Source organism: Struthio camelus, chromosome 6, assembly GCF_040807025.1.
Source record: "Struthio camelus isolate bStrCam1 chromosome 6, bStrCam1.hap1, whole genome shotgun sequence".
NCBI classification, from domain to species: Eukaryota; Metazoa; Chordata; class Aves; order Struthioniformes; family Struthionidae; genus Struthio; species Struthio camelus.
The window spans coordinates 44,017,646-44,481,047 of record NC_090947.1 but is presented as its reverse complement, the minus strand read 5'-3'; the positions used below and the strand labels follow the sequence as shown (position 1 = coordinate 44,481,047).

Below are 463,402 nucleotides of genomic sequence, written 5' to 3'. Positions count from 1 at the left end.
TGGCAAGTTACGAGGAAACTGGACCATGTTGTTCACGGCCAACTGCATTTTGATTACTCAGGTGGGGCAATTCTGTGTGTGCCTGAGGTGGAATAACAAGAAGAAATTATATTTCTTCCCTCAGCATGAGTAAAAGCATAAGCAACCATAGAGAGTGGAAGAAAAAAGGATGTACCAATTCCAAGAAGTAGTAGGCACCAAAGAGGAGGAGTGATGTAGTGTAGTCCTCATCCCACTGTTTTCACGCTCAGTGCTTTAAAGGGGATAGTAATTATTTCCTGACAATACACCTGTATTACTCCAGAGTTTCTTCACCCTTGCAGTCAGCGTATGCTTGTTGTCTGCAACTGCAATGCTTTATCTCTGCAACTGTTTACTGGGTGTCTGTGGCTCTAAAATATAGATTAATATGCTTATAAGATAACATCTACAGTTCTTCCAGCAGTTGCTGTAAGCTAAGAATTTGCAACAATGGTAATAATGGAAAGGTTTGTTGAAGGCTAAAAGATCTGTTATCTTTACTGCATAATTAGGAATACTAAGGCAGAGGCTTGCCCAAAGTCACATCTGCGGGAGTCAGGATAAGACCTCCAAAATTCTGGGCGCCAGTCAAACACTTGCCATACAGCTTTTCACTGGCATTTACAGGTGACACTTGTGCCACTGTTCTAAAGATATACACGTTTACCCTATAAAGCTCATGTTGGGAAATCTAATCAATACAATCAGAGCCGGGTTTGTATTCTTGAGGAAATCTTTCCTCAGTGCATCTTTTCTGCTCCATGCCTGTTGCTGTCTCCTGAACATTAGCAGGAGGGATAAATTAGGCTGTTTGACATCATCTGACATTAATATTTTCTTCCAAGACTCTCAAAGAACCTAAGTAAAGAACAGTGGAGACTGACAGATGCTGTCAAGTGAGGAAAACCACCCTTAATGAAAACGACAAGATTCAGTTTGAAAAAAAACAAACCAAAACAAAACAAGGCTGTCACTGACTGTTAATTATGAGTAAATGGCTCATAGCAGTCTCTGTTGCATTGTAATGTCATCTCTCCAGTGTTTTTTTAAATCTTCTTTTATCCTAATTTTTGAAGTTTCTACAACCTATTGAGCAAGGCTGAGATGCATTTATTCACCTAATTTCTCTTTCTTTCCTGACTTCTCCTCTGGAAAAAATGTTAACAAATATTTGGCAACCAGGTCATATTCTTCTCAGTTGTGGTTGTGTTTTTTTTTTTTTCTTTGAATCATTTTTTGATTCCATGCTTGAAATATCCCTATTAGAGCTGACCAGAGGTGGTCATGTGAGATTAACATGAATGTGCAAAGAAAACAAATATTCTGTGCAAGTGAGAATAATACTTGTTTCTTTGAGGAATCTGCAGCAAGCAAACAGCATGTTGTATAGATGTGTTTCCCTGTGACTTCAGCTAGATAAACGCATTTTAGCTGAAGTAGTGCTGATTTTAAATGCTGCTCAACTGTGTGTTACCTAGATGTAAGATGAAGGAAGTGATCCACCTTGGTGATTTTTTTCCGTAATACTGTTTTACTAAAACCTTAAGTCCTATATCCAAAGACCATCAAGCACTGGGATAACTCTTATTTGGATTTTAATTTGCACCTCGGACCTGGGAGGGAAAGAAAAAATGATTGCAATCTCACTAATACGTTGTTTTGGGAGCTAAACAGAAGCTTGAAAGGTAGACAGATTTCCTAAGCAAGCAATTTCATCAGTAAGATCACAATTCCTTCTCTGTTCAGAAACATAGGACGCATATAATGAATTTTGGTTTCATACCAACATTCCCTTCCTCCCCCGTCTTCTGGCAAAATCTTTCTGAGTCATGGCAGTAGGCTAAGTGGTTAGTTTAAGTATCATAAAGCTAGTAGCGTGTGGTGCTACTCATCATGTATTACGTCTCAGTATCAAAAATAAACAAGAAAATAAGACACTATAGATGACTTGATCATTGCATTGTGATTGCATTGCCTCTAAGTATGTTATGGTATGATCTAACACTTCCTATTATTACCGTAAGAAAAATGATCAGCAGCACAAGAGTAGAAGCGCAGTTCATCCTGTTAGAACACATCTCTCTTCCTAAAAACAAACAAACAAACAAAAAAACACTTGTACAGGGCTTCTATTTAAAAAATAGTGTTTGCAAATATTTGTCATGTTTGGCTAGATAAATTAATGTGAATAAGAAAATGTAATGGTTGTTTTAAAATGAACATATTACTTTTACAAATTTACAGGCAATGAACATTTCTGATTGCAGTGAACAGGAGCAAGAAAAGTTTTTCTTTTTTTCCTCGCCTCTCTTCCCCTCCTCCCCTTCCTTTTTTTGAGCTTTCCAGGGAGTTAACCAGTCAGCAGTAAATGAGTTATGAAAGCGTTCATCATTCATCATTAGATATTAGCTGGCCTCCTCCTGTGTTCAGGAATCATCACAAAAGTGATTCCATTACATTTTCATGTGCAGGTTCTCAAATGCCTCAAAGTGTGGGACACCAACATCGACACTGTAGTTCAGGCCTGTCTGGTCATTGTGGCTGTAAATGGATTTACAGCCTGTGGGCAGTGACTCAGTGCTAACAGTTCATTCGCTAGTGGCTAGATGTCTATCACGCAAAGATTGTGGGTTTTCTATCTCAGTGCTTTGCATCTTCATTACATGCATTTACATCTTTCATTCCTTAGCCAAGACACTATCACTGACAACGCATGTGCTTCAAGCCCATGCAGAAGTTTAAAAAAGTTGACTTAATCTACTGTCTGCTGTCAGACTGCAAAGGGAGGTCCTAGAGAAACACACAGAAATATGGGGCATTCTAAGATAATCACTTCTATTTGTCTAACCAAACCCTTCATCTTGTACTTTTTTTAGTAAATTTTTTTCCCCCATTTGCCACGTATTTTCTGCACATCAGACTAAAATTTTACTACCTCTGATTTCACCAAAGGGAAATCATGCTTGACCAATCTGATAGCCTTCTATGACGGAATGACTGGCTGGGTAGATGAGGGCAGAGCAGTGGATGTTGTCTTTCTGGACTTCAGCAAGGCTTTGGACACTGTCTCCCATCACATCCTCCTAGGTAAGCTCAGGAAGTGTGGGCTAGACGAGTGGACAGTGAGGTGGATTGAGAACTGGCTGGATGGCCGAGCTCAGAGGGTTGTGGTGAATGGCGCAGAGTCAAGTTGGAGGCCTGTGGCTAGTGGTGTCCCCCAGGGGTCAGTCCTGGGTCCAGTCTTGTTCAATATATTCCTCAATGACCTGGAGGAAGGGACAGAGTGCACCCTCAGCAAGTTTGCTGATGATACTAAACTGGGAGGAGAGGCTAACACACCAGAAGACTGTGCTGCCATTCAGAGGGACGTGGACAGGCTGGAGAGCTGGGCGGAGAGGAACCCCATGAAGTTCAACAAAGGCAAGTGCAAGGTCCTGCACCTAGGCAGGAATAATCCCATGCAGCAGTACAGGCTGGGGACTGACCTGTTGGAAAGTAGCTCTGCCGAGAAGGACCTGGGAGTGCTGGTGGACAACAAGTTAAACATGAGCCAGCAGTGTGCCCTTGTGGCCAAGAAGGCCAATGGGATCCTAGGGTGCATTAGGCAGAGTGTTGCCAGCAGGTCAAGGGAGGTGATCCTGCCCCTCTATTCAGCCCTGGTGAGGCCTCACCTGGAGTACTGTGTCCAGTTCTGGGCTCCCCAGTACAAGAGAGACATGGCACTCCTGGAGAGAGTCCAGCGGAGGGCTACCAAGATGATTAGAGGGCTGGAGCATCTCTCCTATGAAGAAAGACTGCAAGAGCTGGGCCTGTTCAGCCTGGAGAAGAGAAGACTGAGAGGCGATCTCATCAACGTGTACAAGTATCTGAAGGGGGAGTGTCAAGAGGATGAGGCCAGCCTCTTCTCCGTGGTGCCCAGCAACAGGACAAGAGGCAATGGGCAGAAACTGAACCACAGGAAGTTCCATCTGAACCTGAGAAAAAACTTCTTCACTGTGAGGGTGACAGAGCATTGGAACAGGTTGCCCAGAGAGGTGGTGGAGTCTCCTTCGCTGGAGATATTCAAAAGCCGTCTGGACGTGATCCTGGGCAATATGCTCTAGGTGACCCTGCTTGAGCAGGGAGGTTGGACTAGATGATCTCCAGAGGTCCCTTCCAACCTAAACGATTCTGTGATTCTGTGATTCTGAGTTTCTGGACAGTGGATCCTTGCAGTTAAACAATCCCATGGATAAACCGTACTAATAGGTCAACCTCACTGATTGCTATTGTGGATGCTGACTCTGTACCAGATAAAGTCCTTCTAGGACAGTCTTTCTTCTCATAACCACTTTTGTCAAAAACATATAAAAATCCTAGCACCTCTATTGATTTTAGAGGTGTTTATCATGTGGTAAAAGTTAAGACTTCCACTCATGCTTCACACGCCTCACTGCTTCATATGCTAATAAGTGTTCTTAGAAGTTTCAGAACAATTACAAGACAGAGATGTTTGTCTGCAGCATAGAGTGCATCTGATTTTTTTTTTTAAAAAGGGAAATACATTGTTATATCTTCCATGTTTCACATCATATCAATTTTGCATTTGCACCTGCAGTTTATGAAGAGAGAGCTTTGATGAACCATGAAAGAGTCACGAGTTCAATTTACTTTTGTAAGGTTTTAATTCCTTGAGTATAGCTGAAGTTCTTGTGATATGGCTTTTGCACCCTGCTAAAATGATACTGGTCACTTCTGGCACTTGATATACAGTAGAATAAAAAAATAAGGCAAATATTGAGAAAGTAATGATATTTAGTCCTAGGAGACCATGCCTTTTATCTGCATTTATACTTAAATCCAAGTCTTAGTTATCAGGCCAGGAGGGAATGTTAAGAGTTACTGGAACTGCAGAGATATATGGCATATATTTGAAGTGTAGCTATTTCTTTGCTCAATCAACGCTATGCTGCCAACTTAAGTGACATTTAGATTCGATACTGAGACCCTGGAAGCCCTTGCTCAGATGCTTCTAATACTGGAGACAACCCAAATCCATTGAGGTTCCCTAAATATGGAGAATGCCCCCTTAGCATTTCGGTCCTAGTATTGATCAACACCTGACTCGATCATGAAGTCCACTTGGGATCTAGAAACTATAAATAGTACAGTCTGTATAGGGTCCCAACCTCTTAAATGTTCTCTGCAAAAAAATACAAGATAATGGTCTACTACAACGCTGATGCAGGCATTAGCCTCTTTTTAAATTGTGCTAGCACTGGTCGCACATGTACAGTACTGCCATGATTAGTGCACTTGCTGAGGTTGTCATAGCTCAAGGTTCATTCCCCACCTACCTAGGAGGACTCTCTCCCACCTCCTATGAAGCTGCAGTAAATACTGGATAACGATGAGCCCTTGTAAGAGAACTCATTGGGAAATCAAAATTTTAGATTTCAGTCCCTTCCAGCACTACTTTCTCTTTGGGCTTTTCTCTTTTACCCAGTGAATCACACATTCTTCATGAAAAAGGCACAGAATGGCAAGGGAAGAGAGGAGTAGAAAAAGTGCTATGTTGTTTTCAACAAAGAATGCGAGATTCATAGTGTCAAAGGAGAAAATGAAAAAGGGATGACGTCCTCTTGCTTATCTGGGAGTAGAGAGTAGATTCTCTTTTCTTGCCTGGCCTCTGTTCTGAGATTCCCAACTCTGTCCCCAGTCAAAGCACTGAGAGCCTCAGCACCTATTACATTATATTGTACGCTTAGAGTTACCGGATAGAGACAATTGATAGTAATTCTTATCATCTTCCCCTTTCCATCCGTCTCCCTTTGTAAATATCAACATTTTATTAACAGCTCTACAGTGTAGACAGATTTACCTCATTGTCTAGTGTTTGATTTCAGTATAAAAGTCTGTGCTGCATTTTCTGCTTAGCAATTACATTAGTTCCATAGAGAGTTTGCAAAATGAAACAGGACACATTGTCTTTGTAGTAACAGAAATTTGTACTCTTTGTGGATGTGCCCTTTATTTGGCATTTAGATTTGCTACATATTCCTATATTTGCTAGCAGTTAGTTACATCTATGACTTTCTAGTGAGGTTTCCTCGGATTCGAGTCAATTTTAAGGCCCTGTTTAAGGAGACGACAGGTTTATGATTAAATACAGGCATTTAGACTATGAAATATAAATTAAGTTTTTCTGTTCTTATAATCTTATCACAATTAATAATAATTTTACACACATACCATAGATTTATTTGCTCCTTTGTGAGTTTTGTACTGTAAAGTACAGAGATTAATTGTCATACCGAAGCCAATAGACTAAATCCTATGGACTCACTCTCATAAAGAGTGATGCAAACTGAATTCAGTTACTGAGCATATAATATGTGTTCTTGTGGTAGCAAAACTTGGAAGTAATTTTAAATAAAAATCTGCATAGAGAGCTCCAACAATTCTGGGCACCTTTAGACTCAGGACACTATAAAAATCTATCAAAACCACTGGAGTAAACTTGCCCAGAGTTTTTTTAGTGGGAGTAATATCCTTTCAACATCTCAATCAAGACAGCTGAATTTTAAGACTGTCAACTCAGTCTTAGTGCGAAGTGGGTTAGAGATCATAACCAAGTCAGGAAAATTGCCAGTGGCTGATCTCAGGGAAAAAATCTTAGGGAAAAAAATGTTTTACATCACAGCGCTGCACTCAGATCTAAATTGGACTCTGGTTAAGTGAATAGAGGCTAGATTTTTGGTGAACTTGTGCAGAAACAGATGTGGCTCTCCAGACCTTTTGATGCATTACGGGAGGGTCCACAGGATGCAATGCACATACATTTTAATGAAAGCCACTTTCTCTTCCAAGAAAATAAGTCTGCCAGCTATTGTAGAAATAGGTCACAGCGTTAGATACCATGATCCAGGGCCAATAATCTTCTGCTGGTTTTCTCAAAGGGAATAACACAGCTCTGAGAACAGTTTGCAAACATGTGTTAATATTTTTTTGGATATTCATGATTTCCAAAGATAGCTGCTTCCCCAGCAGATAAGTATAGAAGTCTTATACGAAATTCACGTGCTAAGGCTCTGTTCTTTGAAGGTGTGGCATTTGGGGAACTCTACACACACACAAAACCCTAATGAAGCTCAGGAACTCACTGCTGTAGAAACAGATGCAAGATGAGGACATACACAGCCAATACGATGAAGGAAGATGCACAATTTAGGGGAGGGTGATGCTATTAGAAATAGAACAGATACACATAGATCAAGAATAAATAACAGCAAACAGTTAGTAAATTGCACAGGATTTTCAGTCAGCTTTCATTTTCACAGCTGAGCAGCTCTGGTCATTTAAATGCAGTATCAGTCCGGAATGACTTATCTCTGATTCTACTCACTTCCTCTGATGTCTTGATTAAGTGATTCAGACCAGCACTTTCAAACTTTGTAGCCAAAAGGTTTTCACAGATACATGTGTTGGGGTTCTCTTATAAACTACGTTTCGGGAAAGGACTTCCACTGATCATTTCTTAGATAAAAGAACTCATTGACAGCAGATAACAGTGATGGAGGAGGAGGAGGAGGTTTTCCTCTCTAGTGGTTGGTTCAGAAGTAAAGGTTCTGAGTTAAATACTTTAAGTTATGAATTATATACAGAAATAGCCTCTTATTTTCCTGACCTAAGTTTGAAGGTGGCCTTGCTTTGAGCAGAGAGTTGGACTAGATGCCCTCCACAGGTCTATTTGAACCTAAATTATTCTGTGATCCCGTGATTCATTTTAACAGCTCTTCTAGTTTCTTATGGATTTTGTGCTTCCTAAGATTGGTGGCATCTACAGACAGCTTAGATGTGCCTGAACCAGTATCAAAGAACTGAAGGAGAAAAACTTGATCCTGCTGACCCAGGACTGCTATACCAATCATCTCCAGGATCTTTTTGGAGTTTGACTCATGGGCTTTGCTCGTTTGTTTACCCATGTGCTTTATTGGAAAATATAGGATATTTTCTGATAGAAAATATAAATCAATCAAGGAAGGCAAGAAGAATTCTTCCAAGACATTTTTTTAATTGCAAATTGCATTTTTTTTCCTGTTGCTTTACTCCAGGATTTTTGGCTTATAAACAACAGCCTCTGAGTCATAATGGCTTACTCTGCAATGCATTTTGTTGTGGTTTATATCTAAGCAATAAAACATGAGTGTAGTGCATTTCAAGACAATTATAGCACCAGCTATAAATGTAAGTCATTAGCTAAAAGTTAAGTGCCTGTAACCAGTGGAGAAGTACAAAGATCACTGAAATCTGGAGAATTGTATTTCTGTTTAGGGATATGATTTGTAAATAAAATTAGAGTCTTGACTTATTAGTCTGCTTGTGAGGGATTACTGATGTTGTTACAGCTTCAACGAACATTTCTGTGAGTAGTCAGTGACAGCTGAAGACGATGCTTCGAATTTTTTAGTCTTTGTTCTTTAGGATAAGAAGATTCTGTGTCACATTAAGGTTTACCTGGAGCCTTACCATGACCCTCAGCTGCCTGCTCTTTTTGTCGTATTCTATTTAATGCCCAGGTAATGTGGATGCCTCTTCTTTCATTGGGACGGGGTGATATCCTCCACTGACTTATAATGGATTGGCAGGAAGTACCCTCTGGTTCCTAGGCCCTTGTCCACATGGGATGCCTTCATGTAGTGCTTTCCTCTGAACATTGAGAGTATTCCATATTTGTTAGCTTCACCCAGACAAACCAGATGAGCTTAACAGCAAAACCAAGCAGAAGTTTATTCAAAAGGTTTAAGGTCAGGCTTCTAGAAATGCGGAGGTTGGAAAAAAAAAACAGAAAATAAAATATGCATATACTTAGAAAGATACCTTCCTAGCTACTTCAGTATTCCTCACCTATAGTTTTTCTAGGTGATCTTCCAAAGTTGAAAAAGCAGAGGACCTACTGAATATAGTACCGTCTCTCTCTCAGATGACTCCTTAGCTTGAAATTTAGTTTAGGTGCTGGCAAACTAGACCCTATTTCCTTCTTTGCTCTTTCGAGGATATATTACTCTGGACACCCCTTTCAGGTTCTCTATGTAGTTTGTGTTTTAAGTTTTATTTTCTCCTCCTTCCTTAATTTTTTCCCTAAACTTGGCCACTCCCTTTGTCATTACTATTGGAGTTTCTATGACTCATAATTTCTACACTGGTTTCCTCTATTGTTTGCCTCCTGGGAATGCAAATGCAAATATAGCTTGTGGGCCTCCCTCCAGAGACTGGTAACAGCTTATCTAGTAAGAATTACTTCATTTCTAGGGCTCTGTGCTTATGTTGTGTTCTCCAATGAAAGCTTTCCTTCCAGATTAAATAGCTTTCACATCTAAGATTTTCTGTCTGTTACAACATTTTTAAGGTTGAATGTCAGAGTCTTGCAGATTGTATAGCATAAGCAACATATATTTTATCAGTCTTGTAGTTTTCAGTGCATTCTTACTTTTTTTTTTCCCAGATACTGAATTTTAAAGGCAATTTTAGACATATAATAATTGGTTTAAGTGACAGATCCCTGACTGGTACAACAGAAGCTCCCACCTCACTGTCAAAGTACAGGGTTTTTTGTTTTTTTTTTTCCAACTTTCCTGTGCAAAATCGAGTAGGCAGAAAAGAATGAAAAGTAACAGTAATGATAACTAAAAAATAGAGTAAATGAATAAAAAATTTATTAAACTATGTCCTTTTTCAATGATACAATACTTGTTAAGTCTAGGTTGTCCCCTGATTTCCTCAGGAGTTTAAAAATGAAAAACAGCACCCATGACGTGAGAAAGTCTATCCAGACAAAAGGCAAGAGTCAGAGAACCCAGTGTAATCTCTGGCACTACAGATTTCCTGTGTAATTTTCCATCAAACAGATGCAAGCATAGAGGGAAGATCCCTCGAATCTTAACTGTTTCTTCAAGAAGAAATTGCAGGCTTGCAGTTCAATGATATGTATTGCCTGGGTTTCATGATGTGGGATCTGGTCTTAGCTACTTTAAATTCTGCCAAACTCTATCTTGGAATCCAAAGAATTATGTGCTATAAAAGAAATATGAAGGAAAAAAATCAAGACTTTACACAAAGGTCACTAACTGATGTGTGTGTTTGTGTGTAGAAAACTAGAATTTCTGTCGCAGTTCCATCTTGAGGGATAAGGGGAGGAGGGTGCAGCTTACAGGTCAGTTACCCTTTTGTCCTTCTATATTAATGCTCCATATTTTGTCCTCTATATTGGCCAGGGTCCAGGATTAGATTACAGATTTTTCATAGGTACCTCCCCAAAAGGAACTTGCAAAGGCTCTAAATGAGGTTCTGAAAAAAAATAGTGAGTTTCTGTACGTGAATGCTTTGTGGGTAAGGGGAGTGAGTGTATTTAGTGCATTATTACGTTTCACGGTTCCTGATTTATGCACCTACTAAATAAATCAGGAGAAGGAATCTCATGATAAAGCTCTCACTTTTCCTTGTTTTAATTTGACATCAGAGCAAAAATATTGCATTCAGAAAACATTTTATGATCTCGTCTCACCAGATAAACGATTACATGAGCCTATGGAAGATCTAGCTGGTGTCTGGTACCGTGTTTCTTCCTTTCTTTGCCCTGTTACAATGGTTACTGTTTGATCGGTGGGACTGACTGAACTTAATATTTTAAAAAATGTTGAGTACAAGAAAATATTTTCTGCTTTAAAATTTTGGGTCATTTAAACGCAGAACAGCCTTCTCCGACATAGTCATCTTGTACCATTCTGTCTTTTTGCTTAAAAACTGCAGAGCACGTGCATATTTATGTACTGTAGATACAACACTCTGATGTGGTGTGTTAACCTGTATCAGACCTGCCAGGCAGGTCTATCAGCAGAATTTCCCTAGGGCCTTTGAAAGATTTTTTTGTCTCCTGGAAAATCACATTGGTATTCTCAGCTAAGAATGATTTGAACAACTTACTATTCTTAGTCACAGATACAAATTTTCAAAATGTCTGGAAGCAACAAGAAAACCCAGAATATTAACTGTTACCATTACCCATTTACCTCATGCATGTTCTGCTTTAGCATGCACTGCTTGCTGATATTCTGATATGAATATGTATCATTGGCATTTGAATGGTCCTGAGAAGTGAATGACATGACATGAACTATCATAGTAGTTCATTTTCACTGTGGAAATGAATGTAGAGAGGTGTGTAGACATGTTTCCCTCTGTGTATGTATTATATATACATATATAAATAATTTATCTATATGTAGGCATATGTGTGTGTGTGTGTAAATATCCACTTATTTGTCTACTGTATGTAGATAAAACCACTAAAGCAAAGGAATGCTAAATGTTGAGCAAAAAAGAACTGTTGTGGACTTGGGTGGCAATCACAGAAAATGCAGTGATTTTTTTCAGTTGTAAACAGAAACTAAGCTAACAGTGATAGCTTTGTCAGAGTTGTTCCTTGAGATTTGGAACTGAATGAGTAAAGGGACAAAATGTAAGAATCAAAAGAAAGGATTTGCTGACAGCTCCAGGTGACTTGAGTGCGCTCTTTTGCCCCCTTCACGTTCTGACGCCTGTTAGAACATAGATGTTATGTTCTGTCTACTTTTCAGTTTTAGTAATAACTTTTGCTTCTTAAATTCTTTCTGTAATTTTGATTGGCTATTTTGTGCTTCCTTTCCTGTCCTGAACTTTCTGCTCCTGAAGACCTGCCAATGTTTCACACCAAGATAGCTGCGTTTCAGTGGCAGAAAAGATGATACTTGCAACTTGCATGTAATTTTGGCCTTGTTTATTATCTGCCTAAATAGGATATGTAAAACAGCACAGTAATGGAATCTGAAGGTGATGTATTAGTAACCTAGGAGTTGCAGACTATATCACTAAGAGAGAGATTATTTGCAGGAACTTGAGAGAGAACTGTACAGAAAATGACATCCTATTTGAAAATGCCTGCTAATATTGTCAAAATAACAAGCAGGATAGAGGGATACAAGCTTCTGATGATTCAGTAAACTTGATTTAGATCAGGTGATTGGAATGAGGCAAAAATATCTGATCTTGTAGCAGTGACTATAGGGCAATGACATTTACAGTAAAAGCAAAGTAAAGTACAACTGTTAAGTCTGAAAAAGAGGCCATGAACCCAGACTTGCTGAAAAGAATCAAGAAGAGGAATGGTGAGTCACTGGCCATAGCACTAATTCTGGCATCAACAGAGATTTGAGCTGGAAACAAATATAATGAATTACATATTTAATAAAAAATTGGCCCTTCATTACAAAAAGATTTGTCATCGTTTACCTAGATATCACATTATGCATCCAATCCACTGAAAAGCAGTACTTCAGAGAAAAATGACTCCGTGAGTTATTTTTGGGATGCACACACAGAGGAATTGGATTGGAGAGCAGAAGATTAAGCTGACATTACTCTCCATCAACATGCTACATTCATTTCTGGACATCTTCAAAAAATGTTAAGAAACAGAGGGAGTTCAAATAAACAGAAATAAGATTAAAAGCAGGAAGAATTGCCTAGTAAAGCAAAAAGTTAAATAACTGAATGCATATAGCTTGGCTAAAGGGGAAAGGGAAGGAACTACAGCTCTGTGAAGGGTATAAAATCCTTGGCAGTAGTGAATGACATATGATATTTCAACTGGATATAAATATTAACTTCTGAAAAAAGTAAAGGAACAAGAAGGTGTCTCTCCAGGGCTCCTGACAATCATCTATTGAATTACGAGATCATTGTTGGTATTGGCTGTTAAATGTGTGTCCTTCAAGAACTAAAGCAATCTCATATCAAGAGTGGACAGATGACCTAAGAGGTCTCGTCTGTTATCATCACTATCATTCTACTGCATACGTTATATAATTTATTTCTTGACTTTCCAAAATACTGCGTGTATTAGAATTGCTCCACTGCTACTTAATCCGTTTATCTCGTATGCCTAGTCTTTCTCCACAGGACTTGTTGGCTGTTATTTGCATTTTTATTTATGCTTTCATCTGTACGTTTCTAGTTTTTCCTTGCAAATAGTCAGTTTTTACACATTCAAGTGTCAATACGTTCAGCTATGTAACATTTTGGAATGTGAGGTGAATAGAGAAATGATAAATCTATTGACACATGATTTTCATCCAGTTAAACTGATGAAGCATTTTAAGTGTACTTAAGGAATGAAATTCAAGATAGATTCAGACCAAAAGTTCAAAGTACAGACACTCTCCTTTCTCTGAAATTTAGAAATTCTTGAATTCCTATTTAGGAATGAAATAGGCTCTATCTATTCAAATTCATTTTAATTATCAGCTTAGATAATTTTTAAATTAATTAGAAAAAAATGTGCACATTTTTTCCATTTGAACTCTCCCTTGTATTTGCTTAGGGATCCATTTCAGTAGAGATCTGATGAAGTTTAGTCAAGCTGTGGTATGTTTTGGATTTCCTCAGGAGTACAGAAGTGCCCTGCTCCCTTTTCCTTCATGGTGCTGCGAACAGGTGGCCTCCCCCAGGGTCACCAAGTATATTTAGGGCTGAAACTTGAGCGGGCTGGAGCCAGATTGGCTGTGCTGTGGCCACATGCATAATTAGGAGCCGATGCATCAGGCTTGCTCTCACCCAGCATTACTCAGGAGGGCAGACTGGAGAGGCTTTGCTCCTAAGGATACTTACTAGATGTTGCTGGTAAGATCATTTAATTATACTTGGCTTTTTTTCTTCAGAATAGGATCGGGAGCTATTTTCTAATTCTGTATTTTTTTGAGAGTATGAGTCGCTCCTCGTCCATGGAGGTCAGATATTGCATCTGACTGGATAGTTGACTAGTTACTATTAAAAGGAAAGGATCTGGTACTGCATTTTGGAAGTGCAACTGAAGGTTATAATAATGACAGCTTCCATAGAGAGGTTCCCTGTGTGCCAGGGTCTACTTCTGGGATTTGTACATAAACATTGGCAAAACTTTTTCACATGACTTGCTGCTTCTTAATTGAGTTACTCTTTATTCATTTTAATATTCAAATTCTGGTTTAACAAAGTCAATTTCTTGTAATTTTTCTCAACATGTTGAGACTAAAAAGGGACAGTATTTTATGTTCCTATATTTAACCTGCATTACTAGACTTCACTTGCCTCAGAAGGAATGGCAGTTTAGCCAGCTAAACAAAACCACCCAGTCATTTGGTAGTATTAACTTACATGGCAAATATCTTTGGACTCAGGAACAGCTGTTCCAAAACCTCATCTCCTACCAACATTAGAAACAGGCTGTATTCGCTGGTGGAAAATTGCAAGTTTGCCTCATAGCAAAATCATTGTGTTAATTAATTTGTTTAAAGATTTTGATAGCAATCTGTACTTTGTAGTTCAGCCAAACTATATGGATTTTCATATATTCCAGGTCTGAGGAAATATACATAAAAAAGCCACAAGAGCTTAAAAAAAAAAAAAAAAAAAAGCCCCAAAGCACCTGTATAGGCTAATGCTGGGAAGAGAATAATTGCCTCATTAACCTAAGGTCACTTTAAAAAAAAAAAAAAATTGCATTTTTCTCCCTACATTATGTTTTTACATGCGAGTGGATATAGTAGAATGTACAGATAAAGTTCTTATTCTAATAGGAGTTTTAAAATGTAATGAAACAGTATAGAATAGTCCCAGAGAAAAGGAAAATTCTTCAAATAACCTTGTTGCAATGAAAAAAAATATCAACTCATACTTTAACAAATCTCTTCCTCTGATTTTTTTTCAATTTTAATTGAATTCCAGTATTGGTGTTACTATTATCAGAATAACATATTTGTCCAAAATTGTAATTTATCTCAATATGCTTTAAACTTAATCCAATAGTTTCCAGTAATAGTGAGAAACAAAATAATGGTAGATGGCAAATTTATTTCTTTCAGTTGTTTACAAGTTCTGCTACTGAATAGCCAATAAAACAACGTAGCAATCTTACTGATTACTAACTGTGACTCAAGCATACTGAAACCTTTATTAGTAGCTTTTCATTGTACTTTCAGTCTTGGGCTAATACTATACATTCACACTTTCCTCTGTTACATCACCAGTGAGTGGGTGAAAGGCAGAATACTCTGAAAATGGAGGAGGAAGAATATGAGGAAGTTGTGGAGGTAAGAAGAAAACCTAAGAGTAGAAATATTATTTGCTGCCTTGTGAATATATTAATTACTTTAAAGAGACGTTGTGCTTGAACGGAGATAGTTTCTTGCCATTTGGTCTCTGAAGTTCAGGGTATTTTCAGATATTCATTATTTGGTTGGATCAGTTAAAAAAAAAAATATATATATATATATATATAGTTGCTATCAATCAGAGGAGCAAAACCTCTCTGCTTCCTGTCATTGTCTCTCTGCTTAAATAAGGATTGTGACCGTTCCACAACCCTTCACAATGTTTGGTGGTTACTCCTCTGCTTAATTATAGATGCAGTGGGCCATCTCTTTTCCCTCCTGGTCTCCCTTCTGTCATCCAATCCATGCTAGAGAGGAGGACTTTGAAAGCCACTTTTTAGGCTAGCCTCTGTGTCTGTGTCCACTGCAATGTAGAAATACTGTAGTTTTGTGCCACCAAGGTACAGTCAAGCAATACTGTATTTAGCCTCATAAACTGAAGAGATGGAGCTGGATTTAAACCTGTAGATGTCAATGGAGTTTCATCAGGGATTAATTTGACCACAGGTCATTTAAGCTCACAGTTATATGCCTAATTATGTAGTCCCTGCAACTTCATTAGAGGAATCTCCAAGAACTAGGGACATTAGAGCTTATTAATATGAGCTAGTGCCATTGGAATAATGACTTTGCTATTAAAGGAGTATACCAGGTTAGTAGACAGCACAGTCTTACTTGTTACATTATAATTCTTTTGAAATGAAATAATGTATTATGAAATACATAAGCGATTATAATAAATTGCTCAGTGCTTGTTTGAGGGGAAAAAGGAGAGAGCACAAATGTTGACGTTGTCTTATAACTCTTATCGCCATACTAAATTCAACGGATCATGGATTTCAGGCAGTATTACAGTATTGAGCCCTGAATACTGAGTCTATGAATTTCAAATAACCAAGGAAGTAAAGCCAAATGGTTAAAGTTAAACGTGTTTTGGGAAATAAATGTTACTGTTCATAAAGTCCACTTTAGCAGGCATTATGCAACCTAGCTATAACGACACTAGTTTTCATTAAGTTTCCTGTTAACATATTACTTGGGATTGTCTTTACACTTCCTGAGCATTATTTGCTTTAACAGTGTAACAGAATATATTACATTCAGACCAACTTCCACAATTATGTTTTCTTCTATTAGCCGCTCATAATTTTTTACTTGCTGTCAATGTTTATTTATTGACGTTGGAATTACGTTGGGTTTTCTGTCTTCACAGTTCTGTTTATTTTTTTTTCTTTAATTTCGAATGAATACTTTCCTGTAACCACATCCCTAGGATTGACTGAGATAGTTCTGCTACAGTGGTTCCTCCTTATATATTAACAGTGAAAATTTAAAAGAGGAACGACAGCTTTCAGTGTAATTTTAAAGCAGCTTAGCCTTTTCCAGAGTAGTTTAAATTAGAATTCCAGAGTTATATGCATTGCATGTTTTGAATAACTAAATATGTATTCAATATATATATTGAATAACTAAATATATATTGAATAACTAAATATATATTATATATAAAAATAGATATATTTGAATAACTAAATATAAATTTTTATATATATATATATAATATCTATATATATATTGAATACTACTATATATATATTAACTAAATATATGTAAATATATATTTATATATAAAAATATATATATATTATTATACATATTGTATATTATATATTTATATATATTAGTTATATATTTATATATTTCAGTTGTCTGAAATTCATTTTCAGAAAGAATAGAAAATTATTACTGAATAATGAATGGCTGAGAAAACACAGAGTATTTTGTTTAAGATACTATTTTTTCTTTCTCTGGGGTATTGAGCTGCCCTGGATATCGTAACCATTTGTGATGCGCAAGAAATACAGTGAATCAAACAAACGTTTTACTGCTGACTAACCCGAGACTCTGTGAAAGGTGGGTCAGACAGGTTATTGGGCCAGCGAGCAGAAATTGCCCCAGAGCATAATCCAACATTAGACCGATTGGAAAGTATAGTCTAGTCATGTGAATCTAACCCTGAGGAACAACGCTGGAAAAAAAGGTTTGAGTTTTAATTGTAATTCTACTAGGGCTTGATTTGAAGGGCTTCTGCTTTCTGCAGTTTTGGCTCATGACCCTGAGCAAATCATTGCAGAGGAGATGTGTCAAAGATGACATTTCACATTTTCGGCTTGCTGGAAGGCAATGGAAGCTTCGGGACCTTTTGAAAATCTCCTGCTTTACCTTTTTTTTTTTTCCTGCTTTGGCTCCCAGACGATGCAGCACCCTGGCGCAGTGGGCAAGCTCTGGAGAGGCCAGTGGGGCAAAGGACGTTTTTCCATCCTTTTTCTCTCACGGGGCATGGAGGGAGAGGTGCTGACCCCGGCGCGGAGAAGGCAGCGACCCTGCATTTCCGAGTTAACTTTCAAGGGTCTCTCAGGAGCAGCCCTCAGCCCTGCGCAGGACCGCAGCCTGGCGGCCTCGAAGCTGCGCCCGCTCCAGCGACGCCGCAGGGAGCCGTTACCTCAGCACGGGCGGGAAACGCCTCCGTGAGGGGGCGCCGCACGGCGTGCAGGGCTCCGCCCGAGACCTGGGGACCCGGGCAGCCGCTCCCCGGGGCCCCCGAGGGGTCCCCGCGCTGCGGCTTGCGACAGCGAGTGGCTCAACACCTTTAACGGCGCGTCTTCATCGAGCAGGGCGCGGGGGGGGGGGGGGGGGGGGCGAGCCTCGCCTAGGCGCCGGCGGCTGCCATTTGCTGTGGGCGGCAGCGGCGCGGCGCGGCGGGCGGCGGTTCTCACGAGACGCGGCGCCACCGCGCGGCCGCCATTTGAGGCGCGGCCGCCATTTGCGGCGTGGTGTGGCGTGGGCTCTGCTGTGGGCGATGCGCTCTGGACGAGGCATAGAGTTGCCGGGCGAAGGTGCCGAAGGAGGGGGGGTGAGCCCGTGCTTGCGCCATCAGGGAAGACGACGAGGAGATGGCCTGATTTCTTTGTGAAGAAGGGGAGCCTGAGCTACGCACAGCAAAGAAGGGAGTGATGGAGAAGGGGCTCCAAGGATGGAGAAGGCTGGAGGCTCGTGGCCTCTGGCGGCAGGAGGGAGGTTCCTGCCCCACCTGCAGATCTGCAGCTTCAGAGTAGTTGCAGAGCCTGCGGCACTTGTTTAGGTGGCTGGGTAAAGCCTCACAGGCCCTTGTGCTCATGGGGGAGCAATGTGGCAGGGCACAAACAATGCTGGAGATTTCTGGAATTTGTTGAAGATAATTTCATGCAGTGTTTGATGAACTACCTAGGGGAGATGCTTTGTGGGGCCTGCTGCTCACAAATAAGGAAGAGCTGGTGGAAGGTGTAAAGGTCAAGGGCAGTGACCATAAGACTGTGGAGCTGAAGATCCTGAGAAGAGTGAGCAAGATAAACATCCGAATCACAACCTTGGGCTTCAGAAGAGCAGATTTTGGCCTGTTCAATGACCTGCTTGGCAAGATCCCCTGGGAAACAGCCCTGGAGGGCAGAGGGGCCCCAGAGAGCTGGGTGGTCTTCAAGGACAATGTTCTCAGAGCCCAAGAGCAGTCCATTCTGATGTGTGGGCAATGCACAAGCATGCAAGCAAGCCCAAGCAAGCACAGCGGAAGGCCAGTACGGATGGAGCTCCTGACTGCGCTCAAACCCAAAAAAGGCAATTTATGGAAAGGGACAGGACATAACGAGGAGAAGATGAGAAAGCTAGCTTTGCTCACCCTTGAGAAAGAAAGGCTAAGGGGAGACTTTATTGGTGTCTGCAACTACTTGATCAGAGGATACAGAGAAGATGGAGGCAATGAGATATTACGGTTCTGATTAGCTATGCCAATTAGATGTTAGGAAAACACTTTTTTTTTTTTTTTTTTTTTTTTACCATGGGGGTGGTCAAATGTGGGAACTATATAATGGACTAAAATGAAACATGAGTAAATGCTTTGAGATATAGGAGTGCTATAGGTAAGGCACAGGAAGAATATACTCAGCTTGGCACTGGTGAGGCCTCATCAGGTGAACTAAGTCCAGTTTTGGGCACTGAAGATTAATGACTTGAAGAGTTCAGAAGAAAGCATCAGAAATGCTAGAATTAGAAAATGAAACCTAAGAGGAAAGATTGAAAGATCTAGGTTTATTTAATTTGAAGAAAGAAAAAAAGAAATTTTTGAGTCAGGTCGTAATGTTTGTTTATTGAAATAAACAAATCTCATCATGGAGATCCATTGTTGTGATCTATTATTTCTGAAAGTTTTGTTGGGGGAGGGCAGGGGAAGGTAACTTAATAAACAACTGGCTTAATTTTTGGTGAGAAAAATGTCACTTTGGCATTACGAAAAAATTCCTATCTATAGATGGTTCAGCGGTCCAGCTGGTTCCTGCAGAGTAACAAAGTGCAAATGGTTGGAAGCTTTTAAGAACAAGTTGGACAATCTCATCTCAGGATGGATAGACTAGATAAATTTGATCATGTGTCAGCAGAAATTCGCATTAGATCTCATGAAAACAATTTTAGTGTTGCATTTTTGCCATTTCTAACTAAGCATAAACCTGGATTTTCAGATATGAGGCAGAACTTGCATGCAGAAAAAAATCTGTTAAACTTTGAACCTCACAATTACTATTTTCTCCTTGAGTATACTAAGATATGCAGTAATGTCAAATAACATATCCTCAAAAAATCAGAAAGACTGAAGTCTTTCCACCAAAAGGAAACAAACAAACACCAAATCATCGTTTCTATTTACTTAATAAAAATATAATTGAAAACCAATCACCATCGCCTCCTGGGTATGACTGGCCTAATTTAGGTGTTTAGATTGTTAGGTGAGAATAACTCTAAAGCAGGGCAGCCTTAGAGGGAGAAACCTGCTGCAGTGCTCTTGGCATATTACCAGAAACTTGGAAATCCTGTTCTTTTGAATGCTGATTCTTTCTTTTAATGTAGTCATCGTTTAGCCTTCCCTCTTGTGGGAAAAATTAGATAATGATCCTTTATTAATTACTTGGGAGGAAGTTAAGTTAAAGAACGTATGGAAAAAATTATTAGTCAAAAAAAAAACTGATTATCAAAGATGCAAATGAGACTACATATTTGCCTATAAACTACAGTCCTATTTCTTCAGAAATGTGTTTTTAAAAGTCTTACGGTTTTCTAAGAGGAGGAATTACATTTTGCTATCCTTGTATGACATGGCCTAACTGATTTGTTTTTCCTTTTTTTTTTTTTTTTTTTATTATAGTACTACATTGAGGAGACAGTTATTGAGGAGGGTGAACCACATGAGGTAAAGGCCCCTGTGAAGTTGCTGGTGGTGTATATGTGTGTGCAGTTAATGCGTAATGCTAAATGATCAAATTTTTTCATTCCGAGGACTGATTTTTCATGTTAAACACACAAATATCACAAATATCAGTGGACAGTTCCTTCTTAAAGACTCTATTTCCTACGCCAGGCCCTGTTGTGGGTTGATCTAGAGGACTTGTAGCTTGTTCTAGATATCTCTCCTGTCTGTTTCCTGGATTAGACCAAATTCCTAAATTTTTTATGTACTAAAATATAACTTGATTAATACCCTTTGAGCAAGTAATCTAGGACTACACTTCCAAAGAAAGATTGTCCTATGATTTTTTTTTTTTAAAGATGAAGTCAGCTGCTGAGTTCCTCAAGCATTTTGTTTTAAATTCTATAGCCCAACTGGATTTAAAAGGAGCAATAGCATGATGGATTATTTCTGTGTCTGATTTCCATCAGTTTTGGAAGGTAATACTGTAGAATGAAGAATGTCTGTCTAGCTAATGTGATTAGACTTTCTCCCATCAGCTGTAAATACAGGCCGATGTATTAGCATCATGTGAGCCTGTTATCATATGAGTTATCATATGAAAAGAAAAGGATATTTTTTGCATGAAATGCCATATTTTCAGAACCAAGCCTCTCTTTTTTGTTCATTTTCTTTGAATAAGCCAAGTTTTATAGGAATTTATTACAACTTTTCATTGGAGCATGTAAATTCACTGTTCTGTGAACATAAAGCAAATGACGGTAGTACTTTTCACAGTGTTCATCTAGCCAAGTTTCAAACTCCCCAGTGCTATTCAGTGACAAACCTTAAATGAAACCTTGTATATCTGAAGTGAAGTGAAGATACTAACTTGCAGTAGTGCTGAAGTGACTAATAACATACTGGGACAGCATTACTGAAAGGCAAGTAATAGCCCCATAGTAAACAAACCTTTTGGAATTTAAGTGTTGTATGCTCCTTCTCAAGTTAATGTTTGATGTATATTCTGGTCTCTATCATACTAATGCAAATAGCTATCTAAAAATCTGAGCTTCATGCATTCCCTTTTAAAGGCCTTTGTTTTTTTTAAGCTCACTGATAGGAAATAAACCTTGATACTTCCTTATTCAGGTAATTCTGGTGTTCTTCAGTTTTAATAATTATTTTAAAATTCTCCTAATTATACTCTTAGTAGTTTTAAAATTATTGCTTATGACATAAATATATTGATAAATAGACATCTAAAAGATTTAATTTAAGGGCTTCTTTCCGATGGATGCACTTCATCCTTTGATTATATATGTATCTCCAATATGTCTCTACCATGATTATGATCTGACTATCCATATGAGAAAATGTAGATTAATAGGAAAGGTGAATTCTAGGCATTTGTTCAGTCTGCTAATCAATGATGTGCTTATTAAAAGAGCCCAAAGACTTAGTCTTATCTGTCTTCCTGGATCCTGTTCTCTCCTTTTGCAAGATTTCTTTTTGAAGGACTGTATGCACCTTTAGTCTATTTGCACAGCTTTCAGTGACATCGTTAGGAGCCCTGTCTGTGTCACACGTGTCTTCAACACAGCTTCAGCACTGAGAACATTTCTACACGTTAGCTGCCAGTAGCCCCCACTCAGAATCCCCCGATGCTGGTGGAAGTTATGCATACAGAATGGAGGCAGCAGGAGCTACTGTCTCCCAGGGCCTCTGGAGAATAATTGCATGAGCTTGCTACAGAAATCAGCCGATCAGTTAATTTCTTGTGCTTTTAGTTTGGGTGATGTATAGTGGGCACCCTGGGCAATCCCAGCAGGAAAAGTGTCACCATTTTTCATCATTGTAGGTGGTTACTGGATCAGAGGTGAGCATCCTTTTGCTAGACAGAGGAGTTCAGAAATGCTTACAGTAAAATGATGATTTATAATGATAAAGCAAATAATTATTTTTCCTTATTCCTAGGTGATCACTGAGATCACTAGCACAGAATTCACAGGTCCCCAAACCACCATATATACAGTTGAGCATGAAAGACCTTCTGTTGAGCATGCAGCGCCTCCAGTCAGAAAGAAGATAATACGGACAAAAGTGGACCCATCTAAGTTTTTGACACCTTATCTGCAACACAGTAATAAAATGAAGGACCTATTCAGTGAGGTAAGTTGTCCCATATGTGTCTTTTATTTCTTTAGGAACACCAATTTCAAAAATATTTAATAGGTAGCAGTGCAAACCTACCTACTACTGTTCTGTTTTCTTTGGTACTTCATTTCATAATGTGTTTTAGTGTTATTTACCTCAAATAGGAACTTTCAAGCTCTCTTTTGCCCATTTCCTGCTGGAGTGTGTTACATAATCATTGAGACACAAAAAGTGCCTTGAGGGAGGTGGGAGAAGGTTGTCAGAGGTGTCAGTTAATAAGACTGCTGTATCTGACGACTTAGATACACGAGTCAAGGAAGATACAGAGACTGAAGTCTATTGAGCAACAGACCTCAACATTTTTATAATAGTGTATTTTTTCTAGCTGTCTATCTATCCAGGAAAAGTTCCTGTGTGCAGTTTATGGGAACAAGCACCAAACTAAATTTCCGATATGGAGTACCAAAGTCCAAAGTAGACCAATATTGTACTATGTTCTGAAAAGTGTTCTGAAAAAAATTACTCTGAATAGTGGCAGATGGTGTCAGCTCCTTTCTCATGAATTTTAATGTCTATTATCTACCAATATTCACTGTTAAAAGGCTTATGTGTGAACTAGGACTGCTACTCTCGCCTACATATTCTCCTTATCTTTGACCTCTGAAACAACTGGAAATACACCAATTCGAAACTCCAAGGAGAACAAAATCAATTGGATTTTAAAAAGCCTGTTAGCCTGTCTAAAAGCATGCTTTAGATCACAGGCTAAAGGTAGACATGGATGTTCTCAGTTATATCAGATGGAAGAAAGTCAGTTGGTTTACTCTGCAAATTTTGGTTGAGTAATGCCAATTTTTACTATTCAATAATCTACCAAAAATTTCTATATCCATCAGGTAAATAAATCAATAATTGCTATATAAATCCCTACCAGAACTTTAGGATATGTCTCAGTTCTATTTGTCCTTATTTTCTTTCAGAACAATACAAGAATGGTTTAGAAAGAAAAAGGAAAGCCATATGCCAGTTATATTTGTTCTTATTTCCTTTCAGAATAAATACAAAGAAAAATTTAAAAAAGAAAAAGGAAAGCCCTATGCTTCCACAGTTGATACCCCAGAACTTCGCCGAATCAAGAAAGTACAAGACCAGCTCAGTGAGGTAGGTATCAGCTGTCATAAGAAAAATTATTGAGTGGTAAAGAAGCAAACTGTGTCATAAATAAAAATTTTAAATAAGAATTGATTTTTTTAATAATGTTATGATCAGGCAATCTGAATGTCTAGTAGAAACTTTATCAAGATTATAAGAGCAACTCTACGATGAATTTTAGTTCTAGGATTTAGGTTGGAATTTAGGCCTCTCAGGAAGGTTCTTGACCCCCTGAATAATAGTTCAATTTCACTGCGGCCAAAGAGGTTTGAAAAATTGTGATCAGCAGTTACAGAGAAAAACATGAGAGATGATGGTGATGTCTGTATCATTGAAATTTGAATATAGCACACACAGCATCCTGCAGTTGTCACATATGACGTGTCTGATGAATTTTTGCTGAAGTTAAGTTACACTGTGGACTAATAAGCATAGAATTTTGCTTTTAATATGTGTTTAAACATTTTTGTTTTCATAGGGCAACTAAAAGTAAATTGTCTAAAAAGATATTGCAGCAATGATGCTTACACTCCCAAGCATTGCAAAATGAGCGTCTATGCATCTTGTCATTTATTATGGGATTTTCCAAGATATTTTTCCCCCTCTGCCCCCTCTCTATGTGAATCCCACGGTGTGATCTGCCTTCCCAAGTTAGCTTAGGTACATTTGCCACACAGATGCAGTGCCTGCAGTTCTGGAAGCTAGCTCTTCCTCTCTCCTCTTTCTTTTAAGCAACTATACTTTCCCTTTCAACAGTAAGCCTCACAGTTTGGGAAACTGAAATCCACCTAGAAAGTCATCTTTCTTCTCTGTATGGTAAATAGAGAGAGTTAAGTCCCTAAGAATGGGAACCTCTGAAGCTGGGGGGGGGGTCACCTAACCTAAGCAGTGTTGAGGAGATGAGTGTGTATTAAGTTCTACCCTTCTTCTGACTTAGGAGGTATTGAGGAGTGTGATGCAGCAATCCATGAGCTAATGCTGACTGAGCCTGCTCTCAAGCTGGGAGTGGTGTAACTGCATTAGGATGGTTTTGTGACCAAGCTACTTGCTTGCCACAGTAATGTGGCTATATTGCTTTGGGGACTACAACTAGTGTTTACACAATAATGGACTGTGTAATGCAGGTATGCTGCTTAGCACAGGGATCGTTCTCTCTCTCTTTGCTTCTGCAGGGTAGGCGTACTCTTAGAAACAACTCCATGACTACAGACGGGCACTACCTCTAACTAGGATTCGTTGCTCTTGACACTATCTCGAAGCTGCATGTCTCGATTCACAAAATCCATTTGTTTCCCTAGGTTTCATTTCTAAGGAACAGCTAGTCCATGCTAAAGGTTGATCTTATGCCTAAATGTTTTATTGAATTCAGGTTTCGAATGTTTACAGTGTTAAGCATCAAAATAACAATATTCTGCTTTAAAAAAACTGTCAATTTTTGCCGTAAAAATAATTGTTTCTTGATATGCATTGATCTAGGTTAAATACCGCATGGCTGGTGAAGTTGCTAGGACTATTTGCCATGTTGATGAAAAGGCCAAGGATATAGAACATGCAAAGAAGGTCTCACAGCAAGTGAGCAAGGTGAGCGAGGTGTGACTTTCAGGAAGGGTTCTGAATATTAACGGATCATTACGTTAACAAGTAAGAGTAAGATTTTGAGCTTGGGCTGCTTAAGCAATGTTTATAGAACAATTGCGAAGGTCAGGGAGAGACAGCAGAGTTGATCAAAGCAAGTAAAAAATCCCATAATTTTTTATGTTTCCTGTTGATGATATCTTTAAGTGGCACTGGTTTGAGACTCGCATTTCAAAAAAAATCTTTAGAGCAGGCTGTTTGTTAGCAAATGTAAGTATTTTCCCAATAATAGAATAACCAACATGCTAATCTTTTCATCCAGGTGTTATATAAACAGAATTGGGAGGAGAATAAAGACAAGTACCTACTTCCCCCTGATGCTCCAGAACTTGTGAATGCAATAAAAAATACAGCAATGTTCAGTAAGGTAATGAAAATCACAGGTTGAAGGAGCTAAAGTGCAAGAAGCATTCCAAGGCAAAGATAATTTCATAATGAGTATTCTGGCATTTTTCTGTTTTTCAGAAACTCTATACAGAGGATTGGGAAGGAGACAAAACATTATTCTATCCATACAATGACAGTCCAGAGCTCAGGAGGGTGGCACAGGCCCAAAAGGCTCTGAGTGATGTAAGTATCAAAGCCTGGTTGTCCATTGGATCACATGAGTGTTACAGTGTAACTTGGTAGACTTCTAGGTGTGCTAAGACTAGGTATAAAATCTTTGTAAAGGAAAAGGAAATAGAAGTGCATAAAGTATGCACTGAAAGCACTGACAGTAGTACTCTTTGTATAGAAAGGTGTGTACTCTCTGTTAGCTGGCAGACATTGGCAATTGGAAGTTGGGTTATGAATGAATGAATGAAACGATTTATTAAAGATCTTCTGAGATAACCAATAAGAAGACCTTGAGCGTCTCTCAGAAAATGTGAAGAAACTCCCATGTTTGGCTATAAGCCCAGTTCTCTGATGTAGTTCTATAAGCCTATATCTCTAAGGTAGTGATAAGAAAACTCAGGAATTTGTGAGGCTATGTGATTCACTGATGGAAAAAAAAAAAAAAAAAAGCCCTCTTCAACCGATGATTTCAGGTCTCACTTAAACATTTCAGTGAATTTTCAAGATGCCCAGAGCTTCTCTAGTTCATGTCTATCGGGGCGATAATGTTAATATACTTAAAAACTTCCACAGGGAGCTGATTCTTTTTCACTCTCTCTTACTGAGACGCTTCTCAGAATACATTGGTTGAAAGAGTTTACACTGCAGCAGCTATGAGCACAACTACTTTTGTTAATGGTAGCATTAGTAGGTTTTGGAGTAAATGTTCTATCGCTTATTAGCAGATAGTGTAAAAGCTGACTTCTTTCATTTTTCAGATTGTCTACAAAAAAGGGCATGATGAACGAAAATCTAAATTCACTTCTCTGCCAGATCCACCTGACGTGGAACTAGCCAAGAAAGTGACAAAGCAACTCAGTAATGTAAGTAGAATGCAGTGCGCTTCCTTCTGTTGAAATTTCCTTTTGGAGTTTCAAAACTCAAGAAGACATTTTGTTATTAAACAGAAAGAAGCTGGTTGAAACAGTTGGTACTTGATTTCTATGAGCTTAAATATAGTGATAGATATCACGTCTACCAGACAATCCCTGTATTATCAGGGCTGTCCACGTGCACTTTGTGACAAGTTTCAGCAGTAGCAATGGTAAATTCCAGTTTAACGAATATGAACTAATATGTGATCAGTGAGAAAACATAACTCAGCCAAAGGAACGTGTTAATGATATCCCATGGAGAAAATTTCTTATTAGTCACTACTATCTTTTAGAATAGATGAGTTATTTCAGTTGTTCGTCCGATTGGCCAGAGAAGGTACCGAGAGGGATAACGGAATACTGGAGTAATTAGGGAAAAATCATATTTAAGGTGTTTTTGATAAAAGCTGGTAAAATGGCTATGAGGCAGACATAAAATGTGGCACAGTGTTAAAAGGAAGGTCTTTTAAAACAGATCTGTCACATGAAAATTGAGCTGTATCTGAAGATGATGATATTTTGTTTTAGTTGATATTTTGAGGATAAATTTTTATTATTTCATTTCATTATTAGGTTAACTACCATGAAGATTATGAAAACAAGATCAAAGGCAAGTGGAGTCAAACTCCGTGCTATGATGTTGCAATTGCAAAAATGAATTCAGAAAATATAAGTATGGTAAGTGAATTCTTCAGAAAATCTTGAAACATGCAACTTTATCTTCTCTTTGTATTAACTTGGAAAAGACTGATTCATTTTGCCTGCTCCATTTGTGGTATTTGTCTTTTACTCTTTAAGTTACTTCATGGATAGCTGATTTATAGTGTAAGTGCATTTGATACATTATTATCTATTTTGCTCTTTTCCTAACAGAGAAAATATCAGGAAGACTTTGAAAACATGAAAGACCAAATCTACTTTATGCAAACTGAAACTCCAGAATATGAAGCTAATAAGCGACTTGGAGATAATGTCAGTAAGGTATGTTAAGCCTGCTCCCACTAATTTAGTTTGAGTTATAGTTCTGAAGTCAGGCTAGTTTGTGCTGAGGCTGTTCTGTCGAAGGTAAAAATTATTTTCCTACCTGCAAAAGATGTATTCTTCTATGCACTCCGTTGCAAAGCCTCCAATAACTCCTAGCCATCCTTATGACCTTCAGCAACAGTACCCAGGAAGTAGAATTTACTTCTGTGAGGCAGAATTTTCTTCATTGTTCACTTTGATCGTATTATATGCCTGATTTTTAGCTAGACTAAGTCTATACTATTAACTAAGACCATATTAAAGTAGCTGACTCTGGCTCAGTATTTTCACATTTGTTCATCTTTACTCAGTATATCTCAGTGACGTCATGCTGGTATATCTTTTGTTGAAAGTCCAGATCTTGTTCGACTTCTGCGTTTTCTGTGATAGTATATGTATCAGTGAAGACAAGGATGATCTTAGATCGTTAATTTGAAGAATATGACTATTTTGAGATGTTGACCAATACTTGAAAAGTCAGAGTGTATTTGAAGAGGAGCTTGGGAGGGAGAAACCTACTTCATAGCTATTAAACAATTCTATTGTGCCTCCTACCTTGTCATTCCTGCACTCTATTGGTCTGAGTGCCTTTTATGGTCCTCTGTCATGATGAATCACCAGTTAAAAAACACAGGAAGAGTATTTTCCTGAAATTTTCAAGAAAATAGAGGTCAGTGGGTGTCTGGCTTTCAGTATTGTCTGTTAAATGGAGGAAAGCTTCTTTGGCCTGCTTCCTAGGAACATTTATTGGAAAGCAGCAACTTAACTGAATGTTGTCCTTTCCTGGTGCTAATGAGCATGATCCTCTAACTTTCTCTAACTGACATCATAAACATTCAGAAGTGATAAGTGATTTTAAAAACCTCACCCTTTTTATTTTTATTTTTTTAAAGATAAAATACAGAGCAGACTATGAAAAGAAAAAAGCTATTGCAGATTATAATGTACTTCCTGCTACAGAGAACCCTTTATTGAAGCAATTAAAAGCTGCAGGAAATATACTGAGTGATGTAAGTATTATCAAAATTCAGTTGGATTATCTTCAGTCATGTACAATAACCCTAAACTCATCATTTCTTTACAAGGCTTCTCCATTGGATCTCTCAGCATTTTTTGTATTATAGACTTACTATTTGTCATGAGATACAACCAGCCAGAACAGTAATTCCTTACTAGTTAAGGAGTCAGTTCTCCACAGCAGAGTGTGAAAATAGTTGTGGTGTATAAGGAGATTAGCTAATTATTATACAGGGCATTTGGATCCCTGTGAAAAACAGATCAGGAGATGACAGTTCTCTTTCTGCTTCAAGGAACTTCAGATGATCCCAACAGTGTTAAAAGATGTAATAATTTCACATATTCCTACATATTGCATTCTTTTGCTCACTTCAAGGGTGTAATGGCTTTCTTGATTTATCTCTTCTTGCTATTTTCATCTGTATGGAAAGAGATTTCATATTTCTTAGTGTCAGAAGTTCAAAAATTGAGCCAGACCTTCCTGTCTTCCCTTACAATCCTAAGAGTCACTAAAAAAAGTTAAAAAAAAAAAAAATCATTGGGGAAAAAAAATGCCATTTCTTTTTCAATGTCATGGGAAAGCTTTCCTTTGGAATCTATGCATGCTGCTCACAATGACAATGGAATAACTGGCTGAGCAGTCTGCCCTCTTCTGATCTTAAGAATACTAGGTAGAGCCTTTGTACATGTGATCTGGCTTTCAAATCTCTAATAAAACTTACTCTCCTCAAAAATGCAAGTTCCACCTCAAGCACTTTGATGTTTAACATTCGAGTTAACAAATATTTTATTCGTATAACAAGTATGAAAAATAATTTGGGAAATCATTTAACTGAATAGGTTTTCCTGTACTATTTTATTGTGTATTACCAAAATTTTCACAGAAGATTGAAATATATTGAGCTGCACAGAATACTGTGATTTTTTGGAAAGAAATTGACTTTGAAATTAGTTTTGATTATTTTCCTTAATTTTATAATGCAGTGAGATTTATGACCTTGATCTGAACATATGGAAATGTCGGGGTGTACATCCCTGCTTTGGAACTCAGTTTTGTTATTTGGATATCCTGGCATTGTTATTATAGATGGCCTGGTCATAGTTCTTCATGTCATTTCACAGTGTTACTGTTGTCATTTTTAATGCATTGTGAATGAGTATCAATAAAAGCTTCTATATTATCTGTCATTATTTTGTTTTGCAGAAATTATACAAGGAAGCCTATGAACGATCAAAAGGAACAAGCATCAATTATTGTGACACTCCAAAGTTTCAGACTGACAGTGTTCTAAAGAATTTTAGTGATGTATGTATTTTTGCATTTGTTCATATTGACACTCTTGATTACTTTTGGTTATCAATTTGTGATTTTTTTCCCCCAGGTAAAATACAAAGATGCATATCAGAAGAACATTTTAGGACACTATTTAGGGAGCTATGAGGACCCACATCATACACACTGTATGAAAGTTGAAGCTATGAAGAGTGATGTAAGTACGGCACTAGTTCTGTTCTCACAGTCATACTTTCATTTCAAAGAAAGATCAGTTTTGCTTTTTTAACTGAATGTTGTTTTTATCCCTAGAAAAATTACAAAGCAGATTATGAGGAAGAGAAGACAAAATGCTACTTCCCTCAGACCATAACTCAAGAATACGAAGCTATTAAGAAGCTAGACCAGTGTAAAGATGTAAGTAGTTGCTACCAAGTAGTCGATTTTGTACAGAATGACCGCTTTAAGGCCTGTGGAAATCTTGAGTGATTCCTGTTAACTTCTGTGATTTTGAATTTCCCCTTTTTAGCATATGTGACTTTTAGAAGCGAAAATCATATATATTTTAGAAGCCTTTTGTGACATCTAGTGATCAAGACAGATACAGCACAATCTGTTTTTAACAAGTAAAAACGTAAAGTCAGAGGAACGGTACTGAAATGTAGAATGAACTTCAAACCTCTGCCTGCTTAAGGCTATATATTTTTTACAGTAAATGCTTTAAAAATTTATTTGCTCTCTGATTTTGTTAAGTAACGTGTAGAACAGTGCTTATCTTCACCTATGCTGTAACTGCTAGCTATCACAAGTAATGCTACAATACTGTGTCTTAGTTAGTAAAAAGTTTTGCTTATGCATGTGTGCTGTAAACATATTCATTATTTTCCTTTAGCACACCTACAAAAAACATCCTGATCAAATAAAATTTACTCAAGTGACAGACTCGCCAGTGCAGAAGCAAGCAGAGATCAATAGCAAACAGCTGAGTGATGTAAGTAAACTTACTAAACAACCAAGATAGTTAGATATCTTAAATTTTGGTATATACGATAGAAAGAATTACAGTGTCTCTTCTGTGACTTCCTCTGTGACCTCTGAACTAAGAAAGATCTAGTGCAGGATTCGGAGTTTATAGTAGTTGAAAGTGGAGGTAAATTGGAGTCACACATTCTGATCTTGTTGCAAATTTCAGGCCTCCCTAAAAATTATTTGATCTGGAATTCTGGATTCAGTCTGTATATATTTATCAAGTGTTTTTTTTTTTTTTTAATCTGCGTATATGGTATAAAACTGATGAATCTTCAGAGTGTGATGTTCAGATGTACAAAGTCCAACGGCAGAGTGGTTACCAGTGGTATCCCTGCTTAATGTCTTAATTAATGACCTGGGTGACAGGACAGGGTGCACTCACAGCAAGTTTGCAGATGTTACTGAAAGTGGTGGCGGGGGACAGGGGCAGTTCATACACTGTAGAGCAGGCTGCTGTTCCCAGGGACCTTGGCAGGCTGGAGAAACTGAGCTGTGAGGAACCTGCAGAAGTTGTAACTAGGATCCATTAATTTAATGGTGAAAGACTGAATCCAAAAATAATTTGCCTGTCTAGGAGAAAATCAGCTCCTTAAGTGATGCTAATTGATACTGCTCCAAATGAAGCTGATACTAGTAGGCCTAGGTTTCATCATCCAGGGATTTCACCAATAAAATTGGATTATATCTTTATTCAGATAAGGTAATCGTAATATTATGAAGTATAGTGATATTTTTAACAAAAACTAGATTTTATCCCATTGTTCACTTCTGTTCTGACCGTTCAACTAAGACTGACTCTCCTAAAGGATTATCTTACCGTGTTTTCCAGTTGAAATACAAAGCTAAACATGAAAGTGAGAAGTTCAAATGTTCCATACCGCCAGATGCTCCGTTTTTCCTCCAGTCCCGTGTCAATGCATATAACATTAGTGATGTGAGTATTAATTTTATATTCTACTGTAGATAGCAAGATTTGTTCAAAGCAAAACACTTTGTGTGAAAATGTGGAGTACAAGTAAACAGTTATGTTGACAGTAAGAATAAACGTTAGGATTGCTGCAAAAATTCCAAGCAGACAAAATAGTTCACACACACTCATAAAATCAACAGATACACATAACGGGCATATAATGCAATAATTGTTAATATAGTCTTAATATTATATTTATTAATGTAATAAGCATTGGTGTTTTGTGTAAAGACGCAGAGAGAATGGTCTTGCTAAAATTATTTGTATGGAAGTATTAAGGGGCTGTGAAATAGGGTTAAAAAGTTTATACTTAAAATATCTACTGCAAATGCCCTTCACATTGCTAGGAAAGTTGTAGTAGTCTTTGTGCATTATTTTTTGTGTCATACTCAAAATAATCATAATTTGTAATATAAAATACTGGCAGTAGTTTTTATGCTGATTACTGGCTTTCTATTTAATATCTAGTTGCATCTGAATTAGTTAGATTCTTATGACTTATACATTTTTGTTTATTTTCTCCAGAATTGTTACAAGTATGAATGGGAAAAGTCTAAAGACAAGGAATTTGAAATCAAAGTTGATGCAATTCCACTTCTTGCAGCTAAAGCTCACAATAAAATTGCAAGTGATGTAAGTATGGCTTTTGATTACAATAGCTTTTCAGGTTGCTTTTTAAATGGAGCTTGGCTTCACTCTTTTGTTCTTGCTGTGCAGGTGGAATATAAGAAAGTGTATGAACAGAGTAAAGGGAAAATGGTTGGAGCCCTAAGTGTTCATGATGATCCCAAGATACTACATTCCATGAAGGTGGCCAAACAGCAGAGTGATGTAAGACCCTAATCCTTATACTAATTTATTTTATTCCTGCTGTTTTTCATTTCTGTTTTGTAGGCTAGGTCTTTTACAGAAATGAAGGAACAATCCTTCATTATAAGGAAAATCTAGATTGAAAAAATAGCATAATTCAGGTTGGAAATGGCCTCATTATGTTGTCTAGTGCAACGTCCAGCTCAAAGCAGGGTCAGCTATGAGATCAGACCAGGTTATGCAGAGCTTTAATGTATGAATAGATCCATCTTTTCCTATTATTTACATTATGTAATGCCTTTGTTCTGAAGTTAAAGTTGTAATGTGCCCTGGGAACCTCACACAGCTGATTATTTCTGCTCCCTGCTTGCTAACACTTGCTGGGTTCCTTTAGCGTTCAGTTCCAACTTCCTATGTATCAATTTCTGTTTATGAGGTACGATACACTAGTAAAATAATATATGTTATTTTCTCTCTAGTGGATAGCACACAAAAACTGTGAAAATCTGCCAGCTCTGTCACCTACTGAAGTTACTCCTTAAGCTTATATGGCATGAATTAATACATATACAAGTCTAAAACAGAATCAAGTGTTGGACTTATATATCAGCTTATAGTCTACCAGGTATTAATGTAGGACATGCTATGTTTGCAGATAACACATAAAAACAGCTTTAAAATTTGGTTTAATGAAAATAAACAATCCATAATTTATATCTGAGAGACGTAATTATAGCCTGCGCTTAATAATTGTCTATTTGCAATCTTAATATCTCTAGTTAATCTGAACTTCTGAGCATTTAGATAGAATAGCAAGCACGTATTGTTATACCAGAAGGCAGCATTCTCTGAGAGAAGTACAGAACTGTCCTTGAATTAATCTAGTAGCAAAATGTATTTCTTGAATTCCTTTTCAGCGCGAGTACAAATTGGCTTATGAAACATCAAAGACCAATTATACGGCACCATTGGACATGATCCCAGTTGTTCAAGCTAAAAAATCTCAAGCAATTGCCAGCAACGTGGACTACAAGAACATCCCTCACAGTTACTTTTATCCTCCTGACAGCGTTAATGTGGAGCTTGCAAAGAAAGCCTATACTCTTCAGAGTGATGTAAGGAATTGGTATTTTTGTGCTTGTGGTAACACTGATGGTAACTAAAGTAGAACCATTTCTGGCTGCCAATAATGTGTGCCAACAGAATCACCTTTAGTCTGCTCTGAAAAATGATGAGCTGTTTGTTTTGCAAAGCAAGAAGTAGAAACTGGTAGAAATCTTTGAAGAGGAATTTATAGCTGCTAACTTTATTTTCTGGTGTTCAGAATATTTCCAGTGAACTGGATTTGAGTAGATTAGGGAGTTACAATAGTGACTGTTTTTCAGCAGCACGGTGATAAACCTATTTTAAATTGATCCCCATATTCAGACTTCTTTTCTAAAGTATTATTTGGTATCGTTCAGGGCAGCATATTTTCTTTGGTCTCTGAATGCTCCATGACAAGGCTGTGGGCAATAAATCTTTGCTTCTCTGCAAGGACATTCCTTAATATAGTCTTGAGTATTTTAGAGGACTGCGTACCGTACCTATTAATCTGAATTACTTACTGATTCTGGTGAAGTTCCATATGTAACAACCCTCTTTTGAGGGGCTCAGACAAGTAATAAATACTGTGAGCAAAACAACCATTTTAAAAACAAGCATTGTAAATCTTAGCAGTAAAGAATAGTTTACAACAGGAAAAAAAGGATCGAATGAATGAATAATTTACGCGTATAACTTTCTTACTCATGGTTACAAAGTTTACATGTGGCTGTTGACCTAGTTTCCCTAAATACCTGACCTCCACCCCTCAACCTGACAATATTTTATAGGGGCTGCAATATTTCTAGAGAAACTCATTTAGCAGATAGAGAATGAGGATCTAACCAGGGCTTCTCAACAAATAATCGTAGCTTTGTTCTTCAAGAGTTTGTGAAGGGAAGCATACCAAGAGTGTCATCTATTCTTTGGGTGTATTTCTTTAAAATGTCAGTGTGGAATTCACTCAATAGATGTGTATAATAAATTGAGTTATCCTCTTTGTTAATTAATATCAGCAGTTCCAAAGTGATGACGGTGTTTGCTAGCCCCAGGATAACTTTTGGGGAAAGTTTTAGGTAATTAAACTTAGCGTTTCTATACAGAGTACTTTGAAAAAAACTCTATTTCTTATTGTGACTCTAGTTTTTTGGTGTTTCTTTTGAAGTTACAAATGATTTAGTTCAGAAGCAGCAAATGTGTTTTATTTTTTGCATTAAGAACTTCAGTCTGTTTTAACACCATAAGTGGATAGTTTCAGAATATTTATTGCAAAAAATTACAAATCTTGAGAATGTAATGAGATCTCAGTGGGTTTCACAGTATTTTTATTGGTTTTGTAGAACACTGAAGATTTACAAAGCTAATTGCCATGTTTCAAGAAACTGAGAAATTCAGTAGATACTTTTTTCAAGTAACATTGCACCTTTCCAGAAACAGCAGGTGGAATTTGAAACCTTTTTAAGTCAAGGAGGTCTCAGTCCAAGGAAATACAGGAGACATCTAGTTATACCAACTATATCTTATGTCCTGGTCAGCTAAATGTTTTGAATCAGGTGTTTAAAAGACTCACTGTCATACTGGTTTAGCTAACAGAGAAGCTTCACAAACAATTTTAGAAAAATTGTAGGGGTATCGCTACATGTTACAGTGCAGCGCATGCAGAAAGATTACAGTGAAATCTGTATCAGCTAGCTTGGTACAGTGTAAAGCTGTAGCATTTTAGCAGAGTACTATATGTAGAGTGAAAGCAGGCTGAACAGATGATGGCAGAGCATCATGCTAGTGCAACAGTACCAAACTAGTTCATTTAGATTAAGTCAAGTATATTTGCACACAGCTGCATTGAGAACTGTTGAAGGTCTCATGCCTGTGCGATGTAGCTGGAGTATTGTATCCTAACAGTGTTGGCGGAAAGAATTTTCAACTTTTGATGAGTTCAGTGATGAACTGATCACTTCAAGTTTATCAGTCAAGTGATGATTGACCCTTCAATTTGAAAAATTGAAAAAGTTAAATTTTTGAACTTTTGATGCTGTGTTCTGATGTGAGCACAGCACATTCTTTGCTCTATATTGAGTAAGAACACAATACCTAGGCAAACTGGGTTCAAAATTAACCCCTGTAATTTGTTAATCTTGACAAGCAAATAGCTTTTATGAATCACAGTAATTTCATATGTAATTTGACATCCAGATAACTTACCATGGAGAAATGACCAGACTGGAAAGGCAAAACACAACACTGAGGTCCTTATTTTTAAAGGCATGCAGACTAAATATTCTGACATCTTTTCAGTGTGTGTACCTATGTCCATTGATTTTAAGAAGAGCCTCATCTGAGGAAGAACAGAGTTTTTATTTTCTAGGAGGCTTTGGACATCTTTCTCTTAAACTAGATGTTTCCTTGGTTTTCCTTTGACTTTTACATAAAGTCAGTTTTAATGATGTGGTATTAAGGAGTTTAAGCTTTCTTACTGGTGTCACTGAAATAATTTTGTATAGGTAATTCAGACATCTGGAATCTTCTTTTCACTGGCCTCCATGTTTTTCTCTTTCTCTTCCAGAATGAGTATAAATCTGATTACAATAGTGACATGAAAGGCTGTGGCTGGGTACCCTTAGGATCGCTGGAAGTGGAGAAGGTTAAGAGAGCTTCAGACATTTTGAATGAGGTAATGAAACCTAGTGTAACCAAATTCTTACTCAGCCGAGAGCACTTTGTGGAGGGAAGAAGCAATGAGAGACCCTTTGTGCTGTATCTATCATACTATCTTTTATATGAAATACTCTGTGCTGTTCATTGACTAGACAGGAATTCTTTATGGGTTCAGTCCTGGTTTATGAAAAGTAATATATTAATCTGGAGATTAACCAAAAAGCTTTCACCTAAACTAGCTAATTTACTCAGCTTCTCAGTGATTCATTCTGCTCTCAGCTGATTTTTTGGAAGAAAGATAATAACAAGATAAGCATGTCTTTGTTGCCTTATAATTAAATTGTGGCAGTGGAAGCAGATGTTCCAGGTACTACTTTTATGCATTTTACATAAGGAGTCTTTGGAGTTAAAACACCAAAAATCCACTGACACCTCTGCTGAGATCTTCTATTGGTCCTTTGGCTGTTTAGGTCAAAATAAAGGTCTAATCATCTGTACCTAAACATAAGACTTAGGCACATAAATAAAGCAGTGGATTTAAGCTGTGAATCTAATTTCACAAGGATGCCTAATTACAGACCTCGTATCTAAATCCTAGCAATGCTCAGAATTTCATGAACTATTTATCAACAATTATGTTGTCTGGACTAGATGTCCTGGGGCTTATTGTGCTGAATGTTATGAATGCTGTAATTAGAAGATCTAACTTTTTTCTGTTCAGCATATAGAGAAATTAGTCACCTACATCAACCTTGTAAATACCACCTTTCACCCAGGTGCCTAATTTTTGGATGGTATAGAGCTTCATACTTCAATTGCTAAGTCTGTTTAATGACATATGATTAACATCTAGGAGGAAGAAAGAGAGTAATAAATGAATGTATTAGCTTATGTTTGTGTACATTTTAATAAATAGATGTATTGGTTATAATAAAATCTCTTTTTACCCATCTGGAAATGTAATATGACTTTTTTATTTTCCTGAACAGAAAAAGTATCGCCAGCATCCAGACACTATTAAGTTTACACAGATTGAAGACGAGCCTGTTATGGTTCAGGCTAAAATCAACCAGGCTCAGAGAAGTGATGTAAGTTTTGACATTTCTGATTCATGTATGGATATAATAGGTATATTAATTACCTGAAGCCTCAAACTGAAACCTCTGTAGAACTAATCATGCCCCAATATTCCATGGCTGTTGTCATGTCTTGCAATCCAAATGGTTCTGTTTTTCAAAGGCTTATTGCAGGCAGTTAGCAAACCTTGTCCAGTTCTTATGACTCGCGTGTTGCTGCACTCGAATGAGTCTATTCATTTCTGCACTGTTGTCACCCTCGCTTAGTCATCTGGTTTTAAGAGAACTCCTGAAATGAATGTATGCATGCATGCATGCATGCATGCGCACACGTTTCCAGCGGAAGATCACTGGAATCTGATTTTCTTTTCTTTCTTTCTTTCTTTTTTTAGTTTTTCAAGTGACTGTTCATATTGGGTTTTAGTATGTAGGTCTGTAATTGTGTTTATGTTCATCATTCTAATGTACTCTTTGCACCAGTTAAGTCAATGTGGTTTATGCCATTGACTTGACAAGGACTAGGATTTCATCTCTATCTTTTTTAAAAAGTGAGATAAAGTGACGTATTTAAGCTGTATCACTCAGCATGATTAAGTATTTGTAGCCTATAAACATTGGGCTGGCAAATTTATTTCTTTAATTTTCTCTGCAGGTACTGTATAAATCCAAAGGTGAAGAAGTTATTCACAAGTACCACCTTCCTCCAGATGTGCCCCAGTTTATCCAGGCTAAAGTTAATGCTTATAATATTAGTGATGTAAGCATATTTTGGAATCCAGAGTTCTTGATTCAGCTTACAGTTTTAAGATTCAGTTAGCTAGAAATTGTTCATTCAAAATTCACCTTTTCTTTTAGAACTACTACAAAACTGGATTGGAAGAATTAAAGTCAAGGGGTTATGATCTAAGAAGTGATGCTATTCCTATCAGGGCTGCCAAGGCTGCTAGACAGGCTATCAGTGATGTAAGTACATCCATCTTCAAGGAAGTGTTTAATTCAGAAGAGTTTATTTAAGCAATGTTTGCAATTATATTTATTTATGATATCTGAAGGTTAACTCCTTTATTACCTTTGTGGAGCTTGTTATCGGACTATTTGTCTAAACATAGATTAACCTTAATTTACATAGTTATATTTTATTAGTTTTTTTTTCCTTCACTAAAGTATTTGTATAATATAGTTACACTTAGAAAAGGCTGTCTCATTATGTAATTCTCTGGGAATAAATAAAATATCCCACACTCCAGTATGACTGAGGAAGATCATAAGGAGTAGGTCACTAGTGAGTAGGTCAGCTTCATGAGCAATGAACCCCTGAATTCCCTCTGTCCCTAATTATAGGCTTGATCCTAAATGAGATGAAGGACCTTCTAAGACGTCATTCGGTTTTGGAGTAAATTCTTGGGGATGTCCTCGGGGAAGTTTTAAGGCGCCTTTCCCTCTTTGGATCACCTACAATTGAAATAATAATGCTATGCAAATTAACTGATGTTTGTATAACAGCGAATTGTGAAGAGATACATATCCGGTTTTATTATGATTGTTTTATGTAGGTCACTGCTTTATATGTGAGGGATACTCTTTTGTAAAAAAAACCAAAAGCATAGTTTTGCTTTTAATTTCCTTTTTGATAAGTTACTACGCTTAAGATGATATTCTCTGTGTTCTGTTGTGGTCTAACAGGTTAACTATAAAAAAGGCTATCAACTTGCCAAGGGTAAACTTATTGGCTTCCAGAGCCTCCAAGATGATCCGAAACTGGTTCATTATATGAAAGTAGCTAAGATACAATCTGATCGAGAGTACAAGAAAGATTATGAGAAAACAAAAACTAAATACAACACCCCACTGGATATGGTCAATGTTGCGGCTGCCAAGAAGGCTCAAGAGATTGCGAGCAATGCTAATTACAAGAACCTCCTGCACCACTATACTTATTTACCAGATGCAATGAACTTGGAGCTGACCAAAAACATGATGGAGATTCAGAGTGATGTAAGTAAAACCTCGTTTGAACAGAATTTGTTGAGGCACCTCAAGCAAAAACTACGGAGACTCATTAGAGGTCCCTGAATTGTTTTAATTCCTAGCTTTTTAAATATTATTTTCACTTTTTGATTAGAATGCCTACAAAGCAGATTATAATATCTGGATGAAAGGCGTTGGTTGCATCCCCATTGGCTCACTAGAAGTAGAAAAGTGTCTGCCCTGTAGACCTCCATATAAAGCCAAGTCTGTTAGAGTCTGTTGCAACACAGAAAAAATTCAGCCATGCTATATGGTCACCATATGGTGAAAAATTTCACATGGGTGAGTGAGAAAGAGCTTAGTAAATATGTAAGGGATGTCACTGTTTATAAGAAATGAATCATGAAGGAAAAGCTACAGTAACTCATTTTCATCCTTGCAAGATCACAGAGAAGTTTTTAAAAAGTCTGTTCCCTTAAAGAATTCGTGAGTATTTCCTGCTAATGTAGAACACATTGGCTAGACTATGTGATTATGGTTTTTAAATAGAAAGATTGTAATTCTGTGGGAAAATCTCGGTCCATGTTGGCTTTCTCCCTTTCAGAATGCATACAAACAAGACTATAACAGCTGGTTCAAGGGTATTGGATGGAGTCCCCTGGGTTCTCTGGATGTTGAAAAAGCTAAAAAGGCTGGAGAAGCACTAAATGAAAAGAAATACCGTCAGCACCCAGACACCATCAAATTTACAAGTATACCAGATTCAATGCCAATGGTTTTAGCTCAGCACAATACCAAGCAACTGAGTGACGTAAGATGTTTTTCATTATTTGTGCAGTATAGTCATTTTATTTTTTTACTGTACATATGATTTATATATATATATAAGCTGATATTCCATCTTACAAATATTTAAATTCTAAAAGCTGTACAAGTAGTAAAATTGTCGTTTGTTGGTAAGAATTAAGCATTATTACTTTGCTTATTTGTTAGCAGTAATGTTACCTACTTTGTATTCTCAACAAATATGTTATTTATTTATTTTTCCCTTCAGGTGACATATAAGCAAGAGGGTGAAAAAGTAAAACACAAATACACTCTGGATCCTGATGTTCCGCAGTTTATTCAAGCCAGGGTCAATGCCTTCAATTTGAGTGATGTGAGCATATAACTGATCGTTTCTTCAATAATATATTTATTTATCACTCACTTAACGGCCTTTTATTTATTTGTGCTGTTATATTTGAATATAGAAATGCACAAGGTGTGAGTTCAACTAAACTCTTGCTTCTAGAAATCAATGTTTTTTTTCCTGGTTAAGCAATCTGTTAAGCGCTTCTCCGAGTACTAATGAACATAAACACGTTTCAGTGCTTTTTGCCAAAGTGTTTGGATAGATTGAATAAGCGTATCCCTGTAAGTTTGGAGACTTACGCCATCTCTTTCTATACAGAACACATTGCCTACTTGTGTAGGCAAGCTGTACAAGTTCTCTGTACGATGCTTCCTGCTGCTGGGCTTTCAAAGGAAATTAGCTCACCTAGTATAGAGATGTGCTATGAAATGCTTTTTCTCCGCCCTTCAGTTACTAGCGTGCCTGCTTTCCACGACTTCTTGCATTCATACAATACTGTAGAGATCTCCACTGATAGTATCACACTTGTTGCCTTTGTAATAGTAAATTTTTGGTGGCATTATCAGACCTCTAGAAACTGGGTAAAAGCTCACAGCTCCTTTTATCCCATGCTGTCGAAAGCCGTCAAGTACTGTTAGCCTGTCCAGATGCTATCCACTAGCAAAGAACCAGCCAGACCACTTTAAGTTGCTGAAGACCAGATGTCCTGATTTTGAAGTTACAGAAAAGAATTCCTAAAGGTTCAGTAAAATGAAAAGGAATTTTCTTTAAGCAAGGGCAAAAGCACTGCTGACAGAGCTTTCTGCATAAAAATTGCAAAAAAAATACCTAAGGAGTTAATGTAGTTAACTACATGAATTAAAATGATTATCTTAAATTGCATTGCTATCTTTGTAGTAGATTTATTTATCATAATATGAATGTAGTTGTGTAGAGGTCAACTTTTTTCCTTGCAATTGCACAGACTAAACAGAATACCTATAATGAAAATAAACAAATCTGTTACAATTACTACTTGTAACATTGCTAACTTGTACCTTTTTTCCCCTCTAAGGCTAACTACAAAGCAGACTGGAAAAAAACTATTGCCAAAGGTTATGATCTGAAACCAGATGCCATTCCTATTATTGCTGCTAAAGCTTCTCGAAACATTGCCAGTGATGTAAGTATAATTTACTTAGAGAGAAATACGAAGATCTGCTTCATTAAAGGTTCTGCAGCATATTATGCTGTAGAGCACATGCTATATCCATATAATGAAATAGAGAAGCTTAGCTCTGAGAATTGAAATTTTTACGGTATTATGAAATAACAAGGTTTGTGAACCTCAAAAAAAAGCTATTTCTTCAGAAACGAGTCATAATATAACTAAGTGCTGGTGAGCTGGGACTCTTCGTTATATGGAAGCTTAATGTACTTCAGGTATGCACCAGCTTATTTGAAAGTTCCTCTTTTAGAACTTATTTATTCTTTATTCATAACTGCTGGAGAATTGTAGGTCTACTTGTATGGCGTTCACCAGCTGTACTGAAATGTGGTTATTATCGGTCAATTTCGGTCAGCTGGCAGCAGGAAAGGCCAGTGTGCCATCTGACGCAGGCTATAACAGGAGGTTGGGAACCCAGAAATAAATTCATTAGTGTTAGCAAAAGGCTATAAATCACTTGAATCCCACTTACCCCAGCCTCCCCTCAGTGTCTGAATGTTGGGTTGTCTAGCTATCTGGATGTTTTAGGCTTTTCAATAACATAGCATTGTGCTAGTGTTTTAATTAAAAACTGAATGTTCCTGGGAATTAGAGGGCTATGGCAGTAAAATACAATATGGCAGAGACAATGGCAGAAGAGGACTTTTACTGAATAGTGAGATCTATATCTTTGCTAGAGGTCAAGACAGGCTGAGCAATCTAGCAATCCTCTTCTTTTTTGACCTAAATAATCTGTGGCTGTCTGGAAAACAATTTATGAGTTTATAGAATGAATTGCAGCTGTTAAAATTTCCAAGTATTGAGGTTTGTCTTTCCCTACCAGAGTAGATAAGGCTTTCTTTTACTTTGTCTCTAGTACAAGTACAAGGAATCATATGAGAAAGAGAAGGGCAAACAGGTTGGATACCGTAGCCTGCAGGATGATCCTAAACTTGTTCATTACATGAATGTGGCCAAAATGCAATCAGATCGTGAATACAAGAAGGATTATGAAATTACTAAGACCAAATATCACACTCCCTTGGATATGTTCAGTGTGACAGCTGCCAAGAAAGCGCAGGAAGCAGTCACAAATACTGGCTATAAACAGCTAATCCACAATTATACGCTCTTGCCTGATGCTGTGAACCTGGAACTATCAAGAAATATGATGCAGATTCAGAGTGACGTAAGTAATGATTAATCATCCTAATTTTATCTTATGAGAACCACTGTATTACTGTATTTTAACCTATTAAAGCTAAAAAATGAACAGTAGTGGATTGACAATGGATTGGGAAGTGTCTACTCTAGAACCCTCTGTTTTGCAAAGATTATCATAATTATGTGTAGTTAATATGTTCCAGGGAACTTACCTAACAAGTAACAACTTTCTTTGCTTCTCTAAATACTTGGCTACTTCCAAACAAATGAACATGTTTTTCTAATTCCTGTATTTTTGTGGTTGGATTTGCAATTAGAGTCCATTATTATTGTGAATATTATTTGTATTGTCAGAGGTCCTAGGTTATGTACAGAGTCAAAATTGTGACTATAATTTAATCATAAATAAAATAAATATATTACCTATAACATAACATAAAATATATTCAACTTTACAGACAATATATATAGTATGTATTATGTACATAGATTATATAGATTATATAGCTAGGTTTTGAGATTTATTAATTTTGTTCCCTTTTCCTTCCTGTCTTTGTCCTCCAACAGGTGCATAGGCCATGCACTCTAAGGATTCGTGATTAGGTTATACAAAAGCTTTGCAAAAGTTTCCATTAAGTTCTGTGACTCACTTCCATTTTTTTCCTCTGATGGAACATTTTGTTTATCTAGACAGTATTTAGTTTAATCTGCATTTTTAACAGTCCTCTGACAAATCTGAAATTCCAAAAAAGCTTAAACAGCCTGGTTGAAAGTGTTTTTCACATTCTAAGCTTTGGCTAAGGACAGTGTGTTTATTCACGTTGTCCAGCAGGTATGGGATCTGAACTTTAGACATCGTATTCTTTTCAAATACAGAAATGTTCATCTCAGGGTTTTTTTTTTGCTTCCTCATTGTATTTTACCTGTTCTTGCTGAGTTGGCTGAGCTTGCTTGGCTGTCAAACGTAGAATGTTTGCGAGGAGAGAAAAGTGATACTTTGGGATGAATTTTGCCCTGCCTGCATATGCTGTAAAAGTATATGGTCTTTTTCTCAGTTGTAACTCTGATCATCTCATTATTTTTAACACTGCACTATAGGAACATGCTTTTATTTTTTTCATAATGTCTTTGTATCTTTATCTGTTTGAAAAGCCATGTTTTGAAGTATGATTAAATTGGAATGATGTCTATTAAAGAATGTGCAGAATCAGGGCATTAAGCAGAAGGTGTTGAAGAAATCTTGCAATGAATTAATTCCACTGAGAACTGAATCTTCTGACAAGCAAGACTGTCATTTAAAAACTTACTATATTTTTGTCAGTTTTTCATTTTTACCGCTCAAACTTTGTTCTAAGGTCTGTGCATTTGTTTTCTAGTGGGAGTTCTACACATTGGTTTAGTGAACAGAATTTGTTTGTCCCTAACACATCAGTAGTTTTCAATTTTATGCTAAGGATTTGGAAAACTTTAACTACTCTAGCATAATTGTCTACGTTTTCCTTCAAAAGTGAATGACCAGGAGAAATTTTGAGGCCTCATCTGTTTTTATGTATCTGGGCATTCTCATTTTCTTTATCTCACTGTTTTTTTCCTTGTTTATTTTTTAAAAGAATGCCTACAAAGCAGATTTTAATAACTGGCTAAGAGGAGTTGGTTGGATGCCAATTCAATCATTGGATGTTGAAAAGGCTAAAAAAGCTACAGAGATTCTTAGTGAAAAGAAGTATCGTCAGCACCCAGACAAGCTGAAATATTCCATTACAATGGATGCAATGGAACAAGTTCTTGCTAAACAAAATGCCAAGACCATGAATAAGGTGAGAATTTTTTCAGATGGTCATGACTGTGCTAGCATTAGGGCCTTCATTGTGCAAAACAGTGTTGTGGGTGCATTCCCACTGAAGTCATTAGAATTCCAAATGGATTTAGTGATTCACTTGGATAGGACTGTGCACTCTACACAGATGGAAGTCCCAGACTGGACCCATAATTACAAGTGTTTCACTTTCTGTTTGTAATGATTTAAGTTTTCTCTTCTCTGTATACTACTAGAGATAGCCTCTCCAGATTTATAGCACTTATGTAACCTTTGCTCTTTTTCTGTAGGAAATAGTATCAGTAATCAGTGAGCTGAAAAAAAATTATTTGTGAAGACTATTTGTAGTGTTTATGAAACTTTGTGCTGCAAAATATTATTTATTACACCTGAACAAAATGAAAGCAAGCTTTTATTTTGAGTGTGATGCCTTTCCATTACTAAATATCACTTTGTAATTGCAGAAGCTCTACACTGATAAATGGAACAAAGAGAAGACCAGCATTCATGTTATGCCAGATACTCCAGAAATTCTGCAGTCTAGAGTGAACCAGATCACCATGAGCGACGTGAGCTATCTTACTCAGAGTGGACGTTCAATATCTGTTAAAAATGCACAAATCAAAAATTGGTGTAATTTTTGTCTCTTGTGAAAATACTTGAATTCAAATGTAGGGTACTTAAATACTTTCACCTTCATATTAGATAACTGTTCTCTTTTATGTTTTAAATTAGAAACTATACAAAGCTGGATGGGAGGAAGAGAAGAAGAAAGGTTATGACATGCAGCCGGATGCTATTCCAATAAAAGCAGCCAAAGCCTCCAGAGACATTGCAAGTGATGTAAGTTTTCTTGCATGGTAGCACTCAGAGAAGCTGATTGTTCAACTTATAAAGCCAATCACATCTTTTTCAGAGTGCTATGTTATGCATAAGTGTGATTTTTCAAGCATTTTGAATCATCTAGGTTTCAATAATATGCTTGACGTGATAAACCTTTACAGCAATTACTCTCAGGGGTATTTTGTCTCCAGTGGAATAACTCTGAACAGTGCATTTTGCTGAGCTTCGTATGCGTTTGTTCAATGGACTATTTTGTAAGACTGAACTTTAAGTGACTGAACCTGAGGGCTAGTGAAAAAGAACTTATGATGAAAAAGAATGAATATTTGTAAGTTTTTAGAGAGAAAATTGAGCTTAATGATGTGTTTTTTGATTTACGTTTTTCTGCTCTTTGTCTTTCCTCCTGTCAGTATAAATACAAACTAGCCTATGAAAAGGCGAAAGGAAAGCATATTGGGTTCCGCAGCCTTGAAGATGACCCCAAGCTAGTGCACTTCATGCAGGTGGCTAAGATGCAATCTGATCGTGAATACAAAAAAGATTATGAGAAGGCAAAGACTAATTTCCATACCCCAGTCGACATGCTCAGTGTTGTGGCAGCCAAGAAGGCACAGGAAGTGGCTACGAATGCAAACTACAGAAATTTGATCCATACTTACAATGTTTTGCCTGATGCTATGAGTCTTGAATTAGCCAAAAACATGATGCAGATACAAAGCGATGTAAGTGAGAGACTTTTCAACCTTTGCATTGCCAATGCAATGATGTTTAGTTTATGAGTGAATAAGATAAATAACAGAATTTTCTTCATTCGGTTATATATTAATATGTAGTACATAAAATGAGACCTCCAGCAAAGACAGCAATTGTATATTTCTCAAACTGCTCTCAAATATTAATTTACATCTATTGCTAAAGAATTTGGGCTGGGAATTACATCATTTTATTTATAAATTAAAGTGTATGTTTATTGGTCTTGTGTCCAGTCAGGCTCTTAAAGAGCAATACTTGTGTGCAGGCCGAGGCAGGAAAAGCAAACTTTTCACTTTTCACTACAGTTTTTATCTTGTGCTTTCCACAAAGATATCTTTTCAGAAAAAGAGGAAACCAGCTGAGTAGCTGTGCTCCCAGCATTCCTGGGATGTTTAAATTCTAAAGAAGCTAGATTTTTTTTTTTTTTTTAATTCGGGTGTATACATAACGGTTCAAGTGAATCCTCTTCTTCAGGAGGGCCTAATCATGTAATCTCATGCAAGCAATCTGTCCTCAGGAGGATCTGAACACTGTATGAAGGACAGGATAATAAAAAGGAGACACTACTGTAATAACTATATTTCTAAATAAACCCTGGATACATTTTACTACTGATTGGTTCCTTTTAGACTAAGTGCATTCAAAATCTAACAGTCATTAAACACATGGAAGAAGTGTCATGATTTCTAGACTTTTTCACGTATCTGATTATTTTCTTTTCTTTCTGCTTCCAGAATCGATACAAAGCAGAGTATGATGAAAGCATGAAGGGTGTTGGATGGATGCCACTGGGCTCCCTGGAAGCTGAGAAGAACAAAAAAGCAATGGAGATTGTCAGTGAAAAGAAATACCGTCAGCATCCAGACAAGTTGAAGTATTCCGTTCCTATGGATTCTATGAACATGGTCTTAGCAATAAATAATGCAAAAATCATGGATGAGGTAAGAAACTGTTTATCATGTTTCAGTTAAATTGCAAGAATAAAAACAAATTATACTTGATCTAATACACAGTCTTACTGTATGAGCAACTTCTGAAATTGTTAGTTTTGACAGCTAATGAATATGCTTGACTGCCATTGTATTTAACCTTAATAGAACTTTGCTATACTTGAAAGCAGAGCTTGACCAAAATATTTCTGAGAAATACATACAAAGACAGACCTGGGGGGTCACATACTGTTTAGTAAAGTTTGCCCAACATAGCAGACTGTAGACTTTTAAGACTCTAGGGGCTGAAAGTATTGGGGTGATCCCTTTTGAAAATTTAAACTTTTAAATGTATGGTCTGTTTCATCTGATGCCTGTTACATTGATACGAAATTACTGTATAGTATGGATGCTTTTATAATGAGATACCTAATTTCTGATTCTTCTGCGGAACTGCCATCGTCCACTGGTGTTCATGAGAAGTGTCTAGTGTTCATGTGCATTGTACTTAGAGGACCACCAGAATTTTAGGTGCACATCTCTTAGCTCAGCTTGCTCCTTCTATCTCTCAAGTGAAATTTATTTTCCAAGAGAAAAGTAATAACCTTTTACCTTAAACCAAATGGCCACCAGCCTACTCTTCTAACAACTTTTTATTGTGCACCCTCTGACTTGGGTTTGAAATGTATTGTTTTATGCTAATGGTTGTGGCTTACACTGTTGAGCAAGAGAAAACAAGAAAATACTGTGGCAAAATTGGTATTTCTTCCACTTTTATTTCAGCCTCACATTACTAACTTTGTAAGAGCTATTCCTGATTCACACTGCTTTTAAGTGATAAAATTAAAATACAGATGTTCCTGCCATACTAGCAGTTGCATCATTCTAATATTCATATCACTAAAGAAAGATTACATTTATCATAGGAAATTACTTTAATAAAAAATAATTTTATTTAGTTTTTTGACTGAGATTGTAATGTTGACATCTTTCTTTTATCCTTCCAGCACCAATATAAACAAGCATGGGAAGAAGACAAAAAGAAAGTTCATATCACACCAGATATTCCTCAGATTGCTTTAGCAAAAGCCAATGCATTTAATCTAAGTGATGTAAGTACCGTCTGTAATGCTAACAATTTGCTGCTTTTTAAAATTAGGAATAAATGAGGTAACAGCACAGGAAGGTGTCCCTAATTCTCACTTTGCTAATGTGTACTCTTTTGCACAAAAAGGTATTTGTTTTCCTTTTCCCCTCTTCCTTCTTTGGAATTAAATACCAAATGTTGTAAAGAAAAAAATGTAGTATTTATAAACACATTAAGAAGTATAAATGTAGGTAACTAAAATATAATAGTTATTAACAAAATAATAGTTTGAATGTTATCCATGTTTGTTACTGTGTTCAGTATTTTATTTACTAATGCACACAATTTTGTAGCAGATTCAAAACTCTTTTTTGCAGATTGAATCTTTTTTTATGTAACAAATGATACTATAGCCAGTTTTTCAGTAGCTAGTTGTTAAATCTGTGTATGCTAAATAAAGAATTGTTTGTAATCATGCAAATCTTAGTTGTGCACATAAGTAGACATATTTATTATATATTTTTTAAAGATGATATCCTTATAGGTGCAACTAAACCAATATTTGTGCATGTGGGAAACAAATGCAATTATTTGCTCTATTGTTATAGATATGTTATTGTTTGGTTCTACTGCATCGATGTATAAATGGTAGGGTTGGAGTTAATTTTGAAGGAATATTCAGTTCTTTGAGTGCCTGAGTGCTTTAAACAGCTGTTGAAGGAGTGTTAAACAAATGAATAGTCTAGTATTTCAAGTTATTGTATACAGTGAATAGTTTTTATATATGTTGGGTGGTTTGCTTTTTTTAAAGAATATTTCTTTTCTTTCTTTCTTTTCACAGAAAATGTACAGACTTTCCTTTGAAGAATCTAGGAAGAAAGGGTATGATCTCAGAGCTGATGCTATCCCTATTAAAGCTGCCAAAGCTTCTAGGGACATTGCTAGTGATGTAAGTTCTTAGAAGAGAAAATAGTCCGTTTCAGACATTATAAAGCATTCATGTCAAGAAACGAAACAATTTTGTATGGCAATTACAAGAATTCTCTTTATTCTCTTGCTTGTAAATAATTCCAGCGTATTTGATGTAAATATTCTGGTACTCTTGCTAGCAGGATTAAAAGCCAATTTCTTCATTAGTGAGGTGAGATATATGTGGGACTCTTCTCAGAAAAAAATAATCTATGCAGTTTATTGCGCAGTGCTTGGATACTTTATAAATGTACATTGTATATTTGTAGTTTACACTGAATGTTCAGAGGTCAGCCTTATAAATATTAGAAAAGAACAAATATGGCTCTAAAAGAAATTATTTTTGATGCTGTGGTACAGTTATGTTTGCTCCTTTGATGGCAGACCTGTTGAATTTACTGATGCAGAGGATGAAGGTTTCTGGAATCTGGGACCATTCTGAATTCCTTTGCATATCAGTGATGGGGATTTGGCTGTGGCAGGCACGAAGCCAGCCTGAGATAGGGGTGAAGAGAGGGCCTAAGGACATGTTATTTAGACCTCCATTTTTTTCAAAAAACATAGCCACTGCAAAGACAATTTGCTTGCCACTGCTCTAAGGCTGAGAGGAAGGCTCTTCTATTCTCAGTTATCTTCAAGTGGTAAGCAGTGAAAGAAAAAAAAATTAATACTTGGTCTGTGTACTCCATCATCCAGGGTTGATTAGGGACTAAGGAAGAGGTTAAGAATTTGAACAATTGCTTTTGTTAAGCAATCAAATGCAAAAAATCTTATCTTTGAATTTTTGGATCATTTGAACAGCTGAGCTTAATGGAAATCATTATTAGATCTTTGAATTTATGGCTAGTCTTTAGATCTTAATTCAAGTATTCTGAGTATACTGCAGACTACCATAAAAGATAGTTACCTAAGCTGAAGTTTTGGAAGCAGAGTAGCAGTGGTAATGGAGAACTGTGTGGGTTAACTTACCCTGGTTCTAGCACTTGTGATGGTTCATTTTAGAGCTAGTATGGGTATCTCTAAACAATAGCATGAAAAGAGTAAAAAGTGAACATTTTAGAAAGAACTCTCTTCAGCAAACTAGATCTTACGTGTTCCTTTGATCTCATGTAGAGGCAGAATAAACTTGCAAGGAAATTTCATTGTTCAAAAAAAGTTTTAAATATACTGCTTTTAAAAGGGACCTTGAAATTTGAGACATCTACTCTTAGGGTGTACTTTAAAGCAAAATAAACGGACACATTCCCATATTCTTTTTAGTGTTTGCGTAATAACTTTAAAATGTTACTTTATTTAAAGTGTTTTGTTTTCTTCCTTCAAGAGAGGTATTGCTTATCTTCCAAGTGATGTAGAATTAAAGTCTCTATCTCTGTTCTTTTCATAGTATAAGTACAAATTAGGTTATGAACAAGACAAGGGAAAACTTGTAGGGTTCCGCAGCCTTCAGGATGATCCCAAGCTTGTCCATTATATGCAAGTGGCTAAGATGCAGTCTGATCGTGAATACAAGAAAGCCTATGAGACAAGCAAGATGCATTACCAAACACCTTCTGATGCACTTAGTATCATGGCAGCAAAAGAGGCACAAGATCGTGTAACCAATACTAACTACAAGCAACTGATACACCACTATATGCTTCTACCAGATGCAATGAGTTTAGAACTGTCCAGAAACATGAATCGGTTACAAAGTGATGTAAGTTTCTGTTTTCTTTCTGACTCTCATTCACAGATGTAACCTTTTTTTTTTTTTTTTTTTTTCCTATTTGTTCATTATGACTGTGTTTTGGAAACAACAGAATTATTTAGTATCTGCTATTTGTAAAGTGTAAACTTGCCTTTTGTGTTCTTTTTGGCAGAATGAGTACAAGCAGGATTACAATGACTGGTACAAGGGTATTGGTTGGAGTCCTGCTGGTTCTCTGGATGTGGAGAAATCTAAGAAAGCTACAGAAATTGCAAGTGACCAGAAATACCGCCAGCATCCCAGCATGTTCCCCTTTACAAAACAGAATGATGCCATGGACATGGTGCTTGCAAAGCAGAATGCAGCAATAATGAATAAAGTGAGTATTTATGGGGAAAATTCGTCAGGCATCAAATATAATCCGTTTTATTAAACATTGTATGAGCCCATATCACCACCTCTATGTAGCATTGTTTCCCTGGGAAAGCCAAATATGTCACTCACAGATTCCTCGTTTCAACTTTTTCTTAACTGAATCACGCAGTTACTGATGAATGGTACAAATAAATAAATAAGTCTTCTCTCAGTGCCACCTCTCTATCCTCTATTCTTCTCATTCTTATATAAAAATGATTTTTAATTCTGGGGAAAGGGTTTATTATATATAATTCTTCCTACAAACCAATGATTTCCTATCGTAATATTTACTTCAAACAGTTTGTGCTTGATCCTGTTCTCTTTATTAGTTGACAAACAAAACTCCAAGTTTTGAGTACTTTTAGCATTTAAAAGCATTGTAATTCTAATTTAAAAAATGATGCTGGAAGGAATGTTTAGAAAAGCAATTGTTATGCGAAAATCAAATAATTTCATTTGATTTTTCAGTGATAAAGCAGAACTGTTAACCTGGCTCGTAGGGATGCTGTGGGATGGCACGAAAGTTGAAAGAGGTTTTAGGACTCTTGGAATACAGAGGGAGAACCGTAGCTCCTGAAACCTGGAGGGGGAGCCCTGAAACCATGGCTCCTAAGAGACCATTAGAGCATCTCCTCTCATGGTTTAATGTCAGGAAATCTGTAAGCCCTTGTCCCTGTGCTGGGCTGGTGGTCATGTCAGAGTTGTTACAGAACTTTTAGTGTTGAGAGTCTAGACTTCTCTGTAGCCCAGTTCACTGTCAAGGAACCACTCTTTCTTTTTAGAAAAGATATATTGACTCTGATGTATTTTGGTGTTTAACATTTAAAGTTGTATAGATCAGTATTTCCTGATGAAACTTTCCTTTGTAAGTGTATTTCTTACTAGCTTGACTCATGGGAAATTGTCAGAGTGTTAAACGAAGAACTGTTAAGTAAGCTGAAAATTACTCTTCCATAGATACTGAAAATCTTGGTACATAGACCTTATTAGAAGCAAGACTGGATCCTAATTCAGCTGATTCTGGATTAGGTCATTATGTAGTGAAGTAAATCTGAGTCAACATCTTCCTCTTTACTCCTCAGTAACCAAAGTGCACAAACAGAAAGATGAAAACTTCCAAAGAGCTTTCTTTTGTCATTTATATTAACACATTTGATGTTACTTTTTTTCAATAGCATGCTTATACTCAAGCTTGGGAGAAGGATAAAATTCAAGTTCATGTGATGCCAGATACACCAGATATTCTACAGGCTAAACAGAACAGGACGAACTACAGTCAGGTAGAGTTTTTTAGTACTTTCTACTATATTTTAAATTAATGTCTGCTTTCTTCAGATGTAAAGGTACCCTCCCATTTCCAAGTAAAAATTAATTAATTTGTCTAAGTTAGAAGAAAGGGAAGGGATGTTTTAAAGTAGAGGCAAGACTTTTAGTGCTGCTGTGAGTAGCAGTGGGTACCATTTTCAGGGTAGCAAATAGCCTAAATTATGGTAAAAAATATGGGAATTGAGACCTGTTTCGAACTCTGAAAGTGCTTAGTCCGTGCTCTATGCTTACCATAGAAATCAGTCATGTTATGTATTCCTTATTATAAAAATACAAGTCCGTTGTGCATATTTTTAATTTAATACACAGAATAAGTATGTGCAGTGATTTTAACTTTTCTTTCATCTTTCAAGTGCAAGTGACAATTGTGCAGCATAAAATACTTAGTTTTTGCTTTGCATTATTTTCGGAGGCGAATCTTTGACTTGCAAGTGCTTGTACTTAAATCAACTGTGCGTGAATTGAATTGACTATTTAGCAGCCACATGACAGCCTCATTAGTTAAAAATTTGTTAAGCCAATCAAAAATTTTTCAGTTATCCCACATGTACAGAATTCAGATTCCCCAGATATGTTTCAAATCCCCAAGATAAGCTATAATAGGAAACTGCTGCCGTAAGGAAAACTGTTTAATCACTGGCCCAAGACTTTGATAAGCAAGAAAGTAAAGCCTTTCGCGTTTCCCTTTTTTCAGTGCCCTTTCTAGTAGAAATCTGTGAGGTGACCGACACTTGCTAATATGGATCACTGGTATATCTAAATAGAAGATAACAGATATATTACTAAGGCTTTTCAATGAAAATTGCTTTCAATTTCAGAAACTATACAAGCTTGGCTGGGAAGAAATGATAAAGAAAGGCTATGACCTCACACCTGAAGCCATTTCAGTGAAAGCTGCCAAAGCTTCAAGAGACATTGCAAGTGATGTAAGCAACATTTTTAATTCAATGTGCTGTGCAATTTATGTAATTGCTATATAACCTACTGAGCCTCCTTAGATCCAGATCCATCCATCTACCAAGGTGTACCTTGGAATAAAACGCAAAATTGCTAAAAGGACTTTTTCCTCCTGCTGTGTTCTAGTCAGCGAAGAAAACATTTTGAGGAGAATTGTTCTTGCATCTTGAGACTTCCAAAGATTGTGGTCCATCCATGAAACAGCTAGTCATATGAAGTTAGGAGCGATATAAACTGGAATATGTACTCTTTTGCATGTTACATTTTTAAAGCAACAGCAAATTTGCCCAGTGCCAGTCCTGAGAAACCTTCTTGACAGCTCTGGAATAGATCTGTGACACATGTATTGCTAGTATTTGTCCATAACTTATACAACTGCATTTATGGAAGAGACTAGGAAATGTTTCTGATGTTTCTGAGTGTTTTCTTAAGCATCTGTGTTTTCCATTGCTGGTTATTTTATTCATCAAAGCATTGCAATGTGTTAGCCTTTTGGAGTTCAGAAGACTATGTAAAACAGATGGCACAAGAGACCATTCTCAGAGCCATGCACTCTTCCTCTCCAAGGACTTTGTTAATTCCTCACTTCTTACTCACTTCCTCACGAGTCAAGGGGCTACTAAACACAACAAGTTGCTCATTATATTGATAATGTGCAACATTAAATTAAGTGAATATATTGATATTTTACTTGTATATTTTACTACTGCCTGCTTCTTAATGTAATTCCAGTAATGCAATCTTTGTAATTTTAGTACAAGTACAAAGAAGGCTACCGCAAGCAACAGGGACATCACATTGGATTCCGCAGCTTACAGGATGATCCTAAGATGATGTGGTCTATGCAAGTAGCTAAGATGCAGAGTGAAAGGGAATACAAGAAAGATTTTGAAAAGTGGAAGACAAAGTTTAACATGCCTGTGGATATGTTAGGCTTCCTTCTGGCTAAGAAATGTCAGGAACTTGTTAGTGACATAGACTACAAACATATGCTACACCGCTGGACTTGTCTGCCAGACCAGAATGATGTCATCCAAGCAAAGAGAGTCTATGAACTACAGAGTGATGTAAGCTTCCTCTGGAATTAATTTATTTTATTTTTGAGAAAGTATTTGCTGCTTATTGAAAAGTATCTTTAATAATCCCTTTGAATGTCAATACAGAACAGACTGAAGCTAACCAAGCTCTTCTAAAATACCAGTTAGTCCTTTCATATGGTTTAGTAGAACAACAGGGAAATAGCCTATTACGCTTTTGTTTTTTTTTCCTTAACAGAATCTGTATAAGTCAGATCTACAGTGGCTCAAAGGTCTTGGATGGAGTCCTTTGGGATCTTTGGAATCTGAAAAGAACAAGAAAGCTTCTGAAATCCTGAGTGAGAAGAATTACCGGCAGCACCCAGATACTATTAAGTTCACAAGTATCCCAGATGCCATGGATATTGTTTTAGCAAAATCTAATGCCAAAAATAGAAGTGACGTAAGTTGGCTTTAGAGACAGAACATGTAATTTGATAAATGAATGAAAGCATCAGTATACATTAGTTTAAAAGATCTCCATTTCAGAACCTTCAATTAAAAGATACAAAATATCAGATGTTTGCAACCTATGCTTTATTGCTCATTTATCAAGAAGCACTATGCCTTAGTCAAGAGATAGAGGTGTTTAGTGTTCTATAACTTATTCGATAATAACTGCAACTAAGACCCTTGCTATATAGTATGTAAGTGTGTAATCATAATGCTTGACCTTTCATGGAAGTAATGAAGGAAAAAAGGTGATATTTTGGTAAGAAGCTGGTATATTATTTGATTTAAATGTCTTGCGTTGTTTACATGACCTCATGCTTGCAAGTTACATCTTTGTGTTGCTATTAAAGAGAAAAGGTAAGCTGAATTCACTGATATGTATGTAAGCATTTTATCAGACAGGGTATTTTTGTTTGTTTCTTTTTTCAGATACTGTATAGAGAAGCTTGGGACAAGGACAAGACTCAGGTTCACATCATGCCTGATACTCCTGAAATCTTGCTGGCTAAATCAAACTTAATCAACACAAGTGATGTAAGTGTGTCTCTACAATGTTTCATTTATGAAATCTGAAAACCCTTTGTGGCTTTGGTTTAAAATGTAGTAGAGTAATTCTGGAATTTTAGCCATTATAAGTGCACCTGTGATCTTTTTCTGTGAAAGCTGTTATGCGCTGGGAAGCATGAGTGGAATTGCTAGAATATAAAGTAGAAGTGGAATTGCTAAGGTATAAAAAAAACCCAAGAAAATATTCAACACAAGTTAGCTGTTTTCAGATACATCTCTTTCATCCCTACTGATCTTATTAATATTCTAGATATGTATTAAGTAGTATGCAGTAAGCCTATCAACTCTTGTTTTGTTAAAATGTCTGATTATATTGAATTGCATGTTTAGAATTACAGGATTCCTTTACATCAAATTATTTGTTATAATGGAACAAATATAGAATACATTCAAAAGGTAAAGAAATGTTAGCAGTTCTATCATTAAGTAGTCAAGAAAAGAGATAATTGTGATTGAAATTGGATGTAGAGAATCAGCGGGTTGTATTATCTACCTCCCTAGAAAATCCTATTATTCAGTCAGGTTAGTATGTCAATTAAAAGGCAGCACTGATCACAGCTGAGTTAATCAGAAAACTTATTACTAGTTATTTTTATATATAGTTATTATATATTTTCTGTCATTAGTTGCAAAATATACATTTATTAAAATTTTTATTAAAATGTTGAACTTCATTTGATGAACAAAACTGTATTTGAAATCTCATACTTTATTTTCAGTAAACACGGGAGTAAACTTCTATTATGTTAAAGGCAGAATACTTTCATCTTTTTATCAATATTATTTTGAATCCTTGTCCAACAGAAACTTTACAAGTTAGGATACGAAGAACTGAAGAAAAAAGGCTATGATCTTCCTCCTGACGCTATACCACTCAAGGCAGCAAAGGCATCCAGAGAAATAGCTAGTGAAGTAAGAGTTTTACTTATTGGAAATAACGGAAATAATAGTTTGACATTAAGCTGATGACATCTTACTTCAGAAGTGTGCTTTTTTTTTTTTTTTTTTTTAAAAGGAAGAGCAGTGTAAAATTCAGACGTTCTTATGTTGCTCTCTTCCCCAGTGGTTACATTATTCTTAATGATGTTAAAATAGTGGAAATGAAATAAAAGAATCTATAATTTGAAGGAATATGAACAAAAAAAATCCGTTAATATATAGTGGACATGAGACAAAGGCCTTAAAAATATTGAAGAAGGCTATAATAAATTTAAAACAAATATTGCTTCCCATGGTGGCAAGTCCAGAAAATAAATTACATGCAAATTTATGAACACTTATAAAGCCTAGAGATATTAACCAGTATATTTATAATGCAGAAATATAGATTTCAATTCGAAAATAAGTGAAAATAATCTTTTCTTATTTCATTCCACTAGTATCAATATAAAACAGCTTATCGGAAGCAGCTTGGCCACCATATTGGAGCGCGGAACATAGAGGATGACCCCAAGATGATGTGGTCTATGCACGTAGCCAAGATCCAGAGTGACAGGGAGTACAAGAAAGCCTTTGAGAAGACAAAGACTCACTTCAGCAGCCCGGTGGACATGCTGGGCATTGTGTTGGCGAAGAAATGTCAGGAGCTGGTCAGCGACATTGATTACAAGCACCCTCTGCATCGGTGGACCTGTCTGCCAGACCAGAACGATGTTGTACAAGCCAGGAAAGTGTACGACCTTCAGAGTGATGTAAGTTGTTCTTTACTGGACTTGTGCAAGCCAGATGTCTCGCTTGTGCTTTGCTCCATTGGTGGAGAAGGTACAGAGGAGGAACCTAAGTCTGGGCTTATTTCGTGAGCCGGTTTTGTGCCCGTACTGACCTGCCGGGCGTTTCTGACTGAGCCCGGTGAGGGTGAAGTTTGTGTTGGTCATACTTCACAGTCACAGTTTGCATCATCGGGCACCTTTCTTTTGGTGCGCTGAGCTTAATGGGAGTCCCTTCCTGCTGGCTGGCAGGTTGAACGCGGGGGCTGTGCTTTGCTAGGCATAGCTTCCCTTGGTAGGAAGGAGTTTTTGTGTGGGTCAGGGAGGTTGCTGAGCTGCTTTGTGTCCTTGCCTCTGCTTTCAGAATGTGTACAAGTCCGATCTCCAGTGGCTGAGGGGCATTGGCTGGTTGCCAAGTGGTTCGCTGGATGATGAGAAGAATAAGAGAGCGTGCCTCATCCTGAGTGACAAGAAGTATCGGCAGCACCCGGACACCATCAAATTCACGAGCCCTCCTGACTCTATGCCAATGGTTCTGGCAAAGCACAACTCTGAAATTATGAACCAAGTGAGATTTGCTTGTGTTTGCAGACTGAAGGAAACGGGTGCCTTTACCAGGACACTAATGCGTTCCCCGTCCAGGGCCTGGGTTTTGCTAGTGGGGTGTTGTGTCCCACCGCCTCAGGGGTTTGTGTTCGCTGTTTTGGAGCATGCTCTGTTTTGAGTAATTTGGAGCAGGGATTGGGTGCCACGCTGAAAAGAAACATGTTAAGCATTGGAAAGTCTCTGGAAAGGAAGAGGTGTGCCAGGGGACTCGCACCTAGCTTTAGTTGGTTGGAGGCTGGTTCTGCAAGGAAAGGAGGTATATGTTCCTGACAGAGATGCCATCACATAGGTGGCTGTTGTGGTTACAAGGGCTGGAGGGCAGTTATCCTTGAGTTTGACTCTTCAAGCGCCCCCTGCGTGATTGCTTGGGAGTCTTACGTAAGCATCCCGGTTGAGCTTTGTTGCAGAAGGCAAAGGCCAAGTTGCCTTTGCTCGGTGTAGCCGTTCTGCTGTTTCCTATGGCTTGCTCCACACTCCGTCCCTTTTGAGCTGGCTGAGGCAGCAGGGCGTTGCAGAAATCGGTAGGAGAGCGCCCAGCATTGTCAGTTGGGCCATCGGCAGGCACCCATGCTGTTTGGTCCTCTAACGCCCAGGGTGCGCTGGAGCTGATGTGTGGGCTGGTGTGGGAGGAGCAGTTCAGCCGAGGGGAGCACCTTTCTTCCTGCCTCCGGCTGCCTGCTCCTGTAGTGCGTGAGTGCTGCCGGGGTGCATGAATCAGTGCAAAGCAGAGGCCCCTGCTGCAAGTCCTTCGGCTAGTTGAGTGTTTGAGTATATTTGCCTGTGCTAGTGAGATCTTACTTCACGTGGTGCTCACTTTTCAGCGCTCGTACACGTCAGCTTGGGAGAAAGATAAAACCAGCGTTCACATTATGCCGGACACGCCTGGCATTTTGCTAGCACAGCAGAACAGCCTGAACTACAGTGAGGTAGGTGTTTCAGCTGGAGCTAAACGGTCACCCCTGGACAGTGGTGGCCCAGGAGAAAGTGTTGTTTGAGGCAGGTGGGCAATGCTTGTTTTTCTTTCAGAAACTGTACAAGCTTGCAATGGAAGAAGATAAGAAAAAGGGGTATGACCTGCGGGCAGATGCCATTCCTATCAAGTCTGCAAAAGCTTCCAGAGATATTGCAAGTGACGTAAGTACACAGGAGCGCTTGGTAGCACACCTTCTGGGACTGTGTGAGTGCTCGCGGTTGAAGTCCCTGGTCTGCAATGTTAGAAGAATTGAGGCCACACAGCACGTTAGCAGTCCTTAGCAATCAGTTGTTCTGAGAGCATATTATTTCTGGAGGGTCTGCCTTTGATTGTGTGTGCATGGTATGGGCATGTTGTGAAGGAATTTGTGGGTGGTGAGGAGAGTGTGACAGCTGAAATGGGTTGATGGATGTAATCCAAAGCATCGTTCCTCCTGGGGTTGTGACTGCTTCTTCCAGTGCAACAGAAATGACTTTTGAGGTGGTGTGCTGCCTTCAGTGCTGGCAGTCTGCACTCCTGTGATGTTACACCTGCATAGCTGAGTTGGACACTTGAAAAAGCGCGTGCTTTGTGTTATCGTGGGGCACTGATTATTTTTGTCTGGCCTGGGGGCAGATACAGTCACTGTAAGGCCATCGTTACTGTGTCCGCAGTGGTGTTGCCAAGTATCTTTTCAGGAGGCAGCTGTGCAGGAGCTGAATTTTCTGTCTCATGCAATACCCCGTAGTTCAGGGTTGTTCCATTGGTGTAAGTAGGTGAGCTCAGTGTCTGATGAAACTTACTGGGCACTTCAGAAACAGGAGGGCGGAGGGGAGGAAATGTAGTCACTTGTCACTTCTTGAGCTCACTAGCTGGAGGCCTGCAGCTGAGGACACACCTCAAGCTGGGGAGCATAAGGCCCCTCAGCCCTATGGAAGAGAGCCTGGTGCAGTGTAGTGTGTGAGCTACTGAGGGCCGTGTGGGTGAGTGCAAGCAGGGCAGTACAGGGCGAAGTCCAGTTTGCCTATTGAAATAGTCTGATGTTTTCCCCCACGTTTTGCATGCCAGTTGCCTCCTCTGGCCTCCTGGCAGGGATGCTTAGGTTGGGTGGCGACCCTCTTTGCTGGACTCTGTGTCCTGCTCCTGGTCCCAAAGATAGCTTGGTTGGAGTTGCCGGTGGGCCTCCCGTGGCCCTGTATAGACATGGAGTGGGGTGGGAGTGCCACACCTTATAGGCCTATGCTGTCCTTAGATGGTTGTTCACCTGGTGGTCTCACAAGGTGCAGACAGCAAAGTAGTTGTCTGCAGAGGTTTGCACAGAGTAGTGTCTTAGGAGAAGAGAGCAGCTAACCTGGAACTTGTGATCTTCTTTAACCCTACAGTACAAGTATAAAGAAGGCTATCGGAAGCAGCTTGGCCACCATATTGGAGCGCGGAACATAGAGGATGACCCCAAGATGATGTGGTCTATGCACGTAGCCAAGATCCAGAGTGACAGGGAGTACAAGAAAGCCTTTGAGAAGACAAAGACTCACTTCAGCAGCCCGGTGGACATGCTGGGCATTGTGTTGGCGAAGAAATGTCAGGAGCTGGTCAGCGACATTGATTACAAGCACCCTCTGCATCGGTGGACCTGTCTGCCAGACCAGAACGATGTTGTACAAGCCAGGAAAGTGTACGACCTTCAGAGTGATGTAAGTTGTTCTTTACTGGACTTGTGCAAGCCAGATGTCTCGCTTGTGCTTTGCTCCATTGGTGGAGAAGGTACAGAGGAGGAACCTAAGTCTGGGCTTATTTCGTGAGCCGGTTTTGTGCCCGTACTGACCTGCCGGGCGTTTCTGACTGAGCCCGGTGAGGGTGAAGTTTGTGTTGGTCATACTTCACAGTCACAGTTTGCATCATCGGGCACCTTTCTTTTGGTGCGCTGAGCTTAATGGGAGTCCCTTCCTGCTGGCTGGCAGGTTGAACGCGGGGGCTGTGCTTTGCTAGGCATAGCTTCCCTTGGTAGGAAGGAGTTTTTGTGTGGGTCAGGGAGGTTGCTGAGCTGCTTTGTGTCCTTGCCTCTGCTTTCAGAATGTGTACAAGTCCGATCTCCAGTGGCTGAGGGGCATTGGCTGGTTGCCAAGTGGTTCGCTGGATGATGAGAAGAATAAGAGAGCGTGCCTCATCCTGAGTGACAAGAAGTATCGGCAGCACCCGGACACCATCAAATTCACGAGCCCTCCTGACTCTATGCCAATGGTTCTGGCAAAGCACAACTCTGAAATTATGAACCAAGTGAGATTTGCTTGTGTTTGCAGACTGAAGGAAACGGGTGCCTTTACCAGGACACTAATGCGTTCCCCGTCCAGGGCCTGGGTTTTGCTAGTGGGGTGTTGTGTCCCACCGCCTCAGGGGTTTGTGTTCGCTGTTTTGGAGCATGCTCTGTTTTGAGTAATTTGGAGCAGGGATTGGGTGCCACGCTGAAAAGAAACATGTTAAGCATTGGAAAGTCTCTGGAAAGGAAGAGGTGTGCCAGGGGACTCGCACCTAGCTTTAGTTGGTTGGAGGCTGGTTCTGCAAGGAAAGGAGGTATATGTTCCTGACAGAGATGCCATCACATAGGTGGCTGTTGTGGTTACAAGGGCTGGAGGGCAGTTATCCTTGAGTTTGACTCTTCAAGCGCCCCCTGCGTGATTGCTTGGGAGTCTTACGTAAGCATCCCGGTTGAGCTTTGTTGCAGAAGGCAAAGGCCAAGTTGCCTTTGCTCGGTGTAGCCGTTCTGCTGTTTCCTATGGCTTGCTCCACACTCCGTCCCTTTTGAGCTGGCTGAGGCAGCAGGGCGTTGCAGAAATCGGTAGGAGAGCGCCCAGCATTGTCAGTTGGGCCATCGGCAGGCACCCATGCTGTTTGGTCCTCTAACGCCCAGGGTGCGCTGGAGCTGATGTGTGGGCTGGTGTGGGAGGAGCAGTTCAGCCGAGGGGAGCACCTTTCTTCCTGCCTCCGGCTGCCTGCTCCTGTAGTGCGTGAGTGCCGCCGGGGTGCATGAATCAGTGCAAAGCAGAGGCCCCTGCTGCAAGTCCTTCGGCTAGTTGAGTGTTTGAGTATATTTGCCTGTGCTAGTGAGATCTTACTTCACGTGGTGCTCACTTTTCAGCGCTCGTACACGTCAGCTTGGGAGAAAGATAAAACCAGCGTTCACATTATGCCGGACACGCCTGGCATTTTGCTAGCACAGCAGAACAGCCTGAACTACAGTGAGGTAGGTGTTTCAGCTGGAGCTAAACGGTCACCCCTGGACAGTGGTGGCCCAGGAGAAAGTGTTGTTTGAGGCAGGTGGGCAATGCTTGTTTTTCTTTCAGAAACTGTACAAGCTTGCAATGGAAGAAGATAAGAAAAAGGGGTATGACCTGCGGGCAGATGCCATTCCTATCAAGTCTGCAAAAGCTTCCAGAGATATTGCAAGTGACGTAAGTACACAGGAGCGCTTGGTAGCACACCTTCTGGGACTGTGTGAGTGCTCGCGGTTGAAGTCCCTGGTCTGCAATGTTAGAAGAATTGAGGCCACACAGCACGTTAGCAGTCCTTAGCAATCAGTTGTTCTGAGAGCATATTATTTCTGGAGGGTCTGCCTTTGATTGTGTGTGCATGGTATGGGCATGTTGTGAAGGAATTTGTGGGTGGTGAGGAGAGTGTGACAGCTGAAATGGGTTGATGGATGTAATCCAAAGCATCGTTCCTCCTGGGGTTGTGACTGCTTCTTCCAGTGCAAACAGAAATGACTTTTGAGGTGGTGTGCTGCCTTCAGTGCTGGCAGTCTGCACTCCTGTGATGTTACACCTGCATAGCTGAGTTGGACACTTGAAAAAGCGCGTGCTTTGTGTTATCGTGGGGCACTGATTATTTTTGTCTGGCCTGGGGGCAGATACAGTCACTGTAAGGCCATCGTTACTGTGTCCGCAGTGGTGTTGCCAAGTATCTTTTCAGGAGGCAGCTGTGCAGGAGCTGAATTTTCTGTCTCATGCAATACCCCGTAGTTCAGGGTTGTTCCATTGGTGTAAGTAGGTGAGCTCAGTGTCTGATGAAACTTACTGGGCACTTCAGAAACAGGAGGGCGGAGGGGAGGAAATGTAGTCACTTGTCACTTCTTGAGCTCACTAGCTGGAGGCCTGCAGCTGAGGACACACCTCAAGCTGGGGAGCATAAGGCCCCTCAGCCCTATGGAAGAGAGCCTGGTGCAGTGTAGTGTGTGAGCTACTGAGGGCCGTGTGGGTGAGTGCAAGCAGGGCAGTACAGGGCGAAGTCCAGTTTGCCTATTGAAATAGTCTGATGTTTTCCCCCACGTTTTGCATGCCAGTTGCCTCCTCTGGCCTCCTGGCAGGGATGCTTAGGTTGGGTGGCGACCCTCTTTGCTGGACTCTGTGTCCTGCTCCTGGTCCCAAAGATAGCTTGGTTGGAGTTGCCGGTGGGCCTCCCGTGGCCCTGTATAGACATGGAGTGGGGTGGGAGTGCCACACCTTATAGGCCTATGCTGTCCTTAGATGGTTGTTCACCTGGTGGTCTCACAAGGTGCAGACAGCAAAGTAGTTGTCTGCAGAGGTTTGCACAGAGTAGTGTCTTAGGAGAAGAGAGCAGCTAACCTGGAACTTGTGATCTTCTTTAACCCTACAGTACAAGTATAAAGAAGGCTATCGGAAGCAGCTTGGCCACCATATTGGAGCGCGGAACATAGAGGATGACCCCAAGATGATGTGGTCTATGCACGTAGCCAAGATCCAGAGTGACAGGGAGTACAAGAAAGCCTTTGAGAAGACAAAGACTCACTTCAGCAGCCCGGTGGACATGCTGGGCATTGTGTTGGCGAAGAAATGTCAGGAGCTGGTCAGCGACATTGATTACAAGCACCCTCTGCATCGGTGGACCTGTCTGCCAGACCAGAACGATGTTGTACAAGCCAGGAAAGTGTACGACCTTCAGAGTGATGTAAGTTGTTCTTTACTGGACTTGTGCAAGCCAGATGTCTCGCTTGTGCTTTGCTCCATTGGTGGAGAAGGTACAGAGGAGGAACCTAAGTCTGGGCTTATTTCGTGAGCCGGTTTTGTGCCCGTACTGACCTGCCGGGCGTTTCTGACTGAGCCCGGTGAGGGTGAAGTTTGTGTTGGTCATACTTCACAGTCACAGTTTGCATCATCGGGCACCTTTCTTTTGGTGCGCTGAGCTTAATGGGAGTCCCTTCCTGCTGGCTGGCAGGTTGAACGCGGGGGCTGTGCTTTGCTAGGCATAGCTTCCCTTGGTAGGAAGGAGTTTTTGTGTGGGTCAGGGAGGTTGCTGAGCTGCTTTGTGTCCTTGCCTCTGCTTTCAGAATGTGTACAAGTCCGATCTCCAGTGGCTGAGGGGCATTGGCTGGTTGCCAAGTGGTTCGCTGGATGATGAGAAGAATAAGAGAGCGTGCCTCATCCTGAGTGACAAGAAGTATCGGCAGCACCCGGACACCATCAAATTCACGAGCCCTCCTGACTCTATGCCAATGGTTCTGGCAAAGCACAACTCTGAAATTATGAACCAAGTGAGATTTGCTTGTGTTTGCAGACTGAAGGAAACGGGTGCCTTTACCAGGACACTAATGCGTTCCCCGTCCAGGGCCTGGGTTTTGCTAGTGGGGTGTTGTGTCCCACCGCCTCAGGGGTTTGTGTTCGCTGTTTTGGAGCATGCTCTGTTTTGAGTAATTTGGAGCAGGGATTGGGTGCCACGCTGAAAAGAAACATGTTAAGCATTGGAAAGTCTCTGGAAAGGAAGAGGTGTGCCAGGGGACTCGCACCTAGCTTTAGTTGGTTGGAGGCTGGTTCTGCAAGGAAAGGAGGTATATGTTCCTGACAGAGATGCCATCACATAGGTGGCTGTTGTGGTTACAAGGGCTGGAGGGCAGTTATCCTTGAGTTTGACTCTTCAAGCGCCCCCTGCGTGATTGCTTGGGAGTCTTACGTAAGCATCCCGGTTGAGCTTTGTTGCAGAAGGCAAAGGCCAAGTTGCCTTTGCTCGGTGTAGCCGTTCTGCTGTTTCCTATGGCTTGCTCCACACTCCGTCCCTTTTGAGCTGGCTGAGGCAGCAGGGCGTTGCAGAAATCGGTAGGAGAGCGCCCAGCATTGTCAGTTGGGCCATCGGCAGGCACCCATGCTGTTTGGTCCTCTAACGCCCAGGGTGCGCTGGAGCTGATGTGTGGGCTGGTGTGGGAGGAGCAGTTCAGCCGAGGGGAGCACCTTTCTTCCTGCCTCCGGCTGCCTGCTCCTGTAGTGCGTGAGTGCCGCCGGGGTGCATGAATCAGTGCAAAGCAGAGGCCCCTGCTGCAAGTCCTTCAGCTAGTTGAGTGTTTGAGTATATTTGCCTGTGCTAGTGAGATCTTACTTCACGTGGTGCTCACTTTTCAGCGCTCGTACACGTCAGCTTGGGAGAAAGATAAAACCAACGTTCACATTATGCCGGACACGCCTGGCATTTTGCTAGCACAGCAGAACAGCCTGAACTACAGTGAGGTAGGTGTTTCAGCTGGAGCTAAACGGTCACCCCTGGACAGTGGTGGCCCAGGAGAAAGTGTTGTTTGAGGCAGGTGGGCAATGCTTGTTTTTCTTTCAGAAACTGTACAAGCTTGCAATGGAAGAAGATAAGAAAAAGGGGTATGACCTGCGGGCAGATGCCATTCCTATCAAGTCTGCAAAAGCTTCCAGAGATATTGCAAGTGACGTAAGTACACAGGAGCGCTTGGTAGCACACCTTCTGGGACTGTGTGAGTGCTCGCGGTTGAAGTCTACTGCTGTTTCTTTGTATATTTTTCTTGTATTTTCTTCAATATATGATTATTTTTTTGACCTGTAGTTTCACCTTTTTTGTCATGAATATCTACAAATATATCTCATCATCAGTCTCTGGTATTTTAGTATTTATCTTTTGTTATTTATATGTAGTTCTTGTGAGAAATATATCTATTGTAGTTTGTTTTCTGCCAGATCAGTTTCTTTGATAATTAAGTGTTGATATTAGATCTTCTTCCATTTATTTTATATACGTATTTGGTCTTCTAGTAGTGCCACTAAGAAGGCACTTAACTAGAGTTAAGAAGGACCTTTTTTGGCTGTAGTATTTGAAAGGTACTCACTGATTCTATGTGGAGTAGAATAGGGTAAGATAATAGAACTATTTTGTGCTGATGTCAGAATGTGGAGACTTTGTGTACTCATACATGCTTATGTAAATTAAGAGCAGCTCTTAATCCATAGGTCAGGGATTGCCTTGGGAAATGCGAAGGCAATATCACGGAGAGGATGTTAGAGGAATACTTTTTTAGCTGCCAACTGCAGTTCATCAACTGAATACTTTCTCACGCTAAATTCTCTGTGGTTTTAGACACTAAGTGCTTTGCAGGTTGTGCCACAGGGTCTGTTCTTAAAAGATGAAGAAAACTCATCTGAAACTCACTGAACATCTTTTTACCTGCAGTATAAGTATAAAGAAGGCTATCGGAAGCAGCTTGGCCACCATATTGGAGCGCGGAACATAGAGGATGACCCCAAGATGATGTGGTCTATGCACGTAGCCAAGATCCAGAGTGACAGGGAGTACAAGAAAGCCTTTGAGAAGACAAAGACTCACTTCAGCAGCCCGGTGGACATGCTGGGCATTGTGTTGGCGAAGAAATGTCAGGAGCTGGTCAGCGACATTGATTACAAGCACCCTCTGCATCGGTGGACCTGTCTGCCAGACCAGAACGATGTTATCCACGCTAAGAAGGCCTATGACCTACAGAGTGATGTGAGTACTCACTGATAAATGTTGAAATTCCGAGAATACCTTATTACCTTGGAATATAAACTATAGAGTCTCCTTGGACTTTCTCTCTCATATAATGTTTCTCCACATTATTGGGTTTTTTTGCCTGTTTAAACGCAAGGTTAAAAGATTTTTAGAAATGAATGGATCTGTGAAGTATAATAGTTGTTTGTTATGAACGTTTATGTACAGAGTAACTGCATATAAAGCAGAAATGACATAGTATGACAGGTTTTTTTGTTTTTGCATGATTGTGGTGGAGACAATTCCTTTATTCCATGTCAAGGAAAATGGTTTAAGTGAGGATATGCTTAGTGGAGCCTTGTATCTGCTGGAATAAACCTTCCAGTGTAAGGTTCTGCTGACTTTCAGGATTTCCTCTTAATTACACTATTACTTTTCAACCATTCCCCAATGTGTTGTTGGGTAAATGATACCTGTTGAAGATAAGGACTGGGATCTGAATCTGGGTTGCTAACAATTAGCGTTTGTCAGTTTGAACTAGGAGGGAGGGGATTTGCAGAGATTGTATGAGATGAGACGTATGAAATGTTCATGAGACAACTGCCTCTGTATTTTTTTGTGTAATAGATTTACTACAAGTCAGACCTTGAATGGTTGCGGGGCACTGGCTGGGTCCCAATTGGTTCCTTGGATGTTGAAAAAGCCAAGAAAGCAGGAGAGATCTTGAGTGATAAAGTATACCGTCAGCCTCCAGACACAATCAAGTTTACTAGTGTCACTGATTCTCTGGAGATGGTCTTAGCCAAGCAGAATGCAGAGACGATGAACAAGGTGAGTCTTGGTTTGTTAACTGACTTATCAGCACTCTCTGGCTAAACCTTAGAGACACAGGACTAGCAGTAGCAGTCTCAGTTTTCTGCATGAGGTTTCAGCACTGCAAAGCTTTAGAAGTGTAAGTTACATTCTTGATAATCAGCAGGTAACTTATTCTTAGCATGTGCTAATTTAATAATCTGTTGCAAGTTACCAAGTTAAATTGTAATGATCAATTAAATGTGAAACTTTCCACATACTCCAGTGTTTATTTAGTAATCATTTTCATCTAAGAATTTATATAATAATGTATCTGTTCTTCTAATAAATCTTATTTTGTATCAAATTTATCCAGTAACCTAGCAGTTAATAAACTAGCTGCTTTAGAACTGTCTTTGAAATTTCTGGTTTTTAAAATAATTCAGCATAGTACTTAGATTTTAAGAGCTTTTTGGAAGCTGTGGCCTGATCTCAATCCTATTTATGTCAATAAAACCATTTTCTCTTTGGATCAGGCCTTCTCCTTATAATTTAGATTTCTGTCTATCTGATTAGCATTTCATGGAAAACCTTATTCTAAGCCTTTTTTTTTTTTTTTTTTTTACAGAAGCTCTTCTAGATTGAAAAAATTTTATCTGGAGATAATTTATCTAGAGGAGTGAATACAAAATCTTGTTGCTATAGAAAGAATAAATTTTTTTCAGAGTTCACATGGAGTAAAGCTCAGTAATTCTCCTTATGTTTTATGAGATCTCTGGATAGTCATCTTTTTTTTTTTTTTTTTGACATGTTATTTCTCTCGCAGCGTTTATATACTGAGGCCTGGGATAAAGACAAGACACAAATCCACATAATGCCTGACACACCTGAAATCACACTGGCAAAACAGAACATGCAAAACTACAGTGCGGTGAGTGTACTAGCTCTCCAAATGTATCCAATCTGTATCATGGCTGGATCATCAATGTTTTGATAAACCTGATATAGATGGTGCCATCAATTTCATTAAGTAGCCCCCAATAGTCATCCTCAAAATTCTGACTTTAAAAACATTGTTTGCATTTCTATACAGCAGTCAATGCATAAATTGGTGAACAGTGTTTAGAGCATAGTCTTTGAGATGTTATGTGTCTCCAGTAAATTGTCGAGAGTCCTTTCTGCCACTCGCATTTTGTTGGGAAGATGCAGAATTTATTCCAGCATTGGAAATATCAAAAAAGTGATTTCTGTAACAAGTCAGAAGAGCAGTGGTCCCAGTGTTCAATGTTAGTTTAGGCAAATAAATTCACATTAGTAAGAGGTGGCTTTTAAAAGTAAGTTTTAATCTACTTGTATCAGAGGAACAGTTTATCTGTAAAATTATATTCTATGTTATGCTAGTTAAAGAATTGAATGAAAAAGAATAAATCGTTAGTTAATGTATTTGGCGAGGATCTTCATTTGATAAAAATTCATCTTAGCTAATGATCTGGACCTTTGCATTAAGAAAGTTAGGTAAAGCAAGGTTAGAATAAATCTTAACATTGCTGGTCAGTAGAGTAGATAAAACAATCAGTTTTGCAGAGAATGTAATATATGGAGTTTAGTTACAAGAATCATATTGTATAATTCCTCACACAGAAACTTTATAAACATGCCATGGAAGAATCAAAAAAGAAAGGCCATGACTTGCGAAGTGATGCTATCCCCATTCAAGCTGCCAAAGCATCCAGAGAAATTGCGAGTGATGTAAGTGACTCTACTTTTTCTTTGCATGCTGACGTCTGAGCTTTGAAACCTGAAAATTGTCAGTTGGATTCTGTAAAAGGCATTTCAGTTAAACAATGGTATTGAAAAATATTTTTTTGGAAGTAAATTACTATAAATATATGAAGACATGAATGTAAAAATCTAATGAATTAAAGAAGTTATATGGACATTATAATGCCTCTATCTCATTAGCTTGCAAAACTGTTTCTTCAAAAAAACATAGAAAATATAGTCTATAAATGGGAATTATTTCTCACTAAAATTAGAGAAAAGTGATTTTTCAAAATTTATTCGTAGTCTATTTAGGGTTCTAATTCAAATCTCAGATATTTCATCCAAGAATCCGTGTTATTAGTTCAAAAATTGCTTTAAAAGCTTTTTGGTGAATGGATTACAGAGAATTTTGGAGAGTTTAAAATGAATAACTGAGATGTATATAGTTAAAGGAATATAATACCCTGATTTATATTTCAGTACAAATACAAAGAAGGCTATCGGAAGCAGCTTGGCCACCATATTGGAGCGCGGAACATAGAGGATGACCCCAAGATGATGTGGTCTATGCACGTAGCCAAGATCCAGAGTGACAGGGAGTACAAGAAAGCCTTTGAGAAGACAAAGACTCACTTCAGCAGCCCGGTGGACATGCTGGGCATTGTGTTGGCGAAGAAATGTCAGGAGCTGGTCAGTGATATTGATTACCGCCACTATCTACATCAGTGGACCTGTCTGCCAGACCAGAACGATGTTATCCACGCTAAGAAGGCCTATGACCTACAGAGTGATGTAAGCACCTTTTGATGTTATTTTTGGGGAGGAGAGTTTTTGATAATTTACGTTGGTGGAATACACCATCACGTACCAATGTAGTAGAACCAAATTTTCAGAGCTTATTTTTAATTTCTGTGGCTACTTGAAAGTTAGATTTCCTGTAGGATATGTTAACTGCTTGATATTTAAATGAAATTACCTAATTCCTAAATTTGGGCTGTTTATCATTTGCCATTGCCTGATAGCGGCTTCAATTTGAATCTAGATGAAATGCAGTGATTTTTTTTGAGATTTTTTCCTGAGATTTGGGATTCATTTGAATTAAAAGTTGATAGTGGATTACTTATATAGTTACAAAAAGAGGCACCAAGTAAATTGCATTATTATTAGAATAACTTTTTTTTTTTTAATGTAATAGAATTACTACAAGTCAGACCTTGAATGGTTGCGGGGCACTGGCTGGGTCCCAATTGGTTCCTTGGATGTTGAAAAAGCCAAGAAAGCAGGAGAGATCTTGAGTGATAAAGTATACCGTCAGCCTCCAGACACAATCAAGTTTACTAGTGTCACTGATTCTCTGGAGATGGTCTTAGCCAAGCAGAATGCAGAGACGATGAACAAGGTGAGTCTTGGTTTGTTAACTGACTTATCAGCACTCTCTGGCTAAACCTTAGAGACACAGGACTAGAAACACGATGACTGCAAGTAATGCTAAAGTTTAGAAATGATACATTTTCGAAGTAGTGTTCAGCTTTTTTAATCAAAACTGGTAAGAACATGTAATGTAAGGCTCAAATTAGTAATGGTATTGTGCATACTACTACTTAATCTTCTTTGGTATGTCTATGTAGTTACCACTAATAATGCATTAGTTTATTCCTTCCTCTAAAGTAAAGTGGCAGTTTTCTAAATGTTGGTAATTTTTCTCAGATAAATTTTCTTTTATTATGATGGTATATCTACCTGAGCAAATATATAAGCATTTATTTTTGCTGTATTTCCTGTGATTTTACCTAGTCTCCTCTGCATTTTACCTAAATTACAAGTATTCAACTTGTATTAGAAAACAGCATTAATGTCTTCCTGTATTCTTTCTTAGCATTTATACACTGAAGCATGGAATAAAGATAAGACTATGGTTCATGTTATGCCTGACACACCAGAAATCCTACTAGCTAAACAAAACCAAATAAACTACAGTCAGGTGAGTAAACTAAAGAGCTGAAGGGATTAAATGATTTCTCAGAAGTACAATTTTGTCATCTCTGGCTTTTCAGTTAGTGTTATAATGTTGTCAAACTGTGTAGCTTCACAAGTGGCCAGCTAAACTGCTAAAATCAGGGTTGTTCTTTTCCTGTAAGTTACCTCCTGGGTATCTAATTTTGGGTTTTTATAGACTAGAAATTTTTCACACAGCAAGGCATGGAAATAAATAAATTAAACATTAGAATATGCCTGTCTTTCCCTTCCCGAAATTATTTCCTGTTTCTAAGCATCTACCATCTTTGGAATCTGTATTTTTTAACGTTCTAGAGAAGGTAGAGCTATGTTCAGACTTTTAAGCTATCTAAGTGTTTAGGGACTTTTTTTTTTTTACATAAATGTGCTTAACTGAAGTGGGTATATTGTCTGATTTTTTTTTGAAACAAAAATATTAATATATTTCTCACAGAAAATATACAAACTAGCTTTGGAGGATTCAAAGAAGAAGGGTCATGACTTGCGTTTTGATGCCATTCCTATCCAAGCTGCCAAGGCATCCCGAGAGATTGCCAGTGATGTAAGCAGTCTTTTTATCATGTCTGTATGGCTTAGGTAATGCAAAGCAGTCAGAATTTTTGTTCCGTTGTTTCTAATGTAACGCCTCACATTTATAGAATGCATAATATTGCAATCTGCTGACTCTACTGCATGCCTTAAGTGCATAAAAGGAATGGAAAGCCTGTATTTTTATATATGAACTGTATATCACAGTAATAAGAAAAATAATCTGAAGATCAATTCTGTGCCCACTGGTTTCGACTGATGCCCGTGGGATGTTCAAGTAGGATGCTCAGTAAGGCACATGATCCTATGATGGAGTGAATTAACTTCATTTCTGGTTCAAAATGGAAATAAATGCTTTAAAAAACTCTCTCTAAAATAAACACATTAGTAAATCAGTGTTAAGAATTCTAAACTGTTGTCTTTTTTAGAGGAAAAAAAGTTTTGATGGAATGCCGTACTGAAATTCCAGATGACTGAACACAGAAACAGAAAATAAAAATATGCAATGACTATGACAGTTTTCAATTCTAGGCTGAGAAAACATCCCTACGAGTTAGATAGCATTTTTTTTTTTTTGAGACTGTTCGGTGTTCTCTCAGCATCGGTACATAAACTGTTAGTATATAAGGCCAATAAAGATTAGCTTCATGAATGTGTTTTGTGATAAACACCTTAAATAAGTTAACCTTTACATTTTAATCTTAAAAGGATGTGGAATATCAAACCTTTTAGAAGTGTGTGACATTTAGTTAATTGAATATATAATACAGTTACACAAAAGTCAGAGATAGTATTATCTATAACAAAATATTGATGATTATGGTAAACTATATGCACCATTTATGATTTGAAAATTGTACCAGGTGGATATAAATGTACTTTATTTCAGTACAAATACAAAGAAGGCTATCGGAAGCAGCTTGGCCACCATATTGGAGCGCGGAACATAGAGGATGACCCCAAGATGATGTGGTCTATGCACGTAGCCAAGATCCAGAGTGACAGGGAGTACAAGAAAGCCTTTGAGAAGACAAAGACTCACTTCAGCAGCCCGGTGGACATGCTGGGCATTGTGTTGGCGAAGAAATGTCAGGAGCTGGTCAGCGATATTGATTACCGCCACTATCTGCATCAGTGGATCTGTCTGCCAGACCAGAACGATGTTATCCACGCTAAGAAGGCCTATGACCTACAGAGTGATGTGAGCGCATTGTTAATTCAATGTATTGTCTTGTACAATGTAATTTTTAAAAGATACACAAAAACGAGATATCTCGTGTCAGACATATTCATAGAGGTGAAATGTTTTATATCCTATCATCAAATATATGTTGCCAAATCCTATGTCCTGAGAACTTAAACCCTGAGTGTAATTTCTGTGTAACACTGATATTTGTGGAGTTCTTCCCTTACTCCCTTCTTTGTGTTATTTAATGATTATTTTACACATACTGCAAAAATAAAAATCGGTGTCAAAACTGTATCTTGCTACTGTAATATAAATACATAATTTTGCTACTGTAATATAAATATATGAAAACTGTCTATAAATATATAGAATTACTGGTATAGACTAGGTTATGTTTATTCATAATTATTTTAATATTTAATCACACCTGCACATATCTGATGAACTTTCAAAATTTTTCAGGCTGTTTACAAATCAGATCTGGAATGGCTAAGGGGAACGGGATGGGTTCCTATTGGTTCTGTGGACATTGAGAAAGTTAAGAAAGCTGGAGAAATCCTGAGTGAAAAGAAGTATCGTCAGCCCGTAGACCAGGTTAAATTTACTAGTGTGACAGATTCTTTGGCCATGGTCTTAGCCAAGCAAAACGCTGAGATAATGAACAAGGTGAGTTTTGTTTGGTTTTGTTTTTTTTCTCTTAACATCACTAGTATTGCTATCTAGTAGAACTTGCTCAGGAGGTGGGAAATGCATAAATCAAAGTAATAGTACACACCGTGTTGTTGTGGATTCAGAGATGATGAATGTCCGAATTTAGCCTTTGTACGGGAGCAGCGTATCACATCTCAGGGCCCTATATGAACTGAATACTTAGTAAAAATGGCCAGAAAAATTTCACCTAAATCAGATATTAGGCAAGACAAATAATAAAAAGTTTGGTTAATTTCCCTTTTCTCCTCCTCCAATCTGAGTCCCTATTTTTTTCTAAATGCCTTTTCAACATAGTTATTCTATTTCATCAGTGTTATTTCAGCTCACGATGCAAAACTCATTTCTGGTAAAACAGGCTGAATGTCTTTGCATTTCTTAAACAATACTGTGAAATCTGCAGAAATGCTGTTCCAGAGAAGGGGTAAGGGTACATCCAGAGGAGATGGTGACATGATAATATTACAAGAAAAGATGTAGCAGAATATTGAGGCATTTACTGCAGCTGCTATAGTGCTCTGTGGTTGACTGAACATCAGATACTGCATAATGAGCAAATTATGAGGAAATAGCTGGTGTTCTTTAGAAATGAGGCTTCTGCCATTAATCTCAGACCTGGAGGAATAAATTCCAATGTACCTACCTCTTCTCTTTAATGAGAAACATCAGTCAAACAACCCTTACAAATAGAGCTTTCAGTAGAGAAATGAATATAGTTTTCCTCCTAGAGGAGATTCCCAGCAACACTAAACCAATAAATTGCTGTGTCAACTTGGCCTGAGTAAGAAGAAGGAAGTACGAAGTTTTCTCCTTGAGCTTTGCTTTGAGAAGCTTTATTTTATAAGGATATTTAAAGCTTGCTAACTGTCCCTGGCAGTTGGAAAAATGTAGTAGTTTGTATATATATATATCCTATTTTGCTTCAAGATTTCCTTTTTTTTTTAAATTGTGTATAGACGTATTTTTGATAATTGCTGCTTTCAAATTTTTTTTGTCATGTTACACATAAAGCAGCGTCTTAAAGAAATCTGTTTTCTTTTCTAGCGATTATACACGGAAGCCTGGGATGCTGACAAAACTTCAATTCATGTCATGCCTGATACACCGACACTTCTATTAGCAAAGGCCAATGCAGCTAATGTTAGCCATGTAAGAACGTTTAAATATATAGCAAAATAATTCCAAAAGAAGTAAGCATCTCTTTAACCATAAAGATCTTCTTTTAAAATATGATTTAATCACATTTATAAGAAAAAAATTAATGAAATGTAGAAATTCCATGTTTCTGAATGTTCAACAGACGTTTTCCATCTTCTTTTGTATAGAAACTTTATACACAAGCCTGGGACGAGGCCAAAATGAAGGGTTATGACATGAGAGCTGATGCAATTCCAATACGAAGTGCAAAGGCATCAAGAGATATTGCAAGTGATGTATGTTCTTCCTCTCCATTTATTTTTAATTAGTTTGTGAAATGGAAATCAAATAACAAGCTACATGCCATGTGAAAAATTAAGATAAATCAGAGTCCTCTAGAAGGCCACTTCCTTAGAATTAAGTGCAGGATAATGGGCAACAATTTCCAAAATAGAAATTGCATTACAATTGCTAACATTACGCAGGTCTTAGAAAATAATAACGTACTATGCAATATAACAGTAATTACAGAGCAAGGATATATTAAGTATTTCTATAATTTAAATAAAAATATCTAATCACATGAAAAAAATCCATTAGTGATCAGTAGCAATATGAAATGATGTGAAATAGTCATTGAAGGTTCATTATTTCTTGTAATACCTTTTTTTGCATTTATCAGTACAAGTACAAAGAAACGCACGAGAAACAGAAGGGGCACTACATTGGGTGCCGAAATGCAAAGGAGGATCCCAAACTGTCGTGGGCTGCACATGTGATGCAGCTGCAGAACGACCGACTCTACCGGAAGGCATACCACGATTCAAAGGCCCGGATCCACATACCGGTCGATGCGATGTCCGTCCAGGCAGCCAAGGAGTGCCAGACGCTAGTCAGTGATGTGGACTACCGTCAGCACCTCCACGAGTGGACCTGTCTGCCTGACCAGAATGACGTGATCCATGCGAGGAAGGCCTATGACCTGCAGAGTGATGTGAGTGAGAGTAACCGTACGGAAGGTTTAAGGCACGGGTGTGAGCCCCTGCTTGTTTGTGAGTGTGCAAATATCCTTTCAAACGTTTGTTCATATGCCCGCAATCAGTTCTGGTATGTTTTTTTAATTCACAGGGATGAGGGATGGTGCCTTCCAAATCTGTAGAGTTTACGGTGTGGGGGGCCAGAAGTGTTTTGGGCAGTTCTCTTAAAAGTGAAATGTATGTTTCAGATGTGGTTTTGGTCTTCTGAAAAACGTGTAACTTGCCGAATTTATTTGCGTGTAGCGCGTATTTTCATGAGACCATTAATTTCATTGTTGTGCAAATGTGGGGTGTAGGGGAGCATGCAAAGGGCCTGATAGGCCGGTGTAAGTATTTATTTATTGACTGCTTGCTGCGTAACTATGGGAGAAGGAGCTTGGGCAAAGCCTTGTACAGGAGCTCTCTGTGCCTGTCGTTGCCACTGCAATTGGAGTAACCCCTGGTTTGTTTGTAGAACGTGTACAAGTCCGACCTGGAATGGTTGCGTGGCATTGGTTGGTTGACGGAAGGTTCTGTGGACGTGGTTAAAGCAAAGAGAGCCCAGGAGCTCCTGAATGAGAGGTTGTATCGCACACGGCCAGAGGAGATGAAATTCACCAGCATTACTGACACGCCAGATGTTGTCCAGGCTAAGATCAACGCTTTGCAGATCAGTGACGTGAGCTTACCTTTCATACACCTTTCACTTTATGTGGTGATGTTCTTTTTGTTTGTTTGTTTGTTTGTTTGTTTGTTTGTTTGTTTGTTTTCCTGTGGTCGATCCTACAACGGTGTTCAAAGCGTAGTCTGGAAGAATAATAAACAAGATAGCCTTTACTGTGAGAATGCTTAATTTGGAACTGATGCCAATCGGCATTACTACAAAGTTCCTGCACGTGGTGGTGGTGGTGGTGCTGTTTTGTTTGTGTTTGTTTTTGTTTTTTTGGAGTGTTCAGACTATGATGAAATGTCATTATGCTTCCTTTCTCCTTAGCATCTGTATCACGAGGCCTGGGACAGAGATAAGACGCAGGTTTCCATACCTTCTGACACGCCTGTAATGCTGCAGTCCAAAGTCAACGCTCAGAACGTCAGCAATGTAAGAGAATAACGTTATCCACGTGAAGCGTTATTAAATTAAGAGTGTCACAATTATTCTCACAGCTCCTGGCCTGTCCTCTTTTAGATTCTGCTGTAGATGGTGGTTTTACTGATCCTGCTTTCTGGCATGGTTGTATTGTAAAGTATAGATTGCACTTAAGGCTTCTTTAAGCACAGAGTGTTGTTAATGAACCAGATGTTCGCTAAGCAAGGCAGCCAGAGGTGCTGATCTGTAGGGTCCGTGGCATTGTATCGCTCTGCCCGCAGTGCGGGTCTGTAGTGAATGGGATTGCTCCCATTCAGGGAGCACCCATGCCAGGAGTGGTGCTGGGCCCTTGGCTGGACAATATTTGCACCTCCCCTGTGCCTTTTGTTCTCGATGGGGCAGATTGCTGAGGGAGTGAATCACAGCGTAGCCTGTCTCTGCCGAATAGATTGTGCGCTCATAAGCAAAGTGGGGGAGTTCAGCGTGTAATTCTGCCTGACTTCTCCTCCTTTTGACAAAAGCTGGTGAATGTTTTCCATGTAATTGTTGGTGAAGTCTGTACGCTCATCAGCCCAGACACGTTTTGCAGGCTTGTGTAGTTTCCCCAAACAGTTTTATGGAAATAACACGCTGGAGGGTCTGTGGAAGTGGAAGTGTTGCCCAATTTACATTTTTCTGAAGGAAATGACTAGGTTTTTGCCTGGAAACCGTATTTACTCACAGCCTTCCTTGATGATGAAAGCATGCAAGCTATTATTCCAAAGTGCTTGGCGAGATCAAATTGGAAGTAAGTGAAAGGTTTCAAGTGTTGCTGCAACAAACATTTGATTTCCCCTGTTTTTACCTTTTCCGCCCGTTGTTTTTTTCTCTCTTAAGTTCCCTATGGTCCAACGGGTGGTAGCCTTGTGTTTCTGGTCTTTCAAGTCACAGATGAGCTGAAATATTTGTTATTTGCCCAGTTGTACTAAGGACAACTTCCAGCTGGGCTGTCCAAGCTTCTGTGGGCAAGATGCCACTAAAGAGTTAGCCCTCATGTTCTTGGGCATGAAGTCCGAGAGGCACTGGGTGGTTTTGGCCAAGTAAAGGCACTTTGGTTTTCTTTCAGTCTCGTAGATTGGCTGAGCCTCTCTGCCTCCCTTCAGTTTCTTGGCAGGACTAGAAAAGGACCAGTAAAGAAAGAGGGGCTCTCTAGGAGCTGTCAGGAGGCTCTGTGGCTCAGTGGGTTTTGGATGCTTTTTGTCAGGTAGAAGAGGTGTTTTGTCTCCGGTAGCTCTGATCGTGCAGCCAGGTGCGTGTGAAGACAACCTCTGACGGACGGTTGCAAGGTCTTGCTGCGTTCACAGGTGTGGCGGCACGTAGGCGCAGAGCTCTCTGGGTCAGATTGTCCGTTTGAGGCGTAAACGGTGAATTAGTGCACTGGTCAGCAAAAGTCGCTTAGTGGGGTGCTGTGGGGTCTTTTCAGGGATGCTTCAGCCACCGTTTTATGTTTTGGGGTTTGAGCCTACGTTAATTTGTAAGTCACGAATTTTCTGTAGAGAGACTTGTGAGACTCATTGCTGTAACCCTCACAGTTACGGGGGGCAAAGAAGGCATCCAAGCTGTAAAGCCGCAAGACAGTGGGCTTCAAGAAAAAAAATCACTGTTCCAGCGTCTTGACTAGATGTAATCAAAATTAATCACCCATTTTACAGAAACTTTATCAGAAGGCCTGGGAGGAGGCCAAGGCGAAAAGCTATGACATAAGAGCAGACGCCATTCCCATCAAGCATGCCAAGGCTTCCAGAGACATTGCTAGTGAGGTACGGTCCTCCTTTAAAGTTTTTGCTCTGCCTGTCTCTTTGTGTGTCAAGCGCAGCAGAACCGAGAGAAACGCGTTTCAGCTAGCAGGAGTACAGTGAGTGTTTTGTAACGCTGTGTTATTTTGAAACCTGTACTGAGCACGTCTGTCTTTCTGCAGCTTGAAATTGCCTCTTGGTAAGTGCTCTGTGCCTGGGAGGGTGCGTGTGATGTGTTTGTGAACTTGCTAGGAGCGCTAGGTAACAAACTGTTACCTTTCAGACACCAGTGATAATTTAAAGCTGATTTTAGCAGGGGCACAACTGTGGCTTGCTGCTGAACACACAGTAGTTCTTGAAATCCTCACTATTAAGCCTATTCCCTGTAAAGGTGTGAAGTGTGGCTGGTGCTCAGAGTGATCTTACGATGCGCACAGGTGTCCGCTTCAATGCCGTTATTCATTGTTTGCAAGTCTTAAGAAAAGCCAGCCATACTTTTCAAGAGTCAGTGATGATTTGGGGAGTCTCTCTTCTGGGTCCCTGAGTGACTGCATTTGGAGTGGACCTGAGTTTTGCCTGTGAGAGTTGCCTGTTTGCTTTCTTTTTGCATTTATCAGTACAAGTACAAAGAAACGCACGAGAAACAGAAGGGGCACTACATTGGGTGCCGAACTGCAAAGGAGGATCCCAAACTGTCGTGGGCTGCACGTGTGATGCAGCTGCAGAACGACCGACTCTACCGGAAGGCATACCACGATTCAAAGGCCCGGATCCACATACCGGTCGATGCGATGTCCGTCCAGGCAGCCAAGGAGTGCCAGACGCTAGTCAGTGATGTGGACTACCGTCAGCACCTCCACGAGTGGACCTGTCTGCCTGACCAGAATGACGTGATCCATGCGAGGAAGGCCTATGACCTGCAGAGTGATGTGAGTGAGAGTAACCGTACGGAAGGTTTAAGGCACGGGTGTGAGCCCCTGCTTGTTTGTGAGTGTGCAAATATCCTTTCAAACGTTTGTTCATATGCCCGCAATCAGTTCTGGTATGTTTTTTTAATTCACAGGGATGAGGGATGGTGCCTTCCAAATCTGTAGAGTTTACGGTGTGGGGGGCCAGAAGTGTTTTGGGCAGTTCTCTTAAAAGTGAAATGTATGTTTCAGATGTGGTTTTGGTCTTCTGAAAAACGTGTAACTTGCCGAATTTATTTGCGTGTAGCGCGTATTTTCATGAGACCATTAATTTCATTGTTGTGCAAATGTGGGGTGTAGGGGAGCATGCAAAGGGCCTGATAGGCCGGTGTAAGTATTTATTTATTGACTGCTTGCTGCGTAACTATGGGAGAAGGAGCTTGGGCAAAGCCTTGTACAGGAGCTCTCTGTGCCTGTCGTTGCCACTGCAATTGGAGTAACCCCTGGTTTGTTTGTAGAACGTGTACAAGTCCGACCTGGAATGGTTGCGTGGCATTGGTTGGTTGACGGAAGGTTCTGTGGACGTGGTTAAAGCAAAGAGAGCCCAGGAGCTCCTGAATGAGAGGTTGTATCGCACACGGCCAGAGGAGATGAAATTCACCAGCATTACTGACACGCCAGATGTTGTCCAGGCTAAGATCAACGCTTTGCAGATCAGTGACGTGAGCTTACCTTTCATACACCTTTCACTTTATGTGGTGATGTTCTTTTTGTTTGTTTGTTTGTTTGTTTGTTTGTTTGTTTTCCTGTGGTCGATCCTACAACGGTGTTCAAAGCGTAGTCTGGAAGAATAATAAACAAGATAGCCTTTACTGTGAGAATGCTTAATTTGGAACTGATGCCAATCGGCATTACTACAAAGTTCCTGCACGTGGTGGTGGTGGTGGTGCTGTTTTGTTTGTGTTTGTTTTTGTTTTTTTGGAGTGTTCAGACTATGATGAAATGTCATTATGCTTCCTTTCTCCTTAGCGTCTGTATCACGAGGCCTGGGACAGAGATAAGACGCAGGTTTCCATACCTTCTGACACGCCTGTAATGCTGCAGTCCAAAGTCAACGCTCAGAACGTCAGCAATGTAAGAGAATAACGTTATCCACGTGAAGCGTTATTAAATTAAGAGTGTCACAATTATTCTCACAGCTCCTGGCCTGTCCTCTTTTAGATTCTGCTGTAGATGGTGGTTTTACTGATCCTGCTTTCTGGCATGGTTGTATTGTAAAGTATAGATTGCACTTAAGGCTTCTTTAAGCACAGAGTGTTGTTAATGAACCAGATGTTCGCTAAGCAAGGCAGCCAGAGGTGCTGATCTGTAGGGTCCGTGGCATTGTATCGCTCTGCCCGCAGTGCGGGTCTGTAGTGAATGGGATTGCTCCCATTCAGGGAGCACCCATGCCAGGAGTGGTGCTGGGCCCTTGGCTGGACAATATTTGCACCTCCCCTGTGCCTTTTGTTCTCGATGGGGCAGATTGCTGAGGGAGTGAATCACAGCGTAGCCTGTCTCTGCCGAATAGATTGTGCGCTCATAAGCAAAGTGGGGGAGTTCAGCGTGTAATTCTGCCTGACTTCTCCTCCTTTTGACAAAAGCTGGTGAATGTTTTCCATGTAATTGTTGGTGAAGTCTGTACGCTCATCAGCCCAGACACGTTTTGCAGGCTTGTGTAGTTTCCCCAAACAGTTTTATGGAAATAACACGCTGGAGGGTCTGTGGAAGTGGAAGTGTTGCCCAATTTACATTTTTCTGAAGGAAATGACTAGGTTTTTGCCTGGAAACCGTATTTACTCACAGCCTTCCTTGATGATGAAAGCATGCAAGCTATTATTCCAAAGTGCTTGGCGAGATCAAATTGGAAGTGAAAGGTTTCAAGTGTTGCTGCAACAAACATTTGATTTCCCCTGTTTTTACCTTTTCCGCCCGTTGTTTTTTTCTCTCTTAAGTTCCCTATGGTCCAACGGGTGGTAGCCTTGTGTTTCTGGTCTTTCAAGTCACAGATGAGCTGAAATATTTGTTATTTGCCCAGTTGTACTAAGGACAACTTCCAGCTGGGCTGTCCAAGCTTCTGTGGGCAAGATGCCACTAAAGAGTTAGCCCTCATGTTCTTGGGCATGAAGTCCGAGAGGCACTGGGTGGTTTTGGCCAAGTAAAGGCACTTTGGTTTTCTTTCAGTCTCGTAGATTGGCTGAGCCTCTCTGCCTCCCTTCAGTTTCTTGGCAGGACTAGAAAAGGACCAGTAAAGAAAGAGGGGCTCTCTAGGAGCTGTCAGGAGGCTCTGTGGCTCAGTGGGTTTTGGATGCTTTTTGTCAGGTAGAAGAGGTGTTTTGTCTCCGGTAGCTCTGATCGTGCAGCCAGGTGCGTGTGAAGACAACCTCTGACGGACGGTTGCAAGGTCTTGCTGCGTTCACAGGTGTGGCGGCACGTAGGCGCAGAGCTCTCTGGGTCAGATTGTCCGTTTGAGGCGTAAACGGTGAATTAGTGCACTGGTCAGCAAAAGTCGCTTAGTGGGGTGCTGTGGGGTCTTTTCAGGGATGCTTCAGCCACCGTTTTATGTTTTGGGGTTTGAGCCTACGTTAATTTGTAAGTCACGAATTTTCTGTAGAGAGACTTGTGAGACTCATTGCTGTAACCCTCACAGTTACGGGGGGCAAAGAAGGCATCCAAGCTGTAAAGCCGCAAGACAGTGGGCTTCAAGAAAAAAAATCACTGTTCCAGCGTCTTGACTAGATGTAATCAAAATTAATCACCCATTTTACAGAAACTTTATCAGAAGGCCTGGGAGGAGGCCAAGGCGAAAAGCTATGACATAAGAGCAGACGCCATTCCCATCAAGCATGCCAAGGCTTCCAGAGACATTGCTAGTGAGGTACGGTCCTCCTTTAAAGTTTTTGCTCTGCCTGTCTCTTTGTGTGTCAAGCGCAGCAGAACCGAGAGAAACGCGTTTCAGCTAGCAGGAGTACAGTGAGTGTTTTGTAACGCTGTGTTATTTTGAAACCTGTACTGAGCACGTCTGTCTTTCTGCAGCTTGAAATTGCCTCTTGGTAAGTGCTCTGTGCCTGGGAGGGTGCGTGTGATGTGTTTGTGAACTTGCTAGGAGCGCTAGGTAACAAACTGTTACCTTTCAGACACCAGTGATAATTTAAAGCTGATTTTAGCAGGGGCACAACTGTGGCTTGCTGCTGAACACACAGTAGTTCTTGAAATCCTCACTATTAAGCCTATTCCCTGTAAAGGTGTGAAGTGTGGCTGGTGCTCAGAGTGATCTTACGATGCGCACAGGTGTCCGCTTCAATGCCGTTATTCATTGTTTGCAAGTCTTAAGAAAAGCCAGCCATACTTTTCAAGAGTCAGTGATGATTTGGGGAGTCTCTCTTCTGGGTCCCTGAGTGACTGCATTTGGAGTGGACCTGAGTTTTGCCTGTGAGAGTTGCCTGTTTGCTTTCTTTTTGCATTTATCAGTACAAGTACAAAGAAACGCACGAGAAACAGAAGGGGCACTACATTGGGTGCCGAACTGCAAAGGAGGATCCCAAACTGTCGTGGGCTGCACGTGTGATGCAGCTGCAGAACGACCGACTCTACCGGAAGGCATACCACGATTCAAAGGCCCGGATCCACATACCGGTCGATGCGATGTCCGTCCAGGCAGCCAAGGAGTGCCAGACGCTAGTCAGTGATGTGGACTACCGTCAGCACCTCCACGAGTGGACCTGTCTGCCTGACCAGAATGACGTGATCCATGCGAGGAAGGCCTATGACCTGCAGAGTGATGTGAGTGAGAGTAACCGTACGGAAGGTTTAAGGCACGGGTGTGAGCCCCTGCTTGTTTGTGAGTGTGCAAATATCCTTTCAAACGTTTGTTCATATGCCCGCAATCAGTTCTGGTATGTTTTTTTAATTCACAGGGATGAGGGATGGTGCCTTCCAAATCTGTAGAGTTTACGGTGTGGGGGGCCAGAAGTGTTTTGGGCAGTTCTCTTAAAAGTGAAATGTATGTTTCAGATGTGGTTTTGGTCTTCTGAAAAACGTGTAACTTGCCGAATTTATTTGCGTGTAGCGCGTATTTTCATGAGACCATTAATTTCATTGTTGTGCAAATGTGGGGTGTAGGGGAGCATGCAAAGGGCCTGATAGGCCGGTGTAAGTATTTATTTATTGACTGCTTGCTGCGTAACTATGGGAGAAGGAGCTTGGGCAAAGCCTTGTACAGGAGCTCTCTGTGCCTGTCGTTGCCACTGCAATTGGAGTAACCCCTGGTTTGTTTGTAGAACGTGTACAAGTCCGACCTGGAATGGTTGCGTGGCATTGGTTGGTTGACGGAAGGTTCTGTGGACGTGGTTAAAGCAAAGAGAGCCCAGGAGCTCCTGAATGAGAGGTTGTATCGCACACGGCCAGAGGAGATGAAATTCACCAGCATTACTGACACGCCAGATGTTGTCCAGGCTAAGATCAACGCTTTGCAGATCAGTGACGTGAGCTTACCTTTCATACACCTTTCACTTTATGTGGTGATGTTCTTTTTGTTTGTTTGTTTGTTTGTTTGTTTGTTTGTTTTCCTGTGGTCGATCCTACAACGGTGTTCAAAGCGTAGTCTGGAAGAATAATAAACAAGATAGCCTTTACTGTGAGAATGCTTAATTTGGAACTGATGCCAATCGGCATTACTACAAAGTTCCTGCACGTGGTGGTGGTGGTGGTGCTGTTTTGTTTGTGTTTGTTTTTGTTTTTTTGGAGTGTTCAGACTATGATGAAATGTCATTATGCTTCCTTTCTCCTTAGCGTCTGTATCACGAGGCCTGGGACAGAGATAAGACACAGGTTTCCATACCTTCTGACACGCCTGTAATGCTGCAGTCCAAAGTCAACGCTCAGAACGTCAGCAATGTAAGAGAATAACGTTATCCACGTGAAGCGTTATTAAATTAAGAGTGTCACAATTATTCTCACAGCTCCTGGCCTGTCCTCTTTTAGATTCTGCTGTAGATGGTGGTTTTACTGATCCTGCTTTCTGGCATGGTTGTATTGTAAAGTATAGATTGCACTTAAGGCTTCTTTAAGCACAGAGTGTTGTTAATGAACCAGATGTTCGCTAAGCAAGGCAGCCAGAGGTGCTGATCTGTAGGGTCCGTGGCATTGTATCGCTCTGCCCGCAGTGCGGGTCTGTAGTGAATGGGATTGCTCCCATTCAGGGAGCACCCATGCCAGGAGTGGTGCTGGGCCCTTGGCTGGACAATATTTGCACCTCCCCTGTGCCTTTTGTTCTCGATGGGGCAGATTGCTGAGGGAGTGAATCACAGCGTAGCCTGTCTCTGCCGAATAGATTGTGCGCTCATAAGCAAAGTGGGGGAGTTCAGCGTGTAATTCTGCCTGACTTCTCCTCCTTTTGACAAAAGCTGGTGAATGTTTTCCATGTAATTGTTGGTGAAGTCTGTACGCTCATCAGCCCAGACACGTTTTGCAGGCTTGTGTAGTTTCCCCAAACAGTTTTATGGAAATAACACGCTGGAGGGTCTGTGGAAGTGGAAGTGTTGCCCAATTTACATTTTTCTGAAGGAAATGACTAGGTTTTTGCCTGGAAACCGTATTTACTCACAGCCTTCCTTGATGATGAAAGCATGCAAGCTATTATTCCAAAGTGCTTGGCGAGATCAAATTGGAAGTGAAAGGTTTCAAGTGTTGCTGCAACAAACATTTGATTTCCCCTGTTTTTACCTTTTCCGCCCGTTGTTTTTTTCTCTCTTAAGTTCCCTATGGTCCAACGGGTGGTAGCCTTGTGTTTCTGGTCTTTCAAGTCACAGATGAGCTGAAATATTTGTTATTTGCCCAGTTGTACTAAGGACAACTTCCAGCTGGGCTGTCCAAGCTTCTGTGGGCAAGATGCCACTAAAGAGTTAGCCCTCATGTTCTTGGGCATGAAGTCCGAGAGGCACTGGGTGGTTTTGGCCAAGTAAAGGCACTTTGGTTTTCTTTCAGTCTCGTAGATTGGCTGAGCCTCTCTGCCTCCCTTCAGTTTCTTGGCAGGACTAGAAAAGGACCAGTAAAGAAAGAGGGGCTCTCTAGGAGCTGTCAGGAGGCTCTGTGGCTCAGTGGGTTTTGGATGCTTTTTGTCAGGTAGAAGAGGTGTTTTGTCTCCGGTAGCTCTGATCGTGCAGCCAGGTGCGTGTGAAGACAACCTCTGACGGACGGTTGCAAGGTCTTGCTGCGTTCACAGGTGTGGCGGCACGTAGGCGCAGAGCTCTCTGGGTCAGATTGTCCGTTTGAGGCGTAAACGGTGAATTAGTGCACTGGTCAGCAAAAGTCGCTTAGTGGGGTGCTGTGGGGTCTTTTCAGGGATGCTTCAGCCACCGTTTTATGTTTTGGGGTTTGAGCCTACGTTAATTTGTAAGTCACGAATTTTCTGTAGAGAGACTTGTGAGACTCATTGCTGTAACCCTCACAGTTACGGGGGGCAAAGAAGGCATCCAAGCTGTAAAGCCGCAAGACAGTGGGCTTCAAGAAAAAAAATCACTGTTCCAGCGTCTTGACTAGATGTAATCAAAATTAATCACCCATTTTACAGAAACTTTATCAGAAGGCCTGGGAGGAGGCCAAGGCGAAAAGCTATGACATAAGAGCAGACGCCATTCCCATCAAGCATGCCAAGGCTTCCAGAGACATTGCTAGTGAGGTACGGTCCTCCTTTAAAGTTTTTGCTCTGCCTGTCTCTTTGTGTGTCAAGCGCAGCAGAACCGAGAGAAACGCGTTTCAGCTAGCAGGAGTACAGTGAGTGTTTTGTAACGCTGTGTTATTTTGAAACCTGTACTGAGCACGTCTGTCTTTCTGCAGCTTGAAATTGCCTCTTGGTAAGTGCTCTGTGCCTGGGAGGGTGCGTGTGATGTGTTTGTGAACTTGCTAGGAGCGCTAGGTAACAAACTGTTACCTTTCAGACACCAGTGATAATTTAAAGCTGATTTTAGCAGGGGCACAACTGTGGCTTGCTGCTGAACACACAGTAGTTCTTGAAATCCTCACTATTAAGCCTATTCCCTGTAAAGGTGTGAAGTGTGGCTGGTGCTCAGAGTGATCTTACGATGCGCACAGGTGTCCGCTTCAATGCCGTTATTCATTGTTTGCAAGTCTTAAGAAAAGCCAGCCATACTTTTCAAGAGTCAGTGATGATTTGGGGAGTCTCTCTTCTGGGTCCCTGAGTGACTGCATTTGGAGTGGACCTGAGTTTTGCCTGTGAGAGTTGCCTGTTTGCTTTCTTTTTGCATTTATCAGTACAAGTACAAAGAAACGCACGAGAAACAGAAGGGGCACTACATTGGGTGCCGAACTGCAAAGGAGGATCCCAAACTGTCGTGGGCTGCACGTGTGATGCAGCTGCAGAACGACCGACTCTACCGGAAGGCATACCACGATTCAAAGGCCCGGATCCACATACCGGTCGATGCGATGTCCGTCCAGGCAGCCAAGGAGTGCCAGACGCTAGTCAGTGATGTGGACTACCGTCAGCACCTCCACGAGTGGACCTGTCTGCCTGACCAGAATGACGTGATCCATGCGAGGAAGGCCTATGACCTGCAGAGTGATGTGAGTGAGAGTAACCGTACGGAAGGTTTAAGGCACGGGTGTGAGCCCCTGCTTGTTTGTGAGTGTGCAAATATCCTTTCAAACGTTTGTTCATATGCCCGCAATCAGTTCTGGTATGTTTTTTTAATTCACAGGGATGAGGGATGGTGCCTTCCAAATCTGTAGAGTTTACGGTGTGGGGGGCCAGAAGTGTTTTGGGCAGTTCTCTTAAAAGTGAAATGTATGTTTCAGATGTGGTTTTGGTCTTCTGAAAAACGTGTAACTTGCCGAATTTATTTGCGTGTAGCGCGTATTTTCATGAGACCATTAATTTCATTGTTGTGCAAATGTGGGGTGTAGGGGAGCATGCAAAGGGCCTGATAGGCCGGTGTAAGTATTTATTTATTGACTGCTTGCTGCGTAACTATGGGAGAAGGAGCTTGGGCAAAGCCTTGTACAGGAGCTCTCTGTGCCTGTCGTTGCCACTGCAATTGGAGTAACCCCTGGTTTGTTTGTAGAACGTGTACAAGTCCGACCTGGAATGGTTGCGTGGCATTGGTTGGTTGACGGAAGGTTCTGTGGACGTGGTTAAAGCAAAGAGAGCCCAGGAGCTCCTGAATGAGAGGTTGTATCGCACACGGCCAGAGGAGATGAAATTCACCAGCATTACTGACACGCCAGATGTTGTCCAGGCTAAGATCAACGCTTTGCAGATCAGTGACGTGAGCTTACCTTTCATACACCTTTCACTTTATGTGGTGATGTTCTTTTTGTTTGTTTGTTTGTTTGTTTGTTTGTTTGTTTTCCTGTGGTCGATCCTACAACGGTGTTCAAAGCGTAGTCTGGAAGAATAATAAACAAGATAGCCTTTACTGTGAGAATGCTTAATTTGGAACTGATGCCAATCGGCATTACTACAAAGTTCCTGCACGTGGTGGTGGTGGTGGTGCTGTTTTGTTTGTGTTTGTTTTTGTTTTTTTGGAGTGTTCAGACTATGATGAAATGTCATTATGCTTCCTTTCTCCTTAGCGTCTGTATCACGAGGCCTGGGACAGAGATAAGACGCAGGTTTCCATACCTTCTGACACGCCTGTAATGCTGCAGTCCAAAGTCAACGCTCAGAACGTCAGCAATGTAAGAGAATAACGTTATCCACGTGAAGCGTTATTAAATTAAGAGTGTCACAATTATTCTCACAGCTCCTGGCCTGTCCTCTTTTAGATTCTGCTGTAGATGGTGGTTTTACTGATCCTGCTTTCTGGCATGGTTGTATTGTAAAGTATAGATTGCACTTAAGGCTTCTTTAAGCACAGAGTGTTGTTAATGAACCAGATGTTCGCTAAGCAAGGCAGCCAGAGGTGCTGATCTGTAGGGTCCGTGGCATTGTATCGCTCTGCCCGCAGTGCGGGTCTGTAGTGAATGGGATTGCTCCCATTCAGGGAGCACCCATGCCAGGAGTGGTGCTGGGCCCTTGGCTGGACAATATTTGCACCTCCCCTGTGCCTTTTGTTCTCGATGGGGCAGATTGCTGAGGGAGTGAATCACAGCGTAGCCTGTCTCTGCCGAATAGATTGTGCGCTCATAAGCAAAGTGGGGGAGTTCAGCGTGTAATTCTGCCTGACTTCTCCTCCTTTTGACAAAAGCTGGTGAATGTTTTCCATGTAATTGTTGGTGAAGTCTGTACGCTCATCAGCCCAGACACGTTTTGCAGGCTTGTGTAGTTTCCCCAAACAGTTTTATGGAAATAACACGCTGGAGGGTCTGTGGAAGTGGAAGTGTTGCCCAATTTACATTTTTCTGAAGGAAATGACTAGGTTTTTGCCTGGAAACCGTATTTACTCACAGCCTTCCTTGATGATGAAAGCATGCAAGCTATTATTCCAAAGTGCTTGGCGAGATCAAATTGGAAGTGAAAGGTTTCAAGTGTTGCTGCAACAAACATTTGATTTCCCCTGTTTTTACCTTTTCCGCCCGTTGTTTTTTTCTCTCTTAAGTTCCCTATGGTCCAACGGGTGGTAGCCTTGTGTTTCTGGTCTTTCAAGTCACAGATGAGCTGAAATATTTGTTATTTGCCCAGTTGTACTAAGGACAACTTCCAGCTGGGCTGTCCAAGCTTCTGTGGGCAAGATGCCACTAAAGAGTTAGCCCTCATGTTCTTGGGCATGAAGTCCGAGAGGCACTGGGTGGTTTTGGCCAAGTAAAGGCACTTTGGTTTTCTTTCAGTCTCGTAGATTGGCTGAGCCTCTCTGCCTCCCTTCAGTTTCTTGGCAGGACTAGAAAAGGACCAGTAAAGAAAGAGGGGCTCTCTAGGAGCTGTCAGGAGGCTCTGTGGCTCAGTGGGTTTTGGATGCTTTTTGTCAGGTAGAAGAGGTGTTTTGTCTCCGGTAGCTCTGATCGTGCAGCCAGGTGCGTGTGAAGACAACCTCTGACGGACGGTTGCAAGGTCTTGCTGCGTTCACAGGTGTGGCGGCACGTAGGCGCAGAGCTCTCTGGGTCAGATTGTCCGTTTGAGGCGTAAACGGTGAATTAGTGCACTGGTCAGCAAAAGTCGCTTAGTGGGGTGCTGTGGGGTCTTTTCAGGGATGCTTCAGCCACCGTTTTATGTTTTGGGGTTTGAGCCTACGTTAATTTGTAAGTCACGAATTTTCTGTAGAGAGACTTGTGAGACTCATTGCTGTAACCCTCACAGTTACGGGGGGCAAAGAAGGCATCCAAGCTGTAAAGCCGCAAGACAGTGGGCTTCAAGAAAAAAAATCACTGTTCCAGCGTCTTGACTAGATGTAATCAAAATTAATCACCCATTTTACAGAAACTTTATCAGAAGGCCTGGGAGGAGGCCAAGGCGAAAAGCTATGACATAAGAGCAGACGCCATTCCCATCAAGCATGCCAAGGCTTCCAGAGACATTGCTAGTGAGGTACGGTCCTCCTTTAAAGTTTTTGCTCTGCCTGTCTCTTTGTGTGTCAAGCGCAGCAGAACCGAGAGAAACGCGTTTCAGCTAGCAGGAGTACAGTGAGTGTTTTGTAACGCTGTGTTATTTTGAAACCTGTACTGAGCACGTCTGTCTTTCTGCAGCTTGAAATTGCCTCTTGGTAAGTGCTCTGTGCCTGGGAGGGTGCGTGTGATGTGTTTGTGAACTTGCTAGGAGCGCTAGGTAACAAACTGTTACCTTTCAGACACCAGTGATAATTTAAAGCTGATTTTAGCAGGGGCACAACTGTGGCTTGCTGCTGAACACACAGTAGTTCTTGAAATCCTCACTATTAAGCCTATTCCCTGTAAAGGTGTGAAGTGTGGCTGGTGCTCAGAGTGATCTTACGATGCGCACAGGTGTCCGCTTCAATGCCGTTATTCATTGTTTGCAAGTCTTAAGAAAAGCCAGCCATACTTTTCAAGAGTCAGTGATGATTTGGGGAGTCTCTCTTCTGGGTCCCTGAGTGACTGCATTTGGAGTGGACCTGAGTTTTGCCTGTGAGAGTTGCCTGTTTGCTTTCTTTTTGCATTTATCAGTACAAGTACAAAGAAACGCACGAGAAACAGAAGGGGCACTACATTGGGTGCCGAACTGCAAAGGAGGATCCCAAACTGTCGTGGGCTGCACGTGTGATGCAGCTGCAGAACGACCGACTCTACCGGAAGGCATACCACGATTCAAAGGCCCGGATCCACATACCGGTCGATGCGATGTCCGTCCAGGCAGCCAAGGAGTGCCAGACGCTAGTCAGTGATGTGGACTACCGTCAGCACCTCCACGAGTGGACCTGTCTGCCTGACCAGAATGACGTGATCCATGCGAGGAAGGCCTATGACCTGCAGAGTGATGTGAGTGAGAGTAACCGTACGGAAGGTTTAAGGCACGGGTGTGAGCCCCTGCTTGTTTGTGAGTGTGCAAATATCCTTTCAAACGTTTGTTCATATGCCCGCAATCAGTTCTGGTATGTTTTTTTAATTCACAGGGATGAGGGATGGTGCCTTCCAAATCTGTAGAGTTTACGGTGTGGGGGGCCAGAAGTGTTTTGGGCAGTTCTCTTAAAAGTGAAATGTATGTTTCAGATGTGGTTTTGGTCTTCTGAAAAACGTGTAACTTGCCGAATTTATTTGCGTGTAGCGCGTATTTTCATGAGACCATTAATTTCATTGTTGTGCAAATGTGGGGTGTAGGGGAGCATGCAAAGGGCCTGATAGGCCGGTGTAAGTATTTATTTATTGACTGCTTGCTGCGTAACTATGGGAGAAGGAGCTTGGGCAAAGCCTTGTACAGGAGCTCTCTGTGCCTGTCGTTGCCACTGCAATTGGAGTAACCCCTGGTTTGTTTGTAGAACGTGTACAAGTCCGACCTGGAATGGTTGCGTGGCATTGGTTGGTTGACGGAAGGTTCTGTGGACGTGGTTAAAGCAAAGAGAGCCCAGGAGCTCCTGAATGAGAGGTTGTATCGCACACGGCCAGAGGAGATGAAATTCACCAGCATTACTGACACGCCAGATGTTGTCCAGGCTAAGATCAACGCTTTGCAGATCAGTGACGTGAGCTTACCTTTCATACACCTTTCACTTTATGTGGTGATGTTCTTTTTGTTTGTTTGTTTGTTTGTTTGTTTGTTTGTTTTCCTGTGGTCGATCCTACAACGGTGTTCAAAGCGTAGTCTGGAAGAATAATAAACAAGATAGCCTTTACTGTGAGAATGCTTAATTTGGAACTGATGCCAATCGGCATTACTACAAAGTTCCTGCACGTGGTGGTGGTGGTGGTGCTGTTTTGTTTGTGTTTGTTTTTGTTTTTTTGGAGTGTTCAGACTATGATGAAATGTCATTATGCTTCCTTTCTCCTTAGCGTCTGTATCACGAGGCCTGGGACAGAGATAAGACGCAGGTTTCCATACCTTCTGACACGCCTGTAATGCTGCAGTCCAAAGTCAACGCTCAGAACGTCAGCAATGTAAGAGAATAACGTTATCCACGTGAAGCGTTATTAAATTAAGAGTGTCACAATTATTCTCACAGCTCCTGGCCTGTCCTCTTTTAGATTCTGCTGTAGATGGTGGTTTTACTGATCCTGCTTTCTGGCATGGTTGTATTGTAAAGTATAGATTGCACTTAAGGCTTCTTTAAGCACAGAGTGTTGTTAATGAACCAGATGTTCGCTAAGCAAGGCAGCCAGAGGTGCTGATCTGTAGGGTCCGTGGCATTGTATCGCTCTGCCCGCAGTGCGGGTCTGTAGTGAATGGGATTGCTCCCATTCAGGGAGCACCCATGCCAGGAGTGGTGCTGGGCCCTTGGCTGGACAATATTTGCACCTCCCCTGTGCCTTTTGTTCTCGATGGGGCAGATTGCTGAGGGAGTGAATCACAGCGTAGCCTGTCTCTGCCGAATAGATTGTGCGCTCATAAGCAAAGTGGGGGAGTTCAGCGTGTAATTCTGCCTGACTTCTCCTCCTTTTGACAAAAGCTGGTGAATGTTTTCCATGTAATTGTTGGTGAAGTCTGTACGCTCATCAGCCCAGACACGTTTTGCAGGCTTGTGTAGTTTCCCCAAACAGTTTTATGGAAATAACACGCTGGAGGGTCTGTGGAAGTGGAAGTGTTGCCCAATTTACATTTTTCTGAAGGAAATGACTAGGTTTTTGCCTGGAAACCGTATTTACTCACAGCCTTCCTTGATGATGAAAGCATGCAAGCTATTATTCCAAAGTGCTTGGCGAGATCAAATTGGAAGTGAAAGGTTTCAAGTGTTGCTGCAACAAACATTTGATTTCCCCTGTTTTTACCTTTTCCGCCCGTTGTTTTTTTCTCTCTTAAGTTCCCTATGGTCCAACGGGTGGTAGCCTTGTGTTTCTGGTCTTTCAAGTCACAGATGAGCTGAAATATTTGTTATTTGCCCAGTTGTACTAAGGACAACTTCCAGCTGGGCTGTCCAAGCTTCTGTGGGCAAGATGCCACTAAAGAGTTAGCCCTCATGTTCTTGGGCATGAAGTCCGAGAGGCACTGGGTGGTTTTGGCCAAGTAAAGGCACTTTGGTTTTCTTTCAGTCTCGTAGATTGGCTGAGCCTCTCTGCCTCCCTTCAGTTTCTTGGCAGGACTAGAAAAGGACCAGTAAAGAAAGAGGGGCTCTCTAGGAGCTGTCAGGAGGCTCTGTGGCTCAGTGGGTTTTGGATACTTTTTGTCAGGTAGAAGAGGTGTTTTGTCTCCGGTAGCTCTGATCGTGCAGCCAGGTGCGTGTGAAGACAACCTCTGACGGACGGTTGCAAGGTCTTGCTGCGTTCACAGGTGTGGCGGCACGTAGGCGCAGAGCTCTCTGGGTCAGATTGTCCGTTTGAGGCGTAAACGGTGAATTAGTGCACTGGTCAGCAAAAGTCGCTTAGTGGGGTGCTGTGGGGTCTTTTCAGGGATGCTTCAGCCACCGTTTTATGTTTTGGGGTTTGAGCCTACGTTAATTTGTAAGTCACGAATTTTCTGTAGAGAGACTTGTGAGACTCATTGCTGTAACCCTCACAGTTACGGGGGGCAAAGAAGGCATCCAAGCTGTAAAGCCGCAAGACAGTGGGCTTCAAGAAAAAAAATCACTGTTCCAGCGTCTTGACTAGATGTAATCAAAATTAATCACCCATTTTACAGAAACTTTATCAGAAGGCCTGGGAGGAGGCCAAGGCGAAAAGCTATGACATAAGAGCAGACGCCATTCCCATCAAGCATGCCAAGGCTTCCAGAGACATTGCTAGTGAGGTACGGTCCTCCTTTAAAGTTTTTGCTCTGCCTGTCTCTTTGTGTGTCAAGCGCAGCAGAACCGAGAGAAACGCGTTTCAGCTAGCAGGAGTACAGTGAGTGTTTTGTAACGCTGTGTTATTTTGAAACCTGTACTGAGCACGTCTGTCTTTCTGCAGCTTGAAATTGCCTCTTGGTAAGTGCTCTGTGCCTGGGAGGGTGCGTGTGATGTGTTTGTGAACTTGCTAGGAGCGCTAGGTAACAAACTGTTACCTTTCAGACACCAGTGATAATTTAAAGCTGATTTTAGCAGGGGCACAACTGTGGCTTGCTGCTGAACACACAGTAGTTCTTGAAATCCTCACTATTAAGCCTATTCCCTGTAAAGGTGTGAAGTGTGGCTGGTGCTCAGAGTGATCTTACGATGCGCACAGGTGTCCGCTTCAATGCCGTTATTCATTGTTTGCAAGTCTTAAGAAAAGCCAGCCATACTTTTCAAGAGTCAGTGATGATTTGGGGAGTCTCTCTTCTGGGTCCCTGAGTGACTGCATTTGGAGTGGACCTGAGTTTTGCCTGTGAGAGTTGCCTGTTTGCTTTCTTTTTGCATTTATCAGTACAAGTACAAAGAAACGCACGAGAAACAGAAGGGGCACTACATTGGGTGCCGAACTGCAAAGGAGGATCCCAAACTGTCGTGGGCTGCACGTGTGATGCAGCTGCAGAACGACCGACTCTACCGGAAGGCATACCACGATTCAAAGGCCCGGATCCACATACCGGTCGATGCGATGTCCGTCCAGGCAGCCAAGGAGTGCCAGACGCTAGTCAGTGATGTGGACTACCGTCAGCACCTCCACGAGTGGACCTGTCTGCCTGACCAGAATGACGTGATCCATGCGAGGAAGGTCTATGACCTGCAGAGTGATGTACGTATATGTAGAGATATTGGAGATACTGCTTACTATTTTTGCTAAGGTGTTATATTCTTTTGTAGTGGGTTTGGTATTATAGAGTCACAAAGGATTTATCTTAAGATGACCTTTTTTTATTTTTTTTGTTCTTTTCCAAGTTTGGGTATATTTTCAAATTCTGAAAAGCTTTAATATTAATCTGCTGTGTTACTATTTGCTTTTGGAGAGCTGTGGTTTAGAGAGGATGAAGGATTTGTCTTTCTTGATGGGACTTATTATACAGCAACACTTTTTTCTCTTTGGAATCAGATGGCTTTCATTATTCCTATTTATGAAAGTCCACTTTGAAATTATTTAATGATCAAGAAAACTATGTAAGAGAAAAGGTAAGCAGTTGTATTGGCTGATATCATGGAAATAGGATTCAATACTGCTGATTTTCTTTATTGGCTTTGCGGTTTACCAGTCAGTGATCGTTCTTCCTCTCTTTCCTGTTTGGGCTTAGAGGGTGAGATTAATATTCATTGTTGAAGGTTTTGCTCGATTTGAACTTAAATAGTGTGACACGATGCTAGTTTAGGAGTTAGGCTGTGTACCTTTAGTCCCCATTACTTCCATACTAGTTTTCTGTTGCTTTTTGTCAAACTGTTTGATGGGCAGCTTGTTTTGATGTTTGGAAACATAAATCATTTAAGTGAGTAGGGAAATGAATATTTTGGAGGGGACAGGAAGACTCTTTTAAAATTTAACCGTCCTCTTATCATTTTTAACAGCCATTCTATTCTGTTGTTTCCCCTCTATTTAACTTCATATGGTTTAAAATATATTGTTTAAGAAATGAACTACTCTAAAATCTGTTTCCCAGGTTGCATTTTACTTATGACACTGACACAAGTCCCATGTGTATAAAAAGCATTCTAGCTCTAGTTGATGTGGCGTTTTCTAGAACACTTAGTTCTTAGTATAGTTTAAAATAATTAAGACAGTCCTTTTAACAAAATGTTCTTTCTTTTTAACCATCTTTGCAGGTTGTCTATAAGTCAGATCTAGAATGGCTTCGTGGAACTGGCTGGTTGCCAAATGACTCTCCTGATGTAAAGAGAGTGAAGCATGCCCAGGATCTCCTGAGTGACAATGTGTACCGTACACCTATAGAAAGCCTGAAATTCACCAGTGTTGTTGATTCTCCAGATGTTATTCAAGCTAAAGTTAATGCTGAACAAATCAGCATTGTACGTAGCAACATTTTAAAAGTTTTTCATTGTTTCAAGGCTAAAAATAATTGAAGTGAAATCTCACTATGGAAATATAAAATCAATCAGTTGTATTTTAAGAAAAGTTTAGTGTTTTTCTAGGTATTTATTTTTTAGAGATAATAATTCAGGAGGGATTTATGGAATTTTATGTTATTGACAAGTGGAATTAGTTCTCTATTTACAATACAATAAAATAAATTATTTTAACAGCCAAAATATAAAGAAGCCTGGGAAAAGGACAAGACTATGATACATATTATGGCAGACACACCTGAAATCAACCTAGCCAAGACTAATGCTCTTAATTATAGCCAGGTATGTTTATCATTCTGATTTCTTGCTTTTTTATAAACAGAAATGATATCCTGTGAATTTTAACATCCTAAGAAATTACTTACAAAGTTGATGATTAAGTCATGTGGATCTCATTGAAGTCAGTCCTCATACAGGGCTTGCAGCATCCCCATCCCTGTGTATTTTTACAGTATTTAGACATTTTTAAATGAATGTTTGCATTCAGCTATTTAAAAATGATTAATATAATGCATCATTGAGATAGTATTTTGTTGAAATGTAAGAGAGCCTAAGGCATATAAATATTTAATAAACTTTTGCAAACACTGTGTGTGCAGTATAGGTTGCAACATCTGTGTTACAGGTACTGGACATGTTTGAAAGGCAGTAAGATTTACAGCAGTATTTATGGCTAGGAGCAGGAGTAACACAGAAAAAATTTACATGGTGTTTCAGCAAACAAATGGCAGTAAACTATGTGTTCCTTTAATGGCAAATGTCAGAGTATTATTAAGCATATGCCTGACATTTTTCTGTTTTTTCAGAAACTGTACAAAGAAGCTTGGGATGAGTTGAAGATGAGTTGTGACTTGAGAGCGGATGCAATCCCAATCAAGGCAGCCAAAGCTTCTAGAGAAATTGCTAGTGACGTAAGTGCAAAAAGAGGCATTTAGCTCTTCACATGCTTCCCTAGAGCCATTTCATGATAACTATTAGTAATGGTGACCTTTGTTTTTTATGCAGTATAAATACAAACTGGATCACGAGAAACAGAAAGGACATTATGTTGGAGTTCCGAATGCAAAAGCAGATACGAGAATGCGGTTTGCCCTTGGCATAGGCAAGGTTCAGAGTGAACTGGAATACAAGAAACACTTTGCCAAATGGAAGACACAGTGCCACCTGCCAGCTGATATGCTATCCATCCTGTCAGCCAAGCATGGTCAGTCTTTAGTCAGTGATATTGATTACCGTCATTACTTGCATCAGTGGATCTGTCTTCCAGATCAGAATGATGTCATACAGGCTAGGAAAGCCTACGATCTTCAAAGTGATGTAAGTTAACACAAATTCTTACTTTATCTTACTACTTTATTGTCTCTTATTGATCTGTTTCAGCTCTAACTAAAGTCAGTGGGAATCTTCTGTTAAATTCAGTAAGAGTTGGCTTTGCATTTTATTAAGAATGCACAGTATATACCACTATTATATACTGGCAACTTTGAAGTGTGATAAATTTAGATATAGTGCTGCTATTAGAAGTCTTGCTTTCCTTTTAATCAATGGATATAAGTGTCATTATTTATGAAACTTGCTGGATTGTACGGGGGAGTGTGGCTAACAACAGGGACTCTATTTTGTCTTCCCAGGCCATTTACAAATCTGATTTAGAATGGCTACGTGGAATTGGATGGTTGCCAAATGATTCAGTTGGCATCAACCATGTCAAATACGCTGGAGACCTCTTGAATGAGGTAACAAAATGTTTTTCAGTAGTAAAATTTTCTCAAGGGTATTCTTAATTTTAAGTATTTTTAGTGGTTAAATACATCAATATTTCATTTATTTTTATGGTAAAAAATACAACTGCAATATTTCCACAGTGTTCATTGTTTGTAGAGAGATTTTATTTCCATATAATTTTTGTTTACTTCTCTCTATATTCAGAAATACTGTGTTAGCTATAAAGTACTCCAGTATAATCTGATTGTAATTTCATCTTTTTTCTCTTGTACAGAAAAAATATCGTACAAAAGCTGAAACTCTTCCATTTACTCCAGTGGCAGACAGAGTTGATTATATCACAGCAAAGAATAGTGGTGAAATTCTTAGTGATGTAAGTCTGCTGGCATATTTTCAGGCTGTTAACTTGATCTGCATGTTTACATGGTAGGATTTTATCTATATTAAGAAAAAAAAAGATTAATACAAAGGAATTCTGGAACAGTCTCTGGGAATTCTGTGACTGTGTAGGGTTAAGATGAACAGGACACTGTTAGATCAGCTCCATGGCTTACAAGGGAAGAAACTCTTCAAGCAGAATAACATCTAGTGCATTGTTAGACATATGAAAAGCCATTGCTAGTTCTGTGACCAATCCCTTCTTTCAATCTTGGCTGATACCGTTGATGATTGTTGAGAACATGGTGAATTTTAATGACATCAGTGTGATAATCTTTCAACTTTGCTGGTGAATCTGTCTATTAGTGGTGGTGTCAAGGGAAGACTGTGGCTAAATTTCTGCTTCTGCTCTGGCAACCCTAACATTTATCCGTTTTCACTTACACCAGTATGAATTTACCCACTTTTTAGCTTACTACTGTGTTACAGTAAACATGAGAAAAGCTGATCTGCAATCATCTTGCCCTTCTTAATATCTTTTTGAAGGCTAGCCTGTGAGAAGCTGGCCTGTGAACATGAAATTACATGATCCACTCTCAATTCATGAGTTTGTGCCTCTTATCTTCAGTGTGCTTCCCGCTGGAGAACAGGGCAAGCTGAACACTTACTTTGACTCAAACACTGGTAAAAGGATGGCGCTGACAATGATATGGTTGAATTGAATGGCAGGCTGCCATGCAACTACATGCAAACATGTGGGCACGTCCTGTGCTTGGGAACATGACTCAGTGTGTGGGGCTGCGTTTGTGGCTGGAAGGTGCCAAAACACTTCACTCACTTAGAGATCATGCTGAGTAGAGAAACAGGAGATTTGGTCTTCAAATGCGCAAAATCTGCTGTCCTGCTTCAAACACTTCTTGCTGTAGCTGGGCTGTTGGCTGTAGATCCTGGTAGACCAAGCATCCAGCATAATTTTGGCTTCTGAAGATTCTCCCTGTCCATCCAGCCACACTGGAACAAACTTTCAAAATTTTTTCTGGCAAATATTGTAATTTATTTTCTTGTATAACTTCCTTTTTAAAAAAATGTCAATTCCGATATATATTTGATATGTCATATCTAGTAGCCTTGAAAATTCACTTTTCTACATTATTTTATGCATAAAATGTGGGTATTGATACTATGTTTTGCAAATGTTGTGCTGACGTTGCAAGTCAATCATTTATTTCTGTGCTCTAGATTAAATATCACAAAGCATGGAATGAGGTCAAGTCCAATTACACTCTAACAGATACTCCACAAATGGATATGGCCCGAGAGGCAGCCAGAATTCTTAATCAGGTACATTTTCTTTCTTTGATCATCTGACAATTTCTAATCACATTAGTACCTTTTTAAGGGAATTTACAAAACTTGCCTTGCTAAGAACATCCTAAGGGAAGGATTCATTTTCCTTACACTTTAATATAGGTTACATATACACAGTAATATCAATGATTATAGTAGTTTTAAATTCCTTCTCACTCTTAATTTCTACAGAATTTGTACAAGGAGAGTTGGGAGAAAGAAAAAGCCACTGGTTACCTCTTACCTCCTGACACTGTGCAGATCTGTCATGCCAGGCGCTCAAATGATGTCCAAAGTGAGGTAATAATTTTTTCTCATCGCATTAGGAAGGGGAGTGCTTGGAAGCCTTGAAATTTTAAAGGCCTTGCAAATTCAGCAACTGAGAGATTTTAATGTTTTGCGTTAGGGGCAACACTCAGTAGAGTTTTCATAACCCATGAGGTCCAGTGTCTTCCAAACAATTCTTCTATTTATGATATTATGGATTTTGTGAGTATGAGTGCTTAAACGTCAGATTCCCTCTTCCATCTTCACCTTGTGCAGAAACAGTCCCTTTGAAATCAACTGAGTATAGACCTTCATATTTTATATATTTTAAATATATTTATAAATATGTATGTATTTTAAATAAGTGAAATATGTTTATAATATAGAGTTCTGATTACACTTTTTGGTATATTATGAAGGCTTCGTCCTTGAAGAAGTTTAAGATAACATGCATATTGCATTCTAAATTTTTGCATAACGGATGTTGAAATTATTACATGACACAGCTACTGTACATATATTTTAACAAAACAGTGTGCTGTAGATACTTTCAATAAACTGCAATTCTTCAAACAGTCTCCAATAATTCCAGTTAGCCTCCAGTTAGAAAAATTTGTTACAGAACTGAAGTTAAGTGCATTTTTTAGCAAACATTTTCTAGCAAGAATTTCTTCTTGTGTTGAAAATGCTGTTTACTAAAAATGATAGCATATTAATCTAGAAAATTATATATTTTGCCATTGAAGGAGTATGCAGATTAACATTACTGATTGTATCATAACATTTTTATCTGGTTATGTACTGAAAATTTAAGACTGCAATTGACAAGTCCCTGTTTCAGTAACAAGGTCTCAATCTGTTCTTTGTGTTGACAAAAACATTTTTTTTCACAGGTTAAAAAAAAAAGTAGATATAACCAGTGTTCATTTTTACATATTTCTTCCCTCTTCCATCAGCTTAAATACAAATCTGACTATGTGAAACAAAGAGGACACTATGTTGGAGTTCCCACTATGAGAGATGACCCCAAACTGGTGTGGTTTGAGCATGCAGGCGAGATCCAGAATGACAGATTGTACAAATCAGATTATCACAAAACAAAGTCCAGAATTCACATTCCTGCAGATATGATGTCAGTTATGGCAGCCAAGGAATGTCAGACCTTGGTCAGTGATATTGATTACCGCCAATATCTCCATGAATGGACCTGTCACCCTGACCAGAATGACTGTATTCAGGCAAGGAAGGCCTATGATCTACAAAGTGATGTAAGTGATATTGTATACATACTGTGTAATTTCCACTTTGTTTAGGCTAAGTATATTGTCCCTAATACATAAGACTGAAAAATGTTACCCTAGATTAAATAATTTCTTTTCTTTTTAATTTCTTTTTATCATTTAGAATATTTACAAATCTGATTTGGAATGGCTCCGCGGCTGTGGCTGGATTCCTCTGGATTCAGTGGAACACAAGAAAGTTAAGAATGCGCAAGAACTGATAAATAAGGTGAGAGAAAATATTGTAGCAGTTAGTGATTTGCTCTTATTTCTCCTGCACAATGTTTAAGAAAATATTTCATCTCTTTGCAGAGAGCATATACGAAAGAAGCCCTTGATAACTTTTCCAATTATACAAGTGTGGTTGACACTCCGGACATTGTTTTGGCAAAGATTAACTCTGTCAATCAGAGTGATGTATGCACATTTATTTTTTTTTAATAGAAACTGTTATATTAGTAGAATTGGTAAATGATTTAATTGCTTTTACTAGATTATATATTTAACACCGTTATGTATGTTGTGTGCATGTGCATGCTTCATTAATAATAAGACTTACTGGGGTAAATAAGTTGCACAGTAAAAAGTTATCAAAGTGAATAACCCAATATTACTATCCAAAATAATTTTGAATTTTTCTGTAGAAGAATATAGGATGTTCATTATTTACAGTTTACATAAATTTAAACGACTGTAAGTACAATCTGAGTCCTATTCATGATGAATTGCCTTATATTTTACAATGCTAGCTGAGTTCATGGCAGTGCTACTAACCTATGTTTGCTGATCAGGATGTTTAATTTCACTAGAATATGGTGTATATTTTAAGCTGTGATATACTGTTGGTAGTATGCTGGTAGGATGTTTGCCTACATGCCATCCTACATACTGTAGTGGTCGGAGCATAATACCAGCATCACTGAAGATACGATAATGTAACTGAAAATAAACAACTGCTTCTGCTAGAAAGATAATTTATTTCTCTTCTTCTTGGAATTAACATAGTATCTGTTTTCTTTTCTAGCTAAAATACAAAGAAACATTTAACCTTGAGAAAGGCCAGTACATTGGGTCTGATGATACTCCTGCACTGAACCATGCCAGAGACATGTCCTTACTATATAGTGATGTAAGATTTGATAAATAGCTGATTAAGTTTTAGTTTGTTTGTTTTTTTTTTAAAAGAACAGAACACTGGACCAGACTTCAGAAAGCTGTGTTCTATTTCTAGTTCTGTCTCTGCTCTACTGGGTAGCACTGAGAAAGGCATTTAATGTTTTTGTTCTCAAGTTTTTCCCAATATGAATAATGGGAGTAATGATAATTTATTTCCTCATTGACCTGATCTTAAAGCAGTGCTGCATGGCGTTGGGTTGCTGTAGAAGTAGCAGTGTGTGTGTGCGTGACAAAAATGCTTTATAATTCCATTTAATAATGTCTCCCTAGACTACTGGTGAAATTTACATTTATTTTTTGGTAAGAGAAGACTGTATATCATTTACAGTATTAAGCAGTTACTCATGAGTAGTCTCATTAATTTTAATACACAATCTCTATTTTTGAAAGTGTCGTGATTACTCATTCATGTGAATAGGGGCTTTATAGTTTAGTCTGAATGTAAATATATTTAATAATTAATGTATATATGATTTATTAGGAAAATAGCACTGATAGTTAATTCTCTTATAATAAGCAATAGTATTAATAATACTTGGGAATTTTTCACGATTTTGGACATATATCTGTAGAATTATCAATGTCAGTTTTATAACACACTTGTAACGAAGACTTTGTATCTATATTTTGAATATTTTTGTTACTCTTCTGGATGAGAAATGTCAGATTTCCATTCAAGAAAGCAAATTTAGTGAAGAAAGCAGAGTTTGGTTCAAATTCATGCTAAATTACTTCCCTGAATTGGCACGCTAGTTCTGATTCCCTTATTCATATGAAACAATGTGTTTGAAATGAATGTTCTCCATTTACTTTATTGGGACCATTCATGGAAAAAGGAACTACTCTATAAAAGTAGTCGTATCCCATGTGACTAAAACTGGCAGATTCAGACTTTAAATATTTTGCTAATATGGATAAGATTCTAAATATTTCACTAATATTAACATGTTTCTTGGAAAGTATAATGTTTTTTTTCCTCAAAGCCTGTATGTGTTTTGTTTGTCTAGAAACTTTATAAAAATGCCTGGGAAATCAGTAAGCCCATTGGGTATACTTTGGATGAGAAATACATTCCACTTGTTGGAGCTAAGCGTGCAAATTATATTAATAGTGAGGTTAGTATGAATTTTCCATTCTTTCTCTCTTTTTGCTACGTTTTGTTTGAATGAATTTCACAATTTCCTCATCAATATTTTGCAGCTCAAATATAAGGAAATATATGAGAAGCTGAAAGGCCATTACCTGGCTGGGAAGGATATTGGAGATTTCCCGAGTGTCATCCACTCACTAGCATTCCAGAAAATAAGGAGTGCGGTAAGGAGAGAATTATTCTTGCTGTAATATTTTTCCTTTTCTGTATTTTAGTGCGACTCTCTCATTAAACATGAGTAATGCCATTCTTAATAGTAGTAGTAGTAGTAGTAGTAGTAGTAGTATTTTCAGTACACTTATGTTTCCTGAATGGTTATTTTGTACATGGGGTGAATAATTGAACTTGAAATGATTTAGGAGGTGAAGAAGGAAATTATTCAGTGATTAGATATATTAGACTAGGAAAAACTTACTTTCTTCTATTTCTGTTAAAGAATCTGAGCAGTAAGAAATACTATATGACTTGGGATACTTCTGTTTTATAAAACCTGCTAATTTTGTTTCAATTTTGTATTGAAATAGAATTTTAAGAACTAGAAATGTAAATGCACATTGGACGTTCTGTTATCACTGCTGCACATTTAGCATGTCATGCAGGGCACAAAGTTAATATGATCCCAGATATTCTGTGTTAATTTGCATAGGAAGAGTTAACTAAACAAAACCCACATTTGTAGCATATGTCGTCTTTTATCTTGGAGTCTTATACATTTTCACAGCAGCTATTTAGTCTGCAAATGAAGAAGATCATTCTTGTCCTTGTAGCACCCCATTAGAATAAATGGTGGTTAATTACTAAGTCCTCTAAGTTAACATTTCCTTCTACTGAAGCCTGTGAGAGTTCAGCCATTAGTTCCAGAAAGTATGCCTCAGACTATGCTATAACTTGTAGCCTGTTAGAATTTTCTTAGAGAAAAACGCTATTTATTCTTCTTACTTTCTCCCCAATCTTTCCTTTTTAGTTGGCATACAGAAAGAATTACGAAGATACCAAAGCCAATGTCCATATTCCAAGCGACATGATGAATCATGTGCTAGCTAAAAAATGCCAGTATATTCTCAGTGATCTAGAATACCGAACTTACTTTCATCAGTGGAATTGTTCACCTGAAGAAAATGATGTTATTCATGCCAGAAAGGCCCAGGAGATTTTGAGTGATGTATGCATGACATTTCATTTATTTGTTTGACATTTTAGTAACCTTTTATGTTATTTTCTCAAATACTTTGAAATATTTTCAAAGTATTTAAATATGAAATTAACTATGGTCCTAGACTGTGCAGTAGATAGTAGCAAAAACTACATTTTTACAGTTTTCTTTGGGACATTTTAAGGGTCTGGTTATTTGGTTTAGTTTCTCTTGTAACTTCTGTAGGAAAAACAGTCATTCAGATTAACTGTGAGATGGCCTAGTCGTCTTTGTGCTTGCATATAAACTTGCAAATAGTTTGTCATTACTGAATGAGCCTGCATCGGATTCAGTAGTAATTTCTGCTTTACCTTTGCACCAGTAGAGCATACTGCAAGTAGAGAAGAAACAAATTCTGCTCTCTTCAAGAAGAGGGCAAATATCTTCCTACCTGATTAGTCTGTTTTCTTCTATACAGGTGGTATATAAAGATGACTTAAATTGGCTGAAGGGACTTGGATGCTATGTCTGGGATACTCCACAAATCCTGCATGCTAAAAAATCATATGACCTCCAGAGCCAAGTAAGCATACTTTTGTCTACCTGTAAGATTTTTTTCCGTTTATTATTCACTGGGACTGACACCTGTCCCAGTCCAGAGCAGAGTGATGTAATTCCTGTTACATCAGAAATATTTTTTTCAAAAACTATTAGACAGTTTTTCAGTTTGATCTGTAGAGATATAATCACTTTTGTTAGTGAGGGAGCAGAAAAACTAGAGAAAAGGAGGACATCACAGTTGTGATTTTTAGCAGTAAAAAGATACACTTTTGTCTTTCTGTATCTGTGCACAAGATAGCTCGGTGAGACATATAAGTAAGGATAATAGTGCCTCTTGCCTTGTTGGGAGTACTCCTAACCTACATACTATATACAGTGGTATCATGTAATTTTCAGTATGCCTCAGTTCATACTTGGTACATATTAAATATTTCTGTATCACCTTTAAAGATGGTCTTAACTGGACTGTAATCCTGGTGCTTCAGTTGTCCAGAATTGATTTTAAAGGAAGCTGGCAGGGGATTTCTTGGTCTTTTCCAGCATTAATGTTTTGGGATTTTTTTCTATTTCCTTAGATAAAATACACAGCTGCAGGAAAAGAGAATTTGCAGAACTTTGGTGTTGTTACTGATACACCTCTCTATGTGACTGCAGTACAGAGTCGTGTAAATGCTAGTGATGTGAGTCTCTCCACTTTTTCTCCTCATGCTTTTCCCCTTGCTCCTTCTGAAAATTAAAACAAGTTCACTAAATCTATCTTTTATCTTACAGGTGAGATATAAAGCAGATTACCACAAAACCAAGGACAAGTATACAACTGTGACTGAAACAGTGGATTCTGAAAGAGTTCAAAATTTGAAACATCTTTTTAGCAATGTAAGTGTTCTTACATTTTTTGTTTCTCTTCAGGGTTTGGGACTTTTTTTTTTGTTTGTTCATTCTGTCTGAAGATAAACTCCCAAATACAGAGCTTATTAAAGTCAGTGATAGCCTTCTGAATTGCTTGAATATGGTGAAGATGCTAGTACTGCAGTTCAGATAGAGAGCGTATTTGCTATCTATAGTTCAATTCTTGTCAAAGTATATGCATTAATAAATGCATTCCCTGAAGAAAATTGTTCCAGAACCAAGGCCACTTCTTGTATGAGATTGGACAAAAATAGATAAATGGCCTTTTGTCACCCTTCATGTATGCTTTTAAGTCTGATAGGAGATTATTTTAAGCTAGTAAACTGACCTCTTGAGGTTAAGTAATAGGTAAGGTGTCTAAATAAAAACAGGAGGGCTTTTGATTTCTATTGCATATTATTTTATATCCAAGAGAAGAATTTTTCAAACTCAGAGAGACTTTTCATTTCCCTATAGAATCTCTACAAGAAAGCCTGGGATAAAGTGAAAGCTACTGGCTATATATTGCCCTCTGATGCAGTCTCCTTAGCACGTGCAAAAGAACTGAAGCATAATGCTAGTACAGTAAGTGAATATAATATGATTTTTCAATCAGATCATCAATTCTGGCAATGAAATCCTTCATGCCTTGCATATACCATGGATGTTAAAAAGTTTTTTTGGATTATCTTATATATTTAATTTTAAATATATTATATATGGTATATATCTATATAGGTAAAGACTTTTCTGGGATAATCATTTGGATAACTGTTGGATAGCCCTTTGCTTCCTCTTTACATGGAAGAAAAAAATCCTCATTTTATGATAACAGAAACTGTTTTTTGAAAATTACTAGTCAGGTTTTTTTGTAGTCTAGATTGCACAAATGTCTATGTCAGAAAAACACTAAATTGTATGTATTTCCTTAAGTGATGCTTTACTGAGTAGAGATTAATATAAACATATGCTTTAATGAACTGACGCTTATAAGAGATCACTCTCTTCATGGATATCTTTAAATGAAGGAGCTGGAACAAAAAATAAATTGTTTATTCTAGCTTTTTATTTAAAAGTCACCCAGGCATCTATCATTATTTTTTATAACATCATAGTTACAGTGTGCTTTCTATGCCGCTTAAATAAAATAGAAAACTAAGATCTTGCTCTGAACAGCTTTCTCTGCCTGTTGAACTTAACTGAATTCTTTGCTCACTGGTGAATTTGGTTCCAAAAATACAGTTATCTCATTGGGAGTCAGTTATTTTGTTGCCTTTCTTTGCATCTGCTTAGGTAAAATATCGGGAAGAATATGACAAGTTTAAAGCACTGTACACACTACCCAGAGGTGTTGAAGATGATCCCAACACAGCAAGGTGCCTGAGAGTTGGGAAGCTTAATATTGATGTAAGTATTTTCTAATGTATGTTTTCCTCATAAAACTGTACTTGTCTTAGAAGAGGATACGCAAAGAACCTACATTCATTCATTCACCCATCCAGATAACATGTTTCGATATGCATTTGGCAGTGTTGAATATTTGTTAAATTCTGTATTACACGTATGAATATGTCTTTTCAAGTTTCTGACTCAACTATTAAATCACCTGCATGACTAAACCTTTAGTATAGAATGTTTATCTGTAAAACAGAGTAGTACTTAGTCTATCTCCTTTTAAAACATGAGTACCATGAAAAATTGACAAATCGTATTTTAGCAGTTATTAATTAGTATGATAGACTGGGAGATTCCCTATCTGCAAATTATTTTAAGAACCACCAGTCCCTGAAAATATCAATAATTTTGCTTCAAATTTATCAGCAGTGAATACTTTGACTATATTCCAGCATCATTAATACATTGTTTTTACTCTGCAGCGCCTGTACAAGGAAGTCTATGAAAAGAATAAAGCCAAAATCCACATTATTCCCGACATGGTAGACATAATTTCTGCTAAGGATGCACAGAAGAAAGTCAGTGAAGTTGATTACCGCACACATCTTCACGAGTGGATATGTCTACCAGATCTTCAAATCAATGCCCATGTTCGAAAAGTCACTGATCAACTTAGTGATGTAAGTATACAAATCATGTGTTCATGGCTCACTTTTAAAAAAGATTTTTACATTTATGATCTATTAGGAAATGAATTTGCAAAAACTTAAGAGTGTTCTGAGGTTGCCACATGTAGGCATTAGATTAGGCACCACTAAAGACCATCTTTATCATGAATTGTAACACTTGGCAATAAACGTTTGGCTGAGATGTGGCTAAGCCTGCATAATTTCAGTATCGTCTGTATTGGTGTTGGATTGTAACATTACAGTTCTACCAGTTCACCATCTCTGTGTGTAAATTGTCCTTTATCATTTGGTGAAAGCTCTGGAAATTAGAGAGAAAATCCAGCTGATGCAAAGCTTCCACACACCCTGCATAGGTCAGCCCGAGAACAGGTCATTGATCTATCAATAAATCATTGCCTGTAGGATATGTAAATGAATTTTTAAAAATCATTGAGGTTTTTTATTCGTTGATCAAACTGAAGCATTGAAGAAAGGTGATGTAAGTCACTCCAAAGGAATTGTTTTGATTTTTCATAAAACAAAGTCAAAATACTAGAAACCTAGCCTGCTGTCATTCAACAGTTGTGTTTCAGACTGATGTTAGCAGTAAGGGATTAGATCATAGTGGAAGTCTTACAGATTGCTTCTTTATTCTTATACCTTAGGTGGTATATAAGGATGATCTCAACTGGCTGAAAGGCATTGGCTGCTTTGTCTGGGACACTCCTGAAATTCTTCATGCCAAACACGCATATGACCTTCGCAGTGATGTGAGTCTGAACTGGTTACACTAGTCCTGCTTCCTTTTTTTTTTTTTTTTTCCACACTATTTTATTAAAATGATGGATAAAGTGAAAATAGTGCATTTTTTTCCTACTCCAGATATAATCTGGAAAAATGTTATATATCTTTCTGTACTGAAGTACTCAGATTGGGTTATTTAAACTTCATTGATCTGGAAGAAGTAGATATCGTCTGGCTAAGTCCCACTCAGGAAAGCATTAAATACATGTTTAAATACATGTCTGCTCAGAAGAGGGCTTGAAAACAGTAATTCTTCATTCAAAGCCATTAGAGCACAGCAGAAATGATTAAGAATTCATACAGACAGAAAGTCTTTCGATGTTGATTTTATGATGTTTTTCCCCTCTCAAAATCTTATGGCCCATCCTTTGTTGAGGATTAAGCCATTAAAATGGGAGAATGGTAAGTTTAGTTTTCCAGAATATATGTCACCCCATAAGTTCGATATCAGAATTATGTTGGCTATTCATCATATGGTTGCACATGCATATTCTGTGAATGAGTACTGATGTTTCCTAATATACCTTGATGGCCATGCTGTAATTGTTCTTATCTAGTTAGGTGCCATGTTCATTCGTTACGTCATAATTTCAGTACGCTTTCTGCTTAATACTGTTTCACTAATATAATATGTAAATAATATAATAAATAGTTAATATAATAATATAATAAGTTAACAATGGTTAGCCTTACTAATAAGAGCTCTGAAAATTCTCTCTGCAGATTAAGTACAAATCTAAGGCAGAGAAAATGAAGAATGACTACACTGTGGTCATGGATACTCCTGTCTATGTCCAGAATGTCCTGAGTGGCATGAATTTGAGTGAAGTAAGTGTTTGTATCACATTTCGTTTACGCTGTTACATATGCCGATACCTCAGAAGTTCCAGAAAAGTAATGTTTAATATTTTTTAATTATTTCTTTGCTGATACCTACAAGTCATTGCCTATGCCATTAATAAGATATTAGAACACAATCAATACAATCATTAAATTGCCTAAATAGGAAAAACTGTCATCTGGTTTTTTTTGAAAGAGAGTCCCATAGGTGTTCAAATAATACATGCTATGAGAAAACATGGCTACTATGACTCTCCTCTAATTTTTTTTTTCCTTTGCTCAGGCTATTTATCGCAGTGAATATATGCACAATATCAAAGGCAAAATGATTCCTACTGATAAAACAGTAGATTTGGAGCGGGCAAGTCATGCTCACAAAATACAGAGTGAAGTAAGTATAGAAATTCTGTTTCTAATAGGTCACCGAAAGCAATGGACACATTTTTCTCCTGTGTTTTTGCTGCATGTTCATGTTTCCTCCGGATCTTTCGATCTTTCTTTTTCTGCAAGTCCACAGGCTTCTCTCATATTCAAGAAGCAAATTATTTAAAAGTTCATGTCTTCTTCTAGCTCTTCAGATAAAGAAGCTAGATTTCATTGCTTTAAAATTAAAGTGAGAAGATGTCCTCATTTAATCTACAAGTATACCTAATAATATAGACATGTGGGAAATCTTTTGCCAATTGCAGATAAGGTATTTGCTACACAGCTATTGAGTAATCCCAAGTATTTCACATGATTGTCACAAACTCTCCCTCTCCCTGCAGAATTTGTATCGCTGGGCTGGTTTGAATGCTCTACCTACTGGATACAGGCTTCCTACAGAAACCCCAAGCTTTCAGCATGCTAAACATGTCCAGTACCTTGGCAGTGATGTAAGTAATGTACCGAGTCCTTCTACAGGATGATTTGCATGCTCATCAGAAATCTGGTATGAGTACACAACAGTTTGAGACAGTTCTTTCTCAGATTTGAGACTGACTGTCGGAGAGCAATGAGAGTAGAGCAGTTCCACATTGGCGGATGAGCAGGGAGCTGAGGGTGTCCATGGCACAGGCAGTGCCCTCACCAGCTGGGGTGCAGTGCTACAGTATCTGAGCAGGGTGGGCAGAGCACGGTGCCGATAACAGGTTGCACAACAGTCCCAAACAAGGTAGGTGAGAACCAGGTCCAGGGCCCATCCAGCTGCAGGAGACAGGGCCAGAGATGAGACGGGAGATAAGGCTACAACGTAGATCCAAAGTATATCCAGGAGACAGGGCTAGAAAGAGGGCTAGAGACAAGCTACCTAAAACGTAGGTCCAGTGTCCATCCAGGAAATGAGGCCAGAGACAGGGCTGCAGACAGGTACACCTACAACATAGCTCAGGCAAGGACTGAGGTCTCAGGTGAGGCTGGTCAGGTCAGTTAAGTCCTGTTAGTATGTTAGTACACTCCAGGCCCTGAATTTGATCATGTTTTTCTTAACAGAATTGAAATGTTACTAAACTCCACAATTATCTGAATAAGTTACTATCAAGATGTAATTTTCCTCAGCTACTAATATGACTAGATGCAGGAGAAATTTAAAATATTAATCTTGGGCCACGTTATAAAGGTAAAAATAATGGTGATGCCCAGGTACTTTAAAGGCTCTGGTACAGCTAAATCTCACTTGAGTGTCTCTAAACATTTGATTCTTTCTGCTGCATAAATTACTTTCAGAACTACAGTGCATGTCGGATCACAACCCAATTTAAGTTTTGTATGTTTTTCTTCTATCTAAAAATTCCTTTTACCACTTTATAGCTGAAATATAAAGAAGCCTATGAACACATGAAAGCTAAAGGCTATACTCTGGGACCCAAAGATGTTGGATTTGAAAATATAAAGAAAGTGAATCAAGTCATTAATGAGGTAAAAGATATGTATTTGTTTTCAATAATATTTCTGATGCTCAAAGTAGGAGGGGTGAGAACACATTAACTAGGGAGGTTGTGGGATCCCTATTTTTTGAGGCTTTTAAGAACAGGTTAGACAAACTTCTATCAAGAATAGCAAGGGATCCTTAATCCAAACTTGGAGTTGGTCTGTATGGCTTTTTGAGGTTCTTAACAACCCAAACTTTCTCTAATTGTGTAAAACTGTTACTGTACTATAAAATTAATAGTGACATAATTCACCAATCTGCTACTATTTGATTAAAGTTGCATAGAAATTATTGAATCTTTATGCCAATGGTTCTGTATACTTTTAGGTCTACAAGCTATAAGTATGTGCTCATTTGCTTAATCATTGACTTCAACAGGATGAAAATTAAATGTGCATATTTAAATGTTTGTAGGATTAGAGTCTCAGATTCCCTGTATGTTTGAGGTGCGACTATCAAAAATAATTGTGTAAAATTTTTGTCTAATTAGAAGCCAGTAGGTTTACTCCCTTCTCTCCCTTAGTTCTGCAATGCTTAGAAAAAGAGCTGACCTAAAGACAAAAGTACTTACAATCTGCCAACCCACTTGTCGTTTTAAGTTTTTATCTTTTAACATGTAGAATGCTGTCTCCTTTGGTACAGAGGTTGTATCGGGCAACATACCACAAGTACAAGGACAAGATTCATACCACTCCCGACACACCAGAAATCCGTCAAGTCAGAGCTACACAGGAAGCTGTCAGTGATGTACGTGTCTTTCTAACATCTAAAAATTGGAGAGATTTAGAATACTTGGCATGATCAATCATGTGAAATGCTGTTTTCTCTTTTTCTTTCAGCTGATCTACAAGTCGGATTTCTTTAAGATGCAGGGACACTTGATTTCCCTGCCATACACACCTCAGGTTTTACACTGCCGCTATGCTGGGGACATCACAAGTGATGTAAGCAGCTTCTGTTAAGATACATGGTACCTGAATACAGCAGGCCTAATTCTTTTCTATTGATTCACGTTCATGTGCCAGTGGGAGTAGAATTTGACTCCTCATTTGCATTTTATTCTTTAATAGGTAAAGATTTTGTAATTGTGTTTGGGGACTGATTATTGATCAGTCCCCAACAGTTGGGATTATTGATCCCAACAGTTAACTTTTAATTTCTCTTCTTTTACTTGCCTTATAGAACAAATACAAACAGGATCTGAAGTGGCTGAAGGGCTTGGGTTGCTTCCTATATGATACTCCTGATATGGTCCGTGCTCGCCAGCTGCGTAAACTTTGGGTAAGATTTTTCTTCTGAAAAGCATTTATAACAATGATTGATTTACTGATGTGCATGCTAAGTACTCCCAAGAAATTAAGTACATGAAAATGAATAAAAATCTGTGACAACATTTATTGCCATGCTAGTTAGTTAGCTGTTCCAAAGTACTAGGAAGAAAGTATGATTCTTTTCTATTAGGTTGCACTGTAAAATTCTTTACTACCAGGAATAGTAACTGTTTTCTAAGTGATACTGCTTTTCTTTTTCAGTCTAATTATATATACACTGGTGATGCAAAGAAGATGAGGGATAAATACAGTGTGGTACTGGATACTCCTGAATACAGGACAGTTCAAGAATTAAAAACACATTTGAGTGAGGTAAGTTCTGTGTTAGTCTTATCCATCTTTGTTAGTTTTAATTAAAAAAAGCTCAGATCCTTTCACTGGCTTTCCTGAAATGTATGGGATGTTATAGTTGCAAAGCTATAATTGTCTAGCTGCTAAATGAACATCTGTAAAAGAAAAAATAATTCACGAACTTGTGTTTTCCTAGCTGGTTTACAGAGCTGCAGGCAAGAAGCTGAAGACAAAATATACTTCCATCCTTGATACACCTGATTTCTTAAGAGCCAAGCAAGGACAAAAAATACAGAGTCAGGTAACAAATTTTTACTGATGGAAAACATCTAGCAGTTCCCTCTTAACATTCTGTTAAAGTACAGCAAAAACTTTCCAGACCATTTCAAAACAATATAGATTTCCTGGAGAGTACTTTTAAAAATGGCCATTCCTCATTTTCAAGTGGCTACAAAATCTCATGTTGACCATATCTCTATAGGGGACATGCCCAGCTTCGTCCATCTGAAACAGAGCGTTGAGCCCTGTTTCAGTTTTGTTCGAATTCTCTGAAACTTTAACTTTGTTGGAGAAATAAAGGCTTTTATTCATTTACTCATCATCACTTCTTAATTCGTTTAAGAGTTCTTTATCTGAGTTATTATCTACAATTTTTGTGGAATTTTTAAATTCACAGAACAAAATGATGTTACCTGCCAGAGAGAAACAGGCACTTTGGACAGTTTTATGTAATGTTAGATCTGGATGCAGAGCAGAGAGGTCACTAATGCCACATGCATATGACATTTTGATTTGTGAATGTGTTGCTGGCATTTACAAAACATCAAGAGTACTGATAACAAAAGATAAACTGAGAGAATGTAGAAGATGAAAGAGCACATTGCTTTCTCCTGGGGTAAATTGTGTGGTTATATATGCATTGTGAATTTACAGTCATTTTTCAGGAGATAAAGTACAACTTGAAATTTGTATTTTTGGATTCTTCTCTTCTTACTGCAGTATTTGTATGTGGAGCTTGCCACAAAAGAGAGACCCCATCACCATGCTGGTGGTCAGACTCCAGCTTTTACACATGCTAAGCATGTAAAGGACATGGTTAGTGAGGTAAGATATTTACTCTTTTGTTTGGTACCGCTATGCTGAACTGTTTAGAAGTTTTATTTCTGATTTAATGGTGGGTTCAAGGCTCAAATCTGTTCGCTCTTTGGTTTTTATGCCTTTTAGGCTTAAACTCCACATTACCTATGTTAGCTTGGTAAACCAATACTCATTTTTATACACCTCAAGATTTTATAAGACACCTATTTCTAAGAAATTGTCTGCAGAGTCCAAGGCAGATGGGCTACGAGATCTAGAAGAACTAGGAAGCGCTGAAAAGCTGAGCTTGTTTCCCAGTGTTTTGATTGAAGCACTTTGCAGGAGTGACTTCTTTGTGCAGTCAGTGTAGCACCTTAACGTAATGTCAGATTAACAAATGCTTTTGACGCTAAAGATATAACTTTTCTGTCTTATTGTCTCTTTTTAGAAAAAGTATAAAATCCAGTATGAGAAGATGAAGGACAAATACACACCTGTCCCTGACACACCCATCTTGATCAGAGCTAAGAGAGCATACCTGAATGCTAGTGATGTATGTAGCCCATGAACACTTTCACTGTTCCTTTTTTTCTGTTTCTGTATAAAACGAAGAAAAGGATCAATGGGGAGAATGCATGCAAACAGCAGAATATCTCTCTGTGCGTCATGAACTTGGTCACTCTGTTTGTATGCGTAATTCAATTTGATATTTCTGAGATTAGTGAATTTTAGATTGAGGGCACTGTAGTGCTTTCTTTTACTCTTTATAATTTATTTTCATTTTCTTTTGCATGGAAGTGTGGACTTAGAGCAAAGGAAAAATAGGTTCAGAACAAATTGTTAACATGTGAAATCTCCAAATAGTGTAGACTAGAGTGAAATGACTGATCCTGGAGCCAGAATAGAATACATCAGAATATAGCAGACATCTTCATCTCGGTTAAGTATGAGGAATAAACTTGTATATCAGTGGGAACTCACTCATTTTTCACTTAGAAGTAGATTAGAGAAAAAATTTATCTGAGCTGCTGCAGGTAAGGATTTGATGACGAAATTAATTTTTCCTTTGAGTGTGGAATAGCAATTTATGCTTTATGGCAATGGCCAAGAGTAGTCTACTTGTTAGTGAGATTTTTGCTAAGTATTTTAAATTGCACATTGCCCAGGGGCCCTGGAAAGGCCTGAAAGGGCATGTACTGGGCTGGCATTTTAGCATAGTGATTTGTCCAATTGCAGTCTTAAGAGTGGTTTTAAATACTGTAAAGCCTATGATCTTCCTGCTTTCTTCTAACCAGGAAATGGAGGAAGGGATGAGTGGTTTTTTTATGCCAAATGCAGCACTTCTGCTATTTTGGAGAGTGGCCCTGTGATGCATGGATGTTTTTTCTTCAATCTGAAAGTGAATAGGATAAAATTTTGCTTTTGATGGGCCAACTTCTTTTCTCTCTGTGAGTCTCAGTCAAATTGTAATTGATTTTAGGCAACTGAATCCTCTTGAAATTCCGTAGGGCTTACATTAACAAGTTGAAAAGCAACATATCCCTTGATGTCATTCTTAAGAGGTAAGATATTTAAATGAAACAATTCCTGACAGATAAATATAATCTATTCTTTTATATATTATTTTTCTTACCAGTTGCGCTACAAAGAAACCTTTGAGCACACAAAGGGAAAATATCACACAGTGAAAGATGCTTTGGATATTGTCTATCACCGAAAGGTCACTGATGATATTAGCAGTGTACGTATGCAACATTTCCATTCCTAATTAATGTTTGTCATTTAATACTCTAGTATATGCCATTTATACTATTACTCTATTTGATTTTGTCAAACAATCCAAAAATATAATTAATATTAAATTCTATCCTTTTTCAGAAGATAAAAATGCAGGTAAATCTCAGTCCCATGTTTTTAGTTCTGACCTTTCAGAAAAAGGAATGTCTTAAAAATGGATGGCTGATGTGTTCTGTTCCCAAATTGTTTTACTTCATTTTTTTTATCTTTCTTTGTAGGTGAAATATAAGGAAAATTACATGAGTCAATTGGGAATCTGGAGATCTATCCCAGACCGGCCAGAGCATTCCCATCATCGTGCAGTCACAGATGCTGTTAGTGATGTGAGTTCAAATAGTTCCTGATTCTGAGATGTTGAAACCTAAATGGAGGTTTCCAAAATTAAAAAAAAAAAGTCCATATATCTTAAGAAAATGAAGGCAATATCAGTGGAAATAAAAAAGTGATGTACACTTTTGCCTGGCAGATCTGTGAAATGACAGAACAGATTAAATGGCTAAAATTGTAGTCCCTCTCCTGAAATCAGTTAAGACTGTTCCATTGATTTCAATAGTAGTATTTACTTGGATTTTTTTGTTACCACTATAATAAAAACTTTGGTTATATGCAAAATCTGGAGCAGCCTTTAAATAAAGCTGTTTTTTCCTGAAAGTTCTGGTTTGTATAGAGAATCCTGACTGTGCACAGAAAGATATGTAAAATCATGGGAGTGTTGATTGCCGTGGATTAAGAGCTGTATACTGTGACTTCTGGGTGACCTTGCTTGGTTGTGTTTAAATCAGTGTAATCCCATTGATTTTCCCGAGAACTACAAAGTGACACACTAACTGTACAGAAATATATGTTTTTTAATCCATGCAGGAACTCAAATGCTGGATTAGATATGTGAAAAAAACACAGTCCATCAGAAAAATATAAATATTCACCATTTCTTTTGTAATGGAATAATAATGAATGTAGCTCTGTTTGCCTCACCTTATGTTGACGTGTTATTTCAGTACTGCTCAGATACCATTTGATGTCACTTAAAACTGAAACCTTTTACTTGTTTTCTAAAGGTTAAATACAAGGAAGACTTATCATGGCTCAGAGGCATTGGCTGTTATGCATGGGATACTCCAGATTTTGCTCTGGCAGAAAAGAATAAGGTGCTCTACAGTGGGGTAAGTAAAACAGTCTGCGTTCTTGTTAAACATTTCTTGCAAGCTTGCTTATGTCATAGTTGCATCTTTCTCTGAAGACAATCAAATTCTGACTAAGACATGGATATGCATATCTCATAGTAGAACATAGAACATAACATTTAAAATTAGAAGGTTTGCTGTAAAAGAAATTGGAGACAAAATGGCCATCTGCTTATCTCCTCTGTTCCTTGGAAAGGTATCTGCTCTGTAGTAACTTTTCTAGTGATTCTAAGTCTAACTTTAAAACGATAAAGCTTTGAAGCTTCCATTGTTTTCTTAATATGATAGTTACATCCCAACAAACTACTACATCTACAACTATTTTGCCCTGAAATATTTTTTATTTGTAAATATGTTAAAAAAAACATATGCACTAATTCTACCACATTTTTGCTGCAGATAGTTTTTACAATTCTCTATTTCCATTGCCTTAGATTTCTTTGGTAACCTCTCTTTCTTTCCTTTTTTTTTTTTTCCTCCAGTGTAAGTACAAGGAGATATTTGAGAAGACTAAGTCCCATTTTAAGTATGTAGCCGACTCTCCAATTAACAGGCATTTTAAACATGCCACTCAGTTGATGGATGAGGTAAGTATTAAAAGATTTCAGTAGTCTCTCATACCAAAGTACTAGGTTTGTATATGTTAACACTGAGTTAAAGGTTGGTCTTCCTTACAAAATGGTAAATAAATTGAAGTAGGTCCAAGGAGAGTTAAAAGAAGGATGTCTTAAGGTCAGATCAAAATGAGGAAAGACAAGGATATTCCTGTTACCTGCCTGAGTAGTTGTACAGAGCAGGTTTACAGTAACTAAAAAGTGAAATTGCAAAGAAACTTCTTTGCTAACCAGTAAACGAATGTTAACTGAAAAGATGCTGCTTTCTTAGTAAAACTATTGAGAAAAAACTGTTGATTATCCTGTGCAAAAGGTATAGAATCACAGTTGCTTTCTTGAAATATCAAGCAAAATTTCATCAGTTTTAGGAAGATAATATTTTCTCCAAAGTTATCATAACTCTATTCCATTTTGGATATTTTGCCTCAAATTCTCTCACTCTTACCTTACTCGGTCTCTCCTGTAGACTTAAAGAAAAAAATAAACAAAACGTATTAGCAAAATAGCCTCTTGGTATAAATCACCAACAGACTTGCTCCAAGTAATGCTGTACATCTGCAGGACAAAGCCCTTTGAAAAACAGTGTGTTCTGGATGAGTTCTCATTAGCTTAGAGTTCACATACCAAACCGGACTCTGATGCCTTTCATTAAAGGAGTGTGCATTCCAGACTATCACATCTTGGTATTTTATTCTTACACACCAGACATCATGTTACCTTGCATACCAGTCAGTAAATATATTTATAGAATAATGTATTCTAGTTATAAGAAAAACTATTTCACCACAGATACCATTCCAGTACTGTTGCTATAGTTTCACACTTCATTTGGTAAACAATGAACCAGAATTTATTGTGGAAGATGGTTAATATTCAGTTTTGTTGTTGTTTGGTAGAACAATAAGGAAAATGTAATGTGATAAGCATAGACAAGAAGGATTTCTAACAAGTAGGGCCTCATACATTGAAACTTGCCTAAATGCTTTTTTTTTGCATACGTGATGTTTTTATGATGTCTTATAGTTTTTTGTTTACAAAAAATTTGATAATATAGCTTTAGTATTTTATTCTTTCATCTCATTATACTCTCATTGTATTTGAATCAAGAATCTAATTGCACACAGTGTTGCTTCAGCAGTTGTTTTTCAGGAAGAAATGGAGTCATGAAATGCCTTATTGGAGAGTAGCAGGAATAGGATGTAAGCGTCCTTAAATTGTAAATTAGGCCTTTCAGGAGTAATTTACAAATGTATATATTAATTGGACACATTTTATTTCTGTTTTTTTTTCCTGTTTTTTCCTACATTTTTCTCTTCTGGATATGGATTTTAATCCCAGCCTTTAAATATTGCAGTTAATGAGGTTTCAGTGGTTAGGAACTATAATCTCAGATCTCTCTGTGTCTTCACTTTCTTCTTTTACTTTGTTACAATGTATTATGCTATTCTGAGCAGAAATTATATAAAGCTGCCTATGAGAAGCTCAAAGATAGGTACAGCGTTATTGTGGATGATCCTAGGAATCTCCTGGCCAAGTGGGGGACCACACTGAGCAGTCAGGTACTGTAGGAACGCTGGCCAGTGCTGCCAGAAAGTGCCTAGTTCACTCACAGCTATTATCTTTGTCCGCCTGAAATGTCTATAGCAGCAGTATCATAGGTCTCACCTGTGATATTGTGATGTTTTAGTTCAGTTGATCAGATATAGTCTCTGTTTTGCCACCCAAAAAGCATTACTTTTTGAGTGAGCTAATCTATACCGTATGTACTTTCATATATTGTGCATCAATTGACATCATCTTCAAGTAGGTTGTCATCTAATGCGTATTGAAATCATTGGAGAGGTTTTAAAAAATGGATGCTGTGTCATGCATTTATTTTTTTTATTGCCTCTCTTTTAGTGACTTTTACAAAGATTATTTTCTTACTCATTTTTAGATAAAAGCAACAGTGGCATATTTGGATTTTGAGTGCCCTTACCTTAATCTATAGTTTACTCTAGTATCCCCCCAAATATTTTCATTATTTCCTTAATGGGACTGACTGTATGCAAGCCTTTTAGTCTATACTCTTGCCGTTCTTAATTATATAGATGTAAGTTGTATGCACATCTGAATGAATACATACAGTATCATGCCTAAATCTCTCCACTCTACAAGTGACTGGGATCTAGAGCTGTGCTGTTGTTTATGGTCTTCACAAGTCTCTTTTGTGCTTCGTTGCCATTTGCATGCACAGAAAAAATATAAGTCCTTTGCCAAGATGTTCCTGAAACAAGGATGTAATGAAATTCTGAGGCCAGATATGCTGAGAGCACTCTACAACACATACTTATGGAGCCAGGTAAAATGAAGAACTGCTGCTTTAGGAGGCCTTATGTATACAGTTTAGCTGCTTGGATTTTTAACACGTAATGCTTGTGAGTTCTCTGAATTTCCACAGGTATCAGACTCCAGAGTTTTGTACATGTGCTTAATGCTGGATGTGACCAAATAGTCTTGATAACAGAGTATCTGAAACAATGTTTACCATGACTTGGACTTGACCCATCCCAGGTTGATCTGGCCCTCCATTTTCTCCTTTCATTACAAATAATTGTTATGTATATATTTCTTTACATTAATTTGCATACTTACATAGAGTAATTTTCTGTGCCTTTAAGAAAGGATTAGCTGTTCCTTATATTTTCCCAACCAAATATTTGTTCTGACACGGTTTCTCATATTGACACCCTATAAGTTCCTAAATTCAGTATGAACATAATGAAGTAATTTGGGGAGAAGATTACAATATTTATCTAGCGCTCTACCTGTTGATGGTGTCCGATTGTGTCTAGATAAAGAACAAAGTCGTATCTCATGGCAGTCAGAAGAGGTACAGGAAGAGTATTTTACGCAGGTCTGAAGATGAAGTCAGATTTTCATTAATTTCTTTCTCTACCTATTGCTTTTAAGCAAAGCAGCCACATAATAGTAAGAGATTATAAACAGAAATTAACTGCCAGAAAGGGAGATTTATTAGGAGTTGGAAGGTAGAAAGTGAGTATGATTCATCTATTTGTTCTTAGAGATCAAAGAGCCTAACATATTAATATTTTTGATTACATAAAGGATCCATTCAGCAGCCTCTAAGTGACTCCAGCGTTACTGCAAAGAGATAATTTTCCATATTCTACCTTTATTTAATCTGGATTCCTGCGTATATATATTGGTTGTATGATTTGGAAGAAATATAGTAACTGATACATATTTATATATGCACTGGAATCAGATCTGCTAGCAGAGACCTTACTCCCTACACACAAGTTACCTATTTCAATGGCAGAGATGATTCCTGACCAGATTAGATGAAACGCGTATAGCGTATAAGTTATATGCTGGAAACGCAACAGTAGAAAGCAATTATATGAGAATGAAGGGGATGTTCTTCTTTATCGTTGTAAGCACAATTAATAAAATCCTTCTACAATAAGGTAGTGAAGGTCATCAGTAGACATTATTTGTTCAGTTTGTCAGTGGATTTCAATTTATTTTCTGGTTAAAAATCTTTGCAGGTAAGTTTGAGTGTGTTTGAAGAAAAAAATAGCACTCTGACTTGTATGTTCAACTGCGTTGACTTCATGTTTTGATTTATGTTGTTTGTATATAGTTTTGTATATTTTGTCTGTCTTAGCTGTGTTTCAGAAGCGTGCCTTTTTTTTTCTGATGCACTATATTGCATGAAAATTCTTTTTTAGAGATCTGTTGTGACCTCCTCCACCTGCCCTGAGGCTATCTGCAATAAATTATTATTCTTTGTATACGTTCTGTTCTCACTGAATTCTGTGAAAACAGATTCAGCTCCTGAGTAAGACAAGATAATCTTTAGAAAAGAAATGGCCAAGGTACAATTTGTTATCAGTGTCTTAAAACAGCTTGGTGTTATCATATATTCCGTGAATTTCTTTTCTATTCTGTTGTGTAAGATGTTTTACACTTCTCTTCCTTATAATGAGTATTTTAAAATGAGGTCTTGTCCAGTTACAAATTTTCAAAGCCTTTAATCTGCCAAGATTACTTTTTCAGCTTTTTCAATCTTGGAGACATAGGATAGAAGTGAAGTTTTTACTCTCAGTGAAATAAATGTAAAACTAGTCACACAAATAGATAGGCAGCCTCTCAGGCAAATAAAGGGTTTACAAAGTCTGGCTCCTTGTGCATGTTCAGCTTTCTTTGGCTTTGGTGGAAGGATTTCACAACTTGATGTCTTAATATAAACATATCTCCTGAAGATATTTTGTCTTGGTTTGTGTGGTTAACATGTTCTACTTCCTTACTACCAGGTCGAATATAAAAAGGAATATGAAAAGAAGAAAGACAAATATACTACAATTGTAGATACTCCGGAACACTTACGGATAACAAAAGTGAACAAACAGATTAGTGATGTAAGTGTGTTCAATTCCTTGCGCGCATACCTTCTCTGGATTCTGACCTTTGAAGTATGATGCTCAACAATATGGCATTTCAGTAGTCAATTATATAATATTTCTCATCTTGATTTTTTTCAATTTACACAAAGACTATCAAGAAATAATGATGTGATTTAAAATTTTGTATCTTCAGATTATTTACAAGCTGGAATATAACAAAGCAAAGCCTAAAGGCTATACCACAATCCATGATACACCTATGTTATTGCATGTGCGCAAGGTCAAGGACAGAATAAGTGATGTAAGTAAACCATCCTTGTCTGTGATGTCAAAAAGGCACATAATTAACATTTTACTTTGATATGTGATATTTCTAAGCCACATGTAATGCTGTAATTAAAATTAACTTCTTATTAGAATGTGTTTTTATTTTCATGAGGAACTTCTGTATTTAATACTTTTTCAATAATGCAATGGAATCTGGAAGTATTTAGGAAGTTTTATCATGTAAAGTTCTGCTGTAGCTCTTGGAACGTTTTTGCTAGGATAGAGCAGCCCTGGCTAATATTAAAAGCCATGAACTGGAACTGGTATCTAATTAAAGCAAGGATTTTGGGAGTCTGTTTCTGGATTTTCTTCCTATTTTGGTTAATAACTTTTGTGGAGCCATGACAGCTCTTCTGTGGGCATTGTGTAAGGTAAGTATTCTGTTTTAAAATAGTTATGTATAGATTTTTGAATAAGGGGCAATGGAAGGCTAATAAGAGAAGGAAAGGAAGATGAAGTGGATAGAGTAATGCCGTGGGACTTGAGAGTCCTGGTCTTAATTCTTTCTTCAACCTTAGGCTTTCTGTGTGACATTTGTGGCATTGTTCATTAGATCTCCATAAACAAAATGAGGATACTAGCACTTTCATAACTGAGGGTAGTTATGAACAAGCATATGAGAAGCACATGGAAGCATCTCACAAGCATGTGAGAAATAAGCACCTTTAGTCTGAGTCCTTCAGATGCTGCACTGATTATCTGTGTTATGAGTAAGACTAGCAGGGAAAAATAACAATATTGTTCAGAGAGATTTTCAAAAGTGACCTGTGAATCGAAGTACATTTTCTTATTCCAAATCTGAGTGCTGAATCTGAGATTCTGTAAAGGGATTTTCAGAAAGCATCAAATGTGGCTGTCAGAAAATAAGTTTCTTTAAATTATTTGTACTGGGTGCCAAAAAAATAGATAGAATTACTGTTCATGCGGAGATTTTGGTAAATTTTACTCTACACTTCATGGTGAATTATACCTGCGTATTTTCTATATGGAAGGAACTGCTGCTGAACAGGGCCCTTCTTTCAGGCAGATGATTGATACCAAGTTGTATGGATATAATTTCTTTTTTTTTCTGTTAAGATTTTATCTTGACAATTAGGAACAAATCTATTAATACTAGGTTTTTCATATTTTGCTACTTTTCTGGTTCACAGTGATGTATTAATGTATCTTTGTTAACATTTTTAATACTCTTCTTTCTTTAGCTGAAATACAAAGAGCTGTATGAGAGGAATAAATCTCACTGCAATGTCGTAGCTGATTCAGTTCATATTAAGACTCCAAGGCATGCTTACAAGCTAAACAGCAATGTGAGTTCTGTTTTATTAATACTTTAATTTTATTATGGGTAGTGGGTGGGACTAGCAAAGGAGACCAAGAGAAATTAATTTTCATTTCTGTTGAAATTCAGTGAGCTTAGATATTCCTTCTAATTCTTAATGCTGCTTGAATAACATATATGTTAATTTATTTAATACTAAAATGCTCATTTATAAAGGTTGTCCTTGAGGTCACATGAGGTTCCCTGTATGTCACACAGACATCTACTATTCTAGCTCCTCTCTGTTTCTCTGACAAAGATGCATAACTGCCTCTGAAATTCTCTGTGATGATGTTCTCAAGGACAGAGCAAGTGCTTTTTAGGAAGCTCTCATTTGTTTTCTATTATTTGTGGTCCTACATCCACTGTGATAGGCAAGGAACTGAAAACACTCACCTTCCTCAAAGTCGTAACATCTTCTTAGTCCCTCATATTCCTTTCTCTGCCCAGCAGTGAAAAACCTAGAGCAAATGGACTCCCACTGGATTGGTCATGATTCAGAGGAAAGCACTAATCTGATGTAGATGCACTTTTTTTTACCTCTTCTCTCTTTATTTCATCCTGACCAAAAGAGAATTTGCATCTGTATAAATTTAATGTCTAAATTACACAATCTCTAATGATTTTTTCTTGTTGCTTACCTACAAACAGCTGGATTATAAGAAAAAATATGAAGCAGCCAAGGCTCATTGGCACTGGATTGCCGATAGGCCTGACTTTGTGCAAGCAGCCAAGTCATCTCTGCAACAGAGTGATGTAAGAAAATTAGAACAAACTAACTTTCCCCACCTCTCCCCTTTTTCATAATAAAAAAAAAAGTTATAGAAGTTCTGGTGTCATTTTTGTTATAACTTATTTTATCTTCCTGCAGTATGAATACAAGCTGGACCGCGAATTCCTAAAAGGATGCAAACTCTCTGTCACAGACGATAAAAACACAGTATTGGCTTTAAATAATGCCATCTTGGCAAGTGATGTAAGTACCTGAACGCTCACTTTTTCTGTACTACTGGAAACATAACCTACATTATTGGCATATTGCTCCTATAAGTACAGTATGTTCAAAGCAGGATCTCATTTGTGAATGTTATTCAGTAGAATGATTTTGCAGAAAAAATGAAATGATAAGGAGAATTTATTAAAAAGAGGATGCACAGATTAAACCTTCTCTAACAAATTGAATCCTAAATAGAATTTGCAGTTTTCTCAGAATGTTGAATATCCACTGATTGCATTAAGAATCAAGGCTTGAAAATTTCTTCTCAGTCTGAGTTCATGATTTGATTTGGCTTGTTTGCTTCATTAACAAATTGGCAAAACCAGAATAAATTTGGTCTTGTAGATGTCACTGACCTGGTTTATGGATTTGCAAACTACATACGGATTCAGATTTAACATTGTCTGAACACTCTACATTTTTAATATGTTTGTAGATTCCTCTTATTAAAATGCAAATATTATCTGGAAAAAATTAAAAAATTAAGCTGCATGTATTATTTATGCATAAGACAAAGTATGTTTAGTAGTCACTTAGTAATCTATTGAATGTATTAATAAAACGTTACATGATGGCTGTAGGAATATATGGTCTGGAAAAAATCTTGGCAATCATCAAACTATGGGATCACCTGCAACCTTTGGCACTAACAAGCAGTCACAGCTGTAGTCATTTCTTTTTAGATTATCACAAGACAAGATTCATGTTACTTAACATATCTTTTCTCTCTGCTAGGTAAAATACAAAGAGAAGCATAACAAAGCTCGAGGAACATACCTTATTGTTCCAGATACGCCTCAGATCCTCCTGGCTAAGAATGTCAGCTCTCTGGTATCTGAGGTAAAACATCTGACATTCATTGCTTTTTTTTTTTAAATAGATTATTTTAATATTCTCTGTGGGTTTTTGCTTGCTTGTTTTGGTTTTTTTAACTTATTTTCCTTCTGTACCTTCAGAACAAATACAAAGAACACAGCAAGAAGCAGCTTCCACATGGGTCTTACACAACCCTGCCTGAGACCCGAGACACTGCTCATGTGAAAGAGGTGACCAAGAATGTCAGTGAGGTAAGTAACTAGTTTGAAAACAATTTATGGTGACGTTGTTACCAGATACCTGTGGTTGCTTAGACTGTTGCATGATTTAGAGTAGGTGGTAGAGTCTCATCATGAAAGTGCCCAAGGAGTCAGCAAAGATGGATTCCCTGCCAGAAGGAGACTTTAACAAAGAGCTAAACCCATTTTATTGGGAACCTATTGAAATATTCTGAAGAAAAGCAAGCAGGCTAAGTGCTTAGGGAGGGGCCTTAATTCAGATTCATTTTTCATAGAACACAGTATAAACCCAAATCATCAATTCCAAATAGCAAATTTTAATGAGCTAAAATGTAAATCATGACCAGCAAACTGGGGGCCATAAATTTTGAAACTTAGAAGACTACATTTTATCTGTTTTTACAGTTTCTCTGAGCTTAGTTCCAAGTATCAGTAGCATTTATGTTCATATGAGATTACCAAATCACACATGGCCCTTTTTGCTCTCAACAGACAAATTATAAACAAAAGTTTGTGAAGGAGAAAGGAAAGTCTAACTATTCTGTGATGTTGGAGCCTCCTGAAGTGAAACATGCCATGGAAGTGGCAAAGAAACAGAGTACTGTAAGTTTACCTTGTGTTTTCTTGAACTAAGCAGTGTATGTAAGCAAATTGAAACCAAAGTCAGCTGAAAAAAACACAAGTTTACCTACTTCAGGATTTCCTCCCAGCTTCTATGTTCAGGTGTGATTCTGGAGGACAAAAATGTGAATATTTACAGATGTAAAATTGCACAGAAATAAAGGATATATTTGAAAATCATATCTATTTTAATGATGTGATGGGATTTAAAGTAATGTATTGCAAATCAAATTTAATAATTTCTTTCATTCCTTCAAATACAAACAGAATTGCATGTACGTTCTTGTTCATTTGTAGATAACTTGCAAAAACTGGTTCCCAAATCCGTTCTTCGTGAAACAATTAAAAAAAAAAATCCCAGGCACTTTTCCACCAGCATTGTTGGGTCCCTATTTAGGTATGTTCCTCATGAACAAATGTCAGTAATCTGCTTTCCTCTGTCTGTCAATCATCATGGATTAGGTTGAATACAAGAAAGATGCCAAGTCAAAGCTCCACTACACACCTATAGCAGATCGACCAGATATTAAAAAAGCAACGCAAGCTGCCAAGTTAATTAGCAATGTGAGTGTTTTTTTTAAATCTTCTGTATAACTACTTAGCAGTAATTTTAGTATAAAAAAATAGTAGAAGTAATTACAAGGGCATGTGGTCATCACTAAGCTATACATTTTTTTTTATGTTTTCTCTATGTTAGATTGAATATAAGAAGCGTGGAGAAGCTGGCATCGGTGTAACTATGCTGGGACGTCCGGATATTGAGCTTGCAAAGGAGGTGTCAAAGCTAACTAGCCAGGTAATAATTAAAAAAAATGTTATAGTAAAAAGTTTGTGAAGCTTTGAAGCAGTGAAAGTAAAGCTTTCAGATTTGCTGAGACATGGTATTAATTTACAGAATAATATTAACATTGTAACTGGAATTATTTTTAGATTAAGGGTTAAGGAAATATATTAAAGGGCACACATTAAAAAATTAAATCCTAATGTGAGGCTATTTATTCATTAAATAAACCACAGCTGATTGGATTGATTCCGCTTACAGTGATATCAGTGAAACTTGATTCGCTACTTTCTTGTCTTGTAGTGTTTATAGCTGCATAATGGATACAGGACTGATCAAGTCACTTTCCCAAAAACTAGGCTAGTGGAGAATTGTGCTCAGATGCTAAAACTCTCCTGGCTTTAATGGGAGCGGAAGCTGGAGAGAGAGAGGAGTCATAGAAGGGGAAGATAAGAGAATTTATATCCTCTGTGTTTCATTTGTGTTCTTCCTTCACTTTCTTAATTTTTCTGTCATCTCTAAAATCTTATGCTTCCACCTTCTTAAAAATGTCATTTGTAATTCTTCTACAATGTCCAGTATCAATATTCTTATGGAGTAGCGAAAGCTAAAATGTAGAAATGTTTAGGTACCTGAATAGCTTTGCAACTTATAAATTTATAAATTCTGTGAATGCTGAAAACAGTTGGTATGCAGCAGAATTAAACTGGCCTTCCTACAAGATGCTGTTGGTCCAGTGGGTAAGTCTGTATATTCTAAAGATTAAAACAGAGGACAACTGGTACAGCTAAAAGCCAGCTGATGGTTTTCAAAAAAGTGTTGCCTAAAAATGAAATAATCCAGAATTAGAAACCGTTTCTGAAAAAGCCTGGAAACTCTTAGTACCTCTGTTGTCGCCGGTAGTGAAATGGACACAAATTTGTTGCTTATTCACTTGTGTGATGTGTTTTAAAAAATAAAATAAAAATCAGCACTTATATGTATAAGCATAAAATATTCTTACATTAGAGATTTTTAATAACTTTTCTATTGGCTTATTATAGGTCAGTGATGGAGGTATAGAATTTCCTTAAAATGATTCCATGACAAGATCTTTCAAATACTAAGGCTGAGATGTTAGTCTTATTCTCTCGTTTCCTTTTCTGGGCATTGGCTTTCAAACAAGCAGCGTTTTGCCTAACTTATTATGCACCTTTATGAGGTGGTCATTCAGTTTCTTTTTGCCACTTACTTTCTACTCTTGACCTTTAAAAGAATCCTCTATTTTGGTGTTAATATGCTGTATTAATATAAGCTTGTTAACTTTTATACAGTAGCCTTGATCTCCGGTTAGTGTGAAGCACATGCTTGCTGTTTCCTGTGATAATTTTTTCCACCAGGACCTCAGTTCCACTTGGATCTTTCTCACCGCTTCATGCTTTAATCTTATAATTGTTTGCATTTCTGATCTTACTTTCTTGCTACGCATTATAGGCGGAATACCTCAAACGACACATGAGAGGGCATGGAGCTGCATCTTACGATACACCATGGATGAGAACCTTTAAGAAAGCTAATATGCTAAGTAGTCATGTAAGATGAATTTAAGTCACACAACTGGGAATGCCTTTTTTATGCATCTTTCTCTTTCTTGCATATTATCTTTATAACTACAAGTCGTTAAAGATTTTATGATGCAGCAGTTGCACTGGATCTTTTTGGGTCAAAGGTATTGAATGTAGCAAAACTTGTGAGGCTGCTCATTTTGATATGACCTGCTTTTTTCCTATGGAAAGACAGTGCATGGGAATTCTGTGAGTGAGGAATTTGTCTGTTCCAAAAACAGCACACACAGCCTGAAACTTTATTGTGGTCTTCACACTGGCCTTGGAGCTTCCAGTGTTTTTAATGGAAGTTCCCAATGCACTCATGCAATGTGAAAACTCACCTCTTTCACACAAAAACGCCAAATAAGCTTGCCTTGGTTTTCCTGAGATTGTATGGAAAAATGGAAATATGTGCTTTGGTATGACAAGTCTAAACAACGGTGCAGGTCACTTTAAAGGGAACATTCATACCTTATGCAGAAGATTCACAGTAAATTTTCAAGCTACTCTGTTCACATTGTGCTGGAGTGGCATAAGGGAAGCATGGTGTATGAGTAAATCAGTCCCAGAGCCTCAGAGAAGTCTGCCCTATAGTGATTTAAGGGCACATATTTTGTTTTCTTACCATCCCCAAACCTTTGCAAAACAGAAAAACTATGGCGAAGTAGCAGTTTTTGAAGTAGCAGTAGACAGATTTGTGCCATTTCTGTCTTGCACATGTATTTCCAAATGAAAAAAGGGGTTTATTGTTTCTCTATGTCTAGCCATGACTACTGCATGCAATTGCTGCATGTTTGAATGCCAGCTACTTATTTGTCAAGAAAAACAATAATTTTTTCAGTGAAACCAGGGACTCTTAAACTGGCACCTTGTCCAGAGAAATAAAGTGCAAGAAAAAGAGGAAGTGATATTCATTCTCATTCAGTGATAATGAGCTCCTCCCTTTCCATGCTTTTGTTCTGAGGCTAACCAGTTCTCCACTTAGTATTGTAAACATGCTTTGATGAGCTTGTGTAGGTCCTGAGAGGAAATTATTTCAGAGACAGTAATGGGGCAAAAAATAATTGGTGTTATCTTTAACTTTGTTTTTCTTCTGGGCACGTCTTCTCAGACTAGCAACATCTTCTTTTATCTTTATACAACATTATGTCCAGTTCGTTTATCCACTTGCCTGTTTTTGGCTGTCTCATCTGTCTGTCTACAGTGCTTGCTTTTAATTTTGCACAGCTCTTTCAATAAGATTTCTTCTGACTTTAAAAAAATGAATTCTTTGGCATGATGGTCTGATCGTGATCATAGATTAATATTACACTCACATAACTTCACAAGTGTTAGTAAACTTATTTTTGATTTTCATTTTTGTGAGATCAGAATCAATACTGATTCCCTTTGTGTAAAAAAAAATAAAAATAAAAATAAAAAAAAAAGTTGATATTTATTGTTTTGTTAAGCAGTTACATACCTTCTGGACTTGCCTGTTTCACTCCGTGTTTTATTTTATCTGAGTGTTGGCTTATTTTGCAAAACAAAAGAGGGACAGTGCTGTACAACATGAGGGATAAGGTGTTGTCTGGACAAGAATGTGCCAATGAAATTCAAAAGTGGAAAATCTGTGGAATGTGATTTAACTCTGCATTCAAGCATCTTTCTTTTTTTTTTTAATAACACAAAGCTGTCTGTTTACATTTCTGTAAATGTCATTATAATTTAAAAACCTGTAGCATGGTTCACTTGTTCCTCAATTTAATTATCAATTCTTCAGTAGTTTGTTTTGATTCAATTTTTGTATAAATATGGCTTGGGATATCAATTTTTACTGGAGAACTATTCGAACTTTTTCCTCATCAGCCGCAGTCTTTGAATGCTTTTCAAAAAACATTATTCTTGTCCTAAACAAGATCAGATTCTTTTAGAAAGATTGATGACAGTTGTTGTATTCTTGTTCTTTAGGCCAGGGGTGAGGGCTGCTAGTTTGTTAGTGTAGAGCATCTCCAAGGAAACGTATATTACATTTCCATAAGTGGAAAGAAATATCATTGCCTGACCTCTTTCCATACCAGTTAGAACACTGCTACAGGGAAGACATGAAAAATAAAAAAACCTCAGAATTTTTATCCTGATGGCTAGTCTAATCGAGTGAGCTCACATACTAACTGTGGGCTCAATTTAGGCAAGCCAGAACTTACGGCTACAGTTTTGAGGACTAAATCCTTAATTCTTTGTGTTTTTCTTGAATCTCTGATATCAAAAAAACACTAAAAAATGTTCCTGATTGAATAGTCTCTTCTGCAGGTTCACAAGTAACAGTGAAAAATTAACCTTTAGCTGTACCTGAAGCAGTGTGATGGGACAAGACATGCTGGATGAGGGACTTCATTAAAGTCATTAGCAAAACTCCTATTCATATAAACATTTCTGTGCCTCCAACCCATGTCTGCTGAAATTTCCTGACTTAAAATTGTGTTTATGAATGTAGTTTACCTCGCTGATGTCAATCTGATGTGGTTTGGAGGTATTATTGAGCCTCTTGTGTAACCTAATTCCTAACAATTAATTGCATCATTATTCTGTATGTGATCAGTACCACCTTTCCTTATTTCTGCTTTATATAGAACACAATATGTATGCAACAGTATATATAAAAGCATATATGTTTGCCATCTTTAATGCTTGTATGCCTTGAGGTAGTTTTATAGTTCGTATTTCTCTGAGAGATGTGTAAAATTTTCTTTTAAACGTTCTTTATGCTTGTGTCAATTTGTCTCTTTGTGAAATACAATAATCTCTTATATATGCACAGTTCCCATAAAAGGAAAAATCTTCATGTTTCAGAAGATCACAATTGAGCTGTAACTATTTTTGCAATGAGGAGATGCAACCTGTGCACTGAATGAAAAATTGCAACTGATATTTTATAAATACAGATGTAGATTTTTTTTTTTTTCCCACATCGGGTGATCTTTAAAATAGCTTTTATTCCAATGGGTGCCTTCAAGTTACTGCTTCTTTATTCTTCTGGTTACTATCAGCATGAGATACAGTTTCTTTGCCTTCTGCAACCAAGCAAGTTAACACTCAAGAGTAGTTTTAATACTTGATTGTTTTTGAATTCAGGTTAAATACAAGGAGAATTTTTCCAGAGAGAAAGGTAAAAAGCCAAAGTATGATTTAAAGGAGGCTAAAATCTACAAGACCATGAAAGATGCTCACAACATGGCTAGTGAGGTATGTCTACTTATGCATTTCCCATAGGGAAGTTAAAAATTTCAGACTTCATTAACGGAGACCTTCTTTATGTTATTAATATGTTAGATATCACAGGTTTTATTAACAGTCTTTGCTGTATTGTTTGCCCTTTCCTACCTGCAGGTGAAATATAAGGCAGATTTAAAGAAACTTCATAAGCCTGTCACAGACATGTCTGAGTCGCTGATTATGAACCATGTCCTGAGTACAAGCCAACTCGCCAGTGCTGTAAGCTCATCAGCTAACCCTAGATCCATTTGATTTTTCCATTCTTACTGATTCCATTCTGCATTGATCTCTGCTAACTATTTCTGTAACAACTACTCCCTCTCTTATTGTTCATGGGACATCATCACCTGGTAGTGATCTCTTCCTCTACTTTCTAATGAGTATTTCCTAGTCAACTAGCAACTTTGTCACATTTATCCTCTGGGCAGTGAAAACTTGATTAGCTGTAGAACTGCTAATATTTTAAATCCTCTAATCATTTTTAATAGAATCTTTATTCTTTATTATATTTTAACTGATTGCATCTCACTAACAAAGAGTGTCTTTCTCATTTTTTTTCCTTTTTTCTTCTTGCTATGATTTAAAACTTTTTTCTTTTTTTTATTTCATTTTTATGTTTAACATCCCACTGTTGTAGAAGTACAGAATTATACCTAACAAAATATTTGGTAATTTTATTGAGAAAAGACAAACGTCATTATTGTCTGACAAAACCTTTTCATGTTTCTACTGTGTTTTCTTTTTCCTTTTTTTTTTTTAATCCTGGTTTTGAAAAATCTTCACTGCATTTGAAATGATCAGAAAAGATAAGCGTTCACCCACATATTTAGAAATGATATCTGATTTTGGCAGTTAAACTTCTTGTTTTTTTTTTCTTTTTGTATTTCTAATTTCTCTTTGATGATCCATTGAAGTGTTGCATTGATTGGACCTAAGAAGTAGATTTGCTGAGGGTTTTTTTTTTTTATTGAGATGATTTTTGACACCTTCCCTTCAGTACCAGTACAAGAAGCAATATGAGAAGAGTAAGGGTCACTACCATGTGGTGCCAGATAATCTTGAACAGGTTCATCTAAGGGAGGCATCAGAACTACAGAGCCAAGTAAGTGGGTCATGTTTCTCATTAACCTCACTTGTTCAGTACCAAAGTTTCCATCACAGAAGTCATCCTAGCAAATTCTCCAATATATAATTCTATCTCTCTGCCTACCTGCTTTATATACACTGCCGAACTGAGAGAACAGAAGTCAAGGGGAAATATTTGCTCATACAAAATGACTGTATGATTTCCACATTCTGGAGTAGATCATCAAGTTATTTATTTCTATTGTATCTAGATCTTGTTGCACTGTATAATACGTTTATCAGAATGATTTCATCTGTAGAAAAAAGGGACAGATAATCACAGAAAGTGGAGACTGAAAGAAATAGGATTGTTGCTAACAGTGTATTTTCTATTGCTTTACTCATCCTAGTCTCAAGGGATACAAAGGAGAGTTCTGACACTTTTCTTCTGCTACCATGATTGCTCTAACAGTCCCAAACAGTGCCTAATGCTGCTGTTAAATGTGTCTATTGATATTTTTCCTCTCTGGAATACAGCAAATTTATTCCAGAGAAACCCATCCTCTGATTTGGTCTCTACTCCTCTTTATTCCAGATATTTATTGGCCCTACTGCAAGATAAAAATTATTTTTAGATTACAAAGGGCCATACTTATTGTTTTGCTGTATGACACAGAAGAGCAAAAAGGTTACATAGCAAGAGAGTATAAGAAAAAGGTCGTCAGTTTGTATTTAGTGTAAGTCACCACGTGTTGCTCCAGTTCGAGATTTGCATCTTCCTCAGCTGAAGACTAGACTTATCATTGCCTCATGTAGTAATCTGAAAATCGATTCCCTAAAGGTAGGATGCTATAGTTTGAATTAAGAATATCTTAATCCTGGTGAATATTTTATGTTCTGGGCACCGATGTGCAGAATTAGGTAGCAAGTCACTGAACTGCATCTTTTCAAACCCTGCAGCTAACAATCCAGCGATCCACTGGTGTGTGCCTGGCTGAGCTCAGGCAGGCTCAGGAGCAGCCTGAGGGCCTTCGAGTTAGATTGTTACAGCTACTTTTCTTCCTTCTTGTGATCACTTATATCTTGAAATCTGAACTGACACTGCTCATCCTTTGCAACAGGATTAAATTGGTAGAATTCGAGGTCACACATGTTTTACTAAGCCTGACCTTTGATTGAACATTTGACAATAATTAATGTGGATCTCGGGAGGAAAATCAGTGTTAGAGTTCGTTTTTTACCTGAGGTCTGTTGACTTCAAGTAGGCTCAGACTAATTACGAGTTGGTTCTTTGATTATTCAGGAGAGTAACTTTTTTCCTTTTCTTCTCAGGTGAAGTACAGAGAAAAGTATGAGAAGGAAAAAGGAAAACCTATGTTGGACTTTGAAACGCCAACATACCTTACTGCAAAAGAATCTCAGCTCATGCAGAGTGAGGTAAGATTAAAATAACTACTGTTAGACTGAAGAAACTCTTTATAAAGGTATTTTTCACAGTTAAACTTTCACAGTGATTTAGACAGGCAGTTATACTCTTGTGTATGCTGATAAACTTTGAAAAACTATCATTACCTTATATCATATGTTTCCTTACATCAGTTACAACATACTACTACAATTCATGAAATTTCCCTGTGCAACCCTAAAGTATACATTTTCTGTAATTTTTCACGTACAAGCGGTCAGTAAATGAAGCTAAAGCAAAGTTTGGAGTCTGCCGAAGAAATGTGATATGAAACACATTTCACTTAAGCTCTTGCAACAGAATACACTATGTATGTCAGTTGCCAAAGTCCACAGAAAGATTTTTCTAGATGTCAGTGTAGGTACCTTGGTTACTGTTTTCACCTGAGAACTCTGGTTTTGAGAAAGTCATTTATTGCCTGTTTGTCTCTGCTGTCACAGTGTTCCTCACTGAGCTATCATTCTGTTTTCTCAAGCAATTATTTTCTGTTTATTTGAAGTTTTATCTTGCTCTGTCACAGATGAAGGCTTATACATGTTGACTTAAACACTTGTATAAGGGCCTTAGTCATTATGTTTGAGTGACTCCATTGAATGTTATCTCTACATATACAAATAAGTAGAAACAATAGAAATGCAGGGTCAGGTCATATTTCCACTGGAACTAATGAGCTGTTTCATGGACTTTAACAGAAAAAAGATTTATTCTTTTAGCTGCCTGCAGCACTGACTGTAGCAGATTGTCACTCTGACATTAATACCGAACTACTGCTCCTTGTCCATCCTCCCAGTAGTTTTTCACATAATCAAAAGTAAAAATGTAATATATATTTGCTATTTTGCTTTTTTTCTTCTTACTCTCATTAGAAAGAATATAAGAAGGACTTTGAAGAGTCCATTAAGGGCAGAAACCTTACTGGCTTGGAGATTACACCATCCTTATTACATGTCAAATATGCAACTAAAATAGCAAGCGAGGTAGCAGTTACTCTGTGTTTAATTCCTCTGCCAATTTAAACAATTCCACTAATTATCCTCAGCGGCATTTCTTCTTCACCGCTTTCCTTTCCCTAACCATTCACATTACGCATGTTGATACATATTTTTGTGTTATGTACATAACACAAAATTTGCTGTGTACATTCATTTCATTCTTCATTAACTGTATTCATTTCATTCTTCATTAACTGTATTCATTTCATTCTTCATTAACTGTATTCATATTTACTGTATCCCTTTCTGATATTCATCAGTGTAACTTCCATTGTGGGGTGCATGTGTGTGCCTTCTCAATTTTTGTGAAACAATTTTTACTATCCTATATTCTGTTTCTGTTGTGTGGATATAACCCTCTACAATGTTCTTCTTTTTTTTTTTCTTTAAATCCTTTTGGATTTTTTTTTCATTTTTTGCAACAAAATTGTGATGTATAGAATTCTATATCTAGTCTGGCTTTGCAGTTTTGTTTTCTTTCTTCTGCAGAAAGAGTACAGGAGGGACCTGGAGGAAGGTGTCAAAGGCAAAGGTCTAACAGCCTTAGAAGAGACTCCAGACATGTTAAGAGCAAAGAATGCAACTCAAATCCTAAATGAGGTAAATCAAAAGCTGCCTGGAAAATCCCTGAATGGATGTAACAGCCTCCACTTGCTAAGCGTGCATGACAGTGTAACACTAATATGAACTAGTCAGTCACTAGAAAATCTTGCGTAGAAAGAAAAAAGACTGCTTTTTAGTGGCTACACATAAAAATGGGAGCCTGAACTTGTGGTGAACTGTTCCTGGCTGTGCAATAACATTTTATGTTGCTATCAGGGATATGGATGGGAATCAGGTGCTGTGATCAATAGCCAGGTCAGTCAAGGGGTAAACTAAATCAAGATGGTGATGCAGCAAGGCTAAAGGTAAGAACTGAAGGTGTCAATTCTGCAAGCTGGGTGTCTAAGGTCACGAGCAATTACCAAGCATTAGGAACCAGGGCTGAGGAGAGGGAAAATGAGTGGGAAAATGAGAGGTCAGAAACGGACTAGAATGAGGGAACCAGACTAGCATACTTATGCAACTGGGAGATACCCTGTGCAGCAATGAGCTCTTTTAAAGTGCTTTATACTTAAATAGGTGCGTCAGAAACACTGGCCGTGCTCATGGGCAGTTCCCCTTCCCCAAGACTGACAAATGCTAAGCTGCTATAGCAGCCGATTGTCAGCTGCTGCAGGACTGATGTCCAAAGCATGGTCTGCCCTGCCCTGAGAGCTGGCCAGCAGACAGTCAGGATGCAAGCCCTAGCAGTGGCTTTATTTATGTAGTGGACTAGTATAATAAATGTTTCGTAGTGGCTGTTTTCATAGGTTAAGCTTAGCTCATTATTTTAAGGGCTGAAAACTGAAAAAGCAACTTTCAAAATGTTACTAATGGTATAACTTGTTAGAAAATACTCTTTAAGATAAGTGTGCTGATTGACAACAGTATTTTGTACTTACTAATGCAGCGTGTTTTTGAGTGATTCAAAGAGCCTATATTTTATTACCACAGAATATTACGAACAGATATAGTCAGCTCAATTCAGCAGAGCTGGCATAGAGAGATGTAAATTATACCAATTTATACAAAATAAATCTTTTAGACCTTAGTGGAAATCTTTTCCACCTTTGGGGAGAGCAGCTGCTGTTGCAATGAGTTTTTACAGAGGGTATTCATTCTAAAAGGCTCAGAATATCTAAGAGAATCCTAACTCCTTGCGTTTTTAGACATCGCAGGCGTGACGCTTCTGTGACCACTTTTCACTACCGCATGCATTTCATATACTGCTCCCTCCCTATTGCTACTCTTCTGTACAAGTCATTTTTTTTTGCTGCCTCAGCCTGATGACCTGAAGGACCTAAACGCTGAGGTTACTGATGTGAGAAGGAAGAGCTTGATATAGCTGATCTGTAGTGTGCCTCCATTTACTGCTGCGGTAGTGCAATTTGCTCTCGAGATTTAAGGGATATACTTTTTAGTATATAGCATATACACTTTAGTATATAGTAGATGCAATTTCATACTAATATATACACTTTAATGATATTATATATATTTTTAATTGTGAGTTTATATTAGTATGACACTATCTGAAATTACCAAAGGGATTGCGTTCTCATTGATGTTTTAAAAGTATCTACTTACTATCCTCATTTGCAGAAAGAGTACAAAAAAGCACTGGAATTGGAAATCAAAGGAAGAGGTCTGACAGAACTGGCTTTGGAGACACCTGATTTTGTGAGAGCAAAGAATGCCACTGACATTGCCAGCCAGGTCTGTGCAAATAACTATATATCATATCTGCTGTCTTTTTTTAAAGGAAAATTCATTAACATTTTTATTCTGTGTAAACCAAATGAAAACTGTTGTCATACATGTGATTAAGGCAGCTAAGTGTGAGCTTTCCCCAACAGATCAAATACAAACAGTTGGCAGAAATGGAGAAAGCCAACTACACCAGTGTTGTTGATACTCCAGAGATTATTCATGCCCAGCAGGTCAAGAACCTTTCAAGCCAGGTAACCTGAGTGAAGAGATTTAATCATTGTTCATGTGGGAACACATGCGCAGATACTAGTTTGGCACATTTTTTCTTAAATAAATCTAAATACCTGTCACAATGTTCAGGAGATACACTGTCAAACCAAATTTCCTAGAGCTGTGATGGGTCATCTCCTACATTGAAATTCCATTTCAGTATGTTGTCAGTTCAATCTAATATGCATAAAATGGAACAATAATTTCCATTGTTTTTGCAGTACCAAAGCTAATTTTGCTCCAAGTAGATGTAGCTGAATTTTCTTACCCCTTGATAACTTTAAGCGTTTAAAATAAACCTTACGTAGAGATGTAATCTGAGTCTATATCAGACACAGAAGTCTCACATTTCTATAAAGATGGGCGTTATGCAGCAGTAAGCAATGTCAGGTTGCTTTATTACCACTTTTATATTAATGGAATGAATTTTGTGTTTTATATCAGAAAAAGTATAAGGAAGATGCAGAAAGGACCATGCCATACTATGTGCCTGTTGCAGACACACCAGAAATGCAGAGAGTCCGTGAGAATCAAAAGAACTTTAGCACAGTATGTATATGCATAATAAACACTATTACTGTCAAATAACAAAAATGTTCAGCTTTTTGTCATGTAATAAGGTCCCAATATCACACTCAAATCTCAAATAGGCTTTATACTCTCAGGGATTCTCAGTCAATGGGTCTTCTAAGTATGCAGCAGCCTACTTATGTGTTACACAGGCAGCCAAAACGATGTTGTGATTTTCTTGAAAAAAAACTTCTTTTCTGCTGCATTGCTTTGACAATTCCTTTGCTAATAATAGAACATGATACTTACAGAAGTTGTCTGGTGATGTCAGTGGGATTACCTTCAAGATTATATGTTCAGAAACATGAACAATTACTCCACAATCTATCTTGAAATGTTTAACTTTCAGTGTTGAGACTTAATTCTTTTAGGCAACATCTGGCACGTTTCAAGATTTTTTTTTTTTCAGTGAATGTAGTAAAGGATCTCCTATTGCTAATTTAAATGAGAATGCTTGTAACTGTGCTGTGTCTTTATATCACTAATAATGATGTTTAAAATAACCTCTTTAAAATGTGTAAATTCTTTATTTTTCCTATCTTAAAAAAAAGAAAAAAGCCTGAGAGTAAGTTTTTATGGCCTAGAATCAACATTTGGTATTTTACTTTAACTTTTTAAACAGCTTCAGTATCAGTGGGACCTACAGAACAGTAAAGGAAAAGTTACAGTGGTAGAAGACACACCAGAAATACTGCGCGTGAAAGAAAACCAAAAGAATTTCAGCTCGGTATTGTTGTTTTCTGTTTTCAATGCTTATTTCAAAAAATACATGTTAACTTTTTCGGTAAAATAATTGTTTTAGGCTCTTTAGGCACTCTTGCAAGTGCTTACATTCTTCACCTACTTAAACAAATATAAGCGCTTTTTCAAGCAAAGCTAATTTTATTCTAAGTAGATTTAGCTGATTTTTGCTACCCCTTTTTATCTATTACTTCTTGTGGAGAGCCGACATTGTCCTGCTTCACATGTACATACATAGCTGTGAGGGAGATGATAAACAATCACAGTCCTGTGTTTAAAGTGGCATTACCAGTATCCACCTTTCTTCTGTCACGTGGCTATGTAGGTAGTGCAGTCTTGCTGTGTTGCAAATGTCTTCTTTCAGTGAGAAATGAACTGTCTGTCCTGATTTGTTTCACATTTCGTGTTTGACTGTGAAGTGTTGAATGTCTGCTGTACCATTTTGCAACTAGCATCATTAGCATAGTAAGTAGAAAAAAATTGTGTAAATTACCAAATGAATTAGAAAAACAGCAAATTAAAAATACAGCACATGCTAGCTTTCAGTCCTAAAATTAGTCTACAAATGCATTGTTATTCTACTTATAATGCATTGCTACAAATATAAATGATCATCCCTTTTTTGCACAAACGACACTTAATGTAGCATGACACTCTTCTGGTAGGCAAAATAAGCTTTACTGGCCTTATTTGGCAGTGGGTGGAGGTGGTCTTCCATTGCCGGCTTTCAGCCTGCACTGTTGTCACTGTCATGAGCCTGTATTCACTCTCTAGAAGAGATAATGCTGTTTTGTATGCTTAACCTTGTTGTCTTGATTCTAAATATTAAGATTTTATATAAAGAAGATATTGGAACTGGAACTACTATTGAAAAGACACCAGAGATGCAGAGAGTTAAGCGAACCCAGGATGCAATTAGCTCGGTACAAAACAATTGATTTTTAATACTCTACCAGCTCTAATTCAACTTAAAATAATACAATCTTTCCCCTCTTTTTTTCTTAAATGTTGCTAACTGTGGTTTGGCAATAATCTGTCCAGCTAAGGGTTACTTTCTAAGAGTTTTTCATATTCTTAATAGTTTTTCTAATGATTAACAATCAATTTGTTGCTTAATCCATTCTAAAACGTTAAAGTTCTTGTCATAATTTTAATCTCAAACGTAGTTTATTTAGCACATTTCTTGTAAATCTTTTATGTTATATAAAAATTTTAATACTGTAAAATTGGAATAAGGAGATATGTATGTATTATTTTTCCTTTGAAAATTGTAAATGTTTGTTATGCTTTTTCTGAATGCTGACATCGTTTTAGTATAAAAGATACTAACATTTCAGTTACCTGTTTCATGCACAGTGTGTTTAAATATGTTCTTGGAAAATGCGATTTTTTATTTCATGATAAAGTAGAAATGAAAATAGTGCTGATATTGAACACTTTAATTGTTATAATTTGGATACACGCCTATGTTGGATATGATAGATTTTTGCAAATACGAAATTAAATACCTTTCATTGGTAGAATGCAAGACCAAATGGTATCAGACCTGTTAAAGGGTATTTATGTGTATTTTAAAAAATCTTTTAGTACAATGCCATTAGTAATGAAATCTCATCAACAGTTCCAGTTATCTACTACCAGATTGCTTATAAAGATGATGAGAATACTTTAATATCAACTCTCTGCTCATGTTGAAGTCAATGAGATCTTTTAATTTTCAACCTCCTTTAAATCAGGACAATGCTCTTTATGTATCTACATACGAATCTAGGTGCCTTTTTTATGCCATTAGGCTAAGATTTTAGAAATGACTTTTAATTTTGAATATCACAGTTTGCTTTGAACCCAATGATGTGAGACATCTCAAAAGGGCTCAACTGTTAAGAGATCAGAAGTTGTGTTCTTACTGAAATGAAGGCCCTGGGAGATGTTAGATAGCCAAATTTGGAGCTTCAGTTGAAAATTTCTGGCTCAGCCAAGACTCCCTGCTTTTTTTACTGTGAGCTCAGTTATTGTTAAATTGCTTTGTAGAAATGAGGCAATGTTCCTTCTTTTTTTTTTTTTTTTTTTTTTAAATCATGAAAGCAAAGAAACTCTTCATCTCTGCTCTAGAGGAACATTGCTGGCTGAACATCCAGCCGGTATCTAGGGAGTCCAGGGCTAGAAGGAGATAATTTCCAAAGGCAGGAGGTTGAAATTCAGTAGGAAAAATCAAATATCTATCAAGTACACACTAAGATGGCCGGTGCAAATAACTCTCATAGGTTCCTTGTTGGTTTGCTTCCATCAGAGTAAATTTAGTACCTGAGATTTCAGTGAGTTTGTAACACATAAATGACCTATAGTTTCTTTATTCATGTGACTTGTTACCCATACGTTTGTCAACTGTGCTTTAATGTAAGTAATTTTATTTTTCCTGATGTCTCTGCATTTGTAGATTAAGTACAAGGAGAGTATTGGAAGAGGAACTCCAATTCCTGATCTCCCAGAAGTGAAGCGTGTCAAGGAGACCCAGAAGCACATCAGCTCGGTAGTGGCCTGTGTTTTCTACTTACCCGTGTAAACTGCTCAACTGTATCATCTTGCTTTACCATCTTGCTTCCACTCCTAAAAAGTCCTATTTTTTTTTAATGGTGCTGATGTTTTTATCCTGGACTTGGAGAGATAATATTCTTGCAGAGCTCAAGCTTTAGCCTCTGCTGGTGTTTGTGTGTATTACTCACTTAAAAGAGAACAGAGCTCTTATATTCCTGTATACAGCAGGAGGTAGTTCAAATACCTGAATTTGCAGTAATTGTTACATTCAGGCGCTTCCCAGTGTTATTTCTGTAACCTATTCTAAACACAGAGCTAGGAACAAAAAACCTCTAGATGATGTCTTATAATGATCCTGACAAAATTGGAGCAGCTAGAGAGAACTTTTGTGAAAAACATAATTGGAGCCTTTTTTGTAGTCATAAAACCTAGTGACAATTTTAAGTGGAAGCAGTATCTGGCTCTTTCCATAACTAGTTAAGTTTTAATAACCACAGCTTGTTCTCCTGATTTTGAGTCCTCATTTCCTGCTGCTTTACTCTGATCTCTGCACACAGAATTGAGGCAGGATATGGTCTTTTTATTATTGGTGTCTCAGTTGTTTGCTATACAATGCTGAGGAGCTGACACACATATAATGAGTATTTTACAATTTTCTGTTCCTAATTTGATGACTACCATTTCCCTTTTGAGCTGTTTCTAGTACTAATGTTTCTTACACTTCATTTTTACATAGCTGAGTTGTATTTTCAAATGATCCTGCATTTGTTAACCTTCATGTTACGTCATTTGTTTTCTCTTATTTTGAATGCTTTATTTTATATTCTTTTTCTTTGTTTCAATGACATTAAGCAGTGGCCTGCAGCTTGTAGGTATTTTACTAGTTTGCAAGAAGAATGAGCAGTGTATTCATAATGTATTTCTACATGATTGATTATATTTTAAACCAACGCAGGCATCTTCTGTGCAACTTTAATAAAAAATGCACGTTTTCTATCAAATAATTACAAGTCAAATTAAGTCTAATAGTATGAGAGCTAAAACTCAGTGAGTTTTCTTATTGGCGACCTAAAACAAGATTAAATTGTGCTGTTCCAAACAAATAGACATATAGAGCAAAATGAAATGGAGCCTACAGCTAGGTATCTATATATTTAGACATGTCTGTACAAGGTTTGGTTGTTAACACTGTAACAGAAGTCCTGGAAATGTTAACTACCAGAAAAGTAATACAATTAAATTTTCTAAACTAAAGTGAAGAGCAGAGGATACCAACCTTTCACTCCAAATAGCAGAGTGTTTAAGCTTGTGTCCTGTTATAATGAAATAATCCACTGACTTAAGCGTCTTCAAATGCCTAGGCGCACACTTCAAATACTTTGAGCTGGTGACTGCACTTAAAAAAAAAAAAAGTGCTGAGTAAAATAAATTGTGCCCATATTACATAAAATCCCAGATTATATTTACCTGTCAACCAAATGTATTGTAATTGAGTTTTTGTGGAAGGAATATTATCTTCTCACCTTTCTGGGTGCTTGTATTCTGCAGGTATTGTACAAAGAGGACCTAGGGACAGGTATCCCAACACCTGTCACTCCAGAAATAGAGAGAGTCAAACGCAATCAAGAACACATTAGCTCGGTATTTAAAAAAAAAGATTATAATAACTTATTCTTGCATGATAACATCCTAACATATATTCTGGTTTTCCTCAGTGCTTTAGAATCTCACCCTGCACCTTTTTTCTCCTTGGCAGTATTTTTAACTTGTTTATTCTGACTTCTTACGCTTTAACTTTTTTGGATGATTTACAACTTTACATGCATTTTTTTTGAGAACCAAAACTAGAGGGAAGCTGTGAAATTAACATGGTGCTTCTTTCCATGTTTGTTTTATCTTAACCCTTTATCTCCTGTGCATTTTTATTCATACGTTTACAGAATAATCAACCACAAGCTATGTCCTTAATATTCAGCTCTAGAACAAGTGTGAAATTAATTAAAAAAAAAAAAAAAGTGATCCTAACACTAAAAATAACTTACAAAATAGTTAGATTTAATGATTTTTGCTTCTGTTGAGCAATTTTTTCTGGAAACTTTCTTGTACCTCACAGGTGTTATACAAAGAGGGCTTAGGGACTGGCACCCCAACACCGGTCACTCCAGAGATGGAGAGAGTCAAACGCAATCAAGAGAACATTAGCTCGGTATTGCTAAATAAAACAAAAACTACCACCTCAAACTCAAATCAGATCCCCTTAACTCCTCCATGTTAAATTTTTCTTTTAATTCTTTGTTGAACTTTAAACAGCCCTTTTTAAATCAAATCACTAAAAACTTGTTAGTATCCTTATATTTTAATTTTTCACCTCAGTCTAACTTAATTGTCATTAAATTGTTCCAGCTATGAATTTTTAACCTGATGTACTTAAAGCAGTTAAGCAGTTCCTATTTTTCCCCACTGAAACAGTAATACTCTGAGTGAACGTCACTCCCTTCCTCAGTAACACAGTTGTTTCTTCTAACAGTTGTCAGACTCACCACACTGGTACAGTGCAAACATAAACATGAACTCTTAACACTTCTTGAAGCAAAGCAATTTAATGCAACTAGTGTGTTGTCTCTTTTCTTGATTTTGTTGTGTTGGATGCTTTCTTCTATCCTACAGGTCTTTGTAAAGAAAACCTAGGCAGAGTTCCCAGATCTCTGTAGTATGAAAGATGAAGAAAAACGCATAATTGAGGAAAATGCTGTAGTAATGTGTTTCTATCCAGACTTGTTGCTGCTCCTGACACATTCCGTTTGAATCACCATGCACAAGTCCAAGTGCTTTGTGCCATAGTTCAGTTGCATATTTCTGTTTTAACTGGAGCAGCTTAGGACTAATTTTGATTCCTGTGACCCAATTCACACATAACTGATGTGAAATCCAGCCTTGATTTAAGGTTTTCTACCGTTCAGAAAAGACACTGTTGTTACACTGTTTGCTATATTTAATTGTCCCTGAAAGCATCACAGCTCTGTTTTATACTGACAACGCCACTCAGAACTCTTAGAGGCAAAGTTGCTAATACAAGATCATTTGTTGAACTGATAAAACTCCTTGGGGATAAGGACAAATGCAAAAGAGTTTTCAGGTAACTTGGCTCAAGATATACTTTCACAAAAAACACCTACAATTCCTGCTCATGTTACTTATGTGCACCCAGGTGAGATGACAACAAAACTCATGGTAACATTAGCTGAGTCTTTTATTTTTATTTTGGCAAGCCTTGGAACAGGGCTGACAAAATTATATTCTTCATACTTAAAAGTTTCACAGTATTAAATTACTTTCCCTTTCTCTCTCTCCTGTCCTCCTTTTTTTTTTTTTTTCCTCCCCAAACTTCCTTGTTGCCACCCAGGTGTTGTACAAAGAGGGGCTGGGGATTGGAACCCCAGTACCTGTAACTCCTGAGATGGAGAGAGTCAAACGCAATCAAGAAAACTTTAGCTCGGTACTTTTGTGTAATTTAAGAAAAAAGTTCCCTGTAACTTCATTTCATATGAACTTTTTAACATTTGTAGATGTTCTATGCTTTGTAATTAACATATAAACGTACAAGCATTCCCTTCCACTTAAAATTTTCAGTGATTTTTAGTTATATTTTATGTACTTATTTTTTAAAGAATTTTTATAATCATAACACTTAACACTTCATATCCTTTCATTTTTCTAAAGTTACTCTTGTTTTTGTGAAGCTTAAACTATTTAAAAATAACACCATTTTTTAAAATTTGCTTTATTTCACTTCTCTAATGCTTTATTATTCTGAAGCATATCTAAGAACTTGGATATGGTATTTCTAGATCTCAGAAGACTCTCTGAATTTATCACAGCTGTTAACTGTTTTGTACTTCTTAGTTTTTTGTGCTTTCTAGTGGATTTAGTAGGCGTAATAGTTATATATGGGTTGCCTCCATAAAATGCAATATTTTTGTTCTTAATTTTTTTTACACTCCCATGTTACTACGTAGGTGTTATACAAAGAGGATCTGGGGACAGGGACCCCAATACCTGTCACTCCTGAGATTGAAAGAGTCAAACGCAATCAAGAGAACTTTAGCTCGGTATTTTTTTATTTGAAAAGTGGAAATTTCCTTTCTGATGTATTTTAAATAATTTTAACACCAAAAAATTACTCTTGTGTTTCCCTGTAATCAACTCACACACACAAAAAAGATTATCCTGTTCCCTTTGTTTTGACATTTTTCTTCCATAATTGTTACTTACATCATTCTTGCTCCACTGTTTTGATTACATCACCCTAAAAATAATAACTTCTAGATTCAGCCTTTCTTTTGACTCTGAATATCTTTTTAATTTTTTGTTCTTAAATAATATTTAGTTTTTTCTTTTGTTGATCACATCAGTCCTTAGTTTTGTTTTGTGTTTGTTTGGTTTTTTTTTCCTGATTTAATGCGTATGAAAACTAAACTATAAATGACCTGACACCAATCTGTGGAAATGACGTCAGTATAACAGCACTCTAATATATGCCGATGTAACCTTATGGAACAGATGAATGAAACGCAGCCTGTTTCTTTATTCCTTTTGTTTTGTATTTGATAGCTCCTTCCTTTAACAGTTCTTTAACTATACGCTGGTGCACAAAGATGGTGGCCCAGATCCCTAGCTGGGGTGAACTGTTCTAGATTCAGTGGAAGCACAGGTTTGCGGGGTAAAAAATGAGCAACAGTAGTGTTTTCCTCAGTGAGAGGAAACTTTCATATAAGGTATAAGAGAGGTAATAATTATAATTTCTCATGTGCTATTTTCATACATGTGCCTTTAGTATGGGCTCATTTGTATGTCTTTCCTGTAATGAGCAAACAGGATTCTTTAATCATAAACTCTGAACAATAAGTAACGTTTCTCTCGGGGAATGGATGACTCTCTTGATGTGTGTATATACAGAAAATCTTTTAGGAAGAAGCATTAGGACCTGTTCCTCCAGGGACTGAAGAACAGTCAAGAAAATGGTTGCCCCACTTTTCACTATTGGTGAAAAGACAGTAATGTTTCATTATATTTTATGTAACACTTTAATCTTAGAAGTAAGCAATTTCTAATGTATATCTTGAGCACTAAACTAAATAGGGAAAGTATTCTAGCCTTCTATTAGAAGTCATTGCAGTGTTATAGTGTTTAACACCATCTTCATAGTTTTATTTTATTTTTTTCCCTGTGTTTGGTTCATGGCAGCTCTGAAAAACATCTGTCTTACGTTCAGTATGTTTTCTCAGCGAACTGAGTGTTACTATTGTTTCCTTGTTTCTTTTTTTAATATAGCCGTATTACCCCACAGGTGTTGTACAAAGAGGATCTGGGGACAGGGACCCCAATACCTGTCACTCCTGAGATTGAAAGAGTCAAACGCAATCAAGAGAACTTTAGCTCGGTATTTTTTTTATTTGAAAAGTGGAAATTTCCTTTCTGATGTATTTTAAATAATTTTAACACCAAAAAATTACTCTTGTGTTTCCCTGTAATCAACTCACACACACAAAAAAGATTATCCTGTTCCCTTTGTTTTGACATTTTCTTCCATAATTGTTACTTACATCATTCTTGCTCCACTGTTTTGATTACATCACCCTAAAAATAATAACTTCTAGATTCAGCCTTTCTTTTGACTCTGAATATCTTTTTAATTTTTTTGTTCTTAAATAATATTTAGTTTTTTCTTTTGTTGATCACATCAGTCCTTAGTTTTGTTTTGTGTTTGTTTGGTTATTTTTTTTCCTGATTTAATGCGTATGAAAACTAAACTGTGAATGGCCTGGTACCAATCTGTGGAGACTGCTTTGGTATAACAGCACTCTAATATATGCCGGTGTCACTTGCCGTGAAGTTTATGGAATGGTGAAACAGGGCCTGTTTCTTTATTCCTTTTGTTTTGTATTTGATACCTCTTTCCTTTAGGAAGTTCTTAACTATGCATTGGTGCACAAAGATAGTGTTTTACATATGTCTTGTAGAAGCACTTAATGAAGTAGAGAAGGTATTCTAGATTTCTGCCAGACGTTATTGCAACGTACCAGTGTTCAGCTTTATTCGACTCTTTGTTTGGTTGGTTCAGAGCACCAAGGGCGTTCTGTGCTTTCTCAGCAAGCTGTGTCGCTTCTGTTTGCTTCTTCCTTTTTCTAATATAGCCATATTGCCCCACAGGTGTTGTACAAAGAGGATCTGGGGACAGGAACCCCAATACCTATGACTCCTGAGGTTGAGAGAGTCAAACGCAATCAAGAACACATTAGCTCGGTATTTTGTGGAGGAAAACAAAATCCCCTTTAACTCCACTTCAATTGAACTTTTTAACCTTTATTAAAAGTGACCTATTCCACTCCTTCCTTGTAATCAACTTATTAAAAAATCCTTTTTCCTTCACTGTACTATATTTTCCAAGGTTACTTACCTACCACTTCTTCATACACATAATTATTTATGTAATCCTAATTATCTTTAACCATTTTGCTCCCTGTTCCAACTCCCTTTTTCTGTGATTTTTTTTAAATCCTGCCATTTTCTGCTAGAACGCTCTTATAGAAGAGGGTGGGTCTGACTTTCCAGCAGGCTTCCATGGTGGTCTCCCCTCCAGCATGAAAACATACCCATTTACCTCGTATTTGCACCTTCTAAACAAAACCGCAGACCTGTTCGCCTTCAGAACCGCATCGGTATGATCCCAGTCTGCATTGCTTTCAGGGGTAGCTTGTAGTGCGCAGTAGAGCAGGCTGAGATGCAGGAGACGCAATATTTTAAGACCCAGGAGACTTCATGTTGGATGTAATTATTACTGAATTCTGATTTTTTTTTTTTGATGCTTCCTTATTACTGTGCAGGTGTTGTACAAAGAGAGCGTGGGGACTGGGACCCCTACTCCAATCACTCCAGAGATGGAGAGGGTCAAACGCAATCAAGAAATCTGTAGCTCGGTACTTTGCCAAGGAAAAAAGTTCCCTTTAACTCTTTAAATGAATATTTAACAGTTTTAATAAATGAACGTTTTAACACTTGTTCCAAAATAATGCCCACCCTAGGTCTAAAGCAGCTTAAATAAGTGTTTTCTTCTTACCCATGTCTTACAGCGTTTTACAGTGATTACTTTAACTTTTTGCAGTTTTTATTGTTCTTCTTAGAAATATATTTTAATGCCCTGTTCTAATTCTAAGAACTTTTAACAAACTCCCTTCATTTTCTTTGCAGTGCTGGCATTTTTTTTTAATTATTACAGTTTATGTATGTATAACATCCTCAAATCCTACATACTTTTTTTTTTTTTTGTGGTCTTGTGTATGTGGTACGTACTTACACTATTAAAAGAGTGAACCTGTAGTTAAAAAAGAAAGCTAAACCTTAGATCACTAGTAAAATGTTGCTAAGTACCTTCTTTTAAAAATATGTATAATACCCAGGCCCTGTGAAATTAAATACAAGAAAAAAATGCCTGAGGCTTCAAATTTGTCTACAGATGGCTTTTTATTTATTGCTGCTTTCTTTGGCTCCTTTCTTGTCTCACAGGTGTTGTACAAAGAAAACATCGGGAAAGCAACCCCAACACCTGTCACTCCTGAGATGGAAAGAGTCAAACGCAATCAAGAAATCATTAGCTCGGTATATTTAACAGAAAATCAAGTCTTAAAATCTGAAGTGTTTAACATAACTGTAGCCCTTTTAATAATCTATGCTTTCTAACTTGTATAAAATGAAATCACCACTTAGCATAACCCCTCTACCTTTTTGTGCGTACAAATACATTGTAATATCTTGTGTTCTAACACTATTTTATTAGAAGTTTGATCTTTTTTTTTGTAGACACCTTTTCTTTGCAATTTTTGTTAACCCTTTCTCACTACTATTTTGCTTTCATGTAGTATTGGGTTCATTCTGCATCGGTCCATTTCTGCATCTTAGTGTAACAGTGGCAACGCTCCCATTGCTGCTTTTGGGAACTGCAGTGGGCCCCAAATCTAACCCCTTCTAAATGTCAGAATTGAAAACCTTTCTTGTGTGTGTTTCCAGGTGTTTTTTTTTTTTGTGGTGATGCCTTTTTAATGATATTTGGATACTCCCTTGTATCCTTTAGGTTTTGTACAAAGAAAATGTGGGGAAAGTGACCCCAACTCCAATCACTCCAGAGATGGAGAGAGTCAAACGCAATCAAGAAATCATTAGCTCGGTACTGTAAAAATAATTGCTTTCCCCCCCGCCTTTAATCCTATGTTTTAATAGAGTAACATTCTAACAAACTACTGAAAATTGATTTTAAAAATAGATGCATTTGTTTTTGCAAATTAATCTCTCCTCTTCTAAAATAAATGTTGTTTTGGTGTTAACGCTCTGCTCGGGAGCGTTAAGCCCATTCTGCAGCTCAGTTCTTGCGCCTGCAGGGCTCTATCCAGCCGGGAACAGCCAAGCTTCCCTTGCTTTGCAGGTGAAGAAATTGAGGTTTATACCTATATGTGCTTAGTATTTAAGTTTTCATTGGCTTTTCAGGGAACTGGCTATTTGACTATAACTAAAAAAAACCTCCCTCAAACAACAAAACAAACCATCCAGCACTGAGGCCCACAGCATTGCTGTGGCAGGAGGCTGAGGTTGCCTTAACCAGAGACTGCTTCTGGTTTGGCTGCTATGACAGTGGTATTTTTGGGTGGCCGCGTGGCCCGGGGACAGATGTGTGTTGGTGTAATGGTGCAGGGAGATGTACCGACCTCCACCCCTCAGCATGTTTCTTTACTGGGGGGGCTCCTCTTCCACCCCCTCTCCCTCTCCTCCTCTCCCTCTGCTCTTCCTCTCCTCGCAGCGTGTGAGTGTGGGGTTGGTCGTAACTGTTGCTGCTGCTTCCAAGATGCAAACACTGATGAGCAGTTTCCTGCCCTCCTTGTATCCTATTTTACATTATACCTGGGGCCAGAGAAGAGAAGGGGAGAGTTTTTCAGCAAGGCAAAACAAGCATTTCTTAAGTAGCTCTCCAGGGCCACGGGTGGCTTCCCAGGGCCTGTGGAGCCAGAGTATCTGGAGCTGGATGGAGCCCTTCTTGGTTAACTGGAAAAAATAAAGAAATTCCTTTTAACAAGCTTTTCTTTTACAGTTTATTTTTCTTACCCTTCCTTATACCATTAGCTGTTTGCCTTTTGTGCAGTGCTGCATACCATAATCCGTCATGACTTTTTTGAAATTTGATGACTAAGAAATAATTTGTGTTCAAGTCCTTTTGATATATATATTTTTAAGAAACTGGATACATCTTTTGTATCCCACAGGTGTTGTACAAAGAAAACTTGGGGCGAGCAACCCCCACCCCTATCACTCCAGAGATGGAGAGAGTCAAACGCAATCAAGAACACATTAGCTCGGTATTGTCTGGAAGAAGTAAAATGAGATATGATAGAGCTTTTTTTATTTTTTTATTTTGGAATAACTTATCTGCCTGGTTTTACTTAACCCTTTAAATCTATTTTCCTCAAATTTAGAAATTCATCATTTAAAATCATAGTATTTAAAATAATCTTATTTTTTGTTGGTAAATAACTTTTTTTAATACCATTTTTCCTCTGACCTCTCTCTCTCTTTTTTTTTTTTTCCTTTCCTAATGAATGATGTTTACTCTAAAAACCAATATCAGTAAAAGCATTTAATTTATGCATTTGTGACCCTGGGTTACTTTGTGATCTGTAGGTTGTATACAAAGAAGGCTTAGGGAAGGCAACTCCCACCCCTATCACTCCAGAGATGGAGAGAGTCAAACGCAATCAAGAACACATTAGCTCGGTATTGTCTGGAAGAAGTAAAATGGGATATGCTAGAGCTTTTTTTCTTTTTGAATCACTTATCTGCCTGATTTTACTTCACCCTTTAATTTTTTTTCCCTCAAATTTAGAAATTCATCATTTAAAATCATAGTACTTAAAAGAATCTTTTTTTTTTTTTGGTAATTAACTTTTTTAATACCATTTTTAATTAACTTTCTTAATATCATTTTTCCTCTGACCTCTCTCTCTCTTTTTTTTTTCCTTTCCTAATGAATGATGTTTACACTAAAAGCAGTAACAGTAAAGTTTTTAATTTATACATTTGTGACTTTGGGTTACTTTGATCTGTAGGTTGTATACAAAGAAGGCTTAGGGAAGGCAACTCCCACGCCGGTCACTCCAGAGATGGAGAGAGTCAAACGCAACCAAGAACACATTAGCTCGGTACTGAAAGAGGAAAGACAACCACTTTATAGTAAAAAAAAAAAAAAATAATCACATGGAAAGAAATCCTCTAATTTAGCCTTATTTTATCAATTTACCTTAGTTTTGCCTATTTTTCCTTTTGTTCTAGCAAGTAACTTGTTAACTGCTTTAGTTCCCTAGAGCTTTTCTATCCCTTGCAGTGATGAGTATGCTAAAACAATAACACCATTTACAGAGCGAGCTCTGAGTAATTCCGGTTGTTGATTTGTGGACTTTTTTTGCGCGCTCCAGGTTTTGTACAAAGAACATCTGGCAAAAGGGACTCCAACACCCATCACTCCAGAGATGGAGAGAGCTAAACGCAATCAAGAAAACATTAGCTCGGTATTTTCTATTGAACCAATAAATAAGAATGCATTACAAAATAACATGTTTAATCCCTAAAATGTAGATTCTTCTCCTTACTCAATTTGAAATAACAGCGCAGATACTGACATTACTCCCTAGCTACCTAGTTTTGAAGTATTAAGTAATGATATGGAAATAAACCCCTTTAATACTTGCTTTTTTACTTCCTGTTGCAGCTGACTGTTTCTGTGTGATTTAATTGCTCTATTTTTTTTTTGAATAGCAACAACTGAATTTCCAATAACATATGTAGCCTTATAATCTTTCAAAAGATTATCTTCTGTGTTTAGTGGACTGTATGAGTTATAAAATGTACATTCTTCAGTAACAGTATATTTTGTTTTAGATGCTGACAGTTTCCTGCAATTTATATAAAATATTCCAAACCAGGAAACGGCCTTCTTTGGCACCAAGTCTTTGCTCACCTGCTACTCCAGATGTAAAAGTTCTGCCATACCCCTTCCTGTCAATGTTCATGTGCACAACAAATTTCATGGCTCCCTTGATATATGCAGAATACGTTTGCAAACAAATGTTTATAGGAGCATGCTGCAGCTGTTACTGGAAAAAAAAAAGAAACCCTCGAAAACCAGTAAAAGTTGTAATAATTCAATGATAAATACAGCTCTAATTATGTCATCTAGTTCACTCTGATAATTTCACTAATGTCAAATGTATGAAAATTATCCCCAAACTATATTACTGCATCACCTCTCTCTGTTATTACAAAGTTGATGAAGGTAAAGATCTCTTAGTTAAGAAAAAGGAAGGTTTGGAATCAGGCCCTCTGCAGTCCATGTCTCAGCATCATGAAAAAAAATTTGCTTTACATTCTAACTTTGTTCACTAATACAGGTGCTGGGTTCCCCTCACCGCCCGGTTTTGCCATGTTGTGTTGCTACAGCGCAGCTCAGTGCTCATGAGACAGAAGTACCTTTCTGCTCTCTGCTCACTGCCTTTTTTTTTTATTTGGCAGGTTCTTTATTCAGATAGTTTCCGAAAACAAGTACAAGGCAAAGCTGCCTATGTACTGGACACACCTGAAATGCGGCGTGTACGAGAGACGCAGAAACATATCTCTACAGTAAGAACACATATATATGTATTTCTAACTTGGAAAGTGATTGAATAAAAATGTAACCTTAGTCCTGAGACTTGCCAGGGATTCCCGCTCAGAGACTGTGTACATTCAGCAAGTTTGGATACCCCATTTTTTTAAGTGATAAAAGCCAAAGAAACTTTGCAGGAAAGGCATGTTTGGGATTAGGCTCTCTCTCATTGCTCCTTGGATTGGAGGAAGCAGAAGTTCAGAACTGCAGTTCACATCTCTACTAGAAATTCACTTGTGGTAAGCAGGAATAAAAACAACTATTTATGTAAGCTATGGGTGGAACAGCCATTTCATTTTAATTTGCAGGTGAAATACCATGAAGATTTTGAGAAAAGCAAAGGTAGTTTCACGCCTGTAGTTACTGACCCCATTACAGAACGTGTGAAAAAGAACATGCAGGACTTCAGTGACATTAGCTATAGGGGCATTCAAAGACGAGTAGTAGAAATGGAGCGAAAGCGTGTGGACCAGGATCAAGAGAATCTCACAGGTAAGCAGAAGCCAGGTTTGATAAGGATTGGAGTCTTCTCTTTATGCAAAACACAAGCTGACCTTGATACATTGTCTTAAAAACTTTCAAGCTCAGCCATATCACTTCAAGCTGATCATTACTTTGAGATGAAGTTTTTATCAAATTAAATGTTGCATATATTTCCGATAGCAGCTCTAAACCACCTGTGGTCTGCCTCTCCCCTCCTGCCGAGAGCGCTCTCAGGAAGCCTGCTTGTGCTCCATGCTTCTCCTCAGAAAAGCATTATTTCTCTTACAGATCTTCGTGTGTGGCGCACTAATCCTGGGTCGGTCTTTGACTATGACCCAGCAGAAGACAACATTCAGTCCAGAAGCTTACATATGATCTCTGGTTTGTGTCACAGTCTGTACCATTTTTGGAAAAGAGGTGTTATACTTACATAAGCCCAATCTGTAAAACTGACAGTTTGGGGGCTACTGAAGTACAGTTTGGTGCTCCACCTAGCCAGGAGCACAAGTGTAGTCTTCTGTGGTGACCTCAGATACTGTATTGCACACAGACAAGATTTCAGAAGTTACACAGGGACCCAGTTCTTGTGGAAAATTAATGGAAATTTGAGGAGAAAATGTCTATAGCTCCGCTGCAGCAGCACAATTATATATATGCTATCTTTTCATAAATATAGTTGGATGTTTAATAAATAGAGCTATATCTCAAAAACATAAAATTAATTCAACTTAAGTATCATATACAAATTATCTCTTAACACAGGGATATACTGGGTTGTTTCCACAGTCCATGGATTATATCATGATATGGTTGCTTGCCTGTAATGTGCTGCTTTGTTAACGAAGTCCAAAAATGCTGGTTCTTTGTGTCCTTTTTTTTTAATGCTTTTCCTGCTAATTGTTTGAGAAAAGATGCAGCCTGAATGATAGAAAACACTGTATCAGGCTTGTCTCACATCTGTGTCATGTGAAGAAGGGAAGCAAGGAATAATTTTAATAACAAGTCTGGAAACTGGGCACAAAAGACAAAAAGGTTGGAAAAGGAAAAAAAATCTGAGTATTAAAAATAATAAGGGCATCACAACTTTATCTTTTTGACTAGAACTTTGGCATGGCACCTCTAGACTGCTTTTAATAGCTGTGGAAAATACTGTTGAATAACCGCAAAAAATAGACTTCTATGAATTTAGTAACAGTACACTGATGGTAGTGTGCTTTGGGGCCTTTTTTTGTGTAATGTGCGTGCGTGTGTGTTTGTGTGTCTATACGCGCACGTGTGCATGTATATGTATGCGTGCATCTTCTTGCAAAGTAACTACACACCCTCTCCTTGCAGTCCAAGCCCAGCGCCGCAGCAGGGAGCATTCCCGCTCTGCCAGTGCCTTAAGCCTCAGTGGTGGGGATGAGAAATCTGAGCCCTCAATTGGTGTGGATCAACATTTGTCCTACTACAGCAGTGGGGGCTTCTTTGCCACAACTGCAACAGGTATGAGAAAGACAAAAAAACTGCAATTTACTCAAATATGATCCAGAAGACAAAAATCCAAAATAAAACAGACAACCAACCCCCTCCCCACCACCACCCTCCTATCCATCTTGCAGGGCAGCGTTTGTCATTATATCCTGTAATGGCTCATGGTCCTGGCTTTAGCCAGGAAAAAAAAAAATGCAAAGGTACAACTATAAAAGCTTGAGCTAGGGACATAACCAACTGATGTAAATTGGAATAAAGCAGATTTGATGCAACTAACTCTCTCTCCCATATCTTTATGCAGACCATCTTCAACTCTAACCCCCATTGACAATTCCACAATAGATAGATAAAAGCATTAAGTACACTGAATAAATTACAAAATATAGTGTTTTTTTTTCTTTTGCAGTGGGCTACAAACATGCTAAAACTATAGAGCTGCCACAGCAACGATCATCTTCAGTTGCCACCCAGCAGACAACTGTATCCTCGGTTCCTTCTCACCCATCTACTGCTGGTGTAAGTAACATGCTCATGTAAGGCTCGCTTTAGTACCAGCCTGAAGGTGTCTAGGGTTGGCTTTCTCAGCATGTGTTAGTTTGGTTACCAATTTAAGTTATGCAGCCTTGGTGGCCCCTACATAGCCTTTAGTGCATGCCTCATGCTTCAACTCACATTAGGATTGAATAGCTAACAAACAAGCACGCTTATGTTCTGGGCTGAAGTTTAGTACAAGCCAGGGGAAAAATGTAGCACCATGGACATGGGATGGACTTCAGCCTGCACTCAAGAACTTTAACACTCACTCTTCTTCCCTATCCTGAGACCAAGCTGTAGAGTAGATATATGGCAACGGTATAGCATCACCCTCCATGAAAGATGTGCTGAAAGGCAGCACCTTTACGTTATGGTTGAAGCTGATGTTGCTTAATACGCTCTGAAATCATTTTGTTCAGCTTCAATGTCACTAAACACACAGAGGCTCTAAGCTGAGGTACTGTGCTGGCTGACCACCTTAGAAGCAAGGAGACTGCTTCTGCCTGAAACTGAACCTAACAGCAGTTTCAGAGAGGGAAAAAAAAAAAAAAATCCTACAACCATTTCAGGAGTTGAAGTTCAAGTCCTCATTGAAATTTTGTGATCAGAAATCAGGCTCTTTCTTTCTTGAAATGACCTGCCAAAGATACTGCAACCAGCAAGTACTTTTAGAGTACTAAAATAAGGCAAAACACAACTTACCCCTGCTGTCCACTTGCATGTTGATTCTGACCAGCAACTAGTCAGTGCCTGCTAACAGCATTGGTATAAATGTGCCTCTTCTTTTTTTTCCCCTCCTCCCCGGCCTTTTAAAACTAACAGAAGACATACCGGGCCATGTATGACTATATGGCAGCTGATGCTGATGAAGTCTCCTTCAAAGATGGTGACACAATTGTAAACGTACAAGCAATTGATGAAGGCTGGATGTATGGGACTGTCCAGAGAACTGGCAAGACGGGCATGCTGCCGGCCAACTACGTAGAAGCGGTCTAAAGCAAACCACATCTTTCCATAAAGCATATCTGTGTGGCAAAAGAAAAAAAACAAACAAACAAAAAAAAACCCCCCCTACCCCAACCATGTAGGCACTTTTCAGAATGTAAGCGGTTTGGAAAAAAAAAATACTACAAGCGTGCCTTATTGTTTTCCATGTTGATAATGCTTTATGAACCATCCTCTTGGTGGGGGAGGATAGGAGGGAAAAACAAACAAAAAACAAAAAACCAACCACAAACCTATCAACATACTACAGTAACTGCAGAGCAAGATACTTCTTTTAAAAATATATTTCCAAAACAGTTTTGAAAACTGCCTGTAACAACACTACCAGTCATTGCTCATAGGAGATTTATATTTTTTTCTATTGCCTGGACTTACTTGCATATAAAACAAACATCTCTGTGCCAACCACCACTATTTTGTTCAGCTGTGCTAGAATTGCAATCCAGTTGATTATCACAGAACTTCTGTTCAGGTATTTAAGATTAAGACTACCTAATGTTACTTTATTGATTTTTCCCATGAAGAGAGAGTATTTTTCTGGTCTATTCCAAAATGTTTGAATGTATTTCTTCTCCACATAAGCAGTACCTAAGCTTAGTATCTCAAACCAGACAATATTTATCTGGAGAAAAAAAAAACCCTACAGCAAAAGCCTCTCCTCTGCTTGCTGAGCACTCATGCATGTGTTTTTCATCCAAGTGTTCTGGGGTCAAAAGCTGTTACTTCTTGTAAATTAGTGAGTAAATAAAGCTAATGTTTCTGCAATATGTTGAATGTATTCACTCATATTCAGGAGCAGGAATCAATCTCATATTGGCTTTGTCCAGAAAATTTTGATTTGAAAAAGGAAAAAAAAAAAAACATGAAAGTTTAAGAGGATGCAACAACCACACCAGCAAAAGTCAAACTCTGAGGGGCTACGACTAAACTCATCAAATTATTTCTATGTAAAGACACTGGTTATTTATTTGAATCATCTACTGCAGCATTTTGGTACTGGCCAGTATCAAGAATAAGATGATAGAAATAAGAAAGCACCGTCTATGCTGTGTCCAGAGGAGACTAAAGATTAAAAATAAGTTAGTAGAAGTTACAACATTACCTTTGAAGGAATAGTAGTCACAGTGAGTCAGACCTGTACATATCTAAACCAGCCTGAAAGGGGAAATGCCCTTTTTTGAAGTGGGTTCACACTGGCAAAGTCAATCAGCAGAATTGCTAGCACTGGAGGATGTTGGTTAAACAAAGACGTTGTAGCCTCTTCCCACGTTAGGCACATCCTTAGTTGCGGAGGTCACTGGCTACAACAGATGAATAAACATGTAAGGAGGCAGGGGTTAGAACCAAAAAACACTTTCAGGAAAGCAAGGAAATCTACAAAATACTCCTCAATGGGGCAGTTTACGTTCTTGCTACGAGACGCCTCTGTCCTGGTCTTTACTTTCTTTGTGAGCAGAGCAGAGCCGTTTTACAATTTTGCTGACAGGACACTATACTACCTGGTTCCTTGAGGACCTACTCCTGCTTTAAGGATGCACTGGTCATGCTCCGAGGTCCCTTCCAACCTTGTGATTCAAGCACAAGGTTGAGAGGGTTTAACAGGCCCTCAAGGCATCATTTACTAAGAGGCATCTGAAGTCTTAAGTTTAAATGAAAAAAAGAAATACTGACATTAACAAGTTAGAGAACTATTTACTCTTTTATTTGCACATGTGTAAGTTTTAAAAACACCTGCAGCAATTCCTTTCAATAAATGTCCATTTTGATAGCTACAGTACAATATATACAAATAAGTTTTCCCAAGTAAAACCCAAGAATTCTCTCTGAAGGTCTCTGAGAAGCAGCAATGCATTCCATGCAATTAAAATTCAATATCATAAATTATTAACCAACATTTGCAATCATAAGTCTGTACATAATATACAAAGAGCTCATGTCAAATCCATTCATTTCCCCATAGGAAAAAGTCTTCTCCACAGAAGAACACTGCTGCAAACAAACCTGTTAGAACATGGGAAAGAACATGAGAGGTTTTGCAAAGTCTTGTGCCTGTAAGGGTCCATTTTATCATCACCTTCTTAGTGTGACACTTGCAAAAAATGCATGCAAAAATAGATGCCATCCAGCTGTCAAATACTGGGTCATTGGACAGTTGCCACTGTAAGGAATTAAGCACAGCTCATCTCAATGTAAAATGGTGCCTAACAGAGATGCACTGTCTGTCAAAGTTCCAGCAACTTAAAAGGGAAACAACATGGACAACAGATCAGCAGAGCTGAGAGACTGATCTCTAACCATATAGTAAGAGTTTGCAGCAGTAAGAACACTTAGGATTTGGAAAAAAAAATAATTTAACTACTCTGTCGGTTTGGTTTCACAGTCTTTGCTATTGCACACCTTATCAAGTTTTCTTTCACGACCTGAAAGAAATATGCATAGCAATATGATACAAATTCCTCTAATATGGAATAAGCAATCCCACAAAATAGAACAACAAAAAACACATGATACATTTTGCTCATACAGTTGTTAAAAAAATCTTCTATAGTACAAATGCACAGAATAATTCACAAATATGAGGAGCAAGTTTTCAGAAAAATCATTGTAACAAAATCCTCCTTGCTTAGAAATTATAAACAACTAATCAGAACTTTCATGGGGTGGTGATTTCCAGCGGGACTGCAGGTTTTTCATGATACAGTTTGTCATGACAACAAGTTTTTCCTGCATCTCAAAAAGTTGGCTTCCTGAATAGCTGTGAAGATCTTCAGAGGTTAGCTGAGCAGCAAGCGCATCAATTTGGCTCAGAAGATCTGTTGCTGGTTGGCCATTTGTATTCAACAAAACTGGTTCAATCAAATCTAAAACGGAAGATAAGTAGGAGAGTGTATTAAGTCTATTTTCTTTTATATCTGAGCAGAATTAAGCTGGAACAGAATGTTACAAGTTTCTTCTACACAAAATAACATATTCAAGCAGTCCACACACAGTATGAGGGAGCATCTGACAAAGGCACCCCTCAGAACTAAAGGCCCTTCTTTATACAAGGGACCTTCATCACGCTTAGCTATATTGTATAATCACAGTCAAGGACAAAATAGTGGATCCTATTCCAATACTGCCAGTAACACACATTATGCCAGGGAAGTCACACTTTTAAACTGGACAGCTGAAGAAAAGTTAATCCTGTGTTCTTGGTTCTCCAGTTAACCAAATGCTTCAAAGTATCTTGTAGGAAGAACAAATACAGATTTCTGTTTAAACTATCCGGCCAAACTCCAAAAACGCACACTAGAATTCAGATAAAAATCTAGGCACCCAAATCCAAAGTGGGTATCCTGGGAAACACTTGAAGTGCCCCCTCTCCCTAAAGGGGACACAACTCTAAGTACCTCAGTTTCATCTTAACCTACTCAAGACATCTTGTTTGGTTTCTGTGCATGCCCAGAAGCACAGCAGTTACAGTATTAAGCAACTCAGGACACAAGCTGGTTGACATTCAGAAAATTGAGTATTTACGGAACCCTGCCTCATGTGTTCTTAACATGCTTATAGAACCTTATTTACCAAAAAACAGAGCACCTCTCCCTCAAAATTAAGTTTTTAAAAGCCATTACTATATGGCTTCTTTAAGTGATTAACACAATTAACCACCTACTGTGTTAATACTAGGTGTTAACTCTGTTAAAAAAAAAAGAAAAATAACAACTGTTGCCATTAGAACAAAACAAAAGCAACAAAGTAATAGAAGCATCCAAATCTAAAGCAAAAAGAGTGTAATAGTTACCTGTTGCAAGTTTTTCTTCATCTACAGAAACAGATTTATCCTCTATATTGTTTACTGGCTTTTCTGTGTCTTCAAGGGCTGCTATTTCCTCAAACCCTCTAGACTTTACCTGATTTGGAAGAGAGCAAGAGAGACATTTTCATGGGGAAGAAAAAAATCCCCCTCCAAAAACACACGGAAATTACATGGTGGGACATGTTTCATTAGGTTGTCACACTGGCTTTTTGAGTACTAACACCGAACTTTACCTGTTGCTCATGATATCCTTTTAGAGCTTTTTTAACATTGGAAACTTTAGGAGAACGGATAGGAAGAGTTTTGATTTCGGATGCCGTCAAAGTACTCAGATCACCCACTGTCTTAATATTCTTTGCTCGAATGAGTTGCCCCAAACCTCTTGCACTGCAGCAGGGAGGGAAAAAAAAAAGTCATCGTTTTTATTGTGCCAGAATTCATGTCCCTTTTCCCTGGGATGAGGGAGCCGGAAGAATTTTACATCAATGCCAGTGCACATGCACATGAATGAAGGAAAAAACACAATGGAAATGACATTCTTCTATTTGTAAAGAGGTACACCTTTTTGCAATTCACCCTACATCCAAAGAATGACATTCTAAAACTCAAGTATGGTTGACAAGAAAAAGCTGAGTACACTAAAAAGGCCACCCCAAACAGTTCCTATAAAGTTGGTCTCATCACACATCATCAGAATTTGAAATTCACTATCAAAACCAGCTGAGCTTGTTGGGAGTAATGCAAAGAAAGTGAGCTGCTCAGAAAATAGAGCTGTGTTTCAAGTTTACAAAAGGTTAGATAAGCACTCACGCTTAGTGGTGCGCGAACAAAGCACAAATGCTCGTCTAACCTTTTGGAAATTTGAAACAGCTGTTTTCTCAGCAGCTCACTTTCTCCAAGTACTCTCAGCTGGGAAGATGGTATCTTTAGCAATCAGCAGAAATGCCCAGAAAGCTCCAATTGCTATCGCCACGGATCATTAAGATCAGTCTGCTCCCTCATATCCACTGGGGAAAGCTCCCTGTGTTCCTAGGAGCAAGCTTGTCACAGCTTTACAAAAAGTAGTATCGAGTAATTTCACAAGAGTTAAGTCGCTTCCTGCCCCCGCCCCCCACTTTCACAAAATTTTTGGCCAAAGATGTCTCCATAAGTCATCACATCTTGTATCAGAGAAAATATTTTTGTAAGTTGAATAAAAGAATTTAATTTCTATTAAAACGTAATCTTCACAGGCAGTAACCCACTTACCATATGTTCGATGTAATCTGAGGTAAAATTATATCAACTGGTGCTTTACAGCCAACTAAGGCAGGATACACACATTCTGTAGGGCACGGCAGCGATTCTTTGGCCATTTCAGTGATCTTGAATAATACAGAAAAATTATTAAATTAACTATCACACAGCTGAATACAGGAAAAATAGAAGAGAGACATGAACCAAAGCACTTCTTACTAAACACTTCTTTGAGCTCTTAAATTTAGGGTTACGAGATCCTGGGGACAGAAATCCTTTGGTTGGAGTAGTAATGTGCTGGATAGAAAAAGAGGAAAAAAATCTCTCAGGATCGTAGGAATTCAGTTAACCATAAGATTCTAGCTACCCTTATCTCAAAATATTTTTGTTGTCAGAGAGCTAGCAGCTCACTGAACAGAACGAACCAGATCACAACAGTATTTCTTAAACTTATTCTCTAGTCTTTGCTCTCGTTAATTGCTTGCAAGTTACTACCAAACATACGCTGCAGTGAGTACAGCATCACTCCTATCATAAATGAGAAACCAAGCAGTTAAGACATACAGAATACACTTAAGATATAGCTTACCTTAGCCTGAATATTAGATAAAATTTTAAGACTTCGTGAAGATGGCGAACTAATTGAAGAATGGGATCTAATGACAGGACTTCTCCTATCTATGTCATCTGCCAGTCCTTCTTGATAAATTGGATTTGCAAAAGAGACTCGACGAATCTGTTTTTAAAGAGAAGTAATTTTTACAGTTAAGCTATAGTATGAACTCAAACCATCACCCTGTGGTGAAATGAGTCTGAAGAGAGAAAAACTCAGCGTGAAATGGATACAGTCAAAGTTCTTGAATGACACTGATCATGTTTCACCCAAGGACAGACTATGGCTTTCTTACTGCTAAAGGAAACATTAAATCATTTTGTAAAAAGCCTTTCCAAATGCGGTGGTAAGATCCTAACTGTACACTGGTCTTGCAGTAGTGTTTGTTCCTATGCAGTCCAAGCAGGCAGATCAGACTGGTGCTCTATTGCAAAAATAAGTCCCCTCCCTACCCACCACCAGTAATACAAGTCTGTCATTAGGAGAAGAAAAAAAAAAAAAAAAAAAAACACTACAGGTCTTCATCTTCAGCACGAGATCATTTACAATGAACAAAAACAGTCAGTAATTCAACACACACATTACATTCCAGACAGTGGATTAGGTATGCCAGTTACTGCATAGAGAGTTACATTACAATACCTTATTAGCAGGTGACAAGGAATCATCATCTTGATTTCTTTTTATACCTCTCTTTAAAATACTAGTGGATGGAGAAGCCGAAGGAGACCACATACAGCGTGCCTGCATACTATTAGGGCTTTCATTAACTAAAGAATCAAGATCTTTTGGCTTTTGAGGCGAGTCCACACTGTTGTTTTCTTCTGCACCTTCTTTGTCTAAGGCTACATTTTCAGGCATTAGAATTTCTGTTTCCATCAATTCCTCTTTCATCTCCCTATCTTGAAAATCGCAAATTTCTCCTCGATTAGTTTCATCTTTTTCTTTATCGTCCTGATTGACTTCCAGCTCATTCATCTCTCTTTTCTCAGGTTGCCTAACAGTCAGCACCTCAGGTATCTCCTCCAGCCGTCCATTTTCACTCATTTCTTCCTTTTCTGTAGCTGCTGGTGGTTCACTGTGATTCCCTGCAGCCAGGCAGCTGTCACCAGGCTCATCTGAAACACACTCAGAACGACGGAACTGAACAGTGTCTTTCTGATCAACAGGCTCTTCTGCTTCCACCACCACGGAGTCATTAATTTCACCTGCTGTACATGCTGTAGTCTCTAGCTCTTCCTCCACTACAACAGCATTTCCTTGCAAACTATCTTTGGATTCTCTCTCTCTTTCCGAGTTAAGCGCACCAGATTCCTTAGAAGGAAGCAACGGGGTGCTCATAGCACACGGTGCCACGGACAAGTTCTCTTCAAAATTAGAATCGCTGGACATCTCTGATGTATTTCCAACTGCCTGAACAGGAGTTGTTTGAGGCTCATTCAGTTCATGATTATTCTCATTTTTTATTTCAATGAACGACTTCAACTGCTTTGTCTTTCCAGCACAGCAATCACAGCTCCTTAGTCTTCTCATCCTTTTGCTTCTCTTGTGCTGACACTCAAGTATTTGTGAAGAGGAAAGAACGTTACCTGAAGCATTTGCTACAGCTACAAATTCAGACAGAACACTTGAGCTACAGTCTTCTATGTTTTTTCGCTTTTCAACAGATTTATTTTCCTCTTCTGCTTTCAAACTTTGCTCAGATACACATGGGTTGATGAAAGATTCAGTCATCAGATCGGTTTTGTTTTGTTCCACATCTGGGTTCTCTGGATCAGCTGAAATCTTTGAGTTGGCAGGTCCCATGGCTTCATTAATGTCTGTATGCATTACTTGGCTTTTCAGTTCACAAGGTTCAGATGTCACTGCAGTATCTGTGCTGACTTCACAGCTTAGTTCACCTTTATTTATTTCCAATACATTCTTAGTTTCAGTTTCTTGAGATGACACCTCATGGCTATGGCTTTCTGGCAGTTGTTCTTTCAACTTAACTTCAAGAGAATCATTTCTATTTTTCACTTTTCCAGATTTTTTCTTCCTTGTGTTTTCTTCCTTGGTCTCAGAGCTATCAGACTCTGAGTTTTCTATGCTGGAGAGCAATCCTTGTGAAGCTCTTCTTGTGTGATACCGTGGGCGTTCCTTTACCTTCTTCGGACCTACTGTATCTGAACTACAGTCTTGACCTTCTGTATCAGCCTTCAAGCTCTCTTCTGGCCTCCTAGCACTTTTGCTTGCTTCCTCATCAAGACCCCTTGAAGCATGAGACTCCTTTGAGCCAGAGTCTTCTGCGGCAGTTCTCTCAGGTAGGTTGTTTTCTTTTTTATTTCCATTTTCTGCAGTTTTCCCAGAAACTGCTTTCTGCTTTTGGGAAACATCATCTTTAATCTGTGGCACCTTCTTTTGTGCAGATTTTTCATCTTCTTTGCGCTTGTCTTTCTTTTGGTGGCTGTTTTCCTTATCCTGACTACCTGTCATAATTTCTGCAGGTTCTGACCGTCGTCTTAAGGAACGTCTGAGTGTCTTCTGATTAGGAGACACATGTGGAACCTGATTATCATCACTTGTTAACTGGTCAGCTGATACAGTGGTGTCTGGGGGTGTATTTTCTTTAGAGTCTGTATCTAATGCCCTGTTCTTTTCCATTTCTGCTAAGGTATCTTCAACTTTTTTAATTTCTGCCTCCGTAGAACGGAGAGCTTGAGACTGAGCAAACAGAACACGTTCTGTCTCTTCCACTGGTTCAGGATTATTTTCCACGCTGTTGGAAACAAGAGACTCTTGTGCACTTTTCTCTTGGTCTGGCCTAATTAACAACTTTGGCTGCTTATTTAATTGTTGCTCAATTTTACTCTGCCTGCGAGTCAGCCTTCGTATTGCTATAACTATTTCTTCAGATTTTGAAGAATTTTTATTCTCTTCACCAGATTTTCCTACTTTAGCATCAGTCTTGGGTATATCTGTATTTTCTTGTTTATCTAGCACAGAAGCATTTCCAGACGCTTCCGATAAACTGTTTAACGCTGAAATGCTAAAGGGTCTGTTCTCTGAACTATCAAATTTTTCCAAAGTAATGAAAGACTGCCGTCGGCTTGCAGGCTGTGGTGTTCCAGAAATGATGTCACTCGAAGTTGAACTGCTACTGACGTTCAAAGTATTTTCGTTTCCTACTACTAAGGGCTCCTTTGAAGCTGTTTCTATAGTACTATTTTCTAATTCTTCTCCAACTGATGGCTCCTTCAGAATTGCGTCAGCTCTATCCTTTTGAGACTCTCTCGCACTTTTTGAGGTTGTGCTCTCCTCTGTATGAGAAAGGGACTTATTTTTCACACAGACAGCATTCTCAAGAGGGTTATCCAATTTGCAGTCCTCCGTGATTTCATCTGGTTCATTAATGCAGCCGTCACTCTTTGCATTTTCTTCCTGTCCCAAAAATATGAACAGCAGAGTACTGTAATTTTGCTATAAATACAATATAAAAAACATCTCACAAAAAAAAAAACCCCAAGGATTTTCAAGCCACCCGTCCTGCAAATTATCCTAGGATCTATCCTTTGGTACTTACAAAATGCAGAACAGATTTAAAAAAAGAAAAAGAAAAAAAAGTAAAAGCAGTTCTTCATATTTGGGTTTAAAGCAAAAAACATTTTAAGGTACTGCAAAATCCATTTAACAAACGTACAACTAAACTATATTTAATGAAAAAAGTCCTATATTTTATCTACTGTTTTTTTGGCACTACAGTCAAAGCAGCCAGCTACCAGCGCATTGTCTACACTGTCACCCATATCAACATTATTCCGACATTGAGGGGAAAAAAAAGAGTGAAGTGCAAGAGAAAAAAAATATTCTCAAAACTTCAGGGCAACACTGTTTATTGCTGAACCCATACAAAAGTGTCTTACAGGTTACTCCATAAGAAGGGGGAAAAAAAAAAAAAAAAAAAGATTCCTGTGAGCTAGCACATTTGGGGGTTTTGCTTGAAGAGTTATCGATCCAATTAAAAAAGCACATATCTATCCTAGCCAGTAACCAAAGAGTTTTGCCCCCCAATATCAGAGCTGCCAATAGGGAGAAGATATCACTAGTAGGGTTATAATTCAGATATCTTAATCACCATTAGATAGTAAGAAATTACCTCAGGTTTCTTGTCAATATCTTCTTTTGTATTTTCTACTAAAGATGACTTTTCCCTAAAATAAAAGTTGCTTGAATTAGAAGGGTTGCAAAAAAAGGGGACACCTTCAAAGTATACACTGGCCACCTTTACTTACAAAGGCTCTTCCTGGCTCTGAGTATATTGAGAAAATAAGGTAGTGTCTTGTGAAGTATCCAAATTGTTGTACATTGCAGGAATATCAGTTCTGGGAAGAAAGAAAGAAAGAAAAGTGAGACTTTTTTGTTTTTAATAAAAGAAATTTTGATGAGATTGGGTGACGTAACACATTCATCACAATACCATTGATTCTCATCTGAAGTAGACCAAACTTCCAAACTCACAAGACTACTCAAACTGCAATGTGCAACCAAGTGGGGACTGCTGTACAAGTAGTACAGCACCATTTATTCATATAAAGACACTACGTGATCACACACTTCACTCCCCATCCTGGGCAGAAAACGCAGAAAAGACATAATATTGCCATCAACTACTAGAAGCCCAAAGTCCCAGTGACAAAGCAAACTGGAAAGTGGAAAAGAAATTGCTATTTTCACTTCCATTAGAGCTTTTTAACTGGATTTCAGCCATGCTTACAGGTGCAAAAAAAACCCAAAACAAAACAAAACAAAAAAAAACCTCACACGCATCACTACCAACCGCCTCCAAACCTCCAAGACCCTCCCAAAGCACCACCGAAAGAACCACCTTCCCCCTCCCCACACACACACCACCCACCCTTGTGGTTGGGATCTCACTGTGCAAAGATTCATTAACACACGCAGACCATATAACCCAAATGAGTTCCTGTCAAGCAACACTGCACACACATTTTGCTTACAAACCACGTCTCTGTATAGCTCTGGTAGCTGACTGAGTACAAAAGATACTGCAGTATTATTTTCTCACATAAAACTCATTTAATTGCAAGGGAGCCTGCAGAAATATCCTAATTTCTGATGTGCTGCTGTCAAATTTAAGACTTCTCTTCAAATTTAGATTCTTTCCTCCAGATCAGGTAGAGAAAAATCCTTTTATTTCAATGATTTCATAAAAATGACAGCTTTTATTTTAGGTTGCAAACAAATCACGAAATGAAAAAGCAAAGCCTGAATTATCAAACTCAGGTCAGATAACTCTTACTGTATGTAAACAAAAGACAAAATGTAGATCAGAGATTACTTTGGTTGCTTTTAGTATAGTGAGGCAGGGAACTTTGTTGGCTTTAAGCCTTAACTTTTATGAAAGAGACATAATTACTCGTGTAGTCTGAGATACAGGAATTAAATTATGTCAATTTGATATACTCTACTCCTAATATAAGAGCATGTCACAGTAAGTTTAAACAGAATGAATTACAGACCTCTTTGACCTAAGCACTTCTTTCTGATGTTCTGTCAATATTCTTGCTTTTGTTTCTGGAGGAATAAACACAAAATCAGCAGATTTCTCCTCTTCCAAAACTATCTCACTTTTAGTCTTCAAAGATGAAAATTCTAGTTTCAGCTGTGGAAAATAAAAAGCTGGATTAGAAGTGAGACAGATTCAGGTGCAGATAAAGGGGCGAGACAAATTAAGGTGCTTCCACAGTTCAGGTACATCTGTCCTATATGGTACGGTTTGCAAATAACTGTGCTTTTTTTCAGCTTATTAGTCAGCAGAAATCCCTCTGTAGGGGCTGATTTCCTTCATGAGTGTTTTTCCCCCCCAACACCACCACCACCACCTCCTCCTCCTCTGAGAGATGTTCTGCAATCCCTCCTCTGTGCCCTTATATAAACATATATAAGCTTCTGCACTTCCTTTATTTTTGTGAAATTTCAAGCTCTTAACAGGTGAGGTCACCTTGATGCTCATGATGACTAATATTTAGTGTTGTTTAATAAATCGGCAATTCCTTAAGTACGTGGTAAGAGAGATCTCATTAAAAGGGCTGTTTGCAATCGCAAAAAGGATGACAAGTACCACTGCATCACCCCAGCTGGACAGCTCAAGTATCGCCATCCTTTATTTCCCATCTCCAACGCACGTGAAGGACAGAAAAATGCTAACATCCCTCAAGAGATCTCAAGTTTCCTGTTCTTGGCCAGATTTATCTGTTTCAACTGCTATCAACTCCAGATGTAGGAGGGAATGCAGGAGCTCTCACTGTTCAAGGACCACAATCACTGCTGCTTCAAGAATCTACCAGAAGGTGTTTTGCTGCTGAACACACAGGCAAGCAGAAGGATCAGTTACACCACAGTGACATGGCTAAAGGGTTGCCTGAAGAACTAGTCTCCTCTATATCAGCATCACGTAAAGGTGAATACCAGTGAGCGCTGATACCGAGATCACATCGAGAAAGTAAACAGAGTAACATGCCTGTTTAACCTCCAGGAGGGAAATACTCAGTATTCGCTGAGGGTGATGTACTGACTTCCAAAAAATTCCAACACAGAGGAGAAGTATTGTCAAGACAGTCGAGTGCACTGTAAGGTAAACTAATGTTGACGGTCACAAGGCCAATCACAACCGACTTATCTCTTTAGAGCGTCGTATGTCTTCAGGGGACTGTGGAGAGGATGATCCCTCTCGTATCTGCTCCGTACTTGAAGACTTTCTGATTGATTGCTTAAGCAGAAGTAAATGGCTATCAATAGCGAGGAACCAAGCACACGCTTGCTAGGGGATGTGCACCTCCCCCAAAAGTAACGGCAGCAGCTATGGCCCTTCTAAGACCATGTCAGAACTCCAGCCACAGTTAACCGCCTCTTTTTTCAGCATAGGGTTTAAGGAACATCCAAATGAAAAGGTGTAACAAACAGAACTGACAAAGAATTATTTCACCAAACTGTCTAAAAACTTACATTCCAGGCACAAGGAAAGGAACAGTACCGTGCTTGGCAGATTCCATCTTACAACAATGGATAAGAAAAGAGAGGAAATACTCTGCCCTTCATTCTCTAGTAGCAGGGTCACACAGATTGACACTGCTATTCAAAGATTAAACTCTTGGAGCATATGGCACAGGTCTACCAAAACTGAAGGTCCACCCCAACACAGGAGCCTGTCATAACCTGCAACCAGAAGTATGAATTGTGCGTCTGATTGCCATTCCTCCTGTTCATCAAGCAGCCTTCCATAATCCCTCCGTAGAGCTCAGCTCTAAACTTAAGAGAATTTGAACAGAATTTACGTGAACATACTGCACAACTTAAATTTGAAGGAAAAAGATTAAAATACTTCAGTATTACATGATTCAGTAACTTTAACTAAGAATTCACAGCAGCATTAAATATCCTACTGCAGAAAAAACAGATCTGATTCTATTACACTTATTCATAACCACCTTACCTTTGCAGGTGTTACGTGAACATTATTGGTCTTGTCCTTTATTTCACTTTTTAGTTCACTCGTCTGTGCCAACAGAGAATCTCGTTTTCGACCAAGTCTGACTTCCATTCCACTTATCTTTGCATCCCACTGTGAATTTTCCATCTATTTAAATAAAAATAGACTGAATGCATTGCTATGAAGAAACTCAATTCAAGTTTCCTAAATTCATCCTGAGATGATTTCATTTCTAGAACTAGATCTTCCCACTGTCCCGTTTTCTCTAAATTATGTAGAGGACAACTTAAAAAAATTTTCAACAACCCAGTAGTAAACAAAATTTAAAAATGCAAAAACTATTAAGAGTCAGCTCAGTCTCTTAAAGGTGCTTATTCAGCTTAGTTTCGCATTTCAAACATGAAACAACTGCAAGTTGATCACGGGGGGTGGAGGGGGAATCAAAATTCATCTTGCCCTAGGAAACCTTCTGAACAGCTCCCCAAGTTATACACAGTGAAGCACCCATTGGAGTCAACAAGGTATTTACCGCATCAGAAAACGGGCCACTGTATTCTTCTGCTATCTCAACGCTTTCAAAACCAGGCAGCAGGAGTGGAATTTTCTGTTTGGCTTGACTTAAGACAGCTCTGCTTAACACAAAATTTTAGACTCATGAGGAGGGGGGGGAAAAAAGCGTGCAACAGGACCAGCAGACACACTAGCCCTCATAATAAGCAAAACGTATATGGTAAACAGAACAATGCTAATTCATTCATATGTAACTTAAGCTCTCGCTTCCTTGTGCTACAGTCCACGGCTTTTTACAGTCAAGTGACCTCACACCCTACTTTAATGCTTCTCAAACATTCTTCTAAACATTCAAGGATACAACTGCAGGTTTAAGACACTGCACACAGCTAGCTTCAAGGACGAAGATACTTTTGCAATTTAAACAGCATACTGCCAATGTTTTTCTTCCACATATACAAACTTCATTAAGTCTAGTTCTGATGCTCAAAATCTGCTTAAAATTGCATTGACTATGTTTTGTTGCACAGTTCAAGCCACACACACAATATACAAAAATATATCTTACTTTAATTCTTCAGGATATGTTAATGATGTAGCCTTAGCAAATGTTGTGTTCCAGAAGTGGGCACACTGGTTGCGCATCTGTTTGCTCTTATGCTGAAAAATTACACAGAGCAACGGAGAAAGCTGCTCTAATAGTTCACTGTCGTAAGAACCAGTGCAGTGAGACTGTAAACACAGGATGATCTCGGCCAGTAATTTTTCAAGCTGAGGGAGGGAAAAACAGTATTTTTAGTCTTCCATTCAAATATTGCACATATTTACTATCTAAAAAAGGTTTTTCTAAGAAGAGAAAGATTTGTTATTCTAAAGGACATTATGGCTTGAATAAACAAACCTGAACACCGTGCCACAGAAAGTCTCACTCTAAATAAATCAGATATTAAACACAGTTATATCTAAGCTTACCGCTCCTCACATTACTATCTTTTCAGTAAAATACAAACAGTTTAAAAATTAAATCTCTACCTTTGCTACAATTTTGTTTAGAATACAGGATGAATGGCAACCTCCCCCCTGCCCCAAACGTCACATTCCCCCCCCCAGCTATTTCTCTAGCAAATTTACCTTGTTGTTAAGGTTACTGTACGCTCTAGGCACATCAGCAAGCCTGTCAAAACAAAAAGGAGTTATGAAATATTTTGCCATCTCATCTTTCCCAAGCATTAAACACACACACACTCTCAAGCATTGCACACTAGTCTTAATACATAACTTGACAAATATAGAGTGCGGGTATGTTGGGAAACAACCTTCCTCACTGGGCTGCTGTAAACTTCCTGACTTAGACAGGTTCAAGTGAGCCTACCCTTTAACACCACAGACACCCGCATGCATTACACATTTCTTTAACAACTTAATGGCAAAAATGGACACTAACTAGTACAACTTTAAACATTTTCTGATGAAGTAACTTTTAGCTGCCTTGTGTTGATCTTATCTGTCTCTCCAAACAGTTTTCCCAGGCCCCATAAATATCTGCATATAAAGCTGAAACAGTACCTAAACTAAGTCATTTCACATAAATATATCCCTGCAGACGCAATCCTGAGAAACGTGAGAAACGAGTGTTTTGTAATTTCTTTTAAACCCATGACCCCCAAACTGAAGGCAGAGTTTCCCAAACTTATGTTTGATCCCTTCAAAAGATACATATCCAACATAAACATCTCTCTTTTAATGGATAATTCTGAGACAGACAATGCTCAGAGGCAGGGTGGGAGGTGGAGAGAGGTGGTGTAGTTCAACTCAACCTTGACAGAGGAATTTATTCAAACTGTAAGATTTTTACAGCTGCACTAAATGATTTTCAGACCATACTTATCCAAAACAAGACGTACATAGATAAGTATTATTTACAGTGGCCATTTCTAAAGATAAGAAACGTCATGACTGAAATTTTCAGTTTGCACATACTGAAGTGGAGATAAACACTATTCACTCCAAAAAGACAGTCAAGCTTTCAGAAGTTATATAGGTATCCTTTTATAACGCAAGTAAGTTGGTTTTATTTCTAAAGAAAAGCCTTACAATGGAAACTACCACCCGCACGGGCGTTTGGGGGCTCTCACCGGAACTCGGCTGCACTGCCGACTAGCAGGTAACACACCGGTGAGCACTGAGGACCGCCGTGCGCGTCAGCCAGAGCACCAGACCCCTTTAAACACGGCAGTACAGGCTGAATGCTGTGATGCGCTGGCCAGGCCGCTTCTGAAACCACGTCAGCTTAGGCGCTACCGTGTGCTCAGTCCTGTCAGTCCTGTCAGCTCAGGCACTACTGTGCACTCAGTCCCAGCACCCCAGTTTATATGCAGCCGTCACAGAAACCAGCAGGTTCTCAGCGACTGCCCCAGACAGATCCATTCCTCTGGCGAGGCCTGGGTGCATGACAAGAACGGTACCTACTAACTAGGTTGGAGTCTAGCAAAATACTCTGTGCTCTAAAAAAAATTTAGCAAGAGCTGAAAATTCTTAGTATCCCAGGACTGATGCTCTGAAAAAACCCTGAGCTATATTTAAATACAACGCTTGCTACAGACTACACAAAATTACACCAATATGTACCAATACAATGAATCCCATTTTCCAATCATTCCTAAAATACTCACTTTGTTTTTTCATAAAACACTGCCAGAGGTTTTGAAAAAATTGCAAACATTGTTCCAATCACTGAAGGCAATGAAACGCGGCTGATGATACTGTGGAGAACAGCAATAACTGAAGGACCAACGGAGATGAGTGTTTCTGAACAGGTTTCTTTGGAACTGAACACATGGAAAGAGTTCATTAACATCACCAGGAGTTTGAATAGAGAGGTAAGCTTTCCAAGGGGCTCCTTTTTCTTCTTAGACCAATCCGTAGGTGTCTGTGGAGCTAATATTGAAAGAAAAGATTTTAGAAGTTTATTTTTCCCTCCATGCGTTAAGATTCCTATCGAACCTATGCGTTTTACAACGAAATACATTAAAAACTTTTTTCTACATGGGAAACAACTTTGATTCTTAAACTTGTAGAAAAATAGTTTAAAAACAGACCTAATAGGAGACTTATATTTTTAATGCATTACTTCATCATATCACTAAAGATACAATACCAACTCCTTTCATTTATATTTATGATTGGTCATACAAATGACTATGCTTTCAAGTATCTTTAATATCTACTTGCAAAAAGATGGCAACCACAGTATAGATACCAAGTGATATGTATAAATAGGGATGGGGAGGGAAAGGGGAAGTTTTAATCAAAATGAAAGGGTTCCATCATGTTTTTCCTCATTAAGAAAGACTTCCAGTTAACACATTTCATTCTTTCAGCAGTCCAACACATTGACTTGCTACCCTAACGTTCAAAAGGGCAGAGAAATTTTAAGAAAACCCTTCAGTTTTATATCGATTTATAAAGTTACTTTGCAAATCCTTTCTTCAACTTTAATAGCTGTAAATAAGAATAGGAAACACCACAAAGAATATTTTATATAAATAAAAAAGGGCATTGTATGCATTACCATGATTTCAATGCAAAGCAGGAAACCATTCTGCCAACCTATTAAACCTGTTCCTGATTAACGTTATGCGAAACAGCTTCACGAGCAGCAGCCTTTCAACTGCAACGTTAACAGCTTAACCTTAGTTTTAGGCAGGTATTTATCATGTAGTTAGATTACAGTTTATGATCACGCATTACTACTTCACAGTATGTTTAAACAGAGCAAGAGGCAGATTTCATGTTCAAAAATGAAATTATTGCTGAAACATCAAATACACCTTCAGACTGCAAGAGAGCTATGTTCTAGAGCAAACTGAACAGAAACACAGCCTCAACATTCACATGAATTTCACACGTGCTGTATTTTGTCAAGCTAAGTTTAGTAACTAAGTTTAGTAAGTTTTATCAAGCTAGCTAAGTTTAGTAACTATTCAATGGCTCAACAATTAAGAAGAGATTGGTACCTAAGTGTGCAACACTGGATGATATTTTGAGTTCATTTTTGAGACTTTTTAGAAATCTCTTCAGTGCTTAGATAAGATGTATACTGTATGGACTGCTGATATTTTACAGTCATTACTTTTGAATCTACAATAATTCCAGCTTTCAACCAATCCAGGAAGAAAAAAAAAAAAGACAAAATCCCATTATTCAAATGTTTTCTTACATCTGTTTTTTGGCTGATATTTAGTACCATACGGTGCAAAGTTGATGCAGTCCACCATAACTGATATAATATGGATGAGACCATCCACCACTGAAAAGATCTGAGAAAGAAACAGAAATCATTAGCAAAAACAACAAACAAACAAATCTATGTTATATGACAAAACCAAGATGTGTTGGCCATTCAAGACAGCAATGCAAACAACTGAAAATTTGGAAGTAGGGATCATCCACCACATCTTGCTCTAAATAAAATACTGTACTTCCTTTTAAGAGGAACATCTATGGTATGTGGGCAAAAAAAAAAAAAAAAAAAGTGTAGCTTCAACGTAACTTACATACCAAAGCTTTTAAATGCTTAAGTTTGGCTTAATCAATAATTGCTACATTCTGAAAATTGAAGTTTATCATTGAGATTAATATACTGTATACAGCAGCATCTAAGAGAAGTTATGATGTAATCTTCCAAATTACATGTTTTCAGATTCCACTTTTCTTAGTATTTCCCCTCATAAGATATTCAACTTTGAAGCTGCTAAGATTTTATGTTCCAAAGGTAATATTTTATACAGCCAGTCTTATTCTCGCCATCTGATGAGGTCTTGCAAACAGACAAGAGAGGTAATGTAATAACTTTCAAAAGCCTTTCTCTTTTATAAAGCTTTACAGTTAAAGGTCTTAATTTTAGTGCGTAGGGTCAACATTACCAGAAACAGAGCAAACTATGTTCTCTGAATGCTACAATGCTACTCTGTTCTCCTTCCTAATCAAAATGTCCATTTTTTTGGTACCTGTTAATTGGACCTTAAGTTACCTCATATATATCATTTCAACTGGTCAAATCATTGTTATCATGATAATGACATTCACTAAGCCAGCATTACTTAAATATTTAGAAGCCAAATCCAAAGACTCAACTTATTTTAATAACAAAGCATTATAATTACTTTACTCTTCTTTCAATCCAACTGGATCAACTCACCAACTCCCACTAGTAAAAAAGCATTTGTTTTACTGCTTTAAATCCTCCCTCCCACCAACTTTTAAGTTCCAGAAAATACTACATTAGAACTTCCAATATGCTCTTGCATGCGTACCTAGTGTAAAATATATCTGCTACAATATTTATATTGTTCAATATCACTGGTTTATACTCACTACTGGAGTTTCACCTTCTAGCCCAGACATTATTTTCGCACAAAGTTCTTCACAGCACAGGTTTTCTTCTGCTGTTGCAACTAAAGCAGCACAGCGAGCAAATGCTCTATACAGGTCTGACCAAGTGCGCAGCAAGGATTTCATAGTTGGCTTTAACAACAGAAAGAAAAAGTTTATAAATATCAGTGTCTGTGCATAGAGATAAAAGCTTGTTTTAAGTTTTCTTCTGTAAAACCTATACAACTTGAGAATTCACCTTTGAACAGCAGCCTTATATGTGTGTGTATATATATATATATATATATATACACACATATACACACACACACACATATTGGTAAACAAAACTCAGATTATTAGGTAGTATTTCATAATTTGCATAAAACACACATTTGTTTCTAATCAGTGTCAGGCATTCAGTGTTACCTGTGGAAATTCCTGAACTGGGAAGATATGGAATACAGGTAGCAACAATGCACTATAAACAGCATTAAAGTTGTGTTCCAGCGCATCACCCTGATTTACTTCATTAGTCTGCAATGAGAAAGTTTTTGTGGATAAGCAACCTGCAAAATTTAGACAATGAATAAGACTCTAAATGCATTTATTTTGTCCATAAAATTTGCACAAGTTAAGTAACCTATAGAGTTATTAAATTAACCATTTCTCAGTTCTTTCAGAGCTTAAGCAGAGCCTGTTATTAAGGTGGGGGGGAGGGGAGGAGTACTATTTTTTAATTCCAAAATATCTCCTTACTTCCAAGAAGAAAAACAGAGTTAGAAATTTTAATTATTTTTACTTATGTCAGTTGCAGTAAACGATGCTAGCAACCTAAAAATAACTTCCTCCAAAAATTCAAAGATTTTTTTAGGTCCAATGACTACCTGATGACTAGCTCGACATTACAGTCGGTGTATTTCTAGTGAGGAGCCTGCAGAACCAGGTGAATACTAGTTTACATGTCTTAATTGAAAGCGCTAATAAAAGAAGTCTAACATAACTGGAAAACACTGTTCTAATTACAACCTAAAGCTCACAATTCAGTATTCACATAGAGCAAACAAGCTTAAAGGTTAAGAGGTCCTGAAAGGCAAGTTTCCATCCTCAGCAACAACCAGCTTACACCAAAGGCTCAAAGCACATCTATAAACATGTATAAAATCTTTAAAAACGAAAAAAAAATCCCACTGTACAGTACACTGTACAGAAAAACGATTACCCTTCTGACTGAAATCAGTTTAAACCTCACTTGATCAGCACTCCTGCTTTCCTCCTCCTTTTTAGCACCTCATTGCAAATGTGCATCCTTCAATCATGAACTTTTAAAAACTACTGTACACATCCCACTTTCACAAATACTACCAAGGCTTATGTAATTTTGCCATCAATTTAAGACATTTAATTTCTAATATATTAAAATAAAGAACAGCACAAATTTTTTCTCAGTGTTTTTTCTTTTTGGGGGGCTGGGAGTAAGGGAGGAGTGAAGGGGGAAGGGTTAAAAAACACTATACCCGGTTAATCCATTCAGTTAGCGGATTAACAACAATACTCCACATTCTCCAAAGATGCTCCTTGTTCTCCACCTGCTTTGCACTCTGATTAATAACGCAGAACACGGATTCACTGAAAGCCAGCGGAGATGTAGGACCCGATAAAACATAACCCACAAGAGTTTCTAGAATTACGAAGAATCTAGGGGAGGAAAGAGTTACATAGGTAAGTTTTCTTTCTTTCTTTTTTTTTTTTTTTTTAACTGAAGTTAGAAAGAAGCTTCAATAATATCTTAGACCACGAGAAGCTTGTTTAAAATAAACAAAAACATAGTAATCTTTACTCTAGAACACATACCTCTCATCTGTTACACAGTGCTCCAAGAGGTTGTTATGGAAAGGCAGCTGAATTAAGAACAAAGCTGGTGTTCCCTTGTAAAAGAAATGTAAGAGGTCAAAACACTCTATACTTTGATCAAAAGAAATAACTGCTTCACTTAAAGATGCATCTGTATTCTATATGCAACTATAAGCCAGACATTTGTAAGCCAACTGTAGGAAATTGTCAATTGTAACACTTCAAAATAAAAACTAGAAGCGAGAGCTGGAAACATGAACTTCTGCTAGATCCTGGTACTTCAGCAGAATACCAGTTACACTATAGTTGAAGCTAAAAACTTTTCTATTTGAAACGTTGTGAGCTACAGTACCTCATCATTCTTATCACCCTGAAATTACAGGCAACACAACAGGTAAGCGTATATAATGCCAGCACTCCATATTACAGTTCCTTGAACTAGATGGAGCAATGCGAGATTTGCTTTATTCAAAGTTTAAACAAGATTTCTTCCAGACAACTTTGAATCTTTTAAAATCTGTCAGAGAACTATCTCAGATTTGCTAATGCTAAGGCATTTAACAAAACATTTAATAACTGCCAGTTAAAACTTCAGCCTTAACGAAGCTCTGACTATTGTAACTAAGATTCAAGAAAGTCTCCCAAAAAACAACAACAAAAAAGGACATCTTGAGAATTGAGCTATAAAATGCCTTACTTTGAGGCATTCACTCGCTCTGCTACACATAGATCTTCTCTTGCAGATACTGGTCTGCTTCTACCCGCCCCCCGAGAACTCTGTGCACTCCCCGTCTAGAAGCACGTAAACAATTAGCAACTTTCACAGCCCAGGAAGCTCCATCTCCCTCCACTGCTGCAGAATAAACAGGAAACCTCTCCATGTCGAGGAGCTGATTACCAGCCAATTTTAAACAGCTCTAGGGCACCTTTAAAAAAATCTGACTGCTAGCACGCTCCCCACCAGTCTGCTTCACTCCAGCCAAAAAACTCATTTCAGCCCTCTCTCACAAGCTGGTTTCTACAGTCACTTTCTAGATCGCCCTCATCTAGCTCTCCCTTCTAACGCAGTACACCAAATTCAGTACCAAACTCCAGCTAAGGCTCGTTAGGACCCAAGTAGAACAGAGTATTTTTCTCTAATGCTGGATACCAGCTTTTTTTTTTTTAAAAGATAATTATACTTGGAGCAGAGCTGTTAGTCCACTGTGACTTCTGATCTTAATAACACAAGATTTTTGAAAGATCTGGATGTCATGACTTAAAGCACTCTGTACATTTGTCTTTATTTATGCTTAAAGGCATTAGGAAGTCATATGTGCACAAAGACATGGAATAAAGTCAGACTTACGTTTAAAAGATCCATATCAGCAATCTGATAAGCTGGCGATCCCAGTACTTTTGGAGGCAATTCCTTAACAGTAATGTCAATGAGGGACTACGGATGGGGAAAAAAGAACGTATTTAAATACTGTGAAACTTAGGAAAGATATTTTTGTAACAGTACAAAATACTAGCAAAATTGTAACACTTGCTTCCCTTTAGTAAAAAGTCAACAAAGAAAATCCATCCTAAAAGTAGCTGTTCTTGGAAGCAAAAGGTCGTGGGAGGGGAATCACATACCCAATACTGAAAGCACTGTTGATAAATCCGAAAAACACTTTTAAAAAAACCCTTAAGGTTACAATTGCCTAACTTTATTTAAAGTTGTCACCAAAAAAGTTGGCTCTTAAGAGACAGTTCGGATACCTAACATGCAAAAGACTGCTGCTAAGCAGAATTTAGAAAAATCAAAGAGATATGAGACCAAAAAACAAAAACAAAACAAACCAACCCACCAACCACAAAACAACCACATCCAACTTACCAGTATTTTCTGCACAGAAAGAGAATTTGATCTAACAGTGTTTTTTAAGGCCTGGAGCAACACAGTCAGTATTTCGGACCCTTGCTTTTCTTTCTTAGATCCTAGAATAATGTATATTTACAGTTACAGCAGAACAAAGTAATGATCACTTTGACCATTGTTAAATAAGACACACTGTAAGCTGAAACAAATCCTGTATATCTTTACAAACATATGCCAGATACTTTACAGAATCAGATACCAAGCCTCTGCTCTAAAGAGCAGTGTAAATTAAAAGTTTAAAAAAAAAAAATCTAAGTTTTATTGTTTCAGCTGAAAAACCTTCCCATCTTTAACATGGACTTCGGTACACCCTTAACTTTGACGTGTTCAAAAACACTGTGAAGTTTTACTTCATCTAAGTAACACATTAATACTAGATTTATGCTATGCTTTTCAGTTAGACCTTTCAGCACAAGAAAACGTCAGTATTAAGAACGTTCTGGACTTTTAAGGCCTTTACAGACTAATGGACTTTTTAAATATGAAAGATATATACCTTTAAACATTTGTGAAGAGATTACGTTTACTATGAGACAAAATCTAATTAAGAAAACGTAGCTGCAGTCACACAACGAAGAACTTATACTAATTTGATTAACACACTGAAAAATCTTTCCTCCAATACAAAGACTTAGTGCAGGATTAGTTTATTGATATGGTAAAGATTTTTTTCAGTAAGAAAAGCTTAACTTCTCAAGCAATTGCAGCACTTCTACATCTTGCTGCTTAAAACACAAAACAGCTGTAGCCATATGGTCCTGTGCCTTTGCTAATAAGCCTCACTAGATCAGAATTTTTTTGTAACACAAAGATTTAGGCATCATGTAAAGATGAGCTTGTTTCTTTAAAAACAACTATAGATGATGCCTAAAATTAGGCAGTTACTAGCAATGAAGCAAACACTTCTTAGAGTCTAATCTTAAAAAAAAAAAAAAAAAAGAGAACTGGTCAGCAATAAGCAATGGAAAATACACTTTTTTTTACCTGATTCAATAGCTGTTTTTACGTATCCATTAATGTCCTTCCATATAACATTCAGCATGCAATCTGCAACATAATGTATTTGTTTCTATTCAGTTTGTAATAAAAACATTAAATGGACAGTGAAGTTAAAACACAAATTGCGTTACACTACATCCTTTGATTTAAGCGACAACTCAGTCTTTCAATCCTAGCCAGATCAGGTCTATTTAATAATGTCAGCACCGGAACGTTATAGAACAGTGGTTACTTTATTTTTACCTCATCTTTCCCTCCCCCAGCTTGTTTTTAAGAAAAGAAAAATCTAATTTCACTGTTACATTCTTACCAGGAACCTCTTTTCCAATTGCAATAAAGCCATCCTGAACTGCATTTATAAGCGTGCTGGCATGCTTACAGAAAAAAGAAGGGCTACTGATCAACGGGTACTGAAGAGGCTCTAGGAGAAGAACAAAACACATTTTGTAAATCTGTTATTGTGTGGTTCATTTTTAAGAGTTTTTTTTTTTTAAGTATAAATATGCACTCTAAGCGTTTTATACAATTAAAAACATCATCTAATATTAAAGGTGACAACTAACACTTGCAATATTTCAATCATTTCATGCTAATGGGCATCTTTAAGTCTAACAAAAGTAGTAATTTCAGATTACACAGCAGTACTTTGAAAAAATTTAACTCATATACCTAAACTGAGTACCAGCTTATTTTGCTTAGCAAAATTCAAAACTTCTGGGCCCCTCAAGAAGTGAAGCAGCATTTCAATTCCCAGAAGCTGAATGGAAGGAATCACCACCGTTCCTGCTGCACTAGAATTCAAGTTTATCCTTGGTGTGACTGGACTTCCAAACGGATAGGGACCTGGAGGAAGAGTTGAAAATTATTTCATCTAGAGTCAAGTGAAAGGAAAGATTCAACAGACCAAAACATTAAAGTTAACACTAACGGAACACATCACAGAATAATATAGGCCAGAACGGACCTCTAAGAGTCAGACATCTAGTACAAACTCCTACTCAAAGTTGGGTTAACGTCAGTTATAAATATGTATTTTTAAAGCATACATATCTTCCAAAGTTCTCTACCAGAAGTCTGACTCCAAGATTTATTTAAACAAAAAAAGTCTCTCCCAGAAAGTTGCTGTATAACAGCAACTACTAGTAACTCTATTGCTATGAAAACATTTCCATTAGAAACTTTTATACTCAACACAGGCGTGAGAGCTCCTGGACACAAAGCACATTGACAGATTTCAAACAGGATTTTACAAAACTAAAATTAACTAATTTTCCTGTTAACAGGACCAACAGGAAGGTTTACGTATCTGGGATACTCACACAACATACCTGAGGCTTCTAATTGCAGCAGCCTAAAATTACATTAAGCCTACGTGTTCTATACAGAGAAGAAAGGCAGTTCCTTAACCACACGTTCAGATACACAGGGGAAGTTGATAGTATTTAACATGTATTTAAAGAAGCAAAATTAGTGATGCATTATGACCAGAGGGATTACTCATTCAGGCAGAAAATGCAAATACTACAGAACTGAAAGTAGCATATATAAATAGTACATATACCAACAAATACTAAGAAACAGAGTTTCAGACTGAGGATCAAAGTTCCCGCAGAAAAAGGAACACTACTCAGGACATTAAAAACTGGATTTCACCAAAATTTGATCACCGTGATTTTATAAACTTATGACGATAACAGTCTCTATTAACCAGCAAAAGTCACCACCTCTAACCTCTCAGATGAGCATGCAATATTCTAAATACTGTTTTCATTCATAATATATTGCTGGTGAAAAAGCATAAGACTGTTTAATATAACAGATTAGTTCCTCCATTGGAAATACAGTTGGAAACGGGCTTGTGTTTTAATACCTGATTTCTGCGTAGGGTTTGCTGAGGGTACACTCTGGTTGGCTGGCCCACGTGAAGGCGTTACTTGCAACACAGCAGAAGAATCTAGACTTAGAGTACTTTGGATTAACGGTACACAAACCTGCAAAGATACCAAACCCCAGTGAAAACAGAAATGACATAGACAAGCAGTTAAAGAACTCAAAAGTTTCAACATAGCCTACTGCCATTTACAGTATTTCCACAGTTTCTGGGTACTTCACAAAATCACAGAACAGCTGAGGTTGGAAGGGACCTCTGGAGACCATCTAGTCCAACCCTCCTGCTCAAGCAGGGTCACCTAGAGCACACTGCCCAGCACTGTGTCCAGACGGCTTCTGAATATCTCCAGGGAAGGAGACTCCACAACCTCTCTGGGCAGCCTGCTCCAGTGCTCTGTCACCCTCACAGGAAAGAAGTTTTTCCTCATGTTCAGGTGGAGCTGCCTGTGGTTCAGTTTCTGCCCGTTGCCTCTTGTCCTATTGCTGGGCACCACGGAGAAGAGTCTGGCCTCATCCTCTTGACACCCTCCCTTCAGATACTTGCACACATTGCTAAGACTCCCCCCTCAGTCTTCTCGCCTCCAGGCTGAAGACTCCCAGCTCTCTCAGCCTTTCCTCACAGGAGAGATGCTCCAGTCCCTTCATTATCTTAGTAGCCCTTTGCTGGACTCAAAGGCTAGATTAAACAGAAACTAACTGTAGAAGTGATCCGATTTTGCCATAATTAAAAAGGTAAACGAACTTTCTCCTTTTTTCCCCCTCCCTATTGTGAAGTTTAATTGAGCGAAATTCAGAAAGCTAGCAGTAACGCTTTGTTCATTCCAACTATAACGTGAGTACTAACAACATTATCAATTTTTCTATCAAATCACATTTCCAGAAGAAGTGCAACTATCGCTACTATTAAAGTCAACTCAGCTACCTAAGCACTGTTTAAAACTCTAAGCCTTCAAGTCCATAGTGAAGAAAATACACAAACCTTCACTCAAACCTATCCCTGAAGTATTATCTGGATGTTATCTCAAGTCAGCATAACCCCAAATAATTAACGTTTCGGGAAGACAAAATATAAGCTGATCTCCCTCCCTCAAGTCACACACATCTTAAAACAACCTTTACAAGAAACATTTCCATTACTGTTAAATGATATATTAAAAAGTTGGTCTCTGCTCTGTACATAAAGCACTTGTGAGCACTTTATTTCCCTTATGATTAACTTCTGCTTGCATCTTTAGAAAATAGATAAAGTGATAGAAAACTATACACACTTAGCAACTGACTAGAGCACACATGAGGTTCCTTAAGTTATTGTAAAACATCTGCTCAAGCAGAAGTAGCCATTCTTTTCAGTAGCCCACACATCTGCTGACAGTTTATAAACATGAAAGCTGAAGGCTTTCACAATATTTTTGTGAACAGGCTATCATAACAGTTTGTTTTTCTCCTTGTTCACTGGATGTTCCTTTAGAAGAAAGGGCAAAGCACTGTCTGACTGATTGCGAATTGTACAGAAAAGCACACCTGGATCATTTTTCTGCATAGTTTTCTATATATTTTGCGTTCTTTCCAGTATGTTTTCCCATGGCAGACTTTCCAAAGCATATACTTCCACAGTGAAATGACAAAGCAGTCCCTACATAATCCCCTCAGGGTGACTACGGTCATGCACTGAGCAGAGATTTTCACTGAAACGCTCACATGACATGTAAATATGCTCTCAACTCTCCCAGAACATTAAAAAGATTGCGAGTTTAGCCCCGAATACTCCTTCTATGTATAATATATACATGTATAACATACATAGGCAGAAGTCCAATTTAGTCCCTTAGGACAGTCATTTTAGTAATAAACTAGGGAAGGACAAAACAGATATTAAAAAAAAAAAGATGGTATCAGAGAGAAGACTTAGCTTCACACACTCAACACACACTAAATGATTATGCCACGACTGTTTTCAGGTTTTTGTTTGTTTGTTTTTTACCTGTTCAAAGTTTGCAGGCAGCTGTGGTCCCAGCCTCATCAGTAAATACCACCAGACCTCCAGTTTTGTCAGTGCCAAAGCCTCTGTTCTCACATGGATAGAGCTCAGTGGCTGCATTAGCAACTTCAGCCTTTTAGCACTGCACAATATATCTTGAGGACAAAAAAAAAAAAAAAAAATCCATATTTTTAAGCAATGCAATTATAAATCAATTTGCAGAACAAAAAAGGATAATTTTTAAACCATAGGTCTCTTTTCATTGCATTTTAAGCTAAAATGCAATGAATAGCAATTTGTGAAATAAAATACATTGTGTACACACCACAATCTTTCTGATCTTTTTTATCGTTCTGGAAGTTTTATGGAATGACCCTGGAAATAGCAAGTATTTCTTTTGAATATCAGGACTGGAACAAAGTCTACCAAATACTAATGCAAACATGAGATCCACTCACGCTTGACAATTTAAAGAGAATAGAAAATCAGTAATATTATGTGCATGTACATTAACTACTGAATAAGAATGAACGATTTTGAAGTATCCTGATGTCAGAAATGATAATTTACCACTGAAGCATTTGTATGACTTACAGATTACTTAAATTAATCGTCCTATCATGCAGGAATAGCAAAGCAAGTCCGGACAGAAGTTTGCTCAACTTTATCCAAGTGCTCAAAGAGGAGAAACTTTGAGCCAACTCAGCAGCAGCAGAACACATCCCTCTGCAATTAACATGAAACTGCTCAGACTGCTTTTGCAGTATGCAATCCTTATTACTCATATTAGGACACGCTACACAAATGCCAATAGCACCACGTCCGTTTTTTTAGAACTACTGTAGTCTTGAACCATTGCTCTTATCCAATCAGCCAACACAACACAGGAAAAGATTATTCTGTAGGTTTAATTTTATTTCGTTGCTGTTTGGCTCAAACTGTTATAAAACAAAGTTCTGTTAATTTTAATCATTTCTCCTAGCAGTAAAATGAAGATAGAACTGATCAAATAAAATAAGTTCTGATTAAAAAAAAAAAACCACACACACATATATAAGCATGTTTCAGTTTTACTTATACATATACAGATGATCACTATCAGAATGAGCAAAAAATATATTCTCTTCCATTTAGGTAATGTGATGATAGACAAAACAGTTCAGGTGTTAGCTTTTTGTTTTTAAATCTACCTGGATTTAGAGCAAAGTTATCTATTAGACTCTTCCATGCAATGAAGGCTATTTTCTTTACCACTGGTGAGCCACTACGAAATCCAAGTTCCTCCAGCTGCAGCAATGAGTTAATAAAACTTCCACTACGATGCAGAGTCTGAAGATAAAGATGTTCACAGAGTTAAGATATTTATGTTGTCAAAATCTACAATCATGAACCTTCAGGGAAGTAAACTTACTGCTTTTCTACTCACCTTTCCAAGTAGTTTCACAAATAGCGGCCATAATTTCAACACATAAGTCTCATTTTTTGTAGAGAACAATTTTTGAAGTTCTGAAATTAATTTCTGCAAATGAAAAGAAAAGTATTTTTGGCAAGGAATATACTCAGAATACTCTAAAAACCACGTAACCAAAAATCATAAATACAAGTATTTATGACTCTTGGAAAGACACAACAACCTGGAATTCACTACGTTATTTCCAGATCAGAAAGATATAGTTCCGTACCATGCAGCATTTGACAGCCAGTCAAATTGGGCTAATGTTTGATTATTTTCTTAGGGGGAAGCTAGTAGTGCTGGATGTTAAAAGGGAACACAAACGGCTTCTACAGGTACACTGGCAACAGGAGGACCACCAAGGAAAACACAGGGCTGTCGTTGACTAGGATGGGGAACCTTTTGATGGACATGGAAAATGCCGAGGTACTACTCAACGCCTTCCTCGCCTCCACCTTAACTGGTTAGGTCTGCTCTCAGGCCTTCCACATCTCTCTCCCATAACCTTTGCTACTGGGCACAAAGGTAAGACCTGTGGTGAAGAACTGAGCTGAAGACCACTTAAGTAAACTGCATATAAAAGTCCATCAAACTGTACAGGATGCATCCAAAGGTGCTCAGGGAGAAGGCTGATGACACCATAAAGCCACACTAACACTTCTGAGAGGTCACAGCAATTAGGAGAAGTCCCCAATAACAGCAGGAAAAAAAAAAAAGAGACAAATGTTATGCCAACCTCCAAAAAAAACCCAACCCCTCCCCCCCTCCAAAAAAACCCTCCCACAATAGGGAATTACATACTAACCAACCCAGCTTCAGTGCCTGGAAAAATTACGGAGCAAGTTCCCATGGAAGCCATTTTCAGGCACATGAACTAACAAGAAGGACCCTACAAACAGCCAGCACAGTTTTACCATGGGCAAATGCTGCTTTTGCAATCTGACTGACTGCTATGAGGAAGTGAGACTGGCTCTGCAGACCCAGGGAGCACAGCAGATGTTCTTCGCTCAACTCTGGCAAATTTTTGACAGTGTCCTCTAGTGTCCCTGTAGCCGAATGGGGAGATACAAACTAGTCAGGCAGATTACAAGGCGTGTGTCTGGACTGCCAAGCTCAAACACCAGTGGTCAGCAGTTCAGAGCCCAGTTGTGTGTGACATTCATCAGAGGTCAGCGCTGAGGCTGATACGATTTAACACCATCAATGACCTGGACGATGGGATGGAAGGCACCCCCAGCAATTTTGTCATTGACACCAAGCTGGGCAGGGGAAATACTGGTTGATGCACTGGAGGGCAGGGCTGCCATTCAGAGGGACCTCAACAAGCCTGAGAAATGGGCTGACAGGAACCTCACAAAATTCAAAGGCCTAGAGGGAGCTAAAGGAGGGGAATATAACTGCAGTCTTCCACTACCTACAGCAGAGTTTTAAGGAAGAAGTCAGACGCTTCCCAGAAAGCATCCAAGGAAAGGACTAGAAGAAACGGTCACAAGTTTCAACAAGGCAAACTCCACTTGGACAAAAGGAAAATGAAAAATTTTTGTAAATAATGAAAGTGGTTAAGCACTGGAACAGGCTGCCCAGAGAGGCTGTAAGATTTCCATCCTTTAAGATGTTCCAACCCCAACTGGACAAGGCCCTGCGCAACCTGATCGAACTAGCCCTTCTTTGAGTAGGAAGCTGGAATAGATAAAATGGATCACTTCCTCCCTAATTTTTGCTATAATTCTAGCTTGGTAAGCTAAATTAATTTTAAGAGGCAATAAATAAAGTTTAACGATGCTACGTCCGAGTTAAGGCTATTAGGACAGGTGGTTGAAGGTAATTTTAAAAAGGTAGGTTATTATCCTGATCAATGATTCACATCAGAAACTTAATTTTTTACAGCGGTCCTTTAACTACATTGCCGTTACGTTCACTTTTTCTGTCAAAACTGCTGTCATCATGTAGTTGCTGTTCTTGCACAGTGACAGCAAAAAGCTACCTAGGTCTCTTTACTAGACTATTAAAAAAACAAAAAAAACCTAATAACCAGCGTTGATGCCTTCAGAACAGAGAGAAGGTGTGACATTTCCACTTACTGTGGTCATTAGGTGCTCAGTGACAGCCGCTACCTCCTGCTGTTTCTGAAGCAGCAGCGGCATGCCCATCTCCAATGCAGTGGCACCTCGTAACTGCACCTTATGAGCTGAATGGACGACCAGAGGAATGATCAGTTTTGCCCACCTCACAGCCTCTTCTCCCATTTGGGCTGGAGTCTGCTCCATCAAGCTGAAATCAAAAAAACACAGTAAATCAGATATCCCTCTCCAAGAGCAGAGCAACAAATTGACATTTATAGTTGTCCTTCCTATTCTATCACAGCTTTTTAAACAAATTTAGCACAATAACTGAGAGCCTGAAAGAAATATACAGTCACTTCTTCGTCATTAATGAACAACTACACTTTGCAAATTAGCCATTCCTTACGTATTTCACACGGACCAAATCAGGTCCAAGAGGCTATGTGTGCTGAAAACAATATATGCTTGCTTTGGAAAGACAACTCAAATCCAGAAGCAGGTTTGCACACACCCAAACCAGATTAGTCAAGTATCCTTATTTCATCCTTCCTCTAGTGCTTAGTTGCGTGAGCACAGTATGACAAATTCAGTACGTTTATACAATCCCACACTGCAGCTGATGAGTCTTTCAGAACCGGGAGCACCTGGCATCTCCTCAAATTTGTCTCTAGAAAGAGTTTTCCAGGCGTTCTCTGTCGCACAGACATATCAAATCCCTATTGTTACAGCTAATAAAGGGCTTACCATATTAAGGAAAATTGCTGCCCCTCAACAATTTCTTTTCAAGTAAAAGTTTTGCATCTTTGGGGTACCGGTTGAAGGACAAACACTGCTTAAGACAATATTTTTCTGTTGAACTTGTCATCAGCCTAAGGGACTTCTGAACCACAGCATCCTCTTATCAACGGTGTCACTCAACCTGAGACCCAGCATCTGTTTAAAGTACACTATTTTCAAGTACAACTCTTGCTCTGGAGAGTACTGAATCTTTTTTGTGATCCTATAGAAGTATATGAAACTGTTAATAAAACGGGTAACTTTTAGAAGTAGTTCTGTACTACGCATCAGATTTGCAAAAAGAGATACTAAAGAGTATAATTATCCAGATGCCAAAAGTGGCTAAATACTAAGCAAATGGAAAAGAGTAATACTCAATTTCTCTGCTACAGAAATCTGATGCATTAAAACAGAGGTAACTATTTTATTTATCTTAAAAACGTATTTGCTGTTCAAGCCAGATGCATGCAGTTCAGGAAGTTTTTCCCCCTGAGAAGACTTAAGTAACAAAGATTTAAGCTTAAACACATTTACCATAAAAATCAAATTAATTCCAAATAAAGATAAAATCTATTATTTCAACTATTCTGGCAGTGCTGACCAGAAGGGCATGCTTTTCAGTATTAGTCTAAAACGGCTTTGGAATTAAACAGTGCTCTCAATGTTATGAAGAACACTGTAGTGATAAACTTGCAAAGCACCAATGAGAAGACATTTTTAATTGTCAATCCTTCCATATCACAGCTGAGAATTTCTCAGCCAGCTTCACGTTGAAAAAGAAAGCTAGAACATGAAAAGAACATGACTTGCGAAGAGTAAGTGAGGCTTTGGAAATAATTTAGTGTTCCTAATAAACCATTAAAATTAAAGCAATTCAAGTTTATCTGAATGCTGACTACCTTCTCCGTCAGAATCAATTATGTCATATGATCACTAATGGAATACTTTGCAGATTGAAGTGGTTCAGGAGTCTGGGAAAAGGACAGAAATAGGAATAGCAGTTCACACAATTTCACTTTATTGCACTGACTGTAATAAAAAACATTACAGAAAATAATCTAATGTATTTAACAATTCAAAGATCATTCAAAATATTTACCATCAGAACATTTAATGCCACTAAGATTTTGTTTCAAGTTTCCCCCCCCAAAAACTAAGCATTTATTTTAAACATTTAGCACTGCAGCACACGTACCGTATAACAACATTCAGTGCTTCGTATTCAACAACCATAGAATGTACATCTCCTTTAGTAAGTATCGTTTCCAGGGTAGAAATGATGCTGGACACCTGAGGAAACAACATCACAGCAAGCACTGAACTGAATACAAGTATTTCCACAAGCAGCAGCAATTCTGAAATCTGGTTTCCCATGACTATGCCCAATGATTGGATTAGCCTGGGCCCAGTTAAGATTACGAATCTGAGAAAACTAGATCATCCATAATGCTTCTCTCCTATGCAGCCTCACTGGGGTCCAATACAACTGCTAAGCTCACACTGCAGCTCCTCCCTCAAGCAGAACAATAATTTGTGGACTCTTCTCTCTGCATCTATCCATGCTTAGCAATTTTCCAAGAACTTAACATAACTGAGCCCTCTAACTTGCCTGCCAAATTTGACGGAAAATGGCCTTCAGACTCAAAAGCGATTGGGTGGAGAGTGACCAAGAAACTGCATTAAGCCTCACTTCCTCAGGAAACCAGGAAGGGGTGGGGTGGGGGGGGTAGGGGGAGAGAAGCTAAGACTTACCTCCTTTCCAACAATTTCAGAAGGAAACGTCTGCTTAGAGATCACCCAAAGTGCTCGAGTGCGAGTGTTTTTGTCTGAAGTCTTTACAGCAATGCTGTTCACTGTTGAAAGCAACTCTTGTATTTCTGTTGCTGAAAGCAGAACGCATAGCACTCAAATTCTGTTTGTGCAATTCTAATCAACTTCCAGGTAATTTTGCTCAGCTAACAAATACAAAAGCAAGGAGTTCCATGCAACTAAAAATTCCAAAGGTTACAATTTAATGCCTTAAACGTTATTCTTCAGCAATTTCTGTAAATTCCTCTCAAAATAATTAGCAAAAATGCGCAAAAGTATTGATATACTACATTAATATTATGTACATATCTATAGTATCATCATAAGAAGCCAGAAAACCATAAAACTGAAAGATAATCTTAACTAAAAATAAAAAATAAATATTTCTTTAATTATTTGCAACTTCTTTTGTAACTATTTGCAACTTCTTTCTGGATCTCAAGTGAATTCAGCAGCACTTTGTCCAGTCCATTTTACTGCTATACTGACACAGATAATTCATTTTAAGGACTACAAGAGGTTTTATTATAAAACAAGGCAGTAAAGTTGGAACCGAGGTAACAACAAGCTTTGTACACAAAAAGAGCAGGATAAACAAAGGGCTTACATGCAACCTGAAAGGGGGACAGGGAAATCATCTATTTTTTTGAAATTCAGAATTAATAAAGCCTGATTTTGTAAGAATCTGGGTTTCCTGGGTAAGTGATGTCAGCATCTCAGAAGCGTAAGCTCACCTATAACCCCTTCCTCAGTTTCGTACAGTTTTTGCCCCATGCCCTGTCCACCTACTTTCAGGATTTACTTATCTCTGAAACCTCACCTTCTCTAGCCAAATTGACTGCAACTGACCAACTGGTTAAAAACAGTTATGGGAGAGAAGAAAAGAGACTACACAGACATTATAGATGCCTCATTTCCACAGGAAATCAGGAAGTTTGCCTAAGAGAAAGCAGGACACAATTCTTTGGGAAACGGGAGTAGAGAAATCAAGGCAAAGAAATCAGTTTCAATAAAAAGAATGGCAGTGTCCCTTTAAACGGTGAACAAAATCCTGCCTGCACATCCATGCACAGGATGATATTCAGTCTTGCCTGAGGTCAAGTTTTCCTCTACTAAAGATCATTCCAGTGCACGTGTCAAAGACCATTTAGCACTTGCCAGAAAGATGGGGCGGAGGGAGAAACGGACGACAGTATGTCATCTGTTGCTGTTATTCTTATCAGTCACTATAGGCTTGGGTACCATCACGGTACCAGGCAGCAGCTGAATTACACTACCTTTCTTTGTGTGCCCACCAAAGGCAATCTTAGCTTAACCATCTTTCACCACTCCACAGCCTGCTGATCTGCCACACACTAAAGCTAAGGGTGCACACACAAAGATCGCAGGTCATGGGACACAGAGTAGCTTTTGATCATGTTATGTCAAATGGATATGCCTGACCACTGGAACATGTAACAGGCACCTTCCGAGGATCAGACAACATTAGCTCTCCTCTAGTAACAGAATCCAAGTTTTTACCTTTGATGCATACCCTCGAGTTCTCAGCAGCAAAACTTGTTAGAAGGGTTTAGCGTTTTCTAGTTATTTAGGCCATAAATTTTTAAGACTACTTAATGTTAGTTTAATTTAAAGGCCTTTACCAGCATAATATTTAAGAGATTGCACCAATGTGATAACCTGGAATCATAAAGGGATAAAAATCCCTCAGAAACACTACTGCAGCTCCCTGCATTCCACAGATCAAAAGTATCTTTCATTCTTTTTCTATTTTGGCATCGTTTTTCATTAATAATTCTACAAAAACAAATTGCAGGTCATAACTGCTACCAAAGTGTTTACTGAAACTGGAAATTAGTACAACAGTATTAGTACAGCAGCATGGAAATACATCACAATTTCTTGCACAAAATGAAATTAGGGAACCAATCACACTGCTTATACTACAGACAAAACTACTGTACCACTTGGGAACTGTAAACTTGGGTCAAAATAAAAGCATACGGTAACAAAGAAATAAAGAGCGAGCTCTGCTATACTTTTTCAATCACCAAACACGTAAAAGTTCTCATTTACTTACCAGATAATTCAGATGTAATCTTTGAATTAAAAACACAAAATCCTAAGGCCTGTAATGCTGCATTACTTAGCTCCGAGTTTTCACTAGAAATATGTGCCTGAAAAAATAAATTATTAAAGTCTCAAGTCACAGAAGTAGCTATAAAGCTTTAACTGTCTTAATTCCAAGACTTTTGCTCGATGAAGAGAACTGTCAAAACGGAATGCCTGATGGAAAATACACCAATATAGTAAAGCCCTCCTATCTACACAGGCACTCCAAATTACTGAAAGAATTTGGGGTTCAAGACATCTCTTCAGACATCTTTAGTAAAGCACGTGCTAAACATCAGAAATTCTTTACTACTTTTCTTGTGCATGTACTACTATCTGACTCTCCAATTGTTATTAAATATCTACAACAGGAGAGAGGGGAAAAAAAAAAGGTGGCTAGAACAACAGTCTTTACCCTTGAGATTTACTGCATACTCCAGTTCTCCAAAGTGTTTCTAAGGACAGGTAGAACAGGCTGCATCTTTTCTGGAAAATTAGACTTGACTGCACAACATAGCATGAACACATCCAAGACTCTCAAATTTATTTCTCTATAATAATTTCTATTATGTGAAGGAAAGAATTTGCCAACAAGCCCTTACCATCATGTCACTAGCTCAAATTAGTATTACAGGAATTCAAATTCAAGTCTTAGACTGGCCAGGTATCTCAACCACCCAAACATACCTTTGGTTTGTTCATTAAAATAAACCGCAGAAAATTTAACGGAAGAGATGTACCTTCAACACTTTGCAAAGTCGAGAAAAGTGTCTTCTGACTTCTGCCGTGAATTCTTTGCCCTCCTCACCAGTCAAGCGACTTCAAGGAGCAGAGAGGAAAATAAACAATACTCACAATTATTAAATGGGGTATTATAGTTCACATAAATTTCTTCTTATACATAATCCATTAACTGGTCTAAAAATGGTGGGTATAGTTTTTTCCTTTAAAAAATTTTAAAAAAAAGTTATAAGGAAAAGAGCAAAGCCACCAACCACCACATAATTAATCTGACATTATGGTAAAACAGTATTTTTAAAGCACATTTATCCCAATATATTAGAAAAAGTGAAATGACTAATGACCTGTTTTGTGTATGGAACATAAAAGACATTAAGGGTTTGTATCTTTGATAAAAATATTACAAGTTAATGGGCAGACTTCCTGTGACTACTTAAAGTTAGATAAACTTTGCACAGTAATGTAACAAGCTAAAAGCACGTTACTCAGAAAAACTGAATGCAGGTCCCTGATAGTAGAAAGATTCTACTTCACAACTTAACAGCGATAACTTCCCCCATAACTGAAGAATATCCACATAGGAGTGCTACCGTTTCCCTATAAAATGTTAACAATCAGTTTCACGTTGCAAGAAACAAGTTTATGATAAGTTAGGATGTTAGTTCCGGTCAGGTCTTACCAGAAACCGGTAAGCTCTCGGCCTGGGAGCAGTATCGCTGATACCTCAGCATTAAGAAGTTACTAGAAAGGTGGAAGGGACTCTTGCAAGGAAGATACTCGCGGCAAGTGACAATAATGCCTGTGCACATGCGAACAGATGTGAGGGACCCTGGTATAAACGGGAGCTGAGGGCTAACAGGTACCTTTGGGGTTGGGGGGGGGGGAAGCAATTAGGAAAAGATACGATCATTCCAAAACCGGGGGGAAAAAATCCCAATAATTAAGAGAAAATATGATCAGTCCAAAAAAGGTGGACCCCCCCCCTCCAACAATTAAGAGAAACTTGGATCATTCAAAAACTGGGAGAGGGGGAAAAAAAAAAAAGCCTCTCACTTCTGATCACAAAACTGAACAGTTTTTTTCTGGTCGGAAAAAGTTTCTGCTCCCCGCCGGGCGCTCACCCGCCTCCCCGGTGTCCACAAGGAGCGGGCGGCCGGGCCGGCCGAGCCCCCGTCCCGCCCCGTCCCGCCCCACGCGGCCTGCCTGCCTGCCTGCCTGCCGGCCGCCGCCGCCGCCCGTCCGTCCGTCCCCTCAGGCAGCGCGGTGTGGTGCGGCCTCCCCCCCCCCCCTCGGCGGGCCGCACTCACTTGGCGACGGTGAGGTGCGCGTCGGTCAGGTCCCCCGGCGGGGCGGCCGGGTCCTCCAGGGTCTCCAGCAGGGGCAGCAGGCTGGGGCCGGCGGCGGGCGCGCTCATGGCGGCGGGGAGGGGCGGGAGGAGGAGGAGGAAGGGGAAGGGGGGGCAACCCGCTGCCGCAGCCGCCGCGCGCCCCGCGCCGTCTCCCGGGCCAAGATGGCGCCGCGCGGAACGCGGCGCCGCGCGGACCCGGGCTGCGCCGGCCGCAGCCAATGGGAGCGCGGGGAGGCGGGGCTCGCGGCCGAGCCGGAGGACATCGAACGCCGCCCGCTCGCCCGCTCGCTAGCCCGCCGCACCACGTGTTTCTCCCCCTTCCGCGTAGCGGAGCGCGGAGCGATGGATCGCTTCCCGCGCCTTCCTGGCCCCGCCCCTTCCGCCAGGCCCCGCCTCCGCCGCCGATTGGTCGCGGCGGGGGTGGGAGGCGGGGCCAGAGGGAAGGGCAGGGGAAGGGGGAGGGGGGCCTGGCCCCAACGGTCGTTGCTGCTGCTGCCGCTGCCGCGGCTGCTTTGCTGCGCGGTTCTCCTCTGATAACCCCATTCCTGCCTCTCTCAGCCCGAGGTGCTCCTCAGGGTGCTCAAGCGCAGTCCGAGCCTTGCCCGACTCCGCGCTTTTCTCCACCAGGCCGACCTCGCCCCGCAGCTGCAGCACGCTCCGGCGGCCCAGAAAGCGGGAAAAAGCTAATTCGGCACAAAGCGCTCGGGCACGTTTTCACCGGCGTTGTAAAGTCCCCCCCCCCCCCCGGGGGGGGAAGGTGGTGTTTTTCCGCCCGCGGTCAGCGCGGTCCCCGTGGCTGAGGCTCCGGGTGCTTGATCAGTCTCCGGGGTGTCTCCCCCCCCGTGAGGCACCGGGCTCAGAAATCTTCGGGTTTGAGGCTGCTGGCGTTGCCCTGAGCAAGGGCAGCGTTAAAAGCAGCCCCAAAAAGGGGCCCCCAGGGAAGCGGGAGGCTTGCACGGCGGAGGAGGGTTTGGCAAACGCGCGGACCCTCGCTTCGGGGTGAGGGCGTGTGGCGGCATTTACGTCAAGAGCGTTTGCGGGTGTAATAGGAAATAGCTCAAGTTCAGCGGCAGCAAATTTGAAAGGCAGAGAAACCCTGTTTCTCAGGGATAAAACCAGTTAGAGTAACTGCTGAGTCTTCCTCGACCACCTGCAGGGCTTTGTACTGGCTTCGCATGCACTTACAGGGAGTAGATGCTCCCTAAATTAACTCGTACAATGCTGTCGCGCCCCTGACTGTCCCAGGAGGGTTTGCTAGACACGTGGATGTTTCCTGTACGGTTTTTGCTTCTGCTCCGTAACAATTTAAGACCTGTTGCTTCTTGGTCCAGAAGAACCCCAGGCCGTAAATGCGACGGTAACAGACCTCTGCGGACCTTTTGCTTCTTGTTGCTAAATACTTCTGCGGATCTTAGAGAAATGCATTCACAGGAACATGTGAATAGCTTTTTTTCAGTCCACCAGGTGGCAGGATTAAAAGATACCGGTTGATTTTAGGCGCAGCTTGATGCCATTGAACATAGTAATATGCACTTTGTGTCCTGGCATTAAGATGAAGCAAGAATAGAGCATTTGAAATGAAAGAGAGAGTAGCTGCAGTTCTAGCTGTGACATTGTTCTCTAACACAACTGGGAATCTTTAAAGATATTTATCATTTTGCCCATAGTATTTGGCCCCCTTTAAGGAGATTCCAGATGTCAGATTTTCCGTGTTTTCCCCATTTTTATGTCACTACCATTGGTCCTTTTATGTGTCAAAATTGTGAAAAATGTCAAGAACTTCTGCTAGCAGGATCCTTAATTCATCCTTTCCCCACTGTTATGCAATTTTGAAATTGTATTTTGGTGTGTATTTGAGAAGAAGAAAAGAATGATACAGGAATGTCGGTATAGTCAAGGGTAAGTGTAGATAACCAGAGTGGAGCGTATACAACAGTCACTTTTCATATATACCAAAGACCTGAATTTCCCCAGAAGACACATTTCATTTATTTAAAAATACATATTATTTACTTGTCTGCAAAAAAAAAAAATACAGTGACACTTACTGGCAACAATGTAATCATATTCATATTGCACCTGGGTCAGCTAGTCCTGGGAACAGCATGAAAGCGAGGCCTTCCTGAAACCCAGCGCTTATAGCCGTATTTGCCTTTGAGCAGGCAAACCTTGTGTGAGCCCTGTCTGCCTGCCTGAATATCCCCTGGCAGGCTGCCTTGTAGGAAAGACCCAACCGTAATCAAATGACTTTCCCACAAACAGAGATGGAAGATCAAAGCCAGATACAGAGCAGGTAAGTGTGGCCTCAGTCACGGTCTAAAACTCAGCAAATAGCTAAGGCGTTCCCTTGTGAGCACCAGCTGAGTCAGGCTACCCAGCGAAAGCGGGCCTTGAGCCAAGCCTCAGGGCTACTCCCATAGAGAAGCACAAAGTTGGCTACTGCAAAAGCAGAAAATAAAATACGTTTCCTTGAACTAACAAGGAAATTAAATAGGAGGTCAGGGAAGGCCTGGACCGAGTGGTCATTCTTCAGCTACAAGAGTGCAAATTTTGAAGAGATGTCAGATACACTGTTTCTAGGCAAGTATCAAGAATATGGAAACAAGACTGCAAAACAAGCAGGCATCTTCATAGATAAGTATAACGTGAGGGAATTCTCAAACCAGCAGATATTAAACACCATTAGGTTATTGGCAGAATATCAAACTAAACCAAACTAAAATTGCAGTTTCTTTACAACAGAATATGGTGTCTTATTAAAAGAATGAGTGGCAGGGTGTCGTGACTGACTACGTACACCATTTACTCAGCAGCTAGGAAAGAGCTGGGTCTGCCCTATCACACTACCTATGCTAGTGAATTTGTGTTTGTGTGTGCGCTGATCCAGCCATGTGCTGTCTACACTGTTGTTTAAACTAGAAACCAAAATCATATTCCAAGTGAAATTAAAACAAAAGCTCAAAGCTGAAATCAATTTAAAGTACTGAGAATCAGAACGTTGTAAAGCAAAGACAGGACTGATTAGCTTAAGATTATTCTCCTCTTGTACAAAACTCTTTCTGGGGAATTAAAAAAGTGCCAGACCAAAAGAATTCACAGGAAGATGCTCAGTGGGCATTAGATTTCAGCTGGTGTGGGATCAGGAAAATTTTCAGTATGTATGAAAAAAAACCAAAAGCTCTCGAAACTTACTTTTTTAAATGAAGAAAAATGATAAAAAACCTGAAAAGTTCTCACAAAAATAAAAAAGCATTCACTGGAAACTCTAGACAAGATTAAAACAGAGGTAGCTTTAATGACACTTCAGACTGAGGAATTTAAACTGAAGTTAAAAACATATGGAGAATGATTTATGTTTATCAGTTCAAAATAGTACAGTCTTAAAACCTGTGTAAACAACATATAGCATCTTGACAGTAACTTATAAACAGATGTGCTGGCAGTCAGTAAACAATTTCTCTTGATGCTTCATCTCACCAGTTTTCTTATCATTACATAGTCTTTCATTTGATTCTTTAGTAAGTGAAATCAGAGATGTTAAATGCTTGAGCATCTCTTCTCTGGATGAGGAAACCCTGACGAAATTCATTGAGCAGTTTTTAGTTTATCTTACAACAAAATCATGATGATAATATAATTGATTCTGTGCTTTTCATGCGGTTTTATAATCTTCTGACTTCGGACAATTACCTGTTATGTTAGGCCACCCACAAGACGAATTTATGTTTCTTAAAAAGGAGTTTACTCAAACGGCCTTTTGAGTTGAGGGTTAAATTTTAAAAGTTAATTTTAAAAAAAACTAGTGTAGAGAACAGGAAGAAACAAAGCAAGAATCAAAAATAAATATGTAGAAATCAAGAAAAATAAGGAGAGAATAGCAAATTAAATTTTTTTTAAAATTGAAACATTTGTCATACAAAATATTTGTTCAAGTGCTGCAAGAAATGAGGGAAAGGAACAGTTCATATAGAAAAATAATTTAAAAATCTTTGGTAATGATGAATTCTTTGGTTTTATACAGTCCTTGTAACGTAAAAATAATCTTCCATTATTCATGTAAGTACCTTTTATAATTTATTTCCTAATCTACTTTATTTAAAAAACTCATATAAGGCAAAAAAAAAAAAAAAGTCAAAAAGATACGAAGAAAATGACTGTATGTCTCTGTCTTATCTGAAGAAACAGATATTTGAACTGGGTTCTAAAACATGTTTCTTAAGGATTATACCTTGCTAATCTGCTCACATAATACCAAATTTTCCAGATAAGAAGTTTGTTTTTCCTTGGGAAGTTGTATTCTTTCCGTCACCTGATTTTGAAGGCATGTCCATAGTAACATATCTAATCTGAAAACCACCAGCTGTCACTGAGGCATCTGTCAAAAACTTCAAGGTCATAACATTTCCTAGGACCAGAAAAAGAAAAACAAAGATTACATTTTTGGGTGGCAAAAAAATGTGGTATTTCAGTTCTTTTTATACTGCTCTCCTGCTTCCCTCAGGCACCTGGGTTTCCGGGAGGGAGTCTACGCTGCGGCATGGATGAGGCATCCTGGGGAATCTGAAACACAGGTCTTCAGCGCAGTCCACCTGGTCTGCCTACCTCTGAGCTGAGTATTAGCCCTTTCAGCCCTGTGGAAAACTAGGCTCATGCTGGACTTGCTCGACTTAGGCAGTCACCTCAATTTAAGAAGAGAAAACATTTGGACGTGTGAAGTAGGGCATGGAGCCTCAAGCAGCATTAAGTGACACAGGGGTGAGGTTGCTATATCACTCTCTCATGACTATCATCTTTCATCTCTGCCCGGCCAGTGTAAACTGGGAGAGCAGGTACGGGACAATTCAGCTTTTCTCTTCTCTTTCCGCTGCTTAGACCTGTGGTCTATGAGCACTGGTATAGAAAGCAAAGCAGAAGTCAAAGCTTAGATTAGCTTTAGCTCAGGATTTGTCCGAAGTCAAACAGGAAATGTTTGGAGTATTTTGTATTGGCACTGGAGCCGGGTAGAATCCCATTTTCCATGTCTTAACCATGAGAGTGCAGCAAGTATTTTTCAGCTCTTTATTTGCATGGACTAATCTAACAAACTGTGTACGGAATGATACATTGTTCATTATGAAAAAGGGTGGCATAATCTGGCCTGAGAAGCACGTTTTCCTTTATACTGTTCTGTTTACATTCTATTTCTTTCACCATGCACATTCTCATTCCTGTTAATTTTGCTTTATTTTCTTCTTTTTGCTCATGGTAATGATCTCTCTCAATTGTAATTTATTTTTCCCTGGCTCTTTTAAACATTTAAGGAGGGGAAAACTGCTTTATTTTCAGTTCCACATCTTTAGAATTATTTTAGGATGATTTTATTACTAGAGACTAAAGAGACTGAAAATAGAATTATTTGGAAACAAATGGCAGCGCTCATAGTTTTCAGATGATTAAAATGCTGCCTAATCCAAAAAGTTATTCCTCTGATGCCAGTGATTATGCACCTCTGCTTGAGATTGTGCTGTATTTGCATTCAGGGCAGTGACTCTGGCACTGTGGCACATTTAGGAACCTCTCAACAACAGTCTATGTTGGATTAACGAGTAACAGTCTATCCTTGATTAATCAGGGGTCCTCCAGGTGAGGAAGAAAACACTAACAATATAACACATACACAATTAGGCTCCGAGATCATAGCCTGGTGTAACGTAGGAACGAAGGTACACTGTGTGAGCTAGTGCAGCACAGTATGATATGCGCTTCCACTTATACGAGGCCCATTTGCATCCGCAGCACTATCAATTCATCCCTGAGATAATCCATCCGTAGATGGTAAAACTGATGGCATTGTTAATTCTGCAAGTTTAGGTACTGGAGACACTGAAGTGTGGTAACATGAGCACCTGCACAGACTATACATGTTTCTCTGGGGAGTACGGCTACTTCCCTGTGTGATTATCCCGCACCGACTTCTGTGGTACTGCAACTTTGCAATACTTGAGCAAAGAGAGGTAAAAATGGCTTTCATTTACATGGAATCAGACCTTGGTCTGCTATTTATACATACATACAAAATGTTTCTATAACCAGCTTTGGCGATGTCCTTGCAATCCTTGCTCTGAAAACAGGAAAACTTGGTGAGTAGATCCTTTCCTGATTATTTTTCTAACTAGACTTTTTTTTCTTTTACACGTATTAAAAAGTAACTGTGTTGATGAAAGAGTACACTGGCAGTTTTGAATAGCAGCTTATGACATGTGGGCCATGAATTAGAAAGTAGGGAGAAGAGATGATTTGGGCTGATTTTTTACCATAAAAAGCGCAAATAATATTACCTGTGCTAATGATATCATCTGGCAACTCATCTCCACAGAACCTGAAAAAAAATTATAAATGGTTATGACTGAATGACACAGCAAATATGCTATATCCCTGTTACGCAGGGACCTATACTGACAATGGTGACTCTCCGGCTGTCCTCTCCTTTGAGAGAGCTGTGGCTCATGGGGTTAAATTGGTTGTAGGTGTTCAGTCTATGTAATTCTCTATATGTTAAAGCAATTCACTCAAGGATTTTTCTCATTTCTCAAGATTTAGGGGAGGGAAAGCTGCAGAAAACAGAATTTTCAATATAAGAAGGAAGTAAATGTTGTAAAACAAGAAAAGGAGCTATTTTACACAGCATTAAGGCAAGGAGTAATAGTCCAAGACTGAGAAAGCAGGAACTCCATCAAGAAAAATATTAAAAATGATCACTAAGGGAGAAACAAATGGAATATATCCTTCCTTTGCTACACATGATTTGAAGAGAGGAGACGAAAAGTGGCAGGAATAGGGAAGTGTTTTTATCACCTTTTCTAGTTTATTTGTTGTAGCAGAAAACTGAGATACTTCATACTAAAAAATTGAGTGCTAAAGAATAAGCAAAAAGATGATATTAAAGAAAAGAAAGTGAGAATTAAGCAAAGAAGAGGGAGACTAAATGTTAAAAGAAGATATATAACACCTGTTCTGATTTTGTTAGAAAATATTTGACTTCTGTGGCTAATAGTAAGTTGAATTAAATGCATTTTTGCTAACAGTTTAACACCTCTTCTCCATCCCTCCAATTAAAGCAAATACAAAATATTATTTGAGATTGCTCGTTCTTCCTGCAAAATAATAGAGGATTCATTTAAAAATAAGCAGCTGACTAAAAAATCTTGCAGGTCTTTTTCATGCACTTTAGCAAAGCAGAAAAGGGCAAAGCATAATTTTCAGAAGTGCTTTGCAGGTCTGAGTTAATAATAGTTAAGAAAATTGCCTGGAGAGATATGTTAGGTACCGTTGCCATGAGTATTTGGGGCATATGAGAAGTGCTAATTGGCTAAAGTAATACAGCGTTTTCCCTAAGTATTATGCTTGAGCATTTTTTAAACCATTTTAATATTTGCTTATTGAAGCTGGAATTACTTTACCTGCCCACGAAGCCATTGATATCATCATAGCTATCGTAGACTTCCAAGAAATCAGCCATACAAGCAGTGTCATCTTCAACATCAAACTCTAGAAACTGTAGATGAATCTGTTGTCCATACTTTACTCTAATATGCCAGTAGCAAATTTGCTCATTTTCATACTCATTTGGGTAGCCTGGTGACTTAAAAACATGTTTTGAATCTGTGAAGACTCCACCACACTCTTTTCCTATGAGAAAAATAAAAACATCAGAGTTCAAGTATTCATTTTGGATATGCCTATGATATAATTCTTTGTGCAGTTTGACCCAGTAGATCTTTTGTAGAAAATCACATAGGAACACCCAGTGAAATAGCACTGTTCATATATTTAAGCACTCAGCATTCAAAGAAATGCTAGCTTTTGGGAGCAGATACTTTGGAAATTAGGCATGATCCAAAACTCACTGAATTCAGAAGAAAAGGTTTCATTGGCTTCAGTGGACTTTCGCCCAGAGCTAAGTGCCCTATATAAAGGCTTTTGGGGTTTGTGACTATGTAAAACTGTAAGCTTTACAGCTGTTCTTGTAAGTCACCCTCACATTCACTTTCATCCTTTTTTCTCCAAATACTTCTCTGAAGTGAGTCTTCTCCAAAAAGTCTCTAAAGGTTAGTGACCACATTTATTTTGCCGCACTGCTTTTCTTGCTGCAGCTGTTCCCCTCCCTCTGGAAGGTCTCCAGAACCAAAAGCCCACGTTCCCGTTAGATTCTGTGCCCATTTGAGCCTTACCTTGTCTGTGGGACTAATTGATACGGGGGCCTCGCTTTGCCTGATTTTAACCTTGTCTTTGTTCCCTAAGTTCAGACCTAAAGGAGAGGTAGATACTGGGGTGATTCAGGGCACATATGTTAGAAGCCTTAAGTTGGATAATGGGAATAACCTTATTGTCTACAAGTCCTGTATTTTTCAGCACCACAGAACAGTTAGGATGGATGTGATTTCAAACGTGCAAGTAGTTCCTCAATTTGCTCTTGACATCTTTAGCATCTCTGAGATGCTAAAGGCTCAGGCTCAGTTCAATCGATTCGACTTTGCTTCTCCTGGCCACTGGTTTCCCACCTGCAAACAGACAACTCTGCCAGGCTTTGAAGCAGACTGCCATCAAGCATGAATACATATCCTTATAATGGGAGAGGCTCAAGGCACCTTCCGAGTGTTGGCAGTTCTGGTTTCCTTTTGTCCTCTAACCAATGCATTTGCAAATTGCACCTTTCATCCCAGAAGAGAGGGCTGACAAAGGAGAAAGTTGGGCTGACCATTTAAATGTGGCAATACATGCAGTAGTCTCTCTCTCTCTCTCTCTCTCTCTCTCTCTCTCCCTCTCCCTCTCCCTCTCCCTCTCCCTCTCTCTCTTTCAATTTTCTTTGTATGCTGAACATCTGTGAGAGTCCTCCACCCCGCAGAGCTATTTGATTAACAACTGCCCAGCTAACATAAACAAGCTCAAACCCTGTGAGCACAAACAAAATGTGCACAGCTGTACAGACGTCATGGACAACTCCACTTTTTGGCTCTCCCATGCAGGGTAGTACACTTGAAGTAGCAGGAAAGTCAGGCAGAGCACCAAGTTAAGCTTCTCTTTTCTTGTTGGTGCCCACTTTTTGTATCTTCCCTGCTAAATGGAGGATACCAAGGTAACAGTGGCCAAGTGAATGTTTCAGTCACCTGCAGTGTCGTGAGGGGCTACTCCAGCTAGACTCAGCCAACTAGCTCACGCAGCAGCAGCAGCCCACGTGCGGTTGCACAGGGCATAGACAGCCTGTTTCACCCTCCCTAGGAGAAGAGACATGTCCCGTGTCCATGAGGTCTTGTCACTGGTGTTTGAATGACTTCTCTGGATCTGCTTCAGAGATCTGCTGTTCTCTATCTAGTTACACACGCGTGTGCGCACGTGCACACACACACACACACTCACACACACACACGCACGCATGCACGCACGCACAGTCTGCTAGGAGCTAGGTCTTTGCATCTTTCAGTCCCAGACATAGCATTCATTTTCAAGAGTTTTCTATCATAGGCAAGAGAAAGAAGGTCCTGTGAGTAGGAAGAAGGGTAAACGTTAAATGTTTTTATAGGCAAAATACCTGGAGAATAGTTCTTGTGTCATAACACTTATTTTTGTTTGTATCTCCATATATGCATTAGAGAATTGTTAAACAGTAATAGAGCAGCTGCACGCATAGCCCTATTTTCTTCCAGTACTGTGTTGATAATAAAGGAATAAAATGATTAAAAACTTCCCAGTATAGATTTAACACCATACCCTGCAGACTCTCTCTTTTAATAAGAATTCATATGGATGATCTGAACAGTTCCACCTACCCTTAGAAGCCAGATCCTCAGATGATGCTTTGATTTCAGTAGAGCCCCCATAGTGGCAGTTCACCAGCAAGGTGATACTATAGTTCCTGAAACATCTGCCAGCCCTTTAAGGTCTTCCACATAAGTAAAAACACACCTACCTACCTTTGCAGTATTTTAATTATAGCTAAACTGCCTCCACAAATGTCAGGCTAGTAAAAGGAACACAAGGAAATTTACCAAGTTGGATTTGAGCAAATTCTAATTTTTTAGCATTTTTTAGAACTTTACCTAACCCAAAACAAGCTGGAGAACTTCTCTAGATTTTATTTTCTGAACTCCCATGGCTATTTTCAAATTGTTATCAGCAGTGTTTGCAACTAGAAGACTGAGAACTACAAAAAAGAATTCTACAGATTTTTTGTTTCCAAACTGAGAAAAACGTAAAAGGCCAGCAAAAGAATGATTATCACTGAGAGTCTGGGTGCTTTTGCACAGCCAGACAGCATAGCACGTAGTCACATTCTCAGAACTAAGGAGAATGGTTTTTAAACACACCGTTAGGATTGTAGCAGTAGGCATCCCATCTCTCGCTTCTGTTGAGGCGAAACCCGTAATCAACAATACCAGTCTTCCCAAAGCCACAGTTGGGTCCAGCTTTTACTATGGGATAACCAACTCTGCCCTTTGCCATCCAGCCAGCCGCACACACGTGGAAACCTGAGATGGGGAGAAAATGAGGCATGAGTGTGATAAATTAATCCTAGGCAAGAAACTTTGCTTCTTATTCGGATAAATAATGACTCACTCCAGCTGATCAATGACTTAGATGTAATCAGTCTAGTAGAAATTATACTTCTGGGAGGAAACAGTCTTGTGAGTAGATGATTTGAAACACAGGAGGTATTGTATTCTCCACAATATGATTATTAGTTTGTCATTTGAGAACACAAAACAAATGCAGATGGACTAACAGTCTCCAGGGTGGTGAGTTTTAAATACTGTACCAGCATTTGTAATCAAATTATATATTGGATTAGTTATGTAAGTGAATAAATTGTGTTCTTTGTTTCCCTTTTAAAGTCATATTATTATATTTAAATCATATCTCATGTAAAAGTTTGCAGTATTACGTTCTGAAAGGTGAACAAAATACTGTATACAGAAGACAGCTAAGGAAATGAGGTATGCCCTTAAAATACTTACAGTTTAAATTTAAATACCTAAACTATGTATTTCCTTACAAAACAAAAAGATCCTGTTAATGCATTGTGTGGCTGAGAACCTAGAAACAATAGCCAAAGAATGTGTTTGTTGTTATTCACTGTCTGGTAGAGACCAATTCCATGGTTTCACCGAGACAAACTAGAACATATTTGCGGCGTGCCAGGACTGCGAGCTAGTCAGAAGAGACAAAAGTACCCTTTTTACATGTGTGCTGGTGCTGAGTGCCAGCTTGTGACTCAACAGTGTAGCCTGCATATTTCTAGAGTGGAGGATATTTTCCATTGTTTTCCTAATGCTCTGAATGAATTAATCATTCCTCAACAGGAATCAAACAAATACAATGGTGTCCTCACTGAGATCGGCTTTTCTCTCCGAGCGCACCAACCACTCTTTCTCAGAGCAAATAGGGCTCAAATAAACGTTATGAAAACACCGTGGCTGCTTAGGTGAAAAATAACAACTCTCATTTTCTAAGAAAGGTCACTGGGGACAAATGCACTGCCCTGCAGGCCCCCGCTGCGTCCCTGCTGCAGCATGGCTGGGCAGGTACCGTTGCTTCCCAGCTGAGGAAGACAGCTCTCTGCTCTGTGTTACTGAGTGTGTTGCACACAGAGCTCAGGGGTGCTGAGCACTGCGTGCCGACGTTATCCCCGACAGCTCTGTAGGTAGCACAGCCATGCTCTATTACTGGAGGGAGACACTGCGTGCAACTTAGGCAAAAATCCAGGGAGTTTATAAGTCTCAGGATTCATAACCATTCATGAAAACACAAGATTGGCAGCACAATGAGCAACATGAAATATAAATGGCTATGATTTTTTTCAAACCTATTTTTCTTGCTGCCTCCAGCTGCTGATAGGTGGCTAGATGTCCTCCTTCGTACTCACAGACGGCTTTTGCTTCTGCATAGGTAAGCTGGTACTTTCCAGTGCGAGACTCCCTGTGATACACTCCAGCTGCTCGTTCTGGGGGACCAAAGCAATAAACAAGTTCAGTATTGTTTTATTTCTGGAATGCAGACTACGGGATCCCAGCTGACCTACCTTCCTGGAGGATGTCAAGTCTAACAGCTTCAGCAGCTTCCCCAGACGTTCACCTTGGGCTACCATCCAGGTGAGAATACAAACAAGATGTTCTGCTAGTAGCTGCGTTACTTGGGAAGCATCAGGAAAATATGCAATGCAAAGGTGTGTTTCTGTTTGGGAAAAGTTTTTGAGCAAGAGCTGGTCAGAGTTTGGGGTAAGCTCTTGAAAAACGGAAAATCAACAAACACAGGGAAGGAGACCCATAGGACTACTCAGAAAGCAGTAGTTATGGGAAGAATCAGCTGGTTCAGTATCGCTAGATCTGTGGGACCATATCTGACTCCAGGGAAACTCTTGCTGGAGTGCTATTACAGCATACTTTTGGATATAGCTTAAAGTATTTTTGTAAGATGAATCAGAGCTTTGTTTTGAATCTCCAGAGAGGTTAAATGAGAGCTACTTGGATAGAAGAGAGGCAAAAATTAAAGGGAATAAACATGTGAAATAAAAATATCTGCGCTTGTCTCACAAAGCACAGAACAATTGTTGGCTGATATTTTTGCTACACAGAAATTTAATACATTTTCTTCATATATCTTCTTTTGCTGTTGAGAATCCAATATACAGCAGCTTTGCAGGGAAAACTAGAAACTGTCAGTACTACTACAGGTTTTATAATCTTTTCTTGTTTCACTTGCCTGATGCCATATGTACAGAAATCTGTCTCTGTACCAATGTGCAAATCTAATCTGAATGGTGGGATTTTTTTAGGTTTGTCTTATATTCGACATAATCTGAGAAAAATGGCTGTCTGCAGCTATCATAAAGCAACATAATTGAGAAAAGAAGCAAAATAGGAAGCCTATTTTTACAGTAGTTATTTGCATCATGGGAAAAAAGGAATGTCTCTGCTAGTGACTCTCTATTCTACTAATTCTACTTAGAATCAATGGGTTTGGCTATGTTAGGATACTTTAAAAAATGCTAACCACAGAATTGTGGTTAGCTATGGTGAGATCCTTTATTAGATACAGAATGATGTCTGCCAATGTAGTTTTTGGACCCACAGTCACTGGACTCATTCCCAATGAAGTAAATGATATTGCTGACAGTAGTCTCAGGAAACTGAGAGTTGCTTATTGTAACAGCCAGAAATGTCACTGGCATGGGCAAAGAATAACATACATTCTGTGGAAAGATCTTTCTAAGAAGCTAGGGTAGTTCCAGTGCAAAGCAGAGTCATAATAACAAACAGCTATGGAATAATAGTATGCTATGTTCAAAAAAATCTTTTTAAATCAAAATTTCATTTGTAGGAAGTATTAGTGCCCATTCACATAATGATCTATCATTTTTAGCGTGATAAATCCAGTCACTGTTTCCTTACAGCATAATTATATTCAATTCAGGATGCATGAATTGAAAATCTGATTGTGAAAATAATGCGCAATCTAGCCTCACTGCACAATCAGGGGAGAACCTGGAAAGGAGATTATTGATCACTCTTGGGATTAGCTGAGCTGTCCCACCTACACTGAGTCAAAGAGTAAAAGGCAGTCCATTCCAAGCTTTCTTGGGTGACAAAGGTGATCAGTCACTGCTGAAGTAAAAACAGTCTTAAAGCTTATTTTAAGGGACAGTTGCTGATAAAAGCCTTGATAGTTCTGGCAGCTATTTTTGCAAGACCCACTCTGCTCCTTTCCTGGAAGAGCACTGGAGGTAACACCTCGCATTCAGAGGGAATCACCAATGGTTTAGACTTGCAACTGACAGTAAAAACTTATTTTCAGTTGTCTCTAATTTCTCTGACTTTTTCTCCTGGTAATAGTGTTTTCAAATCTTATCCCTTCAGATGTTTCTATCCCCATTTATTGATGCTAAAACGTTAGGACATTATTGGCCTGTTTTCCAGAGTACTGCTGGAAAGATTTGCTCTTCATAGTTTTTTGCAAGGGCTGCTATACTGATAGTGGCACCACTGAGTCTTCGTGCATTGTCTTAGTGGTTGGTGTTATCCTGCTGAGAGCAATCGCCAACCTGTATCTCTGTTACTCCTTTGTAATTTGATAAAAGTAGACCTTGGAAGGACAGATGATGTACATACGCTCGGCCAAGCTTTTACATTTGATGCTGGATCAGCGTGTCACAGTTTAATGACTCAGTATTCCCTAAGAGTAGTATATCCTAATTAATTGATCAGATCTTTCGCAGGTGTTTTTTCCCTGTCTTAATTACGTTAAGGACTGTGCAGAATGATAAGCTACAAAAACACACCTAGGTCAAAGCATCGTACATATATCTAGAAATATGCATTTACATACATAAACGTATACACACACATTCACAGCCACACATGAACACAGAAATGCACAAATTACTATTAGTCATTATGGAGGCAAGATCATGTACGTGTAGACAAACCTGAATCAAATTTTGCTTTTACTTGCAAGCGCAAGCACGTGCCTACTACTGTAAATATGTGCTGTTTATTTACCAAGGGTCTGGCACTGGAGAGTATGGCGTGTCCCAGCCGCAGCTGGGCATCTTCTCTGATGGAGGATGCTGCTTGAAAGCTGCTCCCAGAGTATCTGACCTGGACAATGATAAAGGCTTTGAAATACCTGAGAAATGTACTTAGTGTCCAACTGCTTGTGCTCAAAATGTGGAGGAGCAGCCTTAACTGACTCACTGGCTAGCTTTAGGCCTCCTTGCAAGAACTTCCAACGAGGCTCTTCCTTATTTGCTTGAAAACCTGCATGTTAGGGCTGGCCTCTCTGGGATTTCTTCACCTACTTTTTCCTCTGGTTCTTGCACACAAGAACATGGCTTGCAAGGCTGACAGGACATGTTCCCTCCAATTCCCATTTCTTACAATTTCTCCCTGAAGTCCAGAGACAGCAGGAATCTGCAAGAAGAGTGACCCTCCAGTCACCCACAGCAGTAGGTGAGATTAAAACGTAGCCAATCTCTTCTGCACAAAGACAAACAAATATGAGATTTGGCCTAATAAAATTCCATCAATACGTATGACACATGGCTATATAATAAAGGATGAATGGAAGTATTTAACTTCAAAGTGGGGAGCTGCCAAGTAAAGTTACTGGCATGGGTCTCTAGTAACTTGTGGTCATCCTCAGAGTACTCCACTGAATGGTGCAAGTACAGCCCCAACGGTGTAGGCAAGGCCTGTACACGTCACTGTACATTCACATGGCGTGTGAATGGGAATGAAATTCTGAACACAAGAGTGGGGACTTCCTTACTACACTCCTGTACAGCGGTGCAGCGCTCTCTAGTTCAGGTGTGAATTTAGTCACATTAAAATACGCCATATTTTGTTTGTATCACAGGCTTAGGCCATACAGCTATGGAAAAGTACATCTACCTGCAGACAGTTTGGACCATGAAATATGCATACTGGGGCCCTACTGCTGACTGATATTTTGACATCACCCTAGAAAAGTCAAGAGGCCTGGCATAACCCCATTTCCCTATCTCTCTCTGGTGCTACCTGAGTCATGGCTTGCTGGGGCTTCTCTTGGAGGAACGTCTCCTATCTGTTCCCAGTTGTTCAGCTGTGCGTTGTGGTGTGCTGCATTTGTCACGGACACCACAGTGACCCCGGGGACTGATCTAAGCATATGCCTTGAGGTGCAAAGGTGATGACTATAAGGCTTGGAAGCAAGGCTTGGTTGTGTCTTCAGTCCTTTGAAAGTCTAACACCATCGTTGACTTCTCCCTGGTAGTCGGTGCTGTTGAGTATTTTTGCAAAACCACTTTATTTCTTAACTCTCTGTCCTTTCTTCTAGTCCTAGAAATAGTTTTAATTGTTCACTGCAAATTGTTTGTGAATAATTCTGTTCAGCGGGATGAAACACCATTAATAAAAATCATCTTTTCTATTTACACGTTTGCTTGTAAACATAACCCAAACTGTCAAGTGAAAGCACAATGTTCTTGCACTTGCTGTTCTCAATGTGTACGTGGATTCTTTTAAGTCACGGAGAACCGAATAATTTTCTTGAGGAAGAATCCACCTGACACAATTATAAGAAAATGTCCTTATGTTATTTTCTGCTGCCATCAGAGGTTAGAACATTCTCTCTTCTCATTCCTAGCAAAAATATCACCCCATGTAACTCCACTGTCCTCAGTGGATGGATTGTTCACATTGTATCTACTCAAGATTATCAGAAGTGCAGCCCTGACTCAGTATTTCTCAGCAATAAAGTCAAGATGAAACTCATTTGCCCCAAGGATTAGGCATGAGGGCTACCTACTCACCACTGGAAGGGGAAGGCCCCTGAGGAGGGGCAGAGCTGGGACTTGGGACACCCAGGAAATCTGGTGCTTATTTCTGCTGGTAGGGGCTGGTGACTGCTGATTGCCAGGGACACCACGCTCCCCATCCTGACCCTTCCTTCAGCAGGGCAGCCGTATCCTACCTGCCTGCCTTCCAGGGGGCTGGCACAAGCAAAGCAGGCAGTGGAGCCACGGCCATTTTCTGATCCTGAGCTCCTGCTGCCCTGGGAAACTCCTGTTTTGGGGCACTACAAACCAGTACTAGAATTAGCAGATTACAAGCGTGTTTCGTCACGATTGCTCTGATCCTCTCATCAGTTTACAATAAACTTTTGGTTATAACGTGCTTGTTTCAAAAATGAGCCCCGATAAAATTCCATTCAAATAAGACAGACATGAACAGGAATAGTATATATTCAGCTGCATCAGTATTTCATATTTTGTGAGAAAACAAAAGATGTTTTGTATCACAGAAATAAGGTAAAAGACAGGAACATTTCTAGCCTGACCTTAATTGTAGACCTGATATTTGTGTTAACGGTTTGTTGAGGAAAAAAGGTAAAATGGAAAACTCCTTTCATTTTCACTCTGATCTTGATAGCGCTTTATCAAAAGAAGAGAAGAGAAGTAAAGTTCAAATGTCACTGCGCATTCTTAGGTTTTATCCTGGGGAGGGGGTCTTGCTTTAACGCTTGTACACAGTTAGTATGAAATTGGGGTTACTCCTTTTATTGTTCAAATTACGCTAATTTTTTAATGCAAAGACGTATAAAATGGATGGCTGTGATTTTGCCAAATTTTTCGTCATTTATACATAATTGCACTGAATTCCACTGCTAATTCAATTAACCGGATTTTGGGTTTTGTTACAGTAATTTTATTGCAGTACTTAGAATAGATAGTGCATTTCTAAGGGCGTTCCAATGGAGTCCTGGAGATGTGAAAGCAGAGTGATTACCTGAAAGTTATACACTGTGCTTCTAGATTTTGCACATATTTTGCACGGTCAAATTTTTACCCTTGTCCTTCATTTTTATTTACTCTCATGGTAAATGCTAAAGGTGTAGCAAATGATTATTTTATTATTCATTTCAGTTAACACTCTATTCCTTCCTTTCAAGGAATTTGAATGTTTTTTTATATGCAAAAGGACCTCATGTCATACAAAGTACAACCACTGAAATGATTGGTATCATCATCAGTTCACGTTTATGTTGCAGAAGCCCTTAGAGGCCCCAGCCAGGGCGGCACTGACATGGATATGCCAGTATTTGCCAATAAAATGCCCAGGACCCGTTCTCTGGCCACGAGCGTGAGTGGTGTGGCGTGTGGCTGAACTCCCTTTCCCTAGAGTCACGGGGCCTCATCCACGTTGCCTCCTGCATAGTCCCTGGCCCTGCTCTCGCTGCTCGGGCGCTCTTCAGAAAACCACTGGCTGGCAGAGATCAAAACCGTGCCAAGGAGCGTGCAAGCAGCTGAAGCGCAGACCTGACCTGTGCCATGGCCAAGTACTGTTTATTTGTGCAGAGACAGCCTGTACAAACCAGTGATAAACAGGAGGCCTGGCTCAGCATGTCTCTTTACCCACTGCTCTGACCGCATCTTTCTGTATGAGAACTCCCATCACAAACTATACCAAATTTGACTTTTCTGTCCTTACTGTCAGGGCTTAACGCAGCTTCAGTCCTATTTATCTTCTATGTCTCCTTACTGCCACTCCAGCAAAGAATACAGGCTTTTTTGTTTCTCACACAAGCCTCTTCTCTGTCATCCTTTTTTGAATACTTCCTCTTTGCGGTGGTGCAAGAAGGTGCCAAGCTATCCTCCCCCAGAGCCCTCCTCTATCTGAACACCTTCCGTAACTATACACGACACAGCAGGCACGCTCCAAGTTTAGAGGGAAAGGGAAATAATTAAAAATGTGCAATTAACTGGAAAATAATATAGATCAATCTCCTTCTCATTCACGTTCCTTTTAGCTTACAAGGTCCTCTGAGGAGGGCCTAGATTCACGTGGCTGTCATACCAGCTAATAGAGCACGGCCCCCATTCTTTATGAAACATCTGAGCGCTACAGAAATGAGGACTGGCTACAACAATTCCTTAAAATGAATAAGGAAATATACTCTGTTCCAGAGACAATTAAGGAGTCTATAAATATTTCTCTATAAAACAGAGCACTCACTGCATATATTTGTTTTGACATATTTTAGGTGAATGTTTTGATCTTCTGTTGTTGTATTGGAGAATAATAAAGAACTCTGAAAGAACTCTAAGAGCTATTTAAACCCACTTGGGATATCAAAAACGATTGCCACAGCATCTTATATAGCCCCTTTGGAATTTTTTCTCCACTACTTAATGATGTGAACACATGAATAGCTAAACCATATACATTCCTGTACTCTCCTAGAAACCTAGGAAATATTATTGCTATTATTTCCAGATCATTTAGTTTCATATGTAGGACCCCAGGCATTTGAAGTATGTTCATGCAGAAACTAATTCATTCCTTTGGCAAATGTTTCTTTTCATACTCTTCTTTCCTTCATTAGAAGGAACTAATAATATTCAACACTGCTTTCACTTAACCTCATGCTTAGGAAAATACATTCATACAATATATTCCATAACTTTGTTTTCCTGCACATCAGATAAATAGTAAAACCAGTAAGATTGTAAGGACAAAACTTAACAGTTTTTAATCAGATAAATGATGACCAATTTCAATGCAGTATTTTGCTTCTTTTAATGCATGGTTTTATACTGCTGGAGGTTCATCTTTACATTGTTAGAGAAACACAGTGTTTTTTGCAGAAAAACATTCATGATGAAATTCTTTCTTACCTAACCAAATGGAGTTATGCAGCACTCCGTCCTTGAATCCCCATGCTTCAGCGTTGTCCCACAGCATGGCAAAAAAGAAGATTAGTGCAATCATCTCTTCCGAACTATTAGGCTGTAAATATTCTCTGTTAAAACACTCAGGGTAACCTCTGCTAGCAGCTGGCTAGATTCTGTTGGAACATCTGGTAGCCAGATCTTAAATAGTGCTTTCAGCTGTGAGGTCAGCAAGGCTGCTCCAATTGTGCTTGCTGTAGTATTATTATATAATTAAATGTGAGGTCTGTATTCGTCCACGTGACTCATTTTTGGCTCCTTTGATTCCCAGTGTGTCCAAGGAATCATTCTATCCCTAACTACCGGAGCACACAGGAACACTTTTCAAGCCAAAGTCTGTTCATTCTTCAGCACTCACTGTCTTCAAACTCCACAGAACACTAAAACTAATAACCAGTCTAGCTGCATGTAATGTTTCCACAGGATTGAAGAGAATCATATGTGCTACTTCTCATTCTCATTTAAACATTCTATTCTTTCATACATAGCTTGAATTTAATTTCATAGTGACCCGATCAATAAAAAATGTCCGGACAATGTTTTGCCTTGCATATTTGAATTCAATTTCCTCACATGAAATCTGTAATTGCAAGTCAAACTCCTAAGTTTTTCAAGAACAGCATAAAACTGCAAGTGCCAAAAACAGATGCTGTTTGTTCTGCGAGTGGGAAATAAAGCTAAAATCTTTCCCTCCAAACCACACTTTAGGATCTGATTCATAGCATGACAGCTGTCTGCCTGTCTTCCCTTCTGGCTGGAATTGAATTCTGCAGCTATTCCTTGTGAGGATGGGATGAGCGGGACAGTAGAAAGGGGGAAGGATGAGAGCATGGAAAATTGTCTGCTGCTCCACACTCCTGAGCAGCCATTGGAGGACTCCACTCTCCAGTTCTGATAACATCTGTAATTTCCGAGTCAGGAGTTGTGGAGAAAGATGTGCTTATGACCATGAGCATGATCGAGAGCACGATCAAGTTAAAATAAATGAAAAGCAAAAAATGAAAAGGAAAGGATGGAGGACTCTGTGACTCTTGTGCATACGCAAAAATAATTTATATAAAGGTCTGTTGTATCACAGAAAAGAGATTCTTTATCACTCCAGGTTTAGTATAATGTAATGAACACATAGCTGCATCGTATGTGCACACACACACATTTATTCCTCTCACCTACAACAGACACAGATACCAAGGGAGAGAGGAAAGCTGGGGGGAAGAGGAGTCGAGAGCTTTTCCACCGCGTCAGACAGAGGAGTGAGGCCACTTGCACCAAAATACCGGTGTTGACCTGTCTTGTTCAGCACTCATTGGTGAGAGCAAACCAGTTCTTGCAATAAAGTTCACCTAAATGTACATTCCTGTGCTGCATATGAATGCACGTTCAGGTTTGAACCTTTAGTGTGCAGCAGGAGCTGTACAACATATGAATGTCATCTCGCTCCTGATGAAGCTCAGGTGGACTGTGAGTTCAAGGCTTGGCAATGGGACTTCCCACTTGGGTATCACAGAAAGCTGACGGCAACCCACTGGCTTCCCTCCAATCAGCCTAAGGCATCCTTGGCATAGTGGACATGTTTGCTGTCCTCTTTGCTGCTGTGCTAGTGAGCTCCCATAACGTGGAACGCTGAGGGAATTAATACTGCCTGCCAGCGTGTTCAGCCTGTTGAGGCCTCACCTGGAGTACTGTGTCCAATTCTGGGCTCCCCAGTAAAAGAGAGACATGGTGCTACTGGAGAGAGTCCAGCGGAGGGCTACAAAGACGATGAGGGGACTGGAGCATCTCTCCTATGAAGAAAGACTGCAAGAGCTGGGCCTGTTCAGCCTGGAGAAGAGAAGACTGAGAGGTGATCTGATCAATGTGTACAAGTATCTGAAGGGGGAGTGTCAAGAGGATGGGGCCAGTCTCTTCTCCGTGGTGCCCAGCAACAGGACAAGAGGCGACGGGCACAAACTGAACCACAGGCAGTTCCGTCTGAACATGAGGAAAAACTTCTTTCCTGTGACGGTGACTGAGCACTGGAACAGGTTGCCCAGAGAGGTTGTGGAGTCTCCTTCCCTGGAGATATTCAAAACCCGTCTGGATGTGATCCTGGGAAATATGCTCTAGGTGACCCTGCTGGAGCAGGGGGGTTGGACTAGATGATCTCCAGAGGTCCCTTCCAACCTAAACAATTCTGTGATTCTGTGAGCAGTCCCTGCCACACTGATTGTCCCACCATACTTTACAGTTTTATCTTGTTAGCAAAATAAGAAAACATCTCTCAGACTTAGCTCATTTCTTGGAGATGGGAGCCCTACTCTATTTTTATTTCATCTCTAGATTTCAGGATTGCGTATTTTAGCTATTCTTGTTTTCTTGTTACTTTAATGGCGTTTAGATAAGAGTCCAATTTTTCTGAATGAGACCTAGCTCAACATTCTTCTGCCAAAACAAGTTGGCAGAAGTCTACTGCTTTCCAAACGCTGACATCCAAGACATGCATATGAGCTTAGCTGGGAAATGAATTGTGAAGGTGGCAGTACAACCTTTTAGGGTGGTGGTGAATGAAGGAGACAGTGCTGAGAGCATTACTCTGGAGTATCCACTTCTCATTAACCCGAGGAGACTGACACTTAAATCATTGCTTGTTTTGAGTTGTGATATATTCAGGGTATCTTCTTGGGACCTAGAAACAATAAAGAGGCATGAGAGAAGGAACAGAAAGAAAACTCAGAAGTGAAAATTCAACAGTAATATCATACTCATGATACCATGTAATATCAGTAAGCTATAAGGAACTTCTTCAGGTGAAGAGGCTCCTCTTAGATTGACACCAAGATTTCTTTTTTCAGAAAAGAGAGAATTATGCTGTGGATGTCCTTCTTTGCACAGGTCACTTTTTCTCTCTACCATTTCATTCAAACTCCTCTGAATAACACTGTAATGTGAGTTGATAGCTCAGTGATTTTATATCAGAACCAGATGTCTACACCACAGGGAGTTGGTCCGTTCCAGTAGGCGGGTACCAATCCCACAAGATCACAAATATGTGCTAATAGTGACTAACTCATGAAAGCAAGGAGTGCATACCAACTCGGAGGTGATTTGTAACAGACTACTATGGTGAAACTCTTGAGACAGACACTCATGCAACAATGACTATTATGGTCAAAGGCCTCAGAAAAAGTAACATGGTAAATAAAGGGCACAATGTGACAAACAGTTATGATAATAACAATATTTGATGGCACCTCTTTTGATATATACAAGTCCTAATATTATATATAATAAAATATGTATCACTCTGGAGATATAATTAATATAATTCTCTAGTATTAATATATTTATTTCTGGAGAAACTAGGCTATCTGTTACTATTTCAAAAGAAATACAATGGCTTAGGAATCATAGAATCATAGAATAACTGAAGTTGGAAGGGACTTCTGGAGGTTATCCAGTCCTGTGGTCAGGATTCAGATGTCTATCATAATATCCTCTGAACAATCCCTCAGACAAATGAACTCCAGCTTTTGTTAGAAGGTAGTGAAAGTTTTACAGGGTCCAGTACATGTTTTATAGTGAAGAGTAATTGGGTATGGTGAATATTTTGACTTCCGAGGAAACAACCTAATATTTGCTATTGTTTTGCATTAAAGATATTGCCTAGATTCAGCCTAGGCATAAATCTCTGCAGCTCTCAGTGTCAATAAAGTAATACATTCAGTCCTATACATCTGGCTCCCAAGTGAGTTGAAAAGGAAAATTTTCATCTGCACATCGTAGCAGACCTTCTCACCAACAAGAAGATACTCCACAGCTGGATGTGAGCACTTTGAGACACTGATCTGACAGTATTTTCTTAAGTTTTCCTCCAAGTTTTCTACATTTAAATATATCCCAGACATCTTAAATAAAACACACAGATTTTTGGTGGCCTTTTCTTAACTCTTGCCATGCGTACATATCTTAAGAAACGCTGTTTGAAAGATATTCTGTGGTTCTGACTAGTGTTTGAAGTGAACACCTAAATCTGAAGTTCTTAAGTGGTGGTCTTGCAATCCATGATGCCATACTACTAACGGAGATGCACAGCATTGTATTACACAATAAAAATAACAGCTTTTCCACTTCCGTTTAATGATGGGGTTGCGCCTTGGCCAGAAAGATTCAATAGAAGTTGACCGTGATTATATGAAAAATATGGGGACTGCCAGTCTGGTACCAACCAGACTACAATGTCCCTGATTTCTGTTAGCTGTCAGTCTTTCAGCCAGAAAACCATAATGGCTTTGAGAGGGGGGAAAAAAAAAAGGCAGGAGGAGAACAGGGAAGTACTGGGGGAAAATAGTGCAAAAAATAAAGTACTGTGATATAAGAAAACTGATCACAACAACAGCAAGAAAGAAACAATCCAGCGGCTTAATGGGTGAACCACTGGGGAGGAAGGATTTCTAAAAAACAACAGTAGTGCATGCCAGGAGACAAATCTCTTTTACATTAGTTTAAATATTAAGCAACTAAACTTGTCCATTTCTCTTCTATTTTATTAACAAATGAAAATGAAAGTATTCATAGCTTTTGCATTCTAGATATATTTTATTATAGGTAGTGTAGAATACATTACAATTATATTGTTGATAGATTCAAGAATGGTGCATTTAAATGGAAAGGCATGCTGTGAAAGGCCTTTCATTAAGAGGTCTTCCAGCAAGAAACCATAACCCCATTGCAAAAAAAACCCTACTTGGTGAAAAATATAGAAAAGAGAAGTGCAGAGAAAAGGCAAAAAAATTAAAGCTAAGTTTTTCTTCTGCGAAAAACCTAGAGGAGCTTCTCTAAAAAGGGGGATATGACTACACTGACTGAATTTGCATGGTACAAAACCCAAGAATGGAAGAAGAGTTATTTAACCTAAAGAAAGGAAAAAGCTGGCCCAACAATAATACCATGCCATGCCATGCCCTGCCATGCCATACCATATATACTATATAGCGATAACTTTAGGCTGAAAAGTGGAAGATAATTTCAAATCATAAGAGCAGAAGCTTTGGAACACCCCTCGTACATATGCCAAACAAATAAAACAGCTAACTATTTTGAGATGATATTTGAGCAGAAGTTTGGATTTGATATCCTTTGAAAGAAGGCCATTTGCATCTTATTTTTATCTTATTTTATTTTATAGTTATTTTTTCTTATTTTTTATGAACTGAGCTGCCATGGTAAAAGACAAAGGATTATCCCAGACTCAAGGAGCTACATGGAGACCTTAAGAGTCATCAGACTCCAGCCTTCTGCTACATGGCAGGAATAATTACATCTACATTATTCCTGAGATACTTGTCTAGGCTGCTCTTCAGAATCTCCAGTGATGGACATTCCACAACTTCTTGGTGCTTAACTCTTCCTGATATTTTAAACATCTTCCATAAACAAAATATCTTCCATTAACCAAAATCTTTCCTGTTGCAATTTTAGCCCGTTGTTTCTCTTTGCCACAGAAGACTAAGGTAATAGATTCTTTACTGCCTCTTTGTAGCAGGGAAGTTATGTGTTTGAAGACTATTATTGTATCTCACTTCAGGTCTTTTCTTAAAAATAAACAGGCCCTTCTTTTCATCTTTCCTGTAGGTCATATTTTCTAGCCCCTTGATCGTTTTCGTTCCTTTCTCCTGTATTCTCTCCAGTCGGTTTCCATCCTTTAAATTGTCATGCCAAAACCAAACACAGTACTCTGACAAAAGCCTTAGCAGTGTCAAATAGTGCAGAATTGTAGCATGTATTTTCCAGATGTTTACACAAAATCCCAGTTCGATGTTAGCTGCTAGTGAGAGTTCCTTCAAAAATAACCAGAGAAATTTTAAAATATCTATTTCATCTAAAATATCTTTTCAAAGAACATACCTAAAGTATGTAAATGAAAAGGAATTCAAAATGAAAGAAACCAATGAGATTTGGCAGGCCTACATGGATATATTAACTTGCTTTTCCAGTCTCTGTTTTCTTGTATGCTTTCTGTTTTACTGGAGGCTGACAAGCATTATAGAAACGTTGTGTTGTGGAAAAGAGTTGATGGAACTCTTGTATTTGTGTTTTGGACTAGTAAGAACTTACCTCCCGATGAATTTATGAAACAGGTTTTCTAAGTTGTCACACGTTTATTGCACTTAAGGGATGGAAGGAAGGAATTTCTAACCAAAATTTGTAACTTTTTCTGCCCTCTATATGCTTCAGATGATGCAAGTCCAGAAGAATTTTATAATGTGAGAACTTACTTGGCCAATGATTTTATTATTTACTGTAACAGTGTTAAGTTTATTTTTAACAGAGTATTTTGTCTCATAACTGTATTTTCTAAAACTTATTCTCCTTTGTCTTCTAGTCTAATTTTTATTGAAATCAATGCCCATTTTATAAATGTCTTCAATGAGATAAGAATCAACCAGTCTGCATAATGGTACTTTACTGAAAAAAAAAGCAAATGAAAAACTTCATGTGAAAGTACCAAAAGCATTTGGGATAATTCAGAGCAGATGTTAGGAGAGTATAATGGATTCACTTACTAAGAAAATCTGAACATTTGCCAAGTTAAAATATTTGTTAGTTGAAGTCCTGTAATAACAGTAATTCTAACCAAAATAATTGGGCCTATCATAGTTAAAAAAATAGACATAAAATGTACAAGTGTCTCATGGATGCTCGTCTATCTTTACATTTTTAAACTACATAAATATATAAAAAAAAATTCCCGAAACGTTAGAAACACAGTTTTTACAGTATAACACTGAAGAATGAGTAACACGGTAGGGGTACTCCAAGATAAACATACTCTAAAGACTGCCAAAGAACTCCTCAAAGCAAAAATAACTCACAACTCCAACCATTGCAAATGAAGCTGCAACAACACATTGAATGTGTGAGTATGTGAATATATTAATATTTAATTGCAAAGTTAATGTACAGAGAGAGTCAAGGAGTCAGATATATAGAATTAGCACCCTTAGCTAGTCCCTTAGCACCCTTGTTAAGGCAGTTCCAGTTTTTTCTACTGAATACTATATATCAGTAGCCATTGTAGTAAAAAACATGAGCTTGGCCCTGGTCCTTCTAGTGCTCTTAGAACGATACGTTTCTTCTCTTCTTGGATACAAGAAGTCCTTAGTTTCCCAGGCAAGGCAGAGCAGCTCTAATGGGAAACACTGAGAAAGGTACCCCGAATATCTACAGGCTGATGATGGGCACATGCCCTTTGTGGCTGAGCTATGTAGGGTGAAATACTCTCAAGGAGATAAAAGCAGCGAACCTGTGTTTTGCAAGCTGTTATCCAGTGGTTCCACCGAGAAAAGTTTTCCTGTCTTCTGGGAAACTGAACGTGCTTCAGTTCTAAGAGAAAGATCCTAGAGAGGGTTCGCAGCATGAATCACGGGTACAGATACAGAGCTCCACGCTCTTGCAGCTGATAACACTGAAGTCACATCTGACTTCAAAGACAAAGTTTGGTTCCCAGAAGAAAACGGGCCTACCAAAATGTTACAAGCTTTATCAAATCAGCTTAAACACGGTACGTTGAGCACCAGGATGTCTGCAAAAGTATAGTGATAACCAGAAATCACTGCTGAATACCAAGAACCAATGTTAAGAGTCAGCTTTGGCTCAATGGGTGTACGAGAGCTTGCCTCCCTCGTGAGGCTCTCTGAGGCTGTGGAATATCACACAGCTTGCGCCTGCAGTGTGCTGTTAGGCTGAGAAAGTATTTACCAGATTGCAGTTGATTTTCCTAAGGCATTAACAAGTACAGAGTCAGGGAGGTCACCTCAACTTAATACACCACAAGTCTCTCAAAAGCCTGCAAATTATCATTTCTCTCACATTTACATTACAAGAGATTTCTAAAGATATATACATGCCTGCAATATATACATACAAGGCATATTAACTAGAGGTTTACTTATATGAAACACCTGGTATTTACATTACAGTAGTTTATATTGTTATAAAAACATTGCAGAGTATCTATTTTTACACTGGTGAACAAAAGACTAGAGCCAAATCACTGTTGCCCATTCAACCACACGGAGAAAATTTTTGCAAGAAAGACTGCATGTTCCAACCTGTGTTTTGGAAACAAGCATTATAGTAAGACTGACTACAACTTATATTCTTAACAAATGTGCAATTTTTATAAATCCTTTCACGCGTGGCACAACAGAGATTACTACTCGTGCCTAAAACTGGCAGTTAATAAGCTGCAATGAATAATCACTTCTGCAGAAATGAAGAAACGTTTTTTGCTTCTCACAATTTATGTATATACACTAATTATCCGACTACTCAGTTTTATGGCACTGTAAGAATGATGCTGTCCTGCCAAGGGTTAAAACACAGCAGATTAACAGAATGTCACTAATAACTAAATTAAAGAGCACATTAAAAATTCATTACATTTTCAGTGAAACATTGCATAACTTGTTGCAAAATTGTCAGAGTATTGCCTACCAAATAAATAGTTACCTTTACTATTTTTAATGATTTTTTCTTTATAGTTAAAATAATTAAGCATTCATAATGGCTTGTTCTAATCTTCTAGGTTTATAGTTATTTCATTGGCATGTAACATAACGTGGGTATTCACACTGCCTAACTCTAAGCATCTAATATAAATGTGTGAATTAGGAGCCTTTCCAATCAATGAGCCTCCAACGCGCAATTCAGAGCGTATACATGTTGAATATCTGACCACTGTTTTTCACCTGTGTTACTTTAAGTCCCATCAGTTCATCCATCTCGTAACATCTTCAGCTTCACATCTTCAGCTTCAACAACTGGCCAGATTTTAAAAGCTATTTACATGCCCAAGGATGCAAATAGGCAGGTAGTGAATTTGCAGAAGCAAAATACTCCCATGAGTTTGTGCATAGATGCTTTTGAAAATCTTACCAGGCACCTGAATACTTTGAAAAAAATGGCTTTATAGGTTGTCACCAGAATGTTTTCTGCTCTGTGTCCTTAATGCATTGTTTCTGTTCAATATTCCTAACAGACAGATTCAAACAGCAATTTACCAGTGGAACTGAAGCAGATAGCCCAGCATTGCCTTACCTCCTCCTTAAGCTCAGCACCTACAAAAACCTGAAGGTCTGAACCTCAGGCACTAGGCTAACATATAAAAACTGTACACCACCAGCAGCCTGGTTTACAACAGAATGAGGTCTGCTTTCCTCTGAGAAAGCATACACGTAGATCCCCACACGCTGGCAAGGCATCTACCCACACTGTGAATCCCAAGTGGACAGAGGTCACTGGCTTAGAGTTGCAGACAAATACTGTAGAACTGGAAAAGGACGTTTAGGATTTAGGACAAACCTCTCTCTATGGTGTGTCCTACGTTGTTTCCCAGGAAACCCGTCCCTGGACTCACCACGCATTAGTACTCCTTTCAGATACGCTCTGGAGTCAAATCCCTTCTCTCACCTAGACAGTGGCAGAATTCTGCTCTTTTCTGTTTTCAAAAGCCATTAGCCATTACTTGCCTTTTTTCCTGATTTCTCCATTACTTTTCCTTTCTTTTTATCATATTCTCCTCACTTTGTGTTACACGTCAGATTTTGTAACTCAGTCCAAGGATCTTTCAAAGCAGTGTCCTTTGGTAAGCCAAAGAGAATCACAGAATCACAGAATCACAGAATCACAGAATGGCTCAGGTTGGCAGGAACCCCTGGAGATCATCTAGTCCAACCCCTCTGCTCAAGCAGGGTCACCTAGAGCATATTGCCCAGGATCGCATCCAGGCGGGTTTTGAATATCTTCAGGGAAGGAGACTCCACAACCTCTCTGGGCAACCTGTTCCAGTGCTCAGTCACCCTCACAGGAAAGAAGTTTTCCCTCATGTTCAGACGGAACTGCCTGTGGTTCAGTTTGTGCCCGTTGCCTCTTGCCCTATTGCTGGGCACCACTAACCAAACGTTAGTTTCCTATCATAGACACTGTCATGGTAGTGGCAGAATCTGTCCTTGCTCTTTTGGTCACCTTGTTAGTTCAAGGGCAGTACCTCTAGTCCCATAAATACTAATCATATGCAATAATCTGCTTTGCAGTATTATGCTAAATTCCTTCCTGAAATCCAAAGAGATGAATATAGTGATAACATACGCAGTGGATTAGTCTCAGCAGTCATTGCTTAAGATGCTCCTTTATGTCTGCACACTCATTTCCTACCCTGTTGCATATTCATTTTCTCCTCCTCCCTCCTGCTGACTGCTTTAGCTTCTGAGGAAATCAAATTTCTGTCTTTTCCTAATGCCATAGTGACTCAGTATTTTTACTAGCTTTTTCTGTGTTTGATTTTATTCCATTTAGTGTCATGTACTTAGTCAATCTCTGTTGCCCATTTTATACTCTTCTGTACAGAGTTAGCTATGGATTTGTTCATATGCATGGGTACAGTTCACATCCTGTTAGCTCAAGAGAAGCAAGCTGGCTTCTGATGATTGCATACAATATCGTGGTAACAGCAGTCATATTCCTGTCATTGTGTTATAAACCTGGGAATGCCCAGTTGCACACCTTGACAACTTGGCTTGAAATGGTGTTACAACAGTACAGGTTACTCCCACTGCATCTGAAATTACAATGCTTGGAGTCTTTCCGCTTGTCACTGGAAATCAGATAAGCATCTTCATCAAACAAATGGCATATTAGCACTCCAGACCCATCAAAGTGGCAATCTCCAGATTTTGCAAGCTGATGCACAATAGTACTGAGTACGTTATTTGCTGTGGACAGTGTCATACTCTACTCTTCTAATTGCTCTCTGCCTTATCTATTTAATCATTTCCTGTGGCTGCGGGCCACTGTTATCCCTCCAAGGTTATTTTGATGAATGTGTGTTTTTATGGAGTTGGTATTCTCCTGGCTTTACATCTTTTTTTAAGGTACATTTTCTCTCCAGCCTTTCTCCTTACGAAAGAAAAAGAAAATGGACCGCCCTACATCATAGTAACATCTCTCCATTAAGTCTTTTTAACAGGATTGTAGTCGCAGTCTCCTCCTGTTTATATGTTTGTGAAAGTACCCTTTGGCTTTGTTCACGTATTCGGCAGAATGTGTCTTATCAATTTTATTTTTACACTATTTATTTTTCCTTGTTTTTCATGCTCTGACTGTGCTTCCCTCCCTTTGCCAGCTCTCAGTTTTGGGCCATCTTTCATGCCATCAGAATACTTCCCTCCTAAATAACAATTCAAATAAAGAGGCAAAGCTATCCCTTTCAGGAGGCTTCCAAAGGCTTACTTAATCCAATTGCACGTATACATCTGTGAGCTAGCTTTTCACACCAGTATCTTACACAACATGTAAAGAATGGATAAAGATAACCCACCTAATTGCTGTTACATATTCTTAGTCTTTCGGAGGCTTTAGCAGCTTTATAGCTGCTGCTGTGTCTCCCTGTTATTGACAGTATAATTGACTGATTCATTTCTTTTTCATCTGACTAAAAAATGGCTGACAATAAATATTGCTAAATACCACTGTCAGCCACTACAGCAAATATCAAAATGGGAATACAAATGGAAAATGAGAATTTCTTGGCACTTGAAGACAAAGAGGTGAAAAGAGAATTATTTTACATCTAACAAAGAAGCCATAAACATTTCTTTTCTCAGTGTAAAGGGTCTTTGAACAGTGCTAAAGAAAGTGTCTTACTGCCACATGAATTTCTGTACTTCAAGATAGATATACATTACTATACACTTTTAAAAAAAGCACTGAACTATCACAAACCATGTACTGCTGATTCAAGTGACCAAGCTGATCTGCCTCTAAGCCAGGAGAAGCAAGAGGAATTTTCAGTCTATGATGCAATATCTTTAAGAATATAGATTCAGCCTGTGAAAAAAATGCAAAGGCTGCCCTAGGCAGATTGCCACAATGTATTTCCCTAAGAAAAACTAATTTGTAGCTGCTTGTTTGTTACTTACTTTTTCCCCCCTTTTTTCCATACACATGCTTGCATGTAGATGCAATATGTTTGGGTTTTGATATTCAGTTGTTTGCAGAACAGTTTCAGGTACCTTATAGGAATCCCAGACTGACTCTGGCAGACTATTTCAAAAGCTAACAAACAGGCAGTTTAAGTGCAAGGACAACAGCTGGCTGTCATGCCAGAAACTGTCTGCTCTGTCCTCCCTCAATATCAATAGCTGCATCTAACCAAAAATCAATACACCAAATTCAGAGCACTCTAACAAAGCCATACTGCTGAATGACTCATCGTTCCCAAAAAGCCGGGATGATATAAGTCTTACTCAAACTTTACTGTATGTCGAATATCCTACACTGACGCAAGACAGCTATTGCCTGTACATTGGTGCTGGGAAAGCTAATTACTGAGAAACATTTGTTCAATGATCCAACTAAAGCAATAAAACAGATGAATTTTAAATTTGCTGGCCAAACATAAAGAAGAAAAAATTAAAAAAAAAAATCTGTTATTTCAAAATAAAAAGTGGTTTTTTTTTAGTGAAACAACCAAAACAACTTTGGGTCAAGTTTCTTATTTTGTTCGATTTAAAGAACTTCATTTTCATTTCAGGTTTTAAATATTTTTATTATGAAATATGGCTATTTTCCAAAATGTCTGAAATTAATACAATCAAAGGGTTTCATTTTGACAGAGCTGAAACAAAATATGTCAGTTCCTTCAATATATTTTCTTACTTGTCACGACAGTTTTTTACCCAAAGGTATTGACAATTTTCTCCTCCATAGAACTGCATTTTCCTGTGAGTAAATAATAATGAAAATATACCTGCACACTGTATTCTAATGCTGTCTTCAGCTGTGAATTACACTGAACTATACATTTTTAATGTTGATTTAAGATGTAATCATGATCGTTTGTCAGATATGAAACAGAGTATCACAGAGTATGAGCCATTTATTTAAAAACTGGAGTCAGCAAAACATCTTCAGCCAGAATCAGCGACATACAAAAATAACAGTTCAAAAAACCCTCCAAAAAACTAGACTGAGAGGCCTTAGTTAGTAACACTTCTTTGGAAATGAGCTGGGTTAGCAGCTGTAGTGTCTGTCTGTATCTTCAAAAGAGCTCCATACAAGCATAATAACACAGGGAGTAATTGAAATCTAAGTTCATCCAAAATAATTAAATCCTGGGTAATTTGAAAAAACAGCACACGAAATCTTCCATCTATTCCCTGGAGAGGGCCTGCCTGTGGAAATATCTTTACGGAGAAGGTAAGTGCGATTTCCACAGGAGAATTAATCTGAAACAGCCATAACCTGATCCATTACTTGGCTTCACACCGGGGGTTTCAATAAAAGGGTAAAAGAAAACAAATTACATGCAAATATCTGCTGGCAGTCTATTCAGCAACTTGGGCTCTGCCAAAAGGGTTAAGGATAGAGGTAGAAGATGGAAAGAGAAGTTGCATTCTCTAAAAATGTGCGCTTTTCATTTTTACATTCTTAATAATTGTGCTGATTAAGTTAGGTTGGTTAAAGCTTATAGAAGATAACACTTGGAATACTGGTTTGCCAAGCACCCTTGTGCTTGTCTGCATTGGGGATTGAGATGAACTGCCCAAAACAGTGCTGTTAAGAAACATAACTTAATCTATTAAATTCCTGTGCATAGTTTTCCAGGCAAAGTGACCTTCCTTCAGCATTTAAAAATTCCAAGTTTTTCCAGGAATCTTTCAAGGCCAAAAGTGCATAATACTGAGATTACTTTACTTCTCAGAGATATCCTCCACATCAGCAGTTGCCATACTTTAACTTACACACATTGACTTTTTAATTTATCTCAGCTGTACCACAGGTTTCTATTTAAGACAGGATTTTCTTTACACTCTCTGTTTCTTAATGAAGCATGGCATGCATTAAATACTTTTTGGAAATTAAAAAAGGGAAAAAACTCACAATCTTTTCCAAAAAGCATTTCCAGAGACGAAAGCACTTATTAAAACATCCCCCAAAAGATTACTGATGTAAAATATTCAGTGGAGGCATGAATAAATCCTGCTGACTATAACGTTTGGCAAGAAACAGAAAAGATGTGTTTTTCATATGGACAGTTTCAGAATCTGTCATTCAGGCCAGAGACACATCCATGATACACTGTACCCTGCAGTTAATTCTACGCCGTGTCCAGTGGTCAATCCATCCCTAGCCACACCTGGGATTTTCAGAGGCGTTTTTTTTTATGCCCAAGGAATATAAACAAGCAATTTCAATTCATTCCTCAAAGAAAAAAGCGCAGGTTAATACTACTGACAAGGCCATCCCCTCTAGCCCCTCTCCTACTCTTCCCTTCTCATTTGTGATCAGTCAGCGTAAAATAGCTTGCATGCTAGAATTTATTCTGCCTTTAAAAACTGATGATCCTCACTAAAGCGCTAACAACTTTATTTGAAAAAAAGTATTCCATTAACATGCAGTTGATTTCTAGCCAAAGAACTGGAATACGATTCAAGCCTAACACCACGTATGCTAGATGATTTCTTCTTCATTGTTTGCTTTCTAGTGGTTGTACTAGGATTATTTATGAAACCACTATGTTGCCTCATAGTACTGTTCTGGGACACACATCTTAGGAAAGCTGAAATACTCCCAAATCATTTCAAACACATTTCAGAATCTTTCCTGTAAATAATGTAGATTACTATAGACTATTTATTTCATAACTCTCTGTTGGAAATGGACTTGTACTTTTATAACAGGCAGATATTTGACATCCAAAAGTGCTGATATGTTCATTCTCAGGAACGTTTCTGTCTGTTGCCTTGCTAGAACAGAAAAAAAGGACTTACATGTTGGAATGCCTAAAATTTAGGTCCCGTGAAACAAAATCTGGAGCCTTCTCTCTGGCACTGAGGCTCCATATGCTGTATCTACAGAGCACGAGGCTGTTATCAGTGCTTTAAGTCATGTTATGCTGGTAGCACCACTGAAATAAGCTGTCATTCACCTCCCACTGAGCCCACTGACCTTGCTCCATGTCATCCTCCTCCTGGGACAGCATACTGTTTTTTCACCACAGGATGAACTGGTTTGGAGAAATAATCCAGCTAAAAAATAACTTTTTTTTCAAGGTTGTTTTTTTAGCTGGCTCATTTCCCAATCTAGGCAGTCACATGGCTGCACAAATACTTACTCAGGGCAGAGGAGGGGAGAAACGAATGGTCGGAGTAGATGGGATAGTTTCTTTAGAGACACCACCATCTGCGTGTCCTTGAATTCTCTTTGAAACCAAAGTTCTAGGAAGTACAGACTTTGGTATCTCAGCAATGACATTCAGAACAATCAGCATGATGATTTTTGATGCTGCTTAGCAGACAGCACACTGCATACGGTATCACCTGCAGCTACCAAAAACACAATAAAAATAAGTTTCAGATCAGTTCCCCTCCAGGGCCTGGTGTTGTACCAAGGATGGAAAAAAGACCTCTCTGTTTGCTCAGGGTCTGTAGGGTTCTTTTTTTTTTTCAATAACTGAGTACAGATCACTATACAGGACGTTGAACAGGAACCATCGTTCCTGTTAGACAGCCTAGCTGTTGGAAGAAGTGGAAAGGATTGAGACATCTATGTTCACTGGAGAGGGGCTGTGAAAACTCTCAAAGAGTATGAAAAAAAAAAGGTTTGAAACATAGGAATCACGACTGTGTACCCTGCTTCTTAAGGAATGTATTTGTGTACTAGCGTGCGCACAGAATGCATGAGAAGGTCCTTAGGAAGGACTGAAATTTCTTCTTTCCAGGCACTAATAATCTACAAAAGCATGCACACTTTTCCAAGATTTGTAAATCTCAAGTATAAGCAGGGAAGGCATCACTGTGCCTCTGTTGGCCAGGTTTTAAAAGAAAGAATAAGACACGTCAGATAGCTGTAAAATATGTCTCATCAAAGTATCAAAGTACCATACCTGCCATCGGAACACTTTAATGACTGAATCTGGCTTCTGAGCATTACCAAGTTAAGGTACTCAAAGCTGCCAACATTAAGATGCTACAAGATCTGTCTGGAGAACTAGGCTCCTTTGTAGCCAGAATCGTGCAAGGATTAGACAGGCACTGAAAAGGGTTTTCAGGATCGTAGTTATGATTTAAGCACTTAAATTCCACTTACCTCTCTCTTTGGCTCTAATCTAACTTTAAAAGGAACCAAAATCCTCTACCTCTGAAGATAATGCCACAAGATTCTTAAGGACTATTGTCCATATGCTGAGGTACGGTCAAATTGTTTTTGATATAAATAAAAGGTAAGCTTATGGCTGTTAACCTTCTTTCAGCTTAATTTGAGTACTTCCTTCTGTAGATGAGTCCAAATCCTGCGCTGCCAGAAGGGTAGACTTTTTTTTTGTTTGTTTTAAAGTTTCCAGTTCTGATTCCTAGGTTTATTAAGAGTATTTCAGACTTCTAAAGAACAAGTTTGGTATCAATGCAGACTGCTCAGAGAAACCCTGAGAGTTTCAGAGCTTCTTGTACTCTATGTTGTGTTTTACTCCTTGATTCTCCCCTTTAGCTAGACTTTTCAGAGTTGTGAAACCATTACTTTTCTCTGATTCACATGTGGTTGACACTATAAATTCACAACGCATAGAAATTAATTAACAAATCAACTCCAGGCCAACTCAATTTCAGTTAAGGGACACGGTCCAGTTTAGTGTCTCCAACATCCTTCCCAAAACAAGCACAAACACATTGTTCTGCTCAAATCCCTGAGCAGAATGCCATGTAAACAGATTGACTTTACTGCATTCCCTGGAGTTTAGTGAAATAAAGCTCTTTCAGATCAGCAGTGACTTCCCAACATGACCACTGTTCATGGAGAACAGCCTGCCAATACCACTCTGACATTTAAATCTGAAATCTGATGTACTTAGATCATAACATAATCACCTCCAGCTAAGCCTCTCCCTTTTACTCATCTCATTAGTAACCAACTTTGTGTTTACAAAGCAATAGTAAACATTGTTATCCATTGTCAAGGCAGAAAAATATCTGAAAAATAATTTTTAAAAAAGTCTCATGAATGTAGGGTCATATTTTCATGCATTTATCTTAAAAAAATAGAGAAGGAAATTTGAAACTACCTTAATAATAATTACCTCATGGGTAAAACTCCCAATGAATTCAATGGCACAGGGTGACTGGTATCCAAGCAGGGTATAATTCAAGATTTCCTTGGTGCAGCCAATGAAAGCAGAAGTTCTGAAGACCCTGACCTGGCTGTTCTTGTGCAGCTTTCCTCAAGTGCATATGCAGAGCCCAACCAATTCCATGCTACAAGGCTTCACTGCTACACAGCTCTTTCTGCTTTTCCCTGAAAATAGAAATCCATTTTCAGTAACTGACAAAATCAGCTTCTATTTTTTGTCCAACTCATTTAGCATATTTTGAATTTCTGGGGATTAATTTTTTCTAACAGTCAGTGCTGATTGCTTGCTAAGCATACAAACGGTACGGCCAATAAGTACAAGTCTGGTTGCAATTTTGAGGGTAACATTTAAAAGATGAAGCAATTTATTCTTAAAGGGCACCTGCTCGTATATTTCTGCAAGCAGTATGCATTCATTTTTTTCTTGGATATAGACATTACCCAAATTTGGTTCATGACTGCAACACCTCTACAATGCGTCTCTAAACGGCTGTTTACAGTCTTGAATTCAGTCAGCTGTGCCAGACTGGCTGGGTACAATCTTGGATGCGTTGTGCGCTCCTGAATCCAACAGCTATTAATGAATGACACTTGCGGTGCTACTCTTACACTTACCCATCCTTAAGCGCACACACTGTGTATCTGCCACCTGACAACTCTCACAGCAAGGCCAGTCTGTCCAGCCGTTGACATGATCTGCGCAACGAAGTGAGTCATGTCACCCCTCTCCGGATTCACAGGCGACTCTCTGGTTACCTACATGAAGAAGAATCATTCACTACCCAAAGCCCTTACCCTCCCCCTCAAAGGGGAGCCAGTGCTTTCTCTTCCTCAAACTGGGTCATCATGGAAATCTAAGCCTTCTTCCCTTTAAGAAGCTGTTCCCTGCTCTGTTTTCTCTTTAGAAAATGAATGCGCATTTGTGGTGGCACTAGCAGCTGTGCACTCACAGATCTGGGAACTGATCTGGCCAAAGACTGATTTTTTTTGAGGGAGAAAGGGAGGCAGTTTTCCAGCAGACTGATGCTCTAGTCCAACTCACCAAATGAACGTGACGGCCTGCCAAAGGATGCAGCGGGTTCATGTGGTGGAGCACAGCAGATACAGGCAAACTTGAGGCAGCTACGAGACTGCAGCCTTAAACAGTCACCGCAGAACAAAGCTGGCGCTGCCCGTAGACTGTCAGTGACTTGTTACCCAGTTCTAGGTGCCTCTGCCATTGATCCTTTTTATGCGAAGGGAAGATTCAAACACCAAAGGCTTCATAAAACCACCGTGTTCCTTTAGGAAGGGGGCCGAGGCCCTCTGCTTGGCGACAGATCACAGCCACCGCTCTGCCCCGGGGACCCAACTCACCCCTGAGGTCCCAGACAGCGGCTACCCCCAAGATGGTGGATACCCCAAGATGGCGGCTACCCCCAAGATGGTGGATACCCCAAGATGGTGGATACCCCTAAGATGGCAGGTACTTCCCCCCCCCCCCCCGACCAAGGGAATGCATGTTGGGCTCCTGCCAGCCCAGGGCCACCACCTGCTTCTCAGTCTTCACAGGTCTGAGCTTTGTGGAAGTGGCAGTTTGAGCACGGCCCCTGCCTCAGCACCGGGTATTTCTGTCACTGAATGCTGGCCTTGTGCCACAGCCCGGTGACCTGGTCCTTGAGAACAGGAGCAGGTGACCCCGGAGAACAACAACGCACCAAACGAATCCAACAAAACTTAGCCTGAGGGCGCCTAGCTTTAGTCGTTTGGCTGCTTATAAAATACTTGAGGCCGGACCTAAAGTTTCCAGCCAAATTACAAGTGGGAAGGGGGGAGGGGAAAAAAGAAAAGAGAGAGTAAATATGGAAGGACGACGAGGGCAGATCCGCATCCTTGACGGAGAACAACGCGAAAGCCTTCTCAAACCCGCCCCCTCCCCCGCCGATTTTCACCCTTCCCGCAGAGCGCTGTTTCCCGGAAGCGGGGTTGTTTCTCGGGGACACCGGGAGGCGGCGGCTCCGCCGGGGGGGCGAAGGTGCCGGCCAAGCGCCGTCCCTCGGCGGGGAGGTCTGGCCGCGCCACCCTGCGCTGAGGCGGAGGAAAGCCGCACCTTCCTCCGCGTGATTTCGAGGAAGGGGAGCGGTGCCGCCCGCGGGCAGCCGCCGCCGGACGCCCCGGGACCCGCGCGTCGTAAGTGCGACACGGCCGGAGGCGGGGGGGGGGGTCGCCGCCAGCCCCTCCTTCGCCAGCGGGGAAAGCGAAAGCGAAAGGTGGCGGAGCCGGGCCGAGCCGAGAGGGCCCGGGGGGAGGCGAGCTGGGTGCCCGGGGCAGGTGGGGGCCGGGCCGGGCCGGGAGGGCCCGGGGGGAGGCGAGCTGGGTGCCCGGGGCAGGTGGGGGCCGGGCCGGGCCGGGAGGGCCCGGGGGGAGGCGAGCTGGGTGCCCGGGGCAGGTGGGGGCCGGGCCGGGCCGGGAGGGCCCGGGGGGAGGCGAGCTGGGTGCCCGAGGCGGGCGGGAGCCGGGCCGGGCCGCTCCTGAGGCGCCGCGTTAGACCACGTTAGCGCACATGCCTGATTTTCAGGTCTGAAAAACATGAAGTTGTGCCAAGCACAGCTTCTGGTATTCCGTTCTGGAGTGTTCTGCTACAAAAAGAGCCAATGCTCTCAATGTTCTAATTTCTTGTTTTCTGTTCCCTCAGATTTCAATGGATTCAACAAGTCCACCAGGTTCGTTAAAAGATAGTGGTTTTGTAAGTATTTCCTGAAGTATTTCCTGCCTGAAAGCACCTGTATTTGACAGCAGGATCTTGCAGTGAAGATACATGTTTGGGCTGCAAGGATGGTGGTTCTGAGGCTTTCAAAGTTGCATCATCTTCTTCCACCCTTGAATCCTTTGGACATTTCTCGTTCCTGTCCTCTGCCTTCCCCTCTCCCCCAACAAGTTCCACGTGTCATTTGTCCAATATAAAAGTCTTTCCCCAAACCTTTTGCCTCAGGTTCTAGCAGGGTCTCCCCACATCCTTTCCCTTGCAGCTGGCTCCCGTTTCTCTAGGGAGAGCCCCATTCCAGATTTTGTGAGCTCTTTCCTTTTCTACCTCACTTGCTGATCTGTCTCTCTAGAGATTTTATAAAGGAATTTCCTCTTTCCCAATGCCTCCCTTCATCCAGTTCTTGCAGCATGGCAAGTAGTCTGGATGGGACTTTTCCAGGGATTTCTTGTGTTTTCTTTTTTTTTCTTCTTTTGTTTTCTTGTGGGTTGAAAACTGTTGTCTTAGAACATTTTGCAGTAAGAAGGACTTTCCAGTTGTAGCATGTACATCCGTCTGTTTTCCTACACTTAATCCCTTGGGTGAAGGAATTTTTTTCCGGTTTTAAGTTCTATGTAGATGTGGATTTCCGTGTTGCTTAATAGGCATTTGAAACTGGACAAAGTAGTGGAAACGTTTACTTTTATTTATTTATTTATGAGTAAAAACCCAGCATTACCAAGCAAATTGCTTAGATTATCTAATAGGTCTTTTCCATGCCTAAATTTCATGATTCACATTCAAGTTTTACGTAATCTTATGTAAAAGGGAGGGATTGTTTCAGCAGGTCTCTTTGGATTTTTTTTTTTTATTCTGCAGAATATTGCAGCCATAGAAACAAAACAGAACAAAGAAGACTTTTTCTTTTTTGGGGCTTTATCCAGTTTTCCTGTGCTTGTGAACTTCTACCCTGATGTACTTTAATTCTGAAATACTACTTTTATCACCTTTCTCCCACTTGATGTTACCTTTTATCGTGCAATCTCTACGAGCTTGTAAAAAAAAAAAAAAAAGTGAGCAAATTTTTCTCCTTAGATTTGTGTATACTTTGTACGTTGACTTACAGGAACTGCTGAGAGAGCATACAGATAAACCCTTGTCGGGCTGGGGATCTTAGTTCCTTTCGTTCCTTTTGGAAAAACATGCATAATTTGCTTCTATGATTTATCAAAATATCAGCCTATGAATACTTTCAGTTGGCTAGTTAATAAATAATTACTGACTAGTGTTGGGTTTCTTAGATTTTTGCCCCATCCAGCCATAAAAAATAGTGAAATGAATTGCTCAAACTGTCAGAATGTATTAAGAGAGATTGTGTGGTATATGCTGTCCTCTGGCATGCAGATGCTAGCAAGGTCTAATTATGAAGTTAAATGAGTCCCTCAAAATGTTTAAGTTGCCACATATCTTGCCTGCACAATTGGAGAGAAACAGTAAATGGGCACACAGGCAAAATATATTGGACTGTCATTAATGCTGATACATTGAAAATTACCATGGTAAAACGCTTCATCCAACTGCAAGGTGTTTGTTCTTTTAATCTGAACACTGTTTGGCGTGTCTCAGTTATTTATTCCCTATTTAAAAACAAGCGAACAAAGACTGTATTTGCCTCTTTTCTCTCCAGAGTGTGAAAACCACTGACCCTTCTGGCCCATCAACAGATGAAATGGAAAGTCTTAAAGAAGAACTGGAAAAATGGAAGGCAAGTTCTGTAAAGTGCATAGAATAATGGAAACAAGCTTACATACGCCTTGGAAGACCATTAGTCCATCCTTCTGAAGAAAATCACCTCTGCCTCCATTATAGCAGATGCTCGTCTAACTTGTTTTTCCATCTTCAGTGGTACATGTTTGTATTGACCTCAGTGGTAAACTACGCTTGTATGTCTAAGTGAAATATCTATTATCCCTTAGGGGAATTAAAATAAATAAATAGGGTTTACCTCAGGTTTTGTTGGTTCTCATGCAAAAATCTAAAACTCTTTTTCTTTTCCAGGAAAGAGTTGAAAAAGCTGAGAAAGCAAAAGCTGATCTTCTCCTTTGTAAATTGAGTGCTGATGAAGAACACGTTAAAGCACAGGATGAGCTGACAAAGCTAAAAGACTTGCAAGAGAAACAGCATAAGGAAAGCGTTATGTCTAGGGAAAGCTATGAGGTATGGAGAAAGCTTACTCATAGCTGTCAATGTTTGTGGAAGGGTGAAGGAGGTGTTGATTAGAGAAAATGAGCGTAGTATTTCCCTTTCAGTTTAAACAGCTTTACCAATTTGCAGTCTGTATGACTAGAATATTTTACACATAATTTTTCAATGGCAAATTAAGAACCAGTGCAATAAAAAAGAATCTTACAGTAATGTTGGTAGAGTGAAGGCAAAACCTAGACTCATCTTGTGTAGAAAATGATGATTGACAAAATTGGTTTTCCAAGATTCTCCGCTTACAGATAATTTTCAGGGTTGTGTGACGCAAATAACATTTAATTGGTTGCTTCTTTTGCTCTACAGCTTGCCTAAATCCCAGTAAGCCTTACAAAATGTTACAGTATGCAAGAGAAGTAGCGTTTCTTCAGTCACTGTGAACTAGGAAAGCTTGAAGCTAGTTTGTCAAGAGCCAGAGCCAGATGGCTCTTCTTTCTAGAACTGTATGGTAATTACTACCTCAGCGTGTCATCATGCAGTTGTTGGTTCCGTAATAAGAGAAGTTTTCTTGAACCGTCAAGAAGGTTTTTCAGTGAAGTTTAGTTTGGCCTGTAAGTCACTAATGAGAAATTACGGCTTTGATATTGCAAGCTCTTATAATATAGGCTAAGTACAAAGAAATAATATGGACAGGGATTGTTTATTTCATGAGAAGCTATTTATTTGCAGAGAGAAACTCAAGCAGAAGAAAACAGCTGTGAAATTCAAACTCTTTGTCCTCATCTACAGAATTCTATATAACTTTGAATCTGCTGCTGTTGGTTCATCTGTTCTCACTGCCTCCTTCACTCCTTGTTCCTTGTGTTCATTCTGATCCTCTGACTTTAATGTGACTTTTGCCTTTTTGAACTCCTGGAAAAAAGTCGTTCCTCCCGCTCTCCCCCGATAACTGCTTATTTTTCCCTCCTCTCTCTGAAATCCCTCTAAAACTATTGTTTCAAGTCATATTTTGTCTCATCACTGGTTATCAGTTTACTGTGACATTATTATTTTCACATGTTTAGTTTTATTTGTGCGGAGGAACTTCATATGCGCAGGTAACTTTACCAATGCATAGATAATGTTCTACCCATTCAGGTCTGCATGAGATTTTCTGAGAGCTCTTTTTGGCTCTTCAGTCATACTTGTTTTGATTTTTATAGCCAGAAGAGGTCATTGTCAGCATCTGGCCTTTGTTTTACATTATCTTCAGCTAATGGGAACTGGTCTAAATGTTTTAAGTGGTTAATGGCTTTAAAGGAAACATATTCTAATTGTGTATGGCTAGAGCTGATTACTTCTGCTCTGTTTTCTTCTCCTCTGTTGTGTTCTCCATCCGGAAGATACTAGATTTAGTTACATAGGCTTTATGCCCATTTAGGATTTTTTTTATATGTAGAGGAAGTATGTTGCAGACAGGAGGAAGGGAATAACCGTTATTTAAGATCACGTGTGGTACAAAAATAACAAAATGCGCGCGCGCGTGTGTGTGTGTGTGTTAACGTAGGTTCTGACCTTGCATTTAGGAGAAATTAACGCAACTATGCACAGTAGACAATAATTTATGGTACGCTGTATATGCTTGAAAACACTAATGCCTCATTTCTGGAAACCTTCTTACTGTAACTTGCTTCAACAGAAACTATTCCTTGCTGAGTAAATTTACCTTGTGTACAGTTAAAGCTGTGCAAAAAATGTCTCATGTGGCCATAATCTAGGAAAATAATTAAAAGTAGAAACATAGTTTATAATGTCTATAGATTTTGCTGAAATAAAGTTTTTATCTTCTACATGTTTAATTTTACATTTAATACTTTTTGTACTGTAGGCAGAACTCTATCTGCTAAATCAAGAAAATGCTGAGCTGAAGAGAGAGATTGAAGAGCTCAAAGAAGACCTTGCAGCAAATAACTCATTGCTTTCACAGGCGTGTCAGGTAATGTCTGAAATACTTTGCAATTAATCTTTTGAGAAGGTACATTTTTATTTTGTCACTTCTAGATTCCTTGGGCCAGTTGTTCAGCATTTCAGCCTCTATTGATTTCAATAGAAAATGTAGCTCGAAGTTTTCTTTTCTTCTTTCATCTGGCAAGATAATGTGAGGAAGACCAGGAATATGGAAACAAATACAAAAGTGTGAGATACTGGGAACAGGAGAAGTGTGAAGAAAATCAGAAAATGATTAAATGGAGAACATTGGAATAAAAAATGTGTGTAACATTAGTAATTTTCAAGTACTTTTATTTAATATTTCTTGGGATAAGAGCATGCAAGAAAGGGAATGTGTCCATTGTAAGACAAATGTAGCATTTACTACAGCCTGCCTTGAGCTTGACTTGATCAGTCTCTCTCATATTCCTCCAAATCAGAAATAACTCAATTTGCAGCCAACTAAATATCACTGATATTAAAAGGTTTTATGTTCAGAATCAAGAGTGGTTTTTTAGCCATACTGCTGTAGGTTCTGAGCTGTTCAGACGTTGGAACTTCCCTTTTGGAAATTTCAGCTTTAAAAAATCTGGTTTCATTCTGAATTGGAACACAACTAAATGTTTTGGAAATTTACAGTAACTTAAAAACTGTGATCGTTTGTTTTTTATACAGACTTTTGCTTCAGAGCTTGAAGTGCTATTCAAGTGTTATTTAATGTTAATAGTATAACAGTATTAACTGTAGCTTCCTAAAATACATTTCTAAGTTTAAGAGTTGTCAATTTTCAGTACAGTCATTGGGCAGGACAAGGCTTTTCTAGAGGGAAATTCGGTATGAACAGGGCGCTACCTTCAGTATCTGAATTATCTTTAGGAAGAATAGAGGGAACAGAGGGAAAACAGGCTTCTAGGTAACATGCTGAATTCAGAGTTGTGAAGATAGTTGGCAGGAATGCTTTCAGTGCTCGGGCTATTTTATCTTGACACAAACTTTTTTTTTTTCCTTGTCTTTTTTTCCACACAGGGTTTTTCTTTTGAAATAACTACGTAAAGGTAGAGAAAGAGATACTTGAAACTCCCTCAAGGATATTAAAATAGCCTTTCCTAACCAAAAATTTCCATGAACACTTTTAACCTGTCCTAGTTATAAAATACATGGATATTGCTACCTGTTTTACTAAGATGATAACATGCAAGGCTATCTATTAGCGGACTTGCTTTTGCTGCAGAGCAGTGATGAGATTAGGCACATCTAAATGGTAACGTGAATGGCTCCGATACTTGCATTTTGCAAATTTTTCATACCAAAAATATTCTAATTGTGCAGATAAAAGCTTCAGTTGAAGTCCATGGGGTTTTCTATGTATAAGGTCAAGTCCAAGCTCAAAGTTAATAAAAACAGAAAAACAAAAAACTTCATAGACAAAAATCCCCAAAATAGACACACACAATTGTATTAGTTAAGGGGTGTACCTGTTTTATGAGCAATAACTTCAATCTGCTTGATTGTTAAACTTGCATGTATCGCACTTCAAAGTGAGACTGTACTGTTCATTTTTCTGTTACATAATAAATGACTTTTTTTTCTATCTTGATTCTAAAAGATTAAAAAAAAGGTGGCAGAAATGAAAATGAAGTTCATTCAGATGGAAGACATAAAGGATGATTATCCAGATATGAATACTCACTGTACTTTTTATGTAACTACAAAAATCCCATTCAAACTGAATAAAAACCAAGCAGTGCTTACTTTTGAAGATGAGGAAGGTATGGTGCATATTTTAATTATAAAATGAACGTCACTGATGGGTAGATCTGAGATGATGGAGGGACAGAGCAGTCTAGAACTTGCCTGTTTCCCTGAGGAGCTTGCTGTTTGAACAGCCAGAGTGCCTGGCTGCAAAAAGCCCGCAGGCACTCTGGCGGGGCCTGCTTGGCGGGTAGCTCAGCCTTATGTTTTGCAAGTATATTGCAGACAGAGGGTTAGTGTCCGAATCATTTGTTTTGACTGGAAACTAACATATCTAATAGGCGTTCTCTACAGCCAGTAATGATGTGGTTTTCATCCAAGAATTTTAAGTGAGATGTGTAAAGTCTAGTATTAATATTTTATATAGAGAGAGCATCTTTTGACAGCAACTTTCATTCTGAAAATAGTAAAACATTTTACCTGTTGCCTATAACCAGCCAGATTTTACAGAGGTACACGTGTAGGGATTTTACAGAGAGACAGTGGGATTTGGATACCTAACTGTTATTATTTCTCCTTTATTGATTCCACAAGAGATTTTGCTTACGAGATTGGGGGACAGTCTAATTTTCATAATGGTTACGCAAGGCTTTTCATATCTGAAAACTAGTGATTTTTTTCCTTACAGTTGCTCAGAGGCTGATAAAAATGGGTAAGCATACTGTGAACCTGGACAGCAAAATGGCAGATGTGAGAGTGAAGCCTTTTACACTTGAAATGGGAATCAAATTTGAGGTAATTGACTGAAGTATTGAACTACAAAAATACAAACTTGCAGTACTTAAAAAGCTTTAGGCTCACTTTTGTGGGTGGCTTTCAGTCACAAAACGCAAACAAGTTATTTTTGTTAGCTCCATGTCACTATTTCTGGAAAGAAGATCAACGTTTCTGAAATACCAGAGCTGTCAATTCCTGATGATTGGATGAGAGACAAATTAGAGCTGAATTTCTACAAATCTGAACATGGAGGAGGAGAAGTAGAGAATGTAAAATATGACAAGAGGTCTAGAACAGCTGTAATTACGTTCCTCAGACCTGAAGGTACCGTATGCAATATTTTGTTAGCCATTTTGTTACAGGCCGTATTGTCCGTTTCCTCACACCCTTTCTATGTTAACTTCACCGCTGAATGCAGCAAATTATTCTTTTTCTACTTTACTCTCCCTAGGAAGGGTTGTGGGTTCACTCACACATCTGTAAATATAGTAGTATTCCATCACATTCCTTTTTGATCAAACATGACCTTATGTAGCTTGTGAGCTTTGTTTCTTTTTTAACTTTGTCAAAAATCTATTTTTCCTCTGCATTCCTGGGTGCTTATATTGGAAAGAGAAAATTAGGAAAATATGTTTGATTTTTAGCTCTCATTCACAACAGTGAAGTTAAGAAAGGCATTCAGATTGCCTAACTTTAGGCATTCTGGTTTAAGTGTATGAAATTCTACCAAGATCAGTGGAGCCACATCCATTTAATGCAGCTGCTTTATATTTATTTCAGAAGCTTTTGTGGATATTTAATTAGTTTGCTTTGCTGGAAATGACAGTTCCAGTTTTCAGATAAACTTTTTCATATTGTGTGTAAGGAATCTACAAATGTGCTATCACATATTTAGTTTCTAAATCTGTATAAAAAAAGATTAGTTTCTCTTTGATGTGATTACAAAAATATATTTTAGATTATATTAATGTCATTCCCCATTTTCTCGTTCTCCATTACAGCAGCTCGCAGCTCTGTGAGACATACTAAATATCCTTTCTTTGTAAATGGAAGGTGCCATATGGTTTCTGTGTCCGCAAGCACAGAAGAGCGCTTGGAAAAGCTTCAGGTAAAAGAATCTAACTCGGGCTGCCACGTAAATAGAACAAATATATGGGAAATGCAAGGTATGGACAGAATTTTCTGTTCTGAGGACTGCAGAAGCTTTCTTGTCGTTCAAACCGTGAAACTTCATAGCAAGTGGGAGCCTGCAATATGCTGTTGATAATCTTAACGCTTTTCAGTGTGAAAGCTGTAATTCATTCTAAAAGGGTGTGCCTATTTTTCCTTGATCAGATTGCATCATTATTTACCATAATGTCTACGCTAGGCGGGAGGCAGATACTGAATTGTTTATGAAGTGAAGTAGGTTAATAGTAGACACAACAACAATGTATTTCCGAATCACAAGATACTGTCATATTCAGCCCTAATCTGATGCCTCGTTGTGTCAGCAGAGGTTATTCTAGTGTTATTCTAGGAAACATTTGTTCAATCACTTTTGTATTCAATCACTCAACCAAAATAATGTCCCCTTTTCTGGGAACTGCTCTACTTGATCATCATATTCTCACTGAAATTCTTTGTCTTTTACTTTTTATGAACAGATTGTAATCAAGTCAGTATTGTATACTGTATGTAATCAGGCCTTTAACTAAAGCATGTGCATTTGTGAGATTTGACAGCGTTCTTTGCAGGTGTGTTGACATTGATTTAGATTGAGTGATACCGACTGGAATCATCAGAAATCCAGCGTGTGCATTAAGTGGTGTAGGAGACGCAAGTTAGAGGCTAGATGCATTACCTGCCAGACTCCGCAGCCTGTGGAGTTCAGAACTTCTGTTAGTTTCAGTGATTAAAAATATACCACAGTGTCCAAAATCTTAAAAAGTAATCAAAGATCACAGCTATAGCTTCTCAGAGATATGTTTATTTTCAGTATCTGTCAGTTCCTTACGATGTACAAGCAGCAGCTGATACATAATACAAGTTCTTTTGGTTTTCTTTCCTCAATAGATCTACTCTGGGATTTCTAAGAAGACCATTCTGCTGAAAGGAATTCAGGAGACTGAAGATGATGAAGAAAGTGTGCAGGACATGATTGAAATTCATTTTCAAAAGCCTAGTAATGGTGGTGGGGAAATAGAGAACATCAAATATGTATCAAAGGGGGTTACATGGGCTTATTTTGAGGAGGATACTTAATGCTAGCTGTAGATGTAGATAGAGCTCATGAAATTTTTGCTTCTTCAGAGGCACGGGAAATTATGCCGACAGTTATTGTATAATTGTGCTTTAGTGTTCTGAAATTCATACTTGAAGAACTACCTGCCTTTTTGATTTGACTAAGCAGAGAAATTCAGTGAAAATCACTGCTTGTGCTTCCAGAGATTCCTGATGAAGATCATGGAAAAGGCCTTTACCAGCACTTGAAACTTAATATAAGATTTCTTTCTGCAAATTTGAAGATTTTGTATCTTTCAAATTTTAGGTAGGTGATACACTCTAAAGTGGGGATAGATCTATCCCTTCTTAAATTTTGGTTAGGAGAGCCAGCCATAACCCCACTCAAAAGTATCCTCACAGATCTGCTTTTTAAGTGCCTTAGCTTCAAAAAGTCTCTCTCCGATACAACTCCAGTCCCACTTAGGTTAGCGGGTACCACCACACCTCAAATACTTCAAAGCAATTACTCTATAGTTTCATTAAAATTTACATCAACAAATTAGTGATGAAATGGCAATAGGAAAAGGAGACTTGCTCACTCACTCTGTATATGATGGTTGTAATGGACAAGGGGAAGAGTGCACAAATGCCACGAATGCACCTTACTAGAAATGCAGTAATGCTGCTTTTAGCTGTTGAAATGCTGATACTTCCTCCAGGATCTGATCCAACTTGTGCTGAGTTTCTTACAAGTTAATAGGCTGGTTTGCTGGGTTTTCTTGTATTTGTTTCTACAGTTATATTTTTTTCTTTGTTTTGTATTCAGTGTTTTTGCTTAACTTAAAATACTACAGGTGCTAGCTACAAATTTAGATGATTCTTTATCTAAAACAGGTGGCTTTGTAACAGTACTGGGGAAACAATCTAATGATGAACGCTGTGTCTGAGGTATTTTGTTGCATGTGACTGGCCAGGTTTCCAACTCCAGAAGGATAGGTATAGAGGAGTCAGCTGGAAAAAGGCATAATGAAGAACTTGGGGTAAATTATTTTTTCAGCATTTAAACTCCTTTTGTTTCCCATTTATCCTCTCAGTTCTCATTCTAAAAGATCTTTGCAATAAAATGGGAGTGCAAAGGCAAGAGAAGGAATTATTTTCCCCAAAGGTGGATATTTTTGCTTTTCTGCTGTGACCTGTTTTGCTGCCTTGGGGTCTGAAACAGTTTGGCAGCAGTAATCTTCAAAGTAGCATGGGTCCAACATCAATGACAATAATATTTCAAAACATTTGAGATCTCGGTATGCAAGAAAGGAATAGGCACTTAAACTCTAGTGTAAGAAGAGCACTGCAAGTATACCTCAGATGATATTATTCTAGATAAACTCCATTTTGCAATTAATCAACCATATTTATTGTTTAATATAGGAAACTAAAAGGCCAGTACCACCACAGTTCATTTTGAAGATACTGGAAAAAGATACATGGGCGTATAGCTCCTCTTACTGTTCAGTGCATGCAAAGGCATGGATGGATCCCTGGCAGCTGTGGAGGGGGTCAGGGAGGAGGGCTGCAGCGCTCCTGGGGACTGGCGCTCCTGCCTGTAACTTTTGGGTTTTAAGACTAAGTAGCTGATACGATCAAATGCCTTAAAAAGAAAGAGGGGAAAGATTTGATGAAGGTTTAAAAATAAAGAAAAGGCTGGAATTGTATCCATACCTCCCTGATAAACGTTGAGAAGTAAATCCTCAAAATAAGGAGAGGGCTTCACGTTTTCATAAGGTCTCGTATATCATGTGCGACTAGTGAGAAGAGAGAGGTTTCAAGTAACTTAAAATCAAGATGAGATTAATGATGAATGTTAAGACAATCTATATTTGTGAATTTCTCAACTTTCCTGTAATAATATACTATCCTTTTTGTACCTGCTTAAGTGAATTTATTTTTTGACTGGGAGTTTGAAGAAGAGCTTTTTTTAATTTTCTTTTTAATACTGGCGTAGATGCTGCTTTCAGGCAGAGCGGCCAAACCGTAAGGCTGCAACAGCCGAAGCTGGACGCCACCGTAGCCTGAAAAGAGAAGAGAAGAGTCAGGGGCGCGGGCGCGGGCGCGGGCCGCGGTCGCCCTTCGGGCAGGACACGGAGCAGGCGGCGCAGCGCGGCTCTGTGAGGAACAAGCGCGCCCGAGGCGGGGCGGGGCGGGTCGGCGGCGGCGGCAGGGCCCGCCCGGGACTACAGCTCCCGGCGGGGCCCGCGGCGCGGCGGGAGGGGCCCGCGGCGAAGCGAAACGCGGGCGGGCGGCGCGGCCATGGCGAGTGTCTGCGGGGCGACGGGGGCTGCGGGTAGGGGCGGCGGGGGGCGCGGGGCGTTAGCCGGGGCTGCCTCAGGGGCGGGGCGGCGAGGGGAAGCGTCTAGAAGGCGCGGTGCTCCTGGGAGGCGGGCGTCGGCGCGTCGGAAAGCCTGGTTTTGCCAGAAAAAAAAAACAAAAAAAGGGAAAGCGGGCGGGGTGTGTGGGGGCGCGCGGCGCCCCCGTCTCTTTTGCGCAGTTTGTTAAAAACTTTATATTCGCGTGGCGAGCGGCGGCGCGGCTGCGTTGTTGCCGCCCTTCCCCCATGCGATTCCTCAGGTGAAGTGACGCGGCGGGCTGGAGCCGCCCTGGGTCGTACGGCAGCTGTTGTCTCAGCCTTTCGGTTCTTTAGTGCTAACGCCAGGTCTGCTTTTCCTCCCGCTTACCTTGATGTTTTAGGTTTTTATTTATAGCAGCGCGTGAACCGGCGCGATCTCTTGGCGTCTTCCTGTCTGTTTTGAATCGCCTTTTCGGTGTTTACGGAGCGTTTCACTGTCCTGGCGACAACAACAACGTCATTCACCCTCTAGCTTATGTTCCTTTTTAATCTTTAGACGGCTTAACAAAGTGCCGAGCTCTTCAGTTATCTCTGGGCCTCCTTCAGAGCCGTGTGGGATACGCTCGCTCCCCAGAGGGCCCTCGGGGGAGTTAGCAGCTGCGGGACAGGCAGCCTGCTCGGCTCCCCTGCTGAGCCGAAAGCCCACATCCAGAGTCTCTTTTCCATGGAAACGGTGTGCCAGGAAGATGGCGAACGCCCGCGGGCCCATGTCCCTAGCCAGCGCTAGACCGAGGGAGCTCCTCTCTCCACTTTGGCGCTTGCTGCGGGGCTGCGTTTCGACCCAGCAGCACCAGCCGCTGAACGCACGCCCTAGAAACGATTCAGCATAAATGAACTGTACGTTCCTGCGTTTCCTTTTTTTTTTCCCTTCTTTTTTTCCTAACCCTAGCGTTGCTCCGAAACACCAGCTGGCAAGGTTGTGAGGTCCCGTCTGGCAGCTGAGGGCTCCCGCTCTTGCAGGGGACACGTTGGTTGCGTGAAGCGCGACTGAAAACTCAGCATAAAACTCTTCGTCTTGGAATCACCCTGTTTGTTTTCTCTTGGTGCTGTCTGACTAGCACAGAAAGTTGCTATTCCGGTGAACGTTACCATCAGAAAAAAAAAGCACCTAATATAGTTTGAGCTCTCAGCTCTTCAAATTTGATGGCTGATAAAAGAAGGCCTCGTGTCTCTGTGAATTAAAAGCAGTGCATGGTTACGCTATCTCATTGACTCTTTCTCCTCAGTCCCTTCAGAAATACTATAGCAGTGGTCCACAAAGGTTTGGATGCGTGTCAATGAAAAATTAGTCTCCTATGGCACATTTTGCAGGCTTTCTAGCTGCTGCGCTGGCCCTAATATTTTGTGCAGCACAGGTCCAGAAGAAACTTTGTAAGAGAAGTCTAAAGAGTTTAGAAAAAAAAATTAACCTTGAGTACAGTCACTCAGAAGTTACTGACAGTTTGTTCCCACAAATGCTTCTATGCAGACATACTAAACTATTTGCTTTCTTCCAAAAAGTCAATGAAGTGTTACAAAATTTACTCAGTGTTCAGTAATTTTGTTATGATATTCCCAGTGCAGTATTACTGTTTATTTCTGTGTAAACAGAATGGAAGGAAAATTCGCTTTTCTTTACAAGCCATAGATGCAAATCCTGCTGAGGATGGGTTTCATGTTTGCAACATTGGGAGGTTTGGTTCTGATGAAAATCATGTGTGTATTTAGTTATTTTACGCACAGCAAATCTCAGATGACTGGGATTACGTTCTTCCAGTTTAACAACGTTATCCATTTAGTAAGTGGAGAGAGATGAGTCAGAGCATAATGCTAGATCCCAGCTCTCACAAATTTAACAAGGAAGGACTATCTGAATCTGACCTACCATTCTGAAATGACAATCCTTATTGAACTGAACATGCAATTAACAATTTTCATTCTCTTAAAATTCTAAGTATTAGAATCAAAGTGGAGCAAAGAATCTTGACAGTGTGACACTGAACACTTCATTTGAGAAGCTATTAAATGTAGTTGTAATTTTTACTGCTCTCACTTAAGAAGATGCTGAAATGGTGTAAATTGCTTACAGAATCAGGCCATTTTTACTCTACAGTAATGTAAGTGTGCCTGAGGGAAGTCTGGCGTTCTCTGAAATTAAAATCTGACTCAGCAGTCATCTTAATTTATCTGCTGATCGGGGATGTAGTTTGTGCTAAAGGAATGGAAGTCACAGTAGCTGTCAGGGCGGATCTGGTTGACCTGTATGGGAGAGAATGAGCTAATGGTAAAACACGTCACTGGTACTACCTGTGTTTACAGTGTGTCATGTCTCTACACAGGCGACAGGACAAGCTGCTAAGTCAGCAAGGACGGTTGTCATCTCCGGTGTTCCGGATGGCCTTCTGAACAATGATGTCATGGCTGATATACTGGTGATTCATTTCCAAATGGCAAAGAACAACGGTGGAGATGTGGAAGAAGTAACATATCCGACAATGAAAAAAGGAGTTGCATATATAACTTTTGAAGATCCAGAAGGTATTTAAATTAATAAACCATAGAAATCATAGTTGTCACCCAAAGAATTAGCCATAGAATGTTAACCTTAAAACAAACCATTTCAAATTGCTTACTGGTACAAGAACTTTATGTATCTGGAAGACTAACACCTCTTTTTTGGTCAGTCAAGTTTTAGGATTTTATTTCTGTTCAGAAACAGTCATAACTCTGAACAGCCTTCATGCGAAGTGTTGTTTGTTTGGTTTGGTTTGGTTTGAGGAATAAATTTATATCCTGCATAACAGATATGAGTTTTATAGTCAGGCCTTTGGGACTAAATCTCTGCCAATTAGTATTCTAAGACGACAGGCTTCCATCTCTCTCCTCTGAAAAATTTTACTGATGCATGAAATATTAAATATTCAAGAGTATTAAATTGCCTGTTTATTTGTATGGAAAATGGTTAGGGAAAACATCAAGAAAAAAACACCTATGAAGTGTTCCAGCCATCAGACTGGCAACAGCACATTATCTTACTGTAGAACAAGTGAATCTGACTTTCTCTGTAGTTGTAGAGAATGTTCTAAAGAAGGATGAACATCGACTAGAAGACAAGAGGCTGTCCAGATACTATCCTCTGAAAGTAACCCGTTACTGTGAAAATGTAAGCTCATTCATTATTTATCTAATTGTACAACCATTGCAATGTTAACTATTACTTAACTTCTGTAATTTAAAATTTTAGGTCTTCGGCTCTGTCACATCTGTCCTCAATATGTCTATTTTCAAAGATCAATTTGTTCTAGAAGATCTGATACAAGAACTTAAAAAGAACATCACAGCTCTGAGCTTTGGTCATTTGCAGTCCAATGGGCATATTTTTGTTCAAGGGCCATTTCCAGCAATCAAATTGCTAAAGGACTTTCTCTTATTAAAAGCAAAATCCCTTTCAGAGAAGGACAAAAGTCAAGAAAATAAGCCCCATCAGAGACCAAAGAGGAGGCTCCAGCAACAAAGACTTTCCATGGAGACAAGTAATTTCACTCCTGATCCAGCTGGAGAAAAACAGGTGGTTGTTCTTGACACAGATGTATACCACTACATGAAATACTTTTTTTTAAAGAAATTCCTAGTAAATTATGATGTTGTAATTTCTGACATCACTGATGGTGAGATAACTACAGTATATCTTGAGAATGCCAGAAGTAGGTCTGGCGCTAGACAGGTTTTAAGAGTCAAAGAGGAAATTGAAAATCAGTCTATAAAACTTCATAACAGTTTACGTAAGGAAAGGATCTATCTTGAGGGGCACACCGGAGATGAAAAGCAGAAATATAAACAGGCGTGTGAAACTGTAAAATCCCATTATCCATGTGTTTTGGTTATTCCTTATGATACTCACATTGATATTATAGGAAATTCTTCTGAGATTTTTGAATTCACAAAGGAAGTAAGCAGAAAGATTCAAAGCCAAAACATTCAGCTAGAAAGATCATGTTCACGTGGCTGCTGCAAGTAAAACAGGTCATCTCTGATTCCCAGTGAAGGACAGCAGGGCGATCGGGAAGCCCTGTTACTCGGACCTCTAGATAAGGATGTTTTCAGTTCTGTAACATTTCTCATAGGATTTCAGAGCGCTTGACTGAACAAGAACCAAGCTTGTTCACTCCAGATATTTGCCATGGGCAGTTTCTTATTCCAAATAAAAACAGCATTGTACCTTTAGCCTTTCTTTACACATTGTGCTTCTAATACAGACTGTACTGGTATAAGCTGTGCGCCCTGTATCACCGCAGATCTCATTTCTCCCAGTGGAAGTCTGCACGTTAGGGTAAAAAATTCACATCTCCCCCAAATATCAAATTAAATTCAGAACAGGAAGCAAATCATCTTTGTGTCTCTAGGGACATGATGAGAAAAGAGGACTATTTAAAGAGTTATCATTAGCATAGGAAGTCAGACCGACAAAGCTGGATAAGCCAACCCAATACGAAATACTACATCAGTGTCCTTGTGCAAGGAGATGACCACTGGAAATAGAAACAGCGGCCTTTTTTTTGTTGCCTTTATCTGCAGAAGAAAGTCCTTGTCACTGAGACACACGAAGAAGGTAGAGCTTTGACGCTTGAGGAGAGGAAACACATACTGATTTTACAGGCGTCTCACATCCTGAGGAAGACCTTAAAAGTTGGCCCTAGAAGTTCTTGACACAAGAAAATGATAAGTGAGTGTGTTTTCGCAGGAGCGGTACAGTTTTTTTCACTGACAGCAGTAATAGTACCTGCAGTGACCCTTGGCAGTATGTTATTTAAACATGGGAGTATATCCAAAGTTTTGATGTGAAAATCTTGGGGCACTTAGACTTTGAATCAGGTTTTGCTTTTACAGTTCTTATGCCCAATACAGTGATGCAGAGTCCAAGTCATCTTCAGTTATAGATACTCTGAACAGGAGCGTTTTTTTTTTTTTTTTCCCTCTGTATGAAACTAATAATAATTGAGGACAGAAATGCCCTTCTGCCTTACTAATACTTTCCAGTTACGTTTTCGAGACCAGTATTAGAGGTTTCAAATATGGAGTGTCTGCCACCTTTGTAAGAACTTCACAATCTAATGAAGAGTTAGTTAATAGTAGTTACTTTCTAGGCTGAATGCCTTGGAGCACTGAATTTCCCTTTTGCAAGGTACTATACAACGCACAGAGATAATTAGATTTTGGCAGGTCTCACTGTGTGTGTGTGTGTGTGTGTGTGTGTAGTTAAAAAACCCATCCTTATACATGTTATTTTGGCTTGACAAAGCTTTCAGAATGGTATCCATCTGTCCGTCTTGCCCTTCTCTTTCATTTCTGGGGTTAAACAACTATTGTTAAACGTGAATGCTCTTTACAGAATTTCACCTCTCTCATTAAAATTAGGGACCAAGCCAGTCCACAGTAGCACAGCCTAGTATTTTTTTAAAAAAAAAAGTTTAACTTTTTCTGCTTTCTTTGTAGGGCTCCAAATGTCCCCCTAATTTAGGCTTGTAAGAACTCTTTTTCTAAATTAGTTCTTGGTTTTGTGACATGAGAACGATCAGAATACTTTGTCAAAACATACAGAACACTTGCTCTTTTGTCTTATGTGCAGGCAAAGCTTTTATATTTTTAAGGCATTAAAGAAAAGAGTTGTTCACAATATCGTGTGCATTTTCCTTCTTTTCCTTAAACCAACCCGCAGTTTTTTGTTTGGAAGCCAACCATGCTTTAGGCATTTTCTTGCCACGTGAGAATATCCGTTGCAGTTACACCAATGGAAGATCAGGTTGTTGAAGTAGTGCCAATGCTGTGTATTAAAATGTACTGTCAAAGCAGGGAGATGATGAGCTTAAGTACTTTGCTGAACTGGAAGGTGGGCGGGAGAAGTATTTAAAGGCTTAGTCTCTTCCAAGTTCCTCTGTAGTCAATAGATGCACCAAGGAGGAGTCAGAGGTGAAGCTGAAACAGGTGCCCAAAATCAGGCCCTGGAAGAGCCCCTCCTCTTGCCCCTGCTGACCATGTAGACAGTTCTCCAAGAGTTTGCTTTTCTGAATACTCCCCATGGAGCTTAAACAAAGATAGGAAGTTTTTCAACCTTGTAAAAGAGAAAATCCTCTATGAGGGATAATCCTTTAAGGAAATTAGTGCTCCTTTCTCATGTCTGGATTGATCTTTTTCCAGGGTCTCCTTTTTTTCCCCCGATTCACAGCATTAGTATTTCCTATTCACTTCAGTCAGTTTTTAAGGCTAGAGCAGTAAGCCGGTGGCACTGACATCACTTTGAATGACAGGCAGGTTAGTACTAACAGTGAGCTGCATCACTTTTTGAATCAAGTTTGACAACAACACCATTCACAGCACTGGTACGGGTATCGTTCAGTTCTTGCTTCCTGGGTATTAGGTCAAAACCTGAAAATCTTGAAAAGATGCCATTTAAATAAAATCATTAATTTAAATAATTACAGGTAAGTTCCAAGCCAAAGTGAAGTGCTGCTTCACTTACAAATCAGATCTCATTTACATAGTTCAGCAAACAGTAGCACTGACTACACTGCTATCTCCACAGGCTCTGTTACTGCTTTGTCACGCACAACCCAGGCCATGACAGACTGATTTGGTTCAGTTTCTCTGCACTTTTCGTTCGCTCCAGAACAGTACCCCACATCAGCTCGAGAGGATGAAGTGGTGACATCAGAGCAGCTGAGGAGCTGGTTCCTGACCATCCTTTGGTTGTAACAGTTCAGGTTCACTTTTAGTACTTGGCTGCAGAATTCTCCAGTCAAATGCTTATCCTACTGGCCAGCATTATCTCATTGTTTCCTGGTGCTCTCCCATCTGCTGTCTCTGGTCTTACACCGAGGATGTAATTTCTGTGGACAAAAAGAGCGTTGTTTGTTGCTTTGTGTTTATGGAGGTTCTGGTAAACTGGGATCTTAATCCATGATGCATTAGTAAATAGTATCAATTGTTGTGTTCCAGGCTTTCTGCGCCTACTTTTTCATGTCAGATTTGCAGCAACCTCATATGGAGAAGCGTCCCACTTATCATCTTTGATCGTCTGTTGTAGCTGTGCAAGGGCAGGGTAATGAGTAATGATGTCCTGCATCAGCACAGGGCCTTGACTAGTGGTAGTAAAGAGACTGTGGGATGTACACTGTGGGATGTATGACCCTGACTGAGCTGCTGTTAGGCTTAACCCCACAGAGAAACCTGCTTTCTGTAGCAGGAAAAAAACTTCAGCTGTGATCCACTAGGATATTGTTTGCTGTAAGATACATAACAGCGTTTTGGCAGAAAAACAACATCGTAAGTGCAACTAGTATTTGTTACCTGCATTCATGAGGCAGATACCTTGGAAAACAACAGATATTTAGCAAAAAAGACAGCCCCATTTCATCCTCATTGTGAATACTTAAACAAAGGCAACAAAAAGAAGCAGTATTAGATCTGCTAACACTTACCAGCTCTCATTCTCACAGCTATTTTCTATGGCAAGCAAAGTACTATTATGTCTGTTAAGTTCCACTTGACATAGGCATTTAATATTTGCATGTATTGGAAAATATCTGGAAAGGTATTTTAGATGTTATTCCTTGATCTAAACCATTGGTGCTGACTCAGTATTCTCAGCATCAGGTCTGCACTTTTAATTTGAATATAAAATTTGCCCACAGGACCTCAACAAAATATTTCTCCTTATTGCTGTGCTGACACTTGCTGCCCTTCACCAGGAGGGGGTACATAACAGTTCATGTTGTAAAAATACAAGGCCTAATTTTTACTTAAGGCAGAATTCCCATTGACAAAACCTCTAAAAAAAAAAAAAAAAGTCACAAATACCAGCACAATCTGTTCCTGGCACCCCACTAAAGTCAGTAGGGTAAACATTTTCTATGATCTGAAAAACGTGATTGAGAATTTGTTCACTAACAAAACAGACATGACTCTGGAATGGCAAAGGGAGGACAAAGCCTCCTTTATTCTCCATTGTACCTGCACATCTAACTATGCAGCGTAAAAGATTTTTTTGGTTCCTATGGGAAGGAAGTTGTTACATGAGAAAAAGGCCCTTCCTGTGGGTTTATTGTCATCAGAAGTTCCTCTGCAACATTTGAGTTGCATTTGTTAAAAAACATGTACTACACTCACGTCTCCTGAAAGCTGGCAATGACAGGATGCCATTTACTTCAGGAAAAGGGGGAATCTTGCTGCTTTTGAGAACCATCTGTTTTATTTAAAAAAAAACAAACAAACAGGTTTAGGAAATATAAATAGTGCTACTATCAAATAACTCGTTCTTTAGGACAATTATTAGGCTTCTCTCTCCATCTGGCCACGCTGGAGACTTAGAAACATAAAACCCAAGATGAAAACACACAGTACTCATCAGCTGGGAGCTGGCTAGGGATGGTGAGTGATTCAGTACCTGCAGCCTGCTGGGGTTAGGTGGTGACGTACCTCTCCCACCAGGAGAGAGGGAGATGAACTTAGCAGTTTGTGTATCCGGAGGAGCTGACGCTTTCGCTTGGCTCCGATTCAGCCCTCAGGAAGCTTCCATAAACACACACACACACACGTTCCTGTTTTGTTGTACATCTTGTGCAAGAGAGAAATGCAGCTGTGCGGCAGGGCCAAGCTAACACTGGGAAAATTCCTTCTCAATTGCAGAGGATTTCTGTGGTGACTTTTCCCTTCAGCTTTAGTGAGGCTGCTAGGTGTTTACGGGGTATGTGGCTTCTCTCCAATTTATCACTGATGCCTGTTCAGCTGCATGCAAGAAAACATTTATGAGGATGGCACAGTTCAGCTGAAAATAACTAATTTCTCCTTGTCCTTTGAGGCTTCTACCCTTCATTGGTTACTGATGAGAGGAAGAGACCTTTTCTATTTACCTCTTCTAAAGTAAGAGCATGAATAGTGAAGTCAAGTGTACATCTTTTTTCACCATTTTCACTTAGCATTAAGGGGTGGAGTCTTCCCTGACTTCTGGGAAAAACTGCATGAAGATAACCAGACAACTTGGCAGAGGTCAGGGTTGTTTTTTTTTTTTTGAATTAGTTTGATTTAAGAAAACCCAGAAAAATTAAGTCAAAACTGCACAACAATATACAATTGATAGAGTCCAGTATGCTTATACTTATTTTTTCCCTTAGTAACAAGGAACTGCAGAATGTCTGCCAGAAAACAAGTCCCTTTTTCTGCTTAGCCTAACACAGCTTTTCTTTGTCTCTTGATACCCAGTAATGAGCTTTAAAAAAAAAAAAAAAAAGAATCTGAAAGTAACTCAGTTAAGATGAAATATTACCTCTAATGGCAGCAACCATTGCTGCCGGGACATTCCATTTAAATCATTTTTTCAGGTGAATTTCCCCCCTCCTTACTGCTACTACTTTTGTAATAGTAGCAGTATAGATCAGGATCAGCTGTAAGTATGTTACAAAAAAAATGCTGTATAAAATACTGGAAAAACAAAGTTTGATTTTCTTTGTTCAGGTCAAATATCAAGAAATCATCTCAGGCTTCTTGTTCTAGAAATACAAGATGAGGATTTGATTCAAAACCAAAAAGGAGTGAGGTCCAGAAAATAGTTTTTCATATTTTGTGCTGCAGAAGCAGAGACCAAGGGTTGAGGAGGGAACTGAGGGAGGCAGGAATGGACAGATGAGACACTGAAGCAGGAAAAACAGCGGGAAGGCCACAGGGAAGGGGGTCCCCCAAGGCAACCAACTCAGTGTATTCAGCTTTACATTTTCACAGAAAGTTCAAAAGTATCCAAGGTCACATCCTCTCCTAGACCTGTCCAGCTACAAGGATAAGAAGAAACGGGCATTAACTCATGAAAGCAGCAAATTGCATTTCATACTCCTTTAATTCATTACACCACTGAGTAGAAAACGCACCCCATCTTGACAGCAGTAAGTACAGATGGCAAAGCTATTGCTTGGACTGAAATACTTCAAAAAAAATCCCCAGGCATTTTCTCCAAGGTAAGAGCTACAGCTGACAGTCACAACTCATCCCTGATCAAGCTATAAGCAGCAGGCTGCATATAGTCCATATGGAACTACATACCCTATGCCTTAGATGTGCTCCTGAAACAGCTCGATATTTCCTGGCAGGTTCAAGTGTGGTAAATGGAGATGGGCTATATCAGGTGAGGTCTTGACTAACAGCTACTAGTGCTACCTGCTTCACGGGCATTCGTCCGCAGGCCGGACTTGAGCAGGTGCCATCTCCCCCAGCAGGTTGTTTAGGCTGGACTTCGTCCAAAATGACTTTTTCCTCACGACTGCTGGGAGGGGAAGTAGCAAAGCAGTGACAGGAATGCTAAACCGCAGTGCCATAAATCTGGGGAGCACAAGAGGGAGCCAGATGCTGTGCAGCTGCATTCGCAGCCTCCCCGCTTGGGATTCTGCCTGGTGGCTCCCCAGGCAGCACCAAGCAGCTGCCTTCAGCACAGGAAGGGCTATCTGCAAGAAATAAAGTCGTCCTCTGTTACATAGCTGGTGTAAATGGAGTTCGGATTATATTTGTTTGGAACAGATGGTCAGAGGGAGTTTTTCATCAAACTCACATGAAGTACTGTTGCATCAAATATCCACCTGAAGAAGATTCTTTCAAGATTATATAGAAATGGAGAAGCAAATCAAGCACTCATTGATTTTACACTTAAGTTATGAATGGATAAGATGACCAGAAGCCCGATCACCGCTGAAGTTAATTCCTTGTTAAAAGTCATTTCTTCAGCCTGCAGCATATGGAATCACATGAACACAACACAGCGTGGAGGTAGAACAGGGAACACAGAGGAAATAACCTTTGTGGTCACATGAGTTGTTGGGGGTGACCACCCCGTTACTACTACCTTGAACCGTGAGGGTGCTATAGGAAGGAAGAGAATGAAAAAACCAGTAGTTCCAGGCCTTGTAGCATGATCCTTCCTGGTGGTTTGGCCTGTCAGAGCTGAGGAGCAGCAGTGGGAAGCTGTGAATAGTTTAGTGCCATCTTCTGTTGGCATGTCTAACACTGAAGTCAGTGAGCAATGCCGGCATATCCAGCATGGATTTACCTTTCAGTTAAGGCACACCTTAGGGGAAAAAAAAAAAAAAAAAAAAAAAAGTCTTCACTTCCATTTTAACATGGATTCTGGCAAATCTTTTCTAGTATTATAGCAAAAGCAACTTATCGCTATGGTATTGCGAACAGAAGTGCCCTGCCTGGCTGGCACTGGGGGATTTACCGGACACCTCAGAAACTAGCCATTTTTATCACCGTGCGGTTGCTTCTGTTTATTAGGAGATAGCTCTTGTGCAGATCCATCCAGCTCCTAACAACAGGAAAATTTGAATGAACATAGCAAACACCGCTGAGAGCTTTTTCCCCCCTAAGTTATATGAACACTTTCCCCATGAGTTAAGGGATTTGGCATTTCTCTCAGGCATACTTTACATTTTCCAAACTTTCTGGATAGCATATTGAGAGACTCAAGCATCTGCACTGCCAAACCAAATGAGAGAAAAAACAATTTTGCAGTCTCATTAACGCATAGCATTGACAGGCCTGGAGGGGCTGTGATTTTATTTACACAGAGTAGAGAGACAGGCCTTTAGGGAAGTGCAATATTATTTACATAGAGAAGAGATGTCCCTTCAGGGGTGCAGTCTCATTTAGATGCAAAAGGAACAGGAATTGGGAGCACTATCTTACATAAACACAGTTTAACCTATGCTTCCAAAAACACACATAAATACCTGGTCTTGGCAGCAGCTGGAGCATTTCCCCATGCACACAGTGGAACTGTGAGAGTTCAGGTATGCAACCCACTCCACTGCTAGCAGATCTTCAGGTAGCAAGAGAGGATGAAGTAACCACAGAGGAAAGAAAGAAAGGAGAGAGCTTGAAGATAAAAAGATTTATCTTCAGTATTTATTACAGCCTGGATTACATTTGCTTTGCTTAGCTTCAACTTTCCCCTCCACTACAGCCTCCTAAAGTCAAACCCCAAATAATTGGTTTTATTTAAATAATGTTAAATAACAGCTGATATTGCTGGTTAAATACTATTTGTAGAGCTCTCCTCCTGACTGCTGTTCCCCCAACACACCTGAGCAACATGCTTTAAGGTTACCTGCACCACATTGCAGCTTCCCTAAGCTACCTACCCTCCCTCCTTCTCCCCACTAGCAAATAGGCTCTGGTTTATACATGCCCCAGAGTCATCCCAGCAGCCTCCAGAAGAACTGATGATTAATTGAAGCCAGCTGCTTGGCTCCCTCCCCTCCTTCCCACAGACCACTTTGCATTTATATTGTAGTACACGCACTGCTACAGAGCTGTGCTTAGTTTTTTTGAGCATATGGTAGTGATATTGCATAAATAAGGTTAGCTTTCACGCTGCAATGCCTGTTTGTGGGCTGTAGTTGCTTGGGTACAAGGTATCCACAGTGGTAAACTTGATGTGTGAGGTCATCGTCCTCAGGAGCCCCAAAAGGTATTTCAGCAGTGAACTCTCGTGAGTTTGGGCCTATGTTATGTTTTCTTTTTTTATGCTATGTTCTCAGTTTTTTAATGTGGGTAACCTTGAAAAGCCAGCAGACTTTTAGTACCACTGTAGGAATTGCATACTGAATATCTAATGTAACGTGTAAGAGCCCTACAGTGATGTTTGTCTTACTGAAATGTAAATGTCTAGCTTAAATCAGTTATCTAAACTCCTTTTATAGTTGATAGGCATAGGCAGACTCCTTTGAAGGATAATTCATCCTATCTTTGACTTGGTGATGTGGATTGCTCTCTACAGATGCCATCTACAGTCTTCCTTACTATAGAGGGTGTCACTACAGAGGGTGTCAGCACAGCTGACAAATTTGAGATAGTTCTGAATTCTTGCTACTTATTTTTAGCGAAGTGCTTTGCCTCCATTTCTTATCCACCTTCTTCATTTCTGCTATTGGAAATGTGTTTTCCTAGTTCATAAAGCGATGAAAAAAAATCCTCTAACTTCTGCTCAGCGTTCTTGCAGATTTCCTTCAGCTCTCGGACAAGCAACCCAGTTGTACAACTCACAGCTGAAGTGTGGCTTAGTTTCCTCAGCACTGTGGGGGCTTGGAGCCTGTAACTGCCCCCCTGTCTGAGATGGACCTTTCCGGTCAGGTGTGTCTGCTCCTGACCCCCTGCTGTGTGCGGGGAGGACTACTGCATGCTGAGAGCATCCCTATGCTAAAACATGAAACGTGAATGTGCCCCGGGCTTTGCAGTGAGCTGCGTTGGGCTTGCTTGGCACTTTCATCTGAGCTGATCAAATTTTGAGTTTTACATTCGTGTCAACTGACACTTACACTTCTTCTGTATCAGCCAGTCCTAAGGCATATCCACTATCGGGCTTTGCACAAAGACAAGGATAAGTAAATAAATACCTGGGTCACAGCACTAAAGAGTTAAGAAACCTGTGTGTTCTCCCCCAGGGGTGAGCCTAGTGCAACTTGTAAACACTTGTTATCTGTTTCCATGTGGTAATTAAAACAGTCACCCCCACCAGGTGAGTACTACATCAAGAGGCTGACAATTTCCTGGAGAAAACAGCTGTGTTTCCACTAATGAGCCTCAAGATCAGCAAGATGCGCTGACCATGTGCAGTTGTAGGTACAGCTCTGGCACATGAGACGCGAAGGCCCTTTGACAACTCTTACTAGTGTTTCGTCAAGGTTCTTGTTCCTCCTACTGTCATTATGCCAGCTTGCAAAAATCTACTCGTTGTGCTGTGAAATTTTTCCTTTTAAAATATTTACTGTAGGCAGCCACTGTAACCCAATGAGGTTAACAGTGACACATGCGATTGGTTCTGTTGGGAGAGGGCAAATCAGGGCAAATTAACCAAAGTGGAAGGGGGAAAGCACAGTCCGGTAGGTTTCTGAGTTTCTGAAAGAAAAAATGTTTTGTATCATCTAGTTTACTGAAACATATTTTCACAGGTCTGGAGCAGGCATGTGAGCTTGTAAGAAATGGTTGCGTTCACTTCTTGTGGCACGTTCACGTTTTCACAGAGAAATTACATTGCAAGTAATTGGTGTTTTCTAACTGGAAAGCTGGCCAAAATAGAGCAGAATTGTCACATATTGATGCTAAATGGTCTTTGCAGATTTTTCACAGCTGTACAAGGCTGGCAACAGCTAAAAGTGAATAGATAACGTTATTACGTTTGTTCATCTTACGTGTTAGGTTGGTGAGTACGTGTTAAGAGTCCTGCTATGGAACTATGTATAGCTGGTGTGCCTGCCCATACATAACATTGCTGAAGGCAGCCCGTGAGGGGGTTAAGCGCGTGGCCGAGCGTGGACACGGACAGAGTGGTGGGCAAAGTCCTTGCTCTGCTAAAGTCAGCCAGAGTTGCTCCCCAACTCAAAAGGACAGGACCTGGATTTCCTGCCCCGTCCTTGGGTGCCTTGGATTTGGTCGGCGCTTGAGGACAAGCCGCTGCTTTGGGTTTTCCCTCTGGTGGCACCCAGGGCTGCGTCCAGCGCAAGAGGAAAACTGGCAGATCCGTCTGGAAAGGATTCCCCTCTTGCTGGCTAGCAGCTTGCCCCTGCTCCCACTTTGCTGCCCCACCTTGGGTGAGTCCGGCTGGATTTTCTGGAGACCAGACCTGTGCAATGACGTGTTTAAAAACCCCCAGCATGGGGTATGTGTATCAAGAAGACACAGGTCATCAAAAACTGGCTGGCTTCCCAAAAGCTGTGTGTTCTCTTGCAAATCCTTGGGGTCCAACTACTTTGAGGCAAGCAAGGAAACAACTTGTGGTTTTTCCCCCCTTTATCAGGACTGATTTGACACTTCCACCAGTACCTCACCTACTACAGGAGCCATTTCAGGCACTTCCTATTCCGTGCAAGGCCCTCTGGGTTGCCCTGCCTTCCTTCCCTGCAAAACCTTTTTTTTTTTTTTTTTTTTTAAATCGTCCCTGTCACCTCTGTCTCTTTGTGCAGTTACTGGTAGTTTCCCCCTGCTCTGCTTTCCCACTTTTCTCAGGGTAGAGCGCTCTGTAGGTTAACGTATTCCCATAGACTACCTGACGGAGGACTGTCTCTCCTGGACAAGGTTCAACCACAGCTTGATAGTTCGGTCTTACTTTTGGCTGCTTTGGAAGAGCGCGGCAGGGAAAGCTTGCGCTCGTGTTAAAAATGAGTATTTTCACTACCTAGACAGAAGCCTTCAATCTCCAGGGCCATCAGTCTGTACCACCGACAAAGACTGAATGAAAGGCAAAACGTAATTACTTACATATTACTCCATCTGACATTTTAAATATTAAGACATCTATCTAGTCTAAAATCATTCATATAAATGTATTTGTGGTACGCTAGGCTTAGGAAATTTTGAATAGATGAAGCAATAACATTCTTCAGTTCATTAGGACTCCTGTTATAATCTGCCTTGGTTCTGCTGAGATGCAGGGATTATGTTAAAGCCTCATGCTGGGAAGTTTTGGTCCCACCTGTCATGAACTTTATTCTATTTCTCTTTGCCTCTGGAGATGTTTTCCATGATAGTTCAGCACATTAACATGAAATTTGAGGTAATGCATCCATTTTTTGAAAACTAAGCATTATGTAAAATGAGTGTAAATGTCATGTGTTTTCATGACTCTCAAAGTATTGGAATTTTTTTGGTTATTTTATAGATTGAAAAAATGAAGCAAAGAGGGCAAATACTTGCCTGAGGCTACGCACTGGTTCAATAGCAGAATAAAAATTGATGATAATACACTCAGGCCACTGAAATATTAACACTTTGTCAGCTTCAAGCGTTCAGAAAGCATGGGATGTGAGGCCCCATGTCATTATTATATTGCTAAGATCATGGTATTAAAAACCCTCATGTAGAATGCTTTGCTTTTGAATTTTGCAGGTGCATATTTTCAGCCTTTTAGCTGAAAAGCAGGTAAAAAGCCTAAAAATGAAAATACCATTGAAAATAACGACAGTTGAAAATCTCTCTTGTTTGCAGGAATCTAAGCTGGTGCCTTAAGAATAAAACAGGATATAAAAGATATATTGTGACTAGTGATAACATTGTGAGAGCTGCAAAACTTGTATTTGACACCAATGTTTAAGCTTGTTAAGTTACATTTTAATTAAATTAAGTTTGCAATGTTCTAGCTCCCCAGCTGTTTCTGCACATAGGGCACCGTGCATGCCTCCCGTGCTTGAATCAGGCTGCACATGCTGAAGATGAATGAATCAATACCTCCATTTCATAGAACAACGAGGGCTCATTTAGGAATGACAGGCGAGAAATGTTAAAATAGGGACAGTACTTCTTCGTGCAGGGTTAGAGCTGAGGTTCAAGCTGGCGTAGTGGCAATTTCGCCCTCAGGCTGGCCGCGTCGGATGGTGAGAAAAGTCCGGGGCTGCCAGCTTGCTGCCGCCTCCTCGTCTCGGGCGAGGGCGCTGCCCAGTCCTGAGCGGCTGCAGCTGCAGATTAAGCCAGTGGCGGCAGACCTGCAGAGATGATTGAAGTCACTTATTCCTGTTGGAATCTAGAGACATTGCATCTGCAGATGGTACTGAGAAACCTTGGCCAGCCTTCCCTAAGAAGTCATTCCTGTGGTGTGTCTGTTTCAAAAGCTTTGTTAATTTAAAAAAGGATATTTGCTGTCAAACTCACCAAGCGCTAAAATTGCATGCCTAAGTTCAGACTTTCCGCGATTCGATTTTAGCATTCCTCGGCGTTCTTCCTTCAGTCAGCGCTGTCTGCGTGCAGCCTGTGCTTTGGGCAATTCGTGGAACTGGAAAATACTTTGCAAAAATTATATAAACTAAAAAGAAGTGAAGAATTTAGAAAAATTCTGCTTGGCCAAAGAAGAAAACCTCACATAGCAAACAAAGCTTGTTTTTGTTTAGAGAAAGAAATTGCTAAGTCTGACATGTTCCCATGTGAAAATATGTTTTTATGCTGTACGCTGTGTGTGTCATTCCCGTAACTTGCATTTTTTGTAGCCAAATTATGGAGCATGATAGTTTATTTTGTGTAACAAACCATATTTGCGCTCTTGCTCGCCTGAGAAAATAATTAACTTCATAAAAGGAAATAGGGAATTTCAATATGAAAAATTGAGGTGTGAAAACTTAGGGACATGGGAATAATTAGAAGTATTTTACTACCCACTGGTACTTAATATGAACTACACTTCAAACATACACCATTTAAATTACCTCTGTAGCCACAGGCACTTTCACAGCACCCAGCACCTGTGGTGGCTATGGAGAGCTTGTTATATCAGGCTTTTATACTCGTGAATCAGAGGGATTTGTTAACCTTGCAGACAGCACCCAAAAAGCACTAGCTAACTCAGAGCTTGCTAATGAGAGCTTGGCTCTTCGTTTCCAGGTGCAATGGCTTGAGGCTGGGGCGACCGCGACCTGCTGCAGTCGGACACGGATCTGACTGGAAACCCGGCATCCGCAGGGACGTCACGGTGCTGCCGTCGGGGATCGGTAAGTCCAGCACTTCCCACTCGAGAGCGGAAGCAAAAAGAAAATCGAACCCTTTTGGGTTTCTTGGTATTTTGTCTGGACTCGCAGAGGTACGGTGGGTGTTGGAGAAGCAGGGAACACGTATCCCCCCAGCACGGCCTGGATTTATGCACCGTTTCCCACCAGCACCCAGCAGGACCCTCCTTGTTGTCCCTCTTCGCCCCCATCTAGTCTATCCTGATGGGAAAAGGGGGTGGGTGCAGAGGCATGTCCTGTGCATGCTTAAGCAAGATGATCCATCGCTTTGCCTTGCAAATAGGAATATCCTAGGCTGTGGAGATTCTATGTTTAATGAATGGGACCTCTGCTGTGACACAAGTGTGGCTGGCACTCAGGACTCCTGCTTGAGTGCTGAGGGGGGAGGTTTGTACCTCTGCCTAAATATTTGTGTTTGAACTGCATCGTAGGGTCGGCAGCAATAGTGGAGAAAGCAGGGCTGAGCCATTCCTGCTTCATAAGGTCATTTTTATAACTTTTCTCTTGGTTCGTTAGATTGCAGCTCATGTTGCAACCAGGAGGCTCTTGCCTGTCGTCCCTTCCACTTTGGGTGCTGGGCGGCTTGGCGGCTGCCGTGCTATGTGAGTCTGCAGAGCGGGTGGGCAGGCAGTTACCTACCCCTGGAGCGGCACGTCGTCGGGGTATGTTTCCTGGTGCCCTTGGCTTTTGAACTGACGATATCCCAGGACTTAGGGACTCCCCTATATACAGCTTTACAGAGTCTAGTGTTGGTGAGCTCTTGTGCATCGACAAGAAACATGTTTTTTCTGTCAAGAAGTGCTGGAAAACAACATTAATCGCACTTCCCGGGTTCGTTAACTTCCACGTTCCTTTCTTTCATCTCTGGCAATAAGCAGCTCATTAAAGAAATCAAAGCAGGCTTTACGAGGCTGCCAATGAGGCCTGCTCACGCTCGGCCCAGCTGCACAAGCAGTGTGTCCCGGCAGCTCCCTGCAAATTTCCTGCAGGGAGGGTGGGCTTGTGGCAGGCGGAGGCAGAACTGGGTTACCGCGTCCCTACCACTGGACATGCATCTCAGCAGGGCAGTTTAAGAAATGCAACGAGGTCAAAGTCTATTTTGAGTTCAGGTAGCATCTCAGGCTAGGGAGGTGCATCAGTAGCTGCAGCTAGTGTCGTCAAGGTCTATTTTGAGTTCAGGTAGCATCTCAGGCTAGGGGGGTGCATCAGTAGCTGCAGCTAGTGTCAGGGAAAGAAATGTTTGGCCAGCACCCCAGCCTGGTGCCAGCGTGCCCTACCCAGCCACATGTAGCAGGAACGATGCTCGTCTTCCCACCACGCTCCAGGAGTGACACAAAACCAGCAAAGAAACACGTGTGTGCACGAATCACTCGCAGATGTCCACATAAAACCAAGACTTTGGTTGTAACTACAGCCAGCGGACACCCAAAGCCCATAGCTCTGACAAGCCTGTCATCATCTCATGCAAGGCTGGCCCCCTTGCCCCAGCCCTTGTGCCGGCAGAGCTGGAAATGAGCCGCCTGCGCTGCTGATTGCATAAATGGGAGAGCGTGATTCCCGGCAGGGAGCGAGCGCCCTGCTCAGGTGCTGCCAGCTGGCCTGCTTTTCCCATGTTAGTCAGGGTACGGCTGCTCTGATTGCCTGCCCGCTAACGAGAGCGGTTAGCAGGAGTGGGTCACAAGAGCCCGTCTCATCAGGGCAAGATCTGTAAAGCTCAGGGCCACATAAAACTCAAAAGTGTTCCCCGGGACTTGCAGTAAAAGAAAGCAAGTCTTGCTATAATCTGTCTCAAATTACCTTTCGCCTATATGGGTAGCATTGTTCTGTGGGTGATCTTATATACCATATGTTCTACAATGTGTGTACAATATAGAGGCACAAAAGGGTGTGTTTATGTTGTAGCTGTTTTGTTTTTATTGTTCTTTAAGGTTATTTTGACTTTTTTTTTTAAACAATGCATTTATATTTTCCTCTGTGGTGCTTACCTTTAGAGTGAAACTGTTAACTGCAGCCAGATAATTGGCAACGATATGTCATTTTATACTCGCATAAGGACCATTAATGTGTACCCAGAGATTATTACCACTTCAATGAATCAAGGGGTGCATATGCTTAGGCAAGCAAGGTCTCAGTTCAGTAATAAGGTTAAAGCCAAGATTTTCCAGTGAGCTCTACATAACCTTGGCTTTGCCAGTGCCAAAGTAGTACTGATCTCAGCATACTTGACAAGTCAAATAGTCTGAGTGGTTTTAGCTTCTTATACCTAGAGCTGTAAGGCAATATGATCACCCATCAGATTACTGGAATGACAGAAGAGGAGTGGATGCCACATGAGTTTGAGCTTGTAATCTAACGCTGTCTACACAGAAATAAGCCCCAGGTTTGTTTGGTCCGTGTTTGGATGAGCCACACGGCAAGGAGTCTATTCTGCGTCGTGCACGTGTTATGTTGCCTTGATCACTGTTTCTATTGCCATAAGGGATTTCGAGGCATTGCCAGGCCTGGGGGAAGGACTGCAATCCTGTTGTGTCACTTGTCCGCAAACACATAAAACGTTACAAGCCTTACCTTAGGGAACTCAAAAGTCTGACTAGATAATAAACCGTCCAGTTAATATGGCCAGGTCTGGCTGATTGTCTCCTAAAAAGGCAGATATAGGGGCTGTGCATGGAGTGACGCTATGCAGCAAAGCAAGGGATACATAGACAAGCCTGGTTTATGTGCTCTGCGTACTGATCTCTCCTGCTTTTTGTCTTTGGTCTTAGCTGCACCCCAACGGGGCTCCTGGTGCGTGTGCGCCATGCTGCAGACTTGGCCCTTTTTTCACCCAGATCAGTCACCTGGCTGTAAAACCCAGGAAAACCCTGCTGAGCCGCAGCAGTCGGCTGGCCTAAACGTGCCATGGTGCAGATATTAATCATCGTTATTATCTCAGGAGCCAAATGGCACCCTTTCATTTTCCTATGGCCTGCTTTCCTATTTTTTTGAATCACAGAGTACTTAGATTGTATAGCATCTTGCTGGTGTATGATACCATGGCAACACTGTGTTTTAAGTATTTGTAGGCCATTTAATTTGGCCTAGACATTTTACAGGCATTGTTCATGCAGCTATTTTTGTATTCTTATTTTTATATGGATTTTAATGGATAAAAGTAAGATTTTGTCCCTCTCTGCAACTGTCCCCCAAACAAAGCCTTATGATGTACAACTGGACAGCATTTTCTTACTAAAAACCTTGGGTAGAAAATAGCTCTTGATTTGCCGGAGCTTCAGAATACTTGTGTGGCATTTTGTTTAATCTTTGAAATCAGGCTAAAACCACTCAGAGTAAGACAGGGGCCCAGGTTAGTGCCAGTAGTAAAAAGGACCCGATGCTTCCTTTCAGTGGGAGCCTGCAGGTTCCCACCCTTCATCGTAATGCAAATTGCTCATTGCTTTGCAAAGCTGGTGCGATAGTTAACTAATTGTCACTATTAAAGGAGGAAGAAGAAAGCTCAGACAGCTAAGCTGGGAGCTGTTTTCTGACTTCTGCAGAGGCATTGCTGTTTTTTTTTTTTTTTTGAACATTTCCTTCAAGAACCAAGAGAGTCCATTTAATTTCAAGTTTAATGACTTTCCACCATATCTAATTCTACCATTTTCTAGTACATTAGCTGCATGATCTCCAGATTGCTAGAAGGATGTCGTCAGGTACCAGACTGAATGTCAGATATAAAAGCTTAATAAGTGACATGCTTTACATTTTTGGTGCAATCGAATATAAAAGCTTCTACTCAGTTAAAATTACCAGAGGTAATTTCAACACAGCTGTCAAGTCTTTCCCTAGAAATGGAAGTTTTTCCTAATGTGCTTTTACTGAGATTGAGGGGAAGTCGTTTCTGATGTAATTTCTTTGTATGCAGGTATTACTGGAGAGAGGTGAAGCGTGACATTTTGCTGAGAAGGTATTTCTCAGGCCGCCCTTAGCAGCAGATTGCTAAAGGTGGTCACCCCTGTTCACGCCGAGGCGCGCTAAGGCTGACCTCCAAGTTGTTGAGCACCTGGTGCCCCGAAGAGCCATATGCCTTGGCCTGCACTCCTCTGTCCTGCGGCCTTTCCCGCACCCTTCCCTCTCGCACCCAGCGCCGCAGTGGTCGGGAGCCCGCCGGGCTCGGCTGGGCTCTCGCCGCCCGCCCGCAGCAGTTGCCTTTGCCTCCCCTCGTCTTCGCCCTCCCGCAACTGAAGCTTCAAGCTGCGAGTGGTTGGGTGCCCTGGTGCGTCTGGTTAAACGCGTGCGGCTCGGAGCTGAGACCATCTGGGCCCACAGAGAGCAACGTGCTCTCTTGCAGCGGTGCACAAAGAAATCGATAAATTCTGTTAGAGGCCAGAAAATCTTTTCCCCCATGAAGGTGTGATGGCAAGCGGCTGAAATCCCTGGCTGAAAGGACGCCAGGGCTCTGGCATGATGAGGTGTGTTTCAGAGCACTGGCAATAGATGGCTTTTAGCACAAAGGAGTTATCGGCCGGGACCGCAGGCGCTATAATCCCTCAGACCCGTTTAAGTTTACAATGGAGCACTGTGGAGGATGGGCTGAGCCCCTTTGCCTCTCAGATGCAAAGAAAAAATAAATGTTCAGTACTTTCAGCCCTCCGTTATTATTGCTTACAGAGTCAGACGTAGGAAAAAAGTTATTACTGCTTAGTTTGAAATAACAGAAAAATGAGTCACTCATTTCCATGTTAATGAAGCTGCAGTTGAACCTGGGATGTTCACTTAGCGTTAACAAAACAGATGCTTAACACTAAGTGCATGCTTAAGTACTTGCTGGATTGGGGCCTTATCAGTATTGACTTTTAAACTAGATAGTAAGACCAATCTGAGAGCCATTCAGCTGCCATTGTGGCCTTCCAAAAGAAAAGCTTTTCTTTTGAAAGAACACGACTTTCTGAGAAGCTGCAGATTTTTTTTTTTAAATCCATTAATGAATTTTGCAGACTATGCAAGAGTCCTTTGGTTCCCCAAATTGAAACTTCTTTATTTAGAAAACGGTAATAGATGTTTCAACAATTTCATATATTTTTTCATTGTTTTAAAGAAAGAATTAGATTAAACAACCTTTTTTTTTTTCTCTCCTGTGAATAGTTTTGAATCCAGTGAATCTGCTTTTCTGTTTGCTGCAGGGTAAAGTTTTCCTCAAGGAAAGCCGGAATGGGGATCCTGTTCCAAAGGATCCTGAAGGAGCAGTGAGTCGAGAGCGGGGCAGGCAGGTGCCTGGGAAGAGCTGGTGCACCTCCGGAGCAGAGGAGAGCAAGGGACAACGGTTCCTCTAAAGGCTTGAACCCCAAGCTTCGTAGGCAGTCTGGAGCCGGGCTCCTGCCTCTCCTGGCCAAGCAGCTCACCAGCAGAGGCCAAACTGGAAACGGAGGAGGAGGGAAAGGGGGAAAGGAAGAGGGTGGCCTCAAGGTCTGTGCACTGGTGCTTTGAGGGAATAGCAGATGCTAGTTTCGGAAGACCAACAGGACAGGGACTGCCCAAGGCCTCCTTCCCAGGAGAGAAATATTTGCTGTGGGGAGCCAGCCTGTGCTGTGACATGAGGTATCTTAAGGGCCTGCCAAACAGGAAAGGCGAGAGGGACTCAGGGTGGTCAACGCCCTCCTTCCTGGGAGCACCAGCACAGAAATGGAGCTTAGCCAAGAAACTGCTACTCAGACCCCACCAGCAGCTCACTACTGCTGCCCTCTGGATCCCAGTGCTGCAGCGCACCCCCGGGGCCTCTAAGAGCTTTTTTCCTGCTACGGCTATTTTGGCTATTTCGATGCTGTGGAGCATGCCACTACCAACGCTCCAGCAGGGCTCCAGGCCCCGCGGGGAAAGATGGGGGAGAAGAGGCTGGAAAGCTGCTACCTGTGCTGCAGCCCTTCCCCCTTCAAAGGGTAAATGAAGCAGGTATTATCTGTATGTGCACAGAGATAGAGGAAAGACAGAGTACTTCTGGGGAAGAGGGAGCTTTAAGGAGAAGAGACAGCCACTCCTTGAAGGGCTCAGCCCTCCTTAGGCATGATTAGGGGCTGTGTGGAGCGGGGGAGCCCCGGAGCCACCCAGATGAGAGGTCTGGACGCAGCGTCTTTGCAGACCACTTTGTCCTCTGCAGCTTTACAGACACCACTGATCCCTCTGCTTTGCACCTCCTTTCTGTGGGGAGGAGAGGGCGAGCCGTAGTGCTGTATGCGTGCTGCCGGGGTCCCCACTTCTGCACAGCAGTGTTTCGTGTTCCCGTGGTGGCCTGTCCCAAAGAATGTTGTGACATAGATGTATTGCTCTAATCAACACAGCATTCGTTTAAGATTTAATAATATACTCATCCACAAATCTCTGTATTCCTTCCAAAGCATTGAGGCTTGCATTCATCTTTTTTTCTTTTCTTTTTCTTTTTTTTTAACGGTAATCAGGCCATGTGGTTTTCTCAATTTGTCAGGGAACTCAGCAATCTATGTAATCATGTCTTTCATCAGATTATATCTTATTTTCCCTCCCCCTGCTCCTTCCCCTTTCAGTAGGACTGGCAGTGATGAGAACTGTCTTTTCTCAGCTGTGTGTACAAGTGAACTCAGGCACTTCTCCTCCAGGCAGGCCTGGATTTCATCCTCAGGCCTGCACACACCAGATTTTAAATCCTTGACCTGAGCCCAGATCTTAGGAGGGGTTCTCATCCGCCCACCCCCAAAAGCTTCCACATCTATTCCTTATATAAAGGATTCATTTCTCTTTGAGGGCTACCTTAACTGTTGTCTATACTACTACAGCAGACACATTATGTGCTTGCAGCTGAGCAAAACCCACGTGCACTGCAGGGACCTTTTTACTGGCTGTCTGAGCCCATCACCAATAGCCAGGATGAAATCATTCTGCTTTTTATTTCGTCATTACAAGCCCATAAAGAGCTCTTATGATAAACTGAGTATTTCTCTCTAAATAGTTGTAAATATTAACAGAATGCACATTAAAAGCAAGACAGAACACCAAAAATGCACAAACCCATGCCTTTCTCTACGCTCTAAGAGAGGTCATACCCCAAGGCTGCACGTTGTTTTCTTTATGAGACCCCGAACAAAAAGGTAAAGCAAAAAATCTATTCAAAATGTAATGTTTATGCACCATTGGGAGCAAGAAAGTAAAAGGCTGTATATGCTCTGACCTACAATTTAGAGGGAGAGAGGAAAAAAGGAAAAAAAATTAATCATAATAAACAGTATAGTCCATTATGGCTTAATCCAAGGCATGCATAACTGTATCCAGGTGTGTTAGCCAGGCTTTTCTGACTGACCCCAGTTATCCTTGTTTTCTGCCATCTGAGGGCTCTAGTGTGCTTCCAGTTCTAAGCCCACAAGGTACCCACATGGCTTCACACGGAGATTTTCCTTGGATTTCTAACAGAATGGGTCTTCACCAGAAAAGCCTAGTCTCAGCTTTGTGTTCAGCTTTGGTGATAGGTTCTCCCCTCCGTTTGTAAGCCAACAGTAGCACAACCTTGCAAAGCCTGGTGGGCTGGGAGGGGGCTGGGAGGCTGCCGAGGGAAGGGGAATGGTTGTTCTTTGTTCTTCTGTGATTCTGACTTTGGCCAAGAACAGTATTTCCTTCTGTTTGCATAAGTCTCAGTAAGATGTGAGGTTGTTAAATGCATTACAAGACACTAAGGCTGACATAAGCAACATATGCAAGGCATAAACAGTAAAGCTGACTATATTTTGAAAGACCTTCTACTTAAGAACAACTAGTCCTGTTACTGGAGACCTTCTCTTATACAGCTGACCATGGTGAGAGTCACAGTTCATTTCCTGCAGAAAGACTTGCATGGGAACAAAGTGAAATCGTGCCCCGTGATGCTTTTTTCTTGTGCTTCCCTCCCACCATTAGAGCCAAATGGTGCAGTGCCTAGGCCTGTTACAGCATTGGGCGAGTTTTGCAGTGGCAGTGAAGAGCTGGTGTAGCTGCTTGGAGTGAAGAATATTGCAATCTGGCCAGATTTGTCATGTCTCTGGCCTCTACCTGTCTGTAGGTGTCACCAAGTGACCCCAGAGAACCAAATCACTTGCCTGCAGTATGGATTTGAATACAGTGCTGCTCATAATAAACTCTTCCAGTACCACATGAGAAGGAATGATGAAGCCCACTTTATGGCGTTGTTCTAGACCTGCTATATGCTTGTGCTGGGACACGGCTCCCCAGCAAGGATTGGTATGTTGTAATTCAACATCATAAGGTGACAGCAAAGGCTAAGAATTTTGGAGCGCTCTAAATAGAGACACAGAGCACAGCAGGGTGGCTTAGGAGATCACAGTGAAACAAAGAACTGCAAGACCTATTCAATGCTGTAAAGGCTGTAACGTGCCCTGTGCGAAGTGAGTTAATGGTCTCAGTCCAAAACAGGACACAGCACCCTTGCTCATGAAAGCAACCATCAAATGCTCTCTCCAGTTGGCAATATTAATAGAAAATAAGTGGCTGCAGAAAATGTTGTTTTCTTTTCAGATCAGGATTGAAATACCTCAACTAGGCTATGAAGAGAAAGCTTTATTCCCAAACAGTCAAAGTACAGTGGGAAGTTAAAGGCCAAAACAATCAGTTTTGATGGTGTGAGACATTTCGGAGCAACTAGAAGCATGCCCAGAGGAAATGTTCAAAAGGAGAACTCAGCTGTAGAGAATTTACCTACTTCTTGGAGCACAGTCTACCCCGAACTTCCTGAACATCACTTTCTTATCTCCAGAAGGATCACAGGATGATTCGCTAATTCAGGGGGGAAAGGACCTCTGGGGGTCCAACCTTCTACCCCAGGCAAGGTCAGCTATGGAATTAGACCAGGCTGCTCAGGGGTCTGGGTCTTGAAAACCTCCAAGGATGGAGACTCATTATTTTAACAGAACTAGGCCCATCCACCTTTATCTCATCAGCAACTTTCAGGTGCTATTTGGGCACACTGTATTAAAACTACTGTAAGTACCTGCAGTGCATTGCTTGCCTAAGCCACTCAGTACTACAGCAGACTGCATCTAGCAATGCTATATGAAATTCCTAATTGAGGCCAAATTACCACCACTTTAACAGAAAAATAATCATGCCCTTGTGGGGAGGATGCTTGGCATGGTTTGATGACTTCTCCAGGGGTGATCTTCCTACTGACAGCTCTTCCTTTCATTGTCTGTGGCTCTCCCAGGCCTCTTTCCCTAGCAATTGCCCATGGGCCACTTGTGTCACCTAAGAGGGATGTGCTACCACTGCAAGGTATATTGTCTCTTCCTGGCTGAGCTGTGTGTAATGTGCGATGGACTCTGTGGAGGGCAAAAACTCCTTTGATGCTTGCTTTGTTGCCATCTTCTCCTAAAAGGACCCTGGGTATACCGGGAAAGAAAAGCAGTGTCTGTTTTCTTTTCAAGCTGGAAAATAAATGATCCATATCTAGCCCTAGCCCATTCTAGACTTGAATATCCAGGGAGTTAGGTTAGTTGTGTTAACTTGATGGAGCGCAGAGGTACATTTGATAAGGTTTTGTTAAATCTGGTTTATAAATCACCCTTGCAAAAAATAACATTTGCTGGAGACAGAAAAATTGTATGGAAGTCTCTCTGCCAAGGGCAAGCTCTTCTCTTGGACTTTCATAAGGAGGACTCCCTCAGACATGTATGTTACTGAGGGCAGCCGTTCCCTGCTCGGCATACTGCATAGCCTAAGGTCAGCATTTCCTTGCCGTTCCGGATGATTTTATTACCCAGCTAGCTCACTTATATAATGAAGGTAATTCTTCCACAACATTTATCTTCTGTTCTTTATTGCTTTCGACTTCTAGCTCCTGCGCACAGCAAGAAAACAGAAATTGCAGAAGATGAAGACCGTAACCTAGCTGTAACTAGCTGCACTTCAGCTAGCGTTTGATCTATTCAGATGGAATAGCCAGCTCTCAGCATAGCACAAGTCTCATTTTGATAACAATACCTAGTAACTGCTCATCAGCCTTTGCAATATCCCTCGTGGGTTTACTTTAGAAAAGTCAATACATGGAACGTAAGTCATGAGAGCCACTGGGAATAAAATGTGCCAATGGCTACAACTGTAGTAAAGAACACAAATCAGAAGAGAACCGTGCAAGTGGTGCTTGTTTAACAACCTCCTTAAGCAATCTGTAGATATGACTTGCAGTACCAAAAAAAAAAAGACAGATTATGCCTTGAAATATCTTCAGGGATTAGAGAATATCTGCTGAAACTACAGCAATTTATACAACACAGGAGAGACCTCATTAGGTTTATTGTGTGCAATACAGTAGGAGGATAAGCTAGGAGTGATATGGCAGAGATAGGAAAGAATGAACAGGAGGCAAAATAATCAGACCTGTCTGGACTGGGGTTCAAGTCGTACCAGAGTTCTGTGAACTTGCTAAAATGGAGATGAAATACTTTGAAATATCTGTATGTACGTCTTCAAAAATCTGACAAAAATCGCTGAATTATTAAGATCACAAAATCAATTTTTGCCATTCTATTAATTTAATAAATACATTACAATCTCACCGTAAAGATAAGAAAAGTTGCAGGAGGATAGGCTGTGGATCTGATGCAAAATAGAGAAACCTTTGTTGACTTCAGTTGTATCTGGAGAGAAGCCCACAAGATGACTCAATGGTAGAGGCTGGAACTCTGAGCCTTGCTTGACCTTGCTAAACGATTGCATGTGCCTAAAGGGGAAAATACAAGATTTTTGAGACAAACTGTACGAGCAAAGAAAAACTAACTAAAGATTAGGAGGAAGAGCACACCGTTCAGTCACACCGTTCGCCCCTTCCATGTGTTGCGGAATAGTAACAGAGCACGTGAAGAGAAAGCGCAGGTGTGGAAGAGCTTTTTGGAACAGAGTTGAGAGAATCATGGGATAGCCTGCTAAAAACCTGCCAAAAATCCCCATAAAAATGAAGGTCCTCATACAAATCCTCATGATGTTTCCTCATAATGGAAACGTCTACAGTCTTTCTGGATTTCCAAAGAATTTCTTTTTCATTTAGATGGACTAAATGACACACCTCATGTCAGTGAAACCCACTGTCCTCCAACATCAAAAATTGATGTTTGGAGGTCAGCTAGCCCGTGACTAGTATTTCATGTGTCTTTTTGATGAACTAGGTGTTTTATTTTATTCAACTGTCTTACATTTTCTTGAGAAACCACAGATTATGTGAACGGTTTAGTTAAAGAAGTGGAACTTGCTGTTGACTTCTTCCTTCCACATTTATTTGTCTGTCATGAAGAGATAAAGCTAGCTTTTCTCGAAATGGCTGTGAACCAAAAATAACAACTTAAAAGAATCAAAACTGAAAAGATGAATTTTTTTTCAGTGAGAAAGACGTATAAACAGTCTGACCTGAACAGCGTACTAAAATAATAGAACTACAGCAGGAAAAGCGGGTGTCTACTGGTATATAGCTGATTGCCCAAGAACTGTCCTGTAATCACTTTTCATCTTGTAAATAACACGACAGTTATAACCTTTTCTATCTGTCATCCAGAATGTATGATGCTTAGCACATTTGTTTTTAGCAGTTAGCATTTGGGTATATAGAGATCCAAACCTCAAAGCTGAATGGCCTTTACTGCATTTTCCTGAAATTTGATATTCTAATTTAGTTTTTATTCCACTTTCTGGTTAATGAAATGGAATTCATATTGCAAGTTAGTACATACTACTGAAAATCTGCTTGACTTCAACATAAAAAGCATTACTGGCAAAATCCTGTTCCTTCCTAGTTCTGAGGGACCCAAAGGGTATTAATGACGTGCTCTTTGTTCTTCCTAATGAGAGCAACCAGCCAGCTGGCACATTTGTGTAATGTAGAATGGTATATCTTGAGAACAGAACGCTATTGTGATAACATGGATGTTAGCAGCTTTTCTGCTTCTCTGTCTCTTCTTAACAAGGACTGTGAAAGAGGAAAGAGAGGACAGAAGAAGGATGAAGATCAGAGATTTCTCCTGTCCTGGCACGCTTTGCCCTTAGCAGCATAAACCCTAATGACTTGGATGTAGGCAAAGCTGATATATGCAGCAGCCTTAGCATCTCACCAGGGCTTTTGTCTGGTTGTATTTGGTTTTCTGCCTGCCAAAAGCAGAAGGCAAGGTTTTGGCTTGCTCCACTCGTCAGGTTTCCATTCACACGCTTTCTCCCCTCTGAGACTGATCCTATGTCCCACTGCCAAGGAGTGCCCAGGCCCCTTGACTCTCAGGGCACTTGAGAGTACTGCAGTCCTGCAGCTCCTGCTCAGTTCTCTGCAAGATGAGGGCTTTAAGTAGCAAAAAACCACTTCTCATCTTCCCAACCCACTGGTCATCTAACCATTCCCTAAGCCTAGCCTACTCAATGTCATACGTAATTATTGCACCATGTAGAAAAAGGATGGGTGGAAAATGAAATGATGCAGCAAGTGTACATTTTATCTTTGCTTAGAAGTCAGATAAGTGCATTTCAGGGGTGTTCAATTTAGGCTTCATTGCTTACTATCTCTGTTTTTTTATTTCATTTTTTTCCAGGAAAATGGCTATGTAAGAAGGCTAGAAAGGTACAAATCCCATATTAAAGTGAAAGAATTTGAGAAAAATAAGTATTCAAGGAAGAAAAAAAATGGGAAAGGAAAGAAATTTCTCTAGGATTATGCTTTATTACTTCATATATCTAATCAAGTATCCTTTCTGAATAATGGAACAGGTAATGGAAGAGCAGCTCTGAAACACCTGACATCTTTCTCACCTCATGGGGAGAAAGTCACACACAGAGACCAAGGCTTCTACTGCTGCTAGGATGAAAAGCAGGGGGAGGGCGAAAAAATATTACAGGATTTCAATTTTGATCTCACCAGCAATCCTTCTGAATTGATGTAATAATAAAGGAACAGGGTACCAGTGTCTTTGTGATAGAAAGATATTGCTAGCTGTTAATATTTTATATGTAGTTTCAGGGTAACTAAGACCTCCCTCCTACAGAATAACCCTAAAGCTGCCATCAGGAAAACCCTAATATCTCTAATTCAAACATTTTTAAGAAAGGCATACTAAGAAATGAGTTAAGATCTGAGGTATGTTTTTTTTATTTTTTAAAATAAAAGAAATAATGCAACAGAAGTTTACTGTGTAGAAGCAGAGCGTTGTCCCATGTGTATGCCTGCCACATGGCCTATTGATGGCAAAGGCAAGCCAGTTATTACACTTACCTCCTCACTGCTAAATATAGAAACGTATGTGTATATACTGTCAGATGGATAATTCCTGAGACTTGTAGAATTTGACACAAAAATGACATATTTGAGGATTCCTGACTTCCAGTTCTGTTCTACAAAATGCTTTAAAGATTTCTTTTTTACCTTTTAAGCATCTCTTTCTCCTGCAATTGAGAAAATCCCACTAGAGAACTGACTCAAAACTATTGAAACATTAAGATCACACTTAGCATAATTATGCTCTCTTTCTTTAGGCAGACAGTTTGTTATTTTTGATAAGGAGAAGATCATAAACACCTATGCCAACATAGAATCATGTAAAGCAGAGCATGAATGTAGTCTCTCTGTCAATATATTTCAAATCAAAATTATCTACAAAACAAAAGATACACAAGTCTTGAGAATTCTTATGGAAAAATAAAGAACTGAAAGGTCCTGAGAGGGCTGAAGAGCTTCTGTATCTAGGCTCAGTCACAGTCAAGATAAAGAACAGGTTATTCAAAGGACACAGGAAAATTAGCTCTTGACACAGGAAAAATAGGTCTTGATAATTTAGCAAAGATTTAGGAAATACGGAAAAGTCAGCTTGAAAACAAATAGTGTTTTCAAGACAATCTTGCTGGACTTCAAATAAGACATTCAGAGTCTGGAAACACTTGAAAATGCAATTTTGGAATAAAAAATGTTGAGAATTCCAAATATAGCAAAGGAAAAAAAATAACAGTGAGTGATTATACGGAAATACTGAGATGACAAGATATGTCAACACAATTCAGAGAAAGACATTGCGATGTTCTGGACATGCCAAAATAAGGGGAGTACTTAGAGAAGTCCTAGGAAAGGGAAGAACAATGGAAGGAATGAGGAAAGTGTTAATAAGAGATCTAGGAGAGCAGATGGAACGGAGGATTGCTCAAACAAGATTAACAGCGATTAAACAACTGGGTAGAAATCTCATTTATTGTGCACTGACCTTTGAACTGAGGTCACTGGATGGCAAAACAAATGATAAAGAGATAATCGCCTTGGAAAGCTCTACTTCCGAGTGGTAGCTGGGTGGATTTGTAAGATGTGCATGCACCCATCCCCCTTGAATGCCTGCACCCATTTGCACCATCAAGGGAAGGGGCAGCACGGGTGGATGCCAGGTGTCCCATAGCTGACTTGAGCCAGGCCCCGAGACGGTCTCTGCACGCTGGAGCAAGGGGACGGGGTGTCCCCAGGGAAAGGAGACAAGCCGTGGGGAAGGGGGCTGTCATCTCTGTGCCATGGAACATGCTTGGCCTAGAAGCCATCAGTGTTGCGTGCCCTCTGGCACTGCTCACTGAGGGGATGGAGAGCAAGGGGACAGGTCTGGCACCAAAGTAAAGCCTACGCCGCTGAGGTCAGGCTAGGACTGATAAGCCCAGGTATGGGCTGCTAACTCTGACTGTGCATCCCACGGGGCACAGCAAATTTCAAGATAATCTAATTCAGCACATGGACTTGAGAATACTCACATGTTTAAATTTTAAACAAAAGACCTTAACTCTTAGCATGGCAGTGTATTATAGTAAAGTCAGGGTGAAGTGAGTAGAATAGATACTAGAGTGTTTGGACTCTAGAAAGCCCTGCTATTTGTTCACTTAGAAACCGGTGATGTATTAAATTAAAATATCTAGATGGATGGACAGCTCATACATGGGTGCACCACTGATTTTGGAGCATTTTCTGAGATGATTTTCCATCCTGATAGTATGCAGAAGGTTTCTAGTTCCATGGTTTTTTCTTCTTCTTTGTCCTCAAGTTTCTTGCCACCCAGGCGTAATGTATAAGAGCGCACTCACCACCAGGTACTCAGCTGGGTGAGGGTGCTATGCACCATGCTGGTGGTGAGAAGACAATAAGCTCAGATGAATATACAGTGCTGAGAAGAGAATAAACTCAGTTTAATATACTCCCTGAACACATTAACAGTGAAATAGTGATCTCATAACGCATCTCGTCTTTATGGCATCTAGATTTGCAAGTGCTGTTCTGATTTACAAGTGGCATTTGGACTTGCAGCTAGGTTTCAAAATATCTCAGCAAAGAGAAGACAGGCCAACTTGTTTAACTCTAAGAAGTATATGAACTGAAGGCTTCCATGATCTTTCAGACTTCCTTGCATTAAGCTTTTTACTACTGGTGAATGGACTGCTATCACAATACAAGAGGTCCAGCACTGAATTATGCCAGAGAAATTAAGCTGCCCATTTGTGTAAAACGTAGCAGCTCAAAAAAGTAACACTCAGCCATAACACTGGAAAGTGAGTGTTAAACATGTAGTGGAGAAAAATATACCCTGTATGGAGCAATCCTGCACAAACAGGAGGAGGATGTAGATGTATTAATAGATTTTACTGTCTCTGGATTTTATTATTCCATGAAACATACTTATGTTGAATTATGTTGACTCATATTGAATAAGCTATTAATAGAATATCCAAAAGGTTTTGATGAACTGATCAAATTTTCAAGCAGATACTTATCATTTCCTGCCACAGATTTGGAACAGGTAGAAGTGGGAGAAAAAGGTGATAGCAGGACTGAAGTTTGGGCATGGAATCACACAAAAAACCACAGGCCAATCTATTTGCCTCAGCTGTGGGAAAAAAAGTCTCTTCCTTCGTATGAAGATGGTAGAGATGCATTAGTCACAAGCGTCCAAGCCATAAGTACAGACAAAGTCTAATCAGCTCTTACAATGTTATTCTTCGATTTTCCATCCTTATAGACAATAGATATGCAGTGATTACAATAGAAATTAATTCACGTTCAAGAATATGTACATAATAACACCAGAAACATTCTTGTTATCCTGAAGTCTGAAACCTTTTGGAAAGTAACAGGTTGTTTTCAGAAGATCTAATGCTCCTGAGGAGTGGAGAGCTTGCAATTTTGTGAATAGTAGAAAAAGCATAAATTGTGCTATGGGTGTAGAACTGAATCTCAGAGCATATGATAGATAATTAGAAACTTCCTGCCCTTGTGGAAATCTGATTTTACAAGGAGTTACTAGTTAATTCTTACAAAATAGGAGTTTAAAAATCAGAGTTACTGGGGAAGTTTAACAGCCTGTTTTATATAACATAGGATAAGAAATACGTGCAAGGCTGGAGGAGAGAGATTAATGTATGTATATGAGATATTGTGGGAGAATACCAATTACTGGAAAATTACATTTTCCAGGAGACTGAAGTAATCTTTTTACCCATATTGCAAACATATTATAAATGTACTTTGAAATATTATGACTTCAAAAAGTACATTTTAAGAGGAAAGAAAACACAGTATCAAGAGTGCTTCCTTCATGTTTGAGTAAATCCGTCACTGCTTAACCAATGGGAGCAGTTACTGAACATAGCTTCTCCTTAAATGCAAGAAATGCAAACAGTAGAATGAGGAGGGCTGGGTTGGAAAGTTAATAGCAGAGTGGAAAAACCAAGAATGTAAGTTTGAGCTGGTGGGTGCTTTTGTAAGTGTGAAGAGTGCTGCCTTTGACATGCTGCACATGTGCAAGGGTTCAGGACCCGACAGGAATTGCTTTGCCTGCAGAGGTAGCAAGAGATAAGATTTGTATCAGGCAGCCATAGAGGATGCACAGAGGTCAGCAGCAGGTTAAAAGGCCACCGGGAGTCAGGGGCTGTCAATAAAGTGGTATTTAATAATCAAGCAGAGCATTCTGTAAAATGTAAAGCGATTGCAGAATCAACCTAATTGCCCCTGGCACAGTGGTACCCTGGAGGTGCAAAAAGGAAACACGAATTTCAGGGTCATCAACCAAGCATGCTAGGGGAAAGCAAAACAGCAACGGTTCTGGGCAGGGATCTCCCTGCATGCAAAGCTCTCTCTATTTATTTCAAATGCAAAATAATGTTGAATTCCTGAATCTGCAAAAGAGAAATTTCTCTCTTGAACATGCCGCTCTTACTTCTAGGACAGAGCAGATCTGCTCACTGTGCACCAGCTCTCAGGGGGAAGCATATCACATGCCAAATTTTTTGCTTCCCTGATTGGCACAGACCAAGTACTCACGCAACAGCCGCTCAGCACAACTGTAGCTATCCAGGTATGTCACATGCTATTCTCCTCTGTTTCACAGCTAATCATAGCAATGAAGAACAGGAAAAACAAAATGACTGACATCTTTCCACCAGAAGCATTGCTGGTGGCAAAGTTTAGCAAATTTTACTCCTAGTGTGACAGCGCTGCTGATTTTTTATTAACTGAAAACTGGGGTTTACCTAGTCTCCATTAAGTATTGGTTGTTCTTTCATCTAAATATCTTTCTCCAAATTTTAAACTTGCTCCCTTCCTAGCAAGAGCCTACAGACAGTAGTTCAAAGCCCCAAGCTTTATTCAGTACCAATGTGGTTGCTGAGCAACCAGTCAACTTCCCTACAGCACAATTTTGGCATATAATCTGTGATTTGTGTGAAATGGAGACAGCTTTGGAAAGGCAGAGAGATATCAGCTCTGCTGCGCAGCACGCACAGCACCTACCTACAGAGCAGCTAGGGAGCACGGTGGCCACGGGGAGGTCCCACACGTGGTTCTTCCTGGGGGTGGCTTTCTAGAAAGGGAAAACAGCATGTCAATGCCACGATCTTCCTGTCACACTCCTTCTGGGATGATACTCCTTTAATGGGGATCCGATCCTGATTTCCTGTTCCCAGCAAGGAGCAGTGAGGGTTTCCAAGGGCATGACAGCCTGTGATGCAGCTGGTGGCACCATCTGATGCGTGGAGGTGCTGCAAAGGCCAGGAGCCGACGCCATGTCCCTGCCCTCATTCGGTGGAACAGTGAGCTCAGCTCAGGCAGGCTGAATGCCGTTGCTCCTGCCTAACTGTAAATTACACTTTATGGGAAGGAATGTGCAAGCTATTAAATGGCTTTTGGGGATATAAACCAGGGCGAAACTGAAGCTTTTGAACGCTGAGAGAACGGCTTGCCGCAAGCGCGTTTCTCGCTGTGAACATGATACGATGAGAAGGACAGCTCCCCTTCTGTGACAAGTTACATGATATGACAAGAAGAAAGCTTAAACAAACCGCTGCATAAAAACATTATTAATGCTTTCATGCTAGAGGAATGTGAACGGTCTGTCTGACTGGAAGTGCAGTCTGCACAGACACTGGTTTTCCTGGGTTTTGGGGTGCAGACGCGGGGGTGTGTAAACGAGGAGCGCAGCGCCCCGCTTCCAGATGCGACTGGGAGCCTGAAGAGCTCCCCGGGCAGCCTGGTTGGGAAAGAGCCTGCTTCCAAGCCCCGGGATCTCTGGGTTCGAGAAGCGCTTGGGGAGCGCAGCCCATATGGAGGAAGGAATGGAGCCTTTTAAGTTGCAGTCACTCGTAATATGCTTGCATGCGGAACGGTTTCCTTTGCCAGCAGATGAGGCGTATTTCAGCAGGGATTTTGCCACCTAAAGGTGGAAGGCTTGAAAGGAAATGAAATCCATGTTTTCAGTGCAATTTGCATGTGGCCAAAGCCTGCCATTTCTAGGACATTCATGGTTCCAGTTTTGAAATCCCTCTTGCACTATGCAGAGCTTCCAGATGAACCCCTTGCTCACCCTGCGCAAGCCATGCTTGCGAGCCCTAAGGGAACCGCTTGCCCTTCAGGACTGTTTCTCCTGCCAGTTTTAGCGGGTGTAAACATATCATTAAAAACAGTAATAAAAGAATGCTTCCAGAGCCAGTACGTGAATTGCTGCGATGTACGGCTGCCCCTCAAAGATGACTTCTGGCATTTCCCTTCATGCTGCGGGCGGTAGGTGCCAGTCACAGCGGTACGCGGGTGGGAGGACGACCATGGCAGATGGTGGTTCCCAGCCCCTCTTGGGTCGCGTTGCCCTCTGAGCTGCTTCTGCCACCTCCGTGCTAGTGGAAATGATGTGCCTTTCTCAGCTCAGGCTGGGGCTGCTAATTTATCCTTCTCCTTTTAATTTACCATAGTGCAGTTAGTATGCAGATAGTTGGAAGAGCAGGAAATCATTGCTGTGCTGAAGGAGAGAGGCAGAGCTGGCCGCCAGACTCTTCTGTGCATGGTAAAACATGGTTCGGGAGCCTGGCAGCTACGAGCTGAAACGCTGCTGGGTCTTTCCAAAGCGTTCTGCTAGGAGGGTATTAAGTATAAAATAGTTAAATACTAATTGGATATGGCCTGGGGTGCAGGTATCTTCCCTCTCTTGCTTCTCCATGCCTCTCTCATGGGGCTACTTGGCTGCTCCTGTGCTTATTCCTCTGACTTAGTGAATATTTTCTACAGAAAGGTTTGGCTTTATGTAGTCAGCTGGGAAGTCTAAGTGCCTAAGAATAACTGAAACCCTGAAGTTCAGGAAATGGAAGACCTTGCTCCAAAGTCCTGTTTGGTTCCTGACTGCTCTGCATGAGCGTGAACACTTACAGCTGTGCTCTAGAGACAATTTTAGCAACAGTAATCTAGAAAAAAGGAGGAGAAGCATCTTGAGTCTAATAAGGATGTTCCTCTGTATGAAGGAGTCATGTTTTCGCTAGTCAGGGAGAGAGGCTGCATAGCAATAGTTTTGTAGTTCTGCTTGTTCTGGCCACAGTGGACTTATCCAGGGATAAAACATGTATTTTAGGAGGTGGGAACAGTGCCACAGGAGTGACAATGCACTGGCTGCCTGACAGCATAATCTGAAAGGCGATGGTGAAGGTTTGCTCCTAGCAGGCAGGAACATTGTTCAAATCCCTTTCATTGCAGCAGCGGATCCTCGTCACCCCCTTGGATGGGTCCCCTCGCAGTGCGTTGCACAATGTAATCATACAAGCTCTGGTCTGGGTGAGACTCAGCAAGCATGTGGTAGGGGGTCAAGCTCTACTCTCTGTAATGCTAAATGAAAGTCATGAATTCATCCGGTACTCATATACTTGTGTCCCAGCACTCCATATTTTCTCCATCCAAGATCATCACCAGCCCAAAATCTGCGGGTAGGGGAGGAACCCAGCATCTCTGTGAGGTTCGAGACCTGGACGGGGACACAGGCCGTGCCCTGGCCCCTTGCCCACCCCAGACCTGGCAGTCCCGCTGCCGACGTGCCTCTCTGTGCTTCTTCAGAAAAGAGGGAAACTCAACTGTGCGTCGTACCAGGGACCCAGGTGGGCTTGGACCAGCTCCCTGATCCCAGCAGTTGGGAGGCAAAGTTACCAGATATCCTGAGAAGTGAGTTTCCTGCTCAGTTTATACGTGGCCCAGGGGAGCAGTTTTAAGTGTGGGTTAATTCATAGTACTGCTGGGGAATATTATTTTGGTTCAAACATTTTCATCGAAACACACAGACAAAAAACATTTCACATCTGACTTTGAGGATGAAGGAGAAAAAAAATCTCATAAATCTTGGAAACAAAATGCATTCCTTAGGTTAAAAGACATATCATGAAATATTTTTAAAATCTATCTGTTCCCCGTCAATTTTGACAGTGTTAATTTTTTTGCAGTTTTTCTGAAGTGTAGGAAATTGAAATTTCAATTATCTGCAAGACCTTTTCTGCAGGAGTTGTGTCAGTTTTGAAAAAGCTCATAACCTCTCCTCGAGGCTGATATTTGAGCATGCTGGAGTCCCACAGGGAGAGAGACCATACCAGGGAGAGATGAATTCCAGATGTGTGCAGATGTCACATGGTAACAGTTGACTTTATGTGTAATAGAGTTCCTTGAGTATTTGATTTTGGCAACGATCTCCACTTTTGTCTAAAGAGAAAATGTACCGGAAGTTAGAAAGTACAATATGAAGGAGTATTTTTAGCTAGCTTAGTATTTTTTAGCTGGCTTAGCTAGGAAGTTGTATAGGAAGGTAAGAACAGAGGAATGGTGCTGGGACACGGTGAAGGCAGTCGTTCAGGTTCCCATCGATTGAAGTGACCAAATGTACAGGGGAAAAATAAAAGCGGCGGTACGAAGCGGTGCTTTCCTTTGCAGTCTCTCCTAGCTTCTAGCAGCAGGCGGTTTCACCAGTATTTGGCATGCACAACATGCTCTCCATGAATGCGCCCAGCCCTTTGTGGGTGCCCAAGACCATCAGAAGTGCCCTGCTGCCATTTTCTGTCTGATTCTTGGCTCCTTCCCAAGCGGTTCCTCACAACCCATTTGTAATTTTTACTGTCACTGAGCTGACATTTTCTGAGAGCTGCGTGTGTTGACTGCGGGTCTCCTTCCCGAGACAAAAAATAGCTCCTCTGCAGTGCCTCGCCGTGGATGTGTAGTTAGCTTTATGCAGTTCAGTGCTCAGCACTTGTGAAGACACAGCAGTGAGTTTGTATCGTAGATAGCTTTCAACATTTAGTCTTATCATACTTGATTCTGGATTCAGACCTAGAACTGGGGTAAGGCACTTTCCACAGATAATTTTTTCTTTTTCTTTTTTTAATTATTTCTTTTTCCATGTTTCGCCAACTCTGACTGTGTACGGCCACTTACGAGTCAGTTACTGGAATGATAGCACAGATTTGTCTTTGGAGCGGGCAGTAATAGCTCGAGGCAGCGAGATACGTGTACAGAGAAAGGGCATTTTAACCATGACTTAGCAAAGTTTCTGTACAGGCCTGCAAACTTGGCTTGGGTTAAAAATAGCTGGTTCTCAACATATACTATTACTTCCAAGAAGGAATAGCTACTCTGTAAGTACCTTGTGCTTAACCTGTAAGTCTCTGTCTATCCAATGTAGAGCATTTGCTTTGCATCTGAACTCCCAAGTTGTCCCATTAATTCATAGCAGCGTTTATCCTTGGATAGCACTTAAATATTGTCCAGGAAAATGTGTGCAGTGCGCCCTGCCTACACATGTGCTATGCTGAGGCTATTAATGTGCCATGAGAGGTGAGGGAAGGACTTTTCTCATGTAAGCGTAGGAGAGGGGAAGGGGAAAATTTGCAGGAGTCATGATGGAAATACCGTCTGCCCAAATTGCAGATCACCCTGTTGGTAGCCCTCAAGAGGCTGCTGTAAATTAAAGCTGTGGAAAGCTCTTGCATTCTTAGTTACTGGAGCTCATCCAGTTTATCCCAGGGGCTATTTCTGGGTCTAAAGTCTCCCCGGCTGCCAAGTTAGGAACAGGCCTTTCCTTTGGCGAGCCCACCTTTACGTTGGAATAGCGGCGTAGGACGAGAATAATGAAAAGCCTCCATTACAGATAATACTGCTCCGTTAAACAGAGTATGGTTGCATGAATTTATGGTGAACCCTCTGAACAGAACAATGAAGAAATGCAGGGGCAGTGGAAACCTGCTCTCTAGAAATGTGGCTTATAATAATGGTCAGGCTTTCATGAAAAATACATGTTAGCTGAACAAGACGCTGCTGCAATTTCTATAATGTTATCTATAGCATAGGAGAGGGTTTTTTTTAAAAAAAAATCAATTATTTGACAATAAATAAACCTAGGAAAATAATATTTGTTCAATACATTATTTGCTTGAATGAAAATGCATTTCGTCAGGGCCAAGCTATTGAAAGCACATTAAAATATTTCAATATAAATAGAATGAGTAGGCTTTAAATGTTCCCCAAATCCCAAATTCAGAGTTTCATTTGCATAGAAACTTCCTTTGAGTTCTTTGATGAACATGGTAATTAAATGTACATAAAAGGCACAAGAAGCGTGTAGAAAATTAATGAAAAAAGAACTGTAGACAGGAAAAATTTGAATTATGGATAACGGAAATGGGAGTGGGAGAAGCAAACCATGGCAATCTAGTTGCCAGGGCTGCTTGTTCTCCGCAGCCCACGTTGGTGTTTCAGCCAGACCACGCTGGTATCTCGGAGGCGTTACGGCTTTTGAGCTTACTCTGTGCATGCAGGCTGCCCCCCAGGTAAATGGGGCTTGGAAAAACGTCACGGTTAGAGTAGCTCTGGGGGAGCCTGCTCCTAGCCGCAGCGCTATTTTCACTGCTTTTGCTAGTGCAGGTAACTGTCAGGTGTCAACGCTGCACGATCGGGATCCAAAGCTTTTGACAGGCAGAAACGTGAGTGTGATTTCATGCATCAGCAGGCTAGAAAAACAAACTTTCCGATCGCTTGCCTATGGGAAGATGAGCCCAATTTGCTTTTCTGTGAAACGAAATGCAAACTATGATGTAGCTCTCACAGGTGAGCGTACAGGCTCTCTTGTTACGGCTGTGACTTTCCGGAGGCCGTTGTTTTGCAGCCTGCTTGGCCGGGATGCTCTGCAGCCTGGACGTGCGCACAGGTTTTGCTCTGCGAACTGTCACTGCGCTGGGCAAGTACCGGCATCTTGCACGTGCTGGTAATTCCCAAGGAGTCGTGGTGTTGTATTGCCTCTGATGGCTGCTAGGTGTAAAAAGAAGTGGTGGCTTTTATTGTAGAGGGTCTATGCACAAAGTGTCATTTTTGTGCAGTTCCTTCCAAGACAGAAAGTTTCCTCAGTCACATCCTTTGCCGGTGAAAATCTCTTATAAATGACTTGTACCATGGTGCTGAACTTCCCTGTCCCTCCATCCCTCCTGCTGCGTCACATGAAAAACATAAAACACAACCATAGTTAACTTAAATTGCAGCTGATTTACATTCTACATGTTTACTGTAAAAATAACCACGTGGGGAAAGTATTCCGCTTAGAAACAGCATCCTTTGCAGCCAGGGTTGCAGGTGTAGTAAGGGGTATATTATAGCAAAGCTGAACCTATTGACGTCTCTGGCAGCTTGTGCAGCTCCTGCTCTCCTTATCCGAATCCGGTGATTAAAGCTGCTGCTTCTTGTGCTGTTAATCTGGCAGGCCGCCGCCGCGCTGCTGAGTTAGCCTCTGCTGCGGCTGCGAGGCGCGGGCAGGCGGCGAGGGCGGCCCGGCGGTTTGGAGCCGGCCTCGTGCTCTGGAGGGTGTAGAAATCCCATATTATCGATAAATAATAATACAATTATGCATATATATATATATATATAAAAACAAATATGCACATATATATGCATATATATATGCCATGTTATATATATATAGGTGTATATATATGTGCAATTATTTCTCTGCTTATACTGCGTATGATGGCCTTGAGGGAGTAAGTCCAGCTAGGAGGTAGGGACAAGAGACAAAATCAAGGGTACCTGTGAAAACACACATAAACCAATGACTGACGCAGAGGTTGTCGGCTTGACCTTCCGAGATGGCTGGATGTCTCTGTCCCAAGACATCTAGGGAAGGTGAAGGCAAAGTGAGAATCATGCTTTGAGGTATTTTTGCTGTCACCTTATTGTAGGAATTGATTTTTGACAGATATTTGCGCTAGGTTGGGCTAGTTTTATTGTACATGTTCTGGTAAAATGTGATATTTAAATGATATGAGGAGGGCTTAAAACTGATAGGGAAAATCTCAGACCTTTCTTTTTATATATATATATATCTCGCTGAATGTCCAAACGTCTCCTGCGAGCGTGTTATTGCTTTGCTTTCCTGGGGGATTTACGCGCTTTGCTGGGGCCCAAGCTGCTGAGCAGGCCAGTGCGGTGAGCATTTGTGCAGGGACTATACCCAAACCTAGAGCCAAAAAGCTGATACTGCTGTGAAAGTCTTTGAAAAATCTTCACTCTAGGAGCCTAAGCACCATGTAAGTACTTCCAGGGGCAGTTCAGCCCCCCAGAGGGGAGAGCAGAGCCGAGAAGCTCTGCACCTCTTGGCGCTTTCTTTTATTTGCCGCTTGCTTTCCATTCGATTTTGTTTTCTCCCATAGTTCTGAAGTGGAGGAGACTACAAAGTCAGGAGCAGCTCCGTACCATGTTGCCGTCACTCTGCCTGATAGAAAATCACCTGCGTCGTGGACCGATTCATTGCTGGGAGTTGTTTGAAAAGCTTCTGTTTAATATGCTGGAAATCACCATGTGAAATCAATCCAGCAGTGGGGATTGAATTTTTCTAAACCATTCCCCGTCTCAGTGGTTTTGGATTCCCATCCTATTTTTGTTTTAATTTATTCTGGAGACAGACCTGGCCCCAGTGCCTCTGTTCCCAGGCTCCGTGGGCTCCCACGCGCTTTGCCAGGAAGCCTTTGGCCTCACTGGAGATGATGGAGCTGCAAAACAGCTCAGAGCAGGTGCTCCAGGGGAGTTTTCTAGCCTCATTTCTTTAAAACCTATGCAATAAAATGCCTTGAAATACAACGACGACAGCCGATGCGGGCACAGACAGCACCATGCGCCCGTTGCGTGGACGTTCCTGTGCCGCGGCCGGTGGCTCTGCACCGCGCTGGCCCCTTGTGCGGAGCGGCTGACGGGGGTGAGCGTGGGGTCTGCTAATGCACTTTACAGCCAGCACGGGGTCACTGCTGGCTTTTTTGCTGGGCCATGCTGCGAAATGCCGTCCTTGCCTTGTCCTCTGAAGTTTTGTTTTCAATCCTAGCCTTCCCCAGCAGTCTTCGCTCACTATTTTTAATGCCCCGGTAGCCTCAGAGTAACACCGCTTTTCATCAACACGCAACATCCATAACGGGAAGTTATTGCGCCTCTCCAGTTTGCTGTAGCATTATGGGATTTTTTTTATTTTCGCTTTTTTGCTGCTCTGAATGAATGGGCAAGCTTTGGTAGTGCTTTATATTGTATATGTAAAAGATGTCGTGTTTATGGCCCTGCCTGCATGCAGCACTCATAGCAGCCTCCAGAACCTGCAGCAACAGAGATCACAATAAAATGCTATTCATGTTTTACCATTTCTGATCACAGCAACAAAATAGCAACATGGAAACAAGTAGAAAAAATACATCAACTAAGCTGAAATCCCTGACAGCGTTTATCTGTGCAGCCAGGGTTATGTTTCTGCCATATATCAGGAAAACCCAAACACAGGAATGCCGGCTCTCGTGTTCAGTGTTTCACCCGTGAGTACAGGGGCAGAAACAGGATTTGACTCTGGCTGGTAGCGACCTCCCCATTTTCCATGGAGCTCGGCACATCCCAGGAGTGATTCTGGAAAGATGCCCGGCATTTATTACCTATTTTTTGTGTTACTGGCATGTTCAGAGGCCCTGGCTGAGAGCAGTGATCGCTCGGGCTGGGAATCGTATGAGCACCCTGTCCGAGAGCGCCCAGATGTGCTTTAAGCTTGATTAGGTGGAACCAGGTACATGGCTGGCAAAGAGGCTAAAAAAAGGAGACAATTTAGTGAGTGCCGGAGGTGGGACCGCACCCAGTCCTCACCAGTTCAAAGCCGCTCTCGATGCTCTGCGTCCAAAGGGCTCTCTCTGCTGTAAACAAGCCTTCATCCTAAAATAAAACACATTAGGAGAAGGCAAAGGAAACCCTGAGTTTGACTGGATTGCTTCTGGTGCCTTTTAGGTAACAGTTTGAAAAAGTAATATAAGTCCCAGGGGTTCTGGCAGAACAGAATGGGTCAGGCATATGTCACATTCACCAAAGCTAAACTTTCACCATTCTAGCACACAAGACTTTTGTGGAGATCAGTGCAGAGCATCGCAAATACCAGGATTTCTAGCGGATTTTATGGCTTGGTTGTGGGCAGCTCAGGCTTACTGCTGAGACAGCTCTAAACGCGATTTTCTTCAGCCTTTCATTTTCTGAAAGCCTTGAAAGCAGTAAGTACTTGGCAGAGACATGACAGTTCTTGCTCATGGCTTTGGCCGACTTGCAAACCTCCACAGCTTGGGGCGAGGGCCCTGCACCGCCGAGCTGACTGTGGCCTCCTGATGCTGCTGACCACCTCTTACCTTGCCTAGCTGACATTGCAAAACATTGCAAAACATCCAAAGATGCTTAAGATATAGGTGAAAAAAAATTCTGCTGTCAATGTGGCTTTGTTGACAGGCTGGGCAATTAGCAGTGGCAGTGGCTAATCACTTTTGCCTGCAATCTTCTCCCGCTGCATCAGAGCGTTGTGCAGACATGGTCCTTGACTCACAACTAGACAAGCACGGAGGAAGCTCGCAATGACAGAAATGGTCTTCTAGGTGACATGTTGCAGAAATGCTGTGTTTTTATTGAAAAAATTATTGATTGAAGAATAGAGTATGAAAAGAGGGCAGAAGGGTAACAGCATATTCATATAGCATAAGGTTAGAACAAACCGTAATGATTATCTCATCTGAACTTCTGTGTTGAACATGCCTGGGGACTTCTGTTTGAACTAAAGCTTTAGGTTTAGGAAAAAAAAAAAAAACCTCTTCAGATCAACGGGCTGAAGAATTCTCAGTGGTTGTTTCAGTGGTTAATAACCTGCACCGTTACAAACGTGCTCTTTCTTTAAATCAGTGTTCGACTCTTCTAGGCGCTGGGTTGCGTGCGCTTTCATCTGCCCAGCTGGGGAGCCCCCTGTTATCACATTATCAGAGAAGTAATCAGAGACGGTGAGCAGGTCATCTCTTAACCGTCTTCTTATTAAGGAAAACAAACTGAGGTCCCTGCGTCTTTCCTTACAAAGCGTGCTTTCCAATTCCTTCATCATCCTGATGGTTTGTCTCCGAAACTAGCCCAATTAAATGATTTCCATCTTGAACCATGGGCATTCCCATTCCAGCAGTGTTACCACGGGGCCTCAGCAGGGCCAAGCGAAATAACTCCCTTTTCCTACCTCTCGTCTATACATCCAAGCATCCTGTTAGCTTTTGGCCTCTTTGTCACACCAGGAATTCATGTTTATCCTTCGTTAACGTGTTTGTGTCAGTGATTTGCAGTGTAAAATCCCCATTGTATAGTATGGCTTTATTTCCTGTCAGCGTTACATTTCATCACACCAAAATACGTATCGCTTTGCAATCAGCTTCCTAGTCAGTCTGGCTTATTCGTTGCCCGTCATTTAGTGCAGCTAGCCTTTACCATTCCCCCAGACTGCGCTTGCTTCACAAGTGCTACCAATGGCCTTTTCACCCTTGTTTTCTCCAATAAATAATATATGCACCAAATGCCGCCTGCCTCCCACAGCGGGGGGACTCTGCATGTGCACCCACGCCTGGATCTCTGCCATTAATTCAAATGTAAAAGTTTCTACCATATTGAACAGGAGGGTTTTTTTTTTGTTCCCTGCATAAACACATGAAGATTTTGGGTGAAATACTGTTGCTTGGAAACTGTTTCCTGGCTTATCTAGCACGAGAGGAACCCTTAGCTTTTTGGCACAGCTGAGAGGCAGCGGCAGGGCTCCTGTGACTCCCTGACTCGACACCGCCAGTCCCAGGGCTGGATGAAGGCAGCAGTGGCAGATGGATGATGCCGTGGATGAGTGCTTTGTGCCTGGGGAATCATCTTTGCCATTTTTGCCCCATCCGCCCCACAATGAATGCCCGTGCAGCCTAGGTGACCCCTAGAGAGCTGGAAACAGGCTTCTCCATTGCAGTCCACATCCAGGTACAGCCTAACTTTTGTGAAAAATTAATTAGGTAATTTGGGATGGAAAATTCTCTACTGAGACTAAATTACAGAAAAATTAAGTCAGAGTAACGCCTTTCTTAAAGAAAAGAGTAGAAAATTTCTTACTATGAGATATTTTTTGTGTCATCCTGGCAATTTTTGTTATAAGACTGAATAAGAAATAAGTCTCTAGCTGTTGCATGGCCTAAGAAAATACATGGTTTGTACAAGTTTGTATGAGTGTCCTGTTCAATAATCCTTGAAATATAGGGAGAGACGCCTTCGACACGCAGAGGGGTGAGCGGGGACTTCCAGGCGTTTTTCTACGGATAATTGCAGGGGCACAATGCTGCCGTTGAGTGGTAGGCGACAGCAGAGATAACCTTCCAGACATGTTCTTAGACGATCTTGACAAATCTTCCCATTTCATTGACCTTGAGTCTTACATTGTGTCAGAAAAAGCACACTGTGTGGGGATAAAGAAATGCAAAAGATAAAAACTGCAAGCCAAAGCAACATAAATGAAGGAAAGAATAATCAAATGTGTGACCACGTTTGGGCTATGGTAGCCAGCACAGAAGGATCTGGGTCACAGTGGGCAATAAATTGAGGAAAAGTAGGACTGTGTTGCAAAATCTGTGTGTATTATATTGACTAATACAAGCGGCCTTGTCGAAAACCCAGAAGACTGCCATTCTCTATTCAGTGCTAGTCTGGTCTCCCTTGGAACTGTGCTTCAGGTCTTCAAACTGTGGTTTTTGAAGGATTTAGAAAAATGGCAGCTTTCCAGGGAGCATTAACAGGCTTGGAAAATAAACCCAGGGAAGAACGGTTTAGAGCTCTACTAAAGATATTCAATTTTGTTAAAAATAAGGCCAAGTAGAAATGGCTGTCACCCAGAAACGCAGGATCTAAACGTTCCCAGACTCTGGCAGACCTACTATCCAGGCCCAGATATCCCAACTGACCCTGTCACCCCTGGGACAAATTAAATATTTTCTCCAAAACTGTCTGCGCTTGGAAAAGCTCCAAAGGAAGGTGTCCTTATCGACATCCATGGACGCTACTGAGAAGACGAGGTGAAGCGGGGCTCGGCCGATGCTGGGTTTGGGCCGGAGGGCACCACTAGCGTGCCCCACTTGCGTTTTCACTTGGGAACAACCGCTCCACGGCTGACTGTCCAAACCATGTGCTTCACCCAGGCGGGAGCACTTTCCTGGAGTTTCGAGGTTATTGGTTAGCAGAGAGAAGTTCCTCAGTAGAACTGTGATCCCAATAGCAAGGCCAATAAAACACAGCTTCAAAAACGTTCTTCCAGCAGTTTTCCATTTGAAATTCCCAGCCTGGGAAACAGCAACCAGCAGATGCTCCCTCAATGCGCCAGGTGTTTAGCAGAGCACAGCCTTAGGTTCAGTGCCTGGCCGCAGCGTAGCCCGTGTCAACTGTGGCTAATTTTCCACAAACACTCGGCAATTTCCAGCCTTGCAGCAGTTATGGAGTTCTTATTACCGATAAAAGACGAAGGTTTGCTTCAAGTCATCTGCTGTGTTTGTGAAAGTAATACATTCCAGATCGTGAACATTTGCAACAGGGAGATATTGATTTTTAAATTAGCTGAGGGAAGGATTTCCTATATGACCTGATATGCTGCATTGTGCATGGAGGAAATATAATATTGGCCAATTGCAGGTTGGTGCATTGTTGTCATAGAGACTCTGTAATTACAGTTCTCTAAAGAGGCGTATAATGTATATATTGTATTAGAGCAGTACCCACAATTACTTGAGTTCACGCAAGAGGAAACCTGAAAGCAGTAAACTCGCTTGTGATTTAAAATGCAGATGGTATTATTAAAAACAAAAGTGACTAAAAATAAAGAAAGAGCTGCATTAAAATTGAAATGAAGCCTCTCAACTTTGCTTTGATATCATGATACCAACTGAATTTTGATTGCAGTTCTTTTATCCCAGAGGTAATTGCCACTGACACAGAGAAACATTTGGGATTTTTAAGCCTTTGGTGCAGGTCCCTAGCACATTAGGGCTATGTGGAATTAGGCCAAATAAAGATTGGGCCTTTTTATTTACCCAGGATAATTAAGGAGAATGTTTGAGAGGGTAAATCTTACATCCTCACAAGTGGGAGCACACAAAACCCCAAGCAAATGTAACGATTGATAAATAAAACACAGCATCATTGCAAAGTAGTTTTCCTTTCCTTTCTGTCATCTACAGCAAAACTGGCTTTTCTTAGCAAGAGGCTACTCCTTGCTTCCTGCAACCTGGTTGTTGCAAAGATTTACACAGTATAAACTCACCTCTTCCTGGTACTTTTTGGCCAATCAACCAGTGCTATTTTCTCCTTGTGGAATGCTTTTCATGACTCGAGTTCATGTCCCGTGCAGAGGGTCATCACTTGCACCCTTTAGGTTTTCACTTGCAGCGAATAGTATTGCACACCGAGTTTCTCCATTTCTAGAGTTTCAGGCTCGTTTTGCAAGGACAGAGGTAGTTCCCGCGTCTGGTTCCCCCGACTTGCGTTTGGGAGGCGCCCTGCTGTCACGTGCCTGCCCCCAGCTCTCTTTGCAGAAGCATAGGGAATTTGAGAGAAGTGTATTGAGGTGTCGCCACCTCTGATATCAGGTGCTGGATATTAGACATGCTGTTCTTGTATCCTGGTGCTAACCGGCACTGAAGTTTTCTGGAACGGCAGCTGTTAGTACTTGATTTTGCAAGAAGACCTGCTCCCCCAAGTAAGGTCGTATGTTTTACAACATCTGCTGGCCAAAGAGCACAGCAGTGGGAAATAATGAAATATGGGATAGGGCATTTTTGTCTGTAAAATCTCCATCCAAGGAAAAGGGCTTTAGAGAGTTAAGCAATGTAAAATCATATATGGTAGAAAGCAAGGCAATCTCTGCCCCCAGGTGCTGAATGAGATACGGTGGTAGATCGTAACAGGGGAATTGTTAAAATTTGGTGGATGTTTGTCTCCGAGCCTGCACCTGTTATTATAATTTGGGTCTGTCTCTGTGCTGGGTGGCCGGGCAGCATTAAATTGGAGTCTGGAGTATTTCACAGGCAGTCAGCATGCTGAATAGCGTGACTGGTGCCCATCTCCGCCAGGCACACAAATGCTCATCTGCTGGAGGGCAGGAGCTGGGCCATTGTGCAGCGAATAAATTAAAGCATTAAGTCACCAGGCTAATAACAGGGCGAGAAGGAAATTAAGAGGAATAAGCACGAGAGAAAGGAGATGGGGAGGCAGTGAGTGGTGAGGAGGCGCTTGCAGATGGCAAGAGCTGCAGAGGAGCGAGCACGATGGAAACAATGATTATGCCCGTGCATGGGACAACCCCGTTTGGTGGGACGGAGGTGCGTCCAGGCACAGACCACTGTGCAGGGTTCTGTGATCGGGGCTCTGGGGGGACAAATTAATGACAAATTAATGATGCCCATGTCCTCCAGCCCTGGCAGAAGCCCTGAAGTGGGTGGCTGCAGCAGCTTGTGGTCTTGTGCAACGGTTGCCCTCGGCCACCAGGTTGGCTCGTGGAGACATTTTGTGTCTTCTTCACTAGCATTGCCCTGTCCCACATGCTTGGCAGGAAAGAGGATGTTTTTTCAGCTTCTGAATGTGAAAAAAGAAATAAAATCAAAAGCCTGGGGCTGACCCATGGGTCTCCTGGCTGGCTGGAGCCACATGCGCTGGGTTTAGGGCGGAGGATTCCTGCAACAGCAATGATACTGTTGGTAATTCAGCAACAAAGCAGCTATTTCCTGCCATAGGAACTTACCTTTCTTCCAGCCATAGAAATGCGGGGGTTTAGAAACTTCTCTTTATGTTTTCTCATTTAAAAAACATTTTGTTCAGCAATGCCTTGCTGTTCCCTGCACCGCCCTAGGAGGTGTAAGGTAGACAAGGGCAAGCAGGTCCAACAATAAGCGACGGCAGCAAGATACACTTCATAACATATAGCACAATTGCACTTGCCTTAATTTTTGAAGTGGAAACACCTTGAAAAAGGAATATGATTTCAGTGGGAAGCTGAAAAGAAGGAATCAATACCTGTGCTCATCCACAGATCGTTGCCATGTAGATTTTCCTTGCCTAGAAGATCCAGCTGTGGGTCTTCTCACTCTGTCGGTTTGTAACTCCTTTCTATACATTTCCAGGTGAGAAGAAATACCATGTTCATGAGCATTATCTCATCCTCTTTGACAGTCTTAATAGTGTTCGCCAATTAATGGTGATGTTGCCAAATTGGACGTTTTGCCATGGTCCCCAGGGCGGTGGGATGAGACTGTTGGAAGCGATATTCTCTGGGAGTCGCATCCAGAGGAGTGCGTGATGCCGGCGCTGTGTGGGTGCTGGTGGGTTGAACGTGCCTCCTGCCCTTGGCTGGCTCCGCGTCCGCGTGTTTCGATCACGCCGAGATTTCTCCTTTCTGGACCCCCTGGTTCTCGCGCCTCTTCTCGCTCTGGGATGGCACGCTGACGTGTGTTGTCCTGCGCTGGGACTCTGAGATTTACCTGCTCGCCTGCAGGAGCCCCCAAGCTGCTGCCCGACTCTGGGGAGGGCACCGAAACTGGAGGGCAGAGCAAAGTCGCTGCTCCTCATTGAGGAGCGGCCATGGGGCCACGTGAGAGCAAGGGGCAGGGGTCGGGCCTACTGCTGACCGTGCTGCGCTAAAAAAAACAAGAAAGAGTAAAATGAAATGTCAAGACATATCCAGAATTGCCAAGAAACACAAGAGAGAAAATTTGGGGCTGCAAGAGAGAGAAGAGAACAAGCGCGAAGGAAAGCACGCTGGCTGCGCCGGGAAGGGGCTTTGCCGCACCGCGCTCGCGGGAGCATGCTGCTGCCACGCGCGCCGTCCTATGCCCTCATGTTTTGTGCCTTCAGTAATATGCAAAAATGCTTTTATTCGTATTCCAATGTAAATAATACAGGTATTTATCAAGTGGTTTGCAGAACTATCTGTCTCTCACTGGATAATAAGGAGGTTTGATTGCCCCAGCTTGAAGCGGAGGCAACACTTTGAAAGATGTGATAGATAACATTTTAGTGAGCTGCTTAGCTGTCCGCATAGACTGAAACACACAACCTTATTTATATAGTACATATGGCTACAGTATGTTATAGGAGAGTGTATAATAATTTATTAGGGGAGAAAAAAGCTATTTCCATTAATAATTGATTCATTATAAATAATGTATTATGAAATGCTGCTTTGATTTAAAGCCCATGTTGTTAATGTATGCTAAATTCTAGTGTATTTGATGGCAGTAAATTCAAGAAATCCTTGCACATTCACATCCCATATGGCCAGCACCCAAAAGCTTTGTGCTTGGGACCATGTGACATATAAAAGGCCTTGAAAGTGAAACTTGCCTTTGGGTTTTTTGGTGCTCTCAGGTGTTGCGCCCGCTTTTGCTCGCCGGGGGCTGCTGAAGCCTCCCTGCCACGCCGCACATCTGTGTGTTTTGAAGGTGTCTTTGCGGTAGTCCTCCATCCCTTTGCTGTCGGGATAGTCTGATAAACACGTTTCTGGAGCCAGAGGAGTTACCCGAGGCTGGTTGTAGTGGTTAAATAATCCCGGCTTCTGTGTGCACAAGTGATAATGTTTACTCATACGCTGAAAATGCTGCAGGGCTGTTATTTAAAGGGAGCCAGGCGCAGCGAGCGAGGCTGGAGTTTGTTCGCAGGTATTTGCATTTGTAAAGCACAGCTGGGCGGGCGCGCAGAGGCATCTCCGGAGCGGGGCCACAAATCTGACGGAAAACGCTGCTCTGCATGCGCTCCTCAAGGGAAATGTGGGCTGCAAAGTCAAAACATGCGGTTCCAAAGGGATTTGCGAAACAAAAACAATTCGCCTTTTAGATCAAGTAAGGAGGGTGCTTTTCGTAACAGGAAAGCTTCACCAAAATCTCTCCATTGCCAGCTGCCCTACTTCTGAGTTTACAGACCCAACTCGCACAGGAAGATTTTTCATAGCTAAAACTCGAGCACCTCTTCCTTTCTCCTATGGCTAGCATATATGTTGCACATTTACATTATCGGGATAAAGCAGAAATGAATGAGAGACTGTGAGAAAGCGTGTTAGACTTTTCCAGACGCTTCCTGAAAGCAGCTTTCTCATAAAAACTGATATTTTAAACATTACAGATCTCTGGATATGTCAGTAAATATTGACAGAAATTTGTCAGCAGAGATTATGAGTCAGCTTTGGCCTCAAATTTACAAAGCAACTTTTCATTCATTTATTAAAAAAAAAAAAACCAACCCATGTTAGTATATAAAGCACAGGCTCAGTGCAAGCTGTAAGAGCAGATGGAGTAATTTAATGCCTTTAAACTGTTGGCCTGGTGACAGGTACTACGTAGCGGCAGAGCAGAAACTCCCATCTGGTGCAGGCGCTGGCGCTCGCAGAGATACCTATCGCCATAAGACGATGTTGAAACAGATGCAATAGCCCAGGCATGAAATCAGGGCTTGCAAAGAAATTCTTTTGCCTGAATTAATAAAGGAGCCAGGGGCCAATTCATAGCCCACGAAAATCAAGAGAAAACTGCTTTAAGTACCAGGCCTGAGCTGCAATTAGTAATAAAAGGACTAGCTGGTGAATGAGGTCCGTTCTGCGTCGTGGCGTGTCATGGAATAAAATAAACTTGGACGTTAAAAAGAAACAAAAGAGTATTTTCTGGTCTTCTCTCATTTTGCCAAAAGCCTGCTTGCGATCCAATCCGTCTATGCTGTTGCCTGTAACGAATTAACCTAAGAAAATGTGGTGCCAAATTTTTAAGAAAGGTGTCATTTTTCCCCAGAGTTTGTAAGAGATTATCATTATTCAAACTGAATTTTTAAGCCGTTTGACTAAAATCCCTTCTTTTCCCAGTTTTCAGTCTCCTGTCATGTCATAATATAAACCTCCTTTCCGTTTATACACTCTTCCAGAGTTGACAAGACTTTCATTTCTAATTTAAAAAGCCAGAGAAAACAGTTATTCTTAGAAGTATGCTTGGCGATAAGTCTTTAAGACTTCTTCACACAAAACGAGAAAGTAAAAGGGGTGAAGCGAGTTTTTTCAATCCTAAGACATTTTACTGTAATACATGGAAGCATTTCTTTCTGCGTTGGCTCAGCTGGTGAATTAATCAACTCCAAGCTAATATAATTTGCAAATGTTGTTAGAACGGGCTGTTTCTCGGAGCCGTAAATAACTCGCGGGCCTGCGGGCCCGCTCCGAGCAGCGAGCGGCCCTGGTGCCTGCGCCGGGCGACCCACGCATCACCGCTTGAGCTGGGGAAAGACCTGTCGCGGCTGCTGTTGACACTGGCAAACGCGCAAAAGGCTTCCCCAAATGCCGGCGAGGGGCCACCTCTGAGATACCAGCGCTGGCCTTTCGCCCTGCAGCTCTGGAAAGGCATACAGGCCCCGCAAATCTCAGTCTTTGCAGGAAAATGCAATTTGGGCAGTATGGATTGCCTTTGAAAATTTGTTAGCGCCCCCTAATTAATCCCCTCTCTTTTATTCGTTTTTAATGGGCAACTTGGGGTGTACGAGCACTCATTGAGAAAATCCAGAAATAGACGCTTCCCTCTTAGGAATTAAATCACTAATCTTGGCATATTAAGTTAGGCAGCAACATTTGCAAAATATCCTGCCCCTCCCTCAGCTCTCTGCTTTCTCTGTCGGACAGACAAATTTTGCAGCTGTAAAGCTCGGGGAATAGAGGATGTCTGTTATCATAGATGAAGAAAATAGCACCTCTTTCTGTTACACTTACACACATATTGGGTTAAAATTATTGTTTGTGCTAACTGTTCTTTGGATGCAGTATTTAGCGCTAATAGAAAATTTTCCCTCAGAAATGATTTCTCCAAAGAAAAATGCATGTTTATGCTCCAGCAGTATTTCTGCAGAAAGGGCCTGCTTTCTTTGACTTATTTTTTTGGAAGAATGATAGATTTGGGCTTTCAGAAGTCATGGATTGCAACTATTTCACATTTCTGTTGCTGTAGACAGAAAACTTTTTTTCCCACAAAATTGCACTGGGAGGAAGAGAAAAACTTTGAGCAGCCTCCTAGCTTTCCTGTTTCCACCAGGTGCATCAGCCAACCTTCCCGCTCACAGATGATCCATTAGGTCTCTTTATTCCTTCAAAATATTATTAAAAAGGTCAGGCATCTGAAGGAAAGCTTAAGGAGGAAAAGTATTTTTTCCACAGACATCGCCTATGGATGTATTGGATGTTGAAAATTAGTTTGGATTTCTGTATTCTGTATTCTTGCTCGGTGAGCTCAGCTGGAAGGAAACCAGTCAGGCCACCGCGTCTTGTGGGCAGCGTGGGATCGCTGCCTGGGAGGTCTGTTAAGTCACAAGGTTTTATCTGAAGTAAAGCATGGCAGTTCTCAGAAAATGGATGTGCGTGCCCCAGCCTGGGGAGCGGGTCAGGAGAATTACCTGCCCGGGAGAGCACAGCCCTTTGCTTCACCCTCTCCAGCAACCATCCAAATTAATTTGGCTTAAAGAAGGTTTCCTCCTAGCTCTTCCCATGCGGCATTTTGCCCTCAGCATGTGGAAACGGCCCCAGACCAGAGCGGAGGCCTTCCCACCGTGCCGGCAAGAGAAAGCTCTTGCCCAGGCACATGGAGAAAGGGATGGATGAGGCAATTGGCAGAAATTCGGACATTTCAGAGCCGGTGCCTCCAAACCATGACCAACTCCCGCTCCAGACCTTACCTGTCGATTAAAGTTAAAACAGCCCCGAAGAAGCAAATGCAGAAGTCTAATCTTAAAACCTAAAATCTTACAATGTAGTTTCCTTTGGAAATTAGCTCTGGAGAGCCATTGTCTTTCAAAATCGTCTTCCTTTGGGGAAATTCTGGGCTATTTGTCCCTGTAATGTTCTTGCTATCGATTTAAGAAGAAACAAGAGCTGGCTAATTATCTGTGGCTGTGTTTATCTTTGTTTTGTCTTTGCTAATGGCTGTAGCTATTGGGTTTATACAATTTCAGAGGTACAGATACCAGAGGTTTTATTATAAGCTTGTGCCCAATACAAAGACCACCAGCAGAAAAGGAAAGGCAGGTGCTGCTTGAAGTTATATATGCCAAAGAAAAGCATGCCACTTCCCCGACCCAAGAACCCCAGCATGCACATTTTGTCAATTGGAGTGAAGAACTGCAGAGTTGTATTTATATATAAAAAAAGCTTTTTTTCTGATGTAGTTATGGACTGCTGAAGAACTGAACTATTTGTGCAGGTACCTCTATAAATAATTAGATGTATAATATTTCCACAGCTGTGCACTGCCAGATGGCTCCGCTTTTTTAAGCTTAAAGTAACTTCCTTCCTTTGCAGTGAGAAAAAGCCAACTCTGTCAAGTTGTATAAACTCATCCTTTCAGGAGCAGACAAGACCTGGGCTTGAACTTGGAAAATAAGAGACTTCTCAGGGAAGGGGCTTGTAACAAAGTGAGTAGCTAGATGGAGTTCTTCGTCATTCAGGTGCAGTTTAACTTCATTAAAATGGCCCAAATCTCTCCCTTCTCAGCTGAGCTCTGTACAGATGCTGATGGTGCATGCGATAGTATAATGATGGCTGGTTGCAAATAAGAGGACTGCTGTAAAGATTAGGACCTGGAGCTTGATTGGTATTTTCATATGAACACAATATTAATAATATAAGCACAGTAATAGTAGTAATAAGTGATACCAGGAGGGAGAGCAGCTAAGGCTGCTGGGTTTGTTCGTAGTGCTTTGGTAGGGCGGCTGCACTGATTTGTGCTCAGATGCAACAGGATGGCATTAAGCCTAGGGGTGCGAGTCCCAGTGGAGCAAAGGACTGAAGTACGGGTTTAATTTTAAGCAGGTAAATAACTCTGGAGGCGGTTTGCCTGCCTGTACCCTGGTGTGGCATTTCCCATGTTACCGGGCTCTTCATACTCTTCTGTACTCCAGCGCTTTGCTAAGAGGGGAAACTCTTTTTTGCTCTTGTGTTGTCCCAGAGCCCACAAGAGCTGGGGAAGGTCTCCCAGCCTGGCGAGACCTGGCTGAAGTGGCCATCGGGGCTGCGGGAAGAGGGAGACGCCCATACCCCAAGGACACTTGGCGAAAAAACACGCTTCAGCTTACTGCAGTGGCGAAATGCTTCAGCGCCATGAGGGATTTTTCCAGATGGCCTCAGGAGCTCGTGGTGGAGGTGCCGGCTTTGCACCCGTGGTAGCAAGCCTATATTTCCAGGGGTAAATACAAGCACCTCCCTGCCTATGACATTTCTGGCTGAAACCTTGAGCTCTTTGGGGAAATCAAGAGGCTCTCAATGCTATATCACGATGTATTAAAACTGTATTGAACTAAGGCTCTAAATCCTGCCGTGGCCACGTGTTGTAGAAGTATTCCCCAAGGGGCTTTGGACATGGTACCACTGTCCTGGGTGCGCCTCCAAGGATGCAGCCCAGGGACGGGGACAGGGCTGAGCGTGGCTCTGGCTGCTGAAGCCACCGAGCTCAGCAGCACGTATGAGGGAAAAGTGGGAAGAAACAATGAGCTTTTCTCCCCACTCCTTGCTAGGTGATAACTTTACAGATGGGTTTTTAAGGAAAACTGCCATTGCTTCATGTTTCAGCTAATTTTGCTGTCGTCGTTTGGACCAGCTCAGGGGAGACGTGATGCCTGTCACCCCAGGTCGTGTCTCCTGCATGTCTCTGCGGTGGGTGTCTTGCCTCTGCATCCATCATCGCAGCTGGGCATTTAGGATGACCAACCCTGTGTACGCAAAGTGCATACTGTATCTGTGTAATGCATTACTCTCTTCCTGTTTTTTTTTAAATTCCAGCTCATACGCTGTAAAAATGTTAGATCCAATGAACAGGAGCCTTTTCCTTTTTCACAAGTTTGGATGAATCTTTTCCTATGTCATGTCCCCGGAGCTTTGCAAGGTAGTTCAAAATGCACGCCGGCTTTTACGTGCCATTTCAAATTCACTGTCAGTGTTTTGGAAATTTGTCAAGAACGCGTGATCAAGAACGCATTGTCAAGAACGGCAGGTGTGCAAATGCGAGCCACGGGGAAAGCACGGCTCTATGCAGCTCTTGGCCACAAGCTGCAATCGTTACGTGCTTTCTGCAGGCTTTATTCCCTGTTGCTCTTTCTCCTCCTCATGTCCGAGCAGCAACTTTTCCCTGTGCAGATGTGGCGGGGGCTTCCTTCACAAAGTGGGCTAACTCATTAGCTATAAACCAGTGCTTCAGCTTTGGGCCGGGATGGGGAAAACTTATTTATTAACGTCATGCTCATCATATGGTTTCCTCAGGGCTGACTGACTTAATCACTCATTGCTCGCTGCAGTGGTTTGGGAGCAACGTTTCGCAGAAGAGCAGGGCGCGTGCCGATGCTTCCTAACGGCGTGCAAAGTCGGAGATTGCCCTCCCCATCCCTCACACGCTGCAATACCAGCGTTTCCTTTTAGAGGCTTTAAAATTTTCTTAATAAAAGGCATTTTTCAGCCACAAGAGAATTACAGCTGGGACGATCCCTTCGAAAGCCATCGTGGCCACCCCCGCTGCCCGCCCGCAGGGATTACGGCGCTGCCCCATTACCCCGCCGTCCGCCCCGGCGCCGTCTGAAGGCTGCAGCGGGTCTGGCCTTCAGGCCCCAGCGCGCTGGGACCGAGCCGTCCCTCGCAAGCACTTACCAGCCCTCGCAATGCAGCTTTCCAGGGCGTTTACTTCCATTACCTGGTCTGGAAAGCTGTGACCGCTGCTTTGTTTTTAAGCCTTTCTTTTTGAACCGAACCGTGCCCGTCCCTGCTGCGTACGAGGGTGCAATCCCTGGGTAACCTGCTTCCCGCTGCCGAAAAGAAACTGCGGAGCACAGCTGTGAGGCCAGGTGTCTTTTCTTCAGTCTCAATTTAACAGTCTTCCAGCATTTAAGCTAATGGTTTAAGTAACGTAGTGTTGTCCTTCAGCGTTGAGGCTGGAGGCCAAAGAGCTCAGGTCCAGCCTTGTGTTTTTCATTTTTATTTCCGGGCCAAGGATCGGACCCTTTATCTGCTGACCCAAGCTCAAATGGCGTGTGGATGTGCTACGTACAACATGTGTGTTTAAATAATTTACTCTTTTCTCTTCCGAAATTCTCTCAAGACATGCTGTTAAAAATCTATATGTGATTGCACTAGAGCACACAGTGGAATAATATGAAAACTACTATTTTTAAATAAAAGCAGACTATTTATATCTCTTTTATCCTCAGTTTTGTATTTTTGCCCAGTGTCAGACCACATGCAAGCCTGGAAAGCAGTGAAAATATATAGGAGAGAATAAAATGTAATGATCTTCCAAGGTGTGTTTGGCTTTGAGTTACAGGAAAGCTATCAGAAAGGTTTGTTTCCTTTTAATTTATTTAAAGCTAGATATTTTACTCAGCTCTTCTTGGTATTCAGTTCTGGAGACTCAACTGAAGAAACTCAAAAAGATCAAGTGCTATGAAGTGCAAACATGTTTTTTGGACTCTAGGATAGTGTCTGCTCAAGTAGCAAAACAGTTTGCAAAAACACGTGCCAAAAGCATAAAGGTGGGAGTTTTGTCTAAGCAATAGGGGAAGAATGTGAGCAAAAGCAGAGAGCAGCTGGAGCCCTGGCCGCGACTGCTGGAGACCCACCAGCCCATGCAGTTCAGCGGGTCTTTGAAAAGCCTTCCAGAAAATCCCACAAAGAGCCTTGCATGTGCATCTGTCGGGCCGCTGCTGGGTCGGGCAGCCACCACCAGCTCGCGCCGCTCCTGTCTCCGATTTTCTTTGCCGGCTTAGTGACAGCTTGGGAAGCACAGGCGGGAATCCTTTAAAATGCCTGAGCGTGGCAAGAACACAAGATTCACCCTAATCCCTCTCCAAAGGGTGCTTTTAGTTATTGTGTCTGACTTCATTCTTCAGTGCTTGATCCAGCGGCCACTGACCTTCGTGGAAATGTGCCACCGACTGCGGCTGGCAGCGGTCAGGCCGGCAGGACAGAGCCGTCCGCCTGCCCGAGGCTCTCGGTGCTCGGGAGCCCAGGCGCCAGGCCTTCGGCAGAGCCCAGACGCCGGCTCCAGCCCTCGTGCTGAACTGGTGGGGACTAAGTGAGGGTGAACGAGCTCTTCTTTGCTTCCGGCGTGCAAGACACGTGCGATGTGCCGTGTTTTTCCCATTGCTTTCAGATCACTGGAGAATGACGTCCTGGTTTTCAGAGTTCAGGTCAGTCGAGTCCCTATTCATCACCAGGGGAATATTGCCCGCGTGTGATTTGAAGGTATGGCCATACCGCTCTATGAAAGGAGGTTGTGGGGATGGAGACTCTAAAATGGTAACCCTCCAAAAATTTGGAGGAGTCTCCTTTCTGTGGGCTACCTCATTTCTCCACTGCTCTTAGTATCCTCATAGGATAGAGGCAGCTGACAGCACTGGCATACCCTCTCTCACCTAGCTGCTCAGGCGCGCAAGGTAGTTTCAGATCTGACTAATGTTCAGTTTCCACTTAGTCTCCAAGCTGCAAACTGCAGCCTGGAGCCCTCGTTAAGATCTCCCCGCCCCAACAATGTCTAATCACTTGCTGGACTAACTCTACATGCCCTTGAGGTCCCGACAGACACTTGCCTGCTGCAGACTAATGAAGTCTTCCAGATTTCGTAAACTCTGCAGTCTTTTTGTGCCATTAAATCATTTAATCCTTGCCGGCCACCGAAGAAGCTGTGATGGAGATAATTTATGTGCTGGTGGTATCCCTGAATCGCCAGCCATGCTAAGCTTCTCCCGGGAATGACATTGGTTGCTCAAAAGCTAGGTGTTCGCAGTGTCTGCAGCTGGTCCAATTTTAGCTCTCCTGCCAAATCCAATTTTCAAGTAGGAATCCATCTGACATCTCCTGAGGCCTCGGCTTGTCTGTTTGCAATTCAAGGTTTGCTCAGTTGTGCTGCAGGCCTGTCAGCAAGACAGCAGAAAAATAGCTCATCGCCTGGGACCAGCACAGAACCCCAAACATCCTTCCTAAGATGCAAACACAAGTTATTTTTGTAACATGGGAGCCAAGGTCCTTCATTAATAATTTGCATTTTTTCATCGAGGGCAAAATATAGTGAAAAAAGATGCTGTAATATAGGATAGGCTTTTACCAGCCTATATACAGAAATACAGTTAGCTTGCAGAATATACCTCTGCCTTTTTTCTCCTAGATTTTTTCTTAATTGCTGGGGCTGCTAAACATGAAGGGACTTTCTGAGATCCTCTCTCCCTTTCCTACCTGGAAAGTCACACATCCTCGTTTCCTAGAGTACCGTCATTCCCGTACGGCTGATGGCAGCTACCACTACGCAATCTCAGCACTGAGGGCTAGCCTACGTCCCAATAAAAACCAGAGTGAAAGCGTCCTAAATGTCATGTCTTAAGCTCTCTCTTACTGCATTTTTACAACCACATGCTAGTTGACAGAAGTATTATTTTTTTGGAGGGGGCGGGGAGAAAAAGGAAAACGTCATTAACTGACTAGACGGCCAAGAGGAAAGAAAGGCTTTGATACACACGTGCTCTCCTAATAGCAAAAGGATAAATCTCCATTAGCACATCCTCCAGGGCTGCTCTGCACAAACCCAACTTTTCTGTGTTAAAAACAAGAAGAAATGGCAAAAGTTTGGGAGGCCTGCCCGCCTCCAAGGGCCCACTCCTTGCAGAGACCCTCCTTCCAGGGGGCTCCGCAGCAGGATTTTCTCCTGGAGAAATGGCAGCACTCCCAGCTACGAGACTTCTATGAAAAAGCCCAACAAGCAACTTGTACTCAATGCTTAAAACATTATTTGAAGATTTCAAGTGAAGCCAAAATAATGTGGATTTTATATGGCAGCCCTTTCATTTCTGTGTCCGCCAGAGTTCCCAAGAGCTAACAATACAATCCGGAGGAGAAGGTAAAAAGGGCACTCTATGTTAAACAAATATCTTAATTAAAGCAGCACTTTAGGAGATTCTTTAAGCATGCAAGTGTGTGAATAGATCATTTGAAGGTAAAGCAAACTCACTTGCTTAAAATTAGGTGCCTTGTTAATCGGCTTGCTGAACCGAGGACTGGAAGAACATTAAACTTATTGTGATGCTGCTAAAGATAAAATATCTGTCCGATTCTGTTCATCAAATCTTTCCTCTACAGCTCTGTAACTTCAGATGTACGTGCTGAAATTCTTATCTGCAGCACAGCTGGTTTAAAAACACTTGTTTTATTTCTGGTCTTTCCTGGTCTCAGATGCAAGACCGTAAATAGCGCTGGAGTAACAGCCTTGAGTGCGCAGTCACCTGCTTCAGCCTCGTGCAGGGACAGACTGCTCTCATCCCGCGTGAGCTGAACAACGCGGACAAGGGGGGTGGCCCGGGCCATCGGCCAACGAACGCGTGGCTGAAATGTGTAGTTGGCTTTATTTTTTTTAAAATATGCTCTATAACAACAAACAAACTAGTGTATTAAGTAATGGTCCATCTAGCCCACTGGAAATGGAAGAAGCAGTAGGACAAACAGCAACGTGGCAGCAGGCGCGGAGAGAAGGTTTGTTGATTACTGTGGTCAGTTCATACCTTGAAAAAGCAAAGCGAATACCAGAACCAGACAACCTTGGAAAAAATTAAAAAGTTCTTCTTTCAGCTGTGTTCAAACAATAAATTCAAAACTGAAGGTGGGAGGTGGAGGTGGGAGCATATTTGACCTCCATGACTTGGGGTAAATTCTGGCCGCCTCTCGGAGGAGCAGGCCAACTTCTCGGCTGTGTGCAGCCCCGATGGCTTTGCACAGGCAGTGGATTAACTCCCCTCTCCAAGGGACGCTGCCTGGTGCTGCAAATACCATCAAAGCCCAGGGAAGGCTATTACTGTGCCAGGTCTTCAAGATGGCACAGCCTGCCAGCCGTGGCCCCTGCAGTCGCTGTTCCTCAGGTGCTTCCCGCATCAGATTTGCTCCGTGCAGGTCATTAAGCAGGAGGAGACACGAGGATGAGCCGCAGCTCAGCTGGCGTTGATAGGGCCACAGCTTTGGCCTTGTGTATTTTCAGATTCAGTCTTCTGCAAACTGCACAAGTGTGCTTTGCAGCGGACTGAATATAAATCAAGCACGGGTATTTCTAGGACCAGGCGAAATTAATCCCGAATCTTGACATTTGTTTTGACACATCATCTCCTTGTGTGTCTGAGCACTGCAGTAATGTCTTTAGTTCTTTACACAGTGCACCTGGGTCTGCATGTCTGAGATTGCTGCTGAGGTCATTAAACAAATATGTGAACTGCCTATTTTCAAATTAATAGCACATGTACTCAATCTCTGTGCTCTTGGGCATAAGTTCAAAAATATAGAGACATAAAACTGGGGTGATTTACTGGACCTTTCCTAGACTGAAATGATTAATTGTCTGATTTACTAGTTCCATTTTTTATGCTGAAACCAATATTTTTATATTGGGGAATATATAGAAAATGGTTATCTGGAATGCCTTCATCGTATTGCTGAGTAAAAAAATGATATTGTGATGAATAAATTTTACATATTAACCTTTTGATTCATTTATATGAACAGAACTATAAGCTGACTCCATCTGATGCTAATAAGCTTTATGTCGTATTTCTTTGGGATGCAATTCAATCTATGTGAACAAATAAACTTGTATGAAAATTGTCTTCCTAATTGGTCAGAAATGGTTTTTGGCCATGGCAGAAAAAAAAGTCTAAAAAGTCTGTGGAAATGGATTCATAACACATGGCACAAAACAACTGACTAGTAAGTCAGAAAAATTATCACGGGTATTTCACTGATTGCCAAAAGCTCACAAAAAAAAAAAAAAATCAATTTAGGGGTTCTTCAGTGTCCAGGAGATCTATAAGTCCTGGCAAACATCAGGTGGTTGCCCATCTGCTTTCACACAGGCTCCTCTGCGTGGGTCACCTGGGGGCCGACAGCAGAAATGTTAGAAGTAGAGTTGTGCCCTTACTTACCAGCGCAGTGCCGAGATCCCTAACCCTGTTGTTGCAGTAAAGTGGCTGCAAAACTGAAATGGCATCAATTTTAGAACAACCTGGAGCGAATCATGGAGGATGGTGCTCTTGTTCTGAAGAGGTTTCCAAGCATTTGTTTGAAAGAGGCCAAAACCATTGCGCAGGCTGAGCTGAGGTGTGCCCAAATCCCTGGTTTCCGTGCTTGGATCTGGGAGAACTGGTGATTGTCACCTAGCTCATTAAATACAGCTGTCCTTCCCTGCAGCGTGCTGCACCCCGTTGTCCTGTGAAGCAGATGCTGTAGGTGAGATGTCCTTTCCACTACAGCTCTTGAGCACTTCTTTAAACCAGACTTTTTTCTCTCCTATATCCAGAAACATAGCTTTGAGCTCAAGAGTTCATCGATCCACAGCATTCTTCCGCCAGGCTCTGCTGTCCTGGGCTCTCAAGGTGCAAGTTAATCACTAACTCGAATGTCAGCACCTCCTTTGCTTTGACTGTTTTCGCATGGTTTTGGTGTGATATGCATTAATACAGGAAGATAATTAAAAACAGAATACCTCTACTTTGTCGTGGAACAATCTTTGAGCTTTTTATCCTGATCTCTCTTAAAGTGCTAGCAAATGTTTTTATCTCCATTCAACACCTTAAATTATTATGATGATATCTTGTGATTTTTCTTTTACTGCAGTACGAAAGCAGCTGGGGAATGGGGAAAACAGCTAGGAATACGTCTTCTTTCGATATTCCCTAACTGTGCTACATTATATTTACTTGCACTGCGGTAAACATCATACCTCTGTGGTCAAACAGGTCAGGCAGGGAAGGACCGGGGTGACCATTTGGGTGCAGCCACCCTCCTTTCGCTGCCATAGGACAAGGCTTTTGAATATGGCACAGCAAAATCAGGAACTTTGGTAGCATGCAAATCCCCAAAGCTGTTCCTTGTGGTTTTTCCCTACTCAAAACTACATGCAGCCCTTGGAAAGCACCGTATTCTCAGAGAGGTTCCTCTTGGAAGCCTGTTTCGGGTAGGTCTCCAAAGCCAATTAGTTCAGCTTGCTTTGAGGGACCTCCTGGCCACCGAGACACCCTAGTGTATCCACTGTAGTCTTGCAGAAACACAAAATAGAGCTGTACCAAAAATATCGCGGTGCTATACAATACCCACCCTAAAACTTACTGTTTTTTATACTGCCGCTCTGCAATGTCAGGCCATTGTAAACTACTGCATTGTGACTTTATTTAACACAGAGGGTTGAGGATTAGGCCCTATTGTTCATCTTTTGTGTTTTATCAATCAATAGTATCCACTTTAATGACCAACAGGTTTCGTGGGCAGTGCGAGAAGGACATCCTCGCGCGTGGCTTGTTTCCCCCGCCCTGGGCACCAGCACCCGGCCAGCCCCGATGCAGACAGTGATTTCCCTCCCGGGAAATGTGGCTGCAGGTGCCTTGCTCCCACCGCGTCCTGGCCACCAATGCCCCCGACGCTGCCGGTTGCAGGACAGGAGAGCATTAGGGCCTTGTGATCCCTGTCACCTGTAAAGGAGGTATTGCAATAGGCAGGATGTTAAAATTTAATACCTGCACAGCCAGGCCAAGTTCATAGTCTACTTCATCTAAAGGAAGGCCAGGTTACTGCACAGTACTGATCTCCAAGGCAAAGGAGGGAAAAATCTAACTTACTAAAAATAAGGTGTATGCTGTTGGGTGTTTTTGTCCTTTGCAGTCCTGTGAAATGAGTCCCTTAAATTGAGGATTGCACTTGCCCTTTTACATTAATGTCAGGGTCGCTGCCTAGCGCATCAGTATTGCAGAGGGAAACCATCGCCAAAGGATCACTTAACATGTTTTTAAAGGTAAATCTTCTTTGCTGACACTGACGCATTAAGTCCCGTGATTTTACTTACGCTACAGCTAATTACAAGCTTGGCTTTGGTATGCAATATGTATTTATCCTGGGAGCTGTGAAAATCCTTTCTTAACATCTTGGGGGGAATTCATGAAAACCTCTCTGTGTCTGGCATGCTGCTCCGGAGGAAACCTGTGAATGCTCGGAGCGGGGGAAAATAACGCCTTCAGGTCTGGCCAAAGCACAGACCAATATACTGGGCAGAAGCAAAAGCTTGATATTTTGGGTTACCTTCTGGCACGTGCAGCCGTGGCAGAGAGCCCCACTGCACACCTCCCTCCAGCACCAAGTTACGCAGGCATTAAGTAACGTCTCTCCCTTTTCGTGGGATTTTCCACTTTACAGGCTCACAAGGCACCACAGATCTGTTTGGAGACTGCAAATGAGGCTATTAGTTTAATAAGACATGATAGTTAGCGATCTTTCCGGCAGTTGTGGTCAAACCGTCCTCAGTCGCAGCAACCCTTGTGCAGGTAATTGGGTTTTTCAGAGTGAGAACAGTATAACCAAGATCACAATCTGGTGCAGCCAAGCTGTGGAAAGCAATGCCAACGAGGGCTATGTACTCCCGGCGGAGATGCCAAAATACGCGAGCATTTAGCCAGCTGCATGTCAAAGAAGGAGTGAGTGGAGATTTTATGTGCTAGGAAATCTTCAGCACTGTATTTTTTGTATCTTGAGCAGTAGATACCTCTTATGGCAAATGACTGTCTCACACTTTCCTTGTTGTGCAATTCGGCTCTTTCCTCGTGGGCACGGTGGGCTCCTGCAAAACGGCCCCGTCCCGGCGCCTGCTGCGTGGCACCTCCACGGAGGGGAACTGCGCCCTTTTGTACTTGATGCAGCCTTTTGGGCAATATTTGCTTTTCACTGCGCGTTTCGTTGTGCGTTAGATGAGGGAGCGTTCAAAGAAAAAAATTCCTGCAATTGCACCCAAGTAACTTTCTGACGAAGGCAGAAATTAATCCTTTTAAGCCCCTGATATGCAACAAGTGCAGGTTTCTTTTCCTTTTTAGGAAGCTATGGTTTGCACGGGCAGCGGGAAGACTCATCTGTATGTCTTAAAGCCTACAGGAGGACGGAGGCAGAGCGGAGGGAACAGGCGCCTCTGCGCACATCCAGCTCTTGGGTGCACATCTGGAGGAAGTGCTCCGTCGCCCGCCGCCGCTTTGCCCGGCGGCCTCCCCCTCGCAGCAGCCTCCTCCCAGCCCCGCAGCCAACGGCAGTCTCGCGGGAAGCTCAGGAAAGAGCGAATTTGCTAAATCTGGAGCATTATCTGTCAATGCGCTACTGCTCTGTAATTATGACATCTTCTGCTTCTCAGATAAAGGTTTTTATAAGAGCCTTTTAATCTAAAAGGCCGATTACATTAAAACAGTGGCTTCCATACTTAGATCCCCCGTTAGATGTCTGCTATTGTGTTTGGTATAAATTTAGCAAATTATAAGGAAGGGTTTCTTAGAGGAAGCTTCAAACTGTGATTACTGCTTGCGTAGCTGTAGGCATGAATAGTCCCGAGAAACACATTTATTTTATTTATTGCGAGCAAGGCAGTACTTCAGGCACGGCTCTCGGGGGTTGGCCAGCCACTCTGCTTGCAGACGGCCCAAACCAGGTTGGAGCGACACTGGGAAACGCAATGAGAAAGGTAACCGGAAGGAGAAACACCGAAAAGAAGCCAAACCAAAGCCAGAAGGGCCCAGAAGGAGAGCGTTTTTTCATATTGCTAGGCAAAGCAAGTGAATATAAAGATTTCCCTGCCTTTTGCTGCTGTCGGCTGCGTGCCGGCCCCGAACACGGGAACAGCTTTGCGGCCACCAGTAAAATGCCCCCAATCCCCTGGACTCCCGCACTGAGGTCAGCTTGCTCCTTGCCTCGGCTCTGATGAAATCAAACATCTTTAAAATTGTACTGGAAGGTGGGAAGCGTTTTGTCGGACCCCGATATTGCCCGGTGTTGCTCCACCCCAGATGGGAGTTTTGCGTTCACGGAAGGGGGCTGCAGTCAGCTGTGCAGCTGAGCAGTGATACCGAAAAGAGAAAGGCAAAGATCCTTCCAAAGACAATGAAGGTGCTTGTTTCTAAATTAAGAACAGATTAATTTCCGTCCTGTAAACGGAGTACACATCTAATGCGCTACCTGTGAGCTTGCGGCTCGGTTTGTGCGCCTGTGGCTCAGGTTCTCGTCCTGGTTTCTTCCTTAGAAATAGCAGTGACGCTCGCAGCGCTGTGACCGTGCCCTGCGTTACTCGGCCGGCGAGCCCGTAGCCTGCCTCTCCCCAGCTCGCACTCGCCCCGCGGCCGGTCCCCTTGCCGCTCGCTCAGCCCCCACCTCCATCACCGAGCGCCTTTTGTAGCTCTCCTGTGTTTGCTTCCTGCTGGTTTTAGGGACCGTGCGTTGGGAAGAAGCCATAACCGGCCAGCGCCGAAAGCTCCCGAAGGCAGAGCTGAGACCTTGCGCGGGTTTTAAATCGTGTTTGTTGCTCTGCTGCCTGCGGGGGCGAACGCTTCCCCTCCCGTAAAACCATGCTGTTTTCCCTGACCCGTGCTCTGCAGTGAGAAATAATTAGCACGAAGGATGCCTAATGAAGGAAACGGCGGAGTTGCAGCGCGTCCCCAGCTTACGTGATGGTAATTGATTCTGACTGTTCCTCCGCAGGATTAAATTATTCGGAAGCGAGCCGCAGAGTCGCTGGGCGCTGGGAGCAGGAGAGGGACGTCAGACCTGCAGGAACGTTAAGAAACCGTACTTCTGCGGTCATATTATTAGCTAGCTATTCATCACTCAGTTATTAATTACTCAAAATTAGTTATTAATTCCTATCAGTTGTTATTTACTCAAATTTTTAAACCGTACTCTGTCATTTTATCCGTATCATTAAAGCAATTGCTGTTTGCAGTGAGGCTGGAGATGGCACGAGGGAACCCGGGCACCGCGACTGGCGGACGTGCATGGGCCCAGAGGGCAGCCGTCGGTCACCCGCTGGCCCCGCATCGGGTAAATGTCTGTGGCAGGGTCAAAGAGACAGACTGAAGCGACGGCGAGAAAACTGCATTTCAGGGAAATGCGTTTAAAAAAAAATGTATTTGTGCTGGTGAGTGGCTGCTGTTGCAAAGAAGCCGCTGCATCTTTTTGAGAGCTTTATCCGTCTCCTCCCTTGCGTCGCTCGCTCTTAAGGCGCGCTGCCTGGCTGGGTGCGTGTGCAGGCTCAGGGTGCTGGAGAAGCAATAGAAACGCAGCTGCGAAGACCGCGGGAGCCGCGCCAGCCCCCGAGCACTCTGCGTTTGCTTTAATTCTTTTTTTTACCCTCTCCTATGCATGAAAAAAAATAAAGTGAATGTTCCTACCGATAAAACAGGCTGGCAGGAGGGCGAGCATGCGAGTGGCGTGCCTGGTTCCCACGGCCACGGGCGCACTGTGCGGGACCACCGTCCTCATGGCGTCACCGGGCTGCAGGAGGTCGCGCTTCACTCGTGCGCTTTGCTCCATCTTCGGGAAAGACATCAACCTTAGTATTTGCCCATTCTTCATAAGTACATTTATTTGGGAACAGGAGCATTGGGAGGGGGAGACAAGACGGTGTGCCTGGGCAGTCAGAAACCTCCTGGACACGAGGAGCTGCCTGCTCCCTCACAGCAACACCCTGCAAATCAGTCCTCCCCGAGCAAAGCACTAACTATAAGGAAAGCAATGCTTATAACCAGCTAAGCTCACCGAAGTGTCTGCACGAAGCAGCGTCAGACAGGGCTGTGCCACGGCGGGCGCAGCCCCACTAACGCACCCCCCTGCACGGCCCTTGGCTGGGAACATTAGGCCATAAGGGGGCAAAACTTGGCCTATGTTACTAACACTATGCTCCTTCTTACGGTCAAAGGGGAAATTGCAATGTGCGAATCCAACAGTTGAGGGTGAGCCTACAGCTGATTTTAATTCAGGCCCCCTGGTTCAGTATACGAAGCCCCAGGACCGCATCCCTTCCCAATTTGCCTTACTGCATCAATAGCGGTCCAGGATTACAAGCCTCACTGCCTAGATCTTTTATTTATGCATTTATTTAATCTCGCCCTACCAAGGTACGTGTTTTAAGATTAAAATATTCCTTACTTTCAACAGCTAGGATAAATATTGATGCAGCATTTCAAATAGTATGTGCACAAGCAAGTCTCTCTGAGGACTGGAAAGCAACCGAGACTAGTTTGGAAGAGTTCAATAAAAAGCAGTACGTGTGCTACAAAGGGTGAAGACAAATACTAATGATAGCGGGCAGGCTAGGACTCTGAAAATACCTGTTGGCCTCAGATCAGAGAAGGGAAGATATCATAATTTCAATACCTACTGGCCCAAGGCTTTTGTTTCTAATAAATGGACAAGCTCCTTTAAGCCTGGTAATTAATCTGGTAGATCTTTTCAATTTTATCAGCCCCTTCTGTGACATTATTCTCTAATCTGTATGGCTCCAGCTTTCATTAAAAAACAAACCCAGTGACAAGCAGGTAATGCTGCTCAAAACGCTGGTGCTAATCTCGGCTGCTTGGGCATTGCACTGTAATTGCTTTTCAAGGGTGTTTTTGTATGACTTGTTTAGTGCAGTATCTCTGGTGGTATTATAGCTCCTGGGTACCTTAATCATGGGCTTTACAAGCAAATACAAATGTTGTATCAGGAAAGAAGGGGTTGTTGATGGTCAGGATTTGCAGGAAGTACCTCTCTTTCTTCCAGCTTTTGTTGCGGCGTTAACTTATGGCCTTGAGGAAAGGGGGGTGCGATGTTTTTTTACTGCTTTCCAGGAAGCATATTCAAGTAGGATTTCTTTAACGTGTAGGCCCTTATTTTTCCTGTCGCTGGCTGGCACCTTGATGAAGATGGCTGTCAACTCAAGAACCATCATATTTCTTTCCAAGCGGACAGCCAGATCGGACGTGTGCAATGTCAGCGTGCTGCCAGGTCCATCAGCGGAAAGCTCAGACCACAGGTAACGAGGGCCGGCAAAGCACCTGCCCCCAAAAAGAGGCTCACGACACAAACAACTAAACTATGCCACGAGTTGCTGCTGCTGACAGACCCTGAGCTGCCGGCTGGACTGCCGAAACGAGATAGATCTGCTGGACCTTGACCCTGAAACCTGTTGCCCTGGACTCTTCTGCTCTTTCAGGGCCCTGAAAACGTTGATCGCTGCTGGTGCCTTTGACAGTCCTGGTGTTTTGCACGTACACACTCAAGATGCTGTCGGCCTGTTTTGTCATGGCTGGTCATTTACTGGTGTATCCATCAGTAGCAAATGCTACCAAGGAGGATGGAAAATCCCGTTTCATGCCTTGCTGCTGGCGGGTTGCACCTCTTGGTGCCACGCTTTGATCCCCTCTGTGCAATTAGGGGAGCCTTCCTACAACAAGAGCTGCATTTTGGGGGACTGAATGTCCCTGGAGTGGATTTAGGTGATCCGTGAGCTGGAAAAATGTGGGCCTTCCTCTGTGGCATGGAAAAAATGAGATTTTTTGCTTTCTTCCCACAAGCCATCACTGTGATGACAAATTTTCCCAACCTGTCCTGTGCCCTGAGTTAGAAGTGATGCAAATCCATCCACCAGGGCAATGGAAAACCCTCCACTTCTGCCCATTGCCCATTGCATGGCTCTACCTGCCGGTCTGGAAAATGAGATAAGACCCTCTCGAAAGCAGCTCCACAAGGTAAAGAAATAGCGCGGCCAGGCATCCTGCGGGCTGTCTGCCCAAGAAACATCTGCCTCAATGGCTGGGTTGTGCCAGATAGGTGGCTTGCCGCAACCTTCCTATCAGTCTATGCAAGCAACCACAAATTAGAGAAAAATGCTAGTGTGGATTGAATATTGCGGTATCACTTAGTAGGCGGGTAGGAAAAACTAGCGCAGAGATTTAAGGTTCTATTGTACCAAACTGACTGGCTTGGAGATAATTTAATTTATGTTCACAGATAGCCATCAAGCAGAAAAAGAAAGGCTGCAATCCATAGTTAGAAATTGCTTCTTCAACAGAAATTGCTGGCGCTTTTCATGAAGGAGGCTGTAAAATTTTTAAAACATGGTGGTTAAGTTATTCATGCTACTTGGTAGGAGACTGATAAAAAATAGGCTTTCTAGTTCTTCCTGTATTATCACCTGTGCTCAGATGTGGGCTGCAAGCAAAGCAAAGTTGGAAACCTTTCCCTCGCAGCGTACATTGAGTGCGGGCTTCTGAACGCCTGCGCAGGGCGTTGCGATCTGCAACTGGAGAATTTAACACCTGAGGGTGGACAGCCGACTCCATCCCTTGCCAACAGCACCTTCAGGGACTGTCCACGCAAGGTGCACCAGGAGCCTTAATCTGATTGAGCTGAATTAAATTCCAGAGTCAATTAAATTAAGGCCACCTTAATTCCAAATAAGACTGTCTACATGGGGATTTGATGAGGTTTAGCTAATCCACTTTAGAAATTAATGCAGATTAATTTCTCTGAGCATCCCCAGGTAGGCAAGCCCTGAGAAAGAAAGGAGAAAGTATTTCAGTAACTGCCTCAGTGAAGGTGGGAGGATTATGTTGATGGTTGGATGTAAAGACTGGGCTGCCTAAAGGCACAAGGAAACAACTGCCCGGGATTAGGCTCTGCCAAATGGGTGCATTTACTCAGAGCTCTGCTAAACTAAACAAATGACTCAGCTCTTCATGGGCTCCACCTTTGGACCTTAGCGAAAGTGCAGGTTCATGGGCTAATCTGGGAAAATTTTAGTGATTTATGGATTTGGGTTAATAATTACGAATGAGTTATGCAATGTTAGTATGAAAATGCAGTGTCACGAAAGTGTCTCTGCTGGGACAACTCCGCATGCCTCCTAATGCCAAGAGTACAGTCAGCTATTGCATCATGTTGGAGGAAGAACAGTTTCATTCGCTTGTCTGGAGGAGGATGGCACTTGGGGGAACAGGGAGCCACAGTGGGAGAAAATGGAAATATCACAAAGCCAAAACGAGTGTGCAGCAGAACGACATTTTTTCAGTGAGCTCTTCTAACTGGCAGGATCTTGAGCTTGAACTAATGAGAGGAAAACCCATTCAGGGTAAAGGAGTAAGAATTGCAGTCTCTTCCTTGAAACAGCTGCTGGCATTTTTCCCCGGCCCTGGCTTCCCACCCTTCATTGTCTGTAGCAGGGTTTCGTGCAGGACCTGGCACACAATCGCCACCTCTGGAGCCCAGAAAGCAGCCCAGGATGCCCTCTCAATGGGGAGGGATCCGGCTCAGCCAGGTCATCTTTGAGGGTCCGTCTGGGCAAGGACAGGATGGCAAAAAGCCCGGCAGGGGAGAGCAGGGTAAGGAGTCGCTGAAAGAGTTGGATGCGATGTCCACCCTTGGGGCTGGTCCACGCTGATGCTCCTCCTCGTCTGCACGCTGAAGGCGGTATGCTGCCATCAGGGGCTGCGCGCCGCACGTGGTGCAGTGCTGTTGGGGGGTGCGCGCTGTGCGTCGTGCAGGGCCATCACCTCGATGGCACTCACTTTGTTAACAACCTTTCTTCACCGTTTCCAGGCGTGAAGGTACCTTTTTACTTCTTGTTTCTTCCTTTTTTTTTCCCCCCCCGCTGGACAGGAAATGTCTTGATGCAATATTTAACATTAAGGCCTAAAGGACTTTGCGTGATTGAAGACAGGATCTTCATTTTGACAGCTTAATGCATTTTACATCATGATGCCCCTGCATACTTTTATTTATGCAGAGAAATGCAACATTAGATCTCCTCTCCTCAGTCCTTGTTTGACATAAAAATGTTGTCCCTTTACCCTCCTGACCTAATCTCCTTTTTCCTTATGAGATTTGGGTCATCTCAAATCTTTGAGGGTTTCACTAAGTGTAATCTGATGATAAGGAGGAGAAGAAAACAAGCAAAGCCAAATTGCACTGATAACTACCTTTTTGACATATGGTTACTGGATTATTGTGAAAAGAGACTTTAGCTGAAGGAGATTATACGTAAGCCTGTGCCTTCGATACCGGCAGCGAGGCATTCGTACGATGCCTTTTTAATATTCTGGTCCAGTTATTCTGAGCTGCTGAATAAATAATAGCAAAAACACTGGGAAATCGAAGCAAAGTTACAAGAAGAAAGTTGGGGCTGCAGTGAGCGCAGGCGCTTGCAGAGCATTTGGAGGTTAGCTGTGGAGGAAAACAGCGCTCCTAGCATTTCAGCCCGTAACAAGAACCCGCCGCGTCCACGTTGCTTGGCCTCGTCAAGGAGGCCACTCGAACGAGGGGTCGGCTGGGTCACAGCTCGCCTGCCAGCCCAAAACACAGCGTTCCTGACAGCTTCGACGCTCCCCGAGGAAGAGCCGGCGAGGCCTCCCTTCTTAATTCCTATTTGCCTTTGCAGATGTGCGCGCGGTGGGCCGGGAAGCCCCTTCCCTGCCCGCCGCCCCAGCCGTGCTGCGGCGAGGGGGGCGTCCGGCCCGCGGACGGAGAGCGGGTGCGATTTATCCTTTCGGGACCCCGTCGTTTCCCGAGGCAAGGAGCCAGCCTCTTATTTCGCGAGCCTTTTCGGCAGCTTGCGGGGTGCCGGCGGCAGACAGGGCTTCTTCCCCTCCCAGCCCGCGGTCGCTCCCAGGCTTCCAGGACCCGCCAGCAAGCAGCAAAAACCCTCCCAGTCAAGCAAACAATTTCCTTCTGTCTATTAAAAAAAAAAACAAAAACCAAAACCTCCTTCGCCGTGTTTGCATCAAAATACCAAGCAGATCTGAAGATCTGCTCCTGCTTTAGGAACCTCCACGTCTCCCGGCTCTTTGCGTTGCCCAAGTTTGCGTTGCAGGCCTGCAGCAAATGCCCTGAATCCAGGCTTTAGTCTGAGGCTATCTTTAGTTTTAATCATATTCTCAGCAATTTAAGCCTGCGCTTTGCCTACCGTAGGAATATTTTGGCGTGGCTCCTGCGCTACAGCAGCCCCTGGAAGCGGCGGCCAGAGCCAGACGCCTTCCTGGATGCGCTCAACTGCCTGGCAGCTGATTGCCCGCCGCCAAGAATTGATGTTTTGTCGTTTATTTTTCAGTGCACGTGAAGACTCGTTTGGTAGTGCTGCAACGCAAGGGTTTTCGCGCGCCGCGGGAGAACCGAATCCCCTGTCTGGGGAGGCGTATCGTTTCGGCGTAAAACCTCCGTTCCTTGCTGAGAATTAGAAGATGTCGGTTGTGCAAGTGTTTGCTGCGGGCAAGACGGAGGTCTCCGGAGAACGAGGCCGTGGCCGCAGGGAAGCCAGGGCGGCTCGTCAGCCGACCGTCGTCCCCCCCGTCCGCCGGGGCTGACTCCCACCGCCTCTTGGAGAGCACCGGCGGGGCAGCGGCTGCGTGCCGCGGACTGCTCTGCCTCGCGTCGAGGTGAATAAAAGGCCCTGGAGAAGATTTAAAAATACATACGTTATCCCGTAGTGATCCCATCAGACACATCAAGCTTTCCAGCGTTTGGAGGATCTTCTCCATCTGCCGGAGGTCCATTGCTGCCGTCGCGGCCAGTGCGCAGAAGGGGACTTTGCTGGGCATGTCCCCCGTTAAACAAGTTAGCAGCTCCAGCCTTTGAGCTGGGAAAACATTAAAACCTTAAAAACTGCCTGCAGAGCAAGACGGGGAGGAGAGAGGCCCCCCGGCTCCCTGAGTCGGCTCGGGGACTGCTGCAGCGGAGCGCAGGGCAATGGGCGCTGTCGAGCGGGGGCTTCTGCCGCGAGCTGCCCTCGCCGAACCGGCCGGCCTGAGGCCGAGCGAGGCGCTCCGACCGCCCGCGGCGCCGGGCGGAGCGCGTAAATCAAACCTTGCTGTAGCTAAGCGGAAGTCACAACCACGTAGAAGTGCGGTACGCTCTCCGGTCAAAACGGGACGCTGGCGGTGTCGGTATTCGCCTCGTACGGGGCTTTTGTCTTCCTCGGCCGCTCGCCCTTCAGGAGGCCCCGTGGGAGACGTCAAGGCCTGGGAGCAGCTCCACGGCGTCGGAGGGAGACCGTGCTGACACGGAGGACACAGAAGCGACACTTTAACGTATAACCTGACGATGCACACGTTCAATCTGCTCACCTAGTAACGCTCCCATAATAAGGCAAAAATGCGTGTTGCGGCTTTCTGGCGTAGACGGTTTTTTCCAGAGAAGTCACGTTGGATACCGCTTCTGAGAGCGCAGCAAGTACCTCTGACTGGAGATGGGCACTTGGCTCAGATTTATATTAAGTTCCTCGCAAACGGGGAGAATATAAGTCAGTCTGACCTGATATTATGTTGATTCCAAAGTAATTACATTTGTTATTTGCAGGATCTGTAGTAAATCGAGTTGTGGCATTTATGTGGATGTTTCACAGAAGCAATTTCAGAGATCATTAAATATATCTTACATTGGTTACACATTACATTAACCCTTCCAGTGCCTCAGGACATGTGCCATCCATTCACTGAATGGGCACTTTTTATGGGAGTAGATGCCAAAGGCGATCCAAAATGGAGACATTCAGGAAACCTGTGACATTGCTGTGGGACGCTTGCACCCAGGGGAATATTAAACAAGCATCTCCAAGATGCTCCGGCGTTCAGGCTGGTGTGAAACAAGAGCTGGGTCTGACCCGCGTGGCTGACACAGAGGAAGACGACGTGCGTGAAGGCTTCGCCCCGGCACGGTGCCAAACACAGACCCTGTGGTCTTTGTGTGTCTTCGGAGAAATAAAATAGCACAAATATAGCTTGTGCATGTAATACCATGCTGTCGTCTGGTATAATGGCAAACGGTCACTTTAGCCGTTTCGCTCGTCGTCTAGACTGCGAGGCGTTTCTAGCAGCTGCAAAATGAATAATTGCAGTGTGTATTACGGGCAATTTTGTTAAGTGAGGGAGAGACAGCGTTATTAACATTTCAGAAAGAGGATCTGAAGCTGTTAGTTGGAGATGCGGGTGGCCGCTGTTGTTGCGGGGTGGTGATGAGATGTCCTTTCGCCGAAGGGGCTCTGGGAGGCGCTTCCCCTTCTGACTCACTGGTATAAAACGTGCCATTTTCAGTGACACCCAAACTGCACCGCGCAGCTTTATTCAGCGAAAACGCGGATGTGTGCCCGTGCTGGGCGACTGGCGCAATCGCTCGTGGACTTCGGCCAAAGCCGCTTCCTGCTTCGGGTCGGCGAAGGGTCCGGCTCAGAGTGAATTTTGAAGCAAGCGTTTGTGCAAGGTTTCAGCCCTGGCGTTAAAAGGCTGCTGGGTTTTCTCATTGCTGGAAGGTAGTTTTTAAGCGGTCTTGATTCAGTCGGGTGACGACTCGCTGTTTAATTGGGACACGCTCTTACAGAGACGTCGGTAACACGGGGGTCGAGACAACTCAGCCTGGCTCCATCGCTGCCTGGTCTCTACCGCGGGCGTCTTCCTAGCGAGCGTCATCGATCCTGGGCAACCTGCTTGCTGCTGGGCGTCGCGGCTGTGTCGGTGGGTCTCTTGCTTGCAGCAGTACTCACATGATATGCCTTCTCCTGATCTGAATGACCGCACATCTCCTCGTCTCGCTGTTTGTAGCATCATGCGGGTCCTGACAGGGGATCAATACGGCATGCAGTGCAAACGCAGGGCAGTCCTGCAAAAACAAGCAAAGTCCTGCTGGCTTTAGCAATAATCCTGTTCCTGCTGAACGTCAGCGAGGCTGCCTGTGCGCCTAACGCTATCCACGCGCTTCACGCGCAAGCCCAAAGGACTGGGGTCTAAAACGAAAAAGCAAAATGTACTGGAAGAGCTAGAGGAGAAATTCTCCCAAGATCTTCTTTTGTTTAGTCTGATCTAATTCAGCTCCTGTCTAATGTAATGTTTAATGTTATAATGCGATTTTGGCCAATACTCAAGATGTGCACAGCGAAATTCTCTTCGCCTTGGGAGCTGTTTTTATTGTCGGGTGACATTTTTGGCCCCGTTATCATCAATCATTGCCATAAAAATGGGACGAGTAGGTTGTGTCTCAGGTCTCATAAATTTGCGCCGCGGCTTCGCAGCTGCGCCGAGGGGCTGCCCGTCCGCTCCCGGCCAGCTCCCACGCTGGGGGCCTGGCTCTCACCCATCCTCGGGGGAGAGAGGTGGCACCGCACGGCGCCGAGCTGCAAATGAAAAGATTTGGACCTGCCCAAACGCTTGCAGCCTCTCCTTATCGCTTCTGCAGCGCTGAGTACGCCAGAGCATCTTTAGTGGGCACGTTTGGGGGAGCGTCTAAAAGCCAGCTCCCGCCTCCTCCTTTCCCTTCCCCCTTCACTTCTTTCCTAGTTTCTAAAATTCGGTACCTGGGTTTCCCTGTTAGACGTGCAAATGGGCAAAGTAAATCATATTAAGTGCACCCCGCTACCTTGCTAGCTACTGGCTGCTTGCTCTTTCCTTACGCTTTCTTTCATTAAAATTCCCATACAAATCCCTCTCCTTTGACATTATCAAGGGCTCACAAAGCCTGTCATCCGATGTAACTGAGACTTCTCCATGTAGACAGGTAACGCGCTGTTAGAATAAGGCTCCCTTTCCCCCAAGCCGTCATCGGTGGGAAAATCATCTTGAAATATTCCCCAAATAGGGGGGGGGGGACCCCAGAGGGAAAGCGAAGGGTGGGGGCGGCCGGAGGCTGGAAGAAGCACTGCTTGCCATGAGCCGGGAGCGTTTTCGGCCGAGAAGGGACGCAGCAGCGCTGTTGGCACCCCCGCGGCGAGCCGGCGGAGAGGTGGCCGAGGAAAGCCCTCTGCGGACCGCTGAGGGATGGTCCGTGTCCCGGCCGAAGCTGGCGGCGCAGGCGCAGAGGGACGTGGAGCCCCCCTGTCTCCAGCCTGGAGTAATACCGCCCGTGGTGCCGGGGTGACGTGCTTGTGCCTGGCCCGGAAACCTCTGCAGCATCCGTCCGTCCGTCCGTCTCCAAGCCGCCCTGGAGCTCCTCGGCTTTTCTTTTGCCGCAGGGTTTTCTTTTGCCACAGTCACTCTTCTTGCTGGTGTTTTATTGCTATTCGCATCTCGGCGTGGTTGCAAGAGGTTTCTCTGCGTGACAGGCGTTACCTCTGCTCATAGCCTATACGTGGGGCACCAAAGCAGAAGGGAAAAGTTTTTTAGGCTGGATAACAGTATTTTGCAGCGCCAGTAGCACGTAACAGCTTTTCCTCCGCCTGCCGCAGCAGCGCCAAAGGGCCCTTTGTAAAGTGACGCCTCTTCAAAGACCAACGTGGTTGACGAAGACGCTTTTTACGTGCCGTATATGTCACCGTCTTTATTCGAGTCCGAGACAGACCCTCTCCGTCTGGGAGCGGTTTCAGGAGTTCAGCATTGTGTTTTTGTTTAAATTGCACAAAAGTCAGTGCAGCGCAGGTACGAAGCGGGTGCTCAGCTCTCTCCGAAAGGACGTCCTGGGCTCGGCCCCGCCGTTATCGCCTCTATAGCGCTCGGGAGCGCAGGCTGCGTATGCTGCGCGGCGGCGTTATGCGTGCCCGCGTGTGGGCGTAAGGGCACAGGGCAAAAGGGGGAAAAAAGCTCCATATGGCTGCTGTTTGCTGTAAGTGCTGAGGGAAAGGGCACTTGCATTAGAAATCCCTCCCGCCCCGCCGGCGATGGAAATCAGGCTTTTACAGCCCCTTTGAAGGCCCAAAGTAAACGGAGCATATGTCTGCTGCGTGCCAGAAAGAAAACATTTTTAGCACTACGGGGACATTCCTTCGTTCTGCGCTCAGTGTTTGTATTCCTCTGGCTTTGCGCTGTTTTAATGAGGCTCTTTAACGCCGGCTTTCCTCGGCCGCGGCGCTGCGTAGCTGCCGGGTTGCGCGGCGGCAGAGGCGGCAGGGCGGCAGGTTTCACGACCCCAGCTCGCTCCTGCAGGAACAGCTTGCGTTCGTCTAAGCAACGCAAGCACGAAGAGACGAAAAACGACCAGAAAGAGGGTGCTTGCCCAGGAAAGCGCTGCAACCTCAAGTGGGACGGGCACCCCGCGCCCCCACCCCTGAGGCCCTCCATTCGGCGGAAAATGCCAAGGAAAGGAAACGGGGAATACCCAATGCACTTTATATGCCTTCTCTGGCAAAACCTTGGGTATCTCGCGCCTACGGATACGAGGCATTTGCCAGTCTTTGGGCTGTAACGCGGTTCCCAAACCTGTCAACTTTAGCCCATCTACAGCTCCGGGTCGCAGGGGCTGGAAGCAGGGTGTAGCTGGATATTAAACAAGCAGAAACTGTTTTAAGGTCCTCCTTCACCCTCCTTAAACCACATCTGGTTTTTATTTCCGCAGCTGACACATCCTCTGAGATGCATCCTTCTTAGCTGCATTAGTCATATTGCAAGATATAAAAGGGGGAAAAAAAACCCTTACGTGCACAATTATTTTGTGTCTTGAAACAGGAGTTTTCAAGCAGATGCAGCGCTACTATCGCAGCCTCGGGTTACGGCTCTTGGAGGTGTTTGGTGTTGCCCTAGCAAAAGCCCAAATGCCGCCTTTTCTGCTTAAATCACTCCCACGATAGCAAGCGGTGTCAAAGGTTTTGAACCAGAAAGGAGATCCAGGAGGATTTTCTAAAAGGGGACTGAGATTGGAGGTCTGCAACACATGAATAAGTTACTTTAGAGAAACACTAAATATTGATACTGTTATCCTTTCCTGCCTCAGCCCCGTGCAGAGGCTGAATGTTTTTTTAGCAAATTTTGAAAGCCCTCCCACAAACTCCTGAGCTGGAAGGAAGCTCCAGTGTATGTAGAGTTTGTCTCTAGTTTTGCGCCGAGCTACCCAGGAGCCCATCAAAGCAGGCGTCTCAGCTGTGGGGCTGGCTGGCAGAAGTGGGCAGCTGGCATTAATTAGCTTGACGAGTTTAGGTTCACCCATGTCAGCAGAGCAGGTCTGGGAGCCCATTGCATGAGGGGTGGAGAAAGAGCAGGGCAGGCTCCTGCCATGGTAAAAGCTGGTAGCTGCAAGAGGGGTAAAGGAATTAATTGGTGTCCTGGAACAGCGTTTTTTAAGATGAATGTCCAAAATTTCCCTGTAGCAGGGAGTAAATTGTGTTGCAAGGGATGCCAGAGGCTCTTGGGTGGAAAGCTGCTTCTGTCCCAGAGTGGGTCCCTCATGAGCAGCAGCTTGGGGGCTTCTACTGAGCTGCTGGAGAACCAGGTAGGCTTGCAAAGCAGTTGCTCGCTAAGCATCCTCCAGCAAAAACACCAGCAACATCCAGGTGCTGTTACCCAGTTAAGAGCTGCTTTTCCTCCTTTTGCTTAGATTAAATGCAAAGGTTTTGTCTGAGTTTGGTGGGTGTCCATCCTCGCTCTCTTAGCGTCTCTTCTTCCTTTTTTTCTAAAGTCACCTTAGGAAGAACGTGCTCCCAGGAATGCCCTGGGAAGGAGGTGCTTGATGATTGAGCGGTCTCTGTGTAATTTGCCCACTGCTGAGTGTAGTGTTTCAGTTCTGCCTAAACTTGTGCCTATGATTTATGAGTTAATGTTCCCTATTGTAAATTATATTTAAAGAGAAAAATGAAGCTTTTTCTTATTGCTAGAAAACCCAATGTTTATGCTTTATGTGCCATCAGAAGAAATCAAGTACTGCTATATATTTGAGGCTGTTTTTTCAGCAGGTAAGATGAAATTATTCAGAGCAAAGAGCTCTTTTTGATGTATGAATAGTGTAAAATGAAAAGACACTCATGGCCTGACCCAAAGGCTCTTTAAATCTTTGGAAGTCTCTCTCTTCTTCTTTTTTTTTTTTTTTCCTTCCCCTCTTCTCTTGAGTTTTTAGAGCCAAGCTCCAGGCCAGAGAAAGGGGATACTCTCTGCTTTTACTACCGTGTGGTAAGAGCTGGGATGCTATCGTTCTTATACTGGTATGACTCATGTTTGAGTTTCGCCCTCTGAAAACATGGATATTGGAGCCTCCAGTACTGCAATTCAGTTAGTTTAATGTTTTTGCTTTTGGTGGTAGCTGCAATAGACCTGTAACGTGCTTTTCCGATCACATTAATTGGTACGCAAGCCGTTCTGACATCCTGCTGGGGCTTGCAGAAACGCAAGTGCCATCTCTGCTGTTTTCCGCACTTTGCTGAAGCGCTCTCCCGCGTTTCGTCTCGCGTCTCACCTGGCGTGACCCCCGCGAGTGGGGCATGCCTCGCTGAAGCTGTCAGGTTGGGTTGTGTCTCAGGTGGCGGCAATGCTGGCGGAAGCCACCAGAGAAGCTGGCTTTGCCGGATGGGCCCGGGGGCATGTCCTGGTGAGCGCTGGGGCAGCTCCTTCGCGAGGCCAGGTATCTCCTGGGAAACACCATGTTCTAGACGGTGTCTCATGACCCACCTCCCTCTTTAATTTATGTATTAACTGCTATGTACAGGGGTGAATTGGAGTATCTAACTTGCTGTCTCTCTTGTCTCACTCACTGCTCTTTTTTCCATCCATACGGGGCCCACTGGGCAAAACAGTGCTGCTTTCCCGTCATGGGTTTTGGAGCTGAGTCCAAATCTGAGTGCCATCGGCTCAAGCTCTCAGCTTCCGGCCGGCCCCCGTGGGTGCTGGAGAGCTGGTGCTGGCCTCGCTGGCCGCTCATGTCACTTCTGCTCCAGTACGTGCTTTTTCACACAGTTGTCTTTGTAAGTGAGAAATAACCTCCCGGGCGCCTCTCTGCCTCTCAATGAAACTTCAGTTTGGCGGGTTCAGCCGCATAATGAGTTACTTTGCAAACTGGGCATTGCCTCTCGCGTTCAATGGCTTTTTTTTTTGTGAGTTTTCGGCCACATGAATCATGAAGATACAGAAACCGCTGGGAGCATGAAGCCGAATCACGAGACGATGGAGAAACTACAGGGCTTTGTTCCCGCTTCTTGGGGAAAGGCTCCCTATGACAGGGGATTTCTGCAGGGAAAAATAAGGGCACTATAATAACCACCGCAAGAACTTCCAGGCCTTCTGCTAAATAACAGAGCAGGATGCTGAAATAAAATGTTCTGAAGAAAGCTGATTCCTAACAAGACTGTAAATTTGGAGCATGGGATGCGGAGGTCATGGCTGGCCAGCTTGCGCTTGGGAGCGGATCGCCCAGAATAGCGCGTCTGGGAGATGCCAGATGCAGCAGGGTATGATCACTGTGAACAGCTCAATATTTCATATTTTACAGTCACCCGTTTGGGGTAGAAAGAAAGAAAATCATTCTGCATTTGCAAAACAATGGGACAGGAAAGAGAAAGAACTAGGAGGGGGAAAAATCCTGTTGGTGTTGATCTGAAATGATTTGTTACAGCTTAGTGTCATTTTAATTTTTAAAAATCTTTCTACCAATTTACACTGAAAGCAAAATGCAACTACAATGTGAGCAGCCTCCTTCTTTTAAAGCATGTGGGAATTCAAGCTTTCTCCTTTTACAAAGAAATCTTTTTCTCCCTGCTGCAACTCTTCACTGAATTCAGCGCAAATCATTAATAGTACCAATTTGGTTAAAAAGCTGACATGTTTTCAGTGGAATTCAAAGTAAAGCTAGTTTGAAAACTTCAATTGAAAGTGTGGATTTTCTCAGATTTCGTTTTGCCTTCCCAGCAGCTACTTGCTGGAGCGTTGCGTGGATATATCGCCTAAAACAGTTCCTAAAATGATTGCCTAAAAGCAGTTCCTCTTTACCCAAGTACATGATGCACCCGCTGCCGCATGCAAGACATGGAGTAAAGCGAAAAGCATCTCTGACGTTCAACGGGACGCTTTCCTCTTGCTGTTTTGAGGATGTTTCCTATGCTTATAAAATAAATCAGTCACGTGGGCTGGTGAGCCAGGCCTGAATGTTTATTTTCCAAGTGTCGCAGGCTCCATCTGTGGTTTCTCGCCGAGAGGGGCGACTCGAAGCGGTCCGAGTGCGGGATCCCCGGAGAGGGCGGAGGAGGGCTCGGCTCCGAGCGTGGGAGGGCAGCGGCGTTCACGCCGGCAGCGCTGCGCTCTTCCCGCTCCCCTCTGCGCTCGGGCTAAAAAGGAAAAACGATCAGGAGGAAGCGGGAAACAAGGAAAAACAAGGTGAAAAGCATATAAAAGACAGCAGGTGAGGAAACGGGGAACCCCGTTCCAGCTCTGGGCGAGCTGGCTTTTCGTGTGCCGTTACGCGGCAGCTTTCCAGCCACCACAACACGAGATGCGGGCGATAAGCAAAAACCTTGAGTCAAAGTATTTTTGTCAGTTTTGAAAACTGATTTGGAGACCTTTCTCCGCCCTCGATGAGAAGGAGCAGCCGAGGAAGCTTGCCTTGCTCTCCGGGGCTCGGCTGCTGAGCCCAGACGAAGCAGAACCAGCCCCCGGCTTCAAAATCCCCCAAAAGGGCAGAGCTCCCTCCCAGAGCTGCCCTGCGGCCACCTGTGTTGTGGTGCTGTTAACTGCTGACGGCAAATCCCTGCGTCCTCCCAGGGCTTAATTAATGGCTAATTGTGGGGGTGGGTGTGAGGTGCTCGTCCTCGCCAGCTCCCGCCGTGGGCTTGCGGCGGCAGAGCTGCTCCCTCGTCCCCAGCGGGCAGGTGAGCGGACAGACGGACAGGCGGGCGGCTGCTCCTTCCCACCGGCCTTTTCTCGTGCAAACCCCAAGGGAGCTTTTTGCTGTCTTAAGGCTGCGTTTCCCAAAAGCAGCCTGAATGAGCAGCGTGAGCGTGCACCGAACACAGACCTCGCGTGCAAGCAGGAGCCTTCTGTCCAGCCAGGCTTCTTAAAGGGGTTTTTTGCAAGCAGATGAAAATTTTGAGCGATCCTACATCTGCGGTGAGTAGAAGTCCTTCCACGGCCTTATCCTTAGATATTTCCTATTTGTTTCCGTCACATAGCCTTAGGACGGTTATAGCCCGGAGAAGCCCGTAACCTCATTCAGTCAGAGGAGAGCGGTGCCGCGCCACCACTGCTCGCTCAGCAAAAGTCTCGAACTGCGGAGAGCTTGGGCGAAAACCCTTCCTTGAGAATAATACTTGTAATGAAGTTTGCAGGTGGGTTTATACAGGTAATGCAACAGCAAAGAAACCAAGGCCTGTTTCAAGGGCAGGCTCCCAGAGCGGCGGGCGAAGGGGCCTTACCCCGGGCAGCTCTGCCACCACTGCGTGCTAAACATTCAGATATCTGTTTAAAAAAAAAAAAAAAAAACAACCCAATTTATGGGTGGCAAAAGGAAATGCCTTACGTAAGGATTCTCCAGTTCTCTCATTGCATTTAGATGTGGCAGCTTAATGAAAACTCTCTTGTAGTCTGTCATTTACCCTTTCTCAACAATGTCTCGAGTCCCGTGTCGGTCCTACCTTACTGGAAAGTTAAAAGGAAAAAGTCCACGTGAATCTGCTGATGGGAATGGAGATGGGATCGTCTGACCACTGCGCCTTCCCGCACAGGACAGGTTGATGTAAAAGGCAAGGGTTAATATGCGTATTCCCAGAAACGGCCACGCTCTCTAGTATTTAGAAGTTCATTATACCTGCTTTTCTAAGGTGCTGGGTTAGGTTTGCAGAGTAAAAGGCCTTTTCCTTGCACCTGCAGCACGCAGATGGTGCCGGAGGTCTCCTTCTCCTGCAGCCCGTGGACTCTGCAAGGAAACGAGTGTTTTCAAGGTTTCCCCAAAGAAGCTCTTTAAAATCCAAGAGCCTTGCCGAGAGATGGGGCGATGGGGAAAACCCGTCGTGCGTAATCATGAGCGTTGAGTTGTTGGACTGAGATTGGACGTTTATTTTAAGGTCTTACTTTTTAACCCTTTCTCCAGGAAGACAAAGCTGCCTTTGCATAAAACTGATCCGCACAGAAATGGGTGGTATCAGGCAAGAGACTTGTGCTAATTAATATTTTATAGGCTTATAGATTTTTTTCCCCTCTCAGCAGCTGGTCTTAAATAAAGACCAATTTGTAAAAGTGTTAATTAACCCTAATTACAAAGCACATTATAGCTTCTCTGAGGATTTCCTTCTGGAGAACTGCACATAAATGTTCAGCCACTCACCCTGATCATGCTGCATCACTGCTTATTTGATAAGCAAATTTTTTTTTAAGGACTCCACACACATTTCCAAATCAAGATGCTCAAATTCTGCTTTAGATAATGACAGAGGAGGAGACGAAGTGGCCAGGCTAATGGGAGATGCCAAGCTATGGAAGATGCTCCTTCATCCGTGTGTTTCATGTACATTAATGGAATGCCAGAAATGCTTAAAATTAGAGACTTTCCTACGCTTCATCCATCTGCTGGGAGCTAAAGCAAGCTGGGAGCAGGCGACAGCCCACGTCGTACAAACCGAGGAGAATACCGTTGCGTGGACTGGCATAACAAAAAACCCTAGTGTAGAAGTTAACGGATAAAGTGAACTTCGGCACGTTATACTTAGTATATTTATGTGAGCTTTTTAATTAGTTTTCCACGACTCATTTAGCTCAGTTTACATGCGCTCCACAGCATTTTTAGTGTTTTACCCCAGGCAGAGCTGGAGCGTGGCACGCACACACTGAACTGCAGCCCGGGAGCAGCATTGTGGCTCTAACGAGGAGGAAATCAATTAGGAGTTTTGACACATGGTGACATGCTCAGGCAATTAGCCTTGTCGCTGGAGATGAGGCTGCGGCTTTAACGTGACAACGAAATCGACTGTGTCACCTAAACCTCCCGGCGTGGCTCGCGGCATTGCCGCTCTCGCTGGTGACGAGTGCGTGCCTCCTTCCTCGAGGAAGCAGCCGTAGGGGCATCTCTGCTGTGTAGGGCCCCGAACAACAAGAGTCTGGGCCAGAAATGTGCTCAGTGGGTGGGGGAGTTCCTGTTCAAGAGGTATCATCTCACTTCTTAAGGTTTCTGGGGAGCGATGGGAAAAATATGCCGAATTTGGTGGCCTTTCTGCACTTGCTTGCAGAGATGCATTTGGATGGTCTGCAGAAACGCCTGGCTCTGGGTTTGAACTTCAGTGGCCGGAGGGTGTCAGGTGCCTGTCAAAGACATGGGTCAGGAGCTCTATCTGCCTTCTCCTGAGGTTGCCCTGCTCATCCCAGTGGTGGAGAAAAGGCATTTCTGGGGAGTTTTGGGCTCCTTACAGGGACCCAGCTCCCCTGGTCTTCTCGTGGTCACCACGCAGAGAGGTTGGACAACAAAGGGGGAATAGCAGGGGCCAGCCTCAAATTTTCTCCGTGGCCTTCTCCAGAAAATCATTTCCAGCGAATTTAAACGTCTCAGATGAAACTCTCTCTTTCAGGAGGAAACGCAGAGTTGATGTGTGCTGAACGTTCCTTCGGACCCGCAGGCAACTGCTCTGTGAGGAAAAAATCTTAGGTGAGTTTGCAGTCCAGTTATGGCAAATGTGCCTTGCGGTCACAGCACTGCCAGCCTGCTTCAGGACAACTTGATCCACCGCTCCAGTCTGCCAAAGGAGTAAGAAAGGGGGACTTTGAATGACCTGCTATGCCTAATTCTGTGCAGAGACTAGCTGACCTTCTGATGTCCCTTTAAGAGCTGCAAATCTATGATTTATGTTATCATTTATTTTAGAAACATTATTCTCATTATTATAATCTATGATTTATAGCAACTTTAATATATTAGAGCTGGGAGAAAAGTCAAATTGCAGGTTCAACTTGAGATAATATTTTTACTATAAACTTAATTTTCAGACTTTAAAATACTTCAGCAATCCACATTTTCCGCTTTGCTCCGTAGACCAGTGTAATTTGGGAGAGAAATGAAAGGATTTAGACATCCTTTTGGGAAGCACAGTCTATGCAGAGCTAAATGCAATTTTACAGATGTTGCACAAGAGATTTTGAGCATGCTGAAGTACAGTTTCCCTTAAATTATTTTTTCGGTTCATATATGTATACAATACTGTTAAATAATCCAAGGGTGACTAGAAAACAAGCTAAATGAGGGGCTCAAGGTGTGAAATCTTGTATGAGCAGAGAGAAAGATCGTTGCTGGTGCAAGCAACTTAGAGCCTCCTGGGACAGCAGACGGAGAGGCACGGGGCCTCCCCATACCAAATTTTAGTCGAAATATTTCAAGGCACACAATCTTTCGTCTTTACCCTTGCTGGAAATCCTCGGGTGAGGACTGTGAGTAGCCTGTGAGCTTCACCCATGGATTTGGGTGTTGTTTGGGGCGTAGGGCAAAACCTGGGCCACGTGGCCACCGCTCCGACGCCGAGACCAACAGTTGCTGCTTCGGCCCCCTCGACTTTAATCGTTTTCTCAAAAACCCCATGGAGAGAAAAGCCTTTTAGCGTTAACTTTTTCAAACAAAGCATCTGCTAAGCGGTTCCCCGCGCGGCGCTTGGCTTCCTCAGCAGGAGTTTTTCCCCGTTCTCCTTCTGTCAGGCGCCAGGCAGGGACGACTCGTTGCACGGTCTCTGGCTCGTGCTCCGGTCCCGCGGCGGGACCGGGGGAACCTCAGCAAGCAGGAACCTGCCAAGGGAGCAGCTGGGAATTGCACGGCCAGAGCTGGAGCGAAGCGAGTGCTGCCGCCGCCTCGGCCCCCGGCTCGGCCGTCCTTGCCTCACGGCGTGCGTGAGAATGAACACGCTCACAATTTTAAAGAAGTATATCTAGATAATATCAGTGTATTAGTATATATGCAACGAAGCTAGGCCTCTGTGCTCCGACACCCAGAGTTATTTCGGAGTCTGTGAGAGTGCAGTGAATACTTGGGACTGTGTACGTTTCATATATAAATATATATGCGAATGTGTATGTTCTTTATATATATATATGCGTATATTAAAATATGTGCAAGTGATTCTCTGTGCAGTGGAGCGATGCCTCCGTGCTGCAACGGCCAGAGGTGTTCAGAGGCCGCGAGAGCCTGGTCACTGGTTGCAAGCTCTCCGAAAGCGTCGCCCTTTCCTACGCGGTGCAAGTGCATCAGCTCAGGGCTGAGAGAAGCGCCTTCCCGCTGGGGCTCAAAAATAAGGTTTGGGGGCTTGCGTTGGAGCTGTCACTGGGAGAAACGGAGGGTGGGTGGCGATGGCGGCTCCCAGCTTGGCTGGCTGGCGCGGCAATTTCCGTTCTCAGCGTTGAGGTTGCCTGGGACGAGCCAAGCAGCGGCCGCGTCGTGGGGGGAAACGCGTAAATACGCTTCACTGCTCTCCGTCCCTATGGCCAAGGGAAGCAAAATTCAAACGTCTTTCTGCAGCGTTTGCTGAACTACCGTTTTTTTATTTTATTTTTCTCATTAGTTTTCTCGCGCAGCTGCTGGTTAATGGGTCGCAGCTCTGTGCCGCGTTGCGCGCGCGCGTGTCTGGGGGCTCAGGATGTTGCACCGGGGACCTCTGGGTTGTTTTATTCGGTTTAGATGGAATTTGGGAGAGCAGGAAACGCATTTAGCTCGAATCACCTGGGGAATCGGTCGCATAACCCAGAGAGTCATGAACCTTTCATAACAAATATATACAGCCAGGTGCAAGAGAAAATGAAGTCCATCTGTTTCACATGAATTGGGAAAGTAGGAATTTCCTAGCGGCCGTAAATAGGGAGTATGTCTACTTTCACCTGATCACGTAAAACCACGGGCAAGCCAAAAGCGATTCTTTCCTACACGTTTTGGCCATGTTTTTATACGATGGTTTTGCACGACCGTTTCCAAGTGGTTCGTGGTTACACCAGCTCCCGTGAAGACCAAGGCCGGGTTTTCGTCGTGCTCGCCAGGAGCGCGTTTCCGAGGGCAGGGTTTGGGCCGCGGCCTTTACCAGCTGCCGTCGGGCAAACGGCTGCAAGCAGAAGTGAAGAAGCGCATCAGGCTGCTCTTGAGAGTTGTTTCAGCATCTAGCAGGATGAGGTGGAGCGATGGCGGGGACAGAGGTCTCCCTTTCGGGAGCCGCCGGCGACGCTGCAGCGGGTCCCGCGGCGCGGTGTTGGTGTTTGGCGCAGCTGTTCCCTGCGAAGTGCAGAGAGGATAGATACCCCTCAAGATTTCTTTACGTTCTTCTTCCTGGATTAACTTTTGCAAGCGGCTGCTCAGCGCTTCTCTCTGCCTCCCGTGCAATTTCAGTGCAGATAGAGATGTTAAAATAATCTCCCAGACGTTGCATCGTTCCTTTTATCTGCCTTTCGTGAAAGCCGCGAACCACACAGTTCGACAGCGTTACTCACGCTGACCTCTCTGCATGTGCGCTCGCAGTAAGGGCTGGGAGATTTCCTTTGGGAAAGAAGGAACAATGCCAGCGAAAAAAAAAATGCTAAGTATAAAGTGGTTTCAGGAAAAGATTATTAACTCGCAATTGCCCTCCAGGCATGTATAAGTATGGAGGAAGTCCGAATTCCCAGGGGATTTTCATCACTTCGCCCGCACCACGAGCAGCGCGGCCGAGGTCTCTCCGCGGAGCCGGCGGTACCGGAAACGCGAACCAGATGCGGCGTTTCGCGGCCCACGAGGTCCCACGCGGGGAAGCCGGCACCGAGAGAAATGAGCGTTATTTGCGCCGGCGACCATGCGGCGGGCAGAATTGATCTCAGGGCACCCGGCCGGGCTCGTGCCCCGTTTTGGTGTCTTCTGCATTCACGTTTATTCCCCCACGGAAGGAATTTATCATAGGTTGCTTCTAAAAATGGGTTTTACTGTGCCACAGGGTGTGGGAGTCCACAGCTTTGGAGGATGCCACCAGCCATGCAGAGCTGGGCAAGGAAACCCTTTCTGAGGCCACATCTCGCTCCTTAGCTCTTGCGGTGCGAGTCGCGCCCTGGGTCACCCGTCACCGCTGGCTACGTGCCCCCAGGCAGCTATTAGGGCTGGATTACTCCGTGCTTGGCACGATGCAAACGAACAGAAAAGGCGAGAAATGCCCTCAAAAAGGATATGTTCTTCTCCAGGAAAACAGCCCCAGGGTCAGGGCAGCCGCGGGCGCTCAGGCCGGGCTTTCGTCCTCCCACGCAGCAGCAAGCAACTGGTTTATAAATATCAGAAGGGGAGAAGGTGGCTCTGCGCGTCAAAGCAAGCCAAAGGAAACGAAAATATGCGTCGTGTTCCTGAAAAATATGCTGTTTACGTTCGGTGGCATCTGTAACCCGTAAGAGAATTTGGGTTTTTAAAGTGCTTTTCTAGGGGAAAGTTTTTGAACTTGGCCAAGTTGTAGTCCCGTGAGCCTGCCCGGGCCGGGCGCCTCCGAGGATTGACTTTCACCGTCGGGATCTTGGAGCCGATAAGAAATGAGCTGCAGGGAGGATGAGGGGAAACAGAGACCGCTGAAGCCGGGGAAGGCCAACTTGCCGTCGGCTGGGGCCGTGCCGGCTCCCTGGTGCTTCTTCTGCTCCTTCTGCCGCGAGTCATCCGAGCTGGTGGAAAAAAGAAATAAACAGATGGAACGGTTTTCCATAAAAATGCAAATAGGTTGTAAAAATGTCTTCAAAAATCTAAATACTCTCTGAGAATGTGCCAGCTTGGATGAATATTTTGACAAGAAGAAGCCAAAGGAAAAAGAATAAGTTAAATGATGTCAGCACAAATTGTTTGGATTTCTGCGATAAAACACTGCCGTAAAAGCTAAGGTTTATTTAATTAAGGCATGTGCAGCCCACTGAACAATATAAGAGTCTATACAAAGGTAAATTCAGAAGTCAAACTGCCATGGGTTTCAATGCTATAAAAATGCTGTATTTCAGTGTCTTAAACTGATTATTCCTGGAGTTTTTTTTTGGGGGGGGGGCCGGGGGCAGAGCCGACGGGCAGCGCCGAGACGGGACAAACGAGCCGCTTATCGCACGGCCGCTGTTTAAATTCGGCTGCTGCGAAGATGCTGCGGGTCCCCGACGTGTTGTTTTCCTGCTTCTCCTTGGCACTCATGAGCCTAACGTCTTTCAAAGACTCCGGCCGTGTATTTTAAAAAAGGATAATCCGGTGAGATCTTGTATGCGTTGCTGGGAGACTCTCTTCTTGCTTTATGCTACTATGAAAATATGAATATATACATATATATATATAAAAAAGCCACCCCAGTAGGCGCGGGGGCTGCGAGGGTGCGAGCAGGAGCGGCCACCGCGGGCCGGGGCTGCCTTGTTCACAGACCGCGGGAGACCGAACGCGCCGCGCAGCAGGAGCGCAGCGAACGCAGCCCGGCTGCGCGCTCCAGTGTGGGTCATCTTCCTTTTTCCTTTTCTTTTTTTTTTTTTTTGGGCCGTTTTCTCTTCCGCACGGGCCGATAACAATAGCCACCAGCCTCCCCAGCCCCCTTGGAGAAATAGCGATTTGTTATACGACCCGTTGCGGGAAAGCTTTAGATATCGTTACGGCGAGCTCTCCGACCGGGGACCAACACCCAGCGAAACCGGCTGCGTTTGGGGCTTTCGAGCGATTAAAGCGACTTTTGGGGTGGTTAATAGCCGACGGCGCCCGGCACGCGCTGTCCTGCCGCGGACGAAGCATTAAGGAGCGAGCGCGCTTCCCGACGCCGCAAATCCACCCACCGCGGGCAAGCGCGCCTCCAGCCCCGCGTTTCGGCAGCGCGTCCGATCCAGTTATCGGTTTTGGTGCAGCGTGACGAATGGCGGTGCCGCCTCTGAGAGGGGCGCCGCTGACAGCGCACAGGTTTCCGTGCTGGCCGTGGTTGCGAGCTGACTGTTATGAATCGCTGCCTGGAGCAAATGTAATTTGCAAAGCCGGGGGAATCTAAATAATCCAGCAAGCGGAGCGCGCTTTGCGCATTAGAAAAATCTCCAGGGCTCACGTGCCAGGTAAACTGAAAGCAAACTTACTGGGCGCCGGTTAAGCGTTCGAAAACCTTGCAATTAAAAACCGAACGCAGAGATTCAGCGGCAATAGCCAGTGTTCCCGCGCGTCACGAACCCTGCGCCAGCGGCCGGCACGCAGCAGTTTGCTCCTTGCAGCGCGTGTTTTCCGGGTCTCCCCCTGCCGCGGTGCTGGGTCGAGCACGAGGAGGAGAGGTCGGGGCCGGCGGCGAAGGCCGCTGGGCAGCACTGAGCTGAGATGCAGCCTGCAACAGTGTCGCGGCCGACATTTTTCCTGCCTTCCAAAAACGTGAAAAAATTGCTTTTTCCCTAACAAAATCACATTGGGTGCAAGCCGTTCTGCTGAAAAGCTCGCTCCCGGGGAGCAGTCGAAACAGTTATTAACGGGAATTTCCAGCTCGTCATCGCCCAGCGTGACAGGTCCCGTCCGGCGGAGCCATGTCACCGCAGCGTAGGCAGATGCCGCGGCACGGCCCTGCTCGGTCCAAAACCTGCCCTGGCACGGGGTGGGCGTTTAACTCGAGTAAACCCCACCGCCGATATTCCTCTTTTTCCGGACATTTTGCATTTTTGCAATTCCCGGTGCCAGCCTGCGCGGGACTGAGCGCTAGCGAGCAAAGGGGCTCGAGCGGCACCCCAAACACCAGCCGGGCGTAAAAACAGGGAACTCAGCTGAGGCAGAGCTTAAGAAACTAACGGGGAAAGCGTCCCCGAGAGGAACGATGCCGGCAGGAAACGTGCCTGGCAATGCCGCGTTGTCCTCGGATGCTGCCTTTTCCCTGGTTCAAGGCAAAAAGGGATGCGCGGCCTCCGTCGCCCACCCCCGAGGCTCGCCGCAGCCCGGCCTCGCTCTCCCGCCTCCCCGGGGCCACTGCTCCAGCCCAGATGTCTCCCGGCTTCGCCTGGGCTCGGCGGAGCGGGACCTCCCGCCTCGGTCTGCCCCTGCCGGTGACGTGCCATTTGCTGGCGTCTCCTAGCGAGGGAGAGGCTATAGATATCCCGTCGTTTCTCTCGCCGGAGATCTGCTTAGAAACTCCCAAACCAGGAAATCTCCGCAAAGCTGCATTCGGTCCTTCTTGACCCACGCCGAGTAGTTCGTGCTGGCAAAGCTGAGGTTCGGGGTTGCCGCCGCATCCGGCAGCGAACGAGTGAAACAGATCCTCTGAGGTGCGTAAGACGCGCTTCAAACCTAGCCCGTGAGTTATCTCGCCGACATCTTTCCTGCACGAAACGAAAGCGGTTTTCTGAAAGAATTGCCGGAAATGGCCTGTTTCGTGAGCGCTGCGCTTCCCGCTTGGGAAGAGACGCAAGGCGTCAAGAGTGTATTCCCCTCCCCTTCGCGTGCCCGTGAGGGTGGTTGCCCGCCGCCTTCCCAGAGGTTGGTCACTGTTGGCTCTTCCTCTCATTCCTCAAGGCCAAGGCCGTCCCGGCCCTCCTTTCCCGGCCTCGGCGCCGGAGCGTGGCCAAGGCAGGGAGCCGGCGGCTCCCCCGCGGCGTTGCAGCCCCGTCTCCCGAGCTGGGTGGCCTCTCTTCTCCGTTTGTGTTTCTTTCACCTTTTTTTTTTGCAGATTCCCCAAGAAGCGTAGCGCGTGCTCGGCCCGGCGGGAGTAAATCGCTGCAGGCGGCGCAGCCTCGGCACCCGTCCGGTGCTCGCGAGCTCCTTCGCTTCATCTGCCGCCACGTCGCGCTCCGGGCTCCCTGCAGCCGTCCCTAAGAATTTTGGGCAGAATAACTCAGACCTCCTCTTCTTGCTAAGAGGAGCGCGTTAATGCTTCTGCCGAGACTTTACGTGTTAGCAGAGGGTCTGAAGTTCCTCTTCTTCCGACTGCTTCTCAGTAGGAAACTCCAACCGAAGCTTCTAAATTTTTGACCTGGCAAAAAAGCGGCTCGCCGGCCTTACGGCCAGGGTCATCGCCTCGCTCGGTCGTGCCGTGAGCGAGCCCTGCGCAGCCTCTGTCTCACCACGCTAGCCATGGCCCCGTTGCGCTCTGCGGAGCTCCTCCGGCCCTCATCAGCCCGCTCTCTGCCACAGCCCTTCCCAAAGCACCTGGTTTCCTGCATCCCCCCTTCAGGAACTTGCCTCTCCCGCCGGTTTCGTTGTTGATGACCAAGCTGCCGAGGTGGGGCCTTTTATCTCCTCGGCGGCTTCTTGATGCCTGAGCCTGCCTGTCCCTCGGCCGGGGCCTCCTCCCCTGCCCGGCCGCGGATGCTGCTTCCCCCGGAGAAGCGAGTAGTTTTTCTGTCCCCTCAACCACAGGAAGGGAAGACGAAGACACTTCCAATGAAATAAACTTAAATCGCAACAAAGGACGAAATTCCTGGCCTGCGGCTCAGCCTTTAATTAGGCAAAAACCGCCCTGGACTCGCTTGAGCAAAAAAACCGCAGGATTTCAGCTTTGGCCTCTAAAGCAACTCAAGTCTATTTGGGAGGGAAGATGAAGTCGCGTGCTCGGATGGATATAGATAGCTCCTCCGCGACGTCGGCGCCAGGGGGTGGCACGTGCCGGTCTCGCGGAGGACGATCGGTGCCGTGAAGTGCTGCAGCGTGCAGCAAGTCGCACAAAGATAGTCCATGCCACGTTACTTCCTCCGTAATAAAAGCGTGAGCTGTTTTGCTGTTGCTCTCCCTTCAGTCCGAGGTGGCAGCTTCGAGCCGGAGCGCTAGGCGCTCCCGTCCGCCTGCTGCTCGCGCCTCCTCGGCACGACGGGCAAACCGCAAAGGCTGGAGCCACCCATGGGTCTGCGGCCTCCGGGATAGAGAGTCGGAGGAGAAAGGGAGATTATCGAAATTATTTGGAGATATTCAAAACCCGCCTGGACGCGATCCTGGGAAACATGCTCTAGGTGACCCTGCTTGAGCAGGGGGGTTGGACTAGATGATCTCCAGGGGTCCCCTCCAACCTCAACCGTTCAGTGATTCTGTGAGCCCTCATTTATAGGTGGTTGCTCCAGAGCTGATCTTCCCAAGCAGCCTGCCCGCTGTCGTGCTTGGGAGCCGCGGCCAGCTCACGGCGGGCCAAGAGCTCCAAGGTCCTCCAAAGGTCCTACCTCACAAAAACTTTTTCCACGTAATAACGCAACGTTTCTCAACAATTAGGTGCCGGCCTGTGAGCTTCCAGGAGCAACTGCCACCGGTCCACCCTCTCAGGGAAATATTGCACAAGCTTTCTTGAGATGAGACAAAAATCCTGCCATTGCGACGCAGCAACGGGCTCGGTCCCCGCCTCGGTCCTCGTCGCGCGCCCGCTGCCTGCTGCTCGCCGAAGCTGCTCTCGTCGCCAGCGACACGCGAACCGTAGCCAGCCCCTCTTGTCCAAGTGGAGAGACCAGCCGGGCGGAAGTAGACGGTTAATAAGTCTTTCCTCACATTTTTGATATTCCCACTTTCTCGTTTCTGTACTGGGGATGACGAGCTGCCTTCAAAAGCAGGGATGGGAGGGCTGGGGCCGCTCCTGGCTTGAGCCTCTTGCCTTCACATCTTCCAGGAGGTGGAAGCCAACTTCCTTCCTCTCCGAAACCATGGCAAAGAGACAAAAAAGAACAAACAACCAGAGAGGGAAGTTGCTCAATGAAAAGAAGTCCAGAGGGTGAATCCAGGAGGTTATTTAAAGCTTTGCGAGGTTCCTCCTTTTGGCCGTGCTGCTTCTCCCTTGCCTCCGGGCTTGGTTTCCGCTTCTTGGTGAGCCTGGCGGTGTTTCTGCTTAACTCAGCCGCCGCGCGCGGGGCTGTCGGCGTACGGGCGAGCACAGGCGAGTCGCGTGTCTACGGCCCGAGCGCGGGATACATCAGAAATAAGAAAAAAAATATTCCATTAATGGTCTAGTAACCGGGCAGCAACCTCCGATGGCCTCGGAAAACCCCATCCCCTCCCGCGGTGGCGGTGGGCACCTAAGGCTTCCCGTGGCACTAGAGAACCGGGGCTCCCGGCGGTGTCTTGACGAGCTCTGCTGATTGCAGACCCACAACTGATGCTCTGGACCCCAACGGCGCCGAAAAAGCGAGGTCGCAAAGTCGACGTTTCGGAGCCCTGGGCCTGCTCCGGCTGCCCTTCGCGCTCTTCTGCCTAGCCAGAAACGGCCGCCCGCGATGCCCGCGGGCCACCCAAAACATGCGGCTTTCCTGGCTCCCGGAGGCCGAAGGCGGCTCGCGAGCTCCAAGGCCGAGTCAGGCGAGAAGGGCAGCGGAGGGGGCGGACGCGGGGGCATGCCAGGCGCGAGAGCGGGGTGCCGGGCCGGCGAGCAACGCGCTCCCGGGGAGACCGATATTTTTAAGCTTTTTTTTTTTTTTTTTTTAAAAAAAAAAGCAATCACTATTTTTGCAGGCCTGGAAGAAGTAGCATGATGCCTGAATAGTTACTGTCCAGGAAACGCGGCATGAAATTTCTCCACCGCACGTGCTAGCTTTACTTTTTGTTTTATTTTATATCTATATTGCATAGACTGCGAATGATTTTATGCCCCGTGATTGACTTAGTGGGAAGGCAGGAGCCCTCACCCAGCTCCGGGGGCTGGAGCAGGTAACTCACGTACCTTCACCGAACTGTAATATCGGTCTCGGTGACAGCAGGTTTCCCAGCAAATAGGGCAAGCGGCGTGGCACGGATAAGAAACGCGCACCACGTGTTAGTTAACGGCACAAGGGCATTTAAAAGGGCCGGTGAACTGTGGAGGAGAGCGAGCGCGTTGCAGAGCTGCAAGTCCTGGCTCCCCCGCAGCTGAACGTCCGAGCGGCTTTGGCAGCCGGCCGTGGAGGCAGCAACCTGCCTCAAAAAGGTCCAGCAAAGCGTCGAGCTTTTCCGTAAAAATGCAGAGCCGTGCAAGGGCAATGCCCGTACCTGTGACCCGCCGAAGGACATGTTGTATACAGCACGTTTTAATTAGACTAGAAAACAACTTCGGCTTTGCTATTGCATCGAATGGTTGAGCTATGCATTTTTTTTTTTTTTCCCCAGGAAACCAAATCTGCTGAAGTCCCACTGCGTTTGCTTATTTTAATATCGCTGAGCAAGGAAGCCCTGGCCGCTCGCTGATGTGAAAACTCGGGCGAGGTGGTTATATCAACGTTATTTTTAGACGTGATCAAAATGTTCTTTAAAGCTAACACATTTCTCCCCCCTGCCCCCCCAACCCCTTCATTTCTTGAGCTGCGAGACCATCCTGTATCAGGCAGGGATTTTATTTTGCCTGTGCCATACAACTACGGCGTGTGATAAATTCTTTAAACAGAGGTGGGTCGTTTGCAGACAGGTTTGGTGGGCACTGGTGCTCCCTGCTGTAACTGCCTGGGCTGTTTCACAGTTCGTATTTATACGCTGCGTCGCTCGCGCCCGGGAGGGTGCTGTTGAACACGTGTTTATGCTTTTTGCTCTCTCTTCTTCATTTTACGAATTTCTCTGCCCGAGCACGGGGCAGGCAAATGAACTGTGCTGCTGTTAAATAAGCGTGATGAGGTGTGAGGAGCCCCAAAAATATTCTCAGCCTGGAAAAGATTTTTGGGCACCGTTGATTCCCCCCCCCCCCCCAAACCAAGTAAAGATATCTCTCTAAGGGTTAGTAAAAGAAAGACGTTGTTTAGGGGCGAGCCTGGACGGGGAGAAGCGCGGGAACAGGGGCGCAAAGGGCGAAACCGCCTCCGAAATCGCTGATGATTAGGGTGGTTTTGAAGTCGGGCGGGGGGAAAAAAAAAAAAAAATCTGGATTTCTTGCATTTGGGATACTCGTGAAAAATAGCGGCAACGTTCACAGGGATTTCAGCCGGGAGGCGTTTCCCTCCCGCGGGCGCTTGCGGGGCTGCGTGTGGGGCTGAGCAAATTTGGCCTACAGAAGCCTTAAAATGCTTAGTCTTTACCCAAGAGGATTCCAGTAAACATTTACCGGGCGGCTTGCAATAGTTTCTGGTCTGCGACGAAGGAAGGTGTTTGAAAACTAAACGACATACTTATTATAGGCTCAGTGAAATAGGACAAGTCTAGAGGGACGGGCCTGATCTTTCAGGTGAGCCGTGCTCAACAGAGGCTCCTTCAAGAGCTCTGGAGGGACTCTTTCGCGGCAGGGCGAGGTGCTAACCCCGCCGACGGGCCGCGCTCGGGGTGGCTGCGCCCCTCGCGCCGCGCAGCTCCTTGCAGCGAGACCCCGGGCCGAGGGAAAAGGCGGGTTCAATGCCAAAAAGGAGCTGGGAGGACGAGCCGGGAGCAACGTTTGCCCCCGGGTAGGTGGAATAAGAAGGCACGGCCCGCGCTTGGGAAAAGCCACGCGCCGTTACGACAAGAGAGATGCAGCCGCGCCAGGCTACGAGGGAAGAAGGGCCCTGAGGGGGGCGAGCTGTCGGCAGAGGCCTAGGGGAAGGACTTAGGCAGTTTGGGGGTAGAACCGCGAAGGCGAGGCCGTGCCCCCGCGGAGGGAGGGTTTGACGCGCACGGATAGCAACCGCACGGAGCAAACCAGCTGGGACGAGCGCTGGAGCGAGCGAGCTCGGCGGAGGAAGGAGGGAAAGCCAAAGAGCACGGCAACACGGGAAGGAGAGTTTAAGAGGAACTAACCCAGGAGGGAACCAGCAAGCTGCTCCAGAGGGACATTTTGGTCTCTTCCTCTTTTGGAGGAAGCGGGTTAGAAATTTGTACCCGCAGCTGAAAACTTAGCGGAATTGAGGCGCTTTAACGTTTATTCGTTACCTCGCCGTCTTGGCCTTCGGAGGCCGGAGGAGGCCGGGAGCAGGGGCCCTCTCCCCGCGCGGCTCCGGGCTTGCGGCCCGCGGAGAAATGCTGCGCCCTAGCCTCAAAAATACGCTTTTCCCCTCCTCACTTGGGTACGAGATAAAGGTCAGGAAGTGATTTTCCAGCGGCGCCCGTTTGCCGTGGAAATAAAAGTCGCCGACCGTTTGCTGGACAGCTGGGAGCGGGTAGCCATCCCTGAGGCACTTGGGCGCGCGTCTGACGCGATAACTGCAGATCAGGGGAAATGATTCAGTCAGTCACCCATTATTTTCTCCTCGCAGCGGAAGCAAAGGGTACGCCATAGTCATTTGACCAGACGATATTCAAAGGACGGAGGGAAACGCACGGCGTGGTCTAAAATTCATCATTTCCCCCAACGTGAATCATGCTCTAGGCACAGCAGCGATGAATTATTGGGTAGAGGTTCTGCCAGACTGGAAGATGCGAAGAGATGAAGGCCCATTACATATTCCTCGCATTTAGATACCTCCAAACGTGGGACTATTAGGAGGCTTCCTTACACAAATAGGAGCAATTCCCCCCCTGCCGAATATCTGCTGCTCCCTGCCCTTATGCTTGGGTATATGACTATTAAAGTGTCTGCTCTTATGAGCCCGCTAACGCCAGGAGACGGCGATGTGCAAAGTACTCGGCCTAACGGATAACACTAAGTAAATGAAATAACTTGGATTTAGACCCCAGAAGGGATGAACAATCTCATTAAAGAGCAGGGCTTCGGAGCTGAGCGGGTTTTCCCGCGTGGGGGCACACTTGCGCCTTCCCGTGGGGCTTGGTGCCCCCCGTCGCGCGTGCCGGCCGCCGTGCGAGACCAGGCGGCAGATCGGGGCACGTCCCAGAGCCGGCACACAGCGGCCGGCGTGGAGAGGGGCTCGCTCCGCTCTACGTGGCAAAGCAATGCTTGGGCAAACGCAGCAGCAGGTTCCCAGGTGCAGCCCGGGTGAGAGCAGGTCATTGCAATGCCGGTGCCGTGCCCCCTTTCTCTTGTTGGAAGTAGGAGCCGCTGCCGTTTGATGTCAGCAGTGGTTTGAGGATAGGTCTCGGGAGGATGTTAAAATTAGCTGCGCTAGAACATGCGTTTCTGGACTTCCCGTGCTGGTGCGTGTCCTCTCTGCAGAAATGTAGGTCTGGTCGGCAGCTGAGCTGAAACTATTAGCTTCTTACGTCTCAGTACAACCCCCTTCGTAAATATAGAGCTCTTCTTTCTCTTTGCATGTTCAATGAGAAGATGTCTGCATGATCACCAGGGGAGCGGCGTGTGAGCCAGGGCCCCCAGGAGCCCCCCCGAACTAACTGGAGCTTCTCCCCGGGGGGCGCACTGTAATTCCCGGCCTGTCCTTGAAGAGATGCATGGCCCATATACCCGTCCTCTTCGCGTTTCCTATTCGGGTCGTCTTTGGGGCCTGCCTCAACGCAGCGACAGACGTTGCCTTTGAGTTGACTCCGCCAGGCGTCCGCCTCAGCCTGCCTAGCGGTGCGGGTGGCAGCCGAGAGCGTCCCAGGGGGCGGCAGGGCTCCCTCGCCTTGGAAGAACCCCAAACCACGCACTTCCCCTCTTCTTCTGCCCCGCTTCCCGGGGCATTGCTCCCCCCTCCAAATGCCGTTCTTGGGTTTTGCAGCTCTTGGGCCATGGCGCTCTCGTAGACGAGCCCTTCCCGCTTGCTGCTCCGCGCGGGCGCCGCGGCTGCGCTGGCAACGCCTCGGCCCCGCCGTCCCGCCTGCCCCCGCTAAACGAGGCTGCAAAGCACCTTTCGGCTTGCTTTGTTTGGCTTGGCGTCGCGGTTCCTGTCCTCAGCGAGGAAGGTTTTTTTTTTGCTTGCTTTTTGACGGAGCGAGATCCTGAACAAACAGCGCTGGCCGCTGAACCCCGCGTAGACGGCATGCTTAGCTTCGTTTTGTGCAGAGCGCTTAGCAGTAATTAAGTAAATTAGGATGCGCGGCAACACAGCCACTTATGTAATCAACCTGGGAAATTATGTTGCAGGTGTCTTTTGTTGCTGTGGTTGTTGCTGTTGTTTTTGTTCCTCAATTCATGACGGCGGCGCAGAAGTGTTACGGTCGCGTGCCGGGTGGCTGCCTGTAGAGGTTAAGGGATGCTCACAGCCTCCTGGCTGGAGGATGCAGGCTCAGCGCCAAGGCTGCGGATGTGGTGGGGAAGCCGGGGCGGCGGGGAGCTGGTCCTGTGTGCTGTGCTGTGTTTGCACGGAGTTTCATAGGGCTGAAAGGCAGAAAAAGCAACGGCGGAGGGGGCGGAAAACGCTGCTCAAGGCGAACTTGAGGCTGGGGAAGCTTCGCCTCGAGCCATCCCCCGCGCTGGAGGACGGAGAGAGTTCCCTCCTGGCGTTGACGTGCAACTGGGGAGCAAAGTAGCGACCGTCTTTCTGCTACAAGCCTTAGGGTTTAAAAATCAACGAGATAGATTAAACCAGATGCACACTCAACCGCACTGCAGATCGCCCTCGCTTTTTTTTTTTTCCCTTAACTCACAAGTCTGGGCTCTGCAAACAACACTGACAAAATGGATGGCTCCTCTTTGCTTTTTTCTCCTTCTTTTTTTTTTTTTTTGGTAAAAATAGTCGCTTAATGACCTTTTGAAATAGAAGGAACATCTGGCTCGTCTCTGTCGTGCCTTTCAGCCAGCGATTTTTTTGGATGGGGCAAGTGGATGTCTGTATTTTAACCACACCGAAAGTTGTTTCTGGAATAGAAACGTAACTAATCTGCACGGGACACTTTCACATGTGCTATTACAGCCTCAGCTAATTGTCATTTTATTACTGCTTTTGAGTCAGTCCTTTTCTGGAACAGTGTGGACAAAGCTAAGTTAAGTCTGTGATTTATCCTCCTTGGTACTTACTTTGACAAACCTAATCTTGAAGAAATGTTTGAACGATCAAACTGTCTGGGGCTCAAAACCTTTTAGGTTTCCAGCTGCTGCCAGTGGTCTCCGGGCCAATTGGAGTGAAGTTAAAGGGGGAAAAAAAAAAAAGGCCTGTCTGTGTCTGGGTCATTTACTGTTTATTTTCGTTATTTTGAAGCCGGCGGCGCTGGGGTCGGCTCTGCGCGGCCCCGCAGCGTGCTTGCTGACGCTGCCGCCAAGAGTGTCTGAACCACCTAGCGCCATCCTGCAAAGCAAGCCCCAACCTCCCATCTCAGGTGGCCCTGCTGGAGGCTCCCAACGCCACGATCGTGCCGCTTGCTTCCTGCTGGACATGGAGCAAACCCATCAGCCTCGAAGAAAGGCTCCCTTATATTTCTTAATGACTCTTTTTTTTTAATCCTCCCCCTCGAAGCCGGGCTCCAGAGTCCTGCTGCAAGGTGTCCCAGAGGGACCGCCACGAGGAACCGCTCAGCCGTCTTCGCCCGACAGCCCTTTCCCGGGCACGTTTCCGCTGCCAGACAGTGTCATTTCAACCCCAATTAAGGCTCTATCATGGAAGAGATGACTCCTCTGGCACCTCCTATGCAGTTAATAGCTCCCGATTTCTATCACCATAGCTACTCTCATGCATATTTTATCCCAGCTGCGTTCGCGTGCCGCTAGACGAGGAAAACGCTCTTTTCCGGGCCTCTTGTGCGAGCGCCGAATTATTGCAGGTTTGAAAGTTTCAATGTTGAGATGAACGTTGCCAGACTTGCCTCCCAGTCAGGAGAGACCGTGGAGGTGCAAATAAGCATGGGCCAAAAATACAGGGAAATGCACAAAATTAAAAAAAGTAAAGATGGACTAGAAAAATAAGCTAAAGGGAGCTAGGATGTGTAAGAAAGGGAGGCGGTGAAGCTCCCGGCCTCGGTGCCCGCTTCGCCAGGAGGCTCTTCTCCACATCCGACTGGCGCAGCCGTTTTTCTTACGTGTCTTCTCCAAGGTGGCTTTCGAAAAATCGCGTCAAAAGTATTCGAGGGCCTTCACAGGGTCCTGACAACGTCCTGCCTGTGTTCGTGGACGCCCCCTTCTTTGGGCTACGGAGCTCCAGGAGGCTTCGTTTGTGAGCCAGCTTGCAAAACAGAAAGCCAAAGGAAACACCTCCTGCCATGTCAATAGCTTATAATAAACCGAGAAAAATATGTAATAATTCTCAGCGTCGTCTCCCGAAGACCCTCAGTACCCTTTGCTAACCTCCGCTTTAAGAGCTTGAGAAAAACAGGGATTTGCTCACACACCTTCTGCAGAGACGGGGGCAGCAAGCATCCTTAAATTGAGGATCAGACAGTGCTTCTACGCCCACCACTTTCTTCTTCTTCTCCTTTTTTTTTTTTTGGAAACAAGACTTTTTTTTTTCCCTTTTCTGTTTGTTATTGTTTTTCATTTATAGCCTTTCATGTTATCTCGTACCAGTGTTTTAGCCCAGCTGCAGAAGAGGGATTTGACACCTCCCCCTCTGCTTCTTTAAAGTGCAAAGACCTTATTATCTGTTGTCCCTCACCACCCAGTTCTGAGAGGAAAAACAAGCCCCCGGTCGGCTGCGTGGGCTGCGGGAACGAGGAGCGTGTGAGTCTGAGCGATGCCAAACGCTGCGGCCCCGGCACAGAAGGCTGCTTGGAAAAGGAAGGGGGTAGCTTGCTCCAACCCATAAATCTGCTCGGTTCTCCTTCTGAGGTCTCTGGGTAATAAGAGCACAGGAAATTGCTCCTTTTAGTGCTCTATTGAAAAATGTAAACTTTTTTGTCCTCTGGAGTGTTTGGCAAGAGCGAAAGTGAACGTGATTTCTTGGGAAGGAGCTCGCAGAGAAAGGCGAGACGGGCAGATCCAGCAGGGCGTCTCTCCCTCCCAGCCCCTGCAAGCGTGCGGGGAAGAAAGGTGGCTATAGGACGCTCAGCGCCTGCTCAGCGTTTCAGCTTTTGCAGGTCTCCAGCGGAGCGCCGAGTCTGCCTTGCACCGGTCTGCACGAGGCAGACGCCGCAGGGGCCGCGCGCCGCGAGCCAGGCACGGCTGCGATATCCTTTGGGGTAGGTATGGCGTTAGGAGGCACTTCCGTTCTCAACGAAAATAATGTTTGCTTTAGCCTTCAAGGAAAGCCAGTGGTTAACATTTTGCTCGAGGAAGTGATCAGAGGGCTTCACCGCCGTCTCCAAATTGCAAGCTGCGCCGCCTGTCTGAGCGGGTCGTGGCGGCTCGTTTGCGCCGGACAGATGGAGCCCCAGACTCACAGGATGCGGATTGTAACAGCGGAGAGAAATGGCACTAGGATGGAGAAAGTATTAAAACCACTCAACCTTTGAGCTGCCAAAGAATGCTTCTTTTTCTTGCCTTATCAGTCGACAGTTTTATTGGGAATGCCATCTTCCAAAAAATCAGTACTTCCGCACAAGTGTCAAAGGGCATTTTTTTGGAAGAGATATTGGTTATCCTAAAGAACGTGCGGCAAATCTTTCTGATAACCTCGCACAGCTAATTATGGCAAAATCATTGCTTGCAGTCAGGGAGGAACTTAACTGGGAAGGGACCTCTGCGGATGGTCTCTCCCAACCTCCTGCTCAAAGGAAGCTGCCTTCAAAGTTCAGGCAGGTTGCTCAGGGACTTCTCCACTGCTGTTTCGAATAGCGCCAAGGACGGAGGTGCTACAGGGTTTCTGGGTGGACTGATCCTATGCTTAACCAGTCTTACCACAAGCACTGATTTTCTTCTATTTAGCCAGAATATCCCCTGCTGCAAGTCGCGACCCTTACCTGTTGTCCTGTTGCTGTGGCCCTCGGAGAAGAGTCTGGCTCCCTCTTCGCTGTAACCTCTGGTGGATCGCTGCAGGCAGCGATAAGATTCTCCCCTCTTCACCTTCTCTTCCTCAGTTCTGAAAAAAGAAAAATTAACAAGTTAACATGTTCTACAAATGAAATCAGGTAAATTGGGGAATCAGGACCCCACTTAAAAATTAAAAGCAGTCATTAAGAGACATAAAAGTGAATACATCCAGTGGTGAAAAATGTTTGCGTCAGTGCACTTGAACCATTTCTGAATAACAAGCTTGTCTGCAAAAATTTGAAAGGCTGCGAGAGCTGGGCCTGTTCAGCCTGGAGAAGAGAAGACTGAGAGGCGATCTCATCAACGTGTACAAGTATCTGAAGGGGGAGTGTCAAGAGGATGGGGCCAGTCTCTTCTCCGTGGTGCCCAGTGACAAGACAAGAGGCAATGGGCACAAACTGAACCACAGGCAGTTCCGTCTGAACATGAGGAAAAACTTCTTTCCTGTGAGGGTGACAGAGCACTGGAACAGGTTGCCCAGAGAGGTTGTGGAGTCTCCTTCGCTGGAGATATTCAAAACCTGTCTGGATGTGATCCTGGGCAATGTGCTCTAGAGGACCCTGCTGGAGCAGGGGGGTTGGACTAGATGATCTCCAGAGGTCCCTTCCAACCTCAACCGTTCAGTGATTCTGTGATGCTGTGAAAAGTCAAAGCTGATTTCGAGTTATAAAATGGAAAGAATAAAAGAAGAAAAAGTGTTTGTGCAAGAAAATAAAGACAAATATTAAATATAGCATTTCCTTCTAAAAATGTGAGTGGAGCGTAGCTGCAGCAAAATCTGATCACCCATGCTGAACTGTGGACAAGGCACTGAAGATAACGGCACCCCTGTTCTCCGGAGTATGGCCTGTAAACTTTACCTGCTGAAAGCCACGGATACTTTGCCATGACAATTTAGCTCGAAGCTTACACCTCCAGCACCTTGGGATTGCTACCACCACACTGGGAGCCGACTTAAAGGAGTAATTATCATCATGCTTTCAAACTGGCCTCTGTAAAATTTGACTGAAAATCAATATATTTTACACTGCTCTTTTTATTTTATAGTTGTGATAGATATAACTATAATAATTATAAATTTAATAATTTGCAGTCTTATTTTCTCCGGTCCATGATGGCTTACAGTTTCTATCGATAATATGGTCTCAGGTGCCACCATTGCTGGAGGAGATAACCAGCTCTTGAAATAATGTTTCTGATCATTCTCATGCTCTTGTTTTTAAGCCGGCCACTGCTGGAGACAGGATACTGGACCAGGTAGACCTCCTGCATCAACCGAATTCAGCCGTTACGTTCTTCTGAGAGTCTGGCTCTCTTGTTTCATCCTTCCCCGTGTTATGTTACTTGTCTTTAATATACAGGGTTAAAACCAGATGGTTAAAAAGTTCACTTACAGTGAAAAAAAAAAAAAAAGAAAATCCCCATAGACTCCCCAAAGAAACACGCTCTGCTCTCTAGTCCTCCCCAGGGACTTCTCACACTACCCAAAAAAACAATTCGTCAGAAGGGCAACATCTGTAATTCATAATTCTGTCAAACACAACTCCAGCTGTGGGATGTTTGTCCGATCTGCCAGTTGTATGATTATAATGACTTCCTATTAAAAAAAAAAAAAGTTAGCTAGGGTCAAAGCCGAGCTAACTACTTTTACTTTATGAAAAAGACAAAAGAAATAAACCAAGATTGACCCAAACGAGCAGAAGAGCCGTGCTTGGAGGCCCAGGAGGCCGTTGTGTCCCCTCTGTGTAAACAGGCGTCCCCTTGGGAGGGAGCTGGAAGCAGCTAGCGCAGACGGCGCCAACGAAACCAGCCCCCAGCAGCAGCCGCCGAGTTTGGGCCGAGGGAAGGCTGCGCGGGACAGGACGCACAGGATGCAGCGCCTATTTTTACGAAGTGTTGGGTGGTTACCAGATTGCAACACTGAAAGGAAGATAGCTTATTGTGCAACCTCTTCCTTACGTGGTGCTTCTCAGACAAACTTTGGAAACATTATTATATCACCTTGTGTTCACCCTCCTTTTTTTTTTTTTTTTTAAACCAAATAGCCAATTTGAGCTCTACACACTGGAAGATAAAACTAGTTAACAGATGTCCGGAGAAAGGTTTTTACGGAATATTCTGCTCACCAACCTGCTGCACCCAGTGCAAGAGCTTGTTTTGAAACTTTAAGGGCCGATTTCTGTTCCCATGATATCTACAGAGGGGCTTACAGCAAGCATGTGCTTAACTACTGCCCAAGAAATACACTGGCTTAAGCACACGCTTAAGTGTATTCCTCAATCAGGTCTTAAAGAGGGTCATAAACTTCTGCTGGAAGAGCGCTCATCAGCCCAAGGCAACTGTGAGCGCCAGTAGCCATCCGTTTTCTCTGTTGCTGGCTGTCGGCTGATTTAGTCAGCCCTGCCAAACCCACCAGCCTGCTCGCTGGCACAAGCAGCGGCCAGATCTCCGAAGGCACTTATTCTGCCAGTTTTTAACGTTTTCCTGGATGACTCTCCAACGAGAAAAGATATATATTGCAAGGTGTCCTATTTACGTATTTACATATTTCATTCTATAGCACGTTTTCCCTTGGGACATAAGCTTCACTTCACGTCTATCCAAAACCCATACAGGAATAAAAGTTAGAGCGTTAAATAAAAAAAAAAACAGAGAAAAGGCATCTGTTAACACTTGGAGGAAGCAGAGGAACGATACTGTGATGGATGGAATTTAAAATAGATGGAAGAGTTAGCAAGGCAAAGGTATAGAAAAAGCTGCTTAAATATCAGGAGTTTCAGGAAAAGGTTTTGCAAAAAAGATTGCAGATCGCGTGGAGAAGCGGGGGTAGGGTCACAGCGGGAGTCGGGACCGGAGCTAGAGATCAGGTCTGCGTTATTTCCACCGCGAGCTCAGAATCTTTTGTTTATTATCTTCATGATCCCAAAATATTATTAGCCCAATCTAGCAGAAGATGAGGAAGTGAGTCATGCAAAGACTAAAGGTCAGATTTTGGATGTTTTCGCAGTGAAAACCCCAAAGCGTCTTTGCATGTTACTCGTCTCCTCTCCTGGCTTTTGCTTCTGAAATAACCGTAGCGACGTGATGTGGAGCCACCTGCAGAAGCTCTCAGGGAGGGAACGATGCTGAGCGGCAGCTCCCTTCGCTCCCAGCTACCGCCCGGCACCGCGCACCCGCCGGGCTGGCGAGTGCGAGGGCAGGAAGGCTTATCACAGCGGGTGGCATTCCCTGCATATGGAAACGGATAGAAAGAAAGAAACCTGGAGAGAGGTGGAAGCCTTGATGCCTTTCGAGCTGGGGCCTCAGGTGCAAGCCTGGAAGGTGCCTAGAGCAAAGCCCAAGGCAGGCTCTGGGGTGACAGCGCTGCACGGAGGTGATTTTGGCAAAGGCGAGGTTGACAAGCGGACGTCTAAGGGTGGGTCCGATAGCAGAGACACCTCGTGCTGATCCTGCCCCTGCGAGGTTTGGTTGCCCTCGCTCGCAGCTGGCCCGAGACGGGGAGAGCTGCACCTGCCTCTGCGCGGCCGTGCCGAAAAACGGCGCCTGGGAGCTCGCGCTTCCTCCACGCTGCCTCTTCCCTCAGCCGGCTCCCCACTCCTGCTCGCCCTGGCAAACACCTTCAGAGCGCCGCCGCAGCTTCCCCTTTGCTTTTAGTGTTCGAGGTGAGAAATTTAAAGAACAAAGTTGCTCAGAAACGTTTGTGCAGTCAAGATAAACTCGCAGAGAAGTCTCTTTGATTCAGCCCCTAGGGCTTGCAGGTTGGATGCACAAAATGCTTATGTAAATTAATACCTCTTTGGATTATAAATTGCAAACATTTTTCCTAAATACCCGATATCTGCTTTCTGCTGCGACAGTACTATACATTTTCAGTCACCAGGCCTCTGTTCTATCTATTAATTGAAAAATTGTCTCTGAGGTTTTTTTTTTTAAAGCTCTTTTTGTAATGTGTGTTTAGGGCAGCATACGAAGTACATCCCATCGTATCAGCAATTGTCTCCTGCAATTTAACAGTGTAAAACTAATGGTTGCTATCAGCAAGGTCATTTAGCAATTCAGGAAGATATAAATCATTTCAGACCCATTTCCACATACAGTTCAGAATGGCATTTCATGTTTGGCTACACCACATGCCCCGTGTAGGAGAATTTCCTGGTATCATTTTACAGAATGTGTTAAACAGTATATACATCAGTTTTATGTATGCATAAAAAAATATACATTGATATTAGTGGGAACTGCAATGCGCGAGTCAGTCAGTCATTAGTTTTTCAACACTACTAGCGCTACGAACAATTAGAGGTAGAGCCAAAAGCAGACACACCCGCACATAGTTCAAGATCACTAAAGAAGCAGGAAAGCTTAAGGAAATGTGCAGCATGCAGATCTGAGACAAGATGAAAAGCAGTATAAGAAATGCAGAGTAATATAGCAGGAAGGAAAAATATAAGCTATGTGGACACAAAACAGGGAATAGCTCTTCAGATAGCAGTAGACCAGAGATTAGGGGAAGGCTGGGAAATGGAGAAAAACTGCACAATAGCACCGAGGACAATATCACAACGAGTCTCCTTGCCTATGTGATAGACGACTTGCCCCAAAACAGGCTAACTTCTGCATTTCTGAACATATCAAAGCAGAGAATAAGGAAAAATATTTGCCATATATAAAGTTGGATCTGGAGAATGCAGAACTTAGTAAAACTAGGTCTGTTCTCTAACGCAGGTGCGGGACTCTGCATGGGAACGAAAGTGTGGATGGAAATGGCATCGCGGGTAAGGAGAAGGGGGCAAATTGAGATATGGTATATAGCCAGACCTAGGGCATGGAAAAATGTCTTTGTCCCACCATGGTGACCTTTGAAGACAAAGGTCTTTCAACTAAAGGGATTTGATTTCTGAGCATTTCCCTTCCTCCAAGATTAATCCATGAATCTGAATTTTCAGGATCTGCTCCCTCATCTGATTCCTTGCCAAGGACTTTGTATTTCTCCATTTTAGTATCAGTGCTGCTCATTTTCACAGTCTGAAACCTTCCTCCTACCACTGGAGCCTCTGAGCTCTGTTAAGAAGAGAAGGCAGTTTAAGGCTTGTGGAGGGCCTAAGAGCAATGAAAGAAACCAGCTGCAGGGAGAAGCAGTTCTTTGCTCCCAACCACATGGGCACCAACAAAAGACAATTTTTGTGAGACTTTCCAGTGATCCTTAATTTTTCAAACCATACACTCCTGGCAGAAAAAAAAAAGCTAGAACTTTAAAGTCTCTGACCAGGGATAATTTGGCAACTCATATTTCGTAACAAGTCATATGCTTGTTGATGCTCTTCTGCTCCAGGAGTATTCATCTTCACACAAGTGGTCTTTGCTTTAATTTAATACAGCCCCTCAATCAGGACCGGCAAGCAAACCATGCTTACTCAACTGTGCATAGCATCTCATTTGTTTATTTGATGCAAATGTTAGCCTGCAATGAGTTGTTCGAAAAAACAACTGGAAAACCCCGTTCCAAAAGGAATTGAATGAATAGCAAATGCAGGCCTCTGTCTTGCTGAGAAGAGAGATACCGTTGAGGGAAAAAACTTGTATTCTTGCAAGAGCGTTTGTCTTCTGTAAAGAGCTTTGTAACTAGCATCGACATCTGTTACTGTTATCTAAGAAACATTTCTGGTTGAAGACTGCAGAATTTCCACTGAACTCAGCCCAAAGCTGACCCTGGTCAGTCAGATTTTCAGGAGTTTTTCCTAAAGAGGTAGGATTTTTTTTTGTTTCCTTTTAAAGCCACTGTGCATATACCAGTACAGTGCAGAGATCTGCAGAGAGCATGTTTCACATCCTATTTGTATCACTGCATTTTCCTGCTCGGCTCTCTCATTGCCTTTGTTTATTTATGCATAAAGACTGTGAAGAGAACATATGTTTCAGCTGACAGTGATGATATGCCTGTTACCGCTTCAAGTTCTCTTCTGTGGGACACTCCTGAAGTACGTAAATCAGCTGTTTTCAGACCACGTGGGTGAGCAATGCCCAATTCACAAGCTGGACTGCTCAAGAGCACGTCGTGCTTCTCCTCAGTGACATGCCGCTCCACCACCTCTCATCCTCTCCTGCCTTCTGCAACCCACGTGGGGCTTTCGAGATTACGAACTGCTGAGTCAGGAGGGTGTGAATGTTGAACTTGCGCTCTCATTTGTGATTTCCCAAGAGCTCGTTCCTTTGAGCTTATACGTTTTCAGTGCACTGACAAGAGCGTAGCGCTTGCCAGGGATGTCACAAGGTTAGACTCTCACTGAGTGCAGCTGGAGCCAACTGTAGACCACACAGTCCTTGGTGATTCAAAGCATTTCCCAACCATGGCAGATAGAATCAAAAACAACGGGCTGGAATTTCCTGCTCGGGCAACGCCGCTGCATCAGTTTGTCTTAGATTAGGCCTGGCCCTTTGCTTCTGCACTGCCAACCAGTAGATATTCTTCTGGCTTTGAGGAAGTTAGAGAAAGTAACAACAAATTTCCTATCCTGCTGCAGCTTTTTCCAGTTAACAGCCATCCAAGAGCACTCTGTTAGTCATTGCTTGACTGATGGTAAAGCCCCCTCCTGCACACAGCTCAAGCATTGTCTGGTATGATGAAGTTATGTACAACAAACTGGACTTTTCGTACAAGATGATGCCCAGGTAATTCACTAATTAGCAGGAACATTTTTTACAGCATGGGGCTGGGATATTAACCCTCAAGCAGCTCAGCATGCTGTGGCCAACATCCACATCTATGAAGAAGACAACGTTCCAGTACTCTCATCCTGAGATCATGCAAGATTATTGCAAAGACTCAAAAAGCTGCAGAACCATCCTTGTAAAAGTGAGGCTGTCAGGAGCTACCGGCTGCAGCCAGGAATTCAGAGGGAAGCAGCTCAGCTATGTCTCACCATGCCTTGCGCACTGTAAGGTTGCTCTGCCAGACAAGAAGACTGGAAGATAAGAGTAAGCACAGAAATTGGCCTAGGTTGGAATTAGACTTTACACTCCAGAGAGCGTGTTAAAGTTGAGCTACTTAGCTTTCTTCTGATGAGTGAAAAGGCTGGAATCCAGCGAGCTATGACAGGCCATCCCTTGACTGCAAATATTAAACTGAATGAATTAAATCACGTGTGATGTTCAGCATTCAATCTGGGAGGTAACAGAAGATGAAAAGAAAGAGAAAGGAATATACAATTTAGGTTGTGCAGTAGATTATTAGGAAGAGAGTGAATTGAATTAATGCAGGCTGTATCTATCTACTTCTCTTGCCTCTCATCACTACCATTAAGTTATATATTATAACATGAGTTAGGCTAGCTTTGGGAAAAAATAATTTTCCCCTGACTAGTTAAACATCTGACAGGTCTTGGTAGACATTTACAGGATCTCTAGTATTAACAGTGTCCTTACGGTTTTTTAAAAGATGAATTCTACACAATATTCTCTGTGATAAAATTTTCAAGTGAAAATGTGACTTCAAAGCCGAAATCCTTTTACCATTGCAAAAGTGATGTAGAGCTCTGTTTCCACTGTGGAACTCGGGTACTTCTTACAGCGTTTGGGCTCAAGACAGTAATGAAAGATTTGGATTAGAAACTCCCCCTACACTGAGAGAAACTGGTATTTCACAGGTTAAACACAGATAGTGGCTTCTCTGTACACAACATGCTCCAACATCTAGCAACACGGGAAAAATAGTCGTGTGAAGGTACAGGCGAGTGTAAAGCTCTCAGATGTGTTGAAAAGGCCCCTCGGTACTTGGCAAAGAAAACGTTCCATGCTCCTTCTATCTATCTGCTCTATTGGACAGCTGATTATTTTGGTCTTGTGCCCATCTCTTTGCATTGACGGTAACAATAGCTATAGCTGGGACGGTAAGTGGTTTGAGCCAGTTCACTTCTGGGCTTAGTTGCTGCGGTAAGCGTAAGACACCAAGCAGATGGCCCGAACAAGGCCGTTAGACAGCTGGACAAAAGTCTCTGTGGGTTTGTTCTGGTGGAATCCAGGGCTTCGGAGTCTCAAATCCACTCAATATTTCAATGTGATTCAGGCTTGCACATGACAGGCACTTGGAGTATTTTACTGAAACTGCTGAAATCTTCATGCATCCTAAATTACTTCTAACATCTCTGTATTTGTCATCACCTGACTATTTGAGGGAAATAAAAGGCTGCAGACATTTCAGTGCTTGAGCCCTGCGCGTTACAAAAGAGCAAGGTTTCAGTGTCATATCTGTTGTCCAAAAGTGCTTTGTTCTACCATGTCTTTACCTGGTCAAAATCAGCTTTAGAATCAGTTGTTGTTGACAGCACAGAAAATTTTAATCTGAGTTTTGGATATCGCTGGACGTACCAACTCAGGATAACTGAGAGAGTGATTGACTTGTTTGTTACTGGCATAGAAAGCACACAGACAGTTAAGTTTTCATCAGTACGATAACTTTTAAAGCTTTATCCCTAAATCAATGTACTTTCCTTGTCTTATCTTCTTCTCATATAAAGAGGGTCTACCAGAAACAGTCAGTTTATTTTCAAGTTGTTTTTCCGTGACATTTTACATAATCAAGATGTTAGAGCTAGCTTTGAGAGATAAAGAAGACAGACAGATTTGAGAAATCTCCTTCCCTGGAGATATTCAATACCCGCCTGGACGCGATCCTGGGAAATATGCTCTAGATGACCCTGCTGGAGCAGGGGGGTTGGACTAGATGATCTCCAGAGGTGCCTTCCAACCTCAACCGTTCTGTGTGATTCTGTGATCTAAATTTTGGATGTAAATATACAACTTTCTTGACATTCACCACATGACTACCTATTTAGATCCTATGTAGATAAGTGGGAGTTGAGTGAGCTTACACCAGTTCTTGAATTTGAACTGATAAGTCTCAGTGAGAGTCAGTCAGTCAGAGCCAGGACAAGGACAGTAGGACAATCCATCAGAAACAGGACAAGCTTTCTTATAGTTGATAGACTTCTCCAGTACTTTGGTAGACTGTAAGAGCTTTGTAGACACTGAAAGATTGAAGCAAACTTAGATAGATAGACTGATGTGAACAAGTATATCGGCACAGGCAGCCTGACTGTGGTCATAAGGACTGACTTTTAAACCTGATTTCCTTTTTCTCAACGGAGAATAGTTGCAAGTGTTTTAAAGTCATCCATACGTATTGCAGTACACTGCTGTCTTGACGGTGCTGTTTGGCCTTTTCTCTCTCTCCTCCCCCCACCTGCATTTTCTCATCATAAATTCAGGACGTACTTTGCGTCTTCTGCACCCCCTTGAAGCAGAATGAGAAAGGTTTGCCAGGAAAACAGAGTCAGTACAAACCTCCTATTGAAAAATCAGCTTCAGATGTTAGACAACACCTACTTCCTACACTGTGTAAGAGATTTATAGCATCTAGAAACACAGATTCTGACTCTTTGTAAGCTAAATGTCTCCGTACTACTTGTGCTCAGAAATTCCCGCGTGCATATCTTCATGAGACTCGGCATACACAAGCCGGCCTGGCAGATGTTTGTGATATGACTGAGAAATCCAACCCATTTAAATTCCAGCTCCTCAGGAACAGGCTGTATCTTAATCCGTTTCATACAGTACATTGTTGCAACCACTCCAAAGTATTAATCATAACATTACTTCCACACGTCCAGAGACTAACGATTTGCCAAGGAATGCAACTGAAGGTATTTGAAGCAGTCTAGATGGTTACCCAGAAGGCACCCACCCCTTGCAGGACCGGCAGCCGCAGAAGCCTCAACGCAGCGATTAACTCTTACCACTAATAGATGTGTACCTGCTCTCTGCAGCTAAGATTTGCATCTGGGAGGCAAATCTTTTAAATCTCTATTACAGTAGCTACTAAAATTCAGATCCTCCAGAGAGCATGGTACACGCACAGTACTTCTAAAAAGTATGTGGAATTTCCTAGACGCCTTGTAGTTGTGAAATCAGGACTTTTTGCCAGCAGTCCAAACTCCTGCGATAGCACCAGAAGCTGCGGTCCTGGTCCAGGGCGTCGTTGCGGTAGGGGCTGTGCAAACAAGAGGGCGGCACCACCCCGGCGAGCTTACAGCCTGTGAGTAAGACGAGGCAAGCGCATATGAATACTGGGGTATAGGGACCTCTTTTTATAATGAGGAAGTATAGAGCTAACTCCTGGCTCCACTGAAGCCTTCATCTAAAGCATCTGATATCGATTAGATATGCAAGTTGGGCAAAAGAGACGTGGATGAAGTATCACTCTCAGGTTAAGCTAGGTGATATAAAAGTTCCACGATGTAATAGCCATAAGTAGGCACTAATATATATTCTTTCCCCAAGGCTCAATCTGTTATTACTGTTATCTTTCCTAGTCCGTCTGTAATTTTTCCTTGAATTTTTTTCTTCTTTCCTGCCTCCCAGCCAGCATGGTTCCCTTTAACACCGTGGAAGACTGACACGCAAGAGAGCCCATGAAGCAGAGATACAGACTTTATCTATATTCTTGTATCTCCAGAAACTACTCCGAGTTTTATAGGCAAGCCTTAAACATTATAATAGAAACATGTAGGTGAAGCAAAAGGTGGTAGGAGCGGTACAAAAATCTGGAAGAGACTATTAACGTATGACTTCAGGTAGTTTGGAAGTGTCCTGAGCACAGAGCTCTGCCTGCTGAAGTACTCGATATTGCACGTTTGTAGATAAAGCTCTAAACCACAGTATTCATCTAAGAGTCTTCTCAGTGTATCGTGGAAATTGAAGATTGATTATGTGGCTTACAGTGCTATCATTTTATTTTCCACACCTCTTAATTTGCAAGTACAACCCTAGTATAGACACCCCCTAGACATTGCTTACAGCAAAAGTTCAGTTCAGTTTTTTGCGGGGGGGGGGGGGGCATGAGAAAATGAATGTATCAGCAGGACTTTGACGTTGGATCTTTTCACTAGTTTGGTTATGTGGGAACATAGATACCCAGCTGCTATTGCACAGCAAAGGAAGATGCCGTGTCTCAAGCAGCGGACGCGCTTATGCTTCAGTTCAATCTGATGTCAGACTGGAAACTCCAGAAAATTGAGACATGGCAGTTCCTTCGTGCCAGAAAAGGATATGTGGTGGATGATATCATTTTCCTACCAGGAACAGAGTGAAACATGCATCAAAATTTTGATAGGGAAGGCAATCCTTATTTTTCAAGTGATGTGTGGTTAACGGCAGACTTTGTAGCACAGCCTGGGCTCTGCCCCTGGGAGAAGCAACGCCTGCAGCAGAGGACAACCCGCGAGGAGGCCGAGGGCTGCTTCAGCCTGCCTGCAACAGCGACTCAAAGCAGATTTAACTGGCCTGATCCCGGCACTGTCAGGGATGGAGCTGGGACCGCTCAGGGCTCAGCTGTCTCCTTGCTGTTTGGCTGCCCCAGCTGGTTTCTCCAGCAGCACCTCTGTCCTCTGGTTGGGCCCCGGAGGGGGACACCAGGGCACGCCGGGGCCCAGGCCCCCTCCGTGTCTGCGTAGGAGAGCTGTCCACGCGCCGCACAGCGGCTCTCCCTCGTCCTCGGCCAGCGCCGCTCGCTCTCACATCTGCAATTTGCAGCGCGGGGGCGAGATTACATCCTTTATTCTCTAAGCAGAGATCTGAGAGCCCGAGTCCGGTCCCCAGCTTGGGCTAACAGGCACAGGAGCGCGGAGTGGAGCAGACTCTTACTGCAAACACCGATGCTCAAATCCCCTAGTAAACAAATTACTTTTCTGCATAAAGACAGAAGCTTATTGTATCACCACGGCCACATCGGCGCTAACTCCATGACATTAGTCTACTTCTGTCCCGTACCTGTCATCTGGTTATTTATAAAACGTGCATATGGTTGACACAAGCGGCAGCAAAATATTGATGTCAAAGCTGCTACCCAGCTCGGCCATTTCCAGAGCCCACTCCTTCCAGTGAGTTTCAAATCACGCCGGCTGACAGAAACCTCAGCTAACAGCGTCTGTAACAGATTTTTCAGGTTTGAGTTGTGTCGTTTTGCACAAAGTTACACATTTGAACTGCCAACGGCAAATAATTATTTGCACAGAAGAGTCTCCAGGGTGGGAATCGCATGTGTAAAGTCTGCCTAAAATTGGCCTGCTTCTGGAGATTATCTGAAAATGAAGAGCTTTGCCTTGTTTTAGGTTATACAACACTTCTTATAGCTTAGGGGCATCTTTTACAAGAAAAAAATGTGAAAGACACACACACACACACACACACAGAGAATTAAAATAAACCCAAAAGCCAAAGACAAAATGAATTTCTCATGCAAACTATAGAAAGACATTCAGCTGGGAATAATACACGTTTATGACAGCATTATTCATTCACCCCTGAGTAAACACTCTTTAATCCACATGCTAGCAGAAATGTCCAGGAAAGAAGAGCTTGGCAGCCTGCTCCAAAATACAACAAGCCCATCTCCGCCAGGCAAAGGTGGGGAGTGAGGCCCTGAATCAAGGGGACTTCATGGAAACTATCTCATGATCAGTCTATTCCCCGTGTCTGAAGTGTCCATCATCACATTAGAGGGATATCTATGAAGGACAAATGAATCCAAAAGAAGCTGGGACCAAGTAAAAGACTGCCCAGCACCAGCAGTTGCCTTGCTTGGAGCAATCGAACAGCGTCACTAAAGTGTGGTTTTGGATCAGCCTCACATTACACTGCTCTAAACCATTTCCATCTCTGAGGACAAAAGCTTGGTATCTGCTTAATATCACTCAGACTTTTCCCCCCCCCATCATGCTTGATTAGCTCTTTCACAACTGCTAAAGGCCAGAACAAGTAGTGCTAAGCAGTGCTGGTTGACACGTAGAATTCCCAGTGTGCAGAAGGTTGGGAATTTCCTCTGAGGTTTGGTGCCGTTCTGATTCAGAATAGGAAATAACTTCAAATCTCTCAGTATTTAAGTTTTCATATAGTGGTTTTAGCAAGTGTTACATATCATCTGAAGAGCGGGATTTAATTCCTTGCCTACTATATTATGATATGGTATTAGAGGCCAGTGATCATATAATAATTTTTTCCAGCAACTATCCATGACAATGACACTTCCAGTCTTTCAAGTTTGCAAAAAGGACGTTTTCCTTTTAAGAAGCTACAGTGAAGAGTTTGATTAACCCTAGCTGAACTACTTTTCAGCACCTCCTAATGCCACATGCTACAGGGAGTAACAGACAGATCAAGCTTTCCTTCAGTGGGAAGATGAGACAATGGGCATACATTAAAATGAGATGTTTAGATGGGAAATGGGGAAAACGTTTGCCCCATTAGGACAGGTAGACAGGCAACAGGTAGCACAGAAAGAGCAGCATGGTCCCCATCCTAGGAGACTCAGCTGGCAAAAGCCCCAAGACCTGGCCTGACCTCCAGCAGGCAAGGCTGTGATGGCAAGGTCCCTCGGCAGTCGCTGTCAAGAAATTAAATATGCAGCTTTAGTTTTCCATTTCGACTATTGAGTCATTTCGTGTCAGCCACGGACAAAGCACTCTTTTCCCTACTCCCTTCTTCTGTAGACCTCATCATTAACTGTCTCTAGAGGTTTCTTCAGTTAGAGATTAAATCAAATGTTCTTCTGACATTTATTATCTCAGCTACCATGGGCTGTATTGCTGGCCTTATCTTGACAAACTGCTGCAGTTTGGTTATGACCCTGGATGCTCTGTCAAACAGCAAGAGTTAAGGATGACACCTGCTTTCCACTGGAGGCTGTTATATTACACTGACAGAGGCACAAATAAATCACTATTAACCAGTTTCCACCTAGTTAGTGCATTACCCTCATCAATCTCCGCACATAAAAAGTCACATTACATGAAATTGTAACAGTGCCAAGAATTTCTTCTTAGAAAGCTGTTCCAGCCAACTGAGTGAACCGCCATACAGGCTTTTACCAAGCTAACAGTCCACAGAGACTTTGGGACTCCTTTCATGTTCTCACAGAAGGAAACAGGGCAGTCAGCTCACCTACATAGCAGCAGGAGCAGGGGGAGACCTCTGTGAGCCAAGGGCACAGGCAGTGCCCTTGCCAACCAGGGCACCATCCTGCAGCACCTGAGCAGAGTGGGGAACCCATAATATGTTGCATCAACAAGCCCAGACAAGATGAGGTGAGGGACCAGGTCCAGGGTCCATCTAGGGCATCCTATCAGAAGCTGCAGAAGACAGGGCAGAGACTGAAGACAAGCTACCTACAGCATAGGTCCAAGGTCTAGCCAGAGAATAAAGCCTGAGAAAAAACTTGAAATAGGCAAGCCTACAACACAGCCTGGGCCTGAGCTTAAATGCAGCCCTTGGGCCCCATAGGTGGAGGTCCCAGGTGAGGCTGGTCAGGGCTGTTAAGGCTTATTAATGCACTCAGGGTCTGAATGCTCTGCTGGAAATGTGAGCACAAGCAAGGAAAGAAGTAAGGTAAGATTTAGGTCTCATGTTAATGTGGTCATTATACTTTTTATACATGTTTTTCTAACTTCAGCTTGGGTAGAGAAAAGGGAGCTGGTGTGAAAGTACGTTTATATTACAAACAGCTTCATACAACTGTGGGATGTGCTCCCTGCGTATGGCTGGAGAGTAGGAGCACACCTTTACTGGCTAGAGGATGGAAGCAACTATATGCATAAAGATAGCATAATGTTTTCCTAGGAACTACTGCTGTTCGCCCTGATGCAAATCACTTGGCTGAGTTTTCCCACATCCGCCTTGGGCTAACAGAGAGCAGAACACAAAAGTGTCCTGTACGCTGCTGTTGCTGGTTTCAGGAGACTGTTATCTGATGCTGTCGCCATATGGAGGTGAAGCCAACCACCTCTTTCTGTGTTTCCCTGACAGTCTGAGTTTTGGTTTTGTTGCTCCTGAATGAAAGAGCCCCTCACCTGTACTGGCTTCGTAAAAGCTCTTAATGCTAGGTGCAACTGTTTCCTCTGACTGTGTATTTTTGTTTTGCCCTAAAGAGTAAAAACTTTCCTATTTTATTTATGTGCCCTATATATCTATGTATCAAGAAGGAAGCCACAGTTTCTGGCCTTTTCAGGTCAGGAATGACTTTCACATAAACAATGCTGCGTAGCTGGGGAAAACCCTTTCGTCAAGGGTGAAACTGCGATAAAAATCCCAGAGTGGAGTACCTGGCACCAGCACAGCCCTTCTCCATCGACAGCGGGCAGCTGGGATTTCCTTGCATTCAAAATACTCTGTTTCTTCTGCATCCTTCTACCTGCGGAGGACAACAAGGATCATTCCTGTTCGGGCAGCTGATCCCTACTTGTGCTGTGCTTCCTTCTCCCGAGCTCTGCGAGATTAACACTGCTGATAAAATGTCCTAACGCCCGTTAGGTCCCAAGCACCTATTACACAAGCTGGTTTTTTTTCTCTATTTAAGAACAGACTGAGGGGTTGCAATATCGGCGGATGGGGCATGTTTGTGGGCTGCGCGCGAAGTCGGGAGCCACCGAGGTGGTCTCTTCGAAGCCACCCCTGCAGCGCTCAGCCAGCGTTGCCCGCGGGAAGGGGCACGTGGCGGAGGAGCGGGCTGCCGAGGAAGCACCACGGCTTTGAACTTCAGCAGGTCGCCCCTCAGAGACTACCAGGCCACCAACATACCTAGCGCTTCAACCTCTCCTCCCATTTTTTTTTTTTTTGCTCTTTGTAGGCTTTCTGCGAGGGGATATCTTCTCCACCATGGAAAGAGAGCAATGTTTCATGCCTCTCCTGACAGAGTGCCGTTTAAGGCTCTGCTTGACATTTGAATTTCTCCTTCTCTTTTTTTTTTTTTTTTTCCACTTGCTGTTTAGAGCAAGGGCTGTGAATCTGGGAAGGGCTTTATGTGCAGTGGTAGGGCTTGATCAAAACCCCATTTAGAGCAATGAAAGCTTTCCTGTTGACCTCAGTGGTCTGGGCAGGTAAAATGTTGCGCTTTAAAAGAACGGTGTCAATATCATAAAGTTTTTGTTCAATAGGTGGAAATAAAACAACGCACACCATACATATCTTTTTTTTTTAAACGCTTTTCATGTTTCATTTACCTCAATACACAAGTGCACCCAGCTCTGAGGTGGATCGCAGCAAGAGCTGTTAAAGGGTTCCTGCTAATTCTGCTTTACGAACACAAATACACGAGAAAGCAGCAAACAGCCGTTTCTGATTGGTACAAACGTTCATATAAAAATAGCGGCTGCACAGAAGAGAAAGAGGTGTCCAGCGGAGGAGAGCGTCAGCGCCTGCTTCGGGGAGCCCCGGCTTGCCTTGCTGCCACCAGCCCGCTACGGAAAATATTTCCGGAATGACTCACCCTCCAGCAGGCTCTGTTCAGAAACCGGCGTCTTCCCCTTCCAACGGCGGTGAAGCTTGCAGCTGTGACCCGCTTTTCAAAAGCGCGGAGAGACGGAGGAGGAATACAGGAAAACATTACAAAGACGTAGCGATGACCACGTCTGATACTTGGCTAGCTAACTGGATTGAGGAGCCTGAAATGAAACTATAAGTTCTAAAATATGTAGAAAAGCAACTATAAGTGTTTGGTAGGTGACCTTGAGGGACTGACTGCGGGCCGTGTGTCGGATCCCTGGCCAGATCGGGATGCCGAGACCTTCTCTCTCGCTCTCGGAAATGACCCCGGCTCCGCTTTCGGGAAAGAAAACACCTAAGATCGGGTCCTGGGGTCACCGTATCTGAAGCGAAGCACGCCTCTAGAGCAGGTCCGCGGCCGCTTCCCCTGCGGTTTACACATTTATTACCTTTTTTGCCCTGCTGAGAGCACGTTTCAGAGGCAGCGGAGCGGGTGCGCTGGCTGGAGGAGTCGGGGCAGGGCGAGCAAAGAGGCAGCGAATTCCCCGTCTCCAGGCTGTCGGGCCCGTGACAGCCGACCACAAAAACTGCCTTCACGCTGGTCTTGTTCCCGCATAAGCACGTGCAAACCCTTCAAAATGTGGCCACGGGCAGTATTTCCTCCAGGTCTAGATTTTTCAGGAAAAAAAATCACAACCAGTTATGCTCAGCTGTGCCAATACCAGGAGATAACATCATCAGACACATTACCTGGTTATATTACCATTATTTTTTCTGCTTTTCCTTTGCTATTTCTTCCTGTGCGTGAGCTTGGTAAAATGCAAGCAAAACGAGCTTAAAACAATCTGTCCAAGTGAAAGTGATGAACAGTGACATCTCAGAAAACTCATTTTTTGAAGTTGGTAAAATACCAGCAAAACGGGCTTAAAACAATCATCCATCCAAGTGAAAGAGATGAGCAGTGACATCTCAGAAAAGTCGTATTTTGTTTATTTCTCAGGTCACAGGCTGTGGCTCTCAGCAGTGAGAGGTGGCACGGGGATTCAGGGAGGCCTCACACACTGGCACCCATCATGAACGCCACTAGGATAAGCCACCAAGTCACAAAAGCCACTGGGATAAGCCACCTGTGGGCCAGTTGCTAATGGCAGTGGGATAGTTGTTAATTCTGGTCTAATTTAAAGAGAGTAAAGTAAGAGGTAAGAAGTACAATTCAACTTTTACAACTGTTATTCAGGTATGCAAGCACCGTATCTTTTACCTCTCCCCCAAACCCCTTTTCGGGACAGCTCCTTGAGTTTTGACTCTTGCGTGGTCACAGCAAAATGGATACTAGTCTGACTGAGTGCAATGTTATGGTATTATCTGAAAAAAGGGCTCAGAATTTTGAAGAGTTTCCATTTCACCTTGAGTGAGTGAACAACAACGTCAGAAACACTCAATGCCTTGAGTTTTTCCTTCATTTTTTTTAACATAGCGGACTGACTTGTTCTCCACCCTCAGACTCTTTCTCAAGAATATCTTCAGAGCCGTAACATGAAAGTGCCTTTCTGCGGCTGGATGGTTTCCCTATAGCAGCATAAAATCCCAGGATAATCCTGGAGATGGGGAGGTTGGTGTCAGCATCCTCAGTTTTCCCTACAGAGGAAGGCTTCGAATGAGGCTAGGTCTGACCGAGGAAGACGGAGCGCTCCTGCGGCAGCCCGAAGAACCCTGGACCTTCATTTTCCATGACGCTCCACAGTGTTGGCTTTCTTCCACGGCCGGATTCACGACTATTTTCATGCATCTTGTCTTGCCCTTCAGTTCTTGTTTGGATAAAGGATTCCTGATGACTAAAGCGATGCTCTCATAATCACCTGCTTTATTCTCAGTAGCCGGGAGAGCTGGGCTCAGCCTGCGTCTCGGGGCTTATGAGGCAATTATTTCCTCCTGGCTGGGCTGTCCTTTGTTCGTAGGGCAGAAGGGTCCCTCTGAGTCATTTCTAACATCTTGCCCCTTTCTGAGAGAAAAGGGAAAAGGCAGGGGGATTTCTGCTTTGTTTTCCTAGATTTATTTCCCCTGTGCAAACTCTTTATTACGGTTTCTTTTTAATTTTGAGCCAGTCGAGTATAAGACTAATTCATCTGCTTTGCCTGTTTCCTTTGATTTTATTAACAGAGTTCTCAGCTTGGTATCACAGGGGTTCCAGCGGTGCAGCTACTTCTGCTATTCCCATTATGGAAGTATGATAAATTATAAGAAGGAAGTTTTAATTGTCATTAGTCTGTAACCCAGTACATGTTTTACCCACTGGGAGGGATTTGGGGAGGGAAAAATGTCAACACTCTGCTACAAAGGAATGATTGATGCAATACATTATTTAAGAGAAATACTTCCAAAATGCATGCACCTGGTTACTCTTCAGAATATAAATCTTCTGTTGCCCCATGGCAGGGATGTTTTCAAAATCATTAGACTGTAATGATCAGCCTGGTTTGGTAAGAGACTTGGAGTCTCATGGCATGGGAGAGACAAGGTCCCTGCGTTGTACATGAGCAGGAGAGCGGCGGTGGATGGTCCCCTCCGAGAAAGAGGGAAACCTGAGGCATCTGGCACCAGATCCTTATCATGGACCAGCGTTTCCAGCCCTTGGACTCCTCTTCCCAGGAAGCACGCATGAGGTCCTGCTTCGATGCCCTTCCCGCAGCACGGTGCCCATCTCCTCACTGCACAGAGGTGCCTGCACAAGCTCGGTGGTGCAGATGGCTTGGCCTTTTCTCAGATCTTGCCTATACCTGTCATCTGCTTCACGAGCAGGGGAGAACAGACAAGGCTTTCTTGTGCCAGTGAGCAAACCTTCTCCAGTCTCCGGCCAGCTCCACGCATGATTTCTTGCGTCGTGGTATCGCAGAAGAGATCTCTACATAGTGTTTTTCTTGAATTCTTTCTTGTTTCCTGTAAGTTGCAATATAACATTTCTCCATATTTACTTTGCTATTTAAGCAAATGCTGAGGAAACAATATTTAGTTATCTAAAGTAACTGAAAGGTTTTGCTTTTCTGCAAAATGAAATGCTAATATTATTGTTTGTGTAATGGGCTCTGGCCAGGGAAGAACTTGCTGTTTCCTGAGGTATTAATAACAACATTAACAGCCCTCTGTAACGCAAAGAGGCTCTGTTATTAAAACCTGCAGAAAAACCAGGCCTACGCTTCACTTCAGCTGACAATATCCTCCCCTCCCTGAAAGGGTATCGCTTTTACAAAAGATCTGAACTAGGAATGACCCAAGGCGGGCAAGAACTGTGTGGAAACCTTGAGACCAGCTGAGAGACAGAATGGTAGTCAGCTTTAAGAAAGCATTTCTAAAAGGGTAGATAGAATAATCTCATTTAAGCTGCACAAAAGATTACTCACTTCAAGCAAGTTTGCAGGAGGAACCGAGGTGGAGGGTTCTAATGGGTGGTTTTATGTAAAACGGAAGTAGAGAAAGTAGAAAACCACCAATGTCAGCCCTCTCGAAAGTGAGGTCAGAGGTTACTGAAAGTCTGATTATAAGAGGTGCAAGAGGACTTCAGTAAGACTGCGCAGGTAACACATTTAAATCCGACTTCTGAATCAATTATTTGGTCTAAAAATATAACATTTGCAGATACTGACTTTGGATTAGGCAGTAGCCAAAAAACATCCTCTGAGTGTTCACCTTTGCAGTTACCACTCTCCTGGGTGGAGTTGGATTCATTGCAAGCTGGAAGCCAAGTTCGTGACCAAAAGTGCAGAGCAGCCCCTTTGAGAAGGGTGTCTTGAGTCCAAGCAGAGCTTAAGCCCTGTGATAGCAGTGCAGCTTTTTTTTTTTTTTTTTTTTTTTTTTTTACATAATTTGGCATGAGGAAAGCGTGCAACTGTGGAACAGGCATACTGCTGTCTCACAGCCAGGCTGTGCAGGGCCGAGAGCTGCAGGCATATCATGACGTGAAGGTATGGACCACAACTCTTTGTTGCCCTGTAACCCTGGGAAGGAAAAGTGAAAGGAATGCCAGGATGGGCTGCACTCGCCAAGACCCTTTTGATGCAGACGACAACCATGCCGTTTTCTCTGTCAAGTGAAAATTCCCGTTTGTTAAAACTGAAATCTTCAACCACATCACCTCATCAGAAAACCAGTTCTTCAGAAGTCCCCAGACCTTTCATAGGATCAGAGGATGATAAGATAATTCAGGTTGGAAGGCACCTCTGAAGGTGTCTGCTCCAACCTCCTGCCCCAAGCAGGTTCAGCCACGGGATTGGACCAGATTGCTCAGGGCTTTATCCAGCTGGGTCTCGAAAACTTCCAAGGATGGAGACTGTGCATCCTCTTTGGGCAACGTGTCCCACTGCTTAATTGTCCTTTCAGTTATGCTGAACAGAAACTTAAGTCAAGGATTCCCTTTCATGAAGGTAACGGACTGTCACCAAGGTCAGGGCTGAATCTCCCCTCTCCTCCTGCCCCTTCCCCATTCATTTTACTCCATACTGGCTGTGCTGGCAGTCCCAGATCTCCTGCTGGAGAAAGACTGGCAGTGGTCCCAACCCCATCGCTACCAGCTTGCCTGGTTTTTGACTTGTCAGTTTGACCCATGGGCGCTTTCTGTCCATCACCACCCCACTGCCATGCCCGTGCTGCCTAGCTATCCCCTGGAGCACCATGCAGCTCAGGTCACAGTAAACTGGAAAACTGTGAAGTGTCAGGATGAACTGCAGGCCCTGCTGTCTCTCCCGTCACAGATGTTTCATGTCACTGAACCCTTAATGAATTGCGCAGGGTTATGTGAGAACTGCAAAGTAGAGATCAGTGCCTGTATTCCTAATGTGTTGTGTCTTGGTTCATCATGAATGCATTGCTATTAACCTCATTAATCTGCATAGAGAGACACACTGTTTATCGCATTCATCTCATGACAATCTGTCAGCAAGAGTAGGTCACATAATGCAAAACTCCTAATATTTTGACTTGACTCCTCATCATGCTTTCCAAAATCTGTGCAACAGCATGGATGGGTTTTTTTTTTCTCACTTGTGAAGCTACAGTAGCTGAAGTTGAACAGTGCAAAAAACGTTCTCTCATCAAGAGCTAGAGCAATAGGCTGTGATTGCAATAGCACCCCGGGGACGCTACTTGCAGGGCTTCTGACAAGGCACAGGAAGGATATTGTTCTCCCAGGTTTTTTCCTGACTGTGGGAAGACTGGAAGAGACCAGTGAGAGACTCTAACCTGGTGCTCAGTGAACCCTCGTGCAGGGTGAGGTCCAGGTATGCTCCATCCCTTGCTGATCTCCAGCATAAGATCTGGGCCCTGACCTGTTTATAGCTGCTGCGATAGGTGTGCGTGGCCTGGTTTCTTTGGCGAAATGTTCTCGCTGGACTAGGAGCGTCGGTGGATCTGAGGCGCTGCCGCGTCTTTGCGCAGGGGGGACGTCGCGGGGGGGTGTTGTTGCTCACCGGTGCGTCTGCAGCTCTGCCTTGCAACCAGCAGTGCCTGCCCAGGCCGTAACTGGTGAAGCTCAAAGTTTCACGGCAAGTTTTAGGGCTTCAGTATGTCAATTTAAGGAGCTGGCTGTCACTGCGGATATGGCAGCAATGAATTTCAAGGAGAGCTTCTGCTGGGTTTTCTGAGCTCCCCGCTCCTAACGTTGCTCTTCTGGTGCAGCACCAGCGAGGACCTCTGCCACCACCGAAACAAGGCCCGGGCCGTCCGACAGCGCAGGGGAACAGTTTCCTCCAAGGAAAAAATCTGGCAGCGCGAGGGTGACACAGCGAATTTGCAATTTGAAAGAATAGGTGCCGTTCGTGTGAGGCCCTTGCAGGAGGGAAAGCGTGGCGCTCCTGCTCGGCGTCTTTCAGCAGCTTCAGCTACCTCTTATCTTTTGTTGTCCCCAAGAGAAGTTCATCATTACTGCACTTACCATTGCGGTTTGTGTCTCGGGTGCTTTCCGCTGAACTCTGCGACAAAGGCTGATGAGTTTTCGGTGGACTTTATGAAAAAGGCTTGTTTGAGGAAAAATGGGGGTCTCTGCTTAACGTGAGGGCGCTCTGAATTGAAGTGACCAAGCGGGCCAGACATGCAGCAGCGCAGAGCTTTGCTGCCTTGGAGGGTGCCTGTGCGCCGGCTAAATATTTACCGTTGTCATTTACTTCAGTAATTATCCTGGCTGTTTGCTGATCATAAATTAGCTTTCTAATGTAAATATCGTGCGTTGCCATTTGAATTCATCTGCTTATCGGGTGGCTTGCCACCGCACATAACGAGAGCCTTGCCTGAGCTGAAGTGTTAAGGGTTATTCCCCTCAGAGCTTGCAAGCGATGCGTGGTGAATAAAACCCATCAGTACGTCCCCTTTGTAAGGGTTTTCCTTAGAGTGGTTGCCTAGCTTCAGGAGCCGAGGAGAACCCTGCTTGGCCATCTTAACGTTTATCTAATGCCTTCATTGCGTCTTTCACCTCCTATGTCGATAAAGCAATAGTATTTCAATAATAAGCCAATGCAATGCTGTATAATCTCGTAACAGGCATCTCAAAATCTCATTTAGCGCAGTTTGCCTCCGATTGCATCAGCCGGAGCAGAGGGAAACAAGCGTCTAATCACAGGCTGGATGTTCTCCCCAAATACATCTGCGACTCCCACCACAGTTTAGAGGGCTCGAGGCAGGAACTACTGGCTGAGACCGTGGCCTTCGTTACGCAAGGACTGAGGCAAATTCCCTCTCATCTGAAATTGGGAGGCCTTAGCGAAGTCAATGAAATAGCTCCCGTTTATTTAGCTGGCCGTTACCCGATACCCCACACGTCATTACTGCCAGTAGGTAGCACGGTCTCTGTCTTGAGCGATCTCTTACGGGATACTTGGGCTTATCTTCCTTTTCAGAGAAATATCGAGTTTTCACCCACGGAAATCTCCAACTAATTATTGTAATGGTGCCTGATTGGGTCTTTAAATTGTGAGTTCTTTGAGCTACAGACTTGAGCGCTGATTCTCATTTCAAAAATGGCCCCTTAAAAAATCTCTAGGCATGTGAAACAACCTTTGAGTGAATTTAAATGGGTCTCTGTGAGCTCCTTGGCAAGAACTGGTCTTAACATAAATGAAAATCAGGCATTTTGGCCTAATGAATCTGAAAGGCCTCTCTCATACTGTAGGGCTAGATAAGTGAAATATGTAACAGTGAAGAAAAGAAAATAAGAACATTTATTTCACTGAGTCGTACTGATGGCTCTGACGCACTGACTCATTTTATTTAAAAAAAAAAAAGAAAAGAAAAGCCTGTGCATCCTTGTGCATGTGGGTATTCTTGGTCCAACACTAAGGTATCTTAGATTCATTAATTTAATCTACCTCTTTAGACTAAGCAACAGCGGCGATTTTCTGATCGGCTGTAGAGCATCTCTGCCAAATCCGTTTTCTGCATCCCTCGGCCGCTCTGCTTTCTGAAACGAGCTATTTGCTCGCTGCTGGCAAAATAATAGCTCTGTGGGTCTCTGCCGCGTGATACTTGTGCACTCGGGTGCAATTAGATCTACTTCCCTCCTCTTGGAGGTATACGTGGGAACAAATCAAACCGAGATTATGGTCGCTCGCAGGGTCACGGGAAACCTCCCCGGCCCAAAGGTCACAGGGAGGCATGTCAAAAACGTGTGAACGAAATCATACCCCAGAGCGGTAAAACGCCGGTGTGTTACGCCCTGGCTGGCGCGCGCGGCGGTGACCCGCGGCTGCCGGGAAGGGGCCGGAGGAGCTGAGCGCACGCAGCGGCCGCTGCTGCGGGGCCGTCCTCGCCGCTTCCCTTGGGCTGGCCCGAGCCGCGGCGGGGACGCGGGGCAGGGGCGCAGCCCCGGTTCCCCGCCTGCCTTCCCCCTTTCTGGGGAAGAAGGGCAAACTCTAGACTCTGTTACTTGTGGGTTTTACAGGCCGTGCAATCTGAGACGAGGGCTAGGAGGAAAAGAAAGGAAAAAAAAAAAAAACCAGCTGTGCTCTAGCAAAGCGAGCCCCTCAAGGGGGAAATCTTTACCGCTGAAAAACGCGGGCGTTGCTGCTTGATGAAGATGAGAGGATCCCGGGCTGTGCGCACCAGAAAAGCGGCAGGGAACACCTGGAACGAGCCTAGTTTGGCTAAAAGCGGGGGGGAAAAAACAAAAAAAAGCCCGAACGTGCGTGCGCTGGCCGCCTTGACGCTGGTTTGCAGAAGTAAGGGCACGCTAGGATGGACGAGGGCAGATCTGCTCTTGGCGGAGCTGCTTAGGCCAATAGCGCAAGACTAGTTTTATCTGCGATGCAGCAGGGAGAACGAAGCCGTCCCGCAACTGCCGCGATGGACGCGGGCGGCCTGGGCCAGAAGAGGGTCGTAAAGCGGCAAGCGAGGTCTGTCGGAGCCCCCCGCCTCGCCCCGAACTCCTGCACGGGGTAAATAGGACATGAAAAACCGTTTCAACTCAATTGCTTCGTGGCAAAAAAAAAATCCTGGAATTAGATTACGCCGATGTTTACGTTCTAGGACGCCTCCCTCAGTGTATGTTTTCTTGTCCTTCGCAAACAAGCAAACAGCCCGAAAGCGTTGACGGAGCGATTAGGAGCAGACTGAGGAGTGATGGGGCCTTTCCTGCTCTTGGAGCACGCAGACGTGGTCGCTTGTCACCTCTCATCGGACGGTCGGGCCCGTCACTGCATTATTCATGAATCAGAAGAAGGCAAAACTCATCTCTAAAGCTCCTCGGTCAGTTGTGAGAGGCTCCGCAAGAATATAAAGCTTACCTGAGCCCTGTAATAAGCAATTTATGCCTACAGGCAGGAATAAGGTTGCCTGAGCATATTATTCCTAATTGCAAACGATTTCTTGGGTTACAATCCAGTTAAAATTGTTGGTTGTATCCAATGGCGTACGTGAATGGTGGACAGTAATACTAGTATCCTTTATTTTTTCTAAATAGGTGTTTTCATACTAGATCAAATTCAACTGTGAGGTAGCAGCGCTGCATGCAGTGGAGTTATATTGCCTTGCTAACTAGTATTTTTTGCAGGAAAGCTTCAGATGCTTTTGTAAAATAGGAGGTATTGTGGGGAGCGTGCCGATTTAAAATTTCTTCCGAAATGTGCAGAATAGTCCAAACTTAATCCAGCGGAGCTGAGGTCAGAGCTCGCCCCAAACACCTCTGCCTGTTTCTTCTGCCAATTAGAGGCTGCATTAGTGAAAACATCTTTTCATTACTCCAGAAATAGGCCTGCCATAAAAAATGTTCTTACAGGAGGTTATTAGTGGTAAATGAATCCCTGGATTAATTAGCGCTGTTCAAAGTACTCTTTTTCACTGTGTGAGCCAGCCTTCTCCTGACAATTTTGCATTTGTCTGCCTGACCGTCTCTTTTTGTCTATGTCCTTGGGAAGATCTGGGAAATGAATCTATACATTTAAAATTAAAAAAACACACAGGTCTTTTTGAATTCGCTTGCTTTACCAGTCGGTGCGGTGACCCGGTCAGGACTGGCCCGCTACGGTGGATTTGGGAGACCCGTCCGCGATGGGACGCAGCGAAGGCACTTTTCGGTCTTCCCAACGCTGGCGATGTTCGCCCTATGGGGGAGATATTCCTGCCGGAGCCGCATGGTGTTTCTGCTCCAAGTGCAGCAATTCGGCTGGGATCAAAACCACAAATTCCTGAAGATTTGATAATGAATCATTAGAAAAAGAAACGAATCCCTCCACTGCTAATTTAGAGAAATTCAAATTTCAAGTCCCCTCAGCAATTTTGACAGGTAGAGGTCATTCTTCACGTCCTCTTGTGGGCTGGTGCATGTTGTCACCGACCGCTGTTGAGCAGGTCCACGTCTCACCCTCGATCTGGCGACAGTTGGGTGACATGCTCCATCTTGCTCTTCAAGTGACAGCACAGAGAAAGAAAGTGTTGATCTGTGCACGCTTATTGTACCGTACTACGCCGTATTTTCAGATACTTTGACACCGGAAAAATGGTGAGAATGCCGCTTTTTGTGAATACAGGCCACTGGGAAAAGCTGCGGCCCATAAAACCTCCCTTCCCAAACTGCGGCGCCTTGTAGCGTGGCCAAGAAGCCACAAAGGTCAGGCATGCCTTCTGCAGAAATGAGCCACAAGAGAAGAATAATTCGGTGGTGCCCACAAATGCCCCAGCACACGCCGTCCCTGCGCCAGGCTCTGCCAAGCGGGAGAAACAACCTCTTGGGGACTGATGGGACTGAGGGGAAAAGCCAGTGCAAGCTTCTCCAGAAATATCTAGCAAACCAGCTCTTTCTTGTTCTTAATACAGCTTTAGGAAATGAGAACCTGACCCTTTTATTCATTAAAAATTGCAGTAGCTCAGGACCCAAGAGCACCATGTTGGAATAATGTTTTCCGGTGCGCATGGATAACGTTTAGTGATGACCACTTGCAAGCGGCTCCTAAGCACTGAGCAGTGAAACGGATAGGCTGCAAGCTGAAGCCAGAGCGTATTTCTAGATATGTTTTGAGTTATGAGCAGTCTGGGATGACTGGGCTGTGCGCGCACTGTGACGGCGGAGGGCTGGAGCACATTTCCTCTCGGGAGAACAGCATCCTTTATTCAAAGGATTGTATTTCGGCTTCACAATACGCGCAGGAATCCGCTGCATCGCACTTGGCGCGACCGAAGGTTTTGCATAGGTGGGTTTTAAATCTTGAGAGAAGACGCCCGTGCAGTTGTCACCTGTGTGACGAAGGGACGCCCAGTGACAACTCACTTTTGGCTTCCACCAGATGCTTCCACAAGTTGTCTTTTCGCTCAAAGAGAACGCCCTTGAGCGCTGGTTTTATTGAATTTGGTTATTCCATTGCTTCATTCCCGGGACTCGTTCTCACGCAGGCACAGGCCCCTTTCCATTGCACGGCGAGGCTCCGGCTCCACGTGCGCGTGCGTGCGCGCGTGCAGGCACCCCGAGGAGGGCGATCCGGTGGGGACCTCCTGTCACTGACGTACGGGCGCTCTGGAGCAAGCCTACAGCCTATGGCTCTTTTGCTAGAAGTGTACATCTCCACGGCTACGAGTTCCCCGTTTTTTGTTGGCGCTGAAAGTAAAAAGCTGAATCCAAGATGCTGCTTTTAAATGCAATTTATAAAAAACGTTCAAGGCGATTTTTAAGAAAGCTGCAATACTTATGCTTTGTTTAGGCTTAAAGGAAATAGATTAATCCCCCTTTCTCACTGTGTAGCTCGTACCTTCAAAATTGCTTGTTACCTAGCGTTTTTCTTTAGTATCTGGCACCACTTCTTTTTTTTTTTTTTTTGCAGTTCAACCTTGCAACGCATAAATAACACAAAGAAATGTTGTGCTGTCTGTTGAGAGCAGACAAACTGAATTAGCTTTCTTCTGTCCTTTGCCGTTCCCAGGCTCACGGGAGCTTCCTGTTTTAGCAGGAGGAGTTACGCTGCGCTGAGTTTAGGAAGGAAACCCCGGGCAAACGCGGAACGGAAAACGAATCGCACCGTTCAGCAGAAGGGCTGGGGACAAACTGCGGTGCTTTCGGTGCCTGCATGGGGGCTGCCTCGCAGAATCACGCGCGGTGCGGCTTCCCTGGGCGGGCATGGCCACGAGCTCGCCTAGGGGAAGGGTTTGCCGGGGTGCAGGGCAGGAGCTCTCCTCGGAGGTTGCAACCAGTCCGGTTCGCGTCTTCAGCCTTCCCCCGCCCCGAAAGCTGAAATTTCTTTTGCTCTTGTGTCGGGAAGATCTGTGGGGCAGTTGAACTGCGGCGGTGGGAGACTGACGTGGGGAAGGAGCCGTGAGGCCAGGGCTGGTCTCTCGTGCGTGAGGCGCCTGGGGGACCTTTTCTGCTTGCACATCCGTTGGCAAAGGCTGGGGCTGCTGCAGAGGAGCAAGGCCAGTCGCTGGTGGGGTTCTGCGGATGTCCGTCCAGTTTTGAGACAACACTGGTGTAACAGCAACGGTAACGTTGATTCAGGTGTGAGAAATCACTGCCAGCGGCCAAGGACTGGTCACCTCAAATTCTCCTTATGTCTTTTAGATTTTTATCCAGATAAATTAGGGAAACTGCCTTTTTTTTTGCTGTTTTTCTGGGTTTTTTTAGGGAAGTCAAGATTCTGAGTGTAGGATGCAAGATTTCAACGAATGCAAAACTGTGCGACTGAGCTGCCGTCGGTAGCGCCGTGCTGATGTACTTGCACACGCCGAATATTCGGTCCAAACTTTGCAGTGCAAGTCCCGACGAATTCCCGTTTCCTCTCCATCTGTGATAACTTATGGTAACTATAGATGGGTGTTAACAAACATATGGAAACACAGATGCAGTTCCAGAATGACACATTTCTTCGAGTATGAGCAAAAATTGTTGTTTGTCCTTGAGAAAGGTCCTTTGGTAACGGGACCCTTCTGGGGAGCTTTGCGGCGCAGTTTGGAGGCCCGACGAAACAAAGAGGAGAGCTGAACGGGCACGCAATCACGTTTACAATCTCTTTTCTATCACAGGTGCGCTCACCGAATGAGTATTGATAGCATTTCCCTAGGCTTTAATGCTTTAAGTACCGTGCAGTTTTATGGTTTTTTTGGTCTTTTCCGCTAGGCAAAAGCAGCTGGAGAATTAGGCGTAAAGAGAAGTGCTGATGGATGTGATGGATGTGAATATTAACAGAATACAGTACTTTTAAAATCCTTGGGGAAATCACATTGATCTTACCTAAGTTTTGTTCCAGAGTAAAAGAGGAGGGAAATAGTCTGACAGTGCTGAAATGTCCAGTTTGGACAATTTTGGGATAAAACGGTTAAATTTTTATTCTGAATAGCCTTTCAGAAGATTTTTATTCTAGGTGACACAAAAGCTTGGTCAGAATGTGGTATTTTTCTTTGGGAGATGGAGAAAAATGAAGTTTTGATATGAAATCCTTGAAAACCCCTGTGAGATGGAGTTTCCATTCCATGCACAGCTAGAACTGAGCTACCGAGTTGGCTTTTCCCCTACGAGCAGAAAAATCTGCTGCAGTCTCGTATCCTGCACCCGTATGTAAGCTTGGGATTGTATTCCCGATCCTCCTGCGGGCCAAAACCCATCTCGCGTAGCTCTGAGTTGAAATAAATTAGTAGAAATAACAGATCCTGCAGCTATATCCCGCAGACAGCTAAGCTTTCCATAGCCTGCAACTTCTCCTCACTTAGGCAGGCAAGATTTATTGTGCACGAGAAGCAAGAGCATGTGGCACCTCAGCTGGGCATCGCTCTGGTTTTGTGTATCATAAACATGAGCTCATCCACGCTGGAGGAAAGGGTTCGGGAGTGCAGGAAAAGGCAATATCTTGCCGTTGGTCGTGCTGGGCTGCGCTTGCACTGGATCCAGCCATGCCTGGGCCATCCTTGCAGACACGCAGGGCGAGTGGCATTTCAGAACTGCACCTCGCTATTAGGTGGTCTGACCGCGCGGTCCCGCGCCGGGTGAGGGCTGTCGATGGCGAGATGAGATGGGAGCCAAGCGCCGGAGCGTTTTGGAAACTCCTTCTCGTTGCCCTGTTCGATTCATCTCTGTTTTGAACCGTCCGGAGGCCGACGGCCGAACAGGTTCGCTCCGCTCAGGTAAAGGAGCGATGCAGAAGCCGAAGCTCGGCGGCAGTCGCAATAGTGCTGACTTTGCAGGGAACAGCGCTTCCTCCTGCCTCCGCTGCAGGCTGCCCTTTGCGGCACCAACCCGCCTCGGGGCGCTTGGCTGCTTCCACGCAAGCCGCCGTCCCTAAGGCGCGAGAAATTTCCTACGGCAAAATAAACGGCATCACGGAGACGCGCAGGGCTGTGCGAGACCTTCTATGGGGTCGTCAGGGCGCGTGCGGAGGGTTATATGTTTAAGCAGCGCTTCCTCTCTAGGCTGCAGCTGCTGCTGGTTTTTTCTCTCTCTCACCTGCGAGGGCCATCGGCTGCTGAGCCAGTTTTGCTATTTCTTTGCATTTTGCGGTAGTCCTCTAATCATGGGGGTCCGTTAACATCCGTTTTCTTGGGTTATCTTCTTATTCCAAACGAAAAGAGATTCTGAGCGCTCGGCTAATCAAGTGTGACCGTGCATGTATCTTAATTTAAAATCATTGATACGGTTATTATTCTAGGTCGGGCTATATAAGGAAGCAGAATAGCAGTTCGGGGAATAGTACGGTTCCTTCTGCCGCAGAGAAACATTAAATCCGAGCATTTCTGTTCAAAGGATTTTACGTCAGCTTTGCAATAGGCGCGGGAGCGCACTGTTTAGGTAGGCGCGAATGTGTCTAGGCGTATCTGGGATCAGATGATGTTTGATCTAAACACGAATTTGCACCATATGACGGTTCCAGATCCTCGCAATTCCCCCGCGTTCCTGCTGCATAAATGTGGTCTTTCCTCCCGCCCGACAGCTGCTCCAGAGGGCACGCTGCCAAAGGGAAGGCTCCCTCCTCCCGCCGCAGAGCCGGGCAACGCGCTTCTCTCCCGGGCCCGGGACTCCCCGCCAAAAGGGTCCCCTTAGCCCCCGGCAAGCAGCGGCGAAGCGGCACGTTGGGTGCCTCCTGGGCAGCCCGCGCTGGCCCGCGGACAACCCGTGCCGTGGCTCTATCCGAACGACGCGCTTTCCCTTGGCGGCCCTTGAAGCTGCCTGCCCAGGGCGGGTGTTTTCATGCCGCTTACATTTCAGCCCCCTGGGTTTTCTCCCAGCTCTGTTCCCGTGTTTCCTGACCCCTCAGCAGGTCAGCAGCAGCCGGCCGCCCCGCGGGGCTCGCTCTGCTCCGATGAGCCCGGGTCACTGCTCCGTGTCCTCAGCTGGCGGTGCTAACACAATCGCCCTCGCTTACCCCGCCTTCGGGCTGAGGGACGTGTGGATGGAGATCGGTTTTGGTCATTTAGCCAATGCATCGCAAAATGGCACGAAAACCGCTCCGCTCCGCATCCCCGCAGCCTTTCTGAGGGTTTCCGCAGCTAGCAGAGACCAGGAGCATCCCTCTAAGCAGCGCATGGCCCGCACCGCAGCGCTTGGCTTTGCTTCCCCATCTCCCGAGCTTTGGATGTGGAGGTTGGCCCACGGCCAAGCCGGATGCCGGCTCCCGGGGGAGCTGTCTCGCGGTGTCACCCACTGGACTCCCCAGAGACCACCGAAGGCGTGCGCGTAACTAGGCTGTCCGTCCCCGCTGGGTTAGCTCCGGGAAGGACGCACAACTCAAGCTGGTGGAACGTGGCTGTAGCAGCCTATTTCGTTACCGGCTGTCGAATCCTTCACTGCTGCCCTGCCGTTTTCTGCTGCATGATTTCTTCCATCGCTACGTTGATCAAGCATTATTGGAAAAAAGCAAAAAAAAAAAAAAAAACCCAAAAAACCCACAGCTGGGATTTCTCCTGGCAGCTGCAAGATGAACGGGGTTTGAGTAAGATTGTCAGCACGTCGCTTCGGCTTTCCGCTAAGCGTTCAGCTGAGGGGCAGCAATGTCCTGCTGATGCAAGGGCGGGAAAACCGACTCTCCAAGGTACCCGGGCAGGATTTTTCCCAGCAGCAAAAAGTCCTTCTCCCTTTTGTCCTTGGGAATCTACTGTCTGCCTAAGTGGAGGATTTGCCTGATGTTTTGCCCACCATTGTTAGGGGTTGAATCAAAGGAGCCTCAAATCTGGAATTATTGTGGCTTGAAAGCCACAGGCTTAAAAACTGAAAGATGCAATTCAGCTGTTGCTATATAAATATGCAGAAATTACAGCTCATTCCTAAACTCAATTGAGCACCATATGATCTGCATTCACTGCAGTCTATTTAGAAACATTAAAAGCTATTTTGATGGCTGTTTTTACAGTTACTGATTTGTTAATGTATGTTTTGCAAATGCAGTTTTGATTGGCTCATCTTAATTTGCCAAACGGAAGGCACTTCTAATAAAGCTCAAAAGAGTGGAGGGTTTCATCTGACTTTGCATTTTAACCCGTTGGCCGGTGTTAATTTTCCCGTTCCAGCCTGCGCAGGGAGCGACAAGGGGGCTGCGGTGAAACACACACCCGTCCGTTAAGTGCTTCGGTGTATTTGTCTGCAGTATGATGTGTCTGGGGCTGCTTTACTGGTGTGGCTGCCGGTCACGGAGCAAAGCATTTTCTGGGGTCGCGCCAAGCTACTCGGCAACAATTTATTTCACCGAGCGAAGAGTCCCCTGGTCTCTAGGGAGCTCAGTAGTCTGTGCTCGGGGAGAGACAGGAGGAGTCTGACCGTGCCCATTACGCTCGACGAGGCGCGCTGGCGTTGCCCCGCGAGGAAGGAAACCTCACACGAGCCCATCTGACGGCTGGCGACACCTCCCTTTATTTTAAGTGTTTTGCTCCTCTCGCTCCCACACTGGGTTAAACCCCTTGCTGCAGCGTTTCCTCAGTGACAGCACTTGATTTCCCGGCTTAAATCACTGAGTTGCAGTCACCGGGCTTTGGAAACGTGAAGGGAGTTCGTGGCTAACGGCTCCTCCGACCCGCTCAGAGAGGCCAAGGCAGAAGACGGCCCCGCGCACGTGTTCCCGTTCAGTAACGTGCCAGCAAGCGGCTCTTTGCCCTTCCCAGGACATTTCTCTCTGCCCCAGCTGGTCCCAGATCTGCACTTTTGCCTCACTCTCCCCTCCCGGGCTCAGCGTCTCACCCGGGGCCGGCAGGAGCGTGCCGCTCCTGGGCGCGGGGCCGGCTGCCTCCCGCCGGGTCTGCAGCGGCGCGCCGGCACAGCGACGAGCACGTGCCTGCCACCGTGCTGCTTCCACGTTTTCGGTTAACAACGCGGGCTTGTTATGCGAGGAGCAGCTCCCGTTGCTGCGAACCGCGAGGGTGGGTACGGGCGGCAGCGCCGCGAGCCGGGAGGCTTCTCCCTGCGCCACAGCAGAGGTCTCCTAGGCGGCGCGGGTGGATCCCGCTGGTCTGAAGGCCACCAGTGGACCAGTGCTAGAGGGTGGGGGAGATATGTGCGTTGTTTCTACTGCCGTCAAAAGAAGAGAATCTAAAGGTCCAAGAAACGTATCGCAACCTGTGTGTGCCGTTGTAGGGGTTGCCCAGCTGAGATACTGAAAATCAGCTGGAAGACGTTTACTCCTGTGTGTAGTGCGTCTGCGACTCCCGGTTTTGCATATTATCACAGTAGGTATGAAAATTCAGTATTAGTTGGATGCTTATATATTGAAGAATGCCCGTTCTGCTGGAGTTTTAGAAACGCTCCTATTGGTTTTAAACTTATTCTAACAAACTCAAAGTATTGGCCAGCATTAAGCATGTAATTTTACTTCTGGAAAGACATGCGTTTTTTGTTCCTCACTGAAAAATGAAGATGAAGGGATGCACTGCGTGATATGCTCTCTTGGCTACGTGAGCGAATGCACTGCACTAGTTTTTACAGAGAAGGAAGTTGTGAAATTAAGTGGGACACCCTTCTGTCTTTCCCCCACCATCTTAAGGTAGTTCTTCTATAAACACTTCCTCAAACATTTTGGTCATCCACTCATTTGCTTTTTTATTAGCAAATCTATTGGGTCTATTTTCACATTGAATGGGAAGCTGTCTCTCGTTTGGAGACAAACACGGAACGGATCAAAGCAGCAGACCTCAACCTTATCGGCACTGAAGTTGATTTCAAGTAACCAGTAAGTCGAGATAGGAGGTAGATTCGGTTCAGAGTTTTTGAATGCAATCGGTAGTATCTTCCAGATGCTACTGGGGAAAGGAGGCTCCTGAAGGAAGCCGAACCCTCAGGCACTGAAATGGAAGATCTCCCTGCCTCGCGCAGTAGTAGGCCTTGGCTTTTGGGCCTGGCCTCTTGGCATTGTGTCTGTGCTAAAGACTAGCCTCAAGCTGTGATGAAAGTTTTAATCACCCAAACTACCAAACGCATCCAAATCCTGTTCCTTTGACCTAATTTACTCATCACTGCTGTGGAAAACATTAAAAAAACAAGTGATCACTAACCATTTTATTACCAATAAATTCTTCAGTTTCTTCCCAATCTCAAAGCCCAGGCAATTGCTGAGACCCACAGCATCTAAAACTCAAATCTTATGAGGCTATTGCAGGAGGAAGAGGAAGGCTGTATCACAGTACAGGAGGCTCAGAAAGACAAGCATTTAAATTTCTTTGTGCCGGTCTCCCCTCCATCTAGCTGACCGTGGGAACAAAGAAACTCTTGACAACATCAAGATCTTCTGTGCACTCCCTCTCCTTCTGCGTGTTAGTTATCACATGCAGTGATCAAATCAACAACGAGGGTGGGCGGTATGGTCTCAGGTTTTTCTGGTCTGGCTTGAAGGATCCTCAGGTTTATCATGTAGTCCTCTGCTGCTCCAGGCACCACTTCAAATAGGCTCCTCCTCCACGTGAAGGAAGTAGTCATCCACTGTCTTAAACAGAGCCAGCTTCCTAGCTTTCATAGCTGGCCACCAAGACAGTTTCTTGGCCTTGGGAACCTCACTGCTCAGATGGATAAGGGACCTTCTTATTTCAAGCATCAAAGTATTCCTTGAGTTCCCACTGGGTTCTTGCACTTTGCCAAGAACGCAAGAGCGCATGTGCACGAGAACACATTCCTTGAAAAACCTCTTCCCTCTGCCTAATATGTGGCCGTTAAATGTCTTTGTAGACAGCAGTCAAATTTTCTCAGCCTTAGGTTTGCTGAGATTTTGGCAGATTAAACGTGCCGGGTTCTTGCAGCCTCTCTGCACCCGTGGAGTTCATGTTTCTTGAACATGCATGATCAGGATTGTATACGGCATTCCAGGTGAAGTCTGATGAGATCCTTGTGCATCCCCTGGGAGGTCTTAGCCCCCTGTGGTGAGGCAGAGCTCTCCTCCTTGATCGTTTCAAGCCAATGCACTCATGGCTGGCGTTGTTGTGAGATCCCAAATGCATTTTGTACTATTGAATTTCGTCTCCTCCCCATAATTTCAGTCCTCAGAGCCCCCTAGTTATTGATGCTTCTGCCTAAACTTGTGCCATCAGCAAATTTCATCACCTCCCCCCCCCCCTTTTCTCCTTATTATGGTCATTAGTGAAAATACCAAACAACACTAGTTTCAATAAGGATCTTTAAGGAAACAGCTCATTCCTCCTTTCTGCTGGTTGCCACCTGCCCTTTGCTCAGTTTCTTGCCTTCCCATGAATTCCTCTCCTTTTCCCATCTTTTCCTTGTGACACTGTACAAAATGCTGTTACCGAGGCCCAGACAGATGTAATCTACGGTTCCTTTGTCTACAAAATCCATTATCTTAGCCAAGTCAGGCACAATTAACCTTTGTTTCACCTTTGCTCCAGTTTCATGTCATTTTCCGTTTACCTTCGTAACAGTAATGGTTCCTTCTTTCATACATTTTTTTAAATAAAGTTAGACAAGTTGGCCTTTAATTATCCAATCACCATTTTTCTTAAGTGTCGGTGTTACATACGATATTGCCCAGTAAAACGCAGAGGCAGTCCTTGGAGCAGGGATCACAACCTGTAATTCCTCTCTCCCAAATGAGAGTCCAAATCACCAAGATAAACCCCACAGAACCATGCACTGGGGTTTCCTTTGCCCTTCAGAATAATATTTCTTGTGCTTTCTTAAAGCTTTACTGCCATTAATAGGTCAGGAATTAGAGGTAATAACTCTGGGAGCTTCATTAATTTCCTTGCTGGGTGAGAATGAAAAAGGTGACCTGGATAAACCCATAATGTAGTGGATATGCTCGTCAATCTTGGAGATTGAACTTCTTTGTTCCTCTTTACAATGCTGTATTTCTTCCCTGTAGGTTAAGTAAAAACACTTCATAAACCTCTTCAATAGAGCCTTAAAATGCTCGGAAGTGAGTACTAGCTTTTCACCTCTGGAAAACCGAGTTCAAATTTTACCTTAGCAATAAGTAAAAAAACCCAGATATTCGCTGCAGTCTCGTGCCCCTGGTTCCACTCGCTAAACCAACCTGACGCTGGAGGGAACCTCAGCCTGCAAACAGGGCTGGTGCAGGGCCACACGGCAGGAGGGCGCAGCGGGTAAGGGGACACCGCGCAGTTTTGAGGGTCAAAACTCATGTTCTGACCAGGGGCCAGAAAAGCGCATCCCAAATTGTGAGGCAGTCGCTTTCAGGAAATAATGACTCTTACTGAAAGCAGGGCAGCGCGCTGCGTATTTGCGCGTCGGCAGGGAAGGGGCTTTGCTTCAGTTTTTCTGTTGGCTGGTGGCACCGTTCTGTAGCGAAGCGCAGCTGGGAGCGAGTTCCTGAATAGGTTTCCAAAGACCTCTCGTATCCATGCACAAAAGCACTTATTTAGCAGCTGGAGCAGCGTGGGTTTTGCTGGAGTCTCTTAGAAAAGAGGGAGCAGGGGTTGTCAAGGAGTACAAAGCTGGTTCCAGTACAAGGTGTCTTCAGCATCTTTCATCACTACCTTGCTGTGGATCATTGCTATCTGAGTTCCCAAATGAAAACTCCGGTAGGTTTTCTCAGTGGTCTGCTAAAACAAGATGAGCATCTTAAAGTTTGTTTGTAACAGTGGGTGACATCTGCCACGATTATGGGGGACAGCGCAGGAGTTGTCCCCAAAAGTAGTAGGCACACAACCCTCCGACGCTTCGGTTTTGCCAGTACGACTCCACAGTTTTACCAGTACGACTCCACGGTCTTGGTGAGAACAGCCTCTCCTTAAATTTCTAGCACCCTCCGTTGTGATTCAGGTGCAAATGGCAGATTAGGAGTCTTTACCTGTTGCATTCCCAACCACCCAGCCCTGACGCCAGGCTTGGGCGCAAGGCCGGAGCTGGGAATGGCAGGCAGAATTACGGAGGAAACCCGTGCCACAGCTCCGAGAGGAAACAGGCCGTTCCTAGCCGCTCTCTAAGAAGCAGGATGTTACGAATCCCAGCAGTGACTAAGCCCTTGCACGAATGTTGCACCAGCCCCTGAGGAAAGCCTTCCTGAGGGCTCAGCTCCTACAGTGCTGCATGGTCTCACCACCGGCCTCAGCACACCTCCCAGCAGCAGCAGCTGGATCCGGGGTATTTCCAGGCAGCGGTGAAGGCTGCCCGCGCAGAGGGTCCCATGCTCCCGCACCATGCTGCCCCAGCACCCCACCGTGGCCCATGCTAGGATCTGCCCAGATGTCCTCTCTTTGGAGTCACGTGGCCTTCGGGAGCATGGTCACCACCTGCCAGCTGAGAAATGCAGCAGGTGACCTGAATTTGGAGCCTGGGGTAGTTGCTTCAGTCGACATTTGAAGGTCCTTAGCGTTATAGCTAGATGGATGAAACAAAAAAAAATCCAGGAACTGCCCCTGCTTTCTAGAGAGACATTAAACATTGACCGGTGTCCAGCACCTTGCTCTGAAGGTTGGGAAGGGTTGATGTTTTTTTCCTCAGCTTTTGTTTTTGTTGTCACTCCCAGTGCTGTCTCTGGTCAGGGTCGGCGAGCCTGGCAATACAGCGCTGCCAGAGATATGGCCATCATCACGGCATTGCTACCGGCCCGGCTGCGGGAAGCACAGTGGTCTCATGACAGGCCGATCTCACAGGAGTAGCAAACGGAGTGTGCACGTTCCTGTGGCTTGGACAAGGCTCCGAGTGTCCACACGTCCCAGAAACACAACCCAATGCTCCAAGTGTCCACACATCCCAGAAACACAGCCTAGTACTCCGAGTGTCTGCATGTCCCAGAAACACAACCCAGCGCTCCGAGTGTCCACGTGTCCCAGAAACACAACCCAGCGCTCCAAGTGTCCACACATCCCAGAATCACAACCCAGCACTCCGAGAGTCTCCACATCCAAGAAACACAACCCAGCACTCCAAGTGTCTGCGTGTCCCAGAAACATGACGCAACACCAAATGCCATGATGAGCGCCCATTACTGGTTTTACCCTCAGAACAAAATCAGGTGCATTTTTCCACCCCATGCAGCCCTGTTGATTTTAAGTGGATTGTTCAAGGAGCAGCAGTCAGGCTAGTGCGGCGCATGTCTGCATTTACCTCCCACCTTGGACTGCAAGCGGACGTCTTAGGTAGAGCTCAATGAAAGTAGGTTAGCTGTATATCTCAAGGTTGCATTGCCGCAGCAAAGAGCACCATCGGTCCTTCTTCACTTCGGCCAGCGCATCAGCTGCCCAGGGTGCTCCCACCGCCCCTTGGTCCTCTGGGCCTCGGTCCTGTGGGGACAGCAGGGGAGGGATTTTCTGTAGTTCCCTCCTTTGCACTGCGTCCGGGCGGGCCTGACCCTTACGCCCTGACACAAGAAATGCGGCGGAGGCTCCAACGCACCCTGCCCCACACTAGCTGGTCCCTCGTTTTTCTGAAGATGCAAAGGATAATTAAGAAAAGCACGTTTGGCTGCCTCCGTGGGGACATGGTGGGGGATCTGGTGACCTGGAGGCTAAGCAACAGCAGGAATTGCTAACAGAAAAACAAAATTATAATAAAGTGCTGAATTCCGCTCAGCATCATGGAAACAGAACAACACCTCCCAGTTTAACCCAGCAGCGTGGTCTCCACATTTTGGGGTAGTATTAGCAAGAATTAGGCCACCTTTAACCCTTTGGCCTGAAGGCAGCTAAAGCAGAAGCGTGGCCTGCACCGGGGGAGCAGCAGCGATAGGGACGAAGGCTCCTTAGGGAAGCGACTGGGACAGGTTCCCCGGGCAGCGGGCACCGGTGCGAGGCCGGCTGCTGCTTTTGGGGGCGCTTGGTGCTGCCTGGGAGGATTTGTTGCACGCGGCAAAAGCAATACGACTAGACTCAGGAAAATTTTTAGAGGTGATTTGAAGAACACTTTTCAAATTTTGTTGCACATTTGTCATTAATGAAGGGCTTTCCTGGCAATAGGAGTCTTCAAGCTCAGGTTTTGCGCTTCCTCGGCAGGAGATTGACTGCAATCGGCGCTACCAGGCAGTGCTGGAATAGCCACTTACTTGAAAACTATAACGTGCTCTTGCATGCAGATAGTATTTATAAAAACTGTTGATCTGCCTTCCGCAGCCCTTGAACGCTGTTTGTCCAGCTCTGACACAGCAAATAAGCATGTGTTTAGCTTCAAACATAACTAACCGCACTGCCTCCCGCGGGAAAACGTGTTTAAAATGTGTTTAAAAGTCAAGTGCTTGCTTACAAAGGCCGGCTGGAGCGTTCGAACGGCATTGCCCAGGGCTGCCGAAGCGCACCGGCTGCCCTGCCGCCTGGCGGTGCTGCTGCCCCCGAGCCGGGGCTGCCCCCGCGTGCGAGGGAGAGCCCAGCTTGTGGCAGGAGAGCGAACCAGTGCATATATTCGCATGCATCCAATGTATATTATATGAGACGTTACTGTCTGAAGGGAAATGCCTCGTACGACCCTTTATGGGTTGGCTGGGCACAAGCCGACCCCGCGCCCTGGTCTCGGGGCTCGCTCCCGCTCGGCCCCCCGCCGCTGCGGCTCGTTGCTGCCGCCGGCCTCCGTCCTGCGCCACAGCACCCTCCTAAGCGTGATAACACCGATGGGCTGTTATTCACATAGAAGCCAACGTACTTTATACACGGCCAAATTGCCTTAGTTAGAAACGTTGTCCTAGTTGAGCTATTTTTTTCAGGGATTTCCATACCGGACGGCAATATTTTGCTTGGCTGGTTCTGCTTATAAAAGAAGTTTTGGGGTTCGCAAAATTGATGCCTTTCTTCTCTGCGCCCTCCGCTAATGCCGATGATTGAATTAGTTCGTATTTTGCCTCTTCGCCAAGAGACCCCAGAAGCCCTTCAGAGCAGCGGTATCTGTGTCTCCAGAAACCACACGTGGGATGTCTTTAGCAGAAGTTATTCGGGGCCGAGCCGTGTCCGTGTGGTTTCTTCGTGCTATTTCTGTTGTGTACGGAGCAAAAGAACAGCACTGTTTATCTAACCAGGGAGCACAAAAGTTACCGTTTTTGCTGGGCTGATGTTTTTTGAAAAGAATACTCCCGTCCCTGGGTTACTTTCGGAGGAGTTGTGAAACCTGGCCCAGAGCCCGCGGGTTTCTGCTCAGCGCTAGCGGCCTGTTCCAAGGAAAAGCGAATAGGGCGAGTTTCCTGAAAAACTGTGGGAAAACTTCACAGCGAGCGCGCTGGGAAGCAGCCGGCCGGGGCCGAACGCCGCGCGGCGAATCGCGTCCCGCCAAAGCAGGCGCCGCGGCCGACGGCCCCGAATCCCTCGGGGCCGAGCGCCCCGCCGCCGGAGGGGTTTGTCCAGACGACGAGGGCGAAGACCAGCGCGGTCCTCGCGAAGGACTCCGGGGCCACCCTCCTCAGGCTAACGGAGGATGCACGCAAACTGCCGTTTATTTTTATTTTTTATGGCTAGGGAAACATCTGCAGGTCTGTAGGTGGAGCTGGGGTGGCCGTGGCTGCTGGGATGCTCCCGGGAGAGCGGCGCGGTGCTGGGCGAGAGCTGGGGCGGTGCAGGGGGCAGAGACCTTCATCCTGCGGCAGATTGGTCTGCTGTAAAGCCAAATGCCCCGTTATTTGGAGGGACGCGGTTAAACTTTTGCTAGGCAAGGTATCTGGCTCCCAAATAGTCCCGTTCAGCCCTCCGCCCCCCGCTAGCCCGGGATTACACCTGCCGCTCTCCGGGGGCACAGGGCAACGTCAGATGCCGGGGCCCGGGGGCTTTCTGCCCGCTCGAGAGAGGCGTCGCTCCCCCCTCTGCTCGTGCTCTTCCTTCGCGTTGTTTCTCTTCTGTGCCTGACTCCGAGAAAGGGGAAAGGCGGCCGGAGGAGGAACCACAACCAAGATAGTTTCAGGGATCAAAACAGTATTTGAGGAGAAGCATCAAGGTTTAGAAGCTGGTACGTGACGGTGAGATGCTTCTACGGGGGGGAAAAAGAGAAACTGAGATTTGTGTACGAGGCTTTTTTTTTGTTCTTTAGCGTTCCTGCCACAGTGCGGGAAGTGGGATTTGCTAACCGGCTTGTCCTACGGTGCTCTGGGTACCTGCCACCTTTCCCTCCCTCCTCCTCGCGCATGTAACCACGCCGCGAGATGCTGCGTTAGCCCTGGGAGATGCCGTAATTCGCGCCAGGCCTCGTCAGTCTCCTGGCGAAACTGTCTGGGGTGGAGCAACGCGATCGGCCCATCCTTCTGCTTCGCCTCTTAGCGCCGCGGTGGGTAAAGCGTCACAACTTCCTGCTTGGGCGAAGCACGGGGAATATTTTACTCGGGTGTGTGACTGGCCGAAGGATGTGAACGGCACCCAAAATTGCCATTCCCCAGCAAGAGGCTGGGGAAAGCGCGTGGAGCCCACGCGAGGCTGCCATAGCAGCCTCTCACGCTGCTCTGACTTAGGAGAGCTTCCGATCGCTACGAGGAGCGTTTAAAATACTCTGGATTTGAATTGCTGTGTGGTCTATGCTTTAAATGCGTGAATACCTAACGCAGACTAACGCTGTGGCAGGGAAAACCCTTTCCTTGGCATGCACCATCTTCCTTCGGCGCGCACCAGGAGTGCCGGGAGGTGACGTCCTCTGAGGGTGCAAAGCGCCGGAAAGCTGGGGCAGAAGAAGGGCGCGTGGGTGCTGCGGCTGTCCGAGGACGTACGGTTACGCTCCAGGGGTTCCCCTTTGGGGCAGCAGTTGAACAACTCCATAAAATCTTCACTCCACAGCTTCAGCTACGGTCCTGAGCTTTGCGCAGGCACGACCAGGGCAGGTGACTCCACGTCTCCCTGGGGCGTAGCGTTTGGAGCGGCTCCGCACGTGCGTATGAACAGCTGCGCAGCTGCTTTGAGTTTGACCCATTTTTAAAGCATCTCTGTTCCTAAAAAAGTCGGCATGCGTTTGAGCAACTCACCCCTTTTCTGTGTTACCTGCCCTGGTATCGGGCGGTGTCAGTCAGAAGGACGAGTGTTCATCCCCGACTGAAAGAGATTGTCACCATCTGTCACCAGATGCAAAGCCTTGTATGTTGTGCCTGCAGAAACAACGACGTATTTAACGTAACAACGTGATTATTAGCTTTAGCGGCAGGAAGAGAAAACTTAGAGAGGAGGATTAAAGCACTGCTCTTGCAAAACATCCCTGGGGAAGGCTCCTTGTGTCCACCGAGGAGCCCCATTAAGTCTCCCAAAATCCCTGAGGCTCTCCTGGCGGGCGCCCCGTGCCGGGTTGGGGTCACAGTGCCTGGCCCAGCAGAGCCTACGTGAACAGCGCACTGGTTTTTGAGGGATTAACGTTGTTTTCCCTCCTTTAATTAACACAGAGAACGCAAGAGAAGAGGTTGTGCCTATTTGCCAAGGGAAGAAGCGGCCATTTGGTAAAGGCGTTGCTCCATGGAGAAGGCCGTAAGATTTTACTGGGAAGCCCATAAGCTCCTCCTCGGTTCCCTGAAGGTCTGCGGCGACTCTCCGAGCCGTTCCCGGGCTGCAGGTGGTGCCAAGGGCCCGGCGAGCGGGCGGTGCGTGTGGCATCGCGGGCTGGGACGTACCCTCGCCCTGTAAGGAAGGGCTCTGGTCTCCGTCAAGGGCGCCAGGCGAGTAACAGCGCCAAGTCGCCGCGAGGCGACGCTGGCCACCGCTTGGCAGACGCTCCGGTGACGGGGGCTTGCCGCGTTTCGGCCCTCGCGAAGGGGACGGGACGGAGCGAGACGAGCGGCCTCTTCAGTTCGTTACCTCAGCGTCGCAAACGCAAGCCACGTCGGCCTCGTTTTCGAAACTCGATTTCAGGAGGGGAAATAATAAGTCATGCCTGCTTGTGAAGATGTTTGCTTTTCTGAAAAAGCAAAACCGCTTCTTATCCCTCCTGGATTGTGGCCGTTTTCAGGTTCTGATCAAAGCACCGGCTTTGGCCCTCCCCTGCTCTTCGGGGTGGAGAGCCACCAGCTGATGCCCTCTACCCGGTTTGTCCTTTCCATAGCACTTCTGGAAGGAGAAGACTTTTGGTTCCCCTTGCCTAATGCCAAAGTTATTGCTCCAGCTCAAAATAGGAGAGTGCAGGTGCTATCTGCATCGCTGCCGTTCTTCTTATCGCTGTTGTTTGCTAAAGGGTGACTCAGTAGAAAAGCCAACAGTCTGCCCACAGCCGGGAGCTTGCTGACGTCACCGCTTGGGTCGCCACTGGGCAGCCGGACGGCGCGGAGGGCGATTCCCGGCAGGAAGGAGGGAGGGAAGGAAGGGGGGTGAGACGCGGCCCCCTCCAGCAGGGCACCGGCAGCTCCTCGCGGCGGTCCCGCGCGGGGATACCCCGTCCATACAGCCGGTTGCGGCGCGCTGGTGCTGGCCAGCTGCAGGTCTGCTCGGCTCTCGCGTCGCCCCAGTTGTCCGGCAAACAGTGAGGACAGCCACGAAGAGGCCGACGGACTTGGCAAACTGGAAAAAGTTGCTTGTATTGCTTTCCAGCCAATGAGCTGGAGGAAATTCCCTGCTATTTTTTCCCCAGACTTCCCTCACGCCACGTGATGGTGTCTCCCCAGCCTTCACCCGCCAGAGGACTAGGTCTTTGCACAGGTCTCAGCAAACAAGGGAGGTTCAGGTAGCAGCTTTGGTTACTCAACACCAGGAGGCTTCTTCATCAGCAGCTGATGCAAAGTCACTTAAAAACGCTGCCACGTTGGGGAACAACCTAGTGTGGTCTTTTGGCAGACCAAGCACACCCCTGGCTCAGCAGTCCCGTGGGCATTGCTGCCCAGCGGGTGCATCCCCCGCGTCCACCCGGCGCCTCTGCTCCACCACTGCTGCCCGAGGCAGAGCACCGGCTGTTTCACGCGGGGTCTCTCCCCACCAGAGTGGCACCTTGCATCTTGCCCCCCGCCATGTCCCCAGATTAACATCACCAATAAATCCTCCGTCTAGGAAATGGGGAATTCGCCAGGCTTGGCTCACCGCGGCTCCATGTTCGCCACGGACGTGAACGGTCTTGCCTGGTTCAACCACAAGCTCTAGGTGTGGTTAGATCCGCACGGACGAAGCGATGCCAGCGTACCTGCTACAATCTCCTCCTCCTTGCCCGAGCCGATGGGGTGGTCTCTGCCTTCTGGTATAGCTCGGCCCTGTGTGGATGTAAATCCTGCCCTTCCCAAGCTGCTGTCCTTTCTTTTAAAACCAACCCAACGTGCACCCACGTTTCCTGGAGTGCCAATGATGTGCACGGCTCTGATTTGCACAGCTGGTCACTCTGGATCGGTTTTATCTCTTCAGATGATCTCTGCCAAATAGATCCGGCCGTCCCCCCAACTCCCTGGGATCAGCACCCCTGTGGTATGCTGAAGGGTAAAAAGCCTTCTACTTCCATTCATTTGTCCGGGCCAGGCCTTTCAGGCTGAAGATGCAGTTTGAGCATCATCTTTAAAACTTTTGGAGCTGAAGTAGCGTGCTTTGAGGCTTTAGCCACACGGCAGCAGCTCCCATGTCCGGCATTAACTTGCTGTACAGCTCACCACCAGCAGCAAAACGCATGCAAGCTCATTGGGCTGCAGGTGGAGCATTTGCAGCATTGTTCAGCGGCTCCCCAGGACAAACCAGGGGACAAAACTCATGCTGAAAAAGCAGCGTATCACAGAAAAATGAGGCCTGGGTGTAGCCATCATAACCCACCTAACATAGCTGATCCGTGACCAGCTCCATGCCGTAGACACCATTACCACGGCAGCTAGAAAACGCGGTCATGGCCCAGTGCCCACGACCTATATGTAGTTTATCAAGGCCCGCTGAGGCAAGGCAGCGAGGAACCTGCGGCGGGACTGTGACGAGGAGCTTGGCACGCGGGTCCTGGGGCAGGTTTGGCTCCAGCCGCACGCTTCGGCTGTTTGCACGCAGCAGGGAAGCGGCCGAGGCGCTCACGGCCAAATCCGAGGCTGGCAGGAGAGCAGGGCGATGCCTTCACCCTCCCGTGCCCTCGCGGGACGGGGCTTGCTGCGCACCCCCGACCAGGCAGGAGGCACGGAGACGTGACCCGGCTTGCTCCAGGTCCTGCTGGAAAGCTGGCAGGAGAGCCAGGAACCGAGCAAGACTCCTCTGCTTTGACCAGAAGATTCCAGAAACCTTGCAATATACCTACTTTAACACCAAAAATTGTTTTTTATTATTGTTAGTACATTGCTCTCCATTTCCTGCCTATTCTGGTAGGAGAACCTAAGAGCGGCCCTCTCATTCCCCATTTAACGTATCCGCAAAGGTAGGTTCCAAAGTAAAAATCCCTTTTTTAGGGAAGATTTCCCTTCTGCACCCTGCCGATGGCTCAAACGGCGAAGCGATGTCTCGGGCTGTGGTTCCTGAGCAACCTCACAGCAACCTGGAGCTGGCACAGCACAGTGCAAAGGAGTTCGCCCAAACCTGGCGCCTCGCCGAGCGCAAGCTGGGACATTAAAATAACCACCTCCCTCCCACGCTTTTCGTGAGGTGGGAGGTCAGAGAGCTTCCCAGGGGAGGGGTTGGTTAGAAGTTAAAGATCAGGACTGAGAAGAGAAGGAGAAGGATGAGAGGATGAGTGCAGCTTCCCCGGCATCAGCTATATCATCCTGGCCCGGAGGCGTTATTCAGAAGGTGCTACGTTTTCCTCGCAGGCCAGCGAAAAGTATGGGTGGCTCAGTCAATTTGGTAAATGTAGTGGGAGAAAAACTATGTGAGCATCGAAGGAATCAGACCCTGCTTGTGCATGTATCTTTCTTCATGCGAGGTTATTATATACTTATAATTAATTGTTGGCTCATGCCAGCAGATGCTTAACATGCATGGACAAGTCGAAGGGAGGGAGAAGGATCTGGGATGGGAAGCAGCTATGTAGGAGGAAACGGCATTCTTTTCCCACGTTGACGAGCAGCAAGACATGTAAATTCAGCTCTGGAATTTGGGCTCTTACCTTTTATGGTTAAAAAATGAGGCTTTGCATTGACTTTGCAAATACATGTTCCAGCTTCGGTCCGATCTGGGCATCAGCGCACACCCAAGCGCGCACACCCGCTCACCTGGGCGTGCTCGGCACGGCCTTACGCCAAAGGCAGAGCACCGCTCCGGGCTCCTACAAGCTCTCAGACAGCTCCGTGCAGGCTGATGTCACCGTTTGGTTTGGGCGCAGGACCTGGCTCCTACCGCTCAGTCTTGCCCTCGCTGTGAAATACCTAGACAAAGGAATTAATTTTCAGCGCGTCCAATCCGCGCAGACCTGTGGAGCGATTTACGCTCAGGCTGCCGGCCTCCCGCTCTGCCTGCTGGGGTAAGCAGGAACCGCCGGCGGACGTCGGCGCACGCTCAGCCAAGCCCCGGGGGCTGGCTGCACCTGCCGCTGCTGCACCACGTCGTACCCTGAGGAACGTAAGTAAACGTACGTTCGCGGCGGGAGGGCCTGCCCCATGCTCCGGTAGGTCTGTCCTGATCCCGCAGCTCCTAAAACACGACCCGAGCACGGGGAGAAACAGGCGCGGGGCTTCCTGAGCCTGACTTAGGAGCCACGTGGCCTCTGGTTACCACCAGGTTTAGAAATAAGAGCATGGAATAGTGCCCGCGGCCGTGCTGGCGCGGGAAACGCGAGCGCGGGCTTCCCGCACCCCCCGCGGCGGCGCGCGGTTCCCTTCCTTCGGAAACACCGGACTGTCAAACTAAACACTAAATAGGAGCCCGGGTTGTCTTTTCTGAGTCATTTAATTGAAACGACGACCAGTTTTCCCTGCCTACGGATCCCGCTTGGGCCGCTGCTGCTGAAGACCGCGAGCCGCCTGGAAAACCAGCGGCTTTTGGCTACGTCGAAATCTGGGGGCTTTGGGGAGGCTTTTCCTCTCCCCGTCCCCGGCGCAGGCCCCCGTCTGTGCTTGGCCTCGTGGCCTTCCCGCGGCCCCGGCACGGCGGAGTTGGAGCCTCGGCAGAGCAACGCAGCCTTATCAGAGAGCTTCAGCTCGGGAGCCCTCTGAGCAGAATTTCCCTGGAATTGAAGCAGCTGTGCGAAAGACTTTGCTTTCGGCGTGTCAGTATTTCTGATGGAAAAGCGTTCCGTCAGAACGTGTCTCTCCAGCTCTAGGCTAGCGTTTCGCACGAGCAGGGCTTCACTGTCTCCCCAGCAACTGGGGCTGCTGGTCCGCTCAAACGTATTTCCATACTTAACCTCCGGCAACTGAAAACGGAAACTTTTTGTCGGCAGGGTATTCTCAGGCGTCGGCCAGAGAGCACGGCGCTCTGAGCCAAACGGCGGCAAACGCGACAGGATTTTCCCCACAAATTTCTGTGGATTTTAAAATTGAATCCTACGTTGTTGTCCGGAATAACTGCTCGAACTCTTTGAGGTCTGTGGATAGAAAGGACTGGGTAAGAGGCAGGTAGTGATTTTATACGAGTGAGGACCGCGTGGCAGTGCTGGGATTTTAGAAGAAGATAAATAAGCCAAACCTGTGATTTTTGAGTCCTGATTTTTGGCTTCTCGCATGTTTTCCTCTCCATGGAGAGCCGCTCCACGTCCCATCACGCGACGGGAAACGTCCTGGAGACGCCCGCGGCTTCGCGGCTGGCAGAGCACCCTGGACCTGCAGTTCGCTCTTCCTGCGAGCACCGGCACATCACGCCTAATGCAACGGCGAAGCAACCGGCAGCACACTCGCATGAGACAATGTTATTGTTTCTGTGCAGGCTTTCTCCTGTTTTAAATATATTTACACAAGCTGGGTAAGCTCTGCTGCCGTGAAGTCTTGCTTTGAGGTGGATGCTCAGCTGGACTGCTGTGGCCTTTAAGTGCCTTAAGGGTCTGACCCTGACCCTCTCCTCCTGCCCTGATAACGTTTCCCTTGGTGCTGATAGAGAACTTGTCCTCTTCTCCAAACGTCAAGGCTTTCCAGAGGCAGGGTTAAAACGTGTATGTGAATAATCCCCATCACTTTTGGTACTGTCAGCACTGCAAAGAAGTCACATACGACAGCGATAAGCACGCAGAAGAGGAAAGAGATGACGAATTACCGTGTGTTGGGAAGAGGGTTTTGAACAGCGTCCCTCATCAAGGCCTGGATGACACACTGAAGCAGGAGAGGTAGAGGCATTTCTGAAGAGCTGCTCGTGAAGGTCACAACATCTCTGCGCGGACTGAACGAGTCCTCCGGAAAAAATAATGCGTTTCTGACGCGCGGGAAGGTCACGCTGCCTACCGCGGGAGCGTTCGACCTTAAACCTTCATCCTGCTCCTGTAGCGCGGGTCTCACGTGTTTGCCCACGTGCACACGCAGAGCCCGGAGGAGGGATGGACTGGCCAGGTTCACCTCTTCCACGCACATTTTCATGCCTCCCACGCAGACGCTTTGGCAGCTGGCGTTGCCCCAATAGCTACTCTGATGGCAACCTTAGATTCAAACCATCAGGCATTCGTTCAGATACGAAAAGCACTGTTCTTCACTTTTTTATTACAGTCTCAGAAAATGCTCAGGCAGATTACTTTCGGGGGTGAGGGGGGAAGGTATTTTGACATTCCCGTAAAATCTTCCACTAGATAGGTAGTCATTACCATAGATCATACTAGATTATATATATTCTTAATATGTATACGATATTCTCTTGGATGGGAAGGGGAGAAAATACGAAAGTCTAGGAAGGAATGAGGACTGGAGAGAAGTGGTGAATTTGACCTGAGCAAAGCAAGAAACTCGGCCTTCTAAATCGAACGCCAGACGGCGTGTGAAAAATGCCAGTGGAAACATTACCCACTCCGGGTTATCCCCCTAGTTATCAAGGTATGCGAAGAGGCGTTACACTTAGTAGCATGACATGAGTAAGAGTTTTACAGGGATTAACATGGCTGGAGCCGTCTCCCCCAGGAACGACAGCGAACAAGCTGTCTGGGCGCAGGCCTTTCGGCTCAGGCGGTTATAGACCTTCCCGGAGCAGAAATCCGGAGGGCTCATACACTACTGAAGCACAGGACGGTCCCTTTTGTCCCCTTGGGCGCCCGTATGCCGAGAAGCGCCTGGAAACGCGAAGGGCGACCTCTTTAATATTGACTCGATCTGTCGGCTCGAGGTTCGGGTAAGCGTGCACGTTCCCAGCGGAGCTGGATGTCTTCTCGCCTTGTATTTGTTGGATGCTCCTGAGCTGGGAGAGTCGACTTCCGAGGAATTCGGGAGCACGGAGGCGGTGCTGAACCCCTGGAACATCGTCCTGCTCCAGGGTGCATGGGATCCACCCATGAACCGCTGTGTGCCTTTAGAGATACAGCGAAGGAGCGGCGGGGAATGAAGAAATGGGATTTGCTCTGCAGAAGACAGGAGAACGTATAAGCACATGTATTCTTTCCATACATTTAAGAAATAGGATTTCCTGTTCAAGCGCCCATGTTGAATAAAAGGGACAAACCCAGCTTTCCGGGAGCTGCGAGTTTCTTTACTGCTCCTTTGCCGTTCCCCGTTCCATGTCCGTTCGGGGGGCAGAAGCTGGGCTGGGGAAGTAGCCCCGGACGGAGGCTGCGGAGCGGCAGAGATGAGCTCTTCGTTTAAAAAAAGAGAAGGGATGCTGGCTGCCCAAACTTTTCAGTATTCACAGATAAAGTGCACACTGCAGATTTTACCATTTCCCACATGATTCCCAAGCGGAAATCAAGGCTTACATTCTGTGTAGAATTTATTAAAGATGAGTAATTGGACCAGCTGAAGGGGTGACACACAGGAACAAAATCCAGAACATTTGCACTGAACCGCAGAACCTGCTGTGATGCGTTTGTTATCCGAGCCGTGGCGAAGCCTTCGCGCGACTCCACCGGCATAAGGAGGCACGTGGCGAAAGCTGAGCCTCCCTCCTGGAGCACCCATGTTTTGCTGTGGCTGGGATGAAAATGAAAAGGAAAAAAAAAAGGAAAAAAAAGAAAAAAGGGGGAAAAGAAAAAATTAGGAAAAAGGGAAAAGAAAAAAGAAAAAAGAAGAGAAATAAAAAAGAAAAAAGAGGGAAAAAGAAAAAAGAAAAAAGAAGGAAAAAGAAAAAAGGAGAAAAAGAAAAAAGAAAAAAGAGGGAAAAGAAAAAAGAAAAAAGGGAGAAAAAGAAAAAAATGAGGAAAATAAAAAAGAAAAAAGGAGGAAAACTATAAAGAAAATAGAAAAAAGAAAAAAGGAGAAAAATAAAAAAGAAAAAAGGGAGAAAACAAAAAAGAGAAAAGAAAAAAGGAGGGAAAAAGAAAAAATGAGGAAAAGAAAAAAGGAAAAGGAAAAAAGAAAAAAGGAGGAAAACTAAAAAGAAAATAGAAAAAAGAGGAAAAGGACAAAAGAAAAAAGAGGATCAAAGGAAAAAGGAGAAAAAGAAAAAAGAAAATAGAGGGAAAAAAGGAGAAAGAAAAAAGGAGGGAAAAAAGAAAAAAGAGTAAGAAGAAAAAGGGACAAATAAAAAAGAAAAAAGAGGAAAAAAGAAGAAAGAAAAAAGGGAGGAAGGAAAGAAGAGGGAAAAAAGAAAAAAAAGAAAAGGGCCGAAGGAGCCTTTTCTCAGCTCGTCGCTCCGCAGCCGGGCCCGGGGGTCCCGGCGCGGCCCCGGGCGCCCCCCGCCGCGGCGGCTGCACCTCCCCGCGGCTCCGCTAGGGGGCGCGCTGCGCCGGCCGGCGCCCGGGGGGCGGGGCCGCGGCGGGCGGCGGGCGGCGATTGGCGGGCGGGCGGCTATAAAAGCGGGCGGGCGGCGGGGGGACAAAGCAGTGCGCGCGGGACCGGCGCGGCGGGCGGAGCGGCGGCGGTGGGGTGGGGTGGGGTGGGCGCCGGCGGTGTCCCGCGGTCCGGCCACTTCCACCTCCGCTGGCGGCTCCTTAGCTGTTTATTTTTTGGGGGGACTTTTTTTTTTTCTTTCCCCTTCATTTCCCCCCCCCCTTCTTCTCCCTTCCTGCCCGCGGGACTAAGGCGACCTCAATGAAGGAAAGAAGAGCGAGCCAGAAATTATCCAGCAAGGCGGTCATGGATCCTAACCAGAACGTGAAGTGCAAGATCGTGGTGGTGGGGGACAGCCAGTGCGGGAAGACGGCGCTGCTCCACGTCTTCGCCAAGGACTGCTTCCCCGAGGTGCGTGGGGCGGGGTGAGGCGCTGGGTGCGTGTGTCCGTGTGTCCATCCCCACGCCGCGGTAACGCCGTGTGTGTGTGTGTGTCCCGCAGAGCTACGTCCCGACGGTGTTTGAGAACTACACGGCCAGCTTCGAGATCGACGCGCAGCGCATCGAGCTCAGCCTGTGGGACACCTCGGGTGAGCACCTCCCCACGGCGGACCCCGGCCCCGCCTCGCGTGGCCCCCGCGCGGGCCCCCCGCGGCGGCAGGTGCTCCCCAGGGGGCGCCATCTTGCCCCCAACGGCGGCCGCCGCCGCCGCCTCTGAGGCGCCTCGGGTGGGGTTGGTTGAGGGGAGGACTTGGGGGGGAGTGGAAAAAACCTAATCTCGCTTTGGGGAGGGTGGGGGGGAACCCACGCGGGACAGGCGTTAAACGGCCTCTGCCGCCTGGCTGGCCCCGCCGCGGTGGGGATGTGCCTCTGCCTCTTCTTTAATCGCCTAAAATATCCTCTTAGCCCTGTATCCGACTCCTGTGAGCTGGGGTGGGAAGGGTGGGTGCAAGGGTGGGCTTTTATCTGACTGGGGCCAGGTGGTAGCTTGGCTCCTGCGCAGGTAGGAAGCCTTTCCTCCGAGCCTCCTAGGAAGAGCAGTAAGATGCCTTCGTGGTAACGTTAGATGGAGTCAGCAGTTTCTTCTGGGCTCTTTCCTTCAAAAGCGCAAGAAGTGACGCTCTTCCTTCCCCCCTGGCTGAGGGCTTTCAGAGCAGAAGAGGGGCGAGGAGGTCAGTGGGCATCTCTGGCCTCCTGAGGATGCAGCAGGAGTGATCCTTGCTTGCACGCTGGCATCAGAAGAGCGGTGCTTGGTGTCCTCCTGCACTCTTCCAATTGTGCCTTCAGTGGCCATTTCATAAAACAGCAGCTCAGATGCCTGGTGGTAGATTTAATTTCCTAGATTGTTACACCTATTAAGAGGATCCCAAAGGTTGAGCTTGTTTTGTCTAGCTGGGGGAGAATCTGGGACTGCAGCTCTGTGGCTGGATCTCTTTTTAAGTCAGTAACTCCTCTAGATATGGCAGGCGGACCAGGCTCACGACTGGGGGACAAGGATGTGCCCCTGAACTTTACCAGCTCCAGTGCTGGAGGGAGGTGGAAATGGCCAGTGAGTCTCTTGTGGTTAGAGAGTGGAGTGCACTGGGAGAGGTGGTCAGAGGTAGCACATGAATTGCCACCAACTCTGCAGAAGTGGTTGAGAAAAGCTTAAGAAACCTGACAGGGTATGCTAGCCCTTTCTTCTTGAAGCGGGTTTACAGGCTTTGTGGCTGGCTTGTGTTAGTGTTGAATTTGAGCCAAGCAGTTTCTTCTAAATGTCCTCTGGGGCATCTTAACAGAAACTAAACCTGTATCTACTCCTAAAAGTTTAAGATATGAGTTAGCTTTCCTTTTACTGTTCAGGAAATGATTCCAAGTTCTTGCAACACTGTTACTGGGAAAAGGCAGCCTCTTTGCCCACATTCGATATCAGCATAGTTTTAAACTGACTTCCTTTTTCTTCATCTCATGCCAAGTTAGACTTCTAGAATGTGTCTGGTTTGAGCTTTCATCTTGGTTACTAGGCTCACTGTACTGAACTATGGAGTAACATCTGAAAAATAACAGTTGCAATTTATTCTGGAAAAAATATCTTTGGCTAGTAAAATACCACATACTTGCAAATTAAGTTGTTTGACATGCAGAGACTCAGAATCTGTATGTAAAAGAAAAGGGCTGGAGACACTCTTGTATGAGACTTCTGTAGCATTTCAAAAGACCAGTAACACTGGAAGAAGAAACAGCCTGCCAGTCTTTGCATGTGTCTATAGTATTTTGAGGCCCATCATGGAACTAACAGAAAACTTGACTGAGTCAGTGACTTAAGATCAGGAGGCTAATTTGTCTGCAATCTGAAACTAGAAGAGGGAATGTTTGAAAGATCAAATGCTTGGACTTGCATAAAGTTTTCAAGCAGTAGTTCCTCTGGTTGTGGGATTGTGCAGATCGTGTTGCTTTACAAAGAGCAGTTCCCACTGACTGTAAGAAGAAACATTACACCAAACTTACAAACTACGTTCAAAATTGCATCACCAGATAAGAGACAACAGAAGATAAGGTAGTGTTTTAGCATTGTCTTAAGTTCCTACTAATACATCTGTTTTACAGATCCATCCTAGTCCTCTGTTGAACTAGAGTAAATGTCTTAATGACTTTAGAAGCAGGAAAAGGTCTAACTGAACTCAGAATTAGTATATGGCAGTTAATCTCTCCTGCAACACAGGGAGACGGTGGCCATGTCGTTTGGAATACTTCTGTATGTCTTAAAGTGAAAAGATGCTCTTTAACTAAACTTGATTCCAAGATACCTCAAGATGACTTCAGCAGTCTTTAGAAAACAGCTGAAGAAGGTTTAAGACTGATACTACTTTCTAAAAGCAAGTGTGCATCAAGCTGCCTTGCTAATTAGGCAGTATCTTGAGGTTAAATGCCAGTTTTCCCACTGAATTTTTCTTGATGGGAAGATACTGCCATTTGAGGGTTATTCTTGCCCTCTGAGGAAATGTGGAAAAACTTGTAAGCCTTTGTGTAAAATAAGTCTTGCATCAGGGTGGAAACAGGCCCCGCTGCTATGGTGGTTTTCATTTACCTATATAAAATCACTTGCATAATAACCATGTGGTCTTTACCAGAGGACTTCAGCTACAAAATATAGGGCATCATGTAGTTGATCTTAGACACTCTTAAAGCTAGCTGTAAGCTTGTTGGGAAGCTTCCATTGTATATCTCGGGTAAATCAACAGAAATAAGGGACAAAACATGCTCATAAGAGTGGAATGGGAAGATTCACTAGCCAAGTATTTTCTGGTACTGTCTAGTTCTGCAAGTCATTATAAGGATTTAAATGAGCCACTCCAGTAAGGACAGCACTTGCCAACTGGAATTTCAATGGGTTTTTGGACTACCAACCCTTTATTCAAAGCAGGAATGTCTGGTTGCAATAACTCCATTTAAAAAAAAATTCCCTGCTGTGGTAATACAGTATGGCACTCTTCAGCTGTTTGGCAGCCGTATGTTTATTTTGTTAGGTAGGGTATCTGCAAGAAATTTCTTCAGGCTAAAGAAGCTTCATGTGATCCATGTGACTTCATGAAGAATACTAATATTTTAGACTTTAAGTCTATGAAGGTATACATGGTTTAACATGCACTTACTGAGGGTTTACCCTATTCCATTAAAAGTGACTATTTGATAGTCATCTTTCTTACTAGCTGCACAGAGGCTGTAGCATAGAAATTAAATGCTATTAACTAACTAGATAGGCATCTGTCTAACAGTATATTTCAGGGTTTTTATTGGTTGAAATGTGGACATTGTACTGGGTACTCTAATAAAAAAAAATCTCAATAGGGCCAGGAATACTTAAGCTCTGCTGGGGATTAGCATATAATTAAATCCAGGAAGGCCTTAGAGCTTTAAACCAAATTAGCTTTACTGTGATTTGAATGTGCACAGTGTTCAGTTTCTATATAAGAATCTAGTGTTAAGTTTTTACTGAAATATCTGTAACATAACAAGAATCCAAATTGAACTATTTTTGTCAGTTCTCTGACAGTAAGCATCATAAGGGAAATGGCGAATTTTTATTGTTGCCTTTCAGTTTGCTTACAAGTTGGTCGTACTGAGTCATGTGGTGACTCTTTTCCTTCATGATGATATAGTGGTAACTAATATTCAGTTTCTTTTCCTTTGGGGAAAAATTAGGATTGATAATTGTGAATGTCAGATGACCTGTCAGTACTCCTATTTGAGGTCTATCAATATAAATGTAGAAAATGCTACCAATAGTGTAATGCTCCTGTGTTTGGAGATGGCACATTATGCTACTTAGTAAACAAAATAAATAACCAAGAGGAGTTTGGAAGGGGGAAGGCCATCGACAGTGAATGAGCTACTTAAAGTTCCCAGTGCAAGATTTAGTATACTTTCTATGTAGCTGGTAATTAGTAAGCCCAAGGATTTGGGGGTGAGATAATACTGCTGCTCATCTGTTGTTCATCCAGTTGCCTGGAGTCCAGAAGGCTACAAACACAATCTGGCTGCTTGGTGTGGTGTGAGCAGTTCAGCGCAGGGAGGAGCTGCCCAGGTTCAGCCTGTGGGGGATGAGTCACCTGCTCTGGGGTGGCTCACAGCGGCTTTGTGACCTGCGGGCAAAGAGGGCTTCAGCGCTCAATGATCTAGTGGCTTCAGGTAGTATTAAGCAAGCAAAAAACAAGCTTGACTCTGAACAGTTCTGTTGCTGTTTACTAAACCAGCAATACTTTAAGCTTAAACTTTGGTCTTCTCTATTCCAGGGCCAAGCCTACTTCTGAGTAGGGCTTCTACCTCACTTTAGAAGCTGAACTTCTTACATTTCACTCTGTAAAAACAGAAGACTTGGAAGTAGACCGCTATTAAAATGCTTGAATTATTTAGGTCTAGATTATTTCTAATTGCCTGAAATTTTTTATCTGTTTGGCAGTTTAATGTTTCCACCACAGAATAAGATGGACTGCATCATTATCCAATAGGAAAATTACTCAAGTTGCCTTTGACAAATGTGTCCGATTCTGTTCTTATGAGATAAAACAAATAGGCTTTTTTTCAGGCATACCATAGCTGTAGCTGTGCATTCCCCTCATGTTCTTGTGGGTTGGCATGGCTTCAAATCTGCAGGCTTACTGGAGAGACTGAACAGAGTCTTACTGGGCTGTGTTAACATTGTCTGTTTAGACTTGAGTCTCATTCCTAAGATTCCTAGGTTCTGAGGATCTCTCTGGGTAAAATACTGAAATGCTGTATTGAATGGACTCGGAGCATAGTCTGTAGCTGCTATTTATTTGTGCAGTAATAAAGGTGGTAACTGCTGTTGAATGTGACCAGGAAATAAATCTTTTGATAGTGTAGTCAGAGTACATGACTGCCCAGAATAAAGGATGCAAGTTACGAGTATCTGACATTATTAGCTTGAATAATTGCGTACTCTTACATGTAGTCATCCTAGCGTTCAGCATTTTTAGTGAGAAGTTCAGAAGGAAGATCTAAAAAAACCCTCAAAGCAAACACAGCTACAGCTGAACCAGTAAGTGGAGCCCAGGCTGAAGCTGGTGACTGTATGTATACATAAATACATGCTGATGGACATATATGGTGTGTTGTGTCCTTGAAGACTAGTGAGTGAGAAGTTAGGTATGTGTCTAAGGAATTAGTTTCTGGGTGAGGCTTTGAGACTCCTTTTTAGACAGCAGCTATTTGGCCTAACAATAATGATCTTCAAGACAAGGAGCTAATCCTGCCCTTACTTGCCTGAGCGTTGCAAGGCAGCAGTGGTGCTCAGAACTGCCAGAGCACTGAACGGGTGCTCAGGCTGGAGCTTGTGCTTGCACCAGCTTGGTGCTACTGCAGAGCAGTATGGGTGGCTGGTTAACAGACATCCTCCTCGGCAATATATCTGCCACAGGCTGGTAACTTGGCCCTGGGGCTCTAGGCAGTGTAATAGCAGTGCTGGAGATAACTGGGCAATAATTTAGTGAGAGCATGTTTATTGACAGTAACGGCAAGCAGAGCTTGGCCCAAAAGAGCGAGTATTCAACTAGTCAGGTCAGCTTGCTTGGGCATCTTCCTAACATGCCATTTACTGTTGAAGACAGCTAACAGTTTCTGAAAAGCAATTTTTGAAAGTTGCCTCTGTTAGACTGGCATTATTTATGAAGATGAGCCTTTGAATAAAAGTCTTGTTCAACAAACTACCTTCTGCTGCCTACTTTGGTAATGCTTCATTCCCCATGTGTTACTCTTCACTTCAAAAACAACATTCCTGGGATTCTTTACTCCTTCCTTCTCACATAAGCTGCCCAACTGAAGTCATCTGTGATGCATTCACACCATTCCCCTCTCTGCTTTGTGCAACAGCATGAGCTGTCTGTCAGTTAAAAACTTGAGGAATTTCTCTAATCCAGTTATAATCTGTTTAGCCTCAGAGACCTTACAGACAATTAGTTTAGATAGTTTGAAGAAAATTGGTGATATAATTAGATGATAACCCCAAAATTCATGTCTGATTGTCTTGAAAGCTGTAATCTTATATATTCTTTATCTGTCATGGACCTAAAATACAGCATAGAGCATATATGGCTAACAAAATGCAGTTTTAAGTTACAGGCATGCATTTCAAAGTCAGAGCCCTTACCCACTGGACTGCTGTTAAGTAGTCTCTGAATGAGAAATGTGTTTTACTTGGGAAGTAAAACTTGGAGGTTTTCAGGCCAAATTGAATGCTGGTAATGTGATGGGAACCCTCTACAAAAAGGAAAAACTTCCTCAGATCCATTCTCAGAATTCAACAGATGATAGAAATGAGATCTCTGAGTCTGCAGACACTGGTGTAACTCTGCACTTTGCAAAGAACTAACATGCCTCCTGACAGTGCTGGGAGTAAAATATGCACAAAGCAATGCTTGCATTCGATCAGAGTAGACTAGCTTGTGCTCTTTCATTGACCAAAAGTTGCTCTATGGGCTGAATGTGAAAGCAGACTGCAAGCCTATATATTGGTGCACAAACTAGTCAGTCTTTGCTATAGGTATGCTTACTCAGGCATGCCTACAGGATTGGAATCTGTTTCTGTTGGGAATACTGAAAAGTGCCTTAATTCTAACTACAGTCTTCTAAAAATTGCTAGTAGCCATGACAACTGAAGATGCTTTTTGCACTTGAAACTTCTTACATGCTTTAAATATTAGAAAAATCAAGATGTGATTTATTTCAAAACATAAGGGAAAATATCTTAAAATATTTCTGTGGACTGTAAAAGAGTCTTTCTTCTGAGACTGGTTTATTTCTGTACTCATCAAATTATTTGCCTGCTGTAAAATACTTTCTGTGAAAGTGCAATTAATGTCAAAACTTTGTCAAACTTTGAAGAAGCTTTTGGGGGGGGGGGGGGAGGTGGGAAGGAAGGTGTTAAGATTATTTTTCTCGGGTCAATTCCAGCAGATTAATGCTGAGACTTAAACCTGCTCTGATCTGATTTCCCTTTCCCAGTTATTGGGGAGCATCACAAGCTTTCAGTGGAAGATGAATCACAAGGGTGCCATCCATCTTACCTACTTATGAGAGCAGTTCCTTTTTTAGGCAAAAAACAAGTGTGGCAGTGAGCGACTGAAATAGTGTTTTGGGAATACAGGGTATGTTCTTGAAGAAAAGATGGTAGCTGGCTGCTGTTAAAGAACTTCACTGAAGCCTTTACTGAACTTTCTGAATAAAACTTGAATGACTAGAAAAGTCAAAGGTATAAAACTGATAATGCTTTTTTTTTTTTCCCTGCAGGGTCCCCTTACTACGACAATGTCCGTCCACTTTCTTACCCAGATTCTGATGCTGTCTTGATTTGTTTTGACATTAGTCGGCCAGAAACTCTTGACAGCGTGCTAAAAAAGGCAAGTGCTTGAGAAACATTCGAGTATGGATCTGTTTATAAGTAGCCTGCCTCTAAAACTCTGAAGAGTGGTTCTGTTTCCTACACTGAAAACCTCTATGTTGTTTTTTTCCCCCTCAATGGGAGGAAGACCAGACTGTTTTGCATTGCTAGAACACAAGCTCTTTGTTTGAAAGGAATGAATGTTAATTGAAAACAACAAAATTACCTAATAAAAGCTGTAGGTGTGAAGCAAAACAGTCATTCCTCTGCCCTTAAAACACCAATGAATAGTTAAAGATAATGTAGTATACCAGGCTGGATGCAGCAAGAAACTATCTCTAAAGCTATAGTCATTTAACAGACGGGACTGAAACTTCATGTTTCAAAGATGCAGTCAATGTATCTGCCAAGTGTTTAGACTTATGCCATGACTACGTTATTCTCAATCTTAAGTAAGAAGGAGCCAGCAGCAAATGAGGCTGGGACGCATCAAGAAGACCTAACAATAGCATAGGAATGTAACCCCACACCAAACCTGACTTTTTCAGAAGCTCAGCAATTCAGGAGTCTGCCTGATTCTCCACTGAATTAAAACACTGAGGTTTGAGAGTCGAGGTCTGTGTTCACAGGGTGGTCTTACCTTCTCTCCTTGGTCACTAGGTGCAACTCAAACTTTGCCGTGTTGCATGTGAAGCTTAATGACCTGAGGTGGTTCTTTGTGATTTCTGATTCAGTGGCAGTAAAGTAGCCTGCAGTGCTTTAAATAGTTTACAGAAAATACTAAAGATTATCATCTCAACTATGTAAGCCAACAAGCCTGTAGAAGCTGAGTTTGGCTGCAGAGTTGTTGCCTTTCTAGTTTTCTCACAATAACCCTCTATGGGTGGGGAGGGACACAAAGAATATCAAAAGTTGTCTGTTTGAATGGCTTATTACTGGGATAACCACACCTGAACACTTCACAGGTTAATGTATTTTTAGGTGTTAGAATGTAGGTGAGAGCCGATGCATAGCAATACTTGTTCATACCAGACGTGCTTCCATAGCTCAGTTCTGAGGAACCGTTGAATGTAATGGCACCAGCTTCCATTGGTTCCTGTCTCTGTATGGGTATGGCTGGTTGTTTACTGCCTGTGGGGAGTGACATAGCTGCAGGTCTTTACTCATGTAGGTAAACATGATCTCATTCATTCTCTTTTGCTTAGTGAGTCAGTACAACTAATGAGTGTATAGGATTGCAAGATTTCATCCTTGCCTAGATACTGCTGGCACTATTGCCTTTAGAGCTAAGCTTCAAGCTCTGCGTCCATCTGTTATGTAAAAGAAATCATGCAATTTTATGTGGAAAAGTTATCCAACTTCATCCTGTTTCCATTGTTTCTCTAATAAATTTAAACACTTAATGATTCCAGTGTAGTAACGCCCTTAAAATTTTGCAGTGGAAAGGTGAAATCCAGGAGTTTTGCCCTAACACCAAAATGCTTTTGGTTGGTTGCAAGTCGGATCTGCGTACAGACGTGAGCACGCTAGTAGAACTTTCTAATCACAGGCAGACGCCAGTGTCCTATGATCAGGTAAGTGTTTTCTGTCATTGCATTCATCTTTATGAACAGCTTCTCCCTCCCTTTTAGTGTAGATGCATCCAAGAAGACAGATAACATGTTACTGAATAGTTGCTGGAGGTGAGCTTGGAAGCTGTGATGAGCAAAGGCAAAGCCTACGTGTAGACTGGATGCAGTAAAAAGTCATGTAGTCCCCCAAAGCATACATAAGTTTCTACATAATGATTGAAGCCTTACTGGTTGCACAGAGACTTGAAGTGAAAGAAAACTTAAGTTACCACTTCTCTGAGACTGTAGGGAAGCTAAAATGATAACTGAGATGTGATGTTTCCCAATCACTTACTAGTTATCAAACCTGAACTCTCAAGACAAAAATTTTTATGTCATCCATGCAGCTTTAGCATGCTGACAAGTACTGTATGGAATCCAACCCCTTAAAAATCCTATTGCTTGAAAATACCCTCTCACATCGCTTAGCTCCCTCTGAAGGTGGCAGCAAATCCAGCAAGCTTCCTCAAACCCTAGCAGAAATCCTCTGCTGCTGGGGAAGTGAAAAGGTTGGAGCCAGACATTGGCAGGGGGGTGGTGGCTGAAGAAACTGAGGTGAAAGGGAAAGGAAGCAGGCTGTGGGAGGAGGACAGGAGATAGGAAAACTAGGATCCAGAGAAACTTCCCCTTATTACCCACACATGTGTCCTGTACTGCAGCTGAATCACAGTGGTGATTTCAGATACATCCTTCAGGGTGTAAGAGTGAAAATGATACCTGCATGGGCAACTTTAGCTGGTGTGCATATCCTACACTATCAAACAGCTTTTGATGTCTTATGCCAAAGCCTCAGGTTTTTCAACCCAACAGCTCATAACATGCAATTACTAATATAGCCTCCTACAGCATGCTTAAAATTAAAAATGCTGATATGCCATAAACTGAGTATCTTAATTAAAATATAAGATGGGCTGTTCTACTGTGATGGGTTATGCTGTTTATATTAATTTTTTTGCTGTGCTTAACTCAGTAAATATATCCCTCCAAGTTCAGATGATACTCTTTGAAACTAAATGCCATTTAGTTTCAGAGTATTAAGAAATGAGAATTTTCCTGCTTAATTGCAGGAGATGCAGTCTTGTACAAAAGCGGTGGCTTACACTGATATATTTTCATGTTGTTCAGCCTTGGGGCTAGAACGTTCCGTATTATTTTGGGGAGGAGTACAAGACTTAGAAATCTGAAGGGAAATCCTGCTTGCCGTTTGACATAATCAATCTGAAGTTCATATGTTAAACTCTTCCTTTTTTTAACGGTACTTAAGTAAAATGACTAGATCTGACCCTTTTCCGTAAACAGTGCTTAAAAATCCAACAAATGTTTCCTGACACCAGGAATTGGAGGCTCACACCTCTCCTGATGTTACAGCTTAGTCTGTACCCTTTAGGAGCAGGAGTCGCATGGAGACAAAGGACTAGGCCAGCCGAAGGAACCTATTACATATACCAATTGGCTAAACAGCAAAGGAAAAATGGTACATGATATAGTGAGGACCCTACTTCCACAAACTCGCACAACTTCATTTGCACTCTACGTTAAATGAAAGCTTGGTGAGCAATGGTTCTGTTTTTGCTGTTGCTCATGTCCAGCAGTGGCATAAAACAACCCAGTGATCTTGCGTGCTAGTTCTAGAGAAGACTGCTTCATTGGAGAGCTTAGCAGTAGGGTATTAAAGGGGTTAGTCTCCCTGATCTCGTTTGCTTAATTACACAGTTTGGCATGAAAGCCAAATGCCAAAGCTATTGGAAATTAATGGGAGAAAATCAAGTTTACATTGTAATCTACAAAGCTCATGGTTTAATGTGGTTTTAAAGTTCCCATAACATTAGTACTGCTTTCTTCCTCCCTGTTTAAATGGGTCAAAACATTCCTGGAAATACCTAGTCTGATTGTATTAAGATATTAAAGTGCATCACTGCTGTGAAAAGTGGTTGGGAAAGAAATGGATTTCCCCATAACTTTCTCAGCATTTTTCCATGCCAAAAGTCTTCTGGGGTGAAGATAACACAATTTCCTCTTTTCATATCCCTGAGCCTTGCTAAGTCAACATGGGATCAGACTTGAAGGGTTTTCCCATGTCACTTAATTTCATGAGGAAGTATTTGGAGGATAAATTTGCTTCATGGTGACATCCTGTCTGCAGGTATGCTAGGCAGTTTTCAGTCAGCTGCACCTGAGTAAACATTTTTGACGCACACTGTGATGTAGGTTTAGCTTAGTAGGAGTTAAGGTATTTAACAGTGGGGAGGGCTTGGTTCTGGAAACTAATACTGCTTTATCAGTGGATCATGCTTACTATTGATAATAAGAATGACTGCTGACTGCATCACTGCAGTGCAAACAGTACGTAATGAAGATGTGGTCCAAATAGATAAGTGCCATCAGCCTGCCTGTTACAGCTGGGAGCAAAGAGGAGGGGTCAGGTGACTTCAGTGCGCTCTCATGTACATGGCTGCATGAGGAGTGGCCCATCAAGACTGTGGTTGGATTTAGTAACTTGCTAGGAAGACTTCTGTACTTTTGTCTCTCCGAAGTAAAATTCCATTAAAATGATCCTTTTAACTTCTCCAAACAATGCTGTATCATCTTCCTGTAGCAAAATCCACCACAGAATATTGATCGGTCAAAGCAGCTTGATATTTTTTCTTGTGCTGCTGGAAGAAGGCTTGGGTAAGGGCTTAGAAGAAGGGCTTGGTGACCACTGTCCCCCTCCCCTAACAGTAAGTTCATGTGACTGGCCCCCTCGCCCAGAAACCCACAGCACTTTTCCCTTTTGAATTTTGCCCCTTCCTACTAGAAGTGTAACAAGGATTTGACTTGCATGCTCCACTCCGGGACAGAGGCATAATGACTAGCCTGTAAGTGAGTCAAAATACCCTTTCTCTCTGGAAATACCAGGCTTAAATCTGGAAGCTGCCAGATCCACGCCTTTCACAGTGAGCACATGCTTCAGCAGCGCAAGTAGGGCGTAAGGGCGCAATTGCGGAAAGGCCCGGCTAAATATGATTCAGGGTTTCTGCAGCTATTTGCAGGTTACTAAGCTTATCGTCTCTCTTTCAAATCTTATTTTCCCTCACAGGGAACAATGCCTGAATATTTGTATAATACATCTTGGAACCAAAGCTCTGTTTATTTTGCAAAATTAGTTGCTGGCTGTCGCACTGGTGTTCTAGCGTTTGTTTTCCCAAAACTGTGTGTATGGAAAGCAGTGCTGAAGAGTGATTCTGTGGTTTGCTTTGGCTCTGTATGGAAGCTTGGTATTGATTGTGTGTTCTTTTTTTCCCTTAGGGTGCGAATATGGCCAAACAGATTGGAGCAGCAACATATATTGAATGCTCAGCCTTACAGTCAGAAAACAGTGTGAGAGACATTTTTCATGTTGCCACCTTGGCGTGCGTGAATAAAACAAATAAAAATGTTAAACGAAACAAATCACAGAGGGCAACGAAGCGGATTTCACACATGCCTGGCAGGCCAGAACTTTCTACAGTGGCTACAGACTTGCGAAAGGACAAAGCAAAAAGTTGCACTGTGATGTGAAGGACCTAGATTACCTTAAGAAGGAGGATGAGTGTGTTCAGGAGAGGTGAAGGCTCAATGAAGTACACAGCCACATGGTATATAATGAGGGCTTACGCCAGTGCTTTAAAGGAGACTCTTCACTCTGTTGTGTGAGATTGTACTTAGGAACTGAGGATGTAGACCAAGCAGTGAAAAGAAATGGCTCTAAATGAGGTGGCATCAAGAAATGTAACATGGAAGAAAATGCCAAAAAAGGAAAATATTTGAATGTGCTGAGAAGAGAGAAGGTGAATGGAAAAATAGCACAGCAAAGAGATGTCCTTGACAATACTTGTTTTGTTAATGCTCTACTCTTGGATGCTACCACTTTGATTTCGATAAAATAATACTTTAACGTTTTTAAAACCAGACTTATTAATGTGCCCTCCTCATTAGGGAGCTATTCCTGTGACCTTATAGTTGGTTTTCCAAAGGATATGATATAATTTTCTAGTAGCCCATCACTAAAATGGAAATTACGTGAAGGCCCGTGGGTCACCTAGAAGAAAACACTGTATGTGAGAAGTTTGGAGTTTGTGCTGACATCTCAGCAAGGCAATCTAAACTTGAGCAAGTTGAAGATGATGACCGTTTGAGACTTCCCAGTATTATAGGTGCCCTCGCTACAGGTCAAATTGGCGTGTGGGGGCAAGCTACCTGCCTGTTCCAGGACTCTTGACTTTCCATTCCTCTGTAGTTGTAATTTAAAATGGAAATGATCTCAAGTTCTGGTGTACTGTATGGGTATTTCACTGTAGGTTCAACTATAAAATCAAATGAAAGGTGCTAAGAGCTCTGATTACAAATGATTGTTAGTTTTGAGAAAATAATTCATTAAGCCTTACTGCCTAGCTGAGGAAGCCCTGAGACTCCTCTGCTTCTGTTAGGGCCGGTAGAGCCCAGCAGTTAAGATTTAGCCCTCTGAAAATGCTATGGGGAAGAGCTATTCCATGATGTGGTTCTATGCGGTTATGCTTAAAACCAAGAATCTGCAAATGAACCGGCAGAGCCAGATTATCTTGTATGCGATACACTCCCCTATGATTATTTGGGGCAGCCGTCTCTTACTACAGATTTCATTCGCTCATGGTGAGCGCTGTGAGGAAATGGAGTCTGCAGAACTGTGACGCCTTAAAGGGTCCCCAGTGGAAACGGGATACAGCGTTTAGTCTGCAAGACTAATGCATACGTATCCAGACAACGATCATTTAAACATAACTTCAGTGAACCAGATGAGTCAAATTCTTCTTAGCTTGCTGATTACTGTTGTTAAATTAAATAAATCAGCCTTTAAAATAGTTTGCAACTGTTTCCTGACCAACTTCACTTCATGGCTTCTCTCAAAGAAAGGATACTGTAAGCTCAAACCAGTGTGGCTATAGCTTGTTGAGAACAAGCATTGTTTCTGATGATAATGCTTCATTTTTGAAGTATTAAAGCTGTGTTCATGTTGATTTGTGCAAAGGTAAAGGATTACCATAATTAATACCCAGCTCCATATGTTCCCAGCACTTTGTTTCATCTGCTAAAAGAAGGAAAAAAAACTTCCAATTGTTTCCCACAAAAAGACATTTTTACCACCATTAATAAGCTTTTGACTGATGCAACCATGCGCTTAGGGCAGTATTACAAAATAGCTGGTAAGTGCTTTCTGTATTTAAATATTGTGAAAAGAAAATAAGTTATAACTGTTATAAAACAGGACATCCATTACTTTTTTTAATTGTTGAAGTCACTTTGTATGTTTGGTTAATGTTTCTGCAGTATTTATTAAAATACCTTTTTTTTCTTTGAATAAAAAAAGTAATTGACTTGTAGTGTAAATGGCCTTTGTGTGTTAGTTCATTGTTACTTGTGTGTTTTGTGGACGTAATTGTACAGAACCGTAGGCCAGGCTTAGCTTGGAATTGGGATGTGAGCTGAATAGAAATCAGTCTCACTGACTCTTGCAGAAGCATTTTGGTTTTTTTTTTTGCCGCTTATCAAAGTATGCAGTGTGGTGCACTTATCCGAGCTGCATTTCCCAAAAATTACAGAGGCTGGGGAAACTAGAGCAAGCAAACAAGTGAATTGTGGCTTTCTTTAGCCTCCAAAGCATTGAATGCCTCTTTTTGAAAGGTTTTGCATGCATTGTTCCTGCGAGCCATTCTTTGTGAGTTAAGTAAAGGCAGGCTTGTCTCGCCAACAGACGTGCATATTTTCTGCCATCCTGTGACATAATGGTTGCTATGACTCTTGAAAGAGGAGTCCCCATATGGGAGTGCTTTGTTAGGTACTTCGGCTGTCACAGAGGGTAAGAGCCTGACCACAGCCAGCGTGCTCCTGCCCAGCAGAATCGGGGCAGGATTGGGTCTACTGAGCCGTGTGTGTTTGCTCTGTTTCCGAAGTCATTACAAAGTCCCAGCAGTTGCTTATCTTGCGAATGCTTGCCATTGCCCAGTGTTGTGGCACCTGATGATCCTTTTCTATTCCTGATGACAATCAAAGGAGTTTTTGTTTCCCTCGGTGTTTGTGTATGCTGTAATTGTATCGGTGAATAATTTACTGTGTAAGGAGGCCCTTATTTGTATGGCGGAGCACTGGTTTGCGTATGGAACGTCACTTGGAGATGAAGTGGTCTTTTCAGCAATTCATAAATGTGCAAGGACCGCTGCTGTCTGCTCATCCTTAAAACACAGGCCCTTCGTCAGTCCCTCTTGGATCTGGAGACAGTGCTCCATGAAAGCACGCAGCTGCGGTTTAAAAATTCCTCTTGTGAGACAGCCCTGAAACCTAAAAGCTGCATCTTGTTTGTAGTCTGCACTTGTCTTGTTCCAGCCTCCAAATCCTTCTGTCTTGCTGTGTATTTCTTAGATTGACGTGTTCTTTATTATTACATCTAAAATACCCCTTGTAGGTAATTACAGTCTATAATTAAGTTGCCTCTTCACTTTCTCTTTGTTAATCTAAACAGATTGAGTCCTTTGGCCGTAATTTTGTGAGTCTTGCTATAAGGAATGTTTTTCAATTCGTATTTAATCATCTGTGTAGCTTTTTTCTCTCCTCAGCTTTTTTTGCGTCTCTCTTTGAATTATAGATGCTAGAGCTGGACACAGGCTTCTTGTAGTAGTTGTGGCATATAACCTTTCTGCTGGTAGTACCTCACTTTCTCCATCTAAGCACTGACCTTTCTACGCCTAAGTTAACTGTACCCGCAGCGTCTCGGCGGCAGCTTCTGCTGAGGCAGCTGGTCCACGCGGCCCTCCAGCACGCTTCGCATCCGCTCTTTTGCAGGACAGTGACCCACAGAAAGCGCTCGGTGTCGTTTTCCTAACGCAGGTGGGTTTTGCTCGCCCCGGGTGAGCAATGTGGTGATGCATATTCTCTATTGTTTACTCCTCTCCCGTTGTTTATAAATCCTGCTTTTTTTTTTTTTTTTAATCCCCTGATTTAATGTTTTCTAGATTTTGGTAAAACTGTGAAGTAGTTTAGGACTAAGAAATAATCTCTGCGAGGCCGCACTGGAAGCATACCTCCCTGGTGGTGATCCCGTTTTGCTGTTGAGATCTCTGCGTGTTCCCAAGTAATTTTTGCTCCCTTTAAACGTGTGCAATCTTGATTTCCTGTCATTCCTGTTTCAGGCTGTGTGGTCACAAGGCAAAGGCTGAGATTATGGAGCTACTACGAACGTTCCCAACCCTACTTGGAAATCTACAAAAAAACCAGATACCAAGTTGCGCAAGGATCTGTTTTCCATTAAACCGCTTTGATGATCATTAGTTGTGTTACTCTGCTTTAGTCATGCTAGCTCAGTCCTTTTGAGTCACTTTGTTTGGCAGTAGGTGCGTGGAAGATGAAGGTGCCTTGATTTATCTACGTTTTCCTTCGAACATGAAAAAATGGTGGGAACAATGTAAGTTTTCTCTACAACTGCTGGAGCTTCCCCAGTGTTCCAGCACATGTGGAAAATGAGGGTTAGTAAATCACAAAGTTGTTTAGCCAGCTCTTGGACATGTGCTGAGTGTCTTTGGAACAGGGAGTATTTCATCATCATGTGACTGGAAGTAAATAATCTCTTTTCGCAGATAGAAAGCAGGAGTTCTCACTGCAGAGTCCAGCTTGCTTTTTCTGCTATTGCTGCTAGTTCTGCCGTTTCCATTAGAGCAGAACTGCCGTTAGGATGTTTTTGTTGTTCATTTGAAACTTCTCTTGTTAGTCTTGGCTAACACCATTTTAAACCTCTGAACAAGAGGTGAGATCAAAGGTTTGCTTTTCTGAAAGCAAGCAGCTGTAGCTAGCAGCCTGAACCGAGGTGACAGGCACAGCTAGAGCAGCCCAGTTGTGTTTGCCTTTGGAGGAGCTGTTTGTCAGACTATTGCCCTCATCAGCCCTGTAGTTGCTTGTTCAAGTGAGCAAGGCCGTAAACCCGAAGCTTCTTCCGTTTGTATAGCCTGTGGTTTGGTCAGATGTTTCTCTTGAGTACCATTTGGTCCCTGGAAAATAAGTTTGGCGCGTTCTCGTGTCTCAGTCCCTTTCCAGAAACGTTTAACCTCTGCCTTTTTTTGTTGTTGTTTTTTATTGCACAGCTGGGTTATGCAATCCCGTCCAGTAACTGAGGCATCTTGCTGAACCCGCACACGGCAGCACAACGCGCGGAGGGCCACAGTTCGAGAAGAGCCCTCCGAACCCGGCGGGATACCGCCGCTCGGCTCCAGCGGGGTTTGAAATCCTCCCTGTCTGCGAGCAGGACATGCGATTCAGCAACAGGCTGTTCTGTAGGATGTGTCTATTTAGGAAGTCCTTAGAGCGGGATCCTTTCCAAATCAGGAGCGAGTAGGCAGCAGGATACCAACCCAGCAGCAAAGACAACAGACAGCAAAACCAAAACCAAACCCACTCCAAATTCCTCACTAAACTCTGCTTTTTTAAATGTCCGAGTCATGCTATTGGTAGATATTTAGATATCTCTGCCTACCTATCTTGATAGCTGTCCCAGGTTATTCCGGGCAGTCCCAAGTGCAGTTATTTCCATGCCCGACGTGTTGTATAACCCACACGTACCCCTGCTGGCTCTCCTAAGGGAAGGATGATTCGCTGAAAAGCGAATAATTACTGATTCTCAGATCATTGGGCTGCTTCCTAACAAACTCCCTTACAAAAGTCTCATTCAAACCTCTCTTACCTGTTTGCCTTTGCACAAAAGCTATCCCGAATCCTGACGTTAAGGAAGAGCTGCAGCTGCCCCGCTGCCATCCTTAGAGCTGCAACGTTGGCTAGTGCCGCTGCGTCAGCTCAAGCAGCAAAGCACGTTCACGCCGTGTTACAACCAGAAGCACCTTTTATATTTTCCTGCAGGCCAAGTTGAGCTGTCCAGGAAATCCTGATATCCAAAACAGCACTTTGACACCGCTGAACCCTTGCGAGGGGAAGCTCGAAGCCAGTTTCTTATCGCCAGGGAATTGCTCAAGAGCCTTGCGAAAGCTAAAGTTGCTCGGTATCCGAGCGGAAATGTTCTGCCAAGTATCTCTCTTCTTCCCTTCTTAAATTAGCAATAAGCAGCCTAAGGAAAAGACCGCATACAATTTTAAAGCGGACCTGTGAAAAAAGCAATCCCACAACTGTAAAACAGGAAATACTTTTTTTAGCTCACCGATTCACGCACTTCACAAAAATTAGCTGCACCGTCCTGCAGGTCACAGCACAGCGTCTGAAAAATTCTCCTGAAGCTGCTAAATGCTTTTCTCTTGCAAGTCTCTGTCGAAGGGAAACGGTAGGAGTTTGCCTACAGCTGAACCGAAGGCGATCTGTGAAGTTTGCCGCGGTAGCGCTGTGACTCGGTGCAGCTCGCTGCACCCCGCTGCTGGTGCGCTCCGTGTCACTCGCCGGGCGCCCCGCGGGGCCGGGGCCGCTCAGGCAGCAGCAGTCCCGCGGGTGCGGGTGTCCTCAGGGGCCTTCAGTTACATGTGCTTAAAATGCACACGTGACGACACCGTCAGAGCTATGCTGCTAACGTCCTGAGCGTCCCGTCCCTGCCGCTCTGTGCACGGGCGGTCTGCAGCCATGCCCGCGACTGTTCAGGCGACAAAGTAGAATAGCCATGCTATAAATCAATTTAGGCCGGTATTTTAAAACCTAGTCTTGAAATGCACGTCTGCATTCATATGTCATCACCTAATTCAATGATGTGATTTTTAGCATTTTAACAACTTGTTTTGCAGCGACCGCCTTGCATAAGATGCATGTCTCTGCAGCCTGATACCCCAAAATGCTGCGTGTGGCCCATACTGGCCCCTCCGGTACGAGCAATTCTCCATACCTGGAATTAATTTAGCCAGAAGCCTTCCCCTGGTCGCGCGACCTGCGCTCGGGCTGCAGGAGGTCACGTTCGAGCTTCGTTTTGGGTGCAAAGCTCCCCGCGCGACAGGCGGCCCTGGCTGCCTTGCATCTCCCTAGCAGAAGGCAAAGGCTGTAACGCAGACACGGGTGTGATACAACCAGCTTGCCAGTTTTTAGCGCTAGAGCTGAAACCTCTGTGATGTAGTGCCCTGTTATTTCGCAGAATCACAGAAGGGTTGAGGTTGGCAGGGACCTCTGGAGATCATCTAGTCCAACCCCTCTGCTCCAGCACGGTCACCTAGAGCATATTTCCCAGGGTCGCGTCCAGGCGGGTTTTGAATATCTCCAGGGAAGGAAAGGGAGATTTGCACGACGGCCGCTCAGCATCGCGCAGGCCCTCGCCTGGCGCATCTCGAACGTCCACCACCCCTCCCAGCCAACGGGCTGCGTGCCGCCGCTGGCAGAGAAGTGTCCAAGAAACCTCCTCTCCTTTAAAGCCGCCTGGTCTCCGATGCTGCTTTGGTGGTTTTAACCAGCCTGACGAGCTGGAGGCCACCACGGTGACGAGCGGTGGTGATTTCTTCTTTCTACGTGGCGCTGCTCTGGGCAGAAGCGGTGCTGTAAATCCCAGAGCGCCACTGTCCCGCCGAGTACGTGTGATGGGGCAAAAACCAGAGGCGCTGCAAAGCTGAGAAGGGATTCAACGCGTGCTGGCAAGTTTGGGAGCTGCGTGCATCCCAGGGAGAAAAAACAAAAATGCAAAAAAAACCCCGAAACTCACAAGTTGCCATCTCGTCCCCTGGCAGCGAGAGCAGCTGCTGCCCACCCGCTGGCTTTTCGTGCCCAGGGACAGGGCCAGGAAGGGCAGGCAGGAGCATGGGGTGGGGGGGGACACGCAGAGACCCCGGCGCCCCGAGGGGCTGCAGAGGCTTTGCCTCCGTCCCGGCATTCATGTGCAAAGCGGCAAGGTTTGGAGAGCGTGCACGTGCGTGTGGGAACGGCCCGGCCGCGGCTGCGCTGCTGGCTCGCCCCTGGCGCGGCGGGAGCATCTGCTCGCCGCGCGTCCCGTCAAACCCGCGCCGGCGGCCTCCAGCCCGCACAAAGGCCCCCATTTCCATAACAGATGCTCTCGCTTTTCTTTTTTTTTAAATCTTAACGTTAAAGGTCGTTATCCCTCCCCTTTACCCCGCTGCCGAAGGCCTCCTGGGGGAACTGCCGGCGGGTCGGGGATGCTCCGCTTTCGGCCAACGGCTGGTTGCCCAAAGAGCCCGGCGAGTCCCCCCTCGCCCCCGGCACCAGGCGTGACTTTGGACTTTTTTTAATGTCCTTATGGAGTCTCCTGCCTCCATTCTGGCTTCGCCAGCGGAGAGAAAGGCCGGGGGCATGGGCGCCCCGGGCCGGCGAGGACGGCCCAAAGGGTCTTCACCTTGGCTCCTCGTCTCAAGCAAGCAGGTCAAAGCCGATTTCATGGGACGACAAGGGGCAAAACCGACCCCCCCCCTCCTGCCCCGAGCGAGCGGCCCGGCGTTGCGCTGCAGGAGCCAAGACGCCGGCGGCCGAAGGTCCCTGCCGGCGCCGGGCACGAGGCTGAGCTCCCTTCCCGAGCCCTAACAAATCCGCAGGTTAACCAGGATCGGGGAGAATGTGCCTTGTTTTTTCACTCTTGCTGGCTTTCTCTTCCCCAGCTGCAGCCGGTGCCCGGCCCTGGCCCCGAGCAGCGCTGGGGGAACACAAAATGAGGAGCATCTTCCCAAACGCTGGAGCGGCGTTCTTCCGATTCGAGGGTAAATTCCTGGAATTACTCCCATTAGGGTGTTTCTACCTGTTCGTTACCTTTAGTGGCTTTCAGGGAATATTTACTGCACTGCTGGTAGCGCTTGTGCTGTTCCGTGAGTGCCTTTTGTTCAAATAATGGTATACAAAGCAATAAAGGCAACTATGAGCTAATGCTATTTTTGTTAACTAGGCATTTCTCGAAACGCAAAATGTTGTTTCTCATTTTATTTTTTTTAACCTTACTTACAAGCGCAAGTGTATAGTCCCCATTTTATGTTACTATTCTGTATCATTTCATTTTGGTGGGATGTCTGAAATCCAGGTGCACGCATGCTGCTGCGCTTTACATCTTGAGAGGGCATTTTGGTGGACTTTTACCCTCAAGTGTTGTTAAATCAGTACAAATTGTAGACTTCAAAGAACTTGGTCAAAAAGACAGATTGAATCATTTAGCCAAAAGACTTCCCAAAGAGAGAGAGAGAGTGTCTTTCGATTTTCCAGCAGAGCCTCTGGTTTAGACGTGACCCATAACTCAAGAAAACAAATCTCCAGAGATATCTTGTCTTCAGAGAGAGGTCTGGTAATATCCGAAGAATGTAAAAATATTCTGTAGGTAGAATGTTTAGGTTTCATGTTACCCAGGCCATGAAAGCCTAAGTGAAAAAGCTTTATTTTGCCCTCCTTTCAGCTCAGATGATTCCTGCACCTCTTCTTTTCAAGCAAACGCTTTAGACACAAGCAAAGAATTCTCATCGCTTTCCTATTGCAAAGCAATTCCTGCTAAAACCAGGTAAGAAAAAGGCTTTTTTTAAGGATGAAATTCATAATTGGCATATGTTATACGTGCGCTATTGATAAGTTCATAGCATATCGTTCCACTTAATGCAGCCCTTCAGCGTCTCCCTTTATCAGTTTTATATGAATAGTTAAAATCTTTCTGTACAAATACGGACTTAAATGACTGCTGTGACTGGCTGCTGGCTCAAGAGCAACTCCCTGAACCTACTTGTATAGAAGACCCTTGAAAGAAACATTTTTCCTGGATTGTTTCTTTTAAACTAGCTGAATTAAAGTCTTTGCGTGGTCGAACAGATCTTTGCAAGATCCCGTTTGTTTTCGGCTCGGGAAAGTTCAGCTGCCTATAGCGAAGCGAGCAATAGCTGCTCACCACAAAACGCGACGCCTGTGTCCATTTATAAAGTACTTATGGACGATGACACATACGTTTCTATTTGCTATTGATTCGAGGAGTGTCAGGCACTCTTTTTCCAGATAAATTACAGCCAAGCAGAGGTGGTTCCCCCTCTCGGAGGTATTATCTCCATCGAAAGGTGAACAGGTCAAAATCCGTGTGTGGAAGGTTCTTCCAAAACATATGATTTCATGAAAAGCAAGATTTGTCTTGGGAAAATATCAGTTCCAGCCTAATACCTTTTTTTTTTTTCTTAACTCCTGCAAGAGATGTCAACACAGACGTTTTTAACTTGGCTTTCATTTAAAATGTCATGTTGCTTTGGTAATTCGAAACTGGAGTCTGAGGATGTGTAAGGCCTGTCCTTTGTAGTTGACAACAAGAGGAACCAGCAAGCTACAAAAGGACGAGGACTTTGCATGCAGTCGCTGCCCTAATTCCCCCGGGAATAGCTGGAGGATTGCACGCGGAGATTTGCCTGAGCCAGCGTTTGGTGGGTTTAATGTAATTCTTCGGCATCCTGCTCCTCCCACTGAATACAAAATGCGCTTCGGTCTTTTTAGCTAAGCCATTTTCTCACCTCTGGCCCTGACCCTCTAAGAAGATAACGTAAAAATTGCAATTGTCCGCAGGGAAATTGAATTAATTCAGCCTAAGCTAAAAAGAAACCTATTTATTGTAAGCAGTTAAGGAATTAGGAGAGCGCATTTACTCCACTGAAACAGTTGCCCAAGCAAGAGGAGAAATATAAAATGGCAGTTGGTATTAATAGAAAATGTAGTTAATGAAGATTAATTCATTTAATATTTTCTTTCTACATTTAATGTTTCTCTATTACCAGTAGAAACATTTTTTTAAAAATATGTACTGAAGTGGCTATCTGATTTCCTAGAGAAGTAATATAACACTAAACTAGTCACCATATGCAATTATTTTCATTATGAAAGCTCAGTCAAGAAAAAAATGAGGTGCATGCTTATTAAGCATATGAATCGTCCTTAAGCCTTTGATGAAACTGAAGAATATGCTGAAGTGCTTCTTTGAATCGAGGTTTAATGCACCCCTTTAGCTTTAAGTACATGCCTAAGTATTTTGCGTGGTGGGGATAAGATTATTCACACACCTAACGCCATCTATGCTCTTACATGCTCTGCTGAACTGTGATTTAATTCCTTTTGTCCAGATTACTCAAGGAGCTCCTTCATGTGCCCCTTCAGGACTCAACGGCAAAGCGCAGCCTGCAAAAAAGACCACTTTTGGCCTTGTCTGAGGATGCCACCCACAGGCGACTAGCTTCACCCCTTTCTTCTGGCTCAAAACCAGCACTTGCCCATTTGGGGACCGTGATGTGTCAGGCAGAGCTGGGGCTGCATGTGGGCATCATGGCCCACCAGAGGAAGACAATGGTGGTTATAGTTGGCACCTTGCATGAGTTTCCTCCACCAGGGAAACTCTACACTTGCCATCTGCCCTTCACATCCTACCCAGGGGCTCCTGTCCCAAGATGAGGAAAAATTTGCTGTTGAGTTGGCTCCTAGAGCTCAAAGGTTCTTCCTTGGCTGCCCTGAAGATCTGAAGACAAGCCTGAGGGTGGTTTCTCACAAATATTGCACCAAAGTGGCAGGTCCTACAGGCTGGTGCCCACTTCTGCTTGCCATTCAACCCTTGCTAAGGAAAGGCGTTACCGAACGCGGTATCTGCAGTTTAAATTACCCAGGAGGTCCTCCTGCCTTAACAGGGGCTGGCTGAAGAAGCAGCAGGCATAAGTACACAAGAAATACTCAAGGACAAGAGCAAGACGCTTGTATCGTGAGCGCGTACCCACAATGCCATCTGCAGCCCCCCAAGTGACCACTGAGAAGTCCACGTTATAACAGCGTGATTTGCTAATCACAGCAACAATGACAGCTGCTGTCCGTCTCTGACAACGGGGGTGAAGGCTACTGTTTCACCAGCATTTTGGCAGGGCGCGATAGAAGAGACGTTGCTCCAACGTAGGTGGCTCCACGGACAATGTCCCCGCGCCAGGGTGGGCATCCACCTTTCCTCAGGCTGGTGGGCACCACGGGGTCCCACAGAGATGTGGCCCAAACTGTGGGCGATCTTCCTGCAGGGTAGTCCAGGAGCGGCTTTTACGAGCTCCTGTTTTCCAGGGCAGGATACCAGAAATGACGATGTCCCTTTCCATCGCGCTCGCACCTTGACACTCTCCTTGCCAATATTCCCCAGCAGAAGAATCTAATTTAAAGCCTCCTTTGAAGTTCTAAATAATTTGGCTCACGCGCTTTAATTTTTATAGCTTTCCTGTACATTTGATATAGAGGAGCGCTTGCGTTGTTTGTAGCATCCTGGGACTTTCCGGCTAAATAACATTTACATTGCATGGAGTTAATATTAAACTCCACAAAACTGCTAGTTGAGAAAAACCGATCAGTAGGTTTCCTCTTAAATTTCCAGGTTGTTTCTTTCCATCAGATCTTAAAGGCTAAATTTTAAAATCTTTTCTATATCTATCTTATATAGGCCTTCTTTTTTTTTTTTTTTTTTTTTTACAAAAAAAGGCAAATTGTATCTAACTACAACAGTAAATTAGTAAAAATCAGACAGAAAACAGGTTGCCATAATTCCTATAAGGTAAACAAATTTAGATTCAGAAGAAACTCTAGCTGACAATATCTTTTAACTAAAGTGTTCATTACAAATATCCTTATTAAATAGCTTTCTTTGGAAGAGGTATCAAATGGACTTCATTTGCAAACGCTGATTTTTGTACAGCACATATAATCCCCACAGAGAGACTTTTCACCATAAAATGCCCGAGTCTCACAGAAATAGATACCGTACTATCTGTCTCTTGAAGAGATTCACAGATACGCTAGCTTTTGTACTGTATTTCACCAGCACTTTGCATCACTTCAGAAGCCGCGATGCAGAAAGCACCAATTTGCAAAACATGCCTATCATCATAATTATTTTTAATTGCGGTCATATGGAAACGCTCCAGTGCTGGGGACTTCGCAACGAGACGGCTGGAGACGGCAGTAAGCAACTGCTGTCGCTGGGCCATTGGCATCATCGCCAACACGTTTGGGAGAAAGTTGAGTTTTTGGGGCCAGGATCTGCTGGGTTCGTTTGAAGCAGAAAGCAGAGGAATGGGCAAACCTAAACCACTCGGGCTATGGAAGGGAAAATAATATTTGCAAAATCTGCAGTCCAGAAAGCGAGCGAGGTGGCGAAGTTGCACGCAGGTGTTTCAGAAGATACTGCTACGGAGGGGACGGTCCTGGCTGCGGTCACACCAGAAAATGGAGGAAAAAAAAAAAATTAAGGGATGATTTAGTGCAATCGGATGCAAACTCATTTATACTGATAAAAGCAATTGCAGCCTACCCAGTGTGTAATTTCCCAGTGGAACTCATTGCCCAAAGCAGGCCAGGATTTTATTAAGAATAAATAATAATAATAATTAAAAAAAGAGATTACCGCCTGTCAGAGCGGCAGCATCCGTCATCCGCAGCTGCCGGGATGACCCTGGGGCGGGAACGCGCGGCTCAGGGCAAAACCCCGCCGGCGCCGGCCCTCCGTGGGGCTTTTTGGTAATTTCTAGCGCATGTATTTTGCTACCGGAGTGGACATTCAGGGCTCAGATTTCGCCTTCCTCCGGCATAAGCACCCCGGGCGCCGCGTAATAGTTGAAAATCAGTGCAACTACACGGAGGAAACATCTAGCTGTCAGGCTAGCCCCTTCCCGCTATTCGTGGGAAGGTGTTTAAGGACACAAAGCTGCATTTCAGGAGTCCGACTCGGGTCCCTTCCTCCGGTAAGGCAGCCCGTGACGGCCGCCCATGCGAATCGCTGCGCAAACCGGGGTCCGCTCACTCACAGCGGAAGTCGGCCTTCAAAAAAAACACGGCATAGGCACTTAAAAAAAAAAAAATTATTTATGTGATATTGTTTGGGATGGCTCGCCATGATATGATGCTTATCGCTACACTTTGCACTGTTCTTCAGGCACCGTTTTTTTTCAATTAGGCACAAAAAAATCGATTTTCTCCAAGCTGTGATTTAGCTGGAGACAACCGCTGGTTTCCCGCAGAAAGAGTGTTAAGCAAAAAAAAAAAAAAAAAAAAAAGCTCTAGCTGCTGCCTCTCTCTGAGGTGCTTACGGCTGAGGAGCTGTGCGCGTTCAACGCCCCCGTTGGCCACGCTTACCCGTATTTCTCAGACTAGCAAATAGCTGTCTGCATCTTTCAGCAAACGGACGTCAAGACCAACTGTATCAATTTCAATAGTGAAAATTATTTAGAAGCTGCCTCGCTTAGTATGAAAGAGTGAACGGGCAGCGCTGGAGCCGGGTTTGCAGCGCTCGGGGCAGCGGGGCCGGAGCGACGGCAGCCGCAGGTCCCCGGCGATATCACGTTTCCCAGAGGGACCGTTACAGAAATACGGCGGTAAATTTAGGCAAATTTTTGCTAGGATAAGCAACACCCCTTTTACTCACACTTACCAATTTCATTTCTGAGCAAACAGCAATCTTCATAATGCTCGCCAGAAAGTCTCCGTATCCTTCTGGACTCCTTATCCTATTACAATTAATTAAGGGCTGATTACTCGTTCCGCCTTTTAACATCTCTCCTTCCTAGCTGCAGCCAGGGGATATTTCGGAGGTGGCGCAGTCCCTGGTGCGTCACCGTGGCAGGTTGTGCTTCGCTCAGCTCCCAGCAGGAGCAAGGGAAAACCCTGGGAAACGGCAGTACGGAGATATGTAAGAATACCAAAAATGCATTTTTTCTTGAAAAAAAGAAAAAGGTGGGGGGAGTCATCTTTGGAATTTGTTGGTTAAAAGCGGGTTTATCTTACCCACATAAACATTTCAAACAAAAAACTGGTTCGGTGATATGATGACTGTCAGATTCGAAGGATGGAGGTTATGGTCCTCTAACCAGATATCCACCAGAAGAAAAAAGGAAGCCTCGCCCAGTAAATCCAGCACCATGGATTTACCTGCTCAAACACCCGTTTGAGCTATCAGGCCTTCTACAGCAAAATCCAGCTTGACTTGGCCAAGAAACAACAGGGAATTTACCCTGGGTCTAGGGACATTCTCCCTGTAGTTAGTCACCCTGAGATTTACAGCGCATTGACAGAATCACAGAACGGTTGAGGTTGGCAGGGACCTCTGGAGATCATCTAGTCCAACCTCCCTGTTCAAGCACGGTTACCTAGAGCACATTACCCGGGATTGTGTCCAGACAGCCTTTGAATATCTCCAGCGAAGGAGACTCCACAACCTCTCTGGGCAGCCTGCTCCAGTGCTCTGTCACCCTCACAGGAAAGAAGCTTTCCCTCATGTTCAGGTGGAGCTGCCTGTGGTTCAGTTTCTGCCCGTTACCTCTTGTCCTGTCACTGGGCACCACGGAGAAGAGTCTGGCCCCATCCTCTCGACACCCTCCCTTCACATACTTGTACACGTTGAGGAGGTCGCCTCTCAGTCTTCTCTTCTCCAGGCTGAAGAGTCCCAGCTCTCGCAGCCTTTCTTCATAGGAGAGATGCTCCAGTCCCCTCATCATCTTAGTAGCCTTCCGCTGGACTCTCTCCAGTAGTGCCATGTCTCTCTTGTTTTGGGGAGCCCAGAATTGGACCCAGGACTCCAGGTGAGGCCTCACCAGGGCTGAGTAGAGGGGCAGGATCACCCATGATGGGCTTTTCTGCTAACGAACCCTCTCCAGATGGACATGGTCCTGAGCCAACCTCCACCTGCAGCTTCTCATCTGGTCGATGGGGTTAGGAAATGAAAGCCCTCGTGGAGGTTGGCGAAGTGTTTGGAGACCAGGGGGCACCAGCTGCGAGTCTGCAGCGAGAAGTGGCAGCGAGACCTTAAATGGAAATTTCTGAATGAAGCAAAATGATTTTTTAATCATTGCTCAGGCACTTCTGGCAACATTATTAGCAGGAATGTCTGTCCTTATTACAAGCAGATGTTTCAGCCAGAGGTTGCCCCCGGAGCGGTGAAGCCTTTGCTGCGTTTGTTTCTCCACCGCTGGAAGGCTCTTTCATTCCCGGCAATGTGCGACTTTGTCTTGAGCCAGGCTGGGCCGGGTCGAGTAAGCGTTTAAATTGGGTTCAGCCTCCTTGGAGAGCGTTCTCGCGCTTTGTGAGCGTGGTTCTTCCCAGCAGGTGAAATTTTTTTTCCCTAGGTGTAATGGAGGAGGCCTTTCCAGCCGCCCTCCAGCGCTTGAGGGCCAGAGACCTGCCCAGAGGGTCGCTGCTGGCCTTCGCAGGCAGGACTCGCCTAAGTCACTGCTTAAAATGGAGTTAATGGTGGGGGGAAGGCTTAAACGAGCTGCAAAGCAAGCCAGCTTGAATACGCTCCTAATCTAGCTGAAAATGTATTATTTCCCCTAAAGGTGATGTCCTCAGAAAGTTTGGGTTGTCGGCGAGGAAAAGCGCTCCCCCCTGTCATCCACCTCCTCCGGCAGTCCTGCGCGTAAAACGAGTGAAACGAATGAAAAGCAAGCAGTTTAACAGAGCGGGGCAGGAGGTCGGTGACGTTGGCCGCGAAGCCCCCTAGAAACACTCCTCGGCGGCTTACGAACCCGAAGCCCAAACGGAGCGCTTTGAGACGGCTCAGAAGAGAAGGTGCTCCGTCCAGGAGGGAGGCGCTCAGGGCGCTTGGGCTCCTTTGGAGGCGAACTCGTGTAACGAGTGCGTGGGAAGCCGAAAGGCGAGATGAAAAGCCCCGTTTGCCCCGCACAGAGATTGCGGGAACGCTTATCGGCCCTTCGCAGCCGAGCGCGGCTCAGATTAAAACCTGGGGCTTTCCTCCCAAGCTAATCATGCAGCGCATACTAAACGCGAGGCCAACAACAGAGCAGCTGCAGAGGTCTTTATATTAAGATACTGTCCACCTGCATAATAAGAATAATTATTAAGAAAGGAAACTTGAAAAGGAAATTGCCCATAATGGCACGTTAAACACTCCGGTAAGGCTGCTGCACGGCTCGTGCTACGGCGCGACTTTCTTTTGCATCTCCACGAGATGCTGCTAGAAGCCGAAAGGCTTTTTTGGGGCCACCGGTGCCCTCGAGCACGCCCAGCCCCACAACACAGCGCTGCAAGGCTGCCCGAAGACCTGCCAAAAACAGAAGGCTCTAATTAGGGATAAATTACTGCATTACCCTCCCAATCCTGGAAGGCTTTACCAAGGCAGGCACAGGATTTGCAAAGGGAAGAGCAGCGAACCCCGGTTGCTTTTCAGGGAAAGCACCTCTGCGCTTCATCACGGCAGCTTTGCCTCCATATATGGGGCATGGATCGAGGCCGGATGAATAATGGAAACTTTCCGGCTAGCTTTAGCTGGCCCTGTTTCACCGGGTTTACATTCCTCCGGCGCTGTGGCTCCACAAGCCCCACGTGGGACGGCCCCGACTCCCGCGGCACCAGCGGCACAGCCGGCCGCACCGTCCCACGCACGGGGCGAGGTGCTCAGGGGCTCCCGGCGGTAAATGCACAGGGGAAGGCAAGAAAAATGCCCCACAAGTGCTGCCCACGGTGGCATTTCTGCATCTGCATCCCCTTCAGCAGCAGCACCCACTCCCCAGGGGTCCCATCTCCTCCCCACTTACCACCCCACCTTCAGCTGCAGATGACTTTGCTGGATTTCAGCTGCTCTGATGGAGCTCCCCACAACAGCTGTCTGCTTCGGGCAGGTTTTTCTAGGAAGGCTGCAGCAAAAGGAGCTCATTTCCCTAAATTAAGGTGAAAAGAAATGTTTTGTTCCTGTCAAAAAAAAAATTGCTGGTGAGGCACTGCTGTGGTGGTACTTCAGCGGGAGGCTGGTTTCCTCCCTCCTGGGGGAGGCAGCAGGACTTGGGAGTCATCCCAGCATGGTGGCCCCACTTGTCACTCTGTGGTGGCCCCGCTCATGCCAGTGTGGTGGCCTTGCTCATCCCCCATGTGGTGGCCCTGCTCATCCTCACGTGGTGGCCCTACTTGTCCTCAAGGGTCCACGGGAGAAGCAGCGCGGCTGGGGAATCCCTGCTCCCTGCCAAAGTTGCTTTGCTTGGCATTGTCCTTACACAAATGCAAAGGTAAAAAACAGATAAAATGTTCTAGAATATAACCAGAAAGGAATAAATGATGGTTTCTAGGCATGCGATCTTCTTGGTGCAGCCAAGGAAGGGTTTTTGCAGATTTGGGTCTGTTCTCCACAGGCCTCAGGCTGACCCGCATCTAAATACACGGGCCACCAGCCACGTGCCGGAGGAGAGAGCTCTTAATCCCACCTTGATCTACCCTCTCGCGCAAGCCTAAGACCTACTGTCTCTTTAATTTATAACATTTCAATAAAAACAACCCGCCACACTGACTCATGTTGCAAAGTTTATAGGTTTTGACTCCACTCCAGCATTCACAGGGTCCTGGGGTTGCTAGAAATCCTTGATTGTGAGAAAAACGAACTGGTCCTGCCCTTCTCAGACCAAGGCAGGTCCGCTCAGCATGGGGCAGCGTGGCCTTCCAGCCCTCTCCCCCAAAACCGCGTAAAAAAACAACACTGGGAATTTCCAGCTGGAGAAAGGCCCAAGAGGCACGTCAGGAACGAGTCAAGCAGCAACGCTACCGAACCCACGGGGGCCTTACAGAGCCGTGTTGTGTCCCAGACAGCCCTCATGTGTCATCAAAGGTCCATGTCTGAAGCAGGCTGGAGGTGAAGCAACCCAGACGCCAGCTCTCCGGCAAGGTGGGAGACGGCGCTCGGCTGCCCGCAGGGTGGTGAAAGCCCCGGCGTGGGGCCCCCCCACTTCCAGGGTGGCAAAAACCCTCGGAATAATCCAAACCACGTCACTGGGCACGTGTAGCCCGATGGCTCCGGCTCCGGCACGCTCGGCAGGGTCTATCGCCTGCCTTTGAGAGCAGCACTTTCCCCCCCGGCTCACGCTCAAGTGCAGGGATCAGCCGGCAGCCCGCAGGCACGAGGCGCGCTCCTGTCCCGGAGCCCTCTCGCCCGCGCCACCAGTCCAGCCCAGGCGGGTGTCCGAGCCTGCGGGCGCGAGGGGTGACCGCGGGGAATGATTTCCGAGGAAACGCTGGGAAACAGGCAGCTCGCTGCGTTTGGATGCTGTTTCCAAAGCGAGCTGGAGAAAAGAGATGGGGATGGGGACGGGATGGGATTGAGGTGGGAGGGAGATGGGGACAGAATGGGATGAGGACAGGACAGGGATGGGGCCAGGGACAAGGAGACAGAATAGGGACAGGGACAGGGATGGGGACGGGGACAGGGTGGGATGGGATGGAGACAGGATGGGGATGGGGACGGGACAGGGACATAAAGTCTCGGAGTATTGGGGCAGGATGGGATGGGATTGGTATGGGGACAGGGGTGGGATGGGACAGGACAGGATGGGACCAGATGGGATGGGGATGGGGACAGGATGGGATGGGATGGGGATGGGGTGGGATGGGGAGAGGTTGGAGGAGAATGGGATGGGATGAGATGGGATGGGATGGGATGGGATTGGTATGGGGACAGGGGTGGGATGGGACCAGACGGGATGGGGATGGGGACAGGATGGGATGGGATGGCAATGGGGTGGGATGGGGAGAGGTTGGAGGAGCATGGGATGGGATGGGATGAGAAGGGCTGAGATGGGGACGGGGCTAGGTCTGGTTCCCACCTTGAGCTCTGAGACTGGGACGGTATGAAGAGAGATGAGGTTTCTTGGCTGCGCACACCAAAATCCAGAGAGATTTTTTTTTTTTTTTTAAACTCTCTTTTAAAGCACACAGCCCGTGTTTCTGAAGTTAACCTGTGCTCCTGAACGGGCAGGATTTTGCCTGCATTTTAAATCCCTTTTCGCTGTGGTCCGCAGCGCGATGAGGCGCCCTCCCAGCAGCCGGTTCGCACGGGCGGCCCCAACAGCTCATCGTCACAAACATCCCCCTCCGTTTCTCCCATTACCTCCCCCTGCGCCTGCTCCGGTTTTCGCCCCGCGCCGGGCAAGGCCGAGAGGATCGACACGCTCACTTGTAACCAAGATCACAAGCCGTCTCCGCCAGGCAATTGAACCCAAACGCAGTCAAGGGAAAACAGAGACCGTTGCAATAATATATATCAGGTGCCAGAGGTTGGTAACTCTAATTTGAAGATGTTATTTAAGCCTCTGCTACCAGTATTATTCCCAAAACAGAGTTTCCAGTGGGGGGCTGGCTGGGCTCTTAGTGCTGCCAGGAAAATGCACCCTCTTGCGCATCTCCTGGGCTTATCGTCACCTGCCGGGGAAAGTCGTATCACCGCTGAGCTGTACTGAAACCCAACCCTTGCCTAGCTGAATTCAAAACACCAACACGAGTGCTGTGCTGTTGATGTTGCCCAAGTCTTAGCGGGGTTTTAACACAGCGGTGGGTCACAAAGTCTTTGCAACGTGAGGCAGACAGGTGAAATGAGGATTTTGCTTTCTCGGCTCCTATTCCCTCAGCGGCCGCCGCTGCTCTCAGCGCTGGCCGCAGCTGCCCTGGTGCAGCTGAGCAAGGGCCAGCGGCCCCGGCACCGTGCTTCCCGCACCCTGGCACCGCTGTTCCCGCACTCTGGTACTGCAGTTCCTGCGGTTCCTGCACCCCGGCGCTGCAATTCCCCCAGTTCCCGCACCCTGGTGCTGCGGTTCCCCCAGTTCCTGCACCCCGGCGCTGTGGTTTTCCCAGTTCCTGCGCCCTGGCGCTGTGGTTCCCACAGTTCCTGCACCAGCAGCCCGCTCTGTTTTGCAATGCTCAAATGAATCAGCTCTTCCACGACAGCTAGGTTTACAGCAAGCTGTTTGCAAACGGCTTGAGCTGCTCGGTTTTAATGAGAAAATCTGCAAAATCTGCCACGCAAAGCTGCATCACGGCGGCGGCTGGCTGCGGAGCGTGGCTCGGGCTTGCCTGGCGCTCGCTGAAGGGAAGTGCACGTAGCACGACGCACCCCAGCCTTTCCTCTAAACCTTGTTTTACACAAACGGATAGATGGTTGAAAAAGTGACAAATTCAGAAATGTTTCCCATATGCTCAGGGTTGGTGGCACCATAACTCGCATTTCAGCTGCAGTGTTTAGTATAACTTTATTAACTATCCTGCCTAATTACTCCTCAGCGAGGGTAGTTGTCTGAGCTCTCCGGAGGAAAGCACAACATCAATAGGAGCTAGCAGCTCTTCCCAGCTGCGCGCTTTTACTGGTTCCAGATGTGCAAATAAAAGAAATGCTGACAGCGATGTGCTGTCCTGGCTGGAAGGAAATGAAGTGCACAGACGGTTTCCTAAACCCCGCAAAGGCCCTTAAATCATCCAGCACCAAAACCAATATTTGCATTTTAATCTTTGCTTAATTTGAGAGATTAGGGGGTTGGACAAAAGACGGAAAATTTTGCGGTGGCCTTTGAAGTTGAGTTTTCTTTTCTTTTCTCCTGGTTACTTTCCCCTTTTTCCAGAAAATAGGCGGGGAGGGACGTTCTGCGAGAGCCGCGCGTCCCCCGCCGCTGCCCGGCCCTCTGCAGCGCCCCGCGAAGCCGCCCCCGGCCCCGCGCAGCAGCGCCCGCTGGCACCTCCTGGCGAAACGAGTGAGAGCGGAGCTACGTTTGCCCTTCCCTGCCCCGAAAGCTCTTGGCCGCAGAGAGATGAGAGAAAAGGAAGTGGTTTCGTTGCCCTCCTCCTGCTTTTCTGGAGGCAGTGGAAACAGAGGCATTGCCGAGGGCTTCGGGAAGTCCCATCCTGCCTGGTGCGCGTTGCTCACGGATGGGAGGGGGCTGATAATGGCCTTGCACGGAGCACGCTGTCATATAAAATCTTTTTAAAATAAGTAAGAAAGGCCCAACAATGCTTGCATCAAAGGGAAGAAAGAAGGTGGGGGAGGAACAAAGGAATTGCCTGATGATCAAACGCAGGGTTCGGGCTAATCTCCAGAAAATGGCTTTCTGTCAGTTGTCTGAGGAGGTGTGCAAGCGTTTGCAATGGTCATATCACCCCATTTGCAGTGGTCACATCACCCTGTTTGCAATGGTCACATTGCTCCGTTTGCAATGGTCACATCACCCTGTTTGCAATGGTCACATCGCCCCATTTGCAATGGTCAGATGCCTCCTGCAGTGTGGTCGTGGCCCTGGGCAGGATGCGCCCAGGGTGGCACAGGCGTATTCCCTGCCGGCCGTTCATTCCTGCTGCTGTTCTCCATGAAACGTGGAACGGGACTGCCAGATTCGGAGGGATCTATTCTTACTTCAGAGCAACCGTTCGGTTCCTTCCAGACACAGTGTCCCCATGCTGCATTTACCGTGAGCTCTGAGCCGCTGCTATAAGCTCTGCTGCCCGGCAAACGCCGCTCTCGGGGTTAGGCGACCGTGCCGCCAAGGGGCAGCGCTTGCACGGCTGGTCTTTGCGTCCTGGAGCCCTGAAACACCAGTTCAGGAGTTTCCAGGGCACAAAACGGTGTTCCCAAGCTCCGGCCGGGGCGCTCGCTTCCCAAGGGTTAAGGGGGGCTGAGAAGGCCTTTGCTGCATGCCAGGAAGGCGTTGGAGGCGCAGCACGGGGACAGGGCAAAAGCGCTCGAGTTTCCACAGTTTCACGTCGTGCCTGGGAGCGCAGAAAAGCACAGCGCTTCTTAAAGCATCATTTTGTTGTAATTTTAATGAGCAGCTCAGGTCAATTCTCTCGCTGCCTCCCAGCAATCTGTCTTGCTCTGCAGTTATTAGGCTCCGAAACGTTCAAGTCAGCTAATTTGAAATGACTTTCTGGATTTTTATGTATTTCTATAAAAAAGGGCTTTCATGACCAGCGCTTAGCACCCGTTTCAAATATCTGAGCCTGGCGGCGATGTTGCCTCTTTGCGCTCGATACCTCCAGTTTTCACCTTGCCGCGCGCAAAAGGGCTTGGGACGCCGCATAAAACACGCGTCATTACACGCCGAGGCGCCTGTTCAGCCTGCAAGAAGCCCATTCAAAACATCTGCCTACAGTTTAACGCCAGGTAGGACCCCCCCCCCCCGAAAACCGGGGAGAGAGCTCAGCAGAGCGGCCGGCCCTGCCTCGCGCCGCCCGTGCGATACCTTCCTTTGGGCGCGATTAGAGGTGAATGGGGACGCGGTCTGGTTCCCAGGAGTGGAAGCGGCTTTTAATCAGAGCTAAACACGCATCCCGGCAGCGCTGAATGTTTAAGCACCGTTTTCCAATGTTTATTGATTAATCGTTATTATGGGGGAACACGCGCTTCCGTGTGCAAATCTTTTGACTGCGGCTGTCCGTCAAAAATAATGATCCTTTTAAAAATCATGAATAAATAATAATGCGAATCCGTTTTGCCTGAAACCCATACCGCTTCGCATTCTAGCCGCTGATGTGAAGTAGTTATTTAAAACAATGACTGGACAGTGCTCGGATAATGAGCCGTTCTGCATTTAATACACATGGCTTTTTTTTTTTTTTTGGCCGGTGGTTCTTTTTTCTTTTTTTTTTCTTTTTTTCCCAATGAAAACAGTACATTATACATTACTTCATATTCTTCCATCCTAAACGCCTTGCAGATGAAATCTTCCCGAAGGCGTGCCTGAGAGGACTGGTCCGTGCCGGTGCAGACGGCGGAGCCCCCGGCGCCCTCAGGGCCGCTGCCGCCGGAGTCCGAATTTTCTCGACGCGCACAGGACTTATCCGTGGATGGCAGATTGCTCCTTGATGAGCTGCCTGAGAAGGAGGTAGTGATGGATTTAGCTGCCGGTGCCTGCTAAGAAGCCCGGCTAGCGGCTCAGGAGGACAATAAATACTCTTAAACGATGCTCTTTAGGTTCTTTGTTAATTATAGAATAAAAATACCTTAAGTGGGGAATTGCGATATTTCATATATCAAATATCTTTAGATATTTCGCAACTGTTTTTAAAGGCCAAGTTTAACACTTGCTGGTTTGTGTCTTTATAGCGGCAGAACGAGAGGCAGGACCCGGAGCGGGGTGACCGGACGGGACACGCGGGTTTTCGGCGCTTTCGCCCGCCACGGGCTGCTCTGCTGCTAAAAAGAAGAGGTATTTTACCTTCCGGCGGGTGTTTTTACACAAATCTCTGCGAGGGAAGAAAACGTTCTGAAATCGCAGGGCTGACGTCGAGTCGCGGTGTCCAACAGGGTAATACGTGGCCTCGTCTGCTCCTTCGCACGCGGAGAGACTCGATGCTCCAGCGTGCGCGAGCGGGGACAGCAGCGCGCACATATGAACCGTGGGACAGCTGAAGAAGAAGCCGTCAGTTCAGGATTAGAATGAAAACTGAGACACAAATGAGAAAGAAAACGTGCTTTGATAGATGCATAATGAGATGTCATGAGTCAAACACTTTAATGTCTTGCGCTGAATATTAAAAATTGATATGCAGCCCTTGCTCCGGCAACGCCGTTCCTCACCACAGCTAATAGAAAAATCCCTGCAGGGAGCAGACCGCATGGCGGCCAAGGAGAGGCATGGAGAGAAGGGCAGGGTCTGCCCCGTGTTTCCTCTCCTCCGGCTCCCTGGAAAGCATCTTTCAAGCTGGACATTCCCAAGAGTTGGGCTTTCCCGAATACGAATTCCTGAAGGCTAGAGGAGAAGACGTGCCACCTGCCCCAGTCCTTCCCCTTGCCCAAGCCAATGGCCAAATGCCGTTCACTGTGCCTACGTTTTCTTGGTTTGCAGGACGCAGGAGCAGCAGCGCTGGCGGGAGCCCTGCCTTCTCCTGACACTGCTGTTTGCTATTAAAATGCTGAAAGTCTTCGCTTTGCATCCACCACTTTGCAGTTCCTATTGCCGAAAATACCCAGGGCTCGTTCCTGAGGTTGCGCTCTTCCTCCCGACGGAGGTCTCCGTCGCCCCAGACCCGAGACGCCCTCCCCGACGCCAGCGCGTGGCTCGGCCTGAGCCTTGACCGTCGCAGCGTAGCCCCGTCTCCCACTGCCCTTCGGCTCTTCCAGGGCTCCGACGAGTGGCACCGGACAGTCTGCTCCTCCACCCTGGCTTTCTTCTGCAGATTTCCCTCCTCTTGGGGAGCCTTCTCGTTTTCAAGCAAGGTATCGGATTAGGGAATTGCTGGATGTACCAACCCCACCGGTCAAGGATGGTGGGATCCTCCTCCCTCCTGGCGAAACTAAACCTGTCACTTCTGAAACGCAGCCTGGATGTGTAGCTGTGCTATACAGAGATTTGGGGAGACAAATGACAGGACAAAGCTGAGCTGCTCCATGGGAAGTGTAAGCAACTGAACACCCATTAGGGGCAGAGCTAAAAACATCAAAGTAGAGTTTTAATTAAGTTTTAAGTAGGACCCTGCACAGCCTCTTTGTACTTTTTGGCATCAAAAAGCAGACCAAAATGAGGAGAATAATAAAAACAGCTCACATCTCAGAAATACAGGGCTTTTATTTGTATTAATTTGTGACGTAACCCTTTAGTTTTCAGGCTGGAGCTGGAGCTGTAATCAGAAAGAGCATCTTTTACACGTGTTATTTTTAAATGCATTCAGGTTTATACGGGAACATGTGAACGGAGCCAATGATATCAGGCTGAAATAGTGTATTTCCACATTATTACGTATCATTGCTTAAATACCAGGGTTAAACGGAAGCAAATTCAGATTAGACTTGCCCCAGAGAGGGTTTAGACGAGTTACGGTGCTGCTGTTGAGGTTGCTCTCCGACCACACGTACACCTCACAATGTTTTATGCTCTGGTATGAACCGCAGAGCTCAGGGCGCACGATGTTGCAGAGATTTTATGTTATGTGTGTGCACGTATGCACATAACGCATCCAGGTGTCCCTCCCGGGGAGACCCGCTTATCCATGAAAATGCTGCCTGCAGTGGTAGGCTGGCCTCACCCACGGCGTTGTCAGCCAGTTTGCGTTGAAACAACCAGCAATAACACCACCAGTGTTTCAGACTGTCCCTTATTCCAGCTAAGAACTGGGAGCAGGTAGATCCTTGGCAACTTGGAAGCTATGAAATTGAGGCTACGTGACATCACGAGATTGTTGTGTGCTATCATGCTACGAGACGTGTCCAAGCACCATCATGGCTCACCTCGAATACAGTAGTCAGTTTTCCCAGACGATAAGTTCCCAAGTGCTAATAATTATGATAGGTGCAGATGAGATGTAAGATCCACACGGAGAGATAGGGAAGGAAAACGGTTTTAATAAAGGTGGAGGCAATATGTATTTCTCTAATACTTTCAGTTGGGGGTAGAAAATGGAAATTGGACTCTTTGATGTTCCTGCACTCTAATATTAAAAGTAATGGGCTCCGATTTATCTTCCACTGCAATAATTTGGAATAATTTGAGATATCTTTCCTGAGATGACTATTAACATCTGCAATTCTTTTGTAGTTTTCAGGTGAGCAGTAAGTGTACCTAATGCCATGAAAAGAAATCAGATCTGAAATAGCAGCAGTATGGCCATTTGGAAAATAGCTTGGGAGAACAATTTGTTTAGATTATTTCTTTCTACATCTTTTTCATTTTTTCTTTAAGAAGAGCATGCTCTAAAATGTTATTATGTGGCATTCAAATACAGACTTCAACTGTAAGAAATTCTCCCAATGGAAATGTAGGAAGACCATGATCAAGGAATCTAACTCAGATGGGAAAGAGGGTTGGTAGCAGATTTACTTATAAACATTTTTCCTTTTTTTCACTAGTTCATATATACAAAAACTTTCATTGCCTCAAGTGAGCTGAGTCTCCTCTTGCACCTTAGTGGACAGACGGACACCGTCCCCAGGCAACACAAAACAACCACCTCATGGGCAGAAAGTCATTGCTAGGTTACAGGATGTTTAAGCCCCAATTGTTCCAAATCCTTACCAAAGTGGTTCAGTTTAAACATGAAAGAATATGGAAGAAGATGCAGAATTATTCGAGGGCTCAGGACTAGAGAGATTTGCAATTTAAAAAAAGGAAGAAAAAAAGAAAAAGCCAAGAAACACATTCTGTAACCAAACTATAAGCTTGTTTTTAGATACCTACTAATGAAGGAGTGACTCTATAAGTATGTGTTTAAGTTTGGCGCTTAGCTCCCGCTTTACAAACTAACAACGCTTTTAAACAGAAAAAAGGAATATGTCTGAAGAGAAAATCAAAAGCAGATACCCGGTGAGCACTGGCTCTGCGACTCAGGCTGCTACAACCCCTGGGATTTTTTAAATTCATCTCATGCTTCACAGTATGGTTTTCCAAGTAAATATCTTCAGAGATTGGAACAATGTAATGAAATCCCCCAGATCCCTTCCCAAGCTGGAGCCGGTCCCCGGCGAGAGGTGCCGGCAGGTTGAGGGGGGATTCCCGGGAAGCACAGGCAGAGATGGGTCTCCCCAAACTGCCCCCCTCACTGGAGGGGCTCATCCTTATGCTCACCTGCTCCCCAACAGAAGGATGCTCTTCCCAGGGGCTTGCTCAATGGTCCATCGCTCTGAGTTTACGTCCAGGAGTCCGGTCAAAGAAGTCATTGCACCTGATGGAGGGGACAAAGGGCTCTGCAAGGGCTCTTGGCCTCAGAGTTGCAAAGGCTCTTTGAACCCTACATGTCAACCATGCCACCTGCAAAGCCTTGCTCCCCTGCACAGATGTCCTTGTGGCAGGCAGCTTCAGCTGTCTCAGCCGTTGCCCCAGTTAAACTACCCTAAATTCAGGTTTCTGAGTGACTTCACAAGAGCTGAGACACAAAACTGAACTACACCTCCTACGGGGAGCCAGTGCTGAGCAGCATTTGTGCCACAACTGCATCCGGGGAGGGGGGGGGCAGGAACTCCCTCTTGGCTGCCCCTAAACGTTTCAATCTGAGGTCCCTGAAGTAAGTCTTAATAAAAGAGAGCAGCTCTCCCCCAGCGAAGGAAGCAGCTGTCACTACGGATTTTACTAAACACTGAAGAGCTCATTTCCCTTCCTCACCTCGCAATCACTCCATTCACATGGACTGGGACACCTGCATCTCCAAAGGGAAACGCAAGGTCAAGGCTGAGATCCTTCCTTAATGCATCCCATGCAGCTCGGGGCACAGCACACATGGGCTGTAAATCCAGTGCTGAATCTACGCACACAAATGGAGGAGTTACGGGAAAAATGCCCTTGCAGACTTTGATATCAACCCTGGCTTGCCAAAAATACTTGGAGCCGTTCTTCCTTCCCCTTCCCCTTCCCCTTCCCCTTCCCCTTCCCCTTCCCCTTCCCCTTCCCCTTCCCCTTCCCCTTCCCCTTCCCCTTCCCTTTCTCCTTTCCTTTTCTCTTTGCCTTTGCCTTTTCCCTTCCGTGTTTTTCTCTTCTCCTCCCCTCTCCTCTCTTCTCTTTTCTTCCTTCTTTTTCTTTGTATTTCTTTTTTTTTCTTCCTCTCTTTCTTTCTTTCTTTCACCACTTTTCCACAAAAACATCATTTGAGACCTACTTACTGGGCGAGTTTCATTATGAAACATTCACTCTGTTCCGTTGCTTTCTTACCCGCACTTCGTACTGCCAGTTACTGCTGTGCAACACCGGGAACACGAGGACAGATGTGTTGCCTTGGCCGTGTTTCCCTCTCAGTCGTTGTCACTGCTAGTGCTGAAATTTCATCTCTCTTCCAAGCCGGTACCACGCTCCTATTTATCCAGATTTTCAGACATCCCGTATTAGGAGGCCTGATACATTTATGAAGTGAGACCTCTTTGTAAAGCATTACTACGTTCATTCCAGAAGAAGCAAATAAAATAAGATATCATAGCTCATCGACTGCTGGGCAAGAAAGTTTCCACTTGCACATGTTAAATTGATTCATATCAGCAAGAAGCTGGGAGAGATGAAGTATATTTTCCATTTCAGTTACTCAAAATACTCTGTTGCAGACTTGCAGGTAGTAAAAGTTCACCTCACCTCCATGCATGCTCTCAACATGAAATGTGTTTTCTACTACTGCTTTTTTTGAAGTGTTAGGTAAAGTTAAACAATAACAGAAAAAAATAAATTCCTCAGGGTCACTGACAAAACTTAAAACACTTTCAAACCTGTAAAATAAAATCCATGCAGATACAGTACACTTTCGCTTTTGCGGTGATGACCCTCAACCCTTTCCTGAGCCAGGCTCTCCTGAGGGACTCCCAAGGGGACATCCATTTCCCAGCCTATTGCGTGGCTCGTCTTCCTTTTACTGCAATAAAAAGAGAGATGGCTGGAAAGCGCTACCCTTTGATTAGACGAGAGTGGCCCTGACACGGGGGCCACGGGCGCAAGCATCAGCTGAGGACACAGCCCCTCCTGCTCCGATGGCGCTTGCCTTCCGGCTTGCCGCTGCCCTCACCCCCCTGCCCGCTCTGACCAGCAGCACTCACTGCTTGTAAATGAAATAAAATGAGCATTTTTTAAATCAATAAGAAATGAAAAGCAATTAGATTGGCTACAGCCGACCTCTAACTGCAGCCTAAGTAGGAATCTACATGTCCCATTAGCTGAAGTACCAAATACCCTTGGCAGGGCGAGACGCTAGCCCGGCTTTTACGTGAGCTTAATGCAATCGAAGCGTTCCCGTAATACCGCGGGCGCTCCCGCCGGGCAGGGATAAGTAAGCCCCTGTCTGACCCCTGCTGAATGCCCGGCTGCATTAGGATAGCAGCCGCCGCTAGCTTTGGAGGGTGGCTCGTGTCGGACGTGGGGCCGGATCCAGACCCGTGCCAGTGCCCTCCTCCTTGTGCTGCACGCACAGATCCTCCTTGCCCCGCTTGCTCCCCGCCGGCACCTCCACGCCAGCCTCTGGGCTGCAGGACTGAGATGTGAGGTGAGACGTTGGCACCCTCTGCCTGTTTTAATGCCTTGGGAGTCTCAGCGTAGAAGTTGGGTGCGTTGCAGATACAAAAGCAGGATGCGCTGAAGATACATCTAGCATCCTCCAGCCATTAAATTGCAGCCAGTGCTCTCCTCCCCGGGGCCTGCAGCTAGCAGATCCACGCGGCGATCTGGATTGTGCCCTGATGCGTCTGTGAATTTCCCCTGCGCACAGAGAAGAGAAAAACCTTGCGAGCACGTAAAAAATAATTTAGAAAAACAGTCCAAAACTATTTTCATGCAACAAGCTACTGGATGCTAGCGAAAGTGATTGCAGCCACCGAGAGCTCACCTGTGAGCCAGCACGGAGAGACCGGGCTTGGCCCAGTCTATCAAACTGTTCAGCAGCTGTCTGCCTTTTCGTTTCCCTTTGCAGAGATTTTGGTGATGTACTTCTGTCAGAGCTGCAGAATGGCTCTAAGCGAGTGCCTGGCAGTAAAGCCTGGTATTCCCTTAGTCCTCCTCTTTGTGGAAGGAGATGGTAGACATGAACATTTGTTTTAGCGTCCCCTTGTTGCTAGATCCCTTGATGGTCACAATCTTTGGAATGAAAAAGGTGAGCATTTTCGAAATTTCACCTTTTTATTTTCAATGAAATGTGGATGGTCAAAGTCAGCTTTTTTTCTCCTTCATTTTACAAAACGGAAAAGGAAGAGAGAGGAGGAAAGGAAGCAGAAAACAACTGGAAAGGGGATTACTTTTGATAAACACAACTTTTAGTTTTGACAATGCTCTCTAACAAATTCAAACAAACAGCTGAAATACTCTGCTAAAATACAAATGGGGATTCCTCTAAGGTCCATAAAAGCTTTACTATTTCCCTCCATTTTTTGGTGATCACTACTCATAAAACTATACTTTTATTTTAAGTTCAGGTTTCTCTGCTTAACCTCCAAAACGAAAGGAGAACCCGGCTCCGTGCAGGGCAGCAGATGCTCGGGTGTCCCGGGGGATCGGTGCACTGGGGCTGGCGCGCTCGCAGCACGGGCCCCGCTCTCCCGCTCGCTCCGTCATATGGCACACACCTGCACTGTATTAGCTCTTCATAGTTTCAGGAGACTCCCAGTTTCTGGCTAATCTCTGAAAGCTTATTTTCCCTCTGTTATGTATTTTTTAACCCTGGGTATGCTGTCCGTGGGGAGCGGGCATTAGCAGCAAGGAGGCAAGCCGGCGAAGCCCAGGCGCCGCGACACCCCAGCTGCGTACGCTGAAGGTACCCTAAAGCCTGGCTGGCCGCAGTATAATGTATTCTTGACCAAAAAAATGAAGATTTTTTAAAGCATGTTCTATCTGGGCCAAAGGATGCTAAAACTTAGCGATCAAAAGGAAAACAACCTCAAGCAACTGGTTTCAGTGACTGCTACCAGGAGGCGTTCCAGACCTGATGCTATTTCCTTTTGATTAGAAATACGTTAATACATGTAATAGACAAGGGGGGTTACAGTTGTGGACTGCAGAAAGAGTATCCGGGCCCGATGATACCCTTCACACAATATTAGTCTTAGCACAGTCGCAGCGCGTTGGAGAAAAGTGCCCAGGAGAGCAGTGACTCTGGAAGGGATTTCGGAGGGCCACAAGAGCCAACGACCAATGTGCTCGGCGGGATGGAGGTGCAGCAGAGAGCTACAGCTCTGCACCCAGGAGGTTCACACATCTGGCTGCTTAGGCAATGGTGCGGGGAGGCGAATTTCCCTTCTGAAACGTCACTGGTAAAGGCAGCCCACCCAGCCACATCCTCACAAATGATGCTGGAAAAATTAGAAATACTGCAGGAAGAAAGAGCACAAAAGCAATTCCGCCAGAGATAATTAAGGCGCTTCAGCCTTTGCGTTTACAGAAAAGTAAGGCGATGGAGATAAGAGCTGATCATTGTGTACATGCCGGCTCGCAGGAAGGAGCTGGCTATTAAGGCTTCTTTCATCTCACTAAGAAAGACGTTGGAGGAACCAGCGTCTGGCCAACAAATCTAAACAAATTCAAAGCAGAAATGCGAAATAGTCGGGGCGGCTGCAAGCCCGGAGAAAAACGGAGAGCGGTGGGAGGCTCCGAAGTGCCGCCGGCCACTGACCGAAAAGGTCAGACTGGGCAGCCTAGGGATTTTTTTATGAGTATTAAAAAAAAAAAAAAAAATCCAAAAAACAAACTGATTATGACAGCGTGAAAGCAGGGACAAGCGCTTGGCTATGGGAACACGTGAGAGCAGGGCAGGGAGGCCGCCCAGGTCCCCTCTCCTGCCAGCTGATGAACCCAGCTATGAAGAGCGTTGGTAAAGCCGATAGTCCTGAGCTCGCAGCCTTCTTGCAATCCTCTGGCGGAAGCAGAATTAGAAATAACAAAGAACATTAATTTTTCCCAGTATATCACAGTTACACAAGCACCTGTTGGAAATACACTGATAGGTTGCGATTATTATTTAGGGCTCAGTGACCGCTGTAATTACCAAAGTTTTATCTGCAAACAGGAGAGAGGCTGATTAAGACTGGAAATCCTCTAGACAGATCAAAATCTCAGCACTTTTTTTTTTGTATAAATACATTTGTATACGCACGTGCGGGTGAAAGAGAGAAGACAGTTTGTTAAACCATGACTTTATCCTCGTTCAAATGTCTAATTAGGCCTTAGAGGATTCAGAGGGGTGGATGAAGATTTAATATCCTCTGTTTGACGCAGAGTCTTCTAGACTGCTTGCGTTTTTATTTTCAGTGCATTGAACCGGAGAAGAGGCACAGGTGAGGCACCGACCACACGCCGAGCGCACAGTGCCAGGTGCCAGACCCCGACCGTGTTTACTTACACAGGTGTAAATCTGGGGCTGCTGCACCACTTTCCGCTCCAGCATATTCATCTCCGCTTCACATGTGCATTTGTAATAAATTCAAGCAGAGCAGACCAAAAATTTTCCGTTAAACTACTTTCCAATGGCAAAAACGGTTTTTCAAAGACAAGATTTTGAAAGAAACTGTCCGCTTCTAGAAGGAGGAGCCGTGCAGGCGTCCGCGGAGCTGGCCCAGGATATGAAAGACTGGAAGTGCCCACCCAGCAGGGATACGGAGCTCAAGGAAACATGTTTTATTTCTGTTCTGTTTCATTCGGAGTTATCTCCGGTCTGAAAGTTCACTGTCCTTCTTAACGCCCTACTCAAATCCAGCTTTTGTGCTGCAGTGCCCTCTTTTTTTGGGTGCTCGCTTTCAGGGAAAGTCGTAAACGCATCTGCCTCAAAACTCTGGCTGAACCACATCCTGTCATACCTATATTTTAACAAATCAGAATAAAATAAAACCATGGGAAATATTTTTCCTCCAGTCTTTTGATTTATCACAACCATGGCCACGTCTCTTAAAACAGCAGGCATGCTCAGCGCAGGCGCAAGTACCAGTTTTAAGTCTACGCTGCCCTTTAAACCCTCCCAGGTGTTCCGGGCAAATTTAATTGCGGGGACGGCACCAGGCAAACCCGACCAGGATGAGCGGCGGATGTCACGGCAGCGTGACACGATAAATCTCCCTCCCTGGCTGGCGCAGGAAGGACCTAGCAGCAACGACCCATCGATAAACAGCCTCATTCGTTTCATGTTCCCGGTCAGGAGCGCTGATTCATGTCGTTCCTCAAAGCTAGCTTTCCACTCTTATTCTCAGAAATGGCTGGAAGGAGACACAAAGATTTACAAGGCGGCACAGCGTTCAAGTCGCTGCGTGTACAAAAAGGTCTGCAAGACAAATTTGCTGTTTCCCACTTTTCTTTACTGCGTTCCTCTGGGCTGTTAGGAGTTAGCCAGGGATTGACCGTGCTTCCTCATGCTTCCGGGGTTTGCAGACACTCCCTGGCACCCGCTCGCCAGGAATTAAGCAAAAGCCCCGCGAGCGCCGGCCCTGGCCCGCGTTTCACCGCCGCGGTGCGGCAGCGCCTTGCCATCTTCTTGCAAATGTACCTGCACGGTTGCGGGCTATTAAAGCTCAACTCCTCCAGGTAGCCAGCCAAATATCCTAGTCCGTGTTAGGGAAGAAAGGATGTTCTGTAAATAGAATAAGGGCAAAAGAAATGATACGAACCTCAGAGATACGGAAATCCTGGATCAAGGCGAAGAGAGAAGAAAACATATTTCAGAATAGCAAAAGCAGAGAGTTACTTTCTTGTTATTTTTAACCGAGAGTTCAATCAAGCCAGCTTTCCTTTTTGGGGCCTCTTCTGCTTTTCATTATCTGCGTCTTTCCCGCAAAGGCCCCGCGGGCCGTGCGTGCAGGCTTGCGCGTTGCCAGGGTGCGACCGTTTCCTCTCCGCTCCCCTTGCTGCCGTGAGAATCACTCGACACAAAACGAGAGACTGTGAACTAATCTGCATCCCCGCGAGCTGCGGCCAGCGGGGTTGCTTCTGGCATGCGCGTCCTGGTCACAACAATTTTAATGCGACTTTCTCAGAATTCAGCTAAAACTGGCCTAGCCCAGCGCCCAGCTAGCTGCTGCCAAGCTGGCCGCGGGGAAGCGCAGGCTTCAGGGTCTCGTGAAATTTGTTCGCTCTCGTTACTATTATCCCTCATCAATGCTACTTAAGAGCGCTTATCTGTCTGCAAAGGTTGTGCTCCATCACTATAACCTAGATCTTAATGGCTCGAAAAAAACTAATGTACCAGGTTCGCTCATCAAAAGCATACTTATGCCACCAGCTGAAAATGGGTTAAATCCTTCCAATTCCTCGCCACATAAGACTACGGCTATACGCAGCAAGTGAGGCAAGCAGCCACACTGTTTGGGGTGGCTCTACCCGGGATTTAGTGCGGTGGAGTCCCGTATCCGCGCTGAGTCCGGGATCCCGGCTCCCACCCGCAGTCTGGCTCGCACAACCTACAGTTCTGGCACACGCTGCGCTTTGCAATTAGAGCTGGGGTCTTACGTAGGTCACTTGTTTCCCAAGAACAAATGATACATGTGTGCGTTTTACCAGTTTTTCAGCATGCGTTGCTCGTCATCGCATGACGATTTTCTGCATGATCCTTCAGGAGTGTTTCTGCTATTTCTGAGGGCTGATCAATCAAATCAAGACAACGTACGGTACTTTGCTGTGATTGCAGTGGCTAAGCTATTGGCTGTTTTCTTCCTGTTTTGCCTCAGCAAAATGGAGCACAGCTGTATAATTCCAGCTCTTGGCAAGACTGACCCCGCAAGACTGCGGAGTACCCTCCGGACACCCTGCGCTGCCGATCACAGACAGGAGCCCGGTTGCCTTTGCCTTCGCCACAATCCACGTTCAGGCTTTCTCCCACTCCAACATCGATGCTCTTGCACTTACTTACTGGCCAACGTCAATCAGGCTGCTTCTACTCAGACCTCTGGTTTTTCAGAGCTTCTGATAGCTCCTTGCGGCAGCTCCCCATCCCCAAGGATTGCCTAGCTGTAGGGCAGTTGCCTAGGTGCTGGGGAAATGAGTCCTTTGGGATCCTTCTCATGGGAGAAATCTGCGGCTTCTGCCTGGAGTCAACGCTGTTTGCTGGAAGCGTGGTGTATTAGCAAAACATGAAGTGTGTCACAGGAAAAACAGAAGGTAACGGGAAAAATTCTCTGGCTGGGTATTCCTGACCATTTGGCACCAAGGTAGAGATAATACAATGGGTTTTGTAGAGGCATTGGGTTTTATACACAACTGCACAAAATCCTTTGTGTCCAAGAAAACATCTTGTTGCACAACTACATTTATATTTCATATCTGCAAAGACCGGACTCAGATAGAAACGAGGTTCTTAACATTTTTCTACCTTCCTGCAAGATCCATCTGGCAGCAGTTAGCATGATGAGGATGGATAAGTATCGCATTTGTACTACATGCTTCTTCCAGGTCCAGAGCCGTATTAACGCCGAGAGAATAAATCTCTCACGTATCCATTGACAAGAGCGCTTCCAGGGTTTAGTGCTGGAGATTTCCTTCAGTTTCCCCCGAGGGAGTCCATTCACCAGGAGGACTTGGTAAAAAGGCTGCAGCCAACTATGGTGTTTACAGAAACGTGCTGGCTGCTGGAGCAGTGCAGAATATGTCACATCTAACTTCTGCGCAGCCCAGGCGAAGGCTGTTAAGTTACGCTCGTGCTTTAGCCTTATGCACACGCTGGCGGACTTTGTTGCAGCAGACCTAAGCTTTTACCAGCCGTTCATCATCTCTGTATTAGGCGTTACAATTGCTTTGGATTCTTACCTTTGAGCTGCTCATTTTACAGATTTTTCTTTTGACTAGAGACCGATTAAACTGCTGGGGTCCTCCAAGCTTTAAAAATTGGTAGCCTTAAGCTTTCATTTTCTAACCCCAGACATAAAATAGAAACCCCAATTCTAGCACTCCATCACTTCCCTGAAAGTTTCTCTCACTTTTCAGTCAATCAAGATTGAGGCCAAAGTAAATACTTCAAGCTGCAGTTTTCAAAAAAACATTCCTCTACTTATTGGTTACATATTGATACCATTGGACAGTTTCCTCCCATGCTCCACATTTACTCTTGGGAAAGAGTCTGTTACAGCAAATACCGAAACTTATGCTTTTATAACCACAATATAAAGCCCTCCGTCAACATTAGGAATCATTTAATGAGTCTGGCAAAGATCACCCACTTCAACTGCTTTGTATCCAGCCAACCAAAATAAAGGAGTTATTATGACAAAGGGAATTTCTCTAAAAACAGTATCTCAGGCAGTGACAATGTAGTACTTTTCGAAATAGTAAACTTTTAATTCCCCCACAGAAGAATGAAGCATTACAAAGGGCCAGCCAAGCTCTTCTGATCCAAAGTGATGCATAAATATGACCTGACATTAATCTCCTTCTGCCCTGGAGCACTATAAGCGGACACTTTACAAGCAGTGAAAAATTTAGATTAGGAAGAATTGTTGGGGGGGGGGAACGAGAAGAAGAAAGGGCCAAAATAGCATGAATCTGATCCAGTTATTGAAGGGGCTCTTAGCATCAAAGAAAATTCATGAAACCTGACTCTAGCTTTGGGGTTCTTTATTTTATAAACAATGGCTCTTGATTACGGCGGCAAGGTGAGGAAGCGTGGCATTCGATAGGCCACTGCATGGATGAAAGAGTCAGCCTCAAAGCACTGCAATTTGTAGCAAGATGACTCATTCTTTAAAGGCTTAAACAGTGTTACATGTTTGCTATGGATGAATTCATCTTTCTCCACCCAAGAAAATGAGCTTTATTCTGGGAATTCACTGGAAAGCGAGCAGTTTAAAGCATGGCCCTGTCGTGCAGGCAAGCAAACCCAGATGCTATAGCACCAGCCTTATGCTGGCTCGTAGTCTGGAAGGGCAACCCTGTTGCTCACACCCCGGGGCAGGAGTTTTGCAGGGATCCACACAAACCTAAACCTCATTGCTCTGTGAATTTAACAAAATTGCTCAGTGCCTGTCCCTCCTGAGGCTTTATATCTGGGGAGAAGCTGTTTCCCTTCTCCCTGGGCTGGTCACCGTTTGGGACATGCCAGCCAGGAAGCAGACGAGTGCTGACTCAGCACCAGCACTGGCTCTTCATCCAGATCATGGCCAACTGCTCTTCCAGCTCCTTGAAGGGTCCATACGCAACCAACAGACTGTTGAGAACTACCTGGATTTGAAGAGGTGTGCTCAGCCGTGGGTGTGCTGGATTGCCAAAGCAGGCTCTGCCAGACAAGGTGGTATGGGAGCATGCAATGCTCCCCAAAAGCCGTTTGGTCTAAACCAAGGTGCTCACATGAGGCATGTTGTTGTTTCTTTCCCTGTTTAAATGAACTAGAAACCACTTCTGCTACAAGTACTCCTGTAGGCCTACATCAAATTCAAAATTCAACAGTTAGATTTGCTTTTCATGCACAGAGAGCACAGTTTCTCTGTCCTTTATAAAAGGTGAGCACAAAAGGAGCATAAGAAACAAGTGAGCTCACAAAGCAATGATTTAACTGATTACTCATGATAAATACCTTGCAGTATTCTCTCAGCCCTGGAACAAAGTCCATTAAAAGTGATAATATATATAAAAGCACTGTGATGATTTACAGATGGAGGAATGGCAGTAGGATTTAAAGCTCAGATCCTGCTTTCAGAAAATCCATTATTGGACCTTTTCTGTTTGTCGGAAGATGTCTAGTGGATGTCCAGCAGTATGCTGTGTTATTTTCTCTGTTCAGATTACCGATCAAAATTTAAGACTACCTGGGCAGGGAAGTCCAGCTCTATTACTGTGTCTTTGCACACTGCTATTTGTGGCACCTAAATTAATCGGGTCCCATTCTTCCCACATAGCTAACCCAGTCATGCTGGAGCCCAAGACGCCCTCTTGAAAGCCTGCCTCTTCCACCCCATGCACAAGCTGGCCAGATGCAGCCCCTGATGTGCATGTGTGCCAAGGAAAAGGGAGGACAGGCAGGAAAGTGGGTGCACACAGCCCACTCCGCTCGCAAATAAGCCTTCCCCTAGACTGCTTGCAGGGTCAGGTCTGCATCATGCAGACGGGACACGCACCAAGGTTGACTTAACACACTGGGACATCTTTGGCTGCAAATGCGCTCATACATACACAAACATTAGTTAGTCTGTTCAGAATTACTGCAGAACAACAAAATGAAAAAAAATGGCAACTCTTCCAGTATTTTGCTCCCCGGTCCCAGACAGTTGGCCCCATGGTAATATTCACCGAAATCATCCAGTTCCATGAACTAAACTGATTTCAGTCATGACAAACATATAAGGGAAATACACAGAAAAAAGCCATAATCATTTCAAGCTCCATTAGGAATAACTAATAAAACTCAGTGTTTGCCAAGTGACTATCTGGATAAGGAAAAAACCCTCTAGTTTTCAGCAACACAAAGTGAATTTGGCAGTAAAGAAAATTAAAAAAAAAAAAAAAACGAACAAAATAGCTTGCAGCATTTGAGAAAAAAAAAAAAACCTAGAGGAAGGACTTCTGTTAATAAATGACTTTACATGGGTTTATCTGGCTTTTCTCATCCAGGCCTTTTGTTGTTATGCCTAAACCTAAGTAATAGTTTGTCGGAAGTCAAACTATTATATCAGACATGAGCATGGCCACTTCACAAAAAGTACATAAAATGTTCTCCCTGCCTGAAGAGCTTACATTAAGTATGGGCTCAAAACCGACCGGGCACACAATGTCAGCTTGCAGCTTCATCCTATGATTGACGTGAAGCTACTTGCCTGGCTAAGAATGATCCCTAATTCCAAATACAACTTTTTCTTTCCAGTTTACTCAGGGTACTGATGTTAAAGGGGCCTTTTTTTATAATTACACTCTTTGCTTGCAGCATCGGGCGCTGACGCTCTGGGAGGAGCAGAATTATTAGGGAGGATAGGAATTATTCCTATCAAGGTAAGAAGAACAAATCTGCCCAGCTTGCGGTAAGAAAATATACCCACTCTGAGAAGCTGGTCGACTGAAGTCTGTAGCTGTGTGGGCAGCTGCCATTTAATTCCACATCTTAGCTATTTTTCAATTACCTTTGGCTAACCTCTGATTGAGATCTGAAATTAAAATCAAACAGTACAGAGGAGCTTTACCTGTGAAGACTCAGTCATACTATTTACCTTTTTGTTTCATCCCAAAGCCATTTTAGATCCTCTTATAGCATTTTTTCTTATTTGCTTCTCCAAAGTGAATAATTTCTTACCAAGAAATATTTTCTGTAGTTTAAGCCTACACACAGGACCACACTTTCCATCGGTCTGCGGAATAAAAATAAATTGATCTGGCTTTCATTCTGGAAAAGATATTCCTTCAGCAGATTTATATGCTGCATGACAGACATGTTTCTGGAACTTGCCTTTCCTTTGGTCCTCATCATTGCTACATAATTAGACTCTTTGCACTTCCACTGGGAAATCCATATCTGTTACAAATCAGACCTGACTGGGCAACTTTGTGGTGCTAATGAAAACCATTTGACACACTCTCTTCTTTCTATTTTATCTTCTAAAACCTTTCAAATGGCATGGTGCACGAGCGGACTCCTCCTTCCACGCTGGCCTGGGCTTTCTAGCCTTCAGCGGGATATGAAATACTATAGGGCTGATGTCGCATTGTGTCATACCAGAAATCTGTAGAGGTGGGGAGTTAAAGGCCTCAGCCATCCCCTGCCATTAAACTTACATTTCTTATATTCAGACCTAGGAGTGTGGTCCTTCCTTCTCCAAGCACAGAAGTCCTCTGCTTGAGGAAACACATAAATCTATGCTATGATGTAGGAAATACCACATTTTGAGCTTGGCGTCCATGTGAGTAGTCACCTTCCACACCTAGATCCAGGAGACATACGGCATGAAGTGGAAAAAAAGGGTTGTTCAAGCCTAGAGTGCACACAGCCCATGGGAAAGAGGAAAGAACTCAACCAGTTTCCATCCCAAGTAGTGGATTTGATATTACCAGCCACAGATCAACAAAACCTCGCTGTACTGCCGCGGCTTTGGGCTTGCTTACGCCCTTCCCTGCAAGGCTCATGGTGACGCAGTGTACCAGACCATCCGTTTGGTATTTTCCCACATGCAGTAGTCTGGCCCAGTGCTTCTGACAATCTGGTGTTCGTGGAAAACCTGCAAGCCAGTTACCCGTTTGATACATTTTGACTTGGGAGCTTGTCCATTTTCTGTAACGTATGGTAACAGCATATGTTATTTTTAGATGTCACCACAACCACTCTTTAAGCTGTACTTGATCTTATTTCTAGTGATCTCCTCTCCATGCGGAGCCTGCACGAAGGAAAGGTCTACTCCCAATCACGATACGTGTCATACTCCTACGGTAGGTAGGGGCAGGGAGCACACAACGCCTGGCACAGCCTCCCCTAGCCTCAGGGCACGGGGGATAATGCTGGGGCACTAGGATTTGCAATTTGGAAGAAGGGGATTTGGAAAAAGACCTTAAGACCAGTCATTGAAACCACTGTAAAAACAATCTGGAGAGCATTAGAAAAGATTTACCTCATACAATCTTGTTTCACATAAATCTTTCTGACTATAGTGAGGCAAAAAATATCATTCCCTCATTATCAAAAACATCTCTGCTTGGGTGTTGTAAAACAAAAGAAAGTACTTTCGCAGCACAGCCAGTTTGCTAATGACACAAGCACCATCAGAGATGTTGTTTCCTCTCCGTTTTCCTTCGTAGACAAACATATGAACCATATACTTCCACGTGCCTCTTCGACTCTTTTTCTTGATGACTTACTGAACTTACACCCTGTTTTTGTTTGAAGGCCTAGCATGAAATCCTGTGTCTATTGAAACCAGTGGGGGGGTTGCTGTTAACTAAATTTGGGTAAAATTTCATCCCAAGTCTTTCTCACAGGAGTAATCATGGAGCATGGTACAGATTGATAGGAATGAAGTGAGTGTGGATTTTCCTGCTGCAGTTTCTATTTAATCAGTACCTGTCCAAACTGTCTTTCTAACTGCTTTGAGCTCCACAGTTGCATATTAGAAAAACAATTCAGTGAATTTCCATTTGGAAATGATTCACATGTAGTTTGCCCAGTTTTGGATGAATTGCACCACATTCTGAGGACTGGAAGTGCCTTTGTGCTGAGCTAGCTGCAAAGGGGTGGTCAGGCTTGTTACCCAGGCATGGCGCTGCACGGAGCTGGACCACGCTTCACACCAGCTTGGATCCAGAAGAAACTCAACCATTTTTGGGTAGCAAAGAGCCCGTGCTCTTATAAACACTCCTGGAGGAGTGCAGGTTGCCTGCAACACCAGCACAATGCCAAGGAACAGGAAGTGGCACCAGGCTGGGCTGGTCCATCACACCCAGCCATGCACCTGGCCAGCAAACCCTGCCAGTCGGGGTGATTTCCCACGGAGGTGGTCAGAGCTCTCCCGGACCAGGGAGGGCTTGTTGTTTTGGCATTGCTGGGTTTTTCCATTCTTTTCTGTTACCCGTGTAAGGGAGTCCCCACAATCCCACACATACAGAGCTAACAGCTGGTGAGCGTCATTTGCTCGCTTGTGCATTTTCCCCTAGTGCAACATGGCTTGGGGAAATCTAAGGGCAGTGATGTAAGGAGAACGTGAACGTTAATGTCAGTGTCTCAGGCCTCGGTTGCGAGTGATGCCCAGCACGGCTTACCCAGTGAAGTAACCTACCCATGCTGAAGCTGTCCCCTGAATCGAGAGCAGTTCGGCTTTGTAGGGATTTTGAAATCAAAGGAAATAAATTAGTTGTTAAGAGAAAAAATAGCTTCCCGTATCTCATGGTCAAGTAACGATTTTACAAGAATAGCTGCTCTGCTAAAAATACTCTGCAGCACAGAAGAGTGCCTCGTCTTCGTTTATGTCACAGCGACATGAAGACGACCCAAAGGCAAATGCATATCATTGGTGTAAGGAAGATTTGCACCTAGCAGTGATGATTTTAATTTCTATAGTTCTGACTCACTCTTAGAAGAACCTTTTGAAAAATGTGCATTTTTCATCATGAAAATCTCTGGGCGTGGGTTTCAGCTCAGAGGAAAGAGGCTGGACACCTCATTGCTCCAACCTGCCAACGTGCTGCCTTAGGTTACTCCAACCGTTACCATCCAGCTGGCACTCTGTGAATCACCAATACCAAACATCACTACGAGAAGCCACCAGAATAACGTTCCTGGCCTTTCTGTCCCCTTCAGCGCAAACACTACTGAATTTTGGCCAGTTTCTTAGGGACCATTCCTGGGGAGCTAAATGGCCTGTCTCTTTACCCATGGAACCAGAAGCTCATTATGAAAAGTTGTTTTGATATTCCTGCTGGAAATCCTCGCTCAACAACACATTTGATAATCATACATGGTCTCATAGCTAGATACACTCATGCCCATCTGCTGAGATGGCAATTTGCCCGCTCACCAGATGGTACACTTGATTCACAAGGGCAGAGGTGCCAAAAAAAAAGATGGATTTAGATGACACTGTTAGTGCCACCTCTTCTGCATTCTCTCTGCGGTGACAGCTCAGACAAATTAGTGCCACTGCAACAAAGAATTCCTCATTATAAAACATAGGAATTAGAGATGGAAAAGACCTATTAGGTCATCTACTCCATCTCCTTGCCAATGCCTGATCATCACATTAATCTTCCCAAATGTGAATATCACCATGGAAGAGAAAAGGACAGACTGCTTCCAGATACTGGTAGTTGCCAAAAACACAAGCAAGATTTCAGCTTGTGCCTAAGAGAACCATGGGGACCATATGGGGTGTCAAAATATATTACACAAAAGTTCAGCCTGAAGGCAATCTACGTGAGAGGAGGCCCGTGACAGACATAAAAAACGTTCACTTACATGGGAGGATCTAATTGCAACAGTGGAACATAACGCATAAGATGTCATCCCGCCCACTTGGGCAGATACGCAAACAATAAATATCTCCATGTGCTTTGGGAGACTTGAAAAAGAGGAACTTTATCAGCAAACTGAATAGCAATCACAAATGTGACATAAATGACTCTGAAAGGACAGGTCAACTCCATTTTTCCTTAGCCATAATGCTGCAAGACACATTTACTATCATCCCAATGCTCCATCACGATGTTTTAAGAAAAATATATCAGGGCTTTAAACATTTGATGTGGCAAATATTAAGCCACACTATGTCACGCTCCACAGAAAACGTGTTTTCTTTCCAATTGAGTTGGAATAGTCTTAACAAACAACCACTGAGCTAATGCAATATCTATTTTAAAAATATAGACTCCTTATAACTTTTCAAAACTTTACAAATCAACTCCAACTCTGACTTCATGTCTCTTGTCCAATACCAGGGGGAACAGCAAAAATACCAATGGAGCTATAGCTTACACTTCAGGGTCAATATTGAAAGTGTTGCCACACATTAATTTTAAAAAAAGGAAGAAAAAGCCATATAAAATGAGCTCCCCTTAAATACTTCCCTGAACTGGAGATAATGGTAGTTAACATCTCATCATATGACAAAGGACAAGGGTGACAGGTTTACCAGCTTTTTCTTTTTTGGCTTTTCCATGAGTTTCTTGGTTTTAGAATTTCATCCTAACTTTCCTCTCTCATAAAAAGAAAAGACAGCCATTCCGCCACTGTTTTTAAACACAGACTTCAGCTCCTATCTTTCCTTCACCCTTTGCATAAATTGTAACTGATAATTAACCTAATGGGATGGACCTTACAGATGTCAGAGTGTTCAGCAGCTCGGCTTTTGAAATCCCCTGAACATCTCAGCCATTTACTTCCATACTGAACGTCGGATGAGAGTGGTATCACTGACGGAAGCTAAACATGTAAATAAGTGGAAAGGAAGGAGACGAAGCATTCTTCAAAAGCCAAGGCTTCTCTCTGTTGGCTTTCTGAGCGGTATCGCTCCAGGAATGCATAGCTATTTCCCTTGCTCAAAAACTCGAGGTTTTGCTGCTGTGACCCCACTGCGAAGGCCTCCCTGCTGACCTCGTTTCTTCCTCTGTAACGACAACTAGCCTGAAGCTGGAGGGAGGCCTTCGCTCCCCATAAAAAGGCATCAAATTGTACTAAATGCCTGCAAACAGCTGTGATGCATCATGTTCTCCATGTGTTGGTGGAGAGTTAAAAACAATTCTTTCTGAATCTTATTATTTTCCATAAATTTTCACTTTACAGTAAAAATGCAGAGCAATAATAAAAAGGTTAGTTGGTTTACTCTCCTCCTGTTGGTTTACTCTCTTTGCAGCATTTATTCCAGGCATAAGGGTAAAACATCACTGATTTTTTTGAAGACTATCTAGGGAAAGCCACAGAAAACTTTTGGAGATGCGCACTCAGTCTTTTGCAACTCACTTAGACAATTCTGCAGATGCTGGAAAATATCCATGAAGGCAGACATGGGTTAGGAAGCAAGTATTCTTTAGCTGGTATAGTACTGTTTTTTTTTTTTTAATGGAGAGCTCTTCACTTAAGGGAAGAGTAGAAATTCCTTGGTTTGTTTAGCTTGCAAATAGATCACCATTAAAATCTGTGGCTGAGATGGCGCTACTCAGAAAGCCCCCCTCCAGCATCCTGCTTTGCTCCATGAATCCCTGCCTTCCCATTTTCCCTGCTGCTTATTTTCCCTCCCATTTCATGGGGGGTCCCAGGGTAGGTACCACTTAGCAGGGATAAAGCTGGCAGCATCTGGCCCATCAGGAATTTGCTATACAAGCCAAAGCTGAGAGGGTCCTTGCAATGACCCTACTGCGAGACAAGACTCAGCTACTAAGAGTGTCTTAATCTATTACCCGCAAGTACAATACAAGTCCATTAAGGACACAGAGAAATTGCTCTGCAATTGTATTCTCTGGCCCCTATCTAGTACAACTATCATCCCAGTGACTATTGGGAATAAAGGTAATTATTGTTCCATAACTGCTAAAATGAACAGCGCACTGAATGCAGTGAATTTCGTTCTCTTTGTTTTGGGGTTTTTTTCCCGCAAGGGAAGCTACCTCTCAGCCAGCGATCGATCGGTGGGTCCTGAGCACTCCTTGGCTGGCTGCTGCTGAGACACGTTGAATGGGTTGCTGTTCTCATGGTCCTTTCTTATTTTTTACGCTACGTCACTCCTGGAATTGCATGGATATGAAATGTCAGTCATTGATCATTTACAAAAGCGAGTAAGAAAGCTGCTCATTTTGTGCCTTGGAAAAGGAGATAACGAAGATGAGCAGTCTTTTTTTTTTTTTTTTTGCTTTCATGAGCAATAAGCAGGAATATCAAAACCGGAGTCCCTTTAAAGAGTTGCAAGTTTCCAAAACAATAGCTAAAAAGCGATTTAAAACCACAATAAAACACTGTAGCCATTGGGTTTGGAAGCAGAAAGAGTCCTTTCATTTTAGCAGCATGCCCTATGGGTATAAAGGTTTATGTGAGCAATTAGGATCTCACCAAGATAAATAAGGATGAGAAAAGGGAAAATGCATCCTATATTGCAGTGCGCAAAGTGAGGATTACCCAGAAAAAAAAGAACCATCGTCTAATGTATGGATAAGCTAAAGCAGAGGCAAGCTTTTTATTCAAAAGAATTGAGATGCTTACCCTGCTTCTCTGAAATGTGTATTAGCAAAGAGTAGTCATTATTCAGCCTCAAAGCCAGTGTACCATCCAACCCTGGAGCTGGGGGTTCATTCTTAACACATCAGAGGGTCCCAGAGGATGCCCAAAGGTCACCTTGGAGTCTGCACATTGCCAACTGACCGTGCTGATCTAAAAGGGCTTTTCTGGATAAATCTGGATTAAAAATAAATTATTAAGAAAAAAGTTTCTTTTTTCCTATTCAGGTCAAAGATCTGATTTTACCATGGACAAACACATCTGTAACACTAGGGTCAGGTTTAGGAAAAAAAAAAACACATTAAGAGATGTGAAGTCTCCAAGTACTTTAGTGGAGTTGGTCTTGCCCATTGAATCTCAGCTGAACAGAGGGTGTTTGCCAGCACCTGCCCCAGGGTCCTCCTCAAGGACCAGCACGGAGGATGTCACCGCTTCCTCCAGCTCCACTCCCTGGGTTTTATCCTCATGGAAGCCAACGCATGTGATGGAAGAGGGAGAGGTACTACATACACAACCACCTCGCACTAAGCACGGGGTCGGGGGTGACCAGGATGGACACCTGGCCTTCTTCAGGAAGGCTTCGCTTTCACTAGATCTGCCAGAAAGGTACCAAGTCTTGTCCTGATTACAAGTGATGGGGCTTCCTCCACACTGTTTCCTAGGTTATTTCTATATTTATTACCTTTTCTGTTAAAATTTTGCCCCTTGTTCCTAGTCTGAATTTGTCTTTCCAGTCACTGGATCTCATACCATTTTCCACTGGACTTCAGAAATCTCTTCCCCATAGTACCACTGTGAACCATTCCCAATTCATCCCTGAACGTGTGCTTTGCAGAACCAAACGGACCATTTTTGTTGATTACGTTTCTGAAGCTTGCAGTTATTTTTAGAATTCTCTTTAACGCCGAATGAGGCTTTTCAGGAGTAAATAAACTCAAAGACCTTCTAATGAGGGAAGCAACTCCTGCCGCTCTTACTGCAGGTAGAAGCAGCAGCCTTTCCTTTATCCAAGGCTGAAGAATGCAAGCCGGTGAGATGATTCATGTTCACATTGTCCCACAGTCCTTATCTTTCCTTTAGGCTGTGTCTACATAGCCCAGGCCCTGACAGCAGCTACCTCCTCTGCTCCCTGACCCCAGCTCAAAGTGGGTTTCCAGCTGACGGCAAAGATCTTGGGCAGGCTTTGTCCTCTGCAGGTACCTCCATTCTCCCCACAGACTATGGAAAGGTGGGAGTGGCATTTCTGTTAGGTGCCTGGTCTAGACCACATATGCCTAAAGCTAAGATATTCACCATTTCTGGTGAAGATCTATCTGGACTGTACTGTGTGTTTCTCACAAATAAGGCAGGACAATACAAAGCAAAAGCTTTAAACCGTTAACTTCTTCAAGGTTTTATTGCAAAAGGTATTTTTGCAATAAAAGGCATCATTTTATTTCTAAGCTTTGGTATTACTATTGAAAACAGGGTACGGAAATCAAGGAGAAGAGCATGAAATGAACTTGCATTGCGTAAAAGAGCTTGATTGATATGAAGTAAAGCTTTTCCCCTTGAATTCACAAAGTGAAGTTTGCATTTTTAAATCAACACTCTTCTTTATGAAAACAAGTAATTATTCTTTCATTGAAGCCAGAGCCAAAGTCTGGCAAATTACTAAAGTTAGAAAAATGCAAATGTTACATTAGTCTAGAAGACCACAGTTATGTTTCATTAACTCAGACTCTTTTCTTACATGTATAATGTATTTCCCCTGTTTATTTTTGTGGTTAACTAGAAGTAAAGGTCTACATCAGCCCATTGCTTTAACAGAAAGATGATAGCTGACACAAGAAATAACCCAGGGCATTAGCTGGCATTGCATATGCCCCCAGCCCCAAGCAACATGTGCATGCTCTGTGCACGGTTACATGTTACATGGAGGGTTTGAGCTTCTTTTGTTTTCCCAGTGAAAACCTGAAACCTTGCAGAGGGTGAGCTCCAGGGCATCAGGCCAAAACCCACCAAAATGCAGTGGGGAGGCTTCCCCCCACCTTGCTGGGCTTCCAGCCATATCCCAAGCGGTAGAAAGGGAGGACGCGGCATCATTCCCCAGGGATGCTACAATCGCTCCTTGCTGGCAAGAGGCGCCACTGCTTTCAAGACTGTGCCTGTCCAAAGCAGTGGATGGAAATATCAGCCTGCCCAATCTGTGCCGCACACAGTGGGCGAAAGGAGAGGGTTGGGCAGGGATCTCCTGCTAGGAACGTGCCGGGTGATAATACGCCCCTGTGCTGTAGCTAGTGTGCAGTGCACTGCTGAATCCATAACAGCTTGTTACCGTGGGGCTGGTCCTACACCCCCGCGGTGCTGAGTCAAATGGGTTGTAAAATAAAGACAGATGGCAGCAAGCCTCTCTTTCAGGCCTCATGAGTCACAGCCCATTCACTGCTATTCTTCATATAAGACATGCTCCTTTCCAATTTTTTACTTAATGTGGAAGGCACTTACAAATACAGCCTCTGAGCAGCCTCCTACATCTGCAGAGACCTCCTCCATGACAAGGCAACGGAGCTGTTTCACTCAACCCATGACCTCAAGTCCTCCAGGTGCCAGAAAGTGGCCATGAGGCCACAAGGCTGGGAGCCCAGCAGACGGAGAGGGACAGCAGTCGGCTCCTGGGCTTGCTGCAAGGCCTTGAGACCTCTGGATGGCGCGTGCACAGAGCCCCGTGCACTGGGAGAGCGGCAGTGCCCCTAGGCTCCCTGGCCAAGGCCCAGCGACCCCTAGACCCACTTTGACTTCCAGCTAGTCCATTGCTAGATGTAGGGACGTGCCCCATCACTGCACCGCTCAATGCAAGGCCGTATACGTGAGATCCTGGGGTTACGTGCGAACTCGAGGCTGCAACTCTGACCTGCTGCAGTCATTTAAAATTATCCTTTGAAGTATGCACTTGATCTGAACATTGCCTGTCATGCTTGATTTATCTGGCTCATTCCATAAATAGTCAGTTAATCCCTTTCCTTGCAAACAATAGCAAGTTTATTGCGAGCTGAGCGATTTCCTGCTTTATCCCACAACAAACAGCAGTTTGGCACTGGCGTCGCTGCAGAAAGCTCTGCAGAGCTGCCGAGCGCTCTGATACTTGCGTCCACGGTCACAGGGAGCTCAGTGCAGCCTCGTGGTTCCCCTTCCCTGAGCGGCCTTGGAATTCTGCAAGATCAGAGAACTTCAGATGCGTAATTAAGAGAAGGCGCTTTCTGGGGCTCGCAGGGCTGGTGACAGCCCTGACGCACGGGGAAAAGGAAAGGCAGCAGAGATGCGGCGGCAGCAGCAGCAGCATCCCCATGTGTTCTGGGTCGAGAATGATGCTACTGGCTTCAGGAGGTTATGACTAAAGGGCAAAAATATGAAAAATTTTGAGTTTTATTTTCCTTCAGCACTGTTTTTATTCTCCTTGTGTTCATGTTTTCAAACTTTCTTCTACCAAAATGAGAACAAGAAACTTCTAGGTGAAGTTAAGCCTGTGTGGCCTTGCCTCTCCCAAGAGCTGCTGGCATCCTGGAGCTCAGCTGTCCACACAAACAACACCTGCATTTTCCTGCTTGGATCAATTATTGCTTCTTTACAGCAAGGCAAAATAAGCTTCCCTGTGGATGTGCTGAATTGCAATTGCCCCTGCACAAACCCTATTACAGACTTTGTCACTAATTAAATGCAACTCAAGTCAGTTTAGCTCGTAACATCAGCAATCCAAAGTGATACTAGCTGGGAGCTAGTGGTTTGCCTATGCCGAGTGGGAGAAAGGAAGAAAAATCAAAAGACTAAATGCATTTCCCTTATGACAAGGTAGAGGTGTGTAAAGGCAGTTGCATTTTCCATGAGCGCGCTTGTTCCTCGGGAGACCTCCAGAACCCTCCGGAGCAGCACTGCCGGCCCCTGCAGGCTAGGAGCCCCCGGCATCGCACCGAGGTGGGCGGAGGAAGGACCCTTCCCTCCCCTGCCGCTTCCAGCTGCTGCTGTTGCTCTGCGCCATCTGCTATTCCCACCACGAGAACCCACTTCGTCAAGGATGCTCAGGGTGCTGCATTACGAAAGTCCAAAATACTTTCA

General features: G+C 43.0%; 6 protein-coding genes and 2 long non-coding RNA genes across 16 annotated transcripts; 5 read left to right on the top strand and 3 right to left on the bottom strand.

Moving 5' to 3' along the window:
- The first annotated feature begins 13,655 nt into the window (after positions 1-13,655).
- Positions 13,656-158,698, top strand: NEB (nebulin). Its single transcript, XM_068949383.1, has 169 exons — positions 13,656-13,716; positions 15,102-15,164; positions 20,455-20,499; positions 22,453-22,647; positions 23,686-23,793; positions 25,261-25,365; positions 25,682-25,786; positions 25,885-25,989; positions 26,736-26,840; positions 27,465-27,569; positions 27,765-27,872; positions 28,808-28,924; positions 30,136-30,237; positions 30,314-30,421; positions 30,517-30,621; positions 31,097-31,195; positions 32,063-32,167; positions 32,729-32,836; positions 32,921-33,034; positions 33,931-34,128; positions 36,660-36,767; positions 37,741-37,839; positions 38,480-38,584; positions 38,683-38,790; positions 39,511-39,822; positions 40,400-40,606; positions 40,850-40,954; positions 41,985-42,092; positions 42,994-43,305; positions 44,891-45,097; positions 45,561-45,665; positions 45,832-45,939; positions 46,350-46,661; positions 47,427-47,633; positions 48,629-48,733; positions 49,550-49,657; positions 51,062-51,373; positions 51,537-51,743; positions 52,957-53,061; positions 53,926-54,033; positions 54,820-55,131; positions 55,340-55,543; positions 56,023-56,127; positions 56,965-57,072; positions 57,540-57,851; positions 58,231-58,434; positions 59,294-59,398; positions 59,499-59,606; positions 60,807-61,118; positions 61,498-61,701; positions 62,561-62,665; positions 62,766-62,873; positions 64,075-64,386; positions 64,766-64,969; positions 65,829-65,933; positions 66,034-66,141; positions 66,895-67,206; positions 67,816-68,019; positions 68,807-68,911; positions 69,622-69,729; positions 70,225-70,536; positions 70,940-71,143; positions 71,621-71,725; positions 72,194-72,301; positions 73,178-73,489; positions 73,940-74,143; positions 75,230-75,334; positions 75,511-75,618; positions 76,005-76,316; positions 76,814-77,017; positions 77,333-77,437; positions 79,117-79,224; positions 79,818-80,129; positions 80,627-80,830; positions 81,138-81,242; positions 82,918-83,025; positions 83,619-83,930; positions 84,428-84,631; positions 84,939-85,043; positions 86,719-86,826; positions 87,420-87,731; positions 88,229-88,432; positions 88,740-88,844; positions 90,520-90,627; positions 91,221-91,532; positions 92,030-92,233; positions 92,541-92,645; positions 94,321-94,428; positions 95,022-95,333; positions 96,347-96,550; positions 96,785-96,889; positions 97,414-97,518; positions 97,613-97,924; positions 98,239-98,343; positions 98,607-98,705; positions 99,950-100,051; positions 100,250-100,357; positions 101,281-101,592; positions 101,729-101,833; positions 101,917-102,021; positions 102,629-102,733; positions 103,788-103,895; positions 103,981-104,094; positions 104,895-105,092; positions 105,541-105,645; positions 106,199-106,303; positions 106,395-106,499; positions 106,989-107,096; positions 107,805-107,918; positions 108,389-108,586; positions 109,240-109,344; positions 110,102-110,206; positions 110,502-110,609; positions 110,986-111,093; positions 112,007-112,114; positions 112,770-112,874; positions 112,967-113,071; positions 113,310-113,408; positions 113,660-113,770; positions 113,946-114,050; positions 114,749-114,853; positions 115,275-115,379; positions 116,463-116,567; positions 116,842-116,946; positions 117,682-117,786; positions 118,290-118,394; positions 119,876-119,980; positions 122,741-122,845; positions 123,024-123,131; positions 124,360-124,464; positions 125,127-125,231; positions 125,347-125,451; positions 126,208-126,312; positions 126,429-126,539; positions 127,020-127,130; positions 127,611-127,712; positions 127,846-127,944; positions 129,403-129,501; positions 132,630-132,740; positions 132,885-132,989; positions 133,768-133,872; positions 135,168-135,272; positions 136,167-136,277; positions 136,782-136,892; positions 138,477-138,590; positions 138,731-138,835; positions 139,299-139,403; positions 140,047-140,151; positions 140,996-141,088; positions 142,603-142,695; positions 144,249-144,341; positions 144,814-144,906; positions 146,104-146,196; positions 146,717-146,809; positions 148,048-148,140; positions 148,911-149,003; positions 149,585-149,677; positions 150,264-150,356; positions 150,829-150,921; positions 152,009-152,101; positions 152,424-152,516; positions 152,849-152,941; positions 153,215-153,307; positions 154,308-154,415; positions 154,749-154,932; positions 155,212-155,304; positions 156,259-156,408; positions 156,803-156,912; positions 157,753-158,698. The coding sequence occupies exons 2-169, from the start codon at positions 15,132-15,134 to the stop codon at positions 157,924-157,926; spliced, it is 23,640 nt and encodes a 7,879-aa protein (XP_068805484.1). The 5' UTR covers positions 13,656-13,716; positions 15,102-15,131; the 3' UTR covers positions 157,927-158,698.
- Positions 158,699-159,615: 917 nt separating this feature from the next.
- On the bottom strand, positions 159,616-196,095 carry RIF1 (replication timing regulatory factor 1). 2 transcript variants are annotated; one of them, XM_068949373.1, is made up of 35 exons: positions 195,848-196,095; positions 194,540-194,618; positions 193,768-193,864; positions 191,631-191,761; positions 191,074-191,168; positions 189,120-189,309; positions 187,012-187,104; positions 186,776-186,914; positions 185,589-185,740; positions 183,588-183,708; positions 182,387-182,560; positions 182,028-182,138; positions 181,703-181,765; positions 180,677-180,777; positions 180,161-180,247; positions 178,813-178,886; positions 178,476-178,656; positions 177,388-177,495; positions 176,962-177,111; positions 175,805-175,904; positions 174,258-174,522; positions 172,717-172,759; positions 172,154-172,356; positions 171,605-171,704; positions 171,079-171,222; positions 169,106-169,248; positions 167,858-167,947; positions 167,722-167,776; positions 164,229-167,006; positions 163,563-163,709; positions 163,193-163,270; positions 162,986-163,101; positions 161,971-162,124; positions 161,723-161,831; positions 159,616-160,796 (listed from the first exon to the last, which is right to left on the bottom strand). In XM_068949373.1, the coding sequence occupies exons 1-35, from the start codon at positions 195,952-195,954 to the stop codon at positions 160,576-160,578; spliced, it is 6,999 nt and encodes a 2,332-aa protein (XP_068805474.1). In that variant the 5' UTR covers positions 195,955-196,095; the 3' UTR covers positions 159,616-160,575. The 2 variants fall into 2 exon arrangements, with proteins under 2 accessions (XP_068805474.1, XP_068805475.1); XM_068949374.1 differs by lacking the exon at positions 163,193-163,270.
- On the top strand, positions 195,337-211,410 carry LOC138067680 (uncharacterized). The gene is made up of 4 exons (XR_011142012.1): positions 195,337-195,399; positions 207,750-207,810; positions 207,920-208,013; positions 211,276-211,410. It is a non-coding gene; the product is annotated as an uncharacterized lncRNA (long non-coding RNA).
- Positions 199,159-232,369, bottom strand: TNFAIP6 (TNF alpha induced protein 6). The gene is made up of 8 exons (XM_009666498.2): positions 232,239-232,369; positions 217,654-217,793; positions 215,075-215,119; positions 207,728-207,865; positions 206,232-206,393; positions 203,328-203,556; positions 202,206-202,246; positions 199,159-200,293 (listed from the first exon to the last, which is right to left on the bottom strand). The coding sequence occupies exons 1-8, from the start codon at positions 232,241-232,243 to the stop codon at positions 200,130-200,132; spliced, it is 924 nt and encodes a 307-aa protein (XP_009664793.2). The 5' UTR covers positions 232,244-232,369; the 3' UTR covers positions 199,159-200,129.
- Positions 229,819-230,403, bottom strand: LOC138067681 (uncharacterized). The gene is made up of 3 exons (XR_011142013.1): positions 230,283-230,403; positions 230,117-230,174; positions 229,819-229,914 (listed from the first exon to the last, which is right to left on the bottom strand). It is a non-coding gene; the product is annotated as an uncharacterized lncRNA (long non-coding RNA).
- Positions 232,370-233,983: 1,614 nt separating the features above from the next.
- On the top strand, positions 233,984-245,776 carry NMI (N-myc and STAT interactor). Of its 5 annotated transcripts, none has more exons than XM_068949379.1 (10): positions 233,984-234,537; positions 234,963-235,013; positions 236,698-236,775; positions 237,069-237,227; positions 239,077-239,184; positions 240,784-240,946; positions 241,558-241,664; positions 241,781-241,970; positions 242,648-242,754; positions 243,702-245,776. In XM_068949379.1, exons 1-10 carry the CDS (start codon positions 234,130-234,132, stop codon positions 243,888-243,890), a joined length of 1,560 nt encoding a protein of 519 aa, XP_068805480.1. In that variant the 5' UTR covers positions 233,984-234,129; the 3' UTR covers positions 243,891-245,776. The 5 variants fall into 5 exon arrangements, with proteins under 5 accessions (XP_068805480.1, XP_068805476.1, XP_068805477.1 ...); XM_068949375.1 differs by having other exon boundaries at positions 234,120-234,457; XM_068949376.1 differs by having other exon boundaries at positions 234,512-234,598.
- Positions 245,777-246,087: 311 nt separating this feature from the next.
- RBM43 (RNA binding motif protein 43) lies at positions 246,088-251,905 on the top strand. Of its 3 annotated transcripts, XM_068949381.1 has the most exons (5): positions 246,088-246,158; positions 248,571-248,769; positions 249,300-249,394; positions 249,476-249,799; positions 250,807-251,905. In XM_068949381.1, exons 1-5 carry the CDS (start codon positions 246,156-246,158, stop codon positions 250,936-250,938), a joined length of 753 nt encoding a protein of 250 aa, XP_068805482.1. In that variant the 5' UTR covers positions 246,088-246,155; the 3' UTR covers positions 250,939-251,905. The 3 variants fall into 3 exon arrangements, with proteins under 3 accessions (XP_068805482.1, XP_068805481.1, XP_009664789.1); XM_068949380.1 differs by having other exon boundaries at positions 249,476-251,905; XM_009666494.2 differs by lacking the exon at positions 246,088-246,158 and adding an exon at positions 246,873-247,089 and having other exon boundaries at positions 249,476-251,905.
- A 140,904-nt stretch (positions 251,906-392,809) lies between these two features.
- RND3 (Rho family GTPase 3) lies at positions 392,810-415,996 on the top strand. 2 transcript variants are annotated; one of them, XM_068949372.1, is made up of 6 exons: positions 392,810-396,854; positions 401,378-401,536; positions 401,628-401,715; positions 408,911-409,020; positions 410,441-410,575; positions 413,900-415,996. In XM_068949372.1, the coding sequence occupies exons 2-6, from the start codon at positions 401,387-401,389 to the stop codon at positions 414,149-414,151; spliced, it is 735 nt and encodes a 244-aa protein (XP_068805473.1). In that variant the 5' UTR covers positions 392,810-396,854; positions 401,378-401,386; the 3' UTR covers positions 414,152-415,996. The 2 variants fall into 2 exon arrangements, with proteins under 2 accessions (XP_068805473.1, XP_068805472.1); XM_068949371.1 differs by lacking the exon at positions 392,810-396,854 and having other exon boundaries at positions 401,173-401,536.
- Positions 415,997-463,402: the final 47,406 nt, after the last annotated feature.

Coding starts and splice junctions, on each gene's coding strand:
- RIF1 (XM_068949373.1), bottom strand. CDS start 195,954: ATGAGCGCGCCCGCCGCCGGCCCCAGCCTGCTGCCCCTGCTGGAGACC. Junction 182,561..183,587: donor AAACCCTACGCAGAAATCAG/GTATTAAAACAC, acceptor CTCTTCCTCCAG/GTCCCTATCCGTTTGGAAGT. Junction 163,271..163,562: donor TATCTAATATTCAGGCTAAG/GTAAGCTATATC, acceptor TTTTCTATCCAG/CACATTACTACTCCAACCAA.
- RBM43 (XM_068949380.1), top strand. Junction 248,770..249,299: donor AACTTTTGAAGATCCAGAAG/GTATTTAAATTA, acceptor CTTTCTCTGTAG/TTGTAGAGAATGTTCTAAAG. Junction 249,395..249,475: donor TAACCCGTTACTGTGAAAAT/GTAAGCTCATTC, acceptor TTAAAATTTTAG/GTCTTCGGCTCTGTCACATC.
- RND3 (XM_068949372.1), top strand. CDS start 401,387: ATGAAGGAAAGAAGAGCGAGCCAGAAATTATCCAGCAAGGCGGTCATG. Junction 401,716..408,910: donor CAGCCTGTGGGACACCTCGG/GTGAGCACCTCC, acceptor TTTTCCCTGCAG/GGTCCCCTTACTACGACAAT. Junction 410,576..413,899: donor CGCCAGTGTCCTATGATCAG/GTAAGTGTTTTC, acceptor TTTTTCCCTTAG/GGTGCGAATATGGCCAAACA.
- NEB (XM_068949383.1), top strand. CDS start 15,132: ATGGAGGAGGAAGAATATGAGGAAGTTGTGGAG. Junction 106,304..106,394: donor GTCGTGTAAATGCTAGTGAT/GTGAGTCTCTCC, acceptor TTTATCTTACAG/GTGAGATATAAAGCAGATTA. Junction 123,132..124,359: donor TCAAGGACAGAATAAGTGAT/GTAAGTAAACCA, acceptor TTCTTTCTTTAG/CTGAAATACAAAGAGCTGTA.
- NMI (XM_068949379.1), top strand. CDS start 234,130: ATGGAAGGACGACGAGGGCAGATCCGCATCCTTGACGGAGAACAACGC. Junction 237,228..239,076: donor TGTCTAGGGAAAGCTATGAG/GTATGGAGAAAG, acceptor TTTGTACTGTAG/GCAGAACTCTATCTGCTAAA. Junction 241,665..241,780: donor AAATGGGAATCAAATTTGAG/GTAATTGACTGA, acceptor TATTTTTGTTAG/CTCCATGTCACTATTTCTGG.
- TNFAIP6 (XM_009666498.2), bottom strand. Junction 203,557..206,231: donor CTACTGCTACAATCCTAACG/GTGTGTTTAAAA, acceptor TTTTTCTCATAG/GAAAAGAGTGTGGTGGAGTC. Junction 202,247..203,327: donor ATCAATGGCTTCGTGGGCAG/GTAAAGTAATTC, acceptor ATTTTTTTTCAG/GTTCTGTGGAGATGAGTTGC.